This window comes from Serinus canaria, chromosome 2 (assembly GCF_022539315.1).
Source record: "Serinus canaria isolate serCan28SL12 chromosome 2, serCan2020, whole genome shotgun sequence".
NCBI classification, from domain to species: Eukaryota; Metazoa; Chordata; class Aves; order Passeriformes; family Fringillidae; genus Serinus; species Serinus canaria.
Genome location: NC_066315.1, coordinates 52,722,685 through 53,235,548, shown reverse-complemented (window position 1 = coordinate 53,235,548; position 512,864 = coordinate 52,722,685). Strand labels below are relative to the sequence as shown.

The 512,864-nt window shown below is 40.8% G+C and overlaps 6 protein-coding genes across 25 annotated transcripts in view; 2 read left to right on the top strand and 4 right to left on the bottom strand.

Annotated features, from left to right (window-relative positions):
• Positions 1-48,410: 48,410 nt before the first annotated feature.
• On the bottom strand, positions 48,411-78,415 carry BLVRA (biliverdin reductase A). 4 transcript variants are annotated; one of them, XM_009093849.4, is made up of 7 exons: positions 78,255-78,415; positions 60,958-61,085; positions 59,242-59,361; positions 58,518-58,615; positions 56,964-57,071; positions 56,389-56,560; positions 48,411-51,630 (listed from the first exon to the last, which is right to left on the bottom strand). In XM_009093849.4, exons 2-7 carry the CDS (start codon positions 61,074-61,076, stop codon positions 51,357-51,359), a joined length of 891 nt encoding a protein of 296 aa, XP_009092097.1. In that variant the 5' UTR covers positions 61,077-61,085; positions 78,255-78,415; the 3' UTR covers positions 48,411-51,356. The 4 variants fall into 4 exon arrangements, with proteins under 4 accessions (XP_009092097.1, XP_050826791.1, XP_050826793.1 ...); XM_050970834.1 differs by lacking the exon at positions 78,255-78,415 and adding an exon at positions 69,061-69,085; XM_050970836.1 differs by lacking the exon at positions 59,242-59,361.
• Positions 78,416-83,142: 4,727 nt separating this feature from the next.
• Positions 83,143-84,630, top strand: LOC103819415 (inositol 1,4,5-trisphosphate receptor-interacting protein-like 1). Its single transcript, XM_009093909.4, has one exon. The coding sequence runs from the start codon at positions 83,143-83,145 to the stop codon at positions 84,628-84,630; it is 1,488 nt and encodes a 495-aa protein (XP_009092157.4).
• A 4,115-nt stretch (positions 84,631-88,745) lies between these two features.
• On the top strand, positions 88,746-140,512 carry LOC103819360 (cytochrome c oxidase assembly factor 1 homolog). Of its 12 annotated transcripts, none has more exons than XM_030231918.2 (9): positions 88,746-88,836; positions 89,365-89,457; positions 105,024-105,090; positions 116,641-116,841; positions 129,982-130,294; positions 132,719-132,821; positions 135,615-135,766; positions 137,639-137,715; positions 140,170-140,512. In XM_030231918.2, exons 5-9 carry the CDS (start codon positions 130,259-130,261, stop codon positions 140,264-140,266), a joined length of 465 nt encoding a protein of 154 aa, XP_030087778.1. In that variant the 5' UTR covers positions 88,746-88,836; positions 89,365-89,457; positions 105,024-105,090; positions 116,641-116,841; positions 129,982-130,258; the 3' UTR covers positions 140,267-140,512. The 12 variants fall into 12 exon arrangements, with proteins under 12 accessions (XP_030087778.1, XP_030087769.1, XP_050827075.1 ...); XM_030231909.2 differs by lacking the exon at positions 105,024-105,090 and adding an exon at positions 96,569-96,688; XM_050971118.1 differs by having other exon boundaries at positions 89,365-89,494.
• A 4,529-nt stretch (positions 140,513-145,041) lies between these two features.
• STK17A (serine/threonine kinase 17a) lies at positions 145,042-171,786 on the bottom strand. Of its 3 annotated transcripts, XM_050970648.1 has the most exons (8): positions 171,143-171,200; positions 169,571-169,628; positions 163,871-164,083; positions 156,693-156,837; positions 151,048-151,174; positions 150,294-150,342; positions 150,003-150,182; positions 145,042-149,183 (listed from the first exon to the last, which is right to left on the bottom strand). In XM_050970648.1, the coding sequence occupies exons 1-8, from the start codon at positions 171,183-171,185 to the stop codon at positions 148,850-148,852; spliced, it is 1,149 nt and encodes a 382-aa protein (XP_050826605.1). In that variant the 5' UTR covers positions 171,186-171,200; the 3' UTR covers positions 145,042-148,849. The 3 variants fall into 3 exon arrangements, with proteins under 3 accessions (XP_050826605.1, XP_009092095.2, XP_050826606.1); XM_009093847.4 differs by lacking the exons at positions 169,571-169,628; positions 171,143-171,200 and adding an exon at positions 171,463-171,786; XM_050970649.1 differs by lacking the exons at positions 169,571-169,628; positions 171,143-171,200 and adding an exon at positions 164,483-164,538.
• A 12,478-nt stretch (positions 171,787-184,264) lies between these two features.
• HECW1 (HECT, C2 and WW domain containing E3 ubiquitin protein ligase 1) lies at positions 184,265-434,778 on the bottom strand. 4 transcript variants are annotated; one of them, XM_030237185.2, is made up of 28 exons: positions 434,562-434,778; positions 347,177-347,501; positions 332,819-332,926; positions 303,039-303,133; positions 276,316-276,394; positions 266,997-267,166; positions 255,178-255,320; positions 253,077-253,177; positions 250,450-251,823; positions 246,955-247,056; positions 241,556-241,706; positions 237,161-237,291; positions 234,468-234,589; positions 231,399-231,584; positions 230,659-230,793; positions 225,314-225,419; positions 225,041-225,137; positions 223,007-223,090; positions 221,901-222,010; positions 219,688-219,808; positions 218,170-218,283; positions 215,260-215,412; positions 199,672-199,770; positions 198,161-198,290; positions 194,127-194,273; positions 193,273-193,387; positions 191,832-192,030; positions 184,265-184,736 (listed from the first exon to the last, which is right to left on the bottom strand). In XM_030237185.2, exons 1-28 carry the CDS (start codon positions 434,589-434,591, stop codon positions 184,625-184,627), a joined length of 4,839 nt encoding a protein of 1,612 aa, XP_030093045.1. In that variant the 5' UTR covers positions 434,592-434,778; the 3' UTR covers positions 184,265-184,624. The 4 variants fall into 4 exon arrangements, with proteins under 4 accessions (XP_030093045.1, XP_050827149.1, XP_030093051.1 ...); XM_050971192.1 differs by having other exon boundaries at positions 251,737-251,823; XM_030237191.2 differs by having other exon boundaries at positions 276,316-276,391.
• Positions 434,779-511,093: 76,315 nt separating this feature from the next.
• MRPL32 (mitochondrial ribosomal protein L32) overlaps positions 511,094-512,864 on the bottom strand; it is a 2,220-nt gene continuing 449 nt past the window's right edge. Inside the window, exons 2-3 of the mRNA XM_009093844.4 lie at positions 512,223-512,392; positions 511,094-511,710 (exon numbers count right to left, since the gene is read on the bottom strand). Coding sequence (XP_009092092.1) covers positions 511,456-511,710; positions 512,223-512,392 — 425 coding nt within the window. The 3' untranslated portion in view covers positions 511,094-511,455. The remainder of the gene's footprint in view (positions 511,711-512,222; positions 512,393-512,864) is intronic.

Here is a 512,864-nt window from a genome sequence, read left to right as displayed (position 1 = left end):
AGCCCGGAGAAGAGAAGGTTCTGAGGACACTTTAAAGCAGCCATCTACCTAAAGGGGGGGTTGTAAGAAAGATAAGGAAGGATTTTTTGCCTGTAGCGACAGACCAATGGGCAATGATTTGAAACCGAAGGAGAGTCGATTTACACTGGACATGGGAGAAATTTTTTGCGATGAGTTTGGTGAGACACTGGAACCAGGTTGCCCAGGAAGTTGCGGATGCCCTGTCTCTGGAAGTGTTCAGTGCTGGGTTGGATGAGGCTTTGAGTAACCTGATCTTGTGGAAGGTGTCCCTCCCCATGGAATAATCTTTGAGAGTCCTTTTCAACTCAAATAATTCTGTGGTTCTGTGATTCTGTAAGGTCTTTCCTCTGCCAAACTGGTGAGTGGAAACATGAGCTGTGTGTCTAGGCTTAGCCTCCCTTGCCCATGCGGTAACCTTTGGCATTTCAAAGAAGAGGTCTGGTCCTTCATTTCCTCAGCTTGCTTGGATATCTACCCTGGGATATCTACCTGTAAAGGTCTCATGACAAATCCTAAACTGGAGTGGAGGTACTCTCCAGCTCCGGTACTGATCTCTCCTCTTGCAGGTTCCTTGGGTATTTCCTTCACCATGACCATCTTGTCCTGGTGCTTTGAGCCTCCTTTTCCAAGCCCATTGCACCTTTACCACAGCTGGACACTGTATGCAGTTGGAGGAAGGCACAGCTCTTCTCTGAGTTTAGGAGGATTAGAGATCTCTTGCTCTTGCTTTGTAAGCAAGCTAGCAACTTACTCCTCAGGGGAAAATCAAAACAGATAAGGGGGAGAACTGCCCCCTTTCCCTTTGAATGGCAGACCTTTCCCAGTAACATTTCTGAAGGAAATACACCTCCTACTGTCCTTTTGTGTGTTACCTATTAAAAAACTACTAGCACATTCTCACAACCACAACTTCTTTGTTCACCGCTTCCCTGTCATCATAGTATTCAAGCAGGAAACTTGCCATCTCCATTGCAGCAAAACATCATCAGCTGGCTATTTTTTCCATACATTGAACTTTGGGTGAGTTTATGAGTGTCTTCCAGCTGGCACCATTAATCACATGTGCTCTCAGGCCCGGGTCAAATGCTGTAAGTAAGGAGTAACTGTGTACAGGTTCCTGCACACTGTATGACAGTGCGTACTCAGAGGCAGCCTGCACAAGTCCTTCTGGAGAGCCACTCATTTCGATACTTATTTTTGTCTCTGTTGGATGCCAACCAATCAGAAGCTGTGAGATGACTTTTTCAGATGAATGCTTACGTCTCTAGTTCAATTTGCTAGAGGGTCCCTAAGGAAATGTCATGGCCATCGCTTTGTCCAACAGTGAAGTCTGAATAAGGCAATTATACACACAGGTGTCTGTAGAATCTGAGTTGAAAAGTTACACTTTCTTACATCTGGCATATTGAGAAAGACACATTCTACATGGGGTATCACCTCAGAGGGATCGGCTTATATTGTCTCAACATAACAATTCAAAGTCAGGCATCACTTCAAAAAGGCTCCAATGTACAGAAGTTTGAAAAGGATGGATTTCAGAGCTCTGTCCTGGTGTGTGGCTGACCCTACACTCCCTTCCCCTTCCTAATTTCTGTGTTGCATGACCTAGGAGACAGTGTTTTGGAGACACTCAATGACTCTTCATAGAGAAGAGCATAAAGATGTTTGGGGACATCAAATGACTCTGAATATCAGTGCTGAGTGTTCTGTGCTACTGCTGCTGTGTTTCCAAGGGTGGTCTGGCAGCCTAAAGACAGGCAGAAATCCTGACAACACAAAATCTGGGAGAACTGAGAAAGTACTAAGGCATAAATAAAACTTAGGAAAGAAGTCTGGAGTCTTGCAACCTAAGACACTACCACCCTTGAAGGCTGACCCTGCCAAAATTTTCAGCTGATGGCCCACTATCAAATGTGCCCGGGCAAGAGCAAGCTGTAAAATACATTTCAGTTAATTATTAACACATATATCACTACTGACTTTAGTTCGAGAACTAATAAAGTGTTAGAATTTTTTTTTCTTGAAAAAAGATTTCAGCTAAGGCAAGAAAGGCTGAAATAACGAACAGCTTTTAATCAATAGATGGATTAGCAAGAGATTGAAGAAGCAGTGGGCTGGAGAAAGAGGAAGCTGTCTGGTGTGGAAGCATGTGCTTCCCAGTGTACAGTTTATTATACAGCCTAAATAAAGGTATGGATGTTCCATGCTATAAAATTCTTTCCAGGCCAACATAAGCTGAAAAAGGAAAAACATCTCCTGACCTCAAAATAAACAGTTTCATGTTCTGTTTCAGCTCCCCTTAGTGATGTCTTCTTTCCTTTATACCGAGCTTCAAGAAGCCATCTTCATCCCCAGGGAAAGCCATTAGCTTCAGTGGAGTTCAAATACAAATGAGCTTGGCTCAGCGTGTGGCATTTTCTCAACAGAAGTGTGAGCTGCAGCAGAGCCCCTGAGAGCTTGTCTAGGCGAGAAATGAACACTTTCCCTCCACCCTGCTGCAGCTTGATGGCGAGGCAGCTTGACACAACAGAGAAACAAGATAAGGCTTTCGTGGGAGGCAAGGTGCCTAGCTGAAAAAACAGCCCCTTCCTTCACATCCTGATTCTAGTCTCTCTTCAGTTACTGTGTTCAAAAAGCTTAAAACTCCAGAGCTTCCAGAATCTCTGTAGAGAAACAAATATGTATTTTTTTTAAATGAAATAAAATTGTTTCAGGAGCAGTAACAGTAACAAAGCTTTATTTTACCTGATTGAGGCTTGTAGTGCAGCTGAAATATTCATACTATGCTGCTTCTCTGTGGAATCTTAGGTGTTCCTAAATAATATTTCCATAATTCTCTCAGCAGCGGTTGCCAATATTAACATATTTCTTTTACTCAGCTGCCTCTTCTTCCTGAAACATAAGAGCATACATTATTTTTGAGACTGCCACTCCTTTGTCAATTTTTCAAACTGAGTAACAGGTATAAAAATTCCTAGGGGGCACTCACAATGCATATGTATGTGTGTACTTTGTAGACCTTATTTATTTTGAACACTTGAATATTTTTAAATAAGTAATAAATAAACTGGTTGTGTTGAACACTTCCTTGTTTCTGTTGAAATAGCTGTGTTGTTTTTAATACTATTGAGAAATGCTCAATTCCACAAGGGCTGTGTGTGAAGCAGGTAACCACTTTATTATAAACAAACAAATACATTATTTTCATTTGCTTCCCTGCATGAACTGTTAAATAATTATGTACCTCTACAATTTTGTATTTAAAATATTTCACTACCTTCTTCACAGGAGCTGTTAAAAATTAGCCAAATCCCTAACTGTTTCCCAAACTCTCTATTTTAAGTGTAGATCACCTTAAATATATTTTGAGAGTTTGGAGGTTTTTTTATGATTATGTAAATGGCAATAGCCTTTATCAAAAAGTTAAAGAAACCCCTTTTAAAGTGCAGAAAATATTCAGTAAATGTCTAAAGTCTTTGAAAATCATCACTGGTATCTGTTAAGAACCTACACTAGCATTATTCATTTAAAAAAAAGTAGGAAAAATATTCATGAATGCAGCAATAGCCAGCCAAGACAAACACAGCATTATATTTCTGCAGTTTCCGCATCTTGTTCAAAGCAATTTGTTTATCCAGGGTGTGTTTAAAGAAAAAAAAAACCGAAAACACCATTGTTTTCTAGCTATCAAGCAGCTTACACAAAGGTGTAGTCTCTTGGCAGAATAATAGTTAAATTATAGTCCAACTTCTCAGAATAAAGGCTATTTTTTTTTCACCACTTGCACCAGTAATTAATCATTGTGATTGACTTTAAATGAAATTTTAAAGGGAATATGATTCAGGACTTGTTGAAGTTCGAACAACCTACTCCAAATTCAGTAACATATTGATACCAGTGCCTCTATCTTCAATAATTATATTTCAGTAAGAGTCTGTGGAGGTTTAGAGAGATGATCCAGATGTAGTAGCCCTCTTTCCAGTGCTAATGTAAGAGTTTATACCTCCTACAACTTATTTTGTGTGCAAGGTTATTACTGAGTTACGTGGCACTGATTAAAATAAATGTGCTTGATTCATATTTTAGGATTCTATTACATCCATTGCTGTTTATTAATATCTGAAAACTGCATGTAGAAGTGACTTTTCCATAACTAGTGACATTAAGTACACCTCACTGAACTGAGACAGAATGGCTGCTTACTGGATTATGCTTTGAGACCTCCAAATAAAAGTCCTCGGTAGCCGTAGTAACTACTACACTGGAAGTCTATGTCCACTTGAAAGAAAATATAACACATTTAACAGATATGCTAAGAAGTGAAGGTGGAGTGGCTCTCTATAAGCTATTCTACCTGGGCTCCCAAAGAACAGCCCCACTGTCACACACTGTGACTTTCAGGCTTTCCTGATAGAGTCGGATATTTGCCCATCATATTAAAACAATAATTCTATAGCAAACCGCATTCTGAGAAGTAGCAACTACAAGATAAGCATTAGTATTCTGCAGGGCAAAGCTTATTGATTAAACACACTACCCAATTCAATCAGAATAGCTGTGTCAATCAGATCAAATGTGTTTTTGTTCAGTTTTCTCAATAAAGAATGGAATTTTATCCCCTCAGCAAAGATATTAATGCTTTGTGTTAGAGAACTCAGGAGCTGAGAGGGATTATGTTTTTCCTGGAAGATGGATCATTTGTAAATGCAAACTCTGTTTGCAGTCCACGGTGAGAAGACAAACGTGCTTGTTGGAAGGATTAAGGAAGGTTAAGTTCATTCAGAGTATCATTACAGCACCAAAGCTCATCGCCAATGAAACATTTAGGCTTTGAATTCCTATTTGGGCTCCTGTTATTGGTTTCAGTGGATAGCTGGAAATCTGAACACATGCTGTTGAATTTAGGTGTAGTGTGCACTGCCTCAGACCTGAGCATGGTGACTACCAAACACTGTCAAATTAGAGCAGTAACTTTCCAATCTGCTTCCAGACAGTTTGTAAGGAGACTGAAGAAGATCTTCTGGGCAGGTGATCAAAACCTGCCAGGAGAGGAGGACAGGGCTTAATTGCACCTATAGGAGACAGGGAGATCAGATGAAGAAACCTGTCTTTGGCCAGGCAGAATCAGAGACAGAAAACCAGTAAGATTTTGTCAGGAGGATCTGAAAGCCACGAGAGGGTGAGACAGAGCAGCGTGGGACTGTGAAGAGGAATGCATGGCACAACAGAACACAATGAACATAAGCAGGGTGGTGGTGCACAAGGGTGGAAAGGGACTGAGACACAGATTCCAAGTGGTGATGTGTGTACCACTGATGGCCTCCAAGCCCTAGAGAAACAGTGGTGTGGAGCAGATAAATGCACTTTGTGTCTTCCCTTGGGAATGTGAGAGCCTGCTCTGGAGGCAGAGCTGGGGAGGACAAGGTAGTGCTTCCCCCATTGTGGCCAAGGACAGAGCCAAGAGCTACTGCCTGCCATCACTGAGGTGGAATAGCTAGCTGTAATTTATATGAAAATATGTAATATACCAAGCTGCTTTTTGTTCCAGAGTCTTTATCAGGCTGCACAGTAAACTGCAAATGGAAAAAAGGATGGTCTGGCTGAATGTCTATATGTCCCCATCACTACTTGCTTGCTTCCTGCATTGCTCACCACTAATTTCTTCCGCAGAGAAGCCACTTGATTTAAAAACATGGTTATTCTCCCTGAGTGTTAAAATAAAAGGGATGAGGAGAGGAAAGGGATGTTGGCAGAGACTAAGAACAAGAACTGATCACTGTCAGGAATATGTTGTGCATCTGGACTCTGACAGTGAGCTCTCTTAGCGCTCTGGAGAAAATGCCTGGGAAATACAGTTCCAAGAATATGGTGGCTTAATGGAAATATAAAGCTATCCCCTGTGGCCCATGAGGACAAGACCCTTGGAATGAAATAGTCTGAAGCACTTTATTTTTGCTTTGTCTTATCTCATCTTCCTGTCTGTGCAACAAACAACCTCTCAACTCTTATAGCATCCCCCTAGCTAGAAAATTAAAAGCTCTACGAGGTCATTGGTTACGGTCTGGAATAGTGAAACCTCAGCAATCCAATTTTTCTCATACCAGTGTAAATTGGGATTAATTCCACTGAAGTCAATGAGACAAATATAAAACTAGTGCAAGTGAAGAATCAGGCTTTAGATTTCAGCTTTAAGTCAAACAAAAAGATGACGTTGTCTAATAAGGGTTTTCTTTCTTCATTTAAAATAGTAACCATTTCTGGATGGATTTTTTCCTCTTCAGTGTGAATTTATCTGTAGCACTTCTTTACTGCTAGAGCCTGGGTATTTCCATGTGAAAAACAGCATCCCATTAAATAAAGATGGAAAAATGCATCTACGGTCTGGGAATTACAGGCAACAGGTTTATTAACTAATGTCCTCCAAGCAATCTCAATTTTCTCATATTGTAATGAGATAGCAAGAGGATTAAGCCGTTGCTGTACCGAAAAAAAATCAACACTAAATATATTCTAGAAATCACAAGGGATAAAATGCAATTGATGTCAGAATGACAAGAAATCCTAATACTAATAGGGCATCTGACCTGTAAAACAAATAATTTTCAGTGATGGAAAAATGCAAGGGTTGTTAAAAGAACTGTGCAATGATGTTGTTCACTTAGTCTGGTGTAGTAACTGTAGAGAGCCTCACAAGGGCCATTATTAAAAGAAAGATTATTTAACCTTTCATCAGCCTTCTTGGAGATGTGCTGTCTCCATCTACAGTCACACACACACACACACACACACACACTTACCATGGCTAGGTAGGAAATACTTGTCTTACTGGTACCCCCAGTGCCATCTCCATGCCCATATGCTCCCATGTTTTACTGCTTCTAATTCTATCAGCTCCACTACCACACCTGCATACAAAACCAAAAGAGGGGATCAAGTGTATCTCCTCTCCTCCTGAAAGTTCCTTAGGGACTAAAATAGAAGACAGAAAGTTGCTGGTAGTAGATGAGTAACCTTTCTTTTTCACTTGAGTGATGGTCTGCAAGCGTGCCCATGGCGTGACCCTGAGCCCTTCAATAATACAAAATCTAACTACCAACCAAAGTTGTAAAGCAGTCTTGATGGCATAGCTTAAATAAAAATGTAGGGCAGACAGATCTGCAAAGCTGGCTGACATAGACAGCATGAGGTATAGCAGAGTCATGACTCATGTACTTTAAACTCTGTGCAGGGTTATCCACCATATGCTTGTGTGAGGTAATAAACTGACAGGCAAGGAAATTTTCAGGAGAGATGATGAGTCAAGGATGGCAAATGTGGGATGCAGGAGGTTGAATGTAGGCTTTGTCCCTTGGGCAGGGTTTTCAAGTGCTTATCTCAGAGTTAAGTTTCATAGTGCTAAACCATTCAAGCACAAAATGCAGTATGTGAGTGCTGATGTGAGTGCTGAATAGGTCTTGCTGTCTAAATGGATCCTGAGAGGCTGTGGACAAGAAGGTTTTGGGTTTTCTGGAATATGAACAGTGAGGTGATTTCTATGTCAAGACTGAAGAAAGAAGCCCTAAGGATTATAGATTCAGTAGGTGTAAGATCTCTTCAGTGGAAATACTAGATAGTATGATTTTTTTCATCCTTAAAAGGAATAAATAACTCCAACCCATCTGTTATGCCTTCTTCAAGAAACCTGAGGACCAGAGCCAAGAATTCCTCCCTGGCAAAAGTGCAAAAGGGAGTGTGTATGCAGGCACTGAACCTTGTAAGGCCCTGCATGAGGAAGCTACCTTGGTTTTCTTTAGGAGTGCATACAGCTTATCACATAAATCAAGATAATTCCTTCAGCTGAGGAGCACCAACTCACTAACTCAAGATGCACTCTGGCAGTCTGGTTCACTCTGTAAATCTAAATGTAAGGACTTGGTAAACAGTAAAGTCTGTTGAAGTCAGTGATTTATTTTTTGCTTGGCCTTAACAAGCTGCTAATGCTATTCAGCACCGACAAACATCTCACACTTACCTAAACTCCACTACAGCATTTATTATCTCAGACACTCCTTCCTGGCTGTTCTGAACCGCTGCAGTGTGCTCTGCATTGTTAAATAGCTTTCAAGCTGTTCTATTTTCACCTGTGTTAGATTTTTCAACTGCACAACTTGCCTTGTGTTAGCACACATTCGCCTGACCTCAGTCAATTTCAAATCCCCTCATTAAAATCTGTATTTGTGCTCCCATACCCATCTCTTGTAATGCTTCCTTTCCCAGCTATGCCAGCTTGAGAAACCCCTCTGTGACCATGCTTCAGGGTGTCTTTATGTTTTAGGGAAGAAGACTTGGACTTTCTAGGCTTGCTGTATTGAAGAAGAGGAAATTTGTGTTCATGTCTAGAAACCAAGCTCTGGAGCACAGGGGACAGAACATGCTGGGGATAAATAGCACTGCTAGGATAGGGGCATGAAAACAAAATGGTCCTTCCAAAAGCCAAGGGAAGGTGATAATCTTACCAGGCACTCTGTAGCAACCACTCTTCCACAATGCCAGATGCTAAGAGGGATGAGTACCTCATTAGTGCTTTTCTCTGAGAGGAAGAACTACATGGCATTCACACAGAGATATCCCAGGAGCAGAAATTCATGGAACACTTGAGGCAGAAACACAAGATTATACATACATAATGCACGGAGAAGCAGAAACTTTCTTCTGCAACCATACAGAAATGGTACAATCACAAGATTGTTTGCTTCGAAAGAAAAAAGCAAGAAAAACTATTTCCCTGTTCATTGTCACAAGCCTTTCCATCCTCACTTCCCCCATCCCTTTCTCCCTACTCTCTTTTCAAAACAGCAGCTGACTATACACCAGGAAGGAACAAAATAACAGATCTGAAGTGTCCCAATATACCTTTAAGATGCAGCCATACCCCCCAAAATAACAAAACCATCCCACAATCAATGTAAAAACCATTCTGAGATGCACTTTTGAGCAATAGATTGAATTCTCAGTAACCATCAGCAAAGCATGCAAAAGAGCAGAAAATAGGTTTAGAACAATAGCAGTTTACACATTGAAAAATGGATCCAAAGAGTCTCTTTGGGCTGCAGCTGTGTTAAAAATTGGCTTGATAAGAAGGAGTCTGATACAGAGTTGTGGGGAATTGCTCCCACATATCAGAGAAGTGTTGGCATTCTGCAGCTCAGCACAACAATCACCACACACCCATCCATTAGATATTGGAGTGACAGACAGCTGGATATCAACAGGCCAAAGAGCAATGCAGCTTTTACCAGAGGAGCCAACCACTCAGCTTGCCATGCACACAGCAGACCCGTACACAGCATCAAATGGCAGTGTCAACATCAATTATTTACTAATTATTATCTATGCATTATTGTTAATAGTACTGGCTTTGACATTTGAGGGGATTCTGCCTGCAAAGAGTGATGCAGCTCCCAGGGTGAAGTGCTTCTGGGCTCCATTCAGGGTGAAGTTCCATTATCCTCTTTTCCTTTTTTAGCAGTGATGAGAGGTATTTACAAGAACAATAGGACTGACAGGAGACAATATCCTTCTTAGGGAGACATTAGTCTGCTTTTCACTGTACAAAAAATCCCCACAGGTTTAAGGGCAACCATAAGAAGTCTGAGCCAGATGGTATTCCAGCAGTAGCTCAGCATCAAAGTGTTTCCACTGTGCCTAGAAAGAGTCAGACTTAAGATGTTTTTGGGAGATGAGGCTGGTAGCATTAATCACTCTTTGGATGTCTGCTGTATTCATAGTTCATTGACAGGGACCTTGGGCCTGTGCTAAGATATTGTGAGCAAGATATCCACTGCTTGCAATCTCCAAAGCTTGGGATAAGATTTTTTTTTTATCTGAGGCTTGAGAGTTTCCAGTATAAACAGTCTTAAGAAGGTAGAAATATCCTTGCTGCCAGTAAGCAATATTACTTTATTACTAACTAGACTGATACGCATTTCAAATTAAATGTGAAATTTGATAGCTAAAGATAAAACAAAGTTATTATATTTCTAGTTGAAATGGCTGATAATTTGGTCTTGTTGCATCCTAATAGGATATCATCAGACCTGCAATTTTAACAGTGTAAACCAAGAAACTCTAATAACTGTCTTTTCACCCAGCTTTTCTTACTAAAGGAAACTAAGACAAGCACGGCATGTTAGAGCACTTTTTCAGACCACTAGACCATCCTAATCTAATTTATGCAGGTAACCTTTACTTTTAACTAGGTCAGTTCACTCTCTGAATCCATGGAGAAAAGTATCCTGACAATGCAAAATTATTAAGTATTGGAAACAATACAAATCTGAACTTGTAAGTAAGAGAAGAGCAGTGTTTGAATAAAGCTAGCCACAATGGAAATATTGTGTGAAGCTGCCACAGGAAAAAGAAACTCACTTTAGAAAGAAAAAGGGAATTACTTGCATTGGATGAGATCCAGCAAGCTATTGAGCTCAGCAGGGGATCTTTGTCTTGGTTACAGCGGGCTTGGCTTGGAGCGGCTGTTTCTCGCAGTTCAGAGAATCAATTTGGTTTTTTGGGTCTTGAGACTGAATTGAATGAGCAATACTTATTCTGATAATCTGGAAAGCCTGCTTGACTGACTCGAGGATGTTTAGAAAAACTGTGTGCAGCCCACCTCCAATGGCAGCTTCGCTGATCTTTACTGAGTTGGGATCCCCAAGAACTCCTGGCTGCTTCTTCTACTCCCTGCTCTCTGAGAAGCACGTGTAAGGTACCTGATGCTGCTTCTTCCAGAGACTCTCTGGAGCTAATACTTATTGCAATATTCATAACTTTCAGATTTTAATTAAATCAAATGTCAGTGAAATCATATTATTTTCAGCTGGTTAGATTTTAATGTTGTTTTAAACTGATCCTTCACTTTAATGAAATAATTATATAATGCAGGGATGTGTGGTGCTATTCATCTGAATTAATAACATGATCACTTTTTGTGCTGTCATTTGTTGCTGAGGAGGGAGAATATCAAGCAGCTTTCTCAGTCTGCGGATAAATGAGGCAAAATTCTCCCTGTTTGTGTTTACTGAAAGGCCCTCTCCCTTACAGACCATGTCTTGCTTACTGTGACTATTCTTCGCACTTCTTACACCCCAAACTCATGGAGTCTGTTTTGTTTCTGGCTGAAAATGCCAATTTAGTATTGTCAGGGCAGGTGACCATTACCTGACTGCTTGAAGCAATACAAGCAGAGTACAGAAAGCTTACTTAGTTATAAGGAATGAAACATTAAAGCTTTCTGCTGCAGGCAGAAAGTCAACAAAAATGAATTTCAAGAAGCTTTGTGAATTACAAGAGTTGGTTAGGATAAAAAGCTGTTTAAAGCAAGTGAGCATTTAATGCTGAGATGAAAGGACAGGTCAACAAGAGAAGGAGATGGCAGCAGTGTTTTACTTGGAGGCATGTTTTCAAGGGCCTCTGTATTTCATTTAGGCTTTCATTCTTCTTTTTGATAATTATTGTGTATGCAGTGAAGTAGTTAGAACGATGTTTGGTGCTCTGCTGAGGCTTCATAAGGTATTCAGCTCCTGCAATCGTACTGTCTCTGTGAGGGGACACACTCTCCCCAGAAATTATTTGGAAACCACATGAGGGGCACCACAGGGAAAATTTCTCTGTGTCCTGGCAGCCACACACAGTATGTGTCACACTTTTTAGACTTTCATCTCTAACACAGAAACAGAGTCATCAAAAAATATACAGTTTTGTAGTCTGGGTACACGTGGAAAGCACTGTTGCCTTGTTTCACCTGAATGTGGCTAACCAGTCCATATGGGTGTCACATGGATGGACCTGAAGGAACAGATTTCTACCTGACACTAGGCAGAAGTATTCTCAATCTAGTCCTATTGCAACCCTGTGTGCAAAGATTGCCTCCCAGAGCAAAGCAGAAAAAGCTGCATCCTCTAGTGTGCTTGCTCTCACGACTGATTATCACTGAGACCAAGAAATTCTCTCTGCTCCCTCTGAGGTCACACCTTCCTTGCCCTTTGTTCTCCATCACACTCACCTGCATCCAGTCATCCTCAGCCCCAGGCAGCTTTGGTCAGGTCAGCTTTTAGCCGGTATTCTCCCAGCCCCTGCTGCTTTTACTGCAGAAGGGACTTGTTTGGCCTGAAAGAGCAACAATTTGGCCTCTGGATCTAAGGTCTCCATTGCCACCTCTACATGCAGCACCCCACATTAGCCCCAGGTGAGGCAAAGAAGCTGCAGCTCTTACACTTTAAACATCAGCAGACCTGATGTCTGCCCTTACAGGTCTTCAGGGAGCATCATCCACCCAAACAAAGGAGCTCTCAAGACAACTCTCTGTCAGGTTTAGCATGGCTCCATACATCAACCAGAAGTCATTTATCTGTTTAAATGCCATGGTTTACCCATATGTATGGGCTACAACCACTAATCTAAAAGGGATCTCCTGTGTCACCAAACCTAATTTCTTGCTTTTTCAAGACTCTCACTCAGTTCAACCATAAATTTACCAAAATACATCTTTCCTCTAATCAAGTTATGTTGAAAAACAGGGAGGAAATTTAATTTAAAAACCTTGTACAAACTCATCACTTGATGTTTGTCTGTTAGGAAAGTCACCTCAAATCTTAATTATCTTTCAAACTAATATCCTACAACTTTTTGCGATTTTACCAACCTGTGTTTCAGCCAAGGTGGGGAGAAGTGGGCTGTAGTCCACAGTCCAGAACATACCTGTGTTAACACTACTCAGTAGGTTACAGCAGTTACATATAACCTTGCTTCAGATAACTGAGAGGATTTCTGGTTTCTTCATCCACATCCACTATTCTCACGGTTTCTTTCAAGGTTTCTTTCAGGATTCACTGAAAGAATTCCTTATTATCATACCCACTTTCAATCTGAGCTGCCATCACTGCATTATCAGTTTTCATTTGAAGGAAGCTAAAACATTTTCCATTCTCTGGAAATGTCTGAGGTCTTGCATTGAGATTTTCCACAGTCTGTTTTTTTTTTTTCCTAAAATCTTCACCCAGCAGTTTTTACTGTGGGTAAGCTAAAGTGAAAACTTTCTCAAGGGGCTTTTTTCATGGTGGTAAATTCTGGGTTCCCCTTTTTTTGTAACCCTGTACAATGTTCTTTGCAATACTGGCAAAGGTCTTGTGATAGGATGTGAGCCCTGTGTGTATATGCTGTGTCTGGGCAGTTGGTGCAATTTGTGCATTTTTGCATTTTTTTCTAATGGTGGAAAGTCTCTCTTTACTGATCATGGATGGTATGCAACTTTTACTGTCCCAGCTCTCACATGTCTGATGTCATTTTCAGAAGAACTCCATTACTTTTTTTCATCATTTGCAAATATAGCTATTCCTACTCCCAGCTGTAGCATGGGCTAGGATATAGGTAGAAAGAAAGCATTTTGATTCTGCTGTGGAGCTGTTGGCAATGTCCCCTTAAGGACCATTCCTGTATTTTTAGCAACATATCCAAGTGTTGAGTTTGGAAGGAAAAACCAAAATCTTTTCTGAATGCTGGAAAGAAGCAGAGACCCAAGTGCAGTGTCAAAGCATGGGTGAATTGGGATATGGCAAAGAGAAGTGGAGGAACTTGCAAAAGTTTCCTAGGAGGATGGAGAAAAGTGGATGAGCAATGAAGCAGGAGGAGGCCACGTTCCAGAAAGCCAAGAGTAGCCCTTGTAAGTGTATTTTGAATGTACATGTTTTGTGGTTCCAGGTACATATAGCCATCAAACTCTTGGAGTAGAGGATAGTAATTACCACGAATTCTCATTATCTTTATTTCTTATTTGACATATTGAGAATCATTTGCTGTCTGCTTCTCAGTTGTTCTCTCTCCCACATTTTTCCAGCAATGGTGTGAAAGGAAGAGCACAATCAGCCTAAGCCATTTTTATGAGCTGACTTGCTCCGTAATTTTCCTTTGGCTAACCAACAAGAAATACTTGCAAATTCATCTGGTAAGAATCTGGAACTGAGCTGCATGACACCTGGGTGGGAAGTTTAGAGCCTTAATAAAGTACTTTTCAGTTACATGAATTTCAAGAAGTTCTAACATCAAAGTCTCTAAAATTAAATCCTATTCTTCCTCTTTCAGTTCCTGATGACCAGAACTGGTGAGTAGCTGCACAGATAATTCAGACATCTTTCTGACACACTTTTGACTGAGCAGCATTTTTGTCAGTTCAGCAAGTTTATGCCCTTAAGATTTGGGAAAAGGAGAGAGAGAGGAAGAAACCATGACTTTAATGGTTCAGTAAGAACCAGTGATAAAACTGGTATGATATATTTCTGTCCTTAGCTGAGCATTATGAAGTTCACTCACTTCAATTTGTATTCTGGAGCTAGACTAAAATGGCCTCTTGATGGGGGCTTTCCCCCTTTTAAAGGCTGCAGTATTCTTCTTCCTCCTAATGCACTGCCTCTGGTTACATGAAGAGAGAAATTCATCATGTGGACAACTGGATACTATTTCCCATGTGGTGTTAAAAATTAATTGTTTGAGGGTACTAGAGGGCTTGGCCCTTCTTGATTAATTTTTTGAGTCACCCACAAGTTAGTTCTTAAGCAATTAAATGCCACTGTCCATCATCCCTGGGAAATAATTCATAGCTGATCTGGACAGAGGAGCAAAGGAGAAAGATCGAGAGTCTCCTGTCCATATCAAAATCATCTTAACAACTTTCTTGTGTTTGAATTCATGGCAAATTTCAGCTATAATTCATCTGAGACACCTCCTACATACTTTTGTCTTCCATTGCTGTTGGAGAAGATGATTAATGAATCTCAGCTTGTTATGTACAAGTGAATAAAGCATTTGTTTCCTGATTTGTGTAAGGACCAAGGGAGCTATCATAACTTGCCACAAACCATATGGCTCTCAAGTGCATTTCTATCTTGACATTTTTCACTTTTAATGAAGTCCAGATCAACTGTTTGTCTGTCAAATGTTCTTTCTCACTTGACACAGGCCTACAGTCCTAGTTCAATTTCCTTTCTTTAAGCAGACTCAAAATCCCCACTCAGTCTTTCCCCTTGCAGATAAATAGGTTGTTTGTTTCTAGTTCTCCAAGTTTTGTGACATTAATCTATGTGTATAAAACTCCAAAACTCCTGTGCATTTCATGGCTCCAAGTTCTAGCTGGGTTGCTATCAAGTTTGTTAGCTGCCTCAGCTTAAGCAAGACCTTACTTTCTGTCTCCGTCCCATTTTCCACATTATTTTGAAGGACTTTTCCCTAATTGCTGGTGATGCTTATTCCAAGATTACTTTATATTTCAAGCAATCCTCCTGACTGTGACTAATTTTGTCACAGTAAAAGCATTTACCTCAATTTCTTATTTCTGCTTTTTCTGAGTGCCAGCTTCCTGGTTTTGACCAATTTTAACACTTTTTTCTAGCCTCCTCAGGCACCATTGAACAAATGAGAATCCCTCTTTTCCACCCAGCTTGGCACAGCCCTGTGCTTACAGCACTGACTGTAATGGGGTCCCACACACCTTACTTTTACAGGAGTTTCCTCCCCTCTTGCCAGTGAAAATACTGTGATGAATATCCCAGGCTTCTAAAACCAAACTTGTCATGACTCCCACACCGAGCTCCACAGACTGTCTCCAGCTACATTTGTCTGTCAAACTACATGCCATCTCTCTGTCACTCCCGAGGCTGGTCTGAAACTGCCCCACTCATCCCTGTACAGTGAGAACCAGCCATGTCCTACTGTATGATGTACTTCTAAAGACACAGCCACAGGTCTCCTCAGAGGCCAAGTCCCCAGGGAATCTCTCCTCACCATGTACTTGGTGCTGTTGGACACATGAGCTGCTGCTCGAAGAAGCCTTGCAAGCAGTGCAAAACACTGAACCCGAGCTGGCTCCTCATGGATCATAAAAATATGCTGCTGCTGCTCAAATCCATCTGAGCATTTCTCAGCTGGTCCAGTCTGAGATGCCCAATATGGACTGTGTTTATGTATGGGCACATGAACAGGGCAGGGCTGCTCACACGCCCTGTTGTTACCAGAGAGTCACTTCTCTCTGTTCTAGCACACTGAAGTTGCTCAGCATTGCAGGGACATAACCAACCTATCCCACCTTTGATGTTCAGTCTGAACAGATGCAAATAAGCAAACATTTTCAAAGAATGAAAAGGAAGTGGCTTTGGTTTTCTAATCAAGCATTGATTGCCTAATGTCACTAACACTGAACGCAAGGGTGCTTTTTCAGCCTTTGAGTGTTCTGTCATTTTTCAAGCAGGCAGCTCTAGTCAAATGATGAACAAACAAGCAATGACAAGCTTTTACCAGGAACAAAATAAAAGACCATATCATCCATAGTCTGCTAAAAACTACATTAATTTTTCCTCTATGAGTGGGAATTTTACTTGAAAAATATTTCAGAATTCATACGTGCCCGTATGAATTAGAATTGACTTATTTACCCACAGAGCCCTTTCCACACGGGGTCAAATAACTAACAACATAATTTGTTTTTTCTTTGATCAAAGTTTAATCAAACAGTAACCATGGGGATGTGAGGATGTAAAGGCAGAAAAATCAAACACTGTGAATAATACCTCTTAATAGAGGTTCAACAACCATAAAAAAATAAATGGACTGTCACTGTTTCTAGGTTCCTTGATCCAAACAGAAGGAAACACAAGATTTTACTTGCATTGCTAATGCCACAGGATTGCAACTAGAGGAATACCTGGACATGCAATGTTCTATAGGAATTATTATTTTTGTCTAATTGCTGTGTTTTTCTGGAAGAGTGAAAGGTGATTTCCATTTTTTATTTCCTACCCAAGGTCTGTCAAAATTAAATATAATCCTGTATTAGAGACAGAGAGGTTTGAGTTACACACTCAAAGGCCAAACCCTGAAGTTCTTATTTAAAGGAAAATATTTCTCTATTGCATTGGGAGCAGAACCTAATAAGCTGGTCTCACTTTTGCCACATGAACACGTGTAGAAGCACAGAAATCCTCAAGCTTTGTCCTGAAAACTGAACCGCAGACTCAGCAAACAAACAGCACATAATTATTTGCTCAATTACTCTCAGAGCACAACATCCCATTACCCTTGAGCTGGCAGGGGAAGGACGGTACTCAGTTCTGATTTTTAAAATATTTTTTTCCATAGTTTTATAATATTGCCAGATCTTGGCGGATCACCCTGGGACAGGAAATATTACCTTCCCACTTCAACACATTTTGAAATTTTAAATTTTAACACGGACAAAAGAATGCATGCTCCCCAAGTAATGCCTCAAAAAAAAAAAAAAAAAAAAAGGGACAAATACCCCATAAACCACAATGTCTTGGAAATATTCCAAACCTACTCGGTCTGAGCCAAGTATCTGGTGTGGAAAATTACAGTCCAAATGGTTAAGAATTGCTAGAAGCAATTGCAAACAGATTTTCCCAAAGGAAAATGTTGGGCAACCTTACTGATAAGCGACCTTAAAAGTTCTGCATGAAATAATAATAAAAAAAGGAATACCGAGTAAATAATGCTTCTGTTTACATTGGTCCTACCTCCTCCTGAGATGATGAGTGTTAACTGTTTATTGCCTTGCTACAGCCAGTCAAGTAATAAATAAGAACTGATGGCTTTCCCTTAGAGTCTGTTGTGAGATTTTGCTGTCCACGTGGATGCACCCCCTTCTCCCACTTCACCCTCCTCCAGCACAGCAGAGGGGACACTGTGCAGCTCTGTCTCATTAGCAGCCACATCCTGACAGCAATTTATACCCTGGCTTTTTGAGGCAGGGGAGAGGATAAGAGAGTCTGGCAATTTAGTTTAATTGCAGTAGGCACGCAGAGGAGCTGCACCCTCCTGCCCTGCTCGTCCTGCCCCGCTCCAGAAAGGGACTGCTGCTGCCCTGTGCCGGCCTGACACGCATCACCCCTGCCAGCTCTTTGCCTGTGCTTCTGCTGTTTATTAACTGATGCCTGCAGATCATTCCTCTGTACTCTGGCCTCATTATGAGAAGGCAGACTCTCAGTTCAGTAATCTCACAGGATAAAAGACAACGAGGAAAGAAGAGCAGAAAGTAATTTATGTATTTCGGGAGTTGTGGCAAGGCTTGGGAAATATGGACTGCTTTCTCAGCTCTTACAAAAGACATTCATGGGCAGGAGGATGACTGGCCTTAGTCTGGATGTGCCTCAGCCTGCCTTGGTTAGTGCCTTTGTGGTAGCAAATCCATCATTTTCATTGTTTCCTTCCAAGCTGGGCACTGTCTCTGCTGTGCTTGGTCATCCCACTGCTGCAAGGAGATGGTGTGGCACAATGGTGACACCCTAAATTATAAAGAAACATGATAATTATGGATTTCAAAGCCAGGATTTTACTTTTTTATGATCTTTCTACTGTTCACCCTATAAGCCCTGAGCTCAGCCTACCCCAGGCAGCTGTGAGAAAGGCATTACCTTCTGCTTCTTCTGGCCTCCCTTGGGAGAGGGGAAAGGGAAGGGAAGGGAAGGGAAGGGAAGGGAGGAAGGGAAGGGAAGGGAAGGGAAGGGAAGGGAAGGGAAGGGAAGGGAAGGGAAGGGAAGGGAAGGGAAGGGAAGGGAAGGGAAGGGAAGGGAAGGGAAGGGAAGGGGAAGGGAAGGGGAAGGGAAGGGAAGGGAAGGGAAGGGAAGGGAAGGGCAAGGGAAGGGAAGGGAAGGGAAGGGAAGGGAAGGGAAGGGAAGGGAAGGGAAGGGAAGGGAAGGGAAGGGAAGGGGAGGGAAGGGAAGGGAAGGGAAGGGAAGGGAAGGGAAGGGAAGGGAAGGCAAGGGAAGGGAAGGGAAGGGGAAGGGAAGGGAAGGGAAGGGAAGGGAAGGGAAGGGAAGGGAAGGGGAAGGGAAGGGAAGGGAAGGGAAGGGAAGGGAAGGGAGGGAAGGGAAGGGAAGGGAAGGGAAGGGAAGGGAAGGGAAGGGAAGGGAAGGGAAGGGAAGGATTTTTCTTAAAAAATAAAAGTGGGAGTACTTTTTCTGGAAAAGCATCAGCCTTAAACAGCCACCTTTTTCAGTTCAAATCCAGAACAACGAGTTGTAAAAATAAAAGCCCAGGAGCAGAGTGAAACCTGCCATGTTTGCAGAGGCTGAGCTCCCAGCAGAGGCTAAAACCCAGGCCCCACAGCCCCACCTGAAGCAGCTGAGACCATGCCCTGCTCTGCAGTGTTCTTCCTGCCTGCATGTGCATTCCTGCCTTGGTAAAGCTCTCCTGTTAAGCATGAATAATGAACTGATTTGGGTTAAAAATAACTTTCTTTTTCCCCTCAGCAATTTTTTTTTTTTTTAACCAGATCATCCTCACAAATCCAGTCCACAAAGCTGCTCTGGAAATCATTCATCTAGCAGAAAGGCTGCTGCCAAAATGCAAGGGCAGAGCAAGCAGTCTGGGGCTTTACACAGCATTTGCTGGTGATCGTCTCTCAAGAAAACATTAGTGCCTGCAAAACCCTGCAGGTTAGCTGCACAGAACTGCTGTGGGGCACTTGGTCAGAGGAGAAACTGCTCTTTCAACTGCTTATTATTGCTTTTTTATTGAAGCCATTACTTTCAAGTATCCCTCTCTTCATCTAGTTCTGCATCTAAAATGAAAAATGCACTCGCTCACAAGGCCTGTGTTCAAGTCCTCCTTGCATCCATATTATGTGAAAGAGCTGCAGCTTTTGGGGAATGCCAGGTCCCACAGCCACCCTTAGGAAGGACCCAAGCTCATTCATTCCTTTCTGAATGGCACTGCCTGGCAGAGTGGATGGCCATATTTCCCCTTTCAAGACACACATCCACATCCCACCTGCTCTTCCATACACTGTAGGGCTTTCCCTAGGAAGGCAGGGGGGATGTATTCCCAACTAGAGCCCTGCCTGCCCAATGTGCCTGTGCTGAGCACAGAAATCTGTGGAGCTGTGCTGGGAGATGTGATAAGCATGAGGCTGCTTTCTCTGTCTCCCACAATGATTGCAAACATGCCTTCTCATCTCGTCATGCTTAATACTTCCCAGTGCCACATCCTTGTTCCCTCTTGCAGCTTATGAAAGCTTGTGACCATTTTTCAATAATGTCAGTGTGCATATTCTGTAACTATCCTATCCTCTGGTTTTATCTGCAGGCAGTTATTAAACTGCCTCTTTCTTATCTCTCCTTTCCTCCACTTCTAAATATGTCACCCATGCCAGTATCTGCTCTGCCATACTCCCTTACTACCTCTCTTTTCCTCCTGTCAGTCATGTACCAGCACTATCTCCTCTATGCAGCAAAACAAGGGGAGATCTAGACTATATGAGTCTTTTTGTTTTCCCTTCTATTTTATTTGCCATTTTCACCTTGAGCCCTTTGCTAAGTCTACTTGAAGGAAATCAAACCCTTTCCTACTGTACAAGCATCTCTTTGCTGGAATAGTCTCTGGGACTGATGGATTCCTATTGCCTGTGTATAATGCCCTTCTCAGAGCATGTACAAAGTACTTTGTTATCCAACGTGAGGCCAATTCCAATATCCCCTGCTGTATAAATACCTGTCACACTTCAAAGGTATTTTGTAGACCTTCAAGCAAAAGCAACTGTGCTGGCAACTCATAACTGATACTGCTTCAGCTAATTTTAGAGGAAGACTTCCTTTATAATAAGTGCCATTTCTGGTCAGAAAGAGTATCCAACATCCAGCACCTGGTACAATTGCTTATTCTTCCCTGCAACAGCACTTCTTCTTCAAGCATTGTATTTTCCTTTTCTATCCACACACACTTTCTATTTTCCTGAGGTGAGGCAAAATGCAGGACTTCCATCTCAATTTTATAAGAGTCAGACTCCTTTACTCCTGTGCCATAAAACACCAGGCAGCAATGTTATACTGGAAGTCATGAATCCATTACTCTTGGATATGAGGAAATGCACTGACTGTGCTATAGGGTAATTGCTCACACTGAAATAGTCTCTCATGTACATTCACTCTTAGAAATGTATTCAGTTCTAGTTCCGGTTCTCACTCTGAAGACACACAAAGTGAGCACAGTTCAGTAAGCTCTGCCCAGCCACCAGGTTCTGCAAATGAATGGATTTAGGAAGAAGATATTGATTCATTTCAGCTGGGATTTACAGTGGTTTTATTGCACCCACAGCACCTGAAGCTGCCATCACTCTTTGGAGCGCCTGCAATCAGTGCAGCCCCTTTTCACAAATGCCACAGATGCAATTATCTGCAGCTTTTACCATTTATCCAAATACTTTTTGCCAGACTTTTGTGGCACATATACCTCAAAGTCCGATTTGAGGAATTCAAAAATTAGTTTATCTGCATGTGGCTGCACTAAATGCAGCTCAACATTTTTCTTTTCAGTGTTCCTCATGTCCAGCATATTTGTTTGAATCCAATTTCTATCTCATTACCTTTACCTCTAAATACCCTTGGACAACTTACCCTAACAGAAAGGCTGCTTAAGCTTTGTTTTTTGCTCTGGTGCTGTAAAATAACGCTCATTAAGATTGACCTAGGGCCTTTGTCCACTGCCTTCTGGATCCTTGAAAGTCAAGAGCTCTGCTGCTCCTACAGCTGCCTGCATTTTGAGCTCCATTCTGCGAATCCTCGAGTTTATGACACAGGCATATTGTCCCTCTTGGTACCCATATGGCTCCAGGGAGCAATGCTGCACCTTCTTAGCCAAGAAACACTCTCCTGTCAAGCATCTCTGTTTTTGTGTCTTGGCTGAGCAGTAAACAGGGTCAATCCCAAACTTGAGCCAGCTACTCTACACTGCAGCTTTTCCTAAAAGTGCTATCAAAGCTCTTCAGTGCAAAGCTCCAGCTCCTAAACAGCATGGTTTTGTTCCATTCTTCTGGAGCCATTAGAATATCTTGACCCATATCCTAACCTACTTTATTTTTGTATTTGAAATCCTCTTGCAGAGCCCTTCATGAAGCCTGTGACATTTCAGTGTTGAAGCCTTCTGTGTGCAGCCTCAGTCAGAGCTGTCTCCCTGCCTTCTGCCAGTGACAGCTTCCTTTTCTATACAGGATGCTTAATGGACTCTCAATTCCAAGTATTTTTGTCCAAACTCCAAATGTCATCATCCTGAAAAAAACTCCAATAAAATAATTTAAAAAAAAACCCACCTGGCTGCTGGCAGGCAGTTTGGTAAGCTTGTCAGAGCTAATTCCAGTTTCATGTTGTTTGAGACATTAGTCTTGGGCTGTTATGCTAAAACCTGTAGCAGGTACATCAAATATTATACTTCATTATTATACTTTGTTCCACTCCAAACTCACTGGTGTTGACAAAAACATGTCTAAAGCTTGGGAAACCTACATTTTCTAGTCCAAATAACATCTCTTTCTTTGTCTGTATCTTCCATAATGGGGTTTTCTTTCATCTGCATGCCAGATCCACACTCACAGCTTTTAATCAATCAGTTGTAACCACACCACATTCAATCAATAGATATCTGCCTCTCTCTAACCCCAAATAGCAAATATTCCCACCTCATCTCCTATTCTTCCAGCTTCTCCCACTGCAAAACAAGCCCTATCTATATTACAAATATATTTTATCCACTTCATTCTCCTTGTCTTCTTATTGAAAATTTCATGAGTGCTTGTATAAGATGCTAAAAGAATTTGACAGGTATTTGCTTGCATTAAAAGAGAAAATATTTCTGGTAAACAAACCTATTATTACATTATGCCTCATGGGATAATCATATAAGCATTTCAACTTTTTAAGCAATGTTTTTTCATATTTTTTTCTTTTAATAATCTTTTTTACTCAGCAAAAGCAGGTGAAGTAAAACCCTCTCTTTCTACAGTGACAATATGTGCTGTCAGATGGACTTTTCAAAACTCTGCTCCCTCCCCATCCTGCCAGATTTTACTTCAAAAGGACCAATGCAAATCAATCCAAATGCTTGGAAGATCTCTTCTCCAGGATTTCTACCTACATTGTTTAATACAAAATGTTGTATTTTCTTTTAGGAACAATAAGGAACAAACAACTTTAGATAAATAATTTCATAAATGGTGACAAATCTCCATATTTATTATGATAGCAGTTTCTCAGGTAAGATCTCCATTTACAACTAACATGTTTCCTTTGGCTGCCAGCGTAACAAATGCACTCTGCAATCTAAGAGCAGCCTGACTCTTGGCAATTCTTTTGTCAATAAGATAAAAACGTAGCAGATCAGGCTCTGCTTCCAAATGAACTTGTGCATAAGGGAGCTTACTTTCCTCCTGCAATTGGCTGTTAATTAGGTATGTTATACTAAGGAGACCATAAGGCTGAAAGAAAATCTTACAGAATTTTTGTAATTAATTAAAAAGTATATTTAAGTCCACAGCTTGAATTAAAATACACTCAAGAGAAGGAAAACCTTACTTTGATAAATTTCACACTACCTTACTGCTAAGGTAAGTATTTGAATGATTAAGATCTGGGTTTACATTTGGGAGCACAGATCCATCATTATTACAACCTTTGGTAGTTTCTAGATGGCTGTAAAACATTTTTGCCACTACTACATAGTGCAACAAGAAGAACCTGAAATTATTTCAAAATAGCATGCTTCTACCAAGTGAGAATACTACAGGAAATGAAATATCTTCAGAGAACATGGCAAGTATCTCCAGCAAAGCAACACAACTTGGTCATGGGCTCTAAACAGCACCTTCCCTGTGGGTTGAGTAGCTTCTCATGGCTGCTTTCTACAGCAGGTCTCAAATGGAAACACCATGTGAAATATGATTTAATTTTTTATCCTCTAAAATAGAGAAAGGGGAACGATAGTGGTGAAATCTGTTCTGGAAGTTGTGATGGTAAGCATAGGAGAAAGAAGGTGCCTGAAAAGTATGGAGAGGCAAAAATAAAGCAAGAATTAGAGAAAATGGATAAGACAGAGAAGGAAGCAGCACAGGGAGTCAAGAGCCTTAAAATAAAAAGCATTAATAAATTTTTAGCACACAAATAAATATGTTCAACTCACAGCCACAATTCAGTTTTGTTTCCACTGTAAAATAGTGGAGCATTATGGTTTCTGTCAAGGTCTTCATACTGCAGGCTGGGAGCCCCTTTTGTTTATAGGGGCCAGCAGAGCAGATGCAAGCAGAATGTCCTGTACCATTCTCATGCCTTGCTCCCCACCAGTGAGGTTCCCTCTGCCATTGCTGAGATTCACTCTCACTGGCTTGAGTGTGCTTGCACAGAGGCACACAGGATGCCACAGCTACAGCAGACCCTACCTCTCCAGCACAAGTTTACCCCTGGTCTGAAACACTATTTTCAAGATTAGGATAAAATCTTTAGAGAGGGTTATTTTTGAGGAAAAAATTCTGATTAGTGTAGCATCTTGGTAGCACGCATAGCAGAAAGTAATTTCTATTTGTGAGCATGAAAGCCCCTCACCAACACAACAAACTACTGCATAGAGTTCAATCTTCAGGCTATTGATTACTGCACACATTGCTGCTTTCTTCGTGGTGGTCTTCAGAGTGCTGTTTTCCAGGGTGGCACTGAAGATTTAGCTGGCATGCTTACACAATCAATAACCCCATGGTTACCTGTCATATGTGTGGCTCAGAGCTAACTACCCAAGGGAAAGGTTTAGCAAAGGTTCTCTTCCTCACACAGGGCTCTGATGCTTAGCAGAAGTCAGGCCTGACCTGGTGATTTTCTGTTTGTGAACATTTTACATTGCTCACCCCTTCCAGCACTAGCAAAGCTCGGTTTCCACGCTTTTATGTCTGCCTCTGCAGCCTCCTCACCCCTGGCAGCAGCTCCCTCCTGACTGCTGGGAAGATCTGGGATTTATTCCCAGACAGGAAAGCCAAGCTAGTGACTGTAGAATTAAGTATTTCCTTTTATTCTAACTTTAGGAGGAATGTTTGGATTTCTGCATCCTGTAAACTGATAATTTCTATTTGCCTAATATCTCTGCCTGTCCTCTGTTTATCACCTGGTCAGTGCACCTCAAACTTCTTCTCAGGTGGCCTCCAACAGAACAAATTGTAGACATTGATCCTCCAAGTCCCAGGGGACTTACAGGCACTCTTGTTTATAAAAGGCACTATCATTTAAAAAATATATATTTTCTGCTTCAGTCAAATCATACAAAGGCCACCATCTTCTGTCCCAGGCTCTTTAGGCAGAATTTCTCCTCTGGCTTTAAATGAGTTCACTGTATACCAGCAGCATATAAGTGATGTGGCCAAATTCCCTTTTCCTTTGCTGCAGCCAGGTGCACCAGGCTGCTAGAGAAGCCAGGACTGCATCAGGCTGCTATTTAAAACCTCAGCCCTTCACAGCTGGATCCTGGAGCCAGGAGAAGCTGAGCCCCACTGTGCTAACCCTCCATGAGATAAGGCCTTCGCTGTGCCTGTCAGAGCAATGAAGTCCCTTTCTCCTGCTCCAAAATCTGCAGGTGATCCTCGTGCCTGAGGCCACAGAAGGACACAGCAGCCCTGTCACTGGCCATGGCATTGGCAGCTGCACAGTTTCTCCAAGGAACCCTTCAATATCCATGGATAGAAGAAATGAAAGGGCAACTCCTTGTGGTTTCTCAAACAAAAAGCTCCTGGCAAGTCTTCCTAAAAACATCAAAACCCAGAAAAAGAAATTCAAAACATGTTAATTCTCTATAGCTTAAAAAACCCTACACCCTAAATTATCCAGGAGATTGATATTTTCTTTTTATTTTTCTTATTTCCAGTGAGCTGGTATTTTTCCCAAATTAACATACTGTTCATGTTTTTAGACAGATTTGAAACTGGATCTTCTTAATACTGAAACATACATCTGCTAAAATCATGAGAGCAGCTTGAACACTCATATAGCTTTAATTCTGTATTAGGAAGGAAGAAATAGTGAATCTGAGTTAACAAGTATGTCATCCCATGTCATCCTTGCTGATGTGAAAGAAAACTCACGTAGTTATTCAGAACATAAAAAATTGGCCATTAGGCAAATATCAGGGCACACCCAGCTCTCTGCCCAAGCAGAATGCATCTCAGGTCGTGCCAGGAGAGAACTTTGCACCAACAATGGTGCTAATTTGATAAGGAACATGCTAGTCTGGGGATGATGTCTGGGGATGAGCCTCTGCCTAGTGCTTCCTGGCAACCCCAATGCTTTTGTGCCATTGAGCCATTTCAGTCACATTTGAGGAGGAGAGGAAATCCCTCCATACCTATCTGGAGTCCTACAAGTTTTGAAGAAAAGCAGTGAGCTGAAGAAACTGAAGAGCACAGCACACTTGGCCTCTGCTGTGGGAAGCATTTTACAATGAACTTTGCATGCATAAGAGGGAATTAAGGAACAAAAGGCACAAACATTGTGGTAAAGCAGGCTTCATTAGCTCTGCTGCTCATAGAACAACTTGTAGTTGACACTGGGCAATTATCCAGCCAATTATGACACCTTCAACAAAAAGCCTAAGATGAAGACAGGGGAGGCTTAGTGGCTGCTCAGTTACATGTTATCTGACACATAAAATCAATTTTGGATATTGGGATATTTTTATTTTGCTGTTACATAAAAGAATCCAAAAGATAGCTTAGGTAAGGAAATCAACTGTGAAAGTGAACAAAATAATTGCCTTTCAAAGGGGCTGGAAGAGAAAAATAGGGCAGTTTTAACAGTTTGTATTGATCAGGTGAGTTGTTACCTTATTTTCTCTCTTTTTTTTTTTTTTTCCTGTGAAGAATATTCACAGAATATGCAATACAGTAAGTGCTATTTCTTGCAACTTTCCTCATTTTAGGCCTCAGCACTGTTTTGTTTGCTGGCTTGTTTTCAAACTGACGGAAATAATTAGAGAAGCCCTTAAATGACTTCTGTTGCTTTTGGTTGATTTCATCCTTAGATTGTGTTGATAGAAAACAAAGCTGATACTTGTAAAAATCTAATAAAGGCATTAGGGTTTTTTTCCAAAAATATGATGAAAGAACACCTAATGAACCATCTTTTGTGATGGTTCTTGGAGGTAGTGGAAATCTTGCATGAGTGCAGCTACATGAATTGCCAGGCTGCTTTGCAGCATGGTCCTCATCTTGCTAAGGGCACACAGAGTCCTCTGACAACCTTCTTAACATAAAACAGTGAAAAGCCAGGTGCAACCAAGAGGAACTTCCACACATGAGCTCTGGCAGATATACTGTTTACAATGGATTTGTGTGTTGGATCAATGTGGAGCTGTCCCAATGCCCTGAAGCAAGAAATGCCATTTATATTCATATCCCAGAGAAGTGGAGAAAATTATTCTAAAAGAATTAAGGGCTGCTGAGCATGGAAGAATGCCAGGCTTTCAGAAAAAACCTACCTTGCTGAGCGTAGGCACAAGACAGGTGTCGTTCCTCTTCTCAAAGCCACTTGTTTCTACATGGATTCTGTTTGTCATCAACACAATCAGGTTTCTGGATGCTGCACATCCACAGTATTATAACATTTTCCTGTAGGATAAGCAATTACAATGAGATGCTGCCGGGCATGAGAGGAGGAAAAACAATTGGTATGCTACAGGATTTTCCTCACTGCATCCCTTAGCAATGGCCATTGTCCTCATGGATTTTCCTGGGCCATCAGGTGTATTTCTTGGATGGTGCAACCACCAGCTCTCCCCAGCTGCCTGCAGCTGTGGCAGAGTGTCCTGGAGAGACCTGAAGCAGAGCTAGGTCAGGCCTTAGCAAGCCTGCTGCCCTTTCAACTCTGCTGTGGTCTCAAGAGAGATCTTCTTATGTGTTCTTCAAAGATTACCACAGCAGATTTGTTCTTTTGGCTTAAATCATTTATTATTTGCATTATGCATGTCACTCCCTCCTCTGACTTATGCCCTTTCCTGCAGAACCCTGAATAACTGAGAGTGTATCCTGCTGATAGGGTCAAGAGTATTTTGTTTAAAACCTGCAGAAATACATCTCACCACTCTAAGGGGTCCAGGATCACCTTAACTAACACCAGGAAAGGGCACAGTTTGAGACAGACAGAAGCAAATCTCCAGCTGAACAGACTGATGGAGGCTTCACATGCTGACCTGAGATTGCCCAGATGACACTTTTTACTCAGCTGAGAGTTCAAGACTTGTGCTTTAGTTGTCTCACAGAGGAGCACAGAGAGAGGCCACTGAGATCAGCCCTACCCTGCCTGGCATCTTTGGAGGTGCAAAGAAAGCTATGGATCCTTACACAATTCCCTGGCATTCAGGATGTAGGTCTGATTCTCTTATCAGCACAGTTTTAGCCTCACAGATTTGTTAGACCACTGCTGATTTCAAAACACTTTGCCACTCTTTGAAACACAACATTACATAGGTGAAAGCAAGGAAATACCTCAGCATTTCTTTGCATACAGCTGGCTTTTCAAAAATGTTTTCTGATTTCTGATTCTGATTTCTGTAGTTTGGAGAGACAGCTCTTGAACACATTCAGAGGAGAAAAATGCACCTGGGAAATGTTTCGTGTGATAGGAAAGAGAAAAAGCTGCTGGTTTTCCTGCATTGGGCAGTTCCCCTGACTCCCCTTCCTTTCTCCCCAGGAGGAAAAAAAAAAAAAGAAGAAAGGAAAAGAACAATCAAACTGGGATAAGAAGGTCATTTAAGTAGCATCTGAAGTCAGCACCAATCCAAGGAGCAGTCTGCTCCATGTGTACACACAGTGTTTGGCTGGAACAACTAACAGAGCAGAACTAGTCACCAGTTTTTAGTAGTAAGGAAAGCACTTGCATTAATCTCAGTTATAAATTGCAGGGAGATGGAGCCAGCTGGGCTTCCACAATGCAGCACCTTTGTTTTCTACATGCCAATAGGGTTGTCATCTGCCAACCCTAAAATTGTTTTTTTTAAATGAGGTTTTTATGCATCAGGATCTGAACTCCCGCAGGCTTTAAGAGGAGACTCAGGGCCGTGCTGGCCCACTGTCTACAATGAGGCTGCAAAGAATAAAGCAGTGAGGGCTGTTCTGTGTCTGAAACCTGGTGTCACATTTGGCCTTGAATGCCAAAATTCTACTATTCTACCGGCCAAAAATTTTGGGGGCTGGTTAAATGGTTGTCGGTGCTCTTTGCAAAGTCAAGTTACTAGTTTAGTCATTAGCCCAGGATTTGTGCTCCATGGGATCTGTTTGATACCCTGCTCCTGATTAATCATTTTCTTTCTACAGTGGTACCAAGCTGGTAAATTGGGCCCCAAGGGGAGCAAAATATCAAAAATTTCCAGGTTTGCCTTTCATCTGATTTTTACCCATAAAGGCAGCCTCTGTGTTGTCCTTCTTTCCCTATTCCCTACTTGTTCAGTGTCCCCTGACTCTGGTCCTTTACCCGCTGGCTTATTTTAAACCTCACTGATGCAGAATACCCGTCAGAAGGGGGAGGATTGGTTACCTGGGGAAATAAAGAGCCAAAGAAGACATTTCCATCTTTTTCACAGGGTCTGATGAGTGGAAGGGTAACTTCACAGTGGCTCTTGCAGCAATGTTCCTTTATTTGCCTTTCTTAAAACAGACATTAGGAAATAAACATCATAATTTGAATCACTTGCCTATCTAAGTCTTCCTCCACCTACTCCAAACCCCTTTCTCACAAAGTCAAATTTGCAAAAACTGCCCCTGATAAATTTTTTACTCTTCTGTGTTTTTCTAGATTTTTTGGATAGATGAACAAGAGCAGTAGTTTCTTGAGATCAAAAAAGAAACAGGGCACTGACATAGAGCAAAAGTGCTGTTTTATTCAAAGGGATTTCTGTGGGAAAAAGAAACTGGCTACTGGAGCTACTTCTAAGGAACCAGATCGTCATGAGATTCAGAAATACATATCTGGGGAAAATATGTATCCCAAGCACAGCTGAATAGGAGAGGTCCAGATGTCATTCTTTTTCCATTCCAGGAAAAGGGGAAAAGGTTTCCTACAAAAACATATTTTTTCCCTGTCTCAGGAAAAGCTGTATTAATAAATAAGCATCACAGTATGGATCTCTGCCCTGGCTCCATCTGTTAAGCTAATACAAGACTCCAGAGAGAGTCTTCATACAAATAGCATTAAATAAAAATGAAGAGTGGCCTGAAATTGATTTCTCAGAGCCATAAACCTAGGAAAAGCTAAGCTCATGCTTCCAGGGTGAAAAACATACCCTGAATTGTTACATTTGCCTTGGTTCTTTCGCTAGTCGCTGCTAGTGTACAAACAGAAATTACTAAGCTTTGGTCAGATTTTTGACTGACCAGGTCATGTTTTTTCATGTTTTTTCCATTACTGGGTGAACCACCAAGGAGTCAGAAAGCAGTTTCTGCCTCTCCCAGAGGAGCAAAGAGGTTATCTTGAGGCACTCATTCCCTTTGCAACACGAGAGACAGACAGCATGGAGGAGACCCAAGGCTGATGAAGGCTCTCTATGTAAATTTCTCTCCAAACACTCTCCAGCAGCGTTTTCTGTAACTCTGTCCTGATGCACTAAGGTGTCCTGTGCACTTACAGGACAGGAGGGTGCTGAGGCACAATAAGTGGATACTACCCTGCTGAGCTTCTTTGGAGGTGAAACAGCCAGCTGCAGCTGGAGGACAAACTTGGGTGAACTTGGCCTGCAAAAAGAAACTATGCTTTGGCAAGCCTGCAGGTTGCTATTTCAAGAGCAGGAGGGACAGTTTTTGGAATAAAGTTCACTGTGAAAATGAGTTATGGGTAACATTTTAATTGATTAGGTAAAGCAACCCAAAAGTACAAGCTGACAGTAAGATCACTGGGATCAGTCCCAGGCTTATCTCTATTACATGACAGCCCTTCTTTATACCTCCTTTCTTTAATTCCCTTATTTCCCTACTTTTACTGTTCTTTTTTTGTTAATTAGAAATCCTTCCTGGTTTGCATCAGTCTTCAGCTAATTTTTTAAGTGTTCCTCCTGAGTCTTCTATCTTTTTCTTATCCCTACCTCTATGATCCACTTTCTCTCTGGACATCAGTCTTCTGAAACCTTGCTAATATTCATTTCTGTATCTTCATAACTGTCCAACAAGCTCTTGTAATAATGCTCAGTGTTTTGGAACTTCCAAATCCCTTCAGGGGATTCAGGATCTCTGCTTTCCATACATTTCTTCAAGTTTTCTTCTAAGCCTCCAGCTTTGTACATGAGGAAGATCAACAACAGTATAATGTCATTTTATGTATAATGTCATTTTATTAGAAAAAACTCACTAAATGACTGCACACAGCAGATACCCTGAGCACGTGTGGAGTAGCTCTAACCAAGCAGAATTTCCTAGCAAATCTGCATCTCTGTGGAGATGTAGACTCCTTAGGCTATCAACTGCTTCAGCTATCTGCTCATGAACTTGTCACATCCTACCAGAGATGAGGGAGAACTCACCTCTCCTGACCTGCAGCTTCCAGAGCAGAAATAGCAAAAGGTCAACAGCTGAACACTTGTGACCCAGGACTCTGTCTACCACCTGTGTTACTTGTTTGATTGCTGAACAAAGCCCCCAGCAGCCATGTCAGCAGGTTTATGCCACACACTGGACACACTCTGCACCCCAGGTTGCCTTGTTCTTTCCTTCTTCAACCCTTGTAGCCCAGGCATCACCCTGCATCCAGCAGATGCCTTTGGGCCCTCTTCACCAAGGTAAATCACGTGCCAGCAATGCACCCTCCAGCACCTTAGAGCACCATGTCCAGCACCACCCCTCTGTGGATACAAGGCAGCCAGAGCTGCCCAAATTCCAGGGTGCATTTCTGCTCTTTTCTGTGCAGGACATAACCTGTACTGTGGTCACCAATTATTGTGGTGTTGTGAGGGTCCCCAGGATGAGGTGAGAGATGAGAATCGACTCCAAGTTCTCAGAAGGCTGATTTATTATATTATTATATTATAAGAAAATTATATACTAAAACTATACTAAAGAAAGAGAGAAAGGAGACATCAGAAGGCTAGAAAGGAATAACAAAAACTTGTGACAAACTCAGAAAGCCCAACACAGCTGGCTGTGATTGATCATTAATTAAAAACAGTTCACATGAAATCAATCAAAGATGCACCAGTTGATGAACCACCTCCAAACCACATTCCAAGCAATCTGATAATTATTGTTTACATTTATTTTCTCAGGCTTCTCAGGAGAAAAATCCTGGCAAAGGGATTTTTCATAAACTATGGTAGTGACACTGTACAATACAGCCTGGGCATACTTCCACAGTATCTGCAAACATGCAGAGCATCCAGCACTGCCACGGGCATGGTGATGAGTCCTTGGGCCCACCTTCCTCCTGGGAAGGGTGGACCACCAAGCACTCCTTTTTCCTCCCTCAATTCATGTTAATTGTTTTGCCTGGTCTCAGCCTGTTGTGGTTCATGGACCCAAATGCTTTCCTCCCTCCCCATCTCCATGCTGGGCTTCTCTAAATCCTGCTTGTAAGCATGGGACTGAGTTATGTGCTGCATCATGTGCACGAACCTGTTCACATGAATTGGCCTGGCACACAATGCTCCTAGAAGCTATTTAATGTTTCTTGACTGGATGTCTTGCTACTAGCATTCTGAACAGCTTTCAAGCCTTCTTCTATGTCCTCCCACTGAGAACTATTAATGTCCACCCATGACCTCTGCTTCTGGGCCCTTGCTTGCTGCTTCTCCTACCAGTCCCTCCAGCACAGAGGTTGCAGGCTGACACCCTCTCTAGCATCCCAAGTCTCTCTCTTTCCCTCCTTTTTGTAACATTTCCCCTTTTGGTTGCCAAATTGTCTCCTTATCCCCAGTGCCATTTCATCTACTGATTACTTAAAACTCACACATCACTTCTGTCACCATTTCCATATGAAAGTGTACAGTTTCTATGACAAAGCTGTCATGGCAACTTGAAATTTGTCAGATTTTCACATTACACATAACCTGCAAAACTGCATATTATTAAACATGTTCTGATGCTCCCAGTTACTTAAAAATTATTCCACTGCCAAATCCCCCTGCTCTATTCAGTCAACGTTCGTCATCTGGAAGAAAACTTCCACATCAAGTTGTTGTTGCTTCAGGGCATTGATGAAGGAGGGTGCTCTTCTGTCATGCTTGCAGCAGATTCGAAGTAGATCAAAGCCTCTAATACTTTTCTGGCTCAGCTGGTGGATGAACTTGAGAGCTGCAGTAGGATGGGCTACAAGGGAACACAATCACTTTTGCACACATCTTAAAAAACACCTTAAAAATGTCATACAATAGCTGTTGTCAACATTTTTGAAGGACATTCCTTGTTAACATTCACATTCTGTTCAGCTACAGTCAAATAAATGCATGCTGATGATGGATCTAGACACAAATCAGATAGTAACACCAACATGAACCTCAGGTGGGTACTAACAACCCTGCTTTCCCCTCCTTGGAGCACACAGAAGTGCTATGTCAGCCTGGCAGAGCCAGGCATTTCGTGCACATCTGTGTTGCTTTCGAGACATTTCATTCACTAATTTTATCTCCCATTTCATTTTACTTACAAGCACCTATTCTGAATTGGGCTCAACCTCCCATTAGTGGATTTTCCTTATTTATTAATAGGCAACGAGCCTTAGGTGTGGGGAGAACATTTTACTTCCTTTCTGATTTTAACTTCAAGTGTAAGCACATGCAAGTATTTTTCCATCTGTTACCTGATTTTCTTCTTCATAAGCTTCAGACATTACTAGAACTACTTCATCTTGAAAAAAATTCTTGCTGTAAGAAAGAATCCTGAGACTGCTGAGGCTTTTCCCTATGGAAAGATAAAAGGTTAAATCAGGTATAATGCATTGACTGACTTCCCCAATTTTTAACTGCCAAAAAAACCTTTTTATTGTATGAAACCTCTATTGATAAATTAATAGTACACGAATCAATTTTCAATAATTAAAAATTAAAAAATGCTTAATAAATAGCTTAATAAAGTGATACATCAGCTTGTTTTTCCTCCTCCATATGTAAGGTAACTTCTGCTTTATTCCTTTTCTTGATGAAAAATCACATTTGCTCTGCATTTTCTGGACAACTTTACCCATTATATTTTGTATTTGAACCTACTGGGACATTCTGGGACAAAATGCCCATGAGAAGGAAAAAATGTGTTGAAAATTTTGAAACTTGTTTCTAGATTTGGGTTGGGCAGTACAACATACATTGCTTTCCCTCAACCATTCAATCTCCACCAAGCTCGGCAGCATCCTTAGGTTCTTCTTTGGCATTATCAAGGAGACATTATTACAGTTTTCTCCTTCATTTCTCAGGAGCTGTCATTATTTTGGAGTATCTGCAGGATGTCCATTGTGTTGTGATACAAATCCATTCCTGTGTTAGTAGATTCTGAACGCAAGAGTGGCTGTGGATAGGTTATTTCCCAGACAGGATCATCTGACCTGAATCCTACCCCTCTAATGAAGTCAGAGTCAGTTTTTTTCTCTGCACTGTGTTTAAGCACTCCACAACAAACTCCTTGGCCTCATCCCAGTGACAGTACCCATGCCTCCCCTATTTAGTCACATTTGTTCCTCTTTGATTCTACCAAGTGAGCAGGAAAATGGTGATGGCAGTTCTGACTGACTACTGAAGGAGCTTGACAAACATCAGTTTCCTGGATGAATGCCTTTACTCTCTCGGACTTCTACTATGTAACAACTTCTATGAACTTTCCACCCTCCATATACTCCACAGCAGCCCCAAATTACCACCTCCTTCCTTGATAAGTCACAGTGTTTCTCAGCTTTGCCTGCCAGGATATCAGAAGCTGTATCATCTATCAGCTCTCATTTCTGTGATCTTTGGCTTGAGTTTCTGATTTTCACTTTTGTCTCTTTATGGTGAACATTTCACATCTTCTTTCAAGGCCTCCTTTGGCTCTGCTATAGCATCTGTCAAACCCTGAACAACTGAAGCTGCAGTCTTTTCTTGTCAATGTTCTGGTGTTAAAAAAAAAAAAAAATACAACCAAGAAAGCCCCAGACTGCCAACCCACACTCAAACTTACACAAGCACACACACATATGCAAAAGATGTAGGGATTTCCAAACCTCTTTCAAATCCTTCTGATTCATTAACATAAGAATTTTTCAGAAGGATTCAATGCCTGGTGCTGCCAAATACTTACCCATGCATCTTTCCAGAAGACCTAGTATCCCACATCAATGTCTCCAGTTCATATTTTTGAGATCAGTAAGAGGCCAGTCTGAAAACTGGATGCAAATAGCACTGTATGTGTCCCTCTGGGATCATCAGAGTCTTGACCTCCTTGTATGTTGCTAACTTTACAAACTCTTGCAAAATCCATTCCTCCATCATAGTCATGTCTAACCCTTTCAGCACCAGAGTAGGTCCCATTAACTTTGGTTAACATTCCAAAGAGTTAATTTGGAATGTTAACCAAAGAGCAAGAGTTAACTTGGAATGTTAACCAAAGAGCCTTTGCAATGCAAAGTTATCATAAGTTGAAAGGAGACTCTAGAGTCTCCTTTCAACTTATGATAACTTTGCATTGCAAAGGCTTTTCTAGCAAAAGACGTAGTTGGGTTTGGATTGGAAGGGATCATAAAGATTATCTAGCTCTAATTCCCCACCACAGGCAGGGACATCTTTCATTAGATGAGGTCACTCAAGGACCCATCCAGCCTGGAATTGTTCAAGGCCAGGGACTGGGTAACTACAACTTCCCTCTGTAACCTGTTCCAGTGCTTCACCACTCTCACAGAAAATAATTTCTTCCTTATGTCTCATCTAAAGCCATTCCCCTTTGTCCTGCCACTACAGGCCCTTGTAAAAAGTCTCTCTCCAGCTGTTTTTCAGCTCCCTTTAGGTACAGGAAGGCTGCTCCAAGGTCTCCTTGGAGCCTTCCCTTCTCCAGGCTGAACAACCCCAGCTCTGTCAGCCTGTGTTCAGAGGGAAGAGGTTACAGCCCTCTGAGAGTTTTGTGGCCCTACTTTGGATGTGCCCCAGCAGGTCCATGTTCTTCTCATGCTGGGGGTCCTAGAGCTGGATGCAGCATTCAGAGTGGGGTCTTACAAGACTAGAGGAGCAAAATCCCCTCCTTGGCCAAGCTGCTTTGGATGCAGCCCAGGACTCAGCTGGGTTTCTGGGCTGCAAGTTCCCATTGGGTCATGTCAAGCTTTTTGTCAACCAGCTCCCCCAACTCCTTCTCCCCAGGGCTGCTCTCAATCCATTTTCTGCCTGGCCTATTTGTGCTTGGGATTGCCCAAGCCAGGTGTGGGACCTAGAACTTGGCCCTGTAGTCCATGAAGTTCATACAGGTCCATCTCTCAGGTCCAGGTCCCTCTGGATGGCATTATTCCCTCCCTCCAGTGTGTCAACTACACCACACAGCTCAGTGTCATCAAACCTGCTGAGGGTGTGCTTGAGCCCACTGTACATGTCACTGACAAAGGTGTTATACAGTTCCAATATTTGGCCTCTGAGGAACACCACTCATCACTGCTCTCCACAAAATATTTCACTCTCCTGCCCAACCATGTCACCCATACTTTCCCTCTCTCAGGCTCCCTCTCCTCTTCCAAACCCAGCTTTAGAGTCTCCTTTCAACAGACCCCATTCTCCTTTCTTCTCTGAGATGTCCTCTAAGGTTTGCTTTCACCAGCTTTCCGCACAGATGTTTTTCTCTCTGTCAAAACCTTAAACCCACCTGCAAATCTCATCTTGTACTTAGTTCACTGAGCCCTTTCCTCACTCAGGCTCAGCTCTTTTCAAGCCTTTTAGTGCTGCAAGGCCAGCCAGGACATTCAGTAGATCATATTCAGAAGCATCCACTTCATCAGTCTCACAAAGATGTTGAGCATAGTTTCTCAAAGGCTGAGTCACTGTTCCACTGACACTATTTTATCCCTGCCCACTCTTGGACAGCTCATTTAACAAACAAGTGACCATTTTGCTCTTCCGAGACCAACAGAGAACTATAGAGCACAACCAACAGAAAAAGAAGGTATTCTGATGATAATATCACCTCAGTACAGCATTTTGCAACTCTTTTCCTTTTGATTTAGAAACCCTGCATGTTATAGCACTGAACGTTTCATGTGTTTTGTTGGTCTTGTTTCATCTCTAAGTCCCTTCTGCAAACTTTAACTTGGTGCTACAACAAACCACACTAAGAGGGATATTAAAAGTCAGTCCAACTTGAACTTACATATTGCTACAGCAATTACAAAGGAACTTGCACAAACTGAGCAAACAAACTCTGAATTTTATTGTAAGACAAAGATAACAAGCAAAATGGTGCCAGCAAGAGGAGGCAGTATGCCAGTTTAAGATATGAATGACATTTGGAGGATATGCCATCTATATTCAAAAGAAACTGGATTCACAAGTTCAAAAAAATCTGGTAAAAACAAACCTAATTCAGTGGATTAAACCAGACATTCCATTCTACTAGCATTCCTAGGTTGTTTCCGTCCAACAAAGAGGCTTAATCCAGTTGTGTTTGTTGAATGTGTTTCCATTTAACAAAAAGGTTTAATCCAGTTGTAAAATATACAGGTATTACCTGTTTGAAGTGTCAGAGCAGAATGTGGTGCTCACAGCACCTAACACTAGCAATTGCTATTCCAAACCCAGGGTGGTTCCTGAATTTGCATATAACTTGAAATAGGATCAATAATTTCAGACTTACACACTGCAGGGGAAGCATGCTGGACTGCAAGAAAAACTTTCTTTTCATGTGACAAGTGCAAAAATTGAGTTTGCCAATCCATGATGTTCTTGTTTCGCACGGAGCTTTGAGATGTCACCTTTACAGCCAGTCAGGGTCAAGATGAACCATGACTGTGTCTCTAAGGATGGAAGTTCAGTATGTAGGCTGCATTCCCACTAAGGTTGATACAGTAAAATCAAATTAAGTCAGCAGGCAGAAACATGGCTACCATACCTAAATTTTGACATTGCCTAAGGCTGAAATTGTACAGCTCAGGAGGTGAGGAGGTTTAAGTAACACCAGACACATCTCTTCTCCCAAGAAAAGCAAATTAGCACCATCCAGGTTTACCTAGCTTTGGAAGTGCTCTTCTTGATCATGATTTCTAGTGGCATGCTGGTGATATCAGTCACAAACCCCATGCTTCAAGGGGAGATTAGTTCCCCTCTGGTCTTTGCTGCTGAAGATTGCATCGTCCCTAAGGCACCATCAAGTTGCTTCTTGCTCTTCTAATCTCTCCCCAGCCACATGCTCTTCCAATTTCTCTGAAGCTCTGCTGATTCAGAGTAGCAATGCAGATGGAGGAATACTTCCCTGGGGAGAAGAATCTGCTCCTAGCTTGGAAACAGAGCTAATTTTCAGATGGCCTTTTTCCCACACAAAGAAGGAGCATCTATTCTGCCCCTTTCTCCCCCCTTGCTTCTGTATAAAAAAATAAGCATTCATAAATAAAGATAATTAGTATAATCCTTGTTCTGGCTGAACCTTCTTGTAAAACACAGTGAACTGCTGCACTCAGGGAGTGAAATCAATGGTAGATTTGTATTTCAAGTAATATTATAGATGTTAATTCTTCTTTTTTTTCCTTTGTTTTACAAATGTTACATTGACATTGAGGAAAATTTTAACATCTTTTTGGACTTCCATTTTCAGAAACAACTTTTTCACAGAAATCCACCTGAGTGCCACAGCTACATAGGAAGTTTATAGTATTTAGGTGATTCCTCAGTTTCCTATCTTTCTACCCCCATTCCTCAGGGAAACTGCGCTCATAAATGAACATCCTAAAGATCCTAATGTGAGCCCCCACACTGAGTCTTCAAAATTAGGGACTCCTCCCACACAAAATAACTATAGCTGAGACTTCTTTACTTAACCCAACACAAAGCCACAAGTATGAGGAACTACAGGTAAGCCAGCACCACTCCTGCATCTAACACATTACGAGCCACTTGGAAGGTATTGCACAGCTCCAGCCAGCCCCATCTACAGAGGAAATCTTCTCACAAGTCCCAGAGGATTTGCTTTCTGTCCTTCCCTTCAGTGCAGCTTTGGCACAAGAGATGCTCCTTCACTACACAAGTGTTCAGAGGAGAGCACCCAAACATGTTCTGGGCTCGACCTGACTGACTGAAGAGATGGCAAACCTTTCCTTCCTCTCCCAAGTTCTCTGCTGGCTGCTAGGACGGAAAGGAGTCTGTGGCAGCTGGCCCATGTTAGCCACAGGGGAGGGCACAGCTGGACACAACCCATGGGGTGATGTCAAGCAGTGACAGACCAGGAGGGAAGCACTTGGCAGATGGGGTTAAGAGAGGCAGACACCTGAATGAAAGAAATCAGCTTGATCTCTGAGAAACAGAAGGGCAGGAAAGTTGGAAATCCTTGATGCCAGAGTCACTTAACAGAACATAAACATATGGTTAAGAGGATATTTATCTTTAGTCATGAATGAATACATAGGTTGCTTATATATTTAAAGACATGTTCTGCCAGCTTCCAAAACAAGATAAATGTCACCCAGGCCAAGCAAAAGTGGAAAGCAGGGGGACTAAAGGCAGGAAACATATTTACATCCCTTTCCTCTGGCAAATTCTAGCTAGCATTTCTCTTGATTACCATTTGAACTGCAAAGAGGCTGTGAAGCCTTTTAGGAGCCCATGCCTTCCCCACATCCTGGCCACGGTCACTGCTTGGCTCCTCCTCTCCTCCATCAGGTGAGCAACAGGAAAGTTGTCATACTTCAAGAACAGCAACTCCTTCAGAAAAAGAATAATAACTGCAGTTTCCCAGACTACAAAATTAAACCCTTCACTTCATCTCTACATTTTCCCACTGCATAAACCTGGACCACAGCTTCAGTCAAAGCCAGACACATAAACACCTCACTGCCCAGCTCCACACTCCTCACCTGTCACAGCAATGGTCCCCAAACAGGTAATGAGTTACATAGACTCCATGATTCACAGAAGGCTGATCAATAATCTTTGTTAAGAAACCCATTGCTCTTTTATACCCTAGTTCACTACAGGTGGCCCTAATTGGTCCTCCAATCCAAACACCATCACCATTGGCTAAATAAGAAACCACCCTTTGGTAAGTGAATCTCCATAACACACTCCACATGTTCACAATGCAGCAAGTTAAGAATTGTTTCTCATTCTTTTCTCTGATCTTCTCACAGACTTTTCCAGCACAATACCTGGGAGAGCTGTCTGTGGCTCTCTGTGACCAGAGAGCTGCTGCCACACGCACCAGTGCCAGATTAATTGTCATGTCCTAGTTCTGGTTTCCATCAAGATGACTTCCCTGTGGGGCTGAAAGAAGCTTGAAGTAATTGTCAGTAGTAGTTAAGAGGGAATAGACCAAAATTATGTTTCATCTGTGATAGTGGCTTTCTTTCATACCATGCAGGATGCATTCATTTTCTCCAAGTAAGTATTTCCATGTGCTGGTTGTGTGGACATCTTGCACAGAACCTCTAAAAGCTCTACAACTTCTCTGGAAGCAGTGGAAATATCCCAAATAAACCAAGACTCCAGTATCTCACTCTGGGGTTAGGGACACAGGGGAAAACATGATGGGGTCAAAATTCAGAGTTTGGGCTCTCACTGAGGTGACTCTTCTGAAGAATTTTCCATCTCTTTGCATAGCTGGAAACCAACAAATTTCAGTTAGATACTAAACACATGACAGGCTACTATCATAGAATGGTTTGAGTTGTCAGGGAACCTAAAAGATTATCTAATTTTTATATATATTGATCAAGTTACAAATTAATAATATACTGATATAAAAAATTTGATATCAATATTGATATCTGAAAGTATCAGATATTGATATCTGAAAATTTGGATTTAATTAAGCAAGGCAAATAACTTCAATGTAAGTAGCAGGTTTTAAACCTGTTGAATATGTACTTTGTACCTACTTTTGAAACCAGAACTGAACTGCATCAGTGGAGAACCACTGACAAAAACACAAATAATTTTTGTGTAAAACTTACATTTCACTTTTATTGTCTGTTACTCTGGAAGACAGAATATGAGGAATGTTCATATACCTACAGTGTATGTGATAGCATTTTATTATTTTAGAATAAATGACATTTTGTATTTACTGAGCTATCAATATTTCACTTGTGATTTGCTTTGGATGGCACATGGGCTATTCTAATTTATAGGAGTTGTAACATAAAACTGTGTTTGTAAGTCCACACCTAAAGAACCAAGCAAGTATTTCTGCTTTTTAAACTTCTAGCCTGTTTGTTTGTTCTTGCTTAGTCATTGTTTGGAGAAAACTGTACTGAAATAAATACAGTAAAATGAAAAAAGCATTCTGTGAGAAGTTGGGGCTATAGAAATCTGTTTTACTAATTCAGAAAATTCTGGACCTAGTCATTTTGCCAAGAGCTTTCCACAGTTTCAGCAACTTTATCTTAAACTTAGGTGGAAAATATGCATTGCTTTTTTTTTTTGTTGATTTTATCACATCATTTTATTTTACTTACATAAACTATAGGCATTGCATTCTAATTTCAAATGCAATTTTATCCAAATTTAAATTCTACATATTTCTTATGTTTGGGGGTTTTTTTCAATTTAAAATCTGATTTTAGTACTATTGTATTATAGTATTTTTGTTTACCACCCCTGAAACTCATACAATGAGGTGGCTTGAAAAATTGACATCTCACATGGTGTTTCTAAATCCCAGAACTGCACTTTTCAATTTCCAAATAGAGGGTTTTTTCTATTTTCTGTTTCATTTAATAAGAATATTTCCTGACAGTCATATAGTCTACATTGAAAGGCAAAAATCCTGTCCTGTGAGATGTTTGTTCTGCCTGACTTAGAGTGACCTGAGAAAAAGAAGAAAAAACCCAGATCTGTTGTAAATGAGGCAAAGAGTTACTTTGCAGTTTAGAGATCTCGATCGCTATTCAAATTCACTTTTCAAGTCTGCAAAAATTGGTCAGAAATTCTGCTTTCTCCCAGTCTGGAAAAAAATCCATTCTGGCGCCACGAAATGGAATTATGCTCTTGCCAGCTCTGCCCCAGACAGGCTCAGGTTGGCCTTTATTCGCTGTATGTTTGTTCTGTGGCAGCCAGACAAATGACATGGTTCCACTGCTGCACCCACACGCTACCACTGAACACTTCCCTTGAATAAATCCCACTCCTTGATGCTGCTGGGACCAATTTGGTTGCACCTCCAATCAACAGATGTCCTTCCAGCTTTGTTTTTCTTTTTAGCTGTGACAGGTTAATGGCACAGCTTCTCCAAGAGGGTCTTAGAAGGAGCTCAGATAGACAAGTACCAACTCAAGAGGGCCTCTGTTATTTTGCATTTTGAAGACAGTGGGTGAGATGTAGAACATTTTGATGTTGTTACGCTTTGTATTCTTCTTGCACAGTTAAGGATTCCTATGTGAGGCTTTCACTATGTGAAAACTGTTTTCTTTAGTCTGAATAAACTGAACAGTCAAAAACAAAATAGCTGCAAGACATCATTTAAAACAAATCTGTTCCCTGACATGAATAGCCAAAATCAGACAGGCAGATTAAACTGTGATTATTTAATGCATTAAGAATCAGTGGGATATGTTCACAGGACTGAATCTGAGCTGTTGATATATCTTAGTTTGTGTCCTGAATTTCCAAGAGATCAGAGCTGCATTAATAGCAAGATATTACACTGCCAGTAATAGCTACCTGACTGTGATTTACTGCAGTTTTCTGCCTAATAAACAAGCCTGAACATACGCAGGGACCAGAGCATTGCAAGTGACATCTTCTTATAAGCTTATGCAAACCAAATATGAATGTAGAAAAAAATCCTTTCAGCTGCATTTGCAGAGGGTAGATGAATCTTGTAGAGTACCTTACTGAGGTGACTAAGAGTAGAGGTAAAAATTCCCCTACCCTTTCTTTATTGGAATTATTTAGTTTTTTATTTTTTTATCCTTTTCCTATACATCTGTATTGTAGCAACTCATCACTCTCCAGAATCTTTGTACTGGGGCTGGCAACTTGAATCTGTACAAAACACTCGTGAAGAGAGAGAGGTCTACATACAATGAAGTAAGAAAATAGTGAGGTTCTCATTCACTACTTTGTCATATTTGTGATGCTACAAATCAAATTCCAATGCTTCCCCAAGGGGGCTGGTAGATTGTTGGACTTTCCTGAGGCAGTAGCACGGCTGTCCTGTCCCATGCAGCCAGTCATGGCATTGCTGCTTCCTTCAGAAGGTGACTTCAGCACAGCTATGAGAAAGAGAAGGTACAAACCCTATTGTTCAAAGGGTGATAAGAAGTGAAGCTGACTGTGAAAGGCCCAATCCTATACTGTGTCCAGAGCTTCACCCCGTGTGGAAATTCCTAAGTTCTCCACTCCAGGATTTCCAAAGCCACAGGACTAGCCCTTACTGCTGTAGACCACACAATAAGAACTTAGCGGCAGAAAAAGAGAGCACAGTGTCCAGGTGAAACCCTGCTCCTGGGTGGGTTTCCTCCATCACTCTCCTTGCTCTCACAGCGAGGCACAGCTCCCACATAGAGCACCAAAAGGCAGGCATGGTGCTGGACCTTACTTTGAGCTGCTCTCCCATCTCATCTCCTTTCCAAAACCCAGATGATTCTGTGGGCTGGCAAGGAGGAGCCTCTTGAAATAGATGCTAAAAGGAATGTGACTCTTTGCTACAATTCAAAAGAAAGCAAGGTATGTTTGAGGAAGGTGAGTACAAGGTAAGAGACAAAGGGAGCCTTCCTCTACCAAGTTTCCCTTTGTGACTGGTGTCAACCACCTTCATGGACACTTGGCCCCTTTGAAACCCCTTCTGGTGGGACATCAAAGGGAAGATCAGGAGCTTGCAATGTGAGGCTGCACAGCTGAGTCCACCTTTCTACCTTGTTGAGGGGGTGCTGGTGAAGTGGTGACTGAGACTGACTGCTCAGCCTTCTCTCTCCTCCCTCCACAATAGGCTCCATCCCTCCTACTGTTGGCCAGATTTTGGGTGGAGAATTACTGCTGCCTGTTCCTTTCTTTACTGCCCTCTGTTGATCCTCTTGCTAATCACCTCAGGAACACCTTCAATACTGGAAAAGGGTAAATACTGGAGACAGCAATGGCAGCAGCACAGCACAAAACGGAGGAACCTCAACAGGTAGAGCAGTAGAAGATGAAAGTACCACGGTTGCATAAAGGCAGCTTGGCAGGGACAAGCAGTGGGTGCTTGGTGGTGCTGCCCAAATAAATGTGTGCTAAGTTGCACCGTAAAATACCACAGCCACACTCTGCCATGCACAGGGCTGAATTTCTGAGAGCATTGAATTTCTGAGAGCATCCTGCAAAAGATTTCGAAGCAACAAAAATAAGGCATAGAATGGGAAAAAAAAAAAAAAAGGCTGAGTCCACTGCTTGAGCTATACAAAGCCCATTATTTTCACTCTGATGGGTGAAATCAAGGACATTCCAAAATGATTCATGAGCATGTAACCTGGCTACAGCTGACAATGACTGTGCCTTGGCAGGCTGGGATGACAGACTGAAAGATGAGCTCCTAATAAAATCAAGCTCAAAAGCAAATGTAGAGAAAGCTCTAATGGCTGATAATTTAATACAGAGAAACAAGATATAAACAGCACACAGGAGTGCTCTGGTGTGCAGTTATGACCTACATGGTCATGTAATAAAACAGGTATCTGTAATAAAGCAGATATGAGCAACAGTCTCACGAGCCCAGAGAGGTGAGGGTACAACAGCAGGATGTGCTATTACAAGAGAAGCAAACATTAGAACACAGCAGGTTTGCAGCAGAGGTGGATTGCACTGTGCAAAGCAAAAAGCATGCCTGGTGAGAGGCAAGGAGTGCACAAAGACCCACAGCTAAACCCATCCTGCCTGAGTTCAATGCAGCTGGACTAGCAGGCAAGATCAAGACATACAGGTAGAAACAGGAACACAGATAGTTTAGATTTTACCATAGGTCAAAATAAGATAAAGATGATGGTAAGTCGTTTGTAACACTCCATCTTAACAGTTCTGAAAGAAATTTCTATAACATTTGAAGTCTGGAGACAAATAGGTTCCAGTATGGTAAAAGAAAAGGTCTAAACATGAACACTGCCTATGTGAACAAAATTAGTAATTGAAACAGTCCCCATATGCAAAAATGCAGTATTAATGACAGGATAATGTCAGCATCCAGGGCTTTTCTACAATAAATGTGTATTTTGTTTCAGTACGAGAAAGAAAGAGCTTGAAACTGCTGAACTCAATTACAAATCCACCAGTGGTGGAATTCATAAAATGAAAACTCACATCAGAGGGAACTGAGAGAAGGGATACTGATTAATTTAAAAACTCACCAAGTCTTTGCAAGTACTGCTTATAATAAGGGCCAGAATAAAGGAGAGATGACAACTTACAAGGGAATTGCATAGTTTATAAAAGGTGGAGGAGCTCTTGATGTAGGTGAGAGGAAGAGAGAGACAACAGATATAAACAGCCCCTTGAAGTGTCACAGAGGAGGAGGATATTGCTGCCTACTCAGACTGGGACACAGCGATAAATCCTGGCATCAAATAAAAAACCCAAATGCTGCCAGAGCACTGCTTCCCAAATTATTGGAAGAGACTATTTTAATTAGACTTATATTTGAATTGCAGACAACATTTGAATTATGTAAGAAAAAAGAAGAGCTAATGATTCACTCACAGCTTTCTACTAATACAGAGCCTTATCCTATCTGTTTCTGGGGTGTTTTAGAACTTCCAAAAGACAGAATATTCACAAAGGGACATTATTTCAGCCAATATTATTGGTATTGTTATTATTAACATTATTGTTGTTGTTGTTACTGTTGTTATTATTATTGTTAATCTGTCAAGCTCGTCTTGACTTTCTGCTAATGATTAACTTAGCATTTAAAAATTATTTTGACTTATTTGTTACTCAAATAACACCCATGCACAGAACATCAGAAAGCCCTTATTCATTAATTATTAATTCACTGTCTTGAGGCAATCTAGCTGTTTTAGAGACATGTGACTGGATTCTTTGTAGGCTGACTTTTATCAAGGAAAAGGGATGACTCACTGGAGGTCAGGCAGGATGGCACAATACACCAGGTGTGTTAAATAGGAACTCCAGAAGGCAGGTTGTAACAGCAGCAGCAGCTAAATCAGAAAGTCAACTCACACACAACATGATCTAAGATTCCCTGAGTAAGAAGTTTTAGAGAAGTTTTTTGAAGTAGTAACCTAGATGAAGTGATTTTTATTAGATCAGGACACATTTATTTTTATAAGTTCAATCATGCATTTCTGCAGGCTACTATTCAGAGCTTCTGATGATGTCATTTTATTTAACTTATTAGTTTGAAACTTCTCTGCTTATTGACCTGCATGGAGCTGGGCTCCAGTAAGATGTGTTTATTGCCAAGATGGGGAAAACAAGAACTAAACCTGGGGCTTGCAACTGGTAACACCACAATGGTCCCTGCAGCTTTGCTGCCATCACAATGCAGCAGCTTTGTCACTTATGTCATGTTGAAGGGTGGGAGAAAAGCTGTCTGTTTTAATCAGGTCAGTCAGCAAGAAAACAAGAAAGCACAGGTTGGGAGCTGTATTTCAGTTCCCTTTGCAGCCCCAAAGTGTTAAACTGGAGGAAGTTACTATTGAGGCTGCCAAGGCCAGGAGCCAAAGGGGCACTTCAGGCCGAGCTGTGGGTGTTTCCCTGGCCTGATGAGTTAGCCCAGGGCTCCACGTGGGCCACCCAGCTCTGCTGAGAAGTTCTGCACATCTGGTCAGATGAAATTACATTGCAAGCCAGCCCTTGTGGTAGCAGAGATAGCTCAGCCAGAGTTGGCTTCACTGTTTTGTATTGAACCAAACTGTACTGCATGGACATCTTCTGTCTTCCCATCTCAGCGCTTGGTTCTTCTGGATTAGGGATGAAGTCTGCTACTGATAATACCTCTGCTACATCCCTTCTTTAAACAAAAATTCTCATGGGTTTCCCAACAGAGTCCTGTAACCTTATTTAATTCAGCCTCTACAAACAGCAGCTTACAGCACTTAAAGCTAACCAAATATCTCTCTATCTCTGTCAAAAGCTGGAGTTATTATTTTACTGGAGATCCTTATCTTCCTGGTGTTGTGTTTTATTACTGTTCACAGAGCACATCACATGCCTCAGGGAGCAGTAAGTGCTACTGCATGAATTACATCAGCACAGAGGGCTGCCACTTTCCTTTGGTGCACCACTCACCAGCAAACTGTGGGGATGTGCAAGGCCCTGGATCATACTGCCCACCTGCAGGAATCCAGCATCTTGAATGACAGCTGAAAACAGATGTACAGTTCTGTCTTTACCACCGTGACCCCTCTGCAAACTGCTGGAGGAGCTGCAATCCCAACTCAGCCCTGCAGTTTTACTCAGATGCCATTCTGAACATACTATTCATTTTTAAAAGCTGGTTTTGATGCAATAGGACCATTTGAAGAGCAGCCCCAGTTTGCACAGCTGCCAGCCCTTGCCTTCCCCCTTCCTTGTCTCTCTGATCTGCGCAGGGGAAGGTTCCAATGACGTCCTCATAAATAATCCCAGCTCAAGCAGCTCCTGTGGGGTCCCCTGGTACTCTTTGCCCTCCCCCTGATCCCACCTCCCATGTTCCTGTACTGTTCCTGATAACCCTACGTAATCACAAAGGTAAGTTAGACCCTGTTCCCAGGACCCACAGAACAAGCTCTCAGGTTGATTCCAGAATGATACTCATCTCTCCATCTCAGCCAGAATTTCTTTCACAGCTTTCCAGCTCCTCATACCAATATCTAGTTTCTTTGCTTTTTGGAAATTTTCCACTCCCATGACCTCTAGCCTTCTGAGAAGGGATTTGGATCAAACCACTTTTTCCATGTTTCAGCTAGCTTGCTGCAGTTAGTGATTCCATACCTCTCATCTGCCAGAGTCAATCTCCAGCCTCTGTCAGGAAATAAACATCTCTCCTCCATGTGGGAGCATTGTGCATCATAGCAATTTCCAGGAAAACTCACAGCATCAGGTAGTTAACAAGGTTCCTGCAAAGGAATTCCTAGAGTGTTCCACAGGAGTAGGGTGATTTCCAGCAGAATGAGTAGAAAATCAGCTATACCTAAAGAATGGAATATAATTACTGCTCATGTCACATCTTATCCGGGCCTTCCATACCTCTGTATCTATAAAACCGCCTGAGTTCAGGAATTTTGTGGGAAAGCTCATGAGGTGAGGTAAGGTCACAAATCCTACCACACCTGTATTCAGAACTTTGAAACAGGAGTGGGAGGCAGCTGAGGTCTTTAGGATATCATCACAGGCTGTAGACCCTGGCAGGATTTCACAGGCTTTGGGGAGTGAAAAGGGAAAAAAGCCAGTTGCAACTGAATCACCTTCAGCACAGGCAATGGGAACTGCTAACAAAGGACAAAGGGAACAAAAAAGAATGATTACGAGCTCCACTATTTTATTGGTGAGTTTAACATCTCACAATATTGTTAAACAATACATACATTTGGAAGTAGACATCCAGTAGCTCCCATATACGAATGACCACAGTACCTTGGCAAATTCACAGGGCAGAAGGAAAAGCCATTTAAATGATGCAGGCTCCCAGGAGCAGGACAGACAGTAGTAGGTAAGCAGGTCAGTTGGAAGGAATGGGAGGGGAATGAAGGAGAGTGTGGGATATCCAAGCTCTAGGCATCTGCCTTCCCTAGCTGAAATTAACCAGCTGATTTTCCCAGGTGCTCTCTACAGAAGCAAGCTTCTCCAGAGGACAATTCACTGCACAGGATTATACTGCTGCTCTACACAGCTCCCATGAATTTGTTTCCTAGGGAAATACTGCTCTCACCAGCAATTGCAGAGGATGCTCAGGGAGATGCGCTGACTAATTCTGATGCCTAGAGATGTGTGAATCTCCTTTCCCTTTTCCCTCTCTCCCCAACTACCCATTATGAGTTAGCATGTAAACAAGTGGCATTCACCCCATATTCACAGATCACGAGTTCATCAAGGAACAGCAACTTTCACTGGCTGTCACACCTAGCAGACACACACAGAAGATTCTAATTCATTCTAATCCCAGATGGCCTGTTTGTGTTTTGCCAAAAATCCACTTTTCTTGCTCATAGAACATCAGATCTGCCCAAGCCATATCCAACATAGTAGCACCCCGTAAGTGCTCAGTAAGGTATCCACTTGGGTGGACAAGCACAGGATCTGACTGCAGAAATCTGCTGCCAACTCACATGGCTCTCAATTCACTGAAGGCAACACGAGAATTTTCACTGATTTTAACAGATAGGGTAGATTTAAACAAATGTCACATGCAGAATTCATTCACACATCAAGCTCCGGTCATTGCTAAAATCTGACTGATTTGGGAGAAAATTGTACAGATTTTTCTTTCTTGTTTCCAGCAGACTGAATTGTATCCAACTCCTGAATGAACATTTACCCAAAAGAAGACTTTTAATTGTCAATATTGACTGGCTGCAATTATGTATACATTCACAACATATATGCTCCCTTATTAAAAAATTGCCCAAATGATAAAAGAGAAAAAAACCACTATTTTGGTTTGAAAGAACAATTGCACAGACTGAAGCTGGCCTCTATATTAATACAGCACCAGCAGATGCTGTAATTAGAAAGTAAAAGGCAACCAGAGGAATTGTTAATAGCATTGTGCAGTGCTTAGGCTTCTAAAACTAAAATGCTTCTTTAGGGAAGTGATAATGTTTTCATACATGATCTTGTGACTGCAGTAAAAATGCTAAAGACCCATTCCCACAGGTGTCATATGCTATAACCTGGGCTGGTTTTGGCTGGGGTAGAGCTAATTTGATTCAGAGCAGCTATTATGGGGCTGTGTTTTGGATTTTGCTGGAAAGTGTTGATAACACAGGGATGTTTTAGTTATTGCTAAGCTGTGTTGGCACAGCCTCAAGGCCTTTCCTGCTTCTCACCCCATCCTACCAGCAAATAGGCTGGGGGTGCACAAGAATTTTGGAGTGGACACAGCCAGGACAGCTGACCATAAAGCAATATTTCATACCATATGGCATATAAAGCTGGGGAAGGAGAATGAAAGGGGGACATTCAGAGGGATGGTGCTTGTTTTCCCAAGTAGCTGTGGTGTCTGATGGAGCTCTGATTTCCTGGGAGTGGCTGAACACCTTCCTGGCCATCGGAAGCACTGAAAGAATTCCCTCTTTTGCTCTGCTTGCATGTGAAGCTTTTGCTTTATCTGCTAAACTGCCTTTATCCCAACCCAACTTTTTTCCCCCTCACTATTACCTTTCTGATTCTCTCCCCCATCCTACTGAGGTACAATAAGCAAGCAGCTGCCTGGCGCTTAGTTGCCAGCTGGGGTTGAACCATGACATAAACACATGGATATATTTGCAAATTGCTGTTTTCTGCAATTCAATTCTAAATTTATCACTATTCCTGAAGAATTTCTCTGTTTCCAGGAGTGCATTAGTGATCTTCTTTTCTTAAATGCAAGATATTTGTTATTTTTTGCTATGATCCACTCCCACGCTGAATTAGAACACAAATGAAAGAGAGTAATATGCTGCTTCCAATATAAAACCAAAAATATTTAGGTTCAGTAGAAAGCAAGCAGGCAATGCATTAGTTCAATGCATGCTTCTCATGCTGGGAAAAGATTTCTACATTGGCACAGGGCACCAGAGAAACTGAATGAAATCAACACCCCTCTATCAAGAGACAAGATTCTTCTTCTATTCTGGTTTGATACCAATACAGAATTAATTTGACCATAGTTGACCTCTAGTGTGAAAACCAGCCACCCCCAAAAAACCCAAAAACCACCCCCCCTCCCAATACCTAACAGGCAAGACTACTAATTAGAACAAGCACACGGAACTATTCAGGGCAATTGGAAGAAAAGGTCAAGACTGTGGTGGCACAAGTTCTGTATTTCAAGTAAAGAGGTGGAAAACTGAACTGGAACTTCATTCTCAAAAATAGTTCATGAATACTATTGAGACATTTCATTTCCAGACATATCTGGAATGGGGGGACGGACTCTGGGAGAGAGAATTATATATAGTATTTACAGTCCTGCAGGATCTACTGTCAGGCATATTTCCAGCTGAATCACAGGAAAGCTTGCTGTTGCTAAGTTCCTAACTACCTGAAAGGACAGGGATGCATCAGAGCAGGGGAATTGCTTTAGTCTGGTGAAAACCTGAAGGCACAGGGTATAGCCCAGACTCTCCCAGAACACCTGGAGAGCCCAGGAATCACAAACAGTCAAAAATAAGGTAATGAAACAGAAATAGCAACTGCTTGATGACAACAGTGAGTTCTAGCCCTACAGCTTTTCTGTCTGCTGTGTTCTTCCTTCCCTAAGAGCAGTCTCAGGAATAGATTTTCTCTGGCTCTTCACAGTACTGCTGGATCACCTCGGCAAGGTCAAGACACCGCAAAATTCGCCATTTCTCAGCAGCCAGCTCCTCCTTGGAGACCTGGCCCAGCAGTTTCTTGGCAAAGAAGTTCTGATCCTGCATGAAAAGGCCCACAGAAGATCTTGGGGCTTCAGGGAAGTTCTCCAGGCAACCACTTGTGAAACAGAAGTTGATTTTCTTTTCACGTCTCATCCCTGGTCCTCTTTCTTCAATCCAAGTCAATGGTCTAGTGGGAAGGAGCAGAAAGTATTAATTAAGAAATTGAATCAACAGTTCTAATTTGTTTGGATTATCTTCTCAGTATTTGCAGAAAATGCTCTAATAAATGCACCATTTTTGAATATCAATTATTGCATATTTAGGCAGTGTATCCTGACCAACATGCCTTGTGGTTATAGAGCTCAACAGCAGGTAATAGTCTTAACTCTGCCACTGTTTCATGCCATGACTCTCAGCACACTATCTAAGCTCTGTCTAGCTTTGTTTTCCCTATGCACAAAGTGAAGCAAGCAACATCAAGCCACGTCGTAAGGAAGAGGGAAGTTTGTGGGCTGTTTGTCTGTGGACTTGGATGAAAAGTGCAGTTAAATGTCCAAATATTTTGTACATAATTCAGTCGCAGCTAAACTCAAAAGGCTCTCAATGTCTAGTTATTCCTCCAGCAAGAATAGATTTAAGTCACACGGGTACATAATGATGACCCAGGTGCTACTATGCGAGCTGAACCCCAGTGAACAAATTCACTGACACAGACACTTGTCCATTCTCTCTGAACTTTTAAAATGTTTCATTCTCATCACTGGCAGCATTGTGCTGATCCTAAAAATTATACCTACACAGACTCTCAAGCAGGCCTTTCTTAATCAGAGCAGAGTCCTGTCTTACGCCAATGTGACAGCACAGTCTCCAAACCCAGCCTGGGGGTATTGGCTGTTGACTTGCATGGCTCACACCATCCTTCTCAACTTCCCATCGTGGCTGAGGGGAAAGGAGGCATGGGACATTCTGTGCCACTTCAGGGGTCTTAACAGACTCCTTGACCCAACACTGCAATGCCTTTGAGGAATGCCCCTCAACATCAGCCACAGTAACAATGCTCCCTTCCTGGTCTTTTGCCAACTGCCTGAACCGTACCATTGCCTTTCTGCAGCTCATTCATCAGCACTCACTACTGCCTGTGTTTAGAGGATGCACATTATTTCTCTTACTTGGTTATTGATGGCCCTTCCACAGTCCTTTATGGCCTACTTTAGTCTGCCACCCACAAATTATGAAGGCATCAATAGCCTGAAAGAACAAATTCTGTCTCCAAGTACTGCCCATTAAATCTTCAGTATCATTAGATCTGGAAAGAAAGTCCTTGTCAATCTGCCCTGAACACATCCTGCAGAGTGCTCAGCTTAATGTTTCTCCACCTCTCATCTTTTATGATCTTGGATTCAGTTTCTATATTTACATCATTGTATCAATTATCCTTTGCTCACCTGTACTTCCACACCTCCACCACTTCCCCTACAAATTAAGTGTGGCCAGATGAACCTGACTGAACAGAATGAAACAACTGGAGGGGGAAGAAATACCCAAATCACAGCCTGCAAAAATGCACACACACAAAAAAATTTCATAAGACTAATAAATGCAAAGGCACCATGTGTTTTAGGAAGTCCCAGGACTACACGTCACTGCAAGCCAGAAAGGTGTTCAGGGGGCATATTGCTCAGTGTTTTCCGCGTTCACATCCTACTTCCCTGAGGTAAAGGCTGTTGATCTGGGTCGGAGGCAGGCTGCTGAGCAAGCTGGGCTTTGCTCTGACTTGACGGTTTTATATTCCTATGACAGTAAAGAGTCACAGAGGGTTCAGGCCACTGCTACTCAAAGCTGCTTTATCTCAAGTGGGTAGGCATGAAGAAACCGCTGGGCAGGCACAGGCAAAGATTTCCATCATGTAATAGCAAGGAGCTCTTGATCCAAAACAGGCCCTGTCAGTGCAGGATCACCTCCCTGGGGTGATCTAGAGCAGATGCACACCAGTGATCAGGCTCAAGTGTATGCCTTCTGATGTAGCTTGGGAAGCCACTGAACCAGAAGCACAAACATGCAGAGCGGGCAGAATTTATTCAAAGTGATTAGAATGACTGATTTAGATCAGTGAGGAGGAAAATGTTGGATTTACTAACAGATTTATCTTCTTCTGCAATTGGATTTTTAATCATATTCCCAAAGAGAGGTTGATTCTACTTGATTGGTAAGCAAAATGTACTCCTTTTTAATTAACAACAACTTCTACTCTGAAATAAGCCTGCTGTTTTGCTATAAAGATAAGTATGTTGCAAGCCCACACATTATATAAGCAATTTTGTAGCTTAAGAAACAGATTTGTATTTTATGTCAGAAAATTGTGAAGGACTGTAGCTTTTTCCACAGGCAATTTACCAACTTTAATTAAATATTTGCATCAAAGTATTATCTAGCTACAGATACATTTCGTTATTTAAAAGTGTTAGCAGAGTTACATGCAACAAATCCAACATTTTTGACATCCAAATAAAGCCGGGTCACATATGTTGGGTAGTTAAAGAAAATTTAATCAAGCACTAACAAACCACCTTTATACTGACTGCAAAGCAAATGGTCTGCAGTGAAGAAAACACCCTGACCTTCTATGGCAATTTTGTCTTTCCAAATTGTAAACTGATAGCATTTTCTCAGCTACACTGAAAAAGACCTTTTGTTTTTCTAATTCCCTTTTTCCTCAAATAATGAGCGTACCTCGCTGGACTGCAATAGCTCAACAAACCAATATGAAGCAAACACTCTGTGTACGGCCAGAAGAATTAGGCTGGTTTCATGCTTGAAAGAATTCTGGGTCCACTCAGCTTAAAATTTTATGCAGCGACTTCTGCAGAAAGCATCTATTGCATCATCATCTATGAATGTTCAATTTGAAGATATTAGACTCTGAAAGCTTAGCTCTCCCCAAAAACATAACTTCAAATGTTTCTTGTCAGTATATGTTTGGGAATGCCTTCAACTTCTTTTAAACATTCTCCTTTTAAATCTTTGAAAATGCCAGTATTTTTAATTTATCATTAAATCAATGAGAGGCTCCCTTAGCTTGGATGAGAACTAGACAATTGGACCCTATCCCTAGTTAACATCAAAAGAAATGCTGCCCAAATCATTATCTCTCCAGCTTGCACTAAAAATTGATTTCTGACATTTACTGAATCCAAGCTCTGTAATCCTGGGACAGGAACTGCAGTCCCAAACCAAATGCGCTGTCAGTAGAGGTTTGGCTCTTCCTGGATTGCAAAATGTTGTATCACAGAGAGGCTGTCAGCTCAGCTGTCTTGGACACACAACAGAGGCAGAGGTCATCTCTCAAAGAGCTGGGTGCCAGCATTAACATACACCTCCAAAATCCACCCAGAGCCAGAAGAGCAGGGAGGGTGGGCTGTGCAGTGGAGACAGACTATATACCCTTTACACAAATCCCTGCTTAACAAGCAGAACACAGACTCCTGCATTCTGCACCTGCTGTATTTTCCAAGGCAGAAAATAGGATGAATTAACCTGATTTCTCAAGGTTACTGTATTCATGTCTTTCAAAAAAGGATGGGGTAGCTCTCATGAAAGGTACAAACCTTTACCATCCTTCAGCAAAATAAAGGTTGGGAAAATTAGATCTGTAAACCACCACCATTACTGCTGGGCCATAACTTCACTTGACAGAGAGTGGGCCAAATTCTCTACTGCAGTAACTCCCCTGACGTCAGCAAGGGAAGGTCAGCAGGAAATACGGCCCCAGCACCGAACACAATACAGGAACGCTATGTAATTTTCCACCCACCCTAAATTATCCCAGAGGCATAAAACTGACTGTCCCCAAAGTTATTAAAACACTTATGGTGAGAAAACATGGATCCATACAAATAGTAGTGGCCAAGAGAAGCAAATATTGGTTAGTGCTGAGGAACAGGGGAAAAAAAGTAATCCAGAACCAGTTCTGTATCCAGCAAATATCATACATAGCAGCTAAGGACTACCCAGGAGACAGGGCAGCCAGGGAAATATTTAAACCACCCGCTAGTTCCATCTGCTGGAATTAGTTCAAAATCTCACCCTATCTAGATCTTCACAGCTACTCATGTTACTAGCAAATTGCTAAGAGGGTAAACAGAGCTTGTATACAGAGTTCTGTCCTCTCACAACTGCATTTCAAAAGGAATTGGAAATGCTGTTTTATTTAAAGAGAGAGGAAGATTGCTAAGACAAGATGATAATCCCATGATAAACTGCAATGGGGTTTGTACAGTGGCTGATGAAATGCTTAATCAGACCTGTGGTGAAGTTATAAGTTTAAAGGAGCCCTGATTATTCACTCCCCAAATAGCTACTCCTTCAGGTTACTACTTTAACACATTTATCTAAAATGCTGGGTTAGGTTTGGGCTTTTTAAGAGGTCTATCAGCATATCTGCAATCAAAAAAAAAAAAAAAGAACAAGGAGTTCCATCGCCATTGGGTAATTTCTCTCTACCTTTTCATATCAGATAATTCTCAAATTGTATCTGGTCACTTTGAACTGATGTTGTAAGTAACTTCAACTTATTTGAAAGGACATGAACTTTGCACAGATGGCCCAGATTGACCAAACCTGAGAGTTTCCATAACTCTCTGGACCAAGCTGAGTAGTCAAGTGACAGAATGGAATACTGGGGACTTACTTCATAGTTATAATATACCACTTTTTAGCAAGGCTATTAAAAACATCCTAGTTAATAGGAAGAATACTGTCACCACATAATAAAAGAGAGATCAAACTCAATATTATAAAATACATCTTTAAAAGACATGTACACTTTCATGCCAGCCTCCACCCATTCTGTTTCCACAAGAGGAGAGGAGAATCCAGAACTCATGCAGGCAGAAGTCCTGCAGATCATGAGGAGCCTGGCTCACATGCTGCCATAGACATTACTCACTTCTTGTTTGCTGTCTGAAAGTGAACAGTCATTCTGGAATAATTCTTATCCTTCTGCTTCTCTCTGGTGGCAGAGGTAACAGTGAGGTCTCCAAAGAGGTCAATTAGCCACGTCAGACGGGCAATTCCACTGAAAGCTGGGAATCCTGATTTGTTTTCATCAAGGACACTACCTGGTGGAATAGAAACTCTTGAGGAACAGGAAGTAGAATAATGCCTTCTGCATAGGAAAAGATGACGAAACTGCAGCGTTGCAGGCTTAAAGATCAGGGTGTAGAAAGGTCAGTGGGTGGACTGAGTAGGAAAGTTAATAAACACATTTAATGTCAAAATGGATCAGTTGACAAGCTGTGGCAGAGAGGGCTGCACAAAGTACATATACAACAAACCCTTCAGGACATACTGAGGACAGAAAGGTGTATGTGGATTCAACAAGGGAATTATCCAGAACCAGTACCTGTGTCTCTAGTCAGTTTATAGACACTCTTGTGTGAAAGGACTGAATGAAGCCTGGAAGCACTGGCATTCCTGGGGAGTAAATCCAGATGGACTTTTGATTTCTTCAGAGGTACTGACCTGTGAAATGCAAGGTTCCCTTCACCAGGTCTTTCCCAGCCACTTCTTTTTTCAGCTGCTTGTACTCTTCAGTAAGAAGTTCAATGTGCTCCACATGGAGTACTTTACCTGCCATTAAAATAAAACAAAACAAAATCACAAAAAAAAAAAATCAGGACAGATTAAATAAAAGTTTTCTGTATGAATCAAAGTCATGTCTAAACAGTACAGGCTTCACTAGCCACCAGTGGGAACTTACACAGAAATATTCTTGCATGGCTCACAAAGTGATGTCAGGAAGAAAATCAAACGTGGATACATGGGCCCTGAGCTGAAGCATCAATTTGGATTTCGGGAGGCAACAAATACAGAGGATTTCAATAAGGATTTTCAGGAGACAACAAATACAGAGACTGCAGGAACAGTAGCCACTACATTTAACAGAAACTCTGTAATGAAAGCCAATACCCAGCTAAGGCTGAAACGTGAGTCTTCAGAGTAACAGATGGATTAATTCCTGGCCTCTCTCCCCTCACATTTCCTTGTTCTGCATTTTTCCTCCCAGGGCAGTAGGAAAGAAAAAGAAAAGGGAAAAAACAGCATAATGCTCAGACCCAGATTGGAACAATATGTTAAGGAATACCTCCCTCCAACTGCAATGAATTGGGCTACTTTGAAATAGAGGTTATCCAATACAAGTTAAATGTGTCCTTCATTCAGTATGTGTTTTACTGGAAGATTTCCAGGAGAATCGTTGCAGGCTGCTGACACTAACTGCTGCTGCTTCAAGAAAAGAGCCATAAATTCTGCTCAATGGGAAACCCTTTGGTGAGCAACAAGGCAGTAACTGGTGTTGGTACAGGGAAACAGCAAAGCAGAAACCCTGTACCTCCAGTGTTTCAGGACAGAAGTCACAAAGGACATTTTTAAGAAGCAGTGGTATAAAAAAGTGCAGCTTGTCCAAATGATTTGCATTCTGCTTCTGCCCAGCACTGCTCCTCCCCTTGAAGGCCCACTTATCCCCACTGGCCCCAGGTGAACTGCCAGCTTCTGACCCGTTGCACCACTGGGATGGGACCACACACTTTCTGAAAATAAGGAGATTTTCCTTATAGACAAGCTGTCATTCAGACAGGAATGCCTTGCTGGCCTGCAGTAGCATGAGCAGCTGTGTGTGGCCAGCACATCACAAATGCTAGAAGCTAGGAGAGCTGCCTGCAGTTTCATTTCCAGGAAGAGAGAGGACAGGGAATTGCACAAGTTCAATAGCTGCACTCATCAAGTGTTTTACTATCACAGTGACAGAAGTCTTCCTCTTTAATTGCATTCTAAGTGTCACAAATAGAGGCTAGAGTTTTTCTGAGGGCAAACATACCTTACTCCTAGCACTGACATTTGTGTGTTTGTTCCTCTGTTGGCAGAAGTCTTACATCCTAGACTGGCACATCCCTGAGACAGTCATACTCCCTTGCATGTGATGACTAAAAGCAGGCTGGAGACTTGCCTTTGAGTTCGGTGCCTTTGGTGCTACCCAACAGGTAAAACTGCTTACGCTCTTGAGAACAAATGTGTTACCTTTCTGCTCAGCCAACTCCCAGAGCTCATGGGCTGCCTTAGCAGACAAAGCCATGGGGTACTCAACAAGGACATGTTTCCCAGCTTCTAAGAACATTCTGAAAGGGATAAAAGATCAGCCATTAAAAAGAATATTATCCTAATCCTCTCTCACCATGCAAGCTGCTTCTCATTCCCACAGCCAGCTTCACATGGAGAAATGCACAACATGGAATAACAGAAACAAATGGCAGCTTTCCTAGGAATGATGGTGTGGTGCCCGCATCACACACTTAAACAGCAGGGGAGTGGGGTTTTAATTCTTCTTTTGCCACAGAATTCCCTCACTCACCTACACCAAGTTGCTAAAATGCTACAGTGTTAAGCACTGCAATTTCTGACTTACAGACATGTAAGCAGTTGGAGAGGGGCACGGGACTACCCTTCCACAATATAATCTGTGAGGAAAGGCTTTAAATCCTGTTTTAAGCTGCCTGTCCATCAAACACAGGTCTAGAGGTGCAGAAATGGAATTACTTGGGAAATTAATGCATCTTAAATCCTACTCTCTTCCAGGGCTTATTGGTGCTCTAGGGAACTCACTATCATTCACTTCAGGCTTCTAGTCTGGCAGTCTTTCCTCAGTGTTCATATCTTCTCCTGCAACAGCTTTACACAGCTCCTCTGTGCTTCTAAAATATAGGGGAAAGGGGGAAAAGAGCAGGGGGAAAACCCCCCAAAATACCTGATGGTTTCTTCATGGCTTTTATTCTCTGTGCTGATGAAGGCTGCATGGATGTCTTTGTTTCTCAGAGCATCTTCCAGGCTAATCTGCTTAGCCTCATTAATACTGCCAAAACTTCTCCTGTATATTTAGCATGAATACAACCAACATAACTGTCACAGTCCATTCCTTCCGACCATATATTGTGTAGCACTACTTGAAAATTGTCCCCATGGACCACTGTCTCACTGAGTTCAACCAGGGTATAACAACCAATTTCTTACCCAGGAAGAGCATGAGCACTTACAGACAAAACTGGAATGGAGAAGAGAACCAAAAAAATGGATCAGTGTGCAGATGGTGGTATCAGTCCAGAAACTGGCCTGCTATTGAACTGTCAAGTCATTTTTGGTTTTGGTGTGTTGGTTTTGAATAAGCATTTTTACCAAAGAGATGCTGTAAAAGAGTGACTTGAAAGAGGACAGTGCTTCTATGGGAGAACTTCTCCCCACCATCCTGGACAAAAGCACTTGGGATGGCAGGGATGCACACTGCAAGTACAGAGATGCAGGAGAGGGACAAAGCAGATGCTTGGCTATGATGGCTCACCTTGCAACACACACAGCATGTCAGTGCTAAGGGGAAAGCTCTCTTGGGCAGAAAGCTGAGCACAGCTCCAGCTGAAAATGAAAACCACACAATCCCTCTAAAAGCCTTTTGCATTACTACTGACTGGGGCAGGCACCTTGACTGTGTTAGGACAGGTGACAGAGGGCAGGAAGGCAGGCCACAAGCAGGATTTGAAAGCAAAGACATGTGGTGATTGTGTATGACTGGGATCCAAGGAAGATTACTGTGAATCATGCATTTCAACAGCATTGTTTCTCACAAAAAAAAAAAAAAAACAGTGGTGGAAGCCCTATCTTCAGTGCTCTTCAAGGTTACCTGTAGCACTGGCAGAGGCATCAGAGAACCAAAAGTGTATTTGGCAGGAAGATAAAGTGGGTGACCTGATCAATCCTTTCTATCTCAAACAACCCTGCACAATTTAAATATAGCTGGAAAAATACATTCACAACCTGAGATCTATTAAAGGTACTGCCTAACTATTTCAAACTTTTATGCTCCACTGTAATGGGTCAGACAGTCCAGCAGGAATGCTCAGAGGAAGGTCCACACTAAATTTCCATAGTTCCAAACTAGTGAGAAAAACTCTTGTTCTCTAAGAAGCAGAAGAAGGATAAAAAGCAACCTTATTGCATATAGCAAATAATGGGATTTTCTTAGATATCTACAGGTTCAATAGCTGGTTTTAAAAAAATACTGGAATTTCACTATGAAGTTGGAGTATTGGGGGCATGTTTTTGCAAAAGAACTTTTTAAAACTCTGCAAAATTTACTTTTTTAACATTTCTAGAAGTGTCATGCAGATACGAGATCATTAGCGCACTTATTGTCTGCACTACCTTAAATCTACAGGAAATTCCAGTCAGACAATTTCTTTTTATCACAAAGGTTCTACAGCAAAAACATCTCTCAGTTGTTATTTTGGTAATTTCTGCAAGATCTCTCACTAGGGTAACCTATTTGTTCCCTCCTGCAAAGCTTTCTGTGCTCACTTCTGAGCTGCCACTCAAAATGACAGGCATATTTGCACGAACTTTCCCTTTTTGGATTGAAAAAGAAGAAAAAACATTGCAATATACATATCAGACATGCTAAGATGAAATTTCTAACCTGGATACAAATCCAAGGAGTTTCAGGTGCTCAGAAGGGCTGGAAGGCATCGGATTCATCAAGTCTCGGATTCGTGCTAAGCCAGCAATTCCAACTCCAACCACCACTGTCCCAAACATTTTGCTAATCTGTCCAAAAAGAAAAAAAAGGCAACTTTTTTCTTTTTTTCTTGTAACAGGGACAAGTGCAACTGGGAAGGAAGGTGTAGAATGGATACTCTTGAACCCTTCTTTCATAGCACCAAACCTTATTCAGGTGTCAGCAACCAACTAACAGATGTGATGCTATAGGCTACTGAGCTCGCTCACATCCCATTGAAATGGGATCCAGCAGTTCACCCTGTCATAGGACTGGTCTTGAGATTTGTATTTAACAGCTATTAAATCACAGCTCCAGCAAAGTTCTTCCTTTCTGTGAATAGAAGGCAGACTTCAAAAGTGAGACATTCTTCTATTTATATCACCACTTCCAAGCTGGAAAGGAGCCAAAAGGTTCTGCAAACCCACCAGAGCTTTATATAAACCCTGCTGACTTCCTGAGAGTCTGCAGCTCAGTGCCACACACACAGTCCCAGCCCTCTGCAGCATGGCTGGAATACTTTGGGACAGGAAGCAAGGAGCATCTTTGCATTCCCACGTAACCACCAGCACACCCTACAATGCCAAGCTGTAACCAGCCAATGAATTTGATCAAAATGCTTGCTTCACATTTCTATGCCCAAAGAAAGCTCTGCCATCTCTTTAATGACAAGCAGGCATCTCTTTAAGATTTACATCTCCCAGAGGCAATTGCTGACACAACTGCATAATAGGGAGGGTGAGACAGGTATTGCACTCACTCGCTGGGCTCTGGGCCTCTGGCAATAAATTCTTCTGTTGGTTTCATGATTTGCTGTTGATCTGCGGAAGCACTTAACAACTGATGAAACCTTTCAAACCTGCACTGTTTCAGCACCCTGAAGACTAGCAACACTTTGTAAATTAATTGAAGATTTACAGGAAAATAGCCTAAAATGAGTCAGGTCAGATCAGACTCTCTTCATTTTTTGTTCCTTCCATCTCATGAAAGCACCCCTGCAATCTCTGTTTCTTGTTTCAGCCTTCTTCCTGCCACTGCCAATCCCTTCACTTGAGTGAACTCTTTAGATTGTTTACACTACTGGGCTGCAGCCCTTCACATCTTTCTGAGATTGAGATGGGTAAATGGACAACCCCACTTAACTCCTCCTTGTGCCTCTTGTCTGACAGGATCACAGTGCAGCAACAAAGCCGTGACTGTTTTGGCAGTGCAAGAGGCTGACGGCTGCTGGCACAAAGGAAAAAAGATCTCCACTCCAATCACATGCCATGTCTGTATTTTGTTTTTCTTTAAGCTCCTGCCTACAGTGCTGAATGCCACTCATTTTACATTTGCCAAAAAGATACAAAGGTAAAACACAGAGCAGCATGTTTAGTGTAAGAAAATAAATTAGTGATATATAAAAGAGTTCTCTAGGGGAATTACAGTGACATTTCATTTCCAAGTATTTGAAGTATGGCATGATGACACTATTCACCAAGGAAGAGAAGTGTGTAGGGCTGAGGTGCGGGGGGGGGGAGGGGGTGTGGTAAAGGAGGACAATGTAAACACAAAACTCATTTTCAGCACCACCCACAGGCAGAATCCTGGTCTGGGCTCTCCATCACATTTGCTTTTCTCTGTGGCCAAAGAAAAAAAGAGAAAGACTTGCAGAATGACCTCAGCTAGAAGGAGCCCCAGCAGGTCACCCAATCCAAACCCCACTCAGCTGCACTCAGCATGGCTCTCCATGCTGAGTTCTGACTACCCCCATGGCCGGCTATCTTTCAACCTCGCATGCCCCTGCCACAGCGTTTGACCACTGTCACAGGAAGAAATTTTTTTAGTATTTTAAGGCTCCAAACAACCATGATCAATGAGACTTTTAAAAGGGCTTATAGTGGTTCATGTACTCTGAGTAAGATGCACAGGAGATACTCTCAAGAGGTCAAAACAACAAAAAAGATTTTACTGTCAACTTTAAAAAATCAGACAAATTTGTCAAGTTTAGTGCAACATTCGATCAACAGATAACACTTTTTAAAGCATTAACTTGGCTCATTCAGCTTTCAAACTCAAAGACAGTTCAATTTTAAGTTACTCAAAAGTTCTAGAAGAGGGAATTAGAAGAGAGAGCAAGAAAGAAAGAAAACCAGAAAATAAATAGAAAAAACAAACGTAGCTACCAGCTCCCGGCTTCCAGCGGTGTACAGACACACATTCCAAGAGGCAGTACAGTCAAGACATTCAACTGCCTTGTGTTGGACCTTAAATACCCCTTGGCCTTCCTGGGCCCTTCCCCCAGGTGGGACTTCTGCTCATCTGGCCACTCAGGAGCTAAGCTCCAGAGGTGGGGTGGAGCATCCCCTCTGCTGTGCCAGGGATTGGCAGCCACTGCCAGGCTGGGATACAGGCTCTAGGGTGGGGGTGTACAGGGCAGGGCACTGCCCCTTCCTCCAAAAACTTGCAGCCCCTAACATCTCGAGACACCAGCCTTTCCAGACTCTCACTAGTCCAGCTTGAAAAGATCTGATCAGGAGCTTACTTTAAGTTCAGAAATTTTCAAGATTAGTGGAGTGTTAAGCTGTTAATATCTTCCCATTGCCTTCAGCAGGATTGGGAGCTGGAGTTGTACAGCAAACAAATTCCCCTGAACCTCCTACAGTCCTGTTGTTTCCAAGAACTACTTTTTTTTTTTTTTTTTTTTGCTGGTGAGCTGCTGACCTCTGCTTCAACACAGTGGAGAAAGTGGGGGAGCTGACTGCTTCCTTCAGGGAACAAAGAATGTCTCTCTGAAGATGCTCAGGTAGCTGAACATTAATATTTTTGCCTCTCCTTTGAAAAAAGAATTTCCTAGTTTCTTCTGATCTCCTCAAAACGAACATTTAAGAGAAGCAAGATGATTTTAACCCAAGAACAAAAATCTGTTACTGTGCAGCCTGTTGCCATAGCAACCAGCCATTTGGTCCAGGTCAAGGGTTCAGTGGCTAATACACCAAAAGAGACAGCTATTAAATGTATGTTCTGGAACCTTTGCTTACACACGTAGCTAAGAGAAAAACTGCTGTGTTTGCATCCCTGCTGTGGCTTTTTATTACCCTTATTTTGCTCACACACCAAAATCTGCAGCTGCTCAGAGAGAAAAGTAAATTAGGTGTTTTTCAGAACTGTTACAGACCAGGTAAGAGCAGAATAGAGAATTCTCATCTGAGAATCCAGATGAATATATAAAAGTTTACTTCTTCTTTCAAGCCTTTACAAGAGGGTAACAGCCACAATAATCTTTCAAGTACAAAAATGACGAAGTAGGAAACCCAAATCACAAACTGCTCTGCATGCCTTTCACACCTTTTTCTTAATATCAGTGAGTTAAAGTGTTAATAAAAAAGATTTCAGAGGCATTTTCAAGGCTTTTCAGGAACTTTGGTTTCTGTCATACTGGAAAAAAGTCATATTGTAAGTGATGCAACAGTATCCAAAAGCCTTTTCTCCACTCTTCCTAACTGGCTGTTTGAAAGCAAAGAGAGCTGACGAGAGGATCAGGAGATGTATTTCACGCTCACATGCTGTGATTAAAGAATGCCTCTCACATCACTGCAGCACCCACCCTGGCCGGGGTGCAGGCAGCCCTGCCAGGCTCACCACAGGTCCCCTCTGAACTGGGGCAAGGGGGATGGTGGCTGCCACCGACTGCTGTAGAAGCTCTTCCCCCCTAACAGCCAGCACAAGTGGCTCTGCTTACCAAGAGAGAGGAGTCCTGCATGGCACACAAAAAGAGCTGAGAAAGGCAAGTAGTTGAAGAAGATCATTTATTCTACACCAATATATCATCATACCATCACCCCTCTGCTCTTGAGCTTTCTGTGCTTCTGCTGCATATTTCCTGCATTAGCAATTAACACCAAAAAAAAAAAAAAACCAAACAAATATTCTTGTAAAATTTAGCAGCAAAACAGAATATTTAGCAGCAAAACAAACAATGGAGTAAGTCCAAAGAACTCTGTCAACCAATTGCTGTCAAACAGCAACTCTGTCAACAACTGTCCTCCCCAGTGCAATGACAAGAGGGACCCAACATCTCAAAACTGCTAACACTCACTGAGATAAGCCTGAGGGAAGTGAGGCTTACCTCTGTTTTGTGCAACATCACTAAGGCCATGCAAAGTAGCACAGAAGCAAGCTAAAAGGCAGAACTTCGGAGTTATTTCCCTTCAAGAAAATTTCTCATGTCATGTCTAGTCATTACAGAATGAGTACAAGCACCTTCTCCTGTGATGTATAAAGAATTTCAGTAAGCCTCCTACATTTTCCCTGCAGTTTACAAACTCTCTTTCCCACAAATATGAATGAGTGACTCACATCAGAAATCAAAATACTTTATAGTTAATGTCATAGGTAATAGCACAACACTGATGCAGGAGGCTTTCCTGAAGCAATCTCAGCCTGGTGTTTTAAAGTGTACTGCTTCAAGTGCCACATGCATCTTAAGAGTAGCAGAAACCTCACAGATAAGTATTTAACCTGAAAAATACTGTTATCAAGGACCACCAGGGACCAACAAAAAGACCCCAGGACAAAAGAACGCACATGTAAAGGGGAGGGAAAATATGTTCATGATTTCTGGAATATTATTATCATATGTATGTTTATTCTGGGAAAATCAACGAACATATATGTAAAATATAGTACCTAAACAGGACCTCTTCTGTATTCAGCATGCATGATTTTTGGAAGAGATATCCCCTTGTGCATCCAGCCAAATAATGAATGCTGGCTTCATGATGCTACACTGACGTTAAGGAGTTTTTATTTTTACTGATTTTTGGTAACAGACTGAGGAAGTTTTCCACAGCTCCCTTCAGATGAACTTATTGTTTAGACATCATACAAAATATTTTCTCTCTTACTGCAGCAGAGCCCTGAGATGAGGGTCGCAGAACCTTCCTCAACAGAAGGTTGCTGGGAAATACCAGATTGAGCACAGCAGTCACTGCAAAATCATCAAGGTGAAAATTTGAGGTTTCTCTCAGCCCTAACTTTCTGATTTCAAATACCCAGAGACCTGGCGGATGCTGTAGTGGGTGCTGGTACATACTACAACCTGTGCCACCACATCTTGCTCTCACTGTCTACCCTTATCATGAAACATCTGCCCAGAGCATAGAAAGCAGAACCTGAACAGAGTGGATTGTGTTCGTGTTGTTAGTGTTTCCTTTTACAAGGAAAAACTCACAAATATTCAAATTTAGCAGCCTATTCAAAGGCATAAATATCTTTTTTTCTGCCAGAAACCAGTTACGCACTTTAACTTCTGCATATGCTGAAGTATGTCCTGGAAGGAGACCCTCCACAGGTTCCCAGCTGAAGATCTTAAAGAAAAAGGCAAAAAAATTATTGTTTGAATTCTGTTAGCATGATGGATTATTTTTGCTCTGCTTTTACTGCAACCTAGAGAGAAAAGTAAAGCCTTCTGCAAGAAATAGGCAGCCAGAAAGGTAAACCACAATGCAATTCGCCACTTCTCTTCAAAACATTAATTGAACATAAAATAAGAACCAGAAATTTTCTCAAAAACCTCCCGAGACCATTTACAGTCTCCAAATTTCAGAGGAAAACTGCAGCACCTGGAAATAATAGAGCAACCCTGTAGATTTTCCTTGAGAGCTGTTTGTTATGGACTTAAATATCTACCCTTGCCAGCACCTCTTCATCTCTCCCACCCATCTCTCTGGCTATCACAAGCCAGGCCACAGCCTTCTGACAGGCACACCAGCTCTGCTGAGTGAGTTATAACTTCAAGGCACCAATTCTCACAGAGGTTTGCCAGCAGAAAACAATCTCTCATCCTAACTGGCACCACTGTACTTTGGAAACAGCCAGAGGGAACTTTTCTTCCTGGCTTTTAAATGCCACTTGAACAATACACCTGCATTGTTTTACATCTATATGCAGGTTCACCAATTAAATTATGGTTTTCCAGCTGACTGCCAAAGTTGAAGTTGATCCAGTTACATTGATATATGGACAGATGCTGTGTTAAGCTGCCAAACAAGCACCTTTATTCAGCAGATGGCTGATAATAAAGAACTGCAGTTGTGATAGATATGCTGTCTCCAGCATTAATACCTGAGCAGGATGAAAACTTTTATTCAAACACAGTTCTGCTAACCTTAGAGGCTGCAGTGGTACTGACACCCATCACATGGTTGCTTTCCAGAGCCTCCAACTCCATATCTGAAGCAAAATCATCCCACACAAGTAATATAAAACAAGAAGTACTGAAAAAATCTGAAGATCTGGTTTTAATATGTGACATATTCCACACTGTGGAGGACTGAAACAGAAGTTCTGGGATGTACATGCATGGCTAAGAATGACCATTTTGTCCTGTTCTCTTGCTTGTAGTCACCCTTTGTGATTCAGACAAATTTGGTTGCTAGTCTGAAGAGGAAAAACACTTTTAAAATAGCTTCTCTACATATCCCTGGGACCTATCTTCAGTCAGATTCATTTTGTTTGAAACTCACATTACATTTCAATATACCTACAATGCTAAGTTCGAAACTATCCAAGAAAGTACTGAGCCTGCTTAGGGGCACCTGAAAAATGAATTAGAGACCGACATGAAGGGCTCCAGTTTTTATTTTATAAAAATATCTCCTTAAAAAAAATAAACTGTTACTTATAATAAATTTCCAGGAACTGCTCTGGACTGAATTGCAGAATGTCTTGTGAAACTTCTGGTGTGTAAATAAACAATTGCATATAATTACAGCCTCATCACTGCTACTTTTTAAGCAAAAGACTGCTTTTATGTGGCTAATTAGAATATGCCTAAAGCAAAGAAAGCCACAAAATGTCCCCAAAATTTCTTTCAGGCTTTAATGTTCTATAACAGTTTTTGAAAGAAGAAGGGGAGAGGGAGAGGGAGAGGAGAGAATTTTAACAAGCAGCAAGTCAATTATTTTGCAGTAAAGTCCATTCAGGAGAATGGAGTGTTTTGGAGCTACCAGTGATCCACAAATCCTAATTTTCCAGGTGACCAAACAACAGCATTGCTACACTACCGATCTGTGCCTGACAAATTAACCCCGAATAAAGCTAAAAATGGTACTAACTCAAAAAAGGGAAAAAAAGCAGGAAACATCCTTCACCACATTTTTGACTTAACATCTATGTGAAAAACACCAATCACTTGTTTTTTAAATTTTTAAATATTTAATAGTAATAAAATAGTTATAAAAATAGTAATACAATTAGAGTAATAATAATTTAGACAATTTGAATTAAGACAATATGAGACAATAAAAACAAAGAGTTACAGACGTCCGGGTACCTTTTTCTGGGCAGCACAAGCCCGAAAAAGGACACCCGTTAACAAAGGATTAACCCTTAAAAACAATAGCCTGTTGCATATTCATACACTTCATGCATGATGCATAAATTCCATTCAAACACAGGATTCGGCCTGGTCATCGTCAACTTCTTCCTCCTAATCCTAACAGTGCCTTCGAGGTGGGAAGAAGTTCGTTTCTTCTGATAAGGGAGCAATAAATTCTTTTTCTCTGAAAGATTTAGGTGTCCTGTGGCTGCTATCTCGCTGCAAATCCTTTCTTTTTAAAAAAGTATCCTACATAGCATAGTTTCTATTTTAACAATTTTTATAACCTAAAACTATATTTAACACTCTACTGAAGAGAATTAATACAGCATTACTTTCTAACACAACACATATAATATTCATTTTAATATTTGCGAAAAGCCAATCATAAAATATGCATTTTTCACAATCTACATAAACATTAAGGCTATCACGAAGCTGAACTCTGCCAGATCCCTGGGGACTATGAACCATAGCTTCCCTGCAGAGCAATGAAGCCCCAGAATAGTCTCTGCACAGCTAAGTGTCTGAACACTAATTACTGAAACTCTGCTTAAACACCTATTTCATATAAAGGAACTGCTGTTTCGTGCTTACTCTTACACTGTTTAAAATTGAGTGCTTTTCAGGTTAAAAAAAAAAAAAGGGAAAATACTTATACATACCCTCATTTCTGGGAAAACTGCTCAGAGCTAATCACAAGAGATGCAGATGACAGGACAGCCCATGAGACATGCCCAAGAATCTTAGCCTTCCCTCACTTACACTGCTCATTTTGTTCTTGCTGTGTCACCTACTGAGAGAAGAGGTTTCTCCACCTCACTTGATAGACTGAAAAGTGCTTTGCAGATAAACTCTGATGTCAGAAGAGGCTTCCAACCTTTTGCTATAACACAACTGAAAGTGATGATGAACAAATACAGAAAAATGTTCTGAAATATCTTCTCACTTACTACATCTGCCACTGCATTTTCCTGCCAATTACTGCAGTCCTTTCTACAAGCTCTTTCTTCTTCAGAGGGCCAAAAGAAGGCAGAGCTGGGCAGGGAAGAAGCAGGAAAGCTGTATTTCCAGGCTGTATTCTTTTTTTCTCACAGAAGTTCACCGGTTGACCCAAGGCAAGCAAATCAAATCCCCTTTCCCTATCAGTCCCCACTTCCAGAACAGTGGGAACCTCTTTCTTCTGTAAAGCACTTTCAGACCTACTGACAATAAGTGCAAAGTGAGAAGTAGGTATTATTACAACCTCTCTTCTTCATGACAGGAAATTCCATGCAGATCAGACATCTAGAAAATAGATAACTAAAGTTTGCACTGAAATATTTATATGAAACAATGCCCTACAAAAAACAACAAAACTATGGGTTTCTTCTTTTCCTTCTCTTGTTGTTAAATTAATCTGAAACCCAAATCCTAAAAGGAATTATAAGCTTGCCTAGCTTTAATCACTAGTAATCCCATTGATCTCAATGAGAATACCCCTACAAGCCCATTAAGAAAGATCTCTTGCGGCTGACTGTGATATTAGTATGCACAAGAACAAAACACATATCCAGCTACAAGTATGTTCTTTTAATATCCTTATGGACTCAAGCCCATAGATGATACCTATCTTCCGGTCCACTAAAGGTCACTGCATCCCAGATCTCTAACAGGCTGACCTATTTTGAGAATTCCCCAAATGAAAAAAGCATTCCTACTACACACTGCAGTCACTATAAAGATACTGCTTACCATGGCTGATGAAACCCTCTGCCTGCATTGCTAGCATGACAGCAACTCATAACACTGAAGGCCTGCCTCATACTCTCTTCAAAGAAAACAATATACACATAGAATTTAGCTAGTCAGAAAAGTGTACTTTTTTTAGCTTTCTCATCCCCTAACCCAGAAAAAAAAAAAAGAAGCGCTCACCCTTCTAAAATAGAGGGTCATATAAAATTGTTTTTTCATTAATAACTAGATTGAGATAACTTAGGAAATAGATAAACTTTTGCATAATGTTGTAGTCTTAAAAATTATACCCTATCACCTCTGTCATTTTATCAGTCTACTACTCAGTAGGGCCTGCAAAAATGCAATGGTTGCTCTCCATTCCCATTATCTTTTGGAAATCTATCAATGTCATAAATTTCTAGAGAGCAGGGAAAACAAGAAGTTTTGAATGAAGAGTAATGATTGTAGTTACTCCCTCCTAACTCTAGAGCTCAGTATTTTTCATCCAAATGGGCAACACAACACTTAAGAATCACAAAGGCCAGCCTCTCATGAAGAGTTAGTCTGCAATTCAATGTGCTTTAGCATTCAAGTAGTTGCAAGGTGCTACTCATCTGTTAAATTTGGCCTGAGAAAGCAAACACCTTTTCTGAGGTTATCAGGCACTACAGGAGGTATTCTGTATCTTACCAAAAACCTGATAAAAAGGTTAAAAAAAAAAACATTAAGAAGGTTACAGAAAACCTCTAAAAGCATATTTCCCACAGTACTGCAACTGCACATTAGGATCCATCCAAAGTGTTTTAGGCAGAACAATGCTTTACTTGTGTATAACTATGCAAAAGCAAACCCCGCATCTCCCAGTTCCTAGGTTTACCCGCATCAAACCCTGTGATTCCTGCAAGAAGAGATGTAGCTTTCTATGCCAAGAAGATAGCTAAAATACCATTAGTTTTGCTTTGACTGTACAGTCGGTTAGCTCTGAGCGTGCCAAAACTGGAACCTTCAAGCATGACAAGGTCGAACCTGACATACTCAGGATCAGGGTTAATAAACAAGCAAAAGAACGACCTACAAACTGGTTCCTATTTACAACTGTCTGCCTCTTTATAGATTCACCATCACCAGATTTATTGTTCTATAAAGTCTCCAAAAGGACCCCAAAAAACTGTCATCAATTTGGTCCAACTTCAAGCAAAGAAAAAGATTCTGCTTGGCTAAAGCCACTCCAAAACTATCTGTATTTAAAACATGTCTAAAGAAAGATGAACATATATTTTAGTTCCCGAACATGAATTCACAATGAATACAAAACTCATAAAAATTATAAACTAACTTGATGATTGAGTTCACATAGTGCCACTAGCTGAAGAAGGGTACAGGATGGATTGTGCCAGGATATTAACGGCATCATAGCTTCTACATACTTTGTTAAATCTTATCAGTTTGGGACCAGTGAAGCTGCTGGCAACTTCAAAGACCCTCTCCAAAAATCTGTGTAAAAATAACTATAATTGGGTGGTAGACTTAAACACCACCCCTGCCTTCTTTATTTCCGTACAGTCTGCGTTCAAAGATGCGAGCTAGAAGGTTTAGCGAAGCTGTGTGTTGAGCGGAGTATTTTAAATACGCAACTTATTCAGAACCAGCATGGCCATGTAACTGGGATAAGAGAACCCAGTATCATTCTTCTTTCCTTGGCCAAATCAATGTGGACTATTACTTTGTTTATAACAACTGTGGTTGTTATAAAATGGATAATATCCTATCACAGGCAGGATTTGCACAAGCACCTAATTTTGAAATAACTAAAACAGCTTTTGCAAAGATTCAGGAGCAGACAATACTCTGGGTGCTGGAAGAGGGAAATATACCTTTTAAAAGAGACAGAAAAATAACTGGATCATGAAAGTAGAAATGAATGCTTCCACTTGAAACATAATGCAAACATTTCCCTCTTTTCCCCTGATTTTACTAGACTGTACTCATCTCACTTTTTTCTGCAATATTCTGGTGAAATGATTTAACAGTTACTCTTGTAAGAGAAGAGCTTTGTCCCCACCTCAAGTTCATGTCCTTAACTGCACCATTCCTTTAAACACCCGAAGAGGCCACTGAGTTCTGAAAAGAAGAGAGTGGCTTTACTGAACTACCACCATCCTGTGCTGCCAGTAGTAACATAAATGCAATTCTAAAATATCACAGCAACCCTGTTCATTACTTTATTCAGCCTTGCTCCTTTTTAAAATGTCTGTCTAAATACCTTCTTCCCTCCTTACCTTCTGCTAATTAAACTCAAGAAAGCATCTTGAGGTTCTGGGAAAGAAGACTGTGAGCTTAATATTTGTTATTTAAGCCATCTCAGGCATGACTGCGGCCCCTCCACAAAACCAGTTTTAAACACAAAATTTCTTTATTTATCATTAGAAATTGAAAACCAAGGCATCTTACATTAATATGATAAACACAAACAGTACAGGTGGGCATCTGTAAGCTGTCACTCTTTTATAGATGCCCATCTTAGATATTAGATACTAAATCTCTGTTCTTCCCTCCCATGATCAGACGAGTACATAAAGGCAGAAGTGGAACTTCAGCAGCACAGAAAACATGAATGACAACTGTCTGAAATAATCCATCCCACTGGCTTTGTTTAGGATCAAACTGAGCTGGACAAAGAATATAATAATGTAGCCAAATAACAGCTTGAGTCAAACTTAGAGATCACAAGCCATTTGACTACATTTGCTATAAGGCTGGATGGCTTTTCCTCCTGATGGATTTGTTTGGCAGTCTAGAATAGGAAAGTTTATTCCAGATAGGCATATGAGCAAAAATAAGATCACGTAGGAGCTGGATAATAAAAATAATAATCGTAAGCACACAGTAAAGGAATGTACTTTGCACTTCTTTTTCTTAGAACAGCAGAATGGCTTGGGTTGAAAGGAACTTTTAAAGATCATCTAGTCCAACCCCCCTGATACGAGTGTGATGTTTCCCTTTTTCCAGTCACTGGGGCCTTCACCTGACTGCCATGACTTTCCAAATACGATGGAGAGTGACTTGGCAACTTCATCAGTTCCTCCTGCTCATGATGATTCTCTTGATGAAAAAGGCCATCTGTCACTATGGCTGTATGAGATCCAATGGGCAAAAGATGAAGGGCTGGGATCTCAGTCAGTAGCCATTTAACCAAAAGAAACTTGAACTCTGGAATTATCCACACCTTCACACTTCCTTAGGAGTTGAGAGCACCTAGGATAGGAGGTGAGTTAACCTAAGAGCACCTAGGATAGGAGGACTTTCCCTCCTATGCTCAAAGAGAGGGAAATTTTTTTTCTGATATTACAGGCCATTTGATGGCGGGAAGGTCAGGCTATCCCAAGCAACAGGGATGGGGTAACATGCAGCAGACCAGCAGTTGTTTCTGAAAGGTGCTCTCTCTGCCTGAGTACATGAACACAAAAAAAAAACCAAAAAGGAAAAAAGGTGCCTCACACATCTCCCTAGCGCAAAATTCAGCCTTCTTCAAAAGATACCAGGGAATTAAGGCTGTGTCCTTGAAAGCAGTATCCTTTCTGATGAAGCCTTATCAGAAAAACTGGGCTCAGAGCAGCCAGAGAATTACATGGCCACATCCCCTGCTTGCAGGGCAAGAGGAGAAAGGAAGCTCTTATCTACACTAAAACAAAGGACCAGACACTTTAAGCCCCCTTTATATTATCATATAATACAGCTATTTTTATGGTTCTTCTCCTCTATCTTCATTATATCTCTATTGCGCATATTACTAGGTCAGGCTGTCACCAGGATCTATTCAAGAAGGACTGGGTTGGAAACGTAACACAGAAGACTATTATTTTGAAGTAAGTAGAGTCAGGCAAATGACCTATTTATTTTGAAAATATTTATTCAAGAGCCCTCAGCCTTTAGGTCTCATTTCAGATGCCAGGCATATAAGAACAGGCAGTACATCTTAATTTGCAAATATTGGGCTAAATGTATGGATAGCTATTTCACTTCTCTAAGCAAGTAAATGTAAAATAGACTTTAAAAAAAGTTGCTTTCTAGGGCAAACATAACTGCTGGGATTGGTTATCCTGACTTCTGGATGACAAGCCTGAGACATCTCAGATGCCTTGGGACTGTTTTTAACAGATACTGCACTCCAGGACTGCAAATGCAAGTACTATATACTTAAAAAAACCAGGCTTACCTCTGTCTTACACTGAATAAGACTTAAAGCAGCCTAAGCCATGATGCCCTCCAATGCCAGAAGTGTACTATCTTGGTTTATAGCCTCATCACTTAACAGTGAATTATCAACAGTACAGAATTCCTCTTTATCCATGTTCCAATCTGAGTTCTTCACAGATTTTTGCCACTAAATAATCAAAGCTTTGGAGGAAGACAAAAACCAGGAATTAATCTCCCATCTCCATTCAAATGTTATGAATCTGGTTTAATGGCAAAAAAAACCCAAAACAAATAAACAAACCACAACCCCCCCCACTTCAATCCTTCATACATTTATATCTTCTGTCACCAAGACCAAACACTAAGCACAGAGAGATCTCTACCAACATGTTGTTCCTACTTCCAGCTGCACACAACTGTGCTGTCTGAGAAAAATCAGCTAATTACTCCAAAGACAAGTACGAGCAAGCCACTGAGATCTCTATGTTCATCACCAAATAACAGACTAACCAGTCTGTTGCTAATCCATGTCAGAGCCTGCAAAAGACAGTAAATACCGACTAAGAGCTGCTTTCCCTAGCAACAGAAAGGGTCACAATATATCGCTGTATCGCTTCCAGCACAGCAAAGAATCACCCATGACGTTTTCACTAGAATGACTGTGGTCTCAACTTACCCCTCACATCCTGTACTACTACTTCCTTTCTGTTATTTGGGGATTATTCAATAATCCATGCTCTTTCTGAAGGCTTTTCTCTCCTCTCATTCACAGAACAGAGGTAATGACTAGATGATAAAGATGATTTGAACCTACACATTTTACTGAGAGGGAAAATTAATAAACAGAGTAACATTACTTAAGCCATGAGAACTTTTCATTTTATTAGCCAGTGTTGTGCAGCCTTTAATTTAGTATTTATGTTAGTTACTATAACAGGAACATTAGCTGCCACAAACAGGCTTCTTTTAACTGGTTAATAAAGCCATGCTAAGGAAAAAAAAAAGTAGAAATCTATTTTATGCTAATTGTTCAACTCATGTTGTTAAAGTGGTGGGTTGTACTCATCTGGAGGAACAGGATTAGCAAATACATTTCATTATCTTTCCCAGTCAGGTGGGTTTTCTGCAATGTTTTCTAATTAGCACAGCAGATCTCTGAGTTGCAAACATCAGTCTAAGGAACACTTAAGTTCAGTTAGACAAGAAGCCAAAGCTCCTTTTGCTTAGAGAGTAGAGAGGAAACAAGTCAAATGTATATTTATCTTTTTATTATAGTTGCACTTATTTTATAAGGTTTTAAGATCTAAGTCCCGCACTTTGGCTTTACAGGCATGAGAAAATTTGCCGAAGTTCAAGGCCAGCTCCAGAGGCATGAGACAGCTCTTCAGCAACCTTTGTTCTGCTGAGTTACAACAGGGCACGGATTACCCAGAGTGGGGTTTTGTTGATTTTGGGTTTTTTGGTTGTTTTGGTGTTTTGTTTTTTTTTTTTACTACAGGATTAAACTGCAAGAGTGCCTTGGCTTTCAAACTGTTTTTTCTGTCCTAAGCCCCACTGCTTCCCCACTCAGTGAAGAAACCTTTTTAATGCCTTGCTTAATAAGCCGCACTATGAGCACAATGTATGTTATTTTAACACACTGAGCTCTACCTGCAAGTTTCAGAAAAATCTATGGTTGCAAAAAAATTTGAGGTGAAAGTTATCCACAATCCTGTCGATGTTGCTGTTCGACTGTGTAACAGGAACTCCTTCCTCAGGGCATTATTGTCCCACTGCCATATCCATCCACACTCTGTTAGTTTCTCCACTTCTTCCCAACGTTGTTTAGTTTTATCTCTTGTTGCCTGACTGCTTACCTGGCCAAGGATGGCAGTGCAGAGACAGCTTCAGTGAACCACAGCAGCAGTAATGGCAAACACCCTCTGAAGCTTCCTACAACTAATCTGCACAACACAAAGTACAATATTCCCTCTACAAGATGGATCAAACTCAGGTGACTTTAAAGTCATCACTGAAAAGCAAAAATGCCAATGTGCATTCTAGTCCTGCATCTTACTGAAGTCCTGACACCATGGTGTAAGATGGAAAATTATTCCTATTTTGATTTGAAAACTGGAACCTTAACTTATCCATTTATCTTTACTTCTTCTGACAATGCCAGTTAATTTTTAGTCCGGAGAGCAAAGCAGGCCTGTTCTTTTGCTGAGCTTGGTTTTCAGAGTCTGTGGATACAGCAGATATTCTTCATGACAAAAGAAAAAAAAACCCAACAAGTCTGCCCTTTGACATTTAAAATGAAGTTGCTTAGACCTTAATGCGGGGGTCTTTTTGGCTCATTGGGTTTGGGGGGGGGTGAGGAAATGAGTGTTGAAACACCCAGTTAGCACAACTGGGAAAATAAGGAGGACACTAAGAATAAGAAGTTGAAAATTACAAAGGCTGAGTCTCCTTTTTAGCTCTACAAAATAAGCACTGCCAGTCCTTTAAGAATAACTAAAACCACACTTCACTGAATTAAACTCCAGCTCTTCACAAACAGTAACTCAGTTTACTCTTTGAAGAAATTGAGAGATTTCTATCAGTAAAAAAGTTTCTTGACCACTGGTTGTAAACCCAGGAAGAGGAGTTCAGAAAAATCAGCGCTCCCAAATAAGGGAAGTTTCCTGATCCAATAGTAAGAAATTGTAAAGTATTTTACTATCAATTATTATTATACTAATAATATTTCCTTATAACCTAACTATTAATAATTACTCTTAAGTGGTATGAACTGCTTGTGACAGTTTTTAGTAAGACTAGCTAAGGTTTTCTTATATATTCTGAAATAATTTAAAATATTAACCCATTGGTCTTTATAACATAAAGATTAAACTTCAAGTCGGATTTACATTATTGAAACGTATTTGTCTTCATTTCCTCATTTATCAACACAAATGACAGAAAGATGTTCAAACACTATATTACTGATTTTGGGCACAATGTCATTCTGTGTTCACATTTGTAACCATAGATCCAACAGATGAAAGACTATCTTTACTCCACAAAAATTAATTTGGCAAATCAATGCAAGGAATTGGAAAAAAAATGGTTTCCCACAAAATCAGTTCATTAAACTGTTGCTCTAATTCACAATAGTTGTTTGGGGTTTTTTAACAAGCTCCAACACCAAAGTTCAGCAGGATGACAGGAGTTATATAAAGGCTGAGCTTGTCTTTTCACTGAGCGCAGATTGAGCCCTTGATGCATCTTTTTTCTTTTTTTTTACCTAGAGATAAGTGATAGCTGTGACTAGAACATAAAGTAATTAAGTGTGAATGTGTTTTAAGCACGGATTCTGTACCGTATCTGAGAACATAAGAATCACCTTTCTGCCACCAAAAGCTGTTTGTAATATGGCCCCACCATGTCCCTTTACGAAAGGAAAATATTCTCACTCTCACTTTACACATGGGTAAACTGAGCTACAGCCTGCTTGATGATCCGGCGTTTCAGAAGGGAGCAACAAATAGCTACAGTGAACGTGGATTTTCACAGGTTTGGAAGGAAGCTCAGCACTTTTAAAAAGAAGTCCAGTGTGTAGGAAAGGTTTTACATGACCTCTCACACTCTCATCATGCAGTGCCCTGGCCACTCGAAGATGCTACTTGGCTACTTCCACATCATTTATAGGCTTCACTACCACCTGGACATTATTCCAAACCAAGGGTTTTCCCCCTTTTTCCTTTCTCGCTGCTTCCCCCTCCCCAGGTGGCGGCCAGTCCCCTTTGGTGTGGAGGGTGTCTTTGGAGCAGCTAGGACAACGTGACTTGCAGGACTCCCCCAATCCTCCACAATCGAGGGGGAAACGCCGGTGACGAGCAATCCTGGGGAGGCGAGGAACAGAAAACGAAAGGCCTGCTTCCAAATCCTAATTACAGCTAGCAGGGATTAAGTAATAGCCACTAACCTCTCCAGCTCACAGAGGAGAAACGTGGTCCCGTTTAATTCTCTTCCGCTCCCTGCAGCTCCTTCTTATACAACGCTCCGCGGCCCCGGCATATCAGCGCCCGCACGCCCTGTCGCGGTCGCGGCGGCAACACCCCCTCGGCCGGGAATCCAATAAGGCGCTGCAGGGGCGGGCTGAAGGCAGAGGCAGCTGGTGCAGGCGCTCAGGCTGGGAGCTTCCTCTCTGGAAACACGCAGAAAGCTGCCGGTGCTAGCAGCTCCTTGGGGATATCGGCGAGACTCCCCCCGGTTAAACGCAGCGGTCCCTGTGATGTTGGGTTTCCAAACTAATAAAATACATATCAATAAGCCCTGTTTATACACTTAATATGCCTCAGTAGCTGCAGCCGTTGTGAAAGAATAGGAAAAAAGGAACTTAGGATTGTATATGTATTGAAATCTGTCACAATGGAATACTGAACTAACAGACCACAAAGATGCTTGGCAGAACGCCCAAGATAGGGCCAGAAGGAGGAATAAACAGGGGCAGCTCGTCAGTCTAAAGTGCCAACTGGGTGAAAGGTGCTTTTTGCAGGGGGAGAGTGAAAACACTGACTCACAGGCCACGAAGTCTAGAAACCCACTGACTCAAAAGGAGGAGGAGACTGCACATGTGGAGTTAATTAACATGAGTGAGAGAATCACTTAACCACTAAAATTACAGAATATTCAGAATTGGAACCCACAAGAATATTCAGAAGGGACCCACAAGGATCAAGAGGTCCAATTCTGAAGTGAATGACCCATATGGGGATTGAGCCTACAACCTTGGTGTTACCAGCACCATGCTCTGACCAAACTGAGCTAAGAAGATATAATACTAATTAATGAGAGAACTATGCAACTTTTAGCCAATGAATATTGATACTTTTGTTTGCTAAAATGCATAAATAATGTAAAGTTTTGGTGATTAGGGAGCTAGTGTTTTGTGGGTTACCGCCGAACTCATTACTTTGCACAAACTAGAATAAAGAAATAGAGATTCCTCTCCTCCGTGTGTGAATTGGCATTGCACACCAGGTAAGGAGCCCATGTTAAGGGCAACAACCCCAGCCAGACACTCCCAGAGCCCACTCCTGCAGTGGTTTGCAGACACTAATACATCAGCAGTGCTTGTGTCTGCCCAGCTGCAGCCATAGAGTTTATGTTGCAGGACAAATCTGTGCTCAGGAAATTGGGAATTTCAAGAGTGACAAGTGGGAAAGAAATCACTCTGTGCCTGGCTTTGCCCAAGCAGGAGGCATGCAGAGAGCAGCTGCTAGGACAGCTCAGGCCAGGTGTTCAACAAGCTCTTACTCAAGACTATTTGCCTCCTTTTCTACTGGGATTGCTTCCTGGCAGATAACATACTATGCATGAGCACTAGCTTTTCCTAGGAGAGACACCTTTTACCCAGATCTTACTCCCAGCCTCTTTACTTGTCATTTCTTATCTACATGCAACAGGACTTTCAGCTGCTCCTTTTGGGGCTTGGAAGATAAAAGCCAGTGAGGGTACAGCTCTTTCCCCCTAGGCCAGTAGTTCCTGTTCCAATGAACAATGTATGAAATGAGGCTGGTCTGAATTCCACAGATCTTTCTACACCATGCTGATAGTGGGCATTCATATAGTAGAACCTAAAACTGTGTTAACATTGTGACTACAGGTACAAAGGATAAAATTCTGTACCCTGTCATCTCAAACATACAGTAGAAATACCTCTGGAGAACCCTTTTTTTGTTGCACACAAATGTGCTCAAGTCAACTTATTTCTGGTAAATCTTAGATTGTGCTGTGTAAAGCAGTCATATCAAAAGAAGACAATCTTCTTCCTATAGAAATTAAAAATCCAGTGCATCCCTGGATTCTTTAAAGTCTTTATTCTAAAATTCTGCAGGTTGGGATTTTGAGAGTGACACACCCACCCTTCTTTCCATATTTTCTTATTTCTGACCTGTGAACTTCCTCATCAGAAAGATTACAGGAACTCAGCCTTTGCCCTGTTACATTTTGTTTGCCAGAGTGACATTTTCTGAGCCAGTTATGAAGTTTTAACTATTGCAAAACTTCTGTGGTCTAACATAACTTCGACTGCACATAGGGTTTGTGATGACATTCCTATCTATGCTGGTTGTTTCAAATAACTCTTTCCATCCCCTCTAATAAGTGCTAGGGCACTTATGCCTCAGCAGCTTTAATTACAGTTGTTGCACAAGTGAAACAAGGAGGAGCTCCAAAAAATAACTGACAAATCATACACAAAACTAATGAGCAGGAAGTTTAAACTCTGAAAGTCTTCAACATACGTGTGGTATTACATAAAGGAGGATTGTCAGACCAGGAGAGACAATATTTAAGCATATACATAATGAGTTTAACATATGGGACAATTAATGACTAGCACGTGACTGTATGCTTAGCACAAAGTAATGAATCAATTAGCACGTGATAGGAAACCATAACACATAGCAGAACATACAAAAGAATGCAAATGGGAGCAATTAGAGGCAGATGTAACTCAGCTCCTTGGATTCAGGAACCATGCTCCTATTTGTGCAGCCACGTGATCTAGAGGATGTGGGACCTGTTCACTCTCATAATTAATCTTGTCAATTAAAATTAAAAAAAAAAAGAAAAAAAAAAAGGAAAACCCCACCTCCTTTCCAAATGAATCAGATCCCAAAACTAATGAAAGTGGCACAGCACACAGCGAAACAGGATGGCACAACTGCCTCTTTCCATGACACCTTAGTTAGATTACCTTAGTTTGGTTACCTTAAACCAGTCCTGTCCCTACCTGCTGTTTGATCCCTAAATTACAGCCTCAAGCTCCCTTTGCCATAGGATTGTTTATTTATTCAGGCAGCTAGATAAAACCCCCAGCATTTAATTTAGCTCCAGATCTGGACAAGATGGGGGGCGGAGAGCTAGTGGTGGAATCTGGGCTCTGACACTGGTGCTGGCAGCTGAGCCACTGGCAACATGACCATGTTACCCTACTACAGAAACCTTTTAGGGACAAGCTGGGACAGGGGAGGGGGATTGGTGGCTCTCCCCGTTCCTGAGCACAAGATGAGAAAAGAGAAATGGTGTTAGCCATCAACCCCTTGAAATGGTGTTTCATAACAGAGAAGAGAGAGGGGCAAAGGAACAATTTTGAGTTTGATCTAGGCAGCACCGAGAGTGGACCATTCAAATCCAGGTATGCAACATGGAAAATGCCACAGGGTTTCCTGTGGGGAAAAAGGCTCCAAACAAAACGCAACACAAACCCCAAACCATAATTTTAGTGTTTAAATTTTTTGTGATTTACAGCTGAGATAAGCTGCTGTGCAGTGCTGATGGCCTCTTCTCTGCACACTCCTTGTCTTTGCTCGTCTTAGGGGCCTACAAAGCCAGGTGAGGGCTTCTTTCTGCTCTTGCCTAGGCTGAGACCAAACAGCCTTGGTGAGCCTGGGGTCATTAGCAGGAGAGCTGGGGAATTCAGGCTTTGCCCAGACTGGGGCCTTCCTGATGGCAAAGGCTGAGGAAGGGCTCTCACTTGTGTTGCCAGTGCCATGGAAGGCCCCAGAGCAAGAGGGCATTTCTTGGCTTCCGGGATCCCATCTTCACAGTCTGGCCTTGCAGGTTAGTGAAATCCACATGGATATCCTGGCACATTCCAGCACTGACTTTCACTCCAAACTTTCACATTTTCTACAGGGAGAGTGATGATTTTTCCTTCTGCTTGGAAGGGCATGGATTCCCTCAGTTGATGTACTTGGCAGAAAGGTTCTCCTTACATGGAAACATTTCCTGGCAGCCTGAAACTTCTGACCACTGAGAATCCATTTTTTCCTACTAGCATTGATCACAGGAACCACACTGTAAAAGCAGCACCTTTCTCTCCTCTGGGAGGAGCTGGTTTCACAGCTGAACCATCTGCACCTGACAGATGCAGATGGTTCCTGAAGGGAGGTTGCAGCTAAGTGGGTTTATTGTATTAGCCTTGGGAACAAACAATATGACCAGAGGAAATTATCTCAAGCTGCACCACAGGAGATTTAGATTGGATCTCTAGGAAATATTCCTTCAACAAAAAGGATATCAAGCTTGGGAACAGGCTGCCTAGGGCAATGGCTGAGTCACTACCCTCAGAAAGGTTTAGAAGTCATGCGCATATGGCATTTGGGGACTTGACTGATTGGTGGAGTAGGCAGTGTTAAGTTTGCAGTTGAACTGTCTGATCTTCAGGGACTTTTTCAACCTTGATGATGCAGAGATTTAAGGGTAGCTCAACCAGTGTGGAGTCAAGGCTTAGAATCAATGATCCCCAAGGGTGCCTTCCAACATGGATATCTATGAGACCGCCAATGGAGGCAGCTGGTAAGAAAGACAAAAGAAAGACCAAGGGAAGTTCTTTGAAGAAGGTTCACTCAAAAGTAGCCTTAACCAGTACACCAGGGCCATTCTGAGGGGCTGAGCTGGGGTGGTGACAAAGAGTGGACTTGGCTGGGTTGTGATGTGCTGTGGCACCTGTGACATCATGGGGACGTGTCACAATGGGGGACAGCTAGAAAAGGTCCTAGAAGCAGGTAACAGTGCCCCTCTATTGCTTGGGCAAGCGGTGAGTGCACATGTGGCGGGGAGGCCATGTGGGGACAAGGGCAGAAATGCTGCACCTAAGGCTGGGTTCTCCCTCTGCATGCAGGGACAGCCCCTCATGGCAGAGCCTTGGCCATGGTACAGTGCTGCTGCTACTGGGGCAGTGGGACAGGCCTTCCTGCCCCCAGCCGTCTGGGGCCCTGTCCTTCCTGCTCTCAGATCACTGGGATTCCTGTCCGTTCTGCCCCCACTCCCCTCAAGGCCTTTTCTCCATCCTCCTGCAGACCATGGATTCCTGGGTATTGTGGTTCTTGTTCTTGCTAAGTGTAGTCCAGTACCCACAGCCCATGGGTGATGTTTTGGATGAGGTGACGCGTCAGCGAATGGAGCTGCGTGCGAAGTTCCAGGAACAGGAGAGGATTCAGCTGGAGCAGGAGGTGAAGCAGCTTGTGCTGATGCAAAGTGGTGCATCCTGGAGAGACCTGCCTAGGTCTGCCTTGCAGCCCTGGCAGGTCTGGGCATTTGCTGGGCTCTTGGTTCTTCTCTTGGCCATATGGTTTATGTGGAGGAAAAGAAGTTGTGAGGCAGAGATCAGTGGCAAGGAGGAGAAAGAAAAGGAGGAAGAGGAAGAGGAGGAGACATGGGCATATGATCTGAGATGGCTTCTAGAAGAGCGCATACAGTGGCCTGTACAGGACCTACAGACAGGCTGCAACAGGACAATGGCCCTGATAGACAATTTCATAAGTGTCCTCCGGCGTGTCTTGAGTAGGACTTTCTACCCAGTGCTGCAACAAGCCATTGGTATTGGCAGTGCCTTTGAAGGTTGGACTGCCCGTGAGGAGGAAATCGTGTACCAGGTGCTTGTACCCCTGACTCCTCCCCTAGGCCACGTCTTCCACCTGGAGCGTGACACTGACCAGCAGAAGGCTGGCAGGAACTTCCGTGTCCGTGTGGAGCTGGAGTGCAGGTGCCCGAGGGAGTACCAGGGTATGAACATGCTGTGCTTCCAGCACCACCCTGATGTGATTAGGAGGATGACGCAGCAGCCCAACCTCCTAGACACACTGTGCACTGGCTCCTACCTCGACGTGAAGAAAACTGTCCGCTGGTTCTGCACACTGGTGGGAGCAAGCTGGCGGCGTTTGCCCGAGTCACGCAGTTGGCATTTAGCGCTGCTGCCCTCCAAACGCTCCTGCAACCTCAGGCTGACCAACAGCCAAGAAAGCTTCCAGGTTAAGGTGCTGTTCGGGGTGCGGCGACACACCTCGGACATCTTTATCAGCAGCCGGCGTCGAGGGGCCCACACCCCAAGCACAATGTGGCCTGAGAGCTATGCTGTGGCAGAGAGAAAGTTCTTCAAGTACATGGCCTGGCAGGTCCCCCAGGATAGCTCGCACCTTAAATGCCTGCAGCTCCTTGCCCGTGTTCTTGCACGCAAGGACTTTTCCATCCACTCCATCAAGACTATTGTCATGCACCTGCTGCACACGGTACCAGTGTCTCAGTGGCACAGGAGACACTTCCTGCTTCAGCTGTCGGATGCTCTGGAGCAGCTGCGCTTATCTTTGGAAGAGAAACACCTGGAGCATTTTATTGTGGGCAACCAGAGGCTTCCAGAGGAGATCAGGCTGCCCCCAGATGTAAAAAGGGCTAAGCCACCCAACCTCTTCCACAGTCTGGCACAGGATCCAGCTGCCCACTCCCAGGCAATGCAAGCCTACCTTGATCTGCGCCATCGCCTGGCAAGAGTGCTGGCCTATGGCCACTGTTAGCGGGGCTCATAGAATCACAAAATCAGTGAATCACAGAATCACTAGGTTTGAAGAGGCATTTAAGATCATTGAGTCCAACCTATGCCCTAACACCACTTCAACTATACCATGACACTGAGTGCCATATCCAATCTTTTTTTAAACACATCCTGGGATGGTGACTTCCCCACCTCCCCTGGGCAGATGATTACAGTACTTTATCACTCTTTCAGTATAAAACTTTTTCCTAACATCCAACCTAAATTTCCCTTGGCACAGCTTAAAACTGTGTCCTGTCGTTCTGTCAGCTGCTGCCTGCAGAGAGAGACCAACCCCCCACGTGACTACAACCACCTTTCACGTAGTTGTAGAGAGTGACAAGGTTGTAAATGAGTCTGTTTCTCCAGGCTAAACAACTCCAGCTCCGTTCCTCATAGGGCTTGTGTTCTCAGTGCTTCACCAGCCTTGTGGCCCTCCTTTGGATGCATGTGCCCATGGGGCTTGCAGCTGGTGGCAGAGAACCAGCTTTTAGTGCCATGACAAAGACAGGAATGAATGAGATACATAGACAGATAAATTTATGTATATATAACTATAGTGTGTATATATAACTACAAATATTTTATTTACAGATGTGTTTTAATAGATACATATTATAGTGATTGTTTATAAATTGTCATATAATTTTATGAAAATAAATAGCACATATATAATGTCACTACCTGTTGTGATATGTATTAATACTCTGTAGTTACTGCATTTATAAGAGGCAAGATTTTTATTACACAGATATATTTATAAAATATATATTATACACATATTGTATTTAATACAAAACAATAATTTAATATATAAATGGAAATTAAATAAAAGAATTATTATATCTAATTCCTATATAATAATAATAGAATAAATTATATTTATAATTAAATGTTTATTAAGTATGTAAAAGGTTATATAATTAAACATCATAATAATAATTATGATAATAGAACAATATAAATTTAGTATGTATATCATGTCACTATCTGTTTGGACCCATACTAATGCTCCATAGTTAGTGTATGTATGACTGGCAAGCAAGAAACTGCTGTGCTGTTGTTTCAATAAAATGCAGCCTTGCAGAATCTGGAGCATGCAAGACTTTCTTGACCTCAGCCAGACCTATAGTATTGATAAATGTTACGTGCTGGGGATCTGGGCTCGAGAACAGTCTCCATGAATGCAACCAAATTTACACTGCTGAATTGGTTCTAACAAACAGTTAAGCCCAGGTGCCCCCGGCCTCTCTGATCCCAGAATGGCTCAGCTTGGAAGGGTCCTTAGAAATCTTGTTACAACCCTGCTGCCAAGGGCACGGACACCTTCCACCAGGCCAGGTTGCTCCAATCCCCATCCAACCTGGCCTGGAACACTGCCAGGGACTGGGCAGCCACAGATTTCATGGGCAGTGTGGCCCAGTGCCTCATCAGCCTCAGAGGCCAGAATTTCTTCCCCATCTCCAGCCACACGCCACCCTCTGTCAGTGGGAAACTGCTGCCCCTGGTGCTGTCCCTCCAGGCCCTTGTAAGCAGCCCCTCCAGGTGTCTCTCTGGGCCTCATGCAGGGACTGAAAGGATGCAGGAAGGTGCCCGAGCCCTTGGACAGCACTGGGGCCAGGAGTGCCGCCATCAGGGCAGCAAGCAGGGCCTGGCATGGCTGTTGGGGCGAGAGGGCACAGGGCAGGCGCTGAGGCCCTGCCAGCTGGAGCTGGGAGCTCTGGTGTGCGGCCCAGCAGAGAGCCATGGGCTCCCCTAGCTCTGCATTCCTCATGGCTGAGGCAGCTGCCCAGGCACAGCTGGCCTGGGACATGTGGCCAGCCTGGTGCCACCCTCAGGGGCATTCGTGCTCTGGGGCCAGAGTCATCTGTGGCTGTGAGATGAGTGGCGAGCATGACTTGGGTGGTAAGTGTGCAGGGGGAAATGCCAGCTCAGAAAGAAGCAACAGCAAACAGCCCCCAGCTTGGCCATAGCAATACTGGTGTCTTACACTGGCTGTCTCCCTATAGTAAGAGAGAAACAGCAGAGGGGAAATAGCAGAAGGGGTATCTATAAATAATAAGTACCTTTCAGTACCAATAAAGCTACACTAATATTGGATGGGTATTGCACAGCTTTCATCATTGCAAAATTACCAGGAAAAAGGGCCAGCAGGGGTAGCTAGGCCAACACAGGCACAGCTGGGAACTCAAGATTCTGGCCCAAAATCTTTCTTCAGGTCAGAAATGTATGAAACAGATTTTTCAGAGAGTAATTAGATATGTAGGAGTCAGGCCACCCTGAAAGTAAAGGCAGCAACTGATTTCCACAAAGAAGGGACAGTAGCTGAAAGGCTGGATGAGAGAAGTAATTAAAAAACCCCTGCAGCTTTGCATACAAAACAGTCTCTTGATAGGGCTTCTTAGGAGTGTAAGAGGCTGGGCCATTCACTCCTTTTTTGTTCTATATCTCTCATTGTCTCTTTTTTGGTCATATCTGCAAATCCTTTTGTTCTGCTGATTGTCGTTCCATACTGTTTCTCCCCACTCTCACCTTCCACAATTCCAGCAGTGTTTCAAGTCCGATCAAGCAGATATATTTATTCAGCTATAATATAGAAACCTCCCACTTTTCAATTTTTTGGTTGGGAACAACAAAGCAATGCAATAATTAATCAGCTCCCAATGGCAGAAGTTGACTGGAAACTGCTAGAAGCCTGCCATGAGAAGAAATAGTTTTATTTTGGAGAATGAAATAGCAGACAGTATTCCACTAAATCACAACAGCAAGGCAAAAGGTGAAGTTAAGAAGCTGGAAGCTACTTGGATAAGAGAACAAACTGGCTTGGCAACAGCGCTTGAGAATAATGCCCGACTCAACTCACTCAGGAAACGCATACAATGAATATCAAAGCAGGTAGGATGCACTAAGGAACAGCAGGAGAACACACTCTGGCGTTATTGGTATGCTCATAGTTTAATTTCAGATGAATCAAAACCGTGAGCCAAGGCTTGGGATCATGTAATCCAGTACTGCTAACACACACACTTTACAAACACCAGAGCCAAAGTGCTGAGCTCAGGGACAGTGCTGGACAGCTTGATTAAATAAACTCCAACAGGGACACCAGCTTACATAGAACAATGGAGAAGGATAAATCTGTAATGAAGGAGATGAGCTAAAGACAGCAGTGGTTAAATTAAATATTAATATCACTGTGTGGAATCAGATGGCCAGATTAGATCCAGAATTTTCTTTGGGGATTGCTGGATAGACACTGTTGGTTTTTTTCAATTTTGACTGCACAAGAGTGGTTGTACGGTGTCCCTCATCCTGGAAAAAACAAAAATAAAGCATCACAAAAGAGAGTGGATCCTGGGCAGCAAGCTCAGGTGTGCTGTGGATGAGCACCATGGAGCTGAGGGGATGATGGTTGTGCAGCAATGCCAGTTGGGGACTGCAGCTGTCTTCACAGGCTTCCCACAACGCACCCCACAGCCGAAGCCATGGCTGTGGGACATCTGGCACCTTGGATGAGGCACAGGCTGAGAAAACCCTCAACCCTGCCACTGAGAAGAGGGACCCTTGTCAAATGCTGCTTGAGACACAGGCAGTCCCAGCACTGTGATGACATTATACCACAACAGAAGAAAAATATTAAGTTATTAAAGAGTGTTCAAAGGAGGGCAACCAAGATGGCGAAGGGCGGTGAGGGGAAGTCATACAAGGAGGGGCTGAGGTCACTTGGTCTGTCCAACGTGGAGGAGACTGAGGGGAGACCTCATCAGTGTCTGCAACTTCCTCGTGAAGGAAAGAGGAGGAACAGACACTGATGTCTTTTCTGGTGACACCACCCAAGGGACTGGCCTGGAGTTCTCTCAGGTTTAGGTTGAATGTTAGAATAAAGTTCTTCCCTTGGAGGGTGTTTGAACAGTGGAACAGGCTCCCCAGGGAAGTGGTCACAGCACCAAGCCTGGCAAAGTTCAAGAAGCGTCTGGACAATGCTCTCAGGGCCATGGACTCCTGAGGCAGGAGTCGGACCCAGTGATCCCCGAGGGTCCTTTCCGAGTCAGGAGCTGCCGCAACACCGTCCTCTCCCCGCCGCCGATCGCAGCGCCTCCCGCCATCGCCCCCTGCCGCGCCCCGCCGGCACCGCAGCAATGGCGGCCCCCAGGGCGCCCGCGTGAGCCCGAGGCCGACCGCGGCAGCCGTGAGTGGGGACGGGCGGCCGAGGCCGGGGCGCGGCCAGGGTGGGTGGGCCCGCCCGCCGCTCTCGGCGACACCCACCGCACCCGAGCGAGCCCCGCCGCCGCTCTCGGCGGGCTCGGCCCGGTGCAAAATGGCCCGGGGGGGGGGCAGTCGGGGCCCCGCGGGGGCGGGAAGAGGCGGAAGGGGGTTTGTGCCCGGGAAGTCCCGTGGGGCCCGACCACAGCAGCTCCCAGGGACTGCGGGGAGCGGCGGGCGCCTGCAAGGGCGGCGGGGGTCAGACATGGGGCACTGAGCGATGGCAGCGACGGCAGCAGGGCCGTGGGGCTGGCAGGGGCTTGTTCAGTGACCTCGAGAGCCTGAGCACGTTTCCTCTCGGGCCTTGTTAATGGTGCTTGCACTTAAGATACTTGTCGGCTGCCTTCAGAAGAGGAGTGCGAGGCAAACGTATCTAGCAAGCTACAAACAAAGCCTGATAACGCGGGGAGTAATCAGAACTGCGGCAGAAAAGATCTCTTGTTGCCTAAAACAGGCACGGGCCCACGGTTCCAGGAGCACAGCCAGCGGAAATGCGAGGATGTCGGGCGAACAGAAAGCAAGTTGGTTGCAGTGACTCATCCACATAGTAAGGAATCTACAGTCAGATTTACTTTGTTATTCAGGTACAGCTGGTGAAGCAGTTGGGTTGTCTTGTTTAATGTTCAAACACTGCAAACGAAAGGGATTGCTACGATTCTTTCTCTATAAAAATTGGAACTTCCCTTTTTAAGTCTGTTCTGATCACTGAAGCATACATGATATCCCCTATCCCTTCTTATCGGTGAGGCTGGTTGCTCCTGCTTTCCAGCCTAGTTGGTTTTTTTCTGCTCATTTACATGAACTCTTTAAATGCAAGAAGCGAGCATGGAACTTGACCTGGGTGGCTTCTTTTAGAGCCAGTTTTTTTGATGAATTGAAGTGTAGAAACAAATTTCAAAAATCCCCAGTACAGCCTCAAAGGCTGGAGTAATAGCAGGCTGCGGCAGCGAGGTGGCCCTGCTCCACCGCCCAGCTGTACATCGTGCTGTACCTCTTGCATCAGGCTTAGGGATCCGCTGGCTTTTTGAAAGTTGGTTTTTCCAGTGCATCAAGGCTTTCTGCGCACGGCCTGCACTGCAGCTGCACAGCCCAGCAGTAGAATGGGATAAGTGTCAGGAGCACCCCCATTCCAGCAGCAGCTCCTCAGACCTGCACTTAAATCCAGTGTCAAATTGCAGCTACCCTTTGTTTTTACTCTGAGCTTTGACTCAAATTTGAACAGCAAACCGGTGTTTCATATCGTGCAGTAGCTCGTGTCAGGGTTCTCAAACTTGACTGGGGGTGTGGTAGAGAAAGATGACTGCATGTTGAAAGATAACAAAATACTGCCTTTCTGCCTAGAGATCCTTATGCTGTTTAAGACTTGGCAAAAATTGCTGCCCTCACTATCTCAATTATTTAAGTGCTGAAATATCCCAGATCAGCCAAATTCCATTAAACACAAAGTGCAAAGGAAAGTTATCTTGAACAAGCAATATACCAATTGTAAAGTTGTTGCATTTACTCCCCAAGGAAAAAAGGATTCTCATCAAGAGGGAGTTGAAGAGGTTAGCCCAAACTTAATGTGTCGTATTTTTGTTGGATGAGCTTTAACTTCGACTGCTGTAAATTGAATGAAAAAACATGGAGAAGGGAGATAAGGAGCTTTTGGGATTAAAAATAAAAATAAACCCCAAAGCCTTCATTACTATCTTACAGTTTTTCTAAGTAGTACTTTGCTGTTGCAGTTCTGAAATTAATGAAGTATGCATGGATTATTGCTGAATGTATTTTACTTCAAAGCTAGTTATTCCCCAGAAGTCAGAGGCTTTGCATGTCTGTTAACACAGTACTTTCCAGACCACTTTTCTAATACAAACTTCTGGGTTTTGACTCAATGCCAGAGAAGCCAAATAACATCCTTACCTTTGCAGCTGTGACCACAACATAAAATCAAGCAGGAAGAAGAGCTGATGCTGGGGGTTGTTTTCACTACACTTAAGACGCCTTTAGAGTTGGAGCTCACACAAAGAGATGGGCCCACTCACACCCTCCCTAAGCAACTTGGCTGTTAGAAGAGCACTTGGCTTTTCTTTTATACCTTTAGCCAGCACAGATGACTGCATCTTGTCTGTTAAGCAGCCCAGCTGCCCCTGTGCGAGCATTGCTGTCACACAGCAGCTTCCCCCGTTTGCCTGTGCTGCCTTACCCTGGCTGCCACACAGCCCTCGGAGGACGGTTTGGTAGCTTGTAGTTCTGGGAATTAGGAGGAGGCTCTAGGCACAGCTCTGAGGGGTGGCTGCATCAGCTCTGGACAAATTTTTGTGTGTAGACTTCTCTGCTTGTCCAACTCCCAGCTGTACAAGTGCCACTAAAACAGAAGTCAACAAGTGATGTGTGTGAATACCTACCTTGAAATGCTTGCATATTCAAGCAAGTGGGAGGGGAGTGGGGGAAGAAAGGCACTAGCTGGATTTTTCTGTTTCTCTGTACTGCTGTTATTGACTCAGTCTAGTTTTGGGCTGTGATTTTGCATAACTGAGGAGGTTGCAGAAAAAGGCTATATTATGTCTCAGATTCTGGGAGGAGCAGTTATATGACCATCAGGCTAGTGTGGGAGCTAACCTCTTAAAGATGTAGTTTTACTTTTTTTCTATTCAGCATATTGTAAGGAATAGAAAATATTTGAGAGTATACTTCTGAAAAGCTACCTGATACACAAGAATATTGGAATATGTTAATAAAATATTAAAAAAAGTTCAGCATAGTTCAGTCTTTTCCCTGTTGAAAAAGCATCACCAAGTATTTTATTGTGACATTTGTCTTTTAGCATGTTATGAGGATCCTTTCTGGTATTAGAGTGTCGTAAGTGACAGAACCCTTTCATCTACTGTGGTGCAGTGGTGGTTTTTTAACAACTGCACAGCAGTAATAGCAGTTGAATTTAACCACTCCAACCCCCTTCCCCCAGGGAAGAGTAATTTGCTTTTCTTGGTGTTTAAGTGTTTTCACTAAGTGTTTGCATAGCATACCACCAGCTTAAATACCTAGTCCCTATTTCCAGAGCTCTCTGAGAGTACTCTGCATGTCTTCGGTACACAGCAGATAATAGAGGCTTTGCCCTGCCTTTCTTACCCCTCCCTTCACCAAATAAAAAGTCAATGCTGCTATTAATTTGATCACTACATTAAACATAGTAAGCCCAATTATCCATTACAACAAAATGTATTCTGCCATCACGATATTAGACCTCATATGGATCAAACTGGAGGCAAGTGAAGAGGGAATGTTTTCTTTTTTCCTATCTGTAGCTGTATCTGCTTTGAAGATTGGCTTTGTAAGCCTCTCCCATTAACTAACAAAGAGATAGAAATCTTCCACATCCCTGTGTGCCTTCTCCAGATGTGGATTAAGTTCATTAATGGCAACAGTAATCTCCCAGACTGTCTGACAGGTGTTGATCTGTGCACCAGCACTAGTGCAGATTCTCACTTTGATGATGTTAAAGGAGTGAGAGCCAAGAGCGTGGGTTTGAAGCAGATTGTCTCCATGTACTGCACTTTGACTTGATCATGAAGGTCTCAGATCACCAGAGGCTGCACCGCCACTGAATGCTCAGCACTCTCCACAACTCAGTGGTAGCAAGGTTTGTGAGGGCAGGCAAGAGCTAACCTAAACCAACCACACACACAGAACCCACAGAGGGAACACAACCCTCAGCATCAGGTATTTTCATTTGCAGACTCATGCTTATTCCTGATATAGACATAGCCAGCAATAATTATAAGAATCCAGTCTAGCATTAAAATAATTAAAATTGACATCTTGAACTCCCCCAGAAGGAAGACCCATAAGAAGTAGGAATATCCGTAAGGAAATTTGATCCAACAAAAGTCTAAAACAGTCCCAAAAGACCTCACACCACTCCTTTTCAGCAGTCTACAGGAGCCTCTACAACTGGTTGCATGGTATTGGTGAGCACCAGAAACTGAAGGTGTAAACACAGGGTGATACACCAAGATCTGGACTACTCGAAAAGACATGGTCATCTGAACAACACTCATTTTTGGTGTAACATGAGGGATCCATTGCCTGAGGCTGGGAAATGTATGTAAGGTACCTGGGAGGTCGGTTAAATAAAAAGATACTCAGAGTACAGAGGCATTTATGAATACAGATAGTTCAGTTTGGTTATAAGTAGAAGGAATGCAAGTCTTGCTGGAGATAAAAATAAATAGATTTGTCCTGTCATGGCAGAAGAGAACCACGAAAGAAGTTTAACATTGAAACCAGGCAGAGAAACAAAAGTTAAAAGGTTAGAGAACTGCAAAAACCTGCTCTGGAAAGCATGTGAGATAAGAGTGATTAGGACTCATTTGATAGGCTTAGGGGAAATTCAGATACTTTCCATACAGGTGTAGTTTTATTAGAGATTGCTGCTGGGCTGCTGGGAGAAAAAGTGTAAGCCAGTAGAGGAAAGACAGACCTTGCCACGTAAAGAGTCAAGGATAATTTAGCGGGACACACAGTGAGGAAAACAAGCCATGAAATACCTTATTTAACAGGGTGGTGTTTTTTCTTGATGTCTGAAAAATGAAGAACACTGTTATCTTGAAAATCCTTCATGTCTTGTTAGCACAAGACATGCTTGCTCTAACTCTGCTTACTATTTACTCTGATTTGTGGTATAATTTTCTTCTGGCCCCTCCGCCACAAAATTAAAAGCTCTTCAAAATACATGGTTTGCATCCCTTAAGTGGCCTTGGTGGTACTGGTTGTTCAGTAAGTGAACATTCTGAGGAAGGAGACGCAGCCTACCTGTTTACAAAAGTGACACAGCCCTGGTTTTGCATTACTTATCACACATTTAGCTTCTAGTCAATAAAATCTTTAGGCTTGAAGTTTTGCCTTGGCACCTTAATACCATCTCTCCTTAGCGTCCTGAGAGCAGCAACATGATGTAGTTCATACACCAGCACATTTTGACTACTGAGTTTGGATGGAAGAATGATGTTTATTCCAGTAGGACTGGAAAGCAACTGTCAGCACTTAGAACTACAATGTGAGCTGCATTTGAGTTATTAGAGCTGCAGCTATCTAAGCTTAATCCTGGCATCCAGGAACATTTCCTTGGATTTTACTGAACAGATACATTTGTGGACACAGCTGTACAAGCACTGAGAGAGAAAATTACAAGCCTACGTGCTTCAGAGCCTGCAGTACAGTTAAAAACATATAGCGTATAGCGTGCTAGCACAAGTGAAAGGGAGAGCTGCTATGTGCAACTTGATCATTACATTTGGTCTAGCAGTTGCATAGACACAAAACTGCTCTGCAAGTGCTGTAGTACAACATATCTACACGTAGCATGGTTAGAGAGCCCAGCTTAACAGGTGCTTTAGAATAAATTGTACCTCTAAGATTTCCTGTGCTGAATAGGAGTACATTAAGAACATGGAAGCCATCACACACCACTTGGAAAAGGGTAATTAATAGCTTACCAATATCCCCATATATACCACATAACAGTCTTCAATCCTCATCAAACATAAAAATATATCAAAATTTGAAGTCTAGAACATTTTCACTTAGTTTCCTAGAGTAGCTGTAGGCTTCTGCTTTAAAATTACTCTTCTTAATACTAGACGCTCACAGGTACCTTCTCTCAAATTTTGGTGCCTCTCCCTTGCTACTCTTTTTAACCTTTCTTCTTTGAGTCTCACAGGTGCAGAGCTTTCAGTTGAATTAACTCTGCCTTATCCAGAAGTGGTGAGGAACTTGTTTCTCTGAATATTAATCTTGTTAGGTATGAAGGACTAACGCTTAAAAAAATAAGTTGCCTGAATTTCTGTTGAGAGTTTGGGAATTTTGTTTTTGCAGTCAAAATTCCACAGGCTTCTGAGCAAGTGAGTTAACTTCAGGGGTATACACTGTTAAACACAGGATGTTTGCTTCCCACGTTTATTACAAAATCTACAGTGATCTCCACAGAGCTTCCATTTAATTGGAGTTTTGCCACCAGCTTAAATAGGTAGCTCAAGTCCAAGTTCATTAACAGTATGGAAAGGTTTACTTCAAGTGTAGGATGTAGTAGAAAGATTAAAAGCTGAGCAGTTGCCTTTACATGGTGAGCATGCCTGAGCTTGATGAGGTTATTTCCTGAACCTAGACTATAAACAAGGAACCAGGCAAAGTTACAAACCTGCATATGGGATTCATCTGCTGGGAATTTTGACAAAAACTAACAATCTTCACCTCACTGAAGTCAGTGAAACATTTTCCATGTACTTGATTGGAGCCAGGATTTTGCTGTAGGCACTTACACTTCAGTTTTGCAGGAATTAATGCACATCACACAGTAAATACCTCTGAAAAATATTTTAGCTCCTCTCCTTCCCAGTTCTCCCTTTTTCTTTAGGCTGAGTTTTAAACAGCTTTCCTAAACCTTTTCCATCTCCATTCCCCTTTTTAAATCAGAAATTGAATAGATACCCTTTCATCATTCTGCTTGAGCAACAACAATGGCATCACTTTTATTCTGTATTAATCATTATGCACAATAGTATGGTGTGTTCCATCAGAATTGCAAAGCAGTTAACATATATTAATTAAGTACTGCGTCTCTGTGAGGCGTGTAAGTAATTAATTTTGTAAGCCAATGCCATTTAAAGGTGAGAGAAGGGTGGATTCTCATCTTGGAGATTAGCCTCTTACTCGTTTACAGTTATTTTCTTCCTGGGTGTGTAGACCTGAAGTAAGTTCCTTATGCAGCTTTTGTAATGGCATCAGTAACAGGCACATTTGTGAAGCTGAAATTCAAGACATCTCTTGTATTTCCCTTATGTGAAAGCATGTCCTCTGAAATTCGTTTTCAAATATAATTGTGGTAAATCAAGTCAGTAGAGAAGAGAGGGGAAGAATCTGAGACTTAAGCTCCAGCCCTGCCTTCACTTCATTAGAACAGGTGTTCCTAAACTTTTGGGGTGTCCTATATTTGCTTTTGTGCAGGTAGCAAAGGACTTCCTAGATGCTACAGGCTTCCTTTTTCCCAAGCACATTTACTCTTTGCCACTGGAAATCATATTTAGGCAGATTTTGAGGGCTTCATAAATTTGTCTGGGCTTTCCAGATGTGTGGTAGCTGGAGAGAGCAGACTCCTCTGAGCTGGTTGCTGCATGCCTGGGAACTCTGGATGTCAGCACTGTGAGCACACACAGCAGTTACAGGACATGAAGCCCCTCCCAGGAGCAGTTCTATGTGTGTGCTGTGTGTGTGCTGTGCTGTCCAGCCGTGCATATGAAGTGCAACACATCAGAAACAGCACACTTGATGTAGACATGGCTGTGCAGTCAGGCCCACTCTTTCATGAGGGAGCTACATAGTTATTTGCATATGGATTATACATCTCCTGTTTCTGTGTGTTGCAGCTGCTGCATATATACACAGTTTTTTCTACCCCTGAGATTCTCTGCAGACCTATGGGATTTCTACCATTCTAGTTTGCACCCTGATATACACACTCCATAGAGCAGGACCCTTGCTTGTTCTACCTCTCCTGTCAATTCCCCCTTCCCTTCTAATAACAAGTCCTTGCAATAAGACAGTTCTTCCATGAGACACCCTCAGACAATTTCAGTTTGCACTGAAGAGAGACATAGGAGTCCTTTTTCTCTCCTCAGGATATTTGGACTTGGTAATTCTGCTGCTTACTGTGCCCTGGTTCTGACATGTGTTGGATCTCTCCACTTTGACCTATTAGCCACTTTGACCTATTAGCCTGGAAGAAAAACAGCAGAAAGGTGGGTAGCTTTCTCTGGTGTAGTGAGGTAAATAGCTGACTAAATGACAGATATGAGGTAGAGGATCAGCAAATTTGCCGGTGATACCAAGCTGTGAGGTGTAGAGGGAAGCGATGACACTTGGCAGGCTTGAGAGGTAAGCCTGTGTGAACCTCATGATGTCCAACAAGGCCAAGTGCAAGGTGCTGCAGATGGGTTGGGGCAATCCCAAGCACAATTAGGCTGAGCATAAAGTGGATTGAGAGCAGCCCTGGGGAGAAGGAGTTGGGGGTGTTGGTAGATGAGAAAGTTGATATGACCCAATGTGCACTCACAGCCCAAAAATCCAGCTGTGTCCTGAGCTGCATCCAAAGCAGCGTGGCCAGCAGGGCCAGGGAGGGGATTCTGTCCCTCTGCTCTGTTCTCATGAGACCCTGTGTAAAATGCTTTGTCCAACACAAGAAGGGCATTGCCCTGTTAGGACAAATCTAGAGGAGGTCTATAAAGATGCTCAAAGGGCTGGAGTACCTTTCCTGTGACAACAGGCTGAGAGTGTTGGGGATGTTCTGCCTAGAGAAGAGAAGACTCCAGGGAGACCTTATAGCAGCTTTCCTATACCTAAAGGGGACCTTTAAAAAGGTAGAATGAGACTTTTTACAAGGGCCTGTGATGATAGGACAAAGGGGGATAGTTTTAAGCTGAGAGTAGGTTTACATTAGATATTAGGAAGAAATTTTTTACTGTGAGGATGTTAAAAAATTGGAACAGGTTGTCCAGAGAGATGCTCCATCCCTGAAAGTATTCAAGCCCAGATTGGGTGGGGTTTGAGCATCCTGATCTAGTGGGTAGCATCCCTGGCCATGGCAGGTGGTTTGGAACTAGGTGATTTTTGAAGTCCCTTCCAACCCAAATAATTTCTGTGATTCTATGATCTGGGGAGTACTGAGGTGTTGCAAGTATAGCTGAAAGAATATCAAAGAGATTGAGAGACCTGACCTCTCACTTCTGCAAGTGACTTGATAGATCAACTTTGCTGCCTGTGAAATGGTAATTTGGTTTGTTTCTTTTACAAAACAGAGGTCCTACATTGCCTCTTTTTCTCTTCTCCTTGGACATGTCATTCAGTCTGGGAAAATTTGGATGGATTCAGTTTTTTGTCACACTACCACATTAGAATAATATATTTGGAAGGGTTATCAAGGATTTTCTATATTGCTTTCCTACAGGCATTTGTATATAAACTTTCTTCCATATGTTTCGGTGGCCTCACATCAGTTGGGTTGTTTTTCACTGCTATTCATATGTTGGAGGCTAAAACCATTGCTATAATCATGTTCATAAACCTTTATGATTTTTAAACATTCTTATTCTGATTCTGTGTTATCCTCAAAAATACTTTGAATCCATTATCTTGCTCTGTTGAATTAGTTTCAAAATTTTACCTAAAGCTAAATACACCTCCCATATTTTGTGGAAACTGCTTTGAAATTAAACAGAAATTTGAGAAGCTCCTGTTGGCTGCCTCAGAGTGTCAAGCTCATGAAATATTCCTCCCACCCCCCTGGAAAATTAAGAACTAAAGAAATTTTTTTCCCTACTTATAGCTAGATTTGAACTGGAAGAACATAAAATCACACTATGATGAAATTCTGATTTTTCCTTCAGTATTGTTTGAGAAATGATGGAATACTTCAATGCATTAATAAAGCAGTTTAGACACCCGTCTGCCACAGTGGTGGAGCTCAGAAGATCAAAAGAACATTCTCATCTGCTTGACACACACACACACCCAGTGTTTGTTCATTAATGGCATACTTTTAGTATAGGTTATAACTGTACACCTCGTTCAACAAAGTGTTACCATGAAGTTCCCTGTCCCTAGGGAACAGAAGGAGCAGAAAAAAAAGTGGTTGATTAAAGCATTCTCAGCAGCTGAGAACATCCCTAACACTGACATGTTTTACTGTGAACTGAGAAAGGGTGGGAAGAATAACTGCTCACCATCATCTTCATTTGATGGTATTGTTCAGAATAAATCCCCCACTGGCAGAATAATCCCTGATAAGAGGCGTTCTAGCTTTCAGAAGGCATGCTCTCAAAGCATACACAGTGGGGAGATGTTGTAGTATCAGTGCTCCATAAAATATGAACAAATTGGTTTGGGGTTGCCCATCTGTTTTGGTGACAGAAAGTGAAGGTAGAGATAATGTGTGTCTTAAACCAAATATGACCCATTTTAGGTTCTGAAGTAAAAGAGAGTTTGTCCTTCCCTGACAGAGACAAGACCCATTGTGTTTTTCCTGATACTCATTCCATAGAGACCCTCATTCCATAGGGTCTCTAAAGATCCAAACTTAACTGAAAAGCAAAAAGCCCGTGGTGGGGAGTGGAGGGGTTGGAACTAGACAACCTTTAAGGTCCCTTCCAACGCTGACCATTCCATTGTTCTGTGATTTGCTTACTGGTTTTGCAATTTTAGAAAATAAATTTTCTCACCTCCAGTTTAGGAAAATCCCAGTTGTAATGAGCTTAACTGGGTGGATTTCAGATCCCACTCATTCATTGCATGGTAGCATTGACTTAGTGGCAGAGCACCAGAAATGAATTTCTCTGCATGAAAGTGAAAGTGTGCTAGGCAGGCATTTCAGTGTGCAGGGTAACGTGCCTTTGGATCGTACACAGCTAATCCTCTTTATACTTTGCTGACTGTAACCTGCTTAGTCTTACATGAAATGTATTCGTTGTCTTTTCCTGAGCCTGATCCAAAGCCTGTTGAAGTCAGTGGAAAGAGTCCAGATATTTTTCAGTAGTTTTGGAGCTGACTCTATATGAACAGCTGGTCTAGCACTGAGTCTTGTAGTTGAAAGACAAGGAAAATAAGCAGTAACAAACCACATTGGACTTGGTGTTGTATTAAATATATAAATGAAAGTAATGTGAAACTTGTAAAACCAGACTGGACAAAACACTCTGAAACATGCTGCAGGGAACAGTCTAGTGCTAGCAGGGGAATAAGTTACCTATTTAATGATTTCTTTTCCGTAGCTTTTACTTTTCCACATATTCTGTAATGTAGCAGTACTTTTTTCTCCTTGGGCAAATAGCTGTCAGACAGCAGCACTGGAATGAGAACATATGTAGAGTTTGCTTTTATCTTACATTGCAAAAGAAGTATGGATACCTTCTGTTATTCCAAGTATAAAATTACAGGTGTCAAATCATTTGGTGCTTTAAATCCTATGCCAGAAAAGTAATCCAGTAAAAATAGTTGTGTCCTGTCAAAGCTGAGCAGTTAGTATTGTTATTACAGTTTCTTGCAAGGCTCCAACAGTGTAAAATGCCAGAAAAACGGCAGTGTAAGAGATCAGCTAGAAACTTGCCTGGAATCACCCAGAGCATAGAAAGCCAGGAGGATGGAAATGAGGTAAACCTAATGACCCAATGTGAGAATCTGCCGGGTCTGATTTACAGTTGGTTTGTACTTTAAAAATGCTGTTAAACAAAAGCTGGTTAACATCTTTAGGGGCTGATTCTTACCCAGAGATCCCACAGAGTTAAATTAAAGAGTAATTTGTGCTGGGTTCTGGGTGAGTATGTGGTTGATCCTCTGTCCTAAGGAATGTACAGTTTAAAAAGTTGAAGAATTTTATCATCTCCACATTACAGGTGCGAGTGCAAAACAGGGGTAAAGAAGTTTTGGCTGGGTTAAACAGTCGGGGTCTGAGTTGTCTGTGGCAGTGAACCCCTTAGTCCTGTCAAGTGCTTTGCAAACAAGGCCATCCATACCTAACTGTGGTATGGATGTGAAGTTGAAAGTGAATGTATGTGGTAAAGTTTCCTATGGACCTGAAGTAAATTAGGAGATACAAGAACAGGTCATAGCAGAGCTGAGGGTTTGGGTATGTGAATTTCTCCTCAAAAGATTGTGAAGAGCCGGACACACTTTATGCAGCTTCTGGAATTTAGGTTAATACTTTTGTTGTCCATTCCACAAAAGCCAGGACAGAAGAAAATTTAAATAGTACATTATATCTACTACGGGGTGGGGGTGGGAGTGGGGGGGTAGAAGAATCACTGCATTTAATGCTCTTTTTCAGGTCTTCAGAGCTACAGTGAAACCTGGACAGAGACAGCCTGATTTGCTAAATTGGGAACATACTGCTTCAGTCAGTATGGATGTTAGGAAGCCTATTAAAGGACATAGCAGCTGACAAGTGAATCTTCAATCCTTGTCAAATCCCTTAAGTTTATGACAAGTGTGAACTAGTTCATATAGAAAAAAATTTTTACTCCTGAATTCACATGTTTCCAGATGAGATATGTTTATTTTCATGGCAATAATCAGAACACATTTTACTTAACGTTTTTAGGATGAATTTTGTCTGCTTTATAAATCACTCCCCAAATCCCAGCTCTCTTCCCCTTCTCTTGAAAACCATGGGAGTCATATTAGTTCTCCACACTGGTATTTTAAGTAAGTGGCATGAAGGGTGTGTCAGGCTGCAAAGTATGCTGCTGAACAGCAGACCAAATCCTGGTGCTTAGAGGCTGCAGTTGTGCTGAAAGGTCAGAAACACCAAGGACATGTGGTGTACCAAGACTTGCCTGTCCTGAGATAGTGAGGAACAGTCACACATCTTGATTTACAGAAAAACTTTGTTTTGTCCTTTTTTTTTTTTTCCTTTGCGAATCACATGCTCTTGCTGAATAAAAATATCTCATGCTGCAATGATTAAATCCATTTTAGGTACGTTTCCATTAATCTGTGAAAAGACTGTGCCAAAACCCAGAATCAGCTATGAGGGATAAATTATGGGTTTCTTTAATTTCTGAAAAAAATTTGTACTAGGTTGTCAGTACATCAAAGGATGCATCTAGTGTACCTCGGTATGCTGTAACGTGAGCTATTTGTTCAAAAGTTAGCTCTAGTTAACTAACATGACTATTCATTCTAAAATAAGCACTCAGGCAGTGTTTGCTCCCAGGCAAATACTTGTTCTGCTACAGTTCCTTCTCAGCTCAGCTGCCTCTGATCCCCTTTGCAAGTGCCGAAGTTGTTAGCCTTTGTAGTCATGAGAGTTAATTACCACTCATTTTGTTCACTTTTCTCCATGGCCAAAAGCTTTTATGTCTTTTACATGATTTGGGAGTGGAAAGACTTGCCTGCATTAAGGGACTGTTTCTTATGCAATATGTGATTAATAGTTGCCAAGAAGTGGTCTGCCACATGTGTGCTGGCAGGTTGGTGGCTGTGCAGCTGCACTGCTAATTACATGGCTGGGCTGGGTAAGCACAGTGCATCCGATGGTGCAGATAGGCTACAGGGCCCTGCAGGAGATCGAGGTTAGGTAAACTGGGCCACCTGGGCTGTGGTGGCTAGATATGGCATCTGGGGACAGATGGGATGGATCTGCTGGGGTTGAAGCCTGGACATGTGGAGAGAACACCTAGGAGCTATGATATAGGATGGTCAGTAAGGAGCAGAGGAAGAACTTAAGAGCATGCTAAAGCAATTCATATAGCAGTCAGCTGTGTACAGCATGGCCCTTTGATATTGGACTGGACTCCCTTAGTTTTGGAAGTGTTTGTGTAGTAGGAGAGGAGCATGTATTATTGTTTTCATATCAGTCCAAGTAAATGAGGTTTATCTCCCAGCTCAAAAGCATTGTCCCCACAGAAATGGATATTCAAACACAGTGCTCTTTAGAAGTTGTGGCCTGCTGTAGCAGGAAGCTCAGAAGAGACTGCATACTTTTAGTATCTCTGAGCTCTGGAGCTTTTTCCTTGAATTATGCTTTTCCTTTTCAGCTAAATAAACCATAGCAAAAAGTCTTTCACTGTGTGCTAAGATATTCTCAAGTGCTCTTGTTTCCAAGGGTGACTTTAGTGGGGGCAGCGATGCAGTCTCAGAACAGAGCTCTTACATGTCCCAGTTACAGAATTACTTCCCGTGCTGCTGACAGCTTGATTTGTGAAAGAAAAACGAATAGCGAAACAAAACTCAACCCACAGCCTGTGTAAGAGAGAAAAACACAGACTTGCTGTGCTTTAGGGAAAGTGTCAGACACAAACATTTCAAAGGAGGAAAGCTCTAGTCTTCCTGTATATGATAAAAATCCTTTTACAAGAGTAAGTCACATAATTGTAACTATTTTTAAGGTTTAAAAGTTTCCTGTTTAATACCTATGGGATAAGTCTGTGCAGCTAGCTGGAGGCCAATTTTAACCTTGGACCATTGAAATCTGTTGACCTGTGGTTTGGTACAGAGCTGGTCATTGTTGTTTTTTTCCTGCTTTGAAATAAGGGATATCTGGGAAACCTCTAGTACTGCCACCCCCTGAAACAAAAAAAATCCACGTCTGACTGTGTGCTAGACCTGCTTTACTTAGCTGCCAAGTGTTGCAAAGTAGCCAGATACTGAAAATGCTGTTAATCAAGCAGATACCAGCCTTAGACACTCATTATTATGTGTTTATACTGAATCTGGTAGATACTAAGAGGACTTAAAGTGCATGTATAATTCCAGAATTGTTTAGTTCTGGTTTAAAACTAAGCAGTAGTTGTAGAAAAAGAAGACTGAACTGAAGTGTTCTGCAGTTGAGCAAGCAATTTTATTTCTAAAGCAAAATCTCATGCACTACAGGGCTCATGACTGAGAAATCTGGTACAGTGCTGAAGGAAGCAGTGTCTTGATTTGCAGCTTATAAAAACAGGATTTTGCTAATAAATGCATTCTTCAGAATTATAGACCAGCAGATTGTTAAATGTGGAGGTCATGGCTTTGTCTTGAACACTAGTCTCCTATGATTACTATGTACTGTATTTTTTATGATAGGTGAGACAGCTTCTTCCTGGCTACTTAGTTATGTCACCATTAAATGGAGAAAAGGAATTGGGATGACGTAGTCTGGAAGGGGTAAAGCAAACAGCAAAACACTGCCACTGGTGAAACCAACTTGCTTTAAGCACATTCTCTAGTTAGTCTGAGTCATCAATCATCAATCATCAATCATTATTTGTTCTCTTCTTCCTCCTCTGTCTTTCCCTGAGCTGTATTATGAAGCAGTGCTGTGACTGGAAGCAGGGGTGCACTATCTGGGAATGGTCCTGAGAGAAGAAAGGGATGGGGACTGTGGGTAGAGACTGAGCCAAGGCACAGAGAGACAAGTAGAACCTAGTTTGCAAGAACTGCTTGAGCCAAGTGCTGCCTCTTAAAATAGCTCTGGAAGGACATATCCAACCATGGATACCTTGCAAGCCATGCATTAGTCCAGTAACTTCCTTGGTGCCTGTTCCCTGCAGTGCCTGTTCTACATCTCAAGCCTAGAGTTGCCCCTGTTACTTCCTGCTGATGCAGACTTTGGTCCCAGACTGTGTGTATTCATCTCCCTGTCACTGCCTCATCTTCAGATGGTCACAGTTGCTCACAGTGCACAATGTTTCCTCAAGTCAGCCAAATACACAGTTTTGAGGATGCACTTCTAACATGTGCTGAGCTCAGAAATCTGCCTTCACCAATTTAATTCCCTTATAAGAGTATGTCAGAAGTGTTTTCTTCTCTTAGCATGTCTGTATACACATGTACATTCATCTGTATATCTCTGTGTATATCCCATTATTAACACTGAGCATTAAGTGTAGACATCAGGGATGAAATGGACTGTAAAATTTCCATGCCATCTACCTAAACAGCCCACTGGCTGCAAAAGAATGCTCAGATGTTTATAAAAGCTAGACTGAATGATGATGATGAGGATGATGATGATGATGATGTCTCTCAACTGGCAAACCTTTCTGAAACTCAGAAATGTTTGCTATGTGATATGCCATCTTTTCAAATTTGTGATTCCAGTTTTCTGCTCTGTTAGAGCACTATGTAGATTGAGCAAAACAAAGTTAGTACTATGACAAAATGTTTTGATATCTTGTCCTAATTCAAGAGAGGGTTTCTCACCTCTTGATGGGAGAGAGCTGGTTGGCAGCCTCAGCTGAAGCTGCAGCAACTCCAGTTTTGGTGACAGTAGCTGTGTCATTGATTTTGTTCTTCCACAGGACGACAGGACAAAAGCAGAATCAGGAGTGGTATTAAGGTGGCAAATCTGTAGATTGAAGAATATAAATTCAGTTATTAGTATTGCTTATGCTATTCGCCAAGTTCAACCACTTGTATTTATGTTGATCAACACCCAGAGCCTCTTGGAGCCAGTGGCAGTTTTGCCATCAGTTTCCCTGAGGAGTAGGATTGTGCTTATTGTTTAAATTAGCTATATCTTCATGGGAGCATATGGGAGCAAATGCAAAGGTCTTGAATTGAAGACGCCACTAAGCAGCTTTATGCATTTATTTTGTTACACAGGTAGAAGCTAAGACAACAAAACCCATCTGCTAAGCCTTCAACACATCTCTATAAAATCTTTGTTAGGGTAAGAGTATTCTTTTCTATTTTATTTAAGACCTTGGCTGCCTGAATGAGTGCATCTGGAGCTCAGATGTCTGATGCCCTTATTGTAAATTAGTTAACTTGAAGAACTGCACACACTGTCAGATCTTTGCTGTGGAAATGCCAGGCTCTGTAGTGGAGGTGCTTTTGTGTGTGCATATGTTTTTTTATATGAAAAGGCTCTTGAATTTTATGCATAAACACTATTCTCTGTCTCTCTTTTTTTTTTTTTCCCTCCCTCCTTTGTTACAGACTGTGGACTAGCATTGAATATTCAGGGAAAGCTCCCCAGGGAGATTAGGGACATGGACAGATTTTAAACAGAGCCCTAATGCACGGACACGAAAGGACAAACATTCTAGTGGGAATACTTGTGCAAATTCCCTGCTTTGGGGTCAAAATGCATTAAACAGCTGCTTGCATGCTAAAGATACAAATCAATACAGACCAGAAATTATACAATTTATAAATAGAGATGGTGCTCAGTGAGAGTAGAAGTACTTCAGTGATGTCCTTTGTTATAAATCATACAAGAGCATTTAGCGGTCCTAGAGAGAAGTACATCTATAAATCTCTTTCTTCAGGGGTCAGAATCCCAGACTGTGCTGAAACTTACTTCAGGCAGGATTTGTCCTTATCCTTCCATGTCCTGGAGGGCTATGGAAACAGCAGTAGGAATTAGATGCCTTGACATGAATAAACTGCTGTTATCATCAGTTACTCTGATTACACTGTTGTGGAAGATAGCTTATTGCTATATTTAAGAAATCTACATTAAAAGAAATTGAATGAAGCCATTGCACAAACAAGCAGTAACAGTACATGTATTTGGGGCTACTGTGCAGTAGCTAAACTCAGGTAGAGTCCAGCTGTAAAAACTGGCAACCTGGATGGGTCAGCATCTGAAAGTAGTTTGTATATCAGCAATATGGTAATATCAAAGCTGCAGTGTAGCTTTAATTGCCACAGGGGTACTATTTATCATATTGCTATGTGCATATTTTAGAATAAATGCAATTTAAAAAATAGTTCATTCTGAAATAAATATATTGTCTTTCCATTGCTGCACGTTTGCTTTATTGGTCCTTCAGCCTCACTCCACATTACTTCTGCTCCCTGTGCTCTGAAATGGAAACAGGTGTTATTTGCAATATAGAAGTGCAGCAGCATTTATACCATACTTAGATCATTCAAGTTCCCATTTTAGACCACATTTTATTATGTGTACATTTCATAAGGCCCATTGCCTCTGTTGCTGCTGTCTCATGTTATGGTAATCCCTAAAAAAGCTGACACTAAATTGAGGCCCTTTGTTTTACATGCTGCATGCCTGCAGCTGCTGCAAACATTTGACAGGTTCAAAGTCCATATTTCTTAAGTTCCATCCTAGTTTGGGGCAAAATAACAGGTCTTCAGTGTGGTGCCCTGCAGACTGCACTCTGCAGCCTGCAGCTTTTTATTGCTCCCTGCTTCCTGACTGTCCCCATGGCTCTTCCTCTGGCTCCTCTTTGCTTTCTACGGGTTCAGGCATTTTTTTCCAACCTCAGAGCTTTTTTTCTAGCCTATCACTCCTAATTGAGTTCTTTAAACCATTCATTCGAGACATCTCTGCACTAAAAGTAGCTCCCAAGCTTTTGCTGCAAGCCGGTTTTGAGGACTGTGTTGGGTGTGTGTATCCCATTTGCCTCTTGGAAGACAGCAGTCAAATCCCACTCCACAGCTATAAGAAATAGAACTGCAGCTGCTGTACATGTGAGATATAATTTTGGATTGTTTCAGAATGAGGTGGCCTCTCTAACCTTGGCCTTGCTCTCAGAAATGCCTGTGGTGTAACCACATACAACAGTTTGTGTTTTGGATGTTAAAGGGCACAATTCTCTGTGACAACGCAACTCTATTGGCATAAATGGCAAGATTTCATATCTGCATTTGTACATGGCCACTAAAGCTAATCAGCCACCAAGGCAAGTCAGGCCCCTCTCCCAGACTGGTCCTTGCTCAGATAAATACTCTGAGCCCCTGAGACGGCACTTCTGGCATTAACCTGGCTGCCCTTACTTACCCCTGCTTTTCATCCCTAAAATGCACAGGTGTTTCTTAGATGGGTCTTGTGTCTACTTCTGCCAGGCTTGGCTGTTTTACAGAAGTGCTTGAAGAAAACAAAATACTGAAGGCTGGGAACATTTTTGTGAGCTTGTGGTACATACTTTTCCACTGGAGGCGGGATGCACCGTGCAGCCGGCTTGGATTATGCTGCTCCTACCCTGTTGGGACTGCTCCTCCTCAGTTATGTGCTACATGTCTGAGGGGTTCAAAGGGAGGCGGGGAGGAGCCCACAAAAGCGGGACTAGGGAGTGAAATGAAGCCACTTTCCGTAGTGTTCTTCCATCCGAAGGGGAAGGTGAATAGCGCTTGCCCGTGTGTCCAGAAGGTGGCACCGGCAGCCCGAGCCTGCCGGCAGCTCTTGCTCGTTCGGCGCACGCCCCGCTTGGAAACACCCTCGCTAATCCGGGCTCTCAGCCTCCTTAAAGGCTCTCAGCCCTCTAAGCTTTTAACTAAGCCTCTGAGCCCACGGGTGACAGGCTTGGGGGCCGACCAGTCATCGGTGTGACTGGGATCTTGGGACTCTGAATAAGCACCCAAGTGCTGGCAGGAGCAGAAGCTCTAAGCTGCTGGATCTTTACCTCCTTATTACAAAATTAGTTTTTTAAAAAAAGGCAGCCCTGCATGGTGTCTCCAGACAGGCTTTTCTCCACTTCAACAATAAAACTATGTCTTGCAACAGATGTGTTATTACCGATACTGGCTAGCATTTCTCAGGTGTCACAACTCTAAATACTAGAAGAAGAGACGATACTTTATTTTCTCTGTTTTGGGGAAATCTCTGTGAATGTGAAAGGTAGACCTGGAGCAGGGGTTTTGCACTGTGATCTGACACTTTCAGCCAAAGCATGAAGTGAGGAGACACCTTGGTGCTGGAGGGCTTTCAGCTCAGCATCCCTGGGCAGTGAAGCTGTTCTGCTACAAAGGAGAGTAGATAACATTTTCAAGCATGCTTGAGGAGTCAGAGGAGTTAGGCTTTTCTGCAATAGTGATTCTCGCTATTATGTTTCCTTTCTTGAGATGAAGGATAGCTTTCTTAATTTAGGCAATGGTGTTCCAAAAACCACAGGGTTCCATGTGAAATTTTGGACATATCGTGCTCTCCATGTTGGCAAGTCAATTCCCATTTTCCCTTACTAGCTTTATTGCTTTTGGTTATAAAATAAAAAAAACCCAGCATATTTTCTTCCCTCTTCCCTTCACCCTGTCTCACCTCAGCAGGAGCCCAAACCAGTCTCCTGTGCCTACCACTTGGAGCCAGCTGTTGTGGTAGGAAGGAGAAGGCAGGCACCAAGCCAGCTACTGGTTGCAGTGCATGTGCCAGCCCTCATCTTCAGCCACTGCCCTCTGCTCCCTCCATGGCAGCAGTCCAGTTGTGAACATTTAGCAGGCAGAAGCAGATACATGAGGGATAGCAGTGGTCTGCCTACTGAACGTGCTGGTCAGTTTTGCAAAAAAAAACCCAAGAAAACAACACCCAAAATATCTCCAAAGTTCCAAAGCTCTCTTCTGTGCTGGTTCTTAGGCACTATTCGTTTTCATCTAGTGGCATGAGATTGAAAAGCTGTCTGGAATAAACTCCTCATATCTGGGCACAGTGGGTTACTGTGTGCCTTCACTTTAACAGTGTCCTGAAAAGACTCTTTTTCTTTAGAGGTATAAACTGAGTAGCTAGAAGAACAGGTAATAGGGTCCGTTTAAATTTTAAAAAGGTTTTACCACTAGGGAGGAAATGTATAGGTTGAAAATAAGGAGCAGAGGAGAAATTATTTCAAGTTTCACAGTTGACATTGTGCTGGAACAGCTTGCTTTTTCCCAGGTGCTTATCTGCTGTTGATGGCTTTTGGCATTCTGCATATGCAGGAAGGCAGAATATGCAGCTGGACAAGAGGGCTGCATACAGAGAGAACATTTTTGACCTTGCAACAGCTTCAGATGTTGCAGTTCCTTCTTATTTCTTCCCATGTTCTTTGTTTCTTATATAGTTTCCTTGTTTAACATAGTTTAGGGGTTGGGACTGTATGTTTTTTCTATTTTTTTAAAATTCATTTTGTTGGTTTACACCACTTCTGATAGATTCTTTATCACCTGCTCCCTTCAAGGCAAACTGCAGGGCTGTTTCCCTTCTGTAGCAGCTGTGCTGGAGGACTGCTGATGAGGAACAAAATGGGACCTACTGAGCAGTCATTTAAAGGCTGGCTATTAAAAAGAAAAAGGCTAGCTAATTAGAGCTTAAAGGAAGAGGCAACACTTTGTGCAAAAACACCAGAAGGTAGGCCCTCCAAATCCCATACACTCCCTGTAAATAGCTATAATTAACCCCACAGTATTCAATTTATTAATTAAAGTTTAATTAATATTTTCTGTCCTTGACAATCATTTTAGAGGCGGTCAGGAAAACATAGTGGCAGCTGGGTTCCCATAGAGCAGCAGTGACATTCAAAAGGGCACAGCCACAGGAGACTCATCTTAGTCTCCAAGTCATACCTGTGATAAAACAGAGTGAAACTGGCCTCTGGATTTCTGGGAAAGGAGGGGAGGATGGGAGACACTGCAAGCCTGGTGTTCTCCATACTTTGAGATATCACCCTACAAATGCAGTACTCATCTTGGTTATCTAAAAGTGTGAGAGAGTAGTGGAAAATGTGTGTAATCTTTCCCTACTGACCAATTTACACACCTGCTGAGGGCTGCTCTACATCACTGTGTTTCACTTGGGTTTGATGTTCTGCTTGGTGCTCTGTCTGGGAGAGTGAGACACCCTTCCTGAACTGCATGGACCCTGTCAAAGTAGAACAGCTATGGCTTAAAAATGCTGTGGCTGAACTTGGTGTACTGCTGTTCTTCTCCAGCAGTGGGTTTCCTGGTCATTCATACTACCCATGATCAGTATGCCCAACCCCCGTCAGTGTCAGAACACTACTCTGGAACAAATCCATTGGGATTCCTGATGGGAAATATGAGTGTTGTCAGCTGTGTAGAGCACTCCAAAGTTTGTTTCAAACAGATGGGATAGATGTGGAAGACACCAAATGTGTTTCCTTCAGCAAGGACAGTGCTTCATCATTATCCAGGGTCAGGCAATAGTGTAATTTGTGCCCTCCCCCATCCTTTTTCTGGAGCACACAACAATTTTTTTTCTGGTGTTATAGTTTTTTGACACAGCACTGCTCTGATTGCCTGCAGCATACACTTGTTAGTACTCTTAAAACTTTTAACTGAAAAAACCCACCAAGCCCATGAACAGAAAATACTAGCTGCTAACTACAGGGTCATGAGAAGAGATGTGAGCTGAGCACTGTGAAGTGTGGCTGCAGCCAGTCCACTCAGTAGGGACCAAACTCTTAACAGTGTGGTCATGAGCCATCCTGCAGAAACGGCCTGTGGATAAGGGTTTGTAGTACAGTCCTGGTGAGAACAGCCATGAGGTGAAAGAGGTCTTTTGTTCCCCATTTGACAGAAGGGTGCATACTGAATGAGCAAGAGAATGTACTCAGAGCATGTTGAAAGCAGATCTCCCAGGTCACAGGGGAAAATCTTCCAGTACAAAACTGTTAAGGCCAACTGGGAGAGGAGGTGGGCTGCACTCACCATCATCATGAACACCACCTCTCCGCTTCTCTTAATGAAACATGAGGGGTTAGGCAGATTTTTGGTGTACCTGGTGATTCAGGCCCTTGTGGTAGGGAAGTGGCATGACATCTCTCAATCCCAGGGAGGCAGGCAGGCACAAGCTGTGCAGTGCAACAAGGCCAGAAATGCTTCTGAGAACACCCAGAAGCAGAACTGGAGTTTTCCAGGGAACATGAGCATTTGAAAGGATGATTATCATAATTTGTAGTCTCTTTGGGCTCCAGACTTTGGTGTGCAACTTTAGGACCATCACAGAGCCTGCTTGTATGGTCTGTCCTATGGTCATGCAGGAAACCAGCCTCAGACCCATCAGGCTTTGAGTCACATCTTCCATCAGGTGTGTTTTCCCAGGTGTGGCAGTGTGGGGCTAGAATGAACAAGTTCTCTACCTTTGTGTGAAAAGTGCCTCTGATGCCCTGCAAGGGTGCTCACACAGGGCTGTCCCCATTCTGCCAGCAACACGGCCAGAAGGGTGGAGATGGACATGCCATTGCTATTGCAGTGGTTCTGTTGGCATCAGGCTGGGACATCTGATGTGGCAATGTTGAGTCACAACAGCATTTAATCTTGCATTGCCACACATGATGAAGCAGGCCTGATCCATTGTTAGACTGTCGGTGATTCCAGGTAAATTTCAGCAGAACTGAGGGAGATGGAGATAGATGCTGAGAATCACTGCAGCCTTCACCCTGAAATGAAGGTGCAAAAGAGCACAGCAATTGTCCAATGATTGTTGCAGCTATTGCCTGACTTTGTATGCATTGTTTAGTTTCTCTTCATGCTTTTCTTTCTTCCTTGCTTTCTTCCTTGCTTTCTTCCTTGCTTTCTTTCCTCTCTCTCTTGTAAATAATTTTTACTGAATTTTTAGAAAAGTACTTCCTCTACCTCAAAAATTTGTCTGTTTCTCGACTTTTACAAAGAGAATAGGGGGAAAGAACAAACCCCAGGCAACTCACTGCTAAGTTTTGAATTTGACATGCAGAACAACAAATTCTTCCAAAATGAGCTTTGCTTTACTGTTAGTCATTTGTACCAACCTGCAATTAAAAGGCTCAGCATTTGTTCTCATCGCTTTCTGAAATTACATTTTCCACTTCCTAGGCTCTGGCCTCAGGCAGTGGATTTTTGAAGCAATCATGCCTTGGTAATTAATGTTTAAAGATGAATGTTGCAACTTCTTAAACAGTGTTGCTGAGTAAACATACAGCAAAAAGAATATAAAAACTGCAAGCCTTTTACAGCAAGCTGCAGAGTTTGGAGGTGTTATCCTTAGAGCTCCCAGCTACAGTGCATTTGATTACCCTTTCCTTCATTCTTTCAGGTGGGGTGGACAGCTGTGCTTAAAAAAAGTAGAGCAAAATAAATATCACATCTAATCTGTCATTTCTTTCTGTTACTGACTCATCACCCCAGAAAGCTTGCTGAGAATGATTAACTCATACACAGAGAGAGAGAGGAGACAAGTCTTTGGCATTGTCTGTAGCTATACCATGACTATTTTGGATTTTTGCAATAGAATGGGAAGACAAGGAACAAAATAAGAAGAGAAGAAGGCAAAAAAATGGAAGGAGAAGTTCCCTTCCTGTGTCACATCCCTTGGTTTGTCATAAGTCTGTCTTTTCTCAATAGAAGCCATAGCTTCCAGTCTGTTACTAAGCCAGCTGGATTTACCTGTGACAGCAGCCCATCCTACACAGGGCTTCTGTATGTGACAGAAGTGCTCCTCAGTACCATTAGCTGAATCTCTCATTGCAGCATTTTTGGTGCTGTAAAAACTGACTTGCTGTATCACCTCTTTCTAACAGAAATCCTTAGGAACTGAAAAGGCAAGTTGGGAAAATCAGCAACTTCAGCATTTCAGGAAGGGGAAAGGGTAGTCTGGATTGAGACTGCCTCCCTACTTTAGGCATCTGATTTGGGCACTGCAATCCTGATTCAGACCTTTTGGGAGACACGCCTCATGTCTAATGTTTCCCAATAGGTTGGCATGATGCAGCTGTCTCTTCACCTGAGACTCCTAAGACAGGAAAAGTAGGAAAGCACTTGTAGTCTCATGAGTGATTTTTGTAAAAAGGAGTATGGGGGTCCTGCTGTACCATGGGAGGGGTGCTGTTTTACATACACAAAAGTCTTTCCTCATCTAGCAAAGGCCAATGACAAAATTCTGAACAGATCAACTGGAACAAGAACAGAATACTGCTTTGGGCTATTTCCGCTTGTTTTGTTTTGGTTTTTTCCCTCTTCTTTTCTTTTTTCCTGAAAATAGAATAAAATTCCCATACCAGCATATAGCTGGGAGGTTGGCTAACCAAGTTTGAAGCGGGTTCTTGGAGCTTTGTTACTCTGATATTCTTTTTGCTCAGAAGAAACTAAAACCCAAGACCTCTTGGAAAAACTCCATGTGTTTGATTCTTCATTTAAGTGGCAAAATGGAACCTCACAAATAATCTTGCCTTGCTGGAAATGAAGTTCAGGCTCTAAAAAAGATTAGTAAAAGACTCATTCAGCACTAGTCATACTCATTTGGGTAACAGGCAAGTTCCTGCCTGTACTCACTTCTGGTATTTCATAATGAATGTGTGTTAGTGACTTCCTAAGCAGGAATTCCAGCAGAAGAAGTATCATCTTCTGCTTTAATAATTTTCCTGTTCTTTTAGCATTGTTTATATACCATCATCAGTATACTGATACATTAACTGGATACCAGTGCTTGGCCATTTTATTATCCATTGCTTTAGTTGTCTGTCCAGACTCCTGATCCTAAAAGGATTAAGCTAAATTTTAAAGTATTTTGCTGTTGAAGCACAGTGGTTTTAAATTGTTTTGTTTGTTTTTATGACCTCTTTAAAGGTTTTCCAGTAAAGATGAGGGCTTATTTGTACTAATTTTATGCCTGGTTGTTCAAAATAGCTTGCTAGTGTTTTTTAATGTTGATTTTTCAGAGGTCTCTTAAAAAACATAAGTCCACAAAGCAATTCTGCAGGATGCAGGCTGCTTCAGTTACACTTCTTGTTAAACATGACACAGATCATTCAGATCATTCAGCATTTTGCTGAAGTGAAGTAAATGGAATGGAAAATGCTTTAGTATTAAAAGCAGTGTGTCTTTCAAGGAATGTTTAATCCTAAACAGATCATTCAAATGGAGTGTAATAAAGACTACTGCAGCTGATGAAAAGATTTTGTTCAACTCAGTGGGTTCTCAAACAGGCAGAGATAATATGCTTCCCCTTGCTTACAGTACTCACTCACTTAGCTGTGTTTCCTTTCCTAGGCTGGAAATTAGATTTCCTTCTCTATTGTTTATATAGAAAAACTCAAACTATTCAAGGAGATCATGTGGGAGCCACTGTTTTTAGAAGAAAGAGCTGCATTTGGATAAAAGATACCTCCCAACTTCATGTTCAGGCACTTAGCAGTAGCCAAAATAAGCATCCTTAGCATGTTTCTGGGCTGAAGCTCTGCACCAGGCTGTATGTGTCCCCTTCACACAACCCGTGCTGCAAGGAGGGACTGTACAAGGGCCTGCATCAACAAACAGCAAGCAGCCAGCTCCTGTGCCAGCTCACACATGTGTGTGCATATATTCCCACTAGTGAGCATGTGCATGAAGCTACACAAATTTATACACATAAAGTTAGAAATGTCTATCTTTTTTTCCTATGCTTCATTCCCAGCTTATACCCCACAACAGCTTTTATTCTGAATCCTGTCCCCAGACTTAACACACTTCGTTCTTACCTTGCATACTTTGAAGGCTTTGGACCTGAACTGAAGGCTCCCAACACCTTTGGTCTGTCTTCAGACCAAACTTCAATTGGTCCATCTTTATGTAGGGGGCATTTTGAAAGAACTACGACTGTTGATTTCCAAGGCTGTTTCATAAGGATCAAGACTCAACAAGAAGCAGAGGCACAAGAACAAATTGATCAGAGGCACAGTCACCCAAGTATCAGGGATGAGGATGAAATTTTGGGATCTTGCTTTTTTACTTGCACCACAGCATAATTTGGTATTGTCTCTTGCTTTGCTCTTATTTGCTGGTCCTTATTTCTACACCTTTAGAATTAGAATGGCCAAGGTAATTTATGCTCGAAATTTATTTTCTTGTTCTGAAACTGGCAGTGAATGCTGTAGGTTTTCTTAAGGGAAAACTTTCTCTAAACCTTTCTCTAAAGGTGCCACACACAGAGAGCTTATCTCCAGGAGTATGAGGCAGGGAGAAAAAAACTCTATTAGTGACCTTTTTGCTATGTAACCTTTCCTTAAAATGCCAGCAACTGAGCTTCCACAGAGAGAACAACAAATATTGAAAGAGGAATGTGAAGGACATTATGAAACAAGAAAGTAAGAAAAGGGATCTGCTCAAACAAGTTTCTCAGGAAAGGTGATGTAATATGTACTGTAGAAAATCCTAGCAGTTGACATAACAAAGTTGCTTTCTAAATAGCTGTGGATGCCAGCAAGCTGGGAGAAACAAGAGTGTACAGCTGGGAATACAGCTGAGCAGACTGTTTTGTCCAAAAGAAATATAGTAGGTGTAAAACTTCTATTCAGAAGATGTCATTGAAGTTTACTTGAAAAGTGTCCTTTTAATTAAGGCTGAGTGACCACTGAATGAAAGCCTCATTTCTGTTGAGGCTGTTCTTGGTGATACTCTTAGATTATCCCATGCAGGCTGGCAGTACTCAAGAGGCTGCTGTTGGGATGCCATGGTACACAGCTCTGTAGCAAGTGCTCAGTCCCATTCATAGACTTTTGCCAATGTTTATCAATCTTTTAACTGCTGTCCTGAGAATTGCCCAGCTTTTTATTGACTGACTTGCTCATATTTCAGCCTGGTTTCCTGCAAAAATGACTGTTCTCAACACGTGTTCTGCACGTATTCACATCTGTATACATAAAATTTGGGAACCTCCCTCTCTGTTACAACAGACCTGACAGAGAGGGAGGTACATACAGGGTCTTTGAGATAAAGAAAATATTGGAATTTTGTGGCAGCATGTGGCTGGATACAGGAGAACATCTAGATCTTCTTTCTCTTCGGGGGAAAGGCTGCAGGGAACTATGCTCTGTGTCAGCCTTGGAGACTCTAAAAAGCCCAGATCTGGAGTATATCAGGTGTTCTTATTCCACTTCTTACACAGCTTACAAATTTTAAGGTCTTTGTTGCAGACTGAAACCTTGAAAATCACTGGCTCCTCTATTTTGTTCCTCTTGGTAATTATAGAGCAAAATATTTCATGTGCAAAGACTGATACACACAAAGTGTCATTAGGAGCACTGCTTTCAGGTAGGTTAGTTCATAAAAGTTGGATAAACTGCCAAACAAGAAGTCCCAGCTCATGTACTGTTGTGGATTTATTCATCATTACAAACAGAGGAAGAACTGTATAGGAAGAATGTCTATTATGAAAATTATATTTAGTTATAGGGCTGACATACACGGTCTGCTACCTGCCTTTTACAAATACTGTTAGCACCATTCAGGCAGCCAGCAGGCATGGTTTCATGCAAAAGAGTGTGTGGTTATTTTCATAAGGTTTTTATGAATGTTTGGAGAAGGCTGCAGGAGATCCTTAATGTTTTTGATGGAACTGCTGCCATGTCTAAATATCATGTGCCAGCTTCTGTCTTTACTATAAACTGGTTATAAGCAAAATTAAGGCAGTAGGACTGACAGTGCTAGATGTCTGGGAATGGGAGGTTGAGTGACCTGTTGAATCCTTAGGAATGTTTGAATATTCTTTCCCTGTTTCTGATACATACCCACTCCTGCATTTTCTCTTTTGTTTTAGGTGGAGTCTGGATAAGAGCTGTCAGGAGGGCTTTCTAGCCAGTTTGAGGCTGAGTGATAGCAATCTTGAACTACAGTTTTAGAGGAGTGGCACCAAAAGGCCTGTTGTTAACACTGAGTGCTTTACAGGACAAGTAGCACTCCCTGCTTCCTCAGCTGCCTGAAAATCAAGCCATAGATACTGACCTTCAATCCAAATAAGGTAAGTCAAGACTGTATCAAGCATGGCTGAGTTTAAAATATGGTTATCAGTCTGTCATGCAACTGTTTGAAATGAAGCCAGGGAAAAAATCACTAGAGCACAATGATGTGCAGAGGTCACTAATATTGCCAGGTTCTCCCTGTTGTGCTAAAACTACAGGAAAATGGTGTCTTGTTGGTACCCCCTAGTGCTGTGCTGAAGTTGGGCTGTATGTCAAGAGCTTCCTGAGTTACAGTAGTGCTGAGGCTGGCAAACTGCAGTAGATCCACTGGAAAAGCCCTGCCCACTGCAAAAAACAGACATGCTTCTTGGCCATGACGAAGGTTCTAGATTTCTTTGTGCAGCTCCAGTTTACTTCCTAAAGTGAAAAGTGCAGCAGACATCTAAGCTGACTGGTTGCTTAAGAGAATAAGTGGTTTTATTCAGTCTACCTTTTTTTTTTTTTTTTTTTAACTGAGGTAAAAAAATCCAAGGATCATTATTGTTACTGATCAAAGTAACAATCTCTATTCCTAAAGACACAGTCTCCAGAAAGGTTACCATATAGCTAAAGAGAGACCTTTCACAAGTAACCTTTAAAAAAAACAAAACCCAAGCCCATACCTTCAAGTGGGATACAGTATCCCTAAAGAATCTCCTAAGGTTACTGTATCACTAAGGATAAACCATTCAAAAGCCTCAATTTGGGTTTTCCTTGTCATTTGCTGGGTTCAATTTAACAGGAGGTTTTCACCAGCTAAGACTTGATGGCAGCAGTGATGGGGTAGGAGGAGCAAAGAGCTGGCTGCTCTCATTTGGCACAGAGACGAAATCCAGGCTCCATTTAGCCTTTAGGCCAACATGTGATAAAACTCTCATGCCACACTCGCATGTGAAGCCCTTTTCCATTCCCACAAAAATCCACATACTACTCTTGTTTCCCTATAAAAGTCCATTTGGGGCATCACAAGCTCATGTCAGATAAGAAGCTATTTAAATCTTTCATGATTTCTTATGTTTATTCTTTTGACATTTGAGCACAGTTGCTAAAAGTGTGAGAACAGTTGCTGCTCCTGTTGGAATTTCTTTACCCCTCCACTCCTAAACCAGATGACGTTTTAAGCTTTACATTGTATGAAAGGGAGCACATTAAACATCAGGTCTGAGAAAAATGGGCAACAACATCATGAGACTGCAGCTTTGGGTACTGCAAACAGTTCAAATCTCTGTATTAAAAGTCAAAAACTTTTTTGGTTTAAAGTGTGAGCAGTACCTCAAAAAGCTGCATGAGATCCATTTTCTGGGTGATAGAATGTATGCCTGCCTAGTTTGCTTCCTATGAAGTTATTAACACTTGCTGCATCTGTAACTGCTGGTTATTGAAGGAAGGACTTAACTCCCTCCTAGAACCCTGGGACTAATCAAAACATTGCCATTAACATTTAATGAGAAAGTTGTTGCTTTCTCCAATAAACTGGCTTAGACTCTTAGTCCCCTAAAGCACAAATGGCACATACTGCATCATAGTTAACAAGCAGATTCTAGAAAAAAAACACAGTCAGAGGAGTGAGGTTTGTTGCATAAACTCAAAATGACTGGCCGATTTCTTCTTACTTTCCCCAGAAGTACTGGAAATTATGTATGCTAACCAGTATTCATCTCTCAGCAAAGCATCCAGACCTTGTTGGGCCAGTTCTTTCTTCCAGTAAGACCTCTGCATCATAAAGCAACTCAGACAAAACATGCCCAGAGGAAAATCCCATGCTTATAGGAGCTTCCAAGCCTTTTCAACCATTTGCTCCCCTAGCTGCTTGTCCTGGGTGGAGGAGAATGGCCTGTTAGAAAGGAATGGCCAACATAAATGGAAAAGAACAATTGAGACACTTGAGGGTGTGTCTAATGGATCCAGATATCCAGGACAGCAAAGGAAGTATTGCCCCTCATCTGTGCCACATTCAGGCAGAGGAGCCAAACTGGTAAATTGTAGGTCTGTCAGCCAATTCTGCCATTTTGGAGATGGGACTGGGTTTACACTGAAGAGGCATCACATGAGGAGAGTCCTCTTTACTAAATTAAAAAAGAGACAGCTACCACAAACAGTTTCACAATGCATTTACCAGGAGAATAGTAAGAGCAGTGAATAGTGCATTTTATTGCAAATGCTTAATTTAACAAAGATTAAATACACATCTGAACACTGTCACTTTGAGATACATTCCTAATCTGTCTTTGCCCTTGCTTATAGTGGTATAAATAAAGAATTATTCTACTGAAGCGAGCAAAGCCATTTCCTGGTTTTAAACTCAAAAGAGAGAAAATCTTGCTTTTTACTTCTACAGCAAATCCCATTCAATTCAGTATGGATACAACAGTATATTTAAGAAGAGAGACAACTGAAAAATCCATGTCCTAAATTCAGTAAAGGGTTATGGAGCTGAATTTCCATCTGAGCACTCTTGAATATTGAAACATCAAACCTCTTTTTCCTGTGGTGTAATCTAGTTTATTTTCCCCAGAAAATACATTTTCCTTTTTGTAAACAGAAGCCACATGAAACACATGGTTATCTTCTGAGCAAAAATATCAAAGACCATAGTTTCCACATATTAAAAAACCAACAACCCACAAACTTCTGTTTTAAAGCTAAATGCAGGTTTTTAGTCTATTGACATTTTTATTCCATGCCAGTTTTTTGCATTGTGGAAAATATGCACCCTTAGGAAAATAACAACTATGATAAGTTGTTAAAAACCAAATTATCTAGGAAGGTAATTTTTCCTATTATGAAAGTGGCTTGTCAGATAATATTAGTAAAATGAATTAGTCACTTAGCACACCTTTCATAACCTCTGAAAATGAAATTATGGCCTGTATGTTCCCATGAGTAACAAGAGCAGTTCTCCTCTTTGTATATACAGTAGTATCACTCCACAGTTTCTGATTATGTTTTATTCACATGGAAGCATAAATCAGTCATAAATCAGTCCAAAGCCTAAAACTAACCAAACCAGTTCATATTTCTCACATGAGCTATTCTATTTGCATGCCTTTCCAGATTAAACATTTCTTGTTGTGATATAAAAAGTTTCCAGGTACGTGGTATTCAATGGAAAAAGGTGACAGTATGACATTTAGAAGATGTATGCATGAGTTAAAAAAGGAAAGTGGGAAAACAACAGGAAGAGAAAGGAACATTTGCTTATGTCCATCTTAATAGAGGAAAGTTAATTGAGCAATACCTACCCAATTTATCCTGTGATTTTCCCCTCTGCTTTCTGGAATTATTCAGAGTAGAGGAGGTGCAAGCATGATCTGATCAGTGTATGTCAATACATGAAGAAGATGGAGCCAGGTTCTGTCCAGCAATGCCCAAGGATGGGACCAGAGGTGATGGGCACAAGCTGAAACACAGGAGATGCAGTCTGAACATGAGGGAATGGTTTTTCACTAGGAGGTTGACTAGGAGCTGGCACAGGTTGCCCAGAGTCTCCATCCTTGGCGATACTCAAAAGCTGTCTGGACATCATCCTAGACAACCACCTGTAGGCAACCAAGTTTGAGCAGGGATACTGGACAAAGTGGCCTCCAGAGATCCCTTCTGACCTCAGCCCTGCTGTGACGTGATGCTGCTTTGGTCAGGGAGAAAGGGAGGAAGCTCATTTTCTTGGTTGGCTCCCTTCAATCAGGAGCAGGAAATTTCAGAAATGCAAAGGGTGCTCCAGCAGCCAGGAGATCTGGAAGAAACCCCAATAAGCATGTAGAGTTTGCAGTGGGAAGGAGTGCAATGCTTGTAAGGTCAGGATAGGCAGCTTTACATCTGGCAAATTCATAGAAACAAAGCAGGAGAGCAGGAATTGCATATTACTTCCATTTCAGTCACTCTGAGAAACATTCCCATCCTTTTTGCTTCAGAGAGAGAACTGTGATGTAACAAATACACAGCAAGTGTCACCTGATGACTAGCGCTTTGTGCCAGGGGCTTTGGGAGCGCAGGAGGAATGCTGAGAACTACTGTGAAAGGACTTGTCATGTCCAAAAGCAAAGCAGAGAAATCTGGATGCCTGAATTTTATAACATTTGATTTCAGTGCAGACAACTAAGACCTTGGTAGTTTCTGGGACTTTAATCATGTTTTCCAGACTGATTTGCCATATCATTCTCCTGCAGAGCATGAAGCTAAGCACATCAAGGGGTGCTTAAGTCCAGGAGCTACATAGTGCCAGTTGCTGGTGCTGCAACACTTAGCTCTGGCCCTAGGCAAGAATCCCAGACTTTGGGGCTGCACTGTGTTCACACTATTCACACAGTAAAAAGGGTCACACACCTCCTCCATCTCCTGTGATTAGCTTGTCTTCTTAAATGCCAGCTCTCCTACATGTTAAAAAAATATCTGAACTGAACTGGACTTAATATCTGAATCTGAACTGGACTTAATGCAGGGTAGGGCAGTTGAAAAAGTTGGAAGGCAAGTTCAGTGCCAGGTTAAACACTGGATCCTTTTCTTGGATCATCACCTTCCTGGTACAGCTTCCCACGAGCACGGCAAGACAAGGGAGCTATTTCTTTTTCTTCTTTACTGAACAGTGCAAAAGGACAGCACCAGGGAGGCTGAAACTTTCAAAACCATAAAAATACAGCACTTTCAAATAATCCCTGGCACATTAAGGTAACCCAGACAAGCAAGACACAGAGGTGCAAATGCAGCTTTAATGTAGAAGTAGCCAGTTTCTGTTTGAAAATACAACATGTTGCCAAGTTAAAATTGCCAAAAATGCCAAAGAAGGCATTTTTCCATACTATTAACAGTAGACAATGCTGTTATCAAACAAGGTGGTGATGTTGGAAGTGGAGGAGGAGCTCTTTTTACATCTTTCTCTAGACTATTTCTGCTTCTAATGAATAAAAGTGCCTGCTGAAAAGCTCTGTGCCAAAGTACCTGGGTTTCTTTATCATGGAGCTCAGAGGAGCACTGCTAGGGTTAGCATACTGTTTTTCGAAGGCATATACAAGTGTATTGCAGAAGGCACTATGCAAATACTATTCACAGAGTTTATAATTTCCTGTTGGAACAGCAAAGAAAAGAAGGTCATTGATTTAAACCAGAGAATACAAATTATTTCCTGCCCATAAAGCTGCCAAATGCTCGGAGTTATTGATTTTTTTTTCTCCCTGCTGCTAACCAAACACTTCTGGTCCTGTCGTGGGCATCATCAGCTTATTGACCAAGTAAACATAACCCATTAAGCTGAACATTTTAAAAATAATAGAAAATTATAGTGGCTTTCTTAAAAAAAAAAAAAAAAGCACACCAAAAAAATAAAATAAAAAAAAAAAAAACAAAACCAAAAACCAAACCAAAACAAAAAAAAAAAAAAAAAAAAAACCAAAAAAAAAAACAACAGAAAGAAGAAGAGGCGAAGAGAGGAGAAACAGTTCCTGAAGTTAATTAACTTTTATGTAGATTCAAGTTTCTGCAATATAGGTTTGCATCCAAATGAGAGAGGAAGGAATAAATTAAAAGAAGACTCAGGGAAAAAAAACCAAAAGTCTTTTCCTAAAGAAACCAAGAAGAGGAGGGTGCAGGGAAGCAGGTACTTCATATTTTAAGTAAGACTTCAAGGAAAAGAAAAAATTAGTGCAAAATTGAGATTGAAAGGATAAAACCATGTGGCAGCAGCATGGTGAAGGCATGTTTTTATTTATTTATTTACTTATTAGCAGCAGGAGGTCTGTGCTATTGTCTGAATTTTTTTTTCCTAAGTCAGAGCTGAGCACAACTGATGCCTGGCCTTGGAACCTGTCAGTTTGAGGATAACACGTACAGTATTAATAAATGTAGAACAATACTTGCTGTCAAGTTGGTTACAAGGCAGTGGTTCACTGAAGGGGGCCTGACAATGTCAGAAAGCATTAGACCAGAGCCAGCAAATGTTTTATACTCTACAGCTGAACCCAAAAGATGAATTGATGCCCTGAATCTGACTTTAGGGCATCTGTCTGCTCTGGAGAGTGTGTTTTTGTCTGAAGAAGCAGGGGACAAGTTGCTTTTCCCTCCTCTTCCAGCCATCTGCCTACACAAGGGAGGCAAGAACCAAGACACAAGAGAGCAAATCCTAGTGTGCTGTAGATGGACAGGGATACCTTACATACAAAATAGTCTTTAAAAGTAGGACAGTACACTCAGGAGAGGTATTTACAGGCAGCTCTGAACAGCAGGGAGACAGCTACCAGGCTGAGATACTGCAGAGGCTGGCTTTCCCCTGGGACTGACTGTTGCAGGTGGCTTCCCTGGCCAAGAGCCTTGCAGTCCTTTGGTGTGAGAGTCAGCAGTGAGAGAAGAGCCAGTGGGAAGAGACACCAGGAGGGAAGTAAACAAGCAGATTACAAAGTGATGATAAATGAGGGTATTGGCCTTCTACAGTGGCTTAGAGGAAGGTGTGACTGCTTCCTCCACCCCCTCACCTTCATGCCTGTTGACTGAATACTGTTAATGCAGGTAGTCACAGATTAATAATGACCTGTTAACAGCTTCTTTAATTTTCTAATAAGTGCCAACTGCAGCTGCTATAATTATTCTGCTGGTCCTACAACATGCCCTGTGCCAGACTGAAAAATATTTTAATTTTTTTTTGTGGAACACACTGTCGTGCTCTTAACATGTGTACTGCACATGGGCAATTGCAGGCCTAAGTAAAATTACATCTTAGGCTGTCAGAGCACTTTGCAGCCATTAAATATAGATATTTCCCAGCAAAGTAGGAACCAGGAAGCATTTAGTCACTTATTTCTGCATGTGTGAATTGAGACACCCAAATTTTATAGTTTTAGCCACAGTGATACAGTGAGTCAGTTCCTGAGCTGCTTGTGAAACCTGGGAGCTCTGTCTTCTGCTTTGTTTGTGCTGGTATCATACAAACTGCAAAAGTCATGGATAGGTTGGAGGTAACACTAAGCAGGGGATTTTTCTGTGTAAGCAGAGGTCCCTAGGATTAATGTTGTGCAAAAGTGGTATTCATCATTCTTCCCATTCCCACCACCACAGAGCTGAGTAGCATGTGATGGGAAAATAAAACATAAACAAACAGAAATGGATCACAGTCCACCCAGATATGTGTCTCATATCTGCCACATGTGTCAAATTTCATTGTATTGAGCCCTTGGTAATCTAGTGTTTAGTCAGCAACCCCCCCAACAGGTATTTGAAGGTTACCATTATCTGAGGAAATAATGCATGTTGTTTGAAAGCTACTAGTGAGGATGTGTCTTGAAAATTCTATAAAGCAGATGCTGAATTTTCAGAGATCTTTTTGAAGGCAATGATCCTATAAAGGTATCATGTATTGAGCACACATAAAGCACACAACATTTTGAAAAATCTCACCCATCAACAGTATATAAAGGTGTGGTCTGTGCTTTTGTCCAGCTCTTGGACAATCATGCTTCCTTGCTGCACAAAGCCCCGTGCTGTAGCTCCATAAAGGAAAGCTTGTCCCCATATCTCTAAAGGTAGATTTACTGTAGGAAACAGCCCTGGAGTTCTTCCAAATCTGTCTAGTCTGGCATGTTTTAGCCTTAGAGGGGGAATGGGCAGGGAACAGAGAACAGCCCAGGTCTCTGGGAATCAAGTGCCTGACCTGATACTGGCTTTCTTTGAAGATATTCAGTGTTTTTCTGCCACAGCTCTGCAAAATGAAAAAAAAAAAAAATCTACGCCTTCCCTAACAGGAGCTATTGAATGACTGAAGATTCAGTGAATCACATTCAAAGTATTAAACAGAGAAATATTTATTCCTTAAAATCTTTCCCACACATATTCTGAGAACAAAAATATGGATTGCAGTCAGCTGTTCCCTGAAATTCCTCTTGTTCTGACTCATATTTGGAAGGGAATTTGATTCATGTCCAACTATCTTGTACAGCATCCAGTACAACTTTTCATTTTTCCAAGGGTGGATGAATAAATCAGTAGCTACTCCCCAGATGAAGTTAAAGGTCTGACTCCAGATGCTCCATGTGCAGTGTGGCAGGTTCCATCACTTCCTTTCCTCCATCTTGCACAGCTCTGTGCACAAGTTAACAAGCTGGATCTGTCTGAACAGAAACCCTCAAGTACTATGGGAACTTCTTCACTTTCTTGTATTTTTTAATGGTTCCCATAATAATTATTTTTTCCCTTTTTTGTCTTTCTGATAATAGAATGTTTCTAGGTCAGAATCCCAGTTGGTCTTGTGCTGATTTTGGTCCCCAATGCCTATTAAAAAGTCACGAGTCTTTATGGTTAGCTTTTCCCCAGATCCTAATTTGTGTTAACAGATTTAGCTGATACTGAACCAGTTCTGCTCATTTGGGCAAGGACCAACTTCTGGAACTGATCCAAGCGTCCAAGATGTTCGAAAGTAATTCATTTTCTTTAAAGCCTTGGGCTGTAAGTGTCGATCTGACACATTTAAAAGGGACTTGACTTTCAGAAGAGTAGAGTCCTTTTCTGAAGGAGGGGCTGTGCTGTGAGGGTGTAAAAAAGGGCACTTGAAATAAACTTACCCCATCTGAGAGGAATTAGGCTAGCTTTTTTTTTTTAGTTTTGGTTTTCAGTAGGAAGTAAGAATAGGAGCAGGGTGTTTCTAAGTGCCAAAAGTATGTACAGCTGTAATACTATATAATAAAAAGCATTAGATCAGCAAGGTATTTGGGCACAGGACTGCAGACCTTCTCACCTCCACCAGTATTTTTAAAGGCTTTGTAAATCAGGCTCTTGCTGATCACAGCAGAGCAGACCACACCACATCTTTTACCTCTTTATTTCTGCAGGCAAACAAGGGAGCAAGCTTATGATGTACACTATGATCCTGCTTTAAACATTTTTCCCCTGTGACTGCCTCCCCTGGCATTCAGTACCTTTAGGTCACTGTCTACTGCATGCCTGTTAATTGTGGGCATGTGGATGATATTATTGAAGTCAGAAAGACTACAGATAAGCATAAGCCTTATCACGATTGGAGTTGGTAAACTTCCTGGTTTTTAACATAGCCACATAGAGTCCTAGCCCAATGACATCTGCAGTACTTGTGTGAAGTTCTGAGACCATTTTCTTTTCCTTTTACAAGGTAAAATGTAACCTGTTAGCCAAGAAAGTTATCACAGATTCCTGGTGGTTTTTTGTTTCTTTCACATCTCAGGATTTAGTAAGTTGACTTAAAGCTAGATTGGATATGAGATGTCAATGTCTTCAGCATAATGAGTGTATTCAATATAGATAAATGCCCACAAACTGCTAAGAAAGATAAGTAAGTACCACAGCATAGAAAGAATTGCAGACTCTTTGGTTTTGTACTCTTCCCTGCTCCCTTACCTTGCAGGTTCAGTGAACTTATTCTAGGCAATTATATATGGGAAACACACATCAAACTGAAAACCTCACTGGCTTGACAGTCTCTTCTGCTAAACACAGAGTGTTATTCCCTCTCATCATGACAACAGAGACAGTCAAAGGACTCTTTGCTGTTTCTTTATATGATTCTTTTGTTTTAACGTGCCCATTTTGAAGCTGGCCTGTGTTGCAGGCTGTGCAGAGGTGCAGGGACAGCATAAAGCAATTATTTTGAACCTTGGATTGCAGCACTCATGACCTCACTCCCAGCAGCAAGGAAGCCAAGAAGCTGTCCCAGCTTTCTCAGGTAAACCACACACTGTTAAACCCGTAAACACCACTGATCTTTTCTTCTTGCATCCTGGATACAACTGTTCCTTTACCCTACTTATGAATTCTTACTCTTGAATCCTTTGCAATTCACCTCTAAAATGCAAAAGATGAGCATTGACACCTTCTTCCCCCTTCCATGGTGTCCAATTACAGAAACATACAATTAGGGATGTTAATGACAGATTATTAGTCATTAACCTATAATGGTATCCTCCAATAGCAGCAAAAATGGGTCACACTGTAGGTATAATTATCGTGGTTCTCTAATAATACACCCTGGTTGTGCCTTTTTTCTGTGATATATCCCTTGTATTTCAGTACAAAGTCAGGGCAGCTCTAGTTGTGTTGGAGAGTGATCTGGATCAGGCTGTTGAACTGCTGGCACATAGGCCTGACCTTCAAAAAGACTGAACAAACTAGGCTGTAGCATCTTTCCAACTTAGAGAAAACCAGTGAAGGATTTTGGCACTTGCCTTTGTTACCCACACTTAGGAGGACAGGCTCTATTCACAGAGGGATAAACAGGGACAGAAGGAGACAATAGGACTCCTTGGACAATAGGAATGGTGGCCCCACTGCTTCTGTCTGCTCAGCACCAGGGTGGTGATGCAATATTCTTCAGGGAGGGCACATAGAGGGATGAAGGTGGGCAAGTAGGAGGAAGAGAAATGCAGTGCAGGTGAGCCCACCGGATGAGACAGTGCTGTTTAAGAGCAGAAAGGGAAGTTGTCTGTGACAGCAGAAGAGAAATTCTATTCTGTAAATAGAATAGAAACATGAAAATAAGAATGCCCAAGAGAGGAGAGAAATGAAATGAAGCTAAGATATCTGAAGGCATCATCCAGATTTTGTGCTGGCTGAGAAGACCAACTGCTTCGTAGCATGTGCTGCAGTGATACAAGAGTGAGGTGGCTGTTTAGAGTCCTTAATCACTTTATTGACTACTTTCTCTTGCCTTTTTAATTGGTTAGTAGCAAAGGTAGAAAATAAACTTAACAGTCTTTCTTGGCTTTCTTGCCAGTAGTCTTTCTCATATGTAGAGTGGGCCCCTTAAAGCATTGTCACCTGGGCCAGCTACACAAATCTAGGAACTGATTCACAAGGAAATCCTGGAAGAGGCTATTTCAAAGCTCTCTAAAAAGATGTTCTACCTGCTTAAATGCCAGAATATGTGTTTTCAGTGCATCTGAAGAACAACCAAGGGGAAAAAGAAAAGAAAAAGTATTAATCCTACTTTTGGTTTGACTGTGAATTAAGCGAACTTTACTGCAAGTTTCTGAGGTCTTGTTGAAGGCACTCTGTACATGCAAAGTCTTTGATGCTTCTGAACATGCTAGCAGAGTAAAAAATTTGTGCTGTTACCGCTCATAAATGAAATAAATAATATGTTGAGGCTATTTCCAGAAAAAAAAAAGGGGAAAATAATATGCTGAGATCCTGTCAGAACACTTCTGCTGAACTGTCCTGTTTTTGGTGAGAGTACTGATGATGAAGGGATGTTGTAGACAGTGAGTGTCAAAAATATGTGTCTAAAATGTTGTCCTAGCATCTTATTAGTATAGAAATTGGCTTACACCCAGATGCCTGCCTTATGGACCTTAGAAGATCAATGGATGGGCAAGAAAGCAAGAATGTGAAATACAAGTGTGTGCTCGTGTGTGGTTTGACACACGAGCACACACTTGGTCTGACATTCCCTTCATCGCCTGTGACTTCCTGGGTGGTTTGCTGAAAAGCTGTGCCCAAGGCCAATTAAAAACTCACCAGCCCAGGGAGGGTTCCATTGCAGAAGGGTCAGCAGCAATTCCAGCCTTGAAGTTAGATGCTCAGACCTGTGTTCAGGTCTCTTGATAAATTTTTATTTAATTTATTAGTAGTCTTTTGCTGCACCTATTTAGTGTGTCAGTCCAACTCCTCAAGACTGCAGTTGTTCAAGGTGGTTTAAAGGGTCCCAGTTGCTTGTGTTGGTGGCCTGGCACTATATTGTCCTGGCCAGGTGGGTAGGCAGTGGCCCAGATTGAGACAGGCAGCAGTGATCACACCAAGTTTGCATTGATCAAGTTGCTTCTCTCTTGTTTCAGAGCAGTATAATTGTTTGCTGTTTGGTCTGTAGTACCACCCAGAGGCTGGAGATGCTGGTGGAGTTTCATAGCACCAGGAGGAAGACAAAGACAAAGAGAAGGAGGAGAAAATTACTTCCCCATAGAACCTACAGCCCCAGCTCCCTTGCTCAGTTCCAGGGAAAATAAAATTAATGTTTATGGTTGGTGAAAATGCCTTCTTCTCCAATACCTGCCTTTGGTGGAGGTGGCCAACAACAACCTCTAATGCACAAATTTCAGAGACGAAACAGAAAACCCAAATTTACCAAAATAAGGGAGACTGTCTTAAGCCAGCCTATTTTTAGAAGATCCTCTGTGGAAAAAAACAAAGTCTAATTTAAAACAGCTTTTATTGTTGCAGTAACCCACAATTTCACATGTGACCCTGGAAGTTTGTTAAATCTTGTTAACAGCCTGTGTCCCACTTAGCTTCAAAGTCAAGTCTTCTCCTTCATATCCTGATATTTTCAAGGCACAAAGTGAACATCACTATTATTAGGGTGCTCTGCTCTTTAACAGTGTTTTGAGAATGCTGCTTACAATGATTTAAGGTCTCTTCTTGGTAACTGTGGGCTCAATGTTTTTGTGCATGCTAATCTCCACTTAATCTTTCTACCCCTGCAAATAACATGGAGGAAACGATGTCTTTGCAGAACAGCATAGCTTGGAAATTGTGCTTTTTTCATTACTGGCTGTGGAAAAGTCTCTTCTTCCATCAGCTGACTTGCATACTCTTTTAGAGATGTAACAGGTTCTCAGGGGAGATCACCACAGATAGCAGCATGGACTTCCTTCTTAGGAGGCAATTGCATGTTATATCTGTAAAATTCTGTCAAATACTTACAGTTGATCCCTTTGTGGCAAATGAAGTGGAGGGGGTTTGGTCCTTCCCTGGGAGAGCCTCTACAGTTCACAAGCTGTATGTCATGTTCACAAAGGAGGCACACCTTGGGCATGACTCTGCTTCCCTTCCTTAGTGAGCCACTCCCATGGCACTTCAGCAGAGCAGCCAATGGAGCAGCAGACACAGTTGGCCACAGGACAGAAATCCAACTGACAAGTCCTTGCAGACAACAGATCCTTAATACATTTTAGTCTTTGGCAAGCTGTCACCATTCAGAAGGCATTGGCAGCCATGTGCCAAAGGATGCTCAAGGCTGCAATATTCAAGCATCCATTCCACAAGGGACCAGGATGGCAGGGAAAGGAAGAAGCAGCCCCTCTGTGGGGGATGCTCTGGGCTCCAAAGTCAATTTTGTCCTTGGTTTTGGAGGCTGGCAAGGAATTATGGGATTGGTGAGAGGGTTTGCAGTCTTGAGAGGCTTGTTAAAATGTATAGCTCTGAACCTTTTCCCACAGTGTGCTTGGGAAAACAGCTGAGAAACAAGTGGGACCAGAGCATCAAGAGCTAGACAAGTCCAGCCCATGGGCTTCCAACTGTGACTGAAAATGAGCAATGAAGACCTTGGTGCACAACTTGGGTGCACCTCAGCTCTCCACATCTCTGCCTCAGCAGAAGCAGCAACAGAAGATGGCTGTGGGGAGCGGCAGCACCTTAGGAGCAGCCCGGTGTGCTGCATGGGGCAACAGTGCTTAATGGGATCACCACTGCTCAGCTGCCAAGCTCCCTTGCCAGATGGCACCATCTCTACACTGCAGCACTGGAGCAGAGGTGGTGATGAGAGTGTGTGTGAGCATGTGACTGATCAGCAATAAGCTTTTCTTACTTTCCATGCATCTCCCTTGTCTGGCTGTGAGCAGACCGTGAGACCTAACAAACCTCAAACCCACTGACAGCGAGTTGCAGAGCCTCTAATTTCCGCTGTTTACCAGGCAGGTCCCCCGAGCCTCAGTCAAAACCTCGCTGGTGCAAGAGCTCCCTGTCTTCCCACCCTTACTCAGCAAACTGCCAGCAGCACCCCCCACCCTCAGACATTTGCATTCAATTACCCTGAATTTAATCACAGAAAGCAAATTTTGCCTGGCCACAACTTTGAAAGGGGCAAAAACAAATGCCTCAGGTCACAAACTGTTATATCTGATCCTCCCTCCATGGGGTTTTTTCCCCATCCCTCATGTCCCTTAACACCCATGTTATGTGGTGTTGGTGTCAGAGCCTCCTCCTGGCCAGATGAATCTTATAAGAAACTTGGTTATTAATCAGATTTTGCGGGGATTTAAGGAAAGTTGCAAACACAAGCAGGCAAGCAGGAAGTTCTCACTGTCCTTGTGAAATGACTACCACTGTTTCTCTGTAAAACCACACTTGCACATTTCCTCTGCTGTAACTTCTCATGCTATTCAAGTTCCCCAGGGGAAATGAAAAGAAAAAAACTCATCAGAGAAACAGATCAGGAGTGAGAGAGATGATAGCTGACAATACTAATGGCACAGTTTCGGCATTTTGGGGCATAAAATAGGCATTACATCCACATATCTCTCTGGGTTGCTATCACTACTAGCCAGCCACAAATCTGAAATAATTTAAATAGTAAACTTAAATACTAAGGGTTCTTAAAAATCAAGGAAACTAGTTAATAAGGAAAGCATTCAGCCTAGGAATAGCATGCATTACAACTGAGTGCTAACATCAGCAGGGCAGGAAATGAAATTTATACCTGAGCTGCATTCACAGTTTTGAAGTCACAGAATATGCTGAGTTAAAAGAGACCCACAATGATCATGGAGTCCAATTCCTGTCCCTGCACAGAACACCCCAAAAATCACACCAGGTGCCCAAAAACATTGTCCATACTCTTCTTGAAGTCAGACAGGCTGTGACCACATCCCTGGGGAGTCTGAGTTTCCCTCATTTTAGAGCATGCAAGTGTCAGCATGAGGACATGTCAGAAGAATGGTGAGCAGAGAGGGAGGCTGCCCATGTCACCCTGACCTGGCCACCATGGGAAGAAGTTCTGACACTTGTCTCTCCACCTTTGCTGAACTGTGGTTGTCAGCTGAGCAATACCTGACTAACACATACCTGAGGGATGCTAGAGGTGGTTTCCACAACAGGGCTCAAACAGTCTTGCCCAGGTCACGTTTCTGGTTACATTTTGGTCTGGGCCTTGGTTTATTATTCAGCTCTCATTGAGAGTAGCACTTAAGCCTCAGTGTCGTATGACAGGTATTGGGGTGTGAAGCCTTTGGGATTAGAAGTCCCATACAGCTCCCCCAATTATTCATATTCCTGTGTGCCCATTGAAAAAGAAAAGCTTTTTGCTATTTTTTTTTAATTGCTGTCAAGACCATTCCTCCCTCCCATTCCAGCTCCAAGAGAATCAAGAGCAGAAGCCAAGACTCAGATACTTGTTCAAGTCCTATCCTGCCACAGCCTGAAGCAAAGTGCTACGCCCCCACTGACAGCTCAGCTTGACTCCTACTAACCTGCTGTGGGCAGGAGCATTAGCTCAGTTCTTCAGTCCCCCTCTTGCACAAACTATGGAAGTCTTTCTTATTCTGCTGGGTCATGCATTCAGATCTCAAAATTGACTCATTAAAAGGGCAAGTTGGGGTGGGGGGGTTACAGGAAGGAAGAAAAACAGCTTGGAGAGACTTCCTGTTTATCCGCAGCTTGGGAAAAAAATTGACACAAGAGAATACACACACCCTGGCTCCATTATCTTTGCTGGCACAGTGCTGGCTTGGCTCTGTCCCTTGCCACTGAAGGCCAAATCCATCCCTGCCGCGAGCGTGTTTACTTTAGAGGAGTTTACTCGAGAGAGAAATGCGGTGCCCGGAGCCTGAATGCTCGCAGTGTGCGAGCAAGCACACGGGCACCGGGAGCCCCCGCCACAATGCTACGGCACTGGCCCCTGGCCACGCTGGGGAGGTCATTTTCTTCTCGGCAATTAGCAAAGTGGTGGCATCACTAAAAGAAGTTGAATAAACACATTCAACCCAGCTGGGTTCCCGGTTTGCTCTGTTCTCACCACTCTTCCTTCTGGGCACATGGTGGGGCCCCGGCAAGCTCGGTGCCGGTGCACTGCGCTTTCATTTAGGCCTGGTTGGAAAGGGCTTTTAGGAAAGCGGGGGGGGGGAAGTAACCCTTTGGCTTTCTTCTTTTACAACAACTGTCTTCTCTTTTTCTTTTCAGGGAGGAAAAATGCCAGTTTCCTTGAGAAGACTGCAGCAAATGGCTGTTTTCATGGGACTGTTCAGCGGCGGGGGATGCTTCGTGATGTACAATCTTATGCAAAGTAAGTCTTGGTGTTGTTAGCAACCTTATTTCTCCTCTGCCCCTTTCACTGCCTTTTGTGTAGTGGGGAAAATAGCAGCATGCGAGCTGTGAAAAGCAGATGAAATTAAGGGAAGAGCTGTTGGGTTCTGCCTCTGTGAGCTCCACTTTTTTCATCCTCAGGGCTTTTGCTCTCCCAAAAACTGATGTGTGCATTTGCAGAGACCCATATTGCATAGGGAGCAGGCTGTTGTGGTCAGAAGAAAGTCTGGTTTTGGGGGTTTCCCAAGGGTGATGGTGAAGTGAAAGCTTCACCTGCAGTAATGCAGGTTTCATTTCTTAACTGGGATTTTGTAGCTGGGCAGTAAAAGAGGACCATCTGTGAGAAGGTGTTAAAGTCTAGTAGTTTTGTCTTTAAATCTCTATGTGGTGCTGGCCCTTAAACACAACACACCTGTGAAGTGCTAAGAAATCATGTGTTTCTCCTCAGTGAAGTACAGATAAGAGCAGACAGCACTGAGAAGACCAAGATAAAGAGAAAAGCTAGACAGGTGATATTGCTGTTTATATGTAGGTGTTTATCTCTAGTTGCAATGTGTCTTTGGCCAAGAATCCACATTATTAGTCCAAATTATACGTGTTTATTTTTTCTAAAGCTACTTTTAGGTAGTTAGCATCAGAGCAGAAGTAAGTTTTGCCTCTCTCTCAGGGGGTGCCATAGGCCTCTTGGCTCTATGCTTCTCCCTTGTTGGTGCTTTTCACCCACCCTGATACCAGAGGATGCTGCCAGAAAAAAGTGTAGCCAAGCCTGTTTCTCAAGCCCTCAGATAAGCTCTGAAACCTCCCCTTCATTTTACACATATTAATAACAAATCAGACAGGCCTGGAAAGCAGGCTTTAATTTTAGGCAGCTCATGCCCCCAAGCTCTGGAGTACATGACAGAAATATGATCCTTACACTTTAAAATATTGAATCTAGCTTTAACAAGGACATTAGCATTTTTTAATTTTCAGCTTCAGCACTGTTAGTCACCCCCTGTGCTACACAGCAAGCCTGAGGGCTGTTTCCCCCCATGCCTTGGCTGTGCAGTCAAGTGGCACATTGCAATGGCTACTTCTGGCGTTCTTGTAATTTCAGTGGCCACTGTGCAGCTGCCTGATAACTCAGCCAGGCTGCTGGAAGGACATTTTCTGCAGCCATGTGTGTCCTTCTCTATCCTCTAAACAGACAGGTGCCACACTTGGAGCCTTCCTCCCTTGGCTCATGCCAGGGGCTATCCCAGTGCCTTCTCCCCAGTGCACAGAGCAGGCCCATACATGGACTAGTGAGGAGCAAGTGGCCTCCATAGTGGTGGGAGCAGTGGGAAAGGATTCTTTCCCTTCCCTTCCTTCAGGCTGAAGGAAAGTTTGCATGCACGTGGTCTCTGTGCAAGCTTGTACAAATACTCAGGTAATCCTATTTCTACTTACTCTCATCACCTCCACACCCTTCTCGTGGAAGCAGTCTGCTCAGCCAACTCCAGCATGCTTTCAGCTTCCCTACCAAAAGATGTGGGGATGAACGGATTAGTTGGGCATTTGATGTCTAATGGTGAGATGCTAACAAGGAACAGCTGAGTAGGAGCACCAGGAAATTAGAATCCATTTCTCCTCCAACCTGCAGAGTGAACACAGCATACTTTTCACATGGTCTGAGTGGCTGTTTGTCATGATTTATAGGTCCTAAAGGGCAGGCATGCTGCAACCCCTTTGGTTGGAGCTCCTTAGGATGTGCTGGGGGACACAAGAGGACTAACGCAGGTGACAGCCTGGCAAAGCTGTTTCTATGCCAACTGGATGCTGCCTACTCACAGGGCATGCCTCTAATTAGGGAGAGGGGGCAGCACCTTTCTGCCTCATGCTCCAAGATTAAGACTGACAGGCAAGAGACCAGGAAACAAACCTTACACCTTATTTTAAACCCTTTGAAAGGTGAAGGCAGAGTTTCCAGAGTAGGATTTAACAACTACAAACTCTTAGCTTAACTTTGCCCTTCTTGATGTCAAAAGGGTGAAGTTGAGCTGATCTAGAAACCCCAGCAAGACAGCCTTAAAACTGTTAATAAGCAAATCTCTGTCTCCATAAGGAGGGTCAGGAAGTCTCCAGCTCCTCAGCTGTGGCCTGTCCATTTGCAACCACGGTACAGCTTTTCACAGCCATACAGAGCAACAACTGTCCTCCATGAGCCAGCACTGCAGCATCCATGTGCAGTGCTGTTGTGGCTGCTTGACCAGTAACTTGCTTCTGAGTGCCTCCCTTCTAAGGCATCCATCAGCAGAGTTGTAGCTTCATGGCTGCCACTTGGAAAGCTATACCAAGACCATAGCTAGAGTACCACAGCAGCAGCTGTTCCCCTCTCAATGTTTGCAAGACATTCTCCATTCTTAAGGTATTTTATATACCTCGAATAGGAAAAAAAAAAAAGAATTTTTATCAGAACATTTCAGATACTCATTGTTGTCCCTTTTTTCCCCTTCCTTTTAGATAACCTACAAATGCATGAAAAGTGGGGAGACACAGCCATAAGCTGAGCTGTAGATCAGAATGGAACAGACTATGTTCAGAGCTCTCTTCACTTAAATGAGCTGAATAACATTTTCTTCTCTGATGTAAGGGTGTGTTTCCTCCTTTAGCTAAATTTCTCCTAATTAGTAGTTTTGGACTGTATTTCAGGGAGGATGTGGTAGTCTGGAGAAAATGTCTTTTTTTCTCTTTTTTTAAGCTTGTTTTGATTTAAAGTGAACAGTCTCCTCACTATCCTGTTTCTCTCACCTAGAAAGTTTTGCCAGGACCCAGTATTACCAGCAAGCTTTGGAGCAATTGAACAGCAATCCTGATGCCCTGGCAGCCCTGGGTGCCCCCCCTCTTAAGGTTCACAACATCCACCTGACAGATGGGAGCAATCGCGTGGACACAGAAAGAGCGCGGGTAACTCTGGGCAGGCGGTGTCACAGGGTGGCTTCCCGAGATGTCAGGTGACAAGAGATCAGCCAGGGGATTTTCAGTGGCTCATGAGTCACCTGGGGGCACTGGAAGGCAGCAGGATGGAATACCAGTTGATCTGGAAGAGGAATGGATTTCCAGAGCATAAATCTACTAGCATAGAAACAGCAAGAGCAGCTTCTCCATGTTGTGCTATACGGGCCCATCACACAATGCCAAGGAACCTCTCAAGACAATCAGTTCCCCCCTCACACAGTAAGCCACAAAATCATTTTCAGAGACATATCAGATCCAGCTTTAAAATAGCACCTGCCTTCCTTTACCCCCGAGATATGTCCCATGCTAGTTTTTAGGGCTTTATTGACAGCAGTTTTACAGCCCCTTACAGGCTATGCTGTGGTACAGCATGAATGGTGTGTTTTTTAAGAGCACCTGTAAGCTTGTGTCATTGAGAACAGCTGCCCAGTCTGAGACTGAACATGAGGGTTACTCAGTGACTGGAGAATGCTGTGCTGGCTGATGAAGTATTGCACAAGGCCACCTTGTATCAGCTGAGGGCTGGGCTCTGGCAGACCTTGCAAACACAAGTGCACTTCCACTTGGCATTGATGCCTCAAGAGTACTTTCGGTGTTTCTAGCCCTTAATCCACGACTGGCTGCCCTTCCCTTGTTTTGCTAGTAAGACTGAGTGCCCCTAGTGACCTCTCCAGGTCCTTCACTAGGGTAACTCATCACTCATCACATTGGAATACTGGTGAGTAGTTATGAATGCCAGGGACCAAGCAAGGGCATTAAGGGATGGATCAGATGGTACAATGAAGAAATGTGGCTATCAGGGTAAGATTAAAAACCCCAACCTTTTACAAGCTCACATAAAATTACTTTCCATTTCACTTCAGCCAGGCTACATTTACATGATACCCTGGACCGAAGCATTTCCCATGTTTTCTAGATTCCACCAGGGAACATAACTAAGAGAAAAAGTCATGCAAAACCCCCTATAATCTCATATGCTGACTGAAAAGAAGATAACCTTTCCCACGGATGTTTTCCTATGTCACTGTTTAAGAATGCTGGTCGCTTGGGTGACTCAGGGTGAAGTCAAACCCTGCCTTCTACTGACCTCACCCAAGACACAAATCACCAACTTTCTTCTCCACTTTTTCATGCTCTTAAGTATTCATCTTCTCATGAAATAAACTGGTTAATCATCATTATACCACAGGTCGATTTACTGACTTCACAACATTCCCAGCTCCTGGGTCTGTTGGCGAACACCTGACATTTTCTCTGTGATTGCATCACAACCAGCAAATGCTACACCTGAATAATTTCTTTTATTCAGACATTAGACCCAGTGTAATTGGCTGTGGTTGCTGCTGCAGCTCCAGCTTTGTTTGTTAAACAGATAAATGATAAAATTTGTGATGCTGAAAAAAAAGAATCATTGAACATCTCATTGCCTCGGTGATATGCAGAGGATCTCAATCTACAGGCTTGTAATGGTTATGGGAAGCTCTGACAGTTCAGGTCACCTCTGGATGACCATACATTCTGGTAAGGAAAGGTGTTAGCTCGTAAATATTTCAGGGAGCTACTGGCTTTCCCTGGGGGTTGCAGCTGTAACACAGTACATTCTTTCGGCAGAGAGAGATTAAGGCATGGCAGAGCAGACATACTTGTGTAGCCACACACGTGTTAGCTGTTAGAAAAGATCAGCCCAATTCTGAAATACAGTAAAAGAAAATAATTATAGTGTTAAAAGTTAAAAAAGGTGTGAGCTCTTTGACTAGAAGGAGTAAATGTCTGTTTCACAATAAGCTTTGCTGGATCTTTATTGTGCTTTTACATTTGCAGATAAAGTTACCAGTCTCTGGAACAAAATCTGCGGGCTACCTCTGCATTAACGCGGTGATGGACCACTCTCGTCGGTGGTGCGTACTGGGGGGTGGCAGGAGAAATTGGAAAGGAGTGGTAGGAGAAAACAGTAGAGCAGGATATTTGCTTTAGTCATCTGTGGTGCTGAGGTCATGCACACAGATCGAGCAGAAACTCCTGTCTGAAGGTCTTGTCAAAGGTTTTTATTTTCACTAGGACAAAAAGGTAAGTTAGTTGAGAAATATTTTGAATCCATGAACATGAGCCATTCCTTTGTGTTAAGCGTGTTCTGCAAACTGTAGCTCAGTACATATCCAAATACTGTGAGCCAAGGTAAAGCATGGTCCCCTCCCACCCCACCTCCCCTAAAAGGTGCAGAGGCTGTTGAACAGCAGTCCTAACTCTGGTCTGGTATTAGAGATTGCAGTAAGGGAATCACACATTATATTGCAGCTATGCGAGGTGAGCTAAAACCAGGATTTGTTTATCTGACCTATCCAAGAAGTGGGGTCCTTATGGTTAAAAAAAGTGCTAGAACAGATGCATTATAGTAGAAGGATACTCTGATACCATGTCATATAGAAGTGACTTTACATTGTCATAGTACTGAAGCCAGAAAACCTCCTTTGTCAACAGTAAACTGTTTTCTGGAACTGAGCAAAGAATTACTACATGAACTCAAAAGTTTTACTAGATGCGAACCTCTTGTTAGGTACTTCTGTTAGCTCTGTTTAGAAACCAAAAGCAATAAAACTTCACTCAGCTGCCACCAGCCATATGGTGATGTTTCTATTCATAATTAGATGAGCATGACTTACTGGATTTCTCTTCTGAGTAAGTATGGGAAGGAAGAGAAAGGCACTAGGCTGGTACTTGAGAAACTGAGTACTGGACCTGGCATCCTTCCAAATAAACAGGGATAACCCTAAGGGTCCCCAGCCCTATTTCTTGCACACGTCACTTCCCTGGTGCCTGAGCTCTGATCTCCTCACTCCTCCTTAGCCCCTCCTCATAGACAATTCCCTGTTATTCCTTGTTCACAGTTACTGTGAAGATAATTGAAGAATTGCAAAATGTTAAACTAAGCAGTACATACACATCTCTTGGAGTTTTGTTTTAAAATGAGCTCTTTTTACATTTCTGCAAATCTAAGAAAAAAAAAAAACCATCTGCTTGTAAAAGGATTTGTGGCAGATAAATCTGTCAGACTCCACCAAATCCACCCATGTACAGGGTCCTGTGCACAGCTTCACATGGGGCTGAGACAGGACTTGGTGCCCTTGCATCCCAGTGGGGATCTAACAGTAAAATGGCTGAGAGTAAGGAGCAGGTAAGCAGGCCATCCTGGTGGGATGCTGCAGAGTTCATGTGTGCTCTTCCAGGGCAGCTCTCACACTGATACAGAGCTAAATGGCACCAGGAGTTGAGTCTTCTGTGCAAGAGTAGCTGAGGCACCAGAGCCACTGAAATGCATCTGACACTGAGTGTGCAAACCGTCTGTAGTGTTTTATTTATTTTATAAAAGAGACGACAACTGAAAAAGAAAATTTGGAGTCTGTGAGCTCATTTGGTCCAGGAGGAAGTGGCATTCACCCAGAGGCAGGCAGTACAGGGATGGGGAGGGTGCCCAGAGGCAAAGGCAGCCAAGGCACAGCAAAATTCCTCTTGCCTGCCCTGAAGTGACCAAGAGAAGGGCTGAGCCCCCAGGCCACACTATGGGGAACAAGCAGGTCACCCCCAAGCCTGGTTGCTTGGCCTGAGTTGGGGGTGGGAGCAGAGGGCTGCTGAGCAGAGCCCTGCTGCTGCAGACCCATTGCACAGAGGTGCAGCAGCCTAATTACCTAATTGTATGTACTCAGCACTGACTCCAGCAAAAGCAGAGCTGGGCCAGTGCCAAGAGCTTTTGAAAAAATCCTATTTTAGTACCCCAGAATAATAGTCCTTTCCAGCTGGAAAAGCAGCATGAGCAGTTTCTCAGAAGTGGGTTTGGAGCAAAGCTTAGAGGAAGGAGCGGGCACCCCCTCAGTCTCCAACAAATGCAATTTTCCTTCTTAGAGTAACCACTGTCGTACCCTGTCAGGTTTTCAGCAGTCACATTGAGCGATCACACAGTGTTCAGACTCTTCCAAGCCAGAATAATTCCTTAGCAACACTGTCTGGCTCCAAGGCTGGAGAGGAGTGGAGCAAGGAATGCACCCGCAGGATGGAGAGAAAAAAAGGCACCGGGTCAGGGAAGGAATGTCCTAAGAAGAGCTGGCAGGTTTTTATTTGAACTGCAACGAATAAGAACATGCATACCAGACCTTTAAATCTGGGCTATGCCACGATATTAGGGAGAACAGCTTTCAGAAGCTGGTGCTCACAAACCAAGTTTTAAAACACTTGAGAGAATTTTTAAAAACAGTGGATGTGTGGAATTAATTGTTTCTCTGAGCCAGCTGTTTCTACATTGACTTGACCATGATAAAAGTGATTGCTACAAGTTAAAAATCTTCTTTGGTTTGTGTCAGCTGGTGCCTTCGGGATGTCACCTTGAAACTGCGGGATGGTCAGAATATTCCGGTTTACCATTCTCCAGTGGAAAGCATTGGTGTGCAAGAAGGCTAAAAATCAGGGACAGCTGCATCTCCGCCCCCCATTGAGCCAAAGGAGCCATTAATCGATTGCATCCTGCTGAGTCTGTGAATGTACACCGTTGTCACAAGTGACAGTTTCACTTAAGCCGGTGCTCTCAAGACAATTTTCTCTCTTAAGATTTACCTCATTATTGTTGTGGTTGTAATTTTTTTTTTTTTTTTTTTGCTGGTTTATTCATGTGTTTAAGAGAAGCCTAAAATAAATATCTTGCAAAAGTGTTGCTGTTGCAGAGAAGTAATGTGTTATGCCCTGTGTGTGCTGGTATTATGAATTTGAAATAAATAAACAAACTGCCAGGAAACTGAGCTTTGTTTTACATTGGCAGACCAAAGTCAGGACAAGTCAGCCTCTCAAAACTTTGAGACTTGCTGCCTCAGTTTGCCCCCATTTCTCAACAAGATTCTTGCCTATATCAGGAAGGATGAAGCAGCAAAGGTGAAGCTCAGCAGCAGCACCCTCAACTCCACTTATGAAGTAGATTTAGACCCTCACAGTTATTATTACAAAGCTCATGAGATAGCTGAGGCCACTCAGCTGAGGAATCCCAGGAAGAGACTCACTGCTCACACTGAAGGTTACTCAGAAGAAGCCACTGCTTCACACCAGCACTGTCCGACAAGTTCAGGAGAAAAACACTTGGGAGGGTGCAGAACAGATGAAGGCACTGCCATGGTTTACTCTGACTATAACAAGAGATTTTGACTGTGCCATCGGGTAGAGAATTTCCCATTACCAAGGAAGCTGAGGAATAAACAAAACACCCCAAACTAACAAAAAAACTCCTCCAACCCAAACAATTTCAAGTCCCATCCCAAACTGCCTATGTGAACAATTGCAAAACCTAAGGCACAGTCTGAGGCACAGAAAAAATACAAGTAACTGTCCTGTCTGTATCAGGAAGTAACACAGGAGCCCTTAAGAACATCCAGACAAAAGAGTGGTTTGAATTCACTGAAATAGAGATGCTTTATCTCTAGATTAAGAGAGGCTGTAGCTAAGGATAGCCCAGAGCTTATACCACTCCATTCTCTGTTCCTCACCTTTCCATCTCTTCTTCCAAATTTGAGTCCAAGAAATCCACTAAGGAAAAAGGCACTGCAAAGCTTTTCAAGCGCCACAAGTATAAGATAGAGAAGGGAGAGCTAGAGCAAAGAATTTTAAGACAACAGTATTTTCTTGTTTAACAATGACCCAGCAAACGGCAAGGTGGCTTTTGAGCAAACCTGAAAAGCAAATGCCTAATTAGAAAGGAGATCCTGAAGAGCCACAGCAAAGGCATCTCAGATAAACAATTTTAGAATGAAACAATACATATGTGCTTTAGTTTGAACTTCATAAAGAGCTGTCAGGATGAACAGCACTGGTGAGACCTGATCCAACCCACATGAAAGCCCAGCACACCAGGGAGAGGATTAGCATTAATCAAAAAAAGACAGCATTGCCCAGCTTTAAGATTGAAATTGCTGTTTACTGGTTTCACAAAACAAAATAAAAGCCAAATCAAATTTAATACGATATGAAAACATTAGCCTTGCACTACCACTAGCAAGAACAACACTTCAGAGATATGGAGATCTGCTGGCAACCTGGTCCCTCAGAGCTTGATTGACTCTAGGTTTTGGTCACTGAAGATGTTTGGTGGGAAATCAAAGAGCTGACAAGAAAAAGCCAAATCAACCAATTCCCATCCATCAATTACCACTTCCTTGGCTGCAGCTTTGATTTTGTTGCTGATCTGCAAAGATACCATGGCTGTGGAGAAGAACCCCAGCCTGTTCAGTCCCTCCCTGTGTCTGCACTGGGAGCATCTGGCACACAGAATGCCTTTTGTCATTTCTGTGTGCTCAGTAACCCTGGGACCTGCAGTGGCTGCAACATCCCCAAGTGTCCAAGAAATGTGGCCACAGCCGCTCCAGCCTGCAGCACAGCACTTGCTCACCACCTCCCTGTCCCTTGAGCTGGCACACACAACGTCCCCATGCTGCCTTCACAGGCTGCTGCACCACAACACCACTGCCTGGCCTGGCTCCAGCCCTGGATTTTTCAGGCCTGGAGGAGTTATCCCTTACAAGTAACACTGAAGATTTTATTACCTTGCTTGGGGGAAGCAGAGCTTGCAAGGCTCCATCTCTCATTTTCTCCCCTGAGCACCCCTTTGACTCTGAGGGCTCTCAGTCACCTCAGCCAACCCATTGGTTCCCCAGAGCTGTGAGAATGAGCCATATCATCATATCACACCAGTGGTTCTCTTAATCAAATCTTAAAACCCAGAGAAGGAGCAAAGCAATGGGTCCAGCTGGAAACCTGCAAATCAACGGAAGGGGAAGGGTAAAACTACAATTGATTCCCTGCCTTTGTTTTACTACCTAATAGCCAGAAAACACTGAATTTCTTGCCTCATGACCTTGAAGAACCTCAGAAGTCACTTCCTCTCCACGTTTGAGCTCTTTTAAGATGCACATATTCAAAAGGAAAAAAAAGCATCATCTGGTGTGTTCAGTGCCAAGCAGCTTTGGCCATGTGGCTTCCATTAAACACATCACAGCCCAAGGGGGCTGCTTTCACAGAGGACACAGGTGCAGCAGGAGTGGCCAAGGGAGCTGGAACATGCCAGGAAAACAGGGAGAGCAAAGGTCCCAGAACCACCAGCAGCTGCTGAAAGCCCAAATAACTTCAAAAGGGCACCTGGGCACTTTTCTTGTAGTCTTTTCTTCTGAGGAACACTAAAGCAAGATTAGGTTCTCTTTAATTTCGTCACATCACTGAAACAGTGATTTCTTTTGGGTTTTCTTTTTTTTTCTTTTTGAGAAAATTGTTATATTTTGAGAAAAGACCCTGGATCCCACAAAACACTTAAGGTTGGGAGGAACCTTGGGAGATCATCTCGCCTAACTGCTTGACTCCCACCAGAGTCAGCTTGAACAGATTGCCTGAAAGCATGTCCAGTCAGGTTTTAAAGATCACCAAGGGTGGAGACTCCACAAACCTCTGGACAAGCTGTACTAGTGTTCAGCCATTCTCACAGTAAAAAAAGCTTTTTCTTATGTTTAAAGAGAATTTTGTGTGCTTGAGGGTGTGCTCACTGTCTCTTGTCCTGATACTAGACACTGCCAAGATGAATCTGTCTCCATTCTCTTTACTCTGCCCCCACAATGATCCCTCCCCAAGCCTCCTCCAGTTCCAGGTCTCAGCTTCATTAACAGGTGCTACAATCCTTTAACCATCCTAATCATGTTCAGTATGTTAAAATACTTCTTTTTATATTGGCTTGGAAATTTGTGCAGTTCCTTTTCCAGTTTTTGGTGTGGCTAAAATAAACATCATCTTCATGACCTTTGCTGGATTGCCTGTTTTGTTTCTTATTCTTTAGCTTGATTTTAATAGTTTCTGCCAGGCAGTAATCACCCCCAAGGAAACTACCAAGGTGGCAGACTATTCAGGGCAAGAGTTTAATTTACAGCTGAGGAACAGCAGATACTGCTCAGTACTGTCACAACACTTTCACCTATTTGAGTTGGAGCTGATGGGCACACAGGGGCTGTGTTTTGAAAAGCAGAAAAGCTAGATGTTTTGAAAGCACTGCCTTCAGAAAGGCTAAGTGGCTGACATGTTCCCTTTGGAATGTTTCTCCAAGGAGTGACAGACTTTTGTCCAGGTTATGGGCCACTCAGTTCACTTCCTATATTGGGCAGATGTCCTGCATTGCACAGGGAACACAAGTTATTTTGATTCATCTCCCATTTAGAAATGAGGATACACCCAGTTCTTTCCTGCCATATGCTGCATCTTTCCTGCTTGTCAAAGACTTAATTTTTCTGAGTTTTCCACAAAATCAAGTTTCCTGCAGCAGGCCCTGGGCAGTCCTGTAATATCAGGAATGATGGAGATCTGCTTGCTCTTGGTGTTACTTTGGAAGATATATCACACCGGGCCAAACACCTTTGGTTCATTTTAAGTAGCACTAATTCCATAAAAATACTAGAGTAATGTAATTTCTTGACCAATCTACGGCAGTGTCTATTAATTTTCTTTCCTAGAAGATTTAGGAGCAAAGGTCCTTATTTCAGTAACTTCTGTGAAACGATCATTGCCTCTCTTTGCTTGGTAAGGCCCACAACCTTCCATCCAGCAGCCAGACCAGCTGGATCTCACAAGGTGCTACTGGAAAGTGGAAGATGCTAAGTGATATCCTGGCAGCTCAGGAGACTTCTCTGTGAGGATTAGTTAAAAACACCTGTGTAATTCAGTCTGTATGCTGGCATTGCAAATTAATTGAAGAGATGGGGTACACTAATTTCAATGCATCACCAGCTTAACTGCAATTCTACTTTTACAAGCAAGCAAAGACTCAGTGTAATTAGGTTCTGTGTTTACAGGAAAGATAATCCTTTCAAGTAGTTCCCTTCCCTCTCCTAATTTTGCAGTAATGACTCTGGTTCTATATATGCTCTGCTTCACTTTGACAAATCCTATCTTTCCTTAACTAGGAGAGATTTTTATCACATCCATTTGTACTTACTTTTTTTTTTCCCCCGACTGTATTTATTAATCCAAATGACAGCTTAATTCAACATCTCTACCATGAAAAACTCTATAGTGGAAGCATGTTGCTTTAGTACAGAAATGACTTTTGATGCATTTTATTTTTGCTGCACATATTGAACAAATGTCTGATTCAGAAAACTAAAATATCAGTAATCCTGCTAATGGGTGTTTCCCAAAGCACAAAGAACATACATCAGCTGTTCAGAAAACAAAATTTTATTTATTGTAAAGTTCCTGAAACAGTAAACACCTTCTAATAACAATGAACTGGCACTATTTCTTTAAAAAGTTGAACTGTCTTCCAGGAACAACACCTGAAATATTCAAGAGAAATATTCTTAAGCTACAAAGTAACGTGATGCAAGGCCCATCTCCCTCCCCATCCCTTGTGAGCACCACCAGTGGAGAATGGGCAGAACTTTTATTTGCATTTGTGACCTAACAGCTCTCAAGGGGGATTCAGGGGGTAGATCACAAACTGGAATTCACCCTTTTGTGTTTAGAGACCTGCACACAAAAACGTGACACGAGACAAATTGCAATGCAAATTCCACTTTGGACAAAAAGAAAAATATAGTTTTGTAGAACATTTAATTTAGCAACTATAAAATCTATAAGCCTCTCCCCCTAAAGAGGTGAATATAACAACAAGAGGAGACAAGGCTGTGCTTTTCATTAGGATTTTGCTACTTATTCCAACAACTGAAAGAAGGCCTAGGCCTGGACTTGCCCCTCCTATTGATATAGTTCATGGGTCTTCATGAACCACAAATAACAACTGTGTAGGAACATCTGCCCTTCTGTTCCATCAGCATCCTGCATCTGAGCAAACAGCAACCATGCGGTCCATGCTATAAAGGCAGCTAGCATGTGCTCAGTCTGGAGAGTGGGGACTGGGAGAGCATTGCCCACAAGTTCCAAGGAGCTGATTCTTTCCCCACATGCAGCCCCTTCCCCACCATCACAGCTTTTCCCAAATGACCTGTCTACATACACACAGTCCCCCGTATTCAAGGAGCTGCAGAAAACCAGCTGTTCCTCACAGCTCTTGCTTTGCTGCCAGTTTTACTGATGGGTCACTTCACCCATAACTGAGCTCCTCAACAACACTGGCTGAACAGCCCCTTTCTACAGCTCAGGGTAGGAAAACCTCGCCTGCAGCTTTACCCACACTCACAGGGGAACAGAAAGAGCCTCAAGGGCGTGGGTCTGGCTGACAGTCCTGCAGTTAAATGTTACAGAAAATTTTCCCTGTTAAAGGGTATATCTAAGATCCTTGCTTATAACTTACACTATTAAACCTTCACAACTCTATACAAATTCTTAATGATGTTAAAAAACAGTGTATAAAATCATCTTAAGGCACAACAAGTTAAACAGAAATGCAGCCCAGTGGAAATCTCAAAGCAGCCAATTCAAGAAAAGCTGGCCTTGAAATAACTATCTATTTCATGTATATATGTTAAGCTTCACTGTCATACATTAAAACCAGTATATATAGGACAAAATGTATACTGCTCAGCACCTACTCTTTTCCATTAGTACCAGTCCCAATCAGAGACATGATCTGTGGTTACAGAGAGGAAGTGAAATGGGATATATATATATATATATATATATCCCTCAAATAGTTTGCTGTGGGCAACCAGGTATTGTTAAACATTTATGTGTGCAACACTGGCAACATTGTTCTGTAAGGCAGAAGCATGTGAACATGCTTCAACCTCACTGCTCTGCTAAACTTAGTAACATATGGAAATGTGGATATGAGGGAAAAAATGTTAAAATTGCAATGATGGAAGATAGGAGAAGTTGCAATCTTGCACAGAATTCCATGAATCAGCATCCCCTCACCCAAGCAAATTGTCTTGGGCAAATGACTGGAGACTAAAAGATGGCCATAATGGCACTGTCCTGCCTAACAAAGGCTGAAACATTGTAGGTAGGGTCAGCTCCTCTCTGTGTCCAGAAACACCCAGCTAACACAAATATGCTGTTGGCTCAAAGATTCTCTTGCTGAGAGCCAGCCAGAGCTGTTCAGCAACTGACTCCTTTCTCCAGAGTGTGAGGCATCTCTGCATTGCAATATATAACACACCCAAACTCAATTCTGAGCACCACTGGCTGTTTTATATGAACATCTTTGAGGAACGAGAAGCTGCTCTACCTACTTGAATACTCAATAATATGTAATTCCATGAGGGAAGAAGCTTGATAGAATAGTTTAATTTAGATGCATTTTCCCCAATGTGGCTTGAAGTAAAGGTAGCCCAACCTCTGGCAATGAAACCTTATGGAAAAACTACGCATCATCCCACTGCTTTTGGTTCAGCTTTCTTCTTTTCCCCCACCTTTTCAGCCATGCTGATCAGATCACCCCAGTACTGCTGCTGTTATTAAGCCATTTAACTTTTTTGTGAAGGAGGAACTGTAACATTACCATAAAGCCCTGAACTCCTCCTCACTAAATGGAGTAGAACATTTGATACATTTGAAATTAGAGAAGTGTGTACCAACTTGGAAAAAAAGGGAAAAACTAGCTCAAAAGTTTCTATTCACTGTTTTATAGCAAGAAAACTTTTGTCAGAGTTTATTATAAAGGAACAGCATAAGGAAACCAAATAAATAGTTGAATAGTTAACAGTATGCAATATAATAGTACTAAACTTCCATTACATAAAAATTAAACTTTGGAACAGCATCAATATGAAAGATTTCTTAGAAAACTAGGACTCAGGCCAAGATCCTCAGACCTGTACACTGCAAAAACCACTCAGTTTTGGTGCCCAGTTGATGCCAGCTTTGTCCTCTGAGGGACTGTGTCCATTGAGAACTATGACTCATCCATACTGCTCCCTAATCCCACTCTGCCAGGCCACATAACATGCTATATTTCCAAGTGTCTAAGGGAGAGTGATCAGGAAAGCAGGAGGCATGAGCTGTGCTTCACTGTTTCAGAAGAAGCAGCTTCTTCCTCATCTGATAGCTATATTGAACAATTGTAATTTAGCCTAAGGATGCTCTTTTTCTCCTTAAAGCAGCAGTTAGAGGAACAGAAAGAAGGTAAAGATGACCTCATGATCCCAGTGACACCCCAGCTGGTTCTGGAGGAAGTGGAATCAAGGGCTGATTAGCTGGACAAACTGTCTAATCTAACATGGTAAAGTCAGTGGAGAGAACTTCAATAATTTCAGAGGAGCTACATCAAATGTCATTCTTTTTTCCTCTCATCAGCACTGTGTGGCCACACTGAGCTGGATTCTATTGGCACATCTCACCCAACACAGGAGGGGAAGGAAACAATCTCTGCTGGCTCACAAGTGGCTGAAATAAGCAAATACATCACCCTTAGGAGTAGGATTTTACTGTGCTCCCAAATCATACATATCTCCAGTACAGATTTCTTTCCCAGTGGGGCATGTGCATCTCTGTCTAGAGAAGCTCAGCTCACTGTTCAGCTACACACCAGAGTAGTTTGGGTCTTTGACCTGATGTAAACAAAGAAATACACACAGGATGATTTTGAAATCTGTACATCAAACCAGGTGATCAAATTCTCCTCTCATACAAGTTTTAGATGAGCAGATAGTTCCACTGAAGTCAGGAGGCGTTTGAAGAAAACCCAGCATTATATATTTGCATTAAATACCAAAATGTATCCTAAAATACTCCTATTGACATCTGTCACCAAAACACTTCCAGTGTCAACTTCTCAAGAACACCAGAACAATTAGCAAAAACTCTGTTACCAATCAATAACAACAATAAAAACCAGAAATAAAAATTAAAAACAAAAATAAGCTTATCCTCTTTGTTAAATTCCTGACAGCCACTTGAAATCTCATCTCTTCCATGAAAATAATAACTTGGCACATTTTATTTGTATGCCATTTAGAAACTTTCCTTTATCTAGAACATTTATTGCATATCAGAAATTCACTTGGCTAGAATACTTTTGTTTAGTAGAAAAAACTGCCTTCCAGTTATAGCTATGAAGCTCCATACAGTTCAGTAAATGAATTCTCCTGGTATTTCCTGCAGTAATGGCTCCTCAAATTTAAATCGTTTGGAAATGGCTTTCTGCTCAGTTACTTTTTCTTTTTCTGACTGCCTACATTGTCCCAGTGTGTATGAAGCCACTACAATTAGTTCTTCTGTCACTATAGATTCTTCCTCTCCAGTCTTCTCAGCGTCTACTGATTGTTCAGAGGCAGAATCTACGTCTTTCTGGATGGCATCACTGGTCTCCCCTTCTGTACTCTTATTCCAGGCCCTGCAAGCAGGATTTTCACTTTGTTCCAACCATGGATGTTGAAGACATTCCTCAGCAGTTGCCCGGTCCCTGTAGAGGAAGGAAAGTATTAAAATAAGTGTCCAAAAGAATACAAAATTCAGAACCTTGAGAAGATATCACCAAAAATTATTCCAAGGATATGACTGTATTAAAGACAGATAGAATCGTAAATTAAAAAAAAAAAAAAAGCACTGACAGCTGTCTTTTACCAAAAAAGACCACAGCAATTCAAGTAGATGAACTTCTATAATTTAAAATAAAGGAATTCATAGATCTGTAAATATGAGTTTACCCATCCATGTTGCCAACCAACTTTTGAAGTTTATACTTTTTATATACAGAAAAATTATCCAACTAATACATACTTCAAATATTCCCATAGACAAGCAGTAGGCAATTTCAATAGCTGACACGTCCCATGAAGAACTGGTAAAGTTCCACAGAAAACACCTGTTCTGTTTGGGAAGGAATTTCCAGTTTGCTGCCCATTAAGAATAGTGTCCTAATGAACCAGAAAAGGAAAGGTTCTCTACCAACCCATGCAAGATTAAGGACTCAAAGCTCAGTTCATGTAAAAGACCAGCTAAGTACCTGCAGGAAGAATGGGTGTAGTGCTCACTGCTACAAGCTACAGTTCATACACGGATTTCTGAAAGTAATTTGAGTTTTAATTACTAACACTTGGACATCATTTGGGATATACAAGCTCGGATGGAAACTGAGGAATTCTCTTCTCATATACATACAAAGTAATAGCACAATGAAATCGGTCCCCTTACACTTTAAAAATAAAAACACTAGCACTTGCTACATTTAAAATTAAGTCAGTCTGACATATTAGCATATACAATTGTGTATTTTACTTACTCGGGTTTCTTAACCAGCAGAGTTTTGATGAAATCCACAGCAGACTCTGATACAAGGTCAAAGTCCTCTCCAGAGTAACTTACATTCATTTGAGATATATTTAAGAATGTTTCTTGTTTATCATCCCCCAAGAAAGGTGATATCCCTGTTAGCATAACATATGCCAGTACTCCAATGCTCCTAAATTAAAAGTAAAAAAAGAAAACCGGTTTTTTAGTTAGCCTTTTTTTCTTAAAAGCAAATAAACATAAAAAAATCCCCAATTAATGACAATTAATTTGTTCAACTTACCACATATCAGTTGCTGTACTGATTGGGTCATAACTCAGAATTTCAGGAGCTATTCAGGGGAGAGAAAAAGTGGGTTTTGTCATATGCAGACATTACATTACAGCTAAAAAAAGCAATAATGGTCATGTGGTAAAATTTAAGATAAGCCATTTGAAGCATGACAGTCTTCTGAATTCAAGGTACTTCTATTCTGGTTATTTAATGATTCTATTATTCACTGTTTTTAAGTGTAAAATTTTTTTTTCCTTTTCCTTTTACTGCCATCTTCAAAAGCCAGGCCAGTCTCCTTCCCAGTTAAGGAATCTGTATACAAGTTTCTTGCAGACAAAACAGAAATAGCCAACATTGCATATTGCAGCACTGTAACCCAAAACTATGAAGATATACCACACAACTTAACTATATTCTCAAGTATATTTTCAAGGTCTGGAGTGGTTTGGGTTTTTTTAAAAAAAGAGAAAACCTGCATAGGCTAAAATATTGTATTCAGAGACTGAGTATGTGAATTTAAACTTTTAATACAAGTAATACTTGTTATGACTGCTGGTAAGAATCATCTAAAGTGTGTCTCCATCTTCAACATAAGCACACAATGATGGTTCATGAGACTGACAAGACTTGCCAGTTCTACTTTTGGCAGCAGTACCAGGTCCATGTAATAACTCAATCTTGCGACACAGTAACTCCACAGCCAAATCCTCTTTTCACTCCCCAGAAGCCTGGACTATTCATCACTCCTATAGTAACAACTTACCTACATATTCTGGAGTTCCCATGATTTCTCTTAGTTCCTCACTGCTCTTCATTATTCTGGAAAGGCCAAAATCTACTATCTTAATGTCTCCCAGAGGAGACTTACTGGTTAGAAGAATATTTTGGGGCTGAAAAACAAGAGAAGGAGACTTTCAGGATCACAAAAAATGTCTTTGACATCATGTTGCATAATTATTTTATACCATGAGCAAAAACAGTGCCTCCCATAACAAGTATGATACCCTGGATCATTTATCTATTTTCCCCAAGGTGATTTTGAAGAGACACATAGGCTAAAAGGAATGGCAGGATTATAAATTTAGAATTGAGAATCAAACCTTTGTTAGCTCAGAACACATTGGAAATACACGCCAATAGCTGTCATTAAACAATAGCATGCAAGTACCTCCACACTAGTACCTCTCCAATCCTTTGTACCACCTTTTTTACTCCTCCTGCTCCTCGATTCTTCCAATAGATGGTGTAAAATACCTCCCTTCGAAGGCTGTCCGAAATCACCCAATCATTTAAAAAACCCTGAACACACAACTATTTTGACTGCTCCTGTTTAAAGGTCTGTTGCAACCAACTTGAATCCTGTTCAAAGTACAAACAACTGCATTACAGAATACTAACTGAAGAAGAGTTTAAAAAAAAATACAGCAGCCTGAGAAACAGGTTTTAAAAAGCATCACCTTTGGATAAACTTGTTTGCAATGACGTCACTAGATCTTGGCTGTCTTCCTTCAAAGCACCTTTGTGGTCATTAAGAAGTTCCTTACTATTTTAAATGCTAGCTTAATTTAAATAAGAAAAACTTTTGCAACTGATGCATATTGTTGCCAAAAAAAAAAAAGAAAAAAAAGGTTTGACTTTCCCAACCCCCAGACCAGTGATCACACTGGGTTTTATCATTAACTTCTCCAAATGGTAGTGCTAACAATTGGCACTGCTTTCATGCTTCTGGTGAGCACAAGTTCCATGAAAGTGCAGAAGTCTATTGAGAACCTGGATCACCTTGCATCAGAGAGGTTGAAAAGGGAGGAGGGCAATAGAGTAAGAACAGCAAAGCAACCCCTGACTGATAATTGAGATGGAGTAACACCAACATTTATACTTTTTCCCTAATCACAGAGCTGCTCTGTCCTCCATCCCCAGAGTCACTCAAGAAGACATGCTCTCAACATGAACAGGCTTGCTTTTGAATACAGAAATGAACCTGGGCAAGAACATTTTAAAAAACTTCAGCCACTTCTCCTCACTGCAAGACCTGAATATAACCAAGTATTTTGATTCTTGCAGAGTTAAACTGTTACTTGAAACTAACTCCATAACGTTGTCAACTTCTTTTCTGTTTGTAAACCTACATATTAAGAATAGCTCTTTTTTTATTTTCTTTACAAATTGTGATCTGGTGGCTTTACAAAGGCTTTTGGAGAGGCACATTCCCACATTCTTTATAGTTCAGATTTGTTCTTCTCTATTTGTATTAGAAAAGCAAACATCAAAAAAAGCTGACTATGCCTCCCTCATTACTGTCTCAGATGTTATTCCCAGTGAGAAATTTAGTTATGAAGAGTCAAATTAAAAGCATGAGAAAAGTATTTTTCCCTCTATATTTAAATGAGGAAAAGTTTTCAATGGAAAAGTTTTGTGAAACCCTTCAGCCCTGTATTTTTACATATTAGTAGATAAAGCAGTTGCCATTTTTATTGTCTTTAAAAAAAAACAATTATAAAAAACACACCTATGCAGAAAAAAACCTGTCTACAGTATGAATTGAGTCATAACTCTGAATCAATCCTTAATGAAATACCAGTCATTTTCTTATTTTAAGGAATCATTATGGGATTCTTGTGAAGTACCAGCCTAAACGCCAACATGAAACCTTAAAGAAGCCATAGCTTTGAACTCACCATATTTTTCAGCTTGACACTATAACTCAAACTTTCAAAAAAGGAAGATAATTTCCTCACATCTGTAATACTGTTTCGATTTTACTCTGCTAGAATACATCTAAGTTTGCCTAATTCCAGTCAGCCCACAAAGAGAGGAGATGCCAGGTGGAGGCTCTCCTGGTGGCAATTCTAAAAAGGGCCTTTCACTTTTACCCTCAAGCACTACTGAAATTGTTGATTGAAACCATCAAATGGCAATGTTTGAAGACCTCCCCCTCTACTGCAGCAAAGCTTAAAGGTTCCATTTAGACTCTCTTATTTCTTGTATCTTTAGTTGGTTTCAAGAAGACACGTAAAGACTAAGGACACATGATAAAGGTCAGATTTTTAATCTAATCAATGCCTCACCTTACCTAATTTCATTAATGTTGCAGGTTATCTAATTATATAATATTAAAAAAACCTCAGATGCCTAGAAGAAAAGACAGGAATTATCAAAGAAATAGTGGTCAGAAACAGAGATATGCCAACTTCATTATGTCTAAAGATACTAAACTATGCTGATTCTAAAAAAATAAAGGACCCCCATATCTTCTTCCTCAGCCCCCATGACTGCTTAAATTCTCTTCCATTCCCAACTACAGTAAGCTTTTACCTAACACCAACTGAAGATTAAGTCAAAGAGCAAATGAGAACACAGACAAAGGAGACTTCCCTTACTCTGCAGCTTTCAAGCACCATTAAGAGGAGATGAAAGACTCCTGACTACAATCTGTGCACACCCTGCAAATTAAATAGCATCAACACAATACTGTCAAGTGATAATTAATTTGCACTTGGTAGCATTATATTTGCTCTTCATCCAAGTCAAAACTAGGCTACACAATTGTATTTTGCTATTAACAACAAGACACATTTCAACCATCTTTCAGTAGAACCATGCTTTTGGAAAGAAATGATCAGGTGACAACCTTGCTAAGCCACATCAAAATACCCATTTCTTTCTGCAGTGTTTAGTCTCAAGAAAAATCTTGTGTCTGTTCAGAGGGGAAAAAAGCAGCTAAAGCAAGGTAGCTGTCAATGTCATAGATCTGGTTCATTACATTTATAATATAAATATTAAGCTGACAATTACTTGGGTTTAAATTCTTCTGGGTACAGAATGTAACTTTTCTTGCAGATGCAACATATGGAAAATTGGATGGACCTTTCCAAAGGAATTTGTAACAGACAAAGGAAATGGAAATCTTTAGAGACACAAAGGTGAAACTAATAGTACAAAATACCTCAATTTTAGCAAAAATTTGTAAAATTTGCTATTGGCAAACACCTTGCATAGCAGCAGTAAACATACAGAAGTCTTCCAAATGTCATCACAAACAAAGTACTTAGTAAATTCCACCGTGCTTTAACCTGCAAGTTAAAGCAGTATGGGGCATGGGATATAGCAGAAGATGAGAAGGGTGGGTTAATAAATATGTGGCTGAAGTGAGCATCCAACTTTTTGAGTTCTGTCAAAAATGGGCCTTTTTTAAAAGTGTTGTAAGGCAGGTGGATCATTTAATTTTTGCAAGTCATGATTTTTAATTCTACCATTTCCATCATTTTTGTTTGCCAATACTCTGGAAACTTCCATAAACCTTATTGTGAAAAAGACTGATGGTTTTATAAATCATGAAAGTCATCCCACTGCGAGTAGGACTCCAATTAAACACACACTGCACACTGCAGTAATGTATAAACATGTTAATTAACCTCAATCGCTACACAACTTCCTCTACTAATGAACTTCTGTAAGGCAGCAAAACAATGCTGGATTTTTCAGTGAGAGCTGTATATTCTCCATGTTATAGCATAAGTTTGCTGACCAGTTGGGAAGTTTAAGTCTGCTTTTTATGAATTTCTTTTCTGGACAAAATCTGTAATCAACATCCTAAGTCTACTCTTGCAAATAAGTACTGTAGTCATATAAAACACATCACATTTCCAGTTACAGATATCCAGCTGGTGATACTAAGAAACACCACAACTTTAACTACAAACATGCACAAATATATACTGTCCACAAAAGACATTTAATTCTACACATTTTGTTTCAAGGAAATTAAATGGCCAACTAATGAGACACTGAGTATCTTGTTTAAGCATACTGGAAATTTGAGGAGTTCTAACTGCTCATTTTTAGTCTTTCTGAACACTTACTCTCACATCACTTACTAAAAATGTTTCATTAATTCTTTTAGTACAATTATTAGTATTCTGTGTGTATGACTTAATCAGAATTTTAAAGAATCCCACAGATAATTTGAATAAATCTTTGGAAAACCAGGCAGATGACATATTTGTGTGCAAATATGATTCAGCTGCTTTAGCTGATGAATGGTTCATGATGTGCTAAGTTAATATATTAAGTCCATACAGCTTGATACTGGAATCTACTGGTAGCTTTATAATAGTGCCAAAATACAGCACTATAAGTGTAAGTAAGGATCTCAGCAACAGAACAAACACGCAGCAGCTTACGATATACTTAGTAAATAAAAGAATAGGACATGTAAAAAGAATTAAAAAAAATGTAACGCAAGTTACTTTTTAGACTGCCTTGCTAGTTCAACCTCATGACAGAAGCTAAAGAAAATTAACTGGAGCTTGCTGCCCATAAGAGAGGTTAGTTCTCTGGATCCCTTTTACAACTCTCTTCTTGACCATAATATTTCATTTGATAGCAACTGTACTTGTCACTTGATTTGGGTCAAAACTATTTTTCAATAAGAAAAAATAGTTCAGCAAATCATGATTATTTATATACCAAAAGTGATAGTGGTGCCCTGGAAAATGCTAAGATAAACTCTGAAATGTCAAGCCTTGTGTTCTACCTGCATAAGTAGTATAATTGCTAGCTGAAAATGATTGTTTAGTAATTAAAATAATTATTGTATAATCATAAGAAGAACAATGAGAAACTGTATGTTCCTAGTCTAAGGTGACCATGCTTGGCTGAAATCTATGTATACTATAGAACAATGTAAGTTTAATAATTAACATGAAAGTTATATAACGATAGAATATAAAAGCATATCCATCCCGAACCTATGTTGGAGTCAGATTTGGGTCTTTACCCCTGACACCCAGAGCTCTTCAATAAAAGCACCTGCATATAATCATTTCTCGTGATTATGTGTTCCTGAACGCTAACAAAAGGGTGTCAGTCAGCTGTTTGGCAGCAAATGACAGACATTTAAATGAGGTTTTACAATAACTGGGGGAAAAAAAAGGAAGAAAATGCTATGAATGAACACATAATTTACCAGTCCTGTTTAAACATTTCATTCTGAAACATTACACTTTATTCCACCAGTGTCGCTACTACCCTTCTTCATTAAATGTCAAGTCAATACAAAAAACAAACCTGGTTTTCAATGTCCATATAATACCCAGACATTTTTACTGCAATGTAGAAATAAGTCAGTCTTACCCAATGCACTCATTTGCAATTTAAGGTGCAAGGCAAATTGAGTTTTGAAGTGATTACATTTCACTTAATCAAATGAAGTTTATATTTAAAATAATTATAGAAACCCCCCAACATGCTTGCAGACCTGGTGGTTACTCTATCCCAAAAGTTTAATTTTATCATTCAAGCTATAATTAAGTAAAAAAGTGTTAATTAGAAATTGTCATTATTGTGACATAAGCAAGAAAGTCAACAGATGAGAAATCAATAATAAAAATACAGCACCAATCTTACCTTTAAGTCAAGATGAACAACATTGTTTCTGTGCAAGAATGAAACTCCTTCTAATATCTGCTTCATAAGTCGCTTCACATCTTTTTCTTTGAAGGCCTCCTCTCTTTCAGCCACACACTGGTCAAAGATTTCACCTCCAGCAGCACTGTGGACAGTAAGAATATTGTTAGTTCAGACTAAATTATAGCACCCATTTGGCTCTACTTAGACTTTTTTTTTTGTATAGGCAATATCAGCAGGAGGTATAATCCAATCATGATATTTTCAGTTATTAGACATTTGGCAAGGTTTTACTGCCTTGGAAGTGTTTTCTGCATTATGGCAGCTTTGGAGAGAGGCAAAGATTTTAGTCATTTAGCTTAGAGAATATGAACAGTACAGAAATTCTGGGGACTACTTTTGAAACACTACTGACTTTGCTATCAGATGAATGCCTCAATTGTTTGAGGATAATGTTTTCATAAATGTTGTGCCTTTTGCCATTCCTATAAAACTACGTGGAAATTTGGCCAAGGCAAACCTTAGCAAACATGAGCAAAGCCACCCCACCTCCCACCTTCCTCAAAACACTTTGCACATACTCAAAAGAATGAATGTAAAGTCTGCAACTGAATTGTTTATGAAGTCTCTGGTATACAGGGATGCATTAAGTTTCTAAACTTCTTTCATCTAAAAATAGCTCTGAAAATTTTAGCTCTCAGCTTGCATCCTCTTTTGATAATATATGTTTAAACAACAGAATAACAAAAAAATATAAAAATAACTAGATATGAATGAATGTTTTTTAAGTACTCTGAAGCCACATGCAGTACCAGCTCTGTATAGCAATGGCTCTAGATAACTAAAATAGTTTACAATATAAACCTGTAGCATCAAAAGTAAAATAAACTGAACAGAAGCTCTATCTTAAAATAGGAATGGGCATAAGAATGTTAGAATGGGGCCACTTTGCATATGGATTGTTGAACTCCTACTATGAAATCAACACATACACCCTTTGTTCTGCATGAAATTCTATAATCACCTGCTAGGGAAAGGTAGTGAAACCCTCAAGGGCAGAATCCTCTCCAGTTACACCAAACTGTGACACACAAAAATGACTTTGCACAAGCATTAATTTTACTGATGCATATCCACCTACTCTGCCTTTGCTTGCTTTTTTCCAATGAATTGTACGACCTAGGCTATCCTGAAGACAGCCAGGCACATTCAACATGAATAGAACAGCAAATGAGAGTTATACAAAAATGGTGTATTTCAACTCTGTACCCCCAGAAAAAGAACACTTAAATCTATTCAAATGTTCATTTTGCCCATACTAACTTTGCTGCTACAGTCCTAGTACTTTGAAAAGCCTCATGGATTAAAAAAAAAAAAGTTTTCTGCCCTCCAAGGTATTCTCACAGCTATTATTTTAAATTTTCCCTGCAGATGGTCTTACGGAAAAAAAATTAAAAGAAGGTTAAATCATACCCTTTTCTAAAGAGTTTTACACTTCTGTTCTATATGCTGGCTAGCTGGAACAGCAGTACAATTTGATTTATTAAACTTAGATTTTCTTTCTGAAAAACCATCTATTAAATAATTATTTTTCTTCTTTATGTATCAAGAGATAGAGCTCAAGAATAAAATTAGTTTTTCAAGGGAATATTAATACTATAATTCATTTTGAAAAATTTCATATGCCTGACACTATCACATTTTTCTTCAGTCCATTTTTATTTAATTCATGGAAATAGTAATATTTCAGTTTTGGACAAGATTCAAATATAAATGACATTTTAAAAATGAACATCAGCTAGTGTATTCTAATATCCTAAGCCAAATTCCTTGAAAAAGCAGCATCACTTTGATTTTCCAGATAGGAAAAGATCTACTGAAACCCATAAATTAAACTTTCTGCCTTAAGAATGCCATAATATGTTGCTTGAAGAGTGATTTAATCCCTTGTAGCAGTGAATTATAGCGCACATAGAGTGATAACATCTACTACCAAAATTACTAACACGGTATCTTTTATAGCAATAACCTGGGATTTTACTGGTAAAGCTCTGCCGCTTCAAATAAGGAAAATATACTTCTGCTATTTAATTCTGTGAAATCGGACTTATACCCAAAACATGGGATCACACTTTACGTTTAATAGACCCACCTGAAAAAACAGTGAAAGTTGAGGGTGGGGGGCCTTATAAAACCCTGCTTGCTATATGTCTACTTGGTAAGCATCTGTTACAATTTGTTTATTAGTGCAACTTAATTAAAACTGAGGTAGACACCAACACTAAAATGTAAGCTACCTAGAATTTTAATACTACACCTAAAGAATTCTGAATTATAGGCTTTAGAAGTCAAGGCAATAAAAGTTGAAGCAATGTCCCATCAGTGAAATCAAGAGACAGTGCTACCAATGTAAGAGTAGAAAATCCTTGATCCAGAAACCTTATTTAAAAAAAAAAAAAAAAATTAAGTCTCTCCCTATACTTCTGAAGATGCCTGGGTTCATTAGCATTTTTAAGAGTGAGACATGCAAATACAGCCCTCACACATGCACACCCACTTTATAACTTACAAGACACTGCCATTCTCAGCTACCATAGACACTTGGCTTTACAAAATAGTTTCACATGGGAAGGTGTCTTACCATGCAATGTTTTGTTTTTTGATCTTAACTTTGCTATTTAGGAGGCTGATGGAACAACTCCCTTGCGATTCATTCTGTCCAAAGAATACCACATTCAAACCAGTAACCAATAACCCTTTACAAGAACACATGGAAATTTGATACTGCAAGACCATTTTGTGTATTGTTGCTGTGGAGCGAGCTTAATGGATTCCCTTAAGCAAAACAGTCAGGGAGCTGTGAGCCAAGCCAGTCACAAATGGTTGGAAGCACAATGCAAAAATGAACTCCAAAAAGATCCTCCTGCATACCTCTTCCAAGTTTTGCCAAGCTCCTTAACAATACTTTCAACTCAGCTATTTTGTATTCCCCAGCTAGATTTCAGGGGGAAAAAAATCTAACCATAGAAGGGCTCAAAATACCTGCTAAGAGAGTATCACAGCCATGTCACTGTTATGATTTCTGTATATATGCAGACCAGAGTTCTCTGGTGTTAATATTTACACATTTTGCATTAAACTGTAGTTTTTCTAATTGTCATTATGAAATAACTTAGCAAATGACTGGGCCAATCAGAAAATGCTCTTAGGGGATAAAAGCCAAGAATTATCCTTAGGACAATTATCCTTAGGAAAAGAAGCCATCTTAATCTGAAAAAAAATTGATAAGGAAATATTTAATGGCAAAACATTCTGAAACCTAGTGTTACTTAGAATGCATTATTTCTCTAGTATACCCTCCCTTAGCTAAGTGTATGAAAAAATTGTGAGACAAAAGAAGGCTTTCTGAACTTAAAAGCTATGGCAACCATAATTCTTTAGCTATTTTAATTTACTGATGAAAGTACTGTTGTGCCATTAGTTTCTCTCATTTCAAGTGAAATCCAACTGCTCTTCATCAATGAAAAGCATGCTAACACTTTATAACTACTTAGCAGCATAAATGAGCTAAAAGTCATTTGGAAGTCTAGAGAACTAATCTTTGTTTCAATTATGTTGACTTTAGATTAAATGGAGACTACTTATCTTCCTTGAAATGTATCTTAACAATGAACTGTATGAAATTCAGCATCAAACTTCTTTCAAGTACACTTAGGAGACACTAACACAGTCATTTAACTTATCATTAGAAAAAGATTGAACTAATCTATTTCAGGGCACCTGAAGAAATGAACCATCTCCCCAGCTTTAATGGATCAGACATTAAGTTAGTGTTCTGAAGGATGCAGAAGTACAAATCACCAGAGTACAAATATGTAGACCAATTCCTAAAATACACTTGATTTCAATACTGAGTTATATACAATCTGCAATGGACAAAAATTTACTTGCTGAATCTTCAACTCTGTCAAAAGAACCTTTCTTGAAAGGGTTATCTTTGCAAAATAATGGAAAGCCATCTACCTTCCGTACATGGAGCTTATAGTACAAGCTGTTCACACCATACTGGTCGTAACATTACCAGCAAAGGTTCATGCTCACTGCTGCTGACAGCCATGCCTCTTTCCTTGGCTAGGCATTGGATAGTAGGTGCACTTACTGGTAATTTTTCCAGTGTAAGGCAATGTAATGTACCAATGTTCCTAAAGCCTGACAAAACTATAAATCTGTATCTGATGGGAGGACATGGGAAGAGAAGCATCCAAATACATAAAATTTTAGATAATGGTCTTAGAAGTTCTCAGTTCTCAGACAAATGCCTTTAGTTTTTTGCCTTCACCTTTCCAATCAGGTAGCTCAAGAACTGAACAAAACAAAAACAAAGGTAACTAAGACCATTTGAGAAGCTTTCCCCTAAAATGATTTTAGACTTCAAGTCTTGATTTGAGACTGCTAATTAGAACAACTCCACTTGCTACTCAACAGACGAGTAGTAACCATTGGAGCAGCAGTTATTTGTGATTACAGTGGGTTTGCTTCAAGTTCAGTCTGTTGAATTCTATGCCAAATGGATCACTTCCTGCCAGCAGACTGTTACATTAACTGGTCACACCTCCAGTAAGTAGGACAATAAATCATGTCCAAGACTATGTAAGTCCATTAGTATTAATGGACATAGAAGTCCATTACATTATCCAAATAACTACAGGTGAAAAAATACTTCATCCAGCATATAAAATAAATGTTAACTGCGTCTTCAAGATGAAAATGACAACTTCTTCCTCTTTTTAAAGCAAGTGTAACAGAAATCTACTGTATTTACACAAGGCTCTGGCTCAGTTCAGAGGCTCTTCATAATAAAATTTTAATGATGAAGATTTTTGAAGCTTCACTTACAGGTTTCTATACATTTGACCCACTAGTATCATCTATCCCTTCCCCAGATGTGTAAAAACATGGTGATAAACATTTATGAAAAGGACCAGTTCTTCAGCATCAGATGCTCTACTGCTCTTTCTTTCAAAAGAAATGGGGTAGGTTGCATACAGGTACCAAGTCCAAAAGTTACCAAATTTGCTTTTCTTTTTATACCTGATATGTCAAGTTTCCCAGACTGTATCTGTACCTTCTTCAGCAAAATTCCAGGTTCTTTTCATTCTATTTTCAGTGAAATGCAGAAACATAACTTGCCCACCAATTAATTACAGGCTTTCTGTTACCCCTTCAGAACTTAGACACCCCTTAAATTTTGACTTAAATATCCTGACTGAGGTCTTATGACAACAAACCAAAGTCAGAGGCTGTCGTGAGGGTGGATGCAGACAGCCCCAATTTGCTATGCTACAGCTGAAGCCAACACTGTAATGCCAACTTGCTTCCCACTGCTCAGCATTTAATATTAACATGGCCAATTTCAAGTTCGTTTTCTCTCAAAAATTTATAGTGCTTGAAAGAGAACCCTCCATGTAACATTAATATCTCTCTCTCTGAAAGCAAAACATTTCCTGAAGGCAAAACCTTCAGCCCATATGACAGATTCTACATCAAGACAAGAAACTTTAAAACCTCTGCAAATGAAGTTAGTGGCCAAGATTAAGTATTTGTCTTCAGGAGATAAAGATCTGCCACAAAGACCATCAAGCTAAATAGAAACTGAAATGCCCTAGAGAAGCTTGCAGTCTAGGTATGTTCTTTAATCCTCTGCATACAGAATGTCAGAAATTCACTAACATTCATACCTGTTTTGTTGCAACATGTCTTTGGAACACTAAAGAAGCATCCAGACATACTTGCTGAAGTCAGGGAAAGACTGTTGTTGTAATTTACAGCACACAGCTATTTATCTGAAATGAGGTATGACTGTTTGATGCATATAAACCCAGTAATTTTGCTAATTACTTAACAACCTAGTTAATACTTCACATTAAAAGAGTTTTGCAACTGTAAGAAAATTGAGTTCTGAAAGAAAACCAGGAGTTTTGCATTGAAACTATAACAAAACTCATTGCTTATTTAGATTCCACTGCCCATATTAAATACTATAGGATCTAGAAAATGAAACTGTATTTGAGTTTAAATTTCTGCAAGTGTTTAAAGCAGGTATTTATGAGTCTTCAGTAGCAGCAGTTAAAACCCCAGAAGCTCTGTCACACCTATGCATTATAAAAGATACTTGAATATTTCACATATTATTACTTCATTAAGGGCACAATGAAGTTTAAAAAATGTATTCTAGAAGGAATTTTGCCTTAGGAGACATGGTCTCATTCCATTTCACTGAACTTTGAAGATACAGTTTCTTTTGATTTCTAAACAAGATGTGATTGGTATACAAGATTTCTCATTATTTCTTTTTGCTAACAAGAGAAGAGCTGCACAAACTAGATTTATCTTAACAAACAAGTCACTTCTGAACTATTGAGCTCCACTGTTCCTCTCTTTAATTATTTAAAATCCATAGAGCTTAACAAGAATTTGGAGTTCAGTAGCAACAAGCATTTGGCTGAATCTTGGAAGCTAGTGAGATGCCTTACTATCTAAAGCCATTGGCATTTGAGATGAACAGTCACAACAGCTGCAGGAATGCCCATCTGGACAAACTCAAGTGGGGAAAACCACACAGACAAATGCAGAGTCAAGTGTCCTTTTGAAATAAACTATTCTAAGTCTCAGTCCTCCTCCCTTCTTTACCCAAAAAGAAACTGTTTTAGCAAGTTTTCTATTGTAGAGGGTTTTACTAGTTTCTTTTTAGCAATGATGTTGCTTTCAATACATTTTTGTAACTGGTAAAAAAAACCACAGCAGATTTCATCCCATCTTTCCCACTGTCAATGAAATAAACTTTGGTTTTTGAACAGATCCTCATTGTTTCTTTCCTCTTCCTCTTTTGCATGCAGGGAGAGTACAGAGTTCATATTTAATTTAAGATGCTTTAACTACATAAATTCTAGCTCAGCTTTGAAAGATACTACATGAGAATGAGAAATTTGTTATAATCTGAAGTAGTTATGAGATTGAACATCATTTTTTTAGCAATTCTTCTTGAAGTTCAGCAAGGGTAACAGGCAACCAATAATTTTTTTTTTTAATATTATTCACATTGATACACAGTATTTTTACATTATTGTTTTTAAGCAAATACTGCAGAAAGTTACTCAGGAATTATTACTAATACTTACTATTCCAGGACTAAAATCATCTCTGTCGCAGTTTCATAAACTTCATGCAGGTTAATGACCCAAAGGTTGCATTGTGCCAGCTCAAGAACTGCAATTTCGTGGATTATTTCCATCCGACAGTCTTGGCCCTTTCTTCTTTTTCTCATGAATTTTGCTGCAAACTCTCTTTCAGTGTCTTTCTGGATACACTTCTTCACCACTGCAAATTTTCCCCTGAAATTAAATAAGAATTTAGTTTTACATGCCTTAATGACAGCATAGCCTTTATAAATTTATGTTTCAGGAAACTTTAACCAAATCACTACTAGCATTTAAGATTCAATCTGGATTTAGAAAGATGCCTTGCTGAGTGATGATCCCTGTGTTCAAAACACCCCAGCCCAGAATGTAAATAATCTTCATGAAACATAAGGAATTAAAAACACCCCAATCAATTCAAACAACACAGTTTTCAGAAACACTGAGTAAACAAGCTTTGCTAGGTCCCAAGATTACATAATCCTCCAGACTTTAATTTAAAAAGCTGGGAAAATCAAAATGTATAAATGAGCAATTCATGCTTTCTCTGACTACCTCACAGCAACCCAGTTACTGTGTGCTGAAGTATCGCACCATATCCATGGAAAGAGCACTCTTGTTGAATCCTGCTCCATTTGCCATGCAATATCCATACTCTGCATTTTTCAAGATGGTATTTTCACCATGGCATGTCTCAAATGCTAACAGCTGGAGTTTTTGATTAATAGTTCTCAAAACCCCCTATTTCTACAGTGAGACTAAGAATAAGGAACGCAGATAATGCAAACACAATGAAGCAGCCTGACTAAAATCAAGCTCTGCAGCACGATTTTGGCAGCAATGCCAAGGTGAGTAGGAGCACCCAGAGCAGAGAGCTGAGCACCGTGCTTAGCCCACATTAATGAGCGTCACCTCGGCAGAACACACACCTGATGATGCACCAGGCCAGCTCAAACCACACTGCCGCGCTTGCGTCACACCACTTCCCCCACAGCACTCTGGCACAAGTGGCTGCTTTTAACTTCCCTGCAAGAGTCCCACACCACCTGCACCACTCAGTTCCATTCACGCAGTGCTGATTTTTAGACTAAAAAGGTATTTTAATTAATACCTCTCACTAATGCAATGATGAATTCTCACACTTTGAAGTACAGTAACCTTACTTTAGCTCTTACCATACAGGCATAATGATCATCAAAACTACCTTTTTTTATTTATATGTAAACATTTTCTTATAAAGCTGCAGGAATAGCTTTCAGATCTTTATGTCGGTCCTTTACTTACTGTAGGGTTGCTGAAACCAAAATAATAGTCCTCATCTATTTTGGAATACAATTACTATGGGTTTTGCCTCTCCTACCTCCAAGCTGAAGTTCAAAGAATTAACTACTTTAGCTCGTGTCAAAGATTTCACTCTCCCAGCCTATTGGCAGAAGACTGTTATCCATGAAATATAACTGCTAAACAAAGTTGTGGTTGGCTTGCTTTTAATAAGCATTTGTTTCAAAATCACACAGTCTAAATGAATCAAGTCAAATAAGTACCCACAAAGTGGGTATTTGCTAGGCAATCTCAATAAAATAATTGGACTTGTAACCACTGATACAGCCACAGTTATTTCTCTAGGAATACTATTTTGCATAAGCACATTATCTACAGCACAGTATGTATTAAGTCTAGATCACAGCACAGTCCAGGTGTCTGGTGAAGGTAGACAAACAGCAAGAATATGCTTTCAATGTCTTGAACCTAACTTTTTAAGAAAATGTTCTTAATTACTAATACATACATAAAGACAAAGCTATTGAAGTTTGTAAATGCATGAAAATAATTTTGTAGCACAAAATTTATGTACAATAGGAAGCTATGCATTTATCAAAAGTGTTAATACACTTGTGCAAGTTCTTAGCACCAAAAAACATCTCAAGAAAAAAATCAACTGGTAAGTATGTTGTCAAAAACAACACATAAAAATAAATTGAGAAGCTCTTTAACAGCAAGTTATTTAAACACCTGATAGATACTAAGCCTTACACCAATAAATCTAGGTCCCTGCCTGGGTTCAACCTTCTCTATTTCCTTATATAGTCTCTGAATGCACTGCGTACTTCCTCTTGAATGTTGCCTTAGTGCAGTCAAAAGCTTTTAATTCTAGCACCAGGAAGGACCTAGGGAAAGTGGCTTAGAAAAGTTTGAAATCTCTACAATACAGCTTTCAAGTACCGTGCTGTCTTGAATTACATACAAAATCTATCTGGAAACAAGTTAATTAGCCTAATGAGTACCGATGTTGCGATTCACTGTGCATTAGTCACTATGGAAATAAAACAGTATTCAGGGAGCAGCAAGGAACGGCAAGAGCCGTGTGTGGCCACATATGTCCTGTTTAGCTGAGCTGGCCAGAAGCCTGATAGGTGACGTTATTCAAAAGACAGGTTACACGGCAGTTCAGCTGGCTGACAAATACTAATCCTAAATTGTTTCAGACCAAGAATCCTGCCCAAGATTCCTTTTGGTTATGCCTATAATTAGAGCTATTATAACTACTGCCTGCTAGAACTCATCTTTTCTGAGTACGATCCCCAAAAAGATCAAACTTGACAAACCTGATGTTTATAACCAGTAGAACTAATTACTGTGCAGTGATCTAGATTCATGTCTGAGAAAATTTCAGAGCTAAGATCCAAAGATAGCTTCCACTATATGGTTAAGCCAACAGATAAATTTTGAAGAATTTCTTTTTGATAGAGACAGAATAGTAGATAAGACATATATAAACAAACATTCTTATGAAGTATACATTGCATACATTTTATCTTTACTTTTCTTAAAGTCCAGCTTTTTGAGAACTTATTATAAAAAAGTATATAAAATAGTGTTAGATCACATCATTGCTACTTTAGTGTATTCAGAAGAGCTAGCAGCGAGAATGTTGCATGGAAGGAATAATTTTGAGATTAAAATCGTAATGCGCATTTGTCAAGTTGAAAACAGACCACCAGACATCCAATCCCAAATAAAAACGCTTTGGAGGGAGACAAGAATAGGAAACTCTAAATAGTTCTCAGTCCTCACAAGAGTCTCAAATATTCAATAATTATGAGTTAAGATAAATCATATCTGATTACAAAGAAGCTCAATGTCACCTTTTCAGATTGCCAAAAGAATTTGCATTGTTTCATTAGGCACACATTATAGCTCAAAGGAAAAGTGTCAAATCACAAATCAAATGTCAAATCAGATAAGCAGCAACATTCATATGACACCAATTAATTTTTGTCCTATGATCAGGACAACAAAGAACTAACCTTACTAATTTATTTATAATATATAAAAATAAATAAGCTTAACTAAATATTTAAAAATACCTAACCTTATTTTTAACGTGACCTAAAAAACACTGTTACTGTAACAAATGCAGGAATAAGTTCTTTCTGCGAAGATGTTTATTTCTTATAAAGTTCAGAAAAAAACTTTTCTGAGATCCACAATACTATATGCAGTTTATTATGTAACTCATATCAAACATTTCTTCTGAAGTGTGGGTTTTTTCCCCCCGACAATTTTGGATTTCCAAACAACAAAGTGCAGGGATTACATTTCTGATGTTCATGAATATTTTACTCACATAAATTTATTCTCAAATGGCAAAACCAACTACTTCCAACTCTTAATTTTCACTTCTTTTCCCCTTTTGCTTAGTTCCATAGCTATTTCCCCCCAGCTGTGCTTCTGCAGAGAGCAGCTGAGGACAGCAATGTCATGGCACAAAATGGTACAAGTGTCATGTACTGCTAAGACACACATCCCTGAAAGCTACCCAAGAAATAAAAGTTCATGCCAGAGTTGTTCTTTTATGGGGGAAAAAAAATCCAAGACATGCAGATGAAACTACAGCCACATCACTAGTCAAAACCAAAGAATATTTCACACTCCTTGGATGATTACAATATTTCTTATTCTTACCTTTGGGTGGAGAATGAGCTTGTATGCTTTAAGAAAAAAAGGGGAATAAGAAGAGAAAACTGAATTGCATTGGATGTATTTACATGTGTGCACATTTTGTTAGAAGATAATTTTATTGTGGATCAATCATTTAAGGTGACCATTACCTTCCAGAAGAAAGACAGACCAGTTAACTTATTCCTTCCTTTAACCCAGCTCTAGAATCAAGAGTATTATTTGCTGGACACAAATGATTACTTCCAATATGTGCATAGTTTGTTTCACATAAAAAAAGAAGTGCAACCTTCCATCAACAAACTGAAGATTTATTAATCTAGTGATACTTTGTCTGCAATTAGGAGGTTTTTTTTCTAAAGGAAAACGAGCAGAGCAACTAAATATAATTATAGTAGACTCCTTAAGGAAGATCTTCGTAGTAAAAAATGTATTGTTCCCCTTTTTACAGTACAATTATGGCTTAAGCACAAATGGTAAGGGGAAGAGTTAAGCAATTGGTGTCTTGTCCTCTGCAAAGGTGACATTGCTTCAAACTAACCTAACTCAAGCTAGCACTGTCTGAAAACATTGAAATCTCAGTGAGGTGATGAGAAATGGCACCCTTAAAACATTTATCAGAGGTAAGTTTGATTTCAAACCTCATGCAAGTTCAGATTTGTGTGAGAATATTATGATATTCTGAGGACAGTGAAATTATTAAGGTTGTGAATACTGGACCAAAATGTCATATACTAAATAATTTAATTTAAAAACTTTTATTTCCATATCATGTTAAGGAACTTGCAATAATTTTCTTTCCTGAGTGGCCATTATAATGAAGTTTTTGATATTTTTCCCAAGTGAACCTGGCTTTCCCAACAGCTGTGTTTCAACAGACTTGCAAGTGCCTGTTCAGCTACTGAACGAGGCAGCACCTTCTGAAACACATAACTTCTACATTCTGAAAGCAGTTTTTTCTCCTGTGAGCAAAACTAATGATACCTGACTTCCCATGGGTTTGCACCCAAACCCCTCTGGTGACACTGTGATCAAGTTCCTCCTAGGTCATCCATGCCCTTCAGGACTGCTTCCCCCAGGATTTTTGCTCCCTAACATGCCAACTGTGGCCAGAGCCCCCGTACTACTCCTCCCAGCATCACCAGAACTATAATGCCTTAACGTTTCACCATGTTCCACTTTCTTCCCACCTCCTCCAAACACAGGAGACCAGAGAACACAACACAGAGGCTCCAAGTGCCCTGGGAAGTTCAACATACACGTGCTGACTGACAGAATGGGAGGCCAAAGACTGCACAAACCTGCTGAGCTCACGCAGCAGCCCTGATCTCAGCAAAGGTGAAAAACCTACTTGCTTCTTTCTCCGCGCTCTCGGTTTTAAACACAATCCATACCACTGTTGTTATTTTCAAATCTACCTAAAGTTCAGCTTTCAAACTGTCTCTCTAATTCTGGGAAATAGGATGGACAAATACAGAGTGTATAAACCTTCTTCTACCAAATCTTAATGCTAAAATAGATTATTTTGTGTGCACAAAGACTGCTTTTCATTGAAGACAAAAAACCTGCCATACCTGGCTGCTAATTTGCTCTTTGTAAAAATGAACTCTACCCATAAAGAGAGAATTACACAATTTATGAACATATAAAAGTGAAACCATTTGTGTTAATAAATTATCAATAAAATTATAGTTATAAGTGGCAGAGAGACTTTCCACCTACATTTTGTTGCAGAGTTGGCAAAAAATAGTCTTAAATGGGAGTATTTGAGCTGAAGTATCTGCTTTTTAAAAAACAAAACTTAAAATTGTTGAATAAAAAACCAAGCACATGCATTCAAATGTAGAGATTTCTATATTCTAAAGGAGAAGATAGTAAAAACACTTGTGAAGTTGAGAAGAGATAGTCTGAACCAAAAATATGTGCAACTGTTTGCAAAAACCATGACAAACACTTAGAACTGCCACTTAACTCATTTTAACTACTGGTGCAAAATCACAGCCTTCACGTGAAGGTCATCCTTAAAATATTCAAAAAATATTCCACAGAAAAATCCATGCTGCTATTTACTCATTTAAACTGCAGACTAAGACTTGAAGGAGTAGTTAATTCTCGTTTTTAGAGTAAAGCAAATCATCTGAGTTGTACTTTTTTGTTCCAGAAAGAACCTTCGTCTACTCCATGCTCTGATTAGGCCAGTGACTATCACCCGGCTCTGAGGGAAATGCTCATTCCATGGAAGAACTGCAAAATATTTTCTGAGGGAAATGCTCATTCCATGGAAGAACTGCAAAATATTTTCTGAAGCCATCTGAACTTCAAATAAAAAAAAAAAAACAAAAAAAAAACCAAAAACAAAACAACCAAACCAAAACAGCAGTGATACCAGGACATTGTGTACTACACTGCTCCCATGCCTTCTAGACTGTTTCTTAGAATTTAGGCTGATTTGTAGCCTGCATTTAGTTAGCTTCAGTTTCCAGGCCTTGGACATTGTGGTCGCAACACTCTACAAAGAGCTTTCTATTCCATGGGATGTTTCTCCCACCTGCTTACCATCTGAATGCTTTAGACCACTATGTTTAAATAGGTATTATTCTACTGGTACCTCAGAGTTACTAAGTGAGCATTAAGCTAACATCTAGGCAGCCTAAATATTTGTTACAGGTACCTACAGCAGCTGCATTTGCCTTGAAACTCCTCCTTAGCTCCAAAGAGGTTGTTTTTGCCACTGTATAAACTGAGTTACACAGCGAGCATAACTTGCAATAGAACGTACATTGAGGAGGATGTCTTTCCATATATCCGGTGGTATTCCATTTAATCCTTTTTATTGTAAGTCTTTGGATGAAGCACATGTAATTCTAAGAATACTATCATTCTTTTAATAGGAAGTGAGAGAATTTCAGACAAAAGTATTGGTTAAGTGGTGCTGAAATTCCATATATGTAGTTTCCGAGATGCAGAAACCTTTTAATGAGACTTTTTGCCCTAAACATTGCATTCTATCAGTCATGTGTTGAAATTATACATGGACTAAACCTTCCAAATCCAAGATATTAACCAGCTTTAACTCCTTGAAAAGTTTCACCATTAGATTACTCTCAAGCATATGCTCTCCCAAAGGAATAAAAAACTGTTTTTCCATGTCACAGCTTACAAAGCTCGAGAAAATAATAAAAAAGAAAAGAAAAGAAAAGAAAAGAAAAGAAAAGAAAAGAAAAGAAAAGAAAAGAAAAGAAAAGAAAAGAAAAGAAAAGAAGGCAGGTTTTCTTCTCCAATGGAACTCTAGACCAGTGTCCACTACTCCACACGGGCTCCCAGGGAAGAACATCATCTCCCCAGCCAGATCGGAAAGGCTGGGGAGCCGAGGATGACTTCTTCAGCAGAAGGAGGGTCACACAGCTGCGAGGTACAGCTGCCTCCCAGCACCCTCCTGCAGCCGAGCCAACGCCGCGGGCACGCCCTCGGAGCCTGCCCAGCGCGGGCAGAGCTCACCGCCGGATGCCGCGGGACGCGGCTCGACCCGGGCATGGACCCCCAGGGCTGGGATGCCACAACCCCCCGGCCCCGCTCCTTCCCCCGCCGTCCGGGGCAGCGGAGGCAGCGCTCACCTGCCGAGCTCCCGGCCGGGGCTGAGGCTGTACCGCTCCTGGAAGGGCTCCGTGCGGATGGGCGTACGGATCTCCGCCAGGAGCCCGCCCCGCCGCCGGGATCGCCCGGCCGCGGGCTGAGGTGGCGGCGGCCGGTCACCGCGAGAACGACCGGGCTGCGGCTTCTCGTCGGGGCTCATGGCGCTGGGCTTTTCCCTCTGCAGGGGGACTCCTTCTCCTTCTCCTTCCCCTTCTCCTGTCCTCCCGTCTCCCTCCCAGTATCCGTGTCCGTCCCGGCCCGCGCTCCTCCCGCCGGGCGCTGCCGCTGCCGCGGGCTCGCGGAGGCTGCGGGCAGCACGCGCCGGCCGGGGGGCGGGGCGGAGCCGCGCGGCCCCGCCCCTCGCGCGCCTCAGCTCCCTCAGGCGGGCGGGCCTGAGGGAGGGACGGCGGGGCAGCGCCCCCTGGCGGCGGCCGCGGGGAGCGGCGGGTCAGCGCCGCTGGTCGAGGTCAAGGAGGCCTGAATAAATAAAGCCCGTAAAGCCGAGGTTGTGTCTGAGGAGGGAGAGACACAAGGCTTGCCTCCCTTCGTCACTTGGATATCTTCGTGTCACTGCAGCTGGAGGATGCTCCCCCTCTATTCGGCCGCATCTGGAGCCCTATGTCCTGTTCTGGGCTCCTCAGGACAAGAGAGATGAGGAGCTACCGAAGAGGGTCCAGTGGAAGGTGACAAAGATGATCAAAGGTCAGGAACATCTCTTATGAGGAGAGACTCTGGGAGCTTGGCTTATTTAATCCAGAGAGGAGAAGAGAGAGAGGAGATCTAATCAATACATACAAATATGACAGAGGTCGGTGCCAAGAGGATGGTGCTGGACTCTTTTCAGTGGTCTCCAGTGACAAGATGAGGAACAATGGCCACAAACTAAAACTCGGGAAGTTCCACCTCAATACAAGGAAGAAATTCTTTACATTGAGGGTGGCAGCAAACTGGAACAGGCAGCCCTGGAAAGTCATGGAGACTCCTTCCTTGGAGACATTCAAAAGCAACCTGGTTTTGCTACAGCAGGTTACACACAGGTTCATGTGTAACCTGCTGTAGCTGACCCTGCCTTGGTCATCTCCAGACGTCCCTTCCAACCCTGAGGACTCTGTGGTTCTGTGATCCCCCAGCACAGGCCCGCATTCTGTGGGCACCCGAGGGTCTGCCCTGAGGGGCAGCAGGGAGGGAGCGTGAAGCCTGGGGTGAACCCAAAGGAGGTGGAGGGCATTGGCTGTGTGGGACATCCAGGCTCAGGGTGCTGGAATCAAAGCTGACAGAGGCTGAGGAGAAAAGGAGCAACACAGCTCTGCATGGGGCAGATGCACCTGGGCCCACCTGCTGAAGCCTCGGTCCCTGTGGTGTCTGAGGCACAAGCCTCAATTAAGCCTTTCCCACAGGTGGGGCGTGTGCAGTGCCTCTCCTCCATGCGTGCCTGAGATCCAGGTGTCTCTGTGAGGTGTGCAGGAATTGCCTCCTAGTCATCGGTTTGTGCAGGCTGGTGGGAATTGCCTCATGGATTTGGCATGAGCCTAACTGGAAAAGGCTTGAGAAAAGCATGTGCTCACTTCTCAATCCCTTCACTGTCTCGATTACTTAATGTACATGTTAAAGAGACCTGTTCTGTGTGGCTGTTGTTTATCAAGGCACTTCTGTGCCACGTGTCTCTTTTGAGGGCATGAATCTCCTGCCAACATCCAGAGCATTGAGGAGAAAAGACTATTGAGGAAACGGGCCAACATAAAGGAAAGGATCCGGTCCAAACCTGGGTCATTGATCCGGGAGGGGAGTACAATTGCTGACAAGCAGTGTGCTGGAATCCCCTCACTCACTTACTGCCAAATCTGATTCACAGAAAAAAGTAGAATCATAGTAAGGTTTGGACTGAAAGGAACCTAAAGATCACCTCATTCCAACCCCCTGTCATGGGCAGGGAGACCTCCCACTACGCCAAGTTGCCAAAGCCTGATCCAGCCTGACCTTGAACACTGCCAGGGATAGGGCATCCACAGCTTCTCTGGGCAACCTGTTCCAGTGTCTCACCACCCTCAGAGTAAAGAATTTCTTCATAATAGCCTATGTAAACATCCTTTTCAGTTTAAAACTATTCCCCCTTGTCCTGTCACTGTCACTGCATGCCCTTGTAAAAACTCCATCGTTCTTATGGGGTCCCTCCAGGTACTGGAAGGCTGCAATTATGTCACCCTTTTCTTTTTCACCTTGAACAATCCCCATTCTCTTAGCCTTTCTTTGTAAGAGAGGTGGTCCATCCTGGCAATCATCTATATTTTAGGAATAAATTCCAGAACTAGTAGGTCAAGTAAAAGAGGGTTAAAGCCTTTTGGTATCAATGTACTTTCCACTCAGAAAGTTGTGAAAGTTGTAGCAGAGGCAGGATATTCCTGCTGAACATTAAAATCTAGATTAAACTGACTATTATATAATTGTTACATCTGAAAGTATATATCAGTGGGATTTGCTACAGAGAGGAGGTTTTTGCCTGACAAATACATTGGGTCTTGAAAGTATGTGGCTTCAGACAAATGAAGGTTTCGGATCCTTAATTCTTGTGACATTTTTACTTTCACAATCACATTTTTCTGGGGGAACCCTGCTAAAAATTTATGAAAATCAGTGTAATTACTGATTCTGAAATATGAACATATGTTCCTCAGAATATATGTTCATAGTGGGATTTTTAAGGTTCCCTGGCTGTATTTTAAAAGACTAAAATCTTAAATGCCTTTAAAAATCTAGGAAGTGGTCCTGTTGGGCTTAGGAAGACAGATTTGGTGTGTTCTTAAAAAGAATTATCCACAGAATACAAATAGTCCTATTATTCTGCAATGAGCAGGGACATCTTCAACTTGATCAGTTGACCAACCTGTCCAACCTGACCTTGATGGGATATCTACTATTTCTCTGGGCAGCATATGCCAGGGTTTTATCTCCCTCATTGTAGAAAATTTCCTTATATTTAATCTAAAACGACCCCCATTCAGTTTAAAACCATTAGCCCTTGTCCTATTACAACAGACCCTGCTAAACTCCTTGTCCCTGATCTCTCTTGTAGCCCCATTCAAGTACTGGAACGCTGCTCTAAGGTCTTCTCCAAGCTGAGCAACCCCACTCTCTCAGCCTGTCTTTATAGGAGAAGTGCTCCAGCCCTCTGAGCAGCTTTGTGGCCTCCTCTGGATTCACTCCAGCAGGCCCATGTTGTGGACCCCAGAGCTGGATGCAGCACTGCAGGTGTGGTCTCACCAGAGAGGAGCAGAGGGGCAGAATCCCCTCCCTCACCCTTCTGGCCACGCTGCTTTGGAGGCAGCCCAGGACACGTTTGTCTCTCTGGGCTGTGAGTGCTCATGGCTGGGTCATGTCCAGCCTCTCATCTAGCAGCACCCCCAGGTCCTTCTCCCAGGGGCTGCTCTCCATCTGTGCATCCCCAGCCCGTGCTGGTATTGGGGCTTGCCCCAACCCAGGTGCAGCACCTTGCCTTGGTCTTGTTGAACCCCATGAGGTTCCCATGGGGCCATTTGCTGATACCTGTGGATGGCATGCCATCCCTCAGGTGTGGCAACTGCACCACTAAGCTTGGTGTCATTGGCAAATTTGCTGAGGGTGCACTCCATCCCTTTGTCTGTGTCATTAACAAAGATATGAAATAGCACAGGGCTCCTGAGTGATCACTTGTCACAGATGTCCATTGGGACTCTGAGTCACTGACCACCACCCTCTGAATGTGACTGTCCAACCAATTCCTTATCCACCTAACAGTCTATCCATCAAATCCATCTCTCTCCAGTTTGGACAGAAGGATGTTTTGGGGTGCCATGTTAAAGGCATTACAGAAATCCAGATAAAAGACATCTGTAGCTCCTCCTTTTCCCACTGATGGAATCACCCCATCATAGAAGACCACTGGGTAGGTCAGAGAGGACTCGCCCTTGGTGAAGTTGTGTTGGCTTCCAGCATCTTTTCCCACTTTGCTATGCACTAGCTATAGAACAGGAGATGCTTTGCCTAGTAGTACCAGAATATTGTGGAGCTGATATGTGATGTATTAATTTCAGTTGTCCCTCTAGAAAGGATAAATATAAGCTTCATGACTCACTGCAGTTTCACCTGTGCACTAAAACAGCACTGATCTCAGTCTTAAATTCTGCAGCATAAACTTATCTGTGCTATCTACATAGGGAGAAACATGCATGGATGTGAACAATGCTTATCTAGAGATAAGCCAACAGACATATCTAGGTTGGTTTCTCTCATGTGTTACCTGAAAATGTATATGTTTTTTCTCTGCTGTTTGGATATTTGTCTTCAATCACTTAAATATTATTAGTGGCTATATGTTCAATTGCATTCAGATGGCACAGCAAAAATTAATTTCTGCTGGCACAGATAACATTAACTCTTCAATGTTACAGAAATATGAAATCTTACCATCGTTAGCTCAGCACATATAACTATTTAAGATATTTTTCCATTTTGAATTGCTAAATTCATCCTTTCAACTTCTGTACTGGTAGAGAAATAGGATCTTCTGTGGCTGGAATTTCTGTGAGCTGCTGAAGTTCCATTCTGAAGTTATTTATTCTGCATTGAAGCTACTTATTTCTTATGTGGTAGTTTTATCTGTGAGGCAACAGGAAGAGTACAGGTTCCTCACGTCAGGGGTTCTGCTCCTGTACTAAAATGCCTCTTGTCATCACGTAGCAGCACTTACACAAGATCTCTGAGTACCTAGCACCACTAAAAAACTGCCCCCTCCTATACTTCTGTACAAATGGATGTTTCTTACCACCTGCAGCAAAAAGTGTTTTTAATCTTTTTTTGAGTTTAAGGGAGGAAGGCATGGCTCCACTAAGTGGCAGCAGTAAGCATCATTACTGCCACCTTGCTGAATTATATTTATATTCATGAGAGATTCAGTATAAACTGGTGCTCCTGTTACAGTAAGATTTATTCCTCTTTTTCCTCATAGGGTTTGATTTCATCATTTCTAAGACAGATGAATAAACTTGTCCTTAGGGAATCTACCAGTAACCTTTCCAAATACTCTCACAGGTTCATATTTTTCAGAAATTCTCATTTGAATATGAATTTTACATAAGTTATTATGATATTAACTTACCAGTTGAAAACCACATCATATGAAAACCCCACGCTGGGTGCTCTACAGATCCGTTTCACAGCTTCTCTGCAGTGGCCAGGCAGTCCCAAACACAAATTCACCTTTTACAAAGTTGGTAGACTGTATTCTACAAAATCCAAGATGCATCACTACTTATTTTATGGCTGCATCCAGAGCACAAACTGTTTCACTTTGTTCATTTGGAGGACATTGCTGAAGCACAATGATGGTGTTCAAAAGTCATGTCATGGGCTTTACATACTGTAGAAGTAGGGGTTAAACTCTAAGGTCCCAGTTCTGCTAATCAATCCCCATATCACTAATGCTGTTAACTTACATGCCTAAAGCAGGGAAGCCTATTTTCCATTGCCAAAGATGCCAAAGCTGTCAGTAAAAATATCCTCATACACTGTAAGTATAATCTTATATAGCAATGTGTATTACTAATTTCAGTCATTCTTGAAAAGTCACTGATCGTACTTCGGTACCAAGACATACCTAAGAGGTACCGAAGTCAAATCACAGCTTGTAACAAAGTTCCTAAGCAGATTCCTATGCTTCCCCAGCTGCATTTCTGAAAAGCTGTTACTTAAACATGACTACTCCATGTGGCATGCTGGTAGGGAACCTGTATTGCTTTGTCTACAGACTGAAGTGCTGAAAACAGAAGAACTGGAGGATATGCAGTTTATTTTTGTATGCTGTTCTGATCTTGGAAAACCAGCATTAGGAAATCACATCCAACAACACTTTTATAGTTCTTGTCTGTGGTCCATTTTGAAACTGACTGGACACATTTTCAGACTGCAGAGTCTTTACAGAATTACTTTTTCCTTACAACTGGTTTATTTTGTAAGTGGGAAACAAAGCTAACCCAAACCAGTCTTCTAGTTTCATATTGAAAAAAAAAAAAAAGTAAAATGTTCCTGAAGTGTATTACTCCTCAGAAGAGGAAAGGCAAGTTACCTCAGTGTTACTATTGCTTATGATTGGCACAGAAAACTCCCCCATGCAGCACCATTATTTTCTTGTACCATAGCAGTTAATTAGTTATATGAAATCCTACATGCTAAAAGTTCAGGAAAAGAAAACCCCATTAGCTGCACTCTATGTGTTCCAGTGAATTTTATCCAATCTCAAAGAGATGTAACACGGCATTGTGGGGATGAGCTTCATTTATACCTCAGTTAAAACAATATAAATCTGCTTTACATCAAACATGATACAAATAAGAATCAGGGCTTGTATTTCAGGTAGAATAATACATTGGGTATTTTTCTTCTAAATTTAGTTTCAAGAGAGTAGGAAGTAAACTCAGCCACACACTCTTCATCTTGATTGATCCATGAAAGGCATTTTCAGTCAAAAATGATTTTCAAGTTTACTAGAATTAAATTTAAAAAATAGTAAAAGAATGTGTCTTTGCAGCTCAAGGAGGATTTATGATTAGAGGAGACACAGCAGATCCTTTGTGCCTTTATTCTCTTTGGCCTCTTGTACACGGATGAACAACAACAGGTCACATGTGGATTTACTGTCCTTTATAGAAAAAACTATGGCAGTGCCACCACAGGGCAGGAAAAGATTGTTATTGATTTTTAATATCCTACAGAATTATTACAGTTTTGTTAGCATGCCAAGAAAGATGCTGGATGTACCCATGGAGACGTCACTTGGACTGCTGCTCTATTTTAACTGAAATTCAGTTATTTGTCATAGAATCATAGAATGTTAAGGGGTTGGAATAGACCTTAAAGAAAGACCAACTGTTCCCAACCCTCTTTGCCATGGGCAGGAACACCTCCCACTAGACCAGACTGCTTAAGACTGTATCCAACTTGGCTTTGAATGGGTTCATAGTATCCATGGGTTCACAGAATTTGAATGGAATCACCGAATGGGTTCTGGTAAAAGGCATAGTTCCAGCCACATACACAGATTGCTGCTATAGAAACTGACACCTCTGATGCACCCTAATGATCAGCAGCTCATCTGGCTGCTTTTTAATCAACATGGATTTTCCCTTCCTTTATATGTGAGAAATGCATAGAAATCCAGCTTAGTGCCAAAATGCCCTCTCTCCCACCTCTTCCTCACACATGTGCACAATCACACATACAGGATATGAATAAAGGCTGAGCTATGAGACCTGGATTTCTTGAGCATGTGCATGAGTGGGTGCTACTCTTGCCACCAGCACCACCATCCCTGTTGAAGGAGAGCCAGCGCTGGGCCTCGTGGACTTGTGCTCCTCCATATGGAATGAAATGCAGTGGAAGCTCCATAGGGCTTCTCAAGAGTTCCCAGAGTCACACAGGTTCACACTTATTACTGATTTGTTTTGTGCAAGATATGCTTACCACTTCTGGAGTATCTTCCATGGATTTATATTATTCCTTATTGAAACAGTGCCTCATATTTAAGCTTTCCCATCCTTCCTATAGTACCACGATCCCTCCTGGGGTGCCATTTATGTAAGAAAACAGGTATGGTGAGGAAGGTGTCTGCTGACGGTGTATCTGAGGCGTGGTAATCTATCCTGGAATGTGTTAATGAAACACTCCAGAGATATTACAGTGACGAGCAGGAGAGAAATGGGTGTGACATACTGAGATGTCGGGGCATCTTGCTATGTATTTGCTGTCAACACAGTGCAGACCTAGCACACGCTATTAAGAAATCATCCTTGCAGTTGCATTTCATCCCTATAATGCAGTAATTATACTTAGAAGCAAGGGATGTGTAAGTGGCATACACTCTGCTTTTGTCCCTTTGTTTGACCAGACATTTCCTATAGTGAGGAATAAGCTCCCATGCTCTCAAGGCAGAGAGCATGGGGGCTCTGGCCATGCAAACCTATGAGGAGAACCCCAAGTTTTAGACACGTGCATTGAATGAAAGCAGTGGAAGGGCCTGAATACAATAGTGAGAAAGGACATGATCCTGAAACTGCAGTTTCTGAAATTAGTGGGCTTTGACAATGCCAGTTCCCACCCTCTATGAAATAGCTTATTTGTAATAGACAGTCCACACAATGCCATAACAAAGTGATTTTATTGACATTCCTCCATAGTGATATGGTTGATTAGAAAGCACAGCCTGAGTATCATGTGACATTTTTCTGTCAATAAAAGCAAAATCAGTCCAATAATGAGGACCTTTCCTGCCACTGACTTTATGTAGTCTTTAACAAAAACTGTAACAGACATTTCTGTTAGATAAATCGGAAGCTGCAGGGAATTTGGCTAATGGTACAATATTTACTATACCTAGTATCTACTACCTACAGGAATCTGTTTTTCTACTGCAATGAAAGAACTACATGACTCACTAGTGAGAAAGTAACAATCCAATCTTTTGGACCTTGTGATAACTGGAAAACCTATCCCAGATTTAATATATTGCAGTAGTTTTCTTTTCAAAATGAACACTGAGGTACAGCAAGAATAATAAAAAAGCACCGCATTTGTTGTAGAAAGATCTGTTGGTCTGCATTTGACTGAAAGCGTTTAATCTTGACTGGGAATCCCTATTAATATTACTATGGAGACAGGGCAAATACCATTTCAACAGAAATTAAACAGATCTCCAGTCAAATTTGTTCTTCTGAAATTCCTGAAATTCTGACATGGACTGTCAAAGGAATAATAGTGAAAGACGAGTTTAACCTGTCCCCTGTGCATTTATATTTTAGCTTATTTCAGTTTCTGTTTTCATGTACAAATTCAGTATCCTATTGTTTCCAACTAGAGGTATGTCAACTATTTGTTACAGTGAAACTAGAACAACAAAACACAATCCCAACAAACACTCCCCTCCCCACAGGCCATCTCTCAGACTAGAGTATGAGCTCAAACCTCAGCTACAGTTCATTCAAAAGTTCATGGGCACTTGACCAAACTGGGTGTAAAAATTCCCCTGTGTCAGACCTGTACAAAGCTCATGATTTCTCCATTAGATGTTAGATGTAGTTTGGACCACACAGTTCTTGCCCTGTGATAGCCATGGACCTCTCTGGAACATAAAAATCAAGTTTTGAATATGCACAGACTGAAACGGAACACTTATGTAACTTATTGCAGACTGAAGTGGCAGCATTTGTAAGGTTTAGACCTGATGCTGTTAACACTAAGATACAGATGTTTATACTGGATGAAATCCTGCATTGCTGATGTGGTTGAACAGTCAGTGAGACTACTTCAAGGTGGAAGACATACTGATGATTTTAAATACCTACTTCCATTCTCTTATCTCCAGATTAATGCTAAGAGGATTTCAAAACCAGGAATACCCCCTTCCCTCCCTTTACCATTAATACCATCATGACAATAATTTTGAGAAAAGTATGGACCCTCTGAAACTGTGGCCAGTATTCATTGCTCCAATTGAAAACTAGAATTCATGCAAGCTATCAGACTGGCTTTTCCATTTTCACTTGCATTTTAAAAATCTATTGATGTTGATATTGTATCCTAATGTAGCCACCACCATATCTAGCCACCAGCAAGTTTAAAGGGAACTGAGATGGTAGAGCTGAAAAGATTATTTCATCGTAAATCTGCCCCATGGAATATCTTCTAGTCTTTCCGTGGGAAACAATGAAACCAGAATTTCTGTAATCAGCAGTCAAGTGTTTTACAAATGAAGATGCAGACCCAAGGAGTAACAGCACTTGAATCAACAGATGAACTAGAAAGGGTATGTCTTGCATACGCACAACAACAACAACAACAAAGTTAATTAATTGCACAATGGGCAGGTTAAATAACAGGCTGAGGGAGGTAGGTTCCTCCGTCTCTCCTGTGAGCACCATTCACTGCCTCACTCTAACTTCTCAGATGCATGGCTTCCCCCTCACTTCAGGCTGAGACTGGATTCTGTCCATTGCATGACACAAGGAATGAAGAAACACTGTGAAGCATTGATCCAGATGTCAGAAAGATGATGTAGCAGTTTGAAAACCTATTGCAGTAGGGCATTTGGGAAGAGAGAGGGATAGGGCTGGAATGGCAGAATGCAAGAAAAGCCATACATGGCATTTTCTTTCTCTTTGCTTTATGAAAACAGTCAACCATCTCTATTCCTGGCCTTAGATCCAAAGAACTTTCAAGGAAATCTGCATGACTTTGTCAACTTAGAAAGCAGCTTTTAAAAAATATTAGGCTGTGTGATAGAAAGACAAATTGGATCAAGGAATTTGATGGGAAGTAGCTGGATAAGCTGTGTTTCCTAGAGGAGCAACACACAAGGTGCTTGAGATGGCATCTGCCAAACATAATCTAGTTTAGTGTGTGACGAGTGCCAGAAAATGTTGTGAGGAAGAATTTCAGGAGAAAGCCTTCTGTATTTCATTTAGTGGAGCTTGATGCTGTCTCTGAAATACAAACATCTTTTATTATGCTACAAAAAATAGTTTCAATTTTTTTGTAATAAAATATAGTTTTAAGATACTTGTAATTTAAAAAATTTTAACTAAACAGTGTTTTAAAGATTGGATTTTTTCCCCACTTTTTTACTATGTTATTGAGATAGCTCTTGATTTTCCTTGGCCAAACATGGACCAACCAGTTGGATGCTTCTCTTTCTTCTAATGTTGGAAGACATCCGACATTTGACATAGTACAGGTAACTTTATAACCAGGAGTAAATTAGGAGCCATAGAAGAATCACTGGATTTGGGGGCCCAGAGGTGAAGAGGCAGGAATTACATACATTGGAAGATTTCATGTTCAGTGTCTCCTGGTGTGACTTGTACTGATGGAATTAATGTGCAGATGATCAGAAATGCCAGATGCTCTGAGAAAAACTAATTTTTTTTCCATCTCTCCTGTGCAGTGGGCTGGTCACATGGAATCAATGCCTGAGAGCTCATTTATGGACACACTAAACATAATTTTCGGTGTGTGGTACAATGAAGCTGGCCTGTAGCTGCAGCCTCTTCTTGCAACTGTAATATTAAACAACAATATACTAAAACATGATTCTCAGTAAAAGCCATACAGTAAATTATCATAAAAGCGGCTGAAATGCCACAGAAATTGAATGAAGGGGCAATTCAGTATTTCAGATTTTTATGCACCATTAACAAAAAAACCCCCAACTTTTTCTGCTTAGAAATATATTTTTGGGTCCATCACCTTTCAAATACCTACTGACCTAAGAATAAAAGCAGAAGAAAGATCTAAAACTCTCAGAATGCAGTTTTTCAAGTGTGATGAGGTTCTGTACAACCACCATAAAAATATGTGAGAATGCAGTCCAGTTTTTTTTCCTCTGGAGAGGAAACTTAAGACAAAATAGATATGTTAGATCTTGAACTGGTCTCCTGATTTTACAGTGATCTAAAGCATAACTAACACAAAACTACCAGCAACAAGCCCTCGAGGGGGTGTCGTACTTCATTCAAGCTGCTAAGCACACTGATGTTACCTTCTTGCCTACCTTCGCAAATTTGTCACTTCGTATTTCTTGCATCCTTTAACATATTTAGTGTCCGAAGATACTTTGTATTTCTGTTTCCCAGTTAAGACAAACACTTTCAATCTGAGATTAGTCTTGAAAAACAAGGGCAGCAAAGATTAATAACTAGAATGCAATCAGAGCAGTAGTTTGATTGTAACACCCTCAGCAAAATCCATCTGAAAACAAGCCTACTGCTGTTTTCCTTTTTTCCCCCAGATTCAGAGTTGGAAAGTACACCAAACTGAAGAGGGTAATGTCTGCAGTAACAAGAGCAAGATTTTTAGTTTAGTGGTACTTAGTATGACTGGAGGGCCTTTGGGCTTCCTCCAAGAGGATGTACACCAAAATCTTAACCCCCAGAGAGTTACAGTTCCCTTTATATCTGACAAATACCCTCATTCACTGCAGCTTCTCATTTGACAGACCCCAGACGAAAACATTCTGTCTACAACCAATCACTCTTGAGGATATGGACTATTCCACTGAACAAGAAAAGAGAAACAACAGAACTGGCAACCGCCCCCAGCAACCATGGATGAGCCCAACCTAACAGAAAATAAATGGCTTCTGACACAGGGGATGGGATTGTCTAGACTTGTCATTTGGAAAGAAACATTTTAAACATCAGAAAACAAAGATCTGGTAAACAGAACCCAAGAGTATTCATAAGAGTAGAACATTCTTCTTACTTCCCTTTTTCCTTGTCATATACAATACTAAGGTAAGGGAGCCTTGTCCTTTATGCTACATAATAAAACATCCTTCTTGAGTCTGCACAACCTTGTGCTTCTTGTGTGGTAAACATTACAATGGAGATGCCCCTCCCGACAGCTCTGAAGTGCAAGTTCTCTCCAGTACTGGCAAGCAACAATCATAACAATCGCCGTTATGCTTTGCATTGCATTACAGGTTGGTGGTTTTTTTTTTTTTTTTTACTTTTTGAAGGTCTTATCTGCACCATGTATCTGGGCCAGTTCCAGCTGATACAACTGATGTGGATCATGAGTTCATATATAAAAATTTCAGTTTTGCTCATAGGTGTCTTTCAGATGGACAATACATACAGGGAAAATAGGGATGGATGATGATATATTTGACCAGCTCCTAGTACTGGATTCAACGACTAAGAAGTAAGATGGGCTATGTATTGATTTAGAAGATATGGGTATATAAAAGCTTGGAATGCTTGATGAAGTTTTTTTTATTTTTTAATCAACGTAGGTGGAAGTAAACATTTATTAACATTTGGTCAAGTGTAGTGTAACTTGCATTTGTATTTTCATTGTTATTAATGGAGGTATGTAGAGATATACAGAAACCTTGAGACAGTTGTTTTTCTATTGCATACAGACTAGCAGTCCATTGGAAACAGAGGATGAAAGCATGAAGGTTAGGTCATAGAGGGTGGCAGTTCTTCATGCACGGCTTTTGTTAATCTTGATTTTTGTTTTGTTTTCAAAAATAAAAACATGGGAAACCAAGATCAAATGACGGTGGACAGGAAAGGTGACATCATCAGCCATAAAAACACCAGAAGTGCCTGAACCCCCTCATTCAAGTCCAAAGGTGCTAGTTTCTTCAACAGCTGTCAGCAGCTTTTCATACAGCATAGAATATGAGGGGTAAGGTGGAAGATCCAAACGGTTGAAACATGTATGTGCCCTGCAAAAGGAAAATATGCTACATGTTAGCCTTAATTTAAGAAACTTGAGAAAATAAGATTGACAAAACTAGTTTCTACTGAGACTGAAGACATTCAAGTTCAAAGTAAAACTTTTTAATTCCACCAAAATATGAGGTACTGAAATGTATGTGCACATACACATGAATACGTTATATAGAAAACACACGCTAAGTATCAACATAACATCTGATATTCCTCCTTCGGATATTGCAGGGATCTTGTATGGCTCTTGATGGAGAAGAATGCTGGAGGTCACTGAGGAGCTGGGGTTTAGGGCCTGATAGAGAAGTTCATTACTACAATTTCGGTTTCTTCAAGATTTTTTAAAAAAATGGCACTCATCTGTACATCCAACATGAGCTGTCAATAAGTTTTGCACCAGTGGACAAACACAATGTGATGGAATACAGTGACAGACAGAATGGGCTGAGCATGTGTTTGCAGTGACTGCTAAAAGACCATTCAGGGATCTGCTAACTGAGGAACGAAGGCTGCTGAAAATATTCAGCAAGTCAGCTGTTGGCCATCTGCTGCAAGTCTGGCCTTTAAATGTTATTTATTTGTAGTACCCAAGACAAAAGCAAAATATTCTGTGCAGAGCAAGCTGCAAACTTGATGACCATCTCTTTCCCCAGTTTTATCATTACATTTACCTGACTTTATATTTACATTGGCAGCACCTTCAAAAAAAGCCATGGAATGGGTTCCATGCGTGCCTTTACCCAGTTGCAGCTTTTCTGGCAGCAGCAATTAGACCCAGAGGCAGACAGCACTTCACTGTGGGAGGTGCTATACAAACGTGGAGTACAGAAACAGTCCCTGCCCCAACTGTTCAGCCATTTCAACTGACTGGAAAACTGCACAGCTCATTCAACAAATGGATGTAGGAGGGGCACATTTTCAGTAAAATTGTTTCAGTTTTTTTTCAGTCAGCTTAGCGTTTTACATGATGATAGCAACATTCCTATTTCTTCTTGCTCACTGAGATAAATGCGAATTGACAAAAATTAAGAAGGAAATGTAGCCTCAATGGCCAACAATGTCTGAGCTTCTGGCCCCTCGTATTTTTAGATACCATGGAGTTGTTTTACTTTGAGCTCTTCTATCTCGAACTTTAACTCAATTCTATTTCTCTTACACTGAAGCAGTAGAGCTATCTTGGAGAAAATTACATGAAGCCATGCTAGTCATCTCTTAGGCCACCCACAAAGTGGGAAAGACATAATGCCAGTAGATTGGCTGGCCTGAGACTTGTAGATTCAGAGGAAGAGTTTTATCAAGCACCAGTGGTGAATCATTAAAAGCAATCAGGCAACTGAAATAGCCAGAGGCACATAATCTTCACTGCATTACAGAATTTCGATTGGGAGAGCTTTTACCATCCTTTTTGCCCTTCTGAATGAAGATTTGTTAGCTGGTTATTCTTAGAAGAGAATACAATAAACACAGAATTTGTGGAAATGAGCTTGGAATGCCTGAGTTAGTGAAAAAGGATCATTAATAAAGCCCTTATTTAATCCATCTCTTGAAATTAAACATGGCAGCTCATGTGTATTATCCATGAGTAGCCCTGCAGTATTTATTGTTTATCTCAACAATCTTTGGCAACATAAGTTGTTTCTACAATCCATTGGCAATACATATCAACCACTGGGAGTTAATTAACAGGATTCTAATAGTCCATTCAGAACATGTTTATCGCAGGCAAGACAGCCCCATGCAGAGATAGCCAGTCTTGAGGAGCTCAGCTGCTGGGCTCCAGAATTGGAAGTGGCACAGCCATGGTGGCTCAGGTGTGAGTTCTTCTAAAGTAGTTTTGCAGAACCAGAGCTCTGTATGGTACTCAGCCGTGGCACATTTAACTGTTTGAAACAGCAGCATCTCAGACATTGCTGTTGTGCATCCTATTGTGCGGTACAGACGTATCCAACAGCCACCGACTCTGGTGTTTACTTTGTTGCAGACATTTATCTTGACTGATCATTATCCATCTGATTTCACACTAGTTATGAAAAAAACCTTGCAATGCTGTTGACTTTTAGTCAACCTTGACCTAGCCAAACTCAGAAAAAAGATCAATTCCTTTTCTTACTATGAGGTTTACAGATCTGGGCTCTTCTATAGAAGGTCTCAAAGAATTTATTGTGGGGAGCAAAGAAAGGAAAAAAATTAAACATGTCTAGAAACACTGAAACATTTTGCTAAACACTCTTGTGTTCTCCAGCTCAACAACTTCACAGAAAAAAATCCTTGCACTTCAAAGAAAGGTCATCAAATTTGAAATGAAAAGAGCATTTCAGAAGCGCTATCCAGGTAAGGTTTACACTTCTACCTACTTATGGTGCAAACCACAATACATTGCTAAGGGCAAAACCTGAGTTCATATTCTGGTTTGTGAAACAAATGTGGATCTACTGCAACTCCAGTGATGCCTGTGAAGCCCACTCAATTTTACATAAGGATAATTACGTGCAAAACTGTCTGGTTTTCATCATATATTGTGTGATTCTGCAGTACACAGGGCAATTTAGAATCAGTGATACTTTCCAAAATTCCCACTGCTGTCTAACTGTGCTCCATCCTCCAAAGGGATAAATTCCTCCTGAATTATGTTGGCCTCCTACTACTGATCCCAGTGAGACTGACTACAGTAAGCATAATCCAGGGAACACTTGCCACACATACTGGGATGTAAACATCACATCAGTAGTGCAAGAAGTAGTCACAGCAAAGAGAAAATATTTCTTCCCTTGATTTAAGCCTCCTACCACATAAGCCTGCTGACATTTGAGAGGGGTTCATGGAATGTGAGGCCTGGAATAAGAATTACATTGGTAAGAGCTTTTATGGGAAGGATTCTGGCTTCTCCAGAAGAAAATGCAAGATAAAGTAATGTAAACCAACTCTGACCCTCATATGCCCTCATCCTCCAGTAAGTTAAGCAGTAAATGGACCACTTAAAATTTCATTCTTCCTGGCAGTCTGTCTTTATTGCTTAATATAGTTTTGGCGGTCTTGAACCTTTAATCTTGCTCATTGTTCATAGTGCTATGCTATTTCTTTTCTTCTAAGAATTCTTTCTAAAAATTATGAGTATAAGCTTTTAAGATTTTTGCATTCTCCTTTTCTTTGTAACTTCTTTTATTCCCATAGAGATGAGAATCCAAAGGCAGTAAAAGTGGGCACAGAACCCCCTGCTATCTTAATTATAGCTTGAAACTATCTACTAAAGTAAGGCTTACATTCTAACATAATCATGCCTGCCAGGCAGAAACTGGGTAGTCCTCCTTTTCACCTTGCTTTCGTAAAATGAGCCCACAAACCCCTCTTGATCAATCTGAGAACCCACAAGTAGTAGCTTTTGTTCATTTTGCCTGTAAGAGGGAACACTTACATGCTGTCAGGGAATCAGTGTTAAACAGATGAATGTAGATTTGTAGCTGCTACTGTATTGCAGAGGAAAGAGAAGATGGATGGAAAGAGAAGATGGATAAGGAAAGGTAAGAAAGGTAAGAGGCAGCAAAGTCAATGCACTCATTCCATTGGTAAAGAAGGAAATTATGAGAATAAATTTCTTTGTAGTCACACACAATCTTTTTTTTTTTTTTAAATTGTTATATGGGATTCTGTGGTGATTAAATACTTGATCATCCAACAGAGAAGAACAGAAATCTCTTACAAAAGATCAGATATTTACTAGCACTGGCAATCTGCATCATCTAGAACACACACTACACTGCTGAATGAAAATCTCTTCTGATGAAAGGGCAGTTGCAGCTCAGCACTGTTGGGAAAAGTGACCTCATTGCGTCAAATGTGATTATTTGAATCCCTGGGATCCACACTGAGGTCCTTACTTGATACTCAAACAGACATAATCTTGGAGCTGGCAGGAGTTTTTGCCCGGTGAGGAGTGCAGCCAGAAGGTGGGACAGTGGCATTTGAAGGCACCAAACACTTTTTCCAGCTGAAGATTTAACAAGACTGACCCGTTGCCTCCTATAGTTATAGCAGAAAGCACTGCTAGTTCTTTGGTCTGTTTTGGGCCAGGAGTTCTGCTCCCATGGTACCAAATAAAGCTATGCTATTCCAGCTAGAAAACCAGTGACTTTTCATTAATATTTGGTGGGGAACAAGAATCCATTCTTGCAGAGCTACTACTAAAACTGATTCCATTTACAAACCTACATGACACAGAAGAGGTGAAGAGAGGATTCCTGCTTCAGAAGAGGCTGTAGCTGCAAAAATTCTCCAACCATCTCTACTCTGGCAACCAGTTAAATGTGTAACACCTTCATTTTGGGACAAAGCTTTCCATATATATATAGGAAGAGTAAAACTCAACCTTGATGAACAAGTGATTGAACCTGCTATTTTATATGACAAGTTATACCAGTTTGGAAGAACCCATGATGCAGATTTACACCGAGAGATCTGCAAAGCTGGCAGTCTCTTTGAAACCTGCTTTAGGGTCATTGTCTGGAAATCTGGGATTATAGCAGGATCTCTGAGGTGTATGGTGCCTCAACTTTCTAACATATGTGATCTCGATAGTAAATACAGATAGGAAAAATATGTCTGGCACATGTGTACACTCCAGATGTAAAACAGTGGTGTAATCTTACTCTTCTTAGTCTTAGATGAACATATTACACCACAATTACCCTGTTCATGCAGGGAACTGGTACTAATGAACAAGTCCACCAACTCAGAATGAAGTTACTGAACGTTCAGCCTTCCTGAAAAAGTCTTGCTTATCCTCAGTGCTTTCAAGAAGCACTCTAAGTGTCATGTATTATGGCTATTCTTTGAAAAGTGTTTCATTTTAGAAATTTACACCATGCCTTTTTTCCTGGCCTTGCCATGTTGCTGTTGCAAGTGCAAACAGTACTAACCTATCTAGTCTAGGTGTTAGTACATCTCTGCTCACTATAAGCAAATGGTAGTTGCATGCTCCATTGCCCAAGTGTAAGGGACATTTGCCAAACTACCTCAGCCATCTGGAGCAGATGTAAGGGAACAGAGAAAGAGTCATGGACTCTCCTGACAGAGCTAAAAGTTCACAACACTTTGTACAGCAGTTAAAGTGAAAAGGGAATTTGTTGTGGTTTACTGTAAAGTTAGTTAGACTCATGTCACAGGGCTAAAGGGCTGACATGGTATGACAGAAGACTATTTTTTAGGCTGTAAGTCTTAAGTATGTAAATAAATCTAAATAAACATGGGCAAACCATAATCAGGTATTTAAAAAACAAGCTTTAAATAATACTCATTTAGTTGCTTAACCAAGGATTTAGGGAAGCTCCAGGTTCTGCCTGTGTGTTTTATGCATTTCTTAGCACTGTGTATACTTGGCAGCACCCCATAACTTTAAAAAAATGCAGACAATAATTCATGGTGATCAAGCTGTGTGTATTTCCCATGAGCAAGTTTTGTGTCTTTTTCCCCTGGCTAAAATGAATGCAGAGCTCTGAGACTTCTAACAAGTGCTACCAACTTTCACCTGGAAAGGAGGCCTCTGTCAGGGAGAGCAACTCATTCAGAAATCAGCAGACAAACATAAAATCTGGAGGCTAACTGAATCCGAGTCAGAAGTAGTGCCTAGGTTCACAAAGAAAGTTAAACAGAGCAGAAAGAGACCAATAACCTTTTCAGAACTTGATGGGTCAGGCCAGGGCATTTTCTGTGCATGCACCAAGGTCCACCCTCCCCTCTCACCCCTTTGCACCCCAGAAGTGTGCAAAAAGAGCCCTGCAGAAATGCTGAAGAATCTGTGACTGCTGGCTGCTGAGTGTCTGCAGGCAGGAATGTCCTCAGTAAGCTCTGAAACCCTTACATAGAACCTGACTATGTATATATACTGCAAAAGGAGGATCTGGAGTACAAATAGCAAACTGTTGCTCTCAGGCTTTCTTACCACATTGCTGGCTGGAGCTCAGAGGGTATTAGTCATCTCACTGACCTTACATGTTTTCATCTTGTTTTAAATCTCAGTGCCCACATCTAGCTTCATGTAGGCTCTAGCTCTCCATATAATCTCCATAGAGTCCTTATGGTGGATGGACACAAACCAAAATGACTCAGCTGAGCTATTTCCAAAGTCTGTGTTCAGGTGAAATGACCTGTTCCTTGAAAACACTCCCACTTTTCAGTGTAGCTGAAAGCAAATGATAAAAGCAGGAAGAAAGCATCCTTTGGAGGGCAAATGTGATATAAAAGGGCCACAGTAGCAAAAGAATCTCAGAGGCACTGAAATGCTCTGTAATCCCAGTGGGGCAGAGCCTCAGGCAACTGTCAAGGACATTCAAGAAAAGGTGACTCACTTCAGTAAGGAAGGATGAGTGCTGGTCACTCATAAAGAGGTAAAGCAGAACTCAAAACTGAAACCGTCAGTGGCTGTGCCATCACTCTCTTGGGTGGCCTGAGGCAAGCCCAACCCTTTGTGCCCCTGCCCCTTTGTTCTGAAAAGGAAGATGACCCCTCCTTTGGGAATCACTGCCAAGTCTGTTGATTCTGTATGACATTATAGCTCATTTGCTCCTAGATGGCTGACTGAACTAGATGCAACAAATTGGGTATTATCACCACATGGTCTGAAGTTCCATCACTAAGCTTCTTCATTACAAAAAAGTGGAACCATCAGAATAAATGAAAGGATTACACTCAGGTCTCTAACCAAAACTCAGAGACAGATTTTGGCTTTCATGTCTCTGTAAATTCATGAGTTTTTTACTAGCACTTTGGAGATAAAGGGAACAGAATCAGTTGACAGGCTCCTGTTGATCTGAATCTGTTCCAGAATCAAAATAAGAGAACTAGGTTTGAACCTATGGACATCTTAATCTTAACCATTTCCAAAGATTCCAAGTAGTTTGAATTGAGCCTGCAAATCAAAAAAACAGCAAAAGAAACATTTTTCTCTGAATGTAATTACAGAAAAACAAACTGATCATTATTTCTTTGTTGGGTTTGGGTGATCTTACTGTATTCATTAATTGACAGAGAGATGGAACAAAGTACCAGGCCTATGTTTCTAACAGCAATTCTGGTGCAAAGTCCTGGCTGGGACATACCTTGGGAGGGAGGTGATTTTCCCCCATTTCTCTATACAGAAGCGCCGCAGGCCGTTGCTCCCTCGGAGAGCGGCAAACCCCTCGTAGGGCACACTCGACGTTCCCGTGACGAACTGCAACAATCGCAGCCTCTGCTCGTTGTTGAACCTCTCCACAGCTGCCCAGAACCACCGTATCACAATGTGTCCATCATGGTAGCCTACACCAAGCAAGAGAAATGAAAATCACTCCCTCCTAACTGAGAAGAACAACACTGAAAAATGTTCCCATTAGCATGGGGCAGTAGACGTCCTACTGGAAAGATCCTGGACTAACAATATATCTTGTTCTTCATGAGCAGTAGGTCCCAGCTTCCATTTTGTCCTGGCTGTGGATAATATCACTAACTCATTTCAGACCCTGAAACTCAAATATCCACTTGAGATTCACTGGTCTCTCACAAATCTCTTGGCAAGAACTGGGGTTACATGCATGTGATATTGAAGACCAACAGCAATATGCCACACAGTGCGAGTCTTAACAAGCTAACAATTTCTGTTTCCCAAGTAAATTCTCTTTTGGATTACAATAGTGTTCGACATATGGAGAGGAGTTTGCTGCCACAAGCCCTTCCCGAGCAAACTTCCCACCTGACGGGCTCTGAGCCTTGGTTTGTGCCAGTGAGAGCAAGCATATACCAGGCTGAATTTGCTTCAAAAGTTAAATAGAAAACTATAGCAGGAGAATAACATTGGGGACCAGCTGTGCTTGTGTTAAGTTGCATACTTCAAGGTAACTCAAAGGCTGGGCAGTGACCAGCAAAGACTGAAATCTTGTATTTCAGGGGAGGATTTGTGAACCTCAGGAACTTTCCCCTTGCGGTGCAGAACTGGTGGATTTCAATTTTTCCATCACCCAAGAAAGCCTGGATAAATCATTCTTTAAAGCAAAACCAGACCAAGCAGTAGAGAAGGGAAAAAAATCCAACTTGACATACTTTAGGCTGAGGGGGCAGTCAAGCAAAATCTGTACATTGTTGAAATGTAACTGGGAACTGTGAAATTCAGCTCCTAATTTTAGCTGCCTGCTGAAGCCAGGAGGACTTGTGGAACTACTTTCCGTGAGGCTAAGAGTTCAGTCACAGTCATCTTAGACGACTTGTAACTTTAGATCTAATTGTGCAAATCCCTTTCAGTCCTTAATGGTCAAAACTCCTTCTAACTCTGCAGGAATTGAATAGATAAAATTTGGATAGAAATAGCAGAAGCAATTTCAGTAGTATAATACCACAACACCCGAGATATTACTTTTTTTTAAATTTCAGGAGTTATTTTTCACAATAACTTCCTGGACAAAATAGGGCATTTTCCCTCAGGAAAGACAGAAAGAAAAGATGGAGCAAGACTTCCATGTTTTAGACTGAAACAATTAAGACAGCAGTAAACATGAGCAGGCAGTTTACCTCCACGATACTCTGTGTTGTTCCGCCAGTCATTGAGATCTATTTCTGCAGTGCCAGCTATAACTAGCTCCAGTTCTCTGGCATCAAAAACAGAGACAAGCCTGGAGTCTACAACCTGGAACAAAAACCACCTGTAAGCACAGTTTAGACTGGAAATGAAGCAAAGTCTTATAAACCTATGGTTCTGGTGGCCAGCTCTTTATTCTGATGAAGTTTGAATGTTTGCATTCATGTTTGTGTATGATTAGGGAGGGACAAGACTAGGTGACCACATGGGTTGGTCAGCAAAGCCACAGGTTTTCATCAGTCCTTGTAACAGCTCTGCCAGAAAGATATTCTCAGATCCAGGTCTTCAGCAAAGATAAACTGCAAAATCCAGGGACAGCAATGGAGCAGTATCCAGGAATACCACTGGCAAGCTTGGACTGCACCCGTGGACTGACTTTACTGGAACAAATCCCTGAAGAACACAGTGTGCTTCATCAGATTATCATCAAAGTGTAGAATTCTTCACAATCTTTATCAGAGATCCCTAATCCTAACCCAAAATCACAGGGTAGAACAAAACTTGCAAATGCCTGCTTCTCTCACTCTATGAATGGAAAGGAGTGCCATTCTTAACTCTTGATCATAAGTAATACTTTATCACATTCAGAAGACACGTTCTTTCCTTTCTCCTTTAACCCTAAACTTGCTATATCCAAGGTCTCTGTCGGTAGAGATCCAAGAACTCCAGTTCCTTCCTGTTTGTGTCTGTATAGTTGCTCTCTAGGGTACTAATGAAGCATTTAACCAGGGTGCTACTCATTCACATGAATGAGGGATGACTGTGGAAGCATCACTTCACTACTTACTTCGTAGAAGCCACGGACCAGGGCCTCTGTTTGCTGGACCACTCCTCGTTCCACTCGCCACTTTACCATTCTCTCAATGTACTCCTTTTTGTTCTTTTCTGTCACTGCTGTATTTGCCCCTCCAGATTTCAACTCTCTCTCTGTCACCTACAGAACAAAGAAAAACAGGGGTGTAGCTTTGTATGCATCATGTTGTGTTTCAAACACAAGATCATCCAAGCCACGCTACAGGAAACAACAGGATGGAGAGGCAATCACAGTATTGGAATAGCAGACTGCTTTGCCAACTGGAAGGGATATCTACTTGTCTCTTAGGCAACAAGTGTTATCCTTCCCCAAGTGCTAGCAAAAGTGTTTACTCAGAAATGCAAACAGCTGAAGAAAGTATCATAAAATGAATACTCCCAATACACTACCTAAAACAAGACCTGTACAGCAACCTTGCACAGATAAATAGTCCCTGTGGGATTCAGAGTTTTGTGCCATCCAAACCTGAGAAGAGTTTTTACTGTAAATAACTTTTTCTTATTTTAAGCAAGAGCTGCATCATTTCTTTGCATTTTAATAGTTAATTTAGTTGGCTGGGGTTACTAAGGCTTGAGACTGAGAAGAGATTTAAGGAATCAGTCTGGATCCTACCCAGCAAGCACATACTCCTCCTCCCATGTGACAGAAAATTCTGTTTGTCTTTCAATTATTTTTACATTCAATTTAGTTGATTTAAAAGAAGAATATGTTGCTCTTCTCTTCAGTTTTCTGCTGCTATAACAATGATGTCCACCACCGACAGTAAATGAACTGTATGAATACATATTCATTACTAGTGTTATTTATATTATTATCTATTTATTAGCCCAACAGACAGCACACAGCATAGGCAGTATTTAGGTCACCTTACTTGAGGGACCTATTGCAATATTATGAATTAAGAAACATTGACTGAGTCATCTAATCAGTGGCTTTGTTGAGAAACAGCAGGAACAAGTAAAGCTGGATGGAAGGAGTTTGGAATTCTTAGCTGGTTCAGGTTAAATTCCCAAACATAAATCATTGCATCACCATTATACAAGCAATACTGCATTGTCCAGAAAGCAAAGCTCTGGCCCAGCTACCGTGCTGTATTCTTCAAGGTTGTGAGGCATTAAGATATAACTGCCAAACCAAAGACTAAATGTTGTCTAGCTTTAAGCATGACCATAAGTCCAGATGTTCAAAGACTTCCCACAAACACCTAGAAAAATATTGTTTTTTTCAACTTCTCGTTATCTATATAAATTTAAATACTATTAATAAGCTATGATTGGATAGCAATGGCAATGTGTCCCTATTTTGGGGGTTTTGTTCTTAGGGGCATTAACTGCAGCTGTGAGCTACAACTGAGAATCACGTTTCAGAGTAGCAAGGAGACATTTCCACCAATGTAGCTCATTCCTTTCACCTGATGGGAACAATTGCCAGGGCTCAGAGACAGGCCATATCCACAAAGAGAGCTCAGAGTAAGGCCTGGAAGAACACTTTCTACTGGGTAAAAGCATGAGAAAGTACTTTGGGACACAAGCAACTGACACATCTCTGTCTTATAAGTGAAATTCTCAAATTGTCATTCAGCCCCCACCAGTAAAAATGTATAATGCTTGATTTGACACTGTATCACTGCCATTACAGGAGTGCTCTGGGTTCCAGTACACAAGAAGGCTGGAATTGACATACAGGAAATTCTCCTTAAGGAAGTACCAAGAAAGAGGATTTGGCCTGAAAGCCTTAGAAGTTCAATACACATCAGAGATGAGACAAGAAAATGTGAAAGCAGCAGTGACTGGTCCATAATGATGTCATTGTGGAAGCAGGACAAAAGGGCTGTAACCATCTACTATACAGCTTCTCAAGGAGACTGTATATTTATTGTTTTCCTTACCCAGCCCTTGAAATCCATTTCCCAAATATTAGCAGAGCTCCCACTGTGATCTACACTTGCACGTGTACCAAGCAAAGCAATGCTCAGATGGCATTTAAGTGGTTAGATACTCTTGGCATGGAAGAATTTCCAACTAGGATCCATCTGTGAGCATAAAATGGGACTGAAATTTTTTGTTATTTTGCTGTCAGCACTTAGTAAATTTCAAGAGGAAAATCTTACTTCCACTTAGGACACTTGGATTCTGATGGTTGTAATTCCCAGTGAGAACCAACCTTTCCCCTCATCATTAGTTCTAGCAAGGTCAGCATCCAGTACATAGGAAATAAAGTACTAGACAACAGCATCAAAATCCAACCTTTAGTGTTCTTTTGCTTTTATAGCACAGTATCCACAACAGATTGTGATTTTTTCTATTCTCTTTAGAGCCATCTCTTATCTTCCACAACCAACTCCAATGTAATTGTTTTCTCTTTCCTTTGAGGAGAGTATAACAAGTAATTAGTGTGCCAAATGTTACCTTCAGATGCATCAGGGCAACTCAGTTCTTATTCAACTTTGTAGTCTTCCCTTGTACATACAAACTTGTCTCATCTGCCTTTGTGAATATGTCTGTATGTTTCTGTCTGCCTTTGTGTATTAGTCTCATGTAGCCATACCTTCCAGGGAAACCACTGTACTGTCAATGCAATGTCATGCAACCTCTCAGTTCCAAGTCCATGAAAAACTCCTGCATTTGAGTCTGTGGAAAAACTGTGTTATTGCTCCTACAGATGCTTCCTACTTTAATTCTCCTGTCCCATCCTTTTCATCTACCCTTAACTCTGTTCATCCTTTGTAACCTTTTGCTATACTCAGGCTAAATTCAGTTTTTAATATACTCCCTGAAGCCTTGCTTGCTTACTGTTACTTTAAAGCTCATAGCTGAGCAGGGCTGGAATTCCATCTCTCAGAAACTTGTCAAACTCTTCCCTAGCTCCCAGAACTACTCTAGCTTTGTGCAAACCCTCCAGGAAACTTAACTGTCAAGTGGTGAGAACCATTCTCTGGATATTCCTGTGAGCACACAGTTTGTGGTGATTGGGAATGGGGCTGTGGCCGAGCCTCATCCCTAATGGACTACGACAGTGTAGGACCTGTGTACAGTATGGAAGGCAAAGAAACATGGAATGCTGATGTGTATTGACCAATCACAAAAGGATAGTGAGGGCACTCAGGTGTGATGCACATAAGATGAAGGGTGTAAAAGGTCATATTCCACCTGATTTCTCTGCTCCTTTTGACACTGTGTATCTGTTCCTTACAAGATATCTCCATCCCCTGAGCTTCTGCAGAGCTTGGTGAGCTTGGTTCTTCAGCCTCTCTAGTTCTCAGTATCTCCTTGGAGATCCTTAATCATGGTCTGAATATTGTTTTGATTCACTTCAAGGCTTCCCAGAGACAGTTATAATCCAGCATGGTTTGCAACACCAAAGAGCACCAGGGCTTCAGTGCAACCCAAAGAATCCCACAGGAGACATTTATTCTGATTGCCAGACTGCACTTAAGCCAGTGTGGCACAATCCCTAAGGCTACAGTGATCAGCCAGGTTACAGAGAACTGTCTGACTAAAGTAGAGCTGAGCTGTAGAAAGCACGATAAAGGGACGTGCATACCAAGTTGTTAAGTAGGTGCAAGGTGAGTAAGAGACACAGAATCTAACAGGGAGATATTAGACAAAATAATGGTAAGGATTGCCAGGTCCTACTGCACCTGTCAAATGTTTTTTATCCCTCCTAACCCATCCTTTCAGTCACATCAGCTTTAAGTTACATTGCTTGCATTCACCAAATGCCACATCTGTGTGAACTACACCCTGGAGAGAAGAGCTGCACTCCAGAGAATTCCTCATGCTCATCAGAGTGTGGCTCAACAGGCCCGTAGGGGGGCTGGTATTGGATATTATACACCCTAAGAATAAACATCTGCCTTGGAACAGGTGGCTTGAAAGAAACAGAAGGTAGGAGAAGAAAATGTTATTGAAAGGCTAAAGCATCTGTTCTGACAGAAAGATGTTCATCACACTCAACTTTGTCAGCTTCAAATTTGCTTTTCAGATGTTTTGCATAGCTGTGCTCACCTGTCCAAACACCTCCTCGTTCACTGTGAAGGTTAGATCCAGGATATCTGTGATATTGTTATCCTTCATCCACTGCAAGCTCTGATGGAACTCTTCATCCAGGTACTCTAAGTCGCTTAAATCACATGGCCTGATTGCGAGACAAGAAAAAAGATATGATCCTGTGACTACTGTCAGGATGATTTCCTACTAAGTGTGTGAACAAATTTACTGAAGATCCAACATAAAACTGAAGTTCATTTAGTTTTGTTAACATCAAAGGCTGTTTCACAGACCCTCCTGAAGCAGTTCTGCAACTGTTTGCTTTGCATAGCTGGGCTCAAGGCCAAATCTGCTGGCTGCCTGCATTATTTGCTGTCAAAAGACAACCCTGGGGCTTGATTTTACGTGGATCTTCAGGATGCCCTGCACTTCATAGCACACTTGTCCCTTCAGCCCCACCATGCTGTGCTAGGCTGCTTCCATTATCTATCATTTGCCAGGTGAGCACACAGGACTGACACAGGGCAGACCAGGCAGCCTAAATTTCTGCTAATAAGGAGAAATCTGTCTGCTGAAAGGACAGATTTGTTATGAGCAGCCTGGTTTCTAATTCCCTAAAGGTGAGATAAGGATGCAGAGAGAACCCTAGCTTTCAGCCTATTTTCAGACTAGATCAGGTATAATTTAGATATGAGTGTTTGTACCCCAGCAGTAATAATAGTTTTTTAAAACCCAACAAAGAATAACACGATAAAGAACTTAAAGGACTGTTAAGACAGATATCTTTGCTGATTTGGAATCATCTTAATTGATGAACTGTTTCAGCTAAGCTTTTTTCTGCTCTTTAGCATTTAATTGCAGTCTTGAGTTAATATTTACGGCTTTTTTTATTGTTGCAAAAATTTTGTGTACATTGTTTTACTTCAGTCTATTAATTAAAGAGGGACTGACTGTCAATCGAAATTAAGCTTATAAACTACAAATTGAAAGTAATTTATTCTTGGTAGCTTGCACTTACTAAAATAAAAGACAGGAGAAGATCAAAAAACGTTCCCTGGTTATATCTACATGAACATTCTTAATTAACCCAAGTTATGTTTTAGAATGAAAAGCTACTCCACCAGTGAGGCACAACAAATGATGTATTTTTGCTTAATATAACCTCTGTCCTTTTTTTTGTTGCTATTATTCTGTTTCAATCCATCAGAGATGTTTTTCAGTCTTCCACCTAGTTGAATCTTCATAACTTTTCAGCAGTAGTAAACTCTGGAGTTATGTGTCAGAACTTTCTGATGTGTGTTTCTAAATGTCGTACTTATTTATTTTTGTCAGCATAGTATTTATGAGTGGAAAATTCTTGGAGAAAGCAAGAAAATATAAAATGTGTTCAATTTCTATCGCAGACCAACAAACTAACAGCAGAAAGAACCTGAAGGTCAGTGTGCTCGAAGTGACTCCCTGAGGGTCTGTGTCTCTGTAGGACTCCCTGTGGGGTCTCTGTTTGTGCACACTTGTGGGGTTATACTCACAGCCTTAGCAGTGCTTTGTAGAAGGGCCTTGTGAAGAAAGCATCAAGAAGGTACTGATGGATGAGAGCCAGGCCAAGAATACGACCGCTGAACCTGAACCTGGGAAATAAAAATGCAGAGTTAATGAAGTGTAACTCAAGACTTCCAGTATAGAAACTTACACAGGTAGCAACTGGGGTTTTTTTGTTTGTTTGTTTCTGAATTAGTTTTTCACATTTATTCCCTGTTTTTTTTTTTTTTTTCTGAGCAGGCAATAATGCCACTCCTCCCATGTCTGATCAATAATGGATCTCCTTGATGCACCTCCTACTGTAACCATACCTGAAGCTGGCATGTTATGCACTCTTCTGTGCCAAAACAATGAACACTCACTTTCTGTGATCTCTCTTTCAATGTTCTGATATAGACTGACTACATCCAACACAGTATTTGGCCAGGGAAATACTGCAATGCTCCACCTCAGTAGAAAAAATGCTATCACAAAAGAGCTGCAAAGGATATCTGGAGACTCAGTATATCCAGTTTCTGACTAGCTACAACCCTGTCTGAGGTGGGGCTTTAAAGTACTTTAAAAGGGTACTGAGTTGACTTGATAGGGGAAAACTGAAGCTCAAATAAGCTAACTCTTGTGACCAAGGACACATTAAAATCACCATCTAAAGCTCAGGCACACTGTTCCAGACCACTTTCTTAATTTTGCTGCTTGGCTGTTTTTGGCATTTACACACTCCTGTGTTTGTTTCTAAGAACAACCACCCCCAGCCCCACTACAAGTACACTCAAATAGTGCCCTGCTCATGTTAATCTGTGACTTGTGATGATAAACTGTTAAATTTTCCTTCCTATGATTTCTTCTATGACTTATTCTATATTTTTTCATCAAACTTGCTTTTAAATCAATCATTTCAGACAGAAAAACACAAAACAGGTGTGTTTGATTTTTGTAAGAACAACCCCCAACAGCCATTCAAATCTTGTTTATATGTAAGAAAGGAAGAAATCCATCACCCCAAATGTGAGCACTCCAAGTCTGAGCTGACTGGTAACACAGAAAAGTTTTACTGCACAAAAGATGAGAAACATATCAAAAAGGGTAGAAACCATTCCTTCCACTTACACAAATCAGTGCAAAGACCTCTCCTGCACACAAATGAAAGAGTATGATTGTAATAAAGGTGGCAAAGAATATCTGTTCAATCAACTGAATGCTCATGGGACAGAACAACAAGTGCTTAGTATGTCAAATGGGGCACAAAATAGCCTGCTGAGGCCCAATTAGCATTTACATCACCTCAGGAGCTGCCTCTGGGTCCCCTGAATCTGAGAAAGGTGCTTATGATATGCAGCTGACCAGCCACAGAAGAATGATTCTTTTACCCCCCTACAGCTGTTTCCACAGCAGCAACAAAAGGCAGCTGTTGGCTCTAGTTAGGGCCTGCTTCACTTCACTTGTGCTCCAGTGCAGTGCTTCCAGCAAAAGGCTGGAAGGAAATGAGGGGGAGCTGATACAATGAAAGCACAGTGGAAGCCAGACAGCTCAAATCCCAGAAATGCTGAACCTGTAATCCGTCAGTTTTATAGTACCTTCAGGATCCATAATCAAGTCCGTTTGTCCTAAACAGCGCGTGTCAGCTTTTTTGGTTTTGTTCTTCATCCCTGTCCATCCCCACAGGTTTTGAAAGTGAGCACTGAATGAAAATGCTGGGGGTGTTCCTCACCACAGTGCTCACCCCACAGCTACTCAACTGGGCAGGCAGGAGCCACCTGGAATAAAGCTGAAAGTGAACTGCCAGGAAAGATTTGATAATGTGGCTTCTCCTAAGAAACTGCTTGAATGTGTGAACAGCATCCATTTTCTCCTGGCTGCTTGTTTCACTTCTGCGCGGCTTTGAGGGCATTCCTGCAAAGCTGACATGAATGGGCCATGCACCTACACCAAGGTGTTTACAGCTACAGGGACATGTTACAGGGGCCATTAATGGAGAGTCTGATTTGAATCAGTGCCTTGTGGCAGAGCTGTATCAAACCATCCCAAAGCCATGGGCAGCATTTCTCTGTGAAAGGTCCAAGCCTGGTGCACCAGCCTAAGAACACATAGGATAAGTGAGATGAAATAATTAACAAAATGTTGCCACTGCTGTTACCAATACAATGGATAAAAGAGTTGTGTTGCAGACCGTATTCCCTGGCAGCTCTGTATCACCCCAGAAAAACACAGTGCTGTGTGGCCAAGGCAAGTCAGCTCTCCAGCCCACACACCCTTCTGCCCCCGCATACAGCTTTGGCATCTCTGCAGAGACCTGCTAATACTTGACTCTCTTCTGAAGAATGGTGTGGCAAAAGGTTCTCTGGCCCCTTGTCCATGCTGGACAGGGCCTGGGACCAGACATGACACTTCTCTGGTCCAGCACTGAGAAATGTGGACCGTGGTAAGCCAGCAGATACCTAACAACAGGAAGCATTTGCTGCCTTTCTCAGAGAACAAATACACAATTTATCTATGTGTGGCTCCATTCAGTTCATCAAGCTGCCATTACACTCAGACAAGCATAGCAGTCCCACTTAAAATGTATCAAAACTTACAAAAAAGTAAGGAGAAACAAACTGCCTCCTCAAAAAAGCCAGTTAAAACAAAGCCAGACGCCTGTGTTTATTTCTTCCTAAAAGATTTAGGGCACAAGTAAGATTTAGAGGTGGGTAAAACAGTCCTTTCAGAACAAAACAAGTTTTCTTGACAGAATAAGTAGCACAAATGTAAATCCTAGCTCGAGGGCACATACCTTCCTTAAGCCTGAATTACATTTATCTTTCCAAGGAAGTGTAAAATACTTGTTTGGTTTCTTTCTAGCAGAAAAGCTAGTTTGGGAGAGGTGGGGAATGCAGGGTCTTGCTCTGGCCTTTTCTTTCAACACCCTTCCCTTTTGGAGACAATGATTGCGTCTGAGTAATGTGCTCCAGAGAGAGGGTAAATGCAGGAGGGAGTTAATGAACAGGAAATGGTGGAACGAGAGACAGAATTAATGAGCAGGGGAGCTGCTCTGGTTTGACTGCCGATTGACACTGTTCATCCACTCAAAAAGGACATTGTGTGCACCTGCTTTCTGGCTTTTAACAGCACTACTCTTTGACCCATTTGCAGAAATTTCCACTGTACCCAGCTAATTCCTTTTCCTTCTGGAGGCTTCAGGTGCCCCTGAAGCAAGCCACAACAGCCCATTGCAAAATAACAGGCTCACTCCCCTCGATGGGACTCTGTGAATACTTACTGCATATCCACGTGCTCAGGGAGAGACAAATCCATGCTGTAGCAGCAACTAGGCAATACATTTTCCTCCCACTGCAGCTGAGTCACAGGAGATTTAATGTACTCTGGTCCTTATCATACAGCACCAGAGCAAGGACCCATAATGACCCACAATTTGGTACAGGGCTCTCTCTTAACTGGTTCAATGAATGGATCTCTACTTTATATGACAGTTTTACCTTGGATTCAGATGGATAATGTTGTACATTGAAAAGATTGTAATTTGTGTGTACAGAGGAAGAATAGTCTTTATCATTCTATTGGGAATGCCTTGGGAACCATGCCTTGTGAGCTAAATTAGGTATGGTATGAGAAACTTCAAATCCTAAAAAGAGGAAGCACCTGATGAGATAAAAAAGATTGAAAATCCTGCAAACCTTATATTGCTCAAACACATCTGCTGCATGTAAGTGTGCCCTTCTTGATGCAGTAGCTTGTGAAAAAATATTCCAAGTAGGGCTTGAGAATCCGTCAGTTATATCTTGAAAGATATAAATATAGCATGGTTCATGTCAAATTTGAAAATGTCACTTTCTCAAGACTTGCTTTCTGTACATGAAATTTACACATTCTGTTGCACCAGTTTTAAAACTCTTGACTGTTTAATCATGCAGATGAATTTTGGCCACCTGAAAGACAAGCTGAACAAATGAGGCTACAGTGCGTGGTCCAAGGGTTTCTGTCCTTGGCAGCTCTTCTGAGGACGAATGATATTTGTCAGGTGGATGCACCTGGAGAGCCTATTAGTCCTTTCACAGTGGGAGAGAACTGGATCTAATCTTGATCGTTATTAGATACCAGAGACTCTAAAAAGAGGAAAACATTTAGAAAGGCACAATCATGGGAAATACTTCACCTTGAACATGCTTCTTATTAGACAACAGAGAATTCAGTCATGAAACAAAAATTTGTACGAAACTGGGCATCATGGATTCAAGAGGTTGTGGTACAGCTTGTTTTAAAGCACTGTTAAAACTGCCATTGTTATGAAGACACTTGTGAACAATCTGAAGGCCAGAAACTGCTGATTAAAGGAATTAATAATCAATTCTTACAGTCTAAAATTTTGTGATTTGCAATCTTTTGATATGAGGGGGGGCCACAACATGCAGAGGGAAATGTACTGAGTCTATGATTTCTGAATTTTGGTGTTATCACCAGCACTAGCACTTTATAAACAAAGAACTTCTTTTAATGCATGAAAGTGATAATAATGTATATTTTGCAAAAAGAGTTGACCAGCAAGATGGTTACAACAACTGTGCCTGGACTCGTACATTAAGAATTTTAAGCAATACTGGCAGCGTGTCAGGCATATGCTCCAGAGGTCTATGCCTAGATGTTGGCAGTACACATCCTTGTGTTGGCTCAGTGCAGGACACGGCCAACATGTCCTACATGAACTACACCTACAGAGAAATGATCTAGCAGACGATCAGGTCACCTCTACAAAACCTTGTCAGTGGATCAAATCCACACCTCTATCTATCAGTCTTCATTAACAAATGCCTTTCTTTAATTTGGTGTGCATATTTAACCCCTGCTCACTCAAATGAAAGAACATTTGAAGGGACTAATGGGATGACATGAAGCATTCTTCTGTCAGGAAGGCTGAGCCATGCAGGCTGGGACAGCTCACGTGTTCTCTTTATCTGACTTGCATCTGCAAACTCTGCAGACTCCTCTTTGCCACTGTGTCATTTGGCCTCGTGGCAAATGTGCTCAGTGTGTCTGCAGGTTCAGAGGTGGATGCTGTGGCATTCCGGCACCATGCCTCTACAGTTCAGGAATCTGATGACCTCATGTGTCATTAATATGAAAGGAATGGCTCTTACAAAGGCTGGAGACAGAAGTTTATGAAGTCTCAGCACATTAAAGAGAAAAGGTAAAATAACTCCTAAATTAGTCATAGAGGAGAATTCCACTGTAAGGAGTAACAGAAGTACTGTTGGCTCATCTTCTTTTCTCATATCCATCTCTAATACAAATAATCCTTAGAGAGATCAAGATCTTAGAGAGACCAAGATACATTGTTGGGTCACATTTGCACACCATCTCCCAATGCTGCACTGACTCCAGTATCTAACCACACTGGCATCCCACATGAGAACTTACTCTAGATCCCTGCAAGTTTCTTTTGAAGGAATGGTAATGACTCACCCCAACCAGGTTTTGGTTTTACCTCCTGTGCATTATATTCTAAATACTGAAATGGATCTTATCTCATATATGGTCAAAATTAATTCCAGGTTTTCAGACAGTTACTGAGTTTGTAAGGAGAAATTCCACACTTCCTCACTGTGAAACCACAGAAAATTCTGTAAGGTAAGCTTCATTTTTCAATCCATTTTTTCAATTAAAATTTAAAGAAAACATTTAGGACTACTGACGTGGAGCAACTGTGTGTGCAGATTTCCAGCCTGGAAACCAATGAACTTTAAATAGTTAAGAATCTACAGGGATTGATTCCTGCTGCCCCAGCAAATGTGACTGGGATTTAATAGAGGATACATTTGACTCAGAGCCAAGGCATTTCATTCAGGCATCAAAAGATCAAGAAGCATATTCCATGAGCCTCTCTTTGATAATCCTGTCTACTTATTATGCCTATAAAACTTAGGAGTTTTATTGATATTTTCAAGGAAATTTGTTGCACTCATTTAAGTAAGCACTAGCCTCTCTTAAGTAGCCTCTACTGTGAAGTGGAACAGTCCAGCAAACCTGCTTGTGCAGTGTCATAAAATACAAAGATCGTGCTCAGAGAGGGTGGGAAATATAGGTGCATCACCCAAGAACTGAAATTAAACAAGAAAAGAAAAAGGATGAAAAATGATTTTCAGAAAGAAAAGCAACTGGGTACAAATAAAATTCCTTTATATTTCAAATCCTGAACAGATAATTTTATTTAGATGAAAACAAGCCATTCTTTAGATATTTTTACTTTTGGTGGGCACCAGGTTTCATATGATGAGTAACTTTATGTGAGCCAATCTCTCATTTTAAAGCTAATTTGTGCGTATCTTTTCAGCTGCAAAAGGTCAGTACAATACTGGCACTTCAGTAAGTCCTACTTCTATTTTCTGGATCTATCTGCATGTAGAACACGTTTCTGTTTCTCAGTACCAAGGAGTAGCCACATGAAAAAGAACTATTGCTTACATGTGATGGAAATGTGATCTCTCCATGTCCTTCTAAATCTCTGGAGGTCATGCATCCTAAATTAGCAACTAACCTCAAACCATTCCTGAAGCCTAAATTACCAGCAAATGAAAAACAAAGAGATAATCCAAACCTTATTGCTTCTTTATTTAACCTATCAGATCATTCAAGTCTTTTCCTTGCCTTTAACCTATCCATTTGTTCACTCAAAATATCTTTTCATCTTTCTTATATCCTGGCTATACCCACCACAAAAGAAATGACAGAAAATGTTAAAAGACTAATTGTGTCACAAAGAAGAAAGCATGAATTTATGGAAAAAGCTGCAGGCTACTCTGCTTTATCCAGAAAAATGAGAGGCAAAGATAATGTAGGTAAGGGAAATTCATAAAATCCCCTTGGCTTTCTCTTCAACACAATCTATCAAATGGTTCCTTTCCCCCACACAGTAGCTCCAGATAAATGCTCACATGGACAAAGGGTTCCAGCTGCATTTGCTCAGCACTGCAGCCAAGCCAGGAAGCCCCACGCTGGAGTGGCTGGCACTGCCTTCCTGCACATCAGCTGAACTGTGCCAGAAGTTCTTACTGCAGGTACAGGAATTCCTCTGTGTGGGGCCATTGCAGGCACGCCAGCCCAGGTGTCACGGGCTGTCTGAGCACCAGAGACACCACACGTTGACAATGGGGAGCTGATTGCCAGGTCTGCCTTTAAACTAGTAAGGAGATTAAAAAATGAACACGGTCTCTCTGTAAAAAGAAATCTATGCTAGGTATCATTTTACCACTAACAAGTTCCATGAATGCAGGGGTTTGGAGCAGGAGATGAGGAGTGTGGCAAGTGCTGAAGTGGCCATCTCTGCTTGCAGAGCCATCTCTCAGCCTCATGACCACGATGTACAGTCATCCTCCTCTGGGAGAACCCCTGCCAGAACACAGCAGCACGAGCACGACTAACCTCCATCAGCAACCAAATTGCCTTTAGCTTCTCTTGCTGGTACAAGGGATAAGACATGCTGGTCTGGGAGACTCTTGGCAAAAACTCCTCTGCCCAGCAGCTATGGAGGGGATACAGACTGAGGTATGAACTATTGGCTAGCAGACAACAAACCTCTACATTTTGTGATTCTCAGATCCTAGACTTTACTGCTGACTGGCAGATTTCAAAGCAGAGAGATCACCTTCCAGAGGAGATCAGTGCCAATATTTCATGTGAAAATTGAAAAAACTTAAATCCTAAAGTAGAATAACTTATCTGAAGGTATCCAGAAAACAAGTGATAGAGACAGCAATGAAATCACAGTCCTCTGGGTCCCTTCTCCATTTTAGTTGTTGAGTCTATTTGGCATTTTATCAGTTTATCAGTTTATCATCAGTTCCTGGTAGATCAGTTCACTCTGATGCTTATGGGTTGTTTTATTTCAAACAAGCAAAAAGAACATTTTCATCAAAGACTTTGATTTCTCAAAGACTTAGGAAGAGTTGCTGGCGGGCATTTTGTAAACCTATGAATTGGTGAAATTTCAGACATTGCATGACTTATGTTTGCTTTCCATAGCTTTGCCATGTGTTGAAACAAGCTAGTCAAGCTACAGGGAAATCCACAGATTTAGTCATCTGCCAGGCAAGAGGGTCATAAAAACACATGCTGAATGACTGCACATTTTCCTTCAATGGCTAACTACCAACACTGCAGCCAAAATAACTGACTTATTCTCAAAGGAGGCACATCCTTTCCAGCCTGTCTGGGGTATTTAGGCATGAGAGAGACTGCTCATCATAAAGTCCTGGTAAGCACCCAGGAATGTTTACCCTGCACAATGAGGGGTGATGCAGATATCCTTGAGCTAACTGCAAACAGCTCACGGGCAGTGCAGAGCCCTCTGGACTTACCACCCCTGTCCAAGGCCACACAGTTGGGCTTGCATTGTGCTGCAACTTGGCTAAGGATCCCTGTCTCTCAGGACGAGGATCCTCAACTGAGTAAAGTCAGAAATCTGTGTGCAGATATTCAGACATGCTATGAATTGTTTGGCAGTGTAATATAGGTCTTGTTTTGCAAATCAATGAATACTTCCAACTTTTATTAATACCACTGCAAATTGACCACTCTGATCCTCTTCTGGGAACATGCAGAGTAGCAGAACCTTTGCATTTGTGTTCTGAAGCCCAAAATTTTTTTTTACTTTACTTTACAAATCTTTCCAACACAATTAAATAATTCCAGTTTCTAGTATGCCATTTTCTGGAATGGAAGTCATAAGTCACAGTGTAAAAAGGTTGCTTCAATGAGCCACAAGACACTGAATGTATACTTTTGTATTCTTGCTATCACATCAACTTCTCTCATGGGTGAGACAGCTTAGGATTTTTCTCATCCTCCATAACTTTATCGGAATTTTGAAAAATGTTCCTATTCCAAATTGGGGCAAATTGACAAACATTACCTTTCTCCCTTTAAAAACATACATATCAGATAAAATTAAATATTTAATATTCCCCTACAGAAACAGAAATGCCTTTGCTACTCAAGAATACCCAAAATGAATTTGTGTGATTTAATGAAAACAATATTTCTCTACAAGCAGTCTTTCTTTTGATGTATAAATTGTGTTACTTACAAAAAAGGTTATCTTGGGAATTTCTGCATCTGCTTTAGCTGAATTTTCTTTACCTTACTGAAGTCTGGATAAAATACAGTGAGAAGTAAGGAGGGGAATGATGACTGAACAATACTTCATAGTGACAGCTCAGGCTTGCCATTCCAGTGTTGCTGGAACAGGAGATATGACAACATTCATCACTCCCTGGGGGTTTTTTGCCACTACCAATACACAGACAATCATAGCAAATTGTGCTGCTTCCCGGCAGGCCCACGTGCTTGGGGACAGCATGGATCTTTCCCTTTTCTCCTCCGCCACATGCAAGGTGCAGACACTGCAGAGATTTCCATGTGAAGCCTCGCTACTATGGGCAGATTTAATCTGCAGTGTTGCAAAAGACTGAATGGCCCTAAGCAAGGGAAAAACCCATAAATATGACTTTTGTAAATACAGAACAAAAAAGAACAGCCGCCTTTCCCTCAAACCAAACTCTAATTTGGAAGAAGTGCTAGAGAGACTATGAGACTCAGGGAAGGGAAAAGGGGTAGAGACTGTGAGAGACATCTCTTCTTTCAACTCATAAAGCAACGTCATTCTGATCCTCAAAAGTGCTTGGAAAAAATTCTCTAGTAAGAGAGAGAAAGTCATGAGTAAGGTAAATATAAAGCAGAACCTTTTTTAAAAGAAAGAATGGTTGCTGCACAAGCTCCGTTAGGAAGAATGTTTTTTTCTCCTTCAGTTTTGGTTTGCCTTTAATCTTCCAATTCCTCCTGACCCTTAATAAATAATTAACCAGCTGTTGAGGCAGGCTCTATGTGATACAGTCATACATCAAACTTAATAGGAAAATCAAAGTTTACTTAAGTACAGGAGGCATTGAGAGAGATCACAGTACAGCAGCAAGAAGGCATTTCAGTAACATACCCTTTTCACATAGTGAAAAGGTCTTATAAATTATTTCAGCTGCACATTTATTTTAATATCATTCTTGTCCAGAAGATTTACAATAGTGCTTGAAAATTTCTCATGCAGACATAATTTATTTAAAATAAGATATTGCTAGTAATTAAAATTTATAGTCTAACATAACATTAAATGCTTTGGTTTTCTATGGTGCCTTTCATCTGAGAATTTCAAAGCAGTTCCAAGCATCAAACGGAATTCAAGTTGATTACATACTAGGAAATCTCTCAGATGGAAACTGAGGCAAACAGGCAATCATCTGATTTCAAAAACAACTGGATGCAGCTTGATGCCTCACTCTGGGGTGCTTTATCTGATTTTTAAGGGGACGATTTTTCAGTGTTTAGCATAAACAGCCTTTCAAGACAGTTGCAAAATTGGTCTCCTAAATTAATTCCTCCCCCAAATGTAGACCCACACAAGTGGCCCTTTTAAGCCCAAAACCAAACTGTGTTTCTAACTCCCTGACTAAACAAGTATTGGGCCATAAGTAGGTTGCCTGCCACAACAGCTGAAAAGTCAGAGAGAGTCATGAGTAATTCAGACCACATATTCCTAAGAGTTCCCTTCAGTCAGTAGAGAGGAGTAATGGCTGTTTCCAGACCTCCTGCTTAGATGCTGTGACTACATTTCTCCACTGTTTCTATAAAGAGCCAGGGAGTGTGCCTAAATCCAGCCTGTGAGCTGGTCCGCATTGGAATACAACCCATTAGGTCACAAGGCAATTTGTTACTTTCTTTAAAAACACTTTAATTGAAATAAGTCAATCTCTGTGTAGAAGGATTAGTGGAGGTTTGTTTCCTATAGATCTGACTCTGATGGCCCTACATTACCACACTGCAGTAGCTCCCAGTTCCTCCCTCACATTCTGCTTCCCAGACTTTGGAGTATCTCCAGTTTCTCCCTTCTGTCTCCCCTGAGCTTGCACAGCTCTGCCTCACATCCCCAAGCTACTGCGCAAGATGATGTGGCTGGTTTGCAGCCAGTGCCTGGGATGGACCTGTCAGCTCACTCATGCTGCCTGGCCAGCTGTGAGGACAGACAGCACATGGCCAGCTCTGAGGACAGACAGCACACATCCCTGCTGAGCCACTCTTCTGCCGATCTGTCCTTTACATAGACACATGTTTGACAAAGCTTTTAGGAAATTATTTTCTTCAAGACATTTACCTTCCTGTCAGACAGGTCTTAAACTGATTAGGAATCTGTCTGATGGATAGGCAGGGCAATTGCACAAGGCACAACTCATAAGGAAACCGGGGTAAGAAAACCAACCAAGCTCTCTAAGGAGAAAAGACAGCTGAAGTTGCAACATTCTCAGTTCTCCTTGGGTTTATTATAACAAAAAAAAAAAAAAAAAAAAGGAAAAAAGCAACACCCTGCATTCTCTAGCACGCTAGAGATGGATAGTGCTGGTTATGTGGTTTCTCATTAACACAAAATAAATAAAAGGGCTGCTCAGAGGTTGGCTGGGGCTATGCCCCCACAGCATTGTGTAGGCAAAGGGAGCTGCCTTTGCCCATGTGCCAGAACATGCAAAAACAACAGAGGCAGTGCCATGCCTGAAGCAATCAGCCCTGATGGGAGACAGCATGTATTTGCTCAGCTCAACCAGTCGGTGACCGTGTCAGCTGACTTGGAGCACAGGGAAAGCAAGATCTTGTCTGCATGGAGAATGGGTGCACCAGGCTTCCATCTGCCTGCAGAATGAGATGCAGATATACATGCAAGTCTTCTGTCTGACTCTGCTCTGTGGCACAGACTAGAATATGAGAAGAGGGACTGGAGAATTTTCTGAAAGAAAATTCATTATGGGAAATGAATGAAGAAAGTCCTGCCCCAAAGCAGTTCTAAATGAGCATCAAGTTATAGAGTTCATGAGGACTCTATAATGTGGCCAGCAATAATCTACAGCTTCTGGAGACCTGAGCATTGGGTCTGAGCGTATCACGTCTGTGGTCTCAGCAGGATTCTGAACAAAAACATTTTACTCACAGGTCTTCAACTTTCTAAAGGTTCTGATAAACAAATGCATTAATTTTTATATAAAGAAAAACAAACAAAACACAACAGGGCTTCTCTGAGATGGATACAAAATGCTAAGTACGATTAGCAAGCTGTAAATACCTCTAAGATAACTGTAGCACTGGGGTGCTGTTCTCTGGCTGCATAAATGTCACAGCAAGGTCCACAAATGCTTACTATTACAAAAACCCATGCTGTCCCTAATTCACAATGAAAACACAGAAAAAAGATTTTTCAAGTTAACATCCCTCAGATCTCCAAATGAATGTCTGTGAATGATTTTTTTCTGTCTAGGCCATTTGGTTTTTTATGCAGAGACTGGGCTTGTTTTCACATTTTTTTCTTTTGTTCCGCATTTTGCCCGCTTATGTGGAAAAGGGTGAAGTACCTCCAGTGGGGGTGTATTTCAGAAAATGTTTTCAAATATCTAGGCAAAAAGCTAGACACATTTACCTAGATCAGATAGAATGGCTCATTACTGGCACGGATTAAAAGCAGCTTTTCTGGCTATAAGCTTCAGGTACATTCTATACCATGCAGATAAAAATATATCATCAAACTTCTTTGGTCTAGGGGTTGTATTTGTCCTTTCAGATAGAAGGGGATTTAAAATATTTTAACTTTAAAAATGTGTGATATCTGTTATTTTGTGTGTTCAGTATGCACATATGTTAACTGAAGGAAAAAGTCTTATTCAATGGAAGCTTGCAGGAAAGGTGTTAAATCTCAGTTTCTCCATAAATGAGAAATATTTTCCAGTCATTATGTCTCTTACTTAACTTGGCATATATACAACTAGTCTGTGCTTTGATGTGCTCATTTTGGACTCAGAATGCTGTTTGTACAAAGAGCAAAGCATGAAATAAGCCCCTAAAAGGGGCAGAACTGTAACTTTTAGGCTGGGGAAAAAGAGCAGTGTATTTCTCCATTCATTTCAATATGAATGAAACCTCACATCTTTGCATTTTGTTGCATTTATCTGAAATTCACCACTGTTCACTTAAGAAAGAGAAAATGTAAAATAATTTTGAGAGAATTTTTTTGCTAGCTCTGTTTCTTAATATATCTGTGTCTGGAGAGGTCTTGCAGAAGCACTATAGAGAAAAACATGCCAAGGGTAGATTTCACATAAATAATAAGCCCCACAGCACCAAAAAGCATACAGCTGAAGAAATCTGCAAATCTAAACCAATTGTGGTTGTGTGGTTTTCGTGACTGACATCATACTTCAAGCTTTGAAGAGACTATGAATATTAATTACCTGTGACCCTGGAACTCTCAAACGGATTCATCTGTGTTAGCTGGTGCTTCATAACAGATTTGAGAACAGGAAAGTGATGTCTATTTCTGGCATATGACAGGGAATCTTATCAACAAATAAACCTGAGAAACAGAAGTTCTAGCTCTGATTGGATGAGAATGAAGAAAGCCTGGGAACATCAGAAAACCTCATTGCTCAGGAAAAAACAGCAACAAGGCAGTTAGTACAGTGTCCTCACAGAAGTTTGCTTGTAAAGCCTTAATGGGAGAACTGAACTCAGTTTCAAACAGGTTGGTCCAATTCCTATCTCAGGCTGCACAGAATTCTGAACACGGGACTCTAAGGTTACATATGAATACCTGAGATCAGTCACACAGTATAAAAACATTTAGAATGTCTAGATATCTACAAGCCAATCATGAAACCTGTCAGGCTAATTATAAACTGCTGGTCTCAGGCCATTATTTCCATAACAGGTTCATGAAGTATTTCCAAGCACCGACTGGACTGTTTATCTTTCCCTTGGGTTATGCAATCTTGCCCTATTTACAATACTACATGTGCAAACCTCTTCATTCATAGCATTTATTTCCTTCTGCAGGGCAAGAGGCCAAATTTATCTCTTAAAAATAGGAAAACAAAAATGTCTGAAGGCCAAATAACATTCTGCATTCAAGAAGCTGGATTGATATGTGCAGCCTATGTGTCTGACTGCTGCTGATTTTTGGGTTAAATGCTAATTGCTACAGGAAAATCATATTAGGTATCTTTCTGCTGTTCTATATACCCAGGGCACCTTTAAAAACCTGCCTCTTTCATGCTGAAATCTTCCAAGGCACAAAATGAAGGGGATCAAACACAGCATATATGTTTTGCAGCAGAATTTATCACTTAAGAAAATTGCAACTATTTGCAAGGACATCTCTGGACACAGAGGTCTGTGTTCAGCTTTGTCACAATGTGGGCAGAATGATCATGAGTTTGCACCTGCCTAGCTGGTCCTCTGCCTGGATGTCAAAATACGTCTCCACAAATAACAGCCTCCTAAATCAGAAGTGTATCCATGCCATCTGTTAAGATAGGATACAGGACAGACTTTATTTCTTCTTGAAAATTAGGAAGGCTCCAGATAATGTCTAATGAACAGGATTGCAGTGGTAGGTGAACAAGCTGTAAGAATTAAGCTGCTCTCTTCCTGCTCATGTCAGTAGAGAAACACTCTAAAGTAAGGATCATTGTTAGCTTCACTGCTGGAAATGATAATACAAAGAAAATTCCAACAATTTAGAAACCATGCCAGTCCCAAGCAATATTCCTTTCCCCCCGGCAACTTTAACAGAGGTGACAGCTCAACTGTTCTTGATCTCCCACCTGCTGTAAGCCAAGGAAAGGAGGGTCTATTCACAAGAATAGAGGAACATGTACTATTTGCAATTTAAAAGGGGCCTGCCTCCCATTTTAAGAAAAGGATCTCTGAGAAGAGCCAGTGAGATTGACAAAGAAAACCATCATAGGAACAAACCCATGTGGCAGCACTTCTTTGACACAATGAAATCCCACAAGGGACCAAGCGATGCCCGGGGCTCGCAGCCTATGCTTCGCTTAACCACATCTGAAACTACCAAAGTGAAAACAACTCCCAAAGACAGACAGATCTGGAGGCAGAAAGAGAAAATAAGGACATCACAATATGCTTTCAGAACTTTTGATAAAGAAACAAGATCAGAAATTCGCCTACATACTTAGTAAGCTAAAATATCTGCTCACTCTTGCGGCCTTGCCCCAGACAAGCAGGGACACTTTGTCAGGGAAGAAAAGGGAAACTGCTTTCACTGGGCCTTTTTTAAGGCCTGTGGTAGGAACAGAGCAGCAATGTGACTCTCAGAGAACTGTACAGCTTACAAACACAATGCTATCTGATGTATGGAAAGGTCACACTGGCTCTACTTAGAAAGGGATGAAGGAGATGAAGACTGGATTAAGCAGAGCTCTTCTCCCTCTCCTTTTTATATTCACACAGAAGTTCACAAACACCAAGTTCCAAGTAATGCCAGCAGGATACTTTAATAGTAGTACTTCACAACTGCTTTTTTAGAGCCTGCTCTCGTATTTATGTTTTGTTCATCTCTTCCTTTTCACAACCTACTTCCCCACCTCTTCCCAGAATTAGCAATATTTGTATGTACTCCAGTCTAAACTGGGACTTTTGTTTTGCTTTTCCATTTTTTTAATTGCTCTGAAACAAATGTTCAGCTCTGCAAAAAATGTTCTTACCATTCCAGGTGATTTTCAACAAAGGCAGACATGGGGCTGATCTGTACAGTGTAAGTGTCATTGGCTGAATACTCAAACAGCCCATAATAGGGATTGAAGAGCTCCTGAGACAGAAGGAAAAAGAATTCCCGGGAGGGGCCACTGTAGTCCAACCTGGAAAGAAAAAGGGAGAAAAGACAAAATGAGGCTCTTGTCATTTGAGTGGATTTCCTGGGTTTGCCTACATTGGCTGCTGTCTTAGTGCAGCAGTCTGTGTAGTCAAGTGTTTCTAACATGATTTATCTCTCCTCTCAAAACTGGATTCCGAGTCCTGAACAAGTTGCAATGCCAAAACTTCACTAATATCCAGGCTGATTTGGGAGGAATCATAACTGGGACACATGCCATGCCAAAAGTAGTTTACTTTCCTTTGTTCCAAAAGCTTAACAAACTAGAGGTAGAAGGCTCAGCCTTGCATCAGGTGGCTGGCCAGCAGAGAGGTAGCTTTCTAGTGAGTGGGTTTGAACTGCCTGTGAACACCTGGGTTTACAGACCACAAAGCCTGGGCCAAAACAGAAATTGCTCTGACCCTCCTACACTGAGATGTACCCAAATCTAGCCCCAAGGATGCTTTTTTTAACTACGGAAACCATAAAGAACAAGACCAAATCCCAGCAGGATTTTGTCTCTTAAGACAGAATGGTGATTCCTTGCTTGTTCCATCCAAGCTCTTCCACTTTTCTGCTGTTTTCATGTGGTACACCTTAAATTGAGCTTTGCTGTTGTGTGAATTTGCTCTGTAGAGAGCCTCTTTTTTTCCCCTTGAATTTTTTACACTCAACTTGGAAGAACAAAAGGGAAACAAGACTAAAAATTTTTCCTGAATTCATTAAATGAAAACTGCGTTAGATTTATTAAAAACAGATCATTCTCTAATAATGGTGAGTAGGTTTTCCCTACATGTAATATGAAGAAATGATCTGTAGCCATATATCATGCGTGCCAAAAGATTTTCTGAGGTGGACACTACTCCTTCTACTTAACAATTGCAAAGTAAGTAGAAAGCTCTGCAACTGGATCAGAATGGTCTGTGCTATGGAATTACAGAAGCATAAGTGAAAGGGGTTGAATGATTGATTTGTGCAACTAGAAATATGGCAAAGGGTAGATGGGCCCATTCTCCTGTGTTTCATATCTGGAGATTCAGTACTCTCTTTGAGGAGCTTTAGCTCTAGGATCGTGTGATGACACAAAGGCCACACTTGTAAAAGAGGATGGTAACAAGCCCACATGACCCACCAGTGCCAGCCATGGACCAGGGCTGGTTCCATGGACATCAAAGTACTGGGTTAAGCCTGATAATGGCTGGAGTAAAGAACTCAAACACAAACAAGATGTGTCTATGTTCAAAAACCTCCAATGGGAGACTAACTATTGCATTTCTGGGCAACACACAAACGCGTCATAAAGCCTTTATAGTTCATTCTTAACAGCCTTTTTCTTTGAACCGTGGGAAGCTGTGCCCATACAGCATCACGTGGCCACACAGCATCAACTCTTCAGTAGGGAATTGGCATCTTGGAGTAGTTCCAGTAGAAAGTATATTAGCATCAAGCAGCAGAAACCCTAGAGGAATGTGTCTTCAGATGTAAACGAATCAGTGAAAAATTAATGAATTTGCACATCAAATTGGTTTGTAATTTCTCCTGAGGACACCATGCCACACAGAAGACAATATGACTTTGGCCAGTCATATTCTGGCATTCCAGAACACTATTCCGAAAACATAAACTGAAGTGTGCTACAAGTTTATGCTTTACTTGCAGGCCAGAGGCAAGATCAGCTGTGAAAGATGACCTCTGTTACACAGTATTGAATCCATAGAGAATAAAAAGTAAGAGTGAAAAAACCCTGATACTGAGGTCACCAAGTGACTCTCTTTGAGACTGGCAACCTCTGTTTGCCACTGTACATAACCTGTCCGGAGACAAGGGACAGAAGCCCTTCATTTGCCATGACACCTCAGAGCTGAGAGTGTCAGCAGTTGCTGGAGATCTTGAGAATTGCCTCAGGTACTGTCTGATACCTTTGGGACTGAAATCCTACACACATCACATGTTTTTGAAAAAAAGAAACTTTATATGCAAAGCTACTGAAACACAATTTCATGCCTTTGTCATATGGCACACTGGAAACACACACATAATGGTCTTCCCATTACAAAAGCATGTGGATTAAGCCTCCATTACAATATATCTCTTGAGGTGAGCCAGGGTGGCTTTGAAAGGTTGTGCTTACATTTGAAATGAAAAGGTCAGGGGTTGCCTTTCATCATACAAAAATGGCTCATGGATTTTAAGAGTTGTACACAAAGATTTCTGAGAAAAAGCCTTCTCAGGAAACTTCTATTGCTTTCAGATTCCAACTGCAGGAATTAAATTTTAAGGACTAAACAGCATTAACGTTTCTCACTTCAGATGGAAACATGAAATCCACATATGGATAACAAATGATCATTAGTTGGCATGCAAAGCTAAAATTTTTAAAGCAAAACCAGATCTACTGTGAAGAGTTAGAGTAAAAAATTGGATAAAGGTCTGGTCTCTAACTATAGCCCTCAGACCGATTCAGTGTGTAAATATTGGCCTGAAGTTGAGTTTTTTCCTTCCAGCCTGTCAAAAAATCCCCAGCAAACAAGATGACAATAGATTTAACCACTTAAACTGTCACTCTGAGACATCTAGATGGAAGGTGTTATAAAAAATGAAGCATTATTGTTATTGTTATTTTTAACAAATGAGTTGATTAAGATGAATCACTTACTCAGAGGTAAAACAAAACCAAAGAAACATTTCATAACAGCCTTAGTCAACTTGTTGTTTGGCAACATAACAGCTACTTCAGAGCTGAGAGCATTGTGTGGCTCCCTACCCTTCCTCGCCGACGAACGTGACGTAGAGTTTGTTGCGCTGGAGCTCCTTGCGCGAATAGGCCATTACCTGGTTGAAGGTGCCTTCCAGCAGGTGGTCACGCCGTATAATCAACCTGCAAAGGGAAATACAGATCTGATCACTGGGTCTTGGGGGAGCTTGTGAGGCTGAAGGTAAACAACAGCTATAGAGACACACATTCCTTCTCAAAGAACTTAATAAAATGGCATCTGCTGGTGCCCGTGCTACTTGACCATTACGGGTTTCCACTGGCTTTTCTATGTGCCTTGAAGGTGAATTCTATGCCATGGCTGGGTTCAAAGTGCTGCTCTGCTCTCCACAACAACCCATACGTACAATTTTATATGGTAGAGGGGGTAGAGGGGGCTGTGAGTTTCCTGTGTATATGAAGTCCCAGCTTTCTGGAATTGGCCCCAAACACTTCCTGGATTTAATCCAGTGAATGTCCATGGACATACTGCCTCTGTGGCAAGGGAAGCAAAGGGAGTATGAGCCTCTGTTTATACAACACTTCTCTCATTCCCTTACTAATCAGTACAACAACTTAATGGATAGTACTTTTACACACCATCTGTGCAAGAAACCCTTCTTGTTCATATGTTCATGGACATTTTAAACAGACCTTCTAAAATATATTTAGCGTCTGCCTTGGACCCATTTAGCAGGACACCAAAAGGGGTAACCACTAGCTAGGACTCCTCAGCTCTCTAAGATCATTTTGCTGATGACATTTGCCTGGAATAAATTGCTTGGCTTCATACTTTTATTTTTTCCACAACAGATGTCCTTTGGTAGGAAGCCAGCCTGAGGCATAAATTCAACCAGATGCCCAGGAAATACCTTAGAAACAGCCCACAGTCTTTGGGAAAGTTGGATAACTAGATTGAGCACAAATTGGTACAGACTCAAAAGCCAACTAACAAGATGCATGGAAAAAAACTCCACAATCAAATGACAGAGAACCCCAAATACAGGAAGACTGGCACAAATTTCTCCAGTTCAAATCCAGGAGGGCTATCAACACAAGGAACTATGGAAAGTTAAACCTGCATGTTCAGACTAACTTGTGTAGGATCATGTTCTGGTCCCGAGTTACACTGATATCCTGAGTTATACACATCTACTGATACATAGATCCAAAGACTTTGGAGTCATCCTGCCATTACAATGATATAGCTGTTGTTAATATCTGGTGGGTGTTTGCCCGGAAGGATAATTCTCCTACTGGCAAATTATAGGTAGGAATATGAATATCCCTGTTAAATAGGCAAGAAATGGTAGTGTAATAGAATACGAATCTTTAAGAAGTAAAACTTCCAGACAAGAGCCTCTTGAAAGTCACTTTTTTGCAGAGTATATGAAGATCTTATCTTTCCCTGAGGTTATGTAAAAAAATGCAATCTCCAGGGTGTTTTACACTCCCTATCCCTCACAGACAATGAATGACAAAAGACAAAATTGTGTCCTGTTAAACTAACTGAGTGATTGTAATACTTACTTAATTTTCCCTGGACCTTGCCCATACCCTTTGGCTTCAAGTTTTCGATAGAAATTGCGCAGCTTGGCTTCAAAGTCCCTCCTATATGGAGAAGGTGCTCTTGCACTTGCTCGCTGCAGCCCTGGAGGGAAAATAAACAGCATCCTAAGGTGTAAGGGGCTTGACATGCTCCAAAATCATGCAGCTGATGTTTCCACACAGAACTGGTTAATAAATGTGTTAGGAACTTTTTGCAGGTATACAGTGTTAGTTTTGCTCTATCTGGCATCAAAAGAGTTGTAAGTTCCTGTAATTCAGTGATTGAAATGAACTTCCAGGGACTTTGTCCTCTTCACTAAAAGTACTGTTAAGCTCACCTTGTGTGTGTCCTTGTGCTGCCTCTGCCTTTAGCTGTGACTGAATGGAAACTGAAGGATCAGAAAGGCATGAGATTGACATACATATCTACCTTTCATGGTCAGTGGCATTTAGGTTTTCTTTCCCTGTTGCACTTTGAAGAGACCTCTCTCCTCTGCATTGTACAGGAGATCTTACTTGGCAGGATTAAACCTCTGAAACTCAGAGCAATGCCTCTCACTGGAGCCTAGCAACCCAGCCAAGCTGGGAGTCAGGTTTCCCTGTGTTAATCTGACTGTATATTAAACACTTCCAGCTATCAACACAAAACTCCTCTGTGGCATCAAAAAGGATTTCTGTCAGCAGGAAATGCTACATTTCCCTATTATGATTCACGCATAACAGCAGATTTTTCAGCAATTTGGAATCTGTTTTGTTTTGAAGGCTACATTCTCAAAGTAGGACATTACTCTTTTTGTATAAACAAGTGCCATGCCATAAAAGGCTAAATAATGGATTAATGAAATCCCATTTACATATCTCATTACAAAAGACAACAAAAAACAGCCCTTTTATGAGAAATCTGGCAGCAAATGCTCCACAAGAAAGAAAAAAAAAAGCCCACCACATTTAGTGGGAGCCCAAAATATGTGGTTGCCATGAGGGAAGGACATTACTGTCTCTGCTGGTAAAACAGAAAATGCTGCTCTATATATACATGCAGCACAAAGAGAATCCCTTGCAACACTTCTTTCTTCTGACAGCCTGTTGTTTCCCCCCAGGATGTAAGAGAAAGGGTGCTCTCATGGGCTCTATAACCAGGACAGAAATTAGCAAGAAGACAGTGTGTTGCTGGAAATGAGTGTTGCCCTTGTGTTTTCACAAGAACAGTCTCCTAAGTCACATTTGTGCCATATAGTTGGATTTTGTCCTGAAGGAGACTTGCTTATGACCTGTCCTGATGTAGACAAGGGGAACTTGTACTCACAATGGTGTTAAAACTCATTAAAGAAAATAGGACATTCTGACAGAACACTGTTCTCCTGTAGAGAAGAGTTTAGCATTTAACTTCTTCACATCAAAAAACCTTTCCATTTTCCGCATCCACATCCAAGATTTGAACCTCTCTTGTCCATTAATTTTGTTTGAAATCAGATAATTTAAATGCATGCTCAAAAAGCTCCGCCAAAAATAAATTTCTTCAGATCACATTTCTGTTGATTCTCTCAAGATGGCCACTGGACACAGCCCCACAGTGAGACTGGGGTGGGGGTTGTGTCTCTTGGCAAAAAGGAGACATTAACTCCTCAAATTTCTATAGCATAAACAATAACTACAGGGACATAGCACAGCTGGAAATACCCTTCTCAGACAGCATGTCTTTCTGGAAAATATGTTTCCTGTCGAACCTAAGTCAATGGGCTCAACACGGGAGGTCAGGCTAGATGATGAAGATGATCCCCTCAGATCTCAAAATAGATGTGCCTAGGGAAGAAGAGATGTTTTTGGAACATTGAATGGAGGAGACTGAACTTTCCAGGGGTACTGGAAGTGTTGCAACACACCTTCAATTTGGAAGGAGCTTTTGGCTGCTGTCACATAAAATGAATGTGCTTCCATGCCAGTGACTTATGTTTGGAGTACACCACTCTCTTATCCTAATCCTTTCCAGTGATATAAAAAGGTGTACGAGTATCAATAGACACACAGCAGCACTGGAAACTGATCCAGCAAAAAAAGCAGCTGGGATCAGATTTGGAGTGGGCACTGGAATTAGCAGGCTGACAGCTGATGCTGGCTCTGAATCTGCTCTTTTCTATTTATTAGAAGAAATACCACAAATGCAAGATTTTGTTCTTATTTTCCCATCTCCTTACCTGGAGAGTTTTGGGGTGATGAACAGGGTGAGCAGCGAGGAGAAAAACTGTAACCTGGATGGAAGGCAGCCTGCAGGGGTATGTAGGACATGATATCCTCTTCAAAAAGGCTGCATGGAAAAAGTCATAGGGAGAGATTTAGTTCACATTCATCACATGAAAGAATTTAAATATGCAGCATGGTGCAAGTTCATTGTGTCAGATGTTTGGGTGCATCTCTAAACTCATGGATTAAAAAAATTCATAGGTTTCCCAAAGACAGCCTGGTCACTAGCAATGAAGAACAAAATGAATTTTAATAGATGTTTCATGCTAACATGATAGCTCAGTCACTGATGGAGAGCAAAGACATGAAGCTACATAGGAAACAGGAACACCTTCAACACATTAGCAGAGAGAAGTAAAGATGCACACTCTGTCTTCCAGGTTGTTTTACTTGGGCCATTTTCATGTAGTTCAGTGCTCTGACTGCTTGAATTGAAATGATGGGAATAAGCTGTAAACTTCCTGCATTAGGCAGTGCTATTACAGCACACCCAGCCCCACCTGGGTAATGCAACATTTCCCATCTCAGACCAAGACAATAAAGTAAGTTCTTAGCTGCACTGAGGAGAAGCAGGACCAAAAGACCAAGCTCTCTGGTTCCAGTACAAACTGAAGCCTTATCTTTATTACCCAAACAATGCCCACTGCACTGGACACTGAGGTTTCATGCATGTGTGGCAGCACTGCTGCAGTAAAATTATCAATTTCATAAGCAGTTACATTATTGTAGTGAGAAAGACAAGAGATTTTTTTTCCTCTTTTTTTTTTCTTTCTTTAAAAAACAAGTTTTTTTTCCATTAAAAGGAATCATTTTGACCTGACTCTTTTTTTTACCTGCTACTTGATGGTAACAGCCATACTGACTGAGCTGGCTGGATTTACTGCACTGATGGAGGTTGCCTTCCAGGAATTAGAAATTGACAGATACACTCTGGCTGAATCATTTTGGATGGCTATCAGTATGACCTGATCTAACAAAATCTTTTCAATTATGCTGAGAAAGAGCCAGATAGTTTTCTGGTACTGTAAGTAATGACATTATGCTATTGATGGTTGATTACCTCAGCAGAATTACTAAATCTGCATCACACGACAACTTTTCAAGCCCATGTGTACCCTCTGTCCGAATGTAATGGATCTTCTCCCTGAAACATAAGTGATATTATGGGGAGGAGAAGAAAAAAAATACAAAGCCAGAAAAAACCATGCCATTATCACAGCTTGAGCCATGCACAGAGTAGTTATTCTTTGGTATTTTGCCAGTTTCTGTTTATCTCCTTATAAAAATGGCAAACATCCTATATGTCTGATTCATTTTCTAATCTTCCTAACAAACTTGCAGAAAAAAAAATCTGCCTCCATCACTCAGTTTATTGATCCAGAAGAAAGAGATTTTATTCCCTATTTTAGAGAACAAAATGATTCTTAGTCCTTCAGTTTCATGTGTACATGTCAGGTCACCAACTGCAGATTTTTTGTGTAAGCCTACAACTAACATAGCACCTTTTGTTAACAGAATTTGCAGGAATATCACTTCCTTTCCCTCTGTCAGTTCCATTTGGGAAATACCACTCTAACATATATTGATATGAATTAATCACACAGAGGTTATACAGTGTAATATGTGTTGCATGTGTAAACTCATACCTTTTGTTATAAAAACTGGGAAACATAGGATAGGATCCTATCAGCAGATTAGGACTATGGAAGATACTCATCTACACCCCAGCCTATCAATGTGTTTCTAAAGCATTGCATTGTCCAAATATTTTTATTCTAGTATTAAGTCAAAATGTTATATCTTAAGTCAAGGATGTGCTCCAGAACCATGTAAACAAGGTCCATAAAAGATGGACTTTGCATCCTAGGAGTTTGCTTAACACCTGCTACAGGAGCTTTAGACAGTATCTTGGATCACTCCTGGCCCAAGGTATAATCAGCAGTGACCCAGAGGCAAAAGGCTCAATATTACAAATCTGTTACAAATCTCATTATGTACTGGCTAAGCTGTCTAGCCCCTGTCAGTGGTCAATTTTGTTCTCTGCTCAAGAGGAGATAAAAGCATTATCTGTTCTCTGGGAAATGAGAATTCGAGTTACTGCTGAGAAAAAAAAATAGTCTGGAATAATTTGATGGTGAAGATAAAAATTTCTCAGTTACAAAAATGTACATCTTGAATACTGAGACTATTTTTCATTCTATTTCTCATTTTATTTGCATGTATCAATTCCTCCAGAAGGAAGCCTAATCCTTACACCCAAAGAATTCTTTGTCTGGCCCTCAGAGGTAAATGAGGAGTCAGTAAGGCTATCAGCAGAAAGCACGCTGCAGGAATTTGAAGGCCCTCTCCTCCTTTAGCTGTCCTGCAGCCAGACCTCTGACTGCACAGTACAACCTAAAGTACAAACAGTACAACCTCAGTACAAACTCCCAGCTGGTGCATATGGGAACTACAGACATCAATTAACACCATCTTAAGTTCTTGGCCAAAATCAATTAATTCGAAATTTGGAATTCAAATGAGTATAAGTTATATTGGTGATTGGTTCTAGTTTTTTCTGATTTGAAAAAATCTAATAGGAAAGGAATAGGCTTAAGAAAAAGAAAGACACAATATAACTACTTTGGAAATGACTACCTTTAAGTCAAATGAGAAAGATTAAAGACAATAGTACAATCCACTTCATAATAATGCTCCTATTACTTTATAATATCTAGGGTGACTATATCCATGACAGGGGTATAAATCCAAACATGAAGCAAAATCCTGGTTCTGCTGGACTTATTGGGGTTTTGCTGCTGACTTCTCTCCATACACTCTTTTAACTCTTATCTTCTGAAAAATAAAGCAATAATTGCAGGTGAAGGAGGAGTTTCTCATCATTATTTGCTCATATTTATTTCACTTGGATGTCTGTGGAAAGTAACTATAGTAACTACACGGATCCTGGTGGTTCCCATCTACTCTTTAATGATGGCAGTTCCATAGGAGCTCCAAGTTCATCTTTTGTACTACAGTTACTAGAATTTGGTTTTCCCCAGTACAAAAAGAGCTTCCTGGAAGTAGGGTACAGCAGTCTGGCAAAAAGCAGTACCTGAGTGCATGGTTTCTGGCCAAGCTGGGCTGACGCTCCTGCAGCATCTCAAAAATGTTGGGTTGGCGTAGAAATGCAACAATCTTGTCATTGTAAGCTGGAAAAGGTAAAATCAAACCAGAGGCTTTATTTGCCATGTCACCAGAACTCTGCAGGGGCACACTGCACTGCCAGTGAGGCACAAGGTAACATGAGGCAGTGCCCACAGCTGATGAGAAGTCCTAAAACCCACCTCTGTGAGCTTTGAGAAGAAAAAAAAACAACTTGGCTTACCCAGAGGTAATGCCTCGTGATGATGCTGGTTTCGAATAGCTGTTACAAGACTATTGCCTGGTCTGGCCAACAGAGTAACTCCTCTGTTTCGAGAGACTTCAGAGGCCTTCAGAGAAAAGGAAAAGAATGATCAAAACTGACCACCAGTAGCTCATCAGTCAGTTAAAAGATTTGTAATTTTTACTTCTGTAACCTTCAGAATGGTCCATGATGCTGACTGAAGGGCAGAAAGCACACATGAAAATTACAGTTTATACTCCAGTCAACTTAAAAAAGGCAAGTAATTCTGTGCTTCCAAATGAAGCACCATTATCCAGAGCTATCACACCTCCTCAGTGCTGAAGGCACCAGAATCCAGAAGTAAATGTACATTAATGTAGGTATTGCAGTGATGGACGTCTCTGGTTCAATGAAAATAAAATCTCTGCAGTATCACACTACACACTCTGTAGTATCAAACATGTATAGTTTTAGCATAACTGCATTACTTCAAGGTTTTTACATCAATGTTTTTCAAAAGAGAAAAAACCCACAATGCTGCAATGCTCACTCAGTGTTGTTGAAGGGAAATTTAATAGCGGAAATAACATGAGGAAGGTATATCTATGTAGATCACAGCATAGAAAAAGGCTGTGTCATCCCAAAAGGCTGCTTAACTTGCATAACCAGAAATTGAATTGAATACACTGGAAATAAGAACATTATCCAAAGACTTGATAAAGGGAATAGTAAGAAGGAAATTTTTCACTGCCCCTTAACTGAGGCACTTAAAGAAAGCCACTGTTCTAAATACACTATCTAGTGAAGGAAATCATGTCAGAAAGGCAGATTTCTTAAAAGGTGAGAACACACTTTGGTATGAAGATATTAACAGGCAAACAATGACATCTGGCAATGTTTGCACTAAGGCATTACTTGCTGGGTAACCTTTTGGAGACTTGTGAAAGTTGAGGGGAAGCCACCTGTCTCTCATGTTTTCCTTCAGAATATGGCCACAGTGAGGCCAAGATAGGAATCATAGAATGGTTTGGGTTGGAAGGGACCTTAAAGATCATCTAATTCCTGCTACATGCAGGAACACCTTCCATTAGACCAGGTTGCTAGGGTCTCCCCCAACCTGGTCTTAAAACACTTCCAGGCATGGAGCAGCCACAGCTTCTCTAGGCAATCTGTTCCAGTGCTTCACCACCCTCAGAGTAAAGATTTTTTAAATAATATCTACATCAACTTACCCTCTTTAAGTTTAAAGACACTCCCCCTTGTCCTGTGACTATAGTGTGAGGCTGTATCAGGACAAGATGCATTAGGAATTCCGATTGCCACTCCACTGGGCTAATGGCTGCTCCTTTCTCACTGCACAAATTATAGCAGTTGGCAACTACTTCAGGAAGAAATCGCCGCAACTTCAATATTTTAAATGCTTAGCTCTGCATCCAAGCAAACGGTGCCAACCCATTTTCAGTGGTACGGCCAAAAGCAAAGTCTTCCAACTGGATATACACAGAAACTGGGAAGCTAAATGAGCCTGGCAAGCTGCCTTTTGGAACCCGTAAAGCTTAAAATGTTTACATGTAACAAGATACCAGTCGATGCACTTGATACGTGTCAACACACAGGTTAAACAATGAAAAATCTTAACTATTCTAGTCAAACACACTGTGATTTAAAACACAAAACTGCTGTGCAAGTGCATGGTGAATGTTTCGCTTCATCAACCAGTCAGGATTTCACTTGAACCCTTTCACTGCCTTTGTCTCCTCCTCACACCCCCACAGGCCAACTCACAAGGAAAGTTTAGATCAGGCTTAGGCAGCTTTTCCGCTGTACCCCAGGCATCCACCCCAGCAAGTGGTGGCCTTTACAGCATTCACTCCATGCTATGGCACAGGGGAGAACCTTATGTGCAAGAGGGGAAGAGGGGCCCTGTGATCCACTGCCACAGTGGGCATGAGGCCCGTGTGGGAGCAGCCACTTCTTGGACTGGTTGTTGGCAGCATGGCCAGGACCACACATGGCCCATGACCAACTGGACTAGATAGGATGGGTGGGAGGGTGCTAAGGCTTTGTTGGGCACAGCTTCTTCACTTCCAGGGAGCCCTGGAGTTCAGGTGAGGATCCTATTCCTCAGGTCCTTGTAGAATAGACTTGCAAGGGAATGCAGATGGTGAGTGAGCCTGTTTTTAAGGGTGATCGCTGACTCATCCTTGACAAAGACAAATCCTATGGTCTTGCTGCTACACATAATTTTACTGACCAGAAGACAGAAAGGGAAAAGGGAGGAGTAATAGAGGAGTTAAACATATACCTCCCATAAAAATTAGCACCAGGTGTTATTTGCATGGTACTTCTACCCAGCCTGGGCCTGGATCCTCCTCTGGCTCTTGTCATCATTCCTTTTTTCAGTTTTCCAGTGCCAGGACATATTGCTCCTGGAGCAAGAATTTTGGAAGGAAATGTGTATAGTGCCTGTGAAAATAAGCTTTCGCTCCCCTCTTCCCATCTTTTCAGTTCTGGTTTAAGAGCAAAAGTAATCTAGATTGTAAGAATCCAGTTTGGTACACACCTCAATAAACTGGTGATGTAATTCTCTTCATCACCATCCCTAGGCATTGCTCATGCTGTGTTTGGTCTTTGCACATTTACACCTCCAAACAATTTTTCTCTGCCAACACAACAGGAAAATTCCCAACCCTCTAATTAACTTCCATTTTGCTAACAATTCTCTTTCCACTCTTAGCTAATAGAATACAATTGATTGCTCCAATTTAGTGTTCAGTCACAATGGTCTTGTCTACTTTAACTTTCTAATTGAATAATTTAATTTTGATTAGCACATTATTCTCTAATAAAAAAAATAAAGAGTGACCCCTCTAATGATTTAGTGACCTGGTTCATGTAGTGCAGAGTAATTGACAGATTTATGTCAGGCTTTAACAGCTTTGATAGTGATACTGGAATGTTGCAACCAGAGTGGAAAGTCCAAACTAACAGAGGAGCCTTTCAAGATGTAATACCTTTTCCTGGGTTTTATATCACTGCTGGATTTCAGAGGCCCATTTGAATCCTTCTACTTGCTTGTTGTGGTTTGGGTTGGTAAGGAGATGTATATACTGCCATATTCTAGCACCTTCTCTGCACCTCCTGCCTCTCCCTCATGGATGCCTGCATCCTTCCTCTTGCTGTCTTTAAAATCTCTACCCTGTAATCATGGACGCTTTCACTGCAGATGGGAAGTCCTTTAGAGGGAATGGAAAGTGCTTACAAACTGTTCTGTTTATAGAAGTGGCAGAAGGAAATGAATCACTTAGAGACCCATACTTTAGTTACTGATGGCCACTGTAGCTACCTAAACTTTACTTCCAAAAAATCAGGTAACTAAGAGTAGCAACAACCCCCTTTCTCTTGTAAAAAATTGATAACCCTTAAATAAGTGTTTAATAGAAAACTTGTAGCATTTTTTTCAAATTAATATATAATACCATTTAATATCAGTAATCTACACAGAACAATGGAAGTTTTTGCAGAGGTCCCTTATTTCATTACCCTGGCTCTGGCTCTTTTCTGTGCCCTCTCTTCCAACCACAACTGCACTATTCTGATGCCTTTCAGGCTCCTTTGACACGTGCACATTACATTGAAAACTGGTGTCCTTTGTGGTCCTTCATAACGTCCTGGTGACAGCTTCCGGAGGCCACACCATCTGCTCAGCAAAGAAACCAGCAAGACTGCAGACAGCTGACACATGGCCAGGACAAAGCCCCACGTGTGAGTCTACAGACATGATTTATAGGCCAAAGAGCATCCAAATGCTCTTGGAGGAAATGGCATGGAATATGAGGCCCTTAATAAATGGACTGAGCTGCAAAGGGATGAATATTTTCCTTGTAAATGAAGAACTTTTAGGCATCAATCCAAAGTCCTTGGAAATCAATGGGAGTCCTTCCAGTGCAGCAGCAGACACTTCCAAATGGGAAGCTACTTGACTACAACAAAGAAGTTTGGCTATGACAAAGGTGTAGAAGCACTGTAGGACCTGGGCCACCAAGACAGGGAGGTGACTACTTCATTGGCTGATCATGCCAGAACAGTGGCCTCAAAGAACAGTTTTTCATTTCCCTAGATAATCATTACTCAAAAGTATTCAATACTTTTGATTTCCTACCCTTTACTGGCTTTTTTTTTGGGGTTTATTGCATATTGCTCCTTGCCAGCAAAGGAGCAATATGCAAAATCAAGCGTATATTTTGGGCGAGGTCATCTGAGTTGTTCAGGGGTGTTTCTGTCCCTAACATGGCAAATTTGCAAGTAAGCCTTGGGCAAGCATGGGCCCAAGCACGAATCACGGTGCAGGCGGCTACCACAGTCATGCCAGTCATTCAATCACAGCAGCAACACTAAACTGAAGGCTGCTGGCAGAGGGAAGTTGCTAATCTGGTGGGAAGATATGACTGAAACAGATCCATTGATACACTTCTATCTTCAGAAAATATGGTGCTGTATTCACCCAAGATGGAGAGGAACATGCCCAGGCTACTCATGCCTGGTTTGCCTTTGATCCTGAAGAACTGACCTCACATCCTGTTCAGGTCCTAATCCAAATCCACCTGGCAGTGAGAGGTATTCAGACTGGTCCTGCTGCAATAAATTTTGATTCTAACTCCACAAGCATTTCTCTGGATATTTTTTGTGGAAGAGAAAGATCCTTTCACCATAGTTCATCCCTAGTTCTATTCAGCAACAATCTTTACAAATGTTTAACTGTATCGATTTGCTATATGAAAAATCTGATTGTTGGTGCTTTTTCCTACTTAAATCCACAATACAAACACAGTATTTATGCTTCTTTCAATCCTGTCTATGGCCCTCAGTGATAAGAATTATCCCCATGATATATGGGAAAGATATTTAATGTGACTGAAAGCTGGGAAAGCAAACCTCAGCATACAATACTGCACTACTTCTAGGGAGTCCATCTTTTCAGAGCACAGTGTCACAGTGGGGAATGAAGAAACATATGAGGTATCAGACTATAAAAAAAATTAATGAATAACTTAAGTAAAGCAAGGCCAGGATGTCAAATATGGATTCTTCTTTTAAAATATATTCTGTCATCACTTCACTTCAGTTATGCTTTACTTGCTTATTATTTTAATCTGAAAACCATCAAAATATAAACCAGCAAGTTCTGAAATAAACCCTTCAGAAAGACCAAAAATCCCTTATTTTCTTTGGAAGATAGACATTCGCAAGATAGTCTGTTTCAATGCTTTTAAAATATAAGAAGTTCTTATAATTCCAGAGAAGACTGCTGCCAAAAGTTCCTGAGTTGATATGAGCACAGTTACCTCTCCAGCGCTATAGCTACGAAGCCGCTGGAGATGTTGCCGGTGAGTCAGGTGATTTGGAAGACGCCCATTCTGCAGCGGGATCCTGGGATCTATGAAGGTGGTAGCACGGCTGTTGTGGTCAACGAAGAAAGACTGAAACACAAAGGAACAATGGTTTCTTTAATAAGAAGACTGACGACCCTGAGATGGTATCGCAGGAACGCAGCAGGAAAACCACTGGCAACTGTATGTGGGAAATACCTTGGATAAGTATAGTCCATGGAAGGCACCTGCAAACAACAGGACTGGCCTACTCAAAGCTAGAACAGCTCTTAGAAAATATCTGAAGCTGTGTAGACCAAATCATGTGCAATGGCCATGATATAAACAAGACAGGAGAGAATAACAGTATTGGGAAACACTGCTTTAACCTATTTGGTGGATCCAGAGGTCAGTCAGCAAAGCTTCATTCGAGGTAGAGACACTGAGACAAATTTTGCAGGCACAACAGATCTACTCTGGCTCAAACTTTGTTGTCAGTCCAATGCTACCTTGCCTTGGTACAATATTCTAAAGAAAGCTAGAAATGCTTTGAAACTTTGACGCTTTTTCCCTGCTTCTAAAATAGCTCTCCGTGCTGCTTGTGTTGTTTACACAAAACCTTCACTGATTTTGAGTCAAGAAGGAAGGAACTTTTAATAATCATGTAGTCTGATGTGCTGTGTTAAACAACTGATTAGTTTTGTTGGCACTCTTACCTTGCCCTGCTGGTCAGTTTTTATCTCCCAGCCACGAGGAAGCTCCAGTCGGGTATCAGCAAACATGTTGATAAAATTTACTAGGTCTCTGTTGTGCTGATACCGCTCAAAATTACGAGCATCTCTACGAATCTTCAAAATCATGTGCTTCAAGCAGGTACTGTTGGTGAAGACTCGATAGGCACTCTATGAGATGGATAACAGAAGGGAAGAAACCCAGTTTTGATGTCAAAACATATCTGGTTATTTCATGGGCCACGTGCCCAAAGAACTGAAACAAGTCCTGTTAGAATTGAGAAACACTTCCATCTCTGTGTTTTGATTTCAATGACAACTTTACATGCATATGCAGAATTAAGAAATACAATCTGGAAAGTGAAACATCCCACACATTATGCACAGTTAGCTTGTAAGAACTGTCTTTTTAATGCACTTCAAAATTGGTTAGCTGAAACATCACACACTCAAGGTGCATGTATTTGACCCTTTCATTGCTTTTATTGGTTGACAGAAATACTGCTTTTGTGCCTCAACAGTGCCAGAGAGATGCAAAGACACCTGTGAACATCTATTTTTGCTTTAATTGTAATCAAGATGTGCATGAGAGGACTCATGAACTTATGAAGACCCCAGGGCAGATGTGGGGGCAGATGTGATTCCTCCATATGAGCTTGCTACCTTTTTAATGGTGACTATACAGCCACAGGACAGGAACAGACACTTTTTAATTGTCTATTTTTGGAAGATGTGAATTGTTTCTTGGAATGGAGTACTGTTTCTGTGATGACTACAAAGCTTGTAGATGACGTAGAAGCTCTCAGATGGAGACACTTCCATGAGTCCAATGAATGCCACCCCTCAGGCAGCGAGTTGTATCTCACAATGGGCATTAAATACACCTCTAGGGGAGTGTGGCCTGAAGCAGCTCAAGGGAGTGAACTGATCAGATTGCAGAAGAGGGGCCCAGTGAATTGTATTTCTTGTTCAATGTGTGTTGTTCAGTGTGTTCAATGATAGAGCATCACAAAACAATAATTGTGCTAACAACACACAGGCCCATTCACGGGCTACTCTTTGAATCCTTCACTTCAGGGAAAAAGCTCCTTAAGAAAGAGTAGGAAACTTCACAAAAATATCCTAAACCTTTTACTAGAGAGAAAATGAGTGTCTTGGTTTGCTGGTCAGCCCAAAGGATTGATTACTCATTAGAGAAATAAAGATCACTGGAAGACTCCTGTCTTAAGTAAAGTGAGCTCCAGTGTGCAGACCTGGAATATGTCCAGAGAATCTGACCGAGCAGCTTTGAATTCTCATTTTTTATGTGTGTTTAGTGCATTTTAACCACTGTAATTCAATAAAACATCTACAGGTATAATCTTTATTATGTAAGGATTTATTGTGGTGACACCAATGAAAATGCTCCCTGTAGCACAAGGTCCCTAATTATGGAAAGGGTTGGTAAATGTTATGAAATCACAGAGATATGATCTCTGCCCTGAAGATATGACCTGCTTATAACCCAGGAAAGCTTCATGGTCACAGATTTTTAAGATCCCAGCCTACTACACAACAAAAGTTGTATTTTGATCTAATGCATGGTCAATGACTGCCTTGAATATCTCTAAGCTGCACTAGGGAAACAAAAAGTGCAATGTAGTTTTATCTCTTCATGGAAATAAAATATCTGAAAAATGAGAGCTTTTCCCTTTTAAATTCTCACTGCTGGAAAATATTTTCCAATCCCAACTTCAGTGGCATAATTAACAGCTTGAAATTTTAATAGGGGCTTGTGGCTAAAATATTACACTCATGTTAAGGCAAAAGTTATGTGGGCCATTATTCCTGTACAAGTGGTATCTGTATGACCATTTGACAGATGTTTTAATATATTATTCTGGTCCTCACATTAGAGACAAGTTTTTAAGATAAAACTGGAGGCCTCTTTCTGCTTTTTTTTAGTTTCAGTGACTAATAAAATTGGAATTTAGCCTCCCGTGAGCTGTTCTTTACACAGCTATGGAATCAGTTGCTCATTTTTCCAACAACCATGATGGTCAAAAATTACATTGCTCCCAGCTATAAATCATCATATATTACCCTGCTAATGGAAGAAATTATCTGCACTCCACGACCTAGTTCAGGGAATGTCAGATGAGTTAATACATCCCTTCCTTGTCAGGATCTCATGGGTGATAATCTCTGGCAGATGCTTGGAGATGGACGGCTGGCTTCAATCCACCAAGTGCCACAGCCCAAACCTGATGTCTGCAGTTTGCTAAAAGGCTTTGCTGAGGCAACTCTCAGTGTTTTACCTTCTCTTCCTTTTGAAAAGGAAGGTCATTGCTACCCAGAAATGGATGACTTCCCAAATAGAAGTCATGTTTAGATGCCTTGTTGAACTAAACTCCAGACATGGCAAACTAGGACTGCATCTCTTTGAGGGACTGCCCTGTCTGCTTCCTCCTGATACTACATTTTCTCCACTCCTCTCCAGGCTTGCAAGAAAATGTGTGGTTTTACTGCACTAATGGAAAAAAAAAAGTTATTTGAATTTTGAAAATTTGTTTTTATTTGTGCTTTTTCCAAAATAGCTACACTGGCACAAGTCAGTATTTCTTTCACTCAGTTTTGCCTGCCCCCACTTTGGGAATGCAAATTGCAAGAGGTAATTTTTTTCCCTCTTTTACCCTTGGTGGTATCTGAGTAACACTTGGTGGTATCTGAGTAAGATTTCTCAGGATGTTGGATCAAAAGACAATAACTTCACTGCCTGCAGCAACAGACAACAGAATCAACCAAGCTGCAACCAAGGGTTTCTGCTTGTTCTGGGAGGATAACATTAATGAGCTTCTCTGTACCATGGACACTGCATGTGAAGCAGAATCCCAGCAAGAGCCCCTTTGGAGCAGCCTGGCTGTAGTGTCCCCAACCTGGTCTGGTGCACAGAAAGGACAACTGAGCCCCAAGTCACACAATTCAGATTCACTGTGCACTCTCCCTGCAGGTCTGGGATGCAGCACTAGGATTTAAAAATCAGTAGGTGTGAGAGAGCAAATCATAGTTACTCACATAGTTTGCATGCAGCACAGTGAAGAACTCGGGATTGGTGATGAACTTCACAGCTGGAGACTGCAGCAACAAGGTAATTTTTTGAGAATTCACAGGAGAAAGGGAACCTTCCCTCCTAATCTCTGAAGAAAAAAAACACAAGCCACAGAATCTTATTAATGTAGTGGAAAGCACTACATTAATTTATTCTATTAGTTATCTTTTCAGAAGCAGAAGTGATGATATAAAAAAAGCCACCACATGCCCAATGCACCTACCTTGGCATTCCCAAGACAAGCAAACTGATGGATGTCCTTATGCTCAGTGATGCAGTGTGTACCACAGCAGTGCAGGAGCTGGATGGTTTCCTGAACTGTAGTTTATGAAACTCTGTGTCAAGTCTGCTGCTGTCCCCAAGTATAATGTGACCACAGCAGTTTTCACCAGCTGATGGTTTGGTTCAGTCGCCCAAGTCCATTCTGGTTTCCCTTGCAGCTGATTTTAGAGAAATCTGATCTCCCAATCCAGCATTACCCTTTACTTTAATTGCACTGTTTTGGACAAGTCCAAGGTTTTGGGGACTTGTATGGTAAAGAAAACAAAACCAGACACAATTGCATTATTTTTAATCTGTATCAATTAATGAAGCTCAGGAGCAGAACTGAGCACTGAGAATGTAACTCTGTAGAAGTAGAAACTCCTGATGCTCTTTGGCTACCAGAAAAATTCTTCCTACCATTGAATTATGGCTATGGTGTTCTGGTATTTTCAAATAAAACCACATTTTATTTGCAGTCCAAGAAAACTGGATGCAGATGTCATCAACAGAATAAATTAAATTTCAATTTTTTTTTTCTTATCAGTTATAACTTCTTTTTTCTTGTTGCTGCACACATCATATTATTTTATACATTTAATATTGCAGACTGGATCAGTTTCTGGAGTTAGATTGATTTATACTGACTTAGAACCTGGATCAATGTGCCTTAATTGTATTCCCTCTGACATTTTTCATTTAAATGAAAAGACAAATAATGAATGTATAATTCTGCAGCTTTTTCTTTCCCTAATGTGTTTACACCATCATTGACCTTCTAATTCTTGGAATTTTATACAATCTTGATGTTTTTTTCCAAAAGCAAAGCAATTATCTATAGCAAAAACCATTTCCTAATAACTTATGGTAACATTTATCACACTGATTAGCTCTTTGGGTTTAAAACAAAAGAGTGCATGTTAAATAATAAACCAAACAAGATACTTAGTGGTGGCAACTTCTATTAAATTACTTTTTATTGTCTATGATACTAAATGATTATACATGTAACAAGTAATGGCTATATTACTTATAAATACTAATAATTCAATGTGTACCTCATTTTCACTTCCCTAACTTAGAGAACTGGGATCTCCTTATAAGATCCACTGTAGGCAGAAGTCCCTCTTTAATTGCAATACAAAAGATGGCAGGGAAATTGAGCATCAAATGTTAAACATCCTTGGCCAAAATTGATTTTCAAGCTAAAAAAACCTAATGGATCAAAACAAGCAAAATTGAATAGTTTTCTAAACTTGTTAAAAAATTTTATTATTTCTCTATGTATTTTTTCCTATTCAACATGGAAAACTAAGAAAATTCAAGTAGACACTGTGCTGGTTCCTTCCCATGACCAATCCTATTTATGGAGGGATGGCAAAAGGATAGCAAGAAGTTGGATTTACTCACGGCAGACAATACAGAACACAAAGTTTGGTGGAGGTAAGAGTGATCCAAAGGAAGACAACTGGTCAATAATTTTGCTGGTGTTAACAAAGCAGGGAGTTATTTTTGCACAGTCTCAAGTTGCGTAGTGGGCACTAGACTGATTGCTGATACTTCCTACTTGAAACAAACACTTAAGACTCTGGTTTCCCAAATGTTATGAGAAAAAAATTTTGGTAGGAGCGTGATTACCATCAAAAGAGTAGAAGAGACCCCTGCCATCCCATCCTGCCTTGGGTACACATTTTCCTCTTCTGCTTTGTAGTGACCCTCACTCTCGTCTCCTTATCTAACAAACCAGATGAAAGGTCCAATCTGGCTGTAAATGACAAGGACAAGAAGCCAGGCTATTTTTAAGGCAGTTCAGTTCTCCACTCTGGTATGGGGTCCTGCCACATAAATTAGTGGTGAGCAAAAAGACAGCTGTGCCTTCTTTGGTGACAGCCCACACTTAGGTCAGCTCAAAGCTATCACAAAAGCACACTTCTAAAAACCACAAGTTTTAAATACATGATGCCAGGGCCACTGCAGGTGCAATCACATGGGCAAATGTGGCAGTGCAGAAGTCAAGCCTAGAGAAAAAAAACTGTAAATGCCCCAAACTAAAAATCACATGGCCACAAAAATAAGACAGCACTATTTTTGTAACTACTAGTGAATAGTATTCACCTAGTAGTTGCAAAATGCTTCTTTTAGTTTCAAAGGGCCCTTTACTAAGGCAAAAATGCTTTGTCTGTCTTAGTAGCTGTTAAAGAACTGAAACTGTTGTATCCAGCATTGTGCTGGTAGCTTCATATCTAAAAACTGTATCTTCAGGTCTTTTTTTTTTTTTTAATTAACTTAAATTTTCAACCTGATATAATAAAATTCCAGTCTTCCCTGAAAATGCAGATTTCCCCAGAACTGAATGGCACTGAACATGCCACTCAGAAACTTTGAAGATGCCCCATACCTGGGCTAGGCTGGGAAGGCTCTGCCTCAGAGTCACTTCCTCCTCCAGTGGGAACTCTCTCCACCCTGTTGTTTACCACAGCATCGTCTTCAGTCCTCTCTGTTGCAATGGTTCTCTGGATGTTTTGGTACCTAGATACATTCAAAAAAACAAACAACAAGACTTAGTTAACAGAGCTGCTTGCTGTTGTTTTCTGCTTTAACAATCAGCACTGTTTCTGAATGATTCCAATATTTTTATCTCCTGGGTACAACAGAGCAAGAGCACTGCTGACTCTTCTCTTGCAGCTGCTCACACTTGGGCCAACCTGTACTCTGCTAACTTGGCATTTTTCAGTGACTAACAAATACCTACAGAGGGTGCCAAGTCAACAATACTCAAACTTTAAACACATATTTAGGCTACTTCGAAGCTTCTCTTTAAAATATCTGGACACCTGAAACCCAAAACTAGAGGTGGATCATGGTTCCTCCTCTCATTTAGCCTTGTGGAAGCATAACCAATGAAGTAAGGACCAACCCTGTGATGTGCTGGGCAACCTTCAGTCTCTCTTATTAAACTATTGGATGTGCATCCTGAACCCTGAAAATAAATCATCTTTACTTGATGAAGAACAAATAGCCTGGAGTGTTTTGAATTCACATTACAGAAATCAAATTCTCCTTAATTTGTTCACTCATCGTGACAGATAAATTGGTGAACATGTTTTCTTTGGTTCTACTGGCAAATTATGAACACGTCTTATGTGTATTATAAATGCATTTTATACAGAAAGAGAGAAGGAAAGAAAAAGAAAGCATAAGGAGAAAGAAAGAACTAGAAAGAGAAAGAAAAGCAAAGCAAGAAAACAGACTCTCTTAATTATTTTAATTAGCTTTTATTCCATCCCGCTATTTTTAAGCCTTCTTTCTTCACAGCATTTTCGTGTGTATTTGAAACAGGATGGCTTTGCTGCCTGTTTTTAATCTGATCCAGCATTTTTTGTCTTGAATTTTTCTGACTTACACTCTTTGCTTTCCTCAGCTCAAGCGCTGACTTACAGATTTTTACTTACTTTCTATCTATTTGTTAAGGCACACTTTTTTCCAAATTAGAAGTTAGCCATGAGTAAGTTCCTCAGAGTGACATAGGATCATTAAAGACAAGAGTTAGGGGTTGGCTTTTTGATATCTCAAAAGACAATCTCCAGTAGCTCACTGCAAGCCAATCTAGAGCGAAAGGGCTGGAGAAAATTAAGAAAAAACAATTAAAGTTTTAATAGATTTATACTAAACTTTCACAATGCTATGTGTCCCCCTCCAGTGTTCAAAGTAATTTAAAGCTACATTTAGTGCATATTTTGATAGTTTCACAAGACGTCCATCTTTACAAGAAAATTCTGATAGCAGGTTTTGCAACAGCATGAATTTACTGCAGTTTTAAACCCTCTGTTTTAGACCTTAATTTTGCAGCTTTATTCACTTCACTGCAGGCAACTGAATGAACTTTCCATTCCACTACTGCGGGAGTTTTACAACACCCACATGCAATAGAAAGGAAAGGAAAAACCAAGCACAAAATCCCCCAAGTTCACATAATCAAGGGATATAAGCACACATATAGAAAACCCCTGTACCTTCAATTTAATTAGATGGTAGAAAATCCCCACTGGCAAACCTCAAAGAGCAACAGCAGCTGTATGCCAACAAAAGGCTATGCATTTCTTTTGCATTTCAATACTATAAAATCATCTTAAATAAATAGGCAAAAATGCCAAAGTAATTGGAGAAAACATTGGAAGTGCAGAAGTTATGGGAATAAATGCCTCTGGAAATTTCAGTCTCCTTTCAAAGTGATTTGTCAAAGAAATGGAGCTTAAGAAATACCATGCTGTGGCTGCCTAACCATGATGGTTGTAGTTTCTTATGTTGATTATTATCTTTCAAACTAATGCAAAGACAGGTCTAGACATACATATGCTGCAAAGTATCCTTTCAAGAGAGCTTGAACAACAAGGGCTGTTATCTGCTTGACCAAAAAGTAAGCAAGTCAGGTAGTGCTCCAGAAAATGAGCAAGAGCCTTTAAAATTAGAAGCATGGATGTTTCTTTGGTGTTTGCCCAACACCTGGATTCCAGTTTTGCATTCCCTGTATTCTCAAGTGGCTCATACAGCTAAAGGGAAGCTTGGAGTACAGAAGGAAAGCAGGACTAGGTTTAATCACAGCTATGGGGTTTTTTTCAAGCTGAATTTCCAAAGCTTTGTGGTTTTGGCTGGGCTGGAAATACCAAGCTTCCTTGTAATATTTTGGTCTTTCCATTCCCTTACAAAAATTAAACCAGGAAGCCAAAAAAAAAAAAAGTAAATTTGTTTAAAAGAAAAGTCACTGAGCTTTTTCAAACTGTGGAGTGATGTTGAGTCCAAATTTTGTTTGAGGTTAGAGCAAAAGTTCAGGCTGCTGCTAATTCTATCAGCAAGGTCTATTTTTGCTGTTGCCTCACCTAAAATGGTTCTCAGGTGTGTTTGCTGAAAAACATTTCAAATCATTAGAGTTTGAAACACAACAAAACAGAATTCTGAAATGAGGGCTTAAAACAAAGTCCAATCCTCCAGAGTGTTGATAATAATTATGAAAAGTAGCTATCCTGACATTCCTGAAATGTGGAGACATGAAATACCTGAAATTAGATTTAGGACTAGAATAACTTTAAAAATTATAACAGCCAGGTTAAAACTACAAAAATTACTTGCCACTGGGCAAATACTCAGGATATTCAGTATGAATCCCTTTTATTTAGTATCATAGGAAAAGTTCACAGGTAACAATAGGAGATCTTTGTATTCAACTTCTCAAATCAATAGAGCTCCTTGGCAGAGAGGAGAGAATCACCAGCTTTTTTCCTTAGTCCCAAGAAGCCATGACATTTCATGTTTAATAAACTGCAAAGTCTCCAATGGAACTTGCATAGGTAGAGATTTGCCACTGCTGAAACTCCATACTTCTCCCTTTGTAACTGGATATATGAATACTAAAAACTGAGAGATCCAAAGAATATCAATCTCATTAAGTTTCAATTCCCAACCCAAACCAGTGATAATCAAATAATACCCAAGACAGACAGACAGCCTACATGAAAGCACTGAATAATATGAGGGAAGGAGGTCACAAAGACAATGCCTACGTTTCAGTTTCTGCTGTGATAGCTGGTTTAATGACTAACCTGCTTTAACTAACAGAATAGCAAATCACTCTTATAAGCATTTATTCCTTTCATGGTTGTTCCGCACTTCCATGAGTTTAATCTCATTAAAAAAAAAAAGGAACTTCACAACAGATTTCTGGATTCTGTGGCAGATAACTTTCTTAAGTGGTAACCAAATAGTCTGAACTCTGACATGACTAAAATCCCTCTTTAAGACCAATGCTAAATGGTAGAGAAGTAATGAAAATCCCTTAAAAGAATCTACATTAAACATTCACTTTCTTAAGGGTTTTTTTGGTTTTTTTTTTTTTTTTTTATATTAACATGGCAGCTCGAGGCTTTATGAGCAAACCTATAATGAGAACAAATACCGAGCAGGTTCTCTCATTTCTGCAAGACATAAAAGATGCTATGAAATACTACTCAAAATAATGCATTTTGGTAAAAAAGGATTATTCTTCAAGAGCGTTTTGATGGTGTCAGTTTAAGTTGGCCCAGTTCTCTCAGACTGCTTCATTCAGGGCACAGCAGCCCACAAATTATTTAAAATACTCTGAAAAAAGCACTTTTAAACTTTCCATTTTTCTCTCAGCTGCAGATCTTTCGCTTAGCACAGAAGAAAAGGCCAAAAAACTTTTGTGGCATTTTACATGCTATAATTAAAATATAATTTCAGTCTTGCTTATCCTTTTCTAGAAATGGCGTCATTATAGTAAGCAGGGAATTAAAAAAAACCCCAAACCCTCTTTTTAAGCAAAAATGGAAGATTTTCACCAACTGTTTATTTTTTTCTTTCCTTTTAAATTCAGTCTAAAAAGCAAGCATGAGAAGAAAATGATAAACAAACCTATGTGTGGACTAGTCAAACAAAGCTAAAATAGAAATGACGTTAAGAGGTATCTCAGCCAGCTCAGAATGAACTGACAGATTTACAGGGCCCAATGCAACACTAAGCAGACCTGTCTACCTCTAGAAATGTGCACGGTCCTATGAGAGCAGGGCTCTGCCCGGGAAAAGGAGACAGACCTTTCAGCAGGCCTAATTAGCTGGGTAGAAACGCCACATGGAGACGGCAGCAATTCCAGTCAGGTCCCAAAAAGCTTTGCAGAACAGCACTAGGTGCTGACCCATCAATAGCACTGCTACAGTGAAGCAGCAAAAGTGACTCCATGCTTTGGAGGAACACCCCCTCCCCTTCTAGTGCCAACGCTCACCGGCGGTTCAGCTGCTCCATTTGCTGGATGGAGCCAGACCTGTGGATCCCATCTGGCGTTGCCGCGGCTGTGGGCCGCTGCCATGTGGTGGTGCGGTTGACATGGTCCACGTAGAACACTCTCCCATGGCTGTCTATCCGAGCTTCCCAATCTAGGGTTGGAACAAAAGGAAGGGGTGATGCTGTCAGTGGGATGTCTTCCAGAAAACCTGCGTGTGGGAGGTATATACAGACACACACACATACACAGACAGGGTATACACACACAGGAGATACTATATATACAGATATATAGCCTACATGCAATACATACCATGTGTATATATTCAAAGTACACATTCAAGTGTGTGTATCTATTATTTGCTTGTCTATATATACATATATGCAGAATATGCATATACAGAAACATTTCGTACACAGCACACAGGTAAGCCATGGAGTTCACTACCACAGCATATGAAAAACTAGCGACACATAGGGGCTACATTTTTAAAAGGATGAAGTAATTTTTCAATTAGTGATACTGCTTGGCTGGATTCACTGCAGGTCAGAGTAGCCACAAAGAACTGACCCTTACAAGAAGATTACATCTGAACTAATATGGCAAATCCCATTTTTTCTTTTTTGTTATGTTTCAGAACAAACATGCTTCATTTCTCTTCCTTTTGCTAAGTGGCTTTAAAGGACAGCATACAGCAGTTAAAGGCTTCACTGAAAACTGATCACAGACTGATCTTTGGATGTACCTTAGAAATCTCTCTAAACAGAGAATTGCTCTCATGAATGCAAACTAGATTGAAAGTTTGCAGAATAATATTGAGCCTTCTATCATTATTGTGTCCTGCTACTGTTATTGTTCTCCCATGACTGAAAACTGAAAATTATTTGGTATATGATGGCTTGTGGAAAATGGTGATGTTGATAAAAAAATAGAGTTTGTAACAGAAGAAATTCAGAAGTGACTTAGCTAGCAAAGCCACATATCAAACTGGTTGGAATGCATAGAGAAGTGGAATAAATTAGGCTTGCTAGTTTCATATTTCCACATGACCCATCAGCTGATGACACATCTATGTAAATACATGCACATACTTTCTACACGAGTTTAGATGCAAACCTCACTTGCATTCGCACACAAATCCACATATGGTGATTACCTTTGAGGGCAAATACTTCCTCATATTCCCATATTCTTAATATGATACCATCTTCCCTGACGAGTTCACTCCTCCTATGGTTTTCTATGATCAAATTCAGGATCATCTGAATTTCATACTTTATGTATTTCATTTCCTATTCTCGAAGAGCAGGATGGAAATTGCACCTTTTCCTACTATATTTGGAAACCTATCCTTCATGATTGGTTCCCATCCTTTGATTGCTGGCCCCAACTAAACCTACTTCCCATATTTGATCCCAGACAAGTGTAGGCTATCTGAAGACCATTGCTAGCTGCCCCTGACAGCTGAATCCCACAGACCTTAAAAGATGGGTGCTGGGAGTCCTTGGAGAAATTTTCTGTAAGACTCCAGGACAAGAAGAGCCATAAACACATGCACTGCTTCTTTCAAAGCTATCAGAGTCCTTAAAGACACAAACCCTATAGTCACACCATGGGCACACATGCAGCATCTCTCACTGTGAAAATCACTACATTATTTAAGGAGAGGACTCTCTCTTCCTCCTCCAGGTAAAGTTTCCCAAGGATGTGGTAGCTGTTTCAAGAACAAGATCACAGCTTTGTGAAAACCATGTCTAGAACATAAGACAATGAAAAAAGCACATCAAGTACAGCATATGCACATTGAGGTAAATCAGACTGACACATAAGGCAGGTCGAAGGCCAGAGACTTGCTGAGCATGCTGGCACTGGTGGCAGGTGTACCACTGTGGGTGGGAAATGGCCCTTCTGGAGTCATGCATTATCTGCGGTATCCTCAAGGAAATAACCTTGAACAGATCAAAGATGATCCAGCTCAACATCATGAAGATCTTAATTTTGCTTGTTGTTTTCTGGCAAAGAATGAATCCTAGCCCTCACTCTACACTACTGCTGTACCTCGTAACAAGTTAAGAATGACATAAGTCGACAGAGAATTAGAAGCTTGTAGGCAGTGCCGTAGAACCACACTCTAGACAGCTTACAGAAGACACCAATTGGTCATATTGGTCTAAAGCCTGCTGATGGACACTTAGCAAGAATAAATATTATTACACAGCCAACTAAGATTACATAGTTACACAGCCAACCAAGGTTTTATAATGGATCCCTGTGCAGCCGGAGATCTACAGGCTATTTTGCACTAATTAAATACAACCTAAAGTTCCTAAGCTTCTAAGCATGATATTTGGAAACTCAGGAGTAAGGAAGCTTGTCCAGAACTTGGAGATCACAGGGAAAACATCAGGTCAGAGTGGATTATGACTTCAGGAAGGCTATCTCTTGTTGGATGTGTCAGACATACAGCAACAGTATGTACACACATGAACTACAACTGTCAGTGAGGGTTGCTTTATTCGCTGCTTCACGGGTATGTCCACCTGAAACCATGGGCTGACACTGGCATGCTAAAATATTATAAACTGTGTGTCTCATGCTCCTCGCAATAGCATTTCTAGTCAGATGAGTAACTCTTCTTTTGGCTACCTGGGAAGGCTGTCAGAAGGTGATGGGTACAACTTTTGTTGTAGGCAGGTAGCAGGCGCACTTCCTACCTTCCCATAAGACAGCCTGTAAGTCACACTAGTCACCGAAGCTCCCTGAATACGATACCAGATTTATGGACAGATGGATGGATACCTGCACAGTGAGACAAACAGACTGACAGGTGAACAGACAGGCAGAATTCTGCTTCCAAGCTGTGCTCAAGTCCCTTCATGCTGCTTCAGGGGCAAAGGTGATGTAGGAAGCAGCCAGATTTCCTCAGGGTCTTTTGTTAAGTTTTCCAGGTAAAGTAAGACTGTGACTAACCTCTATCTAATCTTCACAGTAAGAGCATGCTAAAGCATGGGCTAGGGATGTGAGAGTACTGGTTCTGTTCTCCAGTGATCTCCCTCCATCAGCCAAGTCATATTTCCTAGCAGCCTCTGAAACTGCTCTGATTATATCAGAAGATGCAACTTTTTCTGGCAGGACCTTGAGGGTAAAGAAAATACACTGTCTTTTCTTCTCCAAGCTCAGCCACACCTTTGGCAAAGTGCAGCTCTGAACTGGGCACATGTATTTTGCTTGGCTTCAGTTCAGTAGGGTTTCCAAACACAGGCATAATAAGGGGTGACTGGTAATGCCGTCATGAGGCCGTGCAAACACCTCAAATCTTCTGTTAATCTCGTATCAGACTGAGCCTTCAGACCGGTCATTATGAAACTCCTACATAAATAATGAATCTGTTCTCTTCATTTTCCCAAATAAAACTGTCTGAAAATAAATTTCCTCTTTGAGACCAGCTGTTGTGGGGTTATGATGAAATCAAGCTATTCAGAAAACTATTCAAAAGAGCAAGAAGACTGGTCAGAAGATTCTCCATGACCTAAATAAAATCAGTCAACACTGAACTCACTGCACTGGCAGATTATCTTCACCTCTACTTATAGATGGAAGCCAACACTGCACATGAGAAGTAAGCCAGCTTTGATCATATAACTTGGGTTTAAAATATAAAGTTTTTTCCTTTCACATGATTGAAGACCTATTTATCTAGGATTAGGAGTTACTAAAGGCACTGAGATAGTGATACTGAATTTAAGGAGAAGAAAGATTTCTAGATTTTCATTTTGAAATTACAGTAAAACTCTCCAAGGAGAGTTTTTGGAAATCAGTTTCCAAAGTGAGACTATTCAATTCCACTTTTTCCCCACTCAAAGTTAACTTAGTACATCTATTCCTATTAATATCAATATATTTAAGCCCAAAGCGTCAGCCTTTACTGTAAAAATGGTGTTATATGCTAATGCTGAAACAAAATCCTGCACATGGATATCACTTCTGTACTTTATCATCACATATTGCATTTCATGTCCTTGTACCCTGTTGTGAAAACACTTGAGAAAACCAATGGTAGAAATGCCTTTTGAGAATAACTTACAAGAAAGAGGAAAAATGTATTCAATTGGTGCTGGAAGAACATGGAATAGATTTACAGTATATTCTGTTTACCTGAGCTGGAGTTGGTGTGCTATCATTAAGTCATCTATTAGGGAATGTGCCTGATCCACAAAGTGTTGTGGTAAGAGTGGGAGGAAGAGAAATATTTCCCTGTTACAGAGGTAACCGTTCCCATTTCATCATTCACTGGCAAGCCACAGTGGGACTCTAAAAAGACTTTATTGGGCTAAAGGCATTTGAATCATTCATGCTACTGTGCGGCTGACGCCAGCATCGGGGCTATTTTCAGCTCAGGGAATACTGACAGCATGGTTGGCAAATGATGAATTATTTGTCAAGGGCACCATAGGCCAAATAAGTGTGTTCCTGTCTTGGGCTTTGAAGAAAATAGAGCGCTTTGTTTGTGCGCCTGGTTGTTTTTGTGAGGCACTGCACATTTCAGGCTGGGAAATCCTGCGCTCAGTTGAAAGGTGATCGGCCGCACGTTGCAGGGCACAGAGTGCGCTCTGCTGGGCACCGAACGCCAGTGCAAGAAGCAGGGTAATCCTCTGGGAATCCATAAAGGAAAGGCTACAGAGCCAAGTAAAAACAATTCCAGCAGTTGCTTTGGAGTTAAAAATCCCGTATTATCAGGCTGCTAATCTATCAGACTATTCAAAACCCTCTCACTTGTATTCAATGCAAGTGTGGACTCCGCTACAGTGCACAATGAACATAAAGTTCACGGATTATCAAATCCAAACCACAATACATGAGCTGCCTTTTCCCAACTTCTGCTGGTTTGGTTCCGATTTAGACCTGTCTGTCCCAGGAGCAAAGTCACTGTAAAAGGGCTGCTGCTGGACCAGCATGCAGATGTGACAGACCACAGGGACTGCCACCCCAAACCATCTTTGAAGTTGGTTACAGAAAACCTGGAGACAAACGTTACAGAAAAATCAGAGCACTTTGCTGACACACCATCCAGAAAGCCTTATAGCCAGGCTTCCAGAACAACTGACAGATCCCAATCATTCAAGTCTGAACACACAGACTGGAAAAAGGGAATAATATTTTAATTTCAGGGAAGAAGATGGACGAAGGCAGAGAAGGAGGTTATGGAGCTTGTCCAAAACAACATGACAACACTTGAAATCAGGATCAAATAAAGGAAACAAAAGGGCATATTGCTTGGGTTCTGGAGAATGTATATACAGAACACACAGGGTTCTTCAGAAAGACATACTGACCTCTACACTGTTTGAGTTAACAGGAAAAGCTGAAAAATGCAATAAAATAAAAAAACTAAAGCTTACTTGGCGGAAGAGGCTCATCGATAGTTGGGTAGTGATGATGGTCAGGCCTCAGAGAAGGAAGCTGGCTGACTGGCTGAGAATTATGGAGTAAAGGACAATCACCTATGGACAAGATATTCAAGACATTGACAGTCATTTACTGTTTTTACAATGTGGTTCAAAAAATGTGTTACTGTAAAACAAGTGATTATTTTAAAAATAGGTTAACCTGGTGTACTAGCATCTCTGGGTATTCCTATTTTCAAGGCACTATTTTAATAGCAACTCATAAGGCAAAGAAGTATTAAAATAATGCAGTCAAGTCTCTTGAGTCAATGCTGAACTATTATGGGCCAGATTCTGGATTCACAGACACACAAGTGTAAGCGATAGAAGAATCAGGCTTGATCTCTGAGAAATACTGTTCATGTACAACTAAGCTCAAGCTTCTGCAGCAACTGGCAGGAACATGCAAAATCCTGGTTCCAACTTTTAACTCATTCCATCGGTGGAATAAAAGGCTAAAAGCTGCCTTGGATCTTTCTCTCCTTTTCAAAAAGATCAATGGCTGCGTATGTAGACTGTAATGGCAGGATTTTGCAGTCCCTTCAAAGCAGAAGATGATCCCCTTCCATGGGTATTTTTCAAAATTTAAAGAGTCCATCTTGGGATGAAGGAGAGAGAATGAGAGAAGGACCAGAAACAGGTAGGAGACAGGTGGTAGAAGAGAAGGATAAAAGATAGTGAGATATAGTCAGGATCTGAGATAAGGAAGGAAGACCTGAGACAGAGAAGAGGGAAAGAAGAAGAAGGAGAAGAAGAAGAAAAAGAGTCACACAGGATACAGTGCAGAGTAAGTTTTTAAACACTAACATTGTATATATGTCCATAGAATTGCTTGGATTGGAATGGACCTTAAAGATCGTCTTGTTCCAATTGCCCTGCCATATTTAAATATGAAATAAAGGAAACCTAAGAAAATGTCCAAACTCACATTCTTTTGAGAGGAACAAGTAACTTAAGATCAAGTCAATGCTTATAGAATCCTTTAAGAAATAAGACATTCTAGTAGGGATGAAAAAGCATTCCATATCTTAGACTTAACATGCTAAAACTTCACAGGTTCCAGAATAAAGATTCCTTCTTGCCTTGTCTCTAAAATCTTAGAAACCAGGACTATTTATCTTACTAATGGACATATTTGCATATTGTGTGGTAACAGTTTTTGACTGTAACTTCCAGCTTGGCTTGTTAATACAGATACACTCCAAATTGCATAAACATAATACTTAATTGCATCAGAAAGATGCAGCTTATGGAAAAAGATACATTAAGCTGAATGGTTCTGGTGATTCTGGGAATATTAAGCCAAATTCACTGTGTACCAGCTAGTTTAGCTCTCTTCAATGTTAGAATCTTAACAGCCAAAAAATGAACATTTTGTAAATATCCCTAAACATATACCAATCGAATGTAAAAACAAATTTACCAAAAAAAAATTAAATACCTTTTTCTTCTTAAAAAACCAACAACTAGAATGCAGAAGCCAATTTTGTATAAAACTGTAAAAAAACTCACACCTCTTAGAAATGAGAAAAATCACTTAGATAAAAATACTCCTCCTTCTAGGTGCTCTGATGATACCGTATGGCCTGCTAAATGCCTTCATTAAACCACTTGTGCATAGGCGTACCTCACAGATGTATCTGCTGCATGTTTTGAACAGACAGCAGAGTTACATAAGTTTATGACTCAGTGCTAAAAGTCCATCTCTCACAGCCTTAAAAACTGTGCTGCTACTACAGGTGTAGCACCGATTACAAGATCACCCATCTATGTTTCTTTACTTACCTCACCACAATTGACTCTCCCCTAGTCAAGATAGTTACGCCAAGCCAGCGGAAGCATGGTAGTGTCAGTAACCTGGAGTGGGTGGAGGTGACCACATCTAATGGATTTGTAACTGCTGCCAAGTCATGGAGCAACATGCACATTGACTGAGGCACACCTGGTGCCACCGAGAGAGTGCTAAGAGCTGGGTGCCCTTCAGACACACGCACAGCTAAACAAGGCAAAGCCACCACGGACCCTGCAGTGCCTCTTTATGGAGGCTCAAGTCTTGGTGCTGTACTGAATCCATGTGCAGACGACACCCTCTCCCACCACAACCCCTATCAAAAGCTCACACAGTTTAAAACAACCACCAAACCTGCACATATGATCTCACACATACAAAAGCTCGTACCCCTTTAGCTATTCTTGCATGTAAATGCTGTTCACAAGCAATGGCTCTTGCCTGCAAGGAAGGAAGCTGGGTTTCTATGCCTTTGTACTTCTGAAAATTTAATGATTTGCACTAGATTCTTCTTTACAGAATCAGTAAGTCTGTCCCTAGTCCCAGTTGTCTACAAAGTATTGACACAGGCTGGTGTTAATTTTATCTGCAGGGGTAGGGTCTGTGGCAAAGAAAGTTGTGAGTAAATAAATTGAGAATGGAGAAGGAAAACAGAGATGAATGCTTTAATTGGAGTTCCTCAGTGATACCCAAATAGGTTATCCTTTTGCTGCCATTTTAATTTGGCGTCATTTAGAGAGAGACAAATGACTCAGAATTAGGGAGTGCAAAGACTACCTCTTGACCTTGCTACATGCTCCTGAGCTGCAGCTGAGTCCTTTATTTCTTCAGCTAGAGAAATATTATACACTAGCTGAAAAAGAGAGGAGTGATCAACTCCCCTTCTTCATATAACTGCAGAGAGCATGAAAGGAGTTACCAAAGGGGGAGACTTAATATAACTGTGAACGAATTGGAAAAAATAGTATCTAAATTACAAAGACAAAAATAAATTTAAAGTATATTCTATCTCAAGGGAAGGATAGGGATATGAGTATGAGAATTTTATTTAATATAGTCAAATTTGCAAAGTATCTAAGAAAAACTATAAATCTCTGTTGAGTCGTCCTATGATCTGTGATATCTAAGGTACATTCTTTTGACACTTGGAGAATTGGAACAAATGGGGCTCGAAAACTGTGTTTGTAAGAGCTTATGATTATGTATGGCTAACAAACATTTACAGAAACTGGCCCAAAACTTTATGTGGTGCAAATCAGTATATCTGCCCTTTGACAAGCACAAGCTGGTCCTCTCACTGACTATCAGAGACATGGCAGCACAGCAGACATGTGATATGGAAAAATCCCAGGAAAAAAGGAATGAGTTGGTGGATGTGATAATGCTGATCTGCCACATAACTAAAGTAACTGATCTTGATTTTATAATGATGCATGTATATCTACAGTAATTCGCATATACAGATCCCTACCTGATTTAGTTGTTTTTCTTGGGATTTTTAAGGACAGGCTCAATTATCCAACCCTCCCTTTTATCTGGCCCAGCTCACAGCCCCTGAGTTTGTAAGAAATAAACCGTGAGCTGAAACCTCAATTATCTGATGCCTTCTGTGACATCTAGATAATCAGGGTCGCCCAGAGCATCAGTTTTCAGGATCTAACCTTCTCTTCTGCTGCTTGGACCTGCTACTGGGGTGTCTAGACCCTCTGTGGCTCTCTGTGGATTCCCACCATGAGCTACTAGTTCATCTGGCCACTGGGAGGAGCCATCCACTTGTTCCCTGTCCAGCTCAGGGCTCTGAACTGAATCTGGCACTGACTCAAAAGCACTGTTCTCCTCCTCATCATCATCCTGAGAGGAAAAGACCGTGCTCTCGGAAATCTTTGCGCTGTCGACGGAGGAGAAGCGCGTATGGCTGGAGAAGCGATTGTTACTGTCGTAGCAGGAGGTGCTGTAGCACGAAGTGCTGTAGCAGGAGGTGCTGTAGCAGGAGGTGCTGTAGCAGGAGGGGCTGTAGCAGGAGGTGTCACACGCCTCACATTCGTTGTCACCATTGGGCCTGGAGCTTGACTCGCTCTCACTTCCTGTCCTGGGGGGTTCCCCATCCAACAGCCCATCATTCAAGTCAGAGAGTTGCTCATCCAAGGTCCCAGGAGGCACCGTGCTCTGGCTGAAGTTCTCTTCAGCCTCGTTTTCCAGAGGAGGCTCTGCTGCCATGGTCTCACTCTCACTGACCACCTCCTTATCCATCATCTCCTTGACAGTAGACTCCTCATCATTCTCCCTGCCATTACCACCATCTTGCTCTTCTTCCCCATCGCTGCTCATCTGTGCTGAGGGCAGGCTGTGGAGCAGGTTGTGTATCCGTATGTAGTGTGTGCGAGGGGTCTCTGGCTCACCGCAAGCTGAAGCTATGACCGTCTCAAGTTCAGACACAGGCAGGGAGCACGGCCTGTTTTTCCTCTTTGCTGTGGTCCTCAGTTGTAGCTTGTTGTCTTCCTCCTCCTGGGCTGAAGCCCCTTCTTCCTCTTCATCCTGACTCTTCTCTAGGTCTTTGCCAGCATGCACATCTGCACTCACCTCATCAATATCTACCGTTTCTACGCTGGTCAAGACTCCACCATCTCCCTGAATACCAGAATTGACTTTGTTATTTTCCCTAACTTCAGGCTCGGGAGGAGACATGCAAGCCGTCAGATCCGACTGCTCCATGAGGTCTGTAGCACTCAAAGAAGGCAGCACTTCTCCTGGGATGGATTCCAAGGGCTCAGGAACTGGCACCGCATCAACCTCCCCATCTCCTGCTAGCTCTTCATTTAAGCTGTTCTGGTTGACTTCCCCAGGAGGTTTGACAGCCCCTGGGCTATCGACACTGTTCACACTGTATCCATTTAGCTGTTGTGGAGCTGCACTTTCTGAGGTCACTGTGTTGATGCATGGAGGCTCACCGAGGCTTTCCTCTGTGGGGTTGTTCAAAGGGCTTTCCGGGAGGTCAGCTGGCTCAGGATCTGCACTAATGGAGACCTCTTCATCATCTGTATGAGACAGGAAAAGGAATTACTTACTCTTTTAACAAGAAGTGTTGACTGAACCAGAGGATTGGCTGTGGGGGCACAAGCATCCACAGCAATCTGAGAAAATTAAAAGCATAAAATACAGTGTGAAATGAGTAGGCAACCAAACAACTATCAAGAAGTGCTGAGGTTTTTTTTTGCTAGGCAGTCTTTGTATATTGGATTTAATCATGGGTTTACTCATGGTGGTAATCTGTATGCAGCAACCTGCCTCCTTGCAGCATTACCTGAAGGTAACACCTTCTTGAAACTTCTCCTTGAGCCAAAATGGCATCAGAGGAATACTATGGGAATCTTCTATGAGATTTTAATGACAGTCTTCTAGTCACACTGAAGCTGACAAGACTCCACAACAGAGAATGCAAAAACTGTGTTTGCCACCCCTGAAAGGCAAAACACTTCCCCCAAAATATCCCTTGACATGATCCTCGTCTGTACCACCTCCTCTTAGATGTCAAACAACCTGGGCTCTTTCATACCATCCAAATAGTCAAAAGACAGAAATCAGAGTTTTCCAGCAAGTGAAAAGCAATGATTTCCAGCCACTAATGCAGTTGCTGTTGGCTCAACAAACTGTAGCAGAGAGGGCAGAGAGGCTGAAAAGCAAAGAGTCCCTGAGAAATACTGTTGAGACTGTGACACGAAAACCAAGGTTCGACCTTAGACTATCACGACCGTCAGTTCCAAATTACTACACGAGAACATTAACAAAAACCAAACCAAGAGGGAGGCAACAAGTGGAACATAGAATTATTTTTTGTTTTACTTTTTTCATTAAAACAATTAAATTGAGACATTTTCTAATCATCTTTGGTATTACATTCTCCATTTTTACTTATGAAGTGTTCAAATGCAGATGACTACAAACAGTGCCCCATATAACGCTTTCACTAGGGCAGGTGATAGAGAAGCAGATGAGACTTCAGTTTTCCTGCTCTCTTCTCTTCTAGAGAAGTGGTGGAGTATTTGGAACAGTCAGTAATAGAGGTATATGAGACACCAGTAGCTCTATCCTAAGGGGAAAGAGGGAAGAAACTGTGACTCACGACGCATCCTGTGATGCAGGACTTTATGCACTTCCCTTTGCTCATGACTGTACCTGAAGTCCCAGAGCAGCCAGGAATTAATACAGATTTCTAAAGAGAAAGAATGCAAACAAACAAAAAAAAACGTCTAGAAATCTAGATAAATGATGGGTTAAGACTGAGAATTACCTGGATGGATGGAAGAAGTTATCTCAAATCGGAACTGCAGCTGGCCACTGACATGATCTGTAGGAAGTCTGCGACCCAGAGTGTAGCTTACAACCCTGTCCCTGAAAGAAAACAAATATTGTCACAATAGACTATAACCTACCCTATGTCTATTATGCATAGATAAATCTGCTGTGTCCTACAAAAATACATAGTAAAATACATAAAGGCTATTCATCCCAGCCATGAGGGCATGTTGACTTGCATACAAGAAAACAAATGGCAGAGGAGAGGACAATGTCTTCAATTACAATGGAACAGCTGAGTAAGTGAGTTAGACAGGCTGCTGGGACATACAAGCACATATGTATAAATATAGAGAGAATGGTGGGAATGAAACTTCTGCAGTATGGGTATGAAAATAGCGACATGGGAAGCAAACAACTCCCACTTCAGCTATTGTAACAAGAATTTGCTTCCCTGCAGATCTGACCATCTACCTTTTCATAGAACCTCACATTTCTGTATTTTCATCCCTTCACCGTGTCCGTAAAATTCAGCTTTCCTGTTCTTGTTTACAAAACCCTGCGCAGGCCAGTCCCCGCATACCACCTTCTCTCTCTAAACTGGCTGAGTGACTGCTCTTCATCTCTTTCCACCCCTCTTACCTCTATGAAGCTGAAATATCAGGAGAACACCTTCCTGACAAGGTTGATCAATGACTCCATTCTGTTCTTGTGCAGGTCCCTCCCTTTGCCACACTTCATCCACCCCTCAGAACAGAATGAAACTATAGAAGAGATTAACTTCCCAGCTGCCCACAATGAGGCTGAATCAATCTTTGCAAAGCATCTCTTGAGTGTAACGGGTTCACTAAATAATAATACTTATATACCTTTTGAAAGAAACATAGTTCACTTCCAGTTGAGCCAAATATACTTGCTAGCATAGTTTCACATGCATCAGAAACTCATAAATGAGACGACCTCAAGATTTGCGTACAACCTCTTTGAACTTGTGTGCATACTTCTCACTGAGCTTGCCTGAGATTTAAATGCCACTATTGGTATTAAAACTGAGCCAGATCTAGTGCAGGTTGGAGGCACTGCTCTTGGCACAGTAATCCTTAGATAGACAGTGTTTACAACAAGGAAGTAAAATAGGAAGTTATAATCAGAAGATGATGAGAAATCTCATACAGAGGAAAGCCAGTGATACCAGTTACAGGGTTCTGCCTTCCCCAAGCTGTTCTTATCCATCTGGTTTCTAAAAAACTACTCTATCTTCTCTACTTGAGAAACAGGGAAGTAGCTTAGTCCCTTCTGGTAGATTCAGCTGTCAATATCACAGCCAGTTTCTGAACCAGCTGCTCAAAACCACTTCCAACAAGCTCATCTTCCCGCTGCTCTGCTCAATTGAGATCCAATTATCAGAAATGCCTTATTGGAAACTGCATTGCATATGCTTTCCTCAGAAGATGATTCTTTTTCTCCCTTGCTCTTCAAGGTCTGAACATTACAGGCTTAGAGACAGCTTTTTGGCTTTTTTTGATTACTATCCATCTTCCTTAAATTGGTTTGTGTTATTTTGGCAGCATACACTTTCCAAGGACTTTCATGCAATGGGGAAGCAGGGCAGCACTTGTGAGCTCAAGGTTGTTCCTTGGCAGCAGGGTAGGGTCAAGAAAGCATTAGTTACAACATGCCACATATATATTTTTATAATATTTCCCCTTTACAGAAATTAAAAAGAGAAGAAACAGATCTGGCATGTTTTTAGTCCATAGGTAATTCCCTGAAACATGAAAATAGCCTGCTGATAACATTAAAATAATATTCAAATTGAAAATATTGCACTCTCCAAATTCGCAGCCATGATACACAAAAAACGTTTTCTTTCCTGAATGCCAGCTCTCACTTTTTGAAACGCCATGCATACGGTTATAGAGGGAATTCTGTCTGGCCCACAGTCCTACACATTCTAATTAAAATCAACACCATTTATCAGACAAGTGTCAGTTTAATAACTTCCCCTCAACATCATTATATCGCAATAATGACATATCACCAGGGACTTCAGAACAGCAACGCACTCATTGAACAATGCAAGCAGCAAAATTTACCCAATGGCATGTCTTTCCAAGAGGCGCTGAACCGGCATGGAGAGTTTTCCCAGAAAACGCTTGATGATCGGTCGGCTCTTTGCAAATTTGTCTTTAACTTCTATTTCCAGGACATCAGTGGGCAGGGAGACAAAGCTGAATTGCTGAAATAAAAGAAGGGTACAGAACAATAAGCTGGTGGCTAGGCCACAGCAACACAAAGTACTACAGCTGAGAGGCACACCTCAGCACAGAGATGTGAGGACCTAGTGAGGTGAATGATACATGATCACTCTTTTCAGATAGACTGTTTTGAAATATCTCCTTTTCTGTTCATCTATGTCCCAGCTTAAAAAGGAAGAACTCTGAAAACTCTATTTATCTGGATCAGTCTCCTGCCCTGGTTCATGCCACAGTCTCACAAAGAGCTCAACCAGAAGGAAAGCCACAGCACAGGCTACTGTCACAAGCAATACTGGGAAAAACAGGAACAGCACCATCTGAACTACTCCTGTCACGAAGAGCATTGAAATGTGTTGACTGCTATCTCAGCTGGTCTGGTCATAAGAACCTCTACTTTTCAGCAATATTTCAGTTAGCTTTTAGAGACTGAGCGCATGCAAATCTGGGGTAGGAACAAGGAGAGAGATATTTCAGGTTACAGGAGCAAGCATGAGAACATTGGGGCACCTGGAAATGTCTATATGTCCCAAAGGTCAATTTAAAAATAGTAGTGAGGAGAAAATATATTAGATAACTTGGCTTTGCTTTCTCCTAGACTGGCTAAATTCAGTACAGGTGTGGAGCTGGTGACACAGGTCACAATAATTTTTAGAAACATCTGCTAGTACTAGCATATAATCAATCAAGAAAGCACATTTCTGCTGTGGTGCACAACTGTAGGAAAACTGTCAAACCACTGTTAACCTGAGAGGTCAGTATTGATCTGGAAGACAGTTTCTGTGGTAAGTGAATATTGAGATGGATGAAAGGATTTTTCTAGTTTTCCCCCTGCCAAACCCAATCTTCACAACAGAATCATTCTCTGTGTTATCAAGGCCTGGAGTTATAGCCCAAAATCACTTGCTCTATTGAATCATGGTCTAATTCAGAGAGGCTTAGTTTAAATGGCTTCAAATGAAACCAACATGAGTGGGATATTCTGTTAATCACGCCCTGCAAAAATGTAATTAATGAGAGAAGTACAATTCAAATGAGCTAAAGTGTTATTTTATTCTTGTTTTCTTCTACATCTTTGCAACAGACTACCAGTTAAAATAGATGCACCAAACAGGAGAACCTGAATTCCCCATGTATAACTGAAAATTGCCTTTAAAAAATAAGTTGTCTTACTATTACTGTTTCACCTGCTAAAAACCTTGAGCAACTACCAGTTCATGACACTTGAAAGCAGAAGAAGGGAATTAACTTTAAAATGAATTATTGTAACATAGAGCAATTTGCCATTTGATGAATTTTCCTTTTTTGTGCTGCTGACTCCTATATTGTAAAAGTCTCTGTGGGGTGGAGCATGCACACACAGAGGCAGAGAGCGAACTGTCCACAAGTGAAAAGCAAAATGTAGGGTCAATGATCTGAATACCCTGAGGTCAATAATATACTGTCTTGTGGTGAAACTCTGAAGGAAATCAGAATCTGCATGGAAATTTATTTTCATAGTATCACGTGGAACCAAGCCTGATAGCTCCTTCCTTGCAGAGGACACTTATTGGCCTTTTCCAGAGTAATAATCAGCACCTGAACAGAGAGTGTGGACCCAAAAAGTAAGATGTATTGGAATCAGCCAAAGAAAATGTCCCTTTTCCCTTGAACAGCTGTGCCTCAAGACATACAAACACCAGGATATTCCATAAAAAGTGTAAAATCCAATTGTGCTCAGATTCCATCACCTGCCAAACTGTTGCATTTTGGTATACCAAGACTGTCCTGGGACCAGGCCCTGGTCCGTGATCACAGCTCCCAAATGTTTCCTCTAGAAGGATGTTCTCACTCATAAAACCAACAGCATTTTGGAAACACAGTTAAGCCTTTAAGACCAGAAGTGTCCTGTGGCAGAGCTCAAAGGCTTTGCCACTTTTAGGCAACTGCAGTTTGAGATCAAAAGTGAACTCACTGAAATGGGTTTGGACACTGCTTGTAAAGCAGTGCTAATTTTACATAATTCAGTTTTCCATTATCCAAGAAGTTGCTTCTGCTGTTGCTCTCATCTAGTTTAATTCTTATCGGGCAAGATTTTTCTAAGGCAATCTCTGACTGCAGGTGCCTCAAGCTCATGCCATCCATGCTGAAAATCCAAAAGGAATCACTGTTTGTAAAACAAATGGGCCTCTAGCCCTCTGCAAAAATGGATCATAGCAAAACACCTTGGTTTAAGAACTCAGAGACTTACAAATGCATTTTCAAAAATCACCAATCACTTTTGAAAACCTGTTTCTTGTGACATTTAATGATTGGAATGCAATCTTTGGATGTGGAAGCAAAACACCATCAAATCCTACTTTCCCTCTTGTCCTTCATCATCTTTTCTGACAAGTGCCAGACCCTGTACCTTAGCCACAAAATACTGATTGTACTTACACTGTTCAAAGCCTTGGGTTTACTATGCTGTCTGGAAGAGAAAGGACTCTGTGTTTCATGGTCTTATCCAACATAACTAACTCAAAGTACTAATATATTACTGATGGAATAAATTTAATCTTCTCTTTGCCTAATATTTGTTAACTATCACATAGTGGCCAGTTTGTGAAAATGAAAGCATAGGCTTCACATCTAAGTTAAAAAAAAAACCAACAAACCCAAAATCCCAAACAAAGGAAAACAAAACAACCCCACCATACCCCCAAGTCCCCCAAACAAACAACCAAACAAAAAGAAGCTGATTATAAATTCTGTAGTACCCTTGGATTAACATTCGGGGATGTTGTGATTAATAATTCATCCCAAGGAGAGGTAAAAAAGGAGGCTGCAAAATCTCAACAGAGATAAAAATCAACTGTCTTAAGGAGGAGGGAAGTTTGATGAAGTTTCTAACACATGCTCAGAAACTTCACCATTGATAACCAAAAGAGCTGCATTTTAAGAACAAGTCTGCTGACATTTTTTTATGTTACTATTACAATTTTTAATGTAAGTCTTCTGTTATTTGGAACTTTTCTTATTCTTAAAACTCTTAGCATTACAGAATTAAGTCAGAAGTTCAGCTTTCATGTTTAAAAAAGTGAAATACTCATAGTGGCAGAGGAAAAGCAAGAATACAAAAACTTTAGCATAATAAGTTCAAGTATACTATTTTTAAAATATTTCTGATTTTTTTGGCAGTCATTACCTGAAGCCAGATTCTTTTATCTTTTTCATCTGGCATTGACTACTATTTTCTTTCACAATATAAACCAGCAATTTTTACCCTAAATGTTTTCACTGGGGCCACAGCTCACTTTGTGGGCTTGTTCATTGGTTGTTTTTATTCTTCCCCACAAAAGTTTAAATCCTTTGAATCACAACCACTAGTGCAAACCCTGCAAGACTGGTAAAGAACCTCATGGAATCTGCTGGAATACCAAGTCACTTAACTAAATTTTACACTGAGACTAACTGTAGAAAAGTATATTGAAGTTTACATAAATGGGCTTTTTTTTTTTTTTCCCACAGTCAAAAAAACAAAGTGAAAGTATAATTTCTGGAAGTTTTTCAATTCTAATGTCATGATTTTTTCCAAAGCTTCAGCCTCTCCAGCTCTTCAGAGGTCCACCAAACTTGACAATGGCTTCATGGAAGTGGTGGCTCTATCTGAGCCTTTTTTTTACTCAAATTTAAAAAAAAAAATCAAAGGAAGTAATGGATTTCAACAAAGGTGGTAACTCATCTATCAGAATAGCTACAGTTTTAAGTTCAAAGGTCAAGAAGAAAACTTTGTCTAATTACTGATTATATGTTCATTTGGATAATAGCTGACAACAGGACAGCTGTAAGAAAACAATTCACAACAATTTTTTTAAGTGTTTACTAGAACTTGAAGTTTTCACTTGATCCGAAACCAAAATTAAAGTAAAATCCATTATATAAAATGTAGGGAACAAAACTCTTGCAAGTAATCGGCAGACCACAAATTTATATATGATCTGCAGCAGTCAGTGGATGAGCAGGTAACAAACAGCAAGTTAAATGTCTTTTCACGGATTAGCCCAAGCCAGTACCTACCAGTGCATTGCCCTGTTTATCAGTTGCTGTAAAAAAACTCTTAGAACTTGAGATGATACATGACACAGCACACACCACGGAGGAGACAGCAGACTGCCTCAGCAGAATGAAATGCCTTTAGGAATAACCTGTTTCTCACAGAGGGCCTGGCCCTAGAAATAGCTTCTGACCCAATCTTGTAATGTGGTATCTGATCCTTACAAGCTAGGGATGCAAGAGCTCTCCTTTATGGGAAAGATGAGGAAGTCCTCCACTGAAAAGAAGGGGGTAGTGAAACAGCTGCCCTTGTGTTTGGAAGCATCCCAGATTGAAAACCCCCATGAGTTAGAGGCTTTGGAAAAAAATACAGACCCTCCGGAGGGGAAAACCTTTTTAATTTCCTCTAGAAACGTATTAGGACTGTTAGAAGAATGTCTGCCAGCTGTATTCCTAAAAAGAAGCTACAATCAGAAAGTCTGAACACAAGGAATGATTGACAATCCCTGGTATACTGGGGAAAAATAGCACTTGTGAGCTGCAGAAAGGAGGCCTTGGGGAGGCTGATGTTTCCTAACCTCTGGAATGCCTGGGCCATGCCTGCATTAGGAAGACTTATGGTACAAATGTGAGTGGATCTGGAGAGCAAAGCAGCTGGTGCTCTGCACCTGACTACCAAATCCAGACATGTTGCAAGGGTTTTACCATGAAGTGACTCCAGGCTGGTACCCTGGATTGAATTTACTCCCACTTATTGTCTGAAAAGTGCTTGGTGCACTCCTGGAGCACATCTGTTCACTTCCATTCTGCTGAGAGTAATTGAGTTCATGCACTTCTGGAATGACAAGCAGTGTCTTTAGTGGGGAGAGCAGGAGATTTGCTTTGAAATGGATCTCTTGAATGGAACGCAAATACTATTATAGACAGACCCAGAGAATTGCTACAAACCACGATCAATAGAACTAGTTAGTATGTGTATTATTTTCCTAATGTCTTCTTCAATTTTTTCCTTTTTAGGGTGCAATTGCACCTCTCTGGAATTATGATGTCTAGGAGGAAACAGACAAAGGAAACTTTGCTCTGGATGCAAAGTCATTACATCTCCCTACTTTCCCCACTTCTTCAGCCATTTGTCAATGCCTGTCTCACTTGCTACAGTAGCAAGAAGATGCAATGATGCTTGTTCCTACACATTTAATGCAAAGAGGGAGTAGGACAGTAGAGAGAGATTGTTTTAATTCCTCAGTAACAGAAGAGCTACAACATTTTAGCGCAACTTATTGCACATCAGAGAATCTATACCAGGCTCATCCTTAAAATGCTCCTTCCAATGGAAAAGCTTTAGCTGATATTTTCTCAGGCATCAAAATCAGAAAGGTATAATTAATTATTTCCACAGAAATACAGAAATAGAGGGAGAGTAAAGAGCAAAAGTGGCGTGATAAAGAAAATCATAGCAGGATATTGACATGTTAACTCTTCTTGGGTTAAGCAGTGTATCATCAGTAGTGGCTCCAGTCATTAATAAGTCATTAGGGTTCTCCTTTCATTTACACAGATTTTGCACAGCTGCACCAGCAGATTCACTCTCACAGAGACACAAATCAGAATCAAAGCTACCTAGAATCAGCTGAGACTTTCATACTCTCACACCATCTCAATGATCTAAATGTATATCTGATTTTACATTACTACTGGGCATCTTCAAGCACGATCTGTAAACACTGTAGTAAACACCACTGCAAGAGTTTCAGACAGTAACCTACTTTTCAGTGCCTATCTGATTCCAGGCTCAGCAATGGTTTTACAGACACAGATGATTATTTCATCAATGGGAACAGATCTTAAGGGGACCTTAATGCATGACATATAAAGTAAAGAACAAAGGCTCACACTAATGCTGACCTGGCAGCATGCATCTATATCCATTTATAAGAGAACAGAACTACTTCCAGACTTGGAATAGTTTTCATAGAAAGCCAGCTACTGGTGATGATTCATTTCCATGTTTTATTTTTACCAAACTTGTTTGCATCCCTGAATACAGACTGATCCTGGTGAATCAATAGCACTATCAAGGAAATTGTTGAAAAGAACAGAGCACGTCCATTAGCACCAATCAGACAAGTTATGGGCAAATCAAATTCTTTTAAAACAGTCAGTATAATAATTGGTAGACAGCATAATAAAGTCAGTATAATAAAGATAGATAAATTAATACAGTGGTGACAGGAAGAATTGGGCTCTTGATTTGGAGTTGAATAAGCAATAGAATTAAAAACAAAATTTATTTCTGATATCCTTCATGTACAGGGATGATACAAGCAGAAGAAAATCTTAAAAGGCTGTGAATTACATTTGATGGATGAAGATAAATTTATTCTTTCAGCTGAATATTTCATTAGTGGGTTTTGTTTCAAATACTCCAGTGAAACAATTACAGTCTTAATGCACATGCCATTTTCTGCCTGTATTTCTCTGTTCTTCATTCAAAAGCCTCCCCTACATGTCATTATTTTCCCATACAACACTACTTTGCACCAACAGCTGGATAAGCTCACCAAGAATTCCAATTTCTTAAGCTTTCTACAGTAATCCTTAGTGACAAGACAAAATACTGCAGAGTCAGTAGTGCCAAGGGCAGAGTTCCACTGCTGCTGTGGGTGGGGACATGCCTATTCCTACTATGAGAGACTGCTGGAACACAGTAGTGACTGCAGGGGGACAAATCCAATGCAGTTCTTTATTATTATGGCATGGCACATTTGTTGTTTTTTTTTTTTTTCCCCTACCATAAAAGGGATTCACATAAATGTACATTGATGTTCTAAAGTCTGATTCAATCCTTTCTACTGAACTCTTTCCAAGTCAGATAGGGCCTTCAGAAAACTGGCTTTCTGGATTTCTCCCTCAGATTTATCTCAGAATTGTCTACAAATTTATTAGCACAGCAAAGACTGAAAATATTTGAAGACTCTCATCATCACTAGTATACAAAACTAGCAAGACTGATAGTCTTCCAGATGCAGAAGTTGCAAGTAAAATGCAGTTCTAGAAGAATAACATCATTAAAAAAACCCTCTAGATGATTTTTCAAACCACAATCCATTCCTGAAGAAGCCAAAGTTGTCTTGGGTTTTCATCCTTCAATCCTCAACAGATATTAAAATCAGTAGATGTAAAGCTACAATTTGTCTGTGTAGTCCAACAATGTTTTACTCTTTACCTGGACATGTGTGCAGAAATGTTACACAGGGAAGCTACCACCCACAAGGCTTCATTCAGTCCTGATGACCCCTTTGGTGAAACTCATACTAAATTCAGGATCTGGATTTCACTTCACCTGTATATTGTTTTCATGCTTAGGTGTGAAGGCCTCCAAGTTCCTACAGCATAATCTTTTGTATTTGGCAGTAAGGAGGCCAGTCAGTGTGATGTTTCTGTTGCTTTTATTTTGGTCTTCTGTTGAAATTATGGAATGATTCTGTGAGGCCACAGCAGGGTTGCCAGCATTCTAGTGTTCTGAATATTAGATCAAAATCAGACCAAGCACAACACACTTTAGTTTAAATTTATACTGTTGATTCAAATATATTTAAACATCTTCTTCAATGGTTTTACTCTGCTCTGGAAAGACTCAGCTTTGCTCTAGTATCCCCTGCTTGTATGACTCTAGGTTTGTGCTACATCAGGTAGCACCCATTTTATCAGCCAACATAAGGCATCTAGAGAGGAAGAGAGTTAACATAAACCCCTTACTGCCTGATCTGGCTACCTTGGCAAACATTTTTCAGTCCCAGAACTGCTAGGTGGTCTATCACATACCAGTTCAGCATTCAGGATAACAGAATCATTGCCCAAGTTATAATTCTGCATTATGAAAAGCAGTCACACACCAGCACTCAGACAGTTGCATCTTGGCATTCCTGCAGGCAGCATCCAAACTCAGTGCTTCTATCACTGATGATGGCCTGCACTACAGAAGCCACCTCCCACTGGTGTTCAAGCCCCTGAGCGCTTCCTTCTTCTGATTTTGCATTGGTAATCTCGAGAGACAGCTTACGTGAGAAATTATCCAAGTGCAATATTTTTGAAAGGTGGTGAGTTATCTGAGGTGCAGAGAGCATGAAAATCCTGTACATCTGTGTAACAGATCTGACATACTAACTGCTATTTGTTAAGCACTCTTGCTCTCTGCTTATTCACATCAATTAATTCACTAGTGAAATGTGGCTGTCTTCAGAGTGATAAGGCAGCCATTCCAAACACTCTTTTGTCTCAGCTATATTTTAATAGTGTTTGTAAATGCTGACGCAAAGAAACAAGGAGTGAAACCACAGCAAGTTGAGATTGTTTTTAACCTAGTAGTGGGCTCCCATTTTAGGGCAATCTACTCCTCCAGAGTTAGATTACTGTAGTTGAAATTCAATGTGTTATTTAACAGATGACATTCCTACTACTTTAAATATTTTGAGCGGTTGCATCAGCCCATTTTTATAGTCATCTCATTGGCCATTCCTCAGAGCTCTCTTCCACTCACCAGTAAATAAAACAAGATTTGAGGAAACAGATTTGATTTGCTTAAGCTGCTATAGTTAAGAAAGAAACACCATAAATATATCTAGGGTAAAGTCCTGAAACCTTAAGTACTTTATCTGCCAAACCATAGAATTTCCTATCCAGTGGGAGGTATGTGAACTACTTTTTAAACCACTTTGCTTTGTTCCTGTGATCTATTACTTGTCTGAACTGTGTATCACTTCACTGATTTCTGAAAAATTAAATCTTTTAAAATGAGCTGTGTCTGAACAATATGACAGCACACACATTGTTTCAATCTGAAACAATATGGAAATATTGTTATTATTTTTCATGTGTCATTAGTGTCATTATTTTTCTACTATCTATATTAGAAGATAAGCATCCACCCTTCTCAATTCCACTACATATACACAAGAGTTGGGAAATGGGCAGTTCCTTCTGAGATTTTCTTTACATTTTATCTCCAGTCAGCATGATAGGACTGTTCATCCTTTGTGCTTTTGCAACTGTCTGGGCTGGCAGGGCAACACCTGCCTAATCTGGGACTGTAGAGTCAAGCTGTCCAGTGCCATACAGTTTCCAGGCACTGACTTCTTTAACATTACAGATGTTTCTTAAGGGCATGTGAAAACATACAGAAACATGTTCAAATTGATGCCTCTCTATCAGGAGAAGTCACCACCTTGGGCTTTAACTTGTCTCAGCCAAGAATTCTCAGTGTGAGGCCTCTTTCACCTCTATAGTGAGCCCTGCTGCAAGTGTCAAATTGTCACTTGCTACTCCTTATCTGTAAGAAATTTCCATTTTGTTATGGCCCTTTGTACAAAGTACTGCAAATCAGAGCAATGGAAGAATAGCTTTAAGTCAGGATAACTTGTGCTGAACAGCATTTGAGCAGCCTGTGAAATGAAGATGATCATCAATATTACATGAGACACATGAAAATTTGCCTGAGGTACCAGGGAGCTCCCAGCGTGTTTGTGTAATGCAGGTGGTTACTATACAAACAGAACAGCCTGGTAAGTATATGAGGAGGAACACCAGAACAAATTAATATAAACAAATCAGTCATCTTTCAGTCTGTAGGACTTTTAGTCCTGAAGCCCTTGAAAACTGAATTGACTCTTTCTGAATTTGCTCAATGGTAATCAAGAACATATAGTAAGAACCTTGTCTGCAGATATTTCAATGATTTTATTTCTCTTTTTCAAATTTTTTCAAGTTTAGCATCCAATACAAATCAGATAAGTCAACCAATTGAGAAAAAAAAAATCCCCTTCTATTCACATGGAGTGACAGAGAATCTAAGAAAAGAATGACCTTTCTGAAATAATAAATTGCTAAAATTTGTTTTTGCAAAAACAACTTGTGACTGATACTCTTAACGAAATGGCTATGGGTCCTCAGTGTTTTGTCACATCCATGAGTGAAAAGGGTGGACAGAAGAATGGCTACCACCATGATTCAGCAACAGTTTTCAGTCTTCCTTCTCTCCTTGTCCCATGAAGGTTGCAGAAAACCAGGCCTATGGTCTTCTGTGCAGCAGAAACCAATGCAGCATTTCAGTAACAAAACAAGGAGTTCAGACAGGCTGATTGCACAGACTGCAGCACAAATGCATACAGTTAAACATCCCAATATCAGCTGAGGAGAAGGCAGAAGGAGAACATGCTTACCATGGCTTGGCTCTTTTACACTCCCTTGCCACTCACAGCCTAACAACAGAAAGGGAGAAGCAGCACACTTGCACGCGATCAAGAAAACCTCTGGGCTGAACAGCAAAGCTGGAAGCCAGCTGTGCTCTTTTGTTTTCCCATGTCCATAATTAGGTCATTTCATTGTTTCTCCTTTTCTTGCTGCCAAATTTCATTTGGAAAAGAAATGCCAGCCCACAAACTCAGCCATTTGGCACAGCTTGAGGAGAAGACACCGGTGACATTTTATCAGAGCCACAGCCCTATGTACTGAGTATCACACACAGAGAGCAAGTTTCCCCTTCTCACCTGCTCCCCTCTAGTTCTGGGTCTTATGCACCTCACTGAAAGGTCTCTGCCAACCACCTGATCCTCCATGCCAGTTCTAGCTTGACCAGGTCCACAGCTGGACCTGGGACCTCTCAACCAGATACATCTGCTGCTTGGCTCCACAGAGACTTGGTGGATGCCTCATAACAATGTGTGACTCAATTAAGTCCTGCTAGAAGGCATTTTTCTCTGACTAGTTTCAAGGTTGTTTTTCCAGTCATACAACCTCCCCCACCCACCACATAACCTGATGTGGTATCTAGTTTCTCCAGGAAGGAGAATTCAATCCTATTTCTGCTGTCTTTTTGCCCACTCACAGCTCCATCTCTACAGAGTTTGACCTAATTATCCCTCAGCTACTTTACAATTTGCATTTTAATTTGAATAAATCTGTGCAGTGTATTTATTTACATTTACTCTTTCCTGCAGTGGAGATATTGTTGTGACAGAGCACACCAGTAAATCACACCCAGTATGTCAGGCTCCTTTAATTCCAAAGAGATTCCTTATTCTTTGCTGCCTATTGCCATTTTGCATGTAATTTAAAAACAGCAGGCAGCAATTGAGCTCTCATATCTCATTAATATGTACAAGTCCTTCCAACAAAAAGAAGCAGAGTAGAGACTGTTTCTTCAAGGTGATGGCCAAATGTGCCAAAGTTGTCTTTATCTGTACTGCCACTGATGGTTTTCAATCATATTGCTTCTCTTTATTTGCATACCATACTTCTTGTGCTTCATGTAATATCTGTATAAGAATACTGTAACAATCTAGTAGCAGCCTTTCATGCTGTGCAAGTTTATTTTTCAATTCTGTTTTATGCCTGCCTTCAATAATTAACAACTTTATAAACTGCACCAATGAAGTACAACTTGCACTGAAAGTATACTGAAAGTTTTAATGTACCACCCATTTTGTAGCTAATTACTGAGACAAGTAGTCATAGAATATATCAAGCACAGTTAGGTCAACAACTATTTAGCCAAGAACTCGATTAAAAGGAAAAAAAAAAAAAAAGATAGGACTAGAGTAATGTCCATGCTTTAAGAAAAGTCTCAGCTTAACTCTCCAGCTGCTTACCTCTCCTTGCCAGATAGGGTTAACCGTGTTACATATGATCTTAGACCTTTTCTCCTGTCCATGATGAGGAAGGGCTGGGAAGATGCTATGTTTTCCAGGCTGGATGGAAATCTTCAGATAGGGATCTGGATTGAAGAACATCCCTTTCTTCAGACCAAAAGCCTGGAAATCTGAAAGGTAAAGAACCAGATTATTTTTCACATTCCAGGCATCTCTTTGGTATGCTAGGGACAGTATATAGGGAACTGGTAATGAACTCAAACAATATGGCAGGAATGTGGAAAAAACTCACTATGTTTACTGTAAGGCAATATAATGCCAAACCATAATGATCTTGTGATTTAGAATTTATAAATTATTACGTAACGAAACTGCAAATCTACAGCCTGATTGTGCAGACTGATTCAGCCTCTAAATCAATATTTATGCAACTTCAAGTGATATACTTATTTTTCTAATAAGCTGAGCATTTGCTCAGCCTGACTGCAGTGGAAGGACTACACTGAAAAACAGATCCTGTCATTTAATATCAAAGTCGTGGCATATGGTACCCAATGGATGCCATTTTTCCTAGGTTTCAATTTTACCATTGTACAGATCTTACCTTTTACACCACTTTTTTCTATATAAGAAGTCATTTTACACTTTTTTCCCACTTTAAATAATTTTCTTCCCTGCATGTGTTAACTTCACCTTAGGAAAACTCTTGTCTATAATGTCCAAATTTTAAGTTGGGCTTTACAGCTGCAGAAGTCCCAGGGAGCATAATATATGTTGCACACACAGAAAATGCCCAGGCACTTATTTGAAAAATTTCCCCATAACATTCTGAAGAAAGACACAATGACCATTATGATCTGTCCCTGTGAAGCTGATGAAATGCAAACTAATCTGTTGGTATATCATTAATTTTAGCTCAACAGACACAGACTAACCCCCTTGGTCTTCTCTTTTTCCAGATGCATTTCTAAGCTTTCTTTGGCACACACAAGCACTTATTCCTATTAGTGAGTTCAGTAGCTAATTTATTTTCCACCACTCTTTGTATGGAGATTCTCCTCTATTTAAAGCTTTATTTAACATTGGGCTATAAGCACTGTACTGCATTATGCCTATTTCCTCTTGCTGTATTGGAGAGATAAAAAGTATTACACATAATGGTTTCTAAAACTGCAGAGATGCATACCTAAACGTTCAATTTAAACACATTTTTTCTCATGACAGTTTTTGAAAACATTAATTCTCACAGCCTTCTAATTCTCTTCTGATTAAAAATCCAATTATTCTGGCAGGTTGTGGGAGACCATGAAAAACCCTCAAGGCAAGTATTTTGGATGACTCTGAAAATCATACACACTGCACACCATCATCAATTTTTTCCCCAGAAAATAGCTATATCAAACCCAGTTGTGTGTTGCTTCCTTAACATATGGTAATGGCCAACACAATAAAATGTGCATGTAAAAAGAATTGCTTTTCTTTCCATGGATTTTAATCATCTATTCCACCACACAATTCATGCTGCACATTTTCAAAAGCTGTTGGACAGATGGTCCTGAAACAGACTGTATTTTAAGAATCTCATTCTTGAGACATTCTCTAACAAACAAAAACAAACAAACAAAAAATAGAGGACATCAGTGCTAAAAGCTTATTTGAAAGTACATTGCTGAAACTATGTACTGCCACAGTCCTAGCAATCCTATCACACACAGAAAATTATCTGCTTCAAAAAGATAACACTGATTTCCCCCCACCCCTTTTTTTGTTTCCTGAGTGCAAAATCTCTATATAACCAGCATGTATCTCATCTAACAGCCATGTTGAAATCCTATATGGAAAACTCTTTTGCTTTGGAAGTTGTACTGTTAGAAATGCACTCAAGAAATAGAAACCAAGACTGCAAAATGAATATGAATGACAAGGACCAGGAGAGAAAGACCTCTGGGATCTTGTTTTCTTTCTCTCTGATACTTCCTCAAAAGAGTCTGAAACTGAAATATTCATTGCTGTATATGTGTCTGTTTTTTTTTTTTTCCTTCAAAGAGAGATCATGCTATCTTTGGGAACCACAAAATACTGATATTTTTCTACTGATAGAAAATACCTAGCACTCAATTATGTGTACTTACAGATCAAGTATCATAAAGAAAATACATTGAGGATGACCTACCAGCCTCTTTCCAGTTATGGGAATTAGAGCACAGCCATGAAGATGTAGGTACTCCTAGCCTCAGTTAATAGTCTAATTTTTGTATTCAGATGAGGAGAAAAAAAGTAATTTAGCAAAGTACATGGCACAAAATTTGATTTGTGTAATTTTCTTACTGAAATTTTACAGTAAAGCAGATTTTTTTTAAAAAGTCAGTTAGAAATGTCAATTTTATTGTCCAAAGTATAAACAGGGCTAGCAGAATTAGCTTTTCCAAGGACAAATATCCCAATTATATTTCTCACCACAAATTCTCATCACTGTGAAAAACAGAGCATCAAAACTCAAAAAGCTCTTAATAAAGCTACATGGATATCCACAGACAAGCAGAATTTCATTTCATTTGAAGCAAAACCTATCTGTAGGTCCTGTAACCATCTGCTGTAACTTGCTGCTGTAATTCTTACAACTCCAGCAAAACTCCCCAACAGAAGAATCACAGCCATTCTGCCTTCCCAAATGCAAATATTTCTCTTTATCATCTTCAGAAAAAGTTTCAGAAGATACTTAACTTCTAAGTGAAGGTCTGAAGCTAACTGAATTTAAATCTTTGGTTGAATGAATGAATTCCAGAAGGCTGGGACATACCTTGCTGTACACTGTAATTTTAGAGTGTGTTTCTTGGAGGCATATGAGGAAATGCTACAAAGATAACTCATCTATGGTTTGCAAAGGTGTATTTCCATCCAGTCTCTTAAAAAAAGATACCATATTTTTAATAATATACCATATGCCAGTTTCTCATTTAGTCATAAATAACACTTTGGTGTGAAAGAGGTTATATACATCTAACAGTTTAACAATGTCAGGCCATCTCTCATGACAGATGACAGAAGGAAGAAATCCAGGTAAAGACAAAGTAATTACAGCCTTTCACTGCCACAGACTTGCACAACTTTGAAGTACATGCATCCTATTTCAGCTAGGCTCTCTTCACTGGAGAAAAATGGCTCATAATAACTGCTGCCTACTGCTGTCCCCAAGTGACTTATGAATTTGTTCCAACTCCAGAGCTTGCTTTCCATATATGCTGATCTTCAGGTGCCTGGATGAGACCTAAGGAAGGTCTACACTGGGTCACCTGCATGCATGTTTCCTCTGTTCCAAAGGTGTGCCATAGACTTCCCGGTCTGCTTGATAAAGGATCACTGAGCATACCTACTTGCCATGAAGCTTCACAAACTTTGGGGCACTGGTGGCTGGAGAGTGAGGAGACTATTTTTGTGGTGAACCAGCGCATTTACTGGAGCCAGGCAGGGATGTAAATTCCAACAACTCAGCTAGAACACATCTGTGTTTTGCAATGTTTGATTTTGCCTCAATACAAGTCATTATGCTTCCAAAAGCTCAGGGAAGAGTCACGTTTTGTCAAGCTCAGCAAGGAGATTCTCTGACAGTAATGATGAGGAAAACTACCATAAAGATAGTATTTCAATTCCCCACAGACATAGCAAGGTATTCAACCTATATGAACCCATGCTCCATATAGGAGTGTGACAGAAAAGGATGGAGAATCAGATAGAGAACCAGTCTGGAGCAGTCTGTCATCTAAATTAATTACATTTAGTCTGGTCATCAATATGTCAGGAGTAAGTTAAGGGAGCTCAAAGCTGTTCTCCCCAAGGGATAAGAAGACTTTGCCAATGGAATTTTCCTAGAAATAACACACAAGGCTGCTCTGTGCAGTTTATAGATGTGTCCTAAGAAGACTCACTCCCTCTAGTCTCTTGATGGTGCATATTCTACTGAATATTCTACTGAAGATTCCAGAGTCTACAATCCAACAGAAGAATCAAAGAGTAGTAAGTAGCAGAGCTACTAGTTTTGAGAAACTGATACTGATATTTTAAAACAGATGGCAAATTCCATTCAACAAATGCCAAATATTGAATGTGCTTTGTGTTCCCCAGCACCATCCAAGTGATGACAATTGATGTCATGCAGGTATCTATACTGGCACTTATAGAGAGGTTATTAACCCTAAGAAATTCTATGGTAAACCCACCAAATTCCCATTTTTCATATTTAGCATACTAGCCTTATGATCTCATGAAATGAGACATATTCCTTATGAGCCATCTGACCCCTTGAGGGAATGAAGACATCTTGAGTTATGCCAAAGTTACCCAGAATATACCTAAAACCAGAACTAATGAAGTTCACAGTACACTGGAAAGACCCTACTCTTACTGGAATGGCCATGGTCAATTTAGATTATGATCTAGAAGAATATCAAAATAGAATTTATTCTATGATTTGTTCATTAATGGCAGAAAGTAAAAAATACTGTAATGTTACTGAAATCATGCATCAAAGCACAATAAACCATCTTCATAATCCACCACAACTTAAGAGTTGGATGTCAATGGACAACTCTATCATTTCCCTTCAAACTTCCTTTGTGATTTCCCAAAGAGCTATCAGCTCTGGTTCTGACACTGACAAAACATACTTGAACAGGACTGGTATCTGGACAGACTACCAATGAGAGAAGGTAATTGCCAGGCTGCTGATCTGTCAGTGTTTCTTTTGTAGACCTTGGACAGAACAAGAAGAACCTGTCTCAGAGTGCAGTAGCTCATCTACTGAGCTAAGCAGAGCTGCCTAAGATATAGGCATGGCTTCAAAGAAAGGAACAAAACTCTGCTTGCTCAAGATTCAATGGGAGGCAGATAGGTACTGTCTCTCCGCCATGTGCTTTTAAAGTAATACTTTTAGCTACTGTCATTGGAACAATATTTCAATAGTAAGAGCAATATTGCATTTACAAAAATGCCAATTTGGCTCAGGAAGCAGTGTATGATACCAAGCTTCATTTGGCAATCACCTCTTTGGACGAAGGTGAGCATGGATTTGCAGAAGTATTGCATCTGATATTAATTAGTTTTCAAGAAGCAAATATTAAGGAACCTTTTCTAGAAATCAAACAGTAATATGCAAAGATAGAAAGTATTAAAATCCAACACAGACTAATGCAGGGGAATTGAGAAAGATACTACTTGAAGTACAAGAGATGACTGACTTGATCAGCTACTGAATGAGATTCTGCAAGTGATGATATGCAAAAGGTTAAATAAAGTGCTTATTTTTGCTCTCAGAAATTACAGACATATAGACAGACTTCACTTTAATTTTAAAATAAGATGCAGGAAAAAAAAGAAAGGGCTAGTGTAGTTGCACAAGAAGGTATTTTAAGGTCTGAGATTTAAAAACATAAAGACCAAGTGGATCAGATAAACCAAAACATTTCTGTCACAGGGCTCCCAGGCAAAACATTAAAGACAGTAAAAAAGAGAAGAAAATCTTTTTTTCTAGCTATAAATGCTTCAAATAAAAACAAAAGGGTTTCTCATTTGTTTAAAAAAAGGGCAGTAGATGCATTAGGAAGAAAATAGGTGCATTAATAAAAGACAAGTAGTAGTGGCATTAATTATTCCAAAATGTCTGAGAGACAGGCTATGTTTTTAATCATCTTCATCAAGAATGAAAACACAGAAAAAGTCTGAACCATTAATATGAACAGCTTATCACAGCAAGGGGGTGTTTTTATCACTGCAAGTGATTAACCAGAGGAGCAAAGCACCATCTTGGTATCCTCAGATCCTGACTACACACCTGTCTGTGAAATATGTCTAAGCCAAACTCACACAAAGCTCACCACCACGGGGGAAGGTGTCCTGTGTTAAATAGTAGAACGGAGTAGTTGAATTCAAAGCCTTTTGAGGCCTTTCAAACTGCTAGTCTAGGCATACTTTGTAGGCCCAATGTGTACTGGACCTGGTAAAAAGTCACCTCACCTTGACACAAGATCTGACAAGTAAGAAAAAGGTGTGGGTTTAGTAGTTATAAAGTCATTCACTAGGAATTAAAAAATAGTTGGAAAATAAAGTGCATTAAATATTTGCATTCTGAACAAGCATTTCATGTTAACAATACTGTCATAATCACCCTTAGCAGACCTCATACTATTTTCAGTTGTGATTTATGCTCTAACTTCTGTAAACTGACAACTGTTATTACTTGAATACCTGGTCTGAAAACCACACAAAAGCACCTAACAAGATTCTTAGAGATGTGTGACGGAGATAAATGCCTGAATGTTTGCGAAATATTCAGATCTTCTAGTAATTTTTTCCCCAAGGACACTTATAAATGGAGTGTGCAAAAATATAAGATATGTGAAATATTAAAGCCTGGAAAAATTTATTTGATGCAGCATAGAGCTAGGAGGCATATTATGCAAACCTCATGATAACACTTTCTAAATATACCAGCCAACAAGACTGGTTTTAGGGGCTTTCAGCAAATGCATTATACTGCTGTAAAACCATGAACCTGCAAGTGAAGTAGCTGGTACATCTCAGGAAGCTTAGCACATTTTTTTCTTCTTTACTTCATGCAAGAGAGCTCTGACACTTTTCAGCCACCTCATTGGAAGTGTGACATTCACTGGTAACAGTGGAAAAGGTATGTTTGAAAAGAAAATGCAAAGTGGACTGCAGAGTTTTCCTTTAAGGCTTTTTACAGTCTAGCTAAATCAGGCTTAAAATATTTCTCTTGGTATTTTAAATAATGAAAGCTATAATAATACAGTCATTGTAAAAATTATTAAGAACCTTAATCATGGGAAATTATCTTCTTTGAGACCAGTGTTGCCAGTGAACCTATTAATCTAAACCAGCCTTTCAAAGGAACAACTTGCAGTCTTCAAGGAAGCAAACATCAAGCAAAAAACTCTCCTAGTGACATAGTGCAAACTCTCTGCTATTTCCATTCTCAAGAAGCTAGTCATATTCTTGTGCCTTGAAGGATCATTTTGCACCTTTTTCATTGTTTGACATTTTTTTTCAATCCAGAAACCTTTTCTCAAAAATACCCTCCAGTGAAACAGCCGGATTTTATCCAACCAAATACTCAATAAACTACGGAAAGAATAAAGCACTTTGTCAACAGCTTTATAAAAAAAAAAAAACCTGTTTCCACACAGTTCATTTTAACATAGAGTCTCACTGGGTTCTCTCAGTGGTAGAGAAAGCAATACAAGTCAGCTGAAATGCACTCATATTGCTCAGCATTTCTTGTGATTTGGCCTGCTTTGAGATTTTTCTCTCCCACTCTAATAACTTTTTCTTCTAAAAACTTATATGGCAGAAGGCATAGCTCTTCTTGCATTCTTTAGACTACAGACTGCTTAGAGCATGATTCCTCTGTGTTGGTGCAATGGGCTCCAGTTACATTAATGACACTCCTGCCACTTTTTTTTAATGCAACTAAATCAACCATAATTTGGACACCTAACTTTTAAGTAATGACTGCATTAACTAAAGACTGAAGATGACAGTATGCCAAAATACAGATATTGAAAAGGAAAACCTTTTATGAGCGAAAAGGACTGGTGACAATAGAGGGGTTACTGCTGACATAGAGGTGCAAATGGAAAGGAATCCCAGTTCCTTTTGATGCCTCTGGGAGGTCTGCCTTGATCTGCATTTTATTAGCTAGCATAATAGATACAGGAATAGCAATAATTTTGCTTTGAGAGAGACAACATTTTGTCACTGTGGTGTTGACTAAGAAGGTAATAAATTAATAAATCACTGTGATGTGTTAATCTGTTAATTTCAAAAAGACTGAAACAGAACTATTTGGATAACTTAGATTTTTGATAAAATAATTGCCAAATTATTGTATCAAAGCCTTTCATATACCTGGCTGTGATGATGTTGTTAATATGGATGCTATATATATGCATATTAATTGCTTGTGAATCACATGAATAAGATTTCCCAAACGTATTATGAGTTATGGTCTTTATATACTTTAATGAAGCTGTAAATTAGATACTCTAGCTCATAAAAGGGCCCACTGACCCCACATTTTACTACTCTTGAAACCACAAATTACTATTGACACCTCTTGGCTTACTAGGCCAAAGAATCCAAGAGAATGAAAAACTGTAACTAGTTCTGGGCCACATTTTCTGCTAATTTATGGACATTAAAAATATTAAGTCTGCTTCTTTATTTCTGTTGAGCTAAACCTGTGGTTTTATCAACTGATGGGTGGATAACCAGTGTGCAACCTGGCAAGAGTAAGTCATGAGTTAAAAAAGCCCTGCCCAATGCCAGTCTGATCTGCCATGTATCATACACAACTTCTCAAGAACCACAGTGGCTGCCTAAGTTGGAAAAGCACTGACATGCATCCTTAATAGAAGGTTGCTTGAAATAAATCATATGGCCAAAACCAATCATATAGTGAGATGCTTGTCCAAGAGTAGGACTTCACACTTAAAGGCCTAGGCCTGTAAAACTTTTGAACTAGGCTAATACTTTTTACTCTGTACTACGTGCTCAAAGAATTTCCAAGTCAAGTCAAGCATCTTTCTCTTGATCTTCCAGGAGCTAAAAAGATATAGAAACCAACCAGCAAGCATAAGATTCCAAAGTAAGAGTCATGCTCATAACCACTCTCTTTTGACAAACTGGTTTCTGTCTACAGATGTGATTTACATGCTGTTCTTACCAAAGCTAGATCAAATGGCTCACAGCTGTTACATGGAAACATATTAAGCTTTTAAAACCTGCAGTGACATGCCAAGTAATGAGGCTAAGCATTCTTCACGAAATGCAGATAAATGAGAGCAGTCATCTGGCTCAAGACATCTGAGAATCACTTTTGAGCAATACAGAGAATATTCTGCACCACAGTACATGGATCTGCCTCAGGTCCAGACCATGACTGTGGAACGTGCTTTCCGAGGAACAGAGTACTAGCACAAATCCATTTTGCTCTGTAAATAAAGCACATGCCTTTGATCTTGCTTTCTGTGACCTACATATTTAATTGTAAACAGAAAAACCAAATATGGCCCCAGAATTCTACTTGAACAAGTACTTACAAGCACGTAACTCTCATTGAAGGAAAAGAGTGTGGCAATAATCATAGACATGTATTCTTTGTCTCTGAATTACTTCTAGTACAGACAAAGAATCCATGCATAAATAAATACATACATATACTTACACACTTGTGTACATAAAAGGTTCTAGTAAGTTCAGTCCCAAACTCTTTGGGCTTAAAACTTACCTATCAGCAGTGACTTACCTGACAGTGAAAAACTTATCAGTCTCCGACTTCCTTGTCCCTGGACTGAGTCTTCATTGGTGATGCTTTTAAAAATCTGCTGGGAGATAAAGAACTATGAGAAAGAGTGTCTCCAACAACTCTTGAACAGAGAATTGCTTAGTAACTGTCTTTTTTACTGATTCTTAGTTAAGTTTTACAACTAAGAATCAATTATATGACCAGAGATCAAAACCATATTTTTATCTAGGTAATCATTTAACCATTAATGGCCTAAGTCATCCCTGCCTGGAAGCTTCCCCTTAAAAAACCGTAATGATGCAAAAATACTACTGTAATTTGAATACAGCAATAATAGATTGCTGTATTCAAATTACAGAAAAACTGAATACAGCAGTTCTTCACCCAAAAAGGAACTACTTATTAGTTAGGAGATGAAGTATTACATAAGGATGGGGATGAGGCTAGCACCTCTTGAAACAACTTCCATCTTTATAATACCTTATTACTCCTGTGGAAAATCTTGCTCCAGAAGGTTTATTGCATACCTTTGAGAGAGACTTCTGAGACATTACTAGTACCCTGCACAAAAAACCTACTGTGAATTATGCTAACAATATGCATTGAGAGTGAACTGGAAAAAAAATTTAAAAATCCATAGATTACTCTTTGTACTCCACAGTTCAGTTTTTAATGTCAGTCTTTGGTTCAGCAAGTTTTTTGGTGAGCCGCTGTTGTGCAAATTAGGCCCCAAGCTGCCTTCTGGCTGCGATCAGAGCTGGGAAGCAAGAACACCCGTGGGCCAGTGACTGGGGCGTTAGGAGAAGCCCACCACCAGCAGTTTTTGTGTGGCGTCCCTGAGCAGGGCAGAGGAAATGCCATTGGCGTCAGACTGCGAGCTCAGCAGGGAGGGGGTGCTATGAGTACTGCTTCCCACCGACTTTGGAGTCAAACCAAGTGCTGCTCTGCCCTCAGGAAGCAGCAGCTCCGTGTCACTCCTGCCACTCAGCTTTCAGCCAAAAAAGAAAAACAGCATTTATGCAGTGAAATTCAAATTTCTGGTGGGAAACAGTAACTGAAGTCCCACTCAGCTGTGACTCATTGCTCAGTATATTAAATATTGTGTAGTCAAGCTGAACTTAGAAGACAAGCTGCTCTCTGCCCCCAGATAGCGCAAAACCTGGGCAAGTGAGTACTTAGCTCAGCTAGCAGGGATTAAACAAGATCACTTGGATGAGACCTAGATCAAAAATATATGGATGAATTTAGACATCCTTTAAAACAATGGGTTCTGCTAGACCTGACTTTTAGTCATAATCATTTTGTTTCTTCCAGATTATCTAAATGGGATAAAAGGTACTGAGCAGGGCAGGACTAAGAATAAATTCCAATATAAACATCCCCATTGGATCACAGCTAATTAGTTGCAATTGCACTAATGGCCTTCTCGGTAAAGAAGGTTTCAATGTGATTATTGAAGGCACCACTGATTTTTGGATAGACACACATTTAAATCAGAATACATGTGACTACAGGAATTTTATGACAAGAACTCAACAACCTTTACCAGCCTAAGTTGTGACCCTGTTAAGAAACAAATGACATTTCCTTGTCAACTTGTATTTTTCATACTATGTCACTGCCTGATAATAATTGCACATTATGCTTTACTGCTTACTTTTATGGTCTTTTCATGATTTTGTCCAGGATAGTAACGGAGCAAACCAACCTAGATATTGGCACATTTGCAAAAGGTGCTTTTTTTCTAGTCCTTTAACATTTTTCTGGGGTTTTATTTAGACCTGCCATGTATGTCACACATCATGCCAATATGAATAGTTTAGCAGACTACACCTTGAACAAACTGGGGTGGATCTGATGAGTCCTGCAAACCTGTTCAAAACTTCAAAATATTTGCTATTAAAAGACCCTTCAGGAGCCATATCTACATTAGGGAAACTATTTTGAGACAGTCATAATAGAGTGTTGTCACAAATCCTGATAAAAAGAAAATCATCCTCAACATGGCAAAACTTGCACTAGCAAAGCTTGCCATTTATACAAGGGGAGTAATAACACATCCAGTCCCATAACTGAAACCACAACAAAATAAATTTATTTGCTCCTGAAGGGTCCATCTGTTCCGTGAAGCAGGTGCACCCCACAGCATCCTGTCAAGTGCTCACCATTCAGCCATACAATCAGGGGTAGTAAAAGCCAGCCCTGCTGTGCAAACGAGTTCCATCCTCAGTAGCTGACCCCTGGAAACTCTCTAAGATGCAGCACTACATCAGCATACCAGGCATTTTGAGAGTGCCTAGCAATTAACCTTAGCAAAATGGTTAAAACACATTCTGGAAGCTTTTCCAATTTTCTTCCTGGCCAGGTGGATGAGAAAGGGAATGCAGGGCAGAAAGGCTGAAGGAGATAAGCTTTTGTCCTTTGGTTTGAGACTTGTGATGCTCCATTAAAGACTTCACACAACTGAACCTCCTGTATAGCTGTCATCACAAACCTGCGCTCCTCATCCTCCAGTGGTCTGAAGGCACTGGTCTGCACACTCCGCACACATATACAGCATCTTCTCACCCATGGTACGGTGCTTAGGCATGCCAGGGCACATGCCAGAGCAGGCTCAGTAGCAGGCAAACATCCTCTCTCAAAGAACAGGAAGGGTAATAGGAAGGCTGAGAAAGTCATTATACTTTAATATTGGCATTTCAAGAAGTCAGAAGGAACAGCAAGGAAGTAAGGGAAACAAATCTCCCAACATTAAGTCTGATTTTCTTAAAATAAGAAGAGCTATTTGCTGTAGTTTGGATTCACAGTTTTCTAATGCAATACCAGACTGTCCCCAGTAATGAGGACAAGGCTGCACTTGATGCAGAGCAGGGCAAAAGAGGGTGAGTGGACACCAGAGCTCATCAGCAACCATATCAAATGGGTTTCATCTTTAGGCCTAAGACAGGGATGTGCATACTGTTCCTGCTTGCCATTTATCATGAAGGAAATCCAGACTGATTTTAGTGGCTGCAATATAATTACATTGGGAGTTTTGTCACTGTAAGTAAACCTTGAGTTTAGTCATCAGGAGGTAAAAAACCCCTTTATCTTCTCAACTGCCACTTAAAACATGGTTAGTCGACAGACAGACAACATTCATCTCATCGCTTGACATCCTATGGGCTTGAAGTCCTTCACATGAAAAGGCACAAATGTCATTTTCCCTCAATAACTTTTGGGCTTTGTTATGCCCTTGAAGGGAGAGCTCAGTCTGAATTAGCTTGATATTTTTAGTTTATAATGCCATTTCTGCACATTTTGCAACCCAGCCTAATTATTTTAGAGGTCTTGCTGATACAAAACAGAATTAATATGCTTTTACTACACACTTCTGCTAGATCTAAACATGAAGATGGGACATGAGCTGCAACTTCAAGCCTATCTGAATCTCTCTTCAAAAAACCAAAGGCTTCCTGAACTGGGTTCAAACCTCCTTTTGATTTCTCTGAATGTAGCTGGAGTCAGCATCATCGCCACTGATGTCAGCACATACATTCAAACACTAAGAGAAGCATCAGTACTTCCTTTAAAATATTCTCCAGTAAACACACACTGTAAAATAATCTGGTCTGTGATAGAGTTTCCCAGCCTCTGAAGCAAAGGGAAAGATGACTACCAGCACCTGTGATGGCCAGCTGTGAAACATGGGAAGGTACCTGAGGCCAGACTGAAGCCTGCTGGGATTTGCTGACCTCAGGAAACAGTCCAGCTCTGGTAGTGCTTTTCATTTTCTCAGTACAGAGAAAAAAGAACACTAAAGGAGAAGACTGAAAGCTAAAAATAATAGTCTTGTCCTGAAATCACTTTTCCTTGTGAGTAGTTCCTGCAAATGCTAGAAGGAAGTTATGTGACCCTGAATGAGAAAGGAGGCAGGTTTCACACTAGCAAAGTGCCTTTGAGACTCCCTTTCTCTTTAGCCATGGTATGTGTTATGAAAAAAAGTTATCATCTTGAGAAAGCCTAAAGTATTAGAGTCCATCAAATCTTGCTGAGGCAAAATTCCAAGCACATCACTAAAAATTTGTCTAAGCAAAAAGCTAAAAACAAAGACTCTCACAAGTAATAAAAAATACCTCCTAAAATACCTTTCCTTTCCCTAGTCTACCTAAATATGTGGAAGAATAACAAGGACAATACTCTTGCTCCTGAAAATAAAGGGGCTTACAGGGCACCCTTAGGGTGCCCCTATTCAGCCTCTCTGTTGCTCTAGGTTATGATGAGGCAAATACTTTTCTGCAGAGGTACAGTGCGAATACAGGTCTGGAAGAAACTAATTGTTGTAACTGTGTTTACCTGGTGCTGTACTAGAAAACCTGCTTTTGGACACCACAGTGACCAGTAATAGTGCAGCATGCTGGCAGAACCTCCTTTGCAGCATTAAATTCCTTTTAGCATGTTTGTCTATTGTGCAGCAAAACTTAACTATTCCTAAAGTCCTGCTGATACAAAACAGGATAAATATTATAGTATTAGGTGCATCTAGCACAGCTAGATATGCATATAAAGACTGATAAATACAAGTACTTACTCCTTTTCCCAAACACAGCACAGGAAAACACTCTTATGTCTTAATGCTCTGTAGCATTCCTCCTCTCCAGAAGGAAAAGGATTTCTGTCTTCCAACAGAAGGAAGAGGACATTTTTGGCCACTGCACTTGCATGAAGAGATTCAATAAAGCTAAGTGAATTTTCTTTTCCCATAAGTAGAAGAAACACCTAGATTAATTAATCTCACTGTTCACTGACAGCCAAAGCACTTCTGTATCAGTAGCTTCTGCTGCAAAAGAATGGTGGCATTTAACTGATATAAATTACCTCCCACAGGTCAGTATTTCTTTCATTTAAACAGAGGAAATCACAGTGATATTAAAATCAGTGCTGCACTACCTGTTTGCTTACATTGACTTTATATCGTGGTGAACATCATGGACATGGCCTAATGCTCAATATAATCGAGTTCCCATTTTACAAGATGCTAATTAAAACCTAGAATATTTTACAATGTTAGCACAGATTGTAACTACGGTTATATCTAACACAGATTAAACAGGTACTGTAAACTGGCAAGGCTCTAGCTGGGGCAATACTACGTATTCACAAGTGCTTTTCTTTTATAAAGTAGATCTAAGGACGTATCAAAGTATTCAGAAGAGCTCACACTTCCAGGCAGTTCAATTCAGACCTATAATCAAGTCTACAATGAAAAAGGCTGGAAACCACAAATGTCAAGCAGCAAAATACTTTCTGTTTGTACACACTGGCTCTGAGGATGAAAAGCAGTAGATTAAAGCACTGCAAAAAGGGAAGGCTACAACCTGTGTGTGGTTCAAGTCAAAAGTTAAAAATAGACTCAACTTAGCCCCAAATAGTGCATCAGCAATCAGAAAAGGTATTGCTAGATGTGTCAGATCTAAAGATGTAGTATTGCAGTCAAAAGACAGGCTGTCCAGCCACTGCCTGCACTATACTTACTTCAAGCTCCAGTTCTCTGTTCTCTGCTTTTCAAGACCACTGAACTTGCCAGCAGATTTAAAGCAAAATAAGTAAGGTTAACAGCCTTGCTGATTTTAGTTTAAACCAGCTTGGAGCTATTGTTCTAACAGACCAGAGTGTACATGGCACAGGAATCCAGAACAGTCCTCAAAAATTTTTCTCCCCCAACCTATTTTTGTCAGCTTTTACTGTTGCACTCTTGACTTCACTTAAAGCTTAACATTAGGTCAACACTTCAAAACAAGTGGAAAAAGGCTTACATTTTCTACAGCTCAGCAGTGAAGCATCTTATTACAGTAAGAGAATATCAGACATTATCCTGAGTTCACACTTCATATTCTACTATCTTCTTTAGAGAGGGAATTCCTCAGTAGATCTGCAAATGGGTGAATATTCCTGTTTCCTCCCAGGTGCTGAATTTAAAAATATACTGTTTTGTAAAAAAAATCACTAAGCAAACACAGACTAAGTACCTCCTTTCACACCACCACTTGGCTTCTTGAGTGCAGAAGCTGCTCTGCGATGCAAGGGGGGAATTCTGAAAGAAACAAATGTGGATCTGAGCTCCCTGACTGCCACTGACAGAATTATGTCTGTCTATAATCCCAGGCACCACTTTGAAAATCTACCCCTAATTAGTGGCAGTCCTTCAGCTACAACCCCCACTCTGCTAACAGAATTATCCAGCTCTTGAATGCAATATATTCCACTTATCCTGTTAGCTTGTTAAGCCATTGTGCTGGCACAGTGGTATTTTTCTATCAGGTGCTTCCAAACAGCTGCCAGCTTCTCCAGCAGCAGCCTCACTCCTGCTGGGAGCTCTGCTGCCAGCTCACGTTCCTGAAGGACTGTGACCACACACACACAGAGGCTTCCCCATGTGCCATGGTCAGCAGCATTCTAGCCTTGTAATACACCAATGTTAAAAATGAGAGCAGCCTTTATTATAATAAAAAGAAAGGCCTAAAGCATGGGGTCTGTGGGCTGAGCACAAGCGTTTCCGTCGAGGATGCTGCAGCGCTGGCACTGGGTCTTCTTCAGCAGCGATGTCCCCGATGTTCCAGGTGGAGCAGCACGCCTTCAGTAGGTCTGAAGCCCCTTTTTATCCCATTTTTGTCCCTCTGGATTGGTTTCTGTTTGGATCCTTCCTTTGCATGAAGGTTTAAGGCACTTGATTGGCCCATTACAGTTCTGTCCAGGCTGGCTCATTTTGCATGGGGGGTGGTGCACTTAGGTGTATTATGGTATGTTGAGTACTGTATTTCTTATAACTACCCTTTTAACCACTTTTACAATATAACAAGCAAACTAACAATACATGCTTAACAATTATCAACTATTTTACAACAGTTTCTAAACTATTTTTAACACCACTCTCTCAATGCCATTCCCTAATTAAATAGAGAATCTGGTTTTTTAGGGCATATGACAATTACCCCCTCTCTGCAGAACACATCTTTTGCCACCCCCCCCCCCCCAGCAGTATTTATTGATTACTTTATTTATTCCCAGGACACAGAAGTTTTTAATTCCAAAAACTCTTGTCCTAGAAACCCTTTAAATAGGTAGCAAGTAAGTGAGTAAAAATTTTTCCCCCCCCATGGAAAACAGTATGAATTTTTTCACCAGATTCTAGATTACAGCTGTGGCAGCCAAACTAAAAGACTGGAAAAAAAACCTGCTGCTTAGTGAAGTGCCCCAGCAACATCTTTTAGAGGCAACTATCAACAGGCTTACAACAAGAGGACATCCAGTGAGAGTACATACCAAGTACATGGAGGTTTCTGTGTTGGCATGAAGCTATTTCATATTCCCCAACCAATCCTATGTGTCTAGAATGCTCTTTCAGCGTAACCAGAATCTCAAATAAGTGTGTTGGGAGCAAACACTTCAAATTAAAACAAAATCAAGGACTGAGGCAAGAGATCAGTACCTCCCACAGAGTCCAATATCTTGTTCTTCCAAAAATTTAATAAATTCAGCTTTTTAATTGTTTCAACAGTTCTGCCTAATAAACATCAATTATCCTTTGGCAGCAGAGGAAAGACTTTGATTAGAGATTCTGATCTTCCTTCAGTCTTTGAAACTTCATTTAAATAGTCTTAGATTTTCAGATACTGAAAGACAATCACACATGCATGTGGTAGGCTTTGGGTTGCTGTTTCTGGGTTGAGGGCTAGACTACATCTAAGCAGCAGGTATTTCACTTATACCTATCAAACTTTGGGGAGGATTGTTTTCTGCAGCATATCCCACCAACTGCCCCACACAGAGACTGCAGGTTATTTAGTACCAATGACTCCATGAGACTTAAGAAGTCTCTCAGCAAGGTTAAAGTGGTCCAAAACATTACAGCATTTTACAGAACCAATGTTCAAAACAAACTCCAGTTTAGTTAGCAGGAAAGATGTTGCCATCTTATTGCAGGGGTTTCATACCACTGTCTCCTTATCACAGAAGTTTCGCACCTTCTTGGTGTTTCTCGTGGGCAGCTCCTCAGAGCACTGACTCTTTCTTCCTCACAAAGAAGCCGACTGACTCCAGTTCCCTTCCCAACCACCCACCCCACTCTTTTACAGCACTCTTCTTCCCATTGTTACAGCTGTGGCCTGGTAAAGTCACGCCTGTTCCTAATCTTTGACACTTAGCCCAGCTGCAGCTCCTTAGGGGTAAGATTACTTTCTACACTATATTTATTTTCTTATATTCTATCCCCCTACAGGAAGATGGTTCCTTGTGGCTGCTAAACAGCTTTGTGTTTCCCAGCGTTACCACCATTCAGAAAAAAAACCTCTAAGAAAATCTGGTGTTATGATCGGATTTATAGCAGGCAGCTGTCTAATGCAGACCAGTATTGGCCCTGTAAATCTCACAGATCCATACATAGACTATTAACATGCTTAAGCACTCTGACAGCAAGAACTGCTTGTAAATATTATCCTCTCTGGAACACCTAAGCAATATCCTACAAGCCACTGAAATAACTGGGAAGTTTGCCATTGGCAGATGAAGAGGCCTATTGGACACTGAGTGGATCATATAATTTTGCATAAAATTTGCCCCACAGACTTCAAATTCAAACTTTTCATGAAATTTGTATGGAAAATTAAAAAACTGGTGCCAACACCTTTTCTCTCTGCCTATGAAATGACTGGAGTCACCAGAACATAGGACATGTGTAGTGGAAACACTGACACATCCATGGTGTCTTTGAAAGGCAGGAAACTATCAGCAGCTGCCTTCACTACAGCTTCAGAAACTGCTCACTGTTCTAACATGGTTTGGGTGGGACGAGTGCACAGATGAGTAATGCTGACACGTGAGGCAGAGAATGTATCTTTCAGCTAAGCCGCGTTTATAGAAGGGCTCAGAGCATTAGTCATGCTGACAAAGCTCTGGACAAGGGAACCGAGTCAATGACCCTTTGCACCATAAAAGAAGCAGCTAGGCAGCGAACAATGCCCATTCTTCTAAATGAATGCCTCAAATAGCAGTTCAACTATGAATACCATTATTTCCAGAAGTGAGTGAGTTACAGACACTTTACTTTCAACCTTGAGTCCCTACTTTGGGCAGAAATGAGGCAAATGTAGATTTATAGTATGAATTTAAAAGTAGAGAAATATCTGTGCTACTTCAGGTGTCCCTTGATCTTGCTGAATTCCTAATAAAACATTTCACTACACAGAGCATTTTTCAAGTCAGGATGCCACAGAAAGAACAAAGCTGAGAAGAAAAAAAAATTCTGCTTTTACAGTATCTACAGTCACTTAGTCAATGCAGCCTTATTCACACTCAGTGTTTCTCCTTTTAGCAGATCCATTAGGCTCAGCAGAAACTGCTTATCTCACCTTAGCAAACCCATGGCTTTTATTTTTTGTTTGTTTGCTTGTTTTGCCATTTGTCTGATTTTGTGGTTGTTTTATTTTAATCTTTTCTATTTAAAAATAGCCTTTGTTTTCCAATTAGCTTCTGCTGTCTACAGTACTTGATGTTTTGTTTTTCTTAGGTTTCTGCTTTCTAGAACAGCAGGCTTAAAAAGTCAACAGCCTTCTCCAGTGAAGTGGGCTCGTGGGAATACTGATTGTAATCAAACTGCCATACAATAATCAAGGTTGGATGAGATCTCCTGAAGTCACCTGATTCTTCTTCAGGCAAAACAGGTCCAACTTAGAGCAGGCTACTCTGGGCCCTGTACAGTTCAGCTTTGAGTATCTCTGAGGATGCAGATCCCACAAGCTCTCTGGGCAACCCATTCGAATGATTGACTACTCTCTTGAAACAAAAGATATTCCTGAAGCCTAATCAGAATGTCTCTTACTGCAGCTTGTGTCCATGACCTGCTACCATTTCAACATGTGCTGTGACTAGAGTCTGCCTCCTTCCCTACAATATCCCACTAGGTAGTTAAAGGAATCAGTAACATTCTACATAAGAATTCCCTTAGGACTGAATAAATAAGTCCAGCTCTGTCCCTGCCACTCCTTGTGTGTAAAGTCCAATCTGAAGGATGAAGAAAACAGAGGCCAGACTCATTCTGAAAATGAGTGTGGCAGAGCACTAAGCAAACCTGAGGTATAAGAAGGACTCCTGGGGAGAAGCAGCTTTTACAAAATCTGATCTCCAGTAAGAGAACTCATTACAGCAATTTGGTCACCACCAAAACCCTTGTGAAGGATTTGTCTTGATGCATACTGGACGCAAGTCTTCTGAACATAAAGTCACTAAAATACAGTAGGAGGGTAAAGTGGTGTCAATGAAATGCAGGAGTGCTGTCATTTCAGGCAAATCATTAACTACAGCAGACCTGCAGGCTAAGCCTGACATGGCCACAGGTCACCTCCACAGCAGAGAGGAGATGTCACATGCCTGGGATCTCCTGCCAGCTCTGACCACCCCATTGTGAGGCTCACACAGCGGTCAGCTACCTGTCTGAGAGGCAGCCGAGGGGTCCTAAAGGCTGGTTGTGGTCAGCACTCAGCATGCTTTTCAGGCAGTCTAGACCTCTCCTAATCCAGAAGCTCTTCAAAACCTTGAAAGGAAGAAGCCAAAATAAAGGTGAAAAAATTTACTAGAAAAGGAAAAACTGGAACCAGAAAAGAGGAAAAAAGGCAAGGCTCTATAGAACAAAAGTGGAAAACAAAGGAAAAAGCAGTGGAGGATGCTATAAAGAAAGCAAGAAATTACTTTCTAAAATTCCAGATCCTTACATTCTCAAAAGATTCCCTTCCTCCATTTCAGATACATCTCAAAACACCCAAGCCAAACACCAGAAAAATCCCAATACTACAACAGTGATCACTACAGATTTGTTAGAACTCAAATCTGACAGCAGCAGCTTTCAAACTTGCTTATGACAAAAGGTAAGTGAGATCCTTTGCAGAAAAATAAGAGAAATAAACAGGCTGCTTTAAAAGCCTGGGTTTCCTGACAACAGTGGCACTTCCAGACTTTTCTGGTATTACATTTTAAAAATTCGGATGTAACTGGCCCAGGTATACAATAACAGCCCTAGGCTGCCCTCAAACATTTCACCTCTGAAATCACAGTCCAGAGTTGCAGTCTGCCAGAAAAAAAATCCTAAATGTGTTGGCATTTGAGATATAGTCCATTATGCATTTTGTGAACTGAAGTTTAACAGTTACACAGAGTTATTAGGTATTATGAGAGGTGCTGGTGGTCCTTTGCTAAGAGTATCAACATGTCGTTTAATTAATGTGGTTTATACTTAGGTTCACCACAAAGTCCTACCACACAGGCGTAAGGGCAAAAGCTGCCCACTGTAAATAAAAATCAGACTTGATGAGTTAAAAAGGGAAGTGTGTAAGAACAATTTAGTTGCTTTCCATCAGACTTCACAGATGTAAGAATTTAAGCCTCCTTTTAAAGTGGACATATTGAGTGGGGAGGTGCTGCATGTTTTCAGCACAGATGGAAACAAGCTTGCCTGAGAACTCAACTAGCTAGCCAGGGAAAAAAGAACCAGATATTTAATGGAAAAGGAAAATGTTTCTCAAGAGATTCAAGGATTAAAAATTAACAAAGGGTTCACAGTTCTATTAAAGAAATATTCTTATGTACATCTACTAGTATAAAACATACCGACCTACATCAATTTCTCCACTTGTAAGAAAGCCTGAGAACAAAAGAGATCTGAGTAATAGTTATGGGAAAAAAATATTTTTAAAAGTGTGTAATATCATATAACTTTATTCTATCAACAAAACTATGTTAAGGGAACATGGTTATCCTGTCAAGCTCCAAGAAATCATGAAATGCAAACCTGAAAGATAACTGTGAAGCACAAAATCTGCCCCTTGATAGATAAATTTTAATGATTCTTTCTTTTTTTAGCTGTCTCCCATCATAACTTTTTCCCAATGCAACATCATAAATGTATTTTTGGATCACCCAGGTTATGTGTGAAGTACAGGCAATGCAAGATATACTCAACATACAGATAAAACAAAAGATAGCACGATCATAATAGGGCTTGCATGCATGTGCACATGGACATCCACGCACACTAAACTCATAGGGCAGATGGCGTTGGCACAGGTTTTTCTTGGGCCTGCTGAAAAACCTTCTGGCTTTCAGTCACCACTTGCTCCACTCTATCGCCTACTTAGGGTATTGCTGCTGAAACAACCTGCAAGTTATTGCAGGTTATCCACAAACATTCAAAATGACCTACAGATCCACTGGTTATAAATGCCTGCAATTTCACCTCATTGTCATTTCCTCAGTCATGTCTGCTGATTTTAGGTTATCTGAGGGTATGAGTTATTTCAGAAGAGATCTTAAGTACTGCCTATTTTTATAAAGGATTATGCATTGCAAAATGACGATAATCTCTTTTCTCCCCAGATCTTTCTCCCTGCCCCTCTTCTTTCCAGGACTAAGGAAAGCAAAGAAAACAAAAGAAAGATATTTCAAGAAAATGAAATTATTTTTCTCTATTACTCTGGCTGCTGGGAAGTCCTTGGTTACTGAAAATCTAATCAGGACTAAATTGCTGGCATCTATCAGCTGCAGAAGATATGAAACTTCAGTGTACACACAGAACTACAGAAGCTACACACAGGTTCAGTGCAGGCTACAGATGTGGCTTTAACAAATTCTGTGACCTCCTCCTTTCCCTCTTCACATCTGGCTGTTTGTCTGGCTGCTGCTCTGATGTAAAGAAATCCACTCAGTGTTTGAAAACAAGCATAGGACATGAGAGCTGCTGACATTTGTTGAAAATTGCTGAGTGAGAGACTGGGCACACAACTGCCCATCTCAGCTTAAATTCATACCTTGGCTTGTATCCAGATACTTGTGATACAGAGGTGTGGACACAAGAAGAGGTCTTGTACCTATCTCCGAGCTTTTCTCCCACTGCACCAGCTTTCCAGCTGGCCACAGGAAACATGACATCCTTTAGTTTAGGAATATGTGATGCTACCAAAATCTGTTACATTTGTGAGTGGTTCAGAAACTTTATAATCTGCACACCTACCCAAGCATTTTTATCAATATTCTCAACGATACATCAAAGCTTTGTAAAATTGTGCTCTGCTTTTGCACAGCAAATTCACAATTTACATGTTCAGCTTATTTCTCAGCTGTGTGTCCTAAACATTTCCCTCCCATCTGAAAACCTGCAGGCTACAGCTCTGACAGCAACATAGAGCACAGGCAGCTCAGTCAGTGGATCAGGAGACCTCAGTTAGAAACCATAGCTAAGTCCCCATGCTCTTTTCTAAAAGAAAAAAAAAACAAACAAAAAAGTACAACCAAAACCAATTTAACTCAACTTTCCATTAGACTCCAAAGCAGCTTGTCCAGTGACATGCCTTACAGCAGTTAAGTAATTTTAAATAGCCACACAAAGAAACACAATGTAAATAACTTGCATCCAGCCTTGGTGCAGTAGCTCACTCAGGCTTTGAGAGAAGGACTAACTGAATAGGCAGAAAGATCTCTACTACTTCAGTGGATCTGGCTTTCAGGTTACTGCAATCTACACCAATAGATTTAAAGCCCATATCCACACTCTCTCTCCCTGCATATCCATAATCATCTCTCCCTGCAGATTAGCCTTCATCTTCCCTTTTCACCTGGCAGTGTGTTTGAGACACAGTAGTAAATACTGTTAAAAAAAAGACCATCTTCAAGAAATAAGATGAGCCTCTAACATCCTAACATTGTTTTACAAACATCACAGATATTTTAAAAAATAAAAACCATAACTACAATTACAGGATACAGTAATTCTGCTGTATTTACCATGTTTTCCTGATGTCCTATTTTTCTATTGTTACAGAAATTATCATGGGAATTTTACAAAATAAGTTCCTTCACTGTCCCAGCTCCATCTACTTATTTTGCCTCATTCATTGCAAGCTCTTAAAGAGCCATTTGGGATTTTATTCATTTCTTCAGATAAGTAGTGAGTTCATGTTTTTTTCCTGTACATATTTTAAAATTTATTCAGCTTCTTAAGAAGGCTTATCCACACAAACAGCTGTCTCTCAGCTAATATTTGCATTACTTCAACATGAGTCATTTCTTCTTTGTTCTAAACTAATCAGCACAGCTTAGTATGCCAATTTCTCTGAATGGACATGTCAGTCAGGAACCTGACCACTGTGCTTTTCAGCATAGCTAATATTTACTATTAAGTCTTCTGCTTTGTCTCATCAGCTAATAGGAATTAAGAGCAGATTAAAATCTATGATAACTTTTATTTGAGAATTTGTAACATTTTTGGAAAACATTAGTTCTTAGCAAATACCCAAGAAGTAAAACATTGCCACCCACATCTGAGGTGAAATATAAAGATGACCAACAGCAGTGCTATATAACTGTGGTGGTTTTGTAAAAACCATTACAATAACAAAGCTGAACAAGACAAAGACAGTTAAAAAAAAGGCAAAATTAGCTTGAAATCATAGGTACTAAAGATGGGCCATCATTAAGAAATTAAAATCTGAACAATTAGAATTCATACATTAAGTCAGACAGTCTTGAAAAAGTATCAGCATGATTTTAATGAAAATCAGAACACAAGCTTCTCGTCTTGATGAAAGCATAATGTCCTCCCAGAAACATGACTGGAAATGACTTCCTGGGTGTCCTGGATTCAGCTAGGGCAGAGTTAATTTCTCAGTAGCTGTTAGAGATGCTGTGTTTTGGATTTGGAATGAGAATGGTATTGATTACACACCATGTTTTGACTTTTGCTGTTTTTATCCCAGGTCAAAGACTGGTTTTTTCCATGTCTCATGCTTTTCCAGTGAGAATTTAACAAAAGAAACTGGGAGGGAGCACATCTGGGACAGGTGACCCAAACTGTCCAAAGGGATAGTCCAAGAGATTACCATGCCCAGTATATAAACTGGGGGGAGTTACCTAATAGTAAAGTTGATCTGGGTTTGGGAAAGGGGGTCTGGCATCAGTCAGCAAGAGGTGAGCACTTGTATTGTGCATCACCTGTTTTTCCTATTATTATTATAAACATTTAACATTACTACTGTATTTCATTTTCAATTATTAAACTGCTCTTATCTCAACATAGAAGCTTAACTTTGACTCTCCTTCCCATTCCATCGAGGTGGGTGCAGAGGGGGCCGAGTTGAGTGACTGCATGGGGCTTTAGTTCCAGCTGGGCTTAAACCACACACTGGGTCATGGAGGCCAGTAGATAAAGCAATTGGTAGATCTCTTCCCAGGTGATTCAAATTTCTGAGCTAATTAACACCATTCCTGCTTCAAAGGTCTTCTACCCCAGAAGGCAGAAGTAAGTAAAGCCTTTGATACTGTCTCCCACAGCATTCTCCTGGAGAAGCTCATGGCCTATGGCTTGGAGAGGTGCACTCTATGCTGGGTTAAAAACTGTTTGGATGTCTTGGCCCAGAGAGTGGTGGTGAATGGAGCCACATCCAATTACTGCCTCATCACTAGTGGGGTTATTGGAGCATGCCCTGTTAAATATATTTATTGATGATCTGGACAAGGGTATTGAGTGCCCCCTCAGTTTGCAAATGACATTAAGATAGGGCGGAGTGTTGATCTGCTGGAGGGTAGGAAGGCTCTGCAGAGGGATATGGACAAGATGGATTGATGAGCTGAGGCCAATTCAAAGAGGTTAAACACAGCCAAGAGACAGGTGTTACCCCTGGATCAGAACAACCCCAGGCAGTGCTACAGGCTGGGGGAAGAACAGCTGCAAAGCTATTAAGCACCACCCCCAGAAAAGGACCTGGGGGTGGTGCTTAACTGCACCTGAACATAATCCAGGGTGTGCCTAGGTAGCCAAGGAGGCCAATGGCATCCCAGCCTGTATCAAAAATAGTGTGGCCACCAGGACCAGGGCTGTGATTGTCCCCCTCTTCCGGGCTCTGGTGAGGCTGAATCTCAAGCCCTGTGTTCAGGTCCTTCACTTGAAGTAAGATATTGATGTTCTGGAGCAAATCCAGAGAAGGGCAACAAAGCTGGTGAATGGTCTGGAGGAGGTCCTCTAGGAGCAGCTGAGGGAGCTGGGGTTGTTTAGCCCAGTTAAAAGAAGGCTCAGTAGTAGCATCAATGCTCTCAAAAACTACCTGCAAGGAGGTTGTGGCAAGTGGGGCATAGCCTCAAGATACAGCAGGGGAGGTTCAGGTTGGACATGAGGAAGAATTTCTTCAAGGAGTGGGTTGTCAAGAATTGGAATGGGCTGCCCAGGTAGTTGGTGGAGTCCCCATCCCTGAAGGTGTTCATGGAAAAAGCATACTTGGCACTTAGTGCTACAGTCTAGTTGATAAGGTGATCAGTTAGAGATTGGAGTCAATCTTGGAGGTCTTTTCCAACCCAAGCAATCCTATCATTCTATATCTCAGTTGCAATTCTACACAAAACCATGATGTTGTTATACACATTCAACATTATTTAGAAATATGGGAAAAAGTAAACACACAAAACTCATGAGTAGCAGAGATTATAGAAGATTCTGAAAATGCCTGCTTATGCCTTCAACAGGAACTTTTTTTGGTATTAAAAATTGTCCAAGAGAAGATGCAGATTAGAATCACGTGTCACCTGACATACATGCATCTAAGTACCTTAGAAGAACTTCAGTAAAAGGAAACATGGTAAAGCTGTAAGCAGTGCTAACTGATACACAGATGGGAGAGATCAACATTTTTATCTCCATCTTTGCTAATCCTGGAACATGGGAAAAGACAATAAAATCAAACAAAGATAAATGCAAAAACTGAAGAAAGCAAAGCTGTCTTTTACTTGCAAGGCCTAAATAAATGAAACATGGTGGGGACAGAAAGCTTACAACTGACAAGCTCAAAATTATTTTCCTGCTGGAATGACTTGCAGCCATCAAGCCTCCCACTTACAAGAGGGACACAGGCTTTCCCAACATCTGCCTCTCTATGGGGGTCCAGTGCAGAGCAGGAAAGGACAGCTAGTGAAAACATTAGGGCAAGTCATGATGTGGATAAGCAGTCCTGGAAAGAAAACAGAACACAGAACATCAAACCCCAGGCTTTTCCTCTTTATGCCCCATCAGGCAGTATTGTAGACATACCAAATCTGGCCTAGAGGATTTCACATCCATGCACTGCAGGATTCTTATAGTTTCCACGGTCTTGGGTGTTGGACTAGCTGGATACTGATTCACTCTGGCAACATCCCTGTTCTTTTTTTTTCTGAGTGAAAAGTGCATTTTTTTTAAATTAAGATTGTGCCAAGTATAAATAGTGCTTTCACTAAATAATAGTCAAACACACACAAAAATGGGTAGAACACAATGTTCTCTTTTTAAATTCATTAGCAGGCCTCTAGTGCACCAAATGAGATTTAAATCAACGTGTACAAAATTGGCAATAAGAAATCAAACCAGCAAATGCAGGGGAAAATAGTAGAAATAATCTATTGTGTAAAGCAACATCAAAGCAAATATTTTTGCAACGTCTGAACTAAAACATACTGGAAAGCTGTGTCATGTAGTCTAAACTACCCCTGGTAATTTATCTTGTGCTCGCCCACAATCAGATTCATACCCTATCACAGTAAGTTAATTCTTAGAAGGAAGGAAGCAGGAGGTGCTTCATTCCTTCAGCACTCTATCACCTTCAGCTCTGAAGTACTCTCCATGTCTAAATCCTTCTTTCCTTCTCCCTTCAAAAACTAAAATATCTGCCCTCAGACTCACTGTGAAATATCAGGAACTTCATTGTTTTTCATTAATGAGAGAGTATCTAAGACTGTAAAAGGCCAAAGCAAGGATGATTACACCAGTGAAGTGTGCTGAACAGTTGCTGATCTCTCCATAATTTACTAAACCACAGAAGGGAGCAATATGATATGCAGATATTACTATGGCTATTATGTGAGCGTTACAAGTGACATTCCAAAAGAAAGTGGCTGGGAAATACGAGACTCTTATTGAACCCATTAACAAATAAATGGTTTGTGTAATGGTCTCCTTGGTGCTGCTGAAATAAAATCACTCCAGTTCCCATCTGTCATACTTTTTATTTCTTCATATGAACTCCACTCTGTATTGCAAGTCTACTAATTAAACCATTCTAAATTTACACTTAGAAGTTCATACAGTATCAGATGCCCAGTAAGGTTAAATTTGACCCAAGTGTTTTCTTTGAAACAACAGGTACAAAGAAATTAGGGCAACAGGGAGAAGCCCAAAATTGGTGCAACTGACCAGCATAGTGAAGACTAGGCTGTGGCCAGGGATGCTTAGGGATGGCTCAGCAGCTCCACAATTAGTGCTGCTTAGGTAGAGTCCATGAGAGGACAAGAAATGGACAACAATTTAACAGAACCTGCAAATGGTAGCATTAACCCTGTTTTTTGTTCTGTCCTACTCCGCTTTAAATCTGCAGAACTATGTATCTGGACTAACTCAAAAGGAAAAAGTCTGATGGATGAACACTTTAATTATTAAGTAAAATAATTCTGTAAGAGATGCCAGCTTTTTCATGTCACCTCTTTCCTGCTTAAATCCATTGCAGTTATGTCTACAGCAACATATCGTGTGAAGCTACTAGGAATTTAAGCATGCCTGCAGAGGTAAAATCGGACTACAGCTAGTGCCTACTTAGTGACAAGCATCAAATTCCAGAGAAGAGCAGAACTGATCCCTGGTCACCTGCTGTCCCGCATCCCACACACACTGCGCAAGAGGCTCTTCCCCTTCTATCCTAGATATGCACTTCTTGAAGACCTGTGTGAAATGTGCAGGTGGATTTCGGCAGAAAAAACAGTGAGAACTATTTTGGGAGCTTTTGTCGCATAAAGTTTTTTCCAATCCAGTCTGATTTTTGGTGCTAAGACTAACTTTAGGTTTTTGTGTTTGCAATTCCATTAAGATGATCAAATAACCTGTCTTTCATACGGATGAATGAGAAAATTATGAAGACTGATAAGTTAAATAACATTTAAATATGCAAACAGCTGTGTGCTGGAAAGCAGAGATATTCCTCCTGGGGTGGAACAATAAAAACACATATACCTGCATACTGAGAGGTAAGGGCTGCTGCTCAGGAAACCAATGTTCACAACGAAAATTGTTTGTACCTCCCCTACTCAATTTGTGCTTGTTGGATAATAAATTACAAGCACTTACCTCTCAAAAATGGTGTAAACCTATGAATGAATGATAACAGGAGTTTCAACCACACCAAGCTGAAAAGTCAATAACAAGACAGAGAAAAAAGCCACCAGGAGCCTGGACCCGGATAATTTCTTATTTAGTCACTGATACATCTGAAATCTATCATAACAAAAATGCAAGTGACCCTACTTGCCAATTGTATTCTGTTTGGAAAAAAAGTCAGTAAACATTTCCAGTAAAGTCAGTGAAGTTTCAGCACATGCTCCACACCTTTACTAAACCAGAACTGTAAAAGCAAGTACTATTAAACCACACTCAGAAGAGAGCTTCATTACAAATGAGTTTTCTTAATATTTTAAGAAAATCTCAACCATCCCTACTTAAAAAGACAGTAGGGAAACTAAAAGGAAGAAAAGGTTATTATTTATAACATAGTGACTGTAGTTATGCTGCAGCCGGAGGACCAATTACATCCTGGTTACGCTTTCCAACTCCACTAATTCGTATAAATGAAGTGCTCACTACATGACAGGGTAATTGCAGTGTAAATACAATAGACTTTATATAACTAGATACTGAAAAAGAGCCTGTGTTACTGAGGTGGCAATAAGAATTAATTTGGACATGTCATTAACCTTCAAATTCTTTGAATCAGTGATAATTAGGATATAGAAAAGCATAACCAAAAATGTAATTACACTGAACTAAGGGCTCAATTGTGCAAGTATTAAGAGGCTGCTCATGGGAGTAACTATGTTTGAACATGAACTGAGTATGACCAAATCAGGCTGTAAAACACCACTGTGGGTTTATAAAGAAACAACATGGAAGTGAAAAAAAAAAAATTAATGACATTTTTCAGATGTAAGAAGCACGCTGAGGGTTGTTCTGATATCAAAAATCATTCCCTTATATTATGTAGCTAGCGGGGTCAAATTCTGCCAGGAAAGCCCCCCTTCCCTCTGAATGCATATCAGCTGTAGCCACTGAAATGGCTGGTGTATCCCTTCTCTAGAACATTTCAAAGCAAGTATACAATGAGTGCAGACAGGACTTCGTAACACGAAAGTGCTAGTGTTCCATATGCACATCCAATCCTTGTCGATTCCCTTCTAAGAAGTACTACTAAACTTCTCTGATCAACTTCTGTGAGCTATAACAGCTTCCTAACTCTAGTCACCATAATTTTCTTTTGCACACAATGACAAAATTGCTCCTTGAATGCCTATGGAAAATGAAGGACATACTCAACTCTCTGTTTGAATGCTAAAACAACTCCCCCCAGTCAGTGTAAAAATTTCTTTGAATTCAAAGACTCATGTCTTCATGTTAGACCACCTAATGATATTGGCCTACACCAGTGGCAATATATGAGCACATATGCAGGCAGGGTGCAGACAGCTTGCTGCTGTTGTGAAAGAAATCCTGCATCAGGGACAACCCAAAATGGGCAGGTACTTCCAACGGATGAGGAAACCCAGACAGGTCACTTTCCTTCCACAGTTTATGGATCAGTTACTTTTTTCAGAATTATTCACCTCAAATGGTTACTCAGGGAATCTACTCTCTTTCAGCAATTGTTTCTTAGGACACATATTTTCTGCTGGGTGTCCTTTTAAATTGGAAAGAGACCATATGCTGGCAGAGAGAGCTTTGTATCTGACTGCTTCCTTCCAGCTGAGTGAATATTTCCAGTTACTTCCCCTTCTCATTTTGGCTTGTTTTTTTTTTTTATTCCTGAATGGACTTACCTTTACAGGTAAGAGGGAGAGATGCATATGGAACATGGACATTGGTGGTACTAACAATGCTGCTCCTTGCCTAGTATTGAAAGGCAGCTGCGGGAACCCTAGCTACTTCTCAGCTCAAGATAAGGAGAGGGTACTCTCTTGCTCACTTTTAAAAAATACTCTGTCACCTAAGCATGTCCATAACTTCCAGAGAAGTGCTGCTTCCCTCCCTGGAAACGCTAAGCCTTTCAAGGTACACCGCTTACACTTGTTAAAGATGTACCTGGCTTGAAATCTTTGCTGGGATTAATTGCAGCAGCCTCATGTTGTGTTTTCCATAAACTTTGTTTAACCCCACTTCCTGAACAGTACAGAAGCTGCTAGAAGTTTCTGTTGCCTCTTTATTTACTGTCTGTTCAAGTATAATTATACCTACACCCTCCAAATCAGACTTTTACAGTTGTTCCATAGCAATGTCCTAGAAACTTGCAGCCATCAAGCCTCCCACTTACAAGAGGGACACAGGCTTTCCCAACATCTGCCATGGACAGTTTTAAAACTCACTTATCACAGAATCAGACATGAAGTGAAAAAGAAGACACAGGTGAGATTTTAAAATCCAGCCTTCCAATAGAATGAGAGATACAGCTGCTTGTACATGCACACTCTCATAAGATCCTGTCTTGCAGCACACATATGGAAATGAAGCAGAATCCTTCATTATCACACACTCCTCGGCAGCCCACGCTCTGACGTGACAGCACGTAATTCAAATATTTACAGCAGGAAGTCCTCAGGAATGATCAGTCACCATCAAATAGCAGTGGCTTATCAGGAAGTAATTCCTGCTGTGGGAAACCCAGCTGAGGCAGCACTTCCACACAAACACAACAAAGAGAAGGTCTCTTTCAATTATCAGCTCCAATTTACACAGCTTTTCCCACAATGTCAAATGTATCTGGCGAGTCCCACCACGATCTGTGAGACAGAAACAGTGGCATAAAAGCTCCAGAGGTTCAATCAGCTGAGGTTCTTTGCATCTAATACACAGTGAGTGAATGCTCCCAATTTAGTGAAGACATTTGTCCTGAGGCTAAAGCATTGATTCTCCACTTACTGCCTTTTAATTGTTATGTATCAAATTTATCTTTTCAGGCTATAAACTCTTAGGGAAGAAGGTTCTTTTTCTTTCTTCTGCATGCTGTTCTCATGCCAGCTTTATTTTACTGCAAGAAAACATTGTTCAGATTGAATCTTTTTTATATTAACAATATAACACCTCCCTATTGCTAGAATTAATTGTTGTAACCTCTATTTCTTTCTACAATGTCTGATGTGAAGTTGAATCAGCAGTGATAATATTATGAATAAATAAAGAGAAACTGTTGTCATTATATTGCAAAGGTTCAATTGTTGTTATATCACAAAGGTTCCATATTTCTAGAGTTTCATAACTCCTTGATGCTTCTTGTAGGCAGCTCCTCTAAGCACTGACTCTTCCTTCTTCTCACAGCAGCCAACTGACTCCAACTCCTTCTCATTCCACCAACCCACTCTTTTATAGCACTCTTCTACTCATTGGCTACAGCTGTGGCCTGTTAGAGCCAGGCCTGTTCCTAATCTCTAATAACTGGCTCAGCTGCAGCTCCTTAAGGGGTAAGATTACTTTCTATACTACCTTTAACTTCTTATACTGTATCTCCCTACAAGTAACAAATACAGGAAAGTTCCAGATGTTGCAAAAATGCTCTTTTCTACTGAGAAAACCATTTGCTCATCCATACCACGGTAATGTTTATGCTTTAGTAGTATAAATTCCTGTGCACAAGCAACACCGCTTTCCTCTACTTCAGAAAAAAAAAGGAGCTGGCCAGGATCTTCCTTTTCTTTTTTTGGCAGAATTGCAGGTGCTCTTTTTTACTGTCATTACCCCCAGGCCTATCTGCTGCCCCAAATTCACATTTAAGCTTCTGCCATGTATGAATTGGCGAAAGTGCACAGCCCTTCATTCCCAGATATCAAGCCTGATGATTCACAGGCAATAAAATGTGACAGGGCTTTTCACCAACAAACGAACTGCAGGGCATCCTAATCAGCAGGCAAGGCAGCTCTAATAACTGGGTTACAGCATACGGGGATAAACTCAAACGGAGCAGAACATTCATAAGACACGAAATGTGAGATGCTACTCAGCCTAAAGCACCACTGGTGCTATACAAAGACAACCAACTTACACAGCAGCTTTTTTTTTCCCTTTGGAAGTGGGATTCCTTTCAACTGCCAGTTAAAGACAGTCTCAGCAGCACGTGAACAAGAATGGCAACAGCTTACAGCCCCCAGCATGACTACTTCCAGCTTCTTTTCCCTTTTCAGTTGCAGCAAACTGCAGTCAGACAGACAATGGAGGGTTCTTTTTTTTTGTTGCTGTTGTTTTAGATCGTGATGTTAGGATACTGCTGGTTATCAGTGTTTTCAGACTTGCTGACAGGACACACACCAAGCAGCCACTATGCCAGCTGCTGCCCCTGATGCAGAAGCTGCCACGCGCTCGGAGGCTTGGACAGAACCCACTTGGGTGGCTCTGGCATCAGCTGCAGATGAGTTAGTGCTAGCAGTAAAAACACTGTCCCCAGAAGGTCGCCTGTCCTCAAATGCTGCTTCTCAAAGGACACCTGCTCTGGATCTTTTTCCTCAGCTGTGCCAAACAAAAAGGTTTGCTTATGTACAAAACACAAAGCCTCCTTCCCTCTACTGACAGCCTAAGAGTCAGTGAATTTATGACACTATCACTACAATGGCAAAACTTTCTTTGGTTTCAAAATACTTCAGCCTCCACATCCACAGTAAGATCATTAATGAGATTCCCCTGTAAAGCTATTTTTTCTAACACACTTAGGTACATCAGACACTCCTACTGGCTACAAAAGAGGGTAAATTTCTAAGCACAGACCACAGGATGGCTTCTTTCAGCAAAAAGGATGTGCAGGAAGCTGTCCCAGGATCTGAAGAAAGCTTCTCTGAGCAGTAGAAACCGTCTCTGCACTGAGGCCACAGCAGTCAGAAGACCACAGCTTTTGTTGATACAGTAAGAAATGCCATGCCCAACACCCTGGGGCAGTGCTCTGAACCCCTGGAGCAATGAGAGCAACTGAGGAATTTGATACATCCCCCTCCATCAAGAAGGGCCCCATGTCTAAAGTCTTGCTAGGGTAAGAAGTGTCAGGGAGCTCAGAAGAGCTACAGGCATGGTGCTAGAGTGTCCCAGCCCTTAACTGATTGCACAAAATAGTGAAATCACAGTCAACAATGAGTGTTAGCAGTTCTAGAGATAATGTCTGCACTTTGCATGGTAATATCCAACCCCAGCAGCAGCTAGTGCAGAGGCCCACAAGAACCAAGAGAAGAGAAGGGCTGAGCAGATCCCTTGTTATCCCCTTCCCCACCTTAGCAGTGGGAGTAACATCATTTGCCAATGGTACAGGATGCTATACAACATTCAAATACTTCAGTAATAAAGCTGGGACATGTACTGCAGAGAGGCAGATGGAGAAAACCATCTGATGGTGTCATTTGGGCGTGGAATTTAGAGGATCACACTGAGCTGAAAGCCTTCACACAGGCAAGAGTCAGCCCAGCATTTTTTTCCAAACTCTGAAGGAGTTTTCAAATCTATAGCACTTTTTCCTCCTCTTTGCATTCATACAGAAGGCTCTGTCCAAGTTCATACTGCATAACCTTTGCTGCCTTTTCATTGCTGTTGTTGTCTTCACTTAGTATTTGCCTTATAATGCACCAAATAAATCGTACAACAAAATCAGGAAGAGGAAAACAACAGATAAAAAGATGCTGCACCTACAGCACTGCTGGCTGGCCTCTCTGGTCTGCAAAAACCCACACAGGCTAATTTGAAACATAGGAAGGCAGGAAAAAGTAGAAGATTGCAGAAAAAGAATGCTATTTCCAACGACACTGGTTGCATCCTCAGACAGAAAACCATTACCTGATACAACTTTTAATCATCTTTTGGTTTTTAGTTGTGTACAGTAAACTCAATTAAAGGTCATAAAAGGCAGCCCTCATCTGATTTCTGTAAAGACCATGAGTACTGCATGAAGAGGACTTTCCTTTAAACACAAGTCCTGCCTTGGCTGAAAGTGAATGGCTGTTTTATTTCCCCATAAATATGTATGTAAAGGTCTCAGCTAAAGACCTTGGAGAGATTACCTATTTGCATATTACAAAGGCACAGGTCTCAGACATATTCTTCTACTAATATCATACATACTGCTTATACTTAATAACGAAATAGTAACCCTTCCATACTAGACCTAGACTAGAAAAATTTGTGCAGTTGGCTCCAACTCAGGTCTAAGACATGGATGGGAATAATGCAAAAACAAATTCTAATCTCTCAGCATAATGGTATTTATTGCCTGGGTTGGCTGGCTTACCTTTCAGAGAAGACAGGGACTAAATCAATGGCAGATATTATCCCACTAAATTACAGCAACTGGAAAATCAGCAACAAGTCCTGGAGCAACAAGATGTGACTCACTATGGGCTAAAAAGAACTTTTCAGCATCCCTCACAATGAAGATATCCAAGGCCACGTCCTAATGTTCTTCTGAAGACAGCTAAAGGAAACTCTCCAGGCTCTAAAGGTGATGAATGGCTTCATCATGAGCACATCAGAAAGGTACAACGAGACAAGAATGCCTTTTAGTCCTAAAGGATGTGCCAGCAGTCCCTGCCCAGCATCTAGTTTGCAGCTATATTGTGTATCAAAAGAAGGCAAAGAGAAACCACCAAAAGTCTTTTCATGGCTCAGGGGTGAAAAAAAGAATCCTTTCTGGCTTGGATGGAATCAGATAGAGCCAACACACAGCATGGGAGACTTCTCAGCCTTTCAATATTAAGTTTGGACTGGGAAAAAAAACCAGTCAAAAACCTACACCAAAAAAGCAACAACAACAAGAGTAACAAAAACAAACAATTTTAAAAAAGGCTAAAAAATCAGGTGATGTCTACTGAAACTGACATATACCCACTGGTAAGATAGTTCTTTCCTGAACCCATCTTCCAGACTAAACAATATCTGAACTAGTCTTTTTCTTACGCTGGTTGGAATACAACTTCTCAGCTCATGCAGGTCTCTGCCAACCCTGGCATGCAGTGAAACACTGCCAGCAAGGCCAGACAAGCTTTGGAGGTCATCAAGTCTCTTGGTGGGCTTCTAAAAGATGTTTCACTCTCAGTGTGATAAGATTTCCCAATACCAGACAAGATATACAGCTTTTTAGAGCTATCTAAGCCACAGAGCTTTGCTAGGCTCTAGCAAATCAAAATTGCTCTCAATGAAACCTCAATCTGTCAAAAATGATGTTCGGCCCTTTGATAGATCAGGTCCCAAGAGCCTACTTCTTACCACTGATGGGGGATGTCACAGTCTGCTTGTTCCTGGAACTCAAAGGCACAATTGTAAAAATGCTTATTTTGAAAAGATCCCTTTGAAAGAGGAAAATCTTTTCCCTTTCTGGACACTTACTGTATTTACTGTCCAAGGATCCCAAATCCTCTAGGGGTATCACCCAAATATCACAGCACCCAGCAGAGAGAACTTTTCAGGATACAGCTAGGATGTGGGACTTGCCCCAAATCAAAGAAGTTATCAGTGACAGAATCAGAGCTGAATCTACATTCTCTTAGCATACCCATTTATCTGTACCACAAAACAATGAAGAGCAAATATGTTCAGTTTTGATATAAAGTTATATAAAGGACGCAGAGAAAGCAAGGCATAGCACAGTGACAATAGAACATACGTGGAAAAAAACCAAAAAACTTACAGGAGCTGCACTGTTTTTCACTGTCACACTTGGAGTCGTGGCTCGTAGTGCCCCACTCACGCCATGGTAGTACTTGAAGCAGATCTTTGTTTCAGCTAAAAAAAAAAACCCAAAAGGGATATTTAGGATTAGAAAAACTGCCAGGGGTAATCTGCATGACCAGCTACAGCTCATAGGCACAGGGCTGGTAAGAGGCAAAATTGCAAATGATTCATTCTTGCTGGATGGCACAACAGGCTACCTCCTCCCTCTGATCTTCCCTTTTGTCAGGGCTAAATTTGGACTTCAGTTCATGGATTTAAAACAGTTAAAATCCAAATCTCTTCTGAGGACAAGTTACCACAGAAAGACTTTAGAGCATATGTTCAGAATCCTTTAGGAAGAAAAAAAGCATGGACATATAAATCTTCCCTGTTCAGACATACCAAGCACTGATGTGCAGAGAAATTTAGGAACTTCCTTAGGATGAGATTGCATAGTTGCTCACTGACAGGTTTTACTGTGCCAATTTGTCTGGCCTTGGTCAGGGCAAGGACGTAGATCTCCACAGATTAACTGCTCTGACAGTTACGACACTAAAGCATTTTCAGGAAGAGCAGAGTACCACCAGATCTCATTTTAGTGTATTTCCACTGACTTCTAAAGATCTAAATTAGGTGAGGAACACAGAAAAGGTCATGATTTTTGACACTCATAGTGCTGCTTTTTGCCACATGCATTGGCATTCAAATAAATAATATTGAGGGAAAGTCATCTCAATAACTGTATAGAGGCACAGAAGTGAAAACAGCTTCTTGTTAATCAGCCCCTCACAACCCACTTTCTTGTCTGCTACAAGAACGAAGGACAGTTCCAGCCAGCCTCTGTGCTGTTCTGTGACTACAAACAGAAGCAAACTGCTGCTATTTGCCTACATGCCTGGAACTGGTGACTTGCTGGAGCTCATCCTGGCCTGCCTGCTGGCATGCAAGAATTTTCTTTCACAGTAAACTAGATGTGAACTAGCTTGGTATGTTCCTAGGTACAGTTGGGATCCAGCAATTATGCAGCGTTACATGTGTAACAGGTACGTTTGTGGGATCTGAAAAATGCCTGTTTATATAAAAGCAGCTTTCACATCTTCTAGTTTTAACTGGATAATGACATGGAAATGTTCATCTGTTCCAAGATTTTCCTTAAGACCTTGCTTTGCAGCTGCTGCTGTAGCTCAGGGAATGCACCAGCCTTTGCTGGTAGAGCCACAAAAATGCTCACTGTAACTACAGTTACAACTCATGTGTAAAAAAACAATAAAAAAATCCCATTTACGTGTTTTAACAGACAAATTGCATTGCAGTTTTAATACCAGTAACAAAATTACTCAAATCACTGCAGCTGTGACAAAAACAAAAATTAAGAGCTGAGACTACAACCATAGATTATGGTGCTGTGATCTGCTGTTTGCAGATCCAAGAAACAACCATGTAGCAGTCCAGGTGGAAGCAAAACCTGGGACATGAGAAGTGGTGGAGATCCTTAAAACTGCAGGCCTGAATTGCAGTTACCCAGGTACCTATACAGAAACATAGGTGGAAAGAGAAATCCTGATATTTTTTGAAAGACAAAATAATTTTAGAAGTGTAAAGCCTTCCCAACTTTCAGATGTCACTTGGGAAATGAAAAGCAAAGAGGTGATGTTCCTAAGTATTCTGAGCACTACTCACTTTCAGGGGGCTTCCCTCAGTACTCTAATCTGAGGGGTGCTGCAGGAATGCACAATCCATCGATGAGAAGCACAGTGCCAGCACACCTAATCTGTGAAAACCATATTTTCCATCCCCACAGCCCATTCTTCACCAGATGACCAGCTGCACATTTCGCTCATACAGTGAAAATACAGCCTTTCTCACTATATCCACAATGTGTACATGTGTCCCATTTACTTCACAGCATTCCACAAGAATTGGAACAGAATACAGAGTCCTTCAGCACCTCCCCGAGGGGCTGTGGGGCCCATCCTGGGGCTGAATTCATGACTATATCCCCAAATGAAATTCTTCAACTTTAAGAGATTTGCTCGAGATGTCAGTACAGCTGAGCCAGCGACCCTGCTGTTGCATCTGGGAGCAGCAGTTGTTTCCTTTTGGCAGCAAAAAAAGCTGGAAGAGCCTGTGGGACAGAAAAAGTGCAAGTCCAGATTGTATTTTCACGTTGTAATTTTCTCTACAGGACTTTTAACAGCTCAGCAGCTAACTCATTTACTTGCTAAGAGGACAGCAAAAGCTGAGGATATCACAATAGCTAAAACATGCAGTTCTCACCAATTATTCAAATCTTAATTTTCTTCTCCCCTGGAGATTTTTAGCTACAATTTTCATGGAACATTGAGAACTAGAATAAAGAGAAGCCTTAAAAAAATGTTTACTTTTGTAGTTAATAAAATATAACTTCAGGTATTAGCTTGTATGACAATGTTCAGACCCCACAGCAGAAAATCTTGTCATAGGTTGACAAGTGGGAAATCAGTTAGCATGTGCATCAGGGAAATTTTAAAAGAATCCATTTAATTAAACTAAAAATATTAGAACAGAAAGAGAGAATATACCCATATGCAGTTAATCTGGATATTTGTACCACTTTCAAGGACAAAGGATAACTAAGATCACTGAATATGTATTTGGAAAAAACTATGTGGTTATTGTAGAACCCTCTCAGTTTCACGTATTTGGAATCAAACTGCCTACATACAGGTGGAAACCACAAGAAAGCAACTCAAGAGAATTGCAAGTGTCACACCCAGTCCAAAACACTGGCACAGCTGGAGCCATTCATCAAGCAGTGGTAGAGGTGGTGATTAATGAATGTCAAAGATTTCATTTGGAGAACAGATCTGAGAGAAAATGTCGTATGGAGGCCTTCATAGGTTGAGAACTTGCTCTAGAAGCATCAGAGGAACAACATTTTGGTTTTTTCTAGATTCCTCTCTCCCCATATTGCTTTCAGATTGAAAATATTATGCAAATGTCTATTTTAAATGGAGAGATGAAACTTTAGCAAGTATAAAATTATATATCATTTCTTTATGTGTAAAAATGCCATTAGGATTTGGCTATATTTTGGCCATGAACCATTCTTTACAAACAACATTGCTAGTGCCATGTTTTTCACTGCAACAGAGTCCTAACATTTTAATCCATCTGAAGATTGCTCTTGCATTCCTGAATCACCTCTGAGACATTTCCAAAACAGATGCAGAAACCTGTGGGCTTGGAACCACTGACTCTGCAGATGAACAGAAAGCACTGGAAGTATTGGAAAGGCAGTGATATAAATTAACCTGAATATCATCCAGCTGGCATTTATAAACAATATGTAATTACAAAGACTGTTTGGATTGTAGTCTTGTAGATTAGCTTGTTCTGAAATCAAGGAGACCATTTAAATCTGTTCTGCTGCCCTAGCTACATGGCAGAGTGCACAGGTCAGGAGCAGGTGTTATCTCGTTATCCCCAGTCATAAATAAATGTGTACCATTGTAATTTTCATCTCTAATTATTTAGGGATCACTGGACCCAGCAATGTAGTTATGACATTGAAGTCAGAAAGTAATGAGGTTAAATTCATCTTTCAATCAGGAAAAATGCCAGTGAATTTGGTAAATCTTCCAAGAGATGAGATGCTCATGCCTGTGGCAACCACCAAACTACCCAGCAATTCACATGGATAAAGAACAAAACAGCATTGTACTCCCTTTACACCAGACTTGGTATCTCCATTTGTGCCACTTTCAGCTGGAGTAATTTGCTTCTCAGTGAGTCATTCTCAGTGGCTGGTATGGGGCTATGTCTTGTATTTCTGCTCAGCACAGGGGTTGATAATATAAAGATATTTTTTGCTCTTGCTGAGCAGGGCTCACACAGAGCCAAGGACTTTTCTGCTTTTCGTACTGCCATACTGAGGATTAGACTGGGTGTGCATAGAAAAGAGGGAAGAGACACATCTGGGAGAGGTGACCCAATCAGACCAAAGGGATATTCCAGACCACATGACATCTCACTAAGTATATAAAGGGGGAGGAAGAAGGACAAAAGGGGGAATGTTGGGGTGATGGTGTTTATCTTCCAAGCAGCCATTATATGTGATGGGGCACTGCTCTCCTGGAGATAGCTGAACACCTGCTTGCCCACGGGAAGTGGTGATAGAATTCCTTGTTTTGTTTGTGCGTACGGCTTTTGATTTCCCGACTAAACTGTCTTTATTTCAGCCCATAAGTTTTCTGGCTTTTACCCTTCCAATTCTCTTCCTGATCCCACTGGTGGGTGAGTGAATAAGCAGCTGTGTGGGACTTTACTGCTGGCTGGGGTTGAACCATGACACTGTCATACGCTGACTGTGTTACAGCTCTCTGCTGCATTGGTATAAATATGAAAATCCCCAGTTGTATGCTCAGATTCACCACTGTAACTATTACAGATTGCATGAAAAATATAGCTGCCCCAAAGGCCCTCAAGGCAAGACAATCACAACCAGGCAAGAGGAGGGGTGAATCTGTTTTCCTCCTTGCACCAAACACCTGTGTGGGCCACACAGGTTATGAGGAAGGGAGGGAAACTGAGATGTACTTGACACCACAGAGACCACTCCCTATTCAGAGGAAAGCACTAAGAAGTTTGACTTTTGCCAGAGAAACTCTGCCATGGGGCTTCATCCTTCTCACAAGAAGAAAAAGTTAATTACACAAAAATGATTTCACTATCAAAGCCCTGAGTTATATCAGCTACCAAAATCAGTTTTGCAAATTAACTGGAACATTATTTTACCGCTTGACCATAACTTAGGCAGTAGTTTACCCTGGCTGTGCAACCAACCAGCCCCTGAAAACACTCAATTCCTTATGAAACTGAAGTGAGAGGAGATAAAATCTAGTAGGGTCTGCTGATGAATTGCAACTGGAGGTATTGAATGTTGAAAGTCTCCAAGATGTCTCCTAGTTCCCATCATCCAGCCACTTTTCTGTCAGTGTTATTTGTCCTGTTGGTTTATTTGATACCCTTTCCCTTTAAAATACTTCCATTCCTACTCCTTCAGCGTTATCAAAATCGCCGTAAATGTCTTCTCAAAAGTTCACTTGATCTTATAATTAATTCTCTGTTCTTGCTTACTAAGGTCAACCTGACTTCAGAGGCTTAGTTTTCACTTAAAGGTGGCTTTATTCTTTCAAATATAAAAAAAAAGCTCTGCCAAGACGACACAATTTCTCTTGCTAAACTAAAAAAAAACCAGAACACCCGAGGAAGACCGTATTCTTTGGGGGAGGCAGGAAGCATCAGCTGGTGTTTGCTAGGAGCGTGTGATGCACCTGGGGCGCTTCAACAAGCTTGCTGTGATTTACTCCCATGACACTTTTTGTTTCAGTTAAATAGCTGAGGTGACTAAGCATTAGGTAGGCATTTCTCACTGCTGTAAAAACCTCTCAGGGAAGTAATGCCAGTCTTAAAAACTGAGTCATTTTTGATCAATTCAATCTATTACTAAAAGAGCTGTTGTTGCTCTTTTGGGCAAACACCGTGCATAAAAAATGAAAGGTGTCAAAACCAGTAATGAAAAGGTAGCTGTCTCTGGTAAGTGGTCGGGAACCAAGTGAACCAAATCAGACAGCAAAGCAATTAAGTTATGAGTCATAAAGTTTTCCCTAGAGAGGAGCCAGAACTGGAATAAACAAATATATGATGCTGTGCTGCAATCAAATCACTGTGGTACCATGCTGAATTAAAGCAGCCACGATGATCTCTAGAAGTGGAGACAGCTTGTGTCAAAGTAAGACTGTGAGTCAGTGGAGGGGGTAGAACTGTTTAAATACAATAGGAAAACTGGGAGAGGCATGTGAAAAAACACAGGACAAGGAATTGCAATGGGAAACCAAAAGAGAGAGAGATTAAAGGCAGTTTATATGCAGAACAAAGTGACTAAGCAAGGAGGGGAGGGGAGGAGAGGATTGAGATTATAACAAAATCACTGCACAGAATGGAACAGGGGAGAAAGCAGAGAGACTACAACTGTGTAAACAAGACTAAAAGAGACAAGAATAAAAGAAAGAAGGGAATAGGAAACAAAGCAAGGAACAGCAGACAGGGAAAGAGTAAGTCAAAGTTTAAGAAGAAAGAAAGAGTCACTGAGACCTTCAGGCAGCATGGAGCAGCACAACATATAAACTGTATCAGCAGCTACCTGAGAAACCTGATGTGCATCTCATGTCCATCTTTCATGCCTGGCCTCCCTTCTCTACCTGCTGCTGCTGCCTCCAGTGTCCATCTCCTCTTTATGAATATCACTGGAAGTGTAGAGAGCAGGTAAATTGTGCAACACAAAGAGGTGAAACCTAGCATTCCTGCATCAGCATGAGCCTTTCCCTAAGCATCAATAGTTTTTAGATAAATTTTGGTATTTACTCATTATATTGTACCTGCCCTGTCAGCAAAGAATTAATACTCATAACAAAGATAAAAGATAAAGTTATTACTGGCAGATCTAATTTGTACTTACAGTGTTGATCCATGGTACTGTTTATTTCCATCATGTAGGCCTGCTGCTGCTCCATGAAAACAATTTCTGGTGCTCTATCAGAAAAAGTGCCTGTTACAAGCATTGGCTGTCTCAAACAGGCAATGGTGACACTACAACCATCAAGCTGGTTTGCCACTCAGCTGCCTATGGACAAGGCATTTCCTTAAGCTGTAGACTGCATCTCCTCACAGTATTTGTTTAGTATTACAACCACCTACAGCTTTCAAAAAGTGCCTCAGTTTTTAAACAACTAATAGTTTAGTAACCAAACAAGGTCTAAACAGATTTGTTCCATTAATCTCTATTGCAGAATTTCTTCCAATTTTCTGATGGCTTTTTTCCTTGCTCTGCTCTAAAATGTGCACAAACACTTAACAGACTTCTTTGGAGAAACTGCAAGACTTGAGATTTTATAGTCACACCTTTTAGATAACTATAATGCTTCTCAGCAAGCAAGAAAGAAGTATCTGGAGCCAGAATTAAGGCTGACCAGTACATATCAGCAATTTGAGGCACAAATATTTGCAAGGAAACTCTAAAAACAGCTCAAAAAACAAGCAGTAGAACACTCAGAATTTCTCATCAAGTTTTAACTTAAGCAAAAAAATCCCCACTTGTCAGGATAGAGAAACACACAGTTAGAACATTCAAATAATCTTAATTCTGCACCAATAATATATTCCAGTATTTGTAGTTGTAACTGATATTTGAAGAACACATAAGATAATCTTAGTATTTTCTTTTATCTTCAGAAGTTTTTGCACAGACTGTTCCTTCTCAAGGGTTGCACACTGAGGGTTGGAGTTATCTCCTTTATAACAGGAGAGCTAATTAACAGAATTTATTATATCATTGATTCTTTGTTCCGTTGATCTGCAGATACTCTCCCCTACTGACTTTCACTTTTATTTCCTTTGCTTGATAATTTAATTCAGCAGCTACCTGCCATGACAAGAATAGTAGAGGAAATTACTACACCAATAACAAATGTGTAGTCACAAATCTTCATATTCAGTAGTCCAATCTCCTCTGTCCTAACGTCACCTGTTTGAGCCCTTAGTGTTGCAAGCTCCATACTACCCTGATTTTGAGTCTAGCTTTGTACAACCCACCTCTATTACTATGCTGTTCATGGGAGGTGACATGTATCTGCTTACCCATGACTGCACTGAGAGGATTTTCAGGTGCGGACTCTTGAGCCCAAGACAAAATCACACCATGTTTGCCTTGTGAAAATAAAGGCATCTAGGAGTTTCTACTGCAGGACGGATAGAACAAAGTGGCTCTGTAAACTCCTGTTCAGAGAAAACATAGAGATCCAATTTCAATAGGCTGCTGCTTATGTGCTGCCCTCACAAAAGCTGACCTATTGGCAAGACTCATTACTAAAGAATGCTAGCAGCTGGAATGGGTGTGTGCTTATACATTTCAGCACTTTTATGTATTTCTCCATATAGGCAGTACAACAGTATTGCTGATTATGAAAGTTGTTTGACAATTTTCATTATAAACCCTGTTTTCAGATGCTTCTACATTTTCAAATACACATACATTTGGAATAAAACTTTGTGTGCTGGATGTCTGCCTTGTATCTACAGAAAGGCACAGCAAGAAAATTTCATCCAGAAACTTGTAGCTGAGAATAAGGAAAAACCATGGTGTTTTTACCCATGAGAAATTTCTGAAGACCTTTTTTTTATCCCCCAAGTTAATATGTGCTTAATATAATGATTTCTGCTCCATATCTCCTCATGTTTCTGTAAAAGTACATTAAAATTCATCTAACTGATAAGCCTCTCTAAAAAATTCAGTTTGATATGCTCATTTGAGATATCTTTGATTTTACCATCTAAATGCCCAGGAAATCCTAGCTGTACTGAGCATATTCCAAACTGGCAGTACCACAGGCTGTTTCTGCAATACAGATCTAAGTTTCCCCTGGCTGTGCCCCATTTGGAAGCAGGAGGACTGCATGTCTGGGTATCTCTCCAGTATCCAAGTAGCATGAAAGAAGAGCATATGAATCAACTCTCAATTTGCCCCCCTTGAAGGAAGAGACAGAGGTGGCTGGGGGTACTACAAGCATAGGGTGGGAAACTGTGATTTGTGGTGCTCATAGGCCTGAGTAGAGAAGGATCTGAGGGGAGCAGGGAGCAGAGCACTGTTTCAGTTTTGCTAGAACAAATGAGCACTGCCAGCTGCCTTATGGTGGGAGCACAATGCATGTACAGGGACTCTGGTATTCAAGCTCCCAATTAAGCAGCTGCAGGGGGATGGCAATGGGATACAAGGTCAATCTGCTGGCTAAAATTCTCTCCAGACAGGCAGGAGTTGGAATGCATTAAAATCTGCAGCCATCCAACATCCTTCATGATAGTCCAGTTCATCATGGACATGGTCTGTACCATCAAGTGCCCAGTAAATCTGGCATTTAAATTGACAGCTGGAGTCATGGCAGGTTGAGTGAGGCAGAGTAGATCAAGTCAAAGCTTCCACAGATAGCCATCACAGGAAAGGCCAGTGGAAGGATGCCAGTGCCCACACAGTAGTTAAAGATGCTAAATGTCTACAATAAAAAGTTTTCTGAGCCCTTTTGTAGCTGGGAAGAGAACCTGCAGTTTGTGTCTGCATGTGTTCTACAACTATTTCTCCAGTTCTTAAATTTTATTGCGTAATGAGAGTAGTGAAGCTGAAATTTTGTTTGCTCAGACAGTTCACAATCTTGAAAATAATAATTTCCTCCTAAAATTATCTTCAGATGGGGAGTGGGGGAGGGGGCTGGGGGTAGAAAAAAGACAAGGACACAGCCTTATCATTGCTGGCACTGAGTCATCTCTCATCCCATTTAAACCAGCATAACTATTTCTTTCATATTCATAAAGACAGCAGGATTCAGCCCACAAAAGGCAAGAATTTAATCTATTTATTTACAGTTAACCCAACAGTGATATCTATCTGCTCTGCCTTTATGGACTGCTGTAAAGAAAGGACTGATAGGCACCAGTTTGGATGAATGAGAATTGGGAATGAGAGGGTTGTAAAAACTTACCTGCCTTTGATCAGGAGAAGGAAAGGCTGTTTGAGAGACACATTTTAGTCATTGGAAACAGCAAATTACAAGGGCTGAACTAAGACTGAGACTTTAATGAAATTCAGGAGCCTACAGGCATCTAATGTTTGTATGTAAATCAGCTGAAGGATGACTTTTTCATCATAAGCATCAGCAAGCAGGTAATTTATTTGAGAAAAACTTGTGATTATCAAAGTACTTTAACCATGCAATTGTTGAGTCCATAACAACTGAATAACATGCCTAAAGTTTGCTCTCTGGTCCCTAGCGCTCATGCACGTTGCATGAAAATCAACATTGCAGGCAAAACCTAACACATGGTTCATCTCATTGAGGGAGATGATCTAAAATTACTTCTGAAATGCAACAATTACAACAATGATTTTAAACAACCCTTTTGTTTTAAAATGGCTCATCATCTTGGTTACAATGGACTCAACAGTTCTTTATCAAAATTGAATAGTAGACAAAAAATCTCTATGCCTTCAGTACACTGGAAATGAGCACTTTCTGCCTCCCTTGCAGAAAGCCATCTATTTCACTGTAGTAGTAGCCCCTTAGCTACATTAGAGTCACTGAGATATTCAGGCAAATAATCTGAACTGGAAATTTAGTGTTTGTCTTTTAATTTACACCAGTATATACTAAACCACAAGATAAACAGACAGATAAACAGAAAATGAGTATACACTGACACCCTGAGCTTTGTTCTGAGTGTCATCAGAGGCACCGTGAAGGTGACTCAGAAATGACAATATAAACTCTGCACAGTAATGCACAGCTCCACAAAAGAGGAGGGATGGGCAGAGCTGGGGACCTCTCCCCTCTCTTCGCTTGGATATGCGGCCACTGGAGTGTCCCAGATAACGTGAGCTCTTATCAATGGCCCCTATTGCAATATTTCCTTTAGGTTTTTCAGGTATTATGTCTGCCTTAAGGTAACCGCCTTGTAGAGCAGAGGCCTGTGAACCATCAGCTCTTTGCTTTTATCAGGGCAATTGTAGTTTAAAGTCTTAATTAAATACATATGACTGGATTATGCCTTCAGGCACAGCCGTGAGCAAGAGATAATGCATGAGCTTCAGAAGCCAAGTGCCTCAAAAACAGCCCTCTCCCTCACAACATGTTTTCATTCTCCTTGATCTCAAAATATGCGCGTACCTTTGGACTGATAGAAGCAGAAAATTATATCAGCTTTATAATCAACAATTAGTATTTAGGAAGGCATAAACCATAATTTTACCCACTGCTTGGATACCTTGCAACTCCAAACCTGGCCAATTAGGGAGGAAATCAGGGACGATTCATGTTTTCATTTACATTAGTAGCACCTGCTATGGCACTTGTTGAACTGCTCTTTAGTCGCAGTCTGAGAAGCATAACTGAATTTCACCTTAGAAACAGAACATTCCCTCAAGTCAGTCTTTCTTTTTCCCCCCAAGAAAGTTACCTTTCAAGACCAGTGACAAAACAAACCATCCTGGTGCTGACTTTTCCAACAGCTGCTCTTACCTGTTACCTCCTTTCTTGTTATTCTGCCAACTCTGCCACTCAGAAGCTCTATCTATTCACACTTCTCAGATCTGCTCAGTCACTATAAGAATACCTTGGAATGACAGTTTATGTTTTTAGCAGCCAGACCATGCAATATTAAAACTCAGTGTTCTCACTGATTGGGAGCTATTACAGTCAGTCAAGCATGGGGCAAGCAGTACACAAAGAGAGTCTGACAATCAAGTCCTTGAACAACAAGATGTGAATGTTACCCAGAAAAAATCCTTTGCACTTGATGTAAAAGAGAATCCAAGACCTTAGCACCCTTACCTGCAATACCATAATAAGGTCAGCTTTTCTATTTTAATACCCTTGTCATAATTCAATATGCACACATTCTTTGTCTCTACTCTTATCTAAATACAATTTTAGCCTAATATTTCCATGAAAATGAAGCAAAAAATTGTCAATTTAAGAAGATGGTGGAATGAACATTCAAAATGCTTGTAGAAGCAGTTTACTAGTGCTCAAATGGTTTCAGTTACTCACTACAGTAAGCACATTATTCTTCGCTGCTGCTACTTCTAATCATCAAATTAAAGAACTAATTTTGAGTGACTAAGGGAATTAAGCATCATAGAACAAAGACTGTTCATTTCTGTCATAGTACAAACACACTAATACAAGTGAAAGAAGTCATCCAAATGCTCCTTTTGACTGAAATAAGAGCTCACAGAGAAGAATAAGACCTGTTGTGATACTCTCTTAGGGCGTAAGGGTTTATGTGTACCAAGAAGGATGCAATGGCAAGTATGACAATTCAAACTCTTCCCTTTCTGGACTCTTAACTCAGAGCAGAAGTACCTGCAGACAGTTTTGGAATAGAATAATTTTTAAAATACAGAAGACCGAAATGAAGGCCAGTAGTTCAGGCTGTGGCATTAAAGTCAAGGAAATTGTACAACAAAGCAACACAAGGAGGGGTATGCACAAATTGGAATTATCTGGTGTTATTTGTAAGGTAAGTAACAGGTCTACTCAGTGTGAGGAGAAAATGAGGACAGTTGCAACCGAGTTTTGGCACTGTAACTCTACTAAAGGCAGAAGACAGTCACAGCATGATAAAAGTGCAGTGGAGCTTGACATCTTTGGCACAACAGTTCCTGGTTTCACCATCCTGAAAACATCTTATTCCTTCCCACATTACTTTCTTCCTTTTTTACAAAAAGGAAATGAACAGCAACAAACAATATTTAACTCTAACACTAAATACTTCTTACTTTATTAAATACAGGATGAGATTAACAGCCCTGCAATGTAATTACCCAGTGACTAAAATTTCCCAAAGTTTAGTTGTTCTGAAAAACATTTCTGCTTCGAGGTTTTTTTCTTAGTACAAGGACTTACCTTCCTAGGTCTTGTAAGCATTAATTAAACAGAAGAAAAGAGACTTCTGTGTCTTCACAACATAAAGTCCTTCTCCTGTTTACACAGCTGAACCATTTATAATTAATTGAGTTCACCCACTCAGAACCATGAGCCTTGAATAAAAGCTTTGTGCCAGCTATGCTGCTGAGGTATGGGTATTTTCCCTCTGTTCTCCTTTTAGCTTTAAAAATCCTTTGCTTTACAATAACAGGGCCATCTTCCTTCCATTTGCTGAGAAACCACTGGTAGAGAAAGCATGGTCACATCCTTTGGTTCTCAGAGCCTTGAGCCATGACACTAAATGGTGGAAAAAAGTCAGTGCAATGCTTTTGCAAATGCTGTCCTAAATCTAGGTAGAGTGGACAAAAACCTGGCCTTATTTCTTTAAAACAGTGCCACCAGAGTTCTTCTCCTGTGTACCACTGCTTGAGATGGCCCAAGTGGAGCTGCTCAGCCATTCAGAAAACTCCTATTCATAAGGGCTTTTTGATTAGGTGCCACTGCTATGTTGCTTGTTGTTAATTTCTCTGGGAATTTATAAGACAAAGCACAAATTATCCGGAAAGAAAAGATCAAAAGGATGCTAGGAAAGAGGAATTATACCTATTATTACTACTTAATTTAGAGCTCCCTCTGCAATATCATATTTCAACATTGCTTTTTTTCTTTTCTAAATTATCAACTTCTGTTCACCATTTATTTACAGTCTAATACTTAGGGAACAAAATTGCTGTAGCCACAAACTGAAATATAATGTTTTAAATTCCAGCAATTCCAAAAGTATTTCACTTGATATTGGTAAAAAGAAGGGGCTACAAATGGATTACAGTAGGTTGAAGGGCAAGATCAAATACCCTGACTGTAAAAAGACCAGTGAATCTAATGCTGAGCACATTGGATGAGTGCATTTGTTTTCAAGTGCAATAAAAAGAGGGAACTGTAGGGGAAAAGTTACTATGAAATAGATGCTGAATTTATGCAGGTTAAAAAATTACTATCTTCTAACATATGCTGGAGTAAAAAAGAATGGAAATTTTAACAAATGAGAGGACAAAGAATCCCAAGCAGCACAAGCTACTGCAGACTAAGAAGGCTTCTTCTCTGGCAAAATATATTAAGAAGTACTTTGGGAGACTGCAAAAAATGGTCTCCAAATCACTGTTAGTTCCTACTGATCACAAGGCCACACACAGATGTCAGCCTGTCTATCCCCTGAAGGCGTGTGCCTGGTGGCTGGTGCGTTCCCTGTGACTCTGCACTCCACTGCTGGTAAAGGTGCAGGGTCCCAGCAGGGTGAGCTGCAGATGTTGGCTGCACTGGCAGGGCTGACAACGCCTGCAAGCCTTCAGAGCTGCCATCCCAAAGTCAGCATCTCCTGTCTCACTCAAGCCCATCCAAGCTGAAATTGCTGCAGTCACACAGGTGACAGAAGAGAAACATTATTAATTTTTTTATAGTAAAAGGCTAAGGTCTCCAGCCACTGCATGCTTAACTTCCAAGGGATTTGCTGCATTGTGAAAAGGTAACCCCAGTGCAAATCATCAATAAGCTGAGCAAGATCCAACAGCTGTTATATGACAACACATGGTGGGTGACTACACAGTCCGGACTGCAGATAACCTAGACTATTTTTAAAACACATTTTTTCAGAAATGAGCTTTTAGAGTAATTTGACAAAATCCAAAGGCGAGGCAAAGGACATCTGAAAAAAGAAGTAATAGTAGAGAAAAGAAAATTCTGGAATAAGTTTCCTTTGAGTCACCTGCATATTTGTAAATTGCACTATTGCTAATTTATACCTAACTGTAGTTTATATACATTTTCCCCCTAATTTACTAGTAAAATACATAAAAATATGACACTTCGTCCTGATCTTGACACTCAAAGTCCTGCCTTCTACTGACCCCCAGGTGAGAGATTCTATACCCTATATGCAGCAACACTGGAAAAGGAAAATGCTCTGCTTTTTCCTCACAGTCTGTAGGACTGATATCAGCTTCCTTTACCTAAGGCAGGACTGAAGATTTCAAGTGTCCTGCAGAACCTGGGCCAGTGCTTTGCCATCTCTAGCAGAAACACACTGAGCATTCAGATGAGACCTCCAACACCAGGAAACTGGGCTTTGTTCAAACCTCTGCCACTGACTTCCTGCAGTAATCTCATTCTTTCCCAACATAATTTCCTCCTATATAACATGAAGGAAATTATACCTTTGGCAACCCAGACCAAGAAGAGAAGACTATGAGTGTTTGCTAACCTTTCCCTTTCATAAAAACATGGCAGTTCTTCAGGGATAGGAGAATAGTATTCTCTGCTGCAAAGCAATGCTCATGGCCATGTGTGGTAGAGGCCCTAGCAAGTGTAGTAAAACAGTGGCTCAGTAACAGATAAATTCCCAACAGGGATATGGTGCAGGTGGTCAGTCTGCCTCGCTAGAGGTGAGGCACTACATACACACTTCTCTACTGATCTGAGCGGATTGGATTGGATTGGATTAAACGGGTCATCACAGGATTTAGCTCTGCTTATTTCTTAAACTGTAATCAGTCACGTCACACTAAAATTGAAATTTACTTTCCAAATTTCTTCTAAAGTATTTGATCATTCCAATATTACACTTATTTCCCCTTAAGTCACCAACAGGTTTGTACACTAAACACTTCTGGGCTGCAACCCTGTCACTCCTGGTATTACAAAGTCCTCTGAGAGAGCAAGGCATTTGAACTGTATTAGGCACCTTGCCCACTAATGACAAAGGAAAAAGGAAGGAAAGGAAAGTGAGACTGAAAGTTACTGGTCTAACTGGCTGGCTGTAGGTGCTTATAGCCAACACAGAGGGAAAAAACTACTATGGAAGGAGAGAAAACGATCATGGACAACTAATGCAATAACAGTAACAGATGCACTGCTACACAAGCTTGGTCTGCTTGTTCTACCTAATGTACTGCAGTTGCAGTAACCAAGAGCTCCTTTACATCTTCATCAGGGGAATTGTAGCTGTAACTGTCTCTTGAAACCAACCTCATTTTTTGAGATGCTCAAAAACACAGCCAGGCCACACCTCATCCATGATTCTGTAGTTTGTGTTTTAAAACACAACTCACAATGCCAAGAAGGTCACACAAAGTACTTGCAGGTAACAAGTTTTATTTCACTCACCAGGTCAAAACAGAATCTACAAAAAACATATTTTAAATGCAAGTATTATTCTTACTAATTATCACCAGCAAACATGTCATTTTTTTGGCAGTATTGAGAGCAGAAAAAGAAAGGGTATTAAACAGAACAGAGAATCAAGTTTTGAGATCACAGGAGAGGATCAAGCTGCCCTCCTGGTTTGAGATTTCATCTTTAAGAAGAGAGATAATGATTCCAGGATGGGTTTGCAATAGATTGCCCTGTAGGATTGATTTTTTTTCCCCTGATACTTCTGGGAATTTCAAGTCTGAAATTGCTGTGAACTGACATCACCTCATGTAAACGAAAGGATCCATACTAGTTCGCACACATAAAATACTGAGCCTCTTTGTTTTCAATTAGAAATCCTGTACTAGTACACTTGTATTCCAAATCTGAAGTCTCAAGCAGGGTCTGAAGATGAACAAATTTTCCTCCAAGCAAAAGACCAGCATAAAATATGAATTTTTTTAACATGTCAATTCTGTCTGATAAAGGAAACATACATAGGTGCAAGTATACCGTCCATCTGTATGGTGCTGTTGTGGACTTCTAGCTGCTGAGTACCCCCATAAGACTCCAAAAGAGGCAGAAGTATTTTCAGTATTGTTCTTTAACAGTTTGGATGGTTCATTTTTCAACCTCTCTGATGGCTTGGAGAATATACCTACCGTACATTGACAGTCATGACCTAAGAGAAGGCTGGCAGATGCTTGTTTGAATCAGCTGACAGCATGCAGGAGTCTTTATGTCAGTCTTGACAAGATGTGGTTTCTAAAATTAAAGTGATCTGAAGGACTAAGTAACTTTTAGTTCACAGCTTGACAAAAACTGCTCACAAATCTTTATCCTTTTAAATATTTCCCAGCATCTAGACTGCACTCCTCTTCCTCACTAGCTGTCAAAAGTCTGATTCATCCTGTCAAAGCCAACAGTAAAACTCCCACTCAGTGGGATCTCAGTGGACAGAGACCACACCTACCTCTTCTCATTTTCCTTCCAAAGGAAATAGATATCTCAGCTGTAATCTGTTTCTTGCACATCCACATGTCACTCAGTCCTGCTGCCCTTCTCAAAAATATTTTTAAAGCTCCTGCAATCCTTCTGTTTGAAAATATCCAGGTGAGATCTGCTAAATGCTCTACCAACTGGATTTATATTCCACAGCAGATATAATGCATAGGACAGCTAAAAAATAATTTATGCATGTCTCAGAAGTATTACTTGGCATTTCATTGCATCTCAAATGCAACAAATTTATGAAATTTAGAAAATTAAATAGATCTGCTAAAACAAAACCAGATTCTGTTTTCCAAACAGAGCAAAATATAGATGGGCTAGTTCAGAGGCAGAGTCTTTTATCTTTGAACATATTATGTATATATAAAAGGTTTCACTGAGTCATTTTCTAACAGAAGAAAGCACAATATGAGATTTTAAATTTCTTGTAGAAGCTCAGCACACTTCATAGAGAAGAAGTAATTACAGAAGTGCCTGCTAGCAGTGCTACAGTTAAGGCTGGGTCAGGGGTTCATTATTAACCCAGTTTTCATGGTTTAACACCTCACTTAGAAGACACCCATGTGCTGGCCTTAAACTACCATAAAAAAACTCATCCCACTAGCAATTTATTTAGTTACTTTTTCTTCTTGTAAAAATGCAAATAGAAAAAGGGAACTATATTAAATTTTCATGCTTTTCCATAAATATATACTGGGGAAAGTGTTAATAATTTAAACAGCAAATTCTGACACTTCTGGCTGAAATCTTTATACTGTTTAAATTACCATCTAATTCTCTTGACTACAGCAGGACAGGATTTCACTCTCTGAATTCGGGAGAACTTTAGGTCCTGCTGTCCACTGAGCTGTTCAGAGAGACCAAGTGCCTTTTCCTGTTTAGTATCTTTCTTAAGCCTGTTCCAGTTGTAATATAATGTGAATTAGCTCAAATCCCACTGAAAGACACTAGTGTACATTATTATATTTGTGCATTGTCACACTTCTTGCTGTTCTAAGCATTGCTAAGCCTTTCTGATACAACTAGAGATGGGATCTTATGGAAAAGATGTTCTAGGTAACATCTGGAAGCCCCTTCTGGATGGCTGCTCACACCTGTTGAAAGACACACACTGCACAAACCAACACTGGTTTAATCCCCGTGCCTTCACCACGTGATGGTGTTGTGTGACACACACAGCACAGCCCACTAGGGATAAAAGAGCTTTGCTCTGCTAGTGAGCTGGTACAAGGGGAACTTAAACAGTACTGACAGTCTTGCCAACATTTTCAAAAAAGGACCATCTTTTGCAACACAGTTGAAAGCTGGCATGAGTTTCCAGGGTAAGGCTTTAAACTAGGATTTTAGTTTGAATTGACTCTGCCTATGAACCCTCTACCTTTCTGATGTAGAAATTGTGTGAAATTTAGTTGATCTCTGCTCCATTGCCTACTACTCTACAGCAAAGGAAATCAACATACTTGCAGCCGAGATGCCTCCTGGCTACATTTCATTTTACTTCCCTCAAATGTTAAGGAAAAATTTGAATGGAAAAGCTGCATGAACCCACATAAAAATTCCCCCTGCACCAGAATGTGATAAACAAAAAACTCAAGTCAGAGGCTTTCTCACAACTGCACCCCAGACATTTTAAGTTTCTATGTAATGTCAGCTGATTCAGCCCTAAATGTTTGCTTGCATTAGCTAGCTTACTAACATACCAGGGCCTTTAGGAACAGCACAAAGAGATGATCTGAACTACCAGGCTTGGAGCAAGCAATCCAGCAATTAAAACTGATTACAAATCAGCCACTCCAAAAGTGGTGTGGTGGTGAAAGATGACTTCTGACTGAGTGCCAGCACAGACAAGTAACTCAGGTAGCACCATCTTAAGGACCGCATCTGACTCTGCTGTGGCCATCCCTGAACTGAGCCCCTACAATCCAACTTATCACTACATTTCTTTTCTTTTACATTTTTACCTTAATACAAAATACATACGTGGTGAGTTATCCAAAATATAAGTAGGAGACAGGTAAAGGAAGAAAATCAAGGATAAAGTCAAAGTATACTGGTATCCAAATATATTACTAATTTTTGACACGCCAGGCATAAGATTTCATGCTGCTCACAGAGGGAAAATGGTGTCTCTATTAGCCATGAAGATTTAGGATTCTTCACAGGAAGCTAATAAAGCTTACCATAATATCCTGTAAACAGGAAAACATTTGAAAGCCTGAATCCAGATGCATGCTAATTACAAACATCACTTATATGTAAATCAAGAAATCCTAGCAAGCGGAGGGAAGGAAAGAGTTTTGTCTCTCCCCACAACCACAAGATACCACAGTGACAAACCAAAGAAAGAAAATATTTTTTCTTGTTGTTCTCTAAGTGAGCATGGCTGCCTCATTCCACCTCAGGTGAACACATTTACCAACAGGAGCAAGACAAAAACACTTCTTGGAAGTTTCAGGCTAACACATATTGTGCAGGTTCAAAGGTAAAAATAAATGTTAGCTAATACACTTCAGGAGGCAAGGAGAATTCCTTATTGTAAAACAAAATCCTACTTTTGCACTTGTATTCTGTTTTAAATAGATAATTTCACCCCTAGATCTTGTCTAGCAATCAAGCAGGCAGACTAATTCATTGTAGACATATCACTTTTGGCAAATCTCCTGTCCAAGTGTTATATGGAAAGCTGGGGAGATTAATCACATGCCAGTTTTTATGACTTCCCTGGTATCTCTGGAGTGTCACCGACATGTTTTATGAAAAATCCTTTACTTAGGATGTTTCCCCTCCTGAGAGCTGAGAGGCCTCAGGAACAAACTGTAAACAATTCTTATCTGCTGCTGTGGAATGCAACGGGGAGGTCTGTGATTGGCCCCGTCAGACTGTTTCCAATTAAGAGCCTATCACAGTTCACCTGTCCAGCCGGTCTTGGTCTGGGAGAAGACCTTGTTTTCACATTCCTATTCGATTCTTAGCTTAGCCTCGTAGTGAAATCCTTCTCTCTATTCTTTTAGTATAGTTTTTATATATTATCTATCATATAATAATAAATCAAGCCTTCTGATACATGGAGTCAGCTCTCTCGTCTCTTCCCTCATCCTGGGACCCCTGTGAACGAGGTAACACTGGAGCAACCCAGGGCCACCAGATTATGAAGTGATATTTTACCTTCAGGAAGCTCAGCAGCAAGTTAGTAGGAAGACAAACCAAGATTTAAATCTCTACAAGGCTATGATAGACGTTGAAGTGTTCCAAATGTAGGTTTACTTGAATGGAGTAGAAAAGAGAAGTAGAACTGCATTCACACACCTGTAATACCTGTGTTAGACAATGGAAGTGATAAAAAACTTTTCTGTTTGTAGACTGATTTTTTTTTAAAGCCAGAGACAGGAGAGAAAGGCGTCCAAGAGGTGCAGGCTACACCAAAGGCTGCTTCCCCTCCCAGAATCTGCCTGCTGAGTGGGACCCTCAGAAGCCTAGAGTTCTTGCCTAGGAGCTGCCTGGGAAAGCTCTCTGGTACTCATCTAAATCAAAAAGATTGCACATTTATTTAGAGTTCTTTTTCACCCTTGTGTTTGCACTCCCTACTTTGCCGGTTTTGAACTTCCGCCATCCAGATGTCTATATCTATTTGCAAATTCCAACAACCACATTCACAGCTCAAATTCTGATACACATGCATTGCTCATCTTATTTCTAACCCCAGCTACACTCCATGTTTGGAAAATTGCAGCAATGTATTTTAAAATCAAAATCAAAATTATTATTGTTTCTTATGGTGTAAATTATTTTATTTTTTAAAAGATGCCATTTTTAGGGTTTTTTTAATATTTTCTCTTTGGATCTTCCAATGAGAGAAAATCATTGTTGAACTTCTAAGGCATCCCAGACATGAAAAAGAAATGGGTCAGGAATAAAAACAAAACTGAGAGGTACAGGAAAAGATCATCTTTTAAAATTAAATATGACTTTCTACTTTCAGATTTGGAGCCCAAGACACATTTACATTTAGGGTCAGACAGAATCTAGAGCAACCTGCTCCGACAAGACAACTCAAGATGACTGAACAATGGTATGAATGTCTTTATTACTGTGTGAAGGGGCCTCTAAGAGGAAAGGAGATTATCAGTACATGCAGCCTAATGATGGAAAGCTGCCTTAAAATAGCCCCAGAGTGAGAAGCAATCAGATCTGTAGCTCTTACTCTCAGGAGTGAGTCTTGAGCTACAAGTGAGCTCTGACAACTCACCCCAGGGGAGTAAACAAGTCACTTCCCCACATCTCTGCTTCCTACTGCTTCAGAAGTGACCAAGTACCTGCCAGGCACACAATCTCTGCTGCCAGGGAAAAGGAAGGGTTTGGAATAAACACTACTTTCTACTCTTGAAAGTCTCACTGTAGCAGTGAGTGTTTTCAGTAAAGGAGACTTGAAAACAAATCCACAGGCAGGACAACATTTAATGAGAGTATGCACAATGAAATTAACATAGATAATTTAATAAAAGGGAAAGTCAGAAAGAAACATCCTTATGTAAATTTAATTAAGTAAACAATTACAGCAAAACTATCTATTTTGAGGTTGGTAGTTTTTTGTTTTGCTTTGTTTCTTAATTGTAAAAAGCTATTAGCACTGAGATATGGGAGGAAATTATACCTGCTACTGATTGAATAAAATGAACATCTAAAGTATTGAAAGGGTTGGAGAAGTGGTTGAACATATACTATATATATATATATATATATATATATATATATATATATATATATATATATATATATATACTATTTGTCTGAGGCCCTAAAAATCCTATTATCAATATCAAAGACCTTGCAGAGTGTTTAAACCCTGCAAGGAGTCCGTAATTCATCCCTGCTGAATTCATCACTTCCATTCTCTGAGAAAGTCTATTCTGGGTATAGATGATGTTCTTGACATCTGGCAGTCCCTATAGCAGGAAACCTTGGACCAGGAGTAAGGTAACAACAGGGCTAGATTTACTGGCTAGTTAATGAGAAAAAACAATTATCAAAAGGTTTCCTGCATCACAGGGGCACTATTTCAGAGGCAGGAAGAGTTACTATAGCAGTACACCACAGATATAATTCTGCCTTCCTTATGGAAGGCAAAGTAAGTTTTGTCTGTCTAATAAAACTATCCAAAGACTGTTGTATGAGTTGAATGAATATTGCCATAACTACCAGAAGGCATAAGAAACATAGTGGCTGCCTGAAATCAAGCAGTAAGATAGCAGGGTTACAAACAAGTTTCTGAATCAGGTGAATTACTGAGATTCTCAGTAATTCTCCCTTTATATTGAGATTTTTCAACGTCTCACTGGACATCTAAGAAGAGCCCTTGAGATGCTTCACCACTGCAGAGAGATATTTAAGAGTATTTTTAAAAGAAAGCATGAAGATGTGAAGCAAACTGTCTGCCTGTATAAACTGAGAAAAATATTATCTTTAATACTTAGGCTTCCAGTTCTGTTTTGATCCATTACTTTCACAGTATGCTTTAACAGGATTACCAAAAAAAACCCCAATCATAAAATTCTCCAAAATTAGAAATGGTAAATGATTAACACTGATATACTGAATGCAGTACTTTTACATTATGATTTATTTATTAAGAAAACTGAAACAAAGCTCAGTATCTTGACACTCTTTTGGAATAAATAGGACCTTTTGATGCCTGTGCTGGTACCCTTCCAATTACAGCTCCTTGACAATTCCATTGCATTTGTCTCCTGTTTTTCCACATAAATAAAACCACGTGAGCCAAAGCCTGCACCAGGCAATCTGTATGTGGTAGTCCACAAAGGGTTCTGGGGCTGATGGCACATGGGCTGCATGCAAGCAATTCTTAGAGAACTCAGTGGCATCTCATTTGGCTTGCAGCAACTTCAGAAACGCAGGCCATGAAATATACAAGGGGAGAGCATAGGGTGCAATGGAGCAAAGAGAGGAGATCTGTCTTCCAGAGCAATTCTGCCAAATCCCTAAACAGCATTTTCTGGAAAAACTTTCCAGAAGCATTTAACAGTGGCAAAGACTAACTGATTTGTGAGTTGGAGGCGACACCGTAATCTTTTACTGTTGATAGCAGAAAGATTATCAATGACAAAATAACACTATCTATGTTACAGTGATCCATTACAATAAATCACGTGACTTCAGCGCCCCTTGTGCAGAATACCGCACAGCCAAAGTTCAGAGCAGCAAAACAATAGCTATCAGTTCACACATTTATCAAACACTGGGCTAGATGAAAAAAATACAGCTACTGGCTGCACTCCTGCATTTCAGGAATCTCTCTTCATTTCCTGAAGGGCATGATAGGCTCGGTGGTATACTGGTTGATACCAAAGGTGAAGCACAAAACACATTACATATGCAGGAGTTCTGAATTTAAAGCAAATACAAAGTGGCTGAGGATACTGCTGGAAGACCTAAATGAACACATATGTGAACCCATACTTTCAGAATTTGGCACCTACATTAAGATTCCTCCAGACTTGAACTAAAACTTCAGTTAAATGTTGCTGCATCTTCTTGACCATTTCTTTGGGAATTAATCGATGTCCAGCCTCTGAAGCATTAATACAATGTCTGTGCTTTTTAAGTGGCTGGGAAGAGTACATGTAACCTGTAATTTCTGTGACAGGGAACTAGGGCTTAGTGAAGAAAGACTTGCTCTGACATCCACGCCTAAAATCAGGCATTATTTCTCATGTAAAGCTTTCTGAAACTCCTATTACCAACCTATCAAAACTCTCATTTCAGTCTTAGCTTTGCCCAAGCAAAGCCCTATAATTTCTGTAAGCACTGCCATGAAAAGCGTGGGGCAGGCAGTATGGGGACCAGCCTGGTGCCCCAGCACAGTGTCACCAATCATAGATGCCACAACACAAACATCTCCTTCCTTCCCTGTGTGCAAATGAAAACATAAACAGCTCTGATCTCCACACGACAAACAAAATGTCTCCAAATGTCAAAAAAAGTTGTGGAAAGGGAGAGAAAGATGGAGAAAAACTGATCTGCAGACAAGTCTCTTGGTAAAGCTACCATAGTGAAACCATGCCAGAAGCTGAGAAATGGTTGTCTATTGCCTTGGGTGGATTGATCCATGTTTCCATTTATGATAGTCTGCTGCCTACAATCCAGGCACAGAAAGACTTTGTGAGAGAACTGACAAGAAATGCAAGAAAGGCAAAGATTTAACGGCTGACCAAAGGATCCCAAGTGCAGGGTTCTTAAGGAATCTCAACGTCTGGTTTCAGACTGTGCTCGACTTCCCAAAGCTAAGCTTGGCTTAAGTTTGAGTATTAAACTACTATCAGGATAACAAGCTGAGGAAAAGTAAAAGGAATTTTAAAACTGTGTGGAGGGTGGAAGACAACCAAACAGCATAAATAAGACTAATACATGTGCAAAGAGCTGAAGAGAAAGAGCCATATAACAAGGTGGACAGGCAAGCAATAGTTACAAATTTGGGGCACATCTCTCTTATTACTTCATACCTGTTTTTTTCCCCTGACACCTCTAACTGCTTCTAAATCATCTTCACACTGTTGAAAATACTTCTGTATTGCTCCAGTTTTTACTGTCTGTGGACTCATGAAGGTTAAAGTCATGCAGCATGACTGTAGGTCATGATTAAAGTTATATCAGGATGGACTTCAACAGCATACCTATATTTTCGCTTCTCATGTACTCTTTCATGAAGTGAAGAGTATATTATTTGAGAGACATTGTGGTAATAAAAATGGAGACAGGAAATTATTTTAGTGGGCTGGACTTCTCAACAATCTGTCCATAAAAAAGAAAAATTTGTAAATACTCTGGCTTCATTAAAGCTTTTATTGACATGAATGTGCCTCATTTATTTGGAAATATTCAAGGCTGAAACATCCTTCAATTATTTGTACTTTGAAGGCAGCCTTTATATCAGCTTTCTAAAGATATAGTTTCTAGAGAGAGCCCCAGATAAAAGGGCTGATTGCTAGTTTGGGGACATTTCTGTACATACTCCATAAATGCACACATATACAGCATATATAGACCATAACACAGAATATACATCTTCTATCTGAAGATGTACCAGGATCTCTCAGATATCTGACTTTAGTTGCACCTTTTTTTTACCATTATTTCCCTTCTAGCCAATAGGAATAAATGACTGTTATTTCTCTTTTCTGCAAGGGCCTGTCATTCATCTTTGTTATTAAAAATTCAGCCACAACAACAACAACAAATTTAACCAAACAACTGCTCCATAAGTTTTCAAATAAAAACGCAACACAGATGACTGGTTACCCTTGGAAGTGGTTCTTGGTTCTCAGGTAGTGAACAATCTTTAGAGAGGCCTGTAGTTTAGGAGGGGTCCCAGCTATCTAGCTATCTCCAGTGCAATTCTGAATAGTGTCAAAACATTACTCATCATTGTAAGGATATGCTAGTTTGATACAGTGTTTATAGGATACTGCTGCAATGCACCTCAGTGAAATGGTCTCTTGGATAGTTCTCTCTGTATTGCTGTGTAAACCAAAAAACATGACAGAAATTGCAGTGCAGCAGAACATATTTCCTTTCCTGGAAAACCCATTATAGGCTGGTTCTTTCACTGCAATGCCCTCCAAGCCTAAACACAAGGTTCACCTTCCTAGTGGCATAGAGTCTCTCTTCACTTCTCCTTCTTCCCCTCAAACTCTGAGCAGTTCATGGCTACAGTGGGTGGTTCCTGTTTGTCACTGACTTGTCAGAAAAAACAAAATTGCCAGATTTCTGCAGAAATGCAGAACTGGCTGTAGTGCAACATTGCCTCTCCAGCTGTTAGGGCTTTTTGTTTGCTGAGTATTAACAGGAGATGAGTTCTGTTCTGCTGGCATTTGGAAGCGATTCCCTCTTTGACTTGTACCAATTACATATCTATCTGGCAACATTATCTTGCAAGTTGGTGACATGCAAAGTGGAAAGGCATACCCTTCTCTGGGAAAGGTGCTCGTCCTTTTCAAGGACTGAAAAAGTAGATCACTAAAACAAATACAAGCTTTAAATGTCTGTGGCATCTGAAATTGCTGCATCGGTACACATTAAGGAATTATCTGTGTTTTGAAAACTGACAGGGCTTTGTAGATGGTTGAAATCAGGCTATTAGCAAATTCAAAAGCAATACATATTTTGCCCAATTACTCCCAAAGCACAGAAGCATGTTCCAAAAGGAGTAAACAATTTTGCTTTGTTGTTGAGCTCACAGAAAGCCTTTTCTTAACTGGTGGGATTTTAAATATACCTGAAAAAAGAACCCTTAAAGATTCTGACTGGGCAATCCACTGGAAATAGCATGAAAGTATAGCTTCAACAACAGAGCAGCATCTGAAATTGCAGAATTTCAGTTTTATAAAAGAAGTGCAATTAAGGAAGAAAATGGTTGAAATGTTTGAAATTTCTTTTCATGTTTTCTTTTGTGCTCTCCACTCCTTGTGCACTTTTACAAATCTCTCACAATATATTACTAGTTTCTTCTGCCCACGTGCACAATTCCTCTCTAGTGTGATCCTGTAGGTTGGTGGATTTGGCCAGTAATTATCATTATAACTGTGTTTGATAGATTTCATTGCGATAATCTGCTGCCATGGAGAAAATAACTTTCAGAGGTTCTTCCCTTCACTCATTCCTATTCCAGGTGCCTGCCCATTGCATGCAAGTTACTATTTACAGTGATAAGATGTCAGCAATCTGTTAAGTACCTAAAGAGTGGGTTTATGTATAATGACTACAGGTTACATAATTAGAGCGTCATATTTCATTTGCTCATTAATTTTCAAAAAATGCAGGAAAGAAAGGATAAATGACTGTGGAATGTTATGCATTTGAACAAAATGCTCCTAAGCATATTCTACATGCCTCCACAGTCAAAATATAGAAATGAGTAATAACCCTCTATATACTTGACCTCTTTTCTAATGCTTCTTTTTTTCCTATTAATAGGAGTTACACTGTTTCAAATCAGCTAGTCTTTGATATCTCTGATTTTTCAAGTTGCCCCATAAAGCTCTTTAATAAAAAAAGGCTCAAAGATTTATTTTTAAGCTGTCAGATGGCTGGCTGGTCACAGCATAAGGGTAATTTCCTTAAATGTGGTACAAAAACAAGCTGTGGGGAGTCCTACAGTCTAAGTGACAACAGAAAAATTTTGGCTTCTGAGGTTGGCCAGGATGATTCCATGTTCTCCCTAGGATAAGCCTCATACAGTAGCAGCACCAAAAAATATTTAACCTTTAATATTTCAAGGCCAGGGTATAAACCAATCTGCATGAGGTGCCTAAAACTCTTGAAAAATTTAAATTCTCTATGTAAGGCTGATTCTTTATTTGGCCATACACTGATCTCCCCTTTATCATAGGTCCAGGACAAACACTGCAATTTATATTACTGCATAATATTTTCTGAAGCAATGTGTAGTTGATAGTCAATATTGACTCATGTGGTAAAAAGATACCAAAGTAGGAATAGTTACTGGAGAAGCAAAAGCAGAAATTAAGAGCTGCCTTTGGAAGTGAGCTACTCTGTTTTTTATGAGAATTAATGCTATAATCAGGAAGACTCCAATCAATAGTAAGTTAAGGGGATTTTAACAATGTATGGGAAAACAATATGGATACCTTGAAAATAAATTACCACACCTTAGCTACATTTCTTAGCTGAGTTTTATTTTGATAACCAGTATCTCTCTGATCCCTGCAAATGTTATGCTATGCAACATAAAAGGGAGATATGATCTCTGTCTAAAAAAATAAAAGTCTGAAGAAGATGGTTTACACCATCTTCTCTTTGGATAGAAAATACACAAGTATTTCAGACACTGCAGTTTTTAACATAACATTTAATCATCTGTGTGCTTTCATATGTAAGTCTCAGCAATGGGCAGCAATCCTCAAATATGCCTTTAGATCTATAAAACCAGCATACATCAACATTCTTCACTGCTTTAACTTCCCACTTGAGTAGTCAAGTAGCTCTCAGAGTATCTGTACGTGCTGTTATTTACTACTGCCTGCTTCATTTTCTCCTATTTCAGTTCTGGACAGGGCAATGATTTGTCCTTCATGAGCATACTGGTACAAAATCTCAGGGCTGACGTTCACAACCTAATGGTTGGAGTATAACAAAGTACCAAGAGGCAGCAACTCATCAAGCATGGGCTGCCCAGCTATGGTGTAGTACAACTTAGTTCCAAGCATCAATGAAGGATGGCTATGCTAATTTGCATTTTCTTACAGTAGGGCAAGTGAAGAATGTACATGCAATCAATTAACAACAGCTACTGTGTCTCTGCTAATGGGGGCAACCTATTAAGCTGACATAATTCATTGTGCATTTGAGCCTTTAATGAAAAGTGGCCCTCCTAAAGAGGCTTTCTCCTAAGCATTTCTCATGTTGCCTCTTTGTTTTGTGGATTAGCCAAGGAAGCTACCAGCAGTCTCATCGCACTTCTGCCCTTCCTCAATAATCCAAGGTACTGAAGTCTCTTCAAATACCCAGTCTGGGATGTTTTATCTCCTTCCCACAGTTCGTTAACAGCTAAAAGAAAATATGATCAGTCTCATGAATTTGTAACCATGGCTCAAAGCCTCTTCAAAGTAGAACCTGCTTTAAAGGTTGGATCCTGTAATGAATTTCTGCCCCAAAACCAGGATAACTGAAAAAAATCCCAGGTTCTTATATGTTAAGCAGTTTTCCATCCATGTATGTTTCAAAACACAAGATATAAATATCCTGTATGTCCTGTACAGGACATTTAGCAGGTCCCTAAATTCTTTAGAACAACATTCTCAGTTTAACACTAGGAATTACAGACCAGCAGCAATACTCCGTACTGCAAAGAGAGTACCTGCTTCTGGGACTGAGCAGCTGTAAAATGATTGCATGCAACACCCTTGCTGATACCAGATATTGAAGATCAAAGTCATAGATTGGACCTGCACAACTCATGTCCTTTACAAACCCCTTAAAATATAGGTTATATCAAAGATTCCTTTGACTGCTCTCAAATATAGACAGTCTTAGACAGATATACCTGTCAAGCAATTTATAAATGCTTTTACCAAACTTCTGAATTTTGTCCAGGAGGCTAAGGCAGATCATTGGAAATACGCAGTTCAGTTGTAAAACTGAAATTGCTTCATGCTGCTCCTCTTCATGATTAATTCCTCCTTAAGGATATATGTGGCTCTTTCACCACAGATGTTTTGCCATAGGTTTCAGTCCAGTAATTTGAGTACCCTATATCTGTCCAAAGATGATCATAAATTGCATTTACACTAACACATGGTAAATCTCATGGAAAAAAGGAAGTATTTCAATGGTCAGGGAGATGTGACAGTCAGGGCTGGAAATATTAACTTGCTGTATAAGAAACCTAGTACTTTGCGGAAGCAAATCCAGTGTTTCTGTATTTTCACTGCTAAGAGGATGGAAAAGATTTATACTGTATTGTATCAAATGCCCTGGATAAAATATTAATATAATGAGGAACAATTAATTTGAATTCAATGTATCTTGCTGCAACTACATAGAGTTAGACTTTTATAAGTGTAGATGATAATCAGAACTCGACCCTTTCACCTTCTGAATTCCCCTGAGTCTGTTAGAAGCCAGATGCACCATGAAGTTTTCCAATTAAAAGCCAATGTGACTCTTCCTGAAATGACATTATGCCCCCAACTTCCTGTTTTCCTTAAAACCATATTAAAGTTAATGCAGCTCATTAGTCCAAATAATAGCAAATTGAGTAAAACACATATCCATAACTGTATTTAAAAAAAAAGTAATTAAGTCAATGCCCACTAAATTTGCTTGCAGTAACTGTAGGTTACTATTCCACCACGTGCTTCAGTTTCTATCAACATATTCAGCGATTTTGGTAACATTTTTGGCCTTTTCTAAGGGACATTTTGGGCATAAGAACATGATAAAAGCAACAGTAATAGCTAAACTATTATTCTGGAGTGATTCAATTAAATCATAGCAGAATTGGAAAAATACTTACGCTCCACAAAGTAAGAGCTGGCATCAATCTTCCAAATAATTTGACCCCGGTGAGAGCCATTGACGCCACGGTTCTTGTAGTCCAAAAAGTTTTCTGACAAGACCTCATCTATAAACAAAGAAGATTGGTCTTAGTGAGTGCCTACTATGACAATACACACAGCAGAGAGTCAGGCTAAAATCACACCTTTGGCTTGACAGAATATCCTAGAGCTACTAGACAGCTTGGCGTGACATGTTGAGAAATCAGATTTATCATTCATTTATGTTATTTAAAAGTTCAGTCAAAGTGTCTGAAGCAGCAACCCAGGATGGGCTGGGCTACGGGCTCATAGCTCCAGCTTCAGAGGGATGAAATGGATTTCACAGCTGTGCTCTGACAGAGCAAAAGCCACAATCTCTACCTGCAGAGATGAGCCAGCAACCTCCCCGCTTTTCCTTTCAGTGATAACAACAATTTTATTTTAACAGAGATTTGTACAAATGTGCTTTAACCAACTCAGCCTCGCTTGCTACAGAAGAAGTCATGGGTGGGTGCTGAGACTCACTTCTGAAGACAATTATGTTAATTATTAGTTTCATTAAAAGTGATAAAAAATGTGAACCGCTCAATCAGACATTAAGATACTTCAGTTGTAAATACTGTGAAGAATTGGCTTTGTTTCAAGAAGAAAACAAAGATAATGCCCTACAAGAAGGGACACTGTGCCTGAGGACACAGGGGTGGTGTGACCAACAGCAGAACAGAAGAGGCAGCCCAACAGACAAAGCTGAGAAACCCAAAGACTATCACAATACTTTAATAAAGGAAAATAAATTGAAGGAAACTACACTTTCACTGAAAGAAGAAAGAAGCAAACAGCTGTCAATATTGTCCCATTGGCACTACATAGTCATGCTCTCAAAGAAGGAAGGTGACTGAGTACCAACATTGAACTCTTTGGTGTTACTTTCTTGAGGGATTACAACAAAATTCCTTCTAATGAGATCATTAACAATTGAAATGGATAATTATAAATAGCAATGCTATCTACAATAAATTTTCCCTTTGCTGACTGGCTAATTGTCAGAAATTATTTCACCAGCTGTGTTTCATGCTCTGTTTTGAAGTGCATCTCTGCTGTAATCCTTCAACAGCAAAATCCTCTGGTATGATTCTCGCTTTATACTTTGTAGTTGGTTGTGTCTTCTTTTAAATTCCAAATTATATATATCTAAAACAAGCAGGTAAGTATACAACTGTTACTCTCAGAACACTGGTTTACTTATGAATACCTTTAGTAAAGGACTATCCTGGATACAGATTATCAGGGATCATGTACATCATTCTGTGGAAATAGGAACATTATGCACTTGTGAGGTGACTTAAGCCTATCCCTTTTGCTTTGGCACAGAAAACACTTTATACTTAAAGGTGAGCATATACTGAAATCTTGCACTGAGCTGGAGCCTGGGAACCATGTTGGCTCTCATCCTGATGGGGCAAAGAGAGTATCCCTCAGTTCCGACATGCTGCTCACTGGCTTCATCACTTGTGATGTTTATTTGTCATATTTAGACTCTGCAAGCTGCTGGAGATGCTCCAACACCTGCCATGTTGTGATGATGCATGGGTAATTACTGTCCCTCAAAATATACTATTTATAAAATACCATGCTTGCTTAAGGAGGCTTAGCTCAGCTGGACTCAGTGTCCTTGCTTAAGAAACTGCAAGCATTTTAGGCCAGAGTTTAGTGGCACTGGAGATCCCAAAATCAGCTTTAAAATACTGTGTTCATAGGCAGTATTTGTGGAAACCAGCTGGCACTTCCACTGTTGCTGCTTCCCACAGCTGGCACAAAGGCAGCATGATCTCTGCCACTCAAAACCCCTCTAACAGTCAACAGAAATGTTGACATATGCCCATACCTAAACTAAATCACATCCCTATTGCAAGCTGAGCCAATGGGCATGACTCCAGAATAACCCCTCCTCTATTTTGTTGAAAAAGTGTAGGAAGCCTGGAAAACCAGGCTGAGAAGAAGGGCCACTATCCATCTGCATGTCCAAGGTAGAACACCACAAGAAGGGAAGGACAAGTAAGCCAGTCTATGGTTACAGCTGACAGGTGAGACCACAGGAAAGCTGGAACAAGCTGCTTCTGCTGAGTAACACCTGCACACTGCCTCCTGCCATGAAGGCAAGAGACAGGGGTGTGTGGGAAGCATCCAGAGAAAAGCAGGTCCCCAGGGAAGGGATATATCCACAAAGCTAGTCATGTGTACACAGTTTATGGACAGTGGACAGATGGAATAGAGGTTCAGATAGAAGAGAGGATAATTTAATATGAACTTATGGAGCTCTGCAATATGAGAGCACCTGAATAGCACCTGAATAGGTGCAGTGAAGCCTTTATGCAAAAAAACAATTTGTATGCAAAACATATTAAAAAATGTAATGATTTAGAAATCCAAAATGTAGGTTGTTCTCACAGTCAGACCCTGTCTGTCTCTTTTGAAAGAGGTAAGACCCTAATTCCAACGAAATAAAAATTATTTTTAGTCTAGTAGAAATTTATGTTCACTGGGATTTTTAAGCCAGAAAAATTTCATCTCCAGAAGAATACATTCAGGTCCAAAAGAGAAGTTTTGCTCTTCCAGTTTTTGAAGGTATGTATTTTTGGAAGGTGAAGGATAAGAAAGAAATATCCTCTGGCAAGTTAAAAATAGCAGTAGTTGAAACTTGTCAGGAGGCTGGAATGTATGAATATGCCTGGTCGACCTGTTTTAATTGGCAAGTAACACTATTCCAGGCATGCTAGTCCCTGAACACAAAGGTTATGTATGTAGAACATTGACAAAGACAATTGTGCATGTGAAATACAGTGCTGCTTAGGGCACTACGTGCAGATGTATGTACATGTATTTATCAACATTCATGCCATAGGTAAGCGTATAGATAGTATGGTATGCTAAGGTGAAAGAGTATGTGCAAAGGAAAACAAATTTTGTTTCCTGTTTCTATTGAGAATCCCCAAAACAAAGGAACTGACCTTTAAAGCATGTTGCGTCTTAATTCCCAAAGGTAAATGGTGAAATACTTCATTTCACCTCCATGCAAAATGAAGAGCAAAGTTAATGCTGTTCCCTTTCATATATTTCAGGCAGCAGCTAATGCCTTTTGACATTTTTCCAATGAAGCATTGTAATGCATCTCCCTCCCTCTATTTTTGAAATGTGATTAACCTTTAAACTAGCTATCTGCTTCCTCTGCATAGCTTGGGTTTGGCCCTGCTTGTCCAAAAAGCAAACGCTTCGCAATTGCTCTTAGGCTTCATTTCCCTCCGCAGTAGAAGACAGCTTACTTACTAATTAAGGACGAAAATGGGGGAGTATTTGGGATGCACCGCACTTTGAACATCGGTAGTTGCTCCTGGAGCTAGAGCTGGAGATGGTGAGGGTGTCTAAGATAGGGAGCCAGCAGACATTGCTCTCTGCCTCCCTCTGCCCCTGGGCATGCAGAAGTGCCAGCTACCTCTTGCTTGAAGGGGGAGGTGGCTACAGACCTACAAGATTTTGTTGGCACAGGAGCAGGGGCTCCCACAGACCTCCCATGGGCCCTAGAGGCAATGAGGAAGGTGATGCACAACCAGGAGCCAGGAAGCCTGGCTCCAAATAGCAGCCAGAGGGACCAAGGCACACTAGCAGCAAATGACAGCAAGTGCTTTGGGAACCAGCAGCAATCTGATGGACTGCTTCTCCTCACCAAACCAGACACTACCAAACACAGCCTTTTACTGCTAAAAATATTCTGTGCTGTCACTTCCATGCTGAGCATCCCAATATACTTCACAAGCACTAGAGAGAGATAAAGAATGGCCACCGAAGAAATTTATCTTTTGGATGAAAGACAGAATCCAATTGACAAAAGGCATGCTGTTCTTCAGAGGAATTAGGGAAAATGTTGATAAAGGCCACCCTCAAAAAGATCTGTGAATAATCTAATGGGGACTTCAAGTGCTGTCAGCAGCCCCACTAAACAGACAGGACCTTGGTATTTGAAAGTTTGTCTGAAATTCCCACAGAGAAGCAATCATATGGTCAATCATCTTCCTCGGAAAGACTCATGGAGTCTAAATTACAAATATCTGAGTGACCCTTTTAGTCTGTTTGGTTTTACTTAGGAGGCAGAAATTAAAAACAAACTCCCCTTTCCCAAACAATATTTTTGTGATGTATATGACTAGCCTATTTTTTCACATTCTCTAAGTCTAACAGCTATGAAATTTAGAATAAGGTGCTGCATTCAAAGAAACAAATAATTAATATGAGACAGGAATACAATGTCAGACAGGTTCCTGAACCTGATACAGTATTCCAGTCTCTTATGAATCACTAATTTGATTTAACACTACATACTACAACATTTGCTTCCTGTAAATATAATGCAATTATGGCACAAAAAGAAAATCTAGGCTTCATGTCTTGATCCCTTCTGAGAAGGAAATGCTGTAATTCTGAAATTACATGAGGATTTCTAGTCTTCAGCTAAATAAATCTGCTTTAGCTTGAAATTTAAAAGTGGTTTTGGTCTATATGTATGTCTGTATTATGACATACAACAATAGCTACAAAATTATTTAAAAAATAATATTCTGTACAAAGAAGCTGAGCTCTGGTTGATCTGTTTCGCAACTAGCATGGAAAGCTGCAGGAAAGAGATTTCATAAATCACAGAATCACAGAATTAATTAGGTTGGAAAAGACCTCTGAGACCATCGAGTCCAACTTATGCCCTAACACCACCTTGACAACTATTCCATGGCACATGGAGTGTCAGGTCCAGTCTTTCCTTAACCACCCCTGGGGACAGCGACTCCATCAGTTCCCTGGGCAGCAAGTTCCAATATCTAATCACCATTTCTATGAGGAAGTTCCTCCTAATGTCCAACCTAAACCTCTCCTGGAGCAGCGTGAGACTGTGTTCTCTCATCCTATCACTGGCTGCCTGGGAGAAGAGGCTGGGCCCCACCTGGCTATAACCTCCTTCCAGGTAGTTAGAGGGAGTGATGATGTCTTTCCTAAGCCTCCTCCATGCTAAACATCCCCAGCTCCCTCAGCCACTCTTCAAAGGACATGTGCTCCAGACTCTTCATAAAGTATCAATAAAATAAAATTATCTTGCAAAATAATAATAGAAGGGGTAAACCATAAATAAGCTTCATATCTCTGATGTTTATTCTCTTACCACCCAATCTGTCACTTGAAGAAAAACACAAAATGATGACAAAAACCTCTGCAATTTACAAGTGGAGCTTGCTGAGATTTGTATTGTCATGAAAGTATTTCTTTGTGCAATCCTTCAGCATTGCAAAACCCAGCCCTTTGGAAGCTGTTCTTCCAAAGATCTGTACAATACAAGCAGCCATCATTCTGCAGACGAGAAACCATTAAAGAGAAACACATACCAAAGATGCAGATCCCAATTCCTTATTTACAAAGATGCCACATTAAAAAATCACAAATAATAGTTAGGAACATTTCCATTGACTTCAGCTGTTATGTTTTAAGCTCCAGTGTGGATTGAAAGTTCACTGTTAATTCATTTGCCAATTTCTGCTGCAGGCAATTAATATACTGCAATTTACAGTTAGCATCCCGTCTTCTATAACTTCCTAGGGAGAAGAGTTCTGGAAAACAAAGGCCTAATCCTTCACTGCTGCTACAAGCTCAATTCTCAATCTAAGAGTTTCGCACATGCTTTTTTCAAGCACATGAATGGTTCCATTTTAATCCCACAAAAATTAACCCCTTACTCAGCTAGAGAAAAAAAAAATGGAATGCGAACAATTAATGGAGAAGAGGCATATGTCAAGAGAAGGATGAAAAGAAAGTAGGAAGGGAGATAAACTGTAATAAAATGGGGAGTGAGTTGGCAAAGTTAGAACAATTCTTGGTCACCCAGGGCAGAAGATGGTGGCCATAAATAAAACTGCTCCAGGCACATTAGAAATGCACTCATGGTGGATTTCAAACCTGAAGCAGAAAGAATTGGGTTAAGACATTAAACCCAAATGACATGTCAGCCACTCCCAAAACCAAGGAATCTCAACTTTCAGCAAAACACTTTTATCTTTGAACATCTAGTTTATTTCAGAGCCGCTTATCACCCTTTACCACTCCAGCACTCTCCAAATTACTGCTGGGAGATAACATTCTCATTTTTCATGACACCAACAACAATCAAAAAAGCAAATGACTAGCCATTGCAGAGACCCTATTAAATCTTGGCAATGACATGCCTGTAGGCTTTCAGAAGGCTGTGGATGAACTGTGGATCCAGTTCTTCCTCACTTGCACTTGAGTTAACCACACTGAGAGTTTGAGCTCTGTCACTCAAGGGACTTCCCTCTCCTGCAAGAGTGGAACCTCTGGCTAAAAGCAGAGCTGACAGCAATGGACTCTATTGTTCTGTGGTGTCCTGGTGGTGTTAGGGAGCTGTGCTCCAGAACAACCAACCACTCGTGTATTTCTCTCCTGTAATCACAAATCTGCTGAAAGGGTAGAAGGAAGGAGGAAAGCAAGGAGTGGAGGCTCAGAAATAAAAACATGTGGACCCTAAACCTCCCCCAGCAGATGCTAAGTTGCAATGGGATGGGCATCTGTCCAGTAATACTGGTACCATTTGGTTCTGCATACCCTTAGAAGTGTGATAGCACCACACAGCTGTAAGCGCTACTTCAGCCGTGCCTGTTCCCTGCTACAGGCTTCTCCTTTAAAGCCCCTGCACCTAAAGATTTATTCTTATCCCTTCAGCAAGAGTACCACATTTGGGTCTCAATACAGCAACAGCCTCACTTCACCTATGTATTGCATAAACTTATTCACAAGTAATGACATCCAATTTGCACACAGAACTGAAGATGGGAGGGAGGAATCCAAACAAGGATGATACCAACTTCCCTAGTGCATACAGATGTGTGGTAAGGTGCAACATGGAAGAATTTTATTTGCTTGTTTTTAACATAACAAAGTTCTCACAGTCAGTGGAAGCCTCCCCATTGACTACAGTACAGTTTGGAAAATGAGGATTAGGTCACAGCAGTGCAGCCACAAAATCTGCTTGAAAATTTTAAAATAAGAGATGCTGCAGGCCCAAGGCAGTATGAAGACAAGATATAAAGGGACATTGGAAAATATGAAATGTGAACAAGGATAACATTTTTCCAGGTTAACAATGTTCATTAAATAAGGGGGAAATAATTTGCAGTAAAATGGAAAAATGGAAAATGGATTTACAGAAACGTTGAAAGAACAGTAGATTAGACAGGAGGTTCTGATCTGATAAAGCAATAGGAAAAAAAATCCAAACACAACTCAGATGTGTACACTGAAGCACCACAGTGCAAAGAACCTCTTGAGAATCTGGATTGATTTTATCTGAAAAATGGTATTCAGTTATAAACTTATTACAAAGTGAAAGATATCCAGTGAAGGAAAAAAAAAGCCTTTAGGGCTGAAGAGATCAATGGATGAGAAAGATTACAAAAGCTAAATGCATACATAGTCATTACATTAGTTGTGGAAGGCAGCATGGGAAAATTCCAGTGTTATGAACAGTGCAATGTAAATGTTATAAACACTAAGGAATGGGAAGGATATAATTCTAAACCAGAAAACTAAGAGAAGAAAAACATATGCTGAAACTTCAAAATCCACATGGCTGGCAACACCTCCAGAACAAATCTTTCTGCTTTAAGCTTAATCCTGCCAAGAATTTTATGTCTGTTCTGTCCACTGTTTGTGCCATGATTGATTCTATCCAGTCAATGGTCTGAATGTGCTGCTTTTGCAGGATTGAGGCTAGAATCTGGGATTTGGTGCACCAATATCCCCAACTGATTTCTTCCAAAATATTTTAGTAAGTGATCATTACTGACTTCACTGTAAGTCTAGTTTATACAGCAGTATGGGTCATCCTTGCACAGCACAGAGGCATAAGGACCTTAGAAATCACTGAGAAGGTATGAGGATGCAGTAACACCTTGTCTGCATTATTTCCCTCTCCTGATATTCAGCATGAATAGTTGCAGTGGAAAATTCTTTGCTACCCATTCACCTACAAAGATGTTCATAAGAGCTGTAATTTTATGAAGAGGTAATACATGAAAATGGGAATCCTTTGGCACACAGTAAACACCTCTATCACATATTAAATACATTTAAGGAAAAGAACTGGCAATCTGCAGGCTTCTATACTAGACTTCTCTAAAAGACCATAAAGCACACCCCCACTACAGTAAGCACTCTGCAGAAACTTTTTGGTGCGTTGCTACTACCAATGTTAACACAAATGACATCTGAACCTTGGAAGCAGTGAAGACAGGTCAGAAGCCGTATGTGTTGGGAATATTCAGAAACCCTTCATTTAAGTGTTGACTGTATCTACTTGTAAAGGAGTGAATCAGATGCAAACACTGTGTTCATGTCACATTTGGTGGGTCTGTAAACAGCATAGCCAGCTTTTGTTTGGCTGAAGGGTGCACCAGATAGATACAGCACTGGGAAAGGCAGGAAGTGACTCAGCCTGATAAATTCACTCTCACTGGATGGAAGAGCAGCCAGGTGAAGGCGAGCCAGGTTGGAACAAAGAACCGATATTGCTGCACTAATATATCTGCCAAGGCCGGTGACACCTGCTTGTCTGACACTTTTTGTTCCTGAAATAAATTGTGCTGTGCCTTGTGAAAGCTGCCTGGCCACTGGGCACCTCTGTTGATGTTTCACAGAGGGAGCAGAATTGCAGGTGTCCAATGAAGCTTAACTTGCTGAGGTGATCACAGCCAGCCATGGTTGCCATCCCCAGCCTGGGAGAGAGACCCAGCTATAAGATGACCTCCTGAGAGGAGCCCGAAGACCACAGAGAAATTCTCTTCCAAAGGCCATGAAAGGATTGGAAAGATGGGTGACCCCAGGGCACAACAAATCCAGGTATCAACAAAATTCACTCTAAGCGAGCACACTGTGGAGTGTTTTGTTTTACAGACAGCTGTATCTGAAGCAGAGAGGTGGAGCAACCATCCAAACATGGAGAGAGAGCCTAAGTTGGGGATTAGACCTGTAACAAAGAAACACACAGCTCCCAGCCTTATATGCACATTGCATTTTCTAACATTTTACATCTCTGCTGACAACATTGAAATGCTTTCTGCTCGTCTATATTGGATGTTTGGTAAAAAATGTACACAAACAAGTTCTATGGCAGGAAAAATGTACATTTTTCCACTTATCTCAGTGGGAAAAACAGCAACGCAGGCCATTTAAGCCTAAACATTTGTTTAAACAAATGTTTAAATGTCTATTAACCAATAGTTATTAGATTTGTCAGGTTGTGGTGAATTGCCTTTCTGGGGGAGAAATAACACCACAGGATGAAACAGACGAGGAAAAAAGTTTTAAATCTAAACTTCAGTCACTAAGCAGATGAAGACATTTCTACTTATATAAATTTGAGAGGAGCTACTCTGGAAAAAGCCAGCTATAGACAAGAAATTGGACCCTCCAAGGTTTGTGTACGAAGACATTTTTAATAAATAGCCTTTAATAATGTTTTGCTTTCATATAAGCAAATGTTGAAAGAAAGAAGGCCTACTTTATATGGGTAAGAAAAGTATAATGCTAGCCCTGATAAACCTCTAACATCAGTGTGCAAAGACACTGGAGAAAATGATTTTTTCCAAAGTCTGCTTTAAACATTTTTCATTAGCTCCTTTACATCAGATATAGAGGTGATGACAGAAGTGATAAGATATAAGATAGCTCTTTATCTACAGGCAGCTGCCAGGAGTCCATATTAATTTATCTAAAGGGGCTTCATACAGTAGCAAATAGCAATAGCAAATGAGATAAGAGAGAAAGGGAAAGCCTTGAGATAAATAACTGCAAATATTCCAGCTGCCTCACAGTAGCCATTAAATGACAGTCCTTGCTTAAAAAAATATACCCTTTCTTCATTATTCATAACTTTTAGTTTCTTTTTTTCTCCCAAAAGGCATTTCTTTACAAATAGCTTTTCTGCAAATAAAACTTATATTCCTGAGACTTTTAAATAGCAACAGAGCTTTGTTATGTTCAAATTTCTTAGAGAACTTTCTTCAAGTGTTTACACATATTTTAGATTGTGGGTTTGTTTCTGAAAAACTGATGAATGTTCATAATACTGTAGTTCTCTTAAGGGAAGACAAATGCACATTTCAGATGAGTTGTTACAGAATGTAGAGGTTCCTCTGCATTGCTCAGATCTGATAAATAGTATAGAGAAGAGAAGTTAGAGCATCTTTAGAGCTCAAGCTTAGCAGGAATGAAATGTAATTCCTGTTCCTGAAGGCATAGTATGTCTTAAGATATGCTTGTTTTCCCAATTTACATATTTTCTTTTTGTCATCTTTCCACAGCTATTCTTAAAATGTGCTGAAGTAACATCTATATTTTAAGAGAGTCAAAATTTACTATTCTGCCTTCAACTAAAGAGTTTTTCTAAGGCTCTTCATGAAAATCATCCATGCATGCATGATGTTTTAAGGAAGCTTCAGGGTGGATACTATTTTTTGCCATGAGACACATGGCCACCATTCTTTACACAGTTTTTTGACAGACTGATTGCTTAGTCCATTTCCTGAGACCATGAGCAAATGTTATGTCTAATAACCAGTGCTAAATCCAGCTTTTACCTGCTTCTGCAAAGACTGTTTTATTTTTCCCCAGCTGGCCACCCTAAGGAATGTGTAAGTGGATCAACAGGGGAGAAGAACAGATATCTTGTGGTAAAATGAGCTGCAGCTCTTTAAAAGAGGAGCAAGCAGACAGAATTTCCACACAGGGAAGACTCCCTCAGTTCCTCTTTCAGGCTACTTTAACTTTTGAATAGCATGCCATAATGTCCCACAGTATCAATACATATGAGATACATTATTTATTTCTGCTCCTTTTTTTTTTTTTTTTTTGTTGGAAGCCATTTATATCATCCCAATTTCCCCAGACCTGGAATACCATTATTCTGAAGTCTGAAGTTTATTGGGTATCATCCAATTTTTAGTGATGGCACTGCTGGTGAAAACAGAGTAAGTTTTATGCATTTCAAAACCAACACTCATACAAAATTATTTGGAGATCTTTCCTAGAATATTACAATGGCAATAATTAAACTCTTACAATGTAGAACTGCCTTCTGTTCTGCTTCTGCACAGTCCTTTTCTGGGATACTCCCACAGGACAAATAACAAATGCCAACTCCAATGCTCCCAACACCAAGGCTTAAATAAAATCCACAACACACTTCCTGATATCCTAAGGATGCAAATAATTTCCCAGTACTCATGACTCTCCACAGTACTACACAGTGCTACATTCAAACCTTTCAGCTCCAATTTCACCAACCCAAACAATCACAGAAAGGATTGGGTTGTATCCACAAGCTGGATTGAGATGAACACTAGAAAAGCAACAAACACTCCAAAAGCAGCATCACAATAGTTAACAGAGCTGCCAGACAAGTGATAATAATAGGCTTCAACACTAATCCTCTCCTGAGCAGACTGGGAAAAGCTCATCATTTCTTTGGTTCTCTTGTTCCAGTCTGGCTGCTAATTCAAAACATAGTTATAGATCAGTTTACATTGTGAAGGTCGTACCCACAAGGCCAGGAACATTCCTTCTCTTAACAGGAGTGCAGGCTCACAAAATCTGTACAAATGCAGACACAAATCTAAGCCACTAGGGATGTCTGGATCTCCCAGCCCTATGGACTAGTCACAAACAGAAGGCATCAGTGCTTTATTTTAGGTCAGAAGGGTGCTTTGTATGGACCCTTCTAGCTTTCCCTACCCCACCATGAGACTGTGCTGTCATACAGCCACATGAACTCGAATCTGTCCTGATGAACCTAACCTGAAGGATGCACTACAGCAACTTAAGGGCATTCAGTCTGCCAAACTGAAACTGTTCTAAATCAAGGCCTTCATCAGATGTTTGCTTCTATAGACCCATTCCTACTGGTTTACCTTACTTAGTAAATGTGGATACAGCCACAGTGCCAAATTACCTTCATAGATTCTGAGTGTTTTCCGTGTCAAACAAACTCTAAAACCCAAGTGATCTTCACAATCTTCCATGTTCTTTAAAGGGAACCAAAACCAAAACTCATATTACATGAGGTTTTCAGGGGGGGCAGGAATGGAAAGAGGGGTAGGGAAGAGAAAAAAGGGAATGAGGGACGCTGCTGTATGCTATTTCCTCAGTTATTTAGAATGGGAACCTGAAAGAGTGGGGACAAAACACCTTCAAAGACATCAAGGATCAGCTCTTGGTTTCTCAGGGGCAGGACAAAGTATTAATTTTTTATTTGGCAGCAGAGTTCTTTGGAATGAGCCATTGACTATTGTCATAAACAACATGCACGCAGCCAGGGGCAAGGACGCACTTCAAAACTTGCATCTTTAATTTACTGGGGTGTCTGGGGCAATGTATCCTATTTGATATGGTAAATGAAGCAAGAGTATCACGGTATATTTTTATTTTGCCCAGTTAAATTTCTATGTATCCATGTTGCTTATTAAAAATAAAAAAATTAGAGTGTGTCTTCACAGCCCTGGATGCAATGCCCGAGCTGTGAAACCTGGCTGAACAAGTTCAATCAGCGTGAAACAGCCCTATGCACTTTCTGTTGACTTCAAACCACAAGAAAGAATATGGAATACTTTGCCTCTATCTACTAAGGCAAGAGTTCATGAGTTGCCTGCCCTACTTCAGAATTGGCATACAGTATTTCATAGTGCCCAGTGCTGGGGGCTGCTGTGTCTTCTCATCTATTCCAGCAAAACAATTCACTTCAAACTTGACTGTAAACAAAAGTAATTTTCTGCTAAGGCAAACAAACCAGGCTGATCTCAAGGCATCTGTTTCAAATCCAGTCTGTCTTTCTTTCCTATAAGATTTAAATTTCAGAAGTCTACTTTTCTTTTCAAAGAACATTTTATGAGGTTACTCACAGGAAGAAATACTGCAGCTTGGCTTATTGTAACCTCCACCCCTTTCACTCTATGTCACAAATAGCCATCCTTGTGTATCCCTTTTTAGAGTCTCTTCAGTACCCTGAACTTATCTTCTAAAGCCTAACACCTTGTCACCATGGCTCTTCGACCTGCTCAGACTTACTATCTAGTACCTTTTCACATATCCCCTATGTCACCAATACCTATGTTCCCAATATCACCAGTATGTGAAGCCAAGCTATTAGGTTTTATCCACTAAAGCATTTAAGCAACACCATGGCTCCCTACGATGTCCCCTATGCCTGCTCCAAAAGCTCATATCACAACATCATATGCTTATCTGGTTTTAGGTCTCTGTCTGGGCAAGAAGAAACAGTGCTATTAGAATTAAAATATCTGCTTAGTACTAGGCATACCTTCCAAATAGCCAAGTAAAGCAATTTATCAACATTTCCCTTTGTGGGGGCAGCAATTCTTTAGAAAGTCAATGGTTTTCAAGAAACATTTAGGAACTTTACATTTTTAAGACCCCTAATACAAGAGAAATGCATCAGTTTCAAAATTCTCTGGTGAATTTTGAAACTGATGCATCATTTGCAAAATTCACCAGAGAGCAGGGTTAACATAAACTCCAGTCTCAGCAGTAGGACTATTTCTATAGGAACCAAACCAGGTTAAGAAAAGCTAATTTTATACTGAAGTGAAACAATCAGGTAAAAGTGGATTGAAACCTTTTCTTATTATTCTCATGTGGGGCTGGATTTACTAGATGGAGTTGCCAAAAATATGCTAATGTACATGGCTCAATATAGCTTCCAATACACAATAAAAGGAAAAAAAAGCAAAACTTTCTGGGACAATTTCAGACATCTTCAGTCTATAATTATTGTTCATATCAAAATATCCTGTGGCTATGGAGAAAAAGGCATTCTCACAAGGTTTTTAAATGATTCATATTCTTGACTTGTAAAACCTCTCATCTGTCACAGATTACTCAAGGAATCTCAAGAGGAAACCCTGAAAATATTATACTGTCTTGATACAGGAGGCATTTCCCAACATCCAAATGGCTTTAAAATTTATCTTGAAATGTCAAGAAACCGTTAACAGAAAGCCTTTTTGTATCTTTGCTGAAGAAAAAGTAAGCTCAAGGACTGCAAGCAGTAACACAGAAAGGAGCAGAAAAAATTCTTGTCATATATAAACCCACTTTAAGACTACACTTAAGGGAGCTGTATCAGCTCACTACTATCATTAACCCACATCACCCTTATGCCTACATCTACAAAAAGCAGCAAGGAACCCAAAGGGGAAGGGGTAACAGGGACTTACCTATGAGATACATGCCAATCCAATCTCCTGCATCCACCTCCTCTTTTATATCCCAGTAGATCACCAGGTCCTGTGAATGCCCGATGGAGTAGTAGGAGCTGCTGACCATCAGGGTGGACCGGCTGTCTGAGGTGACGAGGTCTGTGTCACTGGTAGACCTAGGAATGGTGACCGTCTCATGGGAATTGTTCCTGATGTCCATGTTATGGAACTGGTCAGGGTTATAGCTGTATCTGAGAGGCTCTTTGCACCGGCGCCGATTTTGTGAGCTCCTAGATGGAGACGCCATGGCTGCCAGGCCCAGGAACCTGTTTTGGTACAGATTCTGTGAAGAAAAAAAGAAAGGATAGTATTTACAGTGTTACTAATTTTTCAGTGACATCAGAGCTCAGGAAAAGTAGTAGATTACAGCAAGAAAGTAAAAGATCTTTTTCCATTTATCATTGCAAAAAAGAGACACGAAAGAGGCAGCAAGAACAGTTCTAGCTCAGCTCCTACTCTGTAACTCTTACCATGAAAGCAAGTGTAAGAGCAAGCCTTGGACCACCAAGCCCAGCCACAGCTGAGCTTGGCAGTGTGAGGAAATTAATAAGAGCCAGCTTCCTCCATGTTAAAGCACACATCCAGACAAAACACTGTGACTACTGAATTGCCAGAGAGCCCCCCTCTTTTGATGACACGAGACAGTCTTCTCACTTTTGACACCTGGAGTTAAGTTAGCCCCAGTAATTCCCACTACATTTGCAGAATCTTTCTCAAGGTGCAGTCACTCCAGAGACCATATTTCATTTGGAGAGACCAACTAGCAGTGAATAAGAGCTGCTCCTCCCTGCGGGGTACCTGAAGAGTGAGCACCATGAAAACAGAGTTAACCGAGCTACAAAAACAGAGATGTCTTCACAGAAGTATAAATACAAAGTAAGTGTTGCAATGTCCCTCTGTACGTCTACAGCTTCCAATGCTACAGCTCTGATCTGGTTTTTGCAGCAGATTGTGAGATAATAAGCACTCCCTGCTCAGGTAGGAATTTATGAATGCACCAGACAATTAATGACAATTGAGAAGGTTACTGCAGAGTAGTCATCATCCTAGGAGTTGTAAAATATATTCACTTCAACCTAGCCTTCCTAAAGACAAACTGAGTAACTTGTACAAAATGTGTCTTGGTGCATGAGTTAAGAGCTTTTGTGAGATGGCAGATTGCTTAAGTTATAAGACTGCTTAAGAGAATGCTTAAGTTATGACTGGGTTAAATTCTGATGTGAAGACATTCTCTGATACTGATCAAAATACTAGTTATTCCTGACTTCTGTACTGCTTGTTTTTCCATTTTCCATCCAGTTTTCCCTCTTCTCTCCCTGCAGCTCTGCTCTTTCAATCATTCAGCTTTTCATTACTCATTAGCCCTCCATGATTCGTCTGTTGCCAACCATGCTGTCAAGTCTGTTAGATGCAAAACCAGACAGCTTTCCAGTATGCAATGAAATACTTTTCACATGATCAGAAGTCAAATCGTCCTTTTGAACTCAAACAAATTAAGTGGCAGAAAATCACAGCTCCATTGTCCAGCCGAGCAGTTATTTAACGCTGGCTTTATCAAGGCTATGGTAGCACAGAAGAACAGTAAGTCCTGAAAAAAACACAAATATTTTCTTTATTAATACTGTTTTGGGGGAATAATTAAGCAACCTATTATTGTATCTTAGGATTCTGTTGCACAAAAATTGTACAGAGAGCAAAAAATTCAGCTGGCATGTTTGCACCCCTAGAATATGCTGTCACTTTGCAAATATTGCCTGACAACGCTTAAAATCCACTGACCCAAATCCTCACTTAGTGCATTAAACAGGGTTTATAAGCAAAAATAGCTCTGGTAGGAATGCCATACATTATAGGAAGTGCTGCAAGACTGAAGCTAATAATGCAAAAGGTATTTTTTCCTCTAATGGGAAGGGGAAGGGGAAGGGGAAGGGGAAGGGGAAGGGGAAGGGGAAGGGGAAGGGGAAGGGAAGGGGAAGGGGAAGGGGGAAGGGGAAGGGGAGGAAGGGGAAGGGGAAGGGGAAGGGGAGGGGAGGGGAAGGGGAAGGGGAAGGGAAGGGAAGGGAAGGGAAGGGAAGGGAAGGGAAGGGAAGGGAAGGGAAGGGAAGGGAAGGGAAGGGAAGGGAAGGGAAGGAAGGGAAGGGAAGGGAAGGGAAGGGAAGGAAGGGAAGGGAAGGGAAGGGGAAGGGAAGGGAAGGGAAGGGAAGGGAAGGGAAGGGAAGGGAAGGGAAGGGAAGGGAAGGGAAGGAAGGGAAGGGAAGGGAAGGGAAGGGAAGGGAAGGGAAGGGAAGGGAAGGGAAGGGAAGGGAAGGGAAGGGAAGGGAAGGGAAGGGAAGGGAAGGGAAGGGAAGGGAAGGGAAGGGAAGGGAAGGGAAGGGAAGGGAAGGAAGGGAAGGGAAGGGAAGGGAAGGGAAGGGAAGGGAAGGAAGGGAAGGGAAGGGAGGGAAGGGAAGGGAAGGGAAGGGAAGGGAAGGGAAGGGAAGGGAAGGGAAGGGAAGGGAAGGGAAGGGAAGGGAAGGGAAGGGAAGGGAAGGGAAGGGAAGGGAAGGGAAGGGAAGGGAAGGGAAGGGAAGGGAAGGGAAGGGCATTGTGTTGCATTTGCTGTGCAAATCTCATGCTTTTTTTTTTTGCTGTTTCCTTTCTTGCATTTATTCACTGTTTGGAAAGAGAGTTCACTTCACAGTATAAAGACCAAAATTCCATGTAAACAGAAAATGCATCTTTTTTTCTAATCAAAAAACAGGCTGTGAACATTTTCTAATCTGGGATGCACAAGCGGGCACACAAACTATCACACTCAAGTCAGTAAATTAAAATTGCTGGTAGTTTCTGTCACTTGGCAAAGAAGGCATTGGCTGTCACAACAGTATCTGACATAACTAGAATTGGTTTTATAATTGTGAGATATCAATGTAATGAACTTGAAGTTCACTCTTTGGATAAATCTGTATCATTAACATGCGTTCCTTTGCTCACTGCACTACCCAAAAGCTACTTCAGTTCAAAGGCAGACATATTATTTCTGGTGACAAATTACTCCAGGGAGTAGTGGTTCTGCAGATACTTTCATTTAAGAATGTTAATGGACGTAGAGTATTAATTAACTGCATACCTTAAAATTAAATTAGACTTAAACATTTTCTTCAGCTCCAGCATGACTTTAAGCAGTTTTAATAAAAATGGAATATTTATCACTCTGTTTGAATTCTGTAAGTTCCTGTTTTCCTGTATGTTGATGCCAATGGAATGAATGGCATCATTTTAAAGCAACCCAGAAGGCCAAATTCTCCGTAAATCCAGTCTCTTGTATTTTCAGAAAATCCTCAAACTGAAAAAAACCCCAAATGAATGAAATAGTCAAAGATAATTATCTGGATTAAATAATGGCATCAAAATACAAGCATGGCTGTATGAGTAAGTAGAAAAGAAGTTAGGTACAATAGTTATTCTACATTTTATTACCAGCTTTTCATGTTTTCTGTGTAACTATCTAAAGCTCCCAAGCCTTGGTGATAGAGTCCCAGCCAAGGTGAGACAGCTTAAAAAACTGCAAAGACTTCCTCTTGATGTCTTGTCAAAGAAATCTGATCCATACGCATACATAATATATTTTTTAAAAATGTCTGTTTTAGGGGTGTGAAATTAGTATTTACTCAATCCTCTTGCAGAGGTGTGTACACTACACACACTACCCTGAACAGTCATTTCTAATATAGAGTGTAAATTATAAAGCAAGGACAAAGAAAGGCTAAGTGTTGGTTGTCAAGAAACACCTCTTCATTCCTACCTCAAAACAGTCATTCCACAGCTGCTTCTACAGTCAGTCCTAGCAGGGGAGTTTCTATCTAGGGACACTCAGCACAAAATGACCCCCAGGCTTCACTTTCCCACTCACTCCCCTCACGGCTGATTTTCAAAGAGCTCTGGAAAGCTTTGTCTCTAAAGATCTACCAGCTACATGAAAGTCCTAACCAAAATCAGGTATTTGGAGGATTATCTGTGAGCAGCCGTTTGCTTATTTGTCTCACTTAGTCCATCCAATGCAAACACCAGAAAAATTAATTGAAGATTTTTTTTTCCCTCCTATATAAATCCAACTGCAATACTAACAGGGAAAGTAGGAAGGAGCAGCCTAAAGGAAATGACAGATGAGATCTTACTGTAAAGAAAACAGCCTTCAAAAATATAAACATAGAAAACCTAATCAGTAAATCAGTAAACACCGAGAAAAAAATGTCACAGTTTCTGCCCACATTTTCTCCCTTTCTCACTCACACCTCTCTCCTTTCCCAACTGCTGTTAGGCATTCGGAAAGCAAAGAGCTGTTGTCACTGGTGCCTTTTCCTTCACCGCCTGAAAAAAATGTACCATCAATGGTACCTTCCTCCCTCTTTGAGACAAGAAGAATCCTCTGGCTGAGAGGCTTCACACCACTATTGCTAGCTGAATTTCACCACAGGATTTAGAGCTGTCATGGAAGCATCCCTTGGAAGTCTGTAGGGTTTAATGTTAGGGATTTGTCTTTTTTTCCTTTTTTTTTTTTCCATTTAGGATTATTTTAAATCATGCTAGAAAAGTCCTTGATGCTTTCAAAATCAAAAAGAGATATGTCTCAGCTAAACATTTGCAAGGATCCAGCTCTGTTCTCTGTTCAGACAATTAAGAGCTTTCTTCCAGAAATTTGGATTGATACCATTTACCTCTCATTGCTAGAAGATGGATTTGTGCAGGTCAGGATGGGCATACAATGGACTTTCATTACTCATACCAAAGTGAATATGATTGAAACACAACCCACCACTGGAGCCCTGGCACATGAAAAAATTGAAGAGAACAAGGTGACAATATTAGACACCATGACAGTGGGCTCAAAGTAGTCACTCAGATGTCTGCAAGCATCACTGCAACCCAAATTTCAAGGGCAACTGCTGAGAAAGACAATGAGATAACTTTCTGTGATGGGGAGCTTGGGACACATTGCACTGATCCATCTGAAAATTTAATATGCCAGTAGTCAAGCCTGAGATCATAGGCAAATCAGATGTGGAGTCAGTCTCTTGGTTGCTCCACCAGAAATTAAGGCTCTCCTGATAAGCTTTTAGCTGTCATTTGCAAGGCTTATGTGTTTTTTTTTTAAGACAACAAGGAGCTAAGACTGATTTAAAAGTAAAAAGCTACGGCAGTCTGGTGAAAGTGATAAATTACTTCAGCAGAACTCTTTGGACCAGCTTTCAAGAAGGCAAGTGCATGTGTGTCAACAAGGATATTGTACTAACACAACAGTAAGTAAGGTGGTAACAGCCTGTATGTAAGATTTGGTAAGCTGGATGAGAGAAAACCTAAAAATATTTAGAAAACCTAGTCATGGCCCAGGTATGAAAACCCAGGGCAAAATCCTGAGGCTGGGCCAGAAAGACAAGTAGGAAAACAACAGTACCTACAGTCATCAAAAGATGATGTGATGGGGAATCTGTAAGCCAGAGCTTTGAGGAAGACTTTTAACTTGAAGGTGGGGCTGCTGAAAGGGCTTTCAGCATGTAAAACTGTTTTATTAGAGCTTAAATTAGAATTGGGTAAGTTCTGAAGGACAGGAAACTCACCTCTGTTGCATGGAAGAGTAAAAGAACTGGGTGAAAACTAAAGTATATGATAAGGAATCTTGCTGCTGCTCCTTACAGGGCAGGACTTTCCCCTCCAGCCTTGCTCTCAACTCAGCAATGTGAAGTCTTTCCTCAGAGCAAACTCTCTCACTTTCCATAGCCCTGAATACTTATTGCAGGATTTGCTTCTTGCTTTTTCCACAAACCTTCTCATCTTCACATCCACTGCGGGCGTGCTCTAGAGGCATCTCTTCCCCATCTGCTGTCCCCATCCACAGCCCTGAGGGCCTCTTAGCCACAGCCACTCAGCTGCTTTCAGGGAAACTACACTATCCCTCCATCAAACTCAGAGGCAGGAAAAGCAAATGAAGTATTCTGATTTCTTCCTCTCTGCCTGGGGACAGTCTTCAACACAGCACATGGTACCTGCACAGCAAATTTAACCACAAGAACATTTGCATTTCCCATCACTGCGGGCACAGTACAATTGACTACACAAAATGCAAGGCAATGCAGAAGTAAGAAAGAACACAGTTCACAAGTAAGCTGTAATCAAGGCTACAGCTTCGGCTATCATAACAACCACCCATCAACCTACTGCCACCTATCTCAATTATTTATTTATCATCCTGTGAAAAAACAAAAATCCCTTTGGACATTTGAATTTTGGAAGAATTGTTAATACAATGCTTAAAAACAAAAGGACTTTTAAAGCATAGCTTATACTACAGCCAAATCCAGTAAACAAGGGCACAGAGTGAAAAATGCTGTGCAAAGTCTTCTGTCTTCTCCATACAATCCAGTTTTAGACTTGCTGTAAACATAAAACCCAACAAAAAGTCATGAAGCTAGGGACTGGAAAATACCATGAAGCCAAAGGATTTGGAGAGCACAGAAAACTTTGTAGCATCAGTCCATTTATTTTAGAGGCACAGGAATGGCTTCTTGGCACTTCAAAGGAATTGTTTTAGAGCCTAAGAGCGGTGCAGCTTACATGGTCTACTGACACTCCTTTTCCTGCACCCTGTTCTGCATATTACAGAGCACATGGATGAAACTGCTGCTCTTGGGCAAGCTGAAAACATTTCAGAGGAATGCATGCCATAGAAAACTAGAGAACTTTAAGAGCGTTTGTCTCAACATTGCACATCTATGGCACTATGATATCTATATCTATATCTATATCTATATCTATATATATATATACACACACACATATATATATGTTCCTATAATGACCACTAATCAAAAATCAAAACCGTTATACATCAGCAGCAGGGCAAATGGATGTTATTAGGCAGATCATTTTTCCATTTTCTGACCTTTGTGCCTTTCCAGTCCATCTGTACTGCTATTTTAATGTATCCTCTTACATTTAACTTTGCTTCAGTGATGTGCAAATCAGTGCACAAATTAGAATCAAAATGAAAGAGCTGGCCTGAAGGTCAGCCCAGCAAGGTTTAGTGCTGGTGAGTGGGATTGATTCCTGATTCAGGCCTATTAGTCATAAGGCAGAAAAAAGTGGCAGCACAGTAATGAGGGTACTCCTACCATTTACAGAGCAAACAAACAAGAGCAGTCCATATATTCTGAAAGCACTTTAACAATCTCCTGGGAAAAAGAGGATAGAAGCTGGAATATGGGGCAATGATTGGAGGGAAATTTTTGGGGTTCAGAAAAAGGAAGAAAATTAATAATGTGTTTTTTCTTCTGTGTGTGAAAGTACTACAAAAGAATAATGTCTGATGAACCCAAGAGAGTGTGCTAAAAGACACACACACCACATCAAGATTTGTACTCCTGTAAGTATATAAACCAAACAATCTTCTGAAAAAAAAAAAAACAACAACAAAGACATTTTTACATGAGTTGACCCTGAATATCTCCACTTTATGTATAACTAAGAGCAATTAACAACCTTCCATTCAAGACACTTGCACTGAGTCAGTGACAACGCACTCACAGTTCTCCACATAAAGCACTAGGAAGTTTTTGCAGTGGAATGCAACTAAGTACAAAATTAATTTCTTATTTTCTGTTAAAATGGCAGCAGCAAAAACAATCTTGTCTCAGCAGTTTAGCACAGCAGGGGATGAGAAGCAGCCATCAGACTTACCCGTTACAGAAAAAGGATCTGAAAACACTGCCAACATTTTTAAAGGACATATTCAAGTACACAAGAACAGGTAAATATGCAATATGGCCTGAATATAAAATCTCAAAAAGAATTATAAGGGAATTAGAAAAGAGTCAACATGATAATAACTTTAATCAAGATAACATTACACAGCTTCACTCTGGTTTTTTCACACTACAAAATGAAAGAAATAAGCTTAAGATCTGCTCATATGGTACAGTTAAATACTCCAAAGTCCACAGTGCTTTTTGTTCATGCTTTATGATGCACATAATAGGACATTTATATCTTTAACTTGGTTGGTTTTAACCACCAGAAGCAGGCAGAGAAGTCTGCAGCAGTACCAGACAGAGGAAGGACAGTGACTACCTCTCAACAGGTACAAGATGAAGCATTTGTACATTGCACAACACACCCCCCTTACCAAGCAACCTCATGTCCACAAAGGCCATTGAGGACTATGCCAGATTCACAGATACCCAAGTCCTTGTGACTGTGGTGCCAAAGACTAAAAAACCTCCATTCTTCATCACTTCAAACCCAAGAACAATATTTACGGACAACAGTCACAGCAGGAAAAAATCCAAACATTCTGTAGCATGCACTAGTATTGGTTTAATCCACCTTTTAAAGTAAATTAAGCATCACTCTACGAAGAGGGTGGTCTCAAAAGGTCTGTGTCCCCCACACTGGTCTGTTTAAGAATCACTGCCACATTTATGAGATCCACTGGAAAGTGGGACTCTGCTGGCCTCCCAGGAACAGTACTTAATCCAAGGGGCTTTCAGGAAGGAGAAGATTAAGAACAGGGATGCTCTTCTCTGTTACAGGCTAAAAACACTGCTGCTCTTCTGTGAGGTGATCCACTGATACTCCTGCTGAGAAGCCCTGACCATGCTGGAGGTCCTGTTTTAGGTTCTGCGCAGCACATGATAACAGACATCGCTTACCTGATGGCTTTTGATAACCAGTCACTTTGGTTCTTCAAGAATTTGTCCATGAAAAAGATCAATGTCTACGGAGGTTCAAATTCATTCAGTTGAAATTCTGAGTACTTAAGCCACCAAATTTAGGAATGCAAGACTCCCTGAGTACTCAGAGGGAACAGACAGGCCACTCATGAAAATGACTGAGACCCAGGTAAGACTTTCCAAGACGGAATTCAGCTCCACCTCTCTTTGTCCCTTTTCAAGGAGTCAGACTGTTGGGATCCTAGGTCAGACATGTTAGGCTAAGTAGGAAGGAGTCAGACCTCTCAAGCTGTAAAATTTTGTATTATATAAAGGTAAGTGGGCAAAGCACTCCTAAGGGCAGCAGAAAATGTGCATTCTAAGTAAATAAATGGATGCAAAACCGAATCATAAGGGAAATTAAAAAAACATAACTAAATTACTACCTGATTATCTAAGAATAGTCTGGTTTTCTAGACAACTATAAAATTGCAGACTAGAGGGTACATCTGGAGAAAGAGCACAGAAAATAAAATACTTAGTATAGTATATGCACTCCATGTACAGCTCTTTAAAAAAATTTAGTACCAGTGAATGTTGCAGGGGTTTACAGGAAAAGCTGTGAAGACATTCTGCGCAATTTGAGACTAACAAAGAAATGATGTAAAGATGAGTTGCAGAAAGATATACAGTAAAGTACACTGTTTCCCAGAACTGTCAGGTACAGCAATTTCTCAGTCATTGCTCAGAAGCAGTCCAAGACTTCCCATATCTCTTCCCCAAAGTTCAGTGACTGGAGGAAAGCACTCTTAATTTCTTATTTATAATTATAAAAATTCTACCATTCTCTACCATGAAGAATGCATTACACCTTCTACTAGGACAACTGTTTTACTAGAAAACAAGCCTTGTGTGATATCTTGTAGTGTATATTGCTACCAGACACAAGAAGAAAAGACTTGTCTAATGTATTACACAGGTGTCAGGCATAGATTATTATGCATAAAATATACACACAAAAAAGAGACACTGAAAACAACTAAGCACAGATATCAAAAGAGAATTTTTTAAGATTAATCTCCTTTCAGACACAAGTATATATCTTTGCAAATGAAAGTTTCATGTGTGTATGTATCAAAGGATTTATCCTGCAGATCTACGTACGTAGCATTCCCACCACCCATGCTTCTTTTTTTTGCCTAGACACTCCTGTGTAGCACAGGTGCATCCATACACATCACAAAACATTTATCACCATGACCTGAAAAACTTCTGTTGACTCTGTGAGTGCCATTCTCTGAATGAGCTGTGTGCACTTTCCCTCCCACCTCCCTCTATTCCAAGCTGTTGGCAATGAGCCTGTTACTCTGTGCCGTGTCTCTCACATCAAAGCCCATCCCATAGCCATATTCCAGGTGACCATGCACCTTCTTCTCCTCCCCATCCCTTTTTTTATTCTCAAGGCCTATCTCCCCTTTCTCACTTGTCTGTACCACTCTCCCAACACTTGTAGGTAGGAAGGGACAGGACACACAAGCATCACTTGCTGTACCAGCTATAAGACAGGCACTGGACTAACTCGTGGGGACAATAAGCATACAAAACTCAGGAGGGCTGGAAGGAGGCCCTTTTCACTCATGGTTCTTTGGCTCCACTCCACAGCAAAGAGAACATTAAAAATGTCCTATTTCATTCACTGCTACTAGGCTGTCATGCCGCTTACCTCCATCTGTATTTCTTTAAGAGTGTAAGTGTTTTGAAGTGTCAGTCTCCTAGCCTCCTCAGGCAGTGAGGCAGGTAGGTACCATTAGCAGTCTGTCGAGTAGTAATGCCTGTATCAACCATTCCTTTGATCTACAAGCAACAACAAACCATTGCAATAATCCAATCTTTCAACCTGCTTCAGAGTGTGCCCCCAGTTCCATCGTCTCCCTTTCAATGAGGCCTGAAATATTCCCTGATATTTTAAAATTAATTGGCTACAGTGCTCCTGTTATTACCATATTACCTCCAGAAAACTACAGAAATGCCATCCAGATGAGTGTGCTTGATCCTGCTTAAAATAAAGCTAAAGGCAAAACTTCCCTTGATTTCAATGGGGAACAAAGTGACTTTGTAAAGCAAAGGAAAACCTGAATAGCTGTCAACAGCTGCAGCTAACAAGGACTAATCCAGACCTGGAAAATAAAGCGTTCATATTTTAACTAAAACACTTCAAATGTTTTCATCCATAGACAACCTACTCTGTTGGAAGACACATCACAAAACATGTAGAGCAGCAAGCTGCATTTTGAAATACAGATCACAGCAACTACTCTTAGAATGCAATCACAAAACCTAAAAACAAACATGTGATTTGATAGGTTAGGATCATTTTAAGACATAATTATTTTTAGACTATGATATCTGTTTTTTTCCTATGCAATTATAAGAATAGACATTTTTAGTTTTTTCTAAAGAAAATGGGAACATGAGACACTAAAGCATAGTCATCATTACGGCACATTTTCTGTCTGATATCACTGGATGTCAGTGAAAAGGACAGAATTAAAACTTCTTGGAAGTACTAAGAATTCCTCGTTTAATTATGCCTAAGAGATTATCTCTTCATGTATGTACACTTCTGGGGAGACTGTGACAACAAAATACCTGAAATTTGTTGTTTTTAAAGAAACATCTATTATGACCAACATTTTGAGGATCAAGATTTCCTTATTTACACTGAAGAATGGTAAAGAAAAACTGACTTATGCTAAATAGTGGCACAGATCCAATATTTTATTCTTGAAAATAATTCTGATGTAATTAAAAACTTAATACTAGTGATTTTAAACCTACACGGCATAGTTTAAAGGGTGAGATTTTTCTGTTCCTGGAGAGGAGAAACTAAGACAAGTATTTTCAAACCAGACTGCTACTTACTGCTTCATCATTATTTAAAGTTGTTTATGTTTTGATTGTATAAATCATAGTAAGTTGCTACCATAACTGTATTCATAAGAAAGCAAAAAAACTGGGGTAAGTATGACTAGAGAAAAGTAGTAGTTCCGGTATTACAATCTCTAGTTGAGGAACAAGATACAGATTTTTCAAAAAGAGCATGTGGTAGCTTTATCTAGGGCCCAAAAAACTCCTACATGAGAGAAGAGAAGCTGTGTGCAGGGACTCTGTTCTCATCTAGATCACCATAAGACAAATCTAAGCCACATATTTAAGGTTTCCTGGGAAAATGCTAGCCAGTGCTAGATGAAATGCAGCCTGGTAGTTTTCCCCTAGAAAACAATTACAGGTATAAAGCAGATTTTCAAAGCAGAAACCACCCATGACAACTACAACAGTCTAGTTCAAGCAGATGAAAAAGAGCAAACTGGTCCAGGCTCCACCAACCAAACAGAAACATAGAAGAGAGACAAGCCCTGTGACTATGATCTCCAAACAATCCTGGAGTTGCCAATAGAGATGGGCAAGCCCTGTGGTGACTGTATGATTTCTGAACTCCACCCATACTGAGATGGCTGCCAGAACACCTCGAGCACAATTATTAAATGTTACTATGGGGTATCACACAATCATATGTAGAGGCCTGTACATCTGCGTACATTACTGCACAGGGTTTTAATTTACGTCTTTCCTCTTTTACTCCAGCTCAAAAGGGTTTCTAGTCCCATGTTCAAAAGGTCTTGTGAGAGCTTTCACAGAAGAAGAACATCTGCAAATGTGATGGGAAATACTGTATTTCACCCATTCACAGACAAAAAAGCATAAGAATGGTTCTGAATGAAGGTTCAAACAATAGTTTCATTTACTTTTAATGAGAACCATCAGTTAGATTTAACATTTTTTTTTTGCTGCCATTGAATCCTCACAGAAGAAAAGTAATTACAGTTTTTAATACTGCTCTTAAAGTAAGGCCCAAAGGAGAAATTTTTTTAACCTATTTTTCTGGTAACAAATCCTCTGTCAAGGAAGGGTCCTAAATTCATCAAGGATTAGGTTTTAGGGCATTGCAATGAAAGTCTATGGTTTCATTAATTAGGATTTATAGAAGCCTGCACAAGAAAGTCAGCTGGAACACTGCTCAGGCCTGCAGAATACAGGCCTTAAACCTGAGTTCCAGAAGAAAGACTGAGACACAAACATCGCCCTGCAACAAGGCTGTGGCCACACAAGCAGCCATAGTCTGCTTGGATGTCTCGGCACGGGACTCAGTTCTGTTCTCCTATGGACAACAAGAACTTCCTGCTGACCAATTTTGTGCACAAATCAATGAAATATGCTTTGGTCTACAGATGCTACTTTAAATTGATGATATTACTTGCTAGATGAAATGCTATTCAATTTAACACTAGGCAGTAAAACTGGAATGTCAGTGCTGTTAAAACTTGACCACTGAACAGGCATTTCCTTGAGGGGTTCCAAAGCAGTGTAGGGATTCATTTGTGTCTATACATGGGGTTTGTGTGACCAAGTTTTGGTAGCACGGGACTACAGGGGCAACTTCTGTGAGCAGCCGCCAGAGGCTTCCCCAATGTCCCATGGAGACATTGCCTGCTGGCTCCAAGAGGGGTCCACCTCTGGCCAAGGCCAAGCCCATCAATGATAGTGATAGCACCTCTGGGACAATATTGTTAAGTCAGGTAAAACATTTCAGCACAAAACAAGACAACAAGGTAAAAAAAAGCGTGTCAAACAATTACAGAAACCCCATGATCACTGAAGGAGGGGAACCAGAGCAGAGATTGCCTTGAAGCCTGGGATGCAGACCATGGTGAGGCAGCTGTATTCCAGAAACTTTTGGAGGCCCACAGTGAAGAAGATATCCACCTGCAGCCCAAGAAGAACCAAGCCAAAGCAGATGGATGCCTGAAGGAGGCTGTGACCCCATGGGAAAGCCACTCTGGAACAGGTTCCTGGCAGGAATAGAAGATGCATGGAGAGAAAAGCCCACCACTGTAGCAGGTTTTCTGGCAGGAACTGCAGACTGTGAGAAGAACTCCGATTGGAGAAGTTTGGAGAACTGTCTCCTGTGGGAGGGACCCCACAGGAGACTCTTTGCTGGAGCAAGGTAAGGAGTCCTTCCCCTGGGGAGGAAGGAGTGGTAGAAAAAACATGAGAAGAACTGGCCACAACCCCAGGGGGAGAAGGTGTTTTTTAAGATTTGGTTTTATTTCTCATTACCCTACTCTGATTTGATTGCTAATAATTTAATTTGCCTGAGTCAAGTCTGTTTTTCCCTTGACAGTAACAGGTGAGTGATCTCTTTCTGTTCTTATCTCAACACACAAGCTTTTGTTACATTTTCTCTCCCCTTGTCCATTTGAGGAGGTGAATGATAGAGCAACTCTGGTGGGCCCCCGATGTCCAGTCAGGGTGAGCCCACCACAGTATAAGACCTGCAAACAGACAAAGACACTAATTTAACGAATTTATCACTTGTAACACATTAGCTTAATAGCTACATACTATTCTGGTACTTTTTCTTTTTGCTGTATTTTTCTAACCTTTAACGAGAAGCTAAATGTTTGCATTAAAGACATTCAGGTCTGATTCCAAAAGTGTTCCTGGAAATAAAAACAAGCAGCCCTGTTAGCAGTGGAATTAATACAGCTGTTTTCCTGCAGAGCTTTATCCTTCATCATCACCAAACCTTTATTCAAGTCCCAGCTTTTTCCTGTCCATTTCAATGCAAAAACCGCACCTAAGGCAAAGGTAATGACAATCCCAGAGACTTTGCCATCTGCTTAAGCAGGTGACAAATGACTCTACCTGTCTTTCCTCCAGTCCCAGCCTTGGGTCTCTCTCCTCTTCCCAGCCCCTGAGGCCTGTAGAAACCTAATTATCTCAAAAACTCCTTTCTGTTTCACTTGAAATTAGCCAATGGCTTCAGAAGCAATTAGGTAAGAGACTGACAGACAGAAAGGGCAACCAGAAGTCTGATCCTCCCAGGAAGGTAGGCTAAAAAAACATTCTACATAGCCTCCACAGACTGAATTGATTACTCACAAGAGGGAATTTCTAAGGCCATTAGAAACACGCAACATAAATCTAATCAAAGTGACTTTAGTGGGAACAGGACCTGATCAAATATGAAACACAACACTACTCCCTCTCCAGTTCCCTTCTTCCTAATTAGTATTTTGTCATACAGAGTTCAGCATGTTCTCGTCCTCGTGGAAAATTTTAGTTACAAATTAAACAAAATATGCTTATATTTTCTGTATGGATTTTGTGACAGATTTCCAGCTTACTAGTAAAACTGGTGTGAATTTTTTCTCCTACATTAATGAGGCATCAAGGGCATAATTTTTCTTCAAAAACCAAATAAATTAATAGAGGTGAAAACTCAGTGTCATGAAAAAGTGACTAATTTGAAATGCAAAGTACAAAAAAAAAATCTCATTTATATTTTTCATTTTTAAATTCCCAATTCAATTAAAGTATATATTCACAAAAAGAGTCAGAGATAATGTATTTGACAGAGCTTTCTTGGTGTATTGTAGAATATTTTTTTTCACTATGCAACTAGTTCTGTAAATGGTTTAATATTAATAAAGTTTAACATTAATTGACTTTAATTAGACTTTTATTATATAGAGGCTCAAAAAATAATGGATTTTTTCAGCCAGTTTCTCTGCTTTAAAGAGATGGGCCACATTTTGAGAACATACTTGAATTTCCCAGTAAAATCAAAATATTTCTGCATGTCAAAACCAAGTATATCCACAGATCATGCAAGAGCAAAGCTGCTAAACACTATTGAAATAATGTAGATTCCCAGCATGGAAACCCTGGAAGTTATAAGCATATTTACATTTTACCAAAAGAAATTATAATGCCTTTTATTTCAGATTTCTTTTAAAGTCCTTAAGTTTTTTGCTGACGACAGCCAGTACAGCAACCAGAAATTTTTAAGCGGCATCAAAACTCTGAAGGCACTCATAGTTTCCAATATAATCAATTTTATCCAGTGTGGATAATAGCTTGTGCAGCAGGTACGGATCAGTACAAAAGTGAATTCAGCCTAGGCCTCATCTTGCATGTCTTGGATGCAATGGAAAATGAGTCCTGGGTTGGTAAATTCAACAGGCCTTGAAACAACTTCTGTCCCATACTCCTGTCCCCCTAAATACCTGAAGTTAGATGGAATGTACCACCTTCACAACCTTTCAGTTAGGTGATATTGTGGGCAGAATCGCAATCACCATCAAATTTCCTATCAAGTGCTCCCTTCCTAATAACCTGGTTGATAATATTGGTCAGTTGTGCTGTTTTCTAAAGCATGTCTTAATTTCTGATGGTGCCCTTAAGCACCCTTGTGTTTTTCCAAATATATAGTCATTCCCTTACATGTCTGGCAGATAATAAGCAAGTACAGAGAATTATTCCTTCAATTAAACTGGTGCTGGAAATAGAGACCAACATAAACAGGAAGAGGGAATTGTGCCAAAAATTAATCTGTTTCTTATTTTCTCCATTAAGATGTAACTGCAATCCCAGCCAATATTTATGTACTCTAATTAAAAAGACATTAGGAGAGCAAGGGCTCTGGTTCATAGCTTCACCTCTCCTCCAACCATTCTCCCATATCTTGCAGCCATTGCTGAGACCACCAGCACATATTTGAGAGTCTACTGGAAGAGCCAGGGTTCCCTTCATGCTGGTAGGCTGGCTAACCACCATCCCTTTTGCACCCAATGATTTTGGTGGACATGTTGGCTCTTCTGCCTATCAGAAAAACAGATAAGAAAAATTGCACATATTTGTGCAGTTCTTACGTTCTTTACATACTTTGGTTATAACTAGCATTAAAAAAGGCAGTGCAAATATATAAGGCACAGATTAAAGCAAAGAGATTGCAAAATGCTTTAGTTTGGATATGGGGAAATGCTTTTGTCTGGGAAACAGCTTTCAGTATAGGTTACACCAATATGTGCTGCTTTATAAAAAGTAATTCCTATAGCTTATTTGTTGTTGCTATTTACTTTGCTCCAGAATTACACTGCTATAGGATATCTGAAAAGTTTTTGTCTCTTGAGTCCTAAATAAACCCCAGGTAACAACTGTACAGTAATAACATTCGGTATAGGAAAATCAATGGATCTTTTTCTCATAAATAATCTTTTAATTGAAAGTATGAATTCTATATGTGATAAACCCCAATTAAAAATAAATTATTAAAATATTTTAAAATAATTCAAAATAAAATATTGCTATGTGTCCTAATGTAAATACACAGCATACTACAAAAAGCACATGTGTTATAGTGGTCCCTTGATAGACCAAACATAATGTAAAACTCACACTGGAGATGATTTTTTTAAGTGGTGGATTGATAACAGCCCTCTTCCCTAATGAAGGACTAAACCCAAAGCAAAAGGTTAATATGTTGTTCTGCATCTCATCTAGAGAAAACTTTTTCAAAGGTAGAAATTACTTGCAGAGGAGCCACTACGTACTAGAGCCCTAACATATTTTGTAACTGGGACCTTATTTTGATTGTGTTATAACTTTTTTTTTTGGCTGTGTTTCTATATTTTCCCTCCAGTTTTTATAGCCTGCATTGAGATTTGAGCACTTTTCTATACTGATTGTACAGTTAAGGGAGAGAAAATGGTGCTCTGAAATACCAACAGAAGCATAACTTCACTCTGTTGACTATATAGGGCATATATAGGGAAACTTAATTTGAAGAAATGAAATTAGATACTTAAACACTTCTAAATAGTGCTCACGCCTCCCCAAGGACTTGGCAGGGTCCTACACTCCTTGTACCCATCAAATCTTCAAACTGCTTAGAAATACTGGCACTTACCTTCTATGCCCACACTGCAACTCAAAAGCCTTATCTGGAAGGACAAGTAAACGCCCTTGCAGGTACCAACTGCTGATTGCCATACACTAAATTGTGCATCTGGTTTGATTTCCCTGAAGTAATCCACACTAGATTAAAACGGAAACTAATTTTTTTTTCTAATAATGGCAATAAAGGAGAAAGAAGCGTCCAGCCAGAAATTTTATTATAAACTTAGTTCAACATGCTTTCTATAAAGGATGAGGAGAGGGGAGGTGGGGCAAGGAACTGGGGAAAGACTTTTTCCAATTTAGGAAATGCTTTTTTCCCTCCATACATAGAGGAGAGTGGTAGAAACTGAACCAAAGCTGCAGTTAAGTAATTTTGTCAATAAAAGATAGATGATGTATCTAATAGAGAATGTTTTGTGACAGGTGATTAACATCACTTTGGTACACCTGAATACAGCTGTCCACAAAGACTGAGGACCAAGACTGCCTTATCTTAACCCCAAAGCCAACCTGAGGAAACAAAGTATCACAGTCAGTTGAACATGCTGAAGCAAGTAAGTAATTTGTTTTCTTCCTGCTGTTACATCAGCTACCTATTCCTGGCAGGATTCTTGGTGGAATATACTTTACACAACTTCCAGGATCTCCTGTGGTATTGTGTGTAAGGGTCCAGATTTGTTAAAGACACTTAGCTAGCAGTGAGAGATCCATTAATCTAAAACTTAGGAAAATCATCACCACAGGTGAATTTGAAAATTCTGCAAATACATTCCTTCTGATGCCAAAGTAAAATATCGTTTTGCTCATAAGTTTAACATGTATAATGCACTCTGCTTTACTAAAACAAACCCTATTCTCAATCTTTTTCATATCCCTTTGGCTATTAAATATGTCCTTCCTCTTAAGCCTTTTCACTTGAGAAAAAGATGCAATCCTACCATAACCTGCATCATCTTTGGTGGGGTGGGGGGATATTTCATTTAGTTTGTTGGTTTTCTTTTTTTTCAGAGCAATAAAAGAAACTGCCAAATACTTCTGATGATGTACTTACCTGATGCAATAGCTGCAGAATTCAAATGATTGTCATATGAAATGTCAGCTTGTGAACAGTTTTCATAAACTAGGACATTCAAGGATTACTCTTTGCCAAAGAGTCTTTCTGTAATTCTTCATCACATTTTGTGAGTCTATATGCGTGTAGAATACCACTAAGCAGGCAGCTAGACAGAGGTGAAAGGAGTGGTGTTGGACGCGTCCACAAATATTCTCAGTTGTCATCATGAAGAGACTTCATGCATTTCCTCAGCAATTACAGCACTACTTAATTTGTACAGAGACTCAAATGCCTCCCCAGCAGAACTGCTCGTGCCTGAGGCTCTCACTGGCTACCGTGAAGTGCAGAAATTTAAACAGAAAGGATACGTCCTCATGAAACTGGAACATAATGCCCTATGACATACATGGCTGTTCACTGAACTCTTCCTCTTCACAGAATTCGAGTCATTTGGATGATTAATAAGAGAGGAAAATATAGAAGCAAACACTCAAACAAAAGCCCCAACCATATCAACATTTCAGTGACAGAAATAACACTAGATAAACTTCAATGCACATTCTGGCTCTCTTTGATATCGCATAACAATTGAGAAGACTAAGCTGTGCAGGAAGATGCATACAGCAGCAGTGTGTTATGCATGCACATCATCTCACAAGTTCCTCCAGTCAGTGATTAGTGCCATAGTCATACATCCCTGCATCTCATACATTAGTGTCTACCGTGATGGCTGATTTGTGTGTTGTGATGACTCAGAATTAATTCCCAGTTAGAAGCTGCAGGTTTCAGAAAATGCCTTGTGAAAGTGAGTGGTTGATGCAATCTGTGCTTTGCCTAGGCATGGATACGTGCAACTGCAGTGTTACAGTTGCCTGCTGCTCCCAGGACCTCCTTGCTAGGATTGTATAATCACCACATCTTCATTCCCTAAGAATGAAGGCCACACAAAACAAACCCAACACTGACATCAGATGGGTGCTTAGCAGGTTACAAAAAAAGAAAAGAAAACCTTAAACAAGGAAAGATCACTTCAAATGAAGCTTGTTTGGGCATATTCTTGAAAAGGTGCTCAAATTACCTGAACCACTTTTTTTGATCTTAAACATGGACCGGGGGCAGCTGCAACGAGCTCCGAGCTTTGGCACATTCCATTATATGAATGGTAGTGAATTTATAATGGAATGGTATGGATGGTTTTTATAATCAGAAAAACACACTGACCTTAACACTACACAGGTGGAGCAGCATAATGACCCGCCAATTGTAAGCGCATCAATTCCTGGGGAAAAGTTCAATGAGGTTAACTCAGCATGTATCCCATAACCAACACAAGTGACATTTAAAAATATTGTTTTTTCCACCAAAGCCTTTGACAACATTTTATTAATTGATTCGTTCCACTGTTCAGTATCGAGTGTACCTTACCCATGTTAACAGCATACTATATTACATTCCAGTAATGTAATGGACGTTGTCATGCACTTCAATGCTGAAATACACTTGTTTTAAAAACTAAGAACAATGTTAGGTACAATAAACTTCTCAGACTGTGTAAGTTTAAGCATAATATCCATTTAACTTAGGAAGAAACTGAATGAAAACAAAAGACTTCAACAGCGGAGTTTCATTGCAAAATCCTCACAGTGAATGAGCTTAGATGGGCACCAGCTGACCAGTATTTCCTCTTCCCATTAATTTATTGACAAACATGGATATTGCAGGGACCAGCCACAAAGGAATAAATTTCAGTGTACCGTACTGGAGCCGACAAGATATCCAGTTTGAGTAGTCCAATACATAGTTTGAATAGTCCAAGATTAGACCGCAAAATACTGTGAACAAGATTCTGCTTCCTTATTTAGGCCTCAAACAGTTTTGAAACATCCACATGTTACAAAACTACACAGACAGGAACAAGGAAACAAAGAGAGAAACTTAAGCCTGAATCAGGAAGAGCCAATCAGCAAGGACAGAAGGCTCTTCAGACATGAAGTAATAAAACTTTAAAATACAATTAAAAATCTGAAAAACATCCACAACTCAGCAACATTTATAATGCCTATACTTCAGCTCATTCTCCTTCCTTCTCTTTTGTGATTTGGGCATGCTGACGCTTTATAGCTTCCCTACAGCACTAGCAGGGAAAGAAAGCCCCTCAGCAACCAGAGAGTTTGATATCCCCATCTCCTCATATCAAACACCTCTGGAGACTGTTGGCCCACCCTGCTATTCATCCCCACCATCAGTTTCTGCTGTGCACTCATCAACAGCTGAGAAACCTTAAAACAACATGATCGACACCACTGCTAAAATTGTCAATTCATCAAGAGCACAAAAATGAAGAGAAGCAAAACCTTTGGATTTAGGAAGATTCTCAAGGGTTCAGAAATGTTCAGCTGAAAAAAAACCAAAACAAACCAAACCAAACAGTGCCATTTGATTATGCTCCCCTGTTATTAAAAGACTTTCAAAACATGTAATTGCCATGAAATTAGACAAAATAAAAGTACACATTGCTTTGTCATCTCTCTCTGTCTTGCACAAGCCACTAAATCTCATGGATATAATCCATTTTAGTCCCAAATTTACCAACTGCCAATAGTCTGGTGGCCCTTTGCCTTTATTAAAGAAGCGTATTTACACTGGAAATAAAGCAGGGTGATCCCAAAGTTGGGCAAGGAGCCACATCATCTTTAAAGGCAATCTCAGAGAAGTTAATCCACACATTTTCAGCTGTCTGTTAGAAGCACACAGCACACACAGCAAAACTCTTCCAAATAGCTGAACTGTAAATCCTCTTCTCACAGCTAGTCACCATTAATTTTCTACAGCCACACAGAAGCTGGTTTCAGACTTAGTAGCTTTGCACATAACAAAAATTAATAAACTACATTATGCCACATGCAGTGGAGACATTCCATTCTCTAGTTTCTGTGATTTGGGATAAAAAACACAGGCACAGGTCTCTTCCCAAGCCAGTTCTAATGCAGCTTTCATAGAAAGTTTCATTCTCAAAGGCACTGTGAAAACCCCACAGCTTCACTCTTGCCTCTAGAGCCAACCACAATACACCAGCAGCTTATGCAGAGCAGGGATGCTGCAAGACCACTCTGGAAGGAGGAAGAACTTCCAGACTTGCACCCCATATGCCTCCTGCTGTGCCAGACAACACAACTCCAAGGTATTGCAATACATTTTCTCACTTATCCATCCTCAAGGCATCTCAGCATGACAAACCTCGATTCAAGTCACTCAGTTTGTGAATGGCAAGCAAAAATAAGCCACTGTGCATATCTACCTAAAAGTGCCTGGCTCACATATCATGCAAAACCTATACTGATTCACAAAAAGCATTTTTTTGCACAAAGGTAGAATGTGTTGTGATCCCTTCACACATTTAATCCAGAAAGAATGAAATTGCTCAGAGTTTATGGCAAACGTGACAGAAAGCCCTGCTGCCAGCACCCCAGCCAGCCAGGAACACCCTATGGGCAGCGAAGCTCCAGTGCCACGCTGTGGTCAGGGCTCTGTCCCCTGTGCTGTATTCACCCTCTCTCCAGGACAAGTGGCAGGTGTGCCTGTATGCATTCAGACTTTAACAGCAACAGATGGGAGAATTTACTCAGGGGTACATTTATATTAAATGACATGCTTCAGAATCGTAATTATAATTGAAGTGCGCTTCAGGTAAATTGGAGAGCCTATGATCAGAAAGACTATCATTGCTCAGATGAACACAGTTTTCTGGATTTGTTTGTTGGCTGTATCTGGTCACCCATTAACTCCAGTCTTTACATTCAGTTAGCATGTTTCATGGCACTTTACTCTGGGTTTCACTCGGCTCTCATACAGCATTTGTACATCTCAGTCCATGACTGGGTCTGCTAGTTACTATTGCACTGAAAGTCTAAACAACACTTATTTCATTAAATGCATATGTAAACATATCATCTCAAGGGCCAAGAAAATCAGAAGTATTGTGTTTAAAACCTGTGTGATAAAGAGGTGAGAGAAACAGACTAAGGAATACAGGAGGATACAGGAGTCGTGCTGCTTGTTTTGAAACTACTACAGCCTGTGTACACATTCATTTTCTGTGTGGGAACAAGAGTTTGTCAACCAAATCAGCCCCACCGCAGAGGATGAGTAGTTTACTCTTAGATCTCCATGTGAGATTATCATGATCCAGAAGAAAAGTAGGAAGAACAGTCCACTCAGCAGTGACGTCTTCTTAAGCTATTTCTTCTCCCAGAAACAAAGCGAATTGAAGTTGATTCAACTGATGTTTACCACCTCCCTCATTGCTGTTTTTATCTCTCTCACCTAACCTAACACCTTCTCTTTTCTCACTTGTCATTTAACATTAAGGTTTCTTGCTTGCTATTCAGCCCTGATAAGCCCAGCTATGCCTCAGTCCCGTTCCCTTCAGTTTTCTTATCCATCTCCTTAGCTTCTGCTATTATTCCATCTTTTTCTTTTCCCCCTCCACTTTTCATTTCCTTCAGGTTTGCCCCCCTCCCAACAGAAGCCACTGCTGGTCTCTGCAGCTGGTGCGTGATCCTCCTACCCTGCCTTTTAAGTAGTCTCTGTGTACCTCTGCTTTTTTTCTGTTTATCACACAAGTATATTAGTATAATCTTTATGCATGCCATGTCCTGCCTGAAGCAATCTTAAGACTCATATCCTGCTGGCAGCTGCCACCTTGCTTCAAATCCCTTCCTCGAAAACACTTTTTGCAAAGAAAACCCCGATCACAGTAAAGATGGAATGCAAACAACTAAAATCAGTATCTCTTTTCAATCTCTACATACTTATGCACACCATCTGCTTGTATATGTCTACATTTCTAGTGTGTCCTGGCCTCTGGCTGCAGCCCATGCTTCCTCTTAACCCATGGGATAGTTTGTATAGCAATTAGCCCAACACGTCTCCAGTCATGATGCGCAGTACAGACTAAGTAAAGTCTAATAAGACTAATAAGCTTGAAAAATTATTTCATTCAGTGCTCAACAGTTTGTTTCCAGAGACAGCAAATACTTGTGCTCAGCATATGACACCACTTGCAAGAGGGGCTGATCTGGCATCTGAGAACAGACATCTGCCCAAAGTCCTGAGCCACTTCAGACAAGATGGACCTCCACACGCAGCCACGCTAACAGAACACAGAACATGCTTTTCTGTCAAAAAGCAATCCTGTTAACAATGACGGAAGAGTAGGTATGTTGTACAGCAGATATGTTTTTCTGTCCCTCTGTTGCATCCCTCCTTTCTTTGTTTGCCCTGACACCATCAGCATCAATTAAGAGCTACCTGCTGCACAGCTTAAGCACTGTCTTTGCTTAAAGTGATTGAAATGCCATTGAAGAGATCAAAATCACTTTTTCATAAACTTCCACAGATCGATATTTGAAAGGTTTTTCAGTTTTTATGAAGATCAGAGAAAGATAGGTAGTGCCAGGTATTTATGTTAGAAGTGTTCGTTCTTTCTGTCTCAACAAGTACAAACACAGAAGACAATCTCCTGCATTTTTAAGGTTTGGTAATTACACCTGTCAGCTAAAGCTACTAGAGCAGGAAATATATAAAACCCTTAAAATAAATGCATGGTTTTGTGACTGTAAGATAAATACTAGCAAATTCTCATGTGTAAATTAGCTAAATAACTAATAAACCAGTATACAAATTAAATATTTTCTTTTCCCTTCAGAAGACAAATGAACACAATATCATTAGAAAAATAATTAATATGTTAATTGAGGATTTTAATTGCCCAGAGACAAACCTCAGTTGCATTGAAATCTGGCTCAAAACCAGAGTTACATCTGTTGTGGAAAGCACTCCAGCTTTTTCAAGTAAAGACACAAAATCTTGTACATATTAACAAAAAATGAAAATTCTGACTGTTTTACACCAAAGTCAAATTAAAAAGATAGCAACACTTTCATGCCATTTTCAGGTGAGATCTTCCATTTGTTAATTGGCAAATCTACGACATTGTTCTCAATTTGCAGCCCAGTTTTGGAAGTTATCAGATGGTAATGGTCTTCTCTCCAGGCCTCAGCTGGAGGGGAGGGTGAGGGCTGTAGAACTACACCATGTGATAGACTCTTCTGCCTCATGGGTAACATGAAATCCAAAATCTGAGGTGGACAAGGAAACCTAAGTTCTTGAACAATAGTGTTTTTGCAATCTAAATTCAAAAGACCTGACCATGAACTTCCATTTCCTACACTTGACAGCAAAGTGTGAAGGGTGGAGCCCCCTTAATACATCTCTCAGGCTCCACCCATGAGTAACCTGCTGGAGTCCAGCTCCACAGTCACAACCAGATCCAGCCTCTGCCGGCCAGCTGAGCCATGGACGAGGTGTGTGCATGGGCTCTGAACACAGGGCTGGTGGTGTCAGTCCAGCTCCTTTCAGAACTGGTATCTGCCTCTTAAAAGGAGAAAAGATCCATGGCTGGAATTAACTGAGCTTCTTTTGGAAAGTTTCATGGGAGAAAATGCCCAGTCCAGGCACTACAAGAGACCAAACCTTGGTGGGTCAGTGCAATGCAGTTCATGTCCCTGCTGCCTACGGGAATACACTTTACTCTCCTGGAGTGTGACTAAAGCTTCCTGATGAACTTTTAATTATCTCTGCAGCCATGTAGTGAAGAGGCAGGTTGTTAGTGATAATGCTCACATAGATAATGACGGCTTCAGACACTAAAAGGCAACTGCCGCTCTTTAGAGGGCCTACGTGCCTGAAGGAGAGATGCCAAGAAGGACTGGAGAGTTTACCTCTTACTGCCCACCTGGAACCATCTGAGTCACACTGAGACTGCCAGTGTGACTCATGTCATCATTCAAATACAAAATCATGTAATTTTAATTAATAAAAGAAACTATGTAAAACAACCTTCTAGCAAACAGTTAGTAGGTAGTTCACAAAACTGGTGCAATGAGTATATAATGCCAGACTATATCCACTCAGTTACAGAATCTCAGCATTTTGATGGAAGCTCAGTGTGACAAGACAGGCCCTTGCATGTGTCTGAATGTGACTGGAGAGATCAGCAGGCAGAGCAAGGTTAGAGACAAATCCACTATCACTGCTTCTGTCCCGAGGACTTTGAGAAAAAGAAATCTGTACATCCTGTATAACATGGAATTTTATGAGCTAAAATTTTAGGTTTGCATTAGTCTTGAAAACTAGCTGGTAGTAAATTTCATGACCACCTGACCTCTTCTCTCATAATTAACTTTCAGAAAGGATAAAGTGATAAACAAGCTATGAAAATTTTACCCCTGGCTGAAGTATGTTTTGTATTCCATATAACCACAGCCAGTGAGTGTATTCAATAGAGGATTCAGGTAGCATGGTTTCAGTGGAACAAGGGGACATGACACTAAAAGCAGCAATGAGCTATTTTCCCGCTTTGGAAGAGTTCTTATTTGCCTGACTGTGCTTTGGCTCAGATCCAAATGTTCTATGTCCAAAAATGACCAACCTTTCCACAACACCAATGTCACCTCCACTTACTGGTTTCTCAAAGTTTGTATCATTACCATGGTGATTTGCTGGCTCTGTCCATCTCAGCCTATGGCTCTGGTTTCACTTTGACTTTCCTCCAAGCTGCAGCTGCTAAAATCAGTCCCATTATGCCCCAGGAAAAAAGTTTGCAGACAGATCAAGTTCCTGGTCCTCCTCCCTGCAGGACCTCATAGACAGCTCTGGCACAGAAGGGGATGGCAGGTAGGAGTGGTCTTTGGGCTGCAGGGGTGGGTTCTGACACAGCCTGAGAGAGGAGTAACAGCACAAGGTTGGTCCTTGGGAGCCAACATGTGTGGGGGATGCTCAGCAGCTGTGCCCAGTGGCCCCAAGGGCAAGGACAGCACCCTGGGCCTCTGAGGCACAAGGAGTACCTTGGGGCCAGCACCCCAAAGCCTTCCTATGAAGGATGCTGGGTGGAGGATGATGCTGCACATGGAGGGTCCCATCACCCCCATGTCAGAGTGCCACCATCCAACAATGCAGCACTCACAGTGCCCAGGGGCAGGATAAAGGAGAGCATCCTTCTGTGTCCTGCTAGAACTGGCCCAGGGTCAGCCCAAAGACATCCAGGAGGAAATCCCTGAGAAGCTGTTGAGATTACTTGGAGGGAGTTGACAAAAGGAGACCAGGTGATGGACAAGGTTGGTAGAGGCTCTCTGGTGCAAGGCCACCCTCAGAATTCATTGGAAGGATGAAAATCTCTTTCAGCTACATAGCTGTGACCAGACCAAGTAAACATCTTCTTGAGAAGCACTGCAGAGCTCCCTGTCTGCATTCCCAGTGGAGCCAGGGGCAGCAGCCTTAAGAAAAGAAGTGCAGAGATGTTTCCAGGGCTCCCAGGATTTTGACTCACCCACTGGTGCAGGAAGCAGGTGCAGGAAGGATTCTTGCCCTCGAGGAAGATCAGTCCAGGGGCATGTGATCAGTCTCAGAAGCTCCTGAAATGACTCTAGGCAGGGCAGATTAAGGCTTGGGCATCTCCTGGGAGGTCTGATCAGCCTTTGAGAGGAGGAGCCATGTCTTGCTCATGTGCTCAGGGAATATCTGATGGCCCCCACCCAGGTCAGAAAAGAAATTTTCCCCTGGGGTAGATTGGCACTGACCCTCGGGGTGTTTGCCTTGCCCTGCAGCACTGAGCCTGACCACTGGTGAGGACAAGAAGCACAGGGACAGAGTGAGCTTTGGAAGGCAAAAAGCGTGCTTGGCATCAATATGTGTCATATTTCAGAAATTCATTACAGTTTGATACACCTTCTCTTCTTTTATTTGTGTGTGTGGTTGGTCCTGATCATTCTTCACATTCTCTTCAGGAAACAGGAGCTGCTTGGCATGCATTCCTAGTGCTATTTTCTGTAGCTCTGTCACTTGCGTTTGCCAGACTGCAAAGGATGTATTTTCAAGCTAAATTGAAGAACACATCAGCCTGCTCCTGGCTACACATGCTCATTGTGGTAATGGCTGTGAGCACTGGCTCTGAAACAGATTCAGAAAAACAAAAAGAAAATTCTATTTTCAGTTGTAAACTTTGTGCTATGTGTCCTCTTCAGTTTTTAGAGCTGAGAAGACCCTGTCATGGCAGGCAAATAACAGCCTCTGTGTTACTTAATTTATGGTGAGCAGAGGAAATAGGACAGAGCAGTTGGGCCATGTTAAACCCAGAGCTCTGCATGACAAGGTCTGACCCAGGTCTGAGGGCTCCACTCCAGAGGGCAGATCCCAAGCCTGCCCAGGAGACAGGGGCACACCCACAGCAGGGCTCAGGCAGGGACTGAAGGTCCCAGGCAGAGGTGGGACACATCCCTGGGCCCTTGGCAGGAGGTGGTGGGGCTGGGGGTCCCAGGGCAGGCCAGTCCTACCACTGAGCCCTGTGAGCACCACCAGGACCCTGTCAGGACTAAACCTCAGTGCTCCTGTGCTCTTCTTCAGACACTGGTGGTGGGACACTTTGGAGACACAGTATTGGGCCAGATGGACCTTCCCTCTGAGGGAGTGCTGCTGTTCACACAGGGAACAGTAAAACACAAGGTTTTACTATGTTTTTAAAAGGAAAACAGGTTAAGGCACTTCTGAAAAGGAGTACAAGAAGTAAAAATAAAAACTACAGGAAAATTGACACCTTCAAAATATTTGAAACCATTTAGATGAGAAGCACATCCTGCAACAGACTGAGGGCTTGATGTCTGGGCCTTGCTAAGTCAGAGGTTTTGCCATCCTGTGAAAACCCATCTCAGCTGGACGAAAAGACTTTCAAAAACCACACATCACACATACTTTTTGTACATTTGTGCAAATTGTCCCATTATCTCGAGATGACCTACAGGGTGACAGAGCCAATGGCTAGGTTGGGGCACTGTTATGGATATCCAATCCCTTTTGCTAGTGCAGGGCTGGGAAGAAATGCCATTAGTGGTTACCTCAGATGTACTGGCAGGGAAAGTAAGCGGTAGGAAGAAGCACAGAAGAAGGGAAGGAATAGTTTATCTGGAAGGGATCTACAATTGTCACATAATTGAACTGTCTGGCTACTTCAAGTACTATCAAAAATTTAAGCATTGTATTGAAGGCATATTATCCCAAAGCATCCAAAGACAGTCACAGGCTGGAAGCATTGACCACCTGTATCTTCCTGCAAAACCTGACCTCGTTTGCAGAGAACATATGATTTATTTTTCCTCTTGACTGCAAAGCTGAGTTCCCTGTTCAGCCAAGCAATATTAAAAACAAATAGCTGACATTAATTTAAATGCTATATTATGAACATTATTTGGGAGTTGGACCAGATGATCTTTAAACGTCCCTTCCAACCCAAGCAATTTTGTGAATAAATGTTGACACATTAGGATGAAGTTTAGAACATAGGTTCTGAACCAACATTCTTCTTGAAGCAAGGAGACATGAGCATAGAGAAAATTCCATTATTTCTGCCCCTAACAAGGGAACATCTCACACATGCCCCCTAAGACCATGAAAGACTGAAAAATGAGACAATATTCACTACTGTAGTAAGTTGTGGTCTCAGGACAGAGTCTTACTTTTTATCAAATTTCCTTCAGTACAGAAAATAGGAGTTTTAAAGAGGGAGTTTTAAAGAGTATTTTCTTTGCCTAACAAGCGGGAAGGACAGAAAGAAAGAGCCTGTGAAGATGAACTGAAAAGGGGGACAACTGTTCCAGGAATGTTGGCAATGAGGTCTGACCAACAGCAGTGCTGAATTCTTGGTCTGGAAGGAAAGACGATAGGAAGAGTATCCACAGGTCATGAATTCCTCTGAAGATGAGTAGCTGTTTGATATACTGTGCAAAAGCAGAAGCCAACAAAGCAAAGGAGTGTAGAGAGAGAAAAATACAGTTGGAAGAACATTCTCTGTAAGCAGAGGATGCTTCCAGCAGTACCATAGTTAGAAAGAAAGGGAGACTTGTCCATTCCTACACAGGATATTACAATAACTGAAGCCCTGGGGAAAGAAACACTGGACAAAGGCAAGTTGGACAGCTCCCAAAAGCTTTTCCTCCAGAGCCCACTGAACTAATTAACTCCAGCATCACTTCCTACCCTCAGTGGAGGGATCAAGTTCTGAAAGAGTCAAATGTCTTCTTGCTTTGGCAAGCGTCTTGGAAATTAGGCTTTTCTACAACCTTTTCTTTCACCTCTGGATTTTTGTCAGGCTATTCACCATCATCCTTGGCTATATGCATAACACTACAGCTACTGACTGCACACAGTGAAAGCTAAAGCAAGTTGCTATTATTGCACCAATAATAATAGGAAAAGTCTCAGGGTTCATAGTTTTGTATCACCAACATTAGTTATCCACTTTTTATGTGTGGGGAAATGATGTGCATGTCCATTTTTACTTAATAGTTTGGTTAGCAATAACATTTTCCAGAAGAACTGCTCCATAGATATTTTTGATTATTAATTTCACTTTTTTTTCCTTATTGATAAATTTAATGCATCAGCACAGGCACCAGCAGTTCAACCACTGGGCTCAAAAGACTTCTGCAAGTTCTGGGACAGGTGCAGGAACAGCAGCTGCCAAGCTCCTTCTAGATTCATGCCACTGGGACTCAGCACTGGCCTGAGTAGAAAACATTTTGCTTTTTGATGAGGTGGAACTGTGTGTACCACCACATCTTCGGATGGAGTAATTTCTCATCGCTCCATTGACTCCAATATACTATAATCAACAACTGGCTGAAGGAATTGGCTTCAAATCTTCAGTTTCTCTCTGACAATCATGATTTTCCTAGTGATGGGGATACTTGGCAGTACATTGACTTAAGTAGGAAAAACAGTTTAACACAGTCCATCAGCCATTTATGAAATGAACTTGGATCTGAACTGCAGTCCTAGAAGATCAGTGGAAAACTAACATCTGCAAATGAATTTATGCTTACCAAATGAAGTTTACTACTGAATGGGCTGTAAATGTCAAGCACAAGGAAACCAGAACATCTAAAGAAACAGGCATGAGTGAATAGTCAGCATACGTATCCCTTATCCTGTTTCTATAAGCCTGTAGTTGCACATGCATTTTCAGGGTCTATTTAGAATCATCATTTGGCTAGGGCAGAGGGAGATGGGGAAATAGAGATGACTTGAACTAACAGCACTATTATGGCATTTTGTATCCATGCTTTTAGACCTAAAAGGGGAAAATGTACAAGACAGAAAACTTTGTTTAGCGCTGCCTAAATGCCATTACTCCCCTCTGACTGCAATAAACCACTGAAGCCTTTGTCTGCAAAGCAGCGTGCTTTAAGCATAACAAATTGCTGGACCTCTCTAGAGCTGGCAACCTCTGCAACTTATCTGATGAATTGTAACACAAAGACATCCAACTATCTATTAGCAACACCAGCAAGACCTTCTCCCAGTTGCTCAGTGCAGTGATCAGTATCTACAAACCACAGTTTACATTTAATTGACACAAAAAGAAGGAGGGTGGAGGAGAAACAAGCAGCACACCCAGCATTAAGAATCTGCTATTGTAAAAGATAAATACCAGACCTTTTCACTCCTGTTTCTAAACCACCACCAAAAATCTCAGGGCTACAATGCCACAACACTAGCCCTCCTAACAGCTGTTCATGCAGCAGACAAAATTCAGCATCCTTATTATTTTGATGAAATTATCTTGCACTCCATTTTCACCCTCTTTTTACTACACATGTGATAAAACAACAAACTGGCACTATCTATGCCACCGTAATGCATATATTGCCTTACTAAATTCTGGATTTCAATAGTTTACTAAATTATTTCAATAGTTTACTAAATATTACTAAATATTAAAGTTACAGGCAAGGGATGTTTGAGAGTTGGGTCTACTATATAAATGGGTTTTGCATCTCTGTGCGAGGCTATGATATACTAGACTTTGATTTGATTTCTCATAAGCACCCAGGTAAAGGTTAACACAATAGGATCTAGTAGTCATGTTTTGGATTGCACCACTCACTTTTTTCAAAGCAATATTGAAAGACCAAGTTATTAATGGAAGATTAAAAAAGGAAGAGATTTTTTTTCTCCTTGCATAAAACAATACCAAATCAGAAGCATTACTTCTGCTACCTTGATCGCTACAGCTCACTTGATATGAAACTTGGTATGTTTGGAGTACACCAGCAGCAAGTCTCAACAGGCTTATTCCTGGAAACCCTAAAAGTAGATAACAAGTGCCATCTCCGAAGTTACAAGCAAGCTAAGTATCTAGCAAGCTGAAATTTTCTACACAGATGAAATGTAAAGCCATGATGATTACTGGATACTACTAATCACCGATTATCCAGCAGTCCATTTTCACAGTATTTCAAGCTGGCTATAAGAAATATATACTTGATAAAAGTGACAAATAGGATAATGAATCAGGAAGATAAGAGATGACTATGCTTTATAAAACGCCACTGAAGAAGACAAGAGCTATATCTCAAAAAGACAGACTTGAGGACACGTCACATCACCTTCACAGAAATCTGCCCACAGGTACAACAGCCCAGCGAGTCCTACCTAGATCACCAACTTCCCACTACTTGCTCTTCACCATCTTCCAAACTGAAAAAGCAAGATGAAATAGATTTTTAAATACGGGCCATCTAAATAATTTGCATCCCAATAGGGTCAGACCAGCAATGTTCCATCTTCTCTTCAAGTATCTCATACAGTCTTCAATAGATGACCAGGATGAAAGTTACTTGCAGTTGATTATGTTCTTCTAATTTTAATAAGTCCTAGGAAATAACAGGGTAAAATTCCTGTACTGCTGAGGACTATAATTTGCTATTTAAGTTCTAGATAGTGAAATATTAGCCCCATTAATAATACCTTGCTTCCCTATAAAAAGGGGCAATAGATTAAATTATAAAAAAAAATAAATCAAAGCAAGGTCTTATTTGCATAAGTATGACAGCAGTTAATTTTTTTCTTTTAAGAATTGAAATTAGGTGACTAAAATTTTCTCAGAAATATAGGTATCAAAGATAAGAGTAAGAGATGTTTCTATCTCTGCCTTCATGACTGTTATTTCACATAAGAGACAAAGTCAAAATAACTTCTGAGTATAATCTCTTCCACAACAATAGTTATTTACTTGACTACATTTCATAATTTCTGTAGCCCTGAGAATTTAAAGGACATTCTTACCTAAAAGTTTAGCAAATACACTTTTTTTTCCCCCTGAAAAACTGATTTATTTCCTCTTCTGTGCAAGATCACTTCTCAATATAAAAAACCTGCAGTGCCATGAAGAAGTCAGGAGGATTTTCTTATAAACTTAATGTTCATATGACCCCTGTGGAGTACAGGTTCTCTGAGAGTTTACCAAGGTCCCTGAATTGACTGCAGCTGAGCTGCAGATTTCAGGACTATACATTTCAGTTTTAGAAAAATCTAAATAACCTCATGCAAAGCAGGAGGGAGAAAAAAAGCATTTTCAGACAGGAGAATTTTGAAACCAATAAAAGAGAGAAGGAATTCTTACCAGCTTGTTCCAGATTGCAAGGCAAGACATATTCTATTACCATCTGTATGGCAGTTGTCTTTTGTCAAGTGGGCAGTTTACCTTATCTCTCTCCCTGAGTGATCACAATCACTCCTCCCTCAGGAGGGGACATCTGCTGATAACAGGCTATTGAATGTCACTGCATGACTGATAAGAACTACAGCATCCCATTGGGAGATGTTCTGCCTAGAGGGAGGAGCCAAGCATTCCTCCCTGGGTATAGTCTTGAGATTCTGGAATAACTGCATGGCTTCTCCACTGGTTTCCCCAAAGGAACAGCAGCTGCCTCTTCTGGATCTTAAGAAAAAGACTACCCCCCTTTCTACAGGACCCCTGCTCCAGAAGAACCACACCTGACACTCAGGAGGACTGCAGCCACAGTTCCAACTGGACTGCTACCAGCACCCTGACAAATAGGGTGTCAGGTTGAGTTCTGACTGTCAGTGTTGTTCTAGTGTATTGCATTGTTTATTTTATCCTTTTAGTTTTCTTTACTATTAAAGAACTGTCATTTCCCACTCCCATATTTTTTGCCCGAGAGTCCCCCAATTCAAAATTTATAGCAATTTGGAGGGGTGGGGAGGGTTTACATTCTCCATTTCAGGGGAGGCTCCTGCCTTCCTTAGCAGACACCTGTCTTTTCAAATTGAGACATAGCTCCTAAATAAGAACATTGTCAAGTGAAACTAACACTCCAAGTGAAAAAAGCTCCCCTTAAGAATAATGGAAGGCTGAGTTTTGAATTTGAACCTTATTTTGTGCACATTTTTTTCAGAGTCCAGAGATCACTGTACTAAAGAATCTCCCATGTATCATTAAATTAGTGTTTCCTGTCATTAGTTCTCTGTGTAGTTTTTTCCTAACTGGCAATGTACAAGCACAACCTCTGCCTGCTCAGGTCCCTGTTCTCTTCAATTGGTGCTTAAGAGACTTAAAAGACTTGTTTTCCTGTGTAATACCTTCTCTCTGCTTGCCTGAGGCTATGCCTCAAATCATTCCACCTCAGTTGCATGGGCATGATTTCAAAAATGCAGGTTTATTGGCCCTTTCAGACATCCTACTTATTTATAGTATTGTTCTATTACATTGAAAATGAGATTCCTCCACAACATAGCAAAGAAAAAAAATCAATGAAATAATCAATGTTAGGCAGCAAACAAGTCATCATCTGGTATTTGTCTCATCACACAGATTTGACTGTGTCTACGGTTTAAACAACATACTACTATTAAGATATCTTTATTGGATGCCATAGGCATACAAAACTTTATGTTTGGCTTATTCATAATTGAAGACAATGTATGAACAACTATCTTACTTAAACAATCTCATTTAAAAAAACCCTCCAGTTCACTAATTTTTCTATTAGGTTTGCAGCTAAGACGAAAGTATCAGTATTCCATCTAATGCCAAGATTTCACACCAGAGAGTCATCTGACCCTAAAGAACATTAAAAATGTAAAAATCAATTAAAAAAATTAAAATCAGAGTAACAATTCTCATTCCCTTGATTCAAAACAACAAGTTAACTCCCTCTTTCTTAATAACTCTTATTATGCACAATCATTTCCTTGTTATGGTTTATTCTTCTATTCTTTTGGTACTCCTTAGCTGTCCTAAATAAGATGATATGCCACAGTAAGTGTGTTCGTTTGACTTCTGACATTAAAACCTCTGAAAATGTACATGTTGGAACTATCTTCCAGTAACAGAAAAAGAAATTACATCACTGTCTTGTTTAGGCTAGTCTGAACCTAATCACCAGGTTTGTTAAGACTAACTCCCTCGCTAGAGACCACATCACTGTCTGACCACAAACAATGGGGGCAGAGAGAGGGTTCTGCTGATTCTTCCTGAGGCCTGTGACAGGAGACCACACTTGGTGTGTATCAGTCTCAGTCTGTTCTCAACACTTAGGAGAACACAAGAGATAATCCTCTGAGATCAATGTGGATCTGTTAAGTGATGGGTATCTAGTAGGAATAGGGGATGGGAGACAGCACTATGTTGGGCTCTTTCAGGAGCCTATTTCTGTAGCAGTCACTGTGTAGAGAGGGAGTGGAGAGGGAGGGACAGGGCAGCAGATGAAAACCTTGTCTAACCCTTTGTTCACCAGACAATCCGGGGTGCCCAGCTGCAGAAGACGTTAAGTATGAGAATGGTGCAATATCCAGTTTAAATCAAGAGACAAGTTTTTTGCCCCTACTGCCTCCAGCACTCCACTTCAAGCCTGGGCATTCAACTTGACACAGAACATCAGGAAGACTTCTTGAATGTCATGCAGCATGTCAAGATCCCAGCCCCCGGGGCCCTCAATGGCTGGCAGCTATTATTACTCTTAAAAGGCGTGCTATCATCTGGAGGTTCGAACTGAAGTGGCTGTCTCCTGGAAATAGCCCATCTCCCCATTTGCACAGCCCCTGGTCAAGCAGTGTGGAGTGGAAAAGCTTGAAAAAGAAGAGATGCTTGGGGCAGTCTTATCTACAGCCTCTTACACAGCCTAGTCTGTTTCTTAACATTACACATGCAGCAGATTTGTGTTGATGACAGTTCTACCCAATGTACCAGCCCCTTATTTCCACTGTGCACGTTTACCTGATGGTGCCTGATTGTTGCAGCTACACTGGTTTGCAGCCAGAACAGTGTCTGCAGAATGCAGTCTGCAGAGGTGAATGTTTTTAATGTATACTGCATCATTATAAACAGACTTGAAAACTAAATCCTGGAACTAGCCCATGGTATTAATCCTAATTTAGTTTGGGCCCAGTTCCAAATGGGTGACTACATATGCAAACATTTGTCTGAGTGTACAATTGGCTGTTATGAACACAAAATTAATTCTTGTGCTCATGCATGCATAATTTACACACACTGATTTAGATCCCAAAGTTATTCCCTAGCAGAATTCCAGTGATCAGATTTAACTTGAAGACTAGTGTTAAAAAAACACCACTACAGTAATATATTCTTAATTGCTGTTTCTATAACTAAAAAAAAAAAAAAAAAAAAACAAACTTTCAGTATAAAACAATTATTTTACAGCTGACTGCTGGGTTTTTTTCCTTTCCCAGATCCCCCAGTTAATTTCCCCCCTACTATTTAATTTCTATTAATATGCATCTTATATTGTGGCACATAAGCACAATGTCATCAATTAAAAAAAATCAGCAGGATGAGAATGCTGTTAAGTAGAATGTTTTCCATCAGGAATATCTGAGTTTCATGTTTCAATGCACAAAACCCAAAATGCCTCTCAGGAGCCAATACTTGGCTTCTCAGATTTGAAGTGAAATGCCAAACAAGTGAGGCCAGTGAACCAAAAGTGAACTGTGAATCATAATCTAAGAAAGACCTAACTGGCATTAAGAAAATCAAGAAATTGAGGCTAGGCAAATTGTGGTGATGAAAAAACAGAGTGGAACTGTTTCTCTCCAGGTAATTTTCATTATAAATTTGTGTCCTTTCCAAAATAAAATAGTAAACATTAATTAAACATATGCCAGATCCATGTGTCTGGAATATTGCATTCTGTAACAAGACCATATAGGAATCATGCAAAATCATCATCAAGCATGCAATTAGCACAGAAGTACCCCGGAACCAGGATCTCTGCAAACTAAGACAGCCTGATTTTTCTATACAATTGCCACACTGATTTAACCTTTGTGTTATCCTTATTTAAAAGGAAAAAGGGGTATTGTTTAAGCTACAAGAGGTTCTTAATGGAATCCTTTATTTTGGAAGTTGTGAGACTTGTTTTTTAAAGACTCACTTTACAGAAGCACTCAGGCTGATTAAAAAAACGAACCTTGGAAAGTTAATAATTGTTTTAAGTAACACACTTGGGATATTAAATTGTAAAGCAGAATTCAAAGACTGGTTTTCAATCAAGTCAGTTTGTTCTTGACTTTAACTCAGGTAGAAACAGGTCTTGTACGTGACAAGAGACATGTATGGGGAATGGTGTTGAAATAACCTCTCATGAAAAAGGCTTCCCAGAGCTACTGATGCTGCATGCAAGCTGCAAAATCTGGAATTTCCCCTGCCTGTTTGACTGTCCTTCACTCCTGACCACTGTGATCAGAACACACTTTGAGATGTGCTAATGTACTGTATATTCACTTAAGAGAGGTGAATATTACCTTAGCAAAACCTAAGATGTAGAGATTTCAAGTCCTCAAATTATAGCATGTTCTTAACTACAGGAAAAAACTATCAATGCTAGTCAAAGAAATTATATATGTGTTTGTAATCAAGCTGGTATTTAAAAACATAGTAAATATACTTGTTAAAGTTTTTTATTTGATAGATTTAGGAAAATCTGTGCCAGAAAAATCATTCTGCATTTTGGCCTTTTTAACATAACAGAGTCCAGCAGTAAGTCATTCTAAAATTAAAATTATTTATATCACCACGTTGCATGACTCTTGATTAATTTTTTATAAATAAAAACATGCGTACCATGTGTGTGTGTATGTATGTGTATATTTATTCTTATTTGTCAGCATAATTTATATATTATATATTTCCATTGATTTAAAAAAAAAAAAGCACTGTATACCATGAGACAAGCTTAAAGAGAGATTGTATTTACGGTAACTTAAAGGATCAGGCACTGCTCCTTAAATGAATTTAAATGATGCATTTTTCCATTGCCAGACACGTCTGAATGTTTCACCTTGCCTTGACTGATGGGTTGCATCTGGCAGTTTCTCCAGACAACATTGTATTTTTCAGTCTAGTGGAGATATGCTATTTAGGTCTTATTTAGAGGCAACAAAGGAAAATATCCGAGTTGTAACTAAGACTATTGTAAATATTTGACAAAAAACCCCAACTATTTTCAGAATGTTCAAGGGGACTTGGGATGTGGGGATAAATAGAGTTAGTAACTAAGATTTAATTGTAGCTTTTACAATATTTGGTATTCTTAAAACTCCCAGCCCTGGAGATGTGTGAACAAGTAAAAATCTTTCCTTTCTATATGATGACTTTCTAGCTTTCATTTTTCAGAGTATCTGAAAAAGGTCAGCCCTAAAGGTGTGAATGTCACATGATAAATTTAGAAAAGGTTTTCCTTCCCACAAACCTTTTTTTCACAGATCAATTTCTTGTCTTCTGGTTCTTGATTAGTTTTTAAACATTTGGGATTAGCAATAAAAAATTAGAGATAAAAGATATCAAGATTCAAGTGAGGAACCTGCAGAGAAAGAAATGCTTGTGTGCTGCGTGGATGCAGAACCACACCCCAGCTCACATGGAGCTGCCTTGGCTGCCCTCTTTCCAGCTCACAGGAAAGGAATAATGTGAGCACATCCAGGGAGACCAAATGGGGCATGCAGAAAACCTTAAGACATTTGTCATTCACAGAAATGCCCTTTCCCTAACCAAGTCCAAAGGTTTCTAAAACATTGCTACAGTGGAAAATTTTAATAAAATAATTACAGAGATCCCACATCCAGTTCCTATAATTCTTTCTTCTTCAGTAAACGCATTACAAATGCATTTTCTTTAATTGAAGAAAACTACTGGCCATTTTATCAACTTCATCCCTCCTGTTTTTTACATCCACCTGCAGATGTGAAATTAAGGCAACTGCATCCAGTTAGCAGTGATGCAATGAAGATCCCTAATCAGACCCTTTGTATTTATACATGTTCCACTCTAGCAGAAAGTGAAGTGAGGACTACATCTCCAAAGGCTACAAGTCCATGGTTTTTCCTAATAACAGTTTTAATTATTCATTTATTTATTATGAATAGCTATAAGCAGTGAAATTCTAAGAGATTCATTTGGCATACAGAGATCAAACAGAGCCCTTTTGGCAAAAAGTTTCCCAACTTGCTCATTATGCATCTTCTGCATTTTCCCCACCAGTAGATGTATTTTAAGCAATATGTGTCCCTGTATGAACCAGTTAAGGAATGGAAAGTGTCTGAAGAAAATTGTAAAAGCTTCCCATCGAATTTATCTTGGGCTTCTAAAATTTCTGGGTTCCTTCATTTCAAAACCAGAATACTATAGCAGTACAAGAAACAATGGATAGGATCATACCCCATGGTAGCAGCAGTTATAAAAACACAGGGAAGGAGAAAAGTAACTATCTAAAAGTCCTTAATTTAAAAGGAAAAGGCAGAAAATGGAAATATTCATTATCCTTACTTTGTAAATGGTGAAGTACAGCATCCCACTGCACACCATGTGACATTCTGCAAGCACTCAGAAATGGAATTCTTGCTACTTAAGTATTGATTCCTTGCCTTTGCTTTAAGGTCATCTTTCATATATTTTGAAATACTTCAACCTTCTGAATTAGGAGAGCTCTGACTCTTGAAGATTGTAACAGAAAGCTTGTCCAAATGCAACATATATTCAAAAGACTATGTGATAAATTGTGACATAAATCTACAATTCCCTTTGCAAAATAAATCATCTAGTCATGTAAGTCATGGAAAATTTTGTGATCCTCTAAGTATTTTTGTATTTGGAATCAAGGAACCCTCAAAGTGTTTTCAGGACATTGACTCATATTCTTCTGAAAAGGTCTTTTATTCATAAGTGCTGTAAGCCAGAAAAATGGTTGTTTCCCCATGCTTCCACCAGAACTTCTTCTGAACACTTAATAGTCAGCCACAACTGATGAACAGCTTTAATTATGCCATCACACAGTTATCACTTCACATCTCACCCGTTTGCTCTTGCTTTCCCAATAAACAAAAGTGGATTACAGCTGACAGTATTCCCTGTGAGAATCCACTCTATTTCACAATTGGCTAACTGAAGCCATAGCAGATTATGCACTATTATGAACTACAGCTAAGCAAGATATTTTGAAAACTTACTACTTGTACATCCCAACTTTTATACAGAAATTTCCTAATTGTGTCTTGGCACAATCCAGTAAGTAAACAAATTCTCCTTGAAACATCACCTACAAGTGCTTAACAGCCACCAATCATCTACCAGAGACTGGGGAAATAGCTTATTTTTTAAAATAAAATCCTAATGGTTCCTTCTTCTTGATATTAAAGGGATCTTACAAAACATATTACATGTCACAGTCCTCAGCCTGTGGTCTAAATTACTACACATCAGGTAGACATTGTAAACACCATACTGAGCCAGAGAAAACATGTCCTGCAATGAACTGTCTCCATTCTGCCTACTGAAGAGTCGTAGTGCTACAGAAAAGGCCCATAAATAATGCATCCCATCTACCAGTTTTTCTAGGAATTGAGCACAAAGCATGTGGAAGATGTGCACAGCTTTCCTAGAGATTCTTCAGGACTGAAGGCAGCCTTTTGATCAGCAGCAGCTAGCAGACCATCATCTCCCGTTATGCAACAACACAAAGGCACTTAACTTCTACAGGAAGCCTCCTCTCATAGTGTAGGGTATTAATCTGGGGCTGGTTTTATTTAATTTCATGTTGAATTTCACTAACGTTTGGGTTTTTCTGTTTTGTGTGCCAGACCTTTTCTTGCTTCTCAGGCAGATCTGGAGAGTGCACTTGGGTTGGAAGCTCTTGTCAAAGTTCCCAACTAAAATGCTCACCTCTTAAATAGTTTTTGACTAATCCAGTCTCTACCTATGGTGGCCTAAGAACCACCATTTGTGAAGGAAAAGCAGACAATTGTCCCATGTGAAATGAAACCAGGAATTCTACAAGTCTGTTTTCTGAGATAGAGGCTACCAAGTTCCTAAAATGTTCCTGTGTGTACAGAATAACACAAACTGAATATATTTCTCCTTTATAAACAACAACAGGGACAAGTTAAAAATTAAAATACAATGGTCAAAAAGAAAAGAAGGCAAGAGTGTCTCTTCGTAACTGCTGTGACATTAGCAAAGTTGTACAGACTAATTTGGCCCAAGTACACCATGTGTTTAAAACTGATTAGATAAATTAGGTTACCACCAATTTAAATGTCAGTTGTTACAAACACTGTGCTCTCCTTTTTCTTAAAATTAAAACTTGCAGACGCCACAAAATTACTTTCTCACATACATAAAACACTTACAACTAGCATCATAGCTATCCTTTTTTTCTTTAAAACATAAGGCAGCAATTTGCTTGTCTCCATGGAAAGAAGAAGTAGCCCAAAAGTGAAAACACAAGCTGGTAATTTTACAAATTTCTCAGATTCAAAGTTCTTCAGGGCAATTCCAAATTAATAGGACCCACAATTTAGAAAGATATGAGGAGTCATAAAACCTTCTGACTTGCTTTTCATAAAGTCATAGAATCATCAGGTTTCGAAGATACCTTTAAGATCATCAAGGTCAATTGTCAACCCAGCTCTGCTATAACCCCTAAACCACATCACCATGATCCAGACACCTCTTAGATATTTCCAGAGATGGTGATCCCACCACCTCCCTGAGCAACCTATTCCAATGCCTGACCACCCTCACAGTGAATTTTTTTCCCTAGTATCTGAATCTCCCTTGTCTCATCTTAAGGTCATGTCCTCTGGTCCCCTCACTGCAGGCACAGGAGAAGAGACCAGTCCCCACCTCACTACAACCTCCTTTCATGAAGTTGTGGAGAGCAATGAGGTCCCTCCTGAGCCTCCTCTTCCTGAGAATTAACAACCCCAGCTCCCTCAGCCATTCCCTATAAGAAACATTTTCCAGACCTTGCACAAGCCTTGCAGCCCTTCTCCAGCACCTCAATGTCCTTCCTAAAGTGAGACGCCCAGACCTGAACACAGTACTCAAGGTGTGACCTCACCAGTACCGAGTACAGGAGGGTGATCTCTGCCCTGGTCCAGCTGGCCACACTGCTCTTCATACAGGCCAGGATGCCATTGATCTTCTTGGCCACCTGGGCACACTGCTGGCTCATACTGAGCACCCTCAGGCCCCTTTCTACTAACCAGCTCCTGAGCCACTCCTCCCGAAGCTTGTAGGGCTTCATGGTCTTGCTGGGACCTGAATGCAGGACCCAGCACTTCCCTTTTGTCCCTATCATGTTATCCTCAGCCCACTGATCAAGCCTGTCCTAGTTTCCCTGCAGAGCCTTCCTTCTCTTGAGCAGGTCAACATTCCCACCCAATCAGTGTTTTCTGCAAATTTACTGAGGGTGCCCTGAATCCCCAGGTCCAGACCATCAAAAAAGATACTAAACAGGGACCAGCCCCAAAACTGAGCCCTGGGGAACACTGCTAGTGACCCATCACCAGGTGGATTTGGTTCCATCCACCTCAACTCTCCAGGCATGGCCATCCAGCCCAATTTCTATCTACTGAAGTGTTCACCCATCCAAACCACAAGCAGCCAGGTTTTCTAGGAGGATAGTGTGGGATACTGTCAAATGCTTTACTGAAGTCTAGATAGAGTACATCCACTGTCTTTTCCTCATCTACAAAGCAGGTCACTTGGTCATAGAGGAAGATCAGGTTAACCAAGCAGGACCTGTCTTTCGTAAGTCCATGTTGGCTGGACTTGATCCCCTGATTGTCCTGCATGTAATGGACTCAGGATGAAGTCCTGGCACTCAGGACCCCTCCTGTTTGTTGCTAGCAACACGGCATTGGACTAAGACAGAAATAGGAGGCTTTGCAAGCTGACCCTAACCCAGAAATGAGGGCTGGTTAAAAAGCAGCCCCAGGAAATGACTGAAGAAACAGCTCTCAGTATCTCACAGTAAATATGGGAGATCTGAGTGCTGATTAAAACACCACTCCTGCTAAAGTTATTAATGTGCAATTCTTACAGAATCACTGAAGCCCGGAGCTGCAGTATGTAGCATCAAGCACCTTTAGCTGTACTCCTGCTCCAGGCATGCAGCCAAGACTCAGCTTTATGGGTCATCCAAAATCAAGGGGCTACATGTCTTCAGGGTTGATTTAAAGCCTTCAAAAATAAAACAAGCAAACAAACAACTTGTGGCCTATAGAAACAGTGTGTGCCTTATGACACTGCTCAGTTTCAATTAGCTTCATGTCAAAATGCAGCTTGGGTTCAGTTTTTTGTTTTTACTCACAGCACCCATCAATCCAAACAGTGATTTTTCCCGCACTATTTTATCAGACTGAAGAAATACCTTGTGCACATTGCTCTACTCATCAGATAGTGGGAATAACGCAATTATTTAACTGGTAATTGAGCCCTAAAGGACAGAGCTAAAAGAAGACCACCTAAGGCTACACAAAATTTAACTTTGTCTCTGAAATAGAGAGAACTTCTCTGATTACATTAATCCAGAAACTGAACTCACCTTCCACAACAATAAAATACTTTTGTGCAAACCTCTTCAAAGAATTAATTCTGAACTACACAGACAAGTAATTATGTTGAGGAATTGTCATAATGGGGCAAAAAAGTAATTTGAGAACACTAATGTGAGCCTTTTTTATGTGCCTCCTACAAATCATGGAGGCAGAAGAAATAGCAGTAGAAAAAAAAAACAAACCTAGGTTTTATTTTGAATTTGGATTTGAAAGCCGTTCATATTGGGATCCAGGCAATTATTTGGTAAATGATATGAAAGAAAGGAGCTATTTGTCCCCTTTAGCCATCCCTGCTGTTTTTCTTTCTCCCCATGCACACAGTTTGACATCACCCAAGCTATGTCTGTGCTCTGAGAACCATAACTCCAGCGTGACCTTTGACAAACATGCCTAAGAAATGCAGTACACATGGAGTAGAGACCTCTGTGCTCTTTCCCACCACTCCAGAGAGGATCCTGTTCTCTGCACCCCATGGCCAGCCAGATCAGCTGGCTGGCGACAAATGACTAGAACCTAAGCTTCACACCATACCAGCATTTGCCCAGTCCTCTTCTCAAGTCTAAGGAACCTGCAGAAGAATAGATGAAATATGCTCTGCACCTTTCTGTAATTATAGCCCTTCCTGCTTTCTTCATTAGAAAAGTTCTTTTCAGAGCAACTTTAAAAGGATCCAAGGAATAGGCACTGTAACAGCAGGCTGTAACACCTTTCCTTCTCCTACCTCGTCACCAACTTAGCCTATATCCTTTGGATTTCCACTCAGAAAGGCGTACCTAGGACATGACAGAAAACTGCTGTACTGTGGTTCATTATCTAAGCAGGACAGAGGGGCAACATTTACTACCTCTGCTCTCTTCTCGCCTCTAAAATTCACACCTTATGCTGAGAACAAAGTAGGTGTGTCTATGCAAATCCTACAATCCCCATCCCAACACTGAAAGACCAGGTTAAGATCCTCAAAGGCAAAGAACTTTTGAACTGTGATGATCTGTTAATTTCTAAAGCTGTGCACACCCACTTCTCTTACTTCAGAGGAACACATTGTAGAAGTAGAGATTTGGAGGTGTTCAACTTTGTACTGACTGTGCAAGTGATGGCAATCACCTCCTTTAAGGATTGTTAGAATATCTCACTATGATCCAACAAAACAAATGCAAACAACAGCACTCTAGCAACTCTCTAAGAATACTTTTTTTTCTGTGAAGAGCAGTAAAGACTGCAAGGAAGTGACACATCAGGAGTAAAACTACAAACCCCATTACTGAAGACAACATTAGCATTAAAGGATGAAGGATAAAGATACTGAAGGGTGAAGACATTGCATGTATCTTGTTACACTGGAACAGTAAAAAATGTTTTAACTGGAACTCTGCCTAAACTAAACAAATGAGTCTGAGGTCTACATCGAAAGAACTCAGAAACCATTCCTTCTGGGTTCAGTTCCTTCCCCAGGAACACACAGTAACAAAACCCTAGATTCCTCCCTCAAATAAGAATCAGGCTTATTTTTGCCACTTATTTCCTCTAGTGGCAGGAACTCAGGGTGTATAGTGGCTCCAATTAATTTAAAGGGATTTCTTTTGTTCAAGTAAGTTTTCTTACCCAAACCTATTTCTAGTCTCATGGTTAGAAATTTCCCTGACTGAACAGGTGACTCGATTTAAATACACAAACAGTAGAAAATAAAAGGGCCTGGCCTCCCCATAATTAGGCCCCTTCAAAGGCCCTTGGAAGACAGATGCGCAGTTTCTTGATATTTAAAAATATAGAAGTGCTTTGAGGTTCTGCATGAGGCAGTTCTGAACCATGACATAAGCAGAAATCAGGATAATGTAAAAGTCATGCTACGGTACTGAGTGTAGAAGCCCCCAAGCCTCCATGCTTAAGGCAGCAGAGTCACAGTTTATTATCTGACTTCGGAAATGGTGGGTAACCTAATTCCACATGGTCTGCATCAACTCTTCCAGTTGAACCCATTTAGTTTGCAAGTTCAACAAATTTAACTAAACTTTTCTAAAATTCACTCTAAGGCTCTGATTCTGCACAGTACCTGAGGTTTACCTTCACACCTGCCACAGGCCAGTTGAATTCAACTACTCATGCACCATTTATTGCTGAGATGGCTGCAGCTCAAGCTGATCTCATGAGCCACCCACCACAGGCTTTGCGTGACTGAGAACTTAAACACTAACATCCAAAAAAGCCAAGAGGCATCTCTGAGACCGACTCAGCTCTGGAGTAAGCTGTAGATGAGAGCAAGCAGTAAATGTGCAAAAGTGTCTTCATGGATGAGGCTGGGTACAATCAGCAGCCTGAGCCAGCCCAGCCTCCTGCTGCTCCTGCTACATGCATCTCAGAGCACCAGCTGGCCAACCTTGCACAATCTACCATAAAATCAGGATATGTGTCCCAACACAATGTGCAAACACAGAACAGAAGACCAGTTCCAGTCTCAACAAGCCTGTGAGAAACACAAAGGGACAGTAAAGCACTGTCTGACAGTGAGACAAACCATGGCAACTACAGATTAATTACTGATTATTTTTGGGTATGCCACATGGTAAGGAGAAACATGACAGAGGATGGGAGATGGATTTGTAGTGCTTTTGTTTCAGCTGGGGAGATTCTTCCCAGCATGAAGGCAGAATATGAAAAAGTATAAAGGGTCTTGCTAACATCTGAGGTCATGTGGCAGCTTTTGGATGCTCAAAGGAAGCAATGATGTAAAGCTTCACCCATTTGGACTTGATTCCCTATTTCTTCCTTCCACCCAAGAGAAAAAAAGGGCAGGGTATTGACATATGCACAGTCAAAGGAGCAGTTAGCATCCTAAGGACCATAGAGCTTGAAAAAGAAATACCAAGATTACTGGCAATAAAATAAACAAGTTTAAGAGAATAATGTAATTTTTTAAAAAGACATTACTTAATCAAAGGTGGGATTCTGCAGAGACACACTGGAACTCTGCCTGAAAACTTTGGGAAGCAAAACTTAAGATCAGATTTAAAATACATGTAAAGCAAGATCACAGTCATTGAAAATTGACTCAATCCTGACATGAGACAAGTCTCATCCAATTGGGGTAAGCCCTTGTAAATGTTGAATTCAGTACCTCTAGAAAATATCCCTGCCAAGGCCAAAACACATTGGAGCTCTGAACAGTGAAATAACAAAGATTTTCTTGGGAATAAACCCCAGAAGCCAGAACTTCACATACAAGACTGCAGGATTCCTCAATAAGAGATCAAAATTAATTTCCCACTCAGTTTCTTTTCATAGAAATGCTGGTGATTACTAGAGATAAGTCAGTCCTCCAAGTAAAAAATGACAGCAGCCAGCCAACTAGTCTAAATTGTTTCAGTAGATACTGATTTCCAAGTGACCTTGGTTGGCTGTGTTGGCTATCACAGCTCATTTCCCCATTCTGCCTTCATTGATGCCCAAAAGTTCCCGGAAAAACCCTAAAAGTCTATCTTCAAGCAATGGCACAAAAAAAATCTGTAAGGTGAGTGGAAAATAGCTGTCTGCTTTCTGGTCTTGCACCCCACACAACAGATGTTTTGACCATCACCTTACACTATGTAATGATGCAGTGCAAGAAAAATATTCCAATGATCAGATGTTATGTGCCCTCTGCATAACTTTGCTTGCAAGGATATTTTTGAAAAGGACAAATTGACTTCATTAATTGAAGCTGTGCATCCTGCACTTTATGGGAAAGATGCTCCAACAAGCATGACCTCACTTTGCAAGGAATTACAAAGTTCCCACACAAAAGAATGTTCTAAGGAGATAACACAGGGACTCAAGTGGAAAAAGACAAACCAAACAAACAAACCAAAAACAACAAACAAACAAGAACTCAATGAAGTTTATTAGAAAAGAACAAGCCATTCAGGATGGTTTTGAAGCAGTCACTGCTACGTGAACGACTGTCCTGAGGGTTACCAAAAGGAGGAGTATTCAGTTTTATTTAACATCATTATTATGAATCCAGCTGAGGGGCTGCAAATGCATTTCTTGAGTCTGCATCTGTATGGAACCAAGAGGCACTCTGCCCCTCAGATGCTGTGAAGTGCACAAACCCAGCCTTAATGGTAGGCTCCCTCACATCAATGCCAAGTTTCTCAGAAATCCTAAACCCTTGCACCCTTCTGATGGTCAGAGCTTTATATCAGAGGAGCTACTCAGTTGCTAGGGGTGTCACTTACACGCACTTAGGTTTCCAACTCGAGTCTCAGGGAGCCTGACCTAAAGTCCCTTGAAAGCAACAGCAGTAAAAGACTTGATCCATGGTCTTTGGACCTCCAATAAAATTCATATGGAAAAGTTAGTACTTCAGATGGAAAGTAAATGGTACACAGAATATCCAACAATGCAGCTCTTTCAAGCTGGACAAAGCACGACAAAAAGTCCTTTAATAAGAAGGTAATAGCAGAGAAACTTCTTGGCCTGGCTTTGAGATAGGTGAGATAATCTGTTGGGTCATTTTCATGACAGATTTTTTGATGCTCTGCTTAAAATGAGCCTAGAAACCTGAGCAAATACAAATATCTAACTCCATTTTGAGCCTGAATAGCTGAGGTCATTAGAACATTCAAACAGCACTTTCAGCCACCAGATACGTGGAGCCTCCTAATCATACATGAGCACCAGACTGGGGTGACACACCGCCATGGACATACAACAATGGGAAAGGGAATCTTTTACTGAGCAAATGGTAATAGAAGTAGAAAGACAACATAACTAAGAACAGTGATGTTGTGGTAACTGTTCATGGAGTTAGTTTATCCTTTGCTGCTTTGTCTTGTTTCACATGGACTGATTTGGACTGATTTGCCAAAATGTTTCAATGACTCATTGTCTGCTGGTAGGGCATGGAGCAGCTTATTTAATAAGAAAACCAAACAGAACTACAGTCTTCTGTATGGAGACAGCTGCTTGTACCAATAACCTTCTGCTTACTAACAGGACTGTACAATGCACCAGCCCTAACTTAGAAAGGATCCACTAGCTTAAAAATTTTCCTATCTGGTTGCTACCTTGCTGCAGTGAAGGAGGCAACATTTTTCTCCCTTAACGAGAGCATGAAGGGCTGTCCTGTCCAAAGGTATCACAAGGTAGTCTCCTAATTCTCATCATGAGGATATTGAACAGCTACTTCATTACTGTCGTACTTCAGAGGAAAGACAGCAGCCCACAGCCAAGCAATCAAATTTAGACTACAAGTCCCTTAGGTTACTAAAGCACAGCCAGCAAAGACACTTGTGGCTCAGAGTTTAACCATAACCAAGTTCACAACACATAACCAAGCCTGATAAAGGGCAGACTAGAGCATGCACTGGAGATATGACTTACATAGAAGATTAAACTGGATGTTCACATAGCATACCTACTGGCCTTAAAACTTCATAATGCATTTTGGGAAGACCTCTGCAATAATTCCTTTTTAGCTTCCAAAACAAAGTTTTACTGTAACTTGTATGTCCTCTTAGCAACTGTCAGGGCCTGACAGCTCAACCTGTGTTGTTATTAAAAAGCAATTAATATCCTTTATGTCACTAAAAGCACTAATACATTACTAACATAACACATTTGCTTAGAAGAGCAATGAACACAAGGTGATTGGCCTCAACTCCAGCAGCAGCTGCTCTGAGGAGTGCATCTAAAACGTGCATTCCCCAGCATGATGTGAATCTGACCTACATAATTTCAGCAGCATTCTGCAGGAATTTAAGAGAAGACCCCAACAGAAATGCTGCTGGTGGGTGTCTTCAGTTTGTGCAATAGCTCTCCAGGTCTGGCATTTGGTTTTCAGGCTTGAGTTCAGTTCCCTCCTCTGCTCAAGTGGAGATTCAACTACCAATATCTACACTTCATACTGCAGGACAGCTACTAGTGACACTCTCTCACTTCTGGGTGAAGTTATTCCACTATAGAAAAAATACCTAAGTATCAATAGAAAGAAAAACAGAGCTAGCTCTCAGCACCACCTGTAAGGATGCTCACTTGCCAAGCAAAATTCTTCATTCTCTGTTTCCGTTCCAACCCGTTTCAGTTATTTACATAAAATTTAAAGAGAGGGGCTTATGAAGACTCCCGAGCTCCAGATTAGTCGTCAGCTTTGTGATTAAAGTCACTAATGGGATGCACAAAATTAAAGAAGCCCTCAGGAAATAAGGGGAAGCAAATGAAAGTTTCCACCTTCTAGGTGACAACAAAACAACAAAATCCCAAGAAAAAAGGGACAATGACCATTGGTGATTTTGTGAACACAGGAATTCCCTTCTTTTGTTTTCTAAGCAGCTGCTGAAAACAGTGCTATATGTTTAAGTTTAAACTGAGTGAAAAGTGTTTTTTAGAAAAAAGGGGAAAACTTTATATTTAGCATAACCTCAGCTGGATTTTTTTTTTGTTTTATTGTTTTGGTATTTTATTTTATTTTAATATTCAACTCATTGACATATACACATATATATATTTTTAAATCAATTATCTGGACAGGCCAGTTATGAACATTTGGCATGTTAATACACCTACCCTGAGCCTTGCATTAAACATATACCAACGTCAACAGATGTCATGCATGCAGATCAAAGGCAAATATCCCTTTTGAGTGTAACCCTGAAGCAGCTCTGTCTTTGCAACAAGGCAAGAATCCACTTCATTCTTGTAAATCCATCTGTCATCAGAACACCTCAAAGCTTCCATGAATATGAACATCACAAATGAAAACATACACGCGGCTTTATTTGAACAGATGATAGTCAAAGAACTGCTCCTCAGCTAGGGGTAATGCTAAACATGAGAGAATAACCCACATAAAAAATCTCTGGTTTGCACCAGGAATTATGCCTGCTTCCACTGCCACGACTGTGTTAACACTTTGTTTTTCACACAGAAAAAAGTTTAATGGGAAAAACTTAAGCACAACAGAAGACACCAGTTTCTGTCAAGCCTCTGCAATGACTCTATGACCAACTGGACTCGGTAAATTCAAGTTAATTATCACAAACCTGACAAGGTTTGCAATATTTCACATATGTCTCTTAAGGCCTAAGTGGCACTGAATTATGTACAGAGCGACCCCAAACACAGCCAATTTAGTTTTTTTAAAGCTTATCAACACTGAGATTTTGTGTAGCAAGTGCATTTACATACCTGAGTTGTGAAAGTAGGTTTTTACATACTAGTATTTGGTACTCATCTTTTCTCACTTAGCAGCCCAGTCACTGGCTGTCCTGATTGTTTTCAAGACGTTTGTTGCATTTATATCTATTGTATGACTTTTTATTTTAATTTTCTCAGTAATGACAGAGATATTTGCTAATATTCATTATTCAGTAATAGAACTCAAATAAAGTGCCTTTTTGTCACATGGCATACGAGTAGCCAGGAAAACAAGTTTAATGCTTTGATGGTACAACCTTAAATTAATTTGATTATTATTATCTCAATCTTGGGAAAATAAATCTACCCCTTGTCTTGTTATACTGACTCAGATTTCCTCCTAATGCATCAAGTACCTCAATGGAAACACTAGATCATCCTGAACTTTACAGAAGAATGTCTACCCTTTTTGGTTTGGGTTCTTGTTTCATTACTTTTAACCCTCATTTATTCAGGTATCTGACTTCCATGATATTGGAAAACCACATCCAAATCAGTAAAGACAACATCTGCAAATTTCACTTTTCCCAGCACAGTGAAAAAACTGGAAAGATCTCCAACTTGCATCTCGAATCACCTCCAGAAGAGACTTACCTTGTCTGTTGTTTCTTTAAATCTATTTTAAACACAAGTGAATGTCTTTATTTGGTATTTTAAATGAAATGTTTGTTGATAATATCAAAACAGAACCTTTAAAATACACAGAATAACCATGCAAATGAGAAGCTTGGCTGCCAAATATTGTGTGGGTAATAATTATGGGGAAACCAAAAGCCTAAGCAATACAGTGAACACAGATCTGAAATACAGTGCTTTTTTTACAGTGCAGTCTATTATCACAGCCAATATTATTTCTAGGACTTGTTGAAGAAAAAATCTTTATATTACAGTCTGCTCTTGTCTCACTGCAGTGGACTAACTCAATTTTGATGCTGTGCAAATAACACTGATCTTTGTGAACAAGGGACCTAAGGTGGAACTTCTTTATCAAGAAAAAATTGGTGATGCCCCACAGTGATTCACAGCTTCCCTTCTACTGTTGGAATGCAGGAAATCCTTAAGTCCTTTTAACTTCCAGCATGAGAAATCCTTCACTCCCCACTGCAAGGGGAAAGGTCTTTCTTCTATTAGAGAAAGCTTTGCTCTAATCTTTAAAACACAACTGCAAAGCCAGCCAGAGCCCTCAAGACAATGACAAAGCTGCTACATTGTCACCGACATAGTTTATGAAAAATCCTTTACTTAGGAATTTTCCTCTCCTGAGAGCTGAGAGGACTCGGAACAACTGTAAACAATTCTTATCTGCTGCTGTGGAATGCAACGGGAAAATCTCTGATTGGCCCCGTCAGACTGTTTCCAGTTGAGAGCCTATCACAGTTCACCTGTTCGGCCCGTCTCGGGCTGAGAAGACTTCAGTTTACACATTCTTTACTATTCTTAGCTTAGCCTTGTAGTGAAATCCTTCTCTTTATTCTTTTAGTATAGTTTTTATATCTTATATATCATATCATAATAAATCAAGCCTTCTGATGCATTGGAGTCAACTGTCTCATCTCTTCCCTCATCCTGGGACCCCAGAAAACCACTGTAATACTACATAAACTCACACACCTGACATTTCCAGCCCTTCAGGTCATTAAGGGAGTGTATCCCAGACCACAATGCATTATGACAGCCCAAATTCCCAAGTATTACCATTTGACAGCTGGGCTTAGGGTGCACCAGACCATTAGTGTAGGTCCCACTGCAGCCTGCACACCCATTAGGCAAGGCTTCCCTATGAACTAAAGCAGTCACAGTTATGGGGAGGCAAATCCTGCAATCTGCCATTCAAGAGGCTGTCAGTCATTCAGCAGGGAGGGCAAAGGGAGAAATTCAGATTTAAAAGGAAGAGAAATTTGTGGGACAGGGAGAGCAGTGGGACTGAGTATTATGATATGTCTGGTGCACAAAAACTGGTGCTTAGTCCAAGTGCTATCACAAGGATTATGTTACTGTATTTATTCTGCTCTGAAGAACAAAACTTCTCTAAGTGCTAGGCTTAAGAAATAATTGGACACCCAGATTATCATGTAACTAATATCACTGATGGAACGATCCTTCTTAAATCCAAAATCAGTGGAGGAAATTTTGATTCCAACAAAATCAGATACTTTCTAGAGATAACCTGGAAAGGCATATGAGTGTCTAACAGCTATATTTGTTACACCTCATAAACTGAATGTGGCTTTCTTCTTTGCATCCAGGTAACAGTCATACATTTACACAGCTATCTCATCTTCCAGGGATCTTTGCCAGCCTCTTGCCAAGATAAATTTTTCCTAGTTTCATATCAGCTCAAAAGATTTGCTCAGGAAGGGGAAAGTGGGAAAAGTTGTCTGGGCACCCCAAAGCATTATCACGTTCAAAATAAGGCACAAGCACAAATTTGTGTGCAAAGAGCTCTGTGTCAGATGCTGCCAAACTGAAAAAACAAATTCTATAGAGGTACTGCCTACAGTGTTACAAGACTGTCTGTGTGACATTTACACTCAGTGAGACTCTGAGACTCATGCTCAGGGCAAGATGTTTCAGGTTGATTACCTACTCAATTAGAGTGTACTGTAACCAGATTAAGGAGATTGCTCTATCCTTGATTACTTAGAGTGGTTTTGTTCATACCATTTATAGAGATTTGGACAACTCGAGTGAATATACTTTCTGTTACTGTTTTCATTCTTCCAAAGAAATATTCCAAACTAATTGAAACCAAATTTTTTTTCTCATACCTAGCACATCATAGCTGTTTGAATTGGAGCATGCAGTAGCGCTAGTACAGCATCACGTCTCACTGGCAGTCAGAAATTGCAATTTCAGAGACACATGCCTCAGGATGAAAACTTTTCTGAGAAATTTGGTGGGAAGAAAAGGAAAAGAGTTAAGAGCGATAAAGGGAGAAATGCAAATATATTTAAATAAATTACCAAAAATCCCTAAGAATTGTTAGGCAATACACAGCTGAAGCTCCTGAGCCAGAAAGTACTGCAAGCTGGGAGAGTACTGGTAAAGGACCATTAGAAAGCCTGGGATGCCCCTACCTTTCATTAAGTAAAACATATGTTACTAGCTCATGAGGCAGGAACTGCACAAGGGGGACCTTTCCATCTGATCCAATACAACTGCTCTCATACTTCCACAAAGAACTTCACTACTATGCACCATATCTGTTATTAAACTTACTCAAACGTCTTATCATATAGCGGGTTTTCACTTGCTCTAATCATGAACTAAAGTAAGCTGGACTCATGAAAGCAAATTAAACTTGCTAGGTCTTTCCAGCTTTAATGGTGTGAAGTATTTTTTAGCAAATGAGAGATAAATGGAAAATGTATTCATTTTGATTACATAGCCAGACATCCCTGCCTGTAAACAGAACCCCAACATTCTTGGTTTTCAGCAGCTCTAGTCTACAGCTAATATGCATTCATATACTATATTAATACATACAGAAATATGTATTTGTTGTCCTATTGAAACACATTTTTCATAAATCATTCTGCATTATACCAAAATTGCCTCCCAGAGAAGTAAATGTATAAAATTTCCTTGATATGAGTGAGAGTGCTCTTAAGCCAGTAATCTAAAAGACCCTACTCTGAAAAGCATAGTTTGTACTGAATAGTCAAAAGCTCAGCAGAATAGGATATATTGCAATTGGGCTTTTTTCTATTGGTGCCAATAGAAAAGCTGCCCCTTTATTAGAGTTAGGTACTCTGCTTTAATATATGGCACATCCTTGCCTCTAAATGGCAAATCCTGCAAATCAAGCGAAACAACAAAGCTACCAACAACAGAATTCATACACTGTTAATGTATCTTTCTGTCTATTATTTATTACTTTGCTGTGATACTGTCCATCTGCACAACACATTGCCATGCAAGGACAACTTAACCTGTCTTCTTTCACATCTCACAAGCCTTAAATGGCTTAAATGATTACAACTTTTACTTCTGGTGTGGGCGTGGGACAGAGTCATTGTCAGAGCTCAGTGCAGCTTGGCACTCTGGACTAAGAGAGGTGAACATCTTTGCTGCACAGTTGCAGTGGAACAGGAGGGCAAAGGTATCTCCGAGCCAGAAGCACAGAGAAATGTTCATCTCTACAAGAAGCCTACCACACACACTGCTGCCACTCAGAATCAGGCTTCATGTCACTGTGGCAAAGCCATTTAAGTGCTGCTGGTTATCAACACATTATTATCTCCATCTTTTGTGGACACAAAGAAGTGTTTTCACCCCTTGTGGCTCCCTTCCTCAGCCAGTGTCACAGTGAAAAGTTACTGTGTGGGCACAGCCTTTTAATTAAAAGCCTTGTTAAGCTCTGCACAGCGCTTATTTTTAAAGCAGTGCATGAAATGAAAAAGGAATATCTCCCAGCACAATGTATTCCTACGAGCCTCTGATAATTAGGGCAGAAACTTAATTTTCACATTTTAGTTTCTACTGGGTTATGTGCCAATTAGGAAGGTTCTGTGACGTTCCTGCCCCCCAAAATTTTTCCCCTTCTTAAAAATTCATGCACAGCTTATGTACAGCTGCCTGCAAGCTCCATTTATGCTATAGCAAACATTAAATATTAATGTGTCCATGAAGAAGTATTATGTAAGCTATCATCAATTCACTGGCATCAACTGATGCCTTTTTAATCCACTGATTCTGGTGCAGTACACCTCCCATTTGGAGGCCAGCTCACATATGATACTGGTTTAGAACTACAACCCAATGGGAGTTCAACCATGCAGCCCTGGCTGCCGAGACAAGGACATCTTCAGCTGCACTCCTGGCACTTTCCCTGGCCACTGCCCAGGACATTGCACTCAACAGCCTCTGGACAGCACAGGCCAAGCAACTCCTTATTCCCCTCCAGGGACAGCCAGCACTCTCTCTACCTTACAGCACGGAAGGACTGCCTCAGCCTGCTGAGGTACCCACTCTTCTGTACCCTTTTGCCTTGGGTCTCATCTAACACTCATTGGGACTTTACTCTCTCACTGATGCTGTGCTCTTTTCTCAATCTGCCACTTCCCCACCGGTCCTCTCAGCCTTCTCTCAGGTAGGATCACACAATCACTTAGGTTTAAAAAGACCTCTAAGATCATCAAGTTGTTATGAACGAGGTCGTATATGTCTAATTTAATAAACCACAAGAATAAAATTTAGCAGCAATTTTAACTGAGGAGCAATTTTATATAAAATAATACAATCAAATATGATCAAGTAGTTACAAAAAGAAATTTGGCAGTTGTTTGGGTAAAGCATAAGCAAAACAAATCAACCGGGGTACAGGGAGGGCTCCCCACCCTGCCTCACAGACAAAAGGCAAAAAGATCCAAACACAACATATATATTGTAAGCTAATACACCATATTTTCCCATAAATCTCCTCCTATTTTTGATTCTTGAAATCTCCGTCACTATACTGCACAGTGCCTGCTCCGCTTGTTTCTAAGGGGTCTTCTGGCTCTTTCGTGATTGCATCTGACAAAGACTTCTCCTCATCATCACTGTCCTCTGAATAACCCCACAGGCACATGCACCCCAAGTTGTGTTTTATAGAAGCCAGTATTATATTCCAAAAATAAGCCTTATTATTTCATAGATACCTGGAATAATTTCAATTTTGTCCATTTCAAAGCCGATTCTCTAATTACCCCGAGGCCTATTAAATCTTGGGATGTTACTTATCTTAAATATATCCTGCATCCTATTTTCTCATGAACATCTGAAAATATCTGTTTTGTGATACTAATTACATTTATTTTCCTCTATTACTTTTAAACAAATATTTTCTAAAATATCAATATAGTTACAATTGTTTGCATGAATCACATTCATTTATCCCAAAGTCAAAACACTAACTTAGCGCTGTCAAGTTCACCACTAAATCATGTCCCTAAGTGCCACATCTACACATCTTTTAATGGGATGGGAGTTCCACCATTTCCCTGGGCAGCCTGCTCCAATGCTTGACCACATTTTCAGTGAAAATTTTTTTCCTGATAACCCATCAAAACCCCCTCCTGGCACATCTTGAGGCCATTTTCTCTCACCCTGTCACTTACTACTTGGGAAAAGATACTGACACCACCCCCACCGTTCTCTCTTTGCAGGTAGTTGTAGAGTGTGGTAAGCTCTCCCTTCAGTTGCCTTTTCTCCAGGCTAACCAACCCCAGCTCCCTCAGCTGCACCTCATCAGACTTACATGTGCATAAACAGGGTAGCAGCTCGTTTTCTGAAATCAAGCCCAATTCAGTACTGTGATTAAGTATATGCTTGAATTCTAAATAGCATAACTGAAGTATAAAATTTAAACACACGTAGAAGCTCAACTAGAATTATAAAAGAGTGATTCTAGCTGTTAAGGTCAACTTTATCTGTAAAAATGAATAACACACAGGACTACCGCTCTCAGAATATCCGTTTTGTCATTTGCTTTCATCTCTAATTAGGGCAAAACCTCAGAATATCAGCATTTTTAACAGAATAAAGCATTTAGAAAGTAGTGTTTTAGAGAGTAAGTATTCCACTATTCCCCAGCTGAATGCCTTAGCATCATGGACTAAATAGCAAAGTCTTAATTTGAACTGGTTTGACATTAAATTCAACTGGGTCTAGGCTGGCCCCAAGGCCACATTCAGTGCCGCAAAGCCTCCCAATAGCATCTCCTGGCCTTATTCTCTCCCAGCCACTTTACATCTCATTGCACTCAGCATACAGGGAGAACTGGTGTTCTATTGGGAAGTTGTTCAGGCAAAAAGGAAGATAGGGAGTTTTTTTGAAATTAATTTCTGTACTCCTCCTTAGGCATACATGGAGTATGTTAGAAAAACATACAGAAGGACTAAAATTTTAGATGAGGCAAAAACCAAACAAAATTTGAGGAATCATTTAAATTGTAACTTACAGGATAAATGAAAATACCTGTTACAATCTCTCTTTAGTGTGTTCTACCTTTGCTTCAGATTTCGAATTTCCACTTCCTCTGTATATACTGAGACAATGATCAAGTCATCACTCCATATTTCTTTGATAAGGTAAGCATATCAACACGTTAAATGGGTACAGCATTTCCCAGTCATCCATCCCCCCATGAATTCCTCCTCCTCTAAATTCTTTCTAAAACTTTCCTGCCCCGTGGGCACAAGAAGATGCAACACAGAAAGAAGTGGAAGCCTTTATGTCAGCAGTGTTTTTCCTATTTACCGTTACATTTGTTGACCTCAGTTATATGGTTTGTATGCATTTAATGTGTCACATTGATTCTGAATCAACCCAGCGTCTCAATCAAAATGTTGCACAGCAGCAAGAGAAATGCCTTACAGTAGTCTTGGTGTATTAAATCAATTGCATAACTTTTCTTAACATCAAAGAAAAAAAAGCTTGATTTGACATGATTTTTTTGGTACCTATCAAAACCCTGACGGGTTAGTTTTCCTTATGCTACCCTTCCTTAAAATGTATGAATCACATCCCATAATTTCTGATTGACATAAATAACAGGTAATAGACAAACAAGTGGCTGGGTTGCACCATTCCTCCTTCAATATCTACAAAACAGATACCTTCTGTAGTTTTCCAAACCTCTCCAGGGCTCTGATATATAATAAAACTTGCATTAGTAGCCTGCACAACACATCAATAAGCTCTTTTACAACTAACTGATCAAAGCTTCTGGATTTGTTGATTTCCTTAAATGCGAAAGGTTTTTATTTTCTGTTCCCCACAGCATACCATATAAGCAATATGCCCAAGAGACATACACAAGAAAACAGACTCTGCTTAAGGCTAAGGTCAAAATGCTTTGACCTGGATAAAGCAAACTAAAGCAGGTCAGAAAAGGGAGTATTCCCCCTGCCCTCCGGAAGTCTCCTTGAGGAATATATGTTAAGTGCTACACAGTTTTCTGAAAAATAAACTCAAATGAAACTTCCATATCTTTATTCCTAAATTGATGATTGCATGCAGATATCTCTATAACCTTGCTAATCTCCCTTATTCTGCCTCCCTGTCTTTTATTATCTGTCATCTCTCTTTAATTTTTAAGTGGTCTCTTACACATTTTTGAGTGAATAGAATGAGTATCTGTTCAAGGGGGTGGAGAGAGTCATGTCTGGTGCCCTCCAGAGAGGACTGTCCTCTTGCTTTGGCCATGTTGCAGTGTGTACCAGTGAAAACTCTGTTTTCAGTCAAAGAGAAAAGCTCTCATTGTGCATTCCTGTGACTAAAAAAGAAATCACTGTCAAACGCTAAAAGGTAGGATGATTTCAGATTTTCATTAGATGTGGGTATGCTGAACAAAACAAAACAAGCTTCATGTTCTGGGCTGGTCCAAGGGAAAGAAGAAGATAAATAGTAGAAGCTTCAATAATGTTTCACTCTACCATAATATCATGGGCAAGTCAAGGAAAACAGAATATGGGTTTTAAGCTGTACAAGCAAAAATAAATCCAGTTTAATTGGTTAATGTTAAACGTGTTTTCCATGAAGAATGGGGGAAAGTGTCCAGAGCTCATTTGATAAAGACAGGAGCAGTGGCCCCAGGCTCCCGGTACAGGACAAGAAGTCAGAAAACGACTCATATCCTCCCAATTTCCTTTGGCAAATTTCAGCTCATGATCAGAAACTCTGCCTCAGAACCTGCCCAAAGCCTTACTCAGGAAACAGAAAAGGCAAGGACATGAGTGGAAAACAACATTAGTTTAAGAGCATGAACAGCAGTGCACAAAGCTACAGCAAGGAACAGCAGCTGAAACAGTCTCTACCATGTAGATGATTTTTGCTCATTTTCTTAAGACAGCAGAAAACCCACACTAAGAAGGGCTATCCAGTCCTTTCCCACCGCTTCCCAAGCCTATTCATCCCTTCTGAAACAATTAGCTGTGTAAAAGTCAACCTTCACAGAATTGTATTATCTGACAAGAACAGTGAAAAAACGGTGGAAGTTTTCTGCACCAGAAGAAGACCAGATTCCCCTCTCCACCCATCAAAGCCTCATTTATATATTTTTCCACAGTAAAATGGAAACAGACTCATAAAAAATAAATGTACCTAATTGCTTGCGTTCCTGAGATGAAACCAGTATGGAATATACACAGTGGCTATACCTCTGCAATTCTTCTCATACTGCTGTAAGTGGGGTTTGAACAACTCAAACCCCTGCAACACCCAAGCAGGCTCCTGCACCATTAACTCCTTTTACACTGATATACCACTGTTCAGGATTGGTTGCAGGGATTTAGTTACTTGAGGTTTTTCTTTATCTTTTTAGCTAACTTAAGGGCATAGAGCCCATCCAAAACCCCACAGCAGTAGGACATAAATGAAATACACCACCACCTCCAGCTACAAGACTAAAGGACACATTTTTCATTGATCCCTACCACCAGACCTGTATCTGCTGTGGCAGACAGGATTTTGAACAGGTTCACCACCTGAGCATGTGCCATTCCCCCAGACAGGCACCAAGTATGCCACTGTCATCACACTGCCAACAGCACCTGGAAGAGTCACGCGGAACCTAATTCTTGTATCTTCACAAACCAGTCGTGCTGTACAATATAGTGTACTAAACTTTCATCACCAACTGAATTCCCTTGCTGTTACTTAAACAATGTGCTTCTCTCATCTCTCAACACTGTATTTTCCCATACTTTTGAAACCTTCTCTATACAACAACACTGTTCAGAGATTCCATCATTGGTTAAAAACAACAATAACTTTAAGGTTATATTGGCAAAAAATTGTGAAGTGACAATCACAGTATCTATTTCAGAAACCTTCAGAAAGCAGGTAAAGTAAATTCAACATGTTTTCGGACCCACGACTGTTTGTGAATAAAAAAGGAAATAAACTTTGAAATTCAAGAGATCCATTTGGTCTAAATAACAAAAATCTAAATGTAAAATCACACAGTTCAATTAAATATACACACATACAATTAAGGCCTTTTCCAACTTTTCCTGTGCTTTACACACAGTTCAATTTTGTTTCAGTAGAGATAAATTAAGTTGGAAAGTTTATTATTGCCAACATTTGTATTTAAGTTTTTACCACGACTGAGGTTTCTTTTCCATAATTTTTTCAATATATTGCAGACATTTTGGAAGATGAAGGAGATTAGAATATGCTGTCTCCATGAGAATTCTGAGGCTTCATGAGAAATTCAAGTTAAATAGGTTAGCTATTCCCTTTAGTGTAACAACTCATGTTAGTTCAAAAAGGCAGAAAGGCGAAGCAGAAAAATAAGTGTTAAAAAGGAATCTGTAAGGTCCAACAAAGTAAAGGAAGGTAAGTTTACATAGATTACTCAAAAACCAGTTTATTCTAATTGCTGTTGGAGAACCTATGAAAAAGAGTGCATTGTCTCATCACCAATGTTTACATCTCTTTTCAATCATAAAACACCTCTGTTTCCAGAGGTCTGGAAATGCCTTGGCAGTTGTTACTTATTCTCTAGAGATAATTTATCTTCTCAATCAGAAATGCAGCTTTGTAGCCCACCTAATGTATAAGTGAAGGATTCCAACTCTGAGAATTTTTCTTAGCACCTGACTACCATTGTACATTGCAACACATAACCAGTTATCCTGCCTACAACATACTCAAAACAACTGGGTCTCGAGCTCATACTTGGGAAGGTGTGCAGAATTGGCATCAGATGAATCTCGGGACAAGCCTTCCTATGCTGTAAGCCTCTGAAGGAGGAGCAATGCAGCTGTCTTTTCAGTATCAGACATTTCTATTCTACTTGTTGAAACTCTAAGCCTTAGGCAGGAAAAAACCAAATCCATTGGAATAGAAAAGCCAACCCAGAGGCCTTTTATTTTGTAGCTCATTGAAGATTAGGATGACACTTTGCTAGTGTCCCCAAAGTGCATTTCTACAGTGACTAGCAGCGGCAGGATGAAACTGGCTTAATTCACTCACAGTCTAATGAAGTTTTCTCTTGACAATTTGAGAAGAATCAAAAATGGTCCATGACAAATGGACCATTGTCATGGCGTGACATCATCTCTTTCCAAGAAGTTTCAGAATCACTGCTACTGGTGATGAACAATGCTATGTATTACTACAGCCTCTTGATGCTTGCTCACAGGTTCAGGACATATTCATTCAGTGGACTAGTGGAAAGAAATCTTTCCCCCCAAGTAAAAAAGGCCACAAGTTGCTCCTGAATGGGAATCGCAACACCTGCAGTACTAGCACCTGTTACAATCAAAGGTGTGACTTTGATGACCATTTTGCCTCAAGTCTCGTTCTGAAACTGCTTCATTTGGTATTACAAAGTGACTCTAATTTAATGTTGGCATGTATAGTCCACACTGTACATTGTTGCCCTGTGTCCTGACACTGCCCTCTTACATCCCATACTTTTGACATTCCTTATATACCAGCAAAGACAACTCTCAAATAACAGATTTGTTCACCTGGGGGTAAAGTCACACACACACATTTATGCTCCTGTGCAATGGGAAGCAAGTTGAGCAGCTTTACAGATGTGGTACATACATCACATGAAGTATCCTAGAACTCAGGACAAAAAAACCCAAACAACCCATTGCAAAGAGACACAAGACTAAAGAGAATGTCCTAGTCAAAATGACAATGTCTAAAATAAAATCTTTATAAATCACCTTGTTGGATTCTCCTGGAGTAAGAGGCAAAACATGCTTAGAAATTATTAACTCCTTTTCCTGTTAAACTTACACCCCAGAGGGTTTATAGAGCAGAGTAATTTATTCTGTTTTGTTAATAAAGAAACTTCTTTGTAAAATTGTAAATTATTTTTGTTTAATAACAGCAAATGGAGCATCACAGAAATACATGTCCTCCATGTGTCTGCTGTAAGCCAGACAAGGAAGCCTGGCAGTTGCTCATTATTATTTGTCATGCCGCTTCTAATGAACAGATCTATGCTCTCACTTTTCATTGGCTTAATCAAGGATTCTCTATGATATGTAATTAATCTTTAATATGAAAGTGATTAGAGAGAAGACAAAAAATGCAGCTGAACAACCTGACCACTGAAAACCAGATTAAAGAATTATTCAAAATCCATTGCCTTTATATTGCATTTTTACATTTGCAAATCTCTTGATACATTAAAGCTCAATGAATCAAGTTTATTTTTATAACCCATGGAACAAGACCCACAGTTTTCATTCAGATGAATATGTTGGTAGTTCTTTTCAGCCGTGAGCCCACTTTGCAATTTTAACACTTTAAAGAAAACCAGAGGAAAGAAGCCCATTACCACAGTTTACAGAAAGGTATTGGGAGTACTTACTGAAATCGTAATACTGGCAAACCTTCCACATCCATCTCCTCCTGGTCAAGCATACCAAAAAACACCACATGTGAGCCTAGGCTGTCCAGCCTTGCTGAACCTTGTCTGCATCAGAGGTCTCTGAATGGGGGCTTAAAAGCATGTAAGACAAAAACTAGAGAAGCTGCTCTTCACTGTGATAGGAAAGCAGATAAGACTCTTTATATGAATGGATGGCCTTGACCACCACTGCACAACTTGAGACCCACTGACTGGGTATGACAAATCTTAAGGACAGGAAGGAGGCTGAAAACTAAGAAGAAATTAACAAAAGATGGATCCTCTGGGTTCAGTGTGGAAAGGACTAAGCTCCCTGGAATGTCTAAGCAGGGCACCATAAAAACATCACAAAAGGGTGTTAAATAAGATTATCCGAATTTTCCAATCAATATTCCCAAATGTTTTGAGATGGCACATGAGCTACTAAAAATAAAATCAGTATTGGTATTTTAGAAGGTTAGTGGTTTATCACAAGCATTACTTTTAATCAAAACCAGAAGTATAGCATAGGCTGGTTATACAGCTAACAGTGCTGTAAGCAAGACTTTTATTATGGGTAGTCTTTGCATGCGTTTTTGTTTCACCAGAAGCTTCAAAGGGCTAAAACTTTCAAAACACAAAGACCCCTAAGAAGTAGATTCTGTGGAGATTTATGGAAACCAAGATCCTTAAAAAAATTCTCTTTTTAAAACAGTAGTAATCAGCTAAAATGGAAAAGTAGGTAATAAGTCATTACTGTGTACATCTTCGACAATTTCATTCAAGTCTGCTCAACAGACCATTTCCACCAGGATAATTTCCAAAAGTCAGCAGAAAAAAGCCCAATTCTCTGGGACAACTGTTTTTTTTTCCTTCTGAAAGAAAAATACTTGAATATTTTGTTTGGTAAGCAGAGGTCTGCAGTGGGTAAGTCGACTTTGAACAGTAATGCATTAAAAGATCCAGGCTTCTAGGACTCACTGGAGCTGGATCCTATTCCCCAATCAGGGCAATGTCCCCAGCCTGAAACCATGTCTTCAGAACCTGCCCCCACCCTGGCAGCTCCCCACACTAACACTGCCTTCCACTTGCAGCAATATAAAATAATACATATAAACCAATGTATATTTCTTTTAATCAAAAGATATCTTTAATAGTTATGAATTCCCTCCTGCATTTGGTCCTCTATAGCCACCTCTATAATATTTTTTAATTAAAAACTCCATCGTCCAATAAAAGCTGACATGCATGATAGCACACCAAACTAAGTTTGAACCACTGAAGTGACAAGAATAATGTGGCAGCCTTGCATTTCTAAACCAGGATCAATATAAATTGATGATTATTTTAAGCTACTTTTGCATTCTTTTCTTTTATAAAAAAATCATTACTAACACAGCTCAGAAATAGATTCTACTGAAACCCCACCACCTTTCCAATGACATAAATGCAATTGCTCCCATGCACATGGACCTGCCTCTCTCAGAAAGGGGAGATGTGCACAGCCCAAAAAATGGAGCAGACCTCTGAGTATACCAGTATTTCCTTGCCCACAATCCAAGATGCTCTTAGAACAAGTCCTCTGATACCCAACCTAAGCTTCCATTTTCACATTTCAAGCCTAGTGCCTGACTTGTGCAAACCTGAAGAATTAATTATAGTCAGTCTCAAATAAAAGTAAAACTGCAATCTGCTTCACGCCTTTCAGTCCTTCCATATTTTCCCTCATGTCTTCCCAGTACTGTTACCTTGAAAGAGAAGTGACCTTAACTGTTCATAAGAGAATCAATCAGCCTCTCATAGTATCCTGTCTACAAGGTTTAGAAAAGCACTTTATGAAAAAAAAGAGACACTTAACACGTGCTTAAACATGTTCCTGACTTCAAAAGAATCTTTATACATTGTTTATTATATCCATCTAGCTTAAATGCCTGTAATTCTCTAATTCTCAGTGCACAGACTCCTTCCAGGGAGCAGCTTTTCTCAACACCTAAAGGAACTTAATTACCTCCTCAACTTTGACCCCTCTGTCAGATTCAAATAAGCTGATCAATGGGGTCAAAAGCTCTGAGGTACCAATGGAAGAGAGACAAAGAGACAACTGGATCACAGGATTGTCAGTCTGTAAGCCTCATTTCCTCCTGAAACCAGGCTAAAGAAGTATCTTGGGACAAAAGACTTGTGACAGCCCATCCCTTACCTACTCATGTGCAGGAATGCAGCTGGATAGCAGGGTAATTATAGATGGAGAATTTAGGGGGTTATTTTAAATTACATGCCTACCCTGGAGCAAAAGCTTTAAATGGACAAATTGGAAGAAGTCATTATCTCACCCAACCTCTTCCAATGTTTCCTCCCTTCCCCCCCTTTTTAATTTTAACCTTGATCACAGCCTGCTCCAACAGTCGGGTTTCTCCTTTTGTTTGACACTGTAGTAAAGTTGTAGAGCTGTTTGTGAAATGTGTTGCCATGGAAACTAATGTGTGCTGCCATGGAGATCATGTCAAATCCAGCTTCACATCTTCACTGCAGACTCAAGAAAAGAGGAAGAGATGGCAAGGAGGAGAAATCCTTCCTTGAAAACCCAAATGTTTTGAAATACTAGCAAACCTAACAAAGAAAGTGACAAAAATCAAGGTCACTTTTAAACCATCAACATTGACTAATAGTTCACATGATGCTTTCCAAGATGCCACTTCTTTTAACGATGTTCTCAGAACCTGCATAGCTCAGGGCTTCAAAGTGTTGAACAACATATATGCAAAATCCTGGATTCATTTTTAAACTATCTAGATATCAAAAAACTTTGCTCAAGAAATTTTCCAAGTCAAGTAATTTCAAGAAGCACAGAAGGAAAGAAAAAATAGTAACTGCAAAAGCTGCATAAAATGCACGTGTTTTAATAAATTAATCAACGATACATGACATACATACACAGTCAGGTTAAGGCCTAGAAGAGATTAAGGAACTGAAGTACATTCTAAAAAAATATAACTAAAAAATAATCTAGACATCATTTTATAAGTGAATGGTAGAAACAAAATCTTGTGTTCATTTCCTTACACTTTAAAACTCCAAATCTTATTTTTCCTGTATTCTTTAAACAAAAAGACAGAGAAATTATAACTAAAAGTCACCAGTAAATTATGTTAAGATTATGAGGTATCTTAAATCCTCCCAGTAGCCAAATCCTAGGCATTCAGGCTCCCTGAGCAAAACCCAATTGACACAAACTCTCTTTAGCCCACTCGAGCAAATTTCAAGCAGAGTTTCTCTAATCAATATGCACACTCATCCTGCTTTAAAATTAAAGCTAAGTCTAAACCTTTGCCAGATCAGAGACAAAGTAAGTTTGCCTGACTGATGAAACTATTTGAATTACTGATAATAAAATGTCAGAATAAGGAAACATATAAATTAATGTTCAAAGACCCATCATGAAGAGCAATGCCTTCCTGAGTTAATACTCAATATTATCAAGTAAAATATCTATTATGTTTTATGCAAGATATACTGCATCTCCAAATTATAACAGTTCTTCACACTTGATGGCACTGCACCAAGCACTGAAGGTTTGCAGATCTTATAACACATGAAAAAAATTATTTTGATATTCTATAAATGCATTCTGAGTACAAACTAAGACAACAAATTTAAATTTCAACCGGTCATTTTCTGTGAAAGAAGGGGAAATAGGCACTAAAAACATGAACATGTCTTCTTCCCCAAGCTGATGGATTCCAGGAAAAAAAACAAAACATAAAAAACCCCCAAAAAAATATAAACTCTAGATGAAAGTTTTACAGCAAGAAAATTTTACAGCTATATCAGTCCAAAGGATTTGTCTGAGAAAAACATTACACATATAAAAATGCCTGAAACCCTTGCTGCTATACCACCTCTAAAATCTTAAGAGCATCACATGTTTTCTTATATACAAAAGGTATTTCAAGGTGCTTTTGAGAAAACTAGATATTTAATCAACACTTCTATACTTTGTGTTAGCCTGCAGGCAGAAAACCTGCCCCATATCTGACAAATCAAGTTGTGAGGCATGTAACACTATTTTCAGAGTGCCAGCAAGAAACAAATGGAATATGGAGTGAAATTGCACTTGTATACAACAAGGAGGAGGACTGGTAAAAGCCTTCCACAACTACACAGTGATAAAATAGCTTCTAGTAAGTAACATCTTTTAGATGGAATTACATTCAGTAAATAAAGTATATTTTAGATGAGAATAAATTTTAAGATTCATAGATTCAGCCACAAAAAGTCTTTTAAAAATACGCCTTGAAAATAGATTAATCTCCTACACTGCTCCTGCCTTCTGAAAACAGCTGGAATCCAACATTCACCTTGACTGGAATAGGCTGAAGCCCTGGAAAACTTCTGTACTAAGACAACCTAAGTCACTGAGATGCTACAACTTAAATCCTGTTTCTTTCTCACACATCTACTTTCTCAGTATAAGCAGTTACCTAGACTTGTCATCCCTAAAGATTTTTTCCTCCAAACACACAATATGGAAAAAAACAGACCATAAATCTGCATTAATTTCATTTTCATGACATCATGAATCAATCAAAGTTTATGCTGTATATTGGATTCCACTTTCTTTCTATCTCATGCATTTGAGGAAGGACTCCTTCATTTTTGAGGACAGGTCGAGGAAGCTGAGCTTGTATCAGCCTTGAGAAGAGACAACTGCAAGGGGAACTTATCAATGTCTGTAAGTATCTGAAGGGAGAGTGCCAAGAGAATGGGGCTAGACATTTCTGGCCAAGCAACAGGGCAGAAACTGATGCACAGGAAATTCCAGCTGAACATGAGTAACAACTTCACTGTGGGAGTGACTGGGCACTGGAACAGACTGCCTAGTGAGGATGCGGAGTCTGCTTCCCTGGAGATACTCAACAGCTGTCTGGACACAATCCAGAGTAACATGCTCTAGAAGACCCTGCCTAGGCAGGAAGGTTGGAATAAATGACCTCCAGTGATTCTCTTATTTGGCTACAAACACGTAAGGTATCAGGGGAAAAGGAAATCTTATTCGTCTGGAGTGCTTCTTCTACTTGGGTACAATCTAAATAATATAGAAGATATTCCAGGTAATCATACCAAATACTCCTTCTAGCTGGCAACTGCTGCACAGATTCTAGGACCAGCTGGCACACTGTGCACCTGGCCAGTTTATTAACTTTCTGGACATTGCAATAGACCCCAGGGATAGGAAAAAAAAAACACAACTGATTTTTTTATTCCCTTGACATAGAATTTATGCAGCCTGCCTCAGAGGCTGCAAAGTCTAGACAAAGAAGAATAAGTCTGAACTGCAATTCCTCTTGCTCTCATCTTCCGATGAGAATACTCCAAGAGATCTTGGAATGGGACAAATCCAGAAACAGCATCAGGATACTGGTTAAAGAAAGTAACAAGAAACAGATTCATCAAGAAAAAACACCTCAAACTAATTCAATTTTCTTCTGCAGCAAAGTAACAGTTTTTGGGCTCAAGAAAAAGCGTAACTACTTTATATCTTGACCAAATTTAAAGTTTTTTGTAAATTTTCATATTTTTTAGCAATTATTATTTTTTTTTTTTTCAAGAAAGTTTGGAAAACATGACCTAGATAAAGTTCATTCAGGCTGGATTCAGTGGTTATCATTGGTTCTTCACAACTGATTGGTACAGACCTGGATGAATTCCATGTGCTATTCCTGCTTTCTTCTCATCTCTAAGTGGATGAGAAGAAAGAATCAACTTATTAAATCTGTAGACCAAACAGAACAAAGAAATACCAGAAGTGTGAGGGACAGGATTGAAATCCAGTATTATTGGGGCAAAGTGGAAATATTGGAAAACCAGGAAAGAAATACAGCTGTACACACTGCATAAATACAGTAAGGAGAACTTAGAGCCAGGGGTTCTGATTTAGCCCCACTGTGCAAGCCCTGTGCAGTCACTTGGTCACTCCCCCCTCAGTGGGATCAGGGAGAAAATCAGAAGAGTAAAAGCTAAATCACTCGTGGGTTGAAATAAAGACAGGTTTAACAGAGAACGCAGAAGCTGCACTCACAAGCAGAGCAAAGAAATTAATTCACTGTTTCCCATGGGCATCCTGGTGTTCAACCATCTCCAGGAGAGTAGGGCCTGCCTCATCAGGCAGAACAGTTACTTGGGAAGACAAATGCCATGACACTGAAAAGTCCGCCCTTTCTTTCTTCTTTCCCCAGCTTTACAAGCTGAGCATGATGCCATATAGTATGGGATATTCCTGTGCTCAGTTGTGGTCAGCTGTCCTGGCTTTGTCCCTTTCCAACTCCTCATGCACATCCAGCATCCTCACGGTGGGGGTGGTACAAGAAGCAGAAAAGGCCTTGAGGCTGTGTAGGACCTGCCCAGCAGTAACAGAAACATCTCTGTATTATCAACTCTCTTTTCACCACAAATCCAAAATACAGCCCCACATCAGCTACTATGAAAAAAATTAACTCCACTTCAGCCAAAACCAGAGCACTCAGAGAGAATCCATTGGTAAGAGGGGATGACAATCTGAACAGGAGTCAGAGTTAAGCTATTGAGCACAAGGCAAACATGCAGGCTGGAGCACATAAACATGATTGTGCCCCACAGAACACATGGACTTGTCCTTTCACTCTACTGAGCATCAGCAGAGCTTCAGCTGCAGTACTACATCCTCGCCTGGGTGCTGCATTTAAAGAAACAAATGAGCCAACTGGAGCAGGTCCAAAGAGCCACAGGAAAGAGCAAAATTCAGCAAAACACAACCCAAAAAGATATACATATAACTGGGACTAGCTAGCAAAAAAGATGGAAGACAGAGTGGGAAGAACAAGTGACACCATTCAGTATTTAAGATGCTTCTGTGAAGAAGGAACATTTTTTTCTTCTGCCCACAGTGGGTGGGACTGATTACACCATAGCAAGAGTCAGCTCAGACATTATGAAAAACTTCCTTTCATTTAAGAGAGCAGAACAGGTGTGATATTGTAAATGCAAGGAAAATGAAGCAGCTCTTTAAAATCGCTGTTACTTCGGGGTGAAAGACAGTGAGAGAGGTACTGTATCTGTAAGCAAAATTTTTCTTCCTCTTCCATAAGGGATGGCTTGGAAATGGTCACTACTCCATTTTATCAAGAAGCTACTTTAAACATCACTTCTGACTGATAAATCAAAAAAAAAAAAAAAAAGACAGGTAAAATGACTGCTTGTGATGAGAATCTGCTTCTTGCAACTGAAGAATTACACATGGCAATGGAACAATTGAATATGGCAATGTGCTTCTTTTTTCAGCTGGCACTTTCTATTATTTGCATACTTTTAGTAAGACACAACAAGATATGACAGTTGCTCCAATTTCTTGTCAAATTCTTTTTGTATTTTCATCTGCAATAAATGACAAATGGGGTAAAAGCAATGAAAGGTACTCTCCTCACCATATGAGGAGGGGGAGAAAAATTGCATACACAAGTGATCCATTAGTTTAATGCAAAAGAGATTATGGAAGCAGTAGTCACTCAAGAGCAAAGGGATAAGTGATGTTCTCACAAGCCATTACACTAATGGTGAGAGCAAGGGAATGCCTCTGTAATTGCCAGAGAGCAGGCTGAGAAAGACCTCTGGGGATTCAAACAGTGCACAGGGCAAAGGAGAAACCACTCAGCCCTGGCAGAGGGATGACTGCTGACTTACAAAATCACATGTGTTATTACAGACATCAGACCCATCCTTGCAGCCTTTACTTGTTAAATGTCAGTCCCTGGTTTGTTCAAGACCCCATGAGTCAAATGTATTTCAAAAGCATTGCCTAGGGGAGTAAAGGATCAAGTGTTAAGTTCCCTGTATTCCCTCCTCCTCAGTTCATTTACTATTTCCAGTTTCCCAATTCAATCCTCATCTGTGAATCCAGAGACAATCCTCATCTGTAGAGGCAAGAGCAGAACATGGATACAGTCTTCCCAATGCACAGCTCTGAGTTGTACAAAACCTGGTCACACCAAGGGAAGAAGTGAGCCACTTCTTTTCATGCCTCTACTAGACCTGGCCCAAGAGACAGTCCTTTTGCTGCTTCCCTAAAATTTGCCATCCCACCTGTATCTCCACCCCTCGGCTGACCTTCCCTCAATGAGTTCATTGCCCTTCCACCTCCAGGGTTCAGCCAGTGCCAAGCTGCTTGTGGCCAGCACACATGAAAAATTAACCACATTCATTTAAAGCAACACAAATCTGCTTAAGCCTCACAAACTACTCCACTATGCTCCAGGTAAAACTCCACAGGAGGCCAGCACGGCTGATGCCATGCTCCCTTTTAGCCAGGGAAGGTTGGAAGTGGTACCTCTAAACTACAGGCCACTCTTTAGTATGAAGTCAAAGAGAGGTACAGCAGAGACACATGTGACCATGTACCTCAACCAGCCCTAATTCCCAGAACTAGGGAGTCACTTCACAGATTCGATGTGCGCCCTGCAGTGCTGACCTCCATCAATCAGATAGTTAAAAAAAAAAAAAAAAACAACACTGCTTTCAGACACTTTGTTGTGCTTCATATCTCTCAAGAGGCTTCCTACACTGCACAAGCTCTTACCAATGGGCACACATTACTAACAAATGTCTCCCTCATCTGTTGGCTTTTTGGCAGTCCACAATAGGTCACTCAATGCAGTTACCCTTCCTTAATAAAATCTTCCCTGAGGTATCATCAGAAAGTATTATTTCCTTTTGATTATTTAATATTTCAGAATAGAGACAGTCTCACCCTGGTTTCATGGGGTAGAAAGTTTCTCCCATGATTACCCCCAGAGAAGATGAAAAGATTTTTCTTTTTAAGTGAGTAACATTCACGTTTGTAAAATAAACAACATCTAAAAGGCCATATAACAAGGTTTAGGAGAATATAAAGGAAAAAGTGAAGCATAGCCAAGTCAAAACCACCCCAAATCAATAAAAAAAACCCCTGTCATTTCTTGCTACCTCAGACTTCCAGAGTTTTTTTGAAACTGGGCAGAAATACCCCCAAATCCAACCACCTTCTAGTGAGAGCAGCACTTTTGGGAATTTAATAAAAACCAAGGCTTTTCCTAGTGTTTGCAGTCTCAGTAGTCACAGGGTCAAGGAAAAAAAAATTCAGCTTTCATGCAGTACAACCCCAACCTACACACACTGAAAGCCTTGAACCCTGTAAGCACCCTGATTTCATAGGAGAAAGTCTCCACATCAAAAGCCTAGAAAATTCCTCCATTGGCAGGGAGTCCAGCATCTGGGTTTTCAACATTTATAGACAAAATTATTGTCTGGATATGCAATTACCATTGCTGTACCAAGTTATATGCAGGTGATTATGAATCAACCATTATTGCTTGTGACACCTTCCACTGAACATAATGACATTCAGCCCCTCCGTTAAAGCAAAACTAAACTCTCCAGGGAGACAGACACAAATTATACGAGCAACATACACTTCAAGGAAATGCTAATATGAATTACCACAGAAATACTGACCAGAAATTCCAGTCCTGTATTGACACAAACAACCCTGTAGTAGATGTGAGGTGAGATTTACATCATCCAGCTCTAGCTGTTTTGCTTAAATTTGCATTGAGGCTTCCTTGAGAGAGAGACATAGGAAATTACAACTTATCTTAAGATAGAGAATGGTTCATCCCAAGCCCTTCTCTGCACTACAAAGAACCCAGTTATTCCACTGGCACAAAAGGACTCAATTCTAAAGAAAGATAAGATATATTTAATACAGCAATGGGAGAAAGATCCCAGAACACCCACCAAATTGAACAGGAATCCCCAGTACCTTCTAAAACTCATAATAATCCCAATAAACAAATTGTGCATGAAAATCCGAAGCAGAACTCACTGAGGTGTTCTGCATTTTGGAAGATTTGAATATTTCACTTACCAATTAGGGTAAGTCAAAAATGTCAGAAACATCAGAAGTGACTGTCTCACAAATGACAACTACGAGACACAATTCTGTGAAATACAAGGTATAGCACTGAGCAGTGAATCATCCAGTGTCTGTACACCCAAACCCCTATAACATCACACAGGTAAAACGAACACAGCCGTGGTTCACAGGTATTATTGCAATGGACATTTTGTAGCAGCAAAGGGAAGGATCTTAAGGAAGAAAGTAACAAAATATTCAAGTAGTCTCATACCACTGCCTCAATGAGTAGAGAAAGCAGCTTGAAGTGAGTTGCCAAACTTTGTTGCAAAAACAAAGTACTTCAGTCATGTTAATTATGTAACAAAATAAGAAGAGGAGGGCACAAGAACGTGTAGTTAAGAATAAGCATTATTAAGCATATCCACAAAGATAAAAATAAGATCAGTAGACAAAAAAAAAATTGACCTGGGATTCAAATAAAATGAAATAGACGAGAAAAATGCCCTCATAGCAGTGTTTTAACTTGCAGAAAGCTGATGATGTTAAGATCACCATACAAAAGGACAAAAATGACCAAATCATGGACAAAGATTTTTGTCAAAAGACAAACAGAAAATTATATTCTATAGTAATCAAAGAACAGAGGTCAAATTGGTCTAATTAAAAAAAAAAAAAAAAAAAATCAAATACTACAACTAAGTCCCTGACCAAAATATTGTAGTAGGAGGAGACAAAGGAGAGAAAGGGATCATATATGAGAAACTGGATCATATCCAATGAGATAGCAGTGGAACAGGACCACACAAGATACCCAGAGGTATAACAAAAGATGCAAAATTGTGCATTAGGGGGTTGGAGTTAGAAGACAATTACTATGGGATATAATGCAAAAGGAATATCCAAAAAATAGAGTGCACAGTATAATGGTGACAAATCAGGAGCAGGATGGTACTAAAGATAAAGGCAGAGGAGAAGATTAAGAGAATTCAGGGAGGAATAAAAAACAGCTGAGGGAAGATACGAGGTTCACATGGGAAGGGGCAGGGAGGGGAGGGGAGGGGAGTGGAGTGGAGTGGAGTGGAGTGGAAGCAGTAGGAATCTGGTTCACAACATCCTAAAGGAAGTGATTCTTAATGCAACAGCTAATTGAGCTCTGAAATTCATTTCAGATACAATGGAGGTACAGACAGGTTCAAAGGAATGCAGAGATTTCATGGAGCAGATCTCTGTTGTAAGGTACTAAATCCACAGAAATTCAAGCAGTTAAAGTTTCTGAGCAGCAAACAGTTGGGGTAAGGTTAAAGAAATAATACAGAGAAAGGGTTTTTTTCACAGCTGACAAAAATCCCTGCAAAACACCATCTCCGTTGCCTTAGTAAGTCTAGACCAAAGATTTTTACCCTTAGGCCTTCACATCTGTTCACAGTCCACCCAGGTGATGACTGTAACAAAAACTTTAAGCCAGTAAAAACTGATACTTCCACAAGGAGAAACACCTTGCTTTCCTCCCACTTCTTATTCCCAGTCTTTGCTGGTGTTTGCTTGCACTGCCCTAAGCCTTCATGGAGCAGCCAAGCAGACCTCACTCTGGGTTAAAAGCACGCAGCATAAAATAACTGGTTACTTCTAACCCGGGTCACTTCCCTGACACAGCTCTCCATGCAGGCACACAAATGAATGTCCTCACCCAAGGAAATGACTAACATGCAGAAAAGAGTGGCTAGAGAAGCAGAAAGATGCACTGGGATTATTTAGCCTGGAGGAGAAAAGGCTCAAAGGGGATCTAATCAATGTGCATAAATGGCTGGTGGAATGGAGTGAGGCATTCTGAGCAAGGCTGTTCTCAGTGGTGACTAGTGATAGGACCAGAAGCAATGGGTACAGACTGAAATATAGAAAATTCCCTTTAAGAAAAAAGCATTAACTAAGAAAGAAAAAAGCCCCAAACAACTGTGAGGCCTGAAGAATGCAGGTTACATAGATAATTGGATGGCAGATTTGACATAACATTCCTATGGGAGATCACATCCCTGCTAGAAGAGCATTTAGTACCTGAAAATTTTGGGTCAATACACTGAAAATGGCTAAGTCTTTGTGGCAGAGCATGACAAGGATCTCTGAAAGATTCCTATTTTTGTCTATGGACAGCAGAACACCTCTAAGGAAATGGAAAGAACTTTTCAAACTATTTTTTCCTACATATATACTTGGCTATCCATACTCAGACCAAGCACAGTGATAAAGCTTCTCCTAATTTGCTTTTGCTTTATCTGTCAACAGACTAAAAGTTTGACACCTCCAACTTCTGTCCAGCTAATAAGAGCACTTCAAGATTAGTTTTGCCTCCTGCTATGTGAGTACCTTGACCAGGGAACCAGAGGCACAGCAGAGATACCCTCCAATCCACCATCCAGCAGAAGTGGTGCCAGGCCAGGGGGAGACTGAAAGGTAATTGTACACACAAGACGCAAGGTAAGGACTAGCAAACAAGCACAAGGAATCTGTTAACTAAACAGAATCAGAAATAATCTCAGGATATCAAAAAATTCATTAACTGTCCCTTTCTTCATCTTAAGAGACAACAAACTGCTGTTGTTGAGCAGCTTCTTCTGAACAAGGAACAGCTCAACTGTCAAACAAATGCACTGTCACACTAAAGAAATGCATTTTCCACATTCATGTTTTGCCAGACTAAACAGCTGGAGGGTGGTCTTCAACATACCAGAGCAATCCAGAAGGCAAAGAGCGAAGGTCCTTTGAAGGAATAAGACAAATCATCACAAAAGTGTAAGACTTTAATTGAAGCCATCATTTTTCTGTCCACTGCACTAGTGACTAGTTTGACTGCCACAACAGAAGTGAAGCCAAAATGGGAAGCTAAAATTTGTCTCCTTGATGAGGACCACTTTCAAACCATCTGGTGAGAGTCTGCCTTTGCTATATCCTAAGACAGGCCCACTGTGTCAAAATACAGGCCATTTTGCAAACAAAAATAAGAACGTCCCAATACCACTGAAACCAGGAGGGGCCAAACAGTAGCACTATACTTAGTTTGCACCAGACACTTGAAAGCCCAAACACAGGCTCAAACAGCTACAAAAAAGGTATTTGTGAGGTGGAAGGACGTTGAGATAATGAGAAGAAAAAAAATTTGCTCCCAGCAGTGTCAGGAGGGAAGAAAAGAGAAACTCTCTAGCATAACATTTGAATCTAACCCGGGAAAATTTAATTCAAAAAGGGAGCAGGTATCCTGTTCAAGGTGATCTTGTCAAGCCAGAAAGCAATTGTGTTTGGGGGACGGGCTCCCCTCACTAATGTGTTTTTGTTTTCCAGTGCACAAGTGTTAGAAACTGAAAACTGAGAAATCTGTGTGGTCTCTGTCCCACATATGCGGTGAATATTTCCACAGTTATTTTAAGTCCTCATGGGCCAAATGCATCCCTAGTGCAAGATCAGTGACTTAAATGAACTTGGCATAAGCTGAGACATGGGCCCCAGGCTTCTGTGAAGTAAATACAATAGTACAGCACTTTCATGATGTGCACTTGAGATGGGAGATAATTTTTAAGAAAGGGCTGTATAAAGAAATGGCAGAGTAGGTCAAGTCTCATTCTCTGCACTGTGGGAAATCGAAGCATTCTGAAGTTTTCCTTACAGCTAAAACATAACAACAACCACCACCTTGCCACACCTCCATGTCTGATCTCTCCCAACTGGATCTGATCATTAAACAAGGCTGCAGGGCTCCAGATCCTCTGAACAGTTGCCAGCTGCAGTACAAACACATCCTCATGAGGAACATTTTGATTCTGTTTAAAACAGCATTTTTTTTGACAGAAAACTGTTCCACTGGCAAATTTTCATGCAGCTTCACTACTTAACATGCCTCCCCTCCTCCCACACATCCATGCTCCAGAACTACTTCCAGAAGATAATTATACTGCATGTTCACAGTGTATTGGATTTGCTCCTGCCAGGTCACCTGTCTTTACTGGGAGTGAGAGACTCCAAAGAAAGGAGTCATCAAAACAAGGATGATGCAATGTCTACACATAAATGACACATATGCCTCAAAAATACCTGCAAATAAAAATACATGGAGTTTTTGGGGGATGGGGGTGGTTTTAGAGGCTTGGTAGGTATCTTCACGGTAGCTCACATGGTAGCTCACAAATTCAGCTCTTTACTCAAGCAGCTATCTATCAGAAAATGAGCATTGTAATTATATCACCAATCTTGATCAACAACTCATGACTTGCTTGTGTTTTTTGGGGACTCTAGTTTCCAGCAAATAATGCAACAGCGCTGCACAGATCTGAGTAGTATTTGTATCTCCATCTCTTCCCTGTGACTCAGCATTCAGCAGGGCTGAGAAGGGCTGGTCCAAGCTCCTGAACCAAACCTGAAGCTGGGCAAGCCCAGCAGGACAGCACTGCAGGGACATGAACTACAGCAAGAGGAGGAACATCAGAATTAGTTAGCAGTCTCTGAAACACTCTTCTCAATGCCAGCCCTCTCTGCTCTAAAACAGGATTTTTTTTTTCTCCACAACAATTACATAAAATTGGTTCATTATGCAGAAGACTTGCTACCTCCAGCAGATGCAGTATTTGCTTGCTGACTTAGGCTGAAAGTTTTTTATCTCATGCTTCCTTTAAAAAATGTGCGTGTGGGGAAACAAGAAAACAAAAAAAAACCCTTAAAAGCTCCTAGAGGGAGCAAACTTTTTTTATTCATTCATCATGAACAGCAGTTTTAACTATGTTTCTCTAATGAGAATTGGCATGAAGTCCAACTGAGACCTCTGCAGCTACAAAGTCTCCTCCCACTCTACCATCTATCAGAATCCATGAAAAGAGAATCAAGGATAGCGGTTATGGAAAGACAATGGTTTGGCTGAGTGGCGCACCTGGAAAGCATTTCTCAGTAATCTCTCACCTTCACCTTCTCACTCAGAGGTGAGTCCATCAACTTTCTATGCTCGGATCGAAGGTCCTCTGAGGTTATCCCATATGATATGCAGCTTATCAAAGCTCTGACTGAATTACACCAGTATCCCGTTACATGGGAATTCGTATTTGAAAGCTTTCATATTCACCAGGATTCCACTGAAGAAATGAACATGCAAATTCCCACTGGATGCATCAGTGAGGCATGAATAAAACAGTTCAGAAGAGTAAGACTGAACATAGATATTCTGGACCAGATCAAAAGAATGGGGCTTACGCAAAATTTAGGCATTGAAGTTGAAAATGATACTTACTGCTACTCAGTCCTGCTCTCAGCATAAGAGGATTCGGGAACCTCGTGTTCTGCTCCTGTGCATCGCAGAAACACCAGTCTTGACAACCCACGTGCTATTCTGCATATAAAACACCGGAACCAGCTCTTGGCAAAGGCACACACAAACTCCCCTTCTACCCATCAAAGCAGAATTATGCTCCCTCTTGCTCTCTGGCTCAATGAATCTTCAAATGTTCCATGAAGAACATAACAACTTTGGCCAGATGCGTGTAAAGCACATCCCGTACTCACACACACTAAAGAGAAGCTCCCTGCCTGTTAGGACACATTCCTGGAAAGACACAGATCTAGGTCCTAGATCTAAATCAGATACAAGAGAAATAGTAACACCCTTCTTGGGGAGGGCAGCTTCTCCCTGAACACCACGCCTTACCCAACACACCAGTTCTGAGTTCCTGCTTTTGAGAACCTGCCTCCCTTCAGGCATTGTTAGCCAGTTTTGCTAATTTTGACTTAATCCAGGTCACAATGACACTGAGGGGGCAGAGATGCAGCAAGCTACTTTTGCCTTCATAACATGGGGAATAAAAGTGCTGGGGACAGCAGAGCCCTGCACATAAACCAGTCACACACTGCCAACTCAAGATAATCTGTCATGCCTCTCTTTTTGGTGCAGCACTGCACGAAACATCGCTAGAGTGTCCTGGATATAAGCGAGTAAACTCACGATATGCCGTGTACACTTAACAGCTTAGATCTTCATTTGCTTAAGGCCCTTTTATCACTTTTCATTTCAGCATGTGGATGCCCCCTCTTGTGGTCCCACAAGGATGATTTGGATTAGCAATGCTGCATTTATAGCCTTTTTGGTCCAGGTAGCTAAAGCAGATGAACTGGGTTTTCAGTGAGTTATTAGAAGGCCATCAAGTAGACTGATCTCCTGTCCATCTCAGTCTACTGTGAGAAGGTCACAAGTCAGCCAGGCATATTATTTACGACCCTTCCCAAGCTGCCAGATAATTCGGTGTTAAATCAGAAACCTCCTCAAACGCCCTATTTCTCATCTTCCCCTCACTGAGCCAGCTTGACAGCCCATCTCATGCAAACCCTGAACCTACTACTGCTGCCACCACTTACACACCAGCTTTCCTAAGGTGCCTTGTCTCTCTAAGGTCAGCGGGACTCCCTCAGCAGGAAACATCACGCGTGCACATGCAGCGCTTGCAGAACTAGGTTGGGAAAAAATAGGTCAAACCAGGAATATATTTAACTTGGAGACCAAACCTCAAAATCGTATCTTCCCAACTAATAATATATACACATATGCACAAAATCCACAATTTATAACCATTAGAAAATCATCCTTTAAAGAACTAGGCAACCAAAATATTTTACAGAAGCAGAGACTCTACCAGAAACATTTCTATTTCTACTCCAAACAAAGGTTTAAACATAAAACGTCTTCCCCACAGCCCTGCATCATCCTTTTGCTGTAATCAAGCAACTTCTTTCTCTACTATCTTTTGGGAAGTGTTACTCATTTCCAACCAGAGCCTTAGACACTTTTTAGGGTTTTTTTGAAAGATGGTGATGGTGCAGGGTTGCAAAACCCCTGCAGGGAGCCTGGCCTGAGCCACTGCCTCTATTCCAAACTTCAAAAAGCCACCTTAGCAGACAGTCAGGGTCAGGAAAGGAGGCAGAAAGGCAGCCTGCCCCTTTCTAGAAGTTCTGCAGCAACTTCCCTGGGCTTCTGACGATCTTCCAAGATGGATACAACTTCCAAGACACTACAGCTCACACGTCAAAAAAAATTACCATGCGGCTCCAACAAGCAAGTCAAGCAGTTGCTCCTTAGATTCCTTTTCTAGAAGATGCTGTCTTCCTCCACCCAGTGTAGGCTCCACCTCTAGACAAACCTCAATAATTCAACTGGCAAGTTGAACACACAGGCACCCAAAACACTTTACCACACATTTGCTACAGTTTTGCTGCATTCCCTGCTTGTGATTTTATTCCCACATTCCAACACTTTTTCATTCTCTCCCCAGCAACAGTAAAACCTAATTTGTAAATTTCCCTAAGCACTTCATGATAGGCAAGTACCCTCTCAGCACCACGCAAAAGATAGCAATATTTAAAGACTCGGAGATATAAAATTAGGTGATACACATTTTTAATTAAATGCCCTAACATAACTGCTCAAATAGACAAACTAAGGTTTTAGTCTACATCATGTTATTGGGTATGGAGAATTACTCTGTGTTATTAAACATGTTTTAATGGTCTGAAACATAAAATTACATGACCAATGCTACCTGTGCAGCAAACTGCATTGCAAAGAACAGTACTTTGCAATCACTTGGTTCTTGAGCAGGGAGAAGGTAGAAGGGGGAGAGCAGACTATCAAAGAGAATGAAAACACATGTGCAGAGAGGGAGTCTGAATATCTGCAGCAAGGATTCTTTGAGAGTGACAGTTCTGAGGAGCATGAAAGAATAAGGCAAAGTCAAATTTCAAGAGTGGCTAATGTTCTACACCAGGATGCAGTTTCCTGACCAACATAAGAACTGCTGTCTTTAGTCAGGTGAGAAATCTTATTCTTTAATGGGAGTTTTGTTCACAAAAAACCTGGGTAATTTCACACACAAAGCAAAATCTTTAAGGAACATTCAGAAATGGAAACAAAAAGGAAGGTAAATCAGGTAGCCTGACCCTTATAAACCACCAAAGTGTTCGCTCTTGGAAAGGGGTCTACCACAGGACCATGTGTTTCTCTACTGAAATAATTTTCTAGCCTAAGAAGTGGAGAAGAAAATACAGTTCAGCTCATTAGTCCTTAATACCTGGTCAGGGTAGTAACTTCTGTGGCTGTTTCTGCTTTAGCCTGCTGCTCAAGTAATGAGAAAGAAATGTCAGTGCTTCATGCTGGCACAGGACACAGCCAGCTTCCCTATGACACTCAGTTCTATAAATAAATAAATAAAATCACCAGAGGCCTTGCAGCACTGCCTTTCGTCAAGAAAAGTTCCAAATAACTTTAGAAGGAGCATTGCTCATTCTCAGTGCTCAAACCAAACTCAGTAACACTATCTCAGCATCATGGCTTGCCTGTGACTCTGGGTACGTATGTAATGTTTCTGAATCATGGCCTCACATTGGCTACCACTTGAGAGCATGGTGCAGTCAAATTAGGCAAACTAAGAGTTCATGGAAAGACCTTCCTCCTTATCTCTACACAGCTTTCACATGCCTGTAACCAAGGACAGGAGACCACCTAATGGCTACTGGGCATTTCATGAGTCTCGAACAGCATCATCTTAGAAACCTGTGTTCTGACTCCAAGATTAAATATTTCATCTGCTTACCCCACTTTTCATGGTTAAGCATGTGGCAACTAAACTTTGCTATTTAAATCAAGATGTGGGTTTAGAGAGTAAATCTGGTATTTTCTTTGTCTTCTTAAAGCAACCATGCAGTCGCACACGAAACATACCTCATTGAAGAAAAGTGTATCTATTCTTTAAATTAAAAATTCTAGGGCCTCTCACATGGCTTTTCTAAACACATCATTAAAGATAAGTGACAAATATCCCAATACTTGACAGATGTTCTGAATAAAATGTGAACACTTAATGCAGCCTCTGGAAAATTTAAATTTTCCTGAGGCTGCATTAAGACCTTGGAATAAGACAGTATCTCCTACTTTAATGACACTGTCAGTCTTGAAAGGGCCCAGATTTCAAAAGAAAAGCAGCAAGTTGCCCAGGCTGGGGACATCAGATGATCACATTCATCCCAGTAGTTTGTAAAGCACTTGTAATAGTGCTCAGATGCCCAGACAGGTAGTCCTATGCACCTGAGTTATTGCATCCAGCTAGAAGGACTGCAGTTCAAACAGTTTAGGAAGTGCCTTATAAGAGGCATAGAGTTCACATGCAAAGTTGGATTATGCCCAACTTCATGGCTTCTTACCTAGCTTAGCAAAATCTGTACAACATATAATGTACAAGGTGCCAAAGAGACAGACTTTGGCAGGATAGTTTGTTTTAGGGAGGAAGAAAAGTCACGGCAACTCCTAAGATCCAGAGAGAAGCTCCTTGACCCATCCCTGCTCCATACAACCACAGCAAATAATGACTTGTTTTACCATTTTACCAAGAATTTCCCCCCCTCCTCTTGTTCTCCTCCTACCCTTGGGAAAAGCAGACTATTTCCTGCTCCTCCTCTTCTGCTTACACATGTTTCAGAGAGTTATTCCTAACCAATCCTCCTCTCTGTATACACTGAGTAGCACAACATCAGAACTTCTCCAGCTTGCAGGATGTCATCCTAAATTTTACATGGAGATGTGTGAAAGCATTTGGTTGGCACCAGAAGTACAGCAGGCTCCTGCTTCCTTTAAAAAAAAAAAAAACCAGACAGGCCTGCTGAACCACACATATCAGGACCTGAGGAACCTGATTTGGAAATTGAAGGTGCATATGGCACACATTTTTCTATGAAATGGAAAAATTAATTTTACCACATGACACATTCCAGTCTTGGTGTTCAAGAGGTCATTAACAAAACTACTTTAAAAGGTGCTAATAAAAACAAATGCCCTTAACATCATAGACTTCCCAGATGACTCCTGCTATGGAGATGGATGACAAATCACTCCGTCAGTGATCTCTAAATTCCATATTGACTACACTGAAGCAATTAACCATTTATTTTTAGAGCATGTTCCATTTTAAACACAAGTGATTCAGTCCAAGATATATTCTATACTCCATTGCTATTTAATGGGTTAACAACTCTCAAATTTAATTGGATTTTAATTCTGGGAGAAATACTTGCCTTTTTGATTTTGCCTCCAGACATTGGTTAGGATTTTAATTCAGGCTTGAAACCAAACAAATGTTGGTGCTCTACAAGCATCTGCAGAGAAATATAAAAATATCTGGAAAGTGTGAAAGAGCAAGCCTGTTTTGCTAAATGCATAAAGTGAAACCACAGCATAGGTCTCAATAATAGGTTTCCTGACTGCTGTGCACACGCTCTCTCCCACAGACCTTCTGCTCTGCAGCAAGGGAACGCTGCCTGCACTGCTGCGTCCTCAGAGAACTTTGCAATACAATGGAGCACAGCGATTCCCTGGGGAACACAGCGCTGATCACCGACTTCGATATTTCAAACACAAGCACGAGGGATTCCCCCTGTTTTAGGATCTCAAAGAAAAGGCTTGCCATATCCAAGCCATAGTTTATCTGCATTATAGGCAATGTTCTGGACAAAAGGATGAGGAGCTGGAATCAAGCTAAGGCTTTTTGAACTCATGGAAAAGAAGGGTGAGATTATGAGTGGAAAGTTGGGGGAGGAGAGTCCTGAAGAGCTGACAGTGGTTTCTGCTGCTGCTGCCACTGGAGGGAGAGGACAAATGGGAGCTGCAACAGGTACTGCAGCAAGGGAACCCTGCTCAGCTGCTGCCCTGCTTCAACCCAGCTCCTCCCTGCTGCAAAATCAAAAGCAGTCCACAGCCAGCCACTTGCCCCCAGCAGTCTGCTGCCCAGGACAACAGCTCATTTCACCTGTAGTTTGGACCAGTCTTTCTGGTCCATTTTCCATAAACATCTGAGATTGAGCACATCATCTTGCCAAGGGAGAGTCCCAGCATCTCCTAAGGAGCCCTGCCTGAAGAACCTAAACTTCCTACTTCAGAGCTAACAACAGGATACCCTAGCTAGACATTGCTGACCGAAAAAGGCCAAGACTGAGTCACAAGCCCATTATATAGCTGCCTAGCCACCATTCATTAAATGTAAGGAGAATGGCCCTGGGCTCACTGCATCAAAGAACCTCGCCATTTCCTAATTAATTCTAAGCATCTTGCTGGTCTCAAATCTCAGCTGGAAAAAATCAACTAAAGTAGGCGGCATCTTATCTTGCCCTTTGCTACTGGCTGTGCTTTTATTTTTTCTGAGTTGCATGACCCCCACCCTTCTGAGATTACCACTTGAAAACAAAGTATTGCTGTGTTTTAGGACAAATACGTAAGTACACAAGATCTAGTCTATTCTAAGCTTTATTATAATTATAGGTCATGATATCTAAGGCCAATAGAAATACACTTCTAAGGAATTAAACCAAAGGCCTGCAGTATTTGCCATTCAGCCACTGCAGAATCACAAGAGCACATGAAATGTTACTGGAGAAATGGGTAAAAAAAGCCTTAAACAGAAGCAAAACTGACTCATCTCCTTATTGCCAAAACCGAGAAAGCCACTGAGTGTAAACAAACAACAGACATCCTGAAGAAAAGGGGGTGTCACAATTCCTTTTCCTGCTAATAGGCAGATACACAAACCCGTATGGGCAGGATCATCCTCCAGCTGCTGCAAGCCAATCTGAGGGACACAGCCAATGCTACAGCAACATTCCCGGCAGCACAGGTGCCACTGGAGGCAAGGGAGCATCTGAGGTGATGGTGACTCCCAGTGCAATGATGGTTCATAGCTGTACCTGCTGGAAAGCTGTGGCAGCTGCAGGCATGATCCGCCCATGTAAGCTACACATAAATATGGACACCCAGCTGAACAGTTTGGGGCACTGCTCACAAATGCATAACTTTGGCTTAGGCTGGCAAGCACCCCGTCTACAGAACAGGAAGGAGAGTGAGCCAGAGCACTTGTTTAAAGCTTGAGTTCTCCTCCCTGTCTCTAGAGACCTACAAAGACTATGATCTGTACATGCTGAAGCCAGGCTTTGTGGGTACCCCTAACTTTGGAGGAAACTACATCGGGAAAGACGCAGGACCATAGAGATATTTAGAAAGATCAAAAGTCATAATGAGGACAATCTACGTTCTCTGGCAAAATCTATCATCACAAAAAAAGATATTTTGGAATAATTGCTTCTTTTAATTACTAAAAGCCCTTCTGTTTGAACTTTGCAACTGGTGTGGAAATGAGGAGGTTTTTTGCTGGGTAGTTTTTACAAGCATCTTTCAGAGGTGAAACCACAGGGGCAACCTTAATCCCCTGCATCCACAAGGCAGATCCAGCAGCTTTAAAACACAGGTAACCTATCCTCTTTATTAGAACAGCTCCCGGCTCAACGCCAACTGTCCAACACCATCACTCTCACAACTTGAATCCTCCCCACAATACCACATCTTTTGCAGTGTTTCAAAAGGCAGCTAATAAGCTAAATTTCGCTCTCACTATTTTTCCAAGTCACTGCATTGTTTGTAAGAAGACTATTCAAAAGGAGACAAGGAGAAGGATTTAGCACTACCTTGAATGAATGCTACTTAGCATCTGATGCAGCACGTGCTAAACTTCATGAAGCTTCACAGGGATTGTCTCACAATGGCAAAGGATGCAAGATCGCATGCCATGTATATGAAACAAAGCCACTGAAAAATGCACCTTAGTAACAAGTCTTAGCCAATTATTTATTGGAAAACAGTAAGGACCATACTGTTTATTAGAATGCACGTAAAATACTGAGCATATGGATTTGGGATTAATTGTTTGGGATGTTCTGAGCACGTTTACACAGTCTGCTTTCAAATCAGTTAGCATCACAATCAGATATTGATAGTTCCTGATAAAATCACTGAGAGGATCAGTTCATGCTCTGGCCTGCTCTGGTTTCAAATGAGTAAGCTGACTGACAATAAAAGTTTAGGAGTCCAAAGCTCAGGTCACATTAAGTCAGAAACACATCAGCGACAGCATGACACAAGCGACAAAACATGCCCTCCACTCTTAACTCACATGCTGCTCGCTGCTCACAAATGGTGGCCATCAACCACTCTTTGTTCTGACTCATCTCCCTGCTCACCCTCCTGAAACAAACAAGTAAACAGACCCCATATTTCCTCGGTAAGAACACATACTCTTTTCCCCTGTACTAGACTGAGACTGCATTGACAGGATGAGTGGTGTGGGTTGACTAAGTGTGTGCTGCCTTTTACGTCTTGTTCCGGTTCCAGCATGAAAATCAACATTGCACCTGTGTTGTCCAAACTGGGTGTGCACTTTAGAGACAGACAGAAGGGAAGCAGAGAGAGCAGCCAGGATACATACCGTACTCCACTTCTTCACAAAACACACGTACTACACAGAGAAATGATAATCCCTTCTTAGTGGAAAATCCAAATTTTCAAAATGAATCCCCAAGCCAAAATGAATTACTGTAATAACTGCAATCCTCGCATGAACACTAATCAGAAAGGCACAGCTGACCACCTGCTATGTGCCACCACTGGCACAGCGGCACCCTGCCCCTAATTGCTGCCCTGTTCATACAGGGCCAGGTGCCCCACAGAACATGACAGTGGTGCTGGTAAACACAGGGACAGGAGCACAGCCTGACTGACTGTTGTACAGTCTCACTATGCACTTCTGCTGAGTGCAGCATATATATTAAAAAAAAAAATAGAAGAAGAAGAAAAAAAAAAAAGCAGTACTGCAGCTCCAAACAGCAGGATGCAAAAATCTAAACCCAGGCCGAGTAATTTCTTCTGCAACTACAGAGAAACACATGGGAAACGATGCAATAGAGAACAAAATGAATTGTACTGCCCGTGTCAGTACAAACCCATTATCTATGCAGGCTGCAAAATGAGAAACGCAGCATTTGACAGTGCTACAGGCTAGGGCAATGTTCTTAACATACTTATAAGTTATTTTATTTAATTGCTAACAAAAAAATGCAGTTACATAATAACACAAGGTAATAACCAAAATATGAAGTCACAAGATTGGCTTACAGCAACAGAGCACCGGTGGGGGGGCTGGGGGGGGGGGGGGGAGCAGTTCGTGCTTTAAATTTTGCTGCATTGTCAGGGAGCCAAGAACCAAAACTGGGGGCTTCTGCTTTTACAAGGAAAGGACATAACCACCAAAATTCGGCACGGGACTCTTTATCACCGCTTGCGAGCATCCACATCCCCAAATGATGTCAATCCCCGCCGGCACGTCGCTCATCATAATTCTACACTATTTGGTCGCTAGTGGAATTCAGCCGACAGGCCGACGGCTCAGCCCGTACGCCGCCGGGGCCCAAGGAGCCCCCCGAAGAGCGAGCCCTGCACACCGCCCCCGCCCGGGGCAGCGCTCACGGGCACGGCCGGGGCTCCCATCCCGCACGGACCTCCGAGGCACAAAGGCGGCACCGCGCAACCGGGCACGGTGACAGCGCACACCCACGACCCGCCACCGCATCCCGCCGGCCCCGGGGAGGGCCTTTCCCGGAGCCGAGGCCGCTACCAGCTCCATCCCGCCTCGCACTTCTCCGCTGGGAGCCGACGCCACCCGCCCCACCACCCTCACCCGGGGCCGGGCGGCAGCAGCTCCTCGTACCTGGACAATGCCGGCCTGGGCACAGCTCATGCTCCCTCGGCGAGGGCAGGTCTCACATCCCACACGTGCCTGTCAGCCGGCAGGGAGGAAGGGCGGGCGGGCTGCCGGCGTGTCAGCCCCCGCCGAGCCGCACCATAGTCCAGCACCGGCTGATACGCCCCGCAGCACTACCGCGCTCCCTCCTCCTCTTCCTCCGCCCCGCCAGCCTCCTCCCACCTCGCCGCCTGTCGCTGGGTACCGGCCGCCTGGAGCCACCCACACGCCGCGGCGGGTGCCCAGCAGCGCCGCCCGGCCCGGCCCGGCCCGGCCCGCCCCTCAGCGCTCCTCCCGCCCGGCCGGCAGGCGCTGTCCCAGGCCGCCCGCCTGCGGAGCCCACCCGCGGGCCGCCCTCTCGCTCCCCTCTCACCATCCTCCCCCGCACAGCGCCCCGGCTCTCCTCGACTGATCCCACGGGGACATCGCCGCACGCAACCCGGCTCCCCACGCATCGGGCACGGAGGCCGAAAAATCGACGTGTTGTCCCCTTTGCCCCTTGAAGTCGGGGCTGCCGCCCTCACATCAACTTCTCACCAGTGCCAGAGCCTCCGGAGTGATCATTAAAGCCTTTTCCCCGCTCACCTGAGCAAGAGCTAGGGCGGCACTACTGCTCTAGCCGCTGTCTCCTCCCCTAGGGAACGAGCACCTTTCACCACCGTCGTCTCCAGCCTCTCCTCCTGGACAGGGGTTTGTGACTTTAACCCCTGGACAAAGTAAGTCATAGTACACAGCTGTGAAAAGAGCAATTTTCAAAATGCAGTTCAGGATGGGGACAGAGGAGCTCTACAAGCATTTCTCCCACAGGTCTTGCAGACCGCTTCACAAAAAACATACCATGAGCTGATGGGACTGCAGGGAACAACAGCTTCCAGCAGCAACTTGCTGTGTCTGCATCCACCGGCCAAAAGGGCTGAAGAACAGCTCTTCTTGTCAGCTGGCAGAGGGAAAAGACAGAACAATCGTGCAGAGGCCCACTTACCCCCTCACCTCATTTTTCTAGATAAAGGGTTTTTTTAAATAGCCCTTTTTAAAAACCATCCTGTTGGAGTGGTTTCACACCCACCCACTACTAAATATATCAATTTTTTCAAGACTCTTCTGGATCTTAATTTTTGTCCCAAGCAAAAACATGTTGATAAAAGCCACAAATGTGTCCAGTGACTTCATAAATGAAGCTAAGCTTGTTTCTAAAACCTTCTTAGCAATCTTCCCCTCTTGCAAGTTTCTATGGATCTAATGCTTACTATGCTTGGTATCAGTGCAAAAAATACCTATTTTAATTTGCTAATCAGTTCACTCCAAAATGCTTTCAGACACATTGTGGCCTTTCATTTCCACTTAATCATCCCATTTTCTTTCTTAAAAAGGTGAAACAGGAGAAATTAGAATCGTATAAGCAGAACCTCAGGAGGAAAATCAAATTGGATTTGGTGAAAAGAATGGCTTGGTATTTTATAATATTAGTGAAAGATGAGATATACCAACAGTCTGAACTACCCACACATGATAACAGTAAGTGGGCTAATTCCCTGTGCATTGAGAATGGGAACAAAAGGGTGCATTTTTATGATCAAAAAGCAGCTCCAGCTTTTCCCCAGGAGCAGGGCAGATCAAAAGCCATACCAGGTCATGAAAGCCACATGAGAAAATGTGCATCTCAGAAACATCTTCTGTAGATGTTTGGGAAATTCAGGGGGTGTTTGGGCAAGCACACTGGCTCTCCTCATCCAGCAAAGCCATCCACTGATCATAAATTGCAGTGGGCCATGATGACAAAATCCTACAGGAGGCCTCCAAACAGATATTTCCCTCCTTGTTTTAAATCTGTATATCAACATTTACACTAGAACTGCCTACAGTAGGCATGTGCTTTTGCCTTTGCACTTTGAAAGTCTAAATAGGAAAGAAAAAAATAGAGATGAGAGAGAGAGTCAAAGGAGTGAAAAGGTGAAGTTTGCCCAAAGTTCACACAGTAATTTTCTGGACCAGAGTAGAGAACTGGTCCAAGCCTCCTCACTCTTGATTCATTGCCCCCTCAGAGCTTTTACCCAGCTCCTTCTGCTCTTCTGGGTTACTGGTGTAATTCTACATCATGTATTATAATGAGACATGCTTCTCATCTCCAAGGGTGGACACCTTTGTTGATTTTATCCAAAACCTTAAGTTAGTGAAACTAGGAAAAACCTGATAAATGCACCTGTTTAAAAACAGTCTAAATCCAGCAACTCAAACTTCAAGCTTGGTTATGAATTTTAGAGGCAGCTTAACGTTATGGCTGTGCATGAGGAGTAGGAGCCTCCAAGAACACATTCAGGGCCATGAGATATGAAGCAGAAGACCTTGCCATGTGCTGTGGACCTGGGGAGAGGAGTCCTTTTAGGGGGACAAAGCATATGCTTTCCTCTTTAGAAGCTACCATCCTGGCTCTCCTTTAAGACTGAAAAGAATATCCGGAATCTCCTACGAGGGAAAGAAGTTAAAAATTGTCCCCTGCTGAAATTTATGTTAAACCAGAGATCAAAATTAAGATCAAGAGGCAAAATGCATACCCACTTCCAGCAGACATCCACTCAGATACTGAGCAGAAGATTAATGTGGCAGCTGGTTCAGAAAATGAACCAGGCTTTGAAGAGGACATTTTGCCCTGCTGTTCCTCAAAATAATGAAATTATACATATTGGAAATAAAGTGGCTTGCATTGTAACTTTGCGTTTGACTGAAAAGGAAGAGAGTTGCATAATGCATAAGGAGTTTTAAAATTAGACTAACTTTGGCAGTTCAGATTTTTATCTATATAATAAACAAACCTCTGAATTTCATATGCCTACCTTTTATACACTCCCCAGCCTCCCACAGACTAAGCAAAACAGCACATTTTGCTGTCCCACAGGCTTGCTGACAAGTCCTGGTGTCTTTTCAGACATTAGCTAAGCCCTATTCATGCCTCAGGACACATCTGCAGGCAGTACAAGATGAAGATGATTTGAACAGCAAGTGACCAAGATGCATGCCTGTTTTGCAGGGAATTTTGCAGAGTTTTGACAGCCAGAGAGTAGTCCTGCAGAAGCAGGAAATGGAAGCAAGAAAAATTTGTCTTGGGCGTTGTGGAAAAAGCAAGATGAAGCAGTCTTGTCTTTTCCTACCAAATACTTCTGAGGTACATAGATACACACTCTTGAGTTGGCACAGGACAGATTCCATTGCATTTCCAAAATCTCTCATTCTGGTGGCTCATGCCTGATCAGAGGAATGTCCACTTGGTAAAGTATACTTTGTAGTTACATATAAGTGCTTTGATCAAATAGGTGGCAAAAATCAGGAAAAATTGTTATTCTTAAAAAATGTCAGGCACACCTTGATCTGGAGAAACAGGCAGCTGTGTTGGTTGCTGTGTTACAGCCAATAAAAAAGCCCAGAAAACCCCACTGATGTCCTTTCCTTTAAGACTCGGCTGGTCTGGGTGATGATGGTAGGACTAAGTAAGGCTCTCACAGAGTGTACTCATACCTTACATTTGAAGGGGGCCAGGTACAAACAGACCCAAACCTTCCTAGGAGAGCTTTTCTGAAAGCAGGAATGGCCAGTCTCTGAATCATTGACTAGGGATGCTCTTGTCTTAAACCTCGGTGAAGTCCAAGAGTAATTTCAAGCTGCTTAAGCTTTATATTTCCCCTTGAATCACTAGGAGCACAGCCATTATCCTGCCTCTGGCTCTGGGTGGCCTTTGAATAAATAAAGACTGGAAGATTGATAAGTGAGAACCCACCACCTTGGCAGAATAGGGTAATTTAGCAGTTCACATGTACATTTGGACATATCCTAAATTTTTATGCTGGATACATCTCCAGCTGAGCTAGATGCCATGTAGGTACATCTCTTTTCTGCAACTTAGTATTCACTAAATTTTGCCAATAAACACAATTTTCCACTAATAAAGAGACTGCCACTCAGATGATCTAGGGCAGCATTTCTCAATGCTAGGCTCATTTTGTTCAAGTAATATTCGCAGACCTGTCTTCTGTGGCTTCTGACTTCAGATTATTCACTGTTGGGACTCAGAACTCTGTTACTGACACATAAAAACTGGTTTTAAAGTGGGACCTGGCTGATGATGTCTAATGTTTTTTACTGTACTTTGGTTTACACATGGGATTGCTCATATTTCAGCTTATTGCCATGCTTATGCATAGCAGTTGGTACTTGTCTGGTGGAGGTGCTCAGATTTCAGTCCTAACAGAGTACTTTGTTTTAGCTGCTCTTGGGCAGGAGCTGACTATTTCTTAGTTAGTGTAACTTTCCTTCCTTTCTGACAGCCCAGATCTGAACATTTACGGAAGCCATGATGGACATTCTCCTAGAACAGATGACCAAAGATTGTAACTGTGGAAGAATGGTATGGGGCAGGTGTTAAAGTCATTTCTGTCCTAGCAGGACTGCACCACCTATTAACATTTTTCCTCAGAAGAGCAGACAGCATGCTCTGCAACAGCCCTGACTCCATCCCTGTTTTATCCTGGGTGTGCAGAGAATTTTCTTTGCAGAGGGCCTAAATTACTGGAGTATTTAACCAACTTGATGAAAAGAATTGTAGCCCCTCAGCTGCAATCATTAGCATGGCCTGATTTTTGCACTTTCACCTAATTGTTTTACCTGTAGATATACACTAGTTTGACATTTGCCCCTGTTAAGTTTCATTTTCTTCTACCTTGATTCTCTTTCTGGAGCAAATGATAACCAGTTTCAAAACAGAAGGAGGTTAAATATTAGCATGCCTGACAGAAGAGAATCAGTGATTATGAAACATTATTCTACGTGGGCAAAAACACTGCATATTTTTCCTGCATAAAGCCTATGATAACGCTACTAAGAGACCAATTATTTTTACAACTAAGGCTCTACTTAACAAAAAAAAATCATAAAGCATGTTTGATGACACAAAGATTGAGCCCACAAGTGTTCTGCCACCAGTGAAATTATTTTGATGAGTGTTCCTGTAGCTTCTTTGATATGTCCTTATTGAATGGTGATTTCACATTACAGCTTTTTCTCCCATACCAGGGAAGTGGGGATGGGAATCAGAGTCTCTTCTCCTCTACCTGGCTGTCATAAAACTTGAAAGAATTCAGTACATTTGAGTCTCATTCATCTAATATATATCAGAGGTCTCAACCAGTTTAAAGATTGCGTGGATTGCATAAATTTGGACTCTCAGAGTACATATGCTATATATATATATATATATATATATATATATATATATATATATATATATATACACTCTGAGTGTATATACAGGTAGTATGGATATATAATATATTTAGGAGTATATATATTATCTTCTTAGGAATCCCTGCTAGTAGAGGGGGATAGTTGTCTCATTGTCTATGAAAAAAAGTTGACCCTACATAACTACACTTAAGCCAGAAGAGAACAAGAGACCCCTGGAGAGTCAACACCATTGTGATTTGACTTAATTAACATATATTTAGTTTTACTCTCAAATGGAGACCTCCTCTTAAGGGGCAAACTGAGAAAAACTCTAATTACAGGAATGGGTTTTGAAGATACTCCCCCAAGAGGGCTAGTTTTGATTAATTTCACCAAGTTTACTTTTCACGCAGGCAACACCGCTAAATTACCGACCAGCAACTATAAATCTGTTTAGATACATGCCCTAACATTGTGCTAGAATACAGCCAAAGATTTTCTTTTGATGACAGTGGGTATTCAAAAGGGATTAATGAATCCTTATGGAAAGGGGATGCTTCTGGTTTTGCTCAGCACCCAATTTAAGATCTGGTGGTCCTACACATTTTTGTGGAAGCTTTCCCTTGGTCCTTCAGTACCCACTGTTTACTGGGTTAATTTTCCACTAGCTGAGTGGGAGTCAGACCAACAACTCCCCCGGGTACACTATTGAGAGATGAAAGCACGTGCACAAGCAGTGTTTTCCAAGGAGGGAAAAAAAGTTGAAATTTCACCTTTCATGAGTAGTTAAGCCTGTTGGATCAGTTCAGACATTTCAGAAGATCTCTCCTAGACTGAACTGGAAAAGGATCAAGCCCAAGAAAAGCAGGAGTATTCCTCTTACCTTGTGAAAGCACACCAAGCCAAAAATCACTGTTGTACTCAGTAGGGTGGTGAAGATGAGATTATTCCTGCCTGCATCCAGGCCTTGAAATTTTTTTGAAGATGCCAAATGCTCAGTTGTTTTGGCCTCCCTCACAAAGATTTCCAGACAAATCATTAATTATTTACATTTTTCTCAACACTGACCCACCACTGAGTAGCAGGCCTGTTTTAACTAGGTTGGAATGAATAGAAGAGCTCATCGTCCACATTCATTTGGCTGATAAACAATTCAGTAGTAACAGAGGGCTGAATTAACAGATGAAGGCAGATGGGCTTATGGAATAAAGGAGGGACTGAGAGAAAGGTTATATTGAGAGAGCAGAAGGATTGGAAAAAGATCAACCAAAAATGGGCCAGCATGGTAAGCCATATGTCTCTTCTAAATGGTTTTTCTGCTCTTGTTGTTTGATTGTCACAGTGCTTCATAACTATTAGTTGTTTTGTTCTGAGATTTTCAGGGTTTTGGGGTGTTTGGGGGAGGTTTTGCAGGAAATGCTTCACGAGAGTCCAAACAACCAACACCATGGACACTCCATTTCATATGGGGTGAAGATCTCTGTTAGTTTTATAAATCTATACAATCAAAATTATATGAATACAGCTATAGTAAGCACAGATTCACAGCCACCCTCAGTCATTCTGTAATGTCAGATCCACCTCCCCATGCAAATGCTGCAGAGATAAGTCTGGCATGGGTTCAGTTGCCACTGTCTTCCTTCATCTGTCAATGTATCCTACTAATAGAAGGGAAAATAAGTGGATATTCACTTAAATAGCATATCTCTTCCAATTGCATACAAAAGAACCTACTATGACATGTCGTAATCATTCAGGACAGATGTCCTGTGATTATATACAGCCTTCTGCAACATTTCTGACAGCCTTTGGTGGATATCAGCCATGCCAGGCTTAAACTTCAGCAGCCAGTAATAAAACATCAGCTTGAATCCTCACCCTACTACATCAATTTTCTTAATAAATTACTTTAATAATGGGAGGGAAAGGAGAGCAACAAGATAAAGTTGCATTATAATAGCTCACAGCTTTCTTCTCTAGCACCTTGATGCAGGCTGTTGCTGGCTCTACAGCATTAGCTGCTGCTCCTGGCCACAAGTCTACCTGCTCTCCTGGTTGAACTTTGCACCCCTCTTTGAGCCCTGCCTGCTCCTCCTCGTCTGCTCTTGCACATCTTGCTCTTGCCCTTTCTCTGCCAATTCTGGATCATTATGAAAGCTTTGCTTATAGATGCTTCTCTTTTCTATCAGCATTTCAGCTCCAAGGCCTCCTGACCAAGGTTTCTGCAGACATTGCAAAGCCTTTTAGTCCTCAACTGCACCTAAAATCATGTTCACAATCTTGAAATTTTGCCACCACATCCCTGTACCTGCTGGAATAACTACTCCATATATATAATTTGCCTTAATTCTGCCTTTGAGGTACAAGTGACTTGACTATGTTGGCACTCGTCTAGGAAGTCTGAGAGGCAGATTTACAAAACTTAGATGTACCTGCTGGTAAGAGCTTTTTGGCATCTTCTAGGTTTACAGAGCACCTTTCTCTGCCTTTAAGTGCTCCCACAGTTTCTGGTCTCTACTTAAAACCAACTCATACATATTCAAGGAATTCTAGCTGCAGAGAAGTCCTTGAAGTTTTCATGCATAACTCCCTTTTCTTGTAAGTTGCGTTAATTACACCAGGAATGTTCATCAGCCCCAGTAATCATTTCAGCAGTCTTAAACTGAAAGGTCAGGCTGAAAAACCCCACTAGCAATGCTTTTATGCTCTGTGAGAAATACAGCTAAATCCTTTGCTTTCAACAGTTTGTCTTAAAAAGATATTACCATTAGCTGTCTGAGCTAATGACTATAAAATACTGCAAAGTTATATTCCTACATAAAATAAACTTTTATGTTATGTACCACTGAAAAATACATCAATATGAAAGAAGCATCAGGTCTGCTCTTTGTACACAAATGCATAACAAATTCTGTCTTCTCATGACTACATATGAAACAGCAGCAAAATTTAGGCCTCAGCAGTTCTGTGTAACTTGAGTCACACCTGGGATTTCCTTCTGTATTTATGATGAGCCTCTTTATTCCTATCTGTTCTCTGAAGCAGGGCTTTGAGAAAGTCCATGTTCATTGCTCCAGTTCACATCTAAGGTAAACTCTAAGAGCTGCTCCTCCCCCAGCAGCCCTACATTCAATGCAGCATTAGAGGATAAGCAAGGCTGATATTTGGCTCACATAACACTTGCAGAGACTATTCTCTATGGGGAACTCAGCAAATGTGCTGTTAATAATGCACCAGGCTTGCAATTCAGCTGTATTGCCTCTGTAAAGCTTAACAGGAGTAAAAAGCAATAAAAATTGTTTTGACACTCTTCACAAACGTGAATGACTACACACTGTTCTATTGAGAAAGTTGGAGTTGCACATGTTTCATCCTAGAGCTTATCCTTACACATTTGAAACAGAAGAAGCACTGATAGAGCTATGGACAGGTCATGCAGAGCAGCAGCTGAAGCCTTCTCTGAGCCACGTGTACCAGACAAGCACTTAGGGCTGATTTCTGAGCCCTGTAAATCAGTACAAGTGGTGTTCCAAGGCCTCTGCAAACTACCAAGCCGCCTGTGGGGGGTCATCAGGTATTATAAAGTAGTGGTCTTTTGTGCTGTGCACTTTTAAAGGGGCCGTTCCCGGGTTCTCCTGTGTCTGGATTCCCTCTTTGTTTCATTGCATCAAGGGAAGGAATGGTCTATAATGCATCCCATCTCGCCCATCACAGTTCATTTTTGTGCAGAGAGGAACCTGCATGGCAATGGTTCTTTCTGTAAGACTGATGTTACAGAGTGCTTACATTTTCCTGCCAACATAAGAGTCTTCACAGAATAGACAAGAGCAAGTGCCAGGAGCAGGGTCTGAATCCATGGTGAAAATGACACCTGGTGGGAAAAGAAGGGTTGATCCAGCAGTATTAGAGGACAATTGACACATGAGGAAGGAAAATGTTGTGAGAAGCTCTGAACACCTTCAGTATGTGCACATTATTGAAGTGTTCTTTTTCCTTTGATATCTTCCATTTTTTAAAGCATTTTAACCTACGATTGAAAAAAAAAGCATTATTCCTGTAGGGCTAAAATCAGAAATATCACACTGCTTTATATCCAGAATAATTCATTACTGAGACCAGAATCTCTCTCTAATTGTTACGAAAGAAGTATCAGTATCAAAGTTCAACACTACATTTTTTGAGATACACACAGATGAATAGACTCTTAATTCCTACATAAGCACCTATTCTAATGCTTTTGTGCTTCCCAGTCAAGCAGTAAACTTGCTGGTTTCAGTTTTAATGTTTGAAGTAACATAACAGTAACATTTCTTAAATGTTTTTTGATGATCTTTTAAAAGTCTACAAAAAAATTAATTTCCTGGTGATTAATATCTCTGAGGCTTCATACTTCAGAGGAGGTCTAAGGAAGGAGCTGAAAGGAGGATGCCTGGCTTCACTATAATCCAATGATTTTCCATAGAGCTTGAACGTATCTGGCCACAGATTGATACTATTGTATATATAATCAAAGTATTTAAAGAAGAGAGCAAACATAGTCTCCACCACTGTTAGTCAGAGCTGTCTGGATAACTCTGTAGACCAGAATTCCTTGCGGACTTCAAGAACTCACTAACTTTTGTCCCATATCAAAACTCTCCAGAGTATTAGGTGGCACACACCTTCTCAGCTGTGGTTTAATATGACAAAAAAATTTATCCTACAACAATTATTCAGCTGCATCCTGTTGGCCTAGAGCGCTATTTTCCCACAGAAATTTTCCTCAGTTTATAAGCTTGCATATTCTGGGCTGCTAGTGCAAATTTCCACTCCTGGGAAGCCTGGGGGAAGCTAATGGAACACAACTTATCCTGATAAACTGTATGTCGTTGGCAATTTTTTTTCCTTCTTTTTTTCTTTTTGCAGAGCCGATTGAGTATTAGGTCTGACTGACCTGCAGAAAGCTGCAACATTTCTGTTTGAAAATGACTCCTACCAAAAATAACCCACAACCAAAAATAAAATTAATAATGCAACATCCCTTTTACTCCTAAACCTAGCTGAGACACCCTGTCTGATGTTCAGGCATTTCTGGATAATAGTGCAAGTGCCTCAGGACAGGAGTTATTTTTTCCATACAGCTACTTTAAATAGTGTGGTGATATTTTTAGTTTAACTGTACCCATACTGTTTAAAATTGTATTATTTTAAAATAGCTTCTGCAGTACATGGTTCCCTGCTGTGGAAAGAAAATTGAGTTAAACTTTCACACTCAATATTTCTATAAATCTGATGCTTTACACAAAATAAACTGTGCATCCAATTATCTCTTTCTCAGATTTATCATTTGATAAAAGTGTTTCCTCATAATTTTCAGCTTTTATCCAAAATGTGACTTACAATACGTAGTATAAGTCAAAGCAAGCAAGCTAAATACCATCAGGAGTACAGAAAGGTAAAGAAGGATTCTTGCAAAATCCCATAATGATTTTTGCCATTACTCAGAATCAGTAATAGAATTTGCTTTCTACAACACTATGCTCTTGGTCCCATAGGAAAAGTGATCATGTCACCATTGTTGGAATACACTAGAAGATAATGCAAGCAGATGACAACTGATGTCTAGTGACATTACAGCAGCTCCAGGTACTCAAAGCCAGGTCCTGGCTGTGTCAAACTTCCCATACAGCCTTGGGTAAATCAGTTTACCTGCTGTGTCTGTTCCTCAGGTGTAAAAGGAAGACATTGATTTACCCAGGGAAATGTCACTAAGCAATAAACCAAAAAGAATTGTGAGAATGTCAGGTCAGATTCATGTTATGAGTAGCAGGGATCATGGAAATATTTGGACAGAAAGGACAGACTGAGGTGCATAAGAGCACAGGAAATTAACTTTTTTCCAAGGGTATTAAAGTAACCAGTGTAATTAGTTTTGTGTGGCAGACTTTGCTTTTCAAGGTCTGAAAATAACAAATTATTTGCAGACTGAAAACTGCAGTCTAAGTCTTTATTATTAAATCAGTGTTGACAAAATACAGAAGCAGATTATCATATAGTGAGGATTTTTAGTTTCCAGTATTCTCAAGGTAAAAATTCATGAAATAATACAGCAAGATTTCTTCATGACCTCTAATATTTCCAAGTATCTTGAAGAAGAAAACAAGTGACAGGCACAAGCTGCAGAATTGCAACTGAGAAATAAGCATTACTGAATTTCTCGGTTGTCCAGTGGCAGACCCCTTGAGTTAACTCAGTAATTCTGATTTCTCTATCTTAAACCCCCTTGATTTGAGTTATCCCAGATATGCCCAGCTGTATTAAACAACAAGAAATACAGTACATAAAACTTCTTCAGGGAGAGGAGAAAAATAGAGACTGAGCTATGCAATCCCTAGTTTTTATTGTAACATTTAAGCTCCTCAAATATAGATCTACAAATCTAAAAAACCTCAAATTTTCATACAAGCAGAAGAGTCACTGATGTAGGGTCTTCATTCTGAAAGTTTCTAGAGTTATATATTGGACAGAGGGTACAACTAATGCAACTTCACTGAGGTAGGGAAGTTAAATAATTGGAGAGTTTTGCTGTCTTCTGTTGGAACTGTTATTACCAGATAGGAGTCTGAAGCACGACTGCTAATAGAAAAGCAGCATCTCAGCATTCATTCCCTTTGAACTTTGGTGTTTTTCACGTTTCTGTTTTTAAATTCATGATGTTGATACTTCTGCTCAGCAGTTATTTGGCATTATCATCCGTATGGAAAATACAGGCAGAGAGGAACAGACCAAAGACCAGGTAGTCAACTGTGTGCTTTCTGACTATTGTCAGGAGCAGATAACCAAAAAGAACCAAGCAAACAGGATAAATGCCACATGCAGTGCAGATCATTGCACTTCATGACCCAGTGATGCAATTTCATAGATCATTTATGCTTGTGTAAAGATGCTGGTCTGTACCATAGGTGTGCTCATTCCAGCTCAAGCCAGTCTCTGCAAGGATATGCATCCCTCCTGTGTGTACATGGGGCTTGCCATAATTCTTTTCTTCCTTTAGACATTCTTGTACAGTTTCATGGGGAATATACAAAAGAAATCCAAGGACCTACCCAGAGATGCTTTCCTCATATTCCTCTAGAAGCATACAGAAGAAAACAATTTAAAACAAAATAATGAAAAAAAGAAATAAATGAAAAATCAAATTTTTGTCTTTCTTTTCACTGTTGAATCCCTGTTTCAGAAAAAAATCCTAAAGAATTTCTACAAGGACAAGACTTACAGCAAAGATATGATAGACTCAGGTTTTCAGGGATCATTTGGAATACATCCACAGATATCTAATATACTTGGAAGTGCTGTTCACTACACAGTAATTTATGTATTATTTTATGTACAGATTATTTTATGTACATGTTCTGCCTAAACAGAGCCATTCTGTGTAAACCATTGTTGTCATTACTACACAATCTGTTATGTCTCATAATACTTTCCTAATCAGGAACTGTCCTATTTTATGATTAATCCACAGGAGATATTTGGAAGTGTTTTCTCTGAAGTACAATTTTTCTAATCCTTTCTTAAAAGTTTTTTAAAAGTATATAATAAAATAAAGATATGGAAGTGACTAAGCTCTAGACTCAAGACTTACTTTAACAAGGTTAAGTTTTTCATGGCTCAACACTAGTTTTAATTCAGGTTCATGTGTACATTTTGGATTATGCCATCTGATTATTTTTACACTTGTTTCATAACTCAATCCATTATGAAGAGATGTGGTATTAAAGTAGGAAAGTTGGAAGCGCTTAAAAAATTTGAAAACTTTTTTTGACCCTAAGAAAATAACTAAGTTTGAGCTAAGGTTATTGTTCAATGGCTCAGTGTAGAGGGTGATTGTAGAGGGTGATCTTGTCCCCCAGTGAGTGGCAGCTGGACCAGTTGCTGGAGACTGGAGGCAGGCCTGATCTTGACAGACTACAGCTGTAATCAATAAGAGCTAGTGCTATATAAGAGTAAGGAAAGAGGAGTGAGAGGAGTCAGATTACTACTGCAAGGACTTGGAACAGTCAGTGTGTAGAGGAGCAGCCTGTGAGGAACATCAAGAAGGTATGAAGCTCTGATAATGTGAAAACCTCGTGCTATGATGATGCTAGAACTCATGATGTCTAAGACAACAGCTCAATTATTATTTTACAAAAGGGTTTTTTTTTGAGTTCATGCAAATAGCCAGGCCAGAAGCACTATGTCTAAACACATGCTGTTAAAGCAAAATAGAAAATATTGACATTTGTTGATTATTTTCCTGATTATTAATCTTTGTATTGTTTCCCTCATTATTTCACTTCATGGCTACAGAACCTATTTCAGTCTCTCAGTAGGCTTGAATTCTGTCTTGATATTACATTTACTGACAAATTCCAGATCATGGTAGAGGATGTCACTGCCATTTCCTACTTTCATATAAATACAATTCCTGAGCTGTTCTAGAAAACTGAAATTGAACCAAACTGTCAGTTTCTCTCTTTGTAAAAAGAGAGATATGTCTTGAGATATGAGTACTGTGCAAAGTCAGTGATAGTAGAGTAACTTTGTAGAGGATGTTTTATAAGAAGAATTGAACATTATTCTTCAAAGTTCAGAGCAAACCTTTGGATGAAAAAACTTGTTCTTTTTTGGCAATCTTTTTTATCGCTGACTCAAGCGTCAAACAATTTGTGTGAGCAAGGAAAGAAAAGAAAAGAATACAATGTTCATAGTCTTTCCCTAGACTTTGAAAGTCATAGCTACAGAGCAGCAACAGCCACAGCTCAGCCTGCATTGAAAGAGGTGCTCACTGCCTGGAAATCCAGCGTACTTTTATATCAACCTTAGGTAGGGTCAAGAAGCAATTTGTCAACAGATAAAAGTACACTGAAATACATAGCGGATGTTACTGTCATTGAGTCCTCTGACTCAGCAGTCAGATACACACTGCTGGGTGCACTAGAGATTCCTCTGGTATCTTGGTGCTTAAATGCATTTATTGTGAAATACTGAATGAGTGTCACAGGGACTCAATTTCAGCAAAATAACAGCTTTGCTGCAGTCCTGCATCTACTGTATTTCCCTCCTCAGCACTGCCTCCACAGACTCATTCCCTGTAAATAGCATCCACGTTCAGAGTGCCCCAAGTGAGTATGTCATAGCTGTAGCAATGGAATAATGGCCACATGAAAATGTGAAATCAGAAGAGTTCTGGAATGCCATCTGAGTTTGGAAACTCAGATGGAAAATGGGAGTGGTCCATTAGTGCTGAAAGGTATCATCCTTTCAAATATGCGTAATATTTAAATGAAAAGCCAAAAGCAGAAGCTGAGATCTTCGTTAGTCCATACTCTGATGTAATCACATTTTAAATGGCCTCGAGTTCTGCAAGAAGCAACTTTCAAACAAATTGTACTAAGCTGCACGTACATACTTAGATAGAGAAGAGAGGCCTTATGACAGCAGGTTGGTGCACACCCTGAGTGCTGTACTGTACACCCTACCTATGTTTTCTGACCCTGTTACTTAGAGGCATGTCAAGATGTAGAACAGTCAGCTATCTGATCGATCTGATGTCTGGTAGGACAGAAAGAGTGTATCCCACAAATAGCTAGTTAAGATCCTAAATCCATTGGAGAATTTGGAGAGTGCTGTCATAGTGAAATCGTGTGGCAGAACAGTGGGGCTCTGTCACCATTAACAAACTCCCTGTTAAGGCCATGGAAGTTGGGTACTTTTCCCAATTTCCTTTATTTTATATTTGTGTCACAGATTAGTATAAATATGCCAGAATTAAAGCCTTTAATCAAAGAACTTCCAGAGTCTCAGGGTTCCTACAAGTGACTTGCATTCCAGTGGACTTTCCTGAAAATACTTTCGATTACTGATTTTCTTAAAGTGCAAATTTAAAACTTTCCCCTCTTTACAATATCTCAAGGTGAACACCTCACATGGGAAATCCCTGCCATCATTTTCCCATTACTTTGGTGTGTTTCTGAAGCAGCATTTTTTTTCCTTGGCCGCTTTAAAACATCTTCTCTACAGTGGTCAGTTCCACACATCAGTCTTTATAAAGACTGAGTAACAAAAGAGCTTAAAACTTCCCCTCCTTGAAGTGTTAGGCCTCTTCAACTATGTTATATCCACAGGTGTCCCAGATTCAGGGAAAAGAGGATGAGCAAAAAGATACTAAAAGGAAAACAAAGATATGAGCAAAAATCTGTCAGAATTTGTCACCTTCCTGGGAACATGGATATGTAAGTCTCAATTGGAGAAAACAAATGTGGAAATAATCTACTAATAGCATTGTAGAATTTGATAGTTATCTCTTGGTCATTAAATTGACTTTTCAGGATGAGGGTTGAGGACAAGGGAGAATAAAGGTGCTTTGGAACACCTGCTATTATCATCCCATCAGCTAGTCAGGTGGGGGTGGGATTAGACTTTAAGAAGACAGCCAGTCACATCAGGAACCTGTGTTTTTCTGACAGAATGGCATTAGAGCAATGTGCAGGCAGGTGACTTGAGTCCTGCACACCACATAAGTCTGACTACAGGAAGAATTGTCTCCCCAGCATCATGTCCTGCCATTCTTCAAGCCAAGTAAATATTTTTTCACAGTGCTGTCTGACTTGTACTGATGCAGGGGTAAGATTTTCTAATCACTTACACCTTCCTGACACTCTTTTAGAAGGCTTTAGCACTTTTCTTATCATAAAATTCACAGACTGGGTATCCTCTAGCTCCAAAGCTTTCCTATTGTTACTTTGATACCTGTTACCTTAAACTGAATGCCCCCAAAATGTAAAAGTAGTATTTTAATATTTCAGTAACTGTTTAGGGTGAGGTAGGTGAGCATGTTTGTTTTGGTTTTTTTTAACAAAGATACAAGTTTATTCCAACTGTGTAACCAGGACCAAAAATCGACAACAATGTGCTAACCAGCCCATAGAGTCTTAAGATAATGGATAGCTGTGAAGTGGGGGCAAACAATGATGGCATGTCATTTGGTTTGCAGCTAGTCTGTTTAACTATCCTTCCTGTAAGTGACTCTGCTGGGGCACACACAATAGCCCAGGTCATGCTAAAAATTGGCAAAGAAGTTGGAACAAGAGCCAAGTAATTCTAATTCTCTAATTCCTCTCAGAGATAATTTTCCTCAGATAGCATTTTAAGTCAGCCAACTAAAAATTGGTGAAAACGTTGCCCCTTCTTTTTTCAGGTACAAAAAAGGCAGACATAAGAATGTTTCCTTCTCCCCTCCTTCAGCATGTTCTTTCAGCATCTCTAAATTTGGAGGTTTGTTGTTGAAGTCTATCTTACAACACAGTATTGCAAGATGCCATAAAATTTTGAAAGCCAAGTAAGTTTTTTACCAGTTTAGTGGAACAAGTCCTTCCTGGACATGAGTGGTATTTCTGATATAGTTTAAGTGAGTGGGATTTTGCCCAGGATATATTTACTGATCTACAGTAGCTGGAACTGGAAAACACAACAGAAATTGATAACACATTGGTCAAAAACTATTTCAGGTTTGCATTTCTTTTTCAGGTTATAATTAATAGGGAAGGCCCTTTAGAAGTTTTTAAGTTGTTCTAATGACTGTCCGTGTGAATAAATTTAAAATTACAATTCTTTAACTCCGGTAGTGAAGGATATGTATTAGACTCTCATCAGTATTTGTTAGCTGTCTCACTAGATTATCCAAGCCATAACAAGATATTTTTGCCTTTCTGTTGCTTTATTTGATGGAAATGTAATTTCCTTACACCAGCAACAGTACTGACATGTAACAATAATGGCTCATAAGGCTCCTTTGTAATATGTTAGTCATAACCAATATTACAGAGCATTTACAGACAGCTCATTTACACTGACAATTTAGGTTCAGTAGTTTCTATGATTATCAACTAGCGAAAAAAAAAATCTCAAGATTTATTTTTAAAATATTTTCCATGAGTCTCCTTCCAAGTCATTCCCAAAGACTTAACCTAATCCCATCCTCTTCAGACATTATCTTTTCAGGAAAAAAAAAACAAAAAAAGGGGAAAAAAAACCCCAACCAACAGAATTTTCTTTTATCTTGTCCTTCCCTCTTTAAAATGAGACTTGCATACTTGAGAGTTCAGTCTGACACATACTTGGCCTTACAGAGTTTGGGAACACTGAGAGAGCACCCATGGCCAGTACTTCATATGCAAGCTAAACAACCAAGGATGTCAGCAGCTGCTTTGAAAAACCACAGCAGACAGAGTATCTCTGTGGAACACAGAACACAGATTTGGATTCACCACTCCCCTGCTCAGTTTTGCCCTTCCTAAAGTGTGGCAGGATGCTCATCAGAGCAGCAGGGTTGCCCAGACCTGTCCTTGCTCCACCCCAGCTCCAAGCCACAGCAACACAAGCTCTGCCAAGGCCATGCAAGGAGCCTCTGGGATCACAGAGATCTCTCATCAGTTTGGTGTGTCCAGGTCGTATAGAACACTGGTAAAGCAGATCTCAGTCTGTCTGTAGAGGACTAAGCAGATGGATTGTCTTCTAGTATAATCTAGTTAAAGCATAGACTTCATTCAGACATAATGAGTCCAGCATTTGGGGCACAATGTTGTTGGGGATGTTCAGTCACAGCTGTGTCAAATCTGAATGCACCAGGTAACTTTGCCCCTACCTCAAGCTGAGGCATTCCAGATTTGGGCAATGGTTTTTAGTATGCTTATGTTGCCTTCTTCAAACACTTTCTTAGTCAAAAAAACACCTGTGTCAGTATGCAACAAAAGTATTATAACAATGCTCCTTGAGTATCTCCCTGTCCTTCTGGGGGTACTGAAATATTTTTCAAAGACTAAAAACATTTTTATTTAAAAATAATTCATGCCAGCATAAAGATGCAAAAGAAGGTAAAGCATTATTCCAGGATACAGCACAACTGTAGACATCAGGTAGCTGGGTTATATGTAGCAGCTACTATAGCATAGCCACAGAGTTGAAAGAATACGGCTCTTTGTGAGCCAAACATTCTTTTCTCAAAGTCTTACAGAAAGCAATAATGAGAAACCATATATTTCCACAGTCACAGCCTTTCATTTCTGATCTATTTATTCCATCATCAGGAGTGTCCTGATAATGTGACAAACTTGATTTCCTTTGGCCATCTCAAAATGAACTGGTACAAACAAAAGCCTGGTGTGTAAAGGGACATGGGTCTCAGACCTAGAAGAACAGAGAGCTTCTGCCACCACATTCAGAGTGCAGAAAGTCTGAAAGCCTCAGGTCTTTGTCAGTCTCGGAACCTTTTCCTGAAATACCCCAGCTCCTGCCCAGCAGCGGTACATTAGACACCAGGCTTCTGCACAAGCCCTGCCCTGGACTGATGGGTGTGGAAATTACCTCACTATCCTTCACAGATGGAAAGGCTCCCTCTGAATAGCCATTAAAAAAACCCCATATGCAGCCCTCCTGAAGGTGGTGATGGGATTAGGGGCTTCATACCACTGCATGAAGTGAAGAATTCATAGAGACCTGAACAGCTAACAGCTTTCAAGGCTCTGCTCTAGTTTATGCCTGAATAAATCTGGATGCAGCCTTAACACTACAAGTTCTATTGTTCCCTACAGCAGTTCAAGTGAATTTTTCCCACTCACTGCCTACAGAAGGTGTACCAACACAAAGAGCCACAAGTAATCCGCTTTGACAAGAGCTGCTGTAACAAGTCACAAGTTCTTATCACACCTTTGAGCCACACATTAGTTCCAGAATACACTGTTTTCAGAGCAGTAAGATGCAGCCTGCCCTTCTGTAGTCCTAGCTATCTTTCAGAAATAGAGGATGCTTACCATCCCTTGTTGGAAAGATGATTATTTTAGAAACTCTGTTTATACCGCCACATGGTCAACTACAAGAGTTAGATGTGCAATCTCTAAAATGGGTACTACACCTCCCTTGGATATATCTACACTTACACTAGGTAGGTACTCTGTTTAACTGGTAATAAAAAGCAATATGTTGAGCTCTAACCCCTTGGCCTGTTCCTGTAGAAACGCTGCTCCAGCTTCTTGATAGATGTAGCATATCTTGACTCTGATGGAATTGGCTTTCCATGTTTTTGAATGGTATTAGCTAGCTGAAGAGCAATATCTTGTCATTGTAGCATAATTTACAAAGGGTTTTTGTATTGTTTTGGAGTTTGTGACTTTTTGTTGGTTTTTGAATTTTTAAAAATATCCTGCCAAATCATTGTACATTAAGCCAAGACTCTGCTTTTTAACTATCACTAGAGTTTTTGAACACCCTCTGCAAGGAATTCAGAAGATCCCTTAGGCTGAATGCAAAATATAAAAGCCATCTGAGAGAACCACCCATCATCTTAATTAGTTGCTGATGATACATCATATGATTTCCTTCTTTAGACAACTTTTATTCCTATCATTCAGCTGTACTGCTATATATTACTGATAGCTTTGAAATGATACTCCATTGCCTCTAATAAGTTTTGCAGATGTTTCTTTAAGCATACTGCTGGAACTAAAAAAAAGCCATTCCACTTAGCAGCATGGAAAGGTGGGATTAAGCAGTTCCTTTGCTGGCATCACATGCATAGCTTGGGTGGAAAAGTTTGGTTTAGATAATTAGATGATGTTCTTGAATCTATTAGCCTACCCTACCTTACCTGTGGCAGATTTTTAGCAGCTAAGGAACAGCCCATAGAATTTTAACAAAACATTTAATTAACCTGGGACAGATTCACACACCTAGATTTCACCACTGATTAAAAATATGTAGCAGCAGTTAAGCATTGTGTTTAATGAGCATACAAATGCAAGGTTAAATAAGCACATTAGTTTGACTACCATTTTGTTGCTCATTATATCAATCTTGTTTTCTTTTAGAGCACAAGGTTTTGTTTCTGGTCGTGTCTAAATATATGCAGCCCCAAAAGCATTAATTCCTGCAGGAGCAGTACAAGTATGGAAGGCACTGACCTTTTTTGTGGCTTTCACAGAAATGACAGTAGCTGTGAGCTTCCCCATGTTTTTTTTTCTCAGTAGCTCAAGAACTCTAATTCAGCTTTTAGGTACAAGAGGTTGATTAATAAAAAGAGAGGGTTTTCATGGACACTTATGCAATTGGTTTCTGGAACTTATATGCCAGAAATTGTTCCATGTGAAGGGAAAAGAGATTTAGTCTGACATTTGCTGTCGTGAGGGGAAACTAAGAAATGGGATATGCTGCTCCAGATATCATTTTTGGGGGAAATCTTGTCCTTCCCTAGTATGTAGAGGGACTTAATCACCAGGCCAAGCAGAATAGAAAAAGTCCCTTTTTTGGGCAGGAACAGACAACTTTTTTTCTCTGCTGCATAAATACAGTATAACCAGAATTTAAGCTGCTCCTTACAAAAACCAAAAACTCTCCAAGTTTATTTCTCCACACTCCCGGGTGCATTTTTGTTTGCTAGGAATAATTTCCTTTGTTCTAAACATGACAAGAATAAAGCAAATTTACAGGAGAGCGGCTCTTTAGAACAGCAAGATGGGGAATGGCTAGACTGACCCAGTCGTGTGAGGAAAAGGGAGGGAGCTGCCAATACTATCAGAGACCAAAGAATTTCAAAACCAGGAGAAGATTCCTAAAGTGAGAAACCTTAGTGAGAAATCCAGACAAACAACATAGAAAACTACTATGATGCTCTGTGTATTTTGGATCAGTTCTGCAACTGGTTCATTATTGGAATTAATTATGATTATTAGCCAAGGATCCATCCTTTTAGGGTTTTTTATTTACATGGAAGAATATCAAGGAAGGGGATTTCAGCTTGGATGGAGGGTTGTGGATGCATGATTTACATACATAGCATTAGAGGCAATGCAAATCAAATCAGTTTTCAGGACCACTTTCATTTGTAAGTGACATTTGAAAAGAAAAAACCCAAAATAGTTGTTCAGGAGGTGATTTTATTGGCAGAAGAAATATTTCAGAAATAGGTATCCCATTTAAACATGAGGTTTTCTGTATCTCACCCTTTTGCTGAAATAATTCCTACTGCATCTCTAGAAGAGTGGTCCACTGCAGCTTCTTCCCCTGGTAGAAGCTATTCCACATGTTTGGCATCACCCAGGCATGCTGGGAGCACATTTGTGCTGTTATGATCCTGGGGACAGTCAGACTAGGGCAAACATCCACCAGTATCCTGTTCTTCCAGAGGTGGCAGATGCTCAGCAGGGACACAGATAATATCTAGCTGTGAGGTCTAAAGGAAGTGTCTTCCACTGCTTTTCCCGTGCCCTGATAATCATGTTGCCTCCCCTACCTGCAGCTGCCCTCACCTCATTGTGCCACTTTCCCCCTGCTTTTTCTTCTCCCAACAGATTTCTATTCACTGGGAGTGAATAGAAATAGGGAGCAAGAGTGGTATTGAGAGTTCTTCCTCCAAAAAATTGCCTTTTGAGACTCTTGCTTAGGGGAAAAATTAAAAGAAACATGGGAAATACAGAGTAATCCTTTCTCTAGTGTAAATCCCTTCCCTTTTTTCCAGGCAGTAAAGAGTCAAAGGACTTCTGGAGCTAAAAACGTATCTGTGTTGACACCATTATGTTCAACATCTGCAGCTCATGTTTTACTCTTTTTCCTTAGCCCTTCTGTACTTCTGGCCTCTGCAACATCATCTGCTAATGACTTCTGCCTCTTCCCTATGCCCTCCCTGAAAAAATGTATTTTTCTTTTTGATGCCACGTTCCAACATAAGAGCCTGGTGAGCAGACACTCACTGCAGACTCTCCAATCATCCTTGACTGTACCACATCCTTTCTTCAGCTTGGGGGAAAACTGAAGATTCTAAAATTGTACCTCCCTTGAATTAAAAAATCCTGTAGTGGGATATCCTGAGGAGATTTCCCCCCACATTTTTCAACAACAGACTTCTCAGAGGAGTAGTGAGACCTGCAGATCTGCCCACAGCCTATGGTCACACCACAATTTACCTCATGGCATGACAACATTTGCTGGGTTTGCTCACAACTCCTGTCCTATGGATTTCTAACACTTTATTTGATTTTTAACCACTCCTGATACTCCCAGAGAAGTCTCCAGAGTATGACCTGAGCAGTAATTACTGGGAGCTTACTTTTCTTACATTACATTCTCTATAGGGATTTCTTGCTCTTATCCCATTTTCTTTCCTATCCCAGTAAGTCCAATACTGACAACTATCAGTATTTTTATGCCTGATCATAATCCCAGCCTGCTTACCTTCAAACCACTGTACTCTACTGTGGTGGCATTTTGGTGTGCCCTCATAGCATGGGAAGAACCATGAAAAGGGATTAGTAGCTTGGGAAAAGGGAAGGTGCAGCTTCCACTGCAAGCTGGGTTGCTGCTGCTGCTGTGCAGCCTGGGTAAGCCAGACAGACATGAAAACCAATATCCTTTCAGACTGCTTTCAGGTGCTCTGAGTGTACCAGTTCCCATCCATCTTCCATCAGTAGTGCTGAAGGCAGCCTAAAGTAATTCAATTTGCAAAAACAAGTGAGGACTATTCGTGTTGTCAGTCATGTGCAGAGCTCTGCCTCTATGTAGATTGCAGCATCTCATCCTCTGCATGACAGGCCATGGGACCTCACTGAATTATTCCATGTTCATAGGTTAGCTAAGGGTAGAAAAGGCCTTTTAGGTCATCAAGTCAAACTACCAATCCAGCATCACCATTCAACCACATCAGGTACCATATCCACGTTTTTTTAAAGCAGTTCCAGGGATAGTGGCTCCACAGCTTCCCTGAGCAGTTTATTCCAATGCTTTACAACCCTTTCCATGTAAAAAAAAATTTTCCTAATATCTAGTCTAAGCTTCTTGTTGCAACTTGAGGCCATTTCCTCTCATCCTGTCACTTGTTACCTGGGAGAAGAGACTGCTCCCCAACTTGCTACAACCTGCTGTCAGGAACTTGCACAAAGTGGTAAGGTCTCTCCTGAGCCTCCTTATCTCCAGGCTAAACAACCCCAGCTCCTTCAGCTGCTCCTCATCAGACTCCAGACCCTTCACAGATTTGTTGCCCATCTATTCAAATTAGAGTTAGTCTTTCAGACCAGCATTCATCCCTGGCCTAAAGATGCCCCACAGATTTCATGAAAGGTTAGTATCAGAATTCAGAATCAGAATTCATGCAGCTTTAGTGTTACTTCGATATTTCTTATAGTCTTTTTTGCTAGACATGAGTCCTCTAACCCCAGTTTTGTTCCCTGATAACATTGCTAAGCTCAAGAGGCAAAGTTCCAAGACTCTCACCATAAATCTTACTTCTAGCCCTTCTGTCACTCTCATTGCTCTTTTCCCATCTCCCAGTTTCTCAGCATCCTTTGGAAGGACATCCTCTGTTTTGACATGCTTGAATGGCAGAAGCACCCTTGCCAGCATAACAGCTGCTCTGGCCTCACTGAGAAGTCCTTGAAAAACAAGGGTCAAAGAGAGAAGCAGAAGCTCTTGTGATAACAGCAGCCTGAGCTTGCATTCAGCTTATTGCACTTTCCTCCTACCCTGCACACCACCAGCTCTTAGGTCTCCAGTACTTTCATCAGTTTGTTCAGAGAGGTCCCTGGGTCAGCGCCTGCTCTCTCAGGTCAGATCAGGGTCATCTAATCCAGTGGCCACGCTCTGGTGACTGATAACTGATTCCTGTCATGAAGACTGAGACCCTGGCAGGCACACAGCCATACTTTCCTAGGATAATCCCTTCACTTCCACCAACTTTCCATTCAAGGGCTGGCAGAGCCAGCACCTGCCATCTTTGCTGAGCTACATGGCCAATAGACCAAGTTTTACCTTTTTCACTGGAATAAGCAGGATTTTTATTTTCTGTATTTTAAGACTAATTTACACATCTTTAAATGACATTTTAAGCAATAAGAAAAAATTAATACACATACTCTGGAGTGGCATAGTAAAGGAAATAAATTGCATTTTAAGGCTGCTCCGCAGCCTTTGAAAAGCAGTTAGATTTACCACAGGAGAACAATCTTCATAAGAGTGCTACTAAAAATGATTAAGTTGCCAATTTGCTTTAACATAAGTCTTACAATTTAGACTCCTTCAAAATGTAGCAAAACTTGAATTAGATTTACTATTTCACCTGAATAGATTACTAATTCACCTGAAGCACCTGAATAACCTTTGGATGTTTCTGCATGGCATTGCCTTCAGCCTTGGGCATATATGAAGTCCTAAAGTTGTCCAATGCAAGGGAAAAAAGCAGTATGCCAACTTACAGTATATCTCTAAGCCTGCTGGGTGACTTAAACCTGAATGTAGAATTATTGTAAGGTTTACATTATTGGCAATCAGAAATACCATTTGTTTTATTTAAGAGAATGGATGTCTGAAAGAGCCCTCTATAGATATTTACCAAGTGTTGCTCTTAGCATACATTATTTAAGACCTGAGACTGTCTCCAGTTAAAAAGCACGTGCTGGTTTTCATCAGAAAGCCTTATCTATTTCTCTAGTTTTGAATCAGCAGTTAAAAAATTAAACCCAACTAAAACAACAGCTGAAGAATAGTAAGTATTGGCCAATTTTGAGGATGTTTTATTGTCACAGGTTTCATGAGAACAGGCAGCACTAGGGAAGATGGACATGTTAATGACCTCCTAGAGCTTAAAGGCTGCAGCCAGAGAGAGCTCCTGCCTCCAAGGCAGCAGCAAACCCCAGCAGGAGGAGAGGCTTTGCTTCCAAGTCCTAGTGACTTTAACATGAGTTTCAGGGTGAGGTTCTTCATTACTGCTTCTACAAGTTACCATCCTTTCCCAGCTGCCTGTATTTCCCACATGACTCCAGAGTTTTGGCTCTCCCACGAGTTTGTTTCCTGGAGTCATGAGGTAGTAGGAAACACCTTATTCACTTAAAGGTAATGTGAGCTCTTGCTGTTAGAAAGAAACCTATAGATGCAAAACAGTACAAACCAAGTTAAACTCAGCCTTAATGTGGTAAATCATTTTGAGGACCTGAGAAACTGGCAATTTATTTGTTGTCTTTCAGAATATAAAGAAATATGCTAAACAATTTTTTTCTTAAAAAAAAAGGAAATAAATTAAGATTTGCAGATTTAAAGGTATTTTAGCTATAGTTTATTTATTGCAGTCCTCATCCCTTTATCCAGATTGGTGTAACCTGGGAAGTCATCTAATTACTTTCTTATCATAGAATATTTCTCTTTCAAATAGCAAATATAACCCAGAAGCTCCAGGAACTCATTCATTAGGAGATAAATATAAGCACCTGCCCCACTAGTACATTTACATCATTTGGTTTTCATTTAATCTTACCCAAGTAATGTAAGATTTTGAGCAGTCACATTGAGCAATTTGTGGCATGCAACCTCTTTATGAACCCTGGTAAAAAACATTAATAGTAACCACTCCAGAGGAGTCATTACCAAGTGTTACCAACCAGTCTGGCAAGTGGTACTAGCTTCTCTGTAGGTCTGTTACTTGCCAGACATTGGTTATGCCTTCCCAAAACCACTTTAGTGTGGTACATTTCAAGTATTATTTCTCTTCTACCTGTGGTTTTTTTTTTTTTCCTAATTAAATATTTAAATGGGGTCAGAGTTTTAGATTCGGGTGTTTTCTTCATAATGTATACATAAATAATTTAAAGTATTTAAGTCAGAACAGCTGGAGCCTATAGGTCAAAAAGAGGTCTTGGAAACCCAGGCTGCAAACCAAAACACAGCTCAGCAGGAAGGTGGAAGGATGGTTCAGCACTGCTACACTTTCTTTATTAGCAAATTCCTTCAGATGCCTTCTACAACTCAGGACTAACTCAGATTTGCACCTTCCTTTCCTACTGCCTTATTTACATGTTGCAGTTAAAGCTGATCATAGAAGGCTAATGAAATTAAAAAACCAAGGATTTTATTTTTAAATGCACACCCATGATAGACATCTCCTTTAAAGCCAGATCTCAGTGCAACTTGCATGGCTGTGACTCACGACAGTCATGTCTCTTCAGTGCAATTGTGTTTATAAACCTTGGCTGTGAGGCTGCTTTATGTGCTGTAACAGGGCTCAGCAAAAACTCTACAGGGATAGCATTGGACTATAGGCAGTGAAGGAGCTCTGAGGTTTCATGGCAATGCAAAAGATTTAGGGCTCAATCAAGCATAGCACATGAGATGCTCAGCAACCAAGGCCAAAACTGGCCAGTCATGCAGAGGAGAGCCCAGTTCCATGGGCAGCAGGGAGCCAGCAGCAGTGCAGTGAGACCTGTGCTGCAGTCAATTAATACTTGGTGACAAATAAGTAGCCCTGGGAGCTGGGGGGGGGGGAAATCCAAACTTCCTTCTTGGTGGGTGTCATATACAAAAACTTAATCACGACTTCTCATTTGTATTTCCCTACTACGAGTACCTCTCCCTACCCTTCGTAAGAGGAGGATGGGGGAAAAGAGGTCTTTACTGTGGCTGATTATCCAGGGAATGCCAACCAGTCAGCATGAGAAGGCCCCCAAGTTACAGGATTCAGGGCTCAGGTCTACACTCAACACATCCCACTGGGTACTTGCAGATGAGTGCATTTTGATTTTCAGTGGTCTCAGCTACTGACCATGGTGGCAGTCATGAACTCCTTCTGCAGCACAACCTTTTCTGTGCCTCACACATGCCAGGTCCCATTTCAGAGCTTTAAAATGTACTCCAGTGCATTTTTTGGGACTCCCTTCCTACAATGCATGCCACTTGCCCAGAGTGAACAAAAGGAATAAGATATTTTTGTAAGCCCTAGGGAACTGTTCCTCCTTACTCCTTCTGCTGGTTATGAAGTCTTCTCAAGCCTTTGAGTTGTGCACTGTACATATGCTGCCAACACGTGGAATATTTTCTTGTTTTTGCCATCAGAACAGCAATTCCAATAAGAAACTTCATTAAAAACTGCTTCTTTGCTGGTCTAACACATGTTGCTTCCCAGCCAGGAGCATTGCTGAGACTAGTCCTTAATCCCTGGCCACAGGAAAACAATATGGTGCGTAATTATCAAGCTGGAAGTCAAAGATGGATAATCTCCTAGTGTTCATCTTTGTGGCCCACACACAAACAGGAGGTGGCAATCTGCCTGCCCTGCACAGGCAGTAGACCTCAGTCTGTCACTGTACCTCACTATCCAGCCTACCAGGCCAGCAAAGGCTTTTGTGTTCAAGAGGAGGAATGATGCTTATTTTGCTTTTTGAAGGGATATAAATTAAAGATCAAGGTTAATATCCTATATCCTCTGGGTTTTATTTCTTCTGTGAAAAAAAAACCATGTTAGGATTCATCAAACTGACTGAAAAAGATCTTATAAAATAATGACCAAAGCCTTCCAATTGTCATAACAGTGGGTGTGGAAAAAATGTGCAGACTTCATCCCTATTTACTTAAGGGCATGAGGCCAGGTTGCTCACAGAAAAAAGTGGGAGAAGAAAAGCAAATATATTTTTTGTTGCTTGCTGCATTTTAGGGATTAAAAGTGTACATTTTTTTTCAAAAGGGGTCCAGAAAGTTTAGTCAGATTTTAAAGGGCTCACAGAAAAAGAGTGAGGATTATTGCCTATTTAAATAAAATAGATCAAAGTACTTCCAAATGAAACATTCACAATACTGTCAAGATTTAAGAATTATGAGTCTAATTCTGAAAACTGAGATAATTATAAATTATCCATGCACATGAATTTATTTTAGGGTAGTTTTAAACTGCAAGTATAACAGGCACAAATGATGGACAGAAGTCTTTAAGGCCCATGGAACACAGTATAAACTTAGGAAACAGCTAAATTAAAAAGGAGCAGAAGCATTTAGGTACATGAAGCGCCAGAGTCATTTGAATCATCACTTCTTTGAACTTAACTTTCCATCCAGACAACAGTGTCTCCCATGGCTCAGCAGATGTGTCAAGAGTGCCACCAACCTCAAAGCCTCTCCTCTGCTCCACAACTGTAGGTGACTGGATGGCAGACAGCCTATAAGACATTAATAAAAAAGCTTATAAAAATAGCTTCTAAACCTCCTTGCAGCTTGCATTTAAGTAGGTTTAAGATCTATTTAAAAAGCCTACTAAGTTCAACTCCTTACATATGCATTACAAAGGCAGCTGAAAAAAATACACAGCCTTTTTTCAGCTCAGATATGAGACTTCTACATTTCTGTGGAATTTCACAGACACAGAAGTCTAGGAAAGACTGCTCCTGCCCTGAACCATGCAGTCCATATCAATGCTGACTAATCTGCGCAGCTTTCTCATCCTAGACTTGAGTCAGTAGATATGAAATTAGATGGACATTGGGATCTCTGTTCCCAGCTCCCACATTTTTCAGTCTTTCATGTTTGTAGTTTTTTCTTAAAATTTCAGCTCTTGATGTGAAAATATCTGCTGGTTTTTATTTAAGGGAAATTTGTTGCCCTTATTTGCAAGAAAGAGAAGGAAGGACAAGCCAAATGAACATCATTTGGTCTTCAAAGAAAAATCAAACAAAAAAAGGGGGAAGTTATGTGTATTTTCAAACTCACTCATTTGACTCAGTTTTCACAAATGCTTCATTTAGCAGTGGAATTGAAATATCATTATCAAACTATTGTCTGAAAGGAGTATGGAGAAACTGCTGCTGGTGAGACTTCTGGTGTTAATTAGATTTCTTTTAAATGTTCCCCTTCCTTCTCAACTCTAGATATTATATTAGTGTTTCGTCAGAAAAAAAAAAGGCACAGACCCGCTTAGCCCATGACTCCTGCCCAGTTTATCTTCATAAAGTCCACATAAGTTTTCAAAGACTTTTTTAGAATATACCTAAAACTTTTTGGACCTGAATGAAGATAGAAGGGGAAAGCATATCTTGTACCAATAAACAGTGGCAGATCAAGTGTCAAGTTACTAAGGGTGTTTGTGCCTGGTTTAGTTAAACAGAAGCTCAGTTTCAGGTGCTGGAGGCCCCTCCTGATGGACCCTTTACCTGATATGACCACACTGAGCTTCCTGGAGTTCCTTCTCACTTGAAAGAAATTGCTCTTCCTCCTGAAGAGAAGCAGCAATCCCTTTAAAAGGAAAAGCAGTGCGAAAATAAAAAGCTGCACAGAGATCTAGGGAAGTCCTTCAGCAGCCTCCCCATCTGAACCACCATGGTCCTGTCACTAGCAAATCCAAAATCCTGACCCTGATTTAAATATAAATCAGTTCCTTGTCCAAGTCATTCCTCCTGTACAACCTAGATGCCACTATCTCTTGTTTTCAGATCCAGAGTGTCCCTGAAATGCTAAAAGAAGAGCAAAGTCTTCAGTTGGTCACAATTTCACTTGACACACCTGAATGACAGGATGCCATCCAGAGGGATCTGAACAGGCTCTTAAGTACGCCCATGAGACTCTTGTAAGGTTCAACAAGACCAAGGCAAGGTGCTGCACCTGGGTTGGGGCAACCCCTGATATCAACACAGGCTGGGGATGCACAGATGGAGAGCAGCCCTTGGGAGAAGGACCTGGGGGTGCTGCTGGATGAGAGGCTGGACATGACCCAGCCATGAGCACTCACAGCCCAGAGAGACAAACGTGTCCTGGGCTGCCTCCAAAGCAGCGTGGCCAGAAGGGTGAGGGAGGGGATTCTGCCCCTCTGCTCCTCTCTGGTGAGACCCCACCTGCAGTGCTGCATCCAGCTCTGGGGTTCCAGTACAGGACAGATACTGACCTGTTGGGAAAAGTCTAGAGGAGGCCAACAAAATGATGAGAGGGATGAAGCATCTCTCCTGTAAGGAAAGGCCAAGAGAATTGGGTTTGTTCAGCCTGGAGAAGAAAAGGCTTTGAGGTGACCAAATTTCTGCCTGCCAGTACCTGAAGGAAACCTACAATGAAGATGGAGAGGGATTTTTTACAAGAGCATGTAGTGACAGTACAGGGGGGAATAGATTCAAGCTAGAAGAGAGTAGGTTTAAATTAGATGTTAGGAAGGAATTCTTCCCTGTAAGGGTGGTGAGACACTGGAACAGATTTTTCAGAGAAGTTGTCCAGCCCTATCCCTGGAAGTGTTCAAGGCCAGGTTGGATGGGGCTTTGAGCAACCTGGTTTAGTGGGAGATGTCTCTGCCCATGGCAGGGTGTTGAAACTAGATCTTTAAGATTCCTTTCATCCAAGGCCATTCTGTGATATTTATAGAATACAAATCTCCTCCCTTATAGACAGTATTCAAATGGTTGTGGGCCTGCTTATGTCATAAGCATTTGCATGATTATACTGTAAATGTTATGGGGCAGGGAAAAATTCCTGGGCTTGGTCCTCTTTCTCAGTGTTCTGTTGTGGAGAAAGAACAATCTATTCATCTTGGGACAAAAGACTGAAGTCCGAACTGCTCTTGGCCATCAGACTTTCTGCATGACCTCAGGCAACTCATTTATGTCCAAGTGTTCCCAAGTGCACCCATGAGGAAAGTGAGATTTTATTTTAAATCCCTTTCTAACAAGGACAGAACCATGCACTCCTAGAAAGTACTGAGCAACTGTTAACAGTTCTGAAACAAAACCAGAAAATGCTTACTTAAACTCTGTGAGCAGAACTGCCCTCCCTTTTTATGCCCAGTTAAAAGCATCTTAATACTCGTAACTCTTTGACAAAATTCAGCTTATACAATGCACCTATGGGACAAGGAACTAATCTTTTTCTCCTTGCAAGAAAGGGATAAATGTTAAATCACTCATGAAAGGTTAGAAAATAAAGCTATACAAGATGAGAAAACTATTCTTGTAGGCCAGTCCTGCCTGTAGTGAGGTCTCTAGTGGAGTTCCCACATGTTTCTAGGGCAGCAGAATGGATCCTTAAAAGGATTCAGATTCCCTTTAAGTATTCAAATTATGGAGTTTACTACAGCCTGAGCAGTGCTTGGTCTTTGAGAAAAGATGATTTAGAGACACTTAGTGTTTTGCAGTCTCTTCAGAAACTGACATCAATGCAGAAGGCACTGTTGTCTTCCTCTGACATATGAAATGGAAATTATTTTGATGTGGTAAAGTGATTTTTAGAAGTACTCAAGCCTGATTCTTTTAGAATAATTTTTTGTTTATATCTCCTTTCACTGCATTATATTGAGAAAACCTTGCATTCAATTGCCTTTTACAATAGTTATTTCCCAAGTTTGGAATTCAGTCAAGAAACCTGTCATCTTTGAGAACAAAGCCAACAGGCTAGCCCAGTGTCCCACTTTGGTTGTAGTTCTTTTAAATTAGTACTTGTAGCAGAAGAAACAACTATGAAATTAATAAATCCAGAAATTCATGAAATAACTATAGCCTTTCTGAAAAACAGCGTGAATTATTCATCACTTTAGTTAAACTACTTATCATTAGCTCAAGTGGCAAAAAAAGAAAAATGTAGACAGCTGGTGCTTTAAAATCTTAAGAAAAATGCACAAGATACAGCATCCTTTGGTCTCTTGGGAAATGAACTTGACTGTAGTGTTCCCTCCCTCAAGAATTCAACTTCTAAAACCTCAAGAACAAGAAAACACATGCTCTTTTGGGAATGTCTAACTCTGCATCCTTTTAATAAGGCAAACTTTTTATTTCATTTGGGTTAAATTGGGGAGCTAAAAAACCACAAATCACATTTTCACTCTCCTACTTTAAAATGCAGTCTGTAGGTTCAAAGAAGGCAAAGCAATCGCTCAAAAATCTTCTAAGACCTTTCAGACTAGAATATATTAGAAAGCTACTAAATAGATGCTCAATATCCAAAGCAGCTTGGAGCACAAAAAATGGGGGTTATACAACTCAGCTGAGATGCTTATGTAGATTATCACAGTTCTGAAAACAAAGCCATTTTTCTCCTAATGATCCTGAGGCAAGAAATTATTATTGTCACTGATTTTTCTACTCAGTACTGGTCAATAGTTTGGGGGATTTGTTCATCCTAGTGCACAACATCCATCCTGGTGTACTAGCTCTTCCCATAATTAGGCATCACATTTTGTTATTTTCTTCAAGAAAGATTTTATTTCTTGAGAGACACTTGACTTCTGAATAAAACAAAAAACCACCATTTTATTACATTACATACACCATTTTATTGCATTAAAAAAAGAATGATTAAACTGGTAACACCTTCTTCCTTGCCTTTATACCTAAGGAAGACCAAAAAAAAATCTATTTCTGCAGGAAGTTGCAATTAAAATGCAAAGAAATAAAATTTGACTGAGACATCTCAAAAATATGGCATCAAGAAACTAAAATGTATAAAACCAGCCAATGAGTATTCACTGTCAGCTAAGTACTTCACATTAAGCACTAGAACCTACTACCTTATTGTTTTTACAACACTTTCATGTGTATTTATTCTAGTCTAACAATAAATAAGACATTTCTCTTAACAAGCAGCTCCAGTGAAGTTACACAAACCAGCATTTCCACATGCTTAGAAGCAGACCAAGGAAGGACCAGGAGCAAAGCTCATTTGGGCAGTTCTGCTCCACATTCCAGTCCCATTTCATCTGGCCTGCCACTTGGCTGGGTTTGGTAACTCCCAAAGAGCTTGTAGGAGCTTGCCTCTGAGATTGTTATTGGTCTACTGAGTTTGGTTACATTGGTCAGATTTTTCTCAGGTATTTGGGAAAGAGCTAAATGGAGAAGAGATGAACACCTGGAAAAATTATGTACTTCAAAAACCAGCCCCAAGTCAGAAGGAAAGTAAGACTTCAGAAGATTTGTTCTTACATAAATAAGTTACTTTACCAAAGAAGCTGATAGATGAACTGCACCGAAACACAGAAGTTAAAATGCACACTGTTTACTTAAATATAGACTTGAGGTGAAGCTTAGAAAGCTTCAAAATGCAAGAGTTCTTGACCAAAGGTTGCTGAGGTAGCCACACCAAGCATTCATCTCTACCAGCATCCTGATTTACAGCTCACAGGGGCACAGGGCCATGGTTAAACCCAAGAACCAGATAAGTCTGTGGTCACATATCTCCAGACTTTCAACTAGTCATTCAACTCCCCTGCTCCAGTGAGCAGCAAGAACCAGGCTTATTCATGCAGGAGGATGAGCCTAGAGCTGAGCACAAATATAGTGAGCACCTCCTGGTGATAGGAGGGTCCTCCAACAGAAAATACAAGGTAAAAATGATGAACTAGTCCAGCATCCAGGAGAAGCAGAAAACAGCACTTCCATGTAGGTCTGTGCAGAACAGAGGACCAAAGGCAGGGCTGCAGCCAAGCTACCAGGAGTTCAGGGCCATCCTCCACCCAGAACATCACCCCCAGAGCCAGGGGAAATAATACCCCCCCAAACAGAGCTCCTGGGCCAATGGACAGAGGATCTGTGGGGCTCTCCAGGCCCATTTGCACTAATCAGTGCCTTCCAGGCCTCACCTACAATCTAAATTGCTTCATCTGTGTGTTGCTCCTTCTTTTTACAGATCTTCGTTGTAATGTCTTCTTGTTACTAAAGACTCCTAGTCTATCTAATTGTCCTTTCTCTGGAAACTGTGTGATTGTCTTTCTCACTGAAAGACAACCTCTTCAATTCTATATTCTTCTGAGGTGGAGGAAGGAGAGGAGAACTTCACATAATATTCTGGAGACATCTGGAGAAATTAAATATTTCTACAGCACAGAATTATCACCTGGTGTTTTGTTCTCCAAGATTTATTGGAAATTCAAAAACATTTGGATTTTGCTGGTTTAGTCACTACTGAACATCCAACTTTTATTTTCATAAGGCTGTCTATTCAAATTGCACCAATGTCCTGAATAATAAAGATGTCAGACATTTTTTTAAATGCACAAAATTAGGAATGTTTTACTTTTGTTTGTGTTGAATTTCTTCTGCCTTTCATTGCTGAGCTGGACAGTAGTTTGAGGTCTTTCAGCCTGTCTTCCTAGCTAGTCCTCCACTTCCTTGGCTGACTGAGGATTTTTGACAGAATGGATTCCTGGCTACCCATTTCCATTTTCTGACCTTGGGACAGATCTGCCTTTCAGACCATTCAGACTTGGAGGGACCTCATGGTAAACTTGTCTGGCAGGATGTTTGCAAGAAGTCTCCACCAGCAGTAGACCTTGCTCCTAGCCCCACATCAGGCTCTCTGGTACCCCAAAATGCTCAGGCCAGGCAGCAAGGGATGCAGTGGAGACAGAAGTGATGTGGCAGAGAGCAGATCACAGACTGAGCACACCCAAAGGCTGTAGTATCTTTTCCCCTTACTGTGCTAATCTGTTCTGTGTTGTCACTGTTTTGGTGAAATGATGTGTCTGGCTGGCAGGCAGAGGTGTAGGAAGGAGGCATTTTTGAGCTCTGTTATATATAGCACAATCTGAGGAACTGTTGCTGTTAATCTCTATCCCAGCAGGAATTTTTTTTGCAGCAAAGGAAGAGAGAAGTTTGGGGGCCATGCAATTCCCAGGATGCAATATGTACATGCATGTATCATACTTCCTTACTTCAAAACTTCAAGTGTAGCTTTAGGCTTTGCCCTGGTGAAAGCCTGTGCCATATCCCTCATTCTCACCCACAAACCCTTCTCTCCTTTGCCTACTCAATCCTTGTTTCCATGGATCAGTCTCTTTGCTGTGTTACTACCAGGCATTTACCAGTTTTGGCTTATGTAGGCAGCTCACTCTCTCCTCCAGGTACCAGTGTGAACACATGAGTTTTCCCCTCTCAGTTTTCACATCTCCTCTTGCAGCTGAGGATTTAATTCAGAGATAGCCCCCTTCAAAAGCAGTAAAACACCTACAGCCTCAGCTCCCAGCCATTTCTGTTGTCCCTGCAGCACTCCAGGCTTCTCAGCACTATTTTAGGAGTGCTATTTTATTATCCCTCCATGGGTTTCCCATGTCTTTGAAGATAGGCACAAAGAAAAGAACAATTCCTTCCATTCCCCTACTGCTCTTGTTTGCTCTTGGACTTCTTGGGTTCATCCTTTTGCCTGGGTCAGCCCGTTTTCAACCTCAGTCCCAGCAAACAGTCTGCTGAATGCTTTCCTATTCACCACAGGTTGCAAAATCCTTGCCCTGTTGAGGACATGCAGTCTCCAACTGCAGTGCAGACTGGAGCCCAAATGCTGTGATTTACAATTTGCAGGCAAACACACCACCAAGCAACATACAAAATATCATGTTACACTCCTTGCTTCCCCCAGACACTCACCCCTGTGCAAAATAATCCTTCCTTACAAATCCTACCCAAGCTTCTGACTTTGTTGTGTTTCCTGGTTACTGGGGTCTTTTCTAGGAAAGCCACTACATAAAATTATTAATAGCCCTGCAGGATTGTGAAGCTGCTCACATTGGTGTGGCCATCAGCAGCTAAGAAGAGGCACACAAAGAGCTGCCAGGTATGTAGAGTGGTTTTTTCACTCATGCCTAGTACATTAGAAGTTAAAAGGCCAAAATAATGACACTTGTGTATCTGTTGAGAACAGGCAAGAAAAAAGGGCCATAAGCAGATCTTACATATGCTTTTTTTTTTCATAGTGCATATGGTCAGACACCAGGGTTTCTTTACTCTCTTAGAAAAGCTGCTTCAGGGTTAAAAAATCTTACATCATCTCACTCTCCATTAATGTATTTTCATTTGTTGACGTTTTGCAACACATACCAGTTAAATTGAATATCTCACATCTGAAAACCTTTACGTTATCTCTTTATGTCCTTTGAAAGAGCACTGTGCTATACAAAATGGCTGCTTTCAACAGGAAATATTTTAAAAGAACTTATTCTCCAAAATGCCTTAAGTATTTAAAATCATATTTTTTTCTCTCTTGCCTGCCTGAAGTTTAAACAACATTTCTCAGGTGAAGAGAGTAGCTACTATTACTGCTGCAGGTTTAGGCGAGCTGCAGGATGGTGGGTGTGGTATTCACATGCCCTCGGAACAGAGAGAAGCAGAGAAAAGAATGATCAAAGTTATTCTTTTCTCATTTGCTGCTCCTGTGTTTGTGCCCATGTGGAATGTGTTCTGGGGATTGTTTACCTGAGGTGATTGCTTGATTGGATTCTGGTGATGGTGTTTTGGTTTATTGACCAATTGGAGCCACGTGTGTGTGTTGGGACTCTCAGGCAGAGAGTCGCGGGTTTCTTTCAGTAGTTGGTAGTATGATACATTAGAGTATCTCTCTTTAATAAAGAGAGATATTGTAATATAGTATAGTTTTAATAAAGCTAGTGTTCAGCATTCCAAAGACTTGGAGTCAGGTGCCAATAATTTCCCTTTGTCGGGGGTCCTGATTTTACTATAGGTGGGTGCAGAGGAGAAGAGAATGAGAAGTTTAGGCGAGTCTTCATTTTTTACTGCAAACCAGTAAGGTGGTACCTTCCCTGTGGAGCTTAATGTCCTCCTTGACAGGTGCCTGGGCAGGACCCAGTGTTGATTAACCCTAACACTCACCTCTAAACAGCCCACCAGATGGTGATTTCACTGACAGCTCACACTCATCTGTGGTGTGTTTATGAGTAAGTGCCAGAAACACAACACTCTGATGCTCTGAGCCCCTCCAAGTCAAAGCAGTCTTCTCCTTAAAATGAAAGGGGGAGGAAATGTTTCCTTTGTCATCTCGTTTTAAAGTGCTTTTGTTAAATTGATGTTTCATAAAAATTAGTGATGGGCAGAAAATTTGTGCACTTGGAACCTAAGCACCCGCAGGAGCCATCAAATCACGGGGCCATCAAATCACGTGCTAAATTAGGGGTTCAATCAGTTGAAAAACTCTCAAATAGATACAGAGGTACAGATAAGGTTGGTTCTGTGGGCCAGTATTAGGAAAGAAAACTGATGGAGCAGAGACTGTCCAAGATGTTGAGAGACTTTATTCCTTCTTCAAAACCAAGGCTGCTGTTTCTTTATTATGAGCACAATCTGCAAGGCAAATGTTCCAAGACATGTTGAGCATATTCATTATCACTGCTGTCCTCTCTCAAATTCTCCTAGGTAGTTATTTTGGGGAGTGAAGGAGATGGGACTTCAGGAAAAAGAGCACATTAATACCTGTGGGATGGAAAATGTCATGAAAAATGTTCATCAGGAGGGTCAAAATAAAGCTGTGAATAATCTTAGATCCAAAACTAAAGTTTTTCGCTTATAACATATAGCAAAATAAAATAAAAGTAGTATTTTTAATGCTTTCCAATTAAACATGTACAGATCTAGAGCTGACTTGTTGCAGAAATCCAAAAATAACCTGCATAATATTGTTCTAAAATTATCTATCTTCTCAAGCTGGTGAAAGATATCCAATAACTAGTAAATATTTGCCCAATGCTTAGGAAAAAACCTCATGTAATTCCTTTGAACTTCTAAAGACTGAAGTGACACTGCCCCCAAAAGGGTTAAAACCTAAACAAGCTTCGTGATTTAAATGTCAAATGTACAGATGAGACATTTCTGGATACTCTGTGGTCCAGTAAGTTCCTTTGGCCCAACCAATTCATCTTGAATTCAGCCATACTGATTGCAGCACAAACACTTGCATATTTACCCTTTGCTTTCCAAGATCAAAGCAATATGCAGCCCAAGACTTCGTTAATCAGTTACTGAAGTGAATTTATGCTTATCAGATGAACCCATTTCTCTTCAGCCTTTGAGGGAAACGGTGAAAACTGATTTTCCACTTTCTATAGGGCCATCTCTTTCAAGTAAAGACAGAAACATCTTAGCTTGGGGATAAATTAGTATGCATTTAATTCAGGAAAAAAAAGATGGACTTGCCCTTTTCTGTCTGGATTACGGACATTTGTCTTCAATTTTCACCTCTAAAATAAAGCTTGCTATGGAGTTCCAAGCAAATGGAATTCCCAGAAAACCACTTAGGCCCTGCTTTCATGTCCTATCCCACTAATTCATAACTACACCTGCATCTTCCTATTTAAAGGTGACACTGCGGTCCTCGCTGTAGGGTGTTTTTTGTGCTTTTTGGACTCTAACTAAAATGTTTTCTAAAACACACAAAGGTGTGGCATTCAAATTTTCTGGAAAAATCCCTTTTTTTTTCTCCTGGGAAGCTGAGAAGCCTCAGAGAAAAAAGAAAGCAATAATTATCTGATTTGCTTCTCCTTTGTTGTGCTCACATGTGGAATGTGTTTGGAGATTGTTTACCACAGGTGATTGTTTCATTGGGTTTCTGTGAATTGTTTTGACTCTGGCCAATCAGGGTCAAGCTGTGTTGGGGCTCTGGAAAGAGTCACAAGTTTTCATTATTATCTTTTTAGCCTTCTGTAAGTATCCTTTCTGTACTCTTTAGTATTAGTATAGCATGGCATTCTTTAATATAATATAGTACCATAAATAAATTAGCCTTCTGAGAACATGGAGTCACATTCATCATTCTTTTTTTCGTCTGGGGGCAACCCAAATACAATAAAAAGATTTTTATGTTCTCTGACAAAAGGCCAGAAAATGGTAAATTATTGTCTTCAATTGAAGTCCAATGTATCAATGTTTTATGTGTAAATGTGAGCATGTGCATTCCTCAACCTATTAACCTACGTTATTAGTCTAGGCATGTAATGCCATGGCAACTGGCTGTGAGAACAGCTCTGTTCACCAGTAAAACAAGAATGTGTGTGCACAAATGAATATTTGCATTTAACACCGGGGACCGTGTCACCACTAATGGTGTATATATAGGAGTAAGATAATTAAGTTCTTATTGTTTATTTTAAATAATATAGAATTATACACGACATTGGAAACCAGTAAATTCCAAAGTGCATGGTGTTAGTCATTTCCTCCAATAAAAGACCCTGTAAAAGTCTCACATTCCCTCTTCAGCAGCACAACACTTTTCTGGGTAGGAGTGAAATGCCTCGTGCAGTGTTTTTCTTGGTGACGGATGAACTCTGAAGGGGACTTCCACCAGCTCACATGGAGTTGCTATGTATTTCTAATTGCTTTTATGCTGAGGCAGAGGTTATCAGGAAAACAGCCAGAGAGGAAGGTGTGAAGAAAGCATCTGTGCAGTTCTCCAGAGTATGGAAGTTGGTTTCTGTATAAATATAATCAGTGGGAACATTGCCATTTTTCATGCAAAGCAGAGAAGGATTTCTCCTGCCTTCTCTGCCATAAAGCTGGAGAGATCTTGTTTTTCAGCCATCAGCAGCACATGGAAACACCTGCAAAGTGTCTGCATGCTTTAGAGCTGCCACCTACAATTTCATGGCCTGTGCTCTCAGCCTTCACTCTGCTGAGAAAGTTGTGGCCCCCATGGAGCCTGAGTGAAAAGGGTAAAGACAAGATCACTCAGCAATGTCCTCTGAAGGCCAAGGATTTTCATATTGCATATAATTTTTTTTACCAAAATGCCAGGTTCATTTCCATCTTTCTCTCCCGGGAATGATCATAATGCCCATAAAAAGCACATTTTCAAGCATTTTACCACTGGAAACAAGAAGTCTCCAATTCCTCCTGGACCAGTGAGGACCAAATTTTTTTAACTCATGACATCATGAGCTCCATTCAAAATGTCAGCCTTCAAGACCAAACTTTATATTCTGTTATCATGTTTAAAGCTCATTAAGTCAAAAATTCAATTTTGTAGATTCAGGGGCTCTTAGTAAAGGATTTTGAAGATGTTTTTTCCCTTCTGCCTCTCCTTTCATTGCTCATACCACACAAAAGGCAAAAAATGCATGGGTGAGGGAAAGAGACTGAGATGAGGAATGGGGAAGATTCTGCACATCCATTTCTTGCATAGGGATGAAAAGTGAAGAATTTCTTTCATTTGAGATTACTGTTAAATACATTCAACAGCTTTGACTATTTAATTTCTGTGTGGGGAACAACTGGAACTGGGAGGAAAAAAAAAAGCTTAACAAAAGCTGATAAAGAATGTTTTATGTCTGAGAGAAAACCCTGAGATAAAACCATTTTTCTGTCTGCTCCTGCCGAGGCTGTTAAGACCATGAGCTGCAAGTACCAGGCTGCATCCTTACGACCTGAACAAACAAACAGCTTGCCCTGGCAGAGGTCACTGGAGCTGTGGAGGGAGATTGGGATAGCTGGTTGTTCCCCTGGAGCAGCTCCAGATGCCAGTCTGAGGCCTTGGGGGCTCTAGTGTCTGCTACTAAACCCTGCTGGCTGTTACCAGACAGTGACTCACAGACTAAAGGAGAGCAGGAGTCTGGCTTTGTGCTCTGGAATTGCACATCCTGGCCAAGAGGTTTCCTTAACTGCGCCTGCCTGGGCCTGACACTCAGCAGACACATGTTGTACCACATAAGCTCTTGAGTTACATCCAGCTCATTTTCTGAGAATGCACTCAGACACATCTCAACATCCATGTGTTTAACCACTGGCACCACTTTGGTGCATAAACATGAGTTCTCATTAGCAGGGAAGCCGCCCATGCAGAATTTATGAAGAGAAAAGTGGTGTGCAGGCTGTGATGGGTAAGAGAAAGCATTGCAGGGACAGAACTGGTGAGAAGGTGACTGAGAGGCCATACACACTTCTCCAAACTGGCTGCTGTCACATGCTCTGTATTTATAGCAGGTTATTTTGGTGACACAGGCTTTCATTTTGCATGATGCATAGGGCTTGAAGGGTTGGACTGTGCATGAATACATATCCACACAGAGGGATGCAATGAATATAACAAGCAAGGTATCTTTGTTCTGAGTGCATTTGCAAAACCATGCTTCATTTCACCAGTTTTACAGTATAAAAAAATGAGAGCTGACAGCAGTTCTCAGCAGCCCACCTTCCAAGCAGAAATGAGGCAATAATGTATTTTAAGTACTTTAAAAGGAAAATATTGTCACTTACTAGTGACTGTACACTCAAAGATGACTGGCACTTTGAGTCACCAGATAAAAGGAATTATGAGACATTTGCAGGTGGTGTTTTTTTTCCTGAAATGAGACTTGTCAAGGTATTAAGCAGTACACCTGGTAGCAGCTGATTGCTGGATTAAGTCCTAAAAAAGATGCTAATTTTAGCGTTTCTTTGTCATGGTTTCAACTAAGAATGGCTGTGAAACCAGGTGTCCAGAAATTCCAGCTGGGAGAAAAGAAGGAGGAAGAAATTGTGCATCAGGTCCAGTTTAAGCCAATAATGTCAGGCTTTAAAACAAGGATGCAACTTAGACTGAAGGCAGACTCAACCTTGTAAAAGATCTGAACTGGTGCTGTATTTGTCTAAATGGAATTTATTGCAGATTCAGGGAAATGTAGAAAGTTCAGCTTTGTAAATATGCCACTGGCCTAGGACTTGGTCTAAGGCAGTTCTACAGTTCCTGGAGATTTTCTGTGTCTAGTTGGACAAGCGAGACGTGAACTCGAGCTCTCTCTCTCAAAACCACAGCTGTACAACAAGAATGCCTCTTCCCTGTTACACTTTTTAGGGAAGGGGACAGGAATTTTTGCACACACTGGAACTAAAGTCCCAGGGAGAAGGAGCCAGGAGAGAGCAACTGGCAGGTCTGAGCTTACATGACTGGGATGGGGGAAAAGGAACTTGGTGCTACACTGAATAGAAGTGACATGGCTTCCAGGAAAAGGGGGAGGCTTGCCAGAGCTGTATTTAAACAGGTGGTTTAAAAACACCATCTGTGATTTCAACTGCTAGTGCTGAACCAGAATGAACTGCTTTCGGGGAGGAGTAGATGTAGATGAGTCTCTGGGACTGTGATAGCAAAGATGGGCCAAGGTGCTTTTAGATTATGTTCTCCACATCAATTGTGTTTTGCTGCTGTGTCACTAAACTGTGGCACAGGGGAAGGCAGCAATGGTAACGTGTTGTCATAGCACCCATGTGGTGGTGTACACGGGGGTCCCAGGAAGAGGGAATAGACGAGGACCTGACTCCATGTTTCAGAAGGCTTGATTTATTATTTTAATATATACATATATATTATATTAAAACTGTACTAAGAGAATAGAAGAAAGGATTTCAGCAGAAGGCTTGCAAGCAAAGGAAAAAGAATGGAATGATAACAAAAGCTCATGACTCTCAGAGAGTCTGAGCCAGCTGACTGTGATTGGCCATTAATTAGAAACAACCACATGAGACCAATCAAAGATTTACCTGTTGCATTCCACAGCAGCAGATAATTATTGTTTACATTTTGTTCCTGAGACCTCTCAGCTTCTCAGGAGAAAAAAAATCCTAAGGAAAGGATTTTTCATAAAATGTGCCTGTGACACACCCATCATGGCAAAACTGATGGCCCAAAGATACAAATCAGGTGGGGTTTGAAGGAGGAAGTCACACAGTTGTTAGTCAAAGGGGCACAGGTGCGGGAGGAGAAAAATCCAGACAAAGTTCTGAATGCCAAAGTCTGTGGCATATGCCACCCCATCATAGTCCTCAGGGCTGTCAATATCATACAGATTTATGGCCACACACAGACTGCAGCTTTACAGCCACACCAGCAGAATCTAGGACAGCTGGTCAGAACTGCTGGTTTGCATGACCAAGGATCTGGTCCTGTCTTTAAAAGGACATGGCCCAAATTGGTGGAAATTGTTATTTTTGGGTACAAAGGCTTCAGGGAATGTTGCACTTGTGGATGAGGATGGGGAAGGAGAGGGTCTATTGAAGCAAATAATGATTCTGCCATGAGTTTAGTAGGTGTGCACAAAAGTGATTAGTAAAATGCATCATCTTTAATTAAATTATTAGACTCTTGTGTGTGTACATAATGAAAGCCTCTGTCATTGTAGGTACTAAGGGTGGAGTGGATGATCCAGGTGACAAGAGTATTTCAGGCAGGAGAGAGATGAATTCCCCCAGCTGGGGCTGGGAAGGGAAGTTTAAACACAGCTGTGTTTTGAAAAAAGTTTCTAATACATTGAAAGGTATGAGGTGCCAATTGCCTGCTCCTCTTGCAAGGCTTCTTATAAAATGAAGGGAGGAGAGAATGAAATTGCAAAAGACACTACACACCATTAAGGATTGTGCTGCAAACATTGGAAGTGTTATTAACCTGCTCACCAAATGTGTGGGTTTCCATACAAGTGGCTAAGTAAAGGGTACAGAGTAAGTTATCTAATTAAAACCTGAAACTGGACAAGTTATTATTTTCTTGAAAATCCTGAGCACTCACAGCACCTCAGTCTCAGTTTAAGTAGCTAAATTGCCTCAGGAAATAAAAAGCTTTTAAGAAGTCTCAGACAGGATAGCTTTGAAATTTCATGCTGCCTCTATAAAATAAGAACAAAGCAGACATAAAGCATCACGGTTTTTCATCTTTTAATTTATTTTTTCAATTCATCTGGCATAATGCTCATCACTCCTTCTTTGTACGATCCCCTAAAATCATGGAAATTTGTTTCTTCAAGCCTGTTCTTTTATAAAAAGCTTCTAGCATTGCCCAGTAAGGTTGACTGACACTTCACATTACAGGACATAGTTGCTTCTGGCTTAGCCAAATGTTATCCACTGGACTTATGCTGCCTCTGCTGAATGTTTGCCTCGGGCTGATTATCTTTAATTAAAAAATAAAAAATCAGTGAATATGGCTCAGCTTTTTCAAAATAAAATACTGGAAAAAAAATACTGGTTTGGATGCTAGAGGAATCTTTATCTTTTTATTTGAAATGCTAAGGTGACTTGCTATTTTGAAAGAGAAAATTGAAGCTTGGCAGAGATGGCTTCCCAGTCAGGCAAAGAAGAGAACCTGGCCAGGTTTCAGAAAAGAGAAAATAACACTTCAGAAATTCAGATTGCTAAAAATTTCACCCCTGACTAAGCATACAGTGCCCCAGCACATGGCCAAGCTGCCTGAATATCATCCTAGAGCATTTACCAGGGCAAGACTGGTCTTTCTCAAAAGCCCATGTCACTGAGGTGGCCAGTGGAGGAATGCTGCTGCTTCCCTTGGGAGCTGAGAGGAGGGAGCCATCTGCTCCAAATGCAGGTAAAAAACCAAGTCAGGTGGGAAGAGGAGGAGTGCACTAAAATGAGGAGTTAAGTGAAGGCTAGGAAAGGGAAACCACTGTTGGAAGCAGCAGGGGAAACTGGACTGTGCAGGACTACACAGGCTCAGTTCAGACAGCACGCAGAGCTCTGTGGCTGCAGGGGTTTGCTGGAGGGAGGGGAAGGAGGCTGGACCAGAAAATGCACTGAAGCCTGGGGCTGGTGGAAATGGGAATGACAGGTTGGGACTCAAAAAGTCATTGGGTTTCCACTGCTCATAATTCAACTGAGTTTGGATGGATTTTCAGGGACAGTGCAGGATGTGCCACCTCCTGGCAAATCTCACTTCCTTGCTTCAGAAGTCAGGATTGCTGCAGCTGCCTGAAATGCCTGCTGCATCCTCACAGAATGTAGTTTGAGTCTGGATTTTGCTACAGGATCAGCAGTTTATTGTGACCCTAAAACATAATGTTTTGATAGCACATTAAGACTCTGCAGCTATGTTCCTCTATTTTCAAGGTCTACCATGTTCATATATGGTAAATCATTAGAGAAAAGGGCTAACTTACCTTACATATTGAGAGCTACATATGAAAAGTCCTACATCTTGATTTTTAGGTGCTACAGTAATAGAAACAATTAAGAATAAATCCATTTTTCTTGCCATACTGCTAATTTTATGGTAAAAGAGTGGCAACAGAACCACAATGCCAGCCCCTGCTGAACACTGATCACCATAAAGGTTTATTGTACCTAGAGCTCACTTTTTTCCATCTTTTCAGCACCACTTTCGGGCATGATATGCCCAGTATGTCCAGCCCTGCACTTTCCCCAACAGCACAATGAACTGCAAAACTTTCATTGGAGAAGTCAGTGGACCACTTTCCCCACCCCACATCAACTGCTCTTTAACTACACTTCTCACTCCTCAAGACCTTTCTATATGTTACTTCTTAGACAAGTGGTTCATTCATATTTGATGGCGTTTACTGAATGCCCTTGGTCTGATGGTGGAGAAATATGATTATCATTGGAACTATTTCTGCAACCTCCATCATTTGAGCCACAGCATGGATTTGCTGAAGTCTGGTGAAATTATTTGTTGAAATGACAAGTCCAGCCAATTAAAACTGTTGTCTCTCCATCTGGGAGCATTAGGAGCCTTTTGTGTTACATTTATATGAAAGTTTATCTCCAGCTAATCCACTTACATAGCAAGCCCATCATTTTTCCAGTGCAAGAGAATTCCCCTTCAAGTTACAATGATTCTTATAAAAAAGAGCCAGACAACTCATGTTTACAAACCAGAATGTGTGGTCATGCACACAATCTGCAGACATACGGCTGACATAGGATGACTTCTGCCAGGAGTGCAGTGTGTTTTACTGCAGCTTGGTTTCAGCTGTGTTTGATTTCTTCATTAATAAAACCTCTGGTACTTTCATGGGAAAAAAAAAGACAAAAATATTATGCCATCTTTGGGTCCCACATCATCACTCTAGAAACTCTGAGATCACCTAACTTGTAGCCTATTTTGTCCCAAGTCCATTCATGTTATGATTTTCTCCCCTATTTTTTATTCAGTTTGAGGAACTTTACATAATATGACTTTGCTGTCACTGTTTGTTCCCTTCACAGCATTTGACGTTTTAATAAAGACATGCTCCAACAAAATGCATCAGATAGAAGCTTGAGGGTACAAATGCTTTAAGGACAGACCAGATTTAAACAAAACCCCCACACTCCATGACTGGCATAGGAAAAAAAATGAATGATATTTCAAATTTTCAGATAATAGAGCTCGGTAGCACAATTCCCAGATATCTTTGGGCAATTTCTCAACTTGGAGAAGATGCTGCTTCTCAGCCAAACATTTCCAGGAAGCTTAAATAAAAGATGCCTCTGATTTATTTTTCTACAAGGGCTCATGTAGAATAAATCCTATTATGCTCCAATCTGCACAAAGAAGCAGGTGGGCTGAGAGTTTCATCCCTGTAGTTCTCAGTACCATGTGTTACAATGCTCTGCCACATTTAACACCTTCCACATCCCTGTCAGACAAAGATTATCTTCTAGGTGGCAGTCAACAGCCAGCAGGCATTCAGGTTGTGCTGACAGTATCCATTCCTCATTAGCAGCCTCTGAACTGTTGGCCCAGAGGAACATGTATTTTGAAGGCAATTAAATCTTAAAAAAAAAGCCTATGAATAAGTACCAGCATCAGGTTAAAGCTGAAAAAACAAAATTAGTCACATGCTAGGGAGAAAGTGTAAAGTGTGTCACTTCCTAGGGACACAGTGCAGGACACATGAGGGCAACACAGAGACTGTAGGTGTCCCACAGCTCCTGATGGGACACAGGGAATAAATAAGATGGCATTACTAGATTTAGAGGAGAGAAAAGAGAACTTGAAGGCAGTGAACTCCATGGCTAAGATAAATGGCTCTTTTTTTCAATACAAGCCAATGAAATTTATGTCCCAGTCTTCCTAAGTGAGTGTGAAGTCTACCTGGCCTTCAATGAGGTATTCTTGGAAGGATGCACAGCATACATGGATGTGTGGCTTACAGAGGCATAGTGAGTTAGAAGTATCTCTGAGGATCAGAAAATGCTTGTTCTTGTTTTGGTGTTTGCCTCTCATTAGTAACATTGTGCTAAAAGAACCAGTAGTTTGCCTAAATCCTTCATAAATATCTCAAACTAATCTGAAGTAAGAAAATTCAATCCTTTCAAATCCTCTCAATGCCATTCATAATCAAGAATTCAAGTCCTGAGGAGGAATGCAATACAAAATAACCAAAGTCATTTAATCAGATTCTCCTGATGCCTCCTTTATGAACACTTGTGTTTCGATAGCGTCGTTAATTTTATCCTGACTTGTCTCCCTTGTAGACAAGATATTTTTCAGCAATAAAAGCAGGGGATTAGTTATTGACTGGTGTCCAAGTTTATTTTTGCCTTTCACTTGTTTTTGAAAACAGTGCTACAGCATTCTAATGCAAATTAAAAAACAGTAACTCCCTCCCTTATTAAAGACAACCACAATTTTTAATTTTCTTGGGTAATTAGTCTCTGGTGAAATATACACTTCTCATTACAAATGAGAAACATACACTTCTCATTTTGTTAGAGGGTTTGGTTACAAATATATACAAGCAGATCAAAATGACAGTTTGCCAGACCCTTGAGTGAGAGGTTCTTTATTCCTGTGTTACAGTCTTCTGGAATAAAGTTTTCCAGAGGTATATTATTAACAACGGCTACACAACACTCAAATTTTGTGGTACTGCACTGTTACACAATAGTACATTTAAGCTGGTGGTACATACTGTATTTTCATTACACATAGCTAATTGAGCTGTTTGGAATAACCTTCTGCCTCACAAAGTTCCTCGTTGCAGGATAACGTGCTAGCAAGGGTAACAACACAGCAGATGTTTGTTTTTGCCTCTCTTACCCTCAATGCTCTCTGCCTTTCATCACAGTCAAAAGATCCTCATTTTTTTATCTATAGGGGATTAACCAGACCATAAATTGTTCCTGCAAAAGTATGGGGGTTTAATCCCACTGATCACCCTCCTTCTCAGCACACATTGTTCCATTCCATCCATGAGAAAAAAAACTTATGATTCCCAAAACAAATGCTCACAGTTTATGCAATTGCACATTCTGCTCAAAATAAAGATACAAACATCCAGTTGTATTTGTTGTACCCTCCTTATCCTTTGCTCCACCGGGGACCAAAGGCAGAACATAATCATTAGGAGGGAAGTTTTCTCTACTTCAGAACAAAATCAAATAATGCTACTTCCTTTTTATAATGTTTAGATCCTTCCTTGAAATCTCCAGAACTCTGCCATTTGCATTAGCCAAATGGCAGATTAGTAAGGTCATCAATGAACTATCTTAAATCACCAATGTTTTTTTAAATTTTTTGTCTATTTTGGCTGACCTTGACTTTTGTGGAGCCCTACTCAAATATGTGTGCTACTAGAGAATGATTAAGGAAAAGAAGCACCTCTTCTGCAAAGACCATCCAGTTCCTGAAATATTTCACATAAGACTTAGTTTGTCTTGCATAGTAATTCATCCATGAGTTGTGGCACAGCACTGACGGGAGTAAGTCAGTCTTCCATGCCTGTAAATCTTTAGAAGGTCGTACCCAGGTACAACTTTTTAGTTCAAATCTCTGACTGACCCACCCTCTGTCTACTCACAGTGCAGACCTACAATTTTAGTAACTCTGGGACCCAGCAGTGTAAACCAGTACCTAGGTGTTGTACCATCATAAAAGTTATTAATGGCACTGGAAAGCCTTTTGAATTTTTTCCAGTGGTATGCACTGCACCCTCCGCAGTGAACTTCAAAAGCCTGAGACAATAGGCTTAAAAATCAGAGAATTACCTCCAGCAACATATTTTAAGAGTATTCCATGGGGCACAGATTTCTCAGTATTGATTTATACCTGCTCCAGCCATGATAAGGTAACATGATAATACAGAATATTAATGACAGTGAGGCTTCAGCTGCAGAAAGAAATTTATAGAGATGAGCAGTGAAAACACACCTTGGGAATTACACTTCTGGATTAGAATAAGATTTTGAAAGTTTCATTTATTTGTGGAGATAACTTTCAAATTTGAGTATTTTTGGAGATTCTGTGTTAAATGGGAGAATATTTAAATATTGTATTTAAACTGGAAATATATAAGTCACACTGTATGGTGATGAAGTCAGCTGCAGAAAGTGATTTAAAAGGAAGCAGCAGTGCTGGAAATATAAGCCTAAATCCCTTTGGTTAAAAAATCAATGTGACCAAGGTTTCCTCCTGCTAGGAGCAGAAGTCCTTCTCGCAGCTGGCAAGCTTCAGGGACACTTTCTGTGAGCAGACCATGAATCCTGTGGTGGAGACAGATTTACCCAACTGGTGAGCTCTCTAAGCAATGACATCTTTCATGGCTTTAATGCCTGTAAATAATCAGAATGTTGCCAGGAGTATCGGCAGCCCTGCAGCCTCACCTCACCCAACAGAAGCAAAATGTCCCTGCTGGGAGTCACAGGTGTGCAAACTTTATGCTGGCTTGTCTAGATGGCTCACTTCTGGTGTCCAAGGAAATGTCCAAGTCCCATCTCCATCCCAAAGGGGTTTGTGGGGAAAAGCATCTCTGCTGTATCAGAAAAGGAACAGCAGAAAGCAGGGGGAATATATAAGGTCCTGGCACAGGCCAGGACCTGTGGTGTTAGAGTCATCTGAAAGTGAACACAACATCAGGGCAGCTTCTTTTGTCTCCCACTGTCAGGTCATACCATCAAGGAGGGCTGTGTTCCAGCAGAGGAAGGGATGGGTTGGGCAGCAGAGAAGCAGAGGACCTCCTCATCACTGCAGGCTGACACACCTCCACCCTCCAGAGCTGAGCAGAAATCTACAGGGCCACAAGTGCTCATGGCTCAGCTTTGACTAAGTCACACAATTCTCCCTCCTTTCCTTCCTCACCCCTTTCTTCCTCAAATGCTCTAACATCTGTAATTAGAACAGTTCCAGTGGGAAGTGGAAGGCTCAAATACTCTTACTTTGGTGCCACAAACCCATAAAAGAATAGCATCCCAGGGTTATAAAAAAGTGACAAGATTAAGTAAGCTCTCTAAAACACTATTCTAAAAGCTGCATAGAAGAGCCCAAAACTTGGGCAGTTTACACTTCCCTTTTCTCTGGCACAGCTGTGCTATATAAGGAAACTACATCCCAGTTTCATATTAGAGTATGGAGATGCTAAGTTGAAGACATTTTTTCAGAAGCACTGGTTTATTAGAGTCTGTGCTTTTCTGGTGCTCACGTCTCATGCTGCAAGATTTGTGCTGTGTTTTCTTTAATTGTCACTTTGATGCCAGGGTTCCTGAAGGAAGAGTGAAGACAGAAATTCACAAACAGCAGATTCATGTACTTTATAGAAAAAATAAAAAGTTCTTTGCTGACAATATTTTCTCCTGCAGCTTCTAACAAGTGTAACTACAAGTATCTAATACAGTATGTAATATAAAATATAAACAAAGAATATAAAGTATGTAATAAACTGTAAAGAACATGAAGCATATAATAAATTATAAGCCTGAAATATTTTAGCCTTCTTTCTTTCATCTCACACAATAAAGGTCGTAACAAGGCAATATAATCTAGCTGGATTCTTTTCCAGTCTGTACCAGTAAGAGTCTGGAGAACAAAGCCTGTTTTCTCCTGTGTCCTCAGCATTTGGCCACTGAGAGGATGGAAACCTCTGCTGCTGTGAGGCTCTTCAAAAGCACAGTTCACGTGCACCTCCCAAGATGCAGATGGATGGGTTGATTCTTGTGTTCTTACTTCACGTATAGATTTGCCATGACCACATCACATCAAAGACAGCAAAAGAGATGAGCAGATAGCCTCTGGTTTAAACCACACCAGTCTGCTTAGGGCCAGGAGTGTAACTGTGACATCCCTAGATGCCCTGAGCACTAAAGGACTCTCAGTAGACATTATTTTCAAACTTTGTCCAAGGAATTATAGCAATTACAACTGAAAAATCCCATCTCTACTGTCTGCTGTGCCTAGCACATGATGGCTGGCCAGCACTGTGTGCAACACAGCATTTCATTAACACATCCAAAAATGCAGTTTGGATTACAGATTGTGGAGCAGTAATTTTAACCTTAGTGCCTGACCCTTTTCTTTAGCCACAACAAAAAGAACAGAGCTGCCTTAGAAAGAGGCAGAAAATATATTTGTGAGTGCAGTGATCAGCTCGTTCCCCGCTTCTCCCCCCACTTCTGCAAACACAGCCTGACTGTGAAGTCTGCCACGAAATCCGTATGTGCTGCATTCTGGGGAGGGAGTGATGGGAGAGCATCCTTTTCATTTCCTAAATTAAAGCCAGTGATGAATCAGCCCCCCTCAGCAGCACCGCTGCCCCGCGTAGCGTGTGACCGAGCTGGATGCGCAGGAACAATGGGCCCATACAGATGATGCACAATCATTCTCTGGATGAGTTGGGATCTGTCTTCTCAGCACCTGCTGCAGCTGAAGCCCCCATCTGTGCTCCCCAGGGAGCCACGACATGGCAGTACTTAATGTGCTTGGTGTCACTGCTTCCTGAGCTCTTGTTTAAGACGAATGAGGCAGAACTTGGAGAGTAGAAGGTTGGGGGTGGGGATGGGGGGGGGTAGCATGGGGAAGGGCTCACAAAAGCTCATGCACACAAAGAGAATGAGTTTTAATTAAAAAGCAGACTGGGGGGACACCCACACTGTGGGCTAACTCTTAGTGCAATGCAGAAGTAATTAGGTGCACAAATATCAGTTGTTAACAGACTCTTCAACACCTATTATCCCCAATGCTGCACAAAAAAAAAAAAAGCAGATCCCTGTGTGAAAGGGGCTGGAAAGCTTAATTTTCACTTTTTTTTATTCAGGTGGATCAATGAAATGGCAGAAAAGAGAACTGGGAAGATACAACCCTGGGCAGGCAGGGTCTGGGTCCGCCTTCACTCTCCTTTCCCCACTCCCTCTCTCTATTTGCCACAGCATCCTTCTTGCCAAATACATTTGTTTGCTTCTCCCAGACTATGAACTTATTTTGTCCTGGTCTGTCACCTGCTTTGTTCTGTTTCCTCCCAATACCTCACTTTGTTACTCCAAGTTTCATCACTCTTATTCATTACTGCACCTGTATCCACAGGCTTTACTGAGAGGTAAGAGGACAAAGCCTACATAATTTTTCATTTTTCTCTATAGTCACAAAGCTGTGTCCTTATTTTCCTTCTCTCTATATTGAGCTTACTTGCATACCTGGTCCATATGAGAAGTGATCGCTCTGCACTGGATACGCTGACAGAAACTCAGAAGCTTCTCTTCGACACCGATTACTTCCTGTCACTGCTTAAAAAGCCCAACTTTGCTAACATTTCCATTTCAGGGACTCTCAACTGTTTTACGAAAAAGCCGCTATGAGGGTCACTCTAGCTGCACTAAAGCTTGAAATTGAGGGTGGCCATGAATGTAAGGTATACACATTTCAGTACTGACAAATGCTACAGTGCAAATTAAGTTATCAATTATCACACGTCACATTCTGCCTCCTTAGTCACAGTGAGTAAGACAAATCCCCAAATTAGGCCCTTTCATACACTCTGGCCATTCTGCCAGAACAAATCAGAAGCAAGGCCCCTGAAGAATTCAGGCAATACCAGTTTCCATGAGATCGAACATGTGGCATCATGGATTCACAAGATGAAATTCCATGTCCCCTGCACACTTTAAATATTTTTTGGGGTTTTTTTTACTATAAAGTATATAAAATCTCCAACACGTTTTTCTTGAATTTAGCTGATGGAAGTCAAGTGCCTGCATCTGTGGGTAGGCAGGAAACGGAGTGTCCCGTTTTCTGTCTTCAGCTAGCACTTCAGAAATAAAAAAAGTCTGACTGCCTAGCCAGGTAGGCAGTTTGCTCCTCCACCACCCACGAAAACACAAAGGAGCTGCTTCTTTCATGTCAGCAAGGCCTGACTCAGCTCGTGTTGGACCAAACTTCAGGCACACAAGTTTTGAAATAACAGCGGGTCCCACTGAAATTGTCACTGGAAGAGTCAGGAAAAAAGCTGAAAAAAAAGCCTGGTCTTCCAGTACCTTGCAGAGCAATAGCTTGGTGGGAACAAGCGACAAAACCCTCCCACTTGCATTGTTCTGCCCTTTGCTTTTAAGTCAGTTACTTATTTTGCAAGCAAATTGTGTTTCCTAGGCTAAGAGTGGGGATCCCATAAAAGAGGTAAGATAGCATTGACGTAAGAACTGACCGTAAAAAATGTTCCCCAAACTGCAGAGATACTTGCATAGGCACTGAGGAGGGTGCAATTGCACCATATGGTACACTAAGGTATGTGAGTGCTCCTCACAATGACATTTGCATCATGGGGGCCCCTAAGCACTGCTGTGACGGCTCTGTCCCTGGGCCACATCGCAACCCCAACGCCTGTGCTTACCATCTTCAAATCAAAGTGTGGAAGCCAGTGACTTCTGTACACTGCTGGGCTGAGACTTGCTCACAAACACCCTTCCCAACCAGTCAATGCCACAGTCAGGACTGAAGGATTGAACAGGAGCTGCTGCAATGTGCTGCAGCAGTTGTTTAATGTGAGCCTTACGCTGCAGTCCATGAGCACCTTCGCCTCAAGTGCGGCGTGTTTTCCCAGCAGGAAATGTTCCTTCTTGATTCACTTGCAGGCTACACCATTTCAACAGTAGAAAAGCTGAGTTCATGCTATCAATTACCTTTTCAAAGCCACTTTATGTTATTTGAGAGAAGGGCTAAGCACATAATGTGAAACCACAAAAGTGCTTTTTTGGCATTCTTTAACTTAGGAAGAAATGGGTATGCTAATTTAAAGTTGTTGTAGCTGTTTTCAGACTGAATTTCATCCCAGGGAAAAGTTATTATTGCTATGTGCCTTTTGAAAAAGGAGGAAAAAAAAAGGCCTTATTAAGAAGCTAAGATGACCTTCACCAGAAGTAATAGCTATAGTATCACCATCATTCTACTAATGGAACACACAGAAGGAAGGTGCCCAGGGATAAGAAGATAGAAACAGGAAATCTGCACATTTCAGTCAGTCCTTTGCTCTGCTGTTGACTTACTTGGCCTCAGGCAAGCCCAGGGAATTTAGTGAAGAATTTTTTCTGACTTGGTTGTCTTGGGGTGAGGCTCTTAAAAATCATTTCTGAAAGCTCAGTTGGTCTCTCTGTAGAGCTGAGATATTGAATACTAACAGAAAGCAATTCCTTAATCCTTGTGAAACACTTTCTAATACTTTGGCAAGACTACTTGATGATTATTGCACACAGTAAGTGATATGTATGGCTGTAGAGATATCACCATGTCTAAATATAGGAAGGCATTCTTCTCCCTGTGAAATATTTCCAGATAAATTACTGTGGTTTTTAATGGCAAGTATGTTTTAATTAATAAAAAGTAAAACAGTTAAGTATACTTTAAGCTATAGGGGCAATGTAAAAGACCCCTCTATCATCTCTCAGTGGATCACTTCCATGACCACTTTAAACTGCCACCACCATAAAAAAGGTAGTTTCATCCTCTCCCCTACCTTTTTTTTTTTTTGCATGCATTCTTGTACTGGCAATGATTTCTGCATCATATGTTGAGATCTGTCTTTCATTTTACCCCTCCTCTGGATATTTTTCAGCCAGATCTGTTCCTCTGCAAGGCTCTGTGGCTGCAAGGTGTCAGGAATGCTTGAAAGCTAATTTTCTACATCAGTCCTAAGCCAGCCTTGATTCAAATGATGGCTTCAGGACTAGGAAAGTGATTGTGAACCAGAGCACAGAGGATCTGGAGTCACTGAAATAACACACCAACCATTTCCCAACCCTCCTCTGCTTACCAGCCTGTGAGCAGCACCCGGTCTGCCTGTCAGCTCAGCAGCAGCCCAGCCCTCATTTCTCCATGGTGTGTGTGAGCTTTCAGCATCACCATGTGAAATCCATCTCTGACTGCAAACACCACATGGAGGAACAGCAACAGGAGCCTAGTGTAAAAGCTGTCTGTGCTGAGAGCCCAAATACACATACACAAGCCTTAACAATACAGATTTTAAAAGTAAAATAAGAAATGACTCATTTGCCAGGGAAAGAAGAACAGTTACCCTGGCAGCACGTGCTTTATTTATGGTAACAGGTAATATCTCTGAGGACTGCCAAATACTCAGCAAAATGCAACCAACTGCAGTGCAACTATTATTAATAAATTTTAACTCTTAGTTGGTCAGTTCACTCAGATTCCTTTGCTTCCCCTGCCAAGGCAGCAGAGCAAAGCATGCTGACAGCTTCCATAAATAGCAAAGATTTAAATTATTCAACAGCAGGAAAACGGGATGCACATTTATACAGAATGTGAGCATCTCCCTTGCTAGCTCTTAGAGCCCAAGATAGCTGAAGCATTTCCTTGTAGGCATCAGTCAGCTCCAACATAAAAGAGCAATGCAAGAGCACAGAATCAAAGGAGTAGTTTTGTCTGTGGTGTTTCACAAGGGACCAAAACTTCCCTGACTCTTGAAGTTGACTTTGGCAGCCACTAAACTTCTTACTTATACAGTGCAAATAACTATATTTCCCACCTGAAGAGCACTCTGTACTTTGAAAGGTGTTTAAAAGCAAGCAGCCTGGCTTTCCAAGGCGCTCAGGGAACTTAGATACACTGCTGAGATGCCACTGACATTCACAAAGCCACCCCTTGGTGACAACTAACCTTGTAGGTATCTAATGGTGCATAATAGTTACATTTTATAGGTCCATTATAATACATAAAAGTACATTATCAATAGCCATATGCTATTTATAATGGCTATCTGTAAGTAAGGAAGCCTGGAGACAGAAGGCGGGCAGCCAAGGGTGGGGATTCCCAGGCCAACACCTGATGCTTCTCCAGGAGGCCATGAAGAAGCAGAGTAAAATGCCACAGAAACACACCTGGGCTGCTTGGTGTGTTACTCAGATGCCTTCATAAGTCCCCACTGCTCAGGTGTTGGCACTGCTGCCCAAAGGCCACAGTCCCAACCATGAGGTGCACATCTGGTGCACAACTGGTGCACACCCAGGGACCACAATGAGTGACAAAACAGCATCGATCTACGATTCCATGTGCCAGGCTCAAACCAGAGGGAGTGATCTCCCTGCACCTGCCCAGGAAGTCTGCAGACAACACCAGCACTTCCTTCTGCTCAGTGGCTTAGGATGTTCACCTGGAAGCCTCCAGGAATCAGTGCAGTGTCTGGGGCTTTGGGAGATACAGAGCAGGTGCTCTAGACAGAGGAAAGTTTCAAACTGAGGACTCCTGTACAGGAGGAAGCAGTAGCCAACAACCTGTTGGCTACAAGGGGAAGGGGCAATGCTGATTCCTTCTCTGGCCAGCTACGGGAGTGAAGCTGGCTTAGAGAGCAGACTCCTCACTTATGCTCAAGCAAAACTGGTTGTTTACAGCAAAGAAGAGAAAACAGATGCTACAATCCTATTTTGTACAAGGACGTAAATTTCTCCTGTAGTACATAGTCAAGCAGAACTGTCTCCACACAAAAAACCAGATCCAAGAATAAAAAAAAAAAAGCCCCTTATAAATAAGTGACCCTAATGTGCAAGAATCCAGCATGGTCCTTGAATATACACAAATATCAATGTATCATGTAAGGATCTTGTGAAATGTGACTCTGCTCATGCTTAACATGAGGCAAATGTTTCTTTGGATCAGAGATTAAATTTTCCTCCTGCAAACAAAGAGCACCATGGCAATTAATAGAAACCCAAAAGAAATATAGGCTACAAGAATGTTCATTTTAACAAAATAATCCTAGTATCTGAAACAGAATGCCTGAATATTCAAGAAAAATGAGTTGAGCAGAATGTGCAATCACATTGGGAAAATCTATTACTTATTCAGTAGCAAATGCATTAAGGATATCATCACAAGCAGTAGCACTGCCAAGTACTATTAAGAAGCTGTGCATTGAGTCAGGCTGCTCCTCATAATTTATTAAATGAATGCCTCTTTCTTCATTCCAGCAAAGACTGGCTTCTGAGATTGTGATGCTAAGAATGATTGGATGAATTGTTTTCTTCAGGACAGCTTCCAAAGAGTGATGCTTTCTATTTGCTTCATGCACTGTGGAAAACAATGCCTGATGTTGATGGGAATCCCTGTGGGCCTGGCAACCCCTCTGCAGTGTGGGCTCCAGTGAGGAGTTTTTCCTCTGCAGAGTGCTGAAGGAAAAGCCAGCTGGTGGCCCCCTCACCTGCTCTGCTAGAGAGCTGAAGGCTGGGAACTCCCAGGGAGCAGCACATGAACTCCTGGATGATTCAGGAACATGGCACAGCCCTAGGTCCCCACATCAAGCCTGGAAAATATAAAAACATGTCTCCTAATCTCACTGCTCATTTTTTTCTGATTTAGTTCAGGCTATTTGTAGCACATGCCATCCAGAAAACACAGACAGCACTGGCAGAGGAGTCACTACAACTGCTCTAACATGTACCTTATGAGGATTCTCCTCTGCTGGAATCATCCTTAGACAGCTGCAACCCACCAAATTTACATTTCCTTTTGCATCAGGGAGCCTGTGCAAAAAGGTACCTAAGGATTGGGTAACAGGGCTGTTCAAAGATGACTTTGCATTATTTCCAATAAGCACATACATTTTCACAAGGTCTTTTATTCAACTGTACAGGAAAAGGCCCCTGATGAGAGAAGAAAAATGTCCCACAGGAGTGGGAGCAAAACCTCACAACCACATGATGATTTGGGTCGGAAGGGACCTTTAAAGATCATCTAGTCCAACCCTCCTGCCATGGCCAGGGATTCCACCCACTAGATCAGATTGCTCAAATTCCCATATAACCTATCCTTGAACACTTCCAGGAATGGGGCATTCACAGTGTATCTGAATGACCAGTTCCAGTCTTTCACCACCCTCAACGTAAAATATTTCTTCCTCATGTCCAGTCTAAATCTACCCTGATTCAGATTAAAACCATTTCTTCTTGTACTGTCTCTACAGGCCCTTGTAAAAAGGCTCTTGCCATCTTTCTTGTGAACATCCTTTATATATGGAAAGGCCCCATTACAGTGTCCCCAGATCCTTTTCTTCTCCAAGCTGAACAATCCCAAGTGCAAAGCCCTTTGTCAGCAGCTCTCCCATCTCTCCCAGTTGAGTACAGACAGGTTTGGGCTGACTTCTCTGCCATTCTAGACCAAGTCTTTAAAAAAATGCTGGACCAAAACAAAAATCAGGAACACCCTGAAAAAATTCGCACATCCAGAAGCAGGTCACATGTCAATGCAGACCTTTTTAGGAGAGCCACACTTAAAAATGCCCTGCTGTCTTTTACAACATTATTTTCAGGCAACAGCAAACACTTCATTGTCTCAGGAATTATCTTCACTTTTATTGTTAATAACGCTATTACAGGAAATTATAGCTGTCCAGGGAACCCATTCTATTTAGCCTCTGCACAAGTAAACACATAATTCTCAAAAATTTAATATCTACACATATAGTTAATTCATTTTGGGTATTCTGAGTTTGAAGTCTCACTACAAAAACCCCTTTGGAAAAAACAAGTCCTGTGGGTTTCCCTTGTAGACTGCCATACCAAATTTTTGAGCAGCTCTTTGAATTGAAATCTGGAATTTCACCATTTTGGCTTAACCTGGCCTCCCTCCTGTCCTCCCTGAAGCATTTGTGATAAGCAGCTCACCTCTATGATAAATCCTAATTCTTGGCAGATCCACAAACAAAAGGCAGTCCTCTGGATGGACAGCCACAGCCTCCTGAGCCCAGAATGGGATTTCCCTCTGTTGTGGTAGCACACACACTGCCATCAGGAAAAATGGGAAACAGCAGTATAGAAGACCTCGAATAAATCCCATAATTAGCAGACATGCACACATTCTGTTTTTTCTTTCAGAAACAATTTTGCTCTCCCATCATAAAACATCTCATAATGAACTATTAAACTAGAAATTCAGATGATCACATTCTTCCCCATATGTTTGAAAACCTGAAAATCTGGCAACAAATGTTCTAAGAGGAAAATTATTTTTTTTTCTTTTTTGCCCCATAGCTTCTTCTCCCTGACATCTTTATCCATCTTACAAAGAAGATCAATTTTTCATGCAAACTGTACAGCTAATTTGCTCAGTTGTTTTGATTTTACATTTCTGAGTTGTCATGATCCTAGCACCTGTGGGAAAAGTTCACTGAATCTGGGTAAGGGATAAGAGATCTACCCTGTCATATTGAAAGAGGACTGGCTGGAAGCTACATTCTGTTTTTCCTTTTTCCCACTTTAAAAAAAATTGAATGAAACCTCAATAGAGAACTAAGAAATGAAAACATTATTGAAACATTGTGGGGAGCAGAGATGGATGTTCTATTTCTCATGCACCATATATCTTCAATGAGCAGGATAAGAGAGAGAGAAAGAAAAGGCAAATTATTTCTTTTGGATTATTTCCTCTAGGAAAATAATGTTTAGTTTAAATTAATATGTTTGGAAACAGCCACAAGACAGATACAGCAGAAAGAACACCCTGAGTATCTGAAATAAAATGAAAACAGCTTGGTTTCCTTTCTCATTCAAGGTAAGAATAGGTGTAAAGTGAATGTCACCATCCTTGTCCTGAGCTACATGTTTCTAGGAGAAGTGAAATTCACCTTGGCTGCAGGGATCTGTTTCTCTTTCCTTTGTTTCCTCTGTGGGACAGAGAGAATAGCCCCAAACTCTCAGACACAGATTGTAGCTTCAGGTTAGACGTCACTCATCCAAACACTTTCTTGTTTGTTTTTGAAGAGGTCACTGGCATTCTCTCAAGCCTCTCTCACACCTCTGTCAGGAGACTTCTCTTTCTCATTTGCGGTGTTCATCCCCTCTGCATTTTACTCATTCCATGGTCTGCAGAATGCAAACCCAGCACTCAGGAGACACCGGCAGAGATGGAACAAAAGCTGTCATCAAGCAGCATAACCTACAAACTCCCATACAATTATTTGTTTTTTCTGCCCAAAGGAGAAGTGGACTGAGGGACTAAGGACAAGCAATGCTGAAAACCTAGCAAGTGTCTGCCCAAGTGTCTGCAAGAAGAGCAAGCAGCCTGCTGGCAGGCTTTGTGCTAGACAGAGCTCTCCATCTCGGAGGCACAGCATGAGAGCACAGAACAGGTGCCATGTGATCTGGAGCCGTGACTGCAGAATTGTTGCTTTTTTTTTTGTTAAATCTGGCAACAGTTTCATCAAGGGTTCAGCAACTTGTAAGGTTGGTGTGTCAGACCATGAATCTATTTCCCAAATCACCGTGCTGACAAAAACTCAGTGGGAGATGTGCTGCTGGTGTGATTTGCCTCTGTGGAGAACAGCACCTCTCCCTTCTACCGAGTTTTTCTCTCAGTGTGAGCTGCTGCTTCTTGTAAATGTCTCTCTCCAAATACTTCAGGTCTCCTGAAAAACTTGCCAGAGCACTGTTTGGCAACTGTGGCTGAGGTGCCTGCATGCCAGCCTCGATGACAGCAGAAGGGAACCTCCCCAGCCTCCACTGTCACACACCAGTAAGGCTGTGGGATGTGAGTCCGGCTCTGTAGGAAGTGACTTGGGTCTCTACCAATACCAGCCACAGCTCCTCTGTGTTCATCCTCCCTGTTTCATTCAGCATCCCTTTTTTTGGCTTACCCATTCCTCATGATTCAACACAAGTTTTCTCATTCCCAGTATTTGCTCTCCTCACAAGCCTGGCAGCCTTTGTGACCTCCAATATATCTGGCAGCTGGCTCAGTACACACTCACACATGATTTACTGAAGGAGTTTAGTCTAGGCTAGTTTTGAGGTGAAGGCCAGTGGTACAGTAATTAGCTGGAATGTCACAAAGTACAGTGCCTCGTGTAAATGCATCTTGCCTCTGGTTTATCTCAAGCTGGAGAGCTAAAGACCATAAGCTCAACACAAAAGAAGCAGGGAAGAGAGCAAACTGAGGAAAAGATACAGTTTATTTGGGAAAACCTGTGTAACTGCCTGAAGCACTGAGAATACTTGCTTTCAAGATTTTTGTGAATCAGATTTCTGCTGCAGAGCCAATTTTATCTCTGCCAATTGGTCAGAAATGATCTAAGGAATCTCATAGGAGTATCATTTTCCACTTCATTTTCTGCTTAAAGAAGTTCTCAGAACCCTTGCTAGCATAGAAAATATGATATTTAGCTTTATATACCTGGGGTGGGGGGGTGGTGGTAGAGCTTAACTTCTCTTTATGCCACCTGTTGTATTCCTCACCAACCCACACAATCACAAAATAAACCATATTTCACTTGCCTTTTAACTGTCTCTGGCAACACTTCTTTATTCATTATCCACCAGTGTTACTGGCATATCTCAGGTCATAGGGTGATTGCTTAACAAATTAACTTCACCATTTTCCCAAGAGGATCTGGAGGACACAGACACAATCTGCTGGGTGCTCAGTTGTCATACACTGTTCAAAAAAAACTAAGTCAGGACAAATAATAAAAATAAAAAATACAACCAGAGAATATAAGTGAAATTTTCAAAGCAGCCTATGCCTATGAAGATAAATTCATTTTTATTTTAAAAAATACCACTGTGTTGGTATTTGTTTAACTCCAATGTTTTTGTTCCATTAAATTCTGTCAACTTTTTCATGCCTAAACAAATTTAGGAGACAGACTGTGACTCTAAACAGCCACACTCTGACACTGGGTCCAAGGCTGCTTGGACACTGCTTCAATCACACTTGCAGGGCAAAGGCTGCTTCTGTACTGGAGCAGGGAGAGGCAAAATGGATGGTCCATGTTCTGCTGCTCCAACCCAAACCCAAATTTTGAAGGGAAGGTTATACCAACTCTACCTTATTAATACAGTCTTTCGTCTTCTCCAGAGGGAAAAGGATAGCAAATCCAAAAAGATCCAATTGAAACCAGCTAAGCAGAAAATTTTGAAGTAGGAGGGAAAAAAATATTTCCTGGGAAATGGCATCAGGCATTGCCTATAGTCATAAACTCAAAGGTAAGGAGGTAAAGAAGGAAAAGATGCATTTTTTAGTTTCAGATTTTGCCCCATAAGAGCTGGAATAACTTGATAGAGACACCCATCACAACTTTGTCACAACCACAGCTCTCAGTTGTGGAATGATTAAATCCCAGAATTAATGCAAGCATTTCATAGGCTAAATAAAATTCTGTCAAACCTGATTCCCACAGTAGGATTATGCCTTCTTAGGTTAAAGCAAGACAGCCAAGATTAGCCAAAGTCTTTCAAAAAGGAACCCACCTAAAATAGCCTTTGCATCCTTATCTGGTTTAATTTTACTGAGTTAAATCTTTGTCACCACCCTAAAGAACTCTGCTGCACATAGGACAAAGTTGTGAGCTCCTTATCTCTACCTCAGAGGAACTCCAGGCCACCAGGAAGCAGTTCCACAGCCTGTATTAATCTTTGCAGTGCAGAGGCTGCTAATTTTTTGCATGCAATAGCTCTGTATTTACCCAGACCTGTATGCAGGGGTGTGACCTTGCCTTTAAACAGGAGCTCCCCACTGCTGCTACAGGAGATAAAGAAGTGGAAGATGGAAGCTCATTTTTCCCTGTATTGTCAGAAGCTGGCCACCTTCCAAACAGCTGGGTGGTTTTTCTGAAAACTCACTACCAGTATTCACAACTACTGCCTCAGCTGATTAACAGGGGAAGGGGGAGAAGGTTTAGGGTAGTAACTGAATTTACCTGTGACATTTTGTTTCATTGGAAACCCTTTATTTTTGCTAAGAAGATGCTCACATGCTCCCCTCAGCCACTGCCAGTTTAATTACACCTTCAATAATTCAGTCAGTGGTTGCTCAGTCTTCCCAGCTGAATTATTAATTAGCAGGGTGGAAAACCCCACAACTGAGCATGTGAGGAGGAGCACTCTAGGAATGAAGCTGCAGCTGCGCAGAAACAACATCTGGGAGAGTGAGTCCTGGAGCTGTTCTCCATCTGAGCCTAATCTCACATCTCCAAGGCACACAGGATCTGCCTTCTTCCCTCCCTGCTTCCCTCTCTTTCTGTCTTTTTGTTTTTCTTCCTGAAGAACCCCTTGCATCACCTTTCCTGAACAAAGATTTTGTGTGGCTTCTCCCAGTGAACTGAGTGGAAATACAAGGTCCCAAACCCATTTCAAAACAAGGAAACACATGTTTTCAGGAGCTTGGGAAAAACATAAGCTATCTCTATAAGACTCTAGTGGGGGTGAAGATAAGGATTTTGTACAATAGCTAACAATGACCTATTAGGGTCGGAAGTGACCTCTGGAGATCATCTAGTCCAACCCCCATAATCCTTGGAAGAAAATATGGGAAGAAAGTGTCCCTACCCATGGCAGGGAGGGTTGGATCTAGATAATCTTTAAGGTCCCTCCCAACCCAAACCATTCTATGATATAACAGATGGCTCACAGATGTGGCTATAGTACAAAAAACTGGATAGCTTCACTGAGACAAAGGAATGTGGAAAGCATGAGGGAGAATAAATTTGTGATTATACATGAAATGGCAGAGAGAAAGTAAAAAGGCACTTTTTAATGACATAATTAACTATCCTTATGGCAGCTTTCCTTCAATTGCTAAATTTGCATATATGCTTCCCATAGTGATCCACATTTCTAGTTATTAACTTGTGACAAGGTCATCCACTTGAAAAAGATTTCTGAATAAGGCAATGAAGTAATTAATTTTTCTGTTAGAGAACTCGTTTAGCCAATAACATTCCTTAAAATATTAAGAAATTTTCTTCTGCTTAGAAGAATATATGGAACATGTGTGAATAAGTAGCAGGGAAAAAACCTTACCCCTCAAGAAAAATAATGGGCTAATTAAACCACTTCTCATACACAGATACAATATTAAAAATTAATTAATTACAAAACATGGCTTTCTGCTGGCTTCGAGAAAAACCAGCAGAAATTAATCTAATGGTATAGCAGCCAGATACACTCCATGGGAAGGGAATCAAAACTGCAATGGCCACTACAGGATATAAAAATCCATGGTGGCGGTGGCCCATAACAATCCACACTGTCTTTGCATGACCCTATGAGATTAATGTGCTTACAATACAGTCTCTGCTTTCCCTACAGAGCACCAGCACTGAGTGCTCTCCAGCTGTTCAACCCCCTTTCCCCTCCATGCACATTTCCATATTGCTGCCTTTCTGATAACCCCCCACAGCCTTGGGACTTGCTCTGTAGCTAAAACAAGATATAAAGCCATATTAGTCTCAGCATAATGAGTGATGCATCAGACCTCTTCTTCTACATGTTGCCAGCATCTTTCAAGCTGATCAGAAATAGGATAAAAAATGGAAACACATCTCTGTGTGAGCAAATGAAGGCTCCTCCTCAGCACGGGCTCAGTGCTCTGTATTGCTGCCACTGGAGCTGCTCAGACACAAAGATGCCTTTTGTGGGGGCTGAATGTCACTGAAGCACAATGTCCTTTTCTTCACAGGAAAATACAAACTGGAAAGAAGAAGTCCACAAGGTACAGGGAGTCCTCCATGTTTATTGACTGTCTCAGGGACTGAATGCTGAAAGTAGTTTGCATCAAGTTGTTCACCAGTTCTGGAGCTTTGGCTCAGGATTTTGCTTTGCTGGAAAATGCCCAAGGAAGATGCTAGTCCAGGATTAAAAAAAAAAAAAAAAAAAAAAAAAAGGAAGTCTGAGCATAGTGCTTTATTTCTGCCCTGCACAAATTCATTTTTTGCAAAATCCAGAGGCACTACTGCAGAGCCCAGCAATAGCTGGCTGGAAATACAGAGCCATGCTTTTCTCTGTGCACACTGCTTAGATCAATAGTTTACCAAAGGCAAAATTAGCCCTAAGGCCATTCACAGAAAATAGAAGGAGGACACTAGGAAAATCAGGTTGTATAAAAAGTAAGACCTTCCTTTAAGAAAGGTGCTGAACAGCTAGCATTTTCTTAAAATTTCAAATGGGGAAAACAAGTGATTAGGTTGGGAAATCACAAGATGTGCCAAAGATAAGCGTGTTTTGGCAGGGCAGTAAGCAGCAGAGGCGAGCCCACCATGGTCAAATTACAATACAAATGTCTAAATATTCAGACATTGCAGTAAGAATTGCCTCATGGATGGAGCCTGGGAAAGCAGAGCATGAAGAGGCCATGGAAGACAATAGAAGGCAGTTTTTGCAGCAGCAATAAGCCTCAAAGTTGATGCCTCTGCTCCTCCCTGCCTCCTCAGAATGTAAGAAGGACAGATAATTGTTATTATTTACCACAACTACTCCTCTGAGACTTAAGGGAAGTTGGTGAGTGATGAAATTTAGATCCCTATTGCTTGGCAAAGGTCACTATGGATTTCACTCTTGAAGTAGGGGCCTTGTAACTCACATTTTTCTCACAGCTTTTTCTGCTCCCTGCTCTTTTATGGAGAACTACTTGTAGTCATAATTAACAGTGAATGTGTAAGAGAAATTCTCTTGGGGTACAAATATAGAATGCACAAAATTCAGCCTGTCTAAAAATGCTGTCTACAGTTTTAAATTCAGCAAGGAGCTTTCATCTTATGTTTTTTACCTCCATAGGCTGGGAAAACTCAGAGAAATATTACCCCTGGTCATCACTTCTTCATTTCAGCCTAATCTTTGAAAAGAACAGAATCTTGCTTGAAGTCTTAGATTCTCCTTCATATTTGTGAGACCCAAATGTAACTGTAAGGTCTGCCAAAGGTTATGGAGTATTTTTTTTCCTGCTTCAAGTGCAATGTTCCTGATACAGATAGAATTCTTGAAAATCATATTAACAAAGCCAATGTCTATGCTCTTGGGAAGATACAGTCATTGCAATCAGCGTTATTATAACATCAATAAACTACAAATAATTAAATTACTTTTGATCAAAACTGACTATTCTCAATTGGTTGCCTGTTGAATTTGTGTCAGCCAAATCAACAAGATGAGGAAGATACACTCTGGTGGCTTGAAAATTAAGTACAACTCTTTGATCAGAAAGGAAAGGCAAGAAATCATTGCAAATTCTCTTCCTTCATATTTTCCAGTATGAAGTGTCTCACAGGAAAAAAAGATCTCTTTTAGAAACAATCTAAACCAATTCTTTGATCATGGGTGCTGCTGGTTTTGCTTGTGAATGATCTCTGGATCTTATGTTCTTGAGGTTTCTCTCCCTAACAATTTAATTGCTTGTATTGTTTGTGTTGCTTTTTTTTTTCCTATTAGACATAATGTCTTCTTTATAGCAGATAAAGAAGGCACCTTATTTCTGGACCAAAAGAGTCTAATCTGTGGAGAAGAAGCCTTTTACTTCTAGGATTACACTTATTTTTAGATTTATACATTAAAAATTCCTGGGGACAGATTCTGCCATTGTTGTCCAGCTGAGTCATACTTTTATAAATAACCTTACTGCACAGAATAGCATTTCTTTTAGTGTAGACACTGTTTCTGCAGATGAGAAGTGATTGGGTTTGGTCCTTGGAAGCTTCCTGAAAAAATCTCTCTGTTTTTCCTCCTGTTTTAAAGGGAAAGGGGAAAAGAGAATCAATAAAGGGGGTGTGATTTAGTAATAAACCAGATTTCCAGTTTATCTGAGGAGCTCTAGATAAAGGCCAGGATGAGCCTGTGTCCCATCAAATGTTCTCACATATGGTGTCTTTGAAATAGTTTACTTGATGAGAACACACACCAGGCCACATTAACAGTCAGCACAAGTGACATTTGTCATTACTCCCTCACCTGTGACAGCAGAGAACACAACAGGCTGATAAGCTGCAAACAGCTCCAGTTCCTTCCCCTGCCACCAAGGGAGCAATTTTGAGGAATTCCTTTGTTCTTTTGGCACTTCAGTTTGCCACCTGTCATGCAGGAGTCGTGCCATTTACCTTCCAACATACCAAAGTGATGTGGCAGGGTTTGGTACTTGCTCTGCACCCCTTTCTGCAGGGCCACACACACGAGCACTTTGCAGTTACTCAGTTGCATTTCTTGCAGCAGCTCCTGGTGTGCTCCTCCTATTGCACACAGAGACACTGCATGCCTCTTACTTCTACATGCTTGCCAATGACCTTCTTGCCTTTGACCCTTCCTCTGTTCCTTTTCCCCAGTAATGCTGTGGTGATCTACTCTGTGCTGCACAAAAATACCTGACAAATATGCATCTGGGGCAAGAGAAACTGAAACGTGAGCATTCTCCTGAATTCCTAGAAGATTACATTCTTTGCTCACAAATGACCTTATCCAAAGGACTGTGGCAAACCTGGACCCTTGGGCTCATGTGATATGTCCTGAAGGGTGTTGGAGATGGACAGGCTTAATTTTTATTTCCTTGGCTTCCATTTCAAAAATTGAAAATTTAAAAATAAAGCTTTCATGGTCTCATTAATTGACTTTGTAACCAACAGCTTCATGTTTTGTAGCCCATCTCTCAATCACTTGGAATGACAATTTCATTTAAAAGAAATCCTATGGAAATCAATGGATTATTGGAGACCAAGATATCATTCATCCTGCTTAAGAGAGACAGAATTATGTAAAATATCTATTATTGGACAGACTCCTGATGTTATTCAAAACACTTTAGATGCTCTACTTGATCTGACTATGACTGAGTAGGAACTTCCAAACCCACTATGTTTAGAACAAACCTTCCATATAGGACTGGCCTGTCAATTTTGAGCCTTAAGCTATCCAGTATAGCCCCTTCAAAACCTCTGTTCTTTGTATTTAATAGTAATCCCAGATTTTAAAATGAAATATATATCTTTCCAACCTCTTCAAAATCCTTAGTTCCACTGAGAGAATGTCACATAATGTGCTCTAGAGCTAGAGCACAGTGGAAAGCAGAGCTGTAAGCCACACTGATAGACAAGGTGATGAGCTGTGTGATGGGGCTGGGGATAGAAAGAGCTTTAGTATACCTTGGGAATGGATGTAAAGCTGGCAGCCCCATAAGCAGGGGCTCCTTGTCCTTCCTAACCCATGACACAGGCTGCATTAGGGTGCCTATTCCTCTTGCACCTTGGTGAGATGATTCCAAATTTAGGACACATAACATGTTATTCTACCTTACAACCAGGACATGTCAGACAAGATCCTGTACCCTTTGAAGAAACCAAAGGAAACAGTCAGATATCTGTGTATTTGGATTTGTATATTCCAATTTTTCAAAATCTTAGGATTAGTTTAAAAGGTAGAACATGCTAGAAAATTATAAGCTAGGGCTGGATTTCTGCTGAGTGCTTTTGCAAATCTTTGCTTCTTCATTTTCAACCCACTATCTTAGAACCAAGAAATTTGCTTTATTAAAAGAAAAAAAAAACCAAAAAACCACAGGACTCAGCAGTGGCACACCAGAGAACTCCCTGATACATTTTTTATGTTGACAACTCCACAAATGCTTTGTTTTTGGTCTTCTGCTCCAGTTTCAGGTTTCTTTTTTGTAGATTTATCCAAAACTTTAAATACTAAATGATTCCTACTTTTTAAAGTATGTGTATTGTCCTCAACTAGTGAGAAGAATACAAGAACTGAAACTGAAATATAGGATGTTTGAAAGAAATCAACCAATTAAACTGAATTTATTACATTCATCAAAGGCAATTTTAGTTTTCAGCCATAAACCAGATGTTTGGTGCCCAGCAGTAGTTTCCCAGGTACATGCTCTGCATTAAATATATATATATATATATATATATGTATACATCCATATGCCCACATTTCAGTACACTGGACCAAATTACCCCTTGAATTATACTGAAGTCAACAGAATCTCCTAGGAACATACATAAGAGTATGCAAAAATTAGATCCATCACTGCTACATAGTCTACTTTCTTTGCATTCAGTTCATGGGGTTTCCTTCCATTTAGCCTCATTCTTAAGTCTTTGGCAGATTCAGAGTGAGGTAAATTATTCAGAAACATCTCATATTTATTGATCCTCCTTCACAGCATAAATTACACAATGCAGTCATAAGATGTGAAATAAGAAATTTTATAAATATTTAAATATTAATTCACAGTTTCTAAAAACACAGGAACCTTTAACACTCAAGTGCTTCTAAAACGTTTCAAACTTTGATGGGGCACAAAATCTCCTATTCCGTTCTGAGCAACTGATATTTTTTTTAACACCACACTGGTTCCTTTTCTTTCCAGTTTCTGTTTACAAATAGATCCTTATGGTTCTGTGAATTCAAGACAATTATACCTTTATATTCACTGGAATGCCATCAGTCCTGTCATTTTTGAGACTTTCTAGCTGCATAAATAAAATGTCAACTATCAGAAAATACAGGCATAGAAATATATAGGCATTGTTTTCTATAGGCATAGAAAACAACAAGAAAAGCCATCTGTAATTAAGGAGAAATGATAGGTGAAACTGCAATGTCAATACTTCACCCCACAAAAAACATAAGTGCATAAATATAAACAAAAGCCACCACATTAGTTCTCCATAGATATTTAATTAGATCTAGTTGGAACAATTAATTATAATAGATTATTTTATTTTTCATAACTACTATTGTATATTTCCTCGCATTTATAAAATTCAGTCTTTTGGCAGAAAGACTGCTTACACAGGTGAAAATTCTCGGAATCTTCTTCCTATCGCCCTTGGGAGCTTTGGTTTCTCACCTGCCCGAAACCTGCACTGCTCTGCCACCTAGTGCTGTGAAGGAGGGTATCTTACATCAAATGCCACCACAGGATGTTCAACAGAATAGATATTTCTATACAGAAACATTTTATTAACATTTCCTCACTAAACGGGTGATTAAGGAGGAACTTGGTTTATCAGCCTCTAAGGATATCGTAATTGATCACTACCAGAGATCACCTCCATGCCTGCAGATCTTAGTAATACACAAAACTGTTTAGCAGCCTGCATCTTTGTATTTTGGGATATTACATCATCTTTATGGATCTTTTGAAAATGTAAAATAAATTAATTTTTAAATCCTTATAGAAGAAACAACATAATCAAATATCACATGTATTTAATCATATGAAATTTTTAGACAAAAAAGTCTATTTTAACTTCTAGGAGGTACACAAAGAATCAAAATGAAATTACTGGTGCATAAATTTTTGTTTGTAAATGGATTCTAAAGGACAGCAATTGCAACAAACAGCTTGCCTCTTGTTAATTTTAATTTACACTGTTTTCAAAAGTGTGTTTCTATATTAGCACAATTGCAATTTATATTTTTATAAATTTTTTTATACAATTTTTATAAAATTACTTTTTAAAAGGGGCTTATTTCAAGTAACAGACCAGGCTACATATTCTAGAGGAATTTTTTATTTTTTACAATTTTATTTGAAGGTAATGGAGCTTGACATTGGCAGAGTTAACACGACAAAGCTATGAAAGTGAGCTTTGCTCTCCTTTTGAAGGAAAAGTCATTCAAGCAAGACTGCTCTGACTCTCACTGAAGATAATTTCTTCTATGGAAAATTAACTGGTACAACATCAATCACATATACAAATCTTCAATATTTATCAGTTGGTTCTAATTTTTCTTGTAGTTACCGTGAATACCAAATGATTTTCCCCTCACACTACTCAGAAAGAACTATGAAACATTGTCAAGCATCTCTTCTTGTCTGGATTGCATAAATGTAGGTCCAACACAAGCTGTATGGCTAAGAGATGAATTACAGAATGGTTGGGGTTGGAAGGGGCCTCTGGAGACCATCTAGTTCAAACCTCCTGCTAAAGCAGGCTCACCTAGAGCAGTTTATGCATTGGTAAGATCCTGGCAGTCCCTCTTCTCAAGGCTGAACAGGCCCAGCTCCCTCAGCCCGTCCTCCAGTCCCTGAATGATCTTTGTTGGACAAGACTGGAGCCCCTGCTGACCCCTGCTATGTGCAGGCCTCCAGCTGGACTCTGGTGATGATCACAATGCTCTGGGATCTGCCATTCAGCCACTTGTGACCTATGGGAGTGTTATGGAAGACAGTGTCAAAAGCCTTGAAGTCAAGGTAGACATTATCCACTGTTCTTCCCTCATTCCCCCATCCAGTCATTCCATCATACAAGGATGGCTGGCCAAGCATGATTTTCCCTTGGTGGATCCATGTTGACCACTTGTCATAACCTTCTTTTTTGTCTGCACACTTGGAGATGACAACCAGGCTGTTCCATCGCCTTTCCATCACAGGGATTGAGGTTAACTGGCTTTTAGTTCCCTGGATCCTGTCCTCCTGCTGGTTCTTTTTGAAGTTCGACTTCTCATGTACCTCTCTATGATTTTATAAATAACCCTCAGTGTTTGAAGGTGTATCCCATCAAGTGCCATGGATTTGTGGGTGTTAGGTTTGCCTTGACACCCACAAATGCCAATTTGATACTCCTCAACACAAAATCTTTTCTCTAGACTTTTTTTCTTGCCTACAGAGTCAGAGATTACTGGGGGCTGCCTTAGCAGTAAAGACTGCAGCAAAAAGAGACCTTCCATAACTCCACCTTCTCTGGATCCTTTGTCACCACCAGCAGTGAGCCCATATTTTCCAAAATCTTCCTGTTGCTACAGATGTACTGGAGGGAGCCCCTGTTGTTGTCCTTGATGTCCCTTGCCAGATTTAATTCCAAACGGACCTTAGCCTTCCAGATCTTACTCCTGTGTACTCTGAAAACCTTCCTATATCCCTCCCAAGTGCCCAAGAACCCTGCCCCCTTTTCTCACACGCTTCCATAAATTTCTTCGTTCTCTTTATGTTTTGTCCGAAGCTCCTTGCTCATCTACACAGGTGTCTTGCCCCTTTGCTTGATTTCTTACCTGTGAGAATTCACTGATCTTGAAGTGAAAGCTTACTCAGCTTTTTTCCTACAGAACTGTCAGATATTAATATCTAAAAAGCAACTGAGTGCAACTGTCAGGGTGTAATTTGTCCTATGTGTGGACAAATCAAAGGACCCTCACCTCTCTCTAAAAATACACTGCCCTGTGGGAAAGGCATGTGTGTATCTGCCTTACTGCTTGGTTAATCTCAACTCTAATGGGTCAGTCTCATCCCATGCAGCTCTGTCAAAAGTTAGCTTTCCACTCCACATCCTGCTGGACACTTTCTATTGGCTTCACTTCTGAACAAGGAAAAAATAGACATGACTGGACTTAATCCTGCTTGGACAAATCAAACAGACTTACGTTGTTTGCTTGGGTATTGTCAACTGAATGGCATTAATTTGCACTTATCAGCTTTCATTATGCCCTTACTTTATGGAGGAAATGTAGAATCTCCACTAACATCTGTTACTACCAGTTATGCTTCAAAGCATGGGATCTAAAGCAAGGAAAGCAAAAGTGAAACATTCCAGCACACACCAGCCCACTCCTTAGGCAGGCATAAGGAGCTCAGCCAACTACAAGTGAAGGCTATTGTGGAAAGTGTGGTCCTGTGTCCTCCACTTTCATATTCCTACAGTCTGCCACTCTTCTGACCCTGACAGAAGATTACTGTGGGGAGAACCCCACGAAAAAAAAAAAAAAAAGATGTAGAAAGCCAGGGAACAGTTCTAAATCAGCACAGCTCCCTGAACCAGGAAGCGAAGGAGTACATACACTCGAGTGCCAAGGATATAGAGGGACAACCCAGACACAGGTAGTGCTCTGCTCAAGGGAGCAGTCCCTTTGGTGGCAGAGAAAAATGATGAAAGGGATAGGAGAGCTCACATTATCAACAAGTGGCTCAAGGCTTGGTGTCATCAGCAGAATTCTGGGTTCTTTAATGATGGGGCATCTTTTATGGCACCTGTCCAGCTGAAACTGTATGGGCTCCATCTCTCTGTTAGGGGCAGAAGGATTTTAGCTCATGAACTGGTGGAACTTATAAGGAGGACTTTAAACTAGGTTTGAAATGGGAAGGGGATGTAGCTGGTCTCTCTGGAAGCAGGCCCAAAGGTGGTAAGCCTGAGTTAGGAGTGATATCAGCAGCCCAGCTGAGGTGTATGTATACCAATGCATGCAGCATGGGCAACAAACAGGAAGAGCTGGAGGCCATGGTCCAACAGCAGAGCTATGATGTAATTGCCATCACAGAAACGTGGTGGGATGACTCACATGGCTGGAGTGCTGCACTGGATGGCTACAAGCTCTTCAGAAGAGACAGGAAAGGGAGAAGAGGTGGAGGGGTGGCCCTTTATATTAGGGAGGCTTTGGATGCCATAGATATTGAAACTAATGATAAAGCTGAATGCCTGTGGGTAAGAATTAAGGGGAAGGCCAACAAGGCTGACATCCTAATGGGAGTCTATTATCATCCAACCTGGAAGAAAAGGTGAACAACTTATTCTATAAGTAGCTGGAGAATGTTTCAGGATCACCAGCCATTGTTCATGTAGGTGACTTCAAGCTACCAGACATGTGCTGGGAACTTAATACAGCAGAAAAGAGGCAGTCCAGGAAGTTTTTAGAGTGCATGGAGGACATCTTTTTGTCACAGCTGGTCAGTAAGCCCACCAGGGGAGGGGCTATGTTAGACCTATTGTTTGCAAACAGAGATGGACTGGTGGGAGATGTAGTGGTTGGAGACTACTTGGAGCACAGTGATCATGAAATTACAGAATTCTTGCTATTTGGTGAAATGAGAAGGAACATCAATAAGACTTTTACATTGGACTTCTGGCAGGCAGACTTTGGCCTGTTTAGGAGATTTATTCAGAGAGTTCCTTGGGAAGCAACCCTTAAAAACAAAGGAGTCCAGAAAAGGCAGGCATGCTTCAAAACAGAGATCTTGAAGGCACAGGAACAGACTGTTCCTGTGTGCCCAAAGATGAGTCAATGAGGCAAATGCCCAGCCTGGATGGACAATGAGGTTTTGAAGGAACTTAGGAATAAAAAGAGGCTGTATCATCTTTGGAAGGACGGTCAGGTCCATCAGGAAGTATTTAAGGGTGTTGCTAGGGCATGTAGGAAAAAGAATTAGAGCGGTCAAAGCTCAGTTTGAACTTAATTTGGCAACTTTTGTAAAAGATAATAAAAATATTTTTACAAATATATTAATGGCAAACAGAAGGGCAAGACCAACCTTTGTTCTCTACTGGATGGGGGGGAGCTTAGTAACAGCAGGTGAGGAGAAAGCAGAGGTGCTTAACACCTTCTTTGCCTCATTTTGTTGCAGTAAGGTAGAAAAATTATAAAAGAAAGGCCTCATAAAATCAGGCCTGCTCTGTTAAATGGATGGTTGGCCTTGTCAAGCTACCACTTTGCAAGTTCACATGTGAAAGCAATCCTGGTGTGAGCAGTTCATTAACATAATAATGTATTCCTGGCTGAAAAACAACTAACACCTGCATAAACATTACCCCATGAGAACCAGTGAAGAAAATATGCAAACAATTGAAGAATAGAGAAATTTGATGGACGAGTAAAATACCTTTTACTAACCAATAAAGTAATTAGCAAGAAAGCTACTAACCAAATGGAGTCATACGTGAGGTCTGTAAATCTGAGGTCTGCATAAAAATAAGTTATGTGAATAAAGAATGGACTTTTTCCACCATGAAGAAAATGAAGTCTTGTGTGATTTATTCTGATAACAGTTTTTAGTGGGAAGATGGCTTGTCCTCAGGACAGCTGTCCTCCTGGGTTGGCAGAGGGCGTCAGGGCGCAGAACTGTTGTCCAGGAGGAGGCAGTCAGAGAACTGCTGAGCTGCTGGATGCTCATAAATCTCTGGGACCAGTTGGGATCTGTCTCAGGGTGAGGAGGGAGCTGGCAGATGAGCTTGCAAAGCCAGTCTCCATCATTTACCAGCAGTCCCGGCTCACTGGTGAGGTTCCAGATGACTGGAAGCTGGCCAATGAGATGCCCATTCACAAAAGAGGTGGGAAGGAGGAAGTTGGTAATTCTAGGCCAGTTAGCCTGACCTCAGTACCCAAGTAAGGTTATGGAGCAGTTTATACTGAGCGTCATCACGCAGCACTTACAGGATGGCCAGGGCTTAGGACGGGTAGGTTGTGTTTGACCAATCTGATCTCCTTTTATGGCCAGGTGACCTGCCTGGCGGATGCAGGAAAGGCTGTGGATGTTGTCTGTTTGGAGTTCAGCAAGGCCTTTGACACTGTCTCCCACAGCACGCTCCTGGAAAAGCTGGCAGCCCACAGCTTGGACAGGAGCATTCTTGCTGGGTTAAGAATTGGCTGGATGGCCAGGCCCAGAGGGTGGTGGTGAACAGTGCTGCATCCAGCCAGGGCCAGCCACCAGTGGTGTCCCTCAGTTCTGTTCAATATCTTCATTGGTGACATGGATGAGGATGTTGAGTCTTTCATTAGTAAATTTGGGGGCAACACTAAGGTGGGAGCATGTGTCAATCTGTTGGAAGGTAGGAGGGCTCTGCAGAGAGACCTGGAATGGCTGGATGGATGGGCAGAGCCCAATGGGATGGAGTTTAGTAAGTCCAAGTGCCAAGTCCTGCATTTTGGCCACAATAACCCCCTGCAGTGTTGCAGGCTGGGGATGGTGTGGCTGGACAGTGCCCAGGTGGAAAAGGACCTGGGGGTACTGGTCAACAGCTGGCTGAACATGAGCCAGCAGTGTGCCCTGCTGGCCAAGAAGGCCAAGGGCATCCTGGCCTGTATCAGGAATGATGTGGCCAGCAGGAGCAGGGAGGTCATCCTCCCCCTGTACTTGGCACTGGTGAGGCCACACCTGGAGTGCTGTGTCCAGTTCTGGCCCCTCAGTTTGGGAAGGACATTGAGACGCTTGAGCACATCCAAAGAGGGCAACGAGGCTGGTGAGGGGCTTGGAACACGAGCCCTGTGAGGAATGACTGAGGGAAATGGGCCTGTTTAGCCTGGAGAAAAGGAGACTTAGGGGTGACTTCATCACTCTCTAAAACTTCTTGAAAGGTGGCTATAGTCAGGTGGGGGTTGGTCTCTCTATCCAGGCAGCAGCTGACAGAACGAGAGGATACAATCTTAAGCTGTGCCAAGAGAAATATAGGTTGGATATTAGGAAAAGTTTTATATGGAAAGAGTGATAAAGTACTGGAATGGCCTGCAGGAGGAGGTGGTGGAGTCACCATCCCTGGATGTGTTTAAAAGACTGGATGTGGCACATGGCTTAGTTGAGGTGGTGTTAGGGCATGGGATGGACTCAAAAATCTTGAAGGGCTCTTCCAATCTAGTGATTCTGTGTCAGGGTTGGAGCAGGTTTGCATTTTCTGGCAGCAAACAGCTACTAGGGTGGATAAGCCACAATACAAAGAGTACTGTGTGTATACTGAAATCCCCAATAGAAACTGAAAAAAGACTCAAACCCCTAAAGCAGTGGGGCTGCTGTGTGGATAAAACTAAAGTGAAAATCCAGGCAGGTGCTGCAGCTGCACCTCTGAAGGCACCGGTGGAGAGTGGAGGCAGAGCTGCCCCCTCTCTGCCCAGGACTCCAGCTGAAGGCACCATGGCTGCTCGTGGTTTTCCAAGCACACACTGCCCACCCAGACTACTGAACAGCTGCAAAGAAACAGCTTTGACCCCTGTCACATTTACAGATTTCCAGTCATTACATTTCAATTTGGTTTTTTACTCAAGTGTACGCTGATGGGAGGGGAAAACAGGCTTTTCACATCCCTTTAAAATAGAATTATCTCGTATACTGGCAACAGCAAGGAATATTCAACCTTTGTCCAGTGCAGAAAAAAATGCAAATACTATGTGACAACCACTAATTTGCTCAAACCTAGGACTATCACAAATTATTTCAAACAGCAGCGTTGTGGAGAGATCCACACAAAGGAAATTACCAAACTACATATTTCCTTGCAAATATCCTTTGCTTCTGATCAGTATCACTCTTAAACATTTTTTCCCCTTCTAAAAGAGCAGTAGCCAAAACCAGAAAGCAAATTTCCCTGGGACATTTAACAAAATTTATTGTACATCTGTGAATTTAGAAGATGTTTTTTACAAAACCAGCATAGAACATTAGCATACAAATTGTTCAGGGGATGGTACGCAGATATCCAAACCCAAGGCAGATCTGATTTCTCTGTGTCAGCTGCTGTGATGTATCACTGAGAAGCATTTCCCGCTGCATGCTGGAGAAACAACATCTGACTGGAAAATCTCATGGCACAGCAAAATTTCAAGCAGGCTTCCCAATAGTTCAGAGGAGTTCTGTTCACACTGAGTGAACGAGAAAAACATTCTTGAAATTGATGAATTCTCTTCCTGCAGCAACTGCTTTTGCTACCATTAATTCTACAGCATTAATTTTGAACAAACCAAGATGGACGCTTCTTGGCTCTTTCAATGATCCGCTTGCCTTCATCTTTTTCTGTTGGTTTTTCTCCTTCATAAAGGACAACAGTCTCTACAGGTGGAGCATTAAATGGCCCTCCTTCTTTCTTGTATATTTCCATCCGTATCAGTCGAGTTTCTTCTTTGACCTTTGCGTAACAATAGCCACAAAGGACGTGCTTCTGCTTCAAGTTTCCACATTCAGGACAAACATCTATGTTCCTCTAAAATGACAATGGAAAACAGGAAAATTCATAATTTGAACAGCAGCAAAAAAAGAAAAAGGGAACTACTACAAATAAAAATGTTAAATTAGAGAAATTCACCAACAATTTCAAAATGTATTCCTCTACGTAACTTTTCTGTAATGTGTTGCTATGTCAAATGCTTACTACTAAGAACAGCCTCTAAATTCAGTATCTAAGTCATTATGCCTAATTATGTTTGGAAGACTAAAGACCTATGGACTCAATTAGATGCACAGAAAAGGTAGACCTTTTCCATTTACATTATCTGGTCAGCCAAAGTTCACATTTTGTTGGCTTGCGCCTCAAATGTCACTGTTTATTTTACCTCAGACTACTGTCATACATGGTGAATTACCAAAGATTTACAAAGGATTTTAAAGATTACAGTATCTCTTACGCTTACTGATTTATAAACAAACTCCAGAGAGCTTTTACAGTCAGTCCTTCCCTCTGCCACGATTCTCCAAAACAAGGGCTTTGCTGCTTACCTTTATTTCTATGAGCTTGCTGGGGTTCCTCCGCCTGCAGCGGTTCACCTCGATGGTGCGCCTCTGCTTGGGCGCCGCCATCCACACCACACTCTCCAGCAGACTCGGCGCCCCAGTGTCACTGACCCCTTGTGGAATGAGGGCCAGACCTTGCACAGCTAGTGCTGGTCCTGCAGGAGAAAGGAAAAGAGGGCCGTGATTGTCCCACTCTGCTCTGTACTGGTGCAGCCTCCCCTTGAATATGGGTGCGCAGTTTTGGGCACCACAACATCAGGATATGAAGCTCTTACACAGCATTCAAAGGAGGGCCACAAGGATGGAAAAGCGCCTGGAGGGGAAGCCATACAAGAAGCAGCTGAGGTTATTTCATGTATTCAGCCTGGATGAGCTTGAGGGGAGACCTCATCACATACTACAACCTCCTCATGAGGGGAAGGAGAGGGGCAGGCACTGGTCTCTGTACTGACAGGATTCAAAACCATGGCGTGAAGCTGAGTCAAAGGAGATTTAAATCAGACATTACGAAAAAGTTCTTCGCCTAGAGGGTGTCTGGGCACTGGAGCAGCCTCCCCAAGGAAGTGGTCCCAGCTCCAAGCCTGACAGAGTCTTTCCAGCTAAGCCCCATTTACGTGCGGTTGAGGA

Bases quoted from the DNA above. Each gene is read 5' to 3' on its own strand.
- BLVRA (XM_050970834.1), bottom strand. The intron at 56,561-56,963 runs GTCAGTACCTCT...CTATTCCACCAG, and splicing joins GGGAACCTTGCATTTCACAG to GTAGTGTCCTTGATGAAAAC. The intron at 51,631-56,388 runs GTGAGTAATGTC...CCTTCCCACTAG, and splicing joins TTTCAGACAGCAAACAAGAA to ACCATTGACTTGGATTGAAG.
- LOC103819415 (XM_009093909.4), top strand. From the start codon at position 83,143: ATGGATTCCTGGGTATTGTGGTTCTTGTTCTTGCTAAGTGTAGTCCAG.
- LOC103819360 (XM_018918175.3), top strand. From the start codon at position 132,350: ATGCGGTGCCCGGAGCCTGAATGCTCGCAGTGTGCGAGCAAGCACACG. The intron at 132,822-135,614 runs GTAAGTCTTGGT...TCTCTCACCTAG, and splicing joins GATGTACAATCTTATGCAAA to AAAGTTTTGCCAGGACCCAG. The intron at 135,767-137,638 runs GTAACTCTGGGC...TTACATTTGCAG, and splicing joins TGGACACAGAAAGAGCGCGG to ATAAAGTTACCAGTCTCTGG.
- STK17A (XM_009093847.4), bottom strand. From the start codon at position 171,641: ATGAGCCCCGACGAGAAGCCGCAGCCCGGTCGTTCTCGCGGTGACCGG. The intron at 164,084-171,462 runs GTGAGCGCTGCC...ATTTAATTTCAG, and splicing joins CCCGGCCGGGAGCTCGGCAG to GGGAAAATTTGCAGTGGTGA. The intron at 151,175-156,692 runs GTAAGATTGGTG...CTTGTTTTTCAG, and splicing joins TTGTTCATCTTGACTTAAAG to CCCCAAAATATTCTTCTAAC.
- HECW1 (XM_030237185.2), bottom strand. From the start codon at position 434,591: ATGAGCTGTGCCCAGGCCGGCATTGTCCAG. The intron at 218,284-219,687 runs GTAAGTATTACA...TTCCCTTTGCAG, and splicing joins CAAGGTCCAGGGAAAATTAA to GTTGATTATACGGCGTGACC. The intron at 184,737-191,831 runs GTATGTCCCAGC...TTCCTTTTGCAG, and splicing joins AAAATCACCTCCCTCCCAAG to GGCACATACATGTTTCAACC.